We start from the raw sequence: 576,716 nt of genomic DNA, 5'->3' as shown, positions 1-576,716 counted from the left end.
TGGCCAGTCAGTTCGAGGTACTGTTTTTTGTGTTGTGTCTGATAACCTGGCAGCACACTCATTAGCAGGCTTCATGCAGTCTTTCCATGCAGGACACATTTGTCGTTTTTGCAACGCTACAGGAGACCAGATTCTGTCTCATGAAGTTGGAGACAGTGAATTTTGTCTGAGGACCAAAGCCAGTCATGACCGTAATTAGTGCCACGGCTGCGCCACGTGGCACTCCTCCTCCATTGATCTTCGCAATGGAGGAGGAATGCCTCGTGCGCAGCGTAACTAGTCCTGCAGCTTTGAAAAAACGCGAAAAGTAAAAACGTAGTAACGTGCGCCTTAAGCGGGAATCGAGTGGTATGACTTTTATTAGCGATTGGCATGCACGTTTTTGCGCAACGTGCACAAACGTGCGCTTTTTGCGCCATCCGGAACTTATTGCGAGGCTTTGGGGCCTCACCCCTCGCACACCGTTACTCGAAAAATTCTGAACCAATTTAGAAAGTTGTAGGCCCTGAATTTAACTACCGTTAACTACCGTTAGCGGTTCCGTTAGCGGTTCTTTTAGCGGTCCCGTTAGCGTTCCCGTTAGAGGTTCTGTTAGCTGTTCTGTTAGCCGTCCCATTAGCGGTTCTGTTAGCGGTTCTTTTAGCGGTCCAGATAGCGGTCCCGTTAGCGGTTCTGTTAGCAGTCCTGTTAGCGGTTCTGTTAGCGGTTCTGTTAGCGATCCCGTTAGCGGTTCTGTTAGCGGTCCCATTAGCGGTTCTGTTAGCGGTTCTGTTAGCAGTCCCGTTAGCGGTACCTTTAGCGGTTCTGTTAGCGGTTCTGTTAGCGGTACCGTTAGCAGTTCTGTAAGCGGTTCTGTAAGCGGTTCTGTTAGCGGTCCCGTTAGCGGTACCGTTAGCGGTTTTGTTAGCGGTTCTTTAGCGGTTCTGTTAGCGGTTCTGTTAGCGGTACCGTTAGCAGTTCTGTAAGCGGTTCTGTTAGCGGTCCCGTTAGCGGTACCGTTAGCGGTTCTGTTAGCGGTTCTGTTAGCGGTTCTGTTAGCAGTTCTGTTAGCGGTTCTGTTTGCGGTCCCGTTAGCGGTTCTGTTAGCGGTTCCGTTAGCGGTTCTGTTAGCGGTTCCATTAGCGGTTCCATTAGCGGTCCCGTTAGCGGTTCCGATAGCGGTCCCGTTAGCGGTTCTTTTAGCAATCCTGTTAGCGGTCCTGTTAGCGGTCCCGTTAGCGGTTCTGTTAGCAGTCCCGTTAGCGGTACCATTAGAGGTTCTGTTAGCGGTTCCGTTAGTGGTACCGTTAGAGGTTCTGTTAGCGGTTCTGTTAGCGATCCCGCTAGCGCTTCTGTTAGCGGTTCTGTTAGCAGTCCCGTTAGTGCTCCCGTTAGCGGTACCGTTAGCAGTTCTGTAAGCGGTTCTGTAAGCGGTCCTGTTAGCGGTCCCGTTAGCGGTCCTGTTAGCGGTACTGTTAGCGGTCCTGTTAGCAGTTCTGTTAGCGGTACCATTAGAGGTTCTGTTAGCGGTTTGAATGGTTTGACATAGAGATTCATGGGTCGTGTCATCGGACTCGTTATTGAGTCGTTGACCTTCATTGGTGCAAATTAGCCCCACCTCTCCTTCTGATTGGTCAATATCCCATAGTTCCTATTTTCTGCAATAACTTTTGAATGGTTTGATATATGAAATGTCATCAAAATCGCAATCATCCGGCAGTAGTCCCTTGGCAATTCAAAATTTCCAGGGAATTTTGTGTCTAGTTTGCTGGATGTTATTCAAGGGGATAGTCACAGTGCAGTTGGTATCAAAGGGGACTGTGCCTTGAATGAGAGTTAACAGCCTTTTAACACAATCACTGGCTTCCCACCTGATATCTTGCATGACCTTTTTGAGGGCATTGTACCAACAGAATTTGCCCTCTGCATTCAGGAGATGATAATACAGAAATACTTTACTCTTGAGGGATTAAACAGAAAAATCACACCATTCCCCTTCGAAGAATCAAATAAAGTTGACAGACCACGGCCTATTTCTAAAAACTTTGCCGGAAAGGGGACAATTGGTGGTAATGGCCACAAAAACGCCACATTGATATGACTACCGCCATTTATGATAGGCCAGACAGTTCCTGAAGGAGATGGGGCTTGGGCCGTATTGATGGACTTAAAGGATATTGTTGAACTAGTCCTGTCCCCAACATTTGATGAAGAATCTATTGAGTATTTGCTGGCCAAGATTAAAGGTCACAGGCAAATGCTCCAGGAAGTTTTCCCCGAGTTCAGACTGCTTCCCAAGCATCATTTTATAGACCATTATCCAGAGCTGATTCGTTGTTTTGGACCCCCTGTCCATTTGTGGACCGTGCGTTTTGAAGGAAAGCATAGATTTTTTAAGCTTGCAATACACGATACTCAAAACTTTAAGAATGTGGTGAAAACCCTAGCAATGCAACATCAGCACATGGTAGCATACCACCTCAGTGCACCATTGTTCTTTAAACCACACCAGCAGGCATCAAATGTCTCTTCAGTCTTGGTTTCGGTGCTTCCGGATGTTGCAAAACAGTACATTGGACAAAAAACAGACAGCAGTATGATATACAACACGTCAAACATCACCTTGGATAGCACCATGTATGATGTTGGGAGGTTTGTATCTGTGGGACAAGAGGGAGGACTGCCTCAGTTTAGCAGGATAGAGCAGATCCTACTTGTTAAGAGTGATGTAATATTTCTATGCAGGGAACACAAGTCATGCTACATAGAACACTTGAGATCCTACAAACTTTACCCTGGAAATTTAACAGTCAACAACTTATTAGAGCTTAATGACAGCTTACCACTCTCTGCGTACCATGTTGAATGACAACTTCTGTTGACACCCAAGCGCTTCATACAGCTGCACAAAAAGTAATTCATACCTTGCGCTCAAAATAATTACAAAGCAGCTGAAGCATTATTACTATTGAGTTTATTTTAAGATGAAAGTAATGTTTTATCTAAATCAAATAACTAAACAGTTTTTGATTGTGATGAATGTGTTATTCAGACTAAGTTATGTTGTTTCATTGCCTACAAAAATTGATAACTGTTCCCTCTTAAATTTTTAGATGATGGCCATACCCCCAAAGTACCTTCTTCGTGTCTACATAGCCACGGATGAGCCTGTGAAAGTGACTTTGAATGAGAGGCCAACATCAGTTGATGAGCTCATCAGCATCTTGAAAAACAAAGTTAAGCCAAGGCTGGACTTTGAATTCACGTTACAGTATGAGGATCCGGACGTCGGAGGAGAGCTCTGTTGTCTCGTTGATGCAGAAGACCTGCCAGAGAAGAGCACGCTTAGAGTTGTCAGATCAGAGAGTGATCAAAGTTCATGTGGAAGTTCAGCCACAGATATCCTGCCTCATGTGCCTGTAAACCAGCGCCAAAAAACATATTTTATATTTTCCCCGTGCCAACGTTTTCATACGAAGTTGAATATGTCTTGCAAGAGGGGAACAGTGTGTTTGAGAGCTCCAGAAAGTCTGTAAAAGTAAACAGAGCGCAAAAACATGTCATTCTAGAGAGCATGGCCTCCTTAATGTATTCTTTTAAACCGTACCCAAGCGACAGGGATGTAGGCATGGCAGCTGAAGCCCTTGTTAATGCTCACCCATGTCTGAAAGAGCCGGGGAGTGCGAGTGGGTCGTATGGATGGAAAATGAGCCTGAAATTTAAAATGGTAAACTACTGTACTAAACTGGCAAGAGCTGGATGCAAGGATGTGTCTGTAAATACAGGGAAAAGAAGCAGGAATAATCCTGAGAAAGCACCACCACAATCGGACATTAAAAAAGCCAGAAAGTCTGAAGTAAACTTTCTACCAAACTTCCCAAGAGGACAAAACAAGTCCAGTTTGGAGCAAATGAGAATACAGATGAAAGCTGGAGTTGAGAGAGCCGACAGAGACATACAATCAATTGAGAAACTCATGCAGACAACCTTTGCACTCCGTCGTCAGGAGATTGTGCAGGGACACCCATTGGTGAAAGACTTTCTGGAGAGATGGCCTGCCCTTCAGGTTCAATCACAGGTAAAAACAGAACAACAAAAAACCCAACTGCTTATATTTATTGTACCGGATATTCATTTTCAATTTGACTGAGGTATTTCCCTTTTGTGTTTCATTCATACTCTTTCACATACTGTACTTTCTTGTGTGTCATTGTTATTTCGTAGGTCTGTGCCGAATTCCACAGGATCACCAATGTAAATTTAAGGAACCAGTTTTATTCTGAACTAGATCGGCACATTCCCTGGCTCATAGGACTTTACAGGCAGAAGGCAGCTCATACTGGAAGGGTGGCAGAAGCACTGCGAGGCATCCTATGGCCCTTTTCCACTGGTACCACCTCAGCTCGCTTCTACCCGCCAAGCTCCCGTCTTGCGCTTTTCCACTACGGGCCAAGGCGGGCCGATCCGCGCCAAGCCGATACTTTTTCTGTAACCATTCTGCCGAGGTTCTAACCGGGCTGAGCCGGGACTATTTCTGATGTCACCACCCTCCACGTCACTGATTGGCTGGGGGGCGGGGCCGTCAGACGTTTGAATCAGGAAGCGGGGAGTAAGCGCGAGAGCGACTCGCGGCTCACAGCGATTTTATTATAAAGCTGAAAATGTCTGTTTGGTGATCCAATTCTGAGGTGCAGATGTTCATAAACCTGGTGGCTGACGAGAGAATTAAAAAAGGGATGTAGACGGGCTGTTTTACTCTCAGCCGCTCGGGGCTCCAGCTGATTTCTGATCAGCGCCGACACGAACAAAGCGGTTGCCCAATCGAGTACGTCACAGCAGCTTCACCCCAACCTGCCCACTTCTCACCTGGCTGTGGAAAAACAAACGAGGACAAAACGGGTAGAGGCGGGTAGAGGCGGGTAGAGGCGTGACGAGCCGAGTCGGGCTGAGTAAGTACTAGTGGAAAAGCGCCACTACAGTATTATGAAATTGAGGTGAGTTGAAAAAAAGCTCAAATGGACTTTGTCCAAATGTCATCCACATGGTACAGCTGGCTCCCAAGTTTGACAGCATTTACTATACCACTACTGCCCCTGGTTTTTTCTCATGTATTTTTTGTTTATCCACCCAGGAAGTGCATGATATCAACATACAGCCGGAGTGCTGCTACTAGCTAACTAACTTTCAGAGGCAAAGTTAGTCCACTAAACTAGCTTTTTCCACCAAGACCACCTCGCATCGTAAGTATAAATGTAGTAGCAGTAGCTGCTAGTAGCAGTAGCTGCTAGTAGCATCGATCCGGCTGTATCTAGACAACGGCTAACATGACAACTAATATTTTCACGTCACTAGTCACATGAAGCACACACATGACGAAAGGAAACAGGTTGAAATAAACCGAAGTTTCCCTTTAAGTTATGTTTATTAAGTAGAATGGCCGCTGTTATGCTGTTTTGAAAGACCATACCTATACACTGAGCACAAGTTCCCAATGCTTTTATCACTTAGATACAAAAATGTGCAGTGATTTACACATAACCATGCAAAACTGTTTTTATCATGTATGGATGGATGGATATATGTTTACAGTTCTTCTTCGTGGTAATCAAGGTTTCCTCCAAACAAATGGCTTGTTTACATTTTCAGATTATGTATTTGTTGGCCTGTCTTTACAAATGCTATAGACTTGAAGACTTTATTTTTTTGGCGTCTATTTAAATTGAAATGTAAATCTTTTATAGCTTCATTTGGAAGTTGGATGGCCATGGATAAACAATTTTAAGATACTGTACCTTTTAATATTAAGCACTTATATTCCTGGTGCTCTTGTTCTTATCTATAATACACATGTTTGCAAAGATTTATGTACATCCCTATACAGATGTGTACTGTATGTGCTGTTAAGTGGTTTGGAGAAAAAGACATCTGAATAAAAACTGAATTATTCTACATCAGTTGTTTGAAGAAGTTTGAGTATTATGAACGTTAAAAAAATGGTAGTTTATGAGTTGTGTAAAATTATCTTTGTAGTTACTAACCAGTAATATTTTTTGAGTTTAAAGAAGTTAATCAATTAAGTACTATTGCATCAGAATAACTAAGTACTATGAAATGTATAAAATTATACAAATTAAAATAAATGTTTTAAGTGTAGTGCACTTAAAAATAAAAATAAACTACAAATTTTTTTAAAAAAAAGTACTAATTGAGTGTAAGTGATTTAAAAAATTTAAACACTCAAAACTTAAATATTCTAACTTACTTACTCAAAAACTTTGAGGTAATCGGTTTCCACAAAAGTTTTGAGTATTCTGAACTTGTTCGGTTTTACAGTGTGGCTGCACTGCGTTTTTACACAGTGGGGACCTTCCTGGAGGTGGTGGGCACCGGACGGCACCGGACTGAGCAAGGCGTCGGTGTCACGGAGTGTGGCAGCCGTGACACCGATCCTCCTGCGCCATGCTCGAGCGCACATCAAGATGCCCACCACCAGTGTTGTGCAAGTTCATACTTCTCATGAACTAGTTCAAAGTTCAGTTCATATAGTTTAAAAATGAGTTCAGTTCACGTTCATAGTTCACCATTTTCATTTTGAACTAGTTCAAATTCAGTTCATTTCAATATTTTTAGGTGAGAAGTACGAAGGAAACCCCCCCCCCCCCCCCCCTATCCTAAAACTGTTCACTGTATACAATCATGTATTGTCCTAGTGGCTTTTCAACTTTACTCAGAGGCTGTAAATCTCCAACAATGTCATCCATTATCAGTTTGTCTGCCTGTTGCAGGTAAATCAACCCCCTGAAGGTGTAGCAGGGGGACTGGGGTCCACACACTCACTGCATACACTCACAACATGACAACATACTTTACTTTCTGTTGGAGTATGTTTAATTAAATAAATCACCTTTTTGTACCTTGAATTGTTTGTGGAGACTCTCTTTTGGTTGCAAACTGTGAGCCGGGTTTGTAACAAATGGGGGCTCGTCCACTTTGGTGAGTAGTGATTGCTGTTGAATTTTGTAGCAGTTGCTTAAAGGAGCTTGAGGCTCCTTTTAAGAAATGAGACTCTCTAGCGCCACCCTTCACCACGACGGCCGTTGGGGGTACTGCAGCCAACAGTGAAGCCGGCACGGGAGAACGGGGAGAACGCACATGCAGCGTCATGTGACGTCACATCCGCAGCCCAGCGCGGGTAAGCCAGATCAAACATTTAGACCATGCACAGATTTTCGAAAAGTCAATAAAATCACCAAGTCAAACTCCTACCCACTTCCTCGCATGGAGGATTGTGTCGATCAAGTGGGCACAGCAAAATTTGTCAGTAAGTTTGATCTCTTAAAGGGCTACTGGCAAGTGCCACTGTCAAAGCGTGCTCAAGACATTGCTGCATTTATAACTCCCTCAGGTCTTTATTCTTATACCGTCATGCCGTTTGGGTTGCGAAACGCCCCAGCAACTTTTCAACGGTTAATGAATAAAGTTGTAGCCGGGTTGGAGGGATGTGCAGTATATTTAGATGATGTGGTGATCTATAGTGACACATGGAGTGAGCATGTAGAACGCATCAGAGCTTTCTTTGACCGCCTGGTATGGGCCAATCTTACTATAAATCTGGCCAAATGTGAGTTTGCTTGAGGTACAATCACCTATTTGGGGAAGGTGGTTGGTCAGGGGCAAGTCCGACCTGTTAGAGCAAAAGTCCTTGCCATCGACCAGTTTCCTACTCCCTCCACCAAGAAGGAGCTGATGCGCTTTCTTGGCATGGTAGGTTACTACAGAGGGTTCTGTAGAAACTTCTCCACAGTGGTTGCACCTTTGACTAATCTTTTGAGTTCAAAGGTCAAGTTTGATTGGACCCATCAATGTCAGTGTGCTTTTGAACATGTAAAAAATCTGATCTCCTCTGCCCCTGTCTTGGCAGCTCCCCGCCTGGATGAACATTTTAAGCTGTAGGTGGATGCTAGCAATGTGGTTGCTGGAGCTCCACTTTTACAGACAGGTTCTGATAGGATTGACCATCCAGTAAGTTTTTTCTCAAGGAAATTAAATTCTCATCAGTTGAACTACTCAAACTACTATTGTAGAAAAGGAGGCACTGGCTCTCATTTGGGCTCTACAGCACTTTGAGGTTTATGTGGGTGGAGGCAAACTCTAGTAGTTTATACAGACCACAATCCCTTGACATTCTTGCATTCCCTACAAAACCCAAATCAACGACTGATGCGCTGGTGTTTGTTTTTGCAGCCTTTCAACCTTGACATACGCCACATTAAAGGTTCTGAAAATGTTTTGCCTGATGCATTGTCTTGTGCGTTGCCTGCATAATGCATTTTACCAGTTGTCCTTTTTTGCTCTGCACTGTTCTTCTCTCCCTCCTGCTCTTAATTTGCTTATCCAGGTACCAGAGTGGCTGAGTGGGTGTGGGTTGGGTGACCAGTTTGGAAGTGGATTTGGGATGTTCTAGTAAGATGAGAGAACTATTGAAATGTTCCTGTGTATTGTATTATTCTGTTTTGAGACCACCTTGAGGCCTCATTTTTATGGGTGGGGGTGTGACGGCCTTACTAATTTGTGTGTGTCTTCACAGCAGTTCCTGTCCTTGTGGCTGAAGATGGGGGCCGTCCAACCTTATTGGCCACACCTGAGGGTGTGGTCTCACCGTTATAAAAGGCCTCAGTTGTCAGCCTGCTCACTCTCTCCCTGATTGAGCAGCTGACAGCCACATGGCCAACATGGTGTAGTTTGGGTTTGCTTTGGTTGTGTTTATTCTGTTTTACACACATCTACACATGCACAAACTCACTGCATACACTCACAACATGACAACATACTTTACTTTCTTTTGGAGTATGTTTAGTTAAATAAATACATTTTTGTACCTTGAATTGTTTGTGGAGACTCTCTTTTTGTTGCAAACTGTGAGCCAGGTTTGTAACATTAGTTTTTCATTATAACACACATAATGCACAGGCAGCAGGGAATTGCGCTGATAGTGATCGGTGATCGATTTGCCTGGCATTGATTGATTTGGTTTCAGAACCGCGGTGGTGGACAGCTCCTCCAAAGAGCTTCTTAAAGAGCGAAACTAAAGAGCAGTCCTGAGAACGGTGTTAAGATGTCATCTGGGAAACAACCGTATCTTAGGGCCCCTTCTCAGTTGAACCCTTCTTTGGAGCCTTCTTAAATCCTTAAGAAGGGTCGGATCTGGGAAACCCAGCCATTGTAAGTTAGAGTAACTGAAGAACAGTAAACTAAAAAAACTAAAGTTCTGCCTCAGATGAGTCATTTTACCTCCAAAGTCCACGAGAACCTGTAAAATAGAAGTTCAAAAACATTGCTGAAACCTTTACAAAGTCTGAAAAACTGTTTTGCTCCGATTGTATTACGATATTTCTATTTAGTTTTTTTAAATTACTTATCTATTTGTTTCAAGTGGTTTTAACAATTTGTCCATCATACGTGTTTGAGTTGTTCTGATATTTTCTGATATTTGCTGCCTTGGGTTACACGCTAATATGGTCAAGACACTCTTAAAAATACAACTTTTCAATCACAAAAGTTTAAAACCTCCCCTTTTAAGGTACATGGTTGTTGAAACTAAAATGTTGCTTTAAAAATGTTTCCTATTTCTAACTGGTGTAAGATTTCAGATACTTGTGAGTTGGTCCTCCTCTTCCATATTTACTGCTTCTAATAGAATAATTATGGGTGATAGATCTGGGCTGCAGGCTTGTCAACATTATGATCTGACTTTGAGCAGTGCCGTTTGGAGTCATCTTAATAAAAAAACAGTCTTAATTTTATCATCTGGTTAGAAATGTGTGTTATCTACTAATTGTTTCCTTTGCAGGGCACAAACTAAACAAATTGTAAACCAAACACGCATTGATGCACCACCAAGGTATCCTAAAGGTTTTGGACTGTGAGATAACTAGCCAGATTTCATATATGGTTTTATCAGACCACAAGACAGCTTTGTGTTTTGCCTCAAACTATTTTAAATTAACTTGTAATACTGTAGTAAACGGTCCAATCATGTCTGGATCTTGTAGGTAAACTTTTTTTCTTTTTTTGCCTGGTCAGGTTTTAAATTACATTTGTGAAAGAAACTAAACTATGTTCAGTCACAGTTATTCTGAACCAAATGAGGGTGGACACTTTTATTCAACATGGCATTTTCTGTAAGATTATTGTTAGGCTGTCCAATTTGGTTGCATTACACTAAATTACTGTCATGTAATTTTAATCTCTAATACCTCTAGAGTAGCGTTGTACCCTTGTTGATGCCAACAACCGGGCATTATTCATGAATGCACAAGACCAAGAATTACAAGGAGAGGCTCATCCTGGAAACATGCATTTAATTGTTTTTTGACTGGTCAGATTCCTGGAGGCTCACTGATGTGCAGCTAATAGCTCATGAACAATATACTATCGCTGGTCAGACTCAATCTTTTCAGCATATCAAGAAGTCAGTCATGCTGAGCTTATTGTAAATAAGCTAAACACATCAAATTTTTCCATACATGATAAAAGCAGAAGGGGGTTTGGAATATGAAAGTGGACTTCACAATTAATTTCCAACAACAAAGATTACACCTGGTTGTCTCTGTTCAGCAAATACCGTGCTCATACCTGCTATTTTGTAACATTACAGCATAATCTGTTGTCTTTCATTTAATCGCGCGATACCTCTTGAGAGTCATGACCATTAAAATTTTGGCTTATACCGATGGGCATGACATGCAGAATAACAATAAAAGGACATTAAACCTTCTATGACATCCCAGAGAGCCAGTGTTTGACAAAAGAATAAAAACCCTTTGGAAGTAAGTGTACTAATGACCCTGAAAATCAAGAACTTTGTGTATAGGACTTCTCCAATAACCAGTCTTCCTGTTGAACTTTTACCAATTATAAACCTTATTATTGGTCACATATTTAGTTTTAATATGTATTTTTTGGTCTTAACTTGAAAGAAAACGCTATTTCAGTCTAAAATCAACTACATTCAATCTATAGAAAAAACATCAATCTACATGAAAACATTAGGAGATAAGAGGAAATAATTTTCCATTTTCATAATGTGATGAACGCTTTTTTGTAAATATTTTTCATGAGCAGTACCAGTGGACAAAGAAGAAACTGGATGCCCGTTGGATGAGCATGCAACCAGTCAGAGAAGTGAAGCATGCGATATAGCTAGAGACTAGTATTAGCAGAAGATACTCAAAATGGCATGACGTGGATGTCTCATAATATTGCTTTTTATTTAGTCTGGGCTTTCCTACATTTGCTTCATGGCCTCTGTTTTGTGTGGTTGTGTTAATCTTCTGGGTTTTTCTAAATTAGTCCTGATTTCTTTTATTTGACCCCATTTAACACAGCTTCATCCCAGGCTTACTCACTCTTTCTGCACTAAGGAGTTGCTTTACTTCCTGTTTTAGTTTGAACGTTTTTCTTTCTTTTCTTTTTTGTGTGTTTTCAGTTCTGGTTTGATTTCCCTTGTTCGTCTCTCTCCTGGCTGCTCATACCTCAGTCTCGTCAGCTCATATGAGTTTATATTTCACTGTCCATCTGTCCATGTATGCTCCTTTGCAGTTAAGCCCCAGTGGCTGCACCTTCCCCCCTTCCCTGTTGCAATTGGTTTTGTATACTCTGTTCCAGTGGACTGGGCTGTAAATGGTAAGGGTACCTGACAAATTCCATGAGAGAGAATTTGTGCAAAGAGAATGGGTATGGTGAGGCTTGACTCACACACAATATTAATAATTTACATTTAATGGAACACTTCAGCATTTGCAGATCAGGTTGGTGTCATGTGGAGGAAAACGCCACATAAAGGCAACACTTGAAATACATTTTTTTTTTCTTTACCTTGTCTGCGCGCATATTAATGGTTGATACCATGCCGGTAAAAACCTAAGGCATATATATGTGCATTATTACAAAATGTAATATATATACATATATACGCATACATACACATACATATACACATACAAACCCAGTGAGTTTTTTTTTGTTTTTTTTTTGGGGGGGGTTGTGGGTGGGGGGGTGACATCCACTGCCAATCCAGGAAACAAGAACACACGGAGGCACACGTCAAGCACTGGAAATCTGCAACAAAAACCACAAACGTAACGCAAAACCGACATGGAGCCGACCAAAACAAGAGCAGTAATCGACCCAAATCTTGAGATCCGATCACAGTCTAAGCTAAGCTACCACGATTAACTAACCCCAAAAACTACAGAGTAAGCATGCAGGTGAACAAGGAACGAGCCAGTGTATATGTCTATGTGTGTGTGTGCGTGTATGTACTGTATATGATAATGTATATAATTAAATTGATTATGTGTGTGTGTGTATGTGTGTGTGTGTGTGTGTATGTGTGTGTATACGTGCGTGTACATGTACATATGTGTGTGTGTGTGTGTGTGTGTGTGTGTGTGTGTGTGTGTCAAAGTCAAAGTCAAAGTAGCTTTATTGTCAATTCTTCACATGTTAAGACATACAAGGAATCGAGAGGACGTTTCCCACTTCTCTCGGTGAAACATATAACGTGCGCAGGCACAAAAGATAGACAAGACATTCGTAAAAAAGTTCACATAAATAAATACAACATTTACTATTGTAAATGTACTAGTACTAAGATGGTAGTGCAAAAGGCCATTTTTGTAAAAAAGAATCATTGTGTGCAGTATTCAGACATAAACAGTAAAGTAAAGTGACACGGTGGTAATATTTAATGAGACAGTTATTACATAGTCCTGAATGTTCATAAGGGGGGGGGGGGGGGATTTCAGTTCAGTTCCCTGTCAGTCTGGAGGATCTGGCTGGGGGGAGTGAGGGGAGAGAATTTAGCTTCCTGACCGCTTGGTGCGTGAAGCTATTTCTGAGTCTGGCAGTGCGGCAACGGGGGCTCCTGTACCTTCTATACCTTCTACCTGAGGGTAGGAGTGTGTGTGTGTGTTTGTGTGTGTATGTGTGTATGTATATGTTTGTGTGGCTGTGTATGTGTGTGTGTGGCTATGTGTGTGTATGTGTGTGTGTATATGTATATGACTGAGTGGCTGTATGTGTGTATGTGTGTGTGCGTGAGTGTGCGTGTGTGTATATGTCTATGTGGCTATGCGTATGTATGTGTGTGGCTATATGTGTGTGTGTGTGTGTGTGTGTGTGTGTGTGTGTCTGTGTGTGTGTGCGTGCATGCGTGCGTGCGTGCGTGCGTGTGTGTGTGTGTGTGTGTGTAATAATCCTATCAAAGCTCCACCTGAAGTGTATCTATAGAGGGGGAGGGGGGGGATGCAACCCCGCCACCCGCAAAACCAGAGGCGGACAAGGAAGAACCCGGAACCCAGGCCACCAGCAACCCCCCAGAGGGCGAGAAGAGGACGGGATGCAACCCACCGCGAGACCCTCCCCCCTCCCCCCCCGAGGGGACCCGCGGGCGGGGCCCCCACGACACGGGAAGAAGCAGCCAGGGATCCCGCAGCGGCGGACCGCGACCGAGGCAATCCCAGGCCAACCAGTATGGGCCGGACACGTGGCCAGGAGGCCCTCACCCTCCAGGCCAACGACCCCCACCTGGCGAGGGGCCAGCCTGCCGGGTGGGGCCGGCAGGCAGGCCCGGCCGCAGATGCGCGCAGGTGCACCCGCCCCCACGAAAGTGGCCCTCCAGGACCAGAGGGGCGCCCCGCCACTTGAAAAACATTCAATTACACTCTTGTTATTAAATCTTAAAAGCTCAGTGAAGTGTAACATAATTGTCAAGAATTTACTTAAAGGAACTCAATAGAAATTAAAGCTGCAAGCAGCGATGAACGGGCACTCGCACCCTTGTGCACGTTCAGGCGTGCTGCAGTGGAAGCGCTTGTAGGACTTGCATGTAGATGTCTTCAGGCCTGGACATTTCGCGGATGACACCAGCCACGACTCTGCTAGCAACATTGCCCTTTGGGCCATTCTGGAGGATTGCAATATGGTCATGCCACTACTTGGCATGCCCATAATAAGGAAGAAAAGGGAAACCTTTTCTGTATACTAATATATCGCCTTCATTTTTCAGGTTTTTCTGGCCGTGTTTTATTTTTTGGGGATTTTTTTTTTCCACATCAGAGCGGGGTCATGCTGTACACCCGCTGGTGCACAGTGGGACTTGAGCTTGTTAGCAAAATGCTAGCAACATTGCCCTTTTGGCCATTCTGGACGATTGCAATAGCCAAAAAGCGCGCCCTCCTTAGTCTGATTGGTCCATATTTGATAGTTCCTATTTTCTGCCATAACTTTTGAATGGTTTGTCATAAAGAGTCGTGGGTGGTGTCATCGGACTCAGTATTGAGTCATTGACCATAATTGGTGAAAATTAGCCCCACCCCTTCTTCTGATTGGTTGTCCCTATTTTCTGACTATAACTTTTGAATGGTTTGACATAGAGAGTCGTGGGTGGTGACATCGGACTCTGTATTGAGTCCTTGAGCTTCATTGGCCTGAATTAGCCCTGTCGCTTCTTCTGATTGGTTGTCCCTATTTTCTGCTATATCTTTTGAATGGTTTGACATAGAGAGTCATGGGTGGTGTCATCGGACTCGGTATTGAGTCCTCGAGCTTCATTGGCCTGAATTAGTCCCCCCCCCTTCTTCTGATTGGTTGTCCCTATTTTCTGCTATAACTTTTGAATGGTTGGACATAGGAAGTCGTGGGTGGTGTCATTTCTGATATGCTTATGGGGGACGGTGGCCATGAGTGTGAGGGCCCGTTCCCCGCTGCTTGCAACTTTAATTTCCATTTGTTTTTCAAACAACTAAATCAATATTAATGAACGTAAAAATATCACTATTAACAGCCGCGGGAAGCCTAGACAGCTTCTACCTTTGGATAACCATTCACGTTTTGCCATTGCACAAACGACATAATCTAAGGCATCTTTTAATTTCCATTCTTCCAATTGACCAATTTGAATTATTGACTATTACAAATCTTCCCCATCAATGTCAGTTTAACCTAATCGACTACTTTGGCTTAAAAATATATTCAAACTGCTGCAGATTCTGAGATAGATAGATAGATAGATAGATAGATAGATAGATAGATAGATAGATAGATAGATAGATAGATAGATAGATAGATAGATAGATAGATAGATAGATAGATAGATAGATAGATAGATAGATAGATAGATAGATAGATAGATAGATGTAATTGAATTGAATAATTCTTTATTTGACTAAGGAGCTGAGCCGAGCTCTGAGGTGCACTTTAACCCCTGGAAACAAACTCTTAAATTAGGTTCCATCTCTGCTTCTACACACAATTGTTCATCGCAATACGTTTAAGAGTAGAGAAACCTTAAACACACAAGTCACAAAAACACAGAAAAGAGTCTGTCTGTCTGTCTGTCTGTCTGTCTGTCTGTCTGTCTGTCTGGTAATCATGACAGAGAGGGACTTATGGAAGAAGATGAAGGTGTTTCAAACATGTCTGCTAAAACTATGACTGATTCATGTGGCCAGTGAATGTCCGTGGATTCAGCTGAGGACACACAAGCATCAGTATCAAATGAAACAACCTTTATTTGAATTTGGAGAAATCATTGAGAGCAAGCCCTCATTTACAGTGATGCCAAATGTACAACAACCATATAAAAAGAATAATACAATAAAAATGAGAAAGAGAAACATTAAAAACAATTACAAACATGAGTAAAATGGTCGGCAATCAAAGATTTGAATTGACCAAGCTGCACAAACGTTTCCAAACTTCAATGCATTTTCCAAAATGTTCCAAGACGCGCAGTAGCTAAATGCAGTTTTTCCAAATTATTCAGTCTGTGGACATGACACTTCCTGCATAAGAAAATCAGAGGAGCGGGTTGAGTATCTACCATTATGCCACCTCAGTAAGGAGCTAAGGTAATGAGGAAGCCTTCCAATTAGGGTTTTGTAAACAAAGAGAAACCAATGCCTATCACGTCTGACAGAAAGTGGAGTCCACCCAAGTTTTTCATATAAGATGCAGTGATGAGTAGAATAACTGTCACCAGTGATGAATCTTAGAGCTGAGTAATAAACAGCATCAAGTGATTTTAGGGTGGAGGCAGATGCATGTTGATAAATAACATCACCATAATCCAGAACTGACAGGAAGACTGCCTCAATAACCCGCTTTCTGCAGGACATAGGAACATTTTCTCTGTATTTATAAAAATACCCAATTTTCTGATGCAGCTTTGTAACAAGTATGGTAATATGATGCTTCAAAGTGAGTTTTTGATCCAGCCAAATACCAAGATATTTATATTCTGGAACCCTTTCAATATTTTGACCCTCCTGGGTCCTGATGCCCAGCAGCAAGTCGATGTCAACATTATTTCTGGAAAAAAACATAAATTTAGTCTTGTTTGGATTCAGTAATAATTTTAACTTGAAAAGTGTATCTTGTAGGCTGACAAAGGCTATTTGAAGGGTTTCAATAGTCAACTGAGCAGTATCAGCAGAACAGTATATAATTGTATCATCTGTATCGAGATGAGCGCTACTGCTCGTTAAAGCCGATGTAATATTGTTTATGAAGATGGAAAACAGGATAGGACCCAGGATAGACCCTTGAGGAACCCCTTTTGACAGTGGCACGAAAATGTAATGCTCATTTCCCAAGATCACACATTGTTGTCTATGAGACAAATAATCACAAAACCAATTAAAGCTGCAAGCAGCGATGGACGGGCCCTCGCACTCATGGCCACCGCCCCTATAAGCATATAAGAAATGACACCACCCACGACTTTCTATGTCAAACCATTCAAAAGTTATGGCAGAAAATAGGGACTATGATATATATATATATATATATATATATATATATATATATATATATATATATATAGATATATATATACATGAAATATCGACCAATCAGACGAATGGGCGGTGCTAATTTGCACCAATTATGGCCAAGAACTCAAAAGCATGTCCGATGACACCACCCACGAGTCTTTATGTCAAACCATTCAAAAGTTACTGCAGGAACTATGAAATATCGACCAATCAGAAGAAGGGGCGGGGCTAATTTGCACCAATGAAGGTCAAGTACTAAAAACAGAGTTCGATGACACCACCCACAACTCTCAATGTCAAACCATTCAAAAGTTAAAACAGAAAATAGAGACAACCAATCAGAAGAAGAGGCGTGGCTAATTCAGGCCCATCAAGGTCAAGGACTCAATACCGAGTCCGATGACACCACCCACGACTCTTTATATCAAACCATTCAAAGGTTATGGCATAAAATAGGGACAACCAATCAGAAGAAGGGGCGGGGGTAATTCAGGCCAATGAAGGTCAAGGACTCAAAACCGAGTCTGATGACACCACCCACGACTCTCTATGTCAAACCATTCAAAAGTTATAGCAGAAAATAGGGAGAACCAATCAGAAGAAGGGGCAGGGCTAATTCATGTCAATGAAGGCCAAGGACTCAATACCGAGTCCGATGACACCACCCACGACTCTATGTCAAACCATTCAAATGTTATAGCAGAAAATAGGGACAACGAATCAGAAGAAGGGGCGGGGCTAACTCAGGCCAATGAAGGTCAAGGACTCAATACCGAGTCCGATGACACCCCCCACATGTCTTTATCACAACCCTTTCAAACGTTATGGCAGAGAAAGGTTGTCTAGGGGGCGCTGTTGAGCCCTTAGGCCACGCCCATTAATGCAAACCATGAAATATAAATTTATCGCCAGGCCTGGCTTGCGTGCAAAATTTGGTGACTTTTGGGGAACTATCAAATATGGACCATTCAGATGAAGGGGGGGCAATCAAAACCAATGTCACATCATTTCTGAAGGAGCAGAGCATGGTCAACAGTGTCAAACGCTTTTGTAAGATCAATAAAAAGGGCAGCTGGCTCATTCCCAGCTGGCAACAGACCTATGAAAAAGCCTGGAGTTGGTGTGGGCAGAGTTACTTAAGTGCCGTTTTCTTATACAGACTGATTCATTTGGCTGTAATCCACAGCTCCAAGGCAGCTGTCTTATCTCTGTGGATTGATGAGTTCTACTCACATCTAATCACAGTTGCAAAGAACTACTATCTTGGAGTGAATAAAGAATACCCACAAACTCTGTCGCACACAATTAATGTCTAGTTTCACATATGAAGTGATCAGCTGAGTAATGGTAAGGGCACAATGAAAAAGTCATGAAATGCTGTAACATATACTGAGTCAGGCTTCTTGTTGTCACGGTTTTTGTATTTATGTCCTGTTTTTTATTTTGAAAGTTTTGTCTCGACTTCCCTTGTTCTATCTGCCCTGATTATTTGCGCCTGTGTCTCATCGAGTCCTCCGTGTATATATTTGCCGATCCATACTGTTCTCTTCCGCCATGTGTCATGTCATGCTTTTGGCTTTTGTAATTCCTGCTCAGCATTGCTTTTTGATTTAAGCTAATAAACTATGTTTTTGGAACTCCTGCCTCCTCGTCTCCTGCATCTTGGTCCTACTCTTCCACACTTTGACAAATGTAGAAAAAAAGTTTTGGTCCTTAATATCAATTTTTGATAAACTTCAATGATCAAATGGTCTAGCTCACAGTAAAATAATTACAAAAATGGTTAATATAATGACTTCTTTGGAGAAAAAAAAAACAGATCTTGTATTCATCTTCAGCCACATAGGCATGGTTCAAGGAAAGACTGAAAGACACAGGCTAAAGAGTCTATTACAGACTGGTTTTGGATCTTGATGTTTGTCACTTTCACGCAGAGATTTGCATCTGAACACACTTGAGATCCTCATACCATATGTGGCAGGGTGCAGGATTGGGGCATGATGGTACACAGGTGTGTCTAATCACTCTCTGTGTATTTCATTTTAGGTGTGCGGGCCCTGGAGACGGAGGAGGACGGAAGCAGAGCAGAGCTCGAGCGAAGCCCTGCTGGAAGTGCTGGTGCACGTGTTGCCTCTAAAGAGAGAATTAAAAACGTTGCAAATAAAAACGTTTCTGCACCGATCCCTGTATCCGCTGTCCTGTCTGTGACCCCCGTAGCAGCAAGACGTGCTACACTATATCTATATGTGCATCCTTAATAATCCCACAAAGTGGAATATTACATTTGCAGTGTGAGTTTTCCCAAAGCTTGACAGTGTTCTTCAGTCTGAAGTTGATCCCTTTCCTGAACTTTGCTGTCCACGGCGAGGAACAAGACCCCTGATGTTGCTGACAAAACTGAATTACAGTTTTTCACAATTGTTTAAACACATTTCCTGATAGACCACCTCACTTTCTCAAAACTCTAAACACAAATTACAAAACTCACACACAAAATGCAAAATCCTACACTCAAAACAGTGTTAACTCTTCACTAAATGGTATTTCCTTCTCAAATGCCAAACACATACATCATTTGAGTAGACACTTCTAAGCACCCACTGAACACTGATGTGCAGAATGGAAGACACTATAGTATGAATGGAAAACACTATATGAATGCTCAGTAGAATCCTGCATTTGTATGTTCAGTGTTACACCTTCAGCTTTTGGATGTAATATATCACCATATAGTATTCTTATGTATAGGCTACTCAAATAGAAAACAACACGCAATTCTTTACTGTAACAACAAATACGTAACATTTTACAGTATGTAAGTCAGGGGTGCCCAATCCTGGTCCTCGAGAGCCCCTATCCAGCATGACCGAAATAAATATTTACTACTACTACTACTATTTAGATATTTCCCTGCTTCAGCACACCGTGATAAAAGTAGCTGTTTCAACAACAGAACTGTCCAGTCCTTTATGACAAGCTAATGATGACGAGTAATTTGAATCAGGTGTGCTGAAGCAGGGAAACATAAAACATGCTGGATAGGGGCTCTCGAGGACCAGGATTTGACACCCCTGATGTAAGTAGAGTAGGAATGCTAGAACAAGTGCAGTGTTGTAGGGGCCAAGGGTGGCGGTGATGGAGGACGCCGTGGTGATTGAGTCCAGTTTGCAAGTTTGAGCAACATTTATTTATTTTTTTATTTGATATTATATGTGTATGTGTGTGTGTGTGTGTGTGTGTATGTGTGTATATATATATATATATATATATATATATATATATATATATATATATATATATATACACACACACACATATAATATCAAATCAATCAAATTGATGGAGCACACATTGTTATGTTCCCTCCACGTTGGCCAGGGACCTCTGTGACGGCACGCTGGCCGATGATATTCCTCCCTCTGCACCTTCTTTTTACAAGGTTGAACCCTGCTTCATCAATGAATATGAATTCAATGTCAAATTGCATATTGCACAACAGCCTTTGGAGTTTAGAAATGTGATTGACTGTGTGTTCTGTGTGAACAGCAAGAGAGGGAATTCAGGAAGAGTGTGCAGGATATTGGGAATTGTGTGTTGTGTTGTGTTGTGAGAAATGTGTGGTATGGAATGGGAGTTTGAGTCTAGAGCAGTAAATGTGCTTGGAGTTCAGCAGGATTGGTTTAGCCACCTGAAACATGAGTTTCAGGTTGTGCACATTGTGTCTGATGTTCCAATAAATGTGTTTAAACAATTGTGAAAAACTGTAATATCAACACAAAATTAGGGTCAGCACTTTAAACCTGAGTTTCGCTGTCTTTTCTGGCATGTGTGCCGTTTTTGTGGCTGCAGAAAGGAAATGTATGACCAGCCTCAACAGATGGTGGCCAATCTGGCTAGAAGGCAACATGGTTCGCTGAGTAGCTACTGCCTGAAGTCGAATGACAAACCTGGTGGCTTTTCTTTTTTCTTTCTTACCTCAACACTATAAAAGTGTGATACAAACCATAAACCTATACGTAATTGGTCAACATTCCAGTCTGTGGTTTCAAACAGCTAGCTGTCAGTCTGAAACCACAAAAGTATACTCACTGTTATTTGAAAGATAGCATGACTTGTGCTGTTAATGTAGGAACGCACATGTAGGACCAGCTTTGGGTTTGCCTGGGAGGGTCCAGTGGCAAAGGTTGGCTAAAAAGCCAGAATGAGCTACCTTTTTCCACGTCTCACCAAAGGACAGATGGCTGGATGGGCTCTAGGTCATCCACAAACTCCAGTTGAGACTATACATACCAAGACTATAGCCAACCTTCTCCTGGTTGACTAACCAGACTGCTAACCAATGGCTAGTAAGCTGACTTGACTCAATAATGGCTCCCAACCACAGGTCCAGGTAATAAAATAAATATGTAATATTGTAATATAATATGTAATAACTAAACTAGATGGTTGAAAACAATCCCCTACACCATTTCAGCACTGAGAAGCATTGTTTTAGAAAATGTGCTCCACTCTAATTGACAAAGCTCAAACACACCATTTTTATTGAATTCATAGGACATTATTAAGCATATTGTTTAATACACAACGGTTCAGATGGAGCACTTTTTGGTTACTGATTAGCCCACGATCCCAGATAGCAGCTGAGCTTCATGTTGGGATGGAGGTCATTTCACTTGAGAGGGATGGATCTCTCAAGAAAAAAAGGTCAAAGTTATTAACATTGTGGGACTCGATGGATCACAGTGGTGCTTGAGACAATTATGGAGTTTGACTTGACTAAGCCACCTGTCCCTCGCTCTCCTGTGGTTTGTCATCATAATACCAGTGTGTTCAGCTATGGCACGGTAAGCCACTGGAGGACTATGATTTTCTTTTTGTGGCGTTACGAGAGGCTATTATTATTTTTATAAAGAGCAGAATCTACAGAATTGATGGAATTGGAAAGGAGGACCAACAACGCCACCCTGGGAATTTCACCCAGGGAATTCTAAATAACTATAGATCTAATAAAGGCACACAGGTAAGTCATACAAAGGAAAAGCTAGAGATGTGGTTCACCATTCAACAGGCCATAGACCATTTATTCATGAATTAGGTTAAAATTGTAAAAGAAGGGCTAACAGAAATAACACCAGGTTGTATTAGTAGCTGAGGCTTACCGATGGTGAGGGGGGATAGGGGTGAGGAATCCAAAATTAAAAAGGAGCACCCCACTCACACACACGCACAGCAAAAGGTGAGGTGCACAAAAAAACAAAATCAAGACCACAGCACACGAAGGGAAACCACCACCGGGGATGCCGCCACCACCATTGGCTCTCAGCAGCTGCACAACAAAACAAGAAACGGAACAGTTAAACACAATAAATAATAAACAAATCCTTTAAAAGAGATATGAAATACTGTTGACACAACAAACAAAAGCTGTTGTAGGTACAAAAAGAATTAAAGCTGCAAGCAGCGATGAGCGGGCCCTCGCACTCATGGCCACCGTCCCCCTTAAGCATATCAGAAATGACAACACCCACTACTCTCTATGTCAAACGATTCAAAAGTTATAGCAGAAAATAGGGACAACCAATCAGAAGAAGAGGCGGGGCTAATTCAGGCCAATGAAGCTCAAGGACTCAATACAGAGTCAGATGACATCACCCACTATTCTCTATGTCAAAACATTCAAAAGTTATAGCAGGAAGTAGGGACAACCAATCAGAAGAAGGGGCGGGGCTAATTTAGGCCAATGAAGCTCAAGGACTCAATACAGAGTCCGATGACACCACCCACAACTCTCTCTGTCAAACCATTCAAAAGTTATGGCAGAGAAAAGTATTCTAGGGGGCGCTGTTGAGCCATTTTGCCACGCCCATTACTGCAAATCTTGAAATATCAAATTTATCGTCAGGCCTGGCTTGCATGCCAAATTTGGTGCCTTTTGGGGAACTATCAAATATGGACCAATCAGATGAAGGGGGGGCGCGCTTTTTGGCGTCTAGCCTCGACACGGTAACACTTTTGAAAGAGAAAAGTAATCGCGTAGTCGCAAGATGGAGACGCACATTTTGATGTATAACACACCTGGGTGCACATTACGGTTCGGGCCGTATTAACTGTCGAAGGAATGGCATAAATTGCTCCAAAATTACGCGATTAATTCAAAATGTTCAAAATGGCCGACTTCCTGTTCGGTTTCGGCCATGGAGCCAAGAGACTTTACTTTAAGTTGCGACATGATACAGGTGTGTACCGATTTTCGTTCATGTACATCAAACCGTATTGTGGGGCTTGAGGCACAAAGTTTTTTCTGTCTGAACCAATCGAATGGAGGGTGGGCACGCTTTTTGGCATCTAGCGTCGCCACGGTAACACTTTTGAAAGAAAAAAGTAATGCGTGTTGTCGCAGGATGGAGACGCACATTTTGATGTATAACACACCTGGATGCAAGTTACGGTTCGTGCCGTATTAATTGCCGAAGGAATGGCATAAATTGCGCCAAAATTACACAATTAATTCAAAATAGCCGACTTCCTGTTTGGTTTCGGCCATGGCGCCAAGAGACTTTTCTTTAAGTTGTGCCATGATACAGGTGTGTACCAATTTTCATGTACGTCGAACTGTATTGTGGGGCTTGAGGCACAAAGTTTTCCAAGGGGCGCTGTTGAGCCATTTTGCCACGCCCATTAATGTAAACCATTAAATATCAAATTTTTCGCCAGGCCTGGCTTGGGTGCAAAATTTGGTTAGTTTTGGGGCACGTTTAGGGGGGCAAAAAGGCCCTCCTTTCGTCAGAAAAATAATAATAATACGAAGAATTCCTACAGATACAATAGGGCCTTCGCACTATGGGCCCGATTTACTAAAGGTTTGCGTGCGTAAAAACCTGTGCAAACTTGACAGCACCCGCAAACCAAAGTGCCAGCTGATCTACTAACAGCGTGCAAAGACGACTGCGTCTCTGAAATGCGCAAAATTGCACACGCAATCCATTTAGTACTTTTGCCCTGATGAATAATCAATATGGGGCGTACCCGGCAGAAATCCTAAATACTGGGAGGGGAAGATGCAAATTGCTCCATTTACCACGCGCAATGAGATTTACCAAGCCTGAAAGTAATTGCGCGTATTGTGATTGCGTCTGTATTTAATACGTTCGAAAGGAAGGTGCTAATCTGCTGCTGCTGTTATTGTGGCAAGGAGGCGACATCCAAAATCAAAGAATACGCAGAGAGAGAGTCTTTATTCTGCTGCATGCTATTTTAAAAATGGTTGCACAAGTTTTATTAAAGGCCACTTTTTCTTTAGTTCTCCGCCTTATATCTTGCCACCTTCTCTTAATGTGCCCCCCTCCACTCGCCCACAAGCAGGCCAAGCCTTTGTGCCAAAACTTTGTATTTTATTGATTACTTATCTTATTGAACGTGAAATCATCCTTCGTAAATTACATTTAATTAAAACCCGTGCTTATTAATGACAAAACACAGGTTAAACATCATGACCAAATCCGCTCCGACCCGGTGTGTCAGGATCAGCGCAGAGACTGCAGCTTCGCCTGAATTATGCTTCTGCGTTAAAATGAACGGCCATATGATGGTCCCGTCTGTCACACATTTACTGTCAGTGTTTGCTATATAATATATAATATTTGCAATATACTGTGGACATCTGAATAAAAACTTAACTCATAAATAGATGAATCAAAGCGCTCTCCAGCTCTGCGTCTGATTGTCTTTTTCTCCTCAGATCATGCCGAGCACCGCGGGGTCACGTAAACCCGACCAATTAAATATTAAAATCAAATTCAGTCCTGTGGCCCGTTTTTCTATTTCGTATTTTTGATCTGTGCCTAAAATTGAAATATGAAAAAGCAGACGTTTTTCCGTTTTTTGTGTTACCAACTGCATTTATTCTATCGCAGGTTTTCTCCGATATTGCGTTTCTTTTGGTAATGTTTACATTTCTTTGCTGTAGTTCATGAATGTGTTTATTTGCCTCTTCCACTAATATCTCTAACTCCAACTCGTCAAATTTCATTTTGCGCTTGTGACTTGTGACTGTGCATTCCATCCACTCTCCATGGCGCAGATTTTGCGCTCGCAAACCTTAAGACACGCAACACCTCATTTAAATACTGCTGTTTGCACCTGTTATCAATTGCGCACGCAATCTTAGTTGATCACCCGCAAACCACACGCAAACAGCACGCGCAAACTTTTTCAGTGCACACGCAATTTAGTACTCTTTATTTAGGATCTTAGTAAATCGGGCCCTATAAGTGCTCGGGCCTTAAAAAACAAAATTCCTACAGATACAATGGGGCCTTCGCACTGAAGGTGCTCGGGCCCTAACTAAAGCAAAAGTAATGAGCAACTTATACAAATAGTATAAAAGAAACAAGGAAAGAGGGGTCTCTGGCCAGAGTTACCAACTCAACACGATAAAATAGACAACATGAAAGACAACATAAATATCCAACTTAATCTCAAACAAACAAAACAGCCCTATTCTAAAACTCACACTCGCTCTCATCCACGCTGTTGCAGCAACTGCTACACACTTCTGCCGTCTCCACACACGCGCGCACACGGAACCACAAACACCCAAACACACAGCCCAGACAGGGCGACTACAGCCCGCGCCTGCAGCTCGGGGAAGAAGTCCGGGACCAGAGGACTGGAAGGCAGCACCGTAGCTCCCCGCAAGCAATTCGCTAACAGCGGCGTCGGAGAGTTAAGCCGGAAGCTAAGCCGGGAGCGACAGGCGAAGCATGCACAGAAAAGAAGCACGGCGAAGCAGTCCCCAGCAAACAATCACTAAAATCAAGGCGTGCGAAGCAGCAGTGTCCCCTGCCCTTATCTTAAGTCCAGTCAGTGGCCACGGGTCTTTTTGAGCAGTTGTCCTCCGGTGATGAGAACCGAGGAGGCTCTACACAGCTCCGTGTTATGGTGCGCTGGCGATGCGTTCAGGAAGCACTATGAGAAACGGACAGGTGAGTTGTTTAGCACCGGAGCAAGTAAACCACTCTAGGAGTGGCACAACAAATTTAAGTGTCCGTACCTTGTCCTTTCAGAGCTTGTAACACACATAGAGAGGATCGCCACCATCCACTAGACCACAATGGACCACTAAAAACACAAAGCCGGCTATTACACACAAGTGTTAAAAGATGCTGAAGCAACCTGCAGACAGTACAGCCGTTTACCTACCTGCACTGAGCGCCGCGAAGAAACGCCGGGAAACCGGAAGAGCCTTGGAACCAGGAAGTGAGAGGGCGAGGGGGGGAAACACAACCACCTTTTATTCCCTCACCCTCCGTGCTAATAGGCTGATGCCTGAAGTTGAGTGCAGAGCAGCTCACTCGCCTGTTTTCAGTCACAGCAGGACATCATACTGCCACATTTTTTTTAGTGTTCTATTTTTAGGATTTATAGTGTTTTTGTCCGTCCTTGTCAAACTGAAGTCAAAGAGCAGTCCGCAACAACAACCAACACGTTTCTTCTTTCAATAAATTATGCATCATGTGATCAACATATTTTATTCGTTGAGAGAGATTAATCCCTGTGGAAGATCAAGGAGGTCAAACTGGAGCGGTTTAGTGTAACACTGCTCCATCAAGGCTTTATTCATAAGTTATGAGCTATCTGAAAGATACAATGCAAGAAAACTGCAGCGTAAAATCATACATTTAAAATTAATCAAGCAATTGTTATTCAAAACAAAAACATTTGGCTGATCTGTGAAGTCTATAAGAGTTGACATGTAAGGTATTTGAAGGACTGAATTATACCACATCCATCCCAACCTCACACACGGCTGAATCCATCAATATGACGAAAAATACCAGAACGGAGGAATGTGAAAGACAAACAGTACCACCGTAGACTTACTTGAACAAACGCAGGTCTTCTTGATTGTCAGTAGAGCTAACAAAAACACTTTTTTAACATTCAACATGCAGACAGACTGACAGATTTGCTTTGTTTTGTTCTAATCAAGAAAATATTTTTTTTATTTTTGATGGTATAAAATGAAGGAATTATGCATATAAAAACTACAGCATGTATTTAATGTCATGAACACAGTATTATTTTTTTTAAATCACTGATGTTATTATCTGTGACATCTGTGTGAATCACTCCATCTGATCACAAAGCATGCATTGAAACTCTTACGGCAGAAAACAATGTTTTTATTACTATGCGAGTAGTCAAGAACTTGCCCTTGTTTGTATTTCTCCGACTTGAAACATGCTGTTGAAAAGGTTCAGCAGTCATGCATTCACTGATGCCCTGCAGCCATGGACTTAATTAGTCTCAACCCTTGTCACTTCAAACTTTGGCATAACTTACATTGGCTAACTGCTCCCTCAGCTGGGCTTTGAGGCAGTGGGCACTTTTTGTAGCTTTTACTGTAGTATTTGCTTCTGATTTGTTGGCAGCCTTATGACCTGTTAAAGGTACATTTTGATCAATATGTAATACAAATGTTGGTAACCCTGGTCTGACTTCCTCTGATCCAGCCGTTTGGGCATGAATGTGCACGTAGGGTGAGTCTATTAGGTGGAAAGTTAGGTGTTGAATGTTAAACGCTGGCTTGGCTATTTTCTGGTAAGAGAGATAACTTATTACTTTTGCCTTAAACAAAAAAAAAGTTAAAATCCCACATCTATACATTATTTGATTATTCAGAATGCAGGATGCCTTTTTGTTCCAGTCTTGACAGCATGATGGGGTGGTTTGCTCAACTTCCTCACAGTAAGAAGGTTCCTCTGTTTGAAATTATGCATTTTTGTTGAGCTTGCATGAATTTATTTTTAAAGATACTACAGTTTCCTCCCACAGTCCAAAAGCTTGCATCTTAGATTGAACAGTGATTTTGAAATCCTCCACGGGAGGGAATGTGACTTTGTGTGGGTACCTATTAGTGGCCATGTGATGACTGGAGACCAGTCCATGAAGTATCCTCAATTCCTCCTAACACTCAATAGGATTTTTTTTTAAAAGGATGGAAATGGAGTTTTATTCTACAAAAAAAAAACAGCATACAAAACAGTAATGAAGTGAATATTGATCCCCTCCAATATGAATTACGTGTCGTCCATACACCTCAGGTTTTGGCATTCACTTTAATATATTAGCAACACAACCATTGTTGCAGATTAGAACATTGACTAGACAATGTACTGAATCTTATCCGTCTGATATTTTCTTCCTATTCAGGGCCATGAGACCTTGCCAGATATCACAAGGAAAGTAAGCATCTGGGACTCTGAAAAAAAGCCCAAAACAAACCATCCAAGACCAAAACAGAATTAAAACTGCAAGCAGCGATATACGGGCCCTCGCACGTGCAATTTGCACCAATTAAGGTAAATGACTCAAAACTAAGTCCGATGACACCACCCACGACTCTTTATGTCAAACCATTCAAAAATTATGGCAGAAAATAGGAACTATCAAATATCGACCAATCAGAAGAGGGGGCGGGGCTAATTCACACCAATTATGGTCAAGTACTCAAAACCGAGTCCGATGACACCACCCACGACTATGTCAAACCATTCAAAAGTTATAACAGAAGATGGGGACAACCAATCAGAAAATGGGACAGGGCTAATTCAGGCCAATAAAGGTCAAGGACTCAATACTGAGTCTGATGACACCACCCACGACTCTCTGGCTGAATTCCAATCTCCACCCTCACAGACTCACACACTTACGTGCGCGATCCCGCGACTTGCGTAAGGGTTTAGGGCTGTCCCATTCCTAAAGTCGTTAAGTGCGCGAGGGCTCCCGGCAGACATTTTTAGCCCTTACTGCTCACTTACCGTAAGTCTGCATCTCTGCAGACTTTAGGAAAGGGAATTACCCACAGTTCATTGCGTTGTGGCATAAAAGGAGGTTACCAGGGAGAATGTGAATAAAATAGGGGGCGGAGGAAAATAATTCATGTGCGACTGCAAGACGAAAGAAGTTCACCTGTAAGCATAAATACATAGCCCACTGGACTGGTGATTTAAATTCAGAAACTGTTGTTCCGTGATGATTTTTCAGCAGCCCTATTAATTCCTTTACAAACAGGGAGCGACCAACAAACGGAGGGAAGAAAACCAAAAAAAGGAGAAATGAAGTTTTGGACTTTCTTCAAGACTAAAGACAAGAAAAGAGGCTGAGGGAGCTGGATGAAAAGGAGGAGGAGATGGAAAAGAAGAGGAATGACCAGTTATCTAAGTCAATTGACATTTTTGGGAAGATGATGGACATTCATCATTTTTGTATTCATAATTTGAGGTTCAATTTCTTTTGTTTTCATTTTATATTAGACAAATCCTCAGTTGACCTGGTGTTGAATAAACAAGACTTGCTTTTCTTTAATCTGAGTACAGTGTTTGAATTAAGATTCCCTATGTTAACAGAAATGCATACATGTAAATACTGGCAGGATAGTATTAGATCTAACACAAACAAGTCAGGCAGTAATTTGGTTACTCATTTATTTATGACCACGAAATTTAAACAACTTCAGCAAGTTGAACAAAAACGTTGCAGTAAATAGTGATAATAAATAAATATAAATATATTTACCTCAGGTTACCATCAATTTATACGCTCTTACAAAAAATGAAATTACTCGGGGATTGAGCCTGGCATACTGGATGCGCTGGTATGGGTAGATTGAAAGAAAGACACTACATTAACAAGGAAATACATATTGTACTGTGCGCATATTTAAATTGTGTTCTTTGTTGAATTTTATGCTCCTTTATATAGGCTAACACTTTGTTTTCAAACATCCGTAGGATGATCATTCCCAAACTTATAATACCGGTACGTAACATTTTGATCTGACTAGGAATTTTGTAAATTGAAATGTTAAATAAAGTTTATAAAAAAAACAACAACAAAAAAAAACCATTATAATCTGACGTGTTTCCAGTTTCTGCTAAGTGCTGTCCCATTCCTATTTCTAGCATTTGGAGCCCTCACACCCTCTCACACTTAATCACGTGCCGCTGACATCAATAAAGTATGTGAGGGGCTTGAGGGTTTAGGGTGGAGATTGGAATTCAGCCTCTATGTCAAACCATTCAAAAGTTATAGCAGAAAATAGTGAAAACCAATCAGAAGAAGGGGCGGGGCTAATCCAGGCCAATGTAGGTCAAGAACTCAATACAGAGTCCGATGACACCACCCACGACTCTCTATGTCAAACCATTCAAAAGTTATAGCAAAAAATAGGGACAACCAATCAGAAGAAGGGGCGGGGCTAATTCAGGCCAATGAAGGTCAAGGACTCTATACCGAGTCCGATGACACCACCCACATGTCTTTATCACAAGCCGTTCAAAAGTTATGGCAGAGAAAAGTTTTCTAGGGGGCGCTGTTGAGCCATTAGGCCACGCCCATTAATGCAAACCATGAAATTTCAAATGTATCACCAGGCCTGGCTTGCGTGCAAAATTTGGTGACTTTTGGGGAACTATCAAATATGGACCAATCAGATGAAGGGGGGGCGCGCTTTTTGGCGTCTAGCGTCACACCTGGGTGCACGTTACGGTTTGGGCCGTATTAACTTCCGAAGGAATGGCATAAATTCCGCCAAAATTACAAGATTAATTGAAAATGGCCGACTTCTGTTCGGTTTCGCCCATGGCGCTAAGAGACTTTTCTTTAAGTTGCGACATGTTACAGGCGTGTACCGATTTTCGTGCATGTACGTCAAACCGTATTGTGGGGCAGGAGGCACAAAGTTTTCTAGGGGGCGCTGTTGAGTCATTTTGCCACGCCCATCAATGCAAACTATTAAATATCCAATTTTTCGCAAGGCCTGGCTTGCGTGTAAAATTTGGTGACTTTGGTGACTACGTTTAGGGTTGACTAGACAATGTACTGAATCTTATCCGTCTGATATTTTCTTCCTATTCAGGGCCATGAGACCTTGCCAGATATCACAAGGAAAGTAAGCATCTGGGACTCTGAAAAAAAGCCCAAAACAAACCATCCAAGACCAAAACAGAATTAAAACTGCAAGCAGCAATGAACGAGCCCTCGCGCGTGCAATTTGCACCAATTAAGGTAAATGACTCAAAACTAAGTCCGATGACACCCATGACTCTTTATGTCAAACCATTCAAAAATTATGGCAGAAAATAGGAACTATCAAATATCGACCAATTAGAGGAGGGGGCGGGGCTAATTCACACCAAATATGGTCAAGTACTCAAAACCGAGTCCGATGACACCACCCACGACTATGTCAAACCATTCAAAGGTTATAACAGAAGATGGGGACAACCAATCAGAAAAAGGGACAGGGCTAATTCAGGCCAATAAAGGTCAAGGACTCAATACTGAGTCTGATGACACCACCCACGACTCTCTGGCTGAATTCCAATCTCCACCCTCACAGACTCACACACTTACGTGCGCGATCCTGCGACTTGCGTAAGGGTTTAGGGCTGTCCCATTCCTGAAGTCGTTAAGTGCGCGAGGGCTCCCGGCAGAACTTTTTAGCCCTTACTGCTCACTTACCGTAAGTCTGCATCTCTGCAGACTTTAGGAAAGGGAATTACTTTTAGTAATACTTTTTACGTTTAGGGGGGCAAAAAGGCCCTCATTTCGTGAGAAGAAAGAAGGAAAGAATAAAAATTCCTACAGATACAATAGGGCCTTCGCACTGTAAGTGCTCGGGCCCTAATGAAAGCTGCAAGCAGCGATGAACGGGCCCTCACACCCTTGTGCACGTTCAGGCGTGCTGCAGTGGACGCGCTTATATGACTTGCATGTAGATGTCTTCAGGCCTGGACATTTAGCGGATGACACCATCCACGACTCTCTATACCAAACCATTCAAGAGTTATGGCAGAAAGTAGGAACTATCAGATATCGACCAATCAGATGAAGGGGCGGGGCTAATTTTCAGCAATTATGTTCAAGGACTCAAAATTGAGTCCGATGACACCACCCACGAGTCTTTATGTCAAACCATTCGAAAGTTATTGCAGAAAATCGGAACTATCACATATCGACCAATCATAAGGGGCGGCGATAATTTGCACCAATTAAGGTGAAGGAGTCAAAACCGAGTCGATGACACCTCCCACGGCTCTCTATGTCAAGCCATTCAAAAGTTATAGTAGAAAATAGGGACTATCAAATATTGACCAATCAGAAGAAGCGGCGGGGCTAATTAAGGCCAATGAAGGTCAAGTACTCAATACCGAGTCCGATGACACCATCCGCTACTCTTAATGTCAAACCATTCAAAAGTTATGGCAGAAAATAGGAACTATCAAATATCGACCAATTAGAGGAGGGGGCGGGGCTAATTCACACCAAATATGGTCAAGTACTCAAAACCGAGTCCGATGACACCACCCACGACTATGTCAAACCATTCAAAGGTTATAACAGAAGATGGGGACAACCAATCAGAAAAAGGGACAGGGCTAATTCAGGCCAATAAAGGTCAAGGACTCAATACTGAGTCTGATGACACCACCCACGACTCTCTGGCTGAATTCCAATCTCCACCCTCACAGACTCACACACTTACGTGCGCGATCCTGCGACTTGCGTAAGGGTTTAGGGCTGTCCCATTCCTGAAGTCGTTAAGTGCGCGAGGGCTCCCGGCAGAACTTTTTAGCCCTTACTGCTCACTTACCGTAAGTCTGCATCTCTGCAGACTTTAGGAAAGGGAATTACTTTTAGTAATACTTTTTACGTTTAGGGGGGCAAAAAGGCCCTCATTTCGTGAGAAGAAAGAAGGAAAGAATAAAAATTCCTACAGATACAATAGGGCCTTCGCACTGTAAGTGCTCGGGCCCTAATGAAAGCTGCAAGCAGCGATGAACGGGCCCTCACACCCTTGTGCACGTTCAGGCGTGCTGCAGTGGACGCGCTTATATGACTTGCATGTAGATGTCTTCAGGCCTGGACATTTAGCGGATGACACCATCCACGACTCTCTATACCAAACCATTCAAAAGTTATGGCAGAAAGTAGGAACTATCAGATATCGACCAATCAGATGAAGGGGCGGGGCTAATTTTCAGCAATTATGTTCAAGGACTCAAAATTGAGTCGATGACACCTCCCACGGCTCTCTATGTCAAGCCATTCAAAAGTTATAGTAGAAAATAGGGACTATCAAATATTGACCAATCAGAAGAAGCGGCGGGGCTAATTAAGGCCAATGAAGGTCAAGTACTCAATACCGAGTCCGATGACACCATCCGCTACTCTTAATGTCAAACCATTCAAAAATTATGGCAGAAAATAGGAACTATCAAATATCGACCAATTAGAGGAGGGGGCGGGGCTAATTCACACCAAATATGGTCAAGTACTCAAAACCGAGTCCGATGACACCACCCACGACTATGTCAAACCATTCAAAGGTTATAACAGAAGATGGGGACAACCAATCAGAAAAAGGGACAGGGCTAATTCAGGCCAATAAAGGTCAAGGACTCAATACTGAGTCTGATGACACCACCCACGACTCTCTGGCTGAATTCCAATCTCCACCCTCACAGACTCACACACTTACGTGCGCGATCCTGCGACTTGCGTAAGGGTTTAGGGCTGTCCCATTCCTGAAGTCGTTAAGTGCGCGAGGGCTCCCGGCAGAACTTTTTAGCCCTTACTGCTCACTTACCGTAAGTCTGCATCTCTGCAGACTTTAGGAAAGGGAATTACTTTTAGTAATACTTTTTACGTTTAGGGGGGCAAAAAGGCCCTCATTTCGTGAGAAGAAAGAAGGAAAGAATAAAAATTCCTACAGATACAATAGGGCCTTCGCACTGTAAGTGCTCGGGCCCTAATGAAAGCTGCAAGCAGCGATGAACGGGCCCTCACACCCTTGTGCACGTTCAGGCGTGCTGCAGTGGACGCGCTTATATGACTTGCATGTAGATGTCTTCAGGCCTGGACATTTAGCGGATGACACCATCCACGACTCTCTATACCAAACCATTCAAAAGTTATGGCAGAAAGTAGGAACTATCAGATATCGACCAATCAGATGAAGGGGCGGGGCTAATTTTCAGCAATTATGTTCAAGGACTCAAAATTGAGTCCGATGACACCACCCACGAGTCTTTATGTCAAACCATTCGAAAGTTATTGCAGAAAATCGGAACTATCACATATCGACCAATCATAAGGGGCGGCGATAATTTGCACCAATTAAGGTGAAGGAGTCAAAACCGAGTCGATGACACCTCCCACGGCTCTCTATGTCAAGCCATTCAAAAGTTATAGTAGAAAATAGGGACTATCAAATATTGACCAATCAGAAGAAGCGGCGGGGCTAATTAAGGCCAATGAAGGTCAAGTACTCAATACCGAGTCCGATGACACCATCCGCTACTCTTAATGTCAAACCATTCAAAAGTTATGGCAGAGAATAGGGACTATCAAATATTGACCAATCAGAAGAACGGCTAATCCATTGGCTAATCCAGGCTAATGTAGGTCAAGAACTCAATAGAGAGTCCGATGACACCACCCACGACTCTCTATGTCAAACCATTCAAAAGTTATAGCAGAAAATAGGGACAACCAATCAGAAGAAGGGGCGGGGCTAATTCAGGCCAATGAAGGTCAAGCACCATCCGCTACTCTTAATGTCAAACCATTCAAAAGTTATGGCAGAGAATAAGGACTATCAAATATTGACCAATCAGAAGAACGGCTAATCCATTGGCTAATCCAGGCCAATGTAGGTCAAGAACTCAATACAGAGTCCGATGACACCACCCACGACTCTGTCAAACCATTCAAAAGTTATAGCAGAAAATAGGGACAACCAATCAGAAGAAGGGGCGGGGCTAATTCAGGCCAATGAAGGTCAAGGACTCTATACCGAGTCCGATGACACCACCCACATGTCTTTATCACAACCCGTTCAAAAGTTATGGCAGAGAAAAGTTTTCTAGGGGACGCTGTTGAGCCATTAGGGCACGCCCATTAATGCAAACCATGAAATATCAAATTTATCACCCTGGCTTGCGTGCAAAATTTGGTGACTTTTGGGGAACTATCAAATATGGACCAATCAGATGATGGGGGGGGGGCAAGCTTTTTGGCATCTATCGTCACCACGGTAATGCTTTTGACTGACAAAAGTAATGCACGTCGTCGCAGGATGGAGATGCACATTTTGATGTATGACACACCTGGGTGCACGTCACGGTTCGGGCCGTATTAACCGCCAAAGGAATGGCATAAATTTCGCCAAAATTACATGATTAATTCAAAATGGCCGACTTCCTGTTCGGTTTCGGCCATGGCACCAAGAGACTTTTCTTTAAGTTGTGACATGTTACAGGCGGGACCAATTTTCGCGCATGTATGTCAAACCGTATTGTGGGGCTTGAGGCGCAAAGTTTTTTAGGGGGCGCTGTTGAGCCATTTTGCCACGCCCATTAATGCAAACCATTAAATTTCATTTTTTTCGCCAGGCGACTTTTGGGGAACGTTTAGGGGGGCAAAAAGGCCCTCATTTCATTGGAAGAAGAAAAAAAAAATAAGGAAAAAGAAAATTCCTACAGATACAATAGGGCCATCACACTGTAAGTGCTCGGGCCCTAATACAATTCCTACAAATACAATAGGGCCTTCGCACTTCGCCCAGAGACTTTTCTTTTAGAGACTTTTCTTTAAGTTGCGACATGATACAGGTGTGTACCGATTTTCATGCATGTACGTCAAACCGTAAGTTTCCTAGGGGCCGTTGTTGAGCCATAAGGCCACGCCCATTAATGCAAACCATGAAATATCAAATTTTTTCGCCAGGCCTGGCTTGCGTGTAAAATTTGGTGACTTTTGGGGTATGTTTAGGGGGGCAAAAAGGCCCTCCTTTCGTCAGAAGAAAGAAAGAAAGAATAAAACTTCCTACAGATACAATAGGGCCTTCGCACTGTAAGTGCTCGGGTAGAGTAAGAGTAACACCGCAGCACAGAATATAATATACAATTTATTTAACAGATCTCTACATCATTCACCTGCAATCCTGTGGAACTCCTCCTTGATGGCTTGGACAGGTTTATGTAGGCTTGCCACCCGTCCCTTGAAATACGGAATCGTTCCGTAATTGGGAATTAAAAGTTGCGTTCCGTATTGAACCAATACAGACCCATATTATGCTCTTATTTATTTATGTAATAATATACAGGTGGAGGTCGGAAAATTTGAATATATTGCAAAACTTAATTCGTAGTAAATTCAACATAAGGTGAAACAAATATTATTTCCCACTACATGCAAAGTGAGATATTTCAAGCCTTCATTTGTTATAATTTTGATGATTATGGCTCACAGTTTATGAAAACCCAAAATAAAAAATCTCAAAAACTTAGAATATATTATGAAATCATTAAACAATTGAATCATCAAAATTATAACAAATAAAGGATTAACATATATTGCCATGCCTGTAATGAGACTATGTAAAATACATGTATTACGTGGTCTGATAACCATCTCCCGACGAATATTTAATTTTCTGCGCATTAATGCTGCACCTTCATCAATTGGGACTTCATCAAAAGGACATGCCATGTTCGTGACAATGGACTTCTAATATATATAATATATACTGACTCTGTTTTTAATGACAGACGGCAGAACTTCGCCAACACTCGCCTGCTGACTGAATGAATGAGGAAATCAAATGTGCGTGTGGCTCTGAAAGAGGGCGGAGACACAGAGAAACTTGAGGTTCATTGAGATAAACCTGGTCACGACCAGGTTAGGTTCAGAGCGTCTGTTACTACGGTAACTGACCGAGAGCTTAAGTTACCTCTCTTTGTGAAACAGGCTAGAGTTACCTCTCTTTCTTTGGTTTGAGTTACCTCCCTTTGTGAAATGAAAAACTCAGAGTTTCCCTCATTTCAGGGTTAACAGACTCAGAGTTTTCACTAAACCTGCTTTGTGAAACGGACCCCAGACCAGAAAGCTTCAATGTTGCACAACATGATGGACACAACACAGAACCCATAGTGTTGACCTGGACTCGAAAGCCCATTAGATGTAAGCACAACATATTGTAAGTTACACTTAAGTTTGACTAATACTTATCATCCCTCCAAAAGGCAGGTAGATGAACCCATCCCAGCGGTCCCCTAGACAGGTTACTGATGCAACAATAGCCATTGCAACACAAAACAGCCAGACCTACAACAAGAAGCTCTAAGGAGGAAAAGGTCATAATAATGAATTTTTAATGCATGCAATTTTCATATTTTTCAAAAATGAATACATAGGTTGAATGGCACCTAATGTTTTATTAATCTTTCATCACTCAAGGAGAGAACAAACTAAATCTCTTCACATGATGCAGCATTCGTCATTTTGGTGAAAAAGCAGTCCAGAACAGAGCTTGAAAGTGACACTATGTGGCTGAAAATCCTGTCAATACTTACAGAGCATCTGTTCTAGTTCAGATTTCTGAGGAAATGATTTCACTGATGATGCACAGCTGTGGGGCATTATCATCCCACCAATGCAGAAAAGCCTCAAACCCATGAGAGACAGGCTGAAAGTCAAAGTGAATCATCCCAGGCATCCACAGAGTGAAGACATTTAGGATTCATTTCATCATGAGATCACAAGCCATCATAGGAACACAGCTCTATAGTGAAGTACATGGGGGGTAGCATCTGAGCAGGCTGCCTCCTGGCACAGTGCAAGAGAGGAAGAGCCTCAGAAAGCTGGGGAGAATGGAGGAGAGCAAGAGGTGAGAGAAATGGAGAGAGGTTGCAACCACAGTCTGACTGGACAGTATGGAGATTATTCGCGTAATCAGTTGGTGACCTTTTCATTAAACCACTTCTGAGCCATAGCTGAGCAGTCCAAGATGCCTTAACTGATGGTTCTGAAAGAATAACCAATACAATAGGTTTCATTTTAGTGGGGGAGAATTACCTGTAATCAAGTTATCAGTGTTATTGTCAAAGTTTCTAAGCTCTTGATTTTACATACTGTAACAGCATTAATGTTCTAAAAATAATGAAAAGTTTCAGTAATTTGGACCACAATTATATTTTGGTAAATAACAAAAATAGAGATTGTTGCTCAATAGGGGTATAAGAATTAGATAAAAGGGAGCCTGGGTATGATTCTGCTTCAATTATATTTTAAAGAATGAAAATCCCAATTTTTAGAAGGGTTTTGAAGCTGTCAGATGTGGTATTTTTACAGAGATGCACTTTTTCCACAGTTCAGCGAGTGATTTCAAAAACAAGACAGATGTTTATTTACCATACTGGTAAAACTGAATTACTTCAAGCTGCTTCGTCAGCTACAAATCTTTCAAATATTTCTAGCCTTTCAGCAACACCTACATTCTGAATAAGAAAATATTTGTTCAAGTCCAAAAAGTCTTCAGCAAAGATGTTTTTTAAATGAATGGATAAATCATAATTTTTATGCATGAAATTATTTCTGAAGTTTGTCCTCTTTAGATTTTCTTCTCCACTGTCAGTTTCATCACAACCTTGTTCTTACTCACACATGATCACCCTGTTGATCACACATTTGTCATGTTTCTTTCAACAAATTAAATCAATAAACAATATATATTTTGATCCCTGGTCTATCTTTACAGCTTCAACACATTCTTTGGAAGAAATGACAGGAAATAAAGGAACATAAAACAGATTTCTGTTCACCATGTGTGTCTGCTGTTATCTATTGATTTACAATGAGAAGTTATATGTTGGAAGTTAACACAGGTATGACAATTAAGTGGGACCAAAGCTACAGCACCAAAACACACAAATCAATGTCAACAGCACAAGGAATATATGTACGCCAGTTGCTTGAATGCTCAAACAGATGTCTTCTATTTTGTTCACACTGATCCACGCACTGGGAAAATCCTGTTTGTTGACTGGGTTTTCCAACCATGGAGTTTAGCATGGTCCATGAAGCTGCTCACAAGCCAGGTTTTCCACAAGGGCAGATCTGCTTGGCTCTGAAATGTGCTTTGGCTTTTTTTTTTCAGCCCCTTAAGATAAACTTCCGGATAGAGGATAACACATAAAAAGATAACAGAGGATATGCTTTGGTGTTCACTTTTCAAAACCACTTGAAGAGAAGAGTGGTATTTGGAGGTCTGCCCGGCCAAAGAGACTGTGGGCTAAAACATTTTAGAAACTGTGTACATATGTACATGTGTGTTTTTTTTAAATAATCATAACATTTCCAGACTCATAATTAGCTTAGTATTGATTTTGACAGGTAGAAAAGGGTTTTTAGTTATTTCATTTTCAAGAATAGGACAAAATCTGTCAGGAGGCGGTTGGAGTAGGACTCAGATGGAGACCAGAAGGCAGGAGTTCCAAAAAATAGTGATTTAGTCTTCAAAACCAAAACGCTGCTGAGCAGGATACAAAAACCAGAACATGAACGTGACAAAGAAAACTACCAAAACTTGACGTGGAAAACACAGAGAGAGGAAACAGTACAGACCATCTTCTTCTTCTTTGTGTTTTTTGGCGGATTGCAATACCAGCTGTAAGGTGCATACCGCCACCTACTGAACGTATGAATTGTATGTAGGACAGGATCTAGTTGTCTATAGCTTTACATTAAATAATCTAAAATAATAATAATAATAATAATAATAATAATGAAAAGAGAAAAAACTCTAAACAAAAAAATAAATAAAATAAAACAAATAAACCGCTATATACTCACTATATCCTGTAAAACAAGCCAGTATTTCTAAGAAACTCTATGACCCCTCTCTGTGTCTCCCACATCTTATCACCCTTAGTTCCCAGTGTCCCTGTCAGATTCCACTCACGCCCTGCCTCTCTCACCCTGTCTTTCAACCTTATCCTTTCTTTGATATATTTATTACATTGCATAATTACATGTTCAGCGTTTTCTGTTTTTTACAAATAGCACAAAGCTCTGAATTTACTTTTCCCAATAAAAATAAAGTCTTATTTAGTCCAGTGGGATCAAATCTTAGTCTTGTTAAGACTACCTCTTCTCTTCTACTTATTCCCTTGATACTCTGTGTTTTGACTGTGTTTTGTATTCTATAATAAGTTCTGCCCTTACTGTCCTCGTCCCACTTCTTCTGCTAAAAATCAGATTTTTTTTTTTTGATTATTGATTTAGCTTCACCTTTTCCAAATGGAATATCAGTGATATGTTTTGAGCTTAATGCTGTTTTTACCACTTTATCTGCACGTTCGTTTCCTTGTATTCCCACATGATCAGGTACCCAGCAGAATTCTACCTCGATCCCCATTCTCTGAATCCTGAACAGACACTAAAGAACTTCATACAGCAAGTCTTCCCTGAGTGACTTCGTAGTCTGTAAGCTCAGTAGCGCTGCTGCAGAGTCTACACACATCACCACCCTGTCTGGTCTGACTTCCTCCATCCACTGAAGCCCAAAAATAACTGCCATCATCTCTGCTGAATACACTGAAAGTTGATCAGTTATCCTATTGCTCAGTTTAATTTTGAAAAGCAGGATGTAAACTCCTGTACCAACACAATCGTTTTGATCTTTTGAGCCATCAGTGAAAATCTGTAAAAACTTGTAAAAATGATTCTTTGTGTACTGCTTTGCACAGTGTCCTATTTCCCTTCCCATCCAATCCTTCTTAAGGTTCATAATACTAAAATCAACTTTGACTTTAGGGAAAAACCATGGTGGAACATTACTTAGTGGCATTGAGGAGTTAAAACAAATTTCTTTAATACCATATTTTTCAATTTTATCTTTTATCTTTAAACCCAAAACCTTTTCCCTTAAAACTATTATATTCCCAGCATTCGTTTAAGACACTTTTGATGTTTTCAGCCCCACATCCTCGTAATCGAATCCAGTATGTTTGTCCCTTCTGAGCTCTAGTGGGCTTTCACCTGATTCCACCAGCACAGCATTAGTTGGAGTTGTCCTCATGGCACCATTACAGAGTCTCAACGCTTGGATTTGCATTCTCTCAATTTTGTTTAGGTGTGATTTGGCTGCTGCTCCATAAACAAAACATCCATAATCTATTGCTGATCTCATCAATGCCCTATATATATATATATATATATATATATATATATATATATATATATATATATATATATATATATATATATATATTAATGCCTGCTTATCTGCTCCCCAGTTATATCCAGATATAGCTCTCATTAAATTAACTTTTTTTGCATTTTGTTTCTAGTTTTTCAACATGTAATTTCCATGTACACCTTTCATCAAGCCATATCCCCAAATATTTAAATTCCTTGACTTTTTCTATTGGGTGCCCATATAAACTAAGATTCTGTTCATCTATCTTTTTCTTCCTGGTGAGGTACATATAACAAGACTTTGAATCCCCAGTTGTAGGACCATTGTTGTACTTTCAGAATAGCCTCTGTGAATGGCGGCCTTAAATAAGGGGAAGTGAGGAGGCTGAGGCAGAAATAAAGTTAACCCTTGTATGGGCATTTATTATATTCCATGAGACAGACCACTGACAACCTTTTGTCACACAATACAGGTAAGTGTTTTAATCCACACCACCTTGCAAACATGTTAGCAGTGCTCAGAGTAACACCAAACAAATGACAGCCAGCCTGCCTGTTTGTGGCACTGTCCCCTGCTGATTCATGTACCATGCTTTGTGCAGGACTGACGTCCATAGCTGCCAAGAACTGCATGCCAAGGAATCCTCCCAAGTGAAAAAATCACCAACATTAATACACATAGCATGACGTTTTATCATGTGACATGGAGGGATGGGATACCTCCATCGCAGCCTCCTTTATCTTTTTCAAAACATTTGTATCACTTCTTCCCCTATACAAATAGCTCCATCATCCGCATATAAGGACGTGCAAATCCTTCTATCTAGATTCATAAAAATGTCATTAATCATTATATTAAATAAAACTGGACTAATGGCACTTCCTTGGGGAATTCCATTGACTATGTCATATTCTTCTGATATCTCTATCTCTACTTTAACTCTAAACTTTGTTTCAAAAAGGAAGTTTAGTACCCAGTTAAATAATCTTCTACCGATACCCATTCTATTCATCTGAATTAACAGTCCTTCTCTCCACATGGAATCGTAAGCTTTTTCAATGTCAAAGAATACAATTACCATCAGTTCTTTCATCTTGAACGTTTTCTCTATTTCATTGCTAACTTCCACAAGAGCATCCATAGTTGATCTCCCTTTCCTGAACCCATTATGATATGATCCCATTAATCCTCTCTGCTCTAGTGTATAATTGAGTCTCCGGACCAAGATCTTTTCCATCCATTTACACATATGAAAGGTCAAGGCAATGGGTCTGTAGTTTCCAGGGTTATTTGGATCTTTACCGGGTTTACTAAAAGGCAAAATAAGTGCAGTCTTCCAACTTTTTGGCATGACCCCTTCTCTCCATATCTCATTAAATAATTCCAGAACAATTCTTAATACTTGATCAGGCAATTTGCAAAACATCGCATAGCTTAGTTGGTCCTGTCCTGTTCCTGTATTCCCATTGCCATGCAACACAATTTCTAACTCACTCATAGTCAGCTCGGCATCGAGAGTTGAGTACATTATCCTTTTTCCTAATTATATTCTGGTTTTCACTTAGTATTTCCTCTTTCCTCTTCTTATGCCGCTCATCCAAATGATTTCCATTATGTACACTGGCAAAACTCTTACCCAGCAAATTAGCATTTTATTATCATTTACAGCTGTTGTTTCTCCATCCTCTAATATTGGTATATTAGTGTGCTTCCTTTTACCACTCATCTTCTTTAACATATTCCAAACATCGCCTAATTTCACTTCTTTGCCTATAGTACCACAATACTCTCTCCATGTGCTCTTTTTACTAGATTTAATAATCCTACGAGCCAGGGCTTTTTTCTTTTGGTAGTCTATTATGTTTTCTTGGTTCAAGTTACTCCTCAGTACTTGTAAAGCTCTATTTCGTTCTTTGACAGCGTTAGTACATTTTTCATTCCACCATGGCACTACTTTTCTTTTCCCAGTTATACTGCTTATGGGTATGCTCTTCAATGCAGCATTCCGAATCACATTAGTCACTGCAGCAGCACATTCTTCTATATTACCATCCATTGAGATCAAACTAGCTTGCTCTATACAATATTCTTGAAATTTACCCCAATCAGCTTTTTCAAAGCACCATTTATTTAGCTTGTATCTTTCCTGGGCAAAAACATTAAGATCTATAGAGCAAAGAATTGGAAAATGATCGCTTCCTATGCTAGAGTTATCATCAACTTTCCATTCAGATGAACATACTAAATTTCTGGATACTAACGTTAAATCCAGACAAGATAGGGTGTTTATATATATATATATATATATATATATATATATATATATATATATATATATATATATATATATATATATATATATATATACAAAATAAAATGAATTATATATATACTCACTCACTCACTCATCTTCTTCCGCTTGTCCGTTCCCGAGTCGCGGGGGCAGCAGCCTCAGCAGGGATGCCCAGACTTCCTTCACCCCAGACACTTCCTCCAGCTCTTCCGGGGGGAGTCCGAGGCGTTCCCAGGCCAGCTGAAAGACATAGTCTCTCCAGCGTGTCCTGGGTCTTCCCTGGGGTCTCCTCCCGGTGGGACATGCACCTCCCTAGGGAGGCGTCCAGGAGGCATCCGATACAGATGCCCAAGCCACCTCAGCTGACTCCTCTCAATGTGAAGGAGCAGCGGCTCGACTCCGAGCTCCTCCCGGGTGACCGAACTCCTCACCCTATCTCTAAGGGAGCGTCCAGCCACCCTGCGGAGGAAACTCATCTCGGCCGCTTGTATCCGCGATCTTGTCCTTTCGGTCACTACCCAAAGTTCATGACCATAGGTGAGGGTAGGTGCGTAGATTGACCGGTAAATCGAGAGCTTCGCCTTTCGACTCAGCTCCCTCTTCACCACGACGGTCCGGTACATCGACTGCATAACTGCGGACGCTGCACCGATCCGTCTGTCAATCTCACGCTCCATCGTTCCCTCACTCGTGAACAAGATCCCGAGATACTTAAACTCCTCCACCTGAGGTAGGACTTCTCCACCCACCCGGAGAAGGCATGCCACCCTTTTCCGATGGAGAACCATGGCCTCGGATTTGGAGGTGCTGATTCTCATCCCTGCCGCGTCGCACTCGGCCTCAAACCGCCCCAGCACATGCTAAAGGTCCCGGTCCGATGAAGCCAGCAGGACAACATCATCTGCAAAAAGCAGAGATGAAATCCTGTGGTTCCCAAACCGGATCCCCTCTGGCCCCTGGCTGCACCTAGAAATCCTGTCCATAAAAATTATGAACAGGACCGGTGACAAAGGGCAGCCCTGCCGGAGTCCAACATGCACCAGGAACAAGTCTGATCTACTGCCGGCAATGCGAACCAAACTCTTGCTTCGATCATACAGAGACCGGACAGCCCTTAATAGAGGGCCCCGGACTCCATACTCACTCAGCACCCCCCACAGAATGACACGAGGGACACGGTCAAATGCCTTCTCCAGATCCACAAACCACATGTAGACTGGTTGGGCAAATTCCCATGAACCCTCGAGCACCCTGCGGAGGGTATAGAGCTGGTCCAGTGTTCCACGACCGGGACGAAAACCGCATTGTTCCTACTGAATCCGAGGTTCGACTATCGGCCGTAATCTCCTCTCCAGTACCATGGCGTAGACTTTCCCGGGGAGGCTGAGAAGTGCGATCCCCGTATAGTTGCAACACACTCTCCGTTCCTCCTTTTTAAACAGAGGGACCACCACCCCGGTTTGCCACTCCAGCGGTACTGTCCCCTTCCTCCATGCGATGTCGCAGAGGCGTGTCAACCAAGACAGCCCTACGACATCCAGAGACTTGAGGTACTCAGGGCGAATCTCATCCACCCCCGGTGCCCTTCCACTGAGGAGCTTACGAACTACCTCAGTGACCTCGGCTTGGGTGATGGATGAGCACGCACCCAGAGCACCCAGAGTCCTCACCCTCTGCTTCCTCAGTGGAAGGCATGTCAGTCGGGTTGAGGAGATCCTCGAAGTATTCCTTCCACCGTCCAACAATATCCCCAGTCGAGGTCAACAGCTCCCCACCCACACCGTAAACGGTGCCGGCAGAGTACTGCTTCCCCCTTCTGAGGCGCCGAACGGTCCTCCAGAATTTCCTCGAGGCCGACCGAAAGTCTTCCTCCATGGCCTCCCCGAACTCCTCCCCGACCCGAGTTTTTGCCTCCAGAACTGCCCGAGCCGCGGCTCGCTTGGCCTGCCGGTACCTATCTACTGCGTCAGGAGTCCCACCGGCCAACATAGCCCGGTAGGACTCCTTCTTCAGTCTGACGGCATCCTGTACTTCCGGTGTCCACCAGCGGGTTCTAGGATTGCCGCCACGACAGGCACCGGAGACCTTGCTTCCACAACTTCGAACCTCCGCGTCGACAATGGAGGCAGAGAACATGGTCCACTCGGACTTAATGTCCCCCGCCTCCCCCGGGATCCGAGAGAAGCTCCCTCGGAGGTGGGAGTTGAAGATGTCCCTGTCAGAGGGCTCAGCCAGACGTTCCCAACAGACCCTCACAATCCGTTTGGGTCTGCCCGGTCTGTCCAACCTCCCCCTTCGCCAGCGCATCCAACTCACCACCAGGTGGTGATCAGTTGACAGCTCAGCCCCTCTCTTCACCCGAGTGTCCAAGACATGCGGCCGAAGGTCAGATGAAACGACAACAAAGTCGATCATTGACCTCCGGCCTAGGGTGTCCTGGTGCCACGTGCACTGATGGACACCCTTATGCTTGAACATGGTGTTCGTTATGGACAAACTGCGACTAGCACAGAAGTCCAACAACAAAACACCGCTCGGGTTCAGATCGGGGAGGCCGTTCCTCCCAATCACGCCTCTCCAGGTATCGCTGTCATTGCCGACGTGAGCGTTGAAGTCCCCCAGTAGAACAATGGAGTCCCCAGTTGGAGCACTATCAAGTACTCCTCCAAGGGACTCCAAGAAGGCCAGGTACTCCGCACTGTTCGGCCCGTAGGCACAAACAACAGTGAGAGACCTTTTCCCGACCCAAAGGCGCAGGGAAGCGACCCTCTCGTTCACCGGAGTGAACTCCAACACATGGCGACTGAGCTGGGGGGCTATAACCAAGCCCACACCAGCCCGCCACCTCTCACCCTGGGCAATTCCAGAGTAGTGGAGGGTCCAGCCCCTTTCAAGGAGCTGGGTTCCAGAGCCCAAGCTATGTGTGGAGGTGAGCCCAACTATCTCTAGCCGGTATCTCTCAACCTCACGCACAAGCTCCGGCTCCTTCCTCCCCAGCGAGGTGACATTCTCTCACTCGTGAACAAGATCCCGAGATACTTGAACTCCTCCACTTGTGGCAGGACTTCTCCACCCACCCGGAGAAGGCACGCCACCCTTGCCCGGTGGTGAACCATGGCCTCTGTCTTGGAGGTGCTGATTCTCATCCCTGCCACTAGAATACAAATTATTATTTATCACAATACACAAAGTTACAGCGCGGTACAGACAGAAAAAAACACATTTTAGGATTCCATGTCAGTTTGAGGTGTTTACGGTTGTTTTTCATTCATTCCTGTGCTCCCAATAGTTATTAATGGGGCGCGCTTTTGGCGTCTAGTGTCCCCACGGTAGCGCTTATGACTGAGAAACGTAATGCCCATCGAGGCACAATGGAGCATCTAATGATGTATGCCCTGCATGGGTGCACGTTGTGGTTCAGGCTATGTTAACGGATAGGTATTTTTTTCACCATGGTAAAAAACCCCATCCGAATGAATGGGGCCATTTGGTATGGATTTCGACATAAAATGTCCTTAAATTACAGCTTCATGAAATTTGATTATGTTGAAGTCCACAGCGTGCCGAGTCGGAGAACATTTGTATGATGTCTCTACGACAACTTGTTGCCTAGCAACAAGGGTCCAAAATAAAATGGAAATAAAAAAAAAAATGAAAGGTCAATATCCCAAAAACTGTAACAATTGGCATAATGAGGTTGTATTGTCCGTTAGTGCCAATCGGGCCGAGTGTTTGAAAGTTTGAACGATGTCTCTACGATAAAGTTCGGCCAAGCAATAAGCGTACGAATTTTCACGTTTTTTTTGTGCTTTTTGGCATGTAGTGTTGCCACGGTAACACTTTAGATTAAGAAAAGTAATGCCGATCAAGGCACATTGGAGACGCATCTAACGATGTATGCCATGCATGGGTGCACATTCCGGTTCGGGCTATGTTAATGGATAGGTTTTTTTTTCACCAGGGTAAAAAAACCCATCCGAATGAATGGGGCCATTTGGCCTGGATTTTGACATAAAATTTCCTGAAATCACAGTTTCATGAAATTTGAATATGTTGAATTCCGCAGCGTGCCGAGTTGGAGAAAATTTGTACGATGTCTCTACAATAACCTATCGCCTAGCAACAAGCGTCCAAGGTCAAATGGAAATTTTTTTTAAATTGAAAGTTAGATATCGCAAAAACCGTAATACGTAGCATGATTAGGTTGTACGGTCCTTTAGTGCCAATAGGGCAGAGTGTTTGTAAATTTGAACGATGTATCTACGATAAAGTTCGGTCGAGCAATAAGCGTCCAAATGTTTGCCTTTTTTTTTTCTTTTTGTCATCTAGCGTTGCCACAGTAACACTTTTGACTGAGAAAAGTAATGTCCATCGAGGCACGATCGAGACGCATCCAACGATGTATGCCATGCATCGGTGCAAGTTGTGGTTCGGGCCGTATTAACGGACGAAAAAAGAGTGCGGAATAGGAATAATAGAAAATTTCAGGAAATTTTGATATGGGCATGCCCTACTGCCCATTCGTCCCCTCTCGCTGCTTTGGTTTAGGGCTGTAGTGTTTGTGTTCGGAGTGGTTTTATGTCAGTTTGAGGTGTTTACGGTTGTATTGCATTCATTCCTGTGCTCCCAATAGCTATTAATGGGGCGCACTTTTTGCCGTCTAGCGTCCTCACGGTAACGCTTTTGACTGAGAAAAGTAATGCCCATTGAGGCACGATGGAGACGCATCTAACGATGTATGCCGTGCATGGGTGCACGTTCCGGTTCAGACTACGTTAATGGATAGGTTATTTTTTTCACCATGGTCAAAAACCCTAACCGAATGAATGGGGCCATTTGGCATGGATTTTGACATAAGATTTCCTTAAATCACAGCTTCATGAAATTTGAATCTGTTGAATTCTACAGCGTGCCGAGTCGGGGAACATTTGTACGATGTCTCTACGATAATCTGTTGCCGAGCAACAAGCATCCAAAGTCAAACGGAAATAATAAAAAAAACTAAAGGTCAATATCGCACAAACTGTAATAATTGGCATAATGAGGTTGTACGGCCCATTATTGCCAATGGAGCCGAATGTTTGAAGGTTTGAACAATGTCTCTACGATAAAGTTTGGCCGAGCAATAAGCGTCCGAATTTTGGCCTTTCTTTTGGCTTTTTGGCATCTAGCGTTGCCACGGTAACACTTTTTACTGAGAAAAGTAATGCTCACCGAGGCACTATGGAGACGCATCCAACGATGTATGCCATCCATGGGTGCACGTTGCGGTTCGGGCCGTATTAACGTATTAACTTTTCTGTATACTATTATATCGCCTTCATTTTCATGTTTTTCCTCGTTTTTTCAGGCGTGTTTTATTTTTAGGGGATTTTTTTCTTCCATATCAGTGCGGGGTCATGCTGAACACCCGCTGGTGCGCAGTGGGACTTTTGCGACTTTAGCTTGTTAGTAAAATGCTAGCAACATTGCCCTTTGGGCCATTCTGGATTATTGCAATATGGTCATGCGACTACTTGGCATGCCCATAATAAAAATTCCTACCGATACAATAGGGCCTTCACTCTGTAAGTGCTCAGGCCCTAATAACAATTCCTACAGATACAATAGGGCCTTCACACTACCATTGCTCGGGCCCTAATAAAAATTCCTACAGATACAATAGGGCATAGGTGTCAAACTGAATCCCCGAAGGGGCCGGTGTCCTGCATGTTTTAGATGTTTCACTGCTTAAACACACCTGATTCTAATTAATCATCGTCACCAGCTTGTCATCAAAGTCTGGATAGTTCTGTTAATGACACAGGCCGTTTCCGAATTCGGACACTACCGCACTACATGCTACATACTGCAAAGTATGCACTGTATACTGCCTACTGAATGAACGATTCAGTACGCTGCTCCAGCAGACCATTCACACAGCAGTGTGCTACAATGTATCCCAGAATGCATCTCGCACCAAAACGTCAGCGAAACATGAGATTTAAAAGCAGACTAGAGTGCTTCTCAATCCTGGTCCTCGTGGGCCCCTGTCCTGCATGTTTTAGATGTTTCCCTGCATCAACACACCTGATTCTAATTAAAGGTCCTAATTAGCTTGTCACAAAGGTCTGCACAACTCTGTTGATGACACAGGTACTTTTATCACGGTGTGCTGAAGCAGAGTAGCATCTAAAACATACAGGACAGGGGCTTCATGAGGACCAAGATTGAGAAACACTGGTAGAAGCTGTTGTAATTCCAGCTGTAGCGCTGTTAATATGCCACTTTATTACGTTTTAACATCTTTTAACATTCAGGCGTAAAAGTAAGGCGTAGAAATTTGATCCGATGTTTCGGGGATCAAAAGAGCCGCCGGTCCGGCCGCATCAGCAGCTCACGGCCGGAGAACAGACGCGATCGCTGGGTCAAACTACGGCGTCGTCCCGGGGAGAAACCTGCAGCCCTGTGGAGAATTGTCGCCGGCTGAAATAAATCATTTAGGAAAATAAATGTTGGTTTAATAGATGAAATCTAACAGTTGTAGCTCTCACGTTAGTTTGTCTAAATATACAAGCTTCATGTTTTCACTAGATAGATATATATATACCACAGACAGATCAGAGCTGTATATCTTATAGCTCAACGGGTTCAGTAGGCGACTTTCATACAGCGAACGGGGGTTAGATTCCAGTCGGGCCATATTTCGCAAATTTCCCTGATGTGGGACTAATAAAGGATTATCTTATCTTAAATGTTGAAATAGCAGTAAAACCAAATTCATTGATGAAATGACATAAGGGATGGAAATGGATTTTAATAAATGTATTGAAACGAACATATCAGTCTATTGAAGTTCATTTTATTTTATTTATCCTCGAGTCGCTCTCTCTCCATCTTCTCCTCCTTGTCCAAACCCTCTCTCTGCATCTATTTATTTCAGCTCCCGGACAAATTCTCTGTCAAAACACAGCAATGAAAAGTAGTTATTTCATGAAAAGACAACGAACTACCGATATATAACGTTGTCATAACACTTAGTTCACTTTTATTTACGTAGCAAGCACACTAAGATAACTAACAAAAACCTAACATACTATTATAACCCACAATTTAATCGTTGTCCTTACACTAAATGGAATTAAAAAGGTTATATATTAAAGTTACTTACATTTATATTCCTCCTTCTCCCTCTCCACGGTGCAATTAGTCCTTTCTGCCTTCACATCACATCACTGTCCGATTGCAGCTGTTTTCTCAATAAAGCTTTGAGAAAGAAAAGAAAAAAGCGCTGCCCGGCCGAGGCCGCATTGCATTCTGGGATATAATAAGCGAGGTAGGCTGGTCTGAGCATGCTGCGGATTTCTTTCCAGATCAGTACAACATCCGGGTATTTTTCGCACACTGCACACTTCACATACAGCATACTACTTACTACACTTTGGCCAAATCAGTGTATACTTGTAGTACAGTATGCGAATTCGGAAACGGCCACAGTCTCTTGTATCATGGTGCAATGAAGCAGGGAAACATCTAAAACCTGCAGGGACACCGGCCCTCGAGGACTGGAGTCCGACACCCCTGCAATAGGGCATTCGCACTGTAAGTGCTCGGGCCCTAATAACAATTCCTACTGATACAATAGGGCCTTCACACTGTAAGTGCTCGGGCCCTAATAATTCCTACAGATACAATAGGGCCTTCACACTGTAAGTGCTCAGGCCTTAATAATAACAAATCCTACAGATACAATAGGGCCTTCGCACTGTAAGTGCTTGGGCCCTAATAAAGAAAAAAGCCTAAGTAAATCAATGTTAGTACTTTCTTTTAATTGTTAAACTGATTTTTTTTTTATTAAGTATTGAGAAGGTTTTTAGGATGCACTAGTGATTTTGGTGAGTAGCAATTTCACCCACTGACAGATATTTCAGTGGTCAACAATATTCCTTTTGACCAGGGAAAATACAAAAATGAAAAACAACTCTGGGATCTAAAAGGGCAGAGTGTATTCTCACAAATCATTTAGATGGACTGAACTGTCACCAAACTAGACAAAAGGGAAAGCAATATGAGCAGATCTAAATTTGCCAGTTGTATTTCCACCACATTCAGCAGTTTCTACTGCAGGAAAAAGGGAAGATTTCCTTAGAAGTATGTTGGGTCGACAGGGAATTCTTTTGACTTTTTGGTAGACTCATTTTGAGTTTGCTCTGAAGAGAAGTCCATGACTAAATAGTACATGCATTACATGCATTAGTGTCTTAGCTGAGTTATTTTAAAGGCCAGGTGTGTTCCAAGGCTCATGACATGGACCAAACTTGAGCTTTGGCATGTTTTGCATAAAGCAAACATGGCCCATATTTCATAAACCAGTTTAGAAATGGGATCCGGGGAATTGTTGAGAGGGCCTGGCACGGCCCAAAGGCCCAAAGAAATTGAGGCTTCGTGCCATGTCTGAGAGATTTGTGGCCGGGTCTTGGCAGCCAAAGTCATTTCTGTCAGTAAAAACCAAATGTCAACGAAAACTGCAGATCTGGGCCAAACATTCACTACTATTGGTGAAGGAAGTCATTCAATGCACTTTTTTATTTAGTGAACCAGGCTTTTTTTGGGTAAAAACTTTAATTAATAAAGTAGTAGCTCAAAATGTATAAATGCTGTTCAGAATTACAACTTTGTGTTAATTTAAAATCGCTAGTGGATACAGAAAGAACATCTGTTTGATAATTTAGTCCATCCAACATTCAGCCCCATGAGCATCTGCTGCAGCACACTCCAGGAGAAAATCTATGCTGAGGAGATGAGGGGAGGATCTTGCCATTATTTTATTTGATCCCATCATTGTAATCTTTTTTTTATTTTTTGAAGGAATATATAGAATAAATGATTTAACTAAATACATCCCACACAGAGGGATGCAACAAAATGGCAGGGTCTTCAGCCCTGTGATGTGAGCCTGTGCCATAGCAGCTGGCACAGTCATTACATTGCAGTGTGGGTGCCAACCTCTTGTTCAGCCAGCAGCTGCCTTAGCAATGTGGGTTTTACAGATTAAGGCTTGTCCAATCTTCAACTTGTCTGAGGAAACAGATGACACGGATGGGTCAAAGTGAAACAGAGAAAACAGAACCAAATAATCCAGACAGTAATCAAATCAAGGTTAAAAAGTCACAACAGATGAATTGCTAAACATGGTGTAAGTGCAGAGATGGCACTATGAGGACTGTGCTCATGGTTAAAGCAGCAGTAACTCCTTGGGAGGCAGTTGAAGCAGGTCTTACATGCAGTGTTCCGTGTTCAACTTACCCTCTGCATGGTTTATTCCAGTTAATCTCATTCATAGCTTTATTTAAGGACCAAGAGATAACCGCCTTCTTAGCTGCCAAGCTCTACACTGTTCTTAAATTCCCAGCTCCGAATTGAGGCCCTGGTTCTATGAATATGGAGGGTTGAGATATGTTAATTTATCCAAATTTCTGTACATATGTCTAATAAGTCATTACTAGTTGTTATTGGTTAGACTGGAGCTTTGACGCCAAAGCTAGGTCTTTGGGATATATAAAAATTTTAAAACAATGATGTCAGAAATTTTGGGAAGGTATTCATTTGTTTCCCAGCAGTCCTTTTCTAAGTTAACTTCCGTATTTCGCGAAACAATGATTATTATTGTTATTTTATTTTATTTTTTTTATTAATTGGACTAATTGGAATGAGTTGAACCATATTGTTTAAATGTCTTTAAACATGAAGCTGAATTGTAACTGAATCGAATTGCGTTCACAGCTGCCGAATATTTTTAACTGAATTCTACAAAATGTAATCAAAAAAGTCTTTGGATCAGAATGTATTGCCCACACGGTTCAGAGGCAAATTATCCTCCGGTTCAACATTAATCCCCAGTTGCAAGATGTACGTTTTAGAAAGTTCCACCAGTCTCTGTGTTTTGAGTGTGGATATAAGACACCTGAGTCTGTGGACATATGGCAAGCCCTGCATTCTTCAGACATCCCAGAATTAGCTGACTTCCAACAGGTCCAGGCTCAGAGAAGTGACCCTGGCTTTGCCAGTTCAATCATCCTCGAGGCTAATGCTTCATGTATCAGCTCTCCCCATTGGTTGCCTTCCTGATAGAACCTGTTGCACATGCTTTGTTTTCAAGTTCTTTTGCTTTGAGTTATGTGTCCACAAACCTTGATGTCTTCCATGGTTTAAATCTCTGTTTCCCTTTTACCATCTCCCCATTTAATTTCTACTTGTTAGGCACATCTGAAAGGGAAGAACGAGTTGAACTCCTTGAACCAGTTAAAAAATCGTTTCCATTAATATTTTAGCTGACAGCTCTCTCGGAGGGTCCATGTATAATATCAGTCAATTTGGTGCAATGGCTTGTTTAAGTATAGAAACACTCCATATTGCCTGCTAACTAGTTTGAATATACTTTTGTATCAGAAATGCAATTTTCTGGATACAGTTGTGTAGCTGGTAGTGCAGCCACTTCACAGCTAGAAGGTCCCGGGTTCAATTCCCGCCAGGTACGTTGTGAGTGCTGAATGCCTGTTAAGTTCCCCCATGACTTCAGCACCCACACCCTGGGTGGGGTTGGTGAAAGGGCTTTTCTGTGTGGGGTTTGCATGTTCTCCCCAGTTTGCATGTTCTCCCCGTGTTCCCTTGGGTAGTTAATATGAGCTACCCTCACAAAAACATGCAACAGTCCTGGGCAACACACTGCCCCCTCTGGCCAACCGGGGTGCCAGATGGGGTGGGGAGGATCTGGCCGGAATAACGTGATCATTCCACGCACTACGCCCGGCCAGAGAAACCCCACCCTGTCTGGTGAAAAGAAGCGGTCTGCTCACTCCTCAAGTATGGGGGAGACTTGAGCTCAGTGTAGGGCCCTCCCAGGGTTGGTAGAGGATGGCAATGCCCAGGACTGACTTAGGTAGGTAGGTAGGTAGGTAGGTAGGTAGGTAGGTAGGTAGGCACCCCCCCCCCCCCTTTCGTGCAGTTAAGACTGAATCCTTTACACTTTTCTGACATCGGGTGGTGTTTTTAGAAGCCTTTATTTAGAATTACAGCGTGAACCATGTGGAGACGTTCCATCTAACAAGCTAATGCATTTTTGGCCTGTGTGTAGTGTGACTGCAGCACTACAGTCATTGAATGTGTCTGTTCTTGAGTTTTCTGTCAGTGAGCACATCAGTGGCAGGAGAAAAGTGAATCCCTCTTAATGGAAAAATTTAGCATTCTGCGAACATGGTCTCTATTCATATTGTTATCCAATGTGTTGCCTAATGGAGGATGCAGGCAGGGGTCACCTTAAGCAAAAGTAAAAAAAAATATGAACCTCCCACTTTTCACTGCAAATAATCTTGCATGTTGGCTTGTGAAAAAGGGTATTAAAGGGGGATGCTGGTGGAATACTAACACAAGTGAATGGTTTATGCTGCATATAGGAAACAAAAATGCTGCGGAAATCAATCTCAGCAAATCTTGTACGGATGGTTGCATCATCAATTTTAATAATGGTGATATACAGTTTTCGGCTTTCACAGTCATGATGGCACTGATTCCACAATAACAAAGAAGTTGTTATTCTGCTCACCCTCTCAGCAAAAATTACACCGAAAAGACAAATATGCAATCATCTAAAGAACTTTTGGTTGAAAAGTGAAAGGTGATTTAAAATATGTCAGAGTAAGCACAGACCTGTTGAGAAAAAATATACCATGTCAGACAAGCTAATCAATGCTGGGTGTATTTTTCTAAAGGCAAAATCTGAGCAGTGATGATCTGCCACATTTAGCCTAAAAAAAGAACAGATGTACATGGATGTCCTGTGTTTGTTGGGCGGTCTCTTATATCAGTATTGTCAGGTAAATCAACCGTTGAACTTGTTTTGTCATTGTGAAACTGTCACATGCTTGGCTAACAGAAGCCACATCAGCCACTTCCTGATCTACTCAGGTTTTGGACTGTCCTGGTGACAGGTGACCACTGTAATGTCAGGACTCAATCATACGTTATCACTTCCACCCATTGGCCACTACCCATTGTCTACTGTCTACTGTTTACTATGCATTGTCCTTATATGATCATTTCCTGTCAAAGTTTCTTAATAAAAGCATCTTTTAGAGGGAGGATCTTTGGGGAAGCTCAGTTCTCAATGAGGGCTACGTTGCCCTGCACTCCTGTTGCTCTTCCCCCTCCTGCAGGAGTGCGCTAAAAACCCATTCCAAGGTAGTCTATGTGTCTTTCCTCATTTATGTAATGTTGATTTGGACCCAACATTTTTGGTGCCAGAAACCCGGGACCCCAACATCTGAGGCGTCAGGGCGATGCCCGGAGACGGGGTTCCTCGAGCCAGGAGGGGCACCTGAGACTGGGTAAGAAATGCTCCTCTCGATAAATACCTAGGGTATTTAAATGTGTTACTGTAATAGATGCTAGCCTGGGGTTAGCCTGTCTGGGTCTGGGGACCCATTAAGTACTAAAGTGAGTCGAGGACTTAAAAAGTGAAAAACGAGAGGAGGTTTCTATTGGAATGGGGTTTTAGGTTTTTTGTCTATGTTTGTTTTGGCCAATGTGTGTCTTGTCTAATGTTCTTGTCTAATGTTCATGACTGAAACTGTTTATGGACAATGTTGGGGTTTCCAAAATTGTGGAGTCAAGTTTCAATTGTTCACTGAAAAGATCAGCGTTAAAACCAAACTGTCAAAAAGGGAAATTTATGAGCTCAAAGAAACTTACGAAAGTTAAAAAGATCGCTAAAATAGCTGGCTAAAATAGCAGATGCGTGGTTAAACTGAAACTTATGCCTAAAATAATTTCTAAAAGAGGCTTAGTCTATGGGAGACGTCCCTAAAAAACTAGGAAATAAAAGCTTGTGACAAAATATTGTGCGAAATAATATACGGAAACTTAAAAAGAAGTAAAATAAACTAACTTAAGGATAAAAGCAAAAACTGATCAAAATGTTCAAAATGGGACAAGGTTCCAGCAAGAGAAAAAGAAAGAAACAGGAAAGTTGTGAAAAGAATGGTATAAGAGAGGTGATTTGATGAGATGACTGAAGAGGGGAGAAGGGGACTGCTGCAGGCTGCAGCAGGACTCAAGTCTGTGGGTGTAAATGGCTGCAGCAGGCCAAAGGTCATGACAGCTGCAGCTTTGTGTCTGTGTGTGAGTGCTGCTGCAGTGTGCTGTGTGGCTACACGTTCACGAGAAGCTGCATGGGATGAGGCTTGGTGGATCCAGAGGGAGGTGTCTTATCATTTGGAGACTGGATGTCCGTGAGTGTTAAATTTTCTATGGGGAATTTTTGTTAAAATGATACAGATGACTGTATTTGGATCTGTGTCTGCAAAGGAGACTTTTTGTCTGCTGGACAACACAAGAGCTTCAGAGGGTGTTTTGTTTAGTGTTTCAAGTGAGAAACTCCCCTCTTGAGGAGGCAGAGAAATGGTGTAATATAGTCTTCTATTATTCTAAGCCCAGAATGAAGGCGTAGTGATGTAGAATTGTCAAATGGGGTTAATTCACTGTCCAATGGTTGCAGATTACTTTTGTAATACTGTATTTGGTCTTTGTATGTTTGGATCATATGGAAAGGTGATTCTTGCCATTTGTGAGTATGAGCTGTGCATGATTGGGTTGACTGTGACATGAATGTGAAACAAATCAATCATTTGTCTTTACTTTGTCTGTCTTGAAGTCACATACTGATGATTCACAGCTTCATCAGGATGTGTTTCGTCTAGGGCTGCAGCTATCGAATATTTTAGTAATCAACACATGTGCAGTGGGGGCAAAAAAGTATTTAGTCAGCCACCAATTTTGCAACTTCTCCCACTTAAGAAGATGGCCTGTAATTTTCATCACATGCACACTTCAACTATGAGAGACAAAATGGGGGGAAAGGATCCAGGAAATCCCATTGCAGGATTTTAACTGAATTAATTGGTAAATTCCTCGGTAAAATACGTATTTGGTCACCTACAAACAAGCAGGATTTCTGGCTTTCACAGACCTGTACCTTCTTCTTTAAGAGGCTCCTCTGTCCTCCACTTTTTACCTGTATTAATGGCGCCTGTTTTAACTGATTATTAGTATAAAAGATACCTGTCCACAACCTCAAACAGTCACACTGTAAACCCCACTATGGCCAAGACCAAAGAGCTGTCAAAGGACGTGAGAAACAAAATTGTAGACCTGGACCAGGCTGGGAAGACTTACAGTAATCTGCAATAGGCAAGCAGCTTGGTGTGAAGAAATCAACTGTGGGAGCAATTATTAGAAAATGGAAGACGTAAAAAAGACCACTGATAATCTCCCTCCATCTGGGGCTCCACGCAAGATATCACCCTGTGGGGTAAAAATGATCACAAGAACGGTGAATAAAAATCCCAGAACCACAGGGGGGACCTAGTGAATGACCTGCAGAGAGCTGGGACCAAAGTATCAAAGGTACCATCAGTAACACACTACACAACCAGGGACTCAAATCCTGCAGTGCCAGACGTGTCCCCCTGCTTAAGCCAGTACATGTCCAGGCCCGTCTTAAGTTTGCTAGAGAGCATTTTTATGGTGCAGAAGAGGATTGGGAGAATGTTAAATGGTCAGATGAAACCAAAATAGAACTTTTTGGTAGAAACACAACTTGTCGTGTTTGGAGGAGAAAGAAAGCTGACTATCATCCAAAGAACACCATACCTACTGTGACGCATGGGGGTAGAAACATCATGCTTTGGTTTTCTGCCAAGGGACCAGGACGACTGATCCGTGTAAGGGAAAGAATGAATGGGGCCATGTATCGTGAGATTTTGAGTGAAAACCTCCTTCCATCAGCAAGGGCATTGAAGATGAAACGTGGCTGGGTCTTTCAGCATGACAATGATCCGAAACACATCGCCTGGGCAACGAAGGAGTGACTTAGTAAGAAACATTTCAAGGTCCTGGAGTGGCCTAGCCAGTCTCCAGATCTCAACCGCATAGAAAATCTTCGGAGTCCCTGTTGCCCAACAACAGCCCCAAATCATCACTGCTTTAGAGGAGATCTGCATGGAGGAATGGACCAAAATACTAGCAACAGTGTGTGAAAACCTTGTGAAGACTTACAGAAAATGTTTGATCTCTGTCATTGCCAACAAAGGGTATATAACAAAGTGTTGAGATGGATTTTTGTTATTGACCAAATACCTTTTTTCCACTATAATTTGCAAATACATTATTTAAAAATCAGACAATGTGATTTTCTGGATTTCTTTTTTCATTTTGTCTCTCATAGTTGAGATATACCTGTGATGTAAAATTACAGGCCTCTCTTATCTTTTTACGTGGGAAAACTTGCACAACTGGAGTCTGACTAAATACTTTTTTTCCCTACTGTATACTAGGGATGGTATTCAATAGGTTGTTTAAAGCCCAGTCAACAAGAACTTCTGCACATGTTCAAGGCTTCTGGGGGAGTTTAACGGCTACCACCCACCATGTTCTCCATGACCACAGCATGATGGAAACTCTGTATGACACATAGCCACTGGTGCTTTATTTGTCTCATAATGTTGCACGACACAGATGCAAAACAGAACTCCAATGAGGGAACCCACAGATATGTGTTTTATTTTCACTTCATTTCATCCCTCTTAAACAAAATATAAATTGATAAAACGGACTCATCTGGTCCATGTCCTTTTTAAATGTTGATGGGAACTCACCATCTGCCAAGCCTCCTGATCAAGGCGCATCTATCCCAGTTAGGAGACAGGTGAGCTGCTGGAAACTGGCCATGCTGAGAGACCTTCTGCCTGTCATGACAAGGCCTGGAACAGCAAGTTTATGGAGTGTATATGGAGTGGTTCTGTCAAATCACACATTAACAAATTATAACACACCTGTACAGTAATAGAAATGATAACGATTATTTCTTTAGATTTGAGACAGACACTTTGAGGTCCCTTGTGAATGAACAAACTAATGTCTCTTGGTCTTTTAAAGTCTAAAAAAATATTGGGATAATCCTGCCAAAATGAGCAGATTACTATGATCCATTAATAACCAGAAATTACACAGTTACGTCAAACACTTCATGGCAACTGCCGTTATGACAAAAACCAGGAACTGAGGGGTAATTGTAATGAAAACTCCACAGTGGAACAAGGAGCATTTTACAAAGAGAGTGCTGTTTATTCTTTATTCAGAACGATTGGCTACATTTTTTAACTACCTTTTTATTGTAAGAATAACAATGGGGGCCATTCAGTCTTCACAAATAAACAGTTTTCCCCTAAATTGAAAGAAATTATTTTTCTGTCACCACCAATCTCTTATTGTGCATTATCAGCCTAGAAAAAAAAGATTAAAGGAGACATTTTTTGACATTTTCTGCAGGACAAAACTACATTTTGTGAGCTTGGGTACAATTCATCGGGTGTCTTAGGTGTCTTAAAGGAGACCTATTGTGGCATTTAATGTATATTTTAAACAGGCCTTGAATGTCTTAAAAACAATCAAAAGCTTGTTTATTCTACATAAATCGGAAATTCAGCCTCTGGGCCATGTCTCTATTTTTACCGCTTCTAACCTCCTTCTCTATGCTGGATTCTGAGGGGAGGGGAGGCTATGATAATGAGGCTCTGTACTGATTGGCTGCCTGAATGACGTGTAGCAGGAGAGGGAACAAAGCCTCGCTCTGGCAGAAGAGCAGCGGCTCCGTATACTATAAAAGCGTGTCCCATGCGATGCGATCGAACTTCAGTGACAAAATCAATTCCATTGCTTTATTTTCTATTGGACTGTCCAAACTGGCTGCGAGTTTAACGGTTTCAGTGTGGACAGAGAGCATCTGATATCACGCAGCTCAACGCGATAGTCGGACGCTGGGATCTTAAGCCTGAATTACGGTTCTGCGTCTGTAAAGAAATCACAACACTGAAGGTTCACAAATGGCAACTTTATTGGAAAAAAAAATAAAATAACATAAGTTGTATATAAATAACATTCATGCACTATTACTGGCTCAAGGAAGGACTGTGCATTCTGAAGGTGTCGTGGAACAGCTTCAGGTGCATTGCTTGGAAGATCTGAAACCATAAACAGAAAAAAAATGTATTACGGTACTAATAGAGCTCCGTAACACGGAGTAACACCGGAGCTGAGCTAAATACTTAGCCCATGCAAAGATCATACTTGTAAACAAATATAAATAACATAAAAAAATAACGTTCTTACCGCTGACTCGTGTGCAGTTGCCAGGTCCGTGCTGTTGGTACTGATCCTTTTATGAGGGTAAGTGTCGATGCAAAACCTCATTTTAACTGTCCCTCGTTGAAACAGCCACCGCTTCTGAATGGCGGAGCTCCATCTGTCGGAGTTAGTTGTGAGCATGGTTTCAGCAGCGGAGGAGACCAAGGCGTGGTTTGCATTTTGCTTACGTAACAAAAATGCACAAATCTGAACGGCTCGTAAAAGTCACATGACAATGGAAGGATCCTCCAGGCGGGGTGTACAGACCCTGCAGAATTTGGCTGCTTTAGTACTTCTCTGAGTTGTCAGGGTGAGGGGGGGGGCACTTTATATATGTTAAAGCAAGAAAAAACGTGTTTTTCATAATAGGTCCCCTTTAAGTGACTATCAACTCACAACATTTGAGTCAACACTATCCTGTCACTTTATTTGGGGCTGCGTCAGTCAGAACTTAGTTATTTAGTGAGCTGTTCGGGTTTCTGTGGTGTTGTGACATCACGGACCCGGATAAGAGTAGAATTATCCATCATTAGCAACGTAAATCTGTACCACCCTTGTAAACATATATATATATATATATATATATATATATATATATTTTTTTTTTTTTTTTTTATCTTACCCATTTTATCACCCAGGGCTCCTACCTAAGTGACAGTCCTCGGCATTGCTCCCCTCTACCCAGGGTGTGGGCCCTGAAGTCTTGCGTGAACTTAACACACAACTTAACCACAGCGAATTGAACCCAGGACCTTCTTGCTGTAAGATGACCGCACTACCAGCTGCGCCACCGTGCCCCCGAGAGTTCTCTATTTGATATCGATATGGATGGATGGATGGATGGATGGATGGATGGATGGATGGATGGATGGATGGATAAAAGAATTACAATCTTTTTGCTGAAGCCACACTCACATACAATGGCACATAGAAAGGATGAATTAAAGATATTCATCACATCAATATTTGACTGTATGTTTGCATTTGAAGATTGCATTTACAACAAACAAGCCCCTATTATCTTACACTTTCAGCTGATGTGTATTAAATTATCTCTTCTGTCCTCTTACATAATACATGAATGTGGTCATTTGTAAGTTACACTTAAGATATCCTTTATGATGTCATTTATACTGTACAACTGTCCATAATGTAACATGGAGGCCACTAAAGCTAATTCATAGATCCAAACAATACTAAATTACATTTTTGTTTTATCTATGGATTAGTTGCCCCTTAAGAGTCATAACCGTAGTATTTTGTTGTACTGTATATAGTATTTGTTGCATAGTTGCACCTGTTCCTGTCTTCCTTCCTGTCTTCGCCATTTTTCACCATTTCTTTGAGACAAATAAGGAAAATAGTATTAATAATTGTGAGCTATTTCGACACAAAACACCAGAAGCGGTCGCTGCCCTCAAGATGGACCTTGGGAACCAAACTTGGAATGAGGTCTATGCAAATGATGATCCAAATAAATCCTATGATGCCTTTTTAAACACACTACTTGAATTGTATCATAAACATTGCCCTGTAAGAAAAATGAGTAGGAAAAATAATAATATTAAAAAGCCTGGATTACCAAGGGAATTGAGAATGCATGTAAAAGAAAAATATATTATATAAATTGTTTTTAAAACATAGAACCAAAGAAGTAGAAAATAGATACAAGACATATAAAAACAAATTAATAAGTATAATTAGGGCAAATAAAATAATAATTACCATAAATTATTAGAACAGCACAGGTGTAATGTTCAAAGAACGTGGAGAGTAATCAATAGTATAATCAAAAAGGGATCTGAAAAAGCAGAATATCCAAACTACTTTCTAAAAGATAAAACAGTTATAGATCAAACGAAGGAAATTGTTAATGAATTTAACAAGTTTTTTACAAATGTTGGATCAAACTTAGCAAATTAGATTGTGGAATCGAGAGATAAGGATGGCTTGGATGAAACAATAATCAGACAAAATACTCATTCTATTTTTGTTAACGTTGTAATTGAAGAGGATATTATTGATATTGTTGAAAAATTCAAGAACAAAAAATCCACTGACTGGACAGGTTTTGACATGGCATTTGTAAAAATCCACCGCCACTCCTCCCCCTCACCATCCTCAACAGCACTGTCTCCTCCACAGACTCCTTCAAGTTCCTGGGGTCCACCATCTCCCGGGACCTGAAGTGGACCACCCACATCAGTTCCGTCAGGAAGAAGGCGCAGCAGAGGTTGTACTTCCTGCGGCAGCTCAGGAAGTTTAACCTGCCACAGCAGCTGCTGATCACCTTTTACACTGCAATAATCCAGTCTGTTCTCTGCTCTTCCATCACTGTCTGGTTTGGATCAGCCACCAAACTAGACAGGCACAGACTGCAACGGACTATCAGGACTGCAGAGAGGATAGTTGGGACTAACCTCCCATCTATCGACGACCTGTACCGGTCCAGGACCAGGAAACGGGCAGGTTGAATCTCTGCGGACCCCTCACACCCGGGACACTGCCTGTTCCAACTCCTCCCCTCTGGAAAGGCGCTACAGAGCTCTGTGCGCTAAAACCTCCAGACACAGAGACAGTTTCTTCCCGCAAGCGGTTGCTCTGATGAACTCTCACAGATAACAGTCTCAGAGTAACCAAACATGTGCAATATATAAATCTCTTTAATATTCATGCTGCCTCACTCTGCTGCACCCTCTCACTTTTTATTTCTTTGTACAAATTTAATTTTTTATCTTTTATTCTCTGCATAATTCTGTCTGTAGAAATTGTAAATAGGTAATACTTATTCTCACTACCTCAAACTGCTGCACCTTAAAATGTTAGAAATGTTAGAAATTCCACTTTTGTCTATTGTTCATTTGTTTATTTAACACCTTTAACACCATAGAGAGCGAAACTACCGGAGTCAAATTTCTTGTTGGACATTGTTCGAACCTGGCCAATAAAGCTGATTCTGATTCTGATATATATATATATATATATATATATATATATATATATATATATATATATATACAGTATATATATATATATATATATATATATATATATATATATATATATATATATATATATATACAGTATGTATATATATATATATATATATATGCATTTTTGATATAAAATATATGTGATATATTTTTAAATATGTCATATATATATATATATATATATATATATATATATATATATATATATATATATATATATATATATATATATGTACATGTGAGATCCGCTGCCAGTCCAAGATGCGCAAAACACATGGAAATGCACAACGAGCACACGAGCCCTGGAAATTTGCAAGAGAAAAAACTAAGAGACACGCGAACAGGCAGAAACACGAGCAGCAACTATCCCAGGTCCCGGGACCACATCAAAGCTAGGCTAGGTTACCGCGACTATCTGACCCCCAAAACTGCAGGTGAACGAGCAGATGTGTATGTCTGTGTAGCTGTGTGTGTGTGTGTGTGTGTGTGTGTGTGTGTGTGTGTGTGTGTGTGTGTGTGTGTGTGTGTGTGTGTGTGTGTGTGTGTGTGTGTGTGTGTGTGTGCGTGTGTGTGTGTGTGTGTCACAGTCCAATCGATGCTCAACAAGAACTGTAACTGTGGTGGAGGAGAGCGGGCACAACCCCGCCACCCGAGAGACCAGAGGTCGACAAGGAAGAACCCGGAACCCAGGCCACCAGCAGCCCCACAAAGGGTGAGAAGAGGGCGGGGGGTTTCCTCCCAGCCCTCTGAGTGAGGCCCGCACCCTCCCAGCAGCGGCTGAGGGGACCCGCGGGCGGGGGGCCCCACAACCATGGGGAGAGGCAGCCAGGGAACCCACGGCGATGGACCGGGACCCAGGCGAACCCCGACCAACCGGATATGCGGCCAGGAGGCCCACACCAGGCCAGAAGCCAGACTGCCCGAAGAGACAGGTCCACCACAACCACCGACACGGGCAGGTGCACCCGCCCCTACGAAAGTGGCCCTCCAGGACCAAAGGAGCACCCAGCTGCAAGGGCAGCAGGGGGGACCGGACTCAATACCCAGTCCAATGGCACCACCCATGACTCTCTATGTCAGACCATTCAAAAGTTATTTGAATATTACATATAGGCCAATCGGAAGAAGGGGCAGGGCTAATTTGCACCAATGAAGGTCAAGGACTCGATACTGAGTCCAATGACACCACCCATGACTCTCTATGTCAAACCATTCAAAAGTTATTTGCATATCATATTTCGACCAATCAGAAGAAGGGGCGGGGCTAATTTGCACCAATGAAGGTCAATGACTCAATACCGAGTCCAATGACACCACCCATGACTCTCTATGTCAAACCATTTAAAAGTTATAGCAGAACATCGGGGCAACCAATCAGGAGAAGGGGCGGGGCTAATTTGCACCAATAAAGGTCAAGGATCGATACTGAGTCCAATGACACCACCCATGACTCTCTATGTCAAACCATTCAAAAGTTATTTGAATATCACATATTGGCCAATCAGAAGAAGGGGCGGGACTAATTCGCAGCAATGAAGGCCAAGGACTCAATACTGAGCCCAATGAAACCACCCATGACCCTCTATGTAAAACCAATCAAAAGTTATAGGACTATAACATCAACCAATCAAAATAAGAGGCGGGGCTAATTTGTACCAATGAAGGTCAAGGTTGGTGTTTGGTCCAGTTCTTCAATGGTTGGGTAGCTGGGCAGCTCATCCAGCACTGCCAGATCTGGAGTGGCAGGTTGGTTTAAGAGTGTCTGGAAGTGTTCAGCCCATCTATCCACAACTTGCTTCTGGTCCTTTATGAGCGTTGAGCCATCAGCAGACTTCACGGGAGAGAGAGAGGAGTTCCTGGGGCCATGGATGGTTTTTACAGCATTATAAAAGTTGTGCATGTCGTTCTTCACTGCAAAATGTTCGATTTCTTGAGCCTTGTCAGTCCACCAGTCATTCTTCAGTTTCCGTAGAACGGACTGCACCTCTTTCCTAGATGTTCTCCACTGCTGCTTTAGCCGGCCAGATGTAGGGTTGTTCAAGACTGCATTGTGTGCCTTGTGCATGGTGTCCAGTATGCTTTTGATTGATTCTGAGTTTTCATCGAACCAGTCCTGATGCCTCCTTCGGCGGTATCCAATAGACTCAGCTGCGGCCAGCTTCGAGCTCAGACGGGTCCAGCTGTCATCCATACTGCCTTCAGGGGTCAGGAAGGAGTCGATTTCCTGCAGCTTCCCTGCAATGGAAGATCGCAGGCTGTTCCGGGCCTCGGCTTCTTCAAGTCGGGCACAGTCCAACCTCTTCTTGCCAGCTTTAAGGAGACGAACAGGGGGTCGTACTGTCACTCGCAGCTTGGAGATGATCATGCGGTGATCAGTCCAGCAGTCAGCACCTCGCATTGCACGGGTGATATGCACGTCCTTGATGTCCTTACGTCTCACGATGATGTAATCCAGCAGATGCCATTGCTTGGAGCGTGGGTGCATCCAGGAAGCCTTGTATTTATTTTTCTGTTGGAAGATTGTGTTGGTGATTGTCAGGTCATGCTCTGCACAGAGACTGAGTAATCTCATGCCATTGCTGTTGACCTTCCCGATGCCATGCCTCCCAATCACTCCTTTCCATATGAGGTGGTTTTTCCCTACCCTGGCATTAAAATCACCAAGCAGAAGGATTTTGTCACTGCTGGGGATGCGCTGTAGGGCCTCATCTAGTTCCTGGTAGAAGCGGTCCTTTGCCTCATTCTCAGATGGTAGAGTTGGCGCATATGCGCTGAGAAGAGTCGCAAAGCGTTGTTTTGCCAGGGGAATACGGACAGACATAAGTCTTTCACTTATGCCGGTAGGTGTTTCAGTGAGACTGGGTAGCAGGCTGTTTTTTATGGCAAGACCGACACCATGGTGATGCCGACCTCCTGTAGGGTATCCCTTCCAGAAAAAGGTATATCCCTGGCCCTCTTCGATCAGGGATCCCTCGTCCAGAAGTCTGGTCTCACTCAAGGCAGCGATGTCAATGCCATAGCGTCTGAGCTCAGAGGCAACAAGCGCAGTCCTTCTCTGTGGCCTGACAGGGTTGTTGTCCAGAAGGGTTCTGATGTTCCATGTAGCCAATTTCAGGGGAACTTTTTTCTTTATTGTTTTTCGACAGCAGTATTGGAATGTCCCGGTAGGTGTGGTATCCTACCCGGGAAGTGTAGAGTGGGCAATGATTAGGCCACCTTTTCTAGGCCTTCCCCCAGACTTGGGGTGAGCAGTGTGGCTCCTGAATAGGGCTGCTCAGACATACAGGGGTCTGCCGAAATCAGCTGCCACTCAGATCCCAGCTGATAGCGACCATTATAGCCCTGTATCGCTGACGTACAGGCATCTAACTAGAGGCTCCCAGTTTCATCCTAACCTGCCCCCGTCATCAAATATCCTGGCGCCGCCAGACTTTGTAGTTCAGAATCCATTGCTGTTCTGGATCCACCAGGTCAGAAGTAGAGACCTGTGCAATGATTTGTTTAGAGTGCCACTGGGGATGCACAATTCCCAGTCGCACTGTCTTCACCACAGAGAGATGGGACCTAGTGGCAAGGGGGAAAAACCAGGACAACCAGCACCTCTTCATGACTGCAGGAAGCTGCTGGAACCCCTGTCTGTCGTGGCCCGCCTATGTGTGCCTCCGTCACAGTGCTTTTCTCTCAGGGTGTGCTCCCCTAGCCTTTGTATTCCTGGACTTACCCACAAGGCAGCGGGTCGATCCCCTACCTTTTAGCCTGGAGTTGCGAGACTCCAGTTACCGTGTGCTGCCACGAGGAGGCAAGGGAGGGGTCTTGGTGAAGGAGAGGCTATGTACTGACCTCGGGAGGCTTACGCACTCGGCTCCCTTTACCCAGACTGGGTTGGTCAGCGGCAGGAACTAAGGGAGGGTGGTCACATGCATCCCTACATGCAACGTCTCTCTAGCATGCTGCACTAGACGCATCACTACACCCTGCGAGCCAAGCCCGCCAACACATTGAGTCCAATGACACCACCCATGACTCTCTACGTCAAACCATTCAAAAGTTATTTGAATATCACATACAGGCCAATCAGAAGAAGGGGCGGGGCTAATTTGCACAAATGAAGGTCAAGGACTCAATACTGAGTCAAATGACACCACCCATGACCCTCTATGTAAAACCAATCAAAAGTTATAGGACTATAACATATCAACCAATCGAAATAAGGGGCGGGGCTAAATTTTACCAATGAAGGTCAAGGACTCGATACTGAGTCCAATGACACCACCCATGACTCTCTATGTCAAACCATTCAAAAGTTATTTTAATATCACATTTCGGCCAATCAGAAGAAGCGGCGGGGCTAATTTGCACCAATGAAGGTCAATGACTCAATACCGAATCCAATGACACCACCCATGACTCTCTATGTCAAACCATTTAAAAGTTATAGCAGAAAATAGGGACAACCAGGCAGAAGAAGGGGCGGGGCTAATTTGCACCAATGAAGTTCAAGGACTCGATACTGTGTCCAATGACACCACCCATGACTCTCTATGTCAAACCATTCAAAAGTTATTTGAATATCACATTTTGGCCAATCAGAAGAAGGGGCGGGGCTAATTTGCACCAATGAAGGTCAAGGACTCAATACCGAATCCAATGACACCACCCATGACTCTCTATGTCAAACCATTTAAAAGTTATAGCAGAAAATTGGGACAACCAAACAGAAGAAGGGGCGGGGCTAATTCAGGACAATCAAGGTCAAGGACTCAATACCAAGTCCGATGACATCACCCACATGTCTTTATCACAACTTGTTCAAAAGCTATGGCAGAGAATAGGGACTATCAAATATGGACCAATCATATGAAAGGGGGTCGCGCTCTTATGCGTCTATCGTCGCCACGGTAATGCTTTTGACTGAGTCAATATGTGACTTGGACATCAATTTGTATAAACCTGATTCTCATTAGACTGATGTTAACTTCTGTGTTTTTCTTAAATGCCACTCAGCAGTTGTTTATATCCAATAGATCCCAATACTGGATTGATTGGACAAGCTCTCATTTTTCCACTGAAGGCTTCTAGATCTGCCAGAAACACTTATCTTTTTTTTTTTTTATATATTTCTTATCCCCGATTTATATCACCCAGTGCTCCTACCTAAGTGACAGTCCTGGGCATTGCCATCCTCTACCAATCCCGGGAGGGCCCTGCACTGAGCTCAGGTCTCCTCCTTAACTTGAGGAGTGAGCAGACTGGGTGGGGCCTCTCTGGCCGGACGTAGCACGTGGAAGGATCACGTTATTCCGGCCGGATCCTCCCCACCCCATCTGGCGCCCCGGTTGGCCAGAGGGGGCATGTATAGCCCAGGACCTTGTGCATGTTTTTGTGAGGGTAGTTCACATTGCTACCCAAGGGAACACGGGGAGAACATGCAAACTCCACACAGAAAGGCCTTTCGCCAACCCCACCCAGGGTGTGGGCACTGAAGTCATGGGGGAACTAACACGCACTTCAGCGCCCACAGCAATTTGTAAGTCTAAATGTTTAGGTGAATTATACATTAATCCTAATTTTTTTTTTTCCAACAATAAAAGTCCAGCATCAAAGCCTCATCTATTTCAATACTGTCTCAGTCAAAATAAATCGCTGACTCTCTAATCCTGTTTTCACTTTGAGGATGAGAATTAGGGCCGTCATTCCGGTTTAAGAACTGCATCACACAGATGAAGCAGTTTGATGAAGGGCTGTATGGCGTATAAGTCTGTCATCTCACTCCACCTGCATTTCTCCAGTGTCTGTGAGGTTTAAACATTTTGACTCAGTGGAAGGTTCAAAGATGATGGGTAAATAGCAATGTATCTTTTATAAAAGCAGTAAACTTGCAAACCAAAAACAGGCATCTTGCTTAAATCCTCGTCTGATTGGGACTTTTAATCTTTTCATCTATATATTAACAAATCACCAGTATTTATTTATTTGCAGACACTTTAAAACAGATATTTCTCACTTTTTCTTGTCAACCTCATTTAATTTGTTAATATACAGTACATCCTTTTTGGATTTCAAGCCTCCAGCACATTGGGGTTACAAAGAGAAGAACAGTTCTCCCTTCACGTCCTAAGGTGTGGGACAGTATGTGGTCGTCGTGGCATTTTTGCTTGCCATTGGAGACAGGTGAGGACCTGAGGCCGGCCAGTCCAGACCGATAAACTTCCTCATCCTTCCATCCTAGCATCCGACATTGCATTGAATTGTGGACAGAATGAGATTTTTCATTGTCTTGTTGAACAAAAACATGAATGTCCATGGACAAGAAGTTGTCTTGAAGGCAGCACATGCTGCTGTAAAACCTCAATGTACTTAAAGGAGCATGAGGCAGGATTGAGGCAGGATTTATGAAAAAAATTTGTATACGTTTTAAGTTTTCTAGTAATAATGTCCGATGAAGCGTTCCAAACGAAAAAGAATGAGCCCTCTAGTGTATCTCTCCGTTGCCTTGAACAGGCTGTGTTTACTTCTGTCTTTGCCTATTTCTTGTTTTAAGTGTTAACAGATTGGCTTTATTTCTTGTCTCATTGTGAAATTGTTGTACCTTGTGTGTTGTTTTAGATTTGACTTCCGCCTTTGCTTGTTCACACTTGTGTCTTGTAAGCCTGTGTGTGTATATATCATCCTGCCTATCCTTCCCTGCAGGTCTGCTGTGAGTCAGCCCCTGTGTTGTGTTCCTTGTCATCCTTGTATCATCTTTCCTTCCTGTCTGTGGGTTCTTGGATTTTACCTCGGCAGCACTTTTGTTTAAATCAAATACTTTATTTATCTAGATTTCTATTGTCACGCTTGACAATGGTTTCCCGCATTAATCTTGTATCCTTGCTTATATCATCCACTGGTGAATGGCATGTCTTAAGCCGAGGACACACCAACCCGACGTTGCCCGCTTCCGGCCGACTGCTGTGTCGCCTCGCGTCGCCTGTGTCGGGCTGGGTCGGGCTTAAAAAGAAGCACTTGGACACACTGCAAAGACGACACCCGACGGCCAACTAGCACATACGTTGTGCGCAGTCTGCGTTTCAATTTGCTGCAATGTTTTCGGAGAAGAGCCGCCGGTCCGGGGGCGCAGCAGCAGCTCAGACAAATGTTGGTTTAATAGATGAAATAACAGTTGTAGCTACGCCTGTTAAGAAATTTGCTCCGAAAATTTCGGGACTTCTGCCTGCCTGCCGGCTCGGGAGCTGATTTATGGGAAAAGCTCCCGACGGGAGGCCGACCTGTGGCGACGTGCGGGACACACCGAGGAAACTATGCCGACAGACGCGCACCGACGGCCCGACGGCCGAAAATCGGCTTGGTGTGTCAGGGCCTTTAAACACTGCAGTCCGAGGAATCAAAAATCACAGGTGAAGATCATTCCTTAACCTTTCACACACAACTTCCTTTAGATTCCACAAATAATTTTACAATACTATCCGCTTTAGAGGGAGAGGCATGACAATTCCTTCCTATCCTCTCTGAGGAACATTGTTTTTGAATACATTTCATTGATTTTTCCCACACTTTTCTCGATAAAGTGGAGCTCTTCTGTTCATCTTAGTTCTGCAAAGATCTTCCACGGATACTGCTTTTGTTTGGAATCCTTACAATTGCCTCCTAATACCAAATAAAATTATTGTTTCATTTTCCTCTCACCATTTTACTATCACTGAATTGACCCTGTACCGAATCTTTCTGGAATGTGCTGCCGGCCTGATATGCCAATATAAGTGTATATTAACAAATTAATTGAAATTGATGAGAAAGAAACAAACAAAAACATGTAAATGTCTTTCACTGCCTGGGAAAAGAAAGTCAATGTAAGAATCCCTTTTCCCTCTGATTTGGGGTGGACATACTGTAGCAGGACACCCATCTATAACAAATTATCTTTTCTCAAAAGATTTGCAGCCCTGAGGAGACAATGCACTCCCGTAGTGCCAATCAGACTAGGGTGACCAGGTTAAAAATTCTGTAACCTGAGATTAGTTTGATAAATCCAACAGTCCATGGGCCAAAGGCCAAAATTTGACCTTTTGGTACCACTCATGGTGGCAAAACCTAGTAACATTTTTTGAAAAAGTACACGTCTATAGATAATATTTTGCTATGACAACCCATTCTAAGTGGTAGCTTTATGACAGTTTTCAGCATATAAAGTTATCCACCCCCTGCAATAAATAGGTCTCTAAATGCAGGGGGCACATCCTGTTTTGTGCTCATTTTCAGACCTTTCCTCATATGTTATGGGGGCATGTTTGGTAGCATTTTAAAGTGTACACACCTAGCTTTAATTTAGACCTAGATTTAGGCCTGTCTAAAAATATGAAGGTCCATTGGTCAAAGGTCAAACTGTCTCAACAACTATTTTTCCACTATTTTTGCCTAAACTGTAGTCTTTTTTATAGCACTGTGAAATGTAGGAACATCACTGACACAAATAACAAAAACTGAAATGCTCAGAGGACTGTAACAATTCAGGAAATGTATAATCTTCCCATAATATTTTGCTATGAGGGATGAATATTGGGCTTAAATTGGAACATGGCCCCATCGTCATCATCATCATGACCCACACCATAGTCCAGAGTTTAGGCAACATATTCATCCTCCTTCACCCTCTGAGTTATGCAAGTTTGCAGTTTGCACATTTTCGTGCACTCAAGAATGTTGATAAATGATCCTGCTACACAGCTATCAAGAGTAAATGAGGTACTTCTCTTCTCACTAAACATCATGAAATCTTTGCAGCTTAACAACATTGTTGTTGTTTTTGACCAGGCATTGTATGCCAAAGCTGTTGAAATTGCTTGGAAAAACCAGAATCTGTTCACGGATATCATTTTTAGAATGGGAGTCTTCTATACTATCTGTGTCTTCATGGCAACAATTGGTCAATGGTTTGCGGATGCTGGTCTAAGAGACCATTGCGAAGAAGCAGAGGTGATAGCTAATGGCTCAGTCTCAGTAATTATTGATGGGCACAAGTATAATCATGCAGTAAGATTCCACAAACTGCACCATGAGGCTTTCTTGAGACAAGCATGGGAAGGTTTTCAACCTTGGTTAGAAGAGAATCACCAGGAAGATATTATTCACCTGGAAGCAACTCTGCAAACTGCCAACAACCTGTGTGAAAAAGTATCACAGATGAGATTTGAAGAAACTCAAGCAAGATTAATGTCAGCGTATTCCAACACAATTCAATGGGTATCTCAATACTCCCAATTCAATCTCAGCTTCCTCAGAAAAGACAATGGTCCCATGTCGGCCTTCTAGATGTCCTAGGTGGACATGGTTGAGATTTTGCTTTGTCTTGTTCGAGCATCACGAGAGGGAAACTGGATGATTCATCTCACAACAATAAGAGCGATAATTCCATGGTGTTTTGCATACGATAAGCTCAATTATTCCAGATATTTGACATACTACTATGTACAAATTTCTCGACTAGAGACTGATTATCCTGCTGTTCATGCACACATTGGAGAAGGTGGTTTGTCTGTCCAGCTCAGTGGGAACAATCCCTTTGGAAAGATTCCAGTTGACCAGGCAATCGAGGAGACCATAAATAAGGACACACAGACTGCTGGAGGAACCAAGGGTTTCAGCCTAAAACTGGATGCAAGAGCTCCCAGCTCCAATGGCTGTCTTAGACCTCATGGCCTGCAAGTGTGCAAAGACCTGGAGTCTTCCAGACTGCTCCTGCCTCACCAGAAACTTCAAGTGCACAGAAATGTGCAAACTGCAAATATGCACAAATTAGAGGGAAGAAGAAGAGGAAGAAGTTTCCTTCACCCTGGACTACGATGATGATGATGATGATGATGATGATGATGATGATGATGATGATGATGATGATGATGTTGGTGAAGCTTCTGGTGTGGGATCACTTTTGGTCAGGAATTATGGGTAGTGACTGAAAGAATGAGACTGCAAATAAAAGTGGCCAAAATTAGCTTGGCAGGGCTACTGGAATCTCCTCTAAAGATAGCGTAAGAGGTTCACTCATCCGAGAATGACTAGGGACCAAGAAGAGCCATTTGTGGTGGTGCGGACATGCAGTTATGGTGTTTCCTGGATGCCAATCCAACCCGATGGAGATCCCAGGGCAGACCCAGAGATTACAATGCTTGGCTGGCTCGAGAATGCCTTGGTATTCCTACAGAAGAGTCGGGGCCTTACGTACAAAAAGTGCGTGGATTTCATTGTGAATCCTTGTGTGTAAAAATTCAGATGTTCAAAACTGTGCGTACTCCCAAATCCATGCATGTTTCATTTGAACATCATAACCAACGTGAAATTGAACATGGACATGGGAGCACGGCACTCCTCCCTGTCTCCTCCGTAAAGTAGATCAACTTGAATTTGATGATGATGATGATAATTATCCATGAAAAACCATTCATCCAAACAAGGAACTTTTAAAAGCAAGTGAAACGAATGAAAAAAACATCGACCGAAAACTTGATACGCAATTTCATGTTAGTTTTATTATAAAAGACAAAACCTTAGAAATGTGCGTACTCCAACTCCAGAGCCCTTGGTCACCAGAAGTTATACAGAAGTTACTAGATGGATCTATGGATGTTAGTATTTGTTTAGATTTAACAAACTGTGTTGGGTCAGGTTAGAGCACAACTTTTTACATGTGAGTAACAAAAAAAAGAAAAAAAAGTATTTTTTGTTGACTATACTGCAGTTTGGTAGGGCTGATCCATTTGTCATCATTAGACAAGGGTGTGACTCTGCATGGGGAGAGCCTCATTCAGAGGTCTCAAACATATAAGACAAAACATGCAAGGCATGTTTCACCTTGTATATGTCCTTTATGGAGACATTACATTAAGCATTTCACACTAGATATAAAAAAATAAATAAAATAAAAGTTTATAGATTGGATTGAATACATTGACACAAAACTCTCATGAGGGGGTGCAACGGAAGCCAATGCTTGGAAATTGATTTTAATTGATTTTTGCATGTTTGCTCCTTCCTGCAAAAACATTACGTTGTAATTAATGCCCAGAGACAGAGAATCAATACAGATATAAGACTGTCAATCAACAGAGATTTGACTCCTCAGATGTTTTATGCATGTGAACTGGATCTGTCTTGTTTGAGAATATTGCTTTATTTAAGAAAAAAGAAAGAAACAGAAATAAATTCAAGATTTAAGAGCAAGAAATTTTAGTGCAACTGAACAACTGGTCGCATATAGACAATTTTCTCTGAACACAAAAACTCTGCCAACTGAAAACAAAAATCAATTTTGAAATAAAGAAAAAATCTCCCCATGCATATTAATATATTGTTGTTTAATGTTACGTAAAGTGCAGCCAAGCATGCAATTAATAAACTAACTCCCCCTCAACCTCATTTTGAGAGACTGTCATCACAGATTTATTGCTTTTGCCACATCGGTGGTGCATCGTATACCAGTCCTGTTTGGAGATTTGATGAATCTTGATGGAATGTGCCTTTTTAATTTATGAGTCATTAACAAGAAACTTATATTTATATTGGCTCTCCTGATCTATTGCTTGTTGATGATTGGATTGGCTGCAATTGGAGAAAACTGATCTGACTCAAGCGTGACCGCAGACTTCCATGATGACAAGAAAAGGAGGACCAAGATGGGTTTTTTCACTCTCTCACTGTCCTTGTAAGTAGAATTAGACCAACATATGACAGGTAATTGATTAATAAGTGTTAATTTGTTCCAGATTACCAGCCAAATAACCCTGTTATATCTCCTGAATGCTCTACAGGGATAAATGGAGGACTTTTTTAAACAATAGAGGAAGACATATTGGAGAACAATATGAATTGATCAGAAACTGGAGCACCACAAGCAAAGCACAGGAGGGGAAAAGGGATGTGAGGCAGTGAGCTGGCTGCTATCTTGCTCTCCAGCTGCCCGCTCAGGAAACTCTTTGGAACACAAAGGTAGGATGGTGGATGCAGAACAGCCTGAGGAACTGTTACGCTGAAATGCATCCCAGTTGGAGTATAAATTATTCCAGCCTCACTGTTTGAACACGGTCTGGAAAACAACAACAAAAACAGATTTTCCAGCAGGTCTGAAATATGAGAGCAGATGCATACATCAGGAAATGATCAACAAAAACTATCTTACAAAGTAAAACCTTGATCATCAGAAGAGTAAGAATGTGTCCCATTGTCCCAAGTTATTTATTATTTCATCTGCATATGACTGATGCAACAAAAATAATAGATAAATACCGAGCACCGGTGGTTTGAGGTTCACATTCTTAGTGGACTGAAGAATATGACCATGGAAGTAAAAATAAGTGAAAAGAACGGCCTCCAGCCTTTTCCACTGTGCATTTGCTTCACATGTACACATCAGGTAGGAAATGACATGTTAAGTTAGCACTTCAAAAGAATATAGAACATCCATTTATGGGTCTTCTTTGTCATATTTAACTTCATGATGTTTTTAGTCGGTGAAAAATCAGGTTACTTCAGCACCTCGACACTAATACCCCAAAGCCATGTTATGGATCAATGTGGTTTAGAATCACTTGTAGAAACGGGCAAAGGCCATCCCTTAAAATTATGTTTTCTGGATGTGAGCATAGGTTGCTTTAATACCTGCATATAGCTGTCAGCATTGGTCTCCACACATACAGTGGGGAGATCCGGCCTGTTATCAGCTCAAAAACCTGCATCTCTGCATTGGGGTGCATTAGAGCTGATGGTTTTAATAGCTCGTACAGTGGGGAGAACAAGTATTTGATACACTGCCGATTTTGCAGGTTTTCCCACTTGAAAAGCATGTAGAAGTCTGTAATTTTTATCATAGGTACTCTTCAACTGTGAGTGATGGAATCTAAAAAAAAAAATCCAGCGAATCACATTGTATGATTTTTAAAGCAGCACAACGTAACTTTCAGCTTTTCTGATTTTGGCGGCATCTTTTGGACAAAAGCGGTATTGTTTTACCAGAAAGAACACTACGTTTCCCATGAGCACCAGCGCGTACTGCCGGAAAGATCGGAAAACTCCTGTCCCGTCGCTGCATTTGTTTTGAGAGAAGACGGGACGCTTTTCTGTTTCACCAAGTGAACAGACGGAACGCAAAAAAAAAGATGTTAAACTGCTGGAAAGGAACTGGAATTTACCGCCTTAAACAAGGAAGCCAGGGAGCAGTATATGGAGAAAATAATGATTATTAACGGTCTGGATCCATATGAAATCCCTACTGAAGACCCATGTGTTTCAATAAATTTGTATAATAGTACAACATACAGTACATGTTTTGTATCCCTCTTACTTCTCTTTTCTTTTTTTTGACTGCTATATTATGCGGAAGAGGCTCCGAGGCGTGAGCAATATTTTTGTTTTCCTCGTGAGATTATTTTTTCCTCTGCAGCTACAAATAAGAGTTAATATTTTTTCCTCAACAAACTAGTTTTATCTGAAGATTGGGGTTAATTGCACCGCAGAGAGCTGGCCAGCAACTGCGTTTAGCTGGCGAAGTGGGGAATAAAACCCGTGTTTTGATCCGACCCGGTCTGTGTGAGTGTTTGTGGTTTAAGGCTGATTTATGGTTCTGCGTGAAATCGACGCAGAGCCTACGGCGTAGGATACGCGGCGACACGCACCGTACGTTGCGCGTCGCCACGTACCCTACGCCGTAGGTGTGCGTCGATTTAACGCAGAACCATAATTCAGGCCTTACTGTGTGGAAGCCGGTGTTTGGTCGTTAAAGCCGCGATCCAAAGCGAGCCGACGGCTCTTTCACTCTTTTACTTTGTTATATCAGATACTCGGCCTCCGTGGTTCTTCCTCCGAGCAGGAAACCGTAGAAAAGTTAAACCATTAGGATCTTTTCCCCACGTCTGTTGTGTGGAGCTGCTGCAGCCACAACGCAGCAACAGGTTACCAGCTTCTGCTGAGCTCTGCGCTCCACGCCCCGCCCATTTTTGTCTCGACTGCGAATCGGGAAGGAGGGGGAAGTGACGTAAAGCAGTCAAAGTCGTAACGATTTGTAGTTTTTTAGTGTGGCAGGGTTCCTACCATGCTCCTCAAAGTTACATAGTGCCAGTGAAGGTGATACAGACCCCCTCAGACCATGACAGAGGTGTCATTAAACCTGTTGGAAGTTGATGTACCATCACAATGACTCTGGAAATATGATATTAAGGTGGAAAAGTTACGTAGTGTCGCTTTAAGTAATTAATTTGCATTTTATTGCATGACATAAGTATTTGATCACCTGTCAACCAGTAAGACTTCCGGCTCTCACAGACCTGTTAGTTCTTCTTTAAGAAGCCCTCCTGTTCTCCACTCATTACCTGTATTAACTGCACCTGTTTGAACTCGTTACCTGTATAAAAGACACCTGTCCACACACTCAATCAAACAAACTCCAACCTCTCCACAATGCCCAAGACCAGAGAGCTGTGTAAGGACATCAGGGATAAAATTGTAGACCTGCACAAGGCTGGGATGGGCTACAGGACAATAGGCAAGCAGCTTGGTGAGAAGGCAACAACTGTTTGCGCAATTATTAGAAAATGGAAGAAGTTCAAGATGACGGTCAATCTCCCTTGGTCTGGGGCTCCATGCAAAATCTCACCTCGTGGGGCATCAATGATCATGAGGAAGGTGAGGGATCAGCCCAGAACTACACGGCAGGACCTGGTCAATGACCTCAAGAGAGCTGGGACCACAGTCTCAAAGAAAAACCATTAGTAACACACTATGCCGTCATGGATTAAAATCCTGCAGCGCACGCAAGGTCCCCCTGCTCAAGCCAGTGCATGTCAAGGCCCGTCTGAAGTTTGCCAATGACCATCTGGATGATCCAGAGGAGGAATGGGAGAAGGTCATGTGGTCTGATAAGACTAAAATAGAGCTTTTTGGTCTAAACTCCATTTGCCGTGTCTGGAGGAAGAAGAAGGATGAGTACAACCCCAAGAACACCATCCCAACCGTGAAGCAAGGAGGTGGAAACATCATTCTTTGGGGATGCTTTTCTGCAAAGGGGACAGGACGACTGCACCGTATTGAGGGGAGGATGGATGGGGCCATGTATCGCGAGATCTTGGCCAACAACCTCCTTCCCTCAGTAAGAGCATTGAAGATGGGTCGTGGCTTGGTCTTCCAGCATGACAACGACCTGAAACACACAGCCAGGGCAACTAAGGAGTGGCTCCGTAAGAAGCATTTGAAGGTCCTGGAGTGGCCTAGCCAGTCTCCAGACCTGAACCCAATAGAAAATCTTTGGAGGGAGCTGAAAGTCCGTATTGCCCAGTGACAGCCCCGAAACCTGAAGGATCTGGAGAAGATCTGTATGGAGGAGTGGGCCAAAATCGCTGCTGCAGTGTGTGCAAACCTGGTCAAGAACTACAGGAAACGTCTGATCTCTGTAATTGCAAACAAAGGTTTCTGTACCAAATATTAAGTTCTGTTTTTCTGATGTATCAAATACTTATGTCATGCAATAAAATGCAAATTAATTACTTAAAAATCCTACAATGTGATTTTCTGGATTTTTTTTTTTTAGATTCCATCACTCACAGTTGAAGAGTACCTATGATAAAAATAACAGACTTCTACATGCTTTTCAAGTGGGAAAACCTGCAAAATCGGCAGTGTATCAAATACTTGTTCTCCCCACTGTACGAGCTATTAAAACCATCAGCTCTAATGCACCCCAATGCAGGGATGCAGGTTTTTGAGCTGATAACAGGCCGGAGGGTGCCTCTACTTTTCAGTACAGAGAACATGGTGCCCATGCTTTCTCAAAAGGATTTACAATTTTGTTTCATCTAACCACACAAGGATTTACTTTGCCTCGGCCCATTTTAAATGTAAAACAGCCAGAAAGCTGGTAGGTTTTCTGTATCACATTCACATGTGACGTCTTTTCTGCATGATGAACTGTGTGCTCATAGTTTTCATAGACAGTGATTTCCTGGAAGTGTTTGTCAGCCCGAGCAATCATTTCCATTACAGAGCCAATGGATGTTTTCAATGCTGTGCCACTTGAGGGACGATTGCAGGCGATCAATACTGCTTTTCCATCTTCTTTCCTGTACACACAGATTATTCCAGATTCTCAGAATCTTTTGAAGATATAACATACTGGTGGTACCTATGGAAACCGTTATCCAAAGTATTTGATAAACTATTCCAAAACAATGTTGTTCAGTGGAAATAGCAACTTTTAAATGCCGTTTTTTGGCTAGATCGTAACCCCTGTCCATTTTAGTTGCTGGAACTTTGCCTACAATTCAAAGTGACCTAATGCTTTCATGGAATCAAATTTGGATTTATAAGATGCAAATCTATTGCTACTTTACATTTTATATATTGTCCACACTTTTTAGGAACTAGGGTTTTACATTCTCAGTCTGTAGCACATCCAGGTGTTGCAAACAAAACTTCTCAAATGAGTATAAAATATGCATATGGAGTCCATCCATCCGTTTTCCAGCTTAATCCTTTCATGGGTCACAGGGTCTGCTGGAGCTTATCCCAGCTCATTACAGGTGAAAGGCAGGGGTACAGTCTGGACAGGTCGACAGTCTATTACAGGGATACATATACAGATATAGACAAGCAACCATGCTTGCAACACATCTAAGGGCAATTTAGAATTGTCAATCAACATGTATGTTTTTGTTCTTATGGGAGGAAGCCAGAGTACCTGGAGGGATGGGGAGAATATGCAACCAGGAACCTTCTCTCTGTGAGGTAAGAGGGCTAACTACTAAGCTACCGGTCTGTCCATATCAAGTGTGTGGTTAAAAAAATGTAATTAAATAAAAATTTGATCAACATTGTGGACAGTTGGAAGCTTTCATCAGAGGAACCAGTGTGGATGTTTTACCAAAGCTGCAGTTTGACCTTTAACTTAACCAAAACAGATCGAATAATGTTTTTACGTCATATAATTTCATGTATTTACAATAACATTTGAAGCCTATTAGAAACTGAGGCTTAAAGCTGACCAGGTGTTGTTTCAGTCATCAGTAAACATGTGAGATGCAGCACTGGTGAGCTGCAGATATACTGTAGTTTTATTATAGTTTAAGAACTTTCTTTAAGGTCTAAAATTTCAAGTGCTTTGTTTCGTTCACTAAAATGCAATTATACAATTAGCCAATGGAACAAAGTGCACAATCACCGCTATTCTAATAGGTTTCTAAATTTGCACAATACAGAACTGCAGGTTAGCCTCATGTGAATATAAATCAAGGCACAGAAAATACAGGACCGTCTGTCTGGCATGAGGAACACCAGACCGATGTGGCACGGGGTCCAAGAACTGAATTATAAAACTAAGAAAAAAAATATTGAGGGCAATAATCCTTCTCTTCCGGACTGGCTAAAAATAAATTATTTGATTGGTTTGAAGCATCAAATGCAAAAATAGATGTGAGAGCTGGAAACATCTGACCTGCCTCCCTTCATCATAAGGTTAGCTGACATGTGAAGGATCCTAGCCAGATGCCGGGGTTACCTTATATGGCTCCTCTCAGCGTGGAGGAGTAGCGGCGGCTCTACTCTGACCTCCTCACGGATGACTGAGCTTCTCACCCTATCACCCTCAGAAGGAATTGCAATTCAAACATTTGTATCTGCGATGTCATTGTTTTGATCACTACCCACAGCTTGTGACCATAGGTGAGGCTGGGGAGGCTTTAAACTCCTTGACCATGACAGACTGATGCAGCATCAGCATCACTGCCAAAGCTGCAGCTATCCATCGGTGAAACTCCTACTCTATTTTTCCCACACTCATAAAACAAGACAGAGAGGTAGTTGAACTTGGCCACCTAGGGCAGGAACTGACCCCAGTAACATGCAAGTGCAGTCTTTAAAAACACATTTGAAGCATCTCTAAGCATACTTGCTCTTGTTAGATTGGATATCAAACTTTTTTTTCTTCCCAAGAGCAAAAAACGGTGAAATCAATAAAATGTACATTAACTGCTTATGCAACAAAGTTACACCCATTTTAGCATCAACAGGCTATATCTAGAGCTGCAGAACTAGATAGAGAGTTTTAGCTCTAGTTTATCGTTCAGCAAGCTCCCCATTTACAGCCATATAGAGACTTTCCTCTACTCCTCTGCCCCAATAAATTGAGCAAATACCATGCTTGTAGCATTTACTTTCCTAGGTGAATACTTGCCAGATCATGATTTAAGTTAGTTTTCCCTATCATCTCCTCAATGGTTCTTTTACAGTTGGGAAATGTAGCAGTGCACTTTTTCCCACTACATGAGAAATCAGTAAAAAGAAGGAAAACAATATTACACACATTTTTTTTTCCTTGCATTTCTCCGGCCAAAAATCATGACCCACACGTGACATGAAATGATAGCCCATAGGAATCTGCATCTTGCTAAAAATTAAAATTGACCTTAATGTAAATAGTTTCTTTAACATTAAGATTTGAGACAAAACTGTCTGCATGACATGTTTTATATATGCGTCTGATTTGGATTTATATCCAGTGTTTTGAGAATAAAGTTTACACCATCAATCTACAACCTCATCCATTTTTGACTCTTGTGTCTTATCAATTCTGTGTGTGTGTCCTTGGGCAGGACATTGAACTTGACATTACCCCCCTCCTTGCTCCAGCCATTAAGGAGGTCACAAGCCAGTGTTCTCACAGTGGAGGACCCAAACCCTGATAAACAGGGAAGGTCGGGTCAGGACAAGCACTTAAAGATGAAGGGAAAAAGGAAATAAAGGTGAACAGAATGTTGTGATCAGCTCTGGTAACCCCATACGGAAAAGGCCAAATAAGTTGATGTTACTATGACATCCTGATATATAAAAATGTAGAGTTACAAATAGGTGCATTTTCTTTTTTTTGACTCTATATCTATAATACTATGCCAGAAACGACAAAAAATAAGTAAAAACTGCATTTGACATACCACTAGAGCTAGATTTGAACGTGGTGAATGTGCTCTTGTTATGCAGAGCTAAATATATAAATGTGCATTCTAAATGCACAAAATGCTGTCAGAAGTATTACGTTATTAAAATTACATGTACATGCATCATAGACAACACATGTCGAAAATCATATTTGCTTCTACTGAGTAATTTTGCAACAATATTCAACTTTGACAATGCGACTTATTGTAACATATTTTGTAGAAACAACGCACACAACCACACACGGAGGTGAATTTTCTCGTCCTACAATATGAACAGCGGGCAAATAAAGAGCATTAAGGGAGTTCTGCATTTTCATTATCTACCAGCTGAGCCACATACAAGTCAGGTACAGAACTATTTGGATTTATATATATATATGTAGCAGTGTGAGTGCCACGGGGGCCCGACCGACAGGATGGAGAGACACGGAGTTTCGTGCAGACCCTTCTTTATTATAGCAAACTCACACCCACATGTGCACAAGCATCACACACAGCTTCTCAGGAGAGCCCTTGCTGCTGTGCAGCTATGCCTTATGAAGGCTGGCAGGGTGGAGAGGCTGATTGGGCCCACCTGTGCCCTAATCAGCCTGAGTGGCTGCAGCTCCTCCACCCTGCCACAATATACATATATGCATACAAACTGACAAATAAGGTTAATTCGACAACACAAATGTGATCATGTTGACCTAGACCAGCAGGTCAAACTGGAATTCCAAAATCTTCTAGCAGACTGACTTGGCTTACAGTTCTTTTAGTTCTTGCTTATATAGCTGCCATTCACTGTCTTTTATTTGATAAATGTGTCATATTTGATAAGAGAGAAATCAAAGAAATCCCCTTCCTATTTTCCTTTAGTCCAAAATAATAAATAACTGAAAGTGTATTGAGATCAGTATGCCTTTACTTTCACTAAATTGTTAAAAAATACATTTGGAATATCATTCTGAACAATAAATAATGAAATAAAAATTGCTGTTAAAGTATTAAAAAAATGTTGCGCATTGACATATGAGAGAGAAACATCCATCTTGTGTATTTGAGTCCATTAAAAATTTCTGTTGCCGCAGGCCAAATGCTATGATTGAATCTGCTGGTCCCAGTTTTCAGTGATCAGTAGAGCTTCCCAGAGGGTAACAAGTCAAACAGATGGTATCCACACAGAGTAGAGTCTCTGATGATGGTTGAGGCTCTGCTGAGATAGCGGGTGTTAGCCCTCTCTTCCAAGGAAGAAAGAGGAAAACTGTTACTATCTGTTACTGACAATCATTAAACATTTGGGGGGAATATCAAACAAAACAGTTCCTTGTCATCATGTCTTGCTGCATTTAGCTGTTCTGTGATAAATGGTGAACAATATGCCATTAAGGCGTTGTTCTTCTACACACACACACACACACACACACACACACACACACACACACACACACACACACTGGAGGCTTATAGAAAGCTTGGTAAGAAAATATGATAAAAAACAAACAAATTGTAGCATCTGGAATGAAAGTGTTGCTGAACCTTTCACACAACTGATGTGTGAACAGAACAGGTGAAGTTATCACGAGTGTAAGTGCATATAAAATTCAAAGCCCATAATCCTTTCCATATATTCACAATTTATACAGTAAATTGTGGTGGAGGGCCACACTTACCGACATATCTAAGTTCTTTATTGTCTATTTTGTGTCTAACCCATCCCCCCCTTATCCATTTAACTACTTTGGTGCAAACACGATGTCTGGCATTTTGGACTTCTCATCATAAACCAGCAGGACAAAATTTAACTAATTGAAAATCAGCAATGGAGTATTATTATTACACAAGGATGGTTAATAATTATGGGTATGCCAAGTAGTGGCATGACCATATTGCAATTGTCCAGAATGGCCCAAAGGGAAATGTTAGCATTTTGCTAACAAGCTAAAGTCGTAAAAGTCCCACTGCGTACCAGCGGGTGAACACGGGTGACCCTGCTCTGATTTGGAAAAAAAAAATCTCCAAAAAATAAAACACGGCTGGAAAAACCTGAAAAATTAAGGCGATATATTAGTATACAGAAAAAGGTTTTCTTCCTTATTATTATTCTTATTATGGGCATGCCAAGTGGTGGCATGACCATATTGCAATTGTCCAGAATGGCCCAAAGGGCAAGTTTGCTAGCATTTTGCTAACAAGCTTCCTTATTATTATTATGGGCATGCCAAGTAGTGGCATGACCATTGTTAGGCTCGAGGGAAGGAGGGCAGACCCAAATGCAGGACAACACGGAGGGAGACCGGAGGGAAACTCACGGCTGGAAAATCCAACAAAGGGCGCAGACCGGAAGGAAACTCACGGCTGGAAAAGGTAATCCAAAAGGACCCAGGAAGAGAAGGAGCTGGAGAGAATCATCCGACACCGCAGCTTGTGGGAGGCAGGCTTAAGAGGAGACTGGGTGACGAGGCTTAGTGGTGTGAGGTGTGGGGACGATGATTGGGATCAGGTGCGGTGCTCTGGCCAAGCCTGACCAGGCTTTGGTGCCCTCTGGTGGAGGAAGGGTGTGCCAAACCCTAACATCACCTCCCCCTCAACGGGCGCCTCCTGGCGCCTTACCGGGCTTGTCAGGGTGTTCGTGGTAGAAAGCCCGGAGGAGGTCTTTGCACAAGATATGGCGTTGTGGGATCCATAACCGCTCCTCCGCGCCATACCCCTCCCAGTCCACGAGGTACTGGAACCCTCGACCTCTGCGGCGGACATCCAAGATCTCCCGAATGGTGTATGCTGGTGCTCCATCCACGATCCGGACCGGGGGAGGATCGTCGGCTGGGGGTGATAGGTCGGACTCCACCACCGGCTTTACGAGAGACACGTGAAAGGTGGAATGGACCTTCATGGAGTCTGGGAGCCACAGACGTACCGCTGCAGGGTTGACCATCCGGTCGACCTCGAAAGGGCCCATGTACAGTGGTTCCAGCTTCCAGGACTCCACCCTCAATGGCAGGTCTCTGGAGGACAACCAGACTTGTTGCCCAGGCCTGTACCGAGGAGCGGGGACCCGACGACGGTTTGCCTGCTGCTGAGAGCGGAGACAGGATTTAGCCAGTTCGGAGCGTACCTGCCGCCAGACTCTCTGGCACCGGCGTAGATGGACCCGGACCAAGGGAACAGTCGCCTCCCTCTCCTGGTACTCGAAGAGGGGGGGTTGGTATCCCATGGCTGCCATGAAGGGGGAGATGCCGGAGGACGAGGACACCAGGGAATCCTGGGCGTACTCCACCCAGGGAAGGCAGGTGCTCCAGGAGGTCGGATGCCGAGCCGCCACACACCGGAGCGCGTTCCCAAGTGACTGGTTAATCCTTTCAGTCTGGCCGTTGGACTGGGGATGGTAACCGGAGGAAAAGCTCGGTGAAGCTCCCAGGGCCGTGTAGAAGGACCTCCACACCCTGGAGGTGAATTGCGGCCCTCGGTCCGACACGATGTCCGTCGGGATCCCGTGGAGACGGAACACGTGCTGGATGAGGAAGTCCCCAGTCTCTGCCGCCGATGGGAGTTTGTGGAGAGCAACAAAGTGGACGGACCGGGAGAAGCGGTCCACGATGGTTATTACAACAGTGTTACCTCCAGAGGGCGGCACGTCAGTGACGAATTCCACGGGGATGTGGGACCAAGGGCGCAGTGGGATCGCCAACGGGTGGAGGAGACCAGAGGGCGCCTGGTGGGAGGACTTTCCCCGGGCGCAGGTCGGGCAGGCAGCGATGAACCTCTTGGTGTCGCGGAAGAGGGAGGGCCACCAAAACCGCTGTCGTAGGAGGTGAAGCGCGTGGGCTACCCTGGGGTGGCACGCCAGCCGGGACGAGTGGGCCCACTGCAACACCTCCGAGCGGACTTTGGGTGGTGCTCCGCCAGGGTCCTCTGCCGATCCCTGGGCCTCCCAGACGCGTTCCTCGACTTGCCAGATGGCTGCCCCGATGATGCAGGCTGGGGGCAGGATCGGGTCGGGATCCCGACAGACTGGGTCTGCGGAGAACTGGCGGGATAGGGCATCTGGCTTAGTGTTCCTCGAGCCCGGGCGGTAGGTGAGGGTGAAGGAAAACCGGCCGAGGAACAGGGACCACCTGGCCTGGCGGCAGTTGAGACGCTTTGCCCCACGGAGGTAGGCCAGGTCCTTGTGGTCTGTCCAGATGACCAAAGGTTCGGCTGCCCCCTCGAGCCAGTGCTGGAGCGCCAGGACCAGGGCAAGAAGCTTGCGGTTCCCCACGTCATAATTTATCTCGGCAGGGGAGAGACGCCGACTAAAATAAGCGCAGGGATGCAGCTTCCCGTCCTTGGCGCTCCGCTGGGAGAGAACGGCCCCCACCCCAGTATCCAAGGCATCCACTTCCACCACAAACTGCCGAGTGGGAGAGAATAGGTGCCGAGGTAAAAAGCCCCTTGAGCCGTTCAAAGGCTGCCTCGGCCTCTTCAGTCCAAGAGAAGGAGCGGAGTGTGGAGGTGAGTCTGGTTAGCGGCTCCGCCACTCTGCTGTAGTCCCTGATGAAACGCCGGTAAAAGTTTGCGAATCCCAGGAACTGCTGGAGGTGTTTCCTAGTGGTGGGAGTAGGCCACTCGGCCACAGCCTGGATCTTGGAAGGGTCGGGTAGAAGCTGACCCTCCCGGACGATGAACCCCAGGAAGGACACAGAGGAGGCGTGGATCTCATTCTTCTCGACCTTTACGAACAGACTATTTTCGAGCAAATGTCTCAGAACCAGGCGTACATGCTGAATATGCTCCTCCTCTGTCTCCGAGAAGATAAGAATATCGTCAAGGTAAACACAGATGGATTTGTTCAACATGTCTCGGAGCACATCATTGACGAGTGCCTGGACTACTGTTGGAGCGTTGGTGAGCCCGAAAGGCATTACCTTATATTCAAAGTGTCCTATGGGGTTCTTGAAGGCAGTCTTCCACTCATCCCCACTGCGGATTCCGGACCAGGTGGTAGGCGTTGCGCAGGTCGAGTTTAGTAAAAACTCTGGAGAGGGCCCGCTGTTTGCTGAACACCTCCCCCAGGTCGTGATACTCCTGCGGGACCATGGCGAGATCCACTGCCACGGAGGGGGAGGTAAGGTCCCGAGGAGACGGAGGAAGAGCTGAACGCAGGCAGCGTGAGTGGCAAGCCACGCTCCATGCCCTGATCATGCCTGTCGTCCAGTCCATCTGTGGGTTATGAGTGGCCAGCCAAGGAGAGCCCAGGACCACCAGAGGAAGGGATTAAGAATAGTTGAATGTGCTCCCGGTGGTTACCTGACGTGAGCTGGGTGAGCGAGGTGGTACGGTGCGTGGAACGGGCGAGCGTGCGGCCATCGAGGTCCTGGAAGGTGCGGGGTTCCGGGAGTTCCACGACAGGAAGTCCAGCCTGTCTCGCCAGGGCCTCATCGATGAACGAGTCATCTGTGCCTGAGTCCACCATCAGGGGAACTGGGAGCGAGGAGTTCCCCCACAGGAGCACCCCCGCAGGATCAAACGCGACGAGTCCGGGTAGGCAGAAACTGCGCTCGCCAGCACGCCTACCTTTGCTGGCGAGCCTGGTCTTTTTGGGCGCAACGGGCAGGAGGCGATGAAGAGTCCCGTCTTGCCATGGTAGAGGCAAGAGTCGGAGGTAAGACGGCGGCGGCGCTCCGCCGGCAAGAGGCAAGTTCCCCCCAGCTGCATCGGCTCCTCGTCTCCAGATGGCGCACCGGCCGGAGGCTGCTCACGGTTTGGTGAGAGTTCGGGTCGTGGAGGAGGGGAGCAAACCTGCTGTCCTTCTTGCCGTCGCTCTCGCTGGTAGTTATCCAAATCGATTGCCCGGTCAATCAAGTCGGACAGACCACCAGGTCGGGATCCGGTGACGAGGACATCGCGAACCGCATCGTTGAGTCCACGGCGGAAAACGCATAAGAGTGCTGGCTCATTCCACTCACTCTCAGCGGCAAGGGTGTCAAACTCCACCGCATATTCCACCACCGAACGGCCCCCCTGACGGAGAGTTAGCAGCCGATCTCCCGCACAGCCCGCATGGTTGGGGCGATCAAACACCCATCTAAAGCGGGTGAGGAATTCGGCCAGAGAGTCGAAGCAGGTTTGCCTGTGCCCAGGCCAGAGCAGCAAACTGATGACATACCGTAGATGACCAAATAGTCGCCCGCGCGCAAATACGCGCCTGTGCTCTATTAGCCGCCGGGGTCCGAGCCCATTTGGCATAATAAACGCCGGTTCAATGAAACGCCCAGGTGACTACCGGTAATAACCTGGTAATAACACTGTATTTGCATTTTATTGTGTACAGTATCGTTCATACTGCTCTGATCAGCTCTGTGTGTGGCCGTTACACAGACAAACTGTCTTTGTATATACGGTATTGTCAATAAAGATGTGGTGGGGAAGTAGACGCGGGAATAAAGTACCGGTACGTAAACAAAGAAGAAGAGAGAGGCCGCGGAAAACATACGAAAGGACGGAAGTGCACGCGAGCCAGAGATCAACACAAGAACATGGAGCAAAACGAGGAGGAGTTAGAGGAGAGACAAGAGGAGAGGAGGGGAAATGTTAGAAAGAAGAAAAAGAGACACTTTGACATGAAATTCAAGTTAGCAGTTGTGAAATATGCAGAGCAGAATTCTAGAGAGGCGGCGGCCAGAAAATTTGATGTGGATCCAAAACGTGTCCGTGAATGGAGACAAAAAAAAAGTGAGCTGGCTGCGCAAGCGGTGGTTGATGGCAAGCGGGCTCGCTTGTCAGGTGGAGGGAGGAAGAAAATTAGTGAGGAACTTGAGGCTAACCTGTGTCGGTGGATACACCACACTCGTGGACGAGACCCGCGAATCTCCCGCAAGATGATCCGTGTCAAAGCCAAGGAGTTGTATGCGTCCGCGACTGACAGGAGAGATGGGGATGTGTTCAAAGCAACGACCGGATGGCTTCGTCGGTTCCTCAAACGTAATAATTTTACTCTCAGGAGGAGAACGACTGTCGCTCAGAAGGACGCTTCCGTCCAAAAGCTGGTCAACTTTATTGTTTTCACCACTCGCCAGACACAGAGCAAGAAGATACAAACTAAGAATATCATCGCCATGGACGAGACAGCTGTGTGGTTTGACATGGTGGGCAGCAGTACAATAAATGAGAGAGGGGCTCGCACTGTCACGCTGAAGACCACCGGACACGAAAAGGCGCGCGTCACGGTGGCCCTGGCAGCCAAAGCAGATGGGACAAAGCTTAAGCCTTTCATCATGTTCAAAGGAGCCATCCGCGATGTAAAGGCCATGCAAAATATCCCCGGAGCCGTCATAACTTCCTCCAAGAATGGGTGGTTCAATGACAACCTGACAGCTGAATGGCTCCAGAAGGTGGTGGGTAAATTCAGCTTCGGACCAAGGCTGCTGGCATGGGATTCATACCGCTGCCATATCAGCGTGGCCACGAAGACAGCGCTGAGAGGGTACAATCTTACCATGGCAGTAATACCAGGAGGTTGCACTAAGTACATTCAGGCCCCTGACGTGGTATGGAACGCCCCCTTCAAAGCGCACCTCCGCGACTTCTATGACAGCTGGATAGCGACAAGACCTACACCAAGTCAGGGAACCTCAGAGCCCCCTCTCGCCGCCTTCTGGTCGACTGGGTCCTGAGAGCCTGGGACACTCTGGATAAGGACACTTTGATCAACTCTTTCAAGGTAATGCACGCGTGTGTGTGTCTCGGTGCGTCCGTGTGTGCATCCAGGTGTGTGTGTGTGTGTTGATTGTGTGCTGATTGCTGTTTATTGGTATCCCAGGTGTGTGGGCTGACGCTGGCGGCTGATGGAAGTGAAGATGATGCGATTCATTGCTTCAGGGAGGGACAGCCATGCCAGCCAGGGAGAGAGCTACTAGTGAGGGCCAGAGAGCAGGCTGCTGTGGCAGCTGAGGAAGAGGAGGAGAGCGATGAGGATCAGCAGTTCCTCAATGAGCTTGTGATTGAGGACGATGATTATGAGGGGGATGAAGAGGAGGGGTTTGAGAAGGAGGAGGAAGGGGGGGAAGAGGAGGTGGTGGAGGATGAGGATGATGATGAGTGGAGTTAGGCCTATTGCTGTGCTGTTTTGATGGTGATGAGGTCGTTTTTTACTGGTACCATAATTGTATTTGCACTGTTTTATTTACCAAAAACATTAACTTTGTTTTATTTCAAAAGGTAGAGTGCCTGATTTATTTTTATTACCAGTGTATTGTGTTTTATTTCAATTGTTGCTGGTGCACTTTTGACCTACAGTACTTGTATTTTACAATTTGTTGTTTGGATGGTGGTGGTGGAGTTGCTCATGCTTACCTGGTAGTTAAGTTGTGTTACAGTTTTTATGGTAACACAGTTGTGTTGTGTACAGTGTGTACAATTTTAGTTCCAGTGGTACTATGGTGATCTCATATGTTCTTTGTAAGTAATGGTCTGGTACTGCTCACTGCAAAAATAAATTGTAGCCTGTTGCAAATACCCGCCTGGTTCTTATAAACGCCTGGGGTCCAAGTGGATTTAGCATATTAAACGCCCGGGCTACTAAACGGTCATCTACGGTAGTTAACTTTGGAGCTGTCTGACGGGAATAGGCGTCCGCACTGGGAAAAAACGAGCGCACATTGAAAAATGAACGCCCAACATCTTCCAAGATCGCCGTCAAAGGGGTCCGGGTCGCGAGCGCAATAGGAGAAAGCCTCTCCCTCACTGGAGGAACCCAGTGTCCCAGACATGCCAGTCTGACCCAGACTCTGCACCAACGTGTCCACGGAACGAGCCAGCAAGGCAATGTTGTCATGCACAATCCGTATTGACTGCTCATGTTGAGCAACGGCAGCATCCTGGCTACTGAGACCTTGTCGTCTGCTGGGTCCATAATAGGTATAACAGGTATAACAAAGTTTATTAAAAAAGGGCGCTCCACAGGAGGGAAGGAAGACAAACACAAAATCACAGACGGAAAAAACGCGGCTAGAAAATCCAACAAAAGGCGCAGACCGGAGGGAAACTCACCGCTGGAAAATCCAACAAAGGGCGCAGACCGGAGGGAAACTCACGACTGGAAAAGGTAATCCAAAAGGACCCAGGAAGGGAAGGTCCACGAACGGGAAATTAGGGAAGACCAGGAAAACAGGCAGAGTACGGGGCTCTGAGCTGGAGAGAATAATCCGACACCGCAGCTTGTGGGAGGCAAGCTTAAGAGGAGACTGGGTGACGAGGCTGAGTGGTGTGAGGTGTGGGGATGATGATTGGGATCAGCTGCGGTGCTCTGACCAAGCCTGACCAGGCTTTGACGCCCTCTGATGGAGGAAGGGTGTGCCAAACCCTAACAACCATGTTGCAATTGTCCAGAATGGCCCAAAGGGCAATGTATACTAGCATTTCGCTAACAAGCTAAAAATCGCAAAAGTCCCATTGCGCACCAGCTCTGATGTGGAAAAAAAATCCCCCAAAAATAAAACACGGCCGGAAAAACCTGAAAAATGAAGGCGATATATTAGTATACAGAAAAGGTTTCCCTTTTCTTCCTTATTATTAGGGTACGAGCACTGACAATGCGAAGGGACTATTGTATCTGTAGGAATTTTTAGGGCCCGAGCACTGACAGTGCGAAGGCCCTATTGTATCTGTAGGATTTTTTTTTCTGTAGTGGCATGACCATATTGCAATCATCCAGAATGGCCCAAAGGGCAATGTTGCTAGCATTTTGCTAACAAGCTAAAGTCGCAAAAGTCCCACTGCGCACCATGTACAGCATGACCCTGCTCTGATATGGAAGAAAAAAATCCCCCAAAAATAAACACGGCCGGAAAAACCTGAAAAATGAAGGCAATATATTAGTATACAGAAAAGGTTTCCCTTTTCTTCTTATTATTATTAATCCGCACTCTTTTTTCGTCCGTTAATACGGCCCGAACCGCAACGTGCACCCATTGGCATACATTGTTAGATGTGGCTCCAGCGTGGCTCAATGGGCATTACTTTTTCTCAGTCAAAAGTGTTACCGTGGCACCTATGCCAAAAAGCAAAGAAAAAGGCGAACTTTATCGTGGAGACATTGTTCAAACTTTCAAACACTCAGCCCGATTGGCCCTAACGGACCGTACAACCTCATTATGCCAATTATTACAGTTTTTGCGATATTTACCTTTCATTTTTTTTTTAATTTACATTTGAACTTGGACGCTTGTTGCTAGGCAACAGGTTATCATAGAAACATGGTACAAATGTTCCCCGACTCGGCACGCTGTGGAGTTCAAGATATTCAAATTTCATGAAGCTGTGATTTAAAGAAATTTTATGTCAAAATCCATGCCAAATGGCCACATTCATTTGGATGGGGTTTTTTACCACGGTGAAAAAAAACCTATCCGTTAATGTAGCCTGAACCGGAACGTGCATCCATGCATGGCATACATCGTTAGATGCGTCTCCATCGTGCATCAATGGGCATTACTTTTCTCAGTCAAAAGCGTTACCGTAGGGATGCTAGACGCCAAAAAGCGCACCCCATTATTAACTATTGGGAGCACAGGAATGACTGCAATACAACCGTAAACACCTCAAACTGACATAGAACCACTTCGAACACAACCACTACAGAACCAAACCAAAGCAGCAAGAGCGGACGAATGGGCTCTAGGGCATGCCCATATAAAATGTTTCCTGAAATTTTGTACTTATTCTTCTTCTTTCTTTCTTCTGATGAAAGGAGGGCCTTTTGCCCCCCTAAACGTGCCCAAAAAGTCACTAAATTTTGCACGCAAGCCAGGCCTGGCAAAAAATGTGATATTTAATGGTTTGCATTAATGGGCGTGGCAAAATGGCTCAACAGCGCCCCCTAGAAAACTTTGTGCCTCAAGCGCTACAATACGGTTTGACGTACATGCACGAAAATCGCTACACACCTGTATCATGTCGCAACTTCACAAAGTCTCTTGGCGTCATGGCCAAAACCGAACAGGAAGTCTGCTATTTTGAATTAATCGTGTCATTTTGGCGCAATTTATGTAATTCCGAACCGTAACGTGCACCCATGTGTGTTATACATCAAAATGTCCGGCCCCTTCCTGCGACAAAGTGCATTACTTTTCTCTTTCAAAAGCATTGCCGTGGTGATGCTAGACGCCAAAAAGCGTGCCCACCCTTCATCTGATTGGTTCAGACAGAAAAAACGTTTTGTCTCAAGCCCCAATTCAATTCAATTCAATTCAATTCAATTTTATTTATATAGCGTCTATAGAAAAGCCTTAAACCAAACAGTGGCAAGGAAAAACTCCCCTTTAGGAGGGAAGAAACCTTGAGCAGGACCAGGCTCACAAGGGGGGACCCTCCTGCCGAGGGCCAGACTGGGGGGTTGGGGACATCAACAGCACACAGCAGACAGGTGGAAGCAGCAACTGGATTACCAGGGGTGGGGACCACAGGCCAGCACGCAGCTCCCGAAGCTCCGGCCCAATCAGCAAGCCCCAGGTTAGGTGCAGGGTCGGGGAAAGGTTGAGAAGGGGCATGGCCAGGGAGAGGAGTCTTGACGGACAAATCTCTCCCCCGCCTGACCGGGCCTTTACCCTGCCCCTCTCACTCCCACGCTGCAGGTTCCAGTGTTGTGCATTCAGAGATGCTCTTCGCCACCGACAGAGGATGCTGCGCCATAATAATAATAATAATAATAATAATAATAACTAGAAAATTTCAGGAAGTTTTGATATGGGCATGCCCTACTGCCCATTCGTCCCCTCTTGCTGCTTTGGTTTTGGGCTGTAGTGTTTGTGTTCGGGGTGGTTCTATGTCAGTTTGAGGTGTTTAGGGTTGTATTGCATTCATTCCTGTGCTTCCAATAGTTATTAATGGGACGCGCTTTTTGGCGTCTAGCTTCCCAACGGTAACGCTTTTGACTGAGGCAAGTAATGCCCATCGAGGCACGATGGAGACGCATCTAACGAAGTATACTATGCATGGGTACAGGTTCTGGTTCAGGCTACGTTAATGGATAGGTTTTTTTTTCACCGTGGTAAAAAACCCCACCCGAATGAATGGGGCCATTTGGCATGGATTTTGACATAAAATGTCCTTAAATCACAGCTTCATGAAATTTGAATATGTTAAAGTCCACAGCGTGCTGAGTCGGGGAACATTTGTACGATGTCTCTACGATAACCTGTTGCCTAGCAACAAGCGTCCAAAGTATCAAACGTCATCAATGTTTCAAAAGCATTAATATTAGCACAACTTTATCAGCTTGGTGGGAATTTCTTAAAGTAGCTAAAATTTCACTTTTTCCATGTTACCGTACACCCATATGGAACAACCCAGACATTGTGAAAAATGATAAAAAGATGGTTAACTTCGTTCAATGGAGAGATCAAGGAATACGGTATTTACAGCACGTAATTGTAGGAGGACAGTTTGTACCTTTCAATACACTTATGGTTCAATACGGAGTTAGCAGGAATACATTTTTAGAGTATCAACAACTTAAAGGGAAAGTTCGGTTTTTTACAACCTGGACCTTATTTATGACATTTTTTATGGTTGTATACTCACCCAGAAAAGTTTGGTGTCATTTGGAGTCCTTCGGAAGATATTAGGAGGTTTTTTGCGAGCCGCTTCTCCGTGTAATGGAGCGCATGAGGGCATAGACGGACGCAGACGATGCAGCATCTAAATAACACATGATTGCCGCGAAACTCTTCATTTCTTTTATGAATCACTAGATCTGCTTCCAGGACCTGTTGTAACATTGTGGCGCGGTCTGTGTATTAAATAAATCCGTTTGTAAACAAGACCTCTGAACTCATGACGTCATCTCTGTGCGCGCACTCTGTCCTCCGTTCCGTGAGCTCTTCAGCTCAAAACGGTAAGGACGTCCATCATATTCAAAGTCGTCGTCCACAACCTCAGAATTTGACAAATATTCAGACATGTTTCAAATAACTAACAGTAAACTAACAGTAGCGAACTCCAGCTGTACACGGAGCTGCGTCTGCGATGCGTGCACAGAGATGACGTCATGAGTTCAGAGGTCTTGTTTACAAACAGATTTATTTAATACACAGACCGCGCCACAATGTTACAACAGGTCCTGGAAGCAGATCTAGTGATTCATAAAAGAAATGAACGAGTTTCGTGGCAATCATGTGTTATTTAGACGCTGCATCGTCTGCGTCCGTCTATGCCCTCATGCGCTCCATTACACGGAGAAGCGGCTCGCAAAAAACCTCCTAATATCTTCCGAAGGACTCCAAATCACACCAAACTTTTCTGGGTGAGTATACAACCATAAAAAATGTCATAAATAAGGTCCAGGTTGTAAAAAAACGAACTTTCCCTTTAAGGCCATAATAAATAAAACACACAAAATTAGACAATTAGACTTACAACTTCCCGCTAAGATAATAGATTTATTGAATCTAAGCACTTTAAAGTTGTTATCAAAACTCTACAGGTTAGTGTCTAAACTGGACGATTCAGTCTCTCTCCCGATCTCCAAGTGGGAGGCGGATCTCTCTCTGAATACCGACCAGTTTTCTTGGTCACAAATACGCTTAAATACGTTTACTATGACTAAAAACCCAAACTTACAACTTATACAGTACAAAGTTCTTCATAGAATACATTATACTGGACAAAGGATGTTCCAGATGGGCTTTGTCACCTCTAATATCTGTTCACAATGCACAGAGAACACCCCAGATAATTATATGCATGCTTTATGGTTCTGTACACCGGTACAGAGGTTCTGGAAGGAGATTTGTGAGGATTTATCCACATGGATCAACCACAGAATCCCAGTGTGCCCCACGGTATGTATATTAGGTCACCTGGGAGACACTCAAATAGAACCTAATTGGACACACCGGGTTCTCACTGCTTTATGTATCGCAAAGAAAACCATTCTAGTAAATTGGAAACAAAAATCCAGTTTATGTATCAACCATTTTAGGAATCTTTTATCAGATCATATTGAGATAATGTCTGCCTCCACTGAACAACATTCGGCTGAATTGCACTCTCTGTGGTCCCCGATTATTGGCTTCGGTACCTAGTGGGGGCGGGGGGGTGGTGATCTTGTAGCCCTTGGGGTTGGGGGTCGGCTTGGGGGGTCTGGGGCGCGGGCCTCTGGTGGCCCCTGGGGGGCGGTGGGTGGGGCCGCGGGGCCCTGTCCCTAGCCGGTGGGGGCCTTGGGGGCCTATGGGGGGGTTGCCTCATGGCGGTGGGGGGGGTGGCTGGGGAGGGCTCGGGCGGGGGGCTGTGGCTTGGGCGTCTCCGGGCCTCCCGGGGGGGGCTGGGCCGTGGACGTGGGGGTCCCACCCGGAGGGCCCGGCCCTGCCTGGGTGGGGGGTGGCTGTCTGCGCTGGGGGGGCATTGCTGACTTGGTCCTCTGTCGCTGGGCGGGGGCCAAGTGCCCCTGCGGATGTGGGGACTCCGTGACCCTTGGGGTGTCCGCCGGGGTGGCCTCGGGGGGGGGTGGGGCCGGGTCCGGGGATCGGGCCTCCCCTGACCGGGGGATGCACGGGCGGGCGCGACGGCGGGGTGGCACCATTCCCAGGTATCTATGTCTTATGTTGTCAGTATGAATGGGAGGATGTTGGACCGTTTCTCCCTCCGTCTGGGGGCTTCAGCGGCGCCGGGGCGCCCGTGGAGGTACGGTGGGGCCCTGGCCCGGCTCGGAGGGCCGGCCCCCGTCTACTGGATGGCCGGTGGGGGGACGCGGGTGTCTTATCAGGGCCGGCTTTGCTGGTCCTGCTTCCTGGCTTCGGCCTCCGCTCCCCCTCTTTCCCCCCCTACACGATTCATACGCACATAGGCGAAGGGCGGGGGGTCCGGGTCGTGGGGGGCACTGTCCCGCGTGGCCTGTTTTTATGGCATTAATCACATGCACTCAACACCAGGGGCGGGAGGGGGTCCCACATCACCCGCGTTTCCTCACCGGCCTGGGACAGGTGGGTCGGGTTACCCGGGCCTGGCGGGGCCCGCCGTGCAGCCTGGGGTGCCTTCTGGCTGCTTCTTCCCGCGCCGTGGGGGCCCCCCCCCCCTCGGCCGCTGCCGGGGGGGGGGGGGGGCCTTGCAGGCGGTGGGTTGCCTCCCTCCTACTTCTTCCCTCTGTGGGGTTGCCGGTGGCCTGGCTTCCGGGCTCTTCCGTGTCGGCCTCTGGTCTCGCGGGTGGTGGGGTTGCTCCCCCCCTCCCCCACTATAGATACACTTCAGGTGGAGCTTTGTTTGGTTTATTACACACACACACACACACACACACACACACACACACACACACACACACACACACATATAGTCACTTAGTCACATGCATATATACACACACACACACACGCATGATCATATACATACACACACACACACACATAGACATACACACTGGCTTGTTCACCTGCATGCTGGCTCTCTAGTTTTTGGGTTTAGGTAGGGGTAGCGATAGCTTAGCTCAGACTGCGACGATCAGATCTCAAGATTTAGGTCGATTGCTGTTATTGTTTTGGTTGGCTCCGTGCCGGTTTCGTGCTTTGTTTGTGGTTTTTTGTTGCAGATTTCCAGTGCTTGACGTGTGTCTCCGTGTGTTCCTGCTTCCTGGATTGGCAGTGGATGTCGTCACCCCCCCCCCCCCCCCCCCCCCAAAAAAAAAAAAAAAAAAAAAAAAAAAACACTGGGTTTGTATGTGTATATTTATGTATGTGTACGCATATGTGTGCGTATATATGTATATATATTAAATATAGTAATAATGCACATATATATACTTTTGGTTTCTACCGTCATGGTATCAATCATTAATATGTGTGCAGACAAGGTAGAAAAAAAAAAAACAAGTGTCAAAAGTAAAATGGAAAAAAAAATGAAAGGTAAATATCGCAAAAACTGTAATAATTGGCATAATGAGGTTGTACGGTCCGTTAGTGCCAATCAGGCCGAGTGTTTGAAAGTTTGAACGATGTCTCTACGATAAAGTTCGGCCGAGCAATAAGCGTCCGAATTTTCACCTTTTTTTGCTTTTTGGCATCTAGCGTGCCCTCGGTAACACTTTTTTTTTTTTTTTTTTTTTTTTATATTTTTTTTGTCCCCGATTTTTTACCCATTTCATCACCCAGTGCTCCTACCTAGACAGTCCTGGACATTGCTCCCCTCTGCCAACCCAGGGAGGGCACTACACCGGCCGGACGTAGCGCGTGAAAGGATCACGTTATTCCGGCCGGATCCTCCCCACCCCATCTGGCGCCCCGGTTGGCCAGAGGGGGCATGTATAGCCCAGGACTGTTGCATGTTTTTGTGAAGGTAGCTCCCATTAGCTACCCAAGGGAACACGGTACTACAATTAGAGATCCACACCAACTAAACCCTGCATACAAAATAAATAAAACAATTACACCCACAAACTGCTATTTATAAAAAAAAGTGCACAATGGAAATCTGTGTCACATAATGTACACTTATAAGCATAACCGCAATATGGTGAAGTAGAAATGATGAAAATAAGTGATTTCAGTTGTGGTGTAGGCTACAAGTTATTTATTTCTTTTCATTAGGTTTGTGTCTGTTATGAATAATTGCAAACGTACATCGTGATGACTGCTCTGGAAGTGTTGTTGATGCTTGCTAATGCGATTTTAAGACGAGAACAAGTTTTTACATCATTTAGATTTATTGGCAGAAGTTGGCAGAGTTGGCTCATGCGCCACTTTATGCTTCCAAATGCTGTAAAAAAAAAAGAACAAAGAAAAGCTGTCAGCATACAATGATCCATGTGTACATCTGTGTCTCCCTCCTGATCCTTTCTGCATACGGCAGAATGACCCAACATACTGTACATGCAATGCACTCATCCGTGGCAGCTGAGGCAGGGGTTGCTGGTCTTACTCCCCTGATGCTTTGCTTGTCTGAATGGATGCAGTTTCAGCCGCTTGGTAGGAAATCAAGCATTTCTTCTGTCGATGTATTTCATTAATTTAGTTTTTGCTCTGAACTCTGCAAAATTAATCACTCCATGAACCATGTTTTGTTGTGTTCACGTCTGGACGCCTGAAATCAAATACAACTGTTTCCTTTGTATTTATTTGAGTGATGAATGCTTCCATGTCACGGCTGCTAAAATTGCACTTCTATTTTGCTGCTGTTTCCGTTTTTAAGTAGATTTTTGCACAAAATAAAAATCAATCCAATACATGTTTGTTTGATTTTACAATAATTTTGTCTCTTACAGGAATTTCATGTGTTAGTAAAACTTTATAAATCTTTGCAGATGCATAAAATTACACAATTCCACACAGCATGATCAGGGTTTTTCATTATTTTTAAATAATTAGCTGAGAGAGGAAATCAAAAATGAAAAGATGAAATCATAATTTTTTTGGTCAGTTATATTTTCAGAGCCTTAGCAAGGTTGTGGGAAGCCTTTTATCAGATGGAAACTCAGATGGGAGATGACAAGAAGCTCGGCAAAGTGCCTGCAAGTGTCCCCGATCCCTTGAGGGGAGTTCTGCAATACGAGCCAAGTACGGAATGTGTTTGTTGGGGATTAAACATGTCTAGCTCTCTGGGTACGCGTTACAGACGAGTTGTCACAAAATCCCAATTCAGCATTCAGGCATCAAACAAAATATTTATTTTTTTTTAAGAAGAAATGTTTCTTTATTGTATGTTTCAATGGATATTTTAACATGGTATTTATTTTGGTTAATCAGTGCTGTTGTAATCGAGTTACTAGAAAGAGACAAGGCATTTTAATGATGGAGTCAAGATCAGCTTTGAAAGTGAAATGGAAGAGAGAAGTGTGGCATCTGTAATGTCACGTTACTCTGCAGAAGTCTGCAGAGGCCATAAGGGAGCCATTTTGAGTTTGCCGAGCTGCAGAGACATCAAAGAAATACAAACCTGTAAAGCAATTAAATTCTCATATGTACTTTGATCTTCCATTCAAAATCATGAGCGTTTTATTTTCCGCTGCTGTACAGATCCAATCATACAGGACTCTGTCATAAAAAATACTAATGGCATTTTTATCCTATATGTGTGTAATTTTATAGGCTCTTAGTCACGCCTGACATGAATGGTCATTTTATAGTTTAATAATAAGGTAAATAAATAAATGCATGGACCTACTGTATGGGCAGTTCATTGACACAATGAATAACATTTCATTCTTTAGATACAGTAAACATTAACTGTCAACATCAAATTATTTCACATGATTGCTTTTGGAGTGTTTTCTGTAAATGAAACAGTGGATTGAAATCTCTGATTTCCTGAACAGCAAGCGGAGCAGGATAAGATGACATGGCTGTCTGGGTGGAGGACAGCTGCAGATGCTTCAAATGTCACTTAGTCACAGCAGGTTTTGATGGTGCTCTAGGAGAAGCAGTCTGGGTGGAATGAGACAGCTGCTTTGGACCTGCTGCAACATATGTGTGCTTTTATGTTTCAACCTTGTGACCACGCACATACTGCATCTACATGTGAGCTTGAGCCCAGAGACGTTGATTCCGCTTGTAGACGCAGCTCTGAGTTATAAAGCTTGTCAAAAGGTTTCCCACATTTAATTACATCAGCTATTGATAAACACGTGTTGATGCAGTGTGTGGTGCTGGTGTGTATATTAATGTATATTAAATTAAATGAACCGAGAGAGAGAGAGAGAAAAAAAATAATACTTATTTAACACTGACTACGTTTACATGCAGTCAAAATTCGGGTTATTGCTTATATTCCGGTTACTGAAACATTCGGAATAGTCCGTTTACATGTTAATTAATCATTCGGATATCTGGATCAATCCAACGACGTGCAAAGAACGTCATGACGCAATTCCCGTCATTTCCGCTTCTTCTTCCTGTACCAAATTCAAAACAAATGCTGCTTCGCGCAACTTTTCGCTCACCTTCTTTTAAATCTCGTTATCCCCGTACTTTCTACAGTCTACAAATGCCAAAATGTTCATATCTTTCATTACATTTATGAAGTGATTAGTATCCTCCTCACTCCAAAAGTGTGGCTTGGTCTTGCGTTTCGACGTGTTTAGAAGTGAGTTCTGGACTCAAAAGATCAGGATTCCTTGCAAACAGAGCATGCGCAGAAAACAAATTCATGTTCCGTTTGATCGGGATATTCCGTTTGGCATTTACATGACTGAATATTCGGGTTCTAAAAGGAGTAACCCAGGGGTTATATTCGGGTTTTTAAAAACCTGAATATGAGCAAATTCGGGTTATTCAAAGCAAATTTGGGTTATTGCCAATATTCGGGTTTTAAAAGGGTTATTGACTGCATGTAAACGCAGTCACTGCTTGCAAAGAAATAAACATGTATTTTTATTTTTGATTGTCTTTTTAACAGTTTGGGGTTGCAAGTGAGCTACTGTATAAAGACAAGACCTTATATTTTTTCTCGCAAAAATACACGGGGGCAAAAGAGTATTTAGTCAGCCACCAATTGTGCAAGTTCTCCCACTTAAAAGGATGATAGAGGCCTGTCATTTTAATCATAGGTACACTTCAACTATGAGGGAAAGAATGGGGAGAAAGAATCAGGAAATCATATTGTAGGATTTGTATGGAATTAATTGGTAAATTCCTCTGGGCACCTACAAACAAGCAAGATTTCTGGCTTACACAGACCTGTAACGTCTCCTTTGTTCTCAACTCGTTACCTGTATTAATGGCACCTGTTTTAACTGGTTATCAGTATAAAAGACACCTGTCCACAACCTCAAACAGTCACACTCTAAACTCCACTATGGCCAAGACCAAAGAGCTGTCAAAGGACGTGAGAATCAAAATTGTAGACCTGCACCAGGCTGGGAAGACTGAATCTGCAATAGGTAAGCAGCTTGGTGTGAAGAAATCAACTGTGGGAGCAATTATTAGAAAATGGAATATACACAAGACCACTGATAATCTCCCTCCATCTGGGGCCCAACGCAAGACCTCACCCCGTGGGGTAAAAATGATCACAAGAACGGTGAGTAAAAATCCCAGAACCACACGGGGGACCTAGTGAATGACCTGCAGAGAGCTGGGACCAAAGTAACAAACGAACCATCAGTAACACACTATGCCACCAGGGACTCAAATCCTGCAGTGCCAGACATGTCTCCCTGCTTAAGCCAGTACATGTCCAGGCCCATCTGAAGTTTGTTGACCTCAGACTAGGACAACGCTTCATCTTTCAGCAGGACAACGACCCAAAGCACACAGCCAAAATATCAAAGGAGTGGCTTCAGAACAACCATGTCAATGTCCTTGAGTGGCCCAGCCAGAGCCCAGACCTGAATCCCATCGAACATCTCTGGAGAGATCTGAAAATGGCTGTACACCGACGCTCCCCATCCAACCTGATGGAGCTTGAGAGGGTCTGTAAGGAAGAATGGGCAAAACTGCCCAAGAATAGGTGTGCCAAACTTGTAGCAACCTATTGAAAAAGACTTGAGGCTGTAATTGCTGCCAGAGAAGCTTCTACAAAGTATTAAGCAAACGTTATGAATACTTATGCTCATATGATTTCTTGCTATTTTTATTTTTAATACATTTACAAAAGTCACATCAAAACTTCTTTCATGTTGTCATTATGGGGTGTTTTGTGTAGAATTCTGAGAAAAAAAATGAATTTATTCCTATTATCAATAGGGCTGTAACATAAAAGAATGTGGGAAAAGTGAAGCGTTCTGAATACTTTCCGGACTGACTTTAGATTCATAACCTGCCAAGCACAAAGTGGCTGGAAGATGTCACTTTTGTACATTTTTAAGCTTATGGAACAGCTCTCTACATATGAGAATTTTAGTTGCACTACAGTGTATATGTGCCATTAACAGAAGAAAAGTGTAATCTTCTTTTTTATTTCATCTGTTGACATCTCCACCCCCACTGCTGTTTAACCGATGAGAAGCCATGAAGGGAACAAAATGCTGTGTGCTTGTTTACTTTTGATCGTCTAATAAGAACTTTTTTTTTGTCATACAAATTCAAATCAACCTAACAAGCATACAGTATTGTTTTACACAAAATGGTGATAACCGGGACCACTTAAAAACAAGGGGCTACATTCAGTTCCAAAAGTCTCCAACCATTGATCCTTTTGTTCATAATGTAGAACTTTGCAGCAGAGACCACATAACCTGGTAATAAACATGAACAATTTTTGATCTCCACATCAAAAATAGCAAGATAAATAAATAAATGGCTAGATTCCACATCAAACTGTATAGGGTTGTGAATTTGTATCTACCTCATCAGGTAATAAATTATATAAAGCCACAAATGTATGCACAAATGTTTTTTTGGAATGACTGCAGTTTACAGTGTAAACAGCTGGCTGTCACCTCTTTAGTTGGCTTTTTATGGAACTGTGAATAAAGGCCTGAAATATCAAAATAATTCTTATGCATCCTGTTAGATATACTAACAGACCACCACAACTGGCTCTGCATTGGCCTGGAAGGGGTCCTATGACAAAGCTTAGTTAACCAACAGGCAGCAGCTTCTGCGTCTCATTGCCAAAGACTACAAGCTCGCCTAACTGGACAAAATCTTTGAAGTTGTTGACTGCTGCATCTGGCCCCAGCTGGGACTGCTGGTTCATCTAGTTCACTCACCCTCCAGCTTATCCTGGAGCTTTTCAGACCGTCAAACTATGTTCAAAACCTCTGCTGGGTCAAAGTTCTCACACAGCCTTGGCGACCCCCAGGATGCAGTCAGTTAGTGGAGTGTCAACTATTGGAGGGTCTCAATACTGCTAGAATGGACCTTTGGCTGGCTTTGATTCTGCTCCAGCAGTTTTAATTTCAAATCTCATGTCCCATGTCAGAAATTAGGATATATAAACAGATTTCATTGAAATCAATTTTCGATGATTTAATAATGTGATATGTGTGGTATTTCGTGTTTTTAAAATGTTACGTTTGGTTCTTTAATCATCTGTTTGCTTTAGGTATTTCTTTTGCATCCAAAATAAGAAAGCGATCCAGATTTTTAGCTTCACGCAGTTACAAATATTTGTACATGTATGTGGGCCATGGCAGCTTCAGTCTGATTTTTTTGCCACTGAGTACTGCACTGGAGCATTTTTCAGTTTATAGCCTTGTTCAAGGGCACCTCAATCGCGGCAAGTGTTTCATTTTTACCACCCAGATTTATTCCGCTATTACAAGGATTGAACCAACAGCTCCTCTGGCCACAAGCCTGCTTCTGTAACACTTAGTCACGATGTAATATATGTGAGTGTACTGTGGACAGCTCGAATTCCCTCAGTCAAAATTGGACTATATTACAGATAAAAATAAAATGAGTTGCTGTGGATGTTTGAGGCACTATATATGTAAATACGTGAGACTGCAATACATATTATTGAAAAATTAGACATGCAGTGTGAGCCCTCTGTGATACTACATGCATACACACTAAACAATCCACATGGTTTAAGTCATGCTTAAGTATACAACAGAATTTTATATACCGTAAATTCTGGACTATAAGCCGCTACTTTTTTCCTGCACTTTCAACACAGCGGCTTATAAAACGGTGCGGCTAATGCATGTTTTCTTTTCAATTGGTCTAGTGTCTTCACGCCAAAAACAGTAGACCAACAGAATTGATTGATGAGTGGTTCACAGCGGTCCAATAAAATTGTGCATATCATGTTTACTTTCACAGTAAATTACCGTCTTGTAAATCAGCCATTACTAGTCAACCTCATCAACATGGAAGACACACAAAGAAAAGCAAACAATGCTGCTTTTAAATTAAAGGAAATCTGTCTGGCGATTGAAGAAGGAATTTGAGCTGCCGCACCTCATTTTGGCATGAATGAATCAATGGTAAGAAGGTGGAGACGCCAGCTTGAATAACTGACTCAATGCAAAAAGAGGTAGGGGCATGGTGGCGCAGCTGGTAGTGCAGCCATCTCACACCAAGAAGATCCTGGGTTCAATTCCTGCCAGGGACGCTGAACTGTGTGTTAAGTTCCCCCATGACTTCACCCTGGGTGGGGTTGGCGAAAGGGCCTTTCTGTGTGGAGTTTGCATGTTCTCCCCATGTTCCCTTCGTAGCTAATGAATACCCTCACAAAAACATGCACAAGGTCCTGGGCTATACATGCCCCTCTGGCCAGCCGGGGCGCCAGATGGGGTGGGGGGGGATCTGGTCAGAATAACGTGATCCTTCCACGCGCTACGTCCGGCGGGAGAAGCCCCACCCTGTCTGGTGAAAAGAAGCGGACTGCTCACTCCTCAAGTAAGGAGGAGACTTGAGCCCAGTGCAGGGCCCTCCCGGGGTTGGTAGAGGATCGCCATGAGGTAATCACAGCAGATGGCCAAAACTTGAAAACTCTCTTGAAGACTGGGTGAGCACATAAAGAGCAGGAGGATGCAGTGTTTCCACCGTGCAGATCAGGCTGAAGGCTAAGGCAATAGCCACCGACATGAAAATCGAAGATTTTAGAGGTGGGCCATCTTGGTGTTTCAGATGTATGAAATGAAAAACCTCTCCGTCCGCAAGCGCACAACACTGTCTCAGCAGCTCCCCTTGACTTGCTAACGTCTGAAAGTTTACTCAAACAAAAATAGCATAAAATTCCATTGGGCCAGATGATATCATAAATATGGATGAAGTACCTTTGACAGATCATTACAGAGCCCACATCACTGTGGACACTGCACTGATCCGCCTATTGATCTCTCACTCCAGTCTTCCTTAACTCATAAACAGGACCCCTACTTGGGGCAGTATCTGACTCCAGACCTGGAGAGGTCACTCCATCCTTTTCTGACTGAGGACTATGGTCCCGGACTTAGTAGTGCTGACTGTCATCCCAGCCACTTCACATTCACCTGCAAACCGCCCCAGCGAGAGGTGAGGGTCTTGGCCTGATGAAGCCAACAAAACCACGTTATTTGCAGATAGCAGATAATCTGAGGACTGTGCCCTCAGATTTACAGGTACTGATTTTCACCTGTTTCACACTAGAATGTAAACTGACCCACTAACTGCTAAAGTGAATACATACATTGTTAAGTAAATAAATTAATGGATAAAAAGAAAAAAAGTTCAAATTTAAAAGCCTGAGTATTCGCTCTAGAAGAGCTGAAAGAGCCCATGTTCATTGTGAACGCGTATTAAGTAAATCCTGAATGTTTAGGTCATCTAACACTTATTTCTTACTATTATACAGACCAGACTAATCATTTGATACTTATGAATGGAGGCTTTGGGTAAGAAATGTGAAAAGAATTATACCTGCTGCCATTTGTTTGTGTCCAGTCTGTATACCACACCTTTTTTTTTCATTAATGTTTATGTATTTTCAAATATGGGTGGCAGCTTTAGTATTTACAGCGACACTATGAGTTTACTCTCATTAAAGACAATATGCTGACCTTGGAAAGACACAAATGGATCTTTAAGAGACAGCCTCTTCTATCAGAGAGAAGTGGAGCATCTCATTTCATCAGTCTCAGTTTCATCAAGGCTCATTACATTCTGACTCTGTGTCATCCTATGTGCACTGCCATGTCCCACCCTGCAAACAGCACTGAAACAGGCATATCATCATACATTCTCTTTTCATTCGTGAGTGCTCATTGCAACAAACGTATATTCTTTCGAGGAATTTCATATATAAATGCACAACAAAGAAACCTCTGTCAGAGGCTTTGACCCCAACATAGTAATTTGCAGTTTTAAACTCTTCTTAAAGTGGATGTTGTAAAATGATCAAGCGTCAACTTGATCTCCATCCATCCATCCATCGTCCGCCGCTTTATCCGTTCCCGGGTCGCGGGGGCAGCAGTCTCAACAGAGATGCCCAGACTTCCTTCACCCCAGACACTTCCTCCAGTTCCTCCGAGGGGAGTCCGAGGTGTTCCCAGGCCAGCCAAGAGACATAGTCTCTCCAGCGTGTCCTGGGTCTTCCCCGGGGTCTCCTCCCGGTGGGACATGCCTGGAACACCTCCCTAGGGAGGCGTCCAGGAGGCATCCGGTACAGATGCCCAAGCCACCTCAGCTGACTCCTCTCGATGTGAAGGAGCAGCGGCTCGACTCCGAGCTCCTCCCGGGTGACCGAACTCCTCACCCTATCTCTAAGGGAGCGTCCAGCCACCCTGCGAAGGAAACTCATCTCGGCCGCTTGTATCCGTGATCTTGTCCTTTCGGTCACTACCCAAAGTTCGTGACCATAGGTGAGGGTAGGTGCGTAGATTGACCGGTAAATCGAGAGCTTCGCCTTTCGGCTCAGCTCCCTCTTCACCACAACGGACCGGTACATCGACCGCATAACTGCGGACGCTGCACCGATCCGTCTGTCAATCTCCCGCTCCATCGTTCCCTCACTCGTGAACAAGATCCCGAGATACTTGAACTCCTCCACCTGAGGCAGGACTTCTCCACCCACCCGGAGAAGGCACGCCACCCTTTTCCGACCCTTTTCAACTTGATCTGTAATATTTATTTATTGACAAGTATATATATATACATATATATATATATATATATATATATATATATATATATATATATATATATATATAAATTTTGGACCACACCCAGTGATTATATGGACTGTTATAAATGTATATGAACAATTTCAGGATTATGAAGACCGGTAAAGCCAGACTTTGGCCCTTCTTCCTGAAGTCAGAGTCTTATGACCCCCTGCTGCTAACCTCCTGGTCACCTCGGCCTGGCTCGAGATAGTCAGTTTAGGACCCCCGCTGCATGGCCCCAGATAAGGTTTACGACACCTGGGAGGGGGGTCAGACGCAGTATAGCCCCCACAAACCCAGCAGGGTTCCTGCCAGACCTGAGAGGGGGAACAAAGGAAAAGCCAACGCAAAGGGACCAGAGAACAGACTCCCTGGGGTTACGACACCAGGGGGGTTCAGACGCAGTGGAACCCCCAGGTAACCAGTCCTGAAGGGGGGGACTGTCCCTTACAGTAAAAACCGCCCCCAAGCCCAAAAGCGGCGAGCACCCAAGCGCTGGCCAGGGGCTGGTGACGTCACGCAGCCCGCGGAACTCAAAGCCCGCTCCTGCCCAGCGCTCGCTCTCTCTCCCTCAGCCAGCGGACCGAACGAACGTTCCTGCCGACGGTGCAGCCGCTGCCGCATCTACTCACCTTTTCTCCGAGAGCCTGGGGCGGGGAGGGAGCCGTTCAGGACCTGCATTAACAGGCCGGGCGTAAAATCCGATACCAGAGCGCTGCACTCTCAACTCTCTCTGTCTGCTAACTCCTTTCTTCCTTCGAGCACTTTCCCCACACTAGGGACCGTGCCGTCCAGGACGACTGCTCCGCCAGAACCCGCCGTAGAAGCTCCAGCCTTGGACCCGCGAACCCCTCCTGCAGCCCGGCGACACACACGGGACGTGAGCCGACGTTCCGAGGGAGGAACCGCCCCCCCGTGCGCAACAAGGCCGTTGTTAAGGCCGCGGTCAGGACCAGAGAGCCGGCGTGAGGCGCCGCTGCAGCAACTGTTGCCCTTTTCTTTTTGAAGTTAGGAGCAGGACAGAGACTGAGGAACCGCTCGCTATCGGAGCATCCCCGCCAGAAGCGATCGGCGGTGGGATCAAAGCTGAACCGGAACTCTCCGACACCGGGAACCCCCGGCAGGAACCCGGTCACCACCGACAGAACCCGCAGTTCAGACCCAGAATCCAGAGGAGACGTGAGGTCGTGTTTGGGCGATCAGTCAGTTAGAACGGTGTAAAGCTGAACTTATGTTTAATGAGATTACTGTATGCGTATTACTGTACGTTATCATTATTGTGTTCTTTATCATCTTTATTATTATTGCTTTGATTTATTTTTCATTCCGTGCATTTAACTTTCATTTCATTTCTATTGATGTTTTTCTAGTTAATTAATGGTTTTATAATAACGTAGTGTGCCATCAGGATTTATTTGGGGTGTTACGTTACCATCTTTTGACACCTATATGTAAATAAATTCTGATTGATTTTTAATGAGCGGTTTTTGTTATTTCATGCATTTTGGTCACAATTGATTTGTTTGGCAGAGCTCAGAGCTCGAACTGCACGCCTTCAATTACTGTATACTAGGCAAAAACCTTAATTTCTGAGACTGATATTCTGCTGTAAAAGTTATCATTTCCCTGCTTAAGGAACAGGGTGGTGCCCCGAGGATTTCATTTATCATATTGGTCATTCAATTTGATAAATAGTCAACTTTATTAATTATTAATAATTCTTGAATAAAATTATTAATAACCCTTCGATAACTGGACAGCCAAGCTACCTGAGTTGCACAACATAAATAATATGCATTTTATTGCATGACATAAGTATTTGATCACCTGTCAACCAGTAAGACTTCCGGCTCTCACAGACCTGTTAGTTCTTCTTTAAGAAGCCCTCCTGTTCTCCACTCATTACCTGTATTAACTGCACCTGTTTGAACTCGTTACCTGTATAAAAGACACCTGTCCACACACTCAATCAAACAAACTCCAACCTCTCCACAATGGCCAAGACCAGAGAGCTGTGTAAGGACATCAGGGATAAAATTGTAGACCTGCACAAGGCTGGGATGGGCTACAGGACAATAGGCAAGCAGCTTGGTGAGAAGGCAACAACTGTTGGCGCAATTATTAGAAAATGGAAGAAGTTCAAGATGACGGTCAATCTCCCTCGGTCTGGGGCTCCATGCAAAATCTCACCTCGTGGGGCATCAATGATCATGAGGAAGGTGAGGGATCAGCCCAGAACTACACGGCAGGACCTGGTCAATGACCTGAAGAGAGCTGGGACCACAGTCTCAAAGAAAACCATTAGTAACACACTACGCCGTCATGGATTAAAATCCTGCAGCGCACGCAAGGTCCCCCTGCTCAAGCCAGTGCATGTCAAGGCCCGTCTGAAGTTTGCCAATGACCATCTGGATGATCCAGAGGAGGAATGGGAGAAGGTCATGTGGTCTGATGAGACTAAAATAGAGCTTTTTGGTCTAAACTCCATTTGCCGTGTTTGGAGGAAGAAGAAGGATGAGTACAACCCCAAGAACACCATCCCAACCGTGAAGCATGGAGGTGGAAACATCGTTCTTTGGGGATGCTTTTCTGCAAAAGGGACAGGACGACTGCACCGTATATCGCGAGATCTTGGCCAACAACCTCCTTCCCTCAGTAAGAGCATTGAAGATGGGTCGTGGCTGGGTCTTCCAGCATGACAACGACCCGAAACACACAGCCAGGGCAACTAAGGAGTGGCTCCGTAAGAAGCATTTCAAGGTCCTGGAGTGGCCTAGCCAGCCTCCAGACCTGAACCCAATAGAAAATATTTGGAGGGAGCTGAAAGTCCGTATTGCCCAGCGACAGCCCCGAAACCTGAAGGACCTGGAGAAGATCTGTATGGAGGAGTGGGCCAAAATCCCTGCTGCAGTGTGTGCAAACCTGGTCAAGAACTACAGGAAACGTCTGATCTCTGTAATTGCAAACAAAGGTTTCTGTACCAAATATAAAGTTCTGTTTTTCTGATGTATCAAATACTTATGTCATGCAATAAAATGCAAATTAATTGCTTAAAAATCATACAATGTGATTTTCTGGATTTTTTTTTTTTAGATTCTGTCACTCACAGTTGAAAAGTACCTATGATAAAAATTACAGACTTCTACATGTAAGTCTAGTAGAGAATGCAGAGATCAGTGTTCAGGTTGTACTTTGTACAAACTTTGTTTGCACAATATTTCTGAAGAAAAATGTGAATTTTCCGACTTTTTCACAAACACAAGTGATGGCTTTCATACTACTGATCAAGTTCTCGCTCAAACTGTCATGAGTGTACTCACGGCTCCAGTAATCCAGTAATTCCACCACACTCTGCCTGCCGCCACACCCCCCTCACAATCACTGCCACCTGCATCTTGTTATGTTAAAAAAAAGGTTAATTTCTCAACTCATACTACCACTTGTTGATTATGCAGATATTGTTTTTCAAAATACTCCAGATACCCGAGAACTTGGGCAGCAGTGTGCTGAACTAACTGCAGCTGTTTGATATTTTTTTTATAGAAACCCTTGAGAACAGCATTGCAGTATCCAGTCTACTGAAATAAAAGTATTGACAGGTTTTTCCAAGTCCTGCTGAGACATCAGTCAGTCCTTTTAATCCTCAATATGTTCTTCAGGTGATAATAGGCCCACTTCACTACTGTCTTCATGTGGATGTTAAAATCCACATCTGAATCCAGAACCACTCCCAGGTTTATGGCTTGGCTAATGGTTTATAGCTTTACTGATTGGAGCTGAGTGCTGACTTTTAATTCATCTTCCTTCGGTCCAGACACTTTAATTTATGTTTTGTCTTCATTAACTGAAGAAAGTTCTAGCACATCAACTCTTTAATTTGATTAATGTATTTGATCAATGTTTGAATTGGATTATCTCCTGGCAATATGGTTATATACATTTGTGTGTTATCTGCATTGTTATGGTAACACGGTTTTTTTTTGTTACTTTTTTTCATAATTTGAGCAAGTGGGAGCATAAAGTTGTTAAACAACAGAGGAACAGAATGGACCTTGAGGAACTCCACGTTATTTTTTGTTGGCTTAAATTTGTAAAGTACTTGCCTAAAGATACAATAAAGTCCCTGTCTTTTAGATAGGACTCCAACCAGGCAAGTGCTTTGCCAGAAAGTCCCACCCAGTTTTTCAACGGGTCTATCAAGATGTTATAGTTAACTGTGTCGAATGCAGCATTCAGATCCAGTAAGACCAATAGTGAAATGTTGCCATTATCCTTATTGGAGCGGATCTCATCAAGGACCTTTACAAGAGCTGTCTCGGTGCTGTGATGTGGTTGGAAACCCATCTGGAAAACATCAAAATAGTCATTTGGTGTCAGGAGGTTATCCTGTTGAAAAATAGCTTTTTCTATGATTTTAGAAAGAAAGGGGGATGTTTTTATGGACCCATAGCTGTTCATAAGTGACCTGTCTAGACTATGGCTCAATTATAGAATCAATGAATTCAGGTGATGTATGATGTCATCCAGGTTGTTATGAGTGATTGGACAAAGTTGTTTCATGGTTTTTCTCAGTGGGACATATCCTTCGTCTAACATAGGTGCAAATAAAAGTAATTGCAAATTGTTTGGAGGTATAGTGTATGTAAAGTTGATGCAGAAAGAACACTATATTTAATGCTAGAGTGAGTTAATGTTAACCTACAATTATCACAAAGCAAAGTTGAATTTGATTATCAAAAATCTAAACTAAGCTTAAATTGCCTCTTCCATCAATTGTTGGTTGTTGCCAAAACTGATTTATAATCCTCAACTGGTATATTCAAAGCAAGATAACAACACACCAAACAGGAGATAGAAACAGAAATAGAGAGAGGGGTCAGGTGTGACAGACAGGATGGTGGGCAGACACACCAGCATGCTTATATGATCCCGACCCAGCAGTCGATAGGGAAGGTCGGAGAAACCTGATTACTGACAGCCCACATCCAAACCTGCTTGATTTCATTTCCCTCAATCCGTTCAGTCGGGTAAGAAAGGGGTGTGATGTTCTGCACTGGTACACTGCACTAGCTTGATTAAACCTTAAGGTCCTTCTGCTCAGGTGTGGCGTTACCAAGGATGTACACATCTCTTTTGCTGTCAGGCATTACTGACTTTCCTAGTTCACCCTAATGAAACAGTCTGTGCACATATTTGACCCTTTAACAGGTGAAAGGATGGTGAGTGTTGTACAGTCGGGAACAATTGATCTTACACAAGGACTTGTTAGATATATAAAAAAATGCAAGCTGCGAAAGCACTCAGTTCAATTTAACTTGGTTGGATATGGTGATGAAACAAGTGGAAGTCAAGCAGAGTCCGAGGGTGTTAAGATGGACATCCAGCTAGCTGATGTGATTTGAATTAAGGCCCATGACACCTCATCAAGTACACTTCCCACACCTTAACTGCCTCTGGTGTCACTCGCAGTTCTTTTTTTCCCCCCTTGGTTGCACACACAACTCACATTTGTCAAGGTAGCCTGTCACTTGTGTCTTCTTTATTTCCATCCGTCTTTACTGCTGCTTGCTAGAATAGAGCGCCATGTGAAAAGTTCATGTTTTTTTTTCTCCTATAATCCATAAATTCACAAGTATTTATAGTTTTCGCTGATTGTAGAAACAGTCTGTAGTTAGCAGGTAATTAACCCCCCACATAAAAACCATTATTAAAGGTCAACATTTTAATTATCCTTGTAATAATCAACAGGCCATCACTGAAATGCACATATTCACGAGCTACTAGGAAGATTCTCTAATTCACACAAATATAAACATAAAAACTCCATTAAGGGATTTTTCAGCACAATGGAGCATAAGCCATCTGTGTCATACATTATTCAATTTAAGAGAGCCCATCTCTGTGAAACAAGTAAGTGTTTTGGAGAGTAACAACACTGCCCACTTGTAGGCCATCAAATCAGTCGGTGAATAAAATTAATCTGAAACCATCAGACTATTTATGCAAAATTACACTCCTTTTTTTCCCCACCACAGAGAGAAGCGGTTTATATGCCACCCTTCTCTTCTGAAAAAGGGAAAACGCTTCGACATCACAAAGTACATCCTAGGTGCGCCTGTTTACTTTTGTGTACCTCCACAATGGACACTTTTGTTCCATTCTCCAAAATATAGCAATTTCTCCCACTGGCCTTGTTTGTTTACAACTTGAAGCGGCAGTAGATTTTACCTTACTTCACTTGGCCTTATTGATTTTGTTGGCTGTGGTTTTGGTTGTTCTATTGCCAAGTTTTATCATTATTGTACATTTATTGTCTTGTTAGCTTTTTGCTGTAGAATGTAAGTCTGTATGTTGTGACATAAAAGGCATTCATTTCCACGTAAAGCATTGAATGAAAGAGCAACACTTCTAAAATAAACCAAAAAGCATAAAAAGTGCTACAAAACAATGGAAATTAAAGCTGCAAGCAGCGATGAACGGGCCCTTGCACCCTTGTGCACGTTCAGGCGTGCTGCAGTGGAAGCGCTTGTATGACTTGCATGTAGATGTCTTCAGGCCTGGACATTTAGCGGATGACACCACCCACGACTCTCTATATCAAACTATTCAAAAGTTATGGCAGAAAGTAGGAACTATCAGATATCGACCAATCAGATGAAGGGGCAGGGCTAATTTGCAGCAATTATGTTCAAGAACTCAAAACCGAGTCCGATGACACCACCCACAAGTCTTTATGTCAAACTATTCAAAAGTTATTGCAGAAAATCCGAACTATCACATATCGACCAATAAGAAAAAGGGGCGGGGCTAATTTGCACCAATTAAGGTGAAGTAGTCAAAACCGAGTCTGATTACACCACCCACGACCCAGTATGTTATACCATTCAAAAGTTATAGCAGAAAATAGGATTTATCAAATATCGACCAATCAGAAAAAGGGGCGAGGCTAATTCATGACAATGATGGTCAAGTACTTATACCGAGCCCGATGACACCACCCACGAGTCTTTACGGCAAACCGTTCAAAAGTTATGGCAGAAAGCAGGAACTATCAAATATGGACTAGATGAAGGCGGGCGCACTTTTTGGTGTCTATTGTCGCCACGGTAATGCTTTTGAAAGAGAAAAGTAATGCGTGTTGTCGCAGGATGGAGACGCATATTTTGATGTATAACACACCTGGGTGCACGTTATGGTTCGGGCCGTATTAACTGCCGAAGGAATGGCATACACTTCGCCAAAATGACACGATTAATTCAAAATGGCCGACTTCCTGTTCGGTTTCGGCCATGGCGCCAAGAGACTTTTCTTTAAGTTGCGCCATGATACAGGTGTGTACCGATTTTCGTGCATGTACGTCAAACCGTATTGTGGAGCTTGACGCACAAGGTTTTCTAGGGGGCGCTGTTGAGCCATTTTGCCACGCCCATTAATGCAAACCATTAAATATCAAATTTTTCGCCAGGCCTGGCTTGCGTGCAAAATTTGGTGACTTTTGGGGCACGTTTAGGGGGGAAAAAAGGCCCTCCTTTCGTCAGAAGAAAAATGCCTACAGATACAATAGGGCCTTCGCACTGTAAGTGCTCCGGCCCTAATAATAATGAAATAAAATGAAATGAAATAAATAGAAAAATAATAAAAAATAAAATAAACAGACATAATAGGAACCCTAAATAAAAAATAAAATAGAAATGGTTAGCAATATCATACTTCCCTATAATTAAATTAAATCAAATTAAATTAATCCAAAGAATTAACAAGAGAAAGAATAGGTTCCCAAATATGATAAAAATTATCAGAGCAACCCCTAATACCGTATTTAATTTTCTCTAAATATAAAAAGGAGATCAGGTCTTTCAACCAAGAATTAGCATATGGAGGTTTTTGGTCCTTCCATTGAAGTAAAATACGTCTACAAGCTACAAGAGAGGAAAAAGCAATTATATTAATCTCCTTCTTAGTAAAACTATTAAAATCTTCAGGTACACCAAAAATAGAGATCGAAAGGCTAGAAAAACCCTGGTTTATTAAGGGCTTTTGAGAGAGTATTATAGAAAGATGACCAGAATGAACACAGCTTTGGGCAGGAAAAGAACATATGTGTATGGTTAGCAGGTGATAAAGAGCATCTGTCACATCTATCCCCTGTATCAAACAGTCTATTAAGCTTGACTTTGGACATGTGAGTTCTGTGTACGACCTTACACTGAATCAGTGTCAACTTGGCGCAAGATGAAGTATAATTAATTCTGTCTAGGGCTCTCTGACAATTTATTTTTCCCAAATATGTTTAACTATTATATAGGAGATGATGATGATGAGATTAATTTGATCACATTTTAAATGTTTCTGCGAGCTACAGGTAAAGATAAAATTGCATCGACAAGCAACTCGGGCAGTTGATGAGGAAAGTTAAAAAAGTTACGTTGAGCAAAGTTTCGAATTTGAAAATATCAAAATAAATGAGATTGTGGAAGGTCAAACTTATTTTTAATGGTGTCGAAAGGAGCAAAAACTTTATCAATGTAAAATTGACTAAAATAAACCAGACCTTTCTCTTACCACGCAGAGAAAACCGGGTCGAGAGCCGAAGGAAGAAATAATTGTCACAGATAGGTATCAGTGGCGAAAGAGAGGTGATTTTAAAGTTACATCTAAACTGCTTCCAGATCTTTAAAGTAGATGTAACAATTGGATTAGAAATGTGTTTAGCAAAATATGAATTTAGGGGAGCACAAATTAAGGTTGATAAAGAGACTGAGTTACAAGAGTGAGCTTCCATCTGACACCAGTCTGTAGTTGGGAAGTTGTACCAAGTATGGATTTTTTTAATATTGGCCGCCCAGTAGTACGTCATCAGATTAGGTAGTGCAAGGCCACCTTGTTCTTTACTTCTTTGTAGAGTAGAATATTTTATTCTTGAAGTCTTTCCTGCCCAAATAAATGATGAGATAGTCTGATCGAGTTCCTTTAAAAAAGATTTGGGGAGGAATATTGGTAAAGAAAACAGAAAACAGAAATCTGGGTAAGACATTCATCTTAATGGAATTGATTCTTCCTAAAAGAGAAAGGGGGAACGTGTTTCAATGCTTAAGATCAGATTGGATCTCTTTGACCAACTTCACAATATTATATTTGTAAATTAAAGGGAGACTATGAGAAATATTAATACCCAAATACCTAAATTTGGAAGTGGTTAGTTGAAAAGGTAACGCTTGAGCGGGTTCTGTTTAGCCACATTATTGGGAGGAAAACACTCGCTCTTATCAATATTCAACTTATATCCCGAGAAGGAACCTAAAGTTTGTAAAATATCAAGAATCCTGTTAATACAGACAGTAGGGTTAGATATATAAAGCAACGGGTCATCCACATAAAGCGAGACTCTGTGCTCTATCCCATTCCTATTGATACCAGAAAAGAGCGGTGAGCTCTTCAAAGCGATGGAAAGCGGTTCAATTGCGACAGCGAAAAGCATGGGCGACAAGGGGCAGCCCTGGCGTCAACCGCGTGTTAACGGGAAGAACTCAGACCGAGTAGAGTTGGTAATTACACTTGCAGTAGGAGCACTGTAAAGCAATTTAATCCATGAAATATACTTTTGACCAAATCCGAATCTAGTGAGAACTGAAAATAAATAACCCCACTCTACGCTGTCAAAGGCCTTCTCTGCATCCATAGAGACCACCAATTCAGGATACTCTGTGACAGATTTTGACATTATTATGTTAAGTAAATGGATATTAAAAGATAACTGCCGACCCTTTATAAAAACCAGTTTGGTCAGTAGAAATAATGTTTGGTAGGCAGGGATCCAGCCGGCCAGCAAGGATCTTAGCTAACAGCTTTATATCAGCATTAAGCAAGCTGACAGGCCTCCAACTGCTGCATACTTCTGGGTCTGTATTTTTCTTTAGGATAAGTGCAATTGATGCTTGATTTAAAGACATTGTAAGAATGCTACACTCGAAAGAGTCATTAAACATGTCCAGCATCAAGGGGGCTAACTGGTCAGAACATTTCTTCAAGAAGTCAGCTGGAAAGCCGTCTGGGCCTGGTGCCTTATTACCATTTTGCCTTAATTTAAGACTGGCTTTATCCTCTTCTAAGCGAAGTGAAGCATCCAAGTTATTAGGGCCTGAGGACTTACAGTGCGAAGGCCCTATTGTGCACCAGCGGGTGTACAGCATGACCCCGCTCTGATGTGAAAAAAAAAATCCCCAAAAGATAAAACATGGCCGGAAAAACCTGAAAAATTAAGGCGATATATAAGTATACAGAAAAGTTTTCCCTTTTCTTCCTTATTATTATTATTATGGGCATGCCAAGTAGTGGCATGACCATATTGCAATGGTCCAGAATGGCCCAAATAGCAATGTTGCTAGCATTTTGCTAACAAGCTAAAGTTGCAAAAGTCCCACTGTGCACCAGCGGGTGTACAGCATGACTCCGCTGTGATGTGCAAAAAAAAAATCCCCAAAAAATGAAACACGCCTGAAAAAACGAGAAAAAAACATGAAAATTAAGGCGATATAATGGTATCTAGAAAAGGATTCCCTTTTCTTATTATTCTTATTCCGCACTCTTTTTTCGTCCGTTACGGCCCCAACCGCAACGTGCACCCAAGCATGCCATCCATCGTGCCTCGCTGGGCATTACTTTCTCAGTAATAGGGGTTACCGTGGCAACGCTAGTTGACAAAAAGCAAAAAAAGGCGAAAAGTCGGATGCTTATTGCTCAGCCGAACTTTATCGTAGAGACATCGTTCAAACTTTCAAAAACTCGGCCCGATTCGCACTAAATGACCGTACAACCTCATTCTTCCAATTATTACAGTTTTTGTGATATTGACCTTTCATTTTTTTTTTTCCGTTTGAATTTGGACGCTTTTTGCTAGGCAACAGGTTATCGTAGAGACATCGTACAAATGTTCCCCGACTCGGCACGCTGTGGACTTCAACATATTCAAATTTCACGAAGCTGTGATTTAAGGACGCTTTATGTCAAAATCCATGCCAAATGGCCCCATTCATTCGGATGGGATTTTTTACCAATGTGAAGAAAAAACCTATCCATTAACATAGCCTGAAGCGGAACGTGCACCCATGCATGGCATACATCATTAGATGCGTCTCCATCTTGCCTCGATGGGCATTACTTTTCTCATTTTTTCTTTTTACCTTGTCTGCACACATATTAATGATTGATACCATGACGGTAGAAACCAAAGGTATATATACATGTGCATTATTACTATATTTAATATATATACGAATACATATGCGTACACATACATAAATATACACATACAGACCCAATGATTTTTTTATTTTTTTTTGGGGGGGTGGGGGGGTGACGACATCCACTGCCAATCCAGGAAGCAGGAACACACGGAAACACACGTCAAGCACTGGAAATCTGCAACAAAAAACCACAAACAAAGCACGAAACCGGCACGGAGCCGACCAAAACATGAACAGCAATCGACCCAAATCTTGAGATCTGATCGCAGTCTGAGCGAAGCTACCGCTACCGCTACCTAACCCCAAAAACTACAGAGCAAGCATGCAGGTTAACAAGCCAGTGTGTATGTCTATGTGTGTGTGTGTGTGTATGTATATGATCATGCGTGTGTGTGTGTGTGTGTGTGTGTGTGTATGTGTGTGTGTGTGTGTGTATATGTGTGTTCGTACGTGTGTGTGTACATGTCTTTGTGGCTGTGTGTGTGTGTGTGTGTGTGTGTGTGTGTGTGTGTGTGTGTGTGTGTGTATGTATATGTTTGTGTGGCTGTGTATGTTTGTGTGTATGTATGTGACTGAGTGGCTATGTGTGTGTGTGTGTGTGTGTGTGTGTGTCTGTGTGTGTGTGTGTGTAATAAACCAAACAAAGCTCCACCTGAAGTGTATCTATAGTGGGGGAGGGGGGGGAGCAACCCCGCCACCCGCGAGACCAGAGGCCGACACGGAAGAACCCGGAACCCAGGCCACCAGCAACCCCACAGAGGGGAGAAGTAGGAGGGAGGCAACCCACCGCCTGCGAGCCCCCCCCCGGCGGCGGCCGAGGTGGCCCGCGGGCGGGGCCCCCATGGCGCGGAAAGAAGCAGCCAGGGATCCCGGACCGCGACCCGGGCAATCCCCGGCCACCCGGTCCGGGCCGGACACGTGGCCAGGAGGCCCTCATCCTCCAGGCCAACGACCCCCACCCGGCAGGGGGCCAGCCTGCCCGGAGAGACAGAGCCGCCCCGGCCGCCAACGCGGGCAGGAGCACCCGCCCCCACGAAAGTGGCCCTCCAAGACCAGAGGGGCGCCCCGCCGCAGAGGCAGCGGGGGGGACCGGAGACGGGCCCGGAGAGAGGGAACCCCCCAACAGGGCGACACCCGCGCAGGCCCGACAACGGAGGGCCCCAGATATGGGGCCAGATATACTATACATAATAATAATACTAATAATACTAATAATAATAATAATAATACTAATAATAATAATAATAATAATAATTAAAGCTGCAAGCAGCGATGAACGGGCCCTCGCACTCACGGCCACCGCCCCCCATAAGCATATCAGAAATGACACCAACCCACGACTTCCTATGTCAAACCATTAAAAAGTTATAGCAGAAAAAAGGGACAACCAATCAGAAGAAGGGGCGGGCCTTATTCAGGCCAATGAAGGTCAAGTACTCCATACAGAATCTGATGACACCACCCACGACTCTCTATGTCAAACCATTCAAAAGTTATAGCCGAAAATCGGGACAACCAATCAGAAGAAGGGGCGGGGCTAATTAAGGCCAAAGAAGCGTGATTGGGAGGAACGGCCTCCCCGATCTGAACCCGAGCAGTGTTTTGTTGTTGGACTTATGTGCTAGTCACAGTTTGTCCATAACAAACAACATGTTCAAGCATAAGGGTGTCCATCAGTGCATGTTGCACCAGGACACACTAGGCCGGAGGTCAATGATCGACTTTGTTGTCGTTTCATCTGACCTTCGGCCGCATGTCTTGGACACTCGGGTGAAGAGAGGGGCTGAGCTGTCAACTGATCACCACCTGGTGGTGAGTTGGATGCGCTGGCGGAGGAGGAGGTTGGACAGACCAGGCAGACCCAAATGGATTGTGAGGGTCTGTTGGGAACGTCTGGCCGAGCCCTCTGTCAGGGACATCTTCAACTCCCACCTCCGGGAGAGCTTCTCTCAGATCCCGGGGGAGGCGGGGGACATTGAGTCCGAGTGGACCATGTTCTCTGCCTCCATTGTTGACGCGGCGGCTCGAAGTTTTGGTCGCAAGGTCTCCGGTGCCTGTGGTGGCGGCAATCCTAGAACCCGGTGGTGGACACCGGAAGTACAGGATGCCGTCAGACTGAAGAAGGAGTCCTACCGGGCTATGTTGGCCTGTGGGACTCCTGACGCAGTAGATAGGTACCGGCAGGCCAAGCGAGCCGCGGCTCGGGCGGTCCTGGAGGCAAAAAACCTGGGTCTGGGAGGAGTTCGGGGAGGCCATGGAGGAAGACATTCGGTCGGCCTCGAGGAAATTCTGGAGGACCGTTCGGCGCCTCAGAAGGGGGAAGCAGTACTCTGCCGGCACCGTTTATGGTGTGGGTGGGGAGCTGTTGACCTCGACTTTGGATATCGTCGGGCGGTGGAAGGAATACTTCGAGGATCTCCTCAACCCGACTGACATGCCTTCCACTGAGGAAGCAGAGAGTGGGGACTCTGGGGCGTGCTCATCCATCACCCAAGCCGCGGTCACTGAGGTAGTTCATAAGCTCCTCATTGGCAGGGCACCAGGGGTGGATGAGATTCGCCCTGAGTACCTCAAGTCTCTGGATGTCGTAGGGCTGTCTTGGTTGACACGCCTCTGCGACATCGCATGGAGGAAGGGGACAGTACCATTGGGGTGGCAAGCCGGGGTGGTGGTCCCTCTGTTTAAAAAGGGGGTTCGGAGAGTGTGTTCCAACTATAGGGGGAACACACTTCTCAGCCTCCCCGGGAAAGTCTACGCCAAGGTACTGGAGAGGAGAATACGGCCGATAGTTGAACCTCGGATTCAGGAGGAACAATGCGGTTTTCGTCCCGGTCGCGGAACTACTGGACCAGCTCTATACCATCCGCAGGTTGCTCGAGGGTTCATGGGAATTTGCCCAACCAGTCTACATGTGCTTTGTGGATCTGGAGAAGGCATTTGACCGTGTCCCTCGTGCCATTCTGTGGGGGGTGCTCGGTGAGTATGGAGTCCGGGGCCCTCTATTAAGGGCTGTGCAGTCTCTGTATGATCGGAGCAGGAGTCTGGTTCACATTGCCGGCAGTAAGTCAGACTTGTTCCCGGTGCATGTTGGACTCCGGCAGGGCTGCCCTTTGTCACCGGTCCTGTTCATAATTTTTATGGACAGGATTTTTAGGCGCAGCCAGGGGCCGGATCCGGTTTGGGAACCACGGGATTTCGTCTCTGCTTTTTGCGGATGACGTTGCCCTGTTGGCTTCATCATTCACCTTCAGCATGTGTTGGGGCGGTTTGCGGCCGAGTGCGACGCGGCAGGGATGAGAATCAGCACCTCCAAGACTGAGGCCATGGTTCTCCACCGGGAAAGGGTGGCGTGCCTTCCCCGGGTGGGTGGAGAAGTCCTGCCTCAGGTGGAGAAGTTCAAGTATCTCGGGGTCTTGTTCACGAGTGAGGGAACGATGGAGCGTGAGATTGACAGACAGATCGGTGCAGCGTCCGCAGTTATGCGGTCGATGTACCGCACCGTCGTGGTGAAGAAGGAGCTGAGTCGAAAGGCGAAGCTCTCGATTTACCGGTCAATCTACGCACCTACCCTCACCTATGGTCATGAGCTTTGGGTAGTGACCGAAAGGACAAGATCGCGGATACAAGCGGCCGAGATGAGTTTCCTCCGAAGGGTGGCTGGACGCTCCCTTAGGGTGAGGAGTTTGGTCACCCGGGAGGAGCTCGGAGTCGAGCCGCTGCTCCTCCACATTGAGAGGAGTCAGCTGAGGTGGCTTGGGCATCTGTACCGGATGCCTCCTGGACGCCTCCCTAGGGAGGTGTTCCAGGCATGTCCCACCGGGAGGAGACCCCGGGGAAGACCCAGGACACGCTGGAGAGACTATGTCTCTCGGCTGGCCTGGGAACGCCTCGGACTCCCCTCGGAGGAGCTGGTGGAAGTGTCTCGGGTGAGGGAAGTCTGGGCATCCCTGCTGAGGCTGCTGCCCCCACGACCCGGGAACGGATAAGCGGTGGACGATGGATGGATGGATGAGGATTAACAGTTAAATTAAGGTCTCCCCCAAAAATAAGATGATGTGAGTTCAGGCATGGGATTGATGAGAATAAATCATAAAATTAGGACAGTCAAAGTTAGGGGCATATGCACAAACCAGAATAACAGGAGTTTGGAATAATAAACCTACCACTATAATGTAACACCCGTTTGGGTCTGATATAATTTGTTCCACTGAGAATTGTAATCGTTTATGTAGTAGTATGGTGGTACCTCCCGGACGATTATTAAAATTGGAGTGGAAGATTTGTCCAACCCAGGATTTTTTCAGCCTGGTGTAATCACATTCACGCATATGGGTTTCCTGCAGAAAAGCGATTTGTATTTTTATATTCTTAAGATGTGAAAATACTCTCGCTCTTTTAATTGGCCCACCCAAACCATTGACATTCCAGCTTACAAACCTGATGGTTCCTAGCACACCTACCTGAACCATATTAATTGTAAGTAGTAAATCAGAATAACAGCATTTGGAATGATATAATGCACCTGTGTATTAACCAGATTAAGTAAATAAATAAAGTCAGATGACACCAACAAACCAAATGCAATGACGTTAATGAATAGAAAGAAAGGGTTCCTCTTATAAAGAAAAAATAAAACAAACAAACAGAAAATAACCCCCACCCCACATACATAGTTCAACTGAAACAAATGTCCTAATTGACATCTCTTTAAGCTTAAAAGATACTTATATATCCAAACTGCAGTGCGCCCAATCCAGTTCCAAGTCCGCGTCCAACAGAACCTCTCCGTCTACCTCCTTGAACAAAGTTATCATGAAAAGTCGAGAATTGTTCCCCTCCATTCCTTCTGGGATGCCCACCACTCAGAGGTTCTGTTGTTTGGAGCGCGAAATCAGGTCCTCAACTGCCAAGTGTAGTTTCTCATTCATCTGGGTGGTTGTCTCCTGATTCAGCGTCGTAATTCCGTCTGAATGAGCAGTGAGGGCCTTTTCCATTCCAGATATGATGGCGGTATGTAAGGCCACGACCTCGGTGATTTTTTGGAGAGAAACTTGAATTGGGGCCAGAGCAGTATTCAAAGTGGTGGTGAGTTCATCTGTAACACCTTTCCATAGCTTCTCTAATTCTCCAACAAGCATGTCGAGAGTTAGCGGTTGAGAGCTAGCAGCTACTGCACAGGTGGTTTCCTTATCCAGCGGATTGAAGTGTTCAGTCATTTGCAATTGGTTTTTGCTGTGAGTTGTGAGACTTATTTTCATTTTAGCTCCAGAGAAGTCTCAGTGTAAGTTCTTACAAACTAACAAGTGATAAAGTATTCACAAAATCTAGGTGTATAGCTTGAAAAACGTTTTAGTATTCAGGAGAAAACACAACGCATCTGATCACCCTCTCGTCATAACCGGAAGTCTGATCTTTAACTTTTATTTTACTTTTTAGAGTCTTTAAATTGTCTTGTACGTGAAATGTGCTATACAAATAAACCTGCATTGCCTTGCTACGCCTTTTGATGATGTCTCCAAACCTTGACGACCACCAAAATTCATTTTATGCTTAGTTGAATGTATATTGATACATTCTAATATATAATTCTCTGTGAGTAAGACACAATTAAAAAAATATTTTATAACAGTACCAGAGGCACGAACCACTCTGTAATGCCTGTCCAGAAGGGTGAAGTTGTCTACTATTGTCTCAGATCCAGGAGAAATCAAACAGATAATTCCTTCAAATCCATTTTGAGTTATTTGGTTATTTACATTTTCACAAGGGCCATCTCTGTGCAATTATTTCTATGAAACCCATAGTGCAACCTTTTAAACGCACTGTTGGTTTTGAAATAATTGTTTAGCCAATTAAAAAAAAGCTACAATTCTGATTCAAAAATGGCAGATTGCAGACTGGTCTATAGTTATCAGGTATGGATGCATTTAAATTGGCACTTATCAGAAGGGGCTTAATAATGGCAGTTTTAAAAGCAGGATTAAATATTCTAAAAACATTACAACAACACAAAAGGATGTAGCTAAATTACTTTTAGAGAACTTTTACCTTGTATCTCAGCTGACTCCCTTCCTTAGTGGTTCCTAACGTGAAACACTGAAAACTGATTTCTGGGAATTTAAAATTCAAGTTCTGACATTGAGAGAGATTTTGCTTAATATTAGCAATTTTGCTTGTGAGGTGGATGGCAGAACTTTCACATTTAGCAACGGAAGACTTACTAGCGGACATTGTAGGGACAGGATTAATCAAAAGATCAGTTTCTTAGGATAGTGCTTTAGGATCGTTAAATACACTTTCACTTCTGGCCTCTCTTTTTAAATGTTAAACTTCTATACTTCATCAGGGGATGTTTTATTAGCAGTGCCCTTTTTAATTTTAATGGTTCAACTATATCCAGAACGAATCTCGGTTTAGTGGTAAAACTGTCTACAATTAAAAATCACAGTAGTAAGGTAAAAGCATTGCAGGCATACTTTTAAGAAGAGCAATATAATGAACAGTTGTAAGATAGTGCTCCCACCAAATTTAAAATGAGGTAATAATGTACTTTTTTAACTAATTAACTAATTTTTTTCCATAAAATGGCAACATGCCTCAGTTTCAACATCTTTTTTTATGTTCCATTGGGAACAAAATATGGTTTTATGAGATTTGCAAATCACTGTTAGTGTTTAGACAGCGTCAGAGTTCCACCTCTGTTTGGGTTGAGACTATTCATATCTAAGATCCGCCTAAAATATTTAGATTATCAGTAAAAACCATACCATAACCAGCACAGACAGATGACAGCCAGGTGTTTAAGATGAGCAGTAAACTAAATCCCCATGCCCTCGCCAGACAATCAGGCCAGTGATCCAGAGATGTAGCTTTTGCAGGCCAGTATTTTCAGAGTGACAAAAAAGATTAGCAAAGTCTAGTTGTAGTACTTCAAAACTGCACTCTGGGATTAAAAGCAAAATAAAGGAATAAAAACCAAAGGAGTCAATGAGCAAAGCCATTCATATTTAATGATTCATTTTTTGTGCTGTAAATTATAGAAACAGATTGCTGTGACTGGCATTGGGGTGGCCTGGAGGGGTCAGAGGACAAAGCTTAGCAGTCTGTGCTAATCATGTGTTGGTTAAAAGATCACAGATTTGCAGTACCCAAGGGCTTCACTACTGGGACCTGGCTCCTCCAGTCAAGAAGAAGCCTCCAGACAGGCTATACTTTTGGACTGACTAACTTTATTCAGACCTCCACCAACTCCCAGCTGTGACGGAGCCGCAGGGACTGCCAGAGTGTGTAATTTTTGATGTTGCCAAAGACGACATCTGAGATGAGGTCTGCAACAATTCAATTCAATTCAATTTTATTTATATAGCGTCTAATACAACAGATGTTGTCTCAAGACGCTTTCCGGAGATCCACAACATGAACATAAACATAAACATAAACATAAACATAAACATAAACCCCCGAGCAATTATTACATAAACAATGCGAGGTAAAAAATCCCATAGTGGGAGAAAAACCTTAAGCCAAACAATGGCAAGGAACAAGAACTTTACCTCTCCATCCATAGTACCACCCTCAAAATACAGTGTGTGTGTTTGTGCATGTGTCTGTGTGTGAGTGTGTGAGAGAGATTTTTACCCCAAGATGTAAATTCATCTGCTGACATTTTGTCGTTCAGGTCAAAAGGCATAATTCTTAAACCTGTATGCCTGTTTTGCCTTGATTATGTGGTCTGCAGTTGTTGTGGATGTTTTTATTTTTAACCAGTGAAAACTTCGGAGCAGTGATGAACTAAGCACTTTTTTTGTTTGAATCATTAGAGATGCTGCAGTGGGCATAACAAAAAAGTCACTCAGCTCAACTGGAGAGCAGTACATGCCTCAGCATATATCAGCATGCATCCTTATACTTAGCTGCCAAATCATTAGCATTTCACCCCTCCACCTTCTATTCCTTCCCCTCATCTATCACTTTGTTACTAATCAGGTTGTGTACCCTCACCCTATCTTTCATTCAGGATCTAACCTTCTTTGTAAAGGATATACCATATTGTGTGTATTCTACTCATCTGCACTAACCCCAGACCACATAACAGATCTCTAGAATTATTATGCAAAGGTAAATCAGGATATACTAGAAATAAAGTGAGAAAATTAAAGAAAGAAAGTTAAATAATGCCTCAGACTTTTGTGCAACGACAGCAAGTAGTGTGGATGGCTTATACCTTTGCCTTACACCAAGAAGGTTGTGCCTCAAATCTCAGCAGACTTAACTTACCCATGATGTTAATAAAAATACTTTACACTCTTTCAATTAAATATTTTCCTAATTTCAAGTGTTTCTTCTGAAATGAGTGCTGCCAGAGCTGAAGCAAAGACACCTCTACAGTACACCTCTTCTAGGACCCCGGGGGCATGGCCTGGCACTAGCGGGGTTAGACGTATTACAGTCAGGCAAGCCGACCCACAAGTTGCAGGCTGATCGCATCCATGTATCAGCAGACTTTCACCTAGAAAGGTCCTGAAGTGGTCAACCACACCTCACCACAGGAACTAAAGAACTGCAGACCCCTCACACCCAGGACACAAACTGTTCAAACTCCTCCCCTCTGGACGGCGCTACAGAGCACTGTACGCTAAAACCTCCAGACTCAGAGACAGTTTCTTCCCCCAAGCTGTTACTCCGATGAACTCTCACAACTAATAGAGTCCCGGAGAAATAAATCACTGTGCAATAATAACAATAACAACTAGAACATTTCATGAAATCTTGATATGGGCATGCCCTACTGCCCATTTGACCCCTCTTGATGCTTTGGTTTGGGGCTGTAGTGGTTGTGTTCGGGGTGGTTCTATGTCAGTTTGAAGTGTTTACGGTTGTATTGCATTCATTCCTGTGCTACCAATAGTTATTAATGGGGTGCGCTTTTTGGCGTTTAGCGTCCCCACGGTAACGCTTTTGAATGAGAAAAGTAATGTCCATCGAAGTACGATGGAGTAGCATCTAACGATGTATGCCATGCATGGGTGCACGTTCCGGTTCAGGCTATGTTAACGGATAGGTTTTTTTTCACCATGGTAAAAAGCCCCATCCGAATGAATGGGGCAATTTGGCATGGATTTTGACATAAAATTTCATTAAATCACAGCTTCATGAAATTTGAGTATGTTGAATTCCACAGCGTGCCGAGTCAGGGAACATTTGTACGATGTCTCTACGATAACCTGTTACCTAGCAACAAGCGTCCAAAGTCAAATGGAGGAAAAAAAAAAGAAAGATCAATATCAGAAAAAACTGTAATAATTGGCATAATGACGTTGTACGGTCTTTTAGTGGCAATCGGGCAGAGTGTTTGAAAGTTTGAACGATGTCTCTACGATAAAGTTCGGCCGAGCAATAAGCGTCCAAATTTTCGCCTTTTTTTTTGCTTTTTGGCATCTAGCGTTGCCAGGGTAACCCCTATTATTGAGAAAAGTAATACCCATCGAGGCACGATGGAGACGCATGTAACGATATATGCCATGCTTTGGTGCACGTTCCGGTTCAGGCTACGTTAACGGATAGGTTTTTTTTTCACCATGGTAAAAAACCCCATCCGAATGAATGGGGCCATTTGGCCTGGATTTTGACAAAAAATGTCCTTAAATCACAGCTTCATGAAATTTGAATATGTTGAAGTCCACAGCGTGCCGAGTTGGGGAACATTTGTACGATGTCTCTATGATAACCTGTTGCCTAGCAACAAGCGTCCAAAGTCAAACGGACAAAAAAAAATGAAAGGTCAATATCGCAAAAACTGTAATAATTGGCATAATGGGGTTGTACTGTACGGTTGTGCCAATCGGGCCGAGTGTTTGAAAGTTTGAACGACGTCTCTACGATAAAGTTCGGCCGAGCAATAAGCGTCCGAATTTTCGCCTTTTTTTTTCTTTTTGGCATCTAGCGTTATGGCATGCGTGGGTGCACGTTGCGGTTCGGGCCGTATCAACGGACGAAAAAAAGTGCGTAATAAGAATAATAATAAGGAAGAAAAGGGAAACCTTTCTGTATACTAATATATCGCCTTCATTTTTCAGGTTTTTCCGGCCGTGTTTTATTTTTTGGCGATTTTTTTGCTTGTTAGCAAAATGCTAGCAACATTGCCTTTTGGGCCATTCTGGACGATTGCAATATGGTCATGCCACTACTTGGCATGCCCATAATAACTAGAAAATTTCAGGAAATTTTGAAATGGGCATGCCCTACTGCCCATTCGTCCCCTCTCGCTGCTTTTGTTTGGGATGATACTGGTTGTGTTTAAGGTTGTTTTGGTTGTGTCGGAGGTAGTTCTGGCCTATAAAATTAATTAATTCATTGGAACTGCAAAAGCTATGACGTAGCACAATGCTGTGTATTGTAACTTGGCAAAATTGTTGTTCTGGTAACCTCCTTTCGGATTAAGGGTTAAGATGTTGACATTAGGGTTGAGAAATCATATATCCGCTCATTTTTCAACAGACAAAGTGTGACCATAAAATGTATATTTATATTGTGAGTAGATGTATGTGATGGAAAAGATCAATATTTGCATTTATTAGTGCCATTTTAACGTTTTGTCCTGCTGCCTATCTCGCCGACAGAAAGGGTTGTGTTCAATGGCGTAACGTATTAAGCAACGTTTCAAAACAGATCTTTCATACCTCATCCCTCGATCTATTTTGTTTTTATGAAGTGTTAATGTGGTTTATAATTTGTTTTAATATGGTGTGACTTCCAAACAAGAGCATTTAGTTCAGTATACCCGCAGTAGGATGGAATAATAAACGATTAATAAACCATGCATGATATACACTCACTGAAGAGAGATTGTGAGATTGGGAAAAAAATGCATATTTCTTGCTAGAAATGAAACCACACTTTTAAATTGAAGTATATGCATTTGATCACCTGCTCTGAGCGTCACATATAGCCGCAGACGGGATTACATTGGAGTCAATTGTATTCTACTTGCGTCTGAGAGAGACGCAGATGGGTACCTTTTGCGTCAGTAGGTGTCGCTAAAGGCTCCTAATCAAGCGTCGGTTTTTGACGAGTCGGGAGTGAGACTGTGTTGCGTACATGTCATACTTGGTGATAATGAAACATAATTTTAGCAGAAACACATCATCTCCACATTCAAAAACAACAATGGAAGAGCAATGATTTGATGGTTATTTTGCAGCCACAGAACCTGGAAAACTTGAAGTGATCAAGATGACATGAACCCCTATGTTTTTTTCTAGAGGCAGTTAGTGAGGTAATCTGTCCGACAGCAAAAGTTTGGCCAAAACTGGCCCATGGCACAGTATAAAGTTGTGAAGCATCAGCAGTTCAGAATAGCTGAAAAATGAAATAATAAAGCTCTTGGAATGGCATAAAAAAATCCACCCAAACCAAATGAAATGCTAAAAGTGGATCTACAAGCTATTGGATCATGGAGGGGCTCACTGTCATCCATTACTTGTTTATTTATTGAGGCTTCTTTTTTTTAAATAATGGCATGTGGAATATGTTGTCTTTTGAGATTGTATTTGAATATTATTATTATTTTTGCTTGACTGCATGTTAGATTTTTTCTTTATATTTGGCTATAGGCCTACTCATTCACCAAATTTTTCATTCTTGTGTCAAGTTCGAGTCACTCTTAATTATACATCCAACCACAAAACACACATTTGACTCCAAGGGCACTATCTCTGCAGAAGCTTCCCTCAAGAAAAGTAACAGATAAACACTGAAAGAAAGAAATATCAGGAGTAGAAACAGTGGGGAGATAGCGCTTGCAGAAAAGATCTGGTGTGTATCTGAAAGAAAAACAAACAATAGATTAAAATTTGGAAAATCAAAGTGATGACATTCTCCTAATCTCAAGGAAATCACTTTTAACATCATTTCTAAAAAAAACGCAACACTTCAGAGTAAGATCCGAATACAGAATCACATGAAGTAGATGTAGTCACGCTAACTGTGGAGTGAATGATGAATCAACTGATAAGCATCTGGAGGTGGCAGTGTAGAAAAAAAACACTAAAAGCACGTTGAATCAAAGCAGATCTGTTCTGCACAGAGAACTTTATCTAATCCTACTGATGTCATACTTTGCAGCACATGTGAGCTATATCAGAGCTCTATATACCTTTTTAAGAGCTATTTTTATGATACTATGATACTAGTTATGTTTGGGATTGTCAGCAATAGAAACTTGAAATTGTGTAGATGGAAAAAGACACAATACAATTTTCTTCCCTTTCATCTAATTTACCCATGGTTTTCCAGTGACAGGATGCAACAGACCTATCACATGACCTGATCATTTGAGTCTGACGACTTGAAACTTTCTTTTCAGGATGGAAAGTTTGAAGAAAAGGCCAGAAGTACATGTTTACAGGATCAGGCGAACTGATTCACAACTTACCAAAGTGATAGAAACCCTAATTTTTATCATCCTGGGATACCACTGGAACATCGATTTCTGAGGCAAGGACAATACAGAGTGTCCACCATTGGATACAGACATACAGTATCTGATGAGTCTAATGAAGAAGTCACAGATGCTGAAGCTTCTCCTGTTCTTGATCAAACCTGCAAATACAGAAGTAAACTCTGTTGGAGCTCAGTGCCTCTTACCTTACATGGCAGCACAGCTACTGCAAATGTCGGTTGGGGTTTATATATGTTCCTGCTTTATTTTGAAAGCTTGTTGCATGGTGTTTTAGTTCTGTCTTGACATCCCTTGTTCCCATCTGCTCTGATTTGCACCTGTGTCTCGCCAAGTCCTATGTGTATATCTTGTCATGTCATTCCCTTTCTCCCTGCTGGTCTATACTGTTTTCCCCCCATCCTGTTACTGTTCCTGGTTACTGTTCATGGACTCTCTGGTCTGGCTTTGTTAAGTTTGGGTTCTTGTATTTGATTTTGTTCTGGATCCTGCTCAGTAGCGCTTTTTGTAAAATAAATCATTCGTGTTTTGGCTGGCTCACTCTCATCCATCTGAGTCCTACCTCTCCAAGTCCTGATAATAAACATAAATACGAGAGCAAAATATAAAAAAAGCTTGCTCCATGCAGCTCCTTCTCCTGATATTCAAGCCAGGCCAAGAGGTGAATGTCGAGGCAGACGTAGTAATTTTTGGGTGGAAAAATACCCCTTTTTGGCAATGCCTGCTAAGTAAGAAGGCCAGCATATATATCTGGATAGAGGCTGTGATACAAAAAACAGTTACAACAGGTATGCTGCATGCTTTACGCAGGCAAAATTGCAAGTGTCATCCCTGGAAAAAAGTCAAAGACAATGTTTTGTCTTTGATGTGACTACTGAACTGTGGGGCCAAAATATCACAAGAGACGACACAGTTCAGAAAGACACTTTTATTTTAAATTCCTTTCTCTTGAAGTGAATTATGTATGTCTCAAAACTGACCCATTACCCTGAGATGTTACCATAGTTAATATCAAAATTACAGATTAAAAAACAAGTTAATGTATTTTAGTACTTCTCAATGATGGTCAGGTGAAATAACAACCTCTGATAAATTCATATGGTATATTAGGGCCCGAGCACTTACAGTGCGAAGGCCCTATTGTATCTGTAGGAATTATTCTTTCTTTCTTTCTTTCTTTCTTTCTTTCTTTCTTTCTTTCTTTCTTTCTTTCTTTCTTTCTTTCTTTCTTTCTTTCTTTCTTTCTTTCTTTCTTTCTTTCTTTCTTTCTTTCTTTCTTTCTTTCTTTCTTTCTTTCTTTCTTTCTTCTGACGAAAGGAGGGCCTTTTTGCCCCCCTAAACGTGCCCCAAAAGTCACCAAATTTTGCACGCAAGCCAGGCCTGCGAAAAATTTTATATTTAATGGTTTGCATTAATGAGCAGGGCAAAATGGCTCAACAGCACCCCCTAGAAAACTTTGTGCCTCAAGCCCCACAATACGGTTTGACGTACTTGCACGAAAATCGGTACACACCTGGATCATGTCGCAACTTAAATAAAAATCTCTAGGCGCCATGGCCGAAACCGAACAGGAAGTCGGCCATTTTGAATTAATCGTCATCATTTTGGCAAAATTTATGCCATTCCTTCGGCAGTTAATACGGCCCGAACCGTAACGGGCACCCAGGTGTGTTATACAACAAAATGTGCGTCTCCATCCTGCAACGACGCGCATTACTTTTCTCTTTCAAAATCGTTACCGTGCAGACGCTAGATGCCAAAAAGCACGCCCCCCATTCATCTGATTTGTCCATATTTGAAAGTTCCCCAAAAGTCACGAAATTTTGCACGCAAGCCAGGCCTGGCGATGAATTTGATATTTCATGGTTTGCATTAATGGGCGTGGCCTAATGGCTCAACAGCGCCGTCTAGAAACTTTTTCTGCCATAACTTTTGAACGGGTTGTGATAAAGACGTGTGGGTGGTGTCATCGGACTCGGTATTGAGTCCTTGACCTTCATTGGCCTGAATTAGCCCCGCCCCTTTTTCTGATTGGTCGATATTTGATAGATCCTATTTTCTGCCATAACTTTTGAATGGCATGACGTACAGAGTAGTGGGTGGTGTCATCAGACACAGTTTTGACTCCTTCGCCTAATTGGTGCAAATATGCCCCGCCCCTTCATCTGATTGGTCGATCTCTGAACATAATTGCTGCAAATTAGCCCCGCCCCTTCATCTGATTGGTTGATATCTGATAGTTGCTACTTTCTGCCATAACTTTTGAATGGTTTGATATAGAGAGTCGTGGCTGGTGTCATCCACTAAATGTCCAGGCCTGAAGACATCTACATGCAAGTCATACAAGCGCTTCCACTGCAGCTTGCCTGAACATGCACAAGGGTCCGAGGGCCCGTTCATCGCTGCTTGCAGCTTTAATTAGGGCCCGAGCACTTACAGTGCGAAGGCCCTATTGTACATACCTGCCAACACTCCCGATTTAAGCGGGAGTCTCCCGATTTTCAACCATTTCTCCCGCCCTGCTCCCGATTTGTAATTTCTCCCGCTTATCTCCCGATTTTAAAGTGAAATGAGTCAATGGTGTTTCACGTGTCTGGGTTCCTGCATGGATGTATTATAATAACGGGTTCCTGACAAACCTGGCAACCCAACCCAAAAGCACTGCCTACGTCCAAGCTCCGCCCCATGGAGCTGCCAATACGTCAACGTCGCCGCCATATTGGATGTGGCAAGACTGCGCTGTAAACTAATACTAGTGAATGGACTTATTTTCATAAAGCGCCTTTCTACAAAGAAATTTACGTTTTACGTCTCATTTATTCATTCACACACGCACTAATATACTTGGGAAACAGTTAGGAAACAAATATAATATGTTTAATTTTCTCAGATGGCAAAAATAAGAACTTTATTGATCCCACATAGGAGTAATTCATGTTATATCAGCTATAGAGAACAAGGTAGTGCCGAAAAACAATATATATATCCCCCTCACAAAAATAAGAAAAATAGAGAAACATATTCTCTCATCAGCAAAGCATTACAAAAACATATTTTAAAATTTTAAAGTTACAAAATAACATATTTGAACCATTTTTCAGATTTCTTCAGTTATTTTATTGTTTGGAAAATGGTTAAAATATGTTATTTTGTTATTTGAAAATTTGTTTTGTTTGAGAAAATGCTTTGAAAAAAAGCTGAGGGAAGAGTTGGTGGAGTATCAAGTCATAGCAAGCAAGGATCTCCCACAGGAAGAGATAGTTGAAGGTTCTGGGTTCTTCTAGGGAAAGAGGAGAGCTTTACAAATCTGGCATCACTGATGAAGGCAATGCTCTGCATCCCTCACAGCAATGCAAGCTCAGAGAGGTCATTCAGCATGGTGAAAAAGATCCTCACAGAAAACCCCATTGAGTATGGATAATTCTACTCTTTGCGCACTCCTTTCTTGCAAGATAAACCATACCAGCCCTGGCCACAAGTATGTACCCTCCAAGAAAGTGATTGAAGCTGCAAAGTCTGACACCTACAATTACAACAGGTCCTTGGGTGACAAAGGGAACCTGGAAAATTCTACAAATATTGTATTTTATTGTTGTTAATACTAAACTTATTTGGCTCCAAGAAGGCTGTAGAATCATTTTGGGAGGTACATTTTAGCACATTTCATTGTAGCTATGGATTTAAAGCTCATTAAAAGTCGCCTTGTTTAGGGCCGCTCGGTAGCGCAGTGGGTTAAGCAGTGGCTCATAAACTGAGGCTACAGCCCTCCTCCTGCAGCGGTCGCAGGTTTGAATCCCGGCCTGCGCACCTTTGCTGCGTGTCATCCCCGTTCTCTCTCTCTACCCGTTTCCAGTCTACATCTTTAATAAAGGGCAACTAGAGCCCAAAAAATCTTTAAAAAAAAAAAAGTCGCCTTGTTTATATCAGGGCGGGGATGTTGTGAGTGGAGCATTCCAACCGCTACCCCAGAAAATCTCCCTATTTTTCACAGCCCAATGTTGGCAGGTATGCTATTGTATCAGTAGGAATTTTTATTATTAGGGCCCGAGCACTTACAGTGCAAAGGCCCTTTTGTATCTGTAGGAATTTTTGTTATAATTATTAGGGACCGAGCACTTACAGTGCGAAGGCCCTATTGTATCTGTAGGAATTATTATTATTATTATGGGCATGCCAAGTAGTGGCATGACCATATTGCAATCGTCCAGAATGGCCCAAAAGGCAATGTTGCTAGCATTTTGCTAACAAGCTAAAGTTGCAAAAGTCCCACTGCGCACCAGCGGGTGTACAACATGACCCCGCTCTGATGTGGAAAAAAAAAAATCCCCAAAAAATAAAACACGGCCGGAAAAACCTGAAAAATGAAGGCGATATATTAGTATACAGAAAAGGTTTCCCTTTCCTTCCTTATTATTATTCTTATTCCGCACTTTTTTTCGTCCGTTAATACGGCCCGAACCGCAACGTGCACCCACGCATGCCATAACACTAGATGCCAAAAAGCAAAAAAAAAAATGCGAAAATTCGGACGCTTATTGCTTGGCCGAACTTTATCGTGGACTTCAACATATTCAAATTTCATGAAGCTGTGATTTAAGGAAATTTTTTGTCAAAATCCAGGCCAAATGGCCCCATTCATTCGGATGGGGTTTTTTACCATGGTGAAAAAAAAACCTATCCGTTAACGTAGCCTGAACCGGAACGTGCACCGAAGCATGGCATATATCGTTACATGCGTCTCCATTGTGCCTCGATGGGTATTACTTTTCTCAATAATATGGGTTACCCTGGCAACGCTAGATGCCAAAAAGCAAAAAAAAAATGCGAAAATTTGGACGCTTATTGCTCGGCCGAACTTTTATCGTAGAGACATCGTTCAAACTTTCAAACACTCGGCCCGATTGCCACTAAAAGGCCGTACAACGTCATTATGCCAATTATTACAGTTTTTTCTGATATTGACCTTTCTTTTTTTTTTTCCTCCATTTGACTTTGGACGCTTGTTGCTAGGTAACAGGTTATCGTAGAGACATCGTACAAATGTTCCCCGACTCGGCACGCTGTGGACTTCAACATACTCGAATTTCATGAAGCTGTAATTTAATGAAATTTTATGTCAAAATCCATGCCAAATTGCCCCATTCATTCGGATGGGGCTTTTTACCATGGTGAAAAAAAAACCTATCCGTTAACATAGCCTGAACCGGAACGTGCACCCATGCATGGCATACATCGTTAGATGCTACTCCATCGTACTTCGATGGACATTACTTTTCTCATTCAAAAGCGTTACCGTGGGGACGCTAAACGCCAAAAAGCACACCCCATTAATAACTATTGGTAGCACAGGAATGAATGCAATACAACCGTAAACACTTCGAACTGACATAGAACCACCCCGAACACAACCACTACAGCACCAAACCAAAGCATCAAGAGGGGTCAAATGGGCAGTAGGGCATGCCCATATCAAAATTTCATGAAATTTTCTAGTTATTTATTATTATTATAACAGCATCTATAGCACCATAGCAATGATAGAAATACCTCCGTAATCTCCGTAATAACTGAAAAACTAATCATATAGCCTACATTCACTAAATGAAGATTATGTAAATAAAATACACATTTCTCGCTAGAAACCTTAATAAAATGTATTTTAATGCCGAAACTATCTTAAAATATTGCATTTTCCAAGAAAAATAAAATGTATGTTAACTTTTGACATGTTACGTTACTATAAGCTTAACTATCTTAAATATTAACCGTTTACTTACTACACGTCCATAGCAACAGTAACCAATGACCACACATCCGGGTCCCTACATACTAACAACCAGCCCCCTGATTGACTGAGACGTACCAAACATACTGTATTGTAACAGGTTGGATTACATTTACACAACCCTACTGGGCTACACAAACAAGGGATTACTGAAACAAATGGCTGGTAACTACTAGCAGGTTAATAGGGCCCCACTAGCCTATACTTATGTGACTAAATAACGCCTCATTCAATGGGCTGATAACAGTCAAATCGGGAGCACCCGATCGGGACACTCGTCACGTGTTCAGGATCAGGAGCGGGGCCCCGGTAACGCCGATCCGGGCGACGTAGCGGCCCTCGATGTCTTGTTCCTAGGACCTGTTTGCCATGGGAGTCCCTACCAGGGGCGTAATGCCCCCGACAACATAGCTCCTAGGATCACTCGGGCACACAAACCCCTCCACCACAGTAAGGTGGCGGTTCAAGGAGGGGTAATATATAAATAATAATAATGTAATAATTTGTGTATATATCACGACAACGGATCCCAATTGACTTCGCATCGGTACAATATCCGTAGTGCTCACACGGAATTGACCACTTTCTGTGCTGGTGCCACGGAAAATAGTGGTGAGAGGTCGTGGGCATTTCACGTATATGATTGTGGCTGTTGTACAATTTTACCTGATGCTGTATAAAAAAATAAATACATAAATCGCCTTTTGATTTCAGATTGTGAATATATGTTTATTTCTGCTACAATGCTAAAATTTTGGGCATTTTAACGTGAAGAACAATGGAGATTGATTTGCTTTTTCGGGTAATTCCTAGTGGACAATCAAGGAACTGCAATGTTTTCTACTTCCAAGGGTGGCATATTCTAAACTTGAAATCAACCTTTTTGTTGCAGGTTTGAAGCCCCAGTTTTATGTTCCAGATTAAAAAATAAAATATAATATCTGAAATAGAGTACAGGTGCCAACACTAAATGTATCATAATCCTTGACTGTTTGATGACGCTGTGTGGATTATGTATAGGACATTTCAAAACCATGTATCATTTAATTGGAACATTTCAACTCTTTTTCCTTATTTTCTTTCCAGAAAGTAGATGGCAGTAGTCAAGCTGTCAACTTCCTGTGACAGCATCACATGCTGCAATTCAATCTGGAGCAATTCGGATCAACCGTTCAAATCATCACAGAGGGGAAGTCTTTTACCTTCCATTGTCATTGTGTCAGATTGTCAAGAAGCAGTGTTGTCTCAGAACTGCAGCTCTTTCCTCAAATTAAAGGCTAGTTGCTCTGACGTTAAAGTCTGGCTTACTTAGCTGCAGTTCACCACTGTCAAATGGTTGACTTTTTTCTTTCCCTCTCCAACTTTTTGATATGAGGACTTTACTTGTTTTAAACAAGCACTTCAAAATGACCTAAAAGCTGATGAGAAACCTGATGTGTTCGACCTCCATCATTTACATGCAATTGTGAAATTGTCATTCTTGGTCTTGACTTTGATTTTTCTTTTTATGATCTATGATTTGAGTTTCCTCCGCAGGGTGGCTGGACGCTCCCTTAGAGATAGGGTGAGAAGCTCAGTCACTCGGGAGGAGCTCGGAGTTGAACCGCTGCTCCTTCACATTGAGAGGAGTCAGCTGAAGTGGCTTGGGCATCTGTATCGGATGCCTCCTGGACGCCTCCCTAGGGAGGTGTTCCAGGCATGTCCCACCGGGAGGAGACCCAGGGGAAGACCCAGGACACGCTGGAGAGACTATGGCCGTTTCCGAAATTGCATACTGTACTACTAGTACATACTGATTTTGCCAAAATGTACTATGTAGTATGCTGTATGTGAACAGAAGCAAAATATGCAGTATGCGAAAAATACCCGGATGTCATACTGATTTGGAAAAAATCCAATTCTACCTTGCCTACTATGTTCCAGAATGCAATGCGCCCTTGACAGCGCATTTTTTAAAATTTTTTACAAGCTTTATTGAGAAAACACAAGAGCAATACAAAACAGCGGCAACCGGACAGCACAATTTTGTGATGGCGGAAAGTACTAGTTGCACCGTGGAGAGGGAGAAGGAGGAATATAAATGTAAGTAACGTTAATATATAACTTTTTAAATTCAATTTAGTGTAAGGACAACGATTCAAAATTGTGACAAAGCTATGTTGCCTATTTGTAATGAATGTAGAACTTGGCATATTTGTCCTAATAACGTTAATACAAAGCGATAACGTTAAGTCGGCTAAAGTAATGTTACCGTTAACGAACAATAGTGAGTTGTCAAGAAGAAAACAACATATAACTTAAAAGGAACCCTGGCTATTAAGACATGTAGGTCTTCAAGAGAGTAGGTCGCCATTGTTGTTTACACCGCAATGCATTCTGGGTAGTGACGTCAGACGGTGGCACCTGCTAGCCCCCGTCCACTGTTTTGACACCCAGAAACAGATGAAAACACAGCTAAACAGGTGACGGCACACCAGAAACACAGATCAAAACACAGCTAAACATTAAGTTGATAGCGCACCTACAAAAAAGTAAAAAAGAAAAAAAAGAAGTACCGCACCATAAAGCATGAACTATAAAAACACCATAAAACTCAGATAGACTAACAGACCACACGTTTCAACTAGCAGATAGCCGATGCTACAATAAAAACCCCAGCCAGATCTGGCGTCATTAAATTAAATAAAGATGTTCTTGCCTATTTGACGCAAAGTCTGCGCCTCCCGTTTCGTCAAAGTCCCGGGCCAGTCCCCTCAGCCTCTGGTCTGTCATCAAACGGTGGACCCAGCACCAAGGCCGGTTTTAGGGGGGCAGCAGGGGTGGGCTATGACCACCCAAACGGGCATCCTGCCCACCAGCGTCTCCATCCCGGCGAGAGCGAAGAGCGGATGGCGGTGCGCTGCAGGCTCTAGAGCCACGGCTACGCCGTCTACGGCGTAGGCTACGCCGTTGACGCTGTAGCCTAATGCACTGGTAAGATGCGCACGACTTTGATCATTTTTGCAGATCTCCCGTGCATCACAGAACTTTGATCCAGTTTGCCTGAACCGAGACGTCTTATGGGCTCCCTCGTCAGCCTCCACGGCCGGTAGAGTGCTGCTCATGTATGTTTTAGATACCTGTCCCAGTTAAACTAACGCGGCTTATCTTCCCAGAGCCACCGAACTACGTCATCGCCCCCAGAATGCATTGCGCAGGTAAAACATGGCGCCTCCCGCAGGTCAAAATATGTGATAAACATTGTAGATTTTTAAAGCAATTAGATTATTTTATGTGTTTCTAACAACGTATTTTAGTATAAGAGAACAATTGTGGCTGATTAGGGACTACAAGTCTTAAAGGGATTGTGACATGAAAAACACATTTTTCTTGATTTTTTGTGTTTTGTTGGGTGTCTTGACATCAATTACACCCAAAAAACAACGAACTTTTAACATTCAGTGTATTGTGTGCTTTCTGGGATTTTCTGCATAACTATGCAAAAACGGCGCACCTGGTTTGGTGGCGGGCCGTTACGTAACGGACCGCTAAATCACCGCCCCCTCCACCCAGCTCCCTGTCTCCTCTCCTCTCCAGTGCACCATAAAGGCTGATTTATGGTTCCGCGTTACACCGACGCAGAACCTACGGCGAAGGGTTACGCGGCGACGCGCACCGTACGCTGAACCCTACGGCGTATGCTCTGCGTCGATTTAACGCGGAACCATAAATCAGGCTTAACACGGAGCTGTTTACAGCCTCTTCTGTTCTAATCACCGGAGGAAAACTGCTAAGAAGACCCGCGGCCACTGACTGGACTTAAGATAAGGGGACACTTTATTTACATGCCTTTATTTTTATGATTGTTTGCTGTGGTTCGCCCTGCTGCTTTTCCGTGCATGCTTCGCCTGTCGCTCCCGGCTCTCTCCGACGCCGCTGTGAGCGTATGGCTGGAGGAGGAGGAGGTTTGGAGGAGGAGCGGAGCAATGATTGACAGGAAAGGGGGGAAAGGAAGCATTTTGCACAGCTCAAAAAAACACTGTAATAAAAAGCCAGGAAAAGAGTACTAGAGTGAAGTTTTTCTTGCTACACTCTTTTAGACACATTTGAGGGATGTTGGCCAAGACTTTTAATAGTGTTAAAAGCATGTTAAAAATGATGTCACAATACCTTTAATAACCAGGTTCCTTTTAAAATCTATTTTTTGTTATTAGGGACAGAGCAGGACGCCGAGGCGCTGATAATCTGGCGATCTGCCAACGAAGCCTCTTCAAGGGGCGGCGAAATGCTGCCCAAAAAGGATTTGAGTAAGTTAGATTTTTAATAGTATGTCAGGTTTTTGTTAGTTATCTTAGCGTGCTTACTAGGTAAATAAAAGTGATTTAAGTGTTATGACAACGTTATATATCAGGAGTTCGTTGTATTTTCATGAAATAACTACTTTTCATTGCTGTGTTTTGAAAGAGAATTTGTCCGGGAGCTGAATTTGGTGCGCAAAATAGGAGAAATAGCAGAAGAACTTTGTTAATAATAAGATAAAATGAAATTCAATAGACTAATATGTTCATTTTAATACATTTATTAAAATTGTGACGGCTCTGATGTACAGACAGCGCAGCAGCGCTGCTTCTGGGGCTCCAGTATCAATAATCTAATAATCTATAATATATATATACATATATATATATATATATATATGTATATATATATATGTATATATATATATATATACATATATGTATATATATATATATATATATATATATATATATATATATATATATATATACATATATATATATATATATATATATAATATTGTCTGAATATAAAGTGAAGCTTCATGGTTTTTTTTACTAGATAGATGAATAAATATCTATCTATCTATCTATCTATCTATCTATCTATCTATCTATCTATCTATCTATCTATCTATCTATCTATCTATCTATCTATCTAGTAAAACATGAAGCTTCACTTTATATTCAGACAAACTAATGTGGCAGCTACAACTGTTAGATTTAATCTATTAAACCAAAGTGTATCTTACTAAATGATTTATTTCAGCCAGCAGTAAATCTCCACAGAGCTGCAGGTCAGTTCATTGGATCACTTTCTCCCCGGGACGATGGCGCAGGTTGACCCGGCGATCATGTCTGTACTCCGGCCGTGAGCTGCTGCTGCTCCCGAGCCGGCGGCTCTTCTCAACCCCGAAAACATCGGAGCAAATTTCTTAACAGGCGTTATTTGGATAAACTGAGCCCAGTTTGGGGATCTTAACGGTTACTTTTACGCCTGAAAAAATATTAAAACTTAATAAAGTGGCATATTAACAGTGCTACAGCGGGAATTAAAACAGCTTTTAGCCTGCTTTTAGCTCTCGGCTTCCGCTGTCGTTTTGGTTCGAAATGCATTCTGGGATACATGGCTGCATACTGCTGTGTGAACGGTCTGCTGGAGCGGCGTGGATGGTCTGCTGGAGCGGCGTACTGAATCGTTCATTTAGTAGGCAGTATACAGTACATACTGATGCAGTATGTAGCATGTAGTACGTTAGTATGTGATTTGGGATACAGCCCATGTCTCTCGGCTGGCCTGGGAATGTCTCGGACTCCCCTCGGAAGAGCTGGAGGAAATGTCTGGGGTGAAGGAAGTCTGGGCATCTCTGTTGAGACTGCTGCCCCCGCGACAAGGTTCCGGATAAGCGGCGGAAAATGGATGGATGGATGGATCTATGATTTCTGTTGGGTCTTGGGTTTAGTTAACTTCTGGATTTATTTTGAAAATCAGTTTCCTTGTGTATTCCTCTTTCTTTGACTGTGCTGGTTCCATCTTCCTTGATTTTGTTTTGTACGTATGCCTCGACAGTCCTCAACAGTCCTGTCTTTATATTGTCTTTTCTTTCCCTTTCTCCTTGTTGGTTGACTTGCTTTGTCATCCTGTCCGTTTGCCGTTTGTTTATCCAGCTGGCTTTTGAGTTTTTTTCAGTTTTTCTAGTGGAGACCTTTTTTTTTATTCCCCTTGGATATGTGCCTGTGCAGTGGTTTTTGATAAATAAAATCATTTATTTTCTGCCATCCTATGCAATATGATCTGTGAACACCGCTTTCAAATGTAGTCCTGACATTAACCAACTCTTAAAACCTTTTTTTTTTATTCCCTGAATATGCAAATCACGAGAATGTCTTCTGTGGGTGTTTATGTTGTCTATTACATCAATTACGATTTCAAATTCAAAGCACATGGACACAAAAAATAACCAGAAACATTCCTGAATATGAACTCTCTACTGCAGCTTTAAAATGTAGTGAATTTTTATGTCATAGTTTTATAGTTGGTTCCAAAGTTTGGCTGAAACAGTCAAGTGACACATATTCCTGCTTGATTACTGGAAGAGAAGAATCATTCCTCCCTCCTTTTTTCCTCCTCAATTCCTCTTGGTTATGAGTGTGTAAATAAGTAGAAAGATATAACAGTCAGCATTAGAGTTCTGTTTGTCTTTATTAATATATTCTTCCATAAAAATTGCAGCATGTATAGGATGAAGAGTAAACATAGTCATCCTTGCTTCACTCACCCTCTAATGATTTCACTCCCATCATCCTTCTCTCTCTGCTCATCAATGTCTTCCAATTCCATGTCTTGGCTCAACAGTCTCTGCTTTCTTTTCAGCACACAGTCTCAATGTGTCATCCTTAAAGTTTTCATTTCTTCTCTCCCTTTTTAGTTAATTCCTTTCTTCCATCTCTCTTCATTTCTCTGCTCTTATCTCCTACTGTGAATCCCCACTGCTCGTCTGGTCTCAGGTTGTCAGATAAAGGTGAAGATCTTCATCTTCTCCACAGTGCTTGGCTCTGCTTTTCTTTTCTTTATTTTTTTTAGGAAGATTTTTTTTAAATTTATCATTATTCTTTCTTTCTACCCCATCTCCTAACGATAAAGTTTTCTTTTAGGCTCTAGTGGTGGCATTTCAGATTGGGCTGGAGTGAGGAGGGAGATCTTTACAGTGAGTGACCTTTTGTGGATCTCTAAAGCTCATTATTCCTCATTGGGCTCAGTTGTGGCACTGCAGGGAGTGGCACAAGTCTACTGAGAAGTTCCAGCCAGTGAATCTTTTTTTTTTCTACTTTGTGTTGTTGTTTGTTTGTTTTTTGTCCCACTGCCATTCATTGTTGTTCTCATTCCCTTTGCCTCATTCATTTTCAGCCGCTCACCATCTCCCCAACCACACATACACACATACACTGGGGATGATATCAAGAATGTACCCTTGTAGACCAACACTGCCTCCATAGGAGTTATACAATCTATAACTACACTTCACATCCAACAGCTCTGAATGGGAAGTTATTTTTTATGTAGTTAATCAGTTCAGATTAAACCACAAATTAATTTGCTTTAATGTCTCTCTAAAGCACTTTGAATCACCTTGCTGTTAAATTGTGCTATGTAAATACACTTGCCTTGCCTTACAGTTAGAAGCTCTTCTGAACTATGAAGAAGACCTAAAACGAGAATTATTCTTATTTTAATTCTGCTTCCAATAAGAGAGCCTGTTGAGCTCATAGTCGAAGCTATCTGGTAAACAGCTGGCCACTATCTTGTCTGCCACTTGTTCCAATAGGAGCCTAGTCACATTTGCCCCTTGGCAAGCATACTGTACATTGTCCCACCTCTGCATGCCACCAAGGTTGGCCTGGACCCTTGGAGATGGCAGAATGGGCGCTGATCTCTTTGTGGTAACCAGCTTTCAGTAAATTGCGTGTGTGTGTGTTTCCCAACCAGATGTTAGTCTTGTTTGCTCCTCTCATTTGCTTATTTTCGGATGGAACTGCGAAGAAGGAGACAACTCCAGCCAGTATAGCATTAACCAGAGCATTTTCTGCCTTCAAATTCTTCCCATGCTCTGAGATCTTTTTTGATAGTTTTATATGGTGATTGTAATTAAACTTGAATAGGAGTATGTACAGTTGTTTGTATCTATCTAGCGCTGTGATATACCAGTAACTTGTTCAGGTTTTACACCTCGTTTTACCTGTTAAGAGTATAGATAAGAAGAAAGGATAGCATCTACTAACTGTACCAGATGTACATCCTTTTGTCTTTGTTTGGCTTTTTCTCTTTGAGTGTTGCCACAGCAGATCATTATTTTCCATCTAAACCCTGTCTTCTGCATTTTCCTCTGTCACGCCATTCAACTGCGTATCCTCTTTCACCTCATCAGAAATCTCCTCTTGGTCTTCTTTTTTCTTTACCCCTGTATGACATTTCCGTCTCCAGGATTCTTTTACTAATGTATTCACTATCCTCTTGTCTTCTAGCCTCCTTTTCCTTATTTTCAAGACATCTAACCCTGGCTGTTTCTCTGATGTGCCTTCCCACCTGGTTTCCTATACACAGGGTATATCCACCATCCTTCTATGCATTATATCAACTACCTGCCTATCCTTTCCTGTCACAAAAAAATCACGGAGCTGTAGGGGATATATGGATGTATGTATGGATGTACTGTATGTATGTATGGATGGATGGATGGATGCATGGATGGGATCTCTGCAGCGATGATACACCAGATACTTATTCCTGGGAGTGTTTATAACCCTCCCCTTTTGTGGAGAGTATCAAGTTTTCCACATGATTTCAAATGGACACGTTTACAACATCAAGTGATTTGTAATTCACAGGATATCAGGGGTACATGAATTTATAATTCATGATATATGCAAAGGGTAAGTGAAGTCATTTTGAACTGACTGCTGATTAAAGTTTCATGTAGTTTGTAAAGGTACTTCTGGGATACTTAGTTCAGATGTGTGTGGGGGGGGGGGTCAGTTTGTGATTTTTTTTTTATTTTTTATAAGAGGATGTTTGCAGTGAAATCATAAAACTGCTTCTTGACTAAAAACAGCTCAACACCTGGGGAGGAAGACCCACTGCAGTAACACAGACTCCCCTCAGTCATGGCAGTCTCAGGCATGTCAACACGGCAGCTGTAATTGCAAGTCATTGGAACTCATTTGCCAGTTTCCTTCCAAAACAGCATAAAATCCATACAGAAGTGCCCTTTTCATGATTGTGTCTTTCCGCTGCTATTGACTTTGATGGATGAGCACATTTTGGTTTGAGTGCACACATGAAGTATCATCTGGTCATGCACATCCTGCAACACAGCAGTATGTTCATGGCCATTTGACACTTCCTTGAACGTTACATGCGACTGTCAGCACTGATTGTGATGAAGGTGCCCATAAGACGCGTGAGAAATAACTGAATCGTTGCAGCACATCCAATACAATTAACAAGAAAGTACAATCAAGTCAAATAGGCAACAGGAGGAAAGGTTATTTTGTCCCCCAGTTAATAGGTTTTTCTTACAACCAGGCTGCAAGGGTAATTAACCTGTAACAGAACTCTGTGCGGAAATAACCCTCATTGCCAGTGTAAATTATGTGAGGGGTAGGCTCTCTGGCTCAGTTGTAAATACTCAGTTGAAAATAGATTTTTTTTTTGGGTGTTGCATACCCTTACGTGCACTCACAGAACAATACAATATTTATGTTAGCACCAAAGACACTGAACAATTAAATCTAAGTCACAATTACACTGTCTATTTGCTTCTGGAAAATCCAGTTTGCGTCTCTAATTTGACCTTTAAAACCGACTATCCATGTTGCAATTTGCAAGCAATCAAGCTGAATTGTGTATGAAAGCATCATTTGCATTTGTTACAGGGGGACAACAAAGGCACATAACATTACAGCTGTGTTAAAAAGAGAAAAAAAAGCAAGCTGGTAGCAACTGTAGAAGAATTAGACAGATTCTTTTGACTTTACCTATTCATGGGTTTCAGTCACGTGACATTTTTTGTTGTCAGCGCCATCTTGAGGACCGACCGGGGACCTTCACGTCGCGCAGCCAATATGACGTCTCACCTAATAACTCACTTAACTCCCGAAGAACAGCAACGGTATCTACAGAAAATTGACACTTTAGGTTTCGATCCGTATATAATATCTAATCAATTACTGACTCCACTCCAGTCTGTCAAAAACCTGCCAGATTTGTCGTTTGCGGACATACAGTATATATCTACCTGGTCCACAATCCTTCTCCATACACCGGCGAAGCTCTCAAAGCTTTTAAAAGTACCGAAGCCTACCGCTACTTCACATCAGGCTGTGAAATTAGAAAAATTAGAATATGGTGTAAAAGTTAATTTATTTCAATAATTAGACTTGTGGTGCGATGGACTGGTGACCTGTCCAGGGTGTAACCCCTGCCTCTCACCTGAAATGAGCTGGGATAGGCTCCAGCAGACCCCCGTGACCCCGCAAGGGATAAAGCGGTAATTAGACTTACAAGGTGAAACTAATATATTACATAGTCTCATTACATGCAAAGCAAGATATATTAAGCCTTTATCTGTTATCATTTTGATGATTGAATTGTTTAATGATTTTATAAAATATTCTAATTTTTTGAGATTTTTTATTTGGGCTTTTCATAAACTGTGAGCCATAATCATCAAAAATATAATAAATAAAGGCTTGGAATATATCACTTTGCATGCAGTGGGAAATAATATATCTAATATATTTGTTTTCACCTTAGTTGAATTTACTGAAACGAATGAAATGACATCAATAAATAACAGAGAACCAACAGATGTTGCTGTCTTTAATATATCCTCTCCTTTATTTTGTTTATTACTGTTAGTTCGTTGTTCCTGTGTGTGACAGACGTGCATGGGACAATTGTGAAATACAGAATAAACTGCGTTCCGTTTTGGTTCAATACGGAACGCAACTTTTAATTCCCGTAACAATTCTGTATTTCAAGGGATGGGTGGCGAGCCTGGTTATTTACCCGAAACAAAGTGCTCACTGCAAAGTATGGAGTGCTCTGTAGGAGTCCAGTGGTCCCTCCTGATAGCAGCAATCCATTTCTCTCGACGCTCAGTGTTTTTGGGGACATTATAAAAGTTCAATCCCGTTTTTTTAGACATATTGTTGTCGCATCCCACGGCACAACAGATAGACGGCATGTTGGAAATCGGTCCTCAAGATGGCGCTGCGAGTACTGTGTGACGTCACATGATATCGATGAATAGTGACATCTTCAGAGGGGTGTAACATGAAGCAAAATCAATGGTTGTGAGCTTTGTTGTGCTCACAGTCAGTTTGATGCCACAGAGGTGGTTTTATTTTAACCCAGATAGATCATTTAATCTTGGCACATAACTTGCTCTGGAAGAGGTTTTGAATGCACTTTTGGATTAAAGTGCCATCATTTTACTCAGTCTCTCTTTTAACATCCAAACAGCAACTGAATGATAATTCCACTCGTCAAAGGTCTTCAGAGACTCAAGAAATAAATTTGGGACCATGTCATGAAGCAAGTTACCCCCCCCCCCCAACCATAGGTAGACCTTCTGAGCTACAAATCACATAAAGTTCAATTTGGACACTTGCAGGTAAAGCAGTTATAAATATGCTTTTTCTGCTTGTGTCATGTCACACAAATGTGTCACTGAGGATCCAATGGATGGTTAAAATAAAACAGCAAGTATACAAGTATAGATTTCAAAATCATGAGGTGTGGGAGTGTCTTCTGTCAACAGCACCAACTGGCAGTTGACAGAATTCATTTTTGTCATTTTTGCCACGTTTGGCAAATTTCAAATATTTAAATGCATTTTGTATGACTTGTGGAAACAGATATTGTCAAAAACACATCAAAGTTCAATTACTATCGTCCCTTTTCAGATTGTCTGCACCGTTGCCACCTTGCCTTTGCTACCACACATGCCACCTTTTTGTAAATGTGGTAAGGGGAGTTGACTAAACTGGCATAATGCATAGACGTTGATAATGTGAATTTTGATTTGGCTCCCTTAAAATATAGCATTCCTCCCTGACTATAGTGACGTTAGGATGTCCTACTACCATGCCAATTCTTGCATTCTTCCAAAACAGGCATTCGCCAACAGTGCAGGTTGTTTAAGAGGTTCAATGGACCTATAGTTGGTGGGACAACTAAGACAGTGGAGCAGTTGAGCTTTTTCACCCACACCTTGAAGGGAAGACAACTAACAAGATCATCTGCAAGTGCTGTCAGAAAAACAGGTAAGGGGGGGGTATATAAACACTTGACAGCGGTCGCTTTTTGAAAACAATGCAAGTATCTACCACTTCTACTGTGTGTGTGTGTGTGCGTGCGTGCGTGCGTGCGTGCGTGCGTGTGTGTGTGTGTGTGTGTGTGTGTGTGTGTGTGTGTGTGTGTGTGTGTGAGCGTGTGCGTGTGCGTGTGTGTGTGTTTGCGTGTTGGTAAACCTGGTATGGACCGACAAATTACCTGAATTCTCACCTGGGAAAAGTGGCCCTTGGGTATTAGACTGACATGACCTGTGTCAGTCTAATTCATGAGTTGTTTTTTTAATTTTTACAGTCTGAAATTCCTTTTTTTAACCTGATATGAAAAAAAACTTACTACACAGCTGGCATAAGATGCATGCATTATTTAATTTCTAAACATCCTCTTTACCTGAGTTTTTGGACTGTCAGTATATTACCCTCACCTGGCATTTTGTGCGTATGTATGCGCGCCCAGTGGTGGGTTGATGCCATTACATCTTCATACACACACACAGAATACACACAACCAGAGGAGGCTAGTCTGGCAGGGTGGAGGAGCAGCAGCCACTCAGGTTGATTGGGGACAGGTGTGTCCCATCAACCTCTCCACCCTGCCTGCCTTCAAAAGGCAGCTTACAACAGAGCTGCAGGAGCTGTTGGAGAGGCTGCTGCTGGAGCTGAAGCACATGTGTTGGTGTCTGGTGAAATAAAGGAGTTCTGCACTGAAACCCTGTGTCCTCGCGGAGGGACCCGCGGAGCAACCCACCCCAGCGCCACGCCTGACGTTCGCCGGAGCAGCGCAGGAGGAGCTGGTGGCGCCGCAGCCGACAGGCAGAGGCTGCGGGCCGCCAAGCGACGGCTCCCGAGGCGGTGGGACCCGTGGAGCGACCCATTCCGGCGCCACGCCTGAGGTACGCTGCGGCAGCGCTGGTGGCGCTGCAGCCGACAGACCGGGAGGCAGAGGCTGCGGGCCACCAGGCGACAGCTCCTGAGGCGGCGACGGCTCCTGAGGCGGCGACGGCGGGACCCACGGCGCGACCCACCCTGGCGCCACGTCGGAGGTTCGTCACGGAGACGGACCAGCGGCCGGAGCAGTGCTAGGTTGGGGAGGAGGCGGTCCTGGACGCGCCAGCTCTGGAGGCGGACCAGTGGCCAGAGCAGTGCTGTGTCATGGAGGTGGTGGTCCTGGACACACCCCGGCCACGGCCGCGGATGCCGTCTGGCCTGAGGCCACCCTGGGAGCGGTCGTCTCGGCGGCCGGCCCGACGCAGAGGGCGACCTCCCGACCGGTCCAGCTGGTCGGCCCAACGCCGAGGGTGACTTCCCGACCGGCCTCGGCAGCTGGCCGAACCGGGAAGGCCCGGAGGCGCAGACGGCGGTTCGGGGCTTCCTCTCCCGCTCCGAGCGGGGCGGGGGGGGAGTAGGTCTGAGGCCTGAGGTTGGCGATGGGGGTGTGTGGCAGGGTGGAGGTGCAGCCACTCAGGTTGATTGGGTCACATGTGTGTCCCATCAACCTCTCCACCCTGCCTGCCTTCATAAGGCATGGCTCTGCTGGGAGAAGAGGCTGCTGATGCTGAGAAGGTGCTTGTGAATGTGTGGCAGTGAATAAAGAGTTCTGCATGAAAACCCCGTGTCCTCTCTATCCTGTCGGTCGGGCCCCCGTAGCACTCGCCCTGCTACAGCTAGGCTTCGGTATTTTCCCGGGAAGACTCGGCGGGAGGAATTGGGAGCCTACACATAGTCCAAAATCGAGAGGTAAGCATTATCTTTACATTTTTAACGTGTGTTTAGGGTATTTTGTATTAAAACGTAAACACTAAAACCCAACGAGGTTTGTTTATTTAGTGTTTGGTAACTACTTTTTAAGTCTTTGTCGAAAAATGTCGAGCATGGCCTACCCCAAACTATGAAATGGTATCAGTAACTCAATTCACGTTGCATATTTGGATTTCTTATTTACAAAAACGTTATTTAATCGATAGATTGAGGTAAATTAATCTCATATCAGTCAGGGCTGGTTCAGTATTGGACTAGTTAGCTGCCTTCACGTTTAGCAACCACATTTTGTTTGTCGTCATTACGGTGTGCACAGGTGTTTTTAATATCTGATTAATCCTGGATGTTATCTTTATGTTGAGCTGTAATGGACCTTATTTTGATTTGGGGTTATTTAAATATCCATTTTCGTCATGCACAGTGTAGGCTACTCGTGAGAAATTGCGTGTTTTTAGAAGTAGTTTTGCGCTTTAGGGGACTTATAAGTGAAGCTGTCTTAAACTTTTTACTTGTATTTAGTTTGTGCGTTGTTCTTTAACTAATACCGGGCCGGTACCGTCGGCCCTGTTAATGCGTCATAGGCCTACACCTGGCAGGCTGCCAATGGTTTTGCGCTTGTGACGGTTCTGAGAAAGATGCGGACAAGCTGTCGGCTCGTTTACATCGTTAGTGGCTCGTTTTGATAATATGAATAGGACAAAATTAAGCATCTGCGTTTGTTTGCGAGTTTTTAGGCTTTTAAAACACAAAACTATGCCAAAGCGGAGGAATTTAAATCCAAAGCATGATGCAAGGTTTCACATTGACACTGAAAAAGACAAAGGAGGACTTGATGTCAAATTCATCAGTGATTTTAAGGGTAAGGTACAATGACTGCTATCTTAAAACTAAAAGTCTTGCAACTGACTTTTCATCACTTTACATCTTTACTTTACTTTACATCACAATTTTTTATTTTTTTATTTCTTATGTCTCGACCAGGGAGGGGTGTATTCGCTTGTATAGGATTTGAGAAAGGAGACTTCCTTCCGGAATATCGTGGTGAATTTATTAGCAAACAGGAGTGTGAGAGAAGAGTGAGGGTTTACCATGATGCCCTGAAACATTTTATGTTTGAGTTTCGCTTTGATGGAAAACTTTGGTGGTACGTATTAAAGCTGATGCTTTATTTGATTGCTGTGGTGAGACACATTGCCCTTGATGGTCAAAACCTGAATGTGTTCTCGGGTCATGAAAATATACATTACCAGCCAAATAATATTGATTTGTCTTTTTTATGAAGTGTTGAAGATGGATCGCTTGGCAGACTGGTTAATGATGACCATATCAACACAAATGCTAAAATTAAGTATTTGAGCATGCAAAGAAAGCCCCACTTGTGTTTGTTTGCAATCCAGGACATTAATCCAGGAGATGAGATCACATATGATTATGGTGACTCAGACTGGCCATGGAGAGCCAAGGTGAGTACCAATGCGGGCTCTAATAATGATTGTTAATGGGGAAACAGTCTGGTTAAAAAATATTTTGGTGGACATGGTTACACTCATCTTTGTCAATTTAACATTTAGGAATCTGGTCTAAAGTCTTCAAATGACGAACATGATGATACACCCTTCATGACCGAGTTCACCACTGAGGAATGTCTGTCTACAGCCCAGATGGATGCACTGAAAACATTTTAGGGAGGTAAATGAATGTGCAATTTATTCGTGCTAGTCCATCGCCATATCTGGATTTTAAGAGTTCACATTATGTCATTCAATTTTCATCTTACACTGTTGCCTGATAAAATCATGACATGGCTATAAACTTTGCTAACTTCACTCTTGAGTGTGTGTGTGTGACATCACCTGTGTACATGGTGGTATGTACGTACATTACCTGAATGTGTTTATGTGGACAAATTGGTTGGAGAGTTTCATTGTTTTGGATCAGGTTGACTGTGTGTGTGTGTTTGAGGTCACCTGATTGTGTGGTGGTTTGTACTGACACCACACCCCAATGTATTTACTGGTCTAAAAAACACATTCCCACTGATTTTCTTGTCTCGTCATAGCAACCTGCCACAGGAATATCTCCCAGAGTTCCTGAAGATGGTGATGCTGAGCAGGTAGGTCTGAGTGTTGAATGGATTTCTTGGGTGTTTGGGTCTGCAGGACCAATTTTCAGTATTGATGAAATTGGTCCCACAGACCCAAACACCCTAGAAGGGTTACACTGGGAGTTAGAAGTGCTCAGTGAGCCTCATCTTTCCAGCTTATTCATTGTAGCTCAATGATGTTGCAACTAAACCTTCCATTTTCTTCTGGTTTACATTTTTCCCCCAAATGTCCTGTATTTTAGTGCATGATGGAGAGAAGGGACTCTTCTACATATGTGAGTCAGAGTGAGCAGAGTCCAGAATGTGAGCTCCGGCCCAGCTCTGTAGAGGTTAGTCAAGTTTTCCAGGAGTTTGTCATGGTCAATTTAAAATACTACAACATTAACTATCTGAGTGTGTGTGTGACATCACCTGTGTACATGGTGGTATGTACGTACATTACCTGAATGTAATACTACAACGTTTACTACCTTCCCATCTATTGGTCTGAAAGTCACATTCCCACTGATGTCCTTGTCTCCTAATAGCAACCTGCCACAGGAATACCTTCCAGAGTTCTTGATGATGGTGATGCTGAGCAGGTAGGTGTGAATGTTGAATGGATTGCTTGGTTGTTCATGTTTCTGTTGTCACTTTAGTTTGGTCCTGCTGTCTCTAAAGTGTTTATTTTTTTATTTTTCCCTAAATAGCAGGACAGCGCGGGAAATTCCGGTCCTGAATTTCCCGCGCTGTCCTGCTGAGGTTGCTGCTGTGATGAGACATTTTGGTAATCACATTTCCAAAGGAAAACTTTCCTCCAAAGCTGAATGTTCCCAATGCACTGCAGAATATAGGGAGACTTTGTGAGAAACCGAATCACCACAACCAAAAGGGAAGCCAGGAGAAAACTGTAGATCCATCAGCATGATGCTTTTTTTTTGTTTAGTTTGTTTGTTTGTTTGTTTTAAAGTCCCATGTACTTTGATTTCTTCAAAATGTAATTCCAGCATAACTGACTGAGTATGGGCTGTTTACCTGATTTGATTTAAATTTTGCACTGTTGATAAAATATGGTTTCATATGTTCTAACCAGCCGGCTTTTGTTGAACACATGTTTTGCCTGCTGGAGGTCTAGGCTCTTAGTTGTTTAAGGAGCTGATGTTCTAAATAAAAGAACACTTTTGTCTACTATTCATGCAGTCGGGTCTTTGTTTGTTTCTTGGTGCTGCTACAGTAACTTTATTGCGTAGTTCAACTGTCAAGATTGTTGCTGCTGTCCATAATTGCTTAATACTGTATTTTATTTTATTACAAATACACAAACAAAGACTTCATGCTTCAGTGGATAATGATTTACCATCTCTGAATAACGTAGTTTGATTGTGTTCCCCGAATGCATATTATTGTCTGGCAGTGTAATACCTGGTTGTGTATTTATGTTCATTTTGGGGTGTTGGGGGTGTGGCTTCCTTGTCCCTTTAAAGTTGCCATAAACCAGTTTGTGTCTCCAGAAAACATAATTCAAAAGTCAGCACAAACCACCATGGAGTCAGGTCTAATATCTCAGAATCTGAAGCTTATTTCTGAATGCTAAAGTGTGCTAAATTTTTTTTCAAATTTTTTGCTGTGATTTAGCCTTTGTTCCATCCCTCTAGGGTCAAAGGAAAGGTGTGTCAGTGTAATCCACCAACATACCTGTTTGGGGATTTTGTCGGTCTAAACCATATAAACCTGTGTGTGTGTGTGTGTGTGTGTGTGTGTGTGTGTGTGTGTGTGTGTGTGTGTGTGTGTGTGTGTGTGTGTGTGTGTGTGTGTGTGTGTGTGTGTGTGTGTGTGTGTGTGTGTGAAATTATACTATTCTGACGAAAGGTGGATGTACAAGCTAGATAACCTTGGGGATACTTAGTATTGCCCGCATAATTAATTATTTTTGGCTTCATTTGTGCATTGTGAAAAATAGTTATTCTGAGTTTGTTTGGCTCATTATCAGACCCACCACAGACATATGATATCATTTTGTTTATCACGCAAAAAACTGGTATTAACTTTTGCACTCTTCTCTGGACGTTTCTAGTGCAAGACTCTGCTCTGGTGACTGATTTGTCTCCACCCTTGTAGATGCAGAGAGCATGTGTAGTGGATAAACTCACTGCCAGCTCAAAATCTTTCCGCCCCTAGCCAGAATAAAATCATCTCACACAATTTTCTCTTTTATGACATTAAAGTCTGTTCATGTTAAGATGTGATTATCTAATTTATATTGGAAGCCAGGACTAAAATTAACTCTGCATTTGCCACAAAAGATCAAATTAATTTATGTATAGTAGTGGCTAAAATGCTCACATAAGGTATATTAAATCCAGATTCACTGCAATAAGCCAACCATCCACACCTATAAGTTGTTGCATGCATTTGAACATTTCAGCTCTATGTGTAACAACGTTACACATAGAGCTATACAACTATACAAAGAGAGCTATTGGACTTAAATCTGGAACAGTTATTGCAGGCTAGAAAGAATTTTCATGAAGGTGTTCAATTCCGGGGAATTTTTGTGACGACGTGTCGGTTGCGCAGCGCTCATTAGTTTGTCAGATACCACATTCCCGGTAGGGATATGCCAGCCGGCGCCTGCATCGTTGAGTGAAGCGCTGACAGCTGTGACATCGAATCGCTATTTGAAAGCATAGCTCATCGCTACAACACTGTGTCATCATAAAACGGGGTCAGTATCAGCTCCCGCCTGTGCAACAAGCTTCACATCATGACAGCCAGTTGCACCAACCTGCAGCATTAAAGTGGTGGGTAGCAGGTGGGGCTAAAGGATCAGTGGCATTGAGAGAGTGGGAGGGGAAATGAGAGGGGGGGGGTGCAGAGGATAAGGAGAACAGAATGTGGAAGGGCAAAGGGGAGCTTGAAGTAATACAGGGAACAGAGGGAAACTTGATGAGACTGTCTTTATTTGAGAGAACAGACTGACAGTCTCATTTAAAACAGGCTCCATTTAAAATTAAACTTATGTACATATGCTCTCTTAATTTAGAGAAGAATGGGACCTCCATATTTTGACACGTCTGATTTCCAGCTCGGGCAGAGATTCAAAGAGAGTTGGTTATGCTCTGGTAAACACCAATCGCACTGAAGCCGGAACTCATCCAAAAGATCCAGACTGCTGCAAATGATAACTGTTGTCCTAAATAGCCTAAAGTGAGATCTATTAGGATGACATTGTGATGTCAGGAACCACTGAAAGCAGGTGACAAGAGCATGTTTTCATATGAAAAACCACAAAACCCCTTGGTGTAGCACTGTCATACTGGTTCAGAAAAAAGTAAATCATTTGTACGCGATGTAGATGTCAGCACTTGTGTCCTGCTGCTTGTATTTGACGTGTGACTTTCAAACATGGCCATTTTGAATGAAGTCAGCAGAGTGATTTTTGATGACCTGAGTTTCATTCTTTTGAGAATGTGGTTTATCTTCTTTCTCTGTATCACAGGAAAACATGAGGATGACTTGTCTGTATAGTTACAGGACAGCGAGTGATCCCTGCAATAGTATAGACTTGAGTGTTTTGCAGACTTTCCCCCAAGTTCCAGGAGGCCACACATTGAATTTATTCAGCCATCTCGAATACTGCCCACAGTTTGAATCGGTAATACGACTTCCTCAGTTGTCTGGAGTTTATTTTTGTTATTCTTCAACAAACCATGTGTGTCAGAAAAATTAAGAAAACACCTCATTCTCTGCAGAATACTTTGAATTGTCATCCTGTTTCAAAACACTTGCATGGGTAGACTCGTCTGGAGCTTTCCTTATGTAGAAAATCATGCATTTTGGCATTTTCCCCACATCTCTCTCGAGTCTGTTTGGTGCATACAATTCCCTGGTTGCATTATATTCAAACATGAGGCTGTGTTTCACATGCTGAACATCACATACAGGTGGTGTAATAATGAATCTACTTCATGAATAACAGTCTGTTTGCACAGCGGTTGGGTTCTTCATCATGATGGCTGATCCACTTACATCCAAACAGATTTGATGCCAGACCTGCTATCATCCAAATCCAGCAGAGGATTTAACAGCAAATTGATGCAGCCCTTTTTACAGTGTCTCTGCCTGAGTGCTGACAGAGCCCCAATAAATCAAAGCAATCACAGGCAGATGTGGGAAAGACTTTTCTGTAATCCCACTGGGATCATAAATGTACGGCATCCAAATGAATCTGTGCACACTGCTTGTGTCTCTCTGCTATCTGTGGTGGCTCACATAATGCAACTTAAGAAAATAGAAGCAAACTGAAGACCATACTTGCTCTGACCAATTCAATCCATTTGAATTAAAAAAATATTTTATTAATCCCTAAAAAGGAAATTAACCAAGAGGCAACAGCCAGTATTAAAAAAAAAAAACAGTTCTTCCTGAAGTTTTACAACATACAGTTCCTTAAATGACCACTAGAAGCTGACTCTAAAAGTGAGCAGATTTCTATCAACCCCCATGACTCTCTGTCCGTCTGTCTGGATGAATAAGCTTACAGCCCGTTAGAAAAAGCAGTTTTGATCTTTATACATAATTAGAGGCAGTTTTTGAGTGACAGCTGGATTTCAGTCTACGGTTTCACATGTCATCCTGTCATCTACCTGTCAGCCGTCTGTAAGAAGCTACCTGTAATTATTTAATGTCCAAAGCACTGGCACTGACTGGTTGATCTTGACCTTTTTGATCTTTTAAATAAACGCCTATAAGAATGTAATAATTCTTATTTTAAAAATAATGTGGTTTGCTGTGCTGATACTTGCAATAGAAGACTAACTATGACTTTGATGTGTCAGTTTTATTTATTTTTTCGTGAGAATAATTTTGTTGTCAGTTAATTATATGAAATTAATTAGAATATATAATTTTAAACAATGCCTCCAAATATGTCAAATGAATTAGATGTGTAAAGCTACCCTAATGTGATTAAATAAGATTAGTTATTATAATAGATTTCCACATACTTAAAACTTGAAGCTGTTAAGAGCTTGAAACTGTAATACCGTTATGAGGTAATTGGATGAGGTCCTCACAGCCTGCCCAAGGGATTCAGACTGTTCTGGCAGGCCAGAAACGGTTGCTGGGTGCTGGAGGATCCCCTTGTGGGACCTTTTTTCCTGTTGGCAGCTGACCCCCCCTGGGCAGGTTTTGTCCATATCAGTGTGCCAGGACCAGATATGAAACGGCTAGATTGGGTTAGTCCATGGGCAAATGTGACCCATGTGTTCATCCAGAGCCAGCTGGAGCTGCCAGTTCTAGTTGGTTCATGTGTACTTCGTAACTTCTGAGGGCCATGATCATGGATTTATGAAGGGATAGGCCTGGTCTGTCTTGACACGTGGCACGCGACTTGGCGCACGTGGCTTGTGGTAACTGAGGTAAATGAGGGTGTTTTCAGCCCACTTGTCCACTTTTGGATTAACCAGCCGTTCACCTACATTTTTGTCAAGAAGGATGAATAAATCTTGGTAACTTGATGAAAGTTGCAATTGAGGTTAACATTGATAAAACAATAAAGAAATAAAAAGCTACACATCTGAGCCTTATCATATTTATCTACGCAAATCCCGATCAGAATGCATGTCTGAAAATAATAAGTATTGGTGTGAAAGTTGCTCCTGGAATGAATTGGATTTCATTGTCTCTCATCCTTTCTTGAAAGATACTGCTTTCGCTGAAGTGAGGACAGAAGCATTGAAACTCCTCTCGTTTGCATTTAAAGAGCTTGATCAGCTCTTGTCATGGCTGCCGTTTAGTTACTTGAGGGTCATTTCACTCAGTTAGGAAAGTTCCTAAGTGAAAAAGACTTTTATTGACCCGACACCAAAGGCTCTTCTCATTTCTCTAATCCGCTGTACCTCCTGTCCCCTCTCCATATTTTAGTCTGTGACCTGGAAACTGATGTCAACAAAACACTGTGTGGGGGATGTTTTACCTCTTAAAATGCATGTGGAGAAGAGAGGAGCCAGGATACTGAGGCTTACCTGAGGAGCTACAAGTGAGAATACCGAAGTCTTTTCAGCTTTTCAGATATATTGTAGCGTTCCTGGATCTATGCTCAGCTGTGACTGTGTATTGTAGTTCACGTTTACATGGAAAAGGGGGCAGAATCCCAGCCTGGAGTGACAGGAGACTGTGTGCAAGGGGGTTGCTGGAGGAGATGTGGCTGGTGACGGAGCAGGAGTTGCTGCTTTTCTTTTTCGTGTAGTTGCTGTATGTTTTTGGTGTGGTTACGGCTGACAGTAACAGGTTCTGTTTATTAAAAAAGCTGCTGCTTGTATCTTCTCGGTGCATCCTTTCAACATGTCCATCTGGACATTCATCGAACCGGGACCCTCAGCATGTGCTGGGGTGGTTTGAGGCCGAGTGCAACGCGGCAGGGATGAGAATCAGCACCTCCAAAACCGAGGCAATGGTTCTCCACCGGGAAAGGGTGCCGTGCCTTCTCCGGGTGGGTGGAGAAGTCCTGCCTCAGGTGGAGGAGTTCAAGTATCTCGGGGTCTTGTTCACGAGTGAGGGAACGATGGAGCGTGAGATTGACAGACGGATCGGTGCAGCGTTTGCAGTTATGCGCCGGGTGTACCGGACCGTCGTGGTGAGGAAGGAGCTGAGCCGAAAGGCGAAGCTCTCGATTTACCGGTCAATCTATGTACCTACCCTCACCTATGGTCATGAACTTTGGGTAATAACCGAAAGGATAAGATGGCGGATACAAGCGAAAATAAAACTATTTTTATTGATGCCTCTTGTTTTTTACACTATCCTCTTTGCTGCTGTAATCTGCAAATTTCCCCTCTGTGGGACTATTAAAGGATTTCTTATCTTATCTTATCTTATCTTAACACCTCATTAGCTTAAGTGGGAGCACAGTCTGTTAGCCTAATGGTGCTCATAAAAACCTGGAATGGAATTGAGGACAGTTTTGCTGGAGGGAATTTTGATACCAAACATGGCTGAAGCTAAAAGAACACGCTTAAAGAACTATACTGAGTATGAAAAAAACTCTACTTAAACAAATTGTGGGAAATCATGCTGTTATTGAAAGTAAAGGTCATAGTGCTGCTATTGAACATAAGAAGAGGAGTGCTTGGGCTGCCATTTGCAGTGAATTCAACTCAAATGAAAATGTAACCACAAGAGTGGTACAGCAACTGCAGGTGAGACATGTCTATTATGATCTGTATATCACAGATGTGATATAGTTTTGTGACATTGTTTATATTGAATGATATCTGCCTTCATAGACTCTGTGGAAGAACATCAAATTAGATTTGAAAAAAAGGAATGCAGAGGCCAGAAGAGAGAGATTTACTACTGATGTTGGACCCCCACCAAGTAAAGACAAGACCGATGAATTGGCTGACTTGTTGACTGGAATAATAGAGGACCAGCAACCTCTGGATGGTATACCAGATGATGACCATTTGGACAGTGGACATGAAGAACTGAGCACAAATGATAAATATACCATAAAAAGTAAATGTGTTAGCTCCTTCTGTACATGATTATTCCACTGTCTGTGTCTATCTTTATTTTTATTTAATTCCAAGGACCATGTGAGTTTTTGTATCTAACAGTGTTCTTTTCCCAGAGGAAATTATTCTAACCCTGTTGGAAGAGCCAGTGCACAGTGACTGTGCACCCTCCACATCTGGCATGGCATCCCAGAGAAAAGGTGCTGCCACCACCTTCCAGCAGAGACCACAAAGGATGTCCATGCATGAAAAGTTAGCCTTAGAATTTCATGAGAAGAAAATGAAATATCTGAAAGAAGAGCATGACATGAAAATGAGAATTCTACAGGTCGAATTGGATATGAAATTAGAAGAGATAGCTGTTCAAAGAAAGATGCATGAGATAGCTATGTAATGTAATGAAATATGTTATGAAAATAAATGTTTTCTCATTTGACAAGAGTGTGAGTATTGTAGTCACCACAACCTACATTTTAGAACAGCCTTGGTTGAGTTTCTCATTTAATTTTTCAGCACACTATTTATATATGTTGTACACAACAAACACTATTAAGGCAAAAACAAGCCATAATCAATACATTCCATGGTTAAATGTATCTTTTTTCTAACTGAAGTGCTGCATTGTGAAAGCAGCTCTGAGTGCAAGTCCTCGTTGGTTATTTTCTGCCACCGGGATGGGCACATCTGGATCATTCTGGTCTTCCATTGGAGGGTCAGGACAATTATGCTGCTTCAGGTAGTTGTGCAGCACAGCTGTGGCAATGATCACCTTGCAGCATCTTCTTGGCTCAAAATGAAGTGTATTGCGTAAACACTGGAATCGATTTTTCCACACTCCAAACATACGCTCGACCATCTTTCTAGTGCGAATATGAGCTCTGTTGTATCTTTGCTGCTCAGTTGTTGTGGGATGTGGCCAAGGCGTGAATAAATAGGAACTCTGAGCATATCCACTGTCACCAAGTAGTATTCCACTATGTTGCCCTCTCTCAAACTGAGCACACAATGAAGAGTTGTGAAAAATCCTTGAATCATGTGTTGCTCCTTTCCAACGGGCAACAATGTTTGAAAACTCTAAATGTGGAGTGCATACAGCCTGAACATTGATGGAAAACCAGTTCTTACGGTCCCTGTACTCCTCAGCATCAGGAGTTGATGGACACTTGATTTCAACATGACATCCATCTATACAGCCAATCACTCCTATTCCCAAGTTCCCATATTCGTAGAATCGCACTTTATAGTTGGCTTGCTCAGCAGCATCTGGGAACTTAATGTACAGTTTTCTCAGTTCACAAATGGCACTGTTGCTTCACTGACACCACACAAATCACCAGTTTCACGATGAAAGGTTCCAGATGCCAAGAATCTCAAAGTGATCAGAACTTGGAGAGAACTGGGTACAGGCCTTCCTCTTTGAGACATGGAGGAAAGTCTAGGCTCAAGCAAAGTAATTATCTCCAGTACATCTTCTTTGTACATACGAAAGCGGTCTCGGAAAGTTATTTCATCAAACTGATTCAATGGATTACTCCTATCCACAAGTATTTGTCTGGCTGGCCTCTGTAGCGAATATTGGTCTTCATTTAGATATTCCAAATACTCCATACTCCCAAACCATCTGTGCTCCCTTTCACAAACAGTACTAAGCCAAAGTTAAACCTGCCTCTTTGCAGGATTAATATAAACTTAAATTTAGTCCTAGAGTAGCTCTAATCCACCCTCTTCCAGTTGGCTTTGTTTAATCCAGAACAGACTAAATCTATGACTATTTTAATATATGTCTGTGCAAGTGACTTAAAGTTAAGCCAGCTCAAACAGCATTTTAGTCTGAGACTAGGCTTAAGCCTTGTCTGTGAAACCGGGCGTATATGTATGACATGTGTGTACTGAGACTAGCAGAGTAAGAATTATTAATACATTAATATGTGCCAAAATATCTAATATATCTATATCTAATATAATCACCAAGGGCCCGATTTACTAAAGGTTTGCGTGTGTAAAAACGTGTGCAAACTTGACATCACCCGCAAACCAAAGTGCCAGCTGATCTACTAACAGCGTGCAAAGAGGACTGCGTCTCTCAAATGCGCAAAATAGCACACGCAATCCATTTAGTACTTTTGCCCTGATGAATAATCAATATGGGGCGTACCCACCAGAAATCGCTAAATACTGGGAGGGAAAGATGCAAATTGGTCCATTTACCACGCGCAATGAGATTAACCAAGCCTGAAAGTTTTTGCGTGGATTGTGATTGCGTCTGTATTTAATACGTTCAAAAGGAAGGTGCTAATCTCCACATGCAAAAGGAGAAATATTTTATTTGAATGTTAAATCGAGTATTATTCAGCAAAAGGTTGCCACAGGAGGCACATTCATTTTTTTTATTTGTGATAATAAATAAATCACGTGTTTTCATGGAGAAAAAAGTGTTTCTCATTGTGCGCCTATACTTGTTCTGCAGTCATACCCCGGTGTTGTGCCGTATACACCCCTGCCGTGAAAAGCACCCCCTCGTCTGACAAAAATGATATTCTCATTCCGTGTTCTGTTCATGTTCTGTTGTCCATGTTCTGTTTAGCGTCCAGTTTTGTGTTAATGATTCATGTTTAAATGCGCTCATGGATTCGGGTAAAAAAAAATAAAAATCGGGTGAATGGTTATTGATGTCATTAATTAATAGCCTGCTTACTGTGTTGTCTTCCATAATATTTGTAAATATATATAATATAAACTCATAAGTATGTGTTTGTGTGAGTGTGTATATATAAATATATTGAAGTGTCAGTGTGTTGTTTTTTTTCTTGGTCTACTTATCATTGAATATACGAGGGGGTGCTTTTCACGGCAGGGGTGCTGAATACAACAATTTGCCTCTTCCACTAATATCTCTATAACTCCAACTCGTCAAATTTAATTTTGCGCTTGCAACTATATCCTGCTTTCCATCCAATCTCCATGGCGCAAAGTTTGCGCCGCAAACCGTAAGATGCGCAACACCTCATTTAAATACTGAGGTTTGCACCTGTTATCAATTGTGCACGCAATCTTAGTTGATCACCCGCAAAACACACAACAACAGCACGCGCAAACTTTTTCAGTGCACACGCAATTTAGTACTCTTTATTTAGGATCTTAGTAAATCGGGCCCCAAGTGTCTTATGGAACTATATCTAATCTAACCACCAATTAGTGAGAAAGAGGGAAAAAAAAGAAAGGTGAAATTTGTACTCATCTTTTAGCAGAGCCAGGGAGTGATGTCCGGGTCGCGGTTCAGTTGTCCGTTCACGTACAGTTTGTCCACGGTGATGACAGCACGAGCTTCCTCCGTCATGAGCTTCTTCCGGATCGGGAAGAGGACATGGCGACGGTCCAGGATCTCCCGGGGGAACTGGTCGTTAACGGAGAACGGCAGTCCGCGTAGCTTGGGTCCACGGGTTCTCACCTGCTCCTTCTGCTTAAAATGTTCAAATTTAGCAACAATGGGTGTAGGTCTCTGGGCTTCTGATCTTCTTCCTCCTAGGCGATGGACGCGACGAAATGTGATGGAGTTCGCCAGGTCTTCTGGAAGTTTCAGGTGTGTTCGGATGAACTCCTGGACAGTTGCTTCAGGATCTTCATCCGGCTTCTCAGGAATCCCTGAAAACACTAAGTTGTCCCTCATGCCGTGGGCCTGTAGATCTAAAACGTCTTTTTAGCTGACTCATCCCCTCTGTAAGAGATTTTACCGACTCCTTTAAATCCCGGTTTTCAGCCCCGAGCGATTCTACCTGCCGTTGGCTGAATTCCAGGGAGCTCTGCAGTGCTTGTATCTCCTTGTGCAAAACCTCAAGGAGGGACAGACGGGACTCAAAGCTAGACAAACGGCTGTCGATGGACAGCAAGACGTCTATGTTGCTGTTACCTGGAGGGGAGATGGCTCCAGGTGATTTTTCATCTCGGGATCTTTTCGATGATGATGCGTTAGAGGTAGCTCCGTCTTTTTTTCCCATGACAATCCTGTTGTAGTTTTCTTCCATATACTCCTCCAGAGATTCTAAGGTTTTGTTCTGCTCCAGATTATTCATACTTATGTAACCTATCTGTCAAATAAGTTTTCGCTAATTTATTCTTAATTAATTTTGCTAAAGTATTTGTTTGATAACCGAAATATATTTTTCAGCTCGACATACAGATACAGAAGCCACAAATTAAGACATAAGTCGGAGGCTGCCGAGGTTGAGACCAACAATGCTCCAAACGATTCAAATCTAAACACTAAATTCGTAGAGTACATCACAAAATTGTCCCTACTTCTTTAAGAGGCATGTTTCTAAATGTATTTGGCATGAAAATAATAGTGATAATAATTCTTCCCAAGCTTTGACTAACACAGTTTTGTGCATTTTGTTTTGTTATTTTTTTTTTAAATACATCTGCTAATTATTGTAAATATTCAAAAAGAACATTAGGAGCGTCCTGCTTAGATTCACAGAAAATCTCTGCCTTCCCCAGCCGTCATCTGGTGAAAGGATGGGTCTCACTTTGAAAAGGATGCTGATCCATTAGAGGGCCATATAACCCTTGATGCTCATACCTACTGCCAATTTAGAATCACAAATAATGATATGTAACTACCTTCTGACAGTGGGATGTAACTGGAGTACCTGCAGAGAGTGAACACAGAGGTTTCAAATCAGGAACCTTCTTGCTGCCTGGTGACCATACTAATCCCTATGCTACACCATCCTACCATGATCTAACACATGTTGTAAATGTCTTGTCTGTAGGAGGTAGGCTAATGTCTCACAATCTAACTGCTGGGATACTGTTTATTCCCAAAACAGTTTACCAGTGAATTACAATGACAATAAAAGTTTAATATGAAAAATGTTGACCAAAATAGTTTGAGGTTCATGAGATTTGCGTGCATAATTATGTTACAAATGCATTGGGATGCCACTTGGGGACAAAGGGTCTTTTTCTTGATTTAAGCAACCCAGAGATGGACAGCGGGCGGTATCAAACCAGGGATTGCTTATTGTGCCTGAGCTGTTTAGGTGCTGTCAGAGGCAGAACATTTCATGCTTCCTTTCTGTGTTTGAATCCTTCAGAGAGGACTTCTGGTACTTTGACATCAAAAACATGCATTTTAAAAATGGACGGCAGGGAAGGACCATATTTTCTTATCTCTCAGTTCACCCGTCTTCGTGAATCCAACAGCTTTTCATTCATAACATCCCCAGTTTTAGTAATTAGTTCACTATTGATTAAAAAGGGCTTTAGAGAGAAAGAAGAGAGCCAGCAATTACCCAGCATATTAATCCTCTTCAATGGCTTCATTAGAATGCTCCACGCACCCTGGCTTCAAGTTTTACTTTTAAATTTAGCTCTGAATTTTTTTCCACTGCAGTCTCCAGTTTAAATTTGCTCCTCCCATAATTGGACATAGCTGCTTTGTATTTGAGTTGGTTCCTAAGTGCAATTAATGTTCTGCTCTCCCATTTATGTGGCTGAATAAAGAGCCCTAAAGATTTGGAAACAAAAAGAAGAGACTGTTGTTTTGAATAAATGTTTTTAATCATAAATACTACTGCACTGCTTTCCTGCCACAGTTGCCTGAAACACAGGGACTAAAAGCAGTTTATTAGCTTTAGATGTTAGTTCACCTGGAATGAGCTGTGTCTGATATGCTTTTTCTTTCCTTTCTCTCCGGGGTCTTTCTTTGTGAGCATACATTTGATATTCTGAAGGGACTACCAAAAGGTAAAGAAATAAAGCGAAAATTCTGACAAAACATTACTCTGTCCCATCATTTGTGGGTTCCTATGTCTGAAAAGATGTCAATCGGAGGAGTTGAAATTTACAGGATACTGTGACATCCCCAATCCCAGATCAGAGCTGATTTATCCAGATCCACATGTTTATCTCCACCCGATGTCAACTCACATTCATTAACGTATCAAGATTGATTTTCCTTGTGTACCAGTTTGATTTTTATTTTCAAGAAGAATGTTAAAACCGTTTTTTTCACTGTGTAATTGAGTAAAAAAAAGATTTTTTAAATTTGGATATACTGCAGGATTAAATTAATAGCATGGTATTAATTTAAATCTCACGGCTATACAGTGCTCAAGTCAACATAATTTAAAAGTGTGACCAAAAACTATCTAACCAGGATAAACCAAAAACTGAAAGTTTGATCAAGGTGATTCTCTGTAGTCTAGCTTTTGTACATTTCTTCAAAAAAGATGGTTCAAGACAGAGAAAAGTATTTTGAATTGTCACAGAGACGTCTTATTACATGACTGAGTGGAGTTTTCCAAGGAGATATGATTTATTATGGAAAAATATTTAAAAGGCAATACTGGTTGGGCTGTGGAAAATTAATGATTTTTCTTTTAAATTCTGGCTCAGGATCTTTTTTTGTTCCAGAGTAGTGATCTTTACACACTTACAGAAGTCTGTAAAATTGTATCTTTAAAATGGTAGAAGGTTTTGCTTGTAGCAAGGAGCAGCCAGAGCAGCCAGTCACTTATACTGTTTCTCTCTGGCAGCCTACATTCTCATATTTTTACAAAAATTGCCACTTTGCTTTGGAATTGTGTTGTCCGCAATGGCATTTTGACATAAATATGACCATTTATAAGAGACACCAACACAATAGCATGGATCATCCTGCTTAAGGATAAAAGGGACAAAAAATGTAAACTCTTACACACACAATAGAATGTTGTCACTTGTCTTCCAGTTGTGCAAAAGTGGAGTCCCTGTTAATAATGGGGTCTACCCATCCATGACAGTGGTGAATTTATGAATCTGTCGTGGCTCTGAGCTCCTCCTCTCTGTTACAGCTTTATATAGCTGTAAAAACAGTAAATTAACTGAGATACAAGTGACTACCTCTCAGTTTCTCTTTGAATGTTTATCACCTCTACTTTTACTTCAGAACAATCATCAACACCTCATTGTAAAACAAGTGGACTGCTTCATATATCCATTTTTTTTTTTAGAATAACCAGGCCTGGGTGGGATTAACTCCTGCCAAAATGGCATCAACCAAAAAAAAAAAACAACCTGTGGGTTATAGGACACAGGGTTTGTCCTGTTGTTATATAGTGTAAGCTTTCCATTTCGATGCTGTACGGTAGATCAATATTATCTAAGATTCCAGAATCATGAATTTCACCGTAGCAGGGAAGAACAAAAACAATCACAGATGAAACCAGTGATATTTAATATAGGATTATACAGGATTCTATAGGATTCTTACATATGCATGTAATGACATAAGCATGCGCAGGACCTGGATATTCATGCAGTTGTAACTTGAGATAGATAGAAACTGAAGCACGGTGGAGATTTTCAGTTTCTGTAAATTTAACTTCACTGTAATAAAACTGCAGCCTTTAATAGCCCAGTCACACACACCATTTTCACTTCTTTCCCTCCCTTCTTTGCCCTCTTCTTTTCCCCCTATGCATCTTTCATACATCAGACATGAGTCGGCTTGTACACATGTTGATACAAATGCATAAGGTGCATAGACCTACCCTACAGTTTCTGCTAATGGATTTGGTGATACATACATGTGGTCCTACGTTCATTTAAGAGTCAGTGAAAGGAGGAAAGGAAGCAGGTTGGGAGGATGTGAGAACACTGAAAGGCAAGAAGTATTAGAAACAACTGAAACTGTAACACAAGAAGACAGGAAATATGGATGGAGGAGAAAAGTTGGGGTGCGCGTGACAAAGAGGTGCAAATAACGACATTAATCCTGTATCAGGGCTATCAGTGAAGAAGGAGAATGCGTATGTGTAAACAAGGCCATGCAGCTTCCCTGAATAATGTGACAGTCTCTATAGGTTTATTCAAGGCACAATTTTTTTTTGTCTTTATTTTTAAAGTTAACTCTCTTATCTATCTTAAACTTCTTGTGTTATTATGATACAAAAGCTATGTGTAAAAACAAAAACTAAAAAAACAACAAAATAAAATAACGGTTTCTATCTTAATGGCTGACCAGAAACTGAGCGTGCCTGTGCTCTGGACCAAAACAGCAAAAAAGTCACGGGTTTAAAGTGTGGTGGAGAATTGCAGCTGTAAAATGACTTATATGCAGGGCTGCACATAATTATTTTGGTCTGGTGCTCAGAGGAGCCCCTGGATATGTGACTTGGGCCTCCAAAAACGCGGTGACCCGTCTCGCCGGATCGATAAAAGAGGGATGCAGGAATAAGTTATAGGCAAAACAATATTTATTCACTTATAAAGATGAATGGCTCAATACGGTCCTTTACAAAGTTAATTTATTTCAATAATTCAACTAGAAAATGGTGTAAAAGTTAATTTATTTCAATAATTCAACTAGAATATGGTGTAAAAGTTAATTTATTTCAATAATTCAACTAGAATATGGTGTAAAAGTTAATCTATTTCAATAATTCAACTTAAAAGGTGAAACTAATATATTACCTAGTCTTATTACATGCAAAGCAAGATATGTTAAACCTTTATTTGTTATAATTTTGATGATGGAATTGTTTATTGATTTCATAAAATATTCTCTAATTTATTTTTTATTTGGGGTTTTCATAAACTGTGAGCCATAATTAGAGAGCAGCAGCTGGCGCAGGTAACTGCTGCACGCAGTGACGGACACTGGCTGATTTATGGTTCCGCGTTGCACCAACGCAGAGCTTACGGAGTAGGATACGCGGGAGCGCGAACGTACGGTGCGCGTCGCCGCGTAACATCATGCAGCCACTTCTCGGCGGAACACACGTTTTCTGTTTGATTCGGGTAGTGGTTAAGTTTGGCGTCTCTTTGTAGTTGGTGGTGGTGGAACGCCAAAATAATTACTTAATGGCGCTTGCTTCTTGGACATTTTGACGAGACTTGTCGGGGTCTAGGTTTGTTCAGTAAAACTGATCCTTACCTCTCTCCCTGCGCAACCCACCGCAGCAACGGACGCGCTGTGATTGGCCAGCCCAGTACCAACTTTGAGTGGCAGTTCTGGGGAAAAGCTCTCCCAATAGATGTTTTAATATTAGTATTCTGGTCTGGCCACAACCAATAATATGAGCCCCAGCTGTTGGTACGCAAAAGCGCTTCGCAGCACAAGATTGGCAGCGCACTGTGGATTTTGACGGCGCATGCGCTCTGGCGGCCCACTTATGTGCAGCCCTGCTTATATGTCACATTTAGCAGTGCATCTTAATGATCATTTAACAGTAAGGACAAAAGGATCATCAGTGAAAGACATGGGTTTTGGGGGTTTGCAATTGTTTTTAGATTTTGTTCAAATACCCCATTTGACTCTGCCCTACAGTCTTTAGTAATCCAACCATCTTAATTCTAAGGTTAAACATATTATCACACAATAATTTCGATCCCTAACAGTTTTTAAAATAATTAAAAAACAAACAAACACTTAAATACCTAAAACACTTTCAATTAAGTGGCACCATATGAGGTTTCAAAATAAGAACTACAGGTAAACTAAAATATAGAAGCAGTGAGAGGAAAAAAGTGCACCCCTTACTGACTTCTATGGGCTTTAAGAGGATGAGTTACAACCAGGTGTTACTGATCAACTTGATTAAATAATCATCAGCAAGTTACCACTTCTCTATAAACAGAGGTTTTTGCAGTTTTGCTGTTCCGCAGCCAAATCGTCAGGAATGATCTGAAAAAAGCAATTATTGCCACACAAAAACCACACACACACAATAATGTTGGTATGGCCATAAGGTCAATTCCAAATAACTTTAAATCCATTCCTGTATAGTGGGAACCATTATTCACAAGTAGAAAACCTTCAAGACAGTTGGCAATCCTCCCAGGAACGGACGTCCTAGCAAGTTCACCTCAGGTTTAGACTCTGCAATGATCACAGAATTCAAAAATGCCCAAGAGCTGCATCTACGACTTCACTGGCCTCGTTGAGCACATTCATGTAAAAAGTTGATTATCGACCACTTAGATATGATTAGTTTGATAAGCTACCCAAGGAAAAATATCTTCATTCTAATTTCTAACTGAAAAAAAGAGTAGAAAACACATGCACACTTCCTTTGGAAAGTCAGTTCAAAGGTAGATGTTTTACCAAAAAGCACAGCAGCGTAAACCAAATGCACCATATCAGCACACTAACATACTGTAACTGTCAAGCACGATGGTGGAGGTTTTGGGCTTGTTTTGCAACCACAGCACAGTCACTTTGCCCTCTAAAAAGGAGTCCATGAACTGCCCTTTTTACCAAATTATAAAATTAACAAAAGTTCAGAATGACTCCAAGTCCAGCCCTTAGGCTGATAGAAACACAATGGTGGAACTCCGAAAAAAGGTGTGCATAAGCAGGGCTGCACATAAGTGGGCCGCCAGAGCGCATGCGCCGTCAAAATCCACAGTGCGCTGTCAATCTTGTGCTGCGAAGCGCATTTGCGTACCAACAGCTGGGGCTCATATTATTGGTTGTGGCCAGACCAGAATATTAATATTAAAACATCTATTGGGAGAGCTTTTCCCCAGAACTCCCACTCAAAGTTTGTACTGGCCAATCACAGCGCGTCTGCGTTGATGCAACGCGGAACCATAAATCAGCCAGCGTCCGTCACTGCGTGCAGCAGTTACCTGCACCAGCAAGACGCTGCTCTCTTGATTATTGCTCACAGTTTATGAAAACCCCAAATAAAAAATAAATTATAGAATATTTTATTAAATCAATAAACAATTCCATCATCAAAATTATAACAAATAAAGGTTCAACATATCTTGCTTTGCATGTAATAAGACTAGGTAATATATTAGTTTCACCTTTTAAATTGAATTATTGAAATAGATTAACTTTAACACCATATTCTAGTTGAATTATTGAAATGAATTAACTTTTACACAATATTCTAGCTGATTATTGAAATAAGTTAACTTTTACACCAAATTCTAGTTGAATTATTGAAATAAGTTAACTTTTACACCATATTCTAGTTGAATTATTGAAATAAATTCACTTTTACACCATATTCTAGTTGAATTATTGAAATAAATTAACTTTGTAAAACACTATATTGAGCCATTCATCTTTATACAGTAAGTGAATAAATATCGTTTTGCCTATAACTTATTCCTGCATCCCTCTTTTATCGATCCGGCGAAACGGGTCACCGCGTTTTGGAGGCCCAAGTCACATATCCAGGGGCTTCTCTGAGCACCAGACCAAAATAATTATGTGCAGCCCTGTGCATAAGTAAATGTCTACAAGCTTCAACAAACCAAAGTGGTAATGTCAACAGGAGAGGGCCAAAAATCCTCTAAAATGATCTGAGAGAATTATAACATAGAAAAAAAAAGTAATAGCTTCAAGTTAATGCTCTTAAGCAGAAATGGATGGATATTACGACTCATGGTGGTTTCACACGCCGTTGAATCACAAAATGTACTTGACTTTTATTTTCCATTTATACACACACAAACACACACACATATAATATAAAAGAAAAGCAGTTGGTGGACATATTTATGCAAATAAGTGTATTATTGTCTACATAACTCCTTCTGTTACAAATTAATGTGACTATGTGATCTGGAAGCATGTGGTGGGTGGTCTGTTCACATTCATGCAACTCGTAATAAACCCTTTGCCTGACCGTTGACTCTTTTTGTCTGTTTTTAACTTTTTTTTATTACTTTTATTATCAATTTACGCAAACGAAAGACAATGTATTGGGACAATACAGTAATTGAGGGCAAGAATTCTAGCATTAAAATATGCATACTGTAGCTCTGAACACATCTTCAGCCGTATTTGCTAATTTGCAAGAATATTTATGTTTCAGCATGTTCACAAGTCTTCCTTTAATAGAGATCTTTATCATTAGGAGGCTTATGAACAAGCACATCTTAACAATGAATTAATAAAAGCAAGCTTTCATCTGGCAGTCTGTGCAAGAACATCATTTATGATGAACTCTGAAAGCTGTGAACAAGCACAGCTGTTTTGCAGGATGAAAATGAACTGATAAAGAGAAACTCCATTAGCAATCAGTGTTGAAAGAGAATCAATCAAACTTTACTTCTATGGTAGTTTTCATACGACTTGTCCCACACAACGTGCTTTGCATGTTTAAAACAGAGGCAGTGGTAATAGTTGCATTTATTAAACTTATCATGTAATTGAGCTTTAATTCAAAAGCTACATCAGTCTACATGTATTAAAACTATGATTAAGTGCCTCTGTGTTGGCTTGACAGAGAAACAGTCTTACTTCATGAAGGTATGATACTCAAAATCAAGGTCCCAGTCCAGTATGACTCAGGTTATTTAATTGATTTCTTGGACTCAGTCAGTACGTTTACATACACTAAGAGACAGTCAAATTGTTGCCTTAATCCGACTGATATCGAATTTTTAAAAGCCATGTACACACCTTAGCCGGGCCGTAGTCGAACTGAACTGAAGCTCTTGAGATCGAGCTTTTAGTGCCAGATAATGCATCCTAATCTGAGTTATTCCGGCATGATTACGGAACGCACACTTAGCCGAGCTACTGACTGCCCTGAGACTCCCCCTTCTGGAAGTGACGACACCGCAAAAGCCAGAATACCAACCCAGTAGGAGAAGAAGACAAACAACAAAGAACTAACTGGAGGAACACCAACACAAAAGTGTGAGTGGTACCTAGCATTGCGGAGTCGAACGCACCTCACTCAATAATTGTTTGTCTTCTTGTGCATGTATACTTGGATTTCTCTGAAACTCCAGTTTAATCCTTAGCTAGATTGTTGCCAATAGCTTGATTTAGATGTGCATGTAACCACACTGACTGATGGGGCTTTCAAATGTATTTTGTTTCTCTCTGATCCTTCAGGAGCAATTATCAGAATTACATTTTTTGACATAATTCAGCTATAGAAAACTGCTTTGCCAACAAAAGATTGACATCTAAAATACAATCGAAGTATGTTGACTGGACTCGATTCATCAGGAGACGCAGCAATATAAAGGTGTATGTGTTAATGGCGTAACTATGAAAACTGATACTGGAAATTGATCTTTAACTTTTTTTTTTCTTTTTTTTTTCCTGCACTGTGTCATCTTCTTTTTTTTCCTTATGTTTCTTTATTGGGTAGTAGATGTAATGCATATTACACAATAAACATTTTTAAAAGGATTCAATAAATTACCCTGTTTTACAGGACTGTCTCAGAAAATTAGAATATTTTGATGAAGTTCTTTATTTTCTGTAATGCAATTTCAAAAAAAATTAAAGCTGCAAGCAGCGATGAACGGGCCCTCGCACTCACAGCCACCGCCCCTCATAAGCATATCAGAAATGACACCACCCACGACTTCCTATGTCAAACCATTCAAAAGTTATAGCAGAAAATCGGGACAACCAATCAGAAGAAGGGGCGGGGCTAATTAAGGCCAAAAAAGCTCAAGGATTCATTACAGAATCTGATGACACCACCCACGACTCTCTATGTCAAACCATTCAAAAGTTATAGAAGAAAATCGGGACAACCAATCAGCTGAAGGGGCGGGGCTAATTAAGGCCAAAGAAGCTTAAGGACTCATTACAGAGTCCCATGACACCACCCACGTTTCTCTATGTCAAACCTTTCAAAAGTTATGGCAGAGAAAAGTATTCTAGGGGGCGCTGTTGAGCCGTTATGCAAACCATGAAATATCAAATTTATCGCCAGGCCTGGCTTGCATGCAAAATTTGGTGACTTTTGGAGAACTATCAAATACGGACCAATCAGATGAAGGGGAGGCGCGCCTTTTGGCGTCTAGCGTCGCCAGGGTAACGCTTTTGAAAGAGAAAAGTAATGCGTGGTGTCGGAGGATGGAGACGCACGTTTTGATATAACACCAGCAGGGGGGGGCAAGCCACCAAGGGATGGAGCCAGAGTCCGAACAATACCATGCGAACACACGTGTCACACTCACTGCAAACCAAAAATAAGTAAATTAAATAAACCAAAAACTGAGCATAAGTGGAAAGCACACACACAGAAGTAGGACACCACCACCGAAAGGGTTGGCTGCCACCCTGCCGTGGAACGCTCAGCACCTGAAAAGCAAAGAAACAAAATGGGGTATGAGAAGGAAAACAAAACAAGTACACAAACATACAAAACCAATACAAACAGCTCAAAAGTAATGGGAGGGGACAAAAACAGAGATTGACCAATGTGGTTGCTGACCACGCACAATATATCAATTAGACAAGGTAACAAAAGTAACCCGACCCAAGTTAACCCAAAAGAGGAGCATACCCCACACCACAAACACACACACACACTAACTAGTCTCACGACCACTTGCTTGCACACCCTCTCTCTCACACGCGCACAATTGCTAAAACTAAGCCTATTAAAAATGCTTTGATGCTTGGTGGTCTTGCGGACTCTTCACACGGGCGACAGCGTCAGTCCAACTGCTCAGGTTGACAAGAACGGCAGCGGGACCAAATCCGGCAACCCCTAAAATACAAACACACTTAATTGATGCTACAAATAATAACTGCCGAAAGTAATTTTCGTTAGAAAAGCACATACCAGATGATGCCAGGCGTCTTAATTAATCCTAGTGAAGCTCGCTGAATTCCACAAGTCGCCTGATTAACAGACGCTCGGAGCGAGCCCCAAAAACTCACAAAATGCGCGCTGCGCAGACTGGAAGGAAACTGAACGTCGGAACATGCTGAAAAAGCGATCAGGTGCAGGTCGGCAGTGAATTAACAGTAGAAAACAAGGTGCCATCACAGCATGCTGAAACAAACATAGACTACGTACCAGTTGCAATTAAGCATGGAATCTTGCTACAAGATCCGCTTCTGACACGAGCCGGCCAAAGCCACAGGTGGATGACAGGAACAAGACAGGAAACCGACAGGAACCCCCAGTGGGCGGGGGCGAAGAGTCGCGCTTTGTTTCCGGGTTCACCATCACCTCCCCTTAAATAGGCTAGCGACGCACGCCATTGGTCGAGGCTCCTCACTCACAAATAAGCACTTATTCAGTGCGTCTTACCACACTAACAGAAAGAAAATGTATCTGTGATTGGTGACAATGAAAGTTGCGGAAGAGAAAAATGTGCAAGTGTTGAAATAAGGACAGAAATTTACCAGATATAGTACTATTTTACCAGAAAACAATCTAAGTTTAGACAAAAAAGTCGGGAGAGATCAGAGCCTGCAAACACCGGGCAACGGCAACAGACCGCAACACCAGGAAGTGACGCGATGCGTGACGCAATACGTTACCCAATCGGCAAGTAAGCAGCCTCAGGCGTTCAGCTGTTAACTGTACAGGTAGATGGAATTTCCTGCTAGGCATTGCTGCCTGTCGCACCTCCTCCGGTGCCCATGGGTCAGCTGCAGGGTCATCAGCCAGGAACCACCTTTCATCAACGTTTCGCCCCTTTAATCCTGGAACGTCTCCTGGTGGCGGGGCAGTGACAGGGACATCTCCCTGCCACCCCCTGCAGCTGATAGGTGTTCCCCCCTGCGGCTGTTGTTGGTGTTAGTGGACCTTTCCCCAGCTCTTCACCTTCCTCCTCAGCCAGAGCCAAAAGCTTGCTTTTTCAGCCTCCTCCGCCAGCTCTTTCATCGCCTTCTTTAGCGTCCCCCCGGTCACTCCTGCATGCCTCAAGAGGCGTGTGGTTGACAGCCCCACAAAGCCTCGGCATCCGATCTCCACTGGGTAGATGGTGGTCTTCCAGCCTGCCTCCCGGCACTCAGCAGCTAGCTCTGAGTACTTGGCCTTCTTGCGTTCAAAGGCAGCCTCAATCCCCTCCTCCAGTGGTACCGTCAGCTCGATGAGGTGCACCGATCTTGCCTTGGTGGACCTCACAACGATGTCAGGACGGAGAGATGTGGTGGTTATCTCAGTGGGGAACCGAAGCTGCCTGTCAAGATCGACCCTCATGTCCCACTCTTGGTCGGGGGAAAAGGGTCTTGTTGTTTTCCTTGGCGTGGCGTATCTTCGTCCCCCACCTTCCGTGACAAAGTTTATGTGGTTCTCTGCTGGTGGTGCCTCTTTGTTGCCCTGTCGGCGCCCCTCCAGCACCTCAACTAGCTTTCTCAGGACCTGGTCGTGGCGCCATCTGTAGCGCCCCTGAGAGAGCGCGATCTTACAGCCTGAGAGTATGTGCTGGAGGCTTGTGTTGGGAGCATTACAGAGTGAGCAGCATTCTTCATTCCCGAACCACTGGTGAAGGTTACAGGGACAGGGAAGCGTGTCGTAGGTTGAGCGAATCAGGAAGCTGAGCCTTGCCTGTGAGCTGAGCCATTCAGAAGTGGATTATACACTGCTGTTGGCGATGTTAAGAAGATGTATAATTCAGTGTGGCTGAAGGATGAAGAAGTACACCTTCATCGATTCCTCTGAAGGGATAACCCGGAAGACTCCATCGGCATATTTGCAGTCGTCAGGGTCAACATCGGTGACAAGCCTGCTGGATGCATTGCTCAGATTGCAATGAGGGAAACTGCAAATCTGCCTCAGTTTGCATCGATGGTTGCAGAGCGTCGGATCCTGATTGAGGACTGCTATGTTGATGACATTTTGACATCAAATGATGACTTTGAAACCCTGATTAGGATGACCAAAGGAGTGGAAAAAATCCTGAAAGCAGGTGGCTTCTCCCTCAAGCCATGGGTTCTGACTGGCCAAAGTGGGAGGGGTGAGGATCCCACAGAACCCACCAATGTCGAATCAACAGAACCCAAGACTCTGATTCTCCCCAACCGGATGCGGGACGAGGAGAATAAGGCACTGGGAGTGCCTTATCACCGCTGATGTCGGTGAACTTCTCGAAGATGCGAGGAAACATGAGAAACGGGCTGGATCTACGAGAGGATGAGATCAGAGGTAGCACCCCCGACCCTCTCACCCGTTGCATGCTCCTGAGTCAGATCGCAGCTTTCTATGACCCCATCGGCCTGGCCTAACCTGCCAAGCAAAAAGGAGTTATGCTCGTGAGAGAATCCTTTCAGGAAGCAGGGAGAGACCTTCCATCCAAGGACACCTGGGATAATCCTCTCTAGCCACGACTTCGAGAGGCCGCAATTAAACTTTTTGAGCAGTACCTGAGGCTTGGTCAAGTCAGGTTCAAGAGAAGCCTCACACCCCATGGAGCTCTAGGCCACCCAATGGGGATCACATTTTCTGATGGCAGTGAAGCTTCCTACGGAGCCGTACTTTACCTCCGGTGGGAGACGGCACAAAATGGAGTTGTAGTGAAGCTTGTTGAATCAAAGGCCAAGCTAACGCCCCTTGACCAGAAAGTTTATTTGATTAAGGCAGAGCTATGCGGGACCGTCTTTGCAACTTGCCTGAAGAGCTACTTTGAGAAGCACTGCCCCATCAAGGTTGATTGGTGGAGTCATTTTGTTGATAGTCAAACTATCCTGGGCGCCATCCAGAAGGATAGCTATGGCTATCAGACAATTTTTGCAAATCGCATTGGAGAAATCCAAAAGTCCGGACCAGTAGATGACTGGAGATGGATTGAAGGAAAGGAGCACATTGCTAAAGTTTAGTTGAAGACCCCTGTCTTAGACCCTCAATGAGCATGTTAACAACACAATGAGAAAAAAGACTAAACAAGTACAGTTTGATTGGAACTATCTATAAAAAATATCAAAGCTTGACTCAGGTTTGGAGAACTGTATCCGAACAAATCACAAGACGTCACGAACAATGTCCTGTGAACAAATGACACCAAAGTGGAGTTGTTCGGCTTCAATGTCAAGCACCATATTTGGCAAAAATCAAACAGCTATTAAGCAGAAACACTTTATACCCACTGTCAAGCACAGTGGTAGGGGTGTGATCATTTGAGTTTTTTTTGTAACCACAGAACTTGGGCACCTTTATTCTTGAAAAACAGAAGAATTTATGTTTTGGATTTCCCTCCTTGGATTCCAGACTTTTATCCGATTGAAGTACTGTGGTGGGACTTACAAGAGCTGTGCATAGAAGAGAATGCCCTAAAGTCTTAATGAACTGTGAAGGTTATTGATATGAGCACTACCCGCCCTGAGGACCAAACTTTAGGAAGTAAAAAAATAGAACTCTTCTCCCACCATAATCCTACAGGAAAAACAATAGTACAAACATGACAATGTTAGTCCTGACACACTTGAGCAGTCTTTCTCTGGTGAGATAATGAAAGTGGTTTGAAGTGCTAAACCTTAGAGTAGCAGAGCCTGACTCGAGGCTCCACACCGTGTGTGTACTTTAGTGTTGAACATCTATGCAGGTTGCAGTAATGAGCATATGTGCGGACAACAGTGAGATTTGTGGGGCCACAACTGCGGCAGAGACGTGAAAAGTACAGACCAATTTTCAAAATTTTCACCTACATGTTCAAGGCAAAATGTCCATCTAAAAAAGAAAACCTCAGCGAAACACAAAATTTCATGAATAATATTTGTCTCTGAAGGATTTGTACATAAGAAAGAAAGGCTGTCCTCCAGCCGAGAAAGCAGTCTATCAACCTTTCATACCACAGTATTAACAGTACTGTCCGTTGTTGTTGTTGCAAATTAAATTAATAGTAGATTTTACATTCAGCATATCAATTTGACACAAATAGAAACATAGATGCATCTAAAGCAGCAAGTCCTTCTTTGTGTCATGCATGAATTATTAATGTGATTGAAAAATACAATTGAAATACACAGTCAAGTTCATGACACACACACACACACACACTCACACACGAATGTGAGTGAGTGTGAGTGTGTATGTACAGTATATGTGGGTGTTTAACACTGTGGCAAACTACCTTTATAGAAAAATGTAAGTTGCTTGGCATGTCATAGCTCATAAATGTATTGTGAAACTCCACAGGTATAAATGTTTATCACGCAGTATCTGTGTTTTTCTGAGTCAGCTAGTTCTGTCTTGCCTGTCCAACAGACTCCATCACTACATTCCCTACTCTGCATATTTCTGTCATAGTTCCTCATCTAGCCTTAACTTCCCCCTGCCTACTCTTCATCTTGTCAGGAAAAATTAACATCTTTATGATGGATGTGTGGCTGTTAATGCCATGCAGTCCAGCTTGCTCTTACATCAAAAGCAGAATAAACAGGAGAGTGAAAACTTGAGAATTGAAATACAACTTCAAGCCAGAAAAGTTTGGAATAATATGGAAAATGCTATTTAATTGAACTTGTATTCCATTTTCAATATTATGACAAGTTCTGTAAAGCAATTAAAAAAATAGAGATTAATGAACTAAGATCTGTAATTAATTAATCAAATTGATTTCTCTTGTTTAATCTCACCTAAAAATTGCTCCTCAATTTGGTGTTTTCCTTTAAATTCATCACATTCATCACATTATATTGTGGCCAGTGTTGTGCTAGTTACTGAAAAATAGTAACTAGTTACCGTTACTAGTTACATCATTAAAAAAGTAACTCAGTTAGTAACTCAGTTACTTAGACCAAAAAGTAATGCGTTTCTATGAAAAGTAACTATTGAGTTACTTTAAATAAAAACATTTTTTTAAATGCTCCCATTAATGCCCCTCTAGCCTTCATTTCAGCATGGTACTGTATGGATTTGCATTGTGCCTTGTGTTCTGCATTCTGATTGGCTAAACAGTGTCCCCGCTTCTTCACTTCCTGTGTCAATAACGTTGGTTGCTTAGCAACAAGCTGAGAACGGCCAATGAGCTTCAGCAGCAGCTCTTTGATGAATCGTTCATTACAGTCTCAAATATAACCAATGGTGGCATGTCGGTTTATAAGAATCTTTTTGCCCAGAAGAAAAAACAGCGACAAAACCACCCATAACTATTTTCTTCTCTTGAAAAAACACAGCTGCACACGGGCTTTAGGAGAAAAAGACGCTACAGTCGGGATGCAGCGGCTCAGACGAGCAGTGGAATACGTGCGAGGTGGTGCTGATCTCCGCAATTTGAAGCCTTTTTAATTGTAAAAAGAATTTCACTTACCACAGGTTCTTTTTGGAACGTAACCGCTGCGAAAAACGATGGATTACTGTAATGACAATATCTCCACGTTGCGAAACTCGCCGTCTCTCGGCTCTCCATGACCGCGGTGAAGTTAGTTTTATGTTGGATATTCGACAGACGTTCGCTCTGGGGGCATTTCTGTCGAATATCCAACGAATATCCAACGTAAAACTAACTTCACCGCGGTACCGCCATGACCGTCATGTTTTTGAAAGCACACACACATCCACACTACGTTTCCTCCGGTCTCCGCGTGCGGGGAAAAAAGGCTTCACTGTAGCCAGAAATAATGGAGTAACGCACCCTTGGTAACGGTAACTGCGTTACTGAATTTAAAAAGTAATGCGTTAGAGTATTAGTTACCGCAAAACTAACGACATTACTGTAACGCGTTACTAAATAACGCGTTAGTCCCAACACTGATTGTGGCAGAACAAAAGATTAATATATAACAAAAAAAGTGGCTTCATAAAGTAATTTATTTATTTCTTTGACAAACTTGAACAGTTGCAGTCCTAGACATTTACATCCACTTGGCAAGAACATTTGCGCATGCAAGTTTACTTTGTGGAAGAGCGTTGCTGTGGCTTGATAAATCGCTAACATCTTTGCTGCTAACGTTAGCTGTGGCTGCGCTCGAGACCGGGCGCTTTGCGTTTATGTGGCTAAACTTGAGCTGCTTCGCTGGTAAGCAAAGTCCTTTCCACAAAGAACACATATTAATCTAACTTCATCAATGGTGCCATTTGGGCATTTTAGAAATGTAAATTCCCCATTCACTGGGCCGACAACTTACACATGCTCCTCCATTTTCACTTTTCTTCTACTCACCGCCCCCCCATGCCTGTCCAGCTACAATGGGAGCCTACCAGCTTCTGTTAAACACGCCCAAACATAGGGACAGCCAATCAATGTCCACTTCAAGGTGGGACTGACCATTGTTTTTCACCCACAACTCAAGCACGAGAAGCCCACGGCACAAACACAGATTTCATAATAAAAGGCAACTAGCAAACAGAAAGAGTAATGTTTTAGATTAAAAAATAGATTAAGCGATTAAAAAAATTAACATGCTAATTATGCCTGCAATTAATTAATCGTTATTAACGTGCTAATTTGACATCCCTAATTATGACCCGAAGATGTTCCATATTTTGTCTCATCAGTTTATTTTTCTGTTTACTATTTTTAAATCTGGGTACAGCGAGCAAAATAACCGGAGTCAAATTCCCTGTTGGACAATGTTCAAACCTGGCCAATAAAGATGATTCTGATTTATTAAATTTGCAAACATCCATCTATTTTTATATATATATATATTTTACATTTCAGGTCTGTAACATGCTCTTCAAATCAAATCAAATCAAACTTTATTTATATAGCACACTATATAGCACTTACTGCAATAAAACTTATTAATGAGATTAAACAAAAATAAAATATGATAAAAAAGGATAAACTAAATATAAAACAGAGCAGTAAGATCCAATAAAAATAAGGGTGAGCATAAGAAATTTAAAAGAGTTAAATGAGTCAGTTAAAAGCCTGATTAAAGAGATGGGTCTTGAGCCTCTTTTTAAAAACATCAACAGTCTCTGCGGCCCTGAGGTTCTCCGGGAGGCTGTTCCACAATCGGGGACCATAAAAACTGAATGCCTCCTCCCCGTGTGTCCTGGTTCTAACTTTTGGTATGGTTAAAAGGCCAGCACCGGAGGACCTCAGGGTCCGTGAGGGTCGATAGGGTAAAAGTAGTGCAGACAAATAAGAAGGCCCAAGACCATTAAGACACTTAAAAACCAGTAAAAGAACCTTAAAATCGATCCTGAAGCGCACGGGGAGCCAATGCAGCGATTTTAAAACAGGTGTAATGTGCTCCCGCCCTCTGGTCCTCGTCAGCACGCGTGCGGCTGAATTCTGTAATAATTGTAGGTTCTTAATACTCTTTTTAGGAAGACCAGAGAGCAGGGCATTATAATCTAAACGACATGAGATAAAAGCATGCATCAGCACCTCCGTACTAGCCTGAGAGAGAAACGGGCGGACTCTGGCTATGTTCTTAAGATGGTAAAAACCGATCTTTGTTATGTTTTTAATATCATAACATACATCTTATTAATTTGTGGCATCATGTAGAGAGACCATGTATACCAAATGGGGAAGGAACATCATAAGAAAGTTAGCAAATAAGCCCCTGGAATAACACACAAGTAAAAAGTAAAGTGGTCACTCTACTTTAATTTTTTTTTACTTCAGACTTGTCCACATGTGACAGGTCAGGTCTACAGGCCTCTTGTCGTTTTGCAATAATCTGAAAAAAGACCATGGACTTTCTCAGAATAGATGTCATATACTTGTCTACAACAATTTTGCCGCCACAGAAATATACATTGCTTCTCGGACCAGCGCTGATACAACCCCATACAATCAGCAAAGCCTGGCTTGCAGACTGGTTGCTGATAACAGACAAAATGTGGAAAAGACTTCCTAGACTGTGTACAACACATCCATTCCTTACACCAAACATTTCCACTGAGTGATGGTTCATCCCAGATTCCTCCAGAGAAGTCAACAGTGCCTCTGGACAAGATTAACATGAGCCTTCTTCATGTCACAGTTACGAATAGGTGGCATTTGTGAGTGTAACATCACAAAGATTTCCCGAAGTAATCACTACCCCATGTAGTGATAGCAGCTATCAATGAATGATGGCTTTTGATACTGTGTGAAGCGAGGGATATTATTCCTGTTGAAGCTCAAAGGGTTGTTTGTTTACCACACACACACACACACACACTATGTCTGTGTTCGGGCTTAGTAGTTATTAAATAAAGAGATTTGTGTGTGTGTGCCCAGGTATCTTTGTGTGTGTGTGTGTGTGTGTGTGTGTGTGTGTGTGTGTACCTGTAAGAGTACAATTAATTTCCAATACAATTAGATTCATGAATTGTTTTCTAAATTATTTATTTATTTGAATTTGTTAAACAAAAAAGTACAGTGTCCCCATATTTTCTGAATTGGGGTTGTACAAACTGAGACCCACCCTCATTTATATACATAGACCTAGTATATAGAGTATGTGGAGTAGTTACTGCTGTTGCCTGTTCATGACAACAGGTGTAACTGCAAGACCTGACTCAATGAGGAATACCCAGCTGAAGTCTATGTTGGCCAAGATGCACAGAATAAGTCTGGTGCTTGAATACGAAATCTCAATAGTCTGTGTAGCTAACTGAACTGTGTAGCTAAATAACTTTAGGCCGAGGCCCCCCCATGCTTGAGTCACCTGGCCGGCCCCATCAATTAGATTCACGTAAATCCTCTTTGGTGAAATTGATCTGTTAACCCCCTCCTTCAAAACCAGTTACACAAGTATGAGCCAATTGCAACAGGACAGGGGTTATGTGATGTCTCTTATAAGAATTCAAGCGCTACGGTTTAAACAAACCAAGGTGGCAGCAGAATTGCTAGTAACACCAAAACAGTCATTTACTGGCGCTCCTACTCCCCCGTATTGGATGTTGTCCTTTTGTCACTGTGTATATCATTTTTCTTTTTTATGATTTACTTTACATCTATCAAATTTCATCCAGAGGACCTTTCTTCTCTGTCCGTTGGTACTGCCCCTGGAAATCAAGGTTTAGTCCAGAGGAACCAGGAGCCAAGAATCAGGATGGCTGGCCAGACAAAGGCTTGAAGCTGGAAACATTGTATTGTATATACAAATCGTAATAGTGAATTGTGCAACAATAAGCATCTCTGATTTGGACCATTGAGCTCTGTTCCTAGAAATGGTCCCGTTCTTCAGGACTGATAAGGGTGTGTGGCAGACCCAAATGCAGCACAACGGCACGGAGTGTACAGTAAAAGTCTTTTTTAAAGCCAACCTCACAGCAGGCAATAAAGCAGAGTTCAGTCCTCAGGATCATGGTAACGCACAGAGAGGCAGGAGAGAGAATACCAGAAACAGACAGAAGGCTGAGATGATTACTAGGATGGTGAAATTGAAACAAGTCAGGGAAAAATGCTGGAAAGTCAGGCATGACACAAGGACAATCTGGCAGTGACTGGCTGGGAGTGGAGTGCTTAAGTAGAAGCCCAGGGCTGATTGCAGATGCTGAGCAGGTGTTGAAGGCAGGAGAAACTATAGTGACATGAGGAGGCGGAGCTGACAGGTGAGTGAGGCAGGTATGGAGCTGGAGTGTATGTAACAAGGACGGCCTCTTTTATGTTAGCAATCCCAAAAGTGTAGAGCCACATTTAACAATGTACAACTTCACTTGAGAGGTTCAGTGTTACATAGGACCTGTTGTCAAATCCACCAAATTTCCACTAAAATTAACATTATCTAATAGAATATTTTACTGGGGTAAATGCTGTTGATAATTATTTCCAAATAAAACCTTGTAGGGTGGAAATCCTTTATTGTTGATTCAGTTTATGCTCAAGGGTATAATATTGGGATAAAAATAAAAAATAACGTTTAAGTATATTCCTGCCAAGAGGAAACTGTTACAGCAACTAAAAGCATGGATATGTGGCACCAAGTTGCTGTCAAAGAAAGTCGGTTTTCTGTACTTTGAAAGCATATTTCTTTTTCAGATCATGACTCTGTATTACACATGTTCTGTGTAATAGCAGTACACACGTTTGCTTTACCAGTCCCTTTACATAAATATAGTTTGACATTTTCCTTAAAGATATAAAAGAGAAACATCGTATGAGCAAATGAGGATCATGATTTATGTGTCAACAACAATCAGTCCTAGCATTCATGTGCACGTTTTCGGGTGAACCTCCAAAAGATTATAGGAACAGCAAATCTAGGCGCTAGCCATGTGTGCTCTTCAGCCCGAGGAAGCAAAAGTGAGGGAGGTATAGTAAAGACAATATGACGTTGATTCTTCTCCGTACATTCATCCAAAGAAGCATTTATATATCACGTTGCTGTTGAGTTATTCCACATTAGCCTGTCGGATAGCTGCAGAGAACAAACAAGAAATATAACAAAGAAAGGAGAAAAGTTTGCCTCAGGGAGATAGTAGGTAGATAGAGAGGAAGGACAAGACTTATCAATACTTATCAATAGTTCAAACAACCACCTTGGAGCTTGGTGCAGTGCCTGCAGTAAAGAGCATGACAGGAATCCACTCCCAAATCATAACTTCGCTATGATGTTCGAAAGTAAACTCTTTCTGGTGATTGTTCCCTTTTAGGTCGGTGTGAAATTACCAGTCATAAGCAGCACTTGATTGATTGAGCCGAAGTTCAAATCAGGGGAATTGTTCCTGTTCTTATTTAGTCATAGAAAATATTTGATTGCAGTGTAACAGATGGTGTGTATCCTTCTTGTGGTAACCTTAACATCATTTAATTACCGCCAAATAATATACAAAATAAAAAAAAACCTTGATTTTGTGCAAAGCTTCCGAGCAGTTCATGAAAATATTTTAATCCATCAGCCACATACAAGGCTACATAAGCCAACCACAAGTTTATATGTTGAAAGTAGTCATTTATTTTTTTGCATGTAAATAGAATTGAAAATCAGCACAAACATCAGCTTTGCTTAAATATTATTAAAAAAAAATAAATGAAGGCAACCCATAAAAGGACACATTAGTTTTTAAATTTGGCTTTAAAATTAAGTTTTAACTATTTAAACAAAAATGTAAACCCCTGCTAATCCTAGAGGTTTAGATCTTTTTGCCATTAGATTATTCGTGTTGTTCAAAAATATTTCAAATGAATACATTTTCAGATACAACTGGAAAGTAATGATGGATATATTAACTTTGCTTTGTTTATTTCATGTTTTATTTAATTGTTAATACCTTTAACAGATGATATCAATAGGTGACTGAAATGGTTTAATAATGATATCAATAGGTGACTGAAATGGTTTAATAAGAAAGCCAAATCAAAGACCGGGTCTTTGAGAGGTCATGTTAGGTTAAGGATTTCCATTTTCCCAATAAATGTGTGAAGAAAAACACTGATTTCCTGAAAGAGTGTTCCATAACAAAATATTGGAGTGGATTTGGAAGTTTATTGTTCTACACTGCATAATATAGTGAAATACCTCAAGACATCTAGAGCAATTTTAATAATTAATGGACAGAAATACAAACCTATGCTTGACCCGTTCTGATTTCTGATCGAAATCAACCGCATCAAGAGCAATGATTCATCAAAAGTGACTGAAATAACTTCATAGGTACGAGTTTACTCTCGGGGATCCTTGTGAAGTACTTCAATACGAGGTTACAATTACAATCAACACTGCCGCTTGAAGCTAGACTGTGTAAAGAAAAGGCCTTGACGTTAATATTGTCTAGAGATGCAATCAGCTTCTCTAAACTCAAACTTATCTGGGATTGAACGTCTCATGCTGGAAATATGCTTTGTAATCCTCTAAAATCAGCAATCCAGATCTTTTTTTTTTTTTTTTTTTTAATAAATTGTCACTATGTTCTCCGTAAACCAAGTACTGTATGGATGATTATCAGCAACACGCCCCAAAAGCCAGGCTCTGTAATAGAAGGGTTTTGTATCAATGCTCTTGGTGAAGGTAATTTACACTGTGATGGGGTTTTAACGCAGAAAACGTGCACTGAGAATTTAGAACAGCACATCTTGCCTTGCAGACAACATCTTTTCAGAAACATCCATTCATTTTTTTAACAAGACAATTCAAAAATCCCATTTTGTATGTTAGGAAGTCATGACTGAGTAAAAAGAAGGCTGGCCATCAAACCTGACCTATTGCCGATACAGAATGTGTGAAGAAACAAGATTGAAGAAAAAAACAAAAAAAGAGGCAGTGGCAACCCCATACCGTTACACACTTGATATGTGTTGTGGAGAAATTTAAGAAAATAACAACTTAAAGGCCTCCACACTTGGCTTTCTCAAAGGAAAATTGTTTAAAATTGTTCGAAATAACAATTTAAAAATGTAAAAAATGTTACAGTTCAATTTATTTATTTTTTCCTAGGATGATTGGGGGAGGGGTCTTGTGTTTTCTGCTGTCTGAAAGGATAACACAATCAAGAATAAAAAAAGTAAAAATTTAACTTTCCTTTTCATTAGGGCCCGAGCACTTACAGTGCAAAGGCCCTATTGTATCTGTAGGAAGGAAGTCGGCCATTTTGAATTAATCGAGTCCTTTTGGCGCAATTTATTGCCACTTCTGCGGCCGTTAATACAGCCCGAACCGTAACGTGCTACCAGGTGTGTTATACATCAAAATGTGCGTTTCCATCCTGCAACGACACGCCTTACTTTTCTCAGTCAAAAGCGTTACCGTGGCGACACTAGACCCCAAAAAGCGCGCCCCCCCTTCATCTGATGGGTCCATACAGATAAAACTTCGTGCCTCAGGCCCCACAATACGGTTTGACGTACATGCACGAACATCGGTACACACCTGTATCATTTTGGGGTAATTTATGCCATTTCTTCGGCCGCTTCTTCGCCCGAACCGTAACATGCACCCAGGTGTGTTATAGATCAAAATGTGCGTCTCGATCCTGCGATGATGCGCATTACTTTTCTCAGTCAAAAGCGTTAGCGTGTCGACAATAGACGCCAAAAAGCGCGCCCCGCTCTGATCCATATTTGATACTTCCTACTTTCTGCCCTAACTTTTGAATGGTTTGACATAAAGACTCATGGGTGGTGTCATCGGACTCAGTTTTGAGTCCTTGACCTTTATTGACAGGAATTATCCCCGCCCCTTTTCTGATTGGACGATATTTCATAGATCTTATTTTCTGCCATAACTTTTGAATGGTATGACATACAGAGTCGTGGGTGGTGTCATCGGACTTCGCCCTAATTAGTGCAAATAAGCCTTCTTCTGATCTTATTTTCTGCCATAACTTTTTTATTTTATAAATTTTTTTTATATTTTTATCCCGGTTTTTTCCCATTTTTACCACCCCGTGCTCCTACCTAAGTGACAGTCCTGGGCATTGCCATCCTCTACCAACCCCGGGAGGGCCCTGCACTGAGCTCAGGTCTCCTCCTTAACCTGAGGAGTGAGCAGGCCACATCTTTTCACCAGACAGGGTGGGGCTTCTCCGGCCGGACGTAGCGCGTGGAAGGATCACGTTATTCTGGCCGGATCCTCCCCACCCCATCTGGCGCCCCGGTTGGCCAGAGGGGGCATGTATAGCCCAGGACTGTGTGCATGTTTTTGTGAGGGTAGCTCACATTAGCTACCAAGGGAACACGGGGAGAACATGCAAACTCCACACAGAAAGGCCCTTTTGCCAACCCCACCCATGGTGTGGGTGCTGAAGTCATGGGGGAACTAACACGCACTTCAGCGTCCGGGAATCGAACCCAGGACCTTCTTGCTGTGAGACTGTGAGACTGCTGCACTACCAGCTGCGCCACCGTGCCCCCCTATTTTCTGCCATAACTTTTGAATGGTTTGACATAGAGAGTTGTGGGTGGTGTCATCGGACTTGGTTTTGGGTCCTTGAACATAACTACTGCAAATTAGCCCTGCCCCTTCATCCGATTGGTCGATATCTGATAGTTCCTGCTTTCTGCCATAACTTGCGAATGGTTTGGTATAGAGAGTCGTGGGTGGTGTCATCTGCTAAATGTCCAGGCCTGAAGACATCCACATGCAAGTCACACAAGCGCTTCCACTGCAGCACGCCTGAACGTGCACATGGGTGCGAGAGCCCGTTCATCGCTGCTGGCAGCTTTAATTGTATCTGTAGGAATTTTTGTTTTTATCCTTGTTTTTCTTGCGACGAAATGAGGGCCTTTTTGCCCCCCTAAACGTGCCCCAAAAGTCAACACATTTTGTACGCAAGCCAGGCCTGGCGAAAAATTTGATAATGGTTTGCATTAATGGCCGTGGTGTAATGGATCAACAGCGCCCCCTAGAAAACTTTGTGCCTCAAGCCCCACAATAGAGTTTGACGCACATGCACGACAATCGGTAAACACCTGTATCATGTCACAACTTAAAGAAAAGTCTGTTGGCGCCATGGCCGAAACAAAACAGGAAGTCTGCCATTTTGGCGTCAGCAGCACACAGCAGTCATGTGGAAGCAGCAGCGGGATGACCAGAGGGGGTGGGGGGGGGGGGCGCAGGCAGGCGCAAGAAACTACAGGAACGATGGACAAAAATGATGGCTTTGAGATATTCATAATAAATAAAAATGGTAATGGAGAAGAGAGGCAGGGAAAAGGAGAGGAGAAGAAGGGTGTGAGGCACCGCCCAGCGGATCAATTCGGTGCCCCCCTGCAGCATAAGCCTATAGCAGCATATCTACCGCAAAGCTATATTTGAGACTAACTATTATAGTCTTGTTCTATAGCTGCAACTATGACTACTGACTCTAACACACTAGAGTTTACACTACCTAGAGATTTACCAACACCAGCTAGAGGTTTACTAAACACTAACTATAGGCTTTACTAAACAGAAAGGTTTTAAGTTTAGTTTTAAAGGTGGAGGTGGTGTCAGCCTCCTTAACCCAGATTGGAAGTTGGTTCCAAAGTAATGGTGCCTGATAGCAGAACGCACGCCCTCCAAATCTACATTTAGATACTCTAGGAACTACGAGTAAACCTGCACCCTGGGAGCGGAGAGCTCTGCCAGGAACATACAGTAAGGCACTATCAAATCTTGTAAACACTGCGGAGCTAAGCCGTTTTGGGCTTTATATGCAAGTAATAAAATTTTAAATTGAATTCTGAATTTTACAGGTAGCCAATGGAGCGGCGCTAACACTGGAGAGACGTGGTCTCTCCTGCTGATTCCTGTCAGCACTCGTGCTGCTGCATTCTGGATCAGCTGGAGCCTATTCAGCAAATTACTTGGACATCCTGCTAACAACACATTACAGTATTCCAGTCTAGAAGATACAAACGCATAAATTAGTTTTTCTGCATCACTCTGCGAGAGGATTTTCCTAATTTTTTGCAATACTACGGAGATGGAAAAATGCTATTTTACAAACCTGATTAACATATGGTTTAAACGACAAATCCTGATCGAAAACAAAACCAAGGTTTCTCACAGTTGCACTGGAAGCCATCGCAACACCATCTAATCCCTTCCTAAAATGCTCTGGACCAAGAATGATAACCTCTGTTTTATCTGAATTTAGAAGCAATAAATTTCTGGACATCCAGTCCTTGATGTCCCTAAGACATGCCTGAAGTTTAACCAACGGTTCTGTCTCATCCGGCTTCACATCCGAGCTTGAAGATAAAAGCTTTTTTTTTTGTAAGTGTGTTTATGTGACCAATTCTTTGCATGGCAGTTTTACTTGCATTTGTGGATGCAGTGATGAGCTGCACTGTGTCTACAGTGTATGCAAAGAAGTTTCCTTCTGAGTTCTTGCATTTTCCCCTTAAGATGCTGGCCAGGACAAACTTATATTCACTTAGTCTCAAATGTTGGATTTTTCACTTTTAATATATGCTTTTATATATTTATTTTTCTTCTCTGTGCACATCTCTGAACTTTAAAAAAAGATTTAACCTTTACTCTGTTGAAAAATATGCTAAACACGTGGCCATGGCTCACTTTTCTGTGTCTGTGTGCCCACCTGCATGTGTATGCACATGTGAGGTTCTACCTGGTTCAGCTGTCTGCACCAAGAAACTAACTGTCATGTCCGATTATGTGACATATCACTCATGTTTCCCTTATTTAATTAGCAGTGCCCGAGCAAAGCTACCCTTGGGGAAGTCAGTTTTTCTTTTTTTATTAATTGGTGTATTAATTAGATCAGAAAAGCACATTGTATATGCCCACTTCAAAGCTCGTACTGCTGAGACATTATAATGAAGAGATGAAAAACGGTTTTTTTGTAGGTCTTCATCGACGTTGAACTACAACTGGCAGCAATCAAATGATGTAGTTATGCACATACAAAAACCCAGTGAGGTGCAAAAACTCAACTATCTATTTTGCACTTTACTAAGCCATTATAAATACAAACCAACCGTCCATTTTAACTCTATTCCTTTACAACTGGTATGCATTCACAGATCCACGTGTGGAGTGTACTGCGTGCTCCAAAGCAAAAAAATATTGAAAAGGGTCCATGACCCTACAGAAATGCCTCATATTGCGTGGGTCCATTACAGCCAGATGATAAACACCCTCAAAAGCTCTATGTGAAACCACCTGGTTGCACACAAATACACAATTTGTAAAGTTACAGGTTTCTGTGCTCTTTTTAAAATGTAGCATTTCATATGCCATGAGATCTCTACAGTAGATTCTTCTGTAAAAAAAAACATTTTTTTTTTAAATGAGTCAGTGGGGTTTAATCAGGCTAAAAAGAAAAAACAGACAAGGGATTGCCACAAGGTACTTCACAAAGAACAAAACACTACAATAAAAGTAAAAATATCATAAAAACAAGATGATACAAATAAAAGACTCCTAAAATAAAAGTACATGGTATCAACATGATGGTCATAAAACAACCCTCTCATTACTGATGGAGAAAAATGTGGATTTTAAGTTTTCTCTTAAAAGCGGAGTCCAGCAAACGTAGAGATGGCGGGAGATCATTCCAGAGCCTCGGTGTGACGGCCTGGAAGGAGCGATCTCCTCGCGTCTTAAAGCGGGTACGAAGGACCAAGAACAAGCTCTGGTCAAATGATCTCAGCCTCCGAGATGGAGTGTAAGGACATAGTAAGTCGTTGATATAGGAGGGGGCCTGACCATGCCGGGCTCTAAATGTCAGCACCAAAATTTAAAAGTTGAAACGAAAAGGGACGGGGAGCCATTGGGGAGATGTGAGCCCTTCTATTAGAGTAGGTCAGCAGCCTTGCGGCAGAATTTTGGACTTGCTGAAGACGAGACAGTTCCTTCTTGTTTAGGCAAGAAAACAAACTGCTGCAGTCATCCAAACGAGATGACCCAAAAGCATGAATAATTAGCTCAAGATAATTTTTTGAAACAACTGTTCTTAGTTTGGAAATATTCCTCAACTAGTAAAAACAGTTCCTCGTCAGCTGTTTGGAGTGGTGTTCTGACATGTCTTTGTCAAAGACAACACCAAGATTTCTTAGGCTTGGCTTAGATGAGACACTCAAATCACCTAAAAATTGGCTGATAGCTGGAATGATATCATCTGGGGCAATCACCACCACTTCAGTTTTAATTGAGTTCAACTGCAGAGAACTTGCTCTGAGACACTGTTTTATCTTCACAAGGCACCCCATCAAGGAGTTAAATTTCTGAATTTCAGAGGCCTAAAAAGGGCCGTACAGCTGGATATGGTCTGCAAATAAATGGTACAAAACATCAGCAAACTCCTGGATTTTCTTACCTAATGAGAAAATATATAATAGAAACAAAAGTGGACCCAAAACAGAACCCCCAGGTACACCGCACAGCAAATCAGCAGAGTCAGACAAGGACTGGATCCCGCAGTCTTGTTAGCAAGATTTCATGCCAGTGTCAAATGGAAAAAGATCCAACAAGATCAGAACAGTACATTTCCCAGAGTCTGCAGACATCATATTGTCATTAGATACCCTGAGCAGTGCAGTTTCTGTACAGTAATGCTTGCAGAAACCAGACTGAAAAGGGTAAATGACGTTGCACTTCTCCAAAAAGGAAGTTAATTGTTCAGAAAACGCTTTCTCTAAGACTTTAGACGTGAATGGGAGCTTTAATATAGACCTAAAACTACTTGGGTCAGTGGGATCCAGACTAGGTTTTTTGAGAAATGGTTCCATAAAGGAATGTTTATAGTAAATGGGGAAAACATCAGAAGACAATGAGGTATTTACCAGCTTAGTAACCCAGGGGCCAATGGCATCAAATACTTTTATAAAGAGTTTACAGGGAAGAGCATCAGATGGACAAAAAGAGGGCATCATTCTGGTTACCAAAGTTGAGATATCAGCTTGGTTTACCGGATTAAGAGAAGACCAATTTTGGGGTGCAGGCTCAACAACAACAACAGGATTACAAAACGAGGGGAGTTGAAGTTTAGCTTCAATATACCATACTTGCTGATAAAACACTAAAAAAATGCATTACATCAGCTTTGCAAGAAACAGGTGTAGAATGAGCAACAGGACACACAAGAGAACTAATGGTATCAAACACAACTTGGGGTTTTATCTTATTTAAAACTATCTGCTGACGAAAGAACTCAAATCTGGTATTTTTTATCATTTCATTTAAGGAAAACACTTGAGACTTCCATAGATGCTTTTTTTCCCGACAAAGTAGCTTCATGTCCTGAACACAAACATTCATCCTTGAACATGGGGTTTTCATAGTCACTTGGTGAGATTTAACGGGAGCAATCTGATCCAAAATAGGTTTACAATGACTGTTAAAACTATAAGTGAGGGTATCCACATCATGACATTCCTCAAGCACTTTAGAGTCAAACAAGACAGAAAACCGAACTGCCGTATCCTCAGTGGTGATGTGCCTCTTTGACTTAATCTCAGGTTTGGGGGCAAAGAACAGGTAAAATAAAACACAACAATGATGACTAATGTGGACATCTTCTACACAAAGGTTGGTAGCAGTGATGCCAACAATTGAACTAATTCAAGAGTGTGGACTTTTTGGTGGGGGGAGCCAGAAACATATTGCTCAAAATTAACAGTTTCAGTTAGTGTTAAAAGTTCCCTTCCTGGACAAGAATTGCTGTCATCAACATGAATATTAAAATAACCAACTATCAAGACTTTTTCCAACTTGATTATTGAAGATAAAAAGTCACCAAAATCCATAAAAAATGCTGCAGCATGGCCATATGGGCGATAAATCAACACACAATAAAAAGAGTCTGAAGAACCAATATTGATTATCTGTGATTCAAATGAGGGGAAACTTCATTTTACAAGTAAAACTGTCCCTGAATACCATAGCAAATGAGAGGGACGTGGTAACCTGAAAACGGAGCAGCCATCAGGACAGAGTTAATTTAAATGAATGAGCTCTCCTTCTCTCTGCCATGTCTCCGTAAGGAATAGGAAATCCAAGTTTTGCCTGATGAAAAGTTAATTTAATAAAAATGACTTATTTGCAATTGAATGAGCATTAAATAGACAAAGCCGAGACAAAGTTCACGTCACAGACTTTGCGTCTGCTGGACACAGCGGAATTTGCCGAAGGCAAGCGATGCGGTCACATGTTCTCCAGCTTGGTCGAGACGTCACATGTGGATTGTTGGATGAAAAGATGGGGAAGAACGCTGGCAAGACATGCCAGTAATCCCAATTCCAGCATTGTGCTCGTTCCCAAACACTGGCTGGGGAAACCAGAGAAGACCCCAACGACGGCGGACCGGCACCGAGCCACACATAGAGGAGAGAGACCATCCGCAAACACCTGGCCGGACGCTGACAGGAATCAGCAGGAGAGACCACGTCTCTCCAGTGTTAGAGTCGCTCCATTGGCCGCCCGTAAAATTCAGAATCCAATTTAAAATTGTATTACTTGCGTATAAAGCCCAAAACAGCTTAGCTCCACAATATTTGCAAGACCTGATAGTGCCTTATGTTCCTGGCAGAGCTCTCCGTTCTGAGTGCAGTTTTACTCGTAGTTCCTAGAGTATCCAAATGTAGATTTGGAGGGCGGGCGTTCTGCTATCAGGCACTATTACTATGGAACCAGCGTCCAATCTGGGTTAAGGAGGCTGACACCACCTCCACCTTTAAAACTAAACTTAAAACCTTTCTGTTAAGTAAAGCCTATAGTTAGTGTTTAGGAAACCTCTTGCTGGTGTTGGTAAATATCTAGGTAGTGTAAACTCTAGTGTGTTAGAGTCAGTAGTCATAGTTGCAGCTATAGAACAAGACTATAATAAGTTAGTCTCAAATATAGCTTTGTGGTACATATGCTGCTATAGACCTATGCTGCAGGGGGGCACCAACATGATCCACTGGGTGGTGCCTCACACCCTTCTTCTCCTCTCCTCTTCCCTTCCTCTCTTCTCCATTTCCATTTTATTTTAAGTATCTCATAGCCATCATTTTTGTCCATCGTTCGCGTAGTTTCTTGTGCGGGCCCCCTCTTTCTCTTTTGTGCATGTTTGCAACATCTGTCGTATTAGACGCTATACAAATAAAATTGAATTGAATTAAATTGAATTCTTTCTCCCAAGAGTAACTCAGCTGAGTCGGTCGATCAAATAATAGATGGAGGAAAAGTTTGACTGTACTTTCCCCAGTCACTAAAAAGCTACTCCATAGACTCCTTTATGCCAAAAAGAGAGCCACGGCCGTAACTTCAAACAGCAGAGGCATGACAATTGGCCTGATATGACAACACGTTATAAAAACTATAAATAGTAGTCTGCACAGAAGGCAAGCAGTGGCGTATCCAGGCACAGACGCCATCTTAGTCGTTGCAGAAGAAAAAAAAAAAAAAAAGCGCTTTAAACACTAAGTTTTAAAACAATAATATTACTCTAAAATGTGGTCCTTCATTTCACAGCTGTATGTACAAAACACATTTTACTGTGATGATTTGCTTTTATGTCTGAAGCAGATCTGATTTCCCATCCTGAACTGGTGAAAGTTCTCTGGCAGTATCTCGAGGTAGCAAGACTCGGTCTGCACACAGATTTCTCTGCATACAGAGAATTGACTGCCCCATTTGTTTAGTTCAAAATTAACAATTCACCAGCTGTATTAAAAACGGACCTCCTATATAAAATATTCTTCAGACAGGCAGAGAGTGCGAGTGGATTTTAGAATTGTGTACGTGTTTGTCTTATATTCCAGTTACTTTGCTTTAGTGTAATGCCCACCCCTCTTCTTTAGTAGCACTGTATTAAATATGGTTAAAATTGAGGATTTAGACATGCCTCACTACTCTCACAGCCTTATCACTCATCCTGGAGCAAATTAAACTCATTATAATCCATTAGTGAGCGTCTTGGGGTTCCCTGTAGGCTGAGAGAAAGCATCTCTCATCTCAAACCTCAGCGAGCGCTGGAAGTCTTAGGAAATACCATGACGCCTAATATTTTCTGAAATTGCCGGAGAGGCCGTGGGAGCAGGATCACTAGACAGAAGAAAGCATCATTTGCTGAATAGCCAGGCCACAAAGATTACAAAACTTGCATGCATGTGATCAGTGCCATTGTGTTTGCCAGTCTCAGTCTTAAAGGAGCTTGAGGCCGGATTGTGGCAGGATTTATGAAAAAAATCCATATACGTTTTAAGTTTTCTAGTAATAATGTCAGATGAAGCGTTCCAAACCCAAAAGAATGAGCCCTCTAGTGTATCTCTCCTTTGCCTTGAACAGGCTGTGTGCTGCAAAATGTGCTGCAATTCGGTCCCGAATTTCCCGCGCTGGGCTGCGGATGTGACGTCACATGACGCTGCATGCACGTTCTCGCCGTTCTCCCGTGCAGGCTTCACTGTTGGCTGCAGTACCCCCAACGGCCGTCGTGGTCAAGGGTGGCGCTAGAGAGTCTCATTTCTTAAAAGGAGCCTCAAGCTCCTTTAAGGACAGAAAACCTGTTTTTTTTTTTTTTTTTCTGCACACATATTAATGGTTAATACCATGCTGGTTAGAACCTATGTGCATTGTTAATATAAAATACATATGATATTTTTTTTTAATATGTCACATATATTTATCTTATTAATATATATATATATATATATATATATATATATATATATATATATATATATATATATATATATATATATATATATATATATATATATATATATACGCATACATACACATATACATATGCATACACATACATATATATACTGTTTACACATACAAACCCACGTAGGTGTGTGTGTGTGTGTGTGTGTGTGTGTGTGTGTGTGTGTGTGTGTGTGTGTGTGTGTGATAATCCTAACATATAATCCTAATGTATATCTCTGTGTGGCTATGTGTGCGCGCGCGCACACACACACACACACACACACACACACACACACACACACACACACACACACACACACACACACACAGAAAACCTGTTTTATCAAATACCAAACAGATTGTAAATAGTAAATTCTTGGACTTAAATTTAAAAATTTTAATTTAAAATCCTGCTACACACATACAAACTGTGCTAGTTATCGTTACGGGGCAGACATTTTTTTTTAAACAGTGCTGTTATTTTTTTTATTTTTAAACTTGATCTTGGGTTGAAGGTTGAACCCTGTATTTCCTTTGACTTTGACTTACAGTTCCAGGCCTTTATTAGATGGAGCCTGTTATGTTTACAACAGAGGATAAAAACAACATGTGTGTGTTTTCCAATAAACCTAAGATTACTTATTTTGAGTGGAATTAATTCAAATATCCACTGATGTTTGCACCCTGTCTAATGGAAGATAAAGACTAATATTCTTGAACTACGTTATAAAATGTCATATTCTGGGGGGGTTTGGAAGAGACTATGACCAGTAAAAATAGGAAAATTCATCCAGAAAACAAGATAAAACATGATTAGCTAACAGTCAAAGCAATCTGACTGCTTTGAACCAAAACCAATGAAAACCATTTCATCGGATTAAGCCAGCTAATACTGAAATGATGGGTAGACAATTACTTTCACCAAACTGATGAGTCAGAGAGCACCCTCCTAATGGCTTTCTCTATTGTTAGTACTTTTGCTCTGTTGTGTTAATGCCGAATACATATTCCATAAAGATGGACGGGAGAAAATCCGCCTTCCCTGAAATTTCTATCCATCTTAAAGTATTTAGGAGGCTCTAATCCAGGGGTAGGGAACCCTGGTCCTAGAGGGCCGTAGTCCTGCATGTTTTAGATATATCTCCTTGCATCAACACACCTGATTCTAATTAATGATCCTCATCTGCTTCTCATTCCGGTCTGCACAAGTGTGTTAGTGACACAGTCCTTTCGTATCAGAATGTAAAGAAGCAGGGAAACATCTAAAACATGCAGGACTGGGGCTCTCTAGGACCAGAGTTCCCTACCCCTGCTCAAGTCTGTGCATTAAAAGACTGTATATCTAGGAATAAAGCATTTAAATTATATATTATTAATAAGAATATTTCCTGAGATGATGCGACATTGTCTGCATCATCTATTGGACCAGATGGTTCTTCCAATCTGAAATGGTTTAGATTGGAGGAACCAAATGGCACTTTTATTAGATATCAATCTGACTAAGTATCATAAGTACCATCCATATATCCATGAGTTTCTTATCTAAGATTGGGTAACAGGGCCAGCAGTTTAAGCAGGGAAAGATCATGACCACTTTCTCTCCAGCCACCTCCTCCAGCTCTTCTGAGGGAATATAAAGGGGTTCCCATACCAGCCAAAAAATATACAGTATATGTTCTCCAACATGTACTGGTTCTGTCTCCGGGCCTTCTCTCAGCTGGATATGCTTGAAATCAACTCCTAAAGGAGGTATCATCGGGGCATCCTCACCAGATGCCCCAAAATCCACCCTCTCTCCCTCCCGAGTTTGTTCCCTTTGCTGCCACTAACCTTGCGAGAGGCGCAATAACCCTTTTTTAAAATTATTATATCATAAACAGGAAATTTACGGGAAAATACTAATACGGGACGACGGCGGGAAAGAGGGGTAAAATACGATAGTTTCCCAGCCAAAACGGGAGACTTGACTTGAGTGGAAAAAAGTCAGAAGTTTTCTATTGGGCAATTGTGTCGTTATTAGAGAAAGAGGACTGGATTTGAGACACAAGTTAGGAGGGCCAGCCAGGTTCTTTCCTCTCTTTTATTGTTCAACTTTTGCACTGTAGGTGTTTTGAAAATAAAAAAAAATAGTGGAAGTGATTTTATATATATATATATATATATATATATATATATATATATATATATATATATATATATATATATACATATATATATACAATCTGACAGTCTGAAGTATCATAAGTACCATCCATATATCCATGAGTCCATATATATAGTTTAGTGGTTAGCACTGTTGCCTCACAGTAAGAAGGTCCCCGGTTCGACTCCCAGGCCCAGGGTCTTTCTGTGTGGAGTTTGCATGTTCTCCCTGTGCTTGCGTGGGTTCTCTCCGGGTATTCCGGCTTCCTCCCACAGTCCAAAAACATGCATATTAGGTTGATTGGTGATTCTAAATTGCCCGTAGGTGTGAGTGTGCATGGTTGTGTGTTTATATGTGGCCCTGCGATGGACTGGTGACCTGTCCAGGGTGTAACCCCTGCCTCTCACGTGAAATGAGCTGGGATAGGCTCCAGCAGACCCTGCAAAGGATAAAGCGGGTATAGATAATGTATATATGTATATATATATATATATATATATATATATATATATATATTGTCCTTTACTGAATTTAAATGGTTGCTAATCAATAATTACGCCAATGAATCAGGGGGGATTTTATCATATGGGGACAGATAATTTGTGCTGATTACAAATAATATAATATATTACAAATAAATGACCAAAACACCTGCAGAAATACTGCAGGAATGACATAGCAGCAGTAATGTGCAGCCTTCTGTAAGCTTTAAATATCCACTTCTGTGCCCTGCCGCCTCTGACGAGGTCTCTGGGCACTTGTCTCTGAAGACAGAATTGGTGTAAAACTTATTACATGTCCTAATGTGGGTATATGTTTAAACATAAAGAAGCATTGGTTGTTGCAGCCAGCATATTGCAGAACTTACCTGGTAACTCAGAATTCCTCTGCAGCGGGGAACTGCTCTACCATCGCTGCTGTTGACTCTCCCCCCATCTCTGTTGCTGCTTCTGCAGAGGGTTACAAAAATGAAAAATGATTTATATCTTATTCATTTTATGTCAGACATATGGATTTCTTTTGTCTAGTTGTCAGAACAATCACATTATTGGTTCCATATTATGTTCTTTGCAAATATAATCATGACTACTTTCATTAAACTGTGTTTTAGGTACTTTGATTTATAAACAGTCACACCGGGTTCATTTTGACCCAGGAAAACAGCTGTGATTGATTTTAAATCAGTATTCTGATTAAACCTGATCAGTGTGTTATAATATAAACGCATTTTCATTAAAGTCAGACAATAATTCCCAAAAAAGTACTGTAAAGTTGGAACGCAGTTGGATAATAACACATTTAACACAGAATTAGGTTATAATTTATGTAATGTGTTATTGGTAGTCAAACATAACATGAGCATAAATTACATTGAATAACCCTTCACTCCTGCACGCTTGAGGGTTAAATGTAAATGTACAGGTAAATCATTATTTAGCAGACGCTATTATCCAAAGGGATATGCATAACATTACAGAACATACAGAACAAAACAGTCTTTGAACCAAGGCAACAAGTTAGCAACTCACCTTTATTTGATATGCTCCGGTGTTCGGTGTGACTCCGTCCTCCTTTCACTTCCAGGTGAATGCCCCCAGAGGAAATTCTCGAGCATGCGCAGACTGCAATATCCGATCCCCCGTATACATGGCGTTAACATTCCGACTGCGAACGGGTTATCTAGGTGCTGCTACTTTTTACTAAATGTCCGAAGTAGATCAGGTTGAGGTGTTTACATGCAGTTTAAAAGTCCGAACGATGTCTTATACGATCAGAAACCCGATTGAACTGCTGCATGTAAATGTACTCACTCACTCACTCACTCACTCACTCACTCACTCACTCACTCACTCACTCACTCACTCACTCACTCACTCACTCACTCACTCACTCACTCACTCACTCACTCACTCACACACATACATATAATTGACTCAATTAGCAATCCTCACTGTTCCAATCCTCAAACCTGTAGACTGGTGGGAAATGTGTTCAAGTTATTCCATCTAAACCTTTGCCCGCCTACAAAGACAGACTCCCTGAAAACTGCCAAGAAATTAATCCCAGTGCTGCGATCAAACTACAGCTCAGCTGGAGAGAGTAAGTAAAGATCCAACAGGCTTGTCATGTTCTATTTTATACACTTCTACTGTCCTCTTCTCACACTTCTCTCACTCATTTTAAAGTGCTCCATGCCTGTAGCTGTCGAATGCAGCGCCTCATTATCAAGTGTACCCCCTATTTCCATCTCCTCTGTCAGTGTATTCATCACACAGCAGGATCTACTGCCTGTTAACAGGGATTTCCAGTTGCAGAAGTGTTTTTAAAACCATCTTTCAGTTAAACTGCTCCACACACTTTCCTTGAAATCAGTGCTGAAACATATATGCTTAAAAAAGAAAAGTGAAGCTTGCATACAGAACAAACATCTATAACAGTGCTAAAATTTTAAATTCTTAAAAAGGGACTGTGTGCAACAATCACTGACATCTAGTGGTTAAAGGGCACTTATTATGAAAAAGACGTTTTTTCTTGCTTAAATATATAAAGCCCCTCAGCCTGCCAACTCAGAGAAGGAGGAAAGCAACCAAATTCTGCAGTGTCTGTACAGCCCGCCCGGATGAGCCATCCCTTTTCCTCTCTTCTCCACTTCATCTCATCCGAGCTGGATCTTTTGGCTCCGGGCCAAGGTCCCATCTCCTTTTCTCCCCCCGGCTGGGGGGAGGTGTAAGGCCCGCATCGGATCGGGCCGCTCCGTTGGACCTGCGGTCCACGGAGCCGCGGTCTCCGGGAGGCTCCGACCTCTCACTAAACTCTGTCCTGTTTAAGTTTTACAGGTCCGAGCTCACGACGCCCACGCGCTCCCGGCAATCAGATTGGGACACAGCTGCGACTGAACGCTCCGACTGAAGCCCCCCTCCCCGCTCCGAGCCCCCTGTCTGCTGACCGCGCAGGGATCGGGATGGACGGCCGGCGTCTCACCCGGTTGTGAGCTTTCCCGGGGCCCGGACGGCCGCGCGTCGGCGACCAGCGAGCAGGGAAGCATGGCAAGGAGAGACCGGTCCCCTGCCGCGCCTAGGAATGCGTGTGAGCCTCCGTTTGGTCCGGAAGCACGGCCCGGCACGAGGCGGCCCCGCCGCTGTCTAATCCGTTTCAGGGGAAGGGACGGGACGCGATAGCCTGACTGAGAAACCCCAGGAGGACCGCGACCCGCAGTCGACAAAACCCGCAGGCACCCGATCCGGATCCCAGAGGAGACGTGAGCCCGTGAGCAGTGATCAGTAGGACTAAGAGCGGTTCAGAACTGAGTGTGAAGTCGTGATCCCTGGTTATCAGTAACTTAAGAGCGTTTCAGAGCTAAATCTGTGTTCCGAACTGAGATTACTGCATGCATCATCATCATTGTTATCATTATCGTGTTTGATTATTTGGTAGTCGTTGTTTTCTGCCGTAGTCACGTTTAAAACACCGGGAGCAACATCCGGTCTAGATTTGCACGTGGCTTAAAGTGGGTTCCGCCATCTTTAAATACTACAGGAGCCCCGGCTTCTTTAAACATTGCAGCCACGTTTGAACTGTAGAGGTTCTGTATCATCTTCATTATTGCTTTGATTTCTTTTTTTTTCATTCCATGCATTTAACTTTCAATTAATTTTTATTGATTGATGTTTTTCTAGTTAATTAATGGTTTTATAATACTGTAGTGTGCCATCAGGATTTATTGGGTATTTATTTACATCTGCTTTGATACCCGTATGTAAATAAATTCTGATTGATTTTTAATGAGTGGTTGTTGTTATTTCATACGGATTTTGGTCATATCAGATTGTTTGAGCAGAGCCAGTGTTCGGATCTCACTCCTTCAATTGTTATTCTGTAAGTGATAGTAAGATTTACTGTTCTGCAGGATAATCCTAATCATCTGAGACTGATTTTCTGCTGTTAAGTTATCATTTTTCCCTGGATTAAGGCCCCGGGGTGGTGCCCCTACGAGAATTATTATCATTTTGGTAATTCAATTTGATAAATAGTCGACTTTATTAATTATTAATAATTCTTTAATAGAATTATCATTAGCCTTCGATAACTGACCAGCTTAGCTACCTGAGTTGCACAACACTGGGAAGATAAAGACATGGCTCAGAGGCTGAATTTCTAATTTATTTAGCAAAAACAATCAAAAGCTTGTTTTTAAGACCTTCAAGGCCTGTTTAAAATAGGTATTAGATGCCATAATAGGTCCCCTTGAAGTTAAAAATAGCAACTTATCCATTGCTGCAGAAGAGATGTGACAGAATTGTGACAGTCTTTATTACATTCTTCGCTTTATTTGATCACCATTTCAACCGCTTAATCTGCAGCACTTTAGCAAGGCACTGCAAGAACTTTGTGAATCAAGTCACTTTGATCCATCTCACTGCTTTTTACCTGTATGTAAAAGAAAAGGATACGAAAAAAGGAGCCAGATGCTGCTATAATGCAGCCCACAAAAAGAAAAAAATATACATATCTGACTGAATTTCTGAAGAATTTTTTTTTTATAGAAAACAAAAAATAATTTCCCATTTTTTCAACCAGTGCTCCTACCTAAGTCAGTCCTGGGCATTGCTCACCCTCTACCAACTCCAGGAAGGCCCTAGACTGAGCTCAAGTCTCCTCCTTACTTGAGGAGCAACCCAGTCTCACATAAAAACGTACCCTGCCTACGTTGGTCCAAAGTGCAAAAACGTAGAGGGGTTACAATAATAGCCCTTGAATAGTATAACCGTTAAATTTTTTCTGACTATTCGTTTTGTGTCCAAGTCACGTGACTTTCAAGATTCTGGCCGTGACACCATAAAACATGGCAGACATTTCTCATTTTTTAGAGAAACAAATCAATATTTTGAGTTAGTTTCTGCATGAAAATGCGTTTTGATTACATTTCTAGCGAGAAATATATATTTTACTTTCATAATATTCACTCAGTGAATGTACATAATCACTCGCTTGCTCGTTTTTGCGAAGTTGTTTCTGATCTCGCCAGAATAATGTGAAACCGCAACGTTTGAATAATGTGAAATCGCAACATTTTGGTTGCTGGACAACCTGATTATTACATTATTATTTATTATAGTGGCTAAGTTATGAGTTTTTGACACTTGTTTTAATGATTTTTAACAGTATTTTGACAGCAAGTATTAAACCGTGTTTTCTAGTATTTAATGTAAATTCGAGTATTTAACCATGTAGTTTGCTGTCGCCATGACGACGGAGGTGGCGTTAGTGATGTGAAATTATTATTTTTGGCAAAAACCACAAGCGTTTCCTACTTCTAACCAATCAAAGTGGTGCATTAACCTAAGAGGAGGCGCCACTTTCAAATCTTGCTAGCTCTCAGAAGTTGCATAGAATAACTTTAAGTGACGGAAATATCAAATTTAAGGATTTTCAAATACATAAGTGGTGCATTAAATCGTGAGATGATACAAACTGGATTCTTTTCAAAAAGGAATCTCAAAAAACAAGTCCCATTAGGAAGTGGTTAAAGGAACATAATAAAAATAAGCAGACTTCTAGTACTGCTGCTGATATAACTTGTTTTTCTTCTTCACTTCTTCAGTTAAAGAACAGAGAAGGATATGTAGACAAGCAGAACGCAAGTGGCGCAAAAACAAACATCAGGTATATTAAAACTTATTTTATTTGCTGATGATACAAATATTTTCTGCTCAGGAAACGACTTGAATATACTGGAAAAAGCGATTAACAGAGAAATGACAAAACTAAATACATGGTTTAATATAAACAAATTATCACTAAATCTGGCAAAGACCAAATTCATGTTATTTGGGAGAAATAATGTAAAGAAAAGCATAAACTTGCAAGTTAATGGAAACAATATAGAAAGAGTGAGGGAACATAAGGTTCTGGGTATATTAGTGGATGACCTCTTGACATGGCGACCACATGTAAAAATAATTCAAAATAAGATGGCAAGGAGTGTGTCTATTCTGTGGAAATTGCAGAAATCTCTCAATTTAAACTCGCTTAAGACCATATATTCGGCACTAATAGTCCCACATATGAGGTACTGTGTAGAAAATTGGGGTTTCACTTACAAGGGCATTACAGAACCAATATTTAAATTGCAAAAAAAAGCGCTTTGCATTATTCATTCTGTCCCAGCCAGGGCACATACGAACGAACTGTTCATAAAGACGAAATATCTAAAACTGAGAGAGATACTTCATTTTCAGATGCTACAAACAATTTACAAAGCAACACAGGCGGCATTACCAGTAAATGTTCAGAAATTGTTCACTCTTAGTCAAGGTCCTCACAGCATGCGCAGCTTGCTGCAGTTTAAACAGAAAAAGATAAGGACAACGATGGGAAGCCATAGTTTGTCAGTAGCTGGTGTGAAAATGTGGAATAGCCTAAACAATGAATTAAAGTTAGCAAGAAATTTAACTGTTTTCAAACATGAGTTAAAGAAGCTGTTATGGAAGGAATATCAAAACTAGGTACAGGAATGGCAATGTCTGGCTATGTGTACAAAACAATGGCAATGTGGGAAATTCAGCACTGGAACACCTGGCATGGAAACAAAACATGGAAACAAAACAAAGTCACTATAAAATGTGTGTGTGTGACATTGAGCTCTATCACAGCACAGCAGATATCACGACCAAGCAGAACATAAAATCAAGAATGGAGATTCTGAACTGGTCAGTAAATGCTATTGACAAGATTTTTTCTACACGGCGTGCTGGGACAAGGGAACCGGCCTGTCCAGATGGGACATTCTTGGAGTGGACTGGACACGTGTACAAACATACATGCTATCTGGACTGTGAAGGATGAAATTAGACAAATTGCTATGTGGTAAACTATGTATCTTACTGAATTCTGTTGTTGATGTGATCATGAATCTTACATAGAACGGGGCGGGACTTTGATAAGCGTCAGCTTCTCCCGTACCCTTTTCGTCATGTGCTGAGTATGCAATGTATAATGTTCTGGAGATGAAATGTGTCTATATAAACATGCCGAAATAAACAAAATAATAAATTACAACAGTTATAAAGAGAGTCTTCGCAACTATAACCAGAAACTGAAGAATGCAAGACAATCGTATTTTTCAGAGATTATCAATAGAAACAGTAATAATACTCGCGCATTGTTTTCTGTGGTAGAAAGACTGACAAACCCTGCAGCCTCAATCCCACTTGAACTGATATAAAAAAAAGACCTGTAATGACTTTGCTGACTTTTTCACAAACAAAATATTACAGATAAGACAAACAATGTGCTCCACCTCAGGAATGATAACACTCTGGACTTCCTATCTTGTAGTAAAGCTTGGACAGTTCAGCATATTAGATAATACAACCCTAACGGAAACAGTTTCAAAATTAAAGCCCACAACATGCTGTCTTGATATTCTGCCTTCAAACTTTTTTAAAACAGTTTTTAACTGCATAGCACCGGATGTATTGCAGATAATAAATACTTCTCTTCAAACAGGCCAGTTTCCCCAGGCGTTGAAAACTGCAGTAATAAAACCTCTTCTAAAAAAATCAAATCTGGATGCTACAACACTTAGTAACTATAGGCCAATATCAAATCTGCCATTTTTAGGGAAAATCATTGAAAAGGTGGTCTTCCAGCAAATCCATGCTTTTATGATGCAAAACAACCTCTTTAATGTATTTCAGTCTGGATTTCGGCCTCACCACAGCACTGAGACAGTACTCATCAAAGTCTTAAATGATATTCATCTGAATAATGATGCAGGTAAATCCTCTGTTCTGGTATTATTGGATCTGAGTGCTGCATTCGACACAGTTGATCATAACATTCTTCTCAGCAGACTGGAAAAGTGGGTGGGACTTACCGGCACTGTGCTTCAATGGTTTAAATCTTACTTACAAGATAGGGCCTTTTTTGTGTCAATAGGAAACCATGAGTCTGAGAGAACCAAGATCACATGTGGGGTTCCTCAAGGGTCTATACTCGGACCGCTTCTATTCAACATCTATATGCTACCCCTAGCTCAGATTATGGAACATCACAACATTTCCTACCATACTTATGCGGATGACACACAGCTTTATATTGCAGTGTCACCACATGACTACAGCCCCCTGATCTCATTGAGTAACTGTATTCACCAAATCAATGAGTGAATGTGCCAGAATTTTCTCCAGCTACATGCAGAAAAGACAGAGGTGATCATTTTTGGCCCTAAAAATGAAAGGGAAAAGATCAGCGCTCACCTTGGCTCCATGTCATTGACAGCTACGAATCAAGCCAGAAATCTTGGTGTAACTATTGACTCAGACCTGAACTTCAACAGCCATCTAAAGTTTATCACCAAATCTGCCTATTACCACCTAAAAAACATTGCTAGAATTAAGGGTATTCTGTCTAAACAAGACATGGAAAAACTTATTCATGCATTCATTTTCAGTAGGTTGGATTATTGCAATGGCATCTTTACAGGCCTTAACAAGAAATCAATCAGGCAGCTGCAGCTGATCCAGAACGCTGCCGCCAGAGTCCTTACAAACACCAGGAAACTGGACCACATTACACCGGTCATGAAATCACTACACTGGCTTCCAGTGAGTCAAAGGATAGAGTTTAAAATCTTACTGCTGGTCTACAAAGCACTGAATGGTCTTGGACCAAAATACATGGTTGATCTGTTAGTTCCCTATGAAGCTCCCAGACCCCTTAGGTCTTCTGGATCTGGTTTGTTGTGTGTCCCAAGAACCAGAACCAAGCAAGGTGAGGCAGCGTTCAGTTATTCTGCTCCTCACCGGTGGAACAAACTTCCTGTAGACCTGAGGTCTGCTCCAACTGTCAGCTCCTTAAAATCAGGGTTAAAAACATTAATGTTTACTGAAGTGTACTCTTAAATTAAACCTGCTGTACTCTACTGCCCTTATTTTTTTTTAACAGCTTGTGCTTTTTATTATTTTACTTCTTTTCTTATTCTTACCTATTTGTTATTATGTCTTGCCGCTTTTAATGTCAATGTAAAGCACTTTGAATTACCTTGTGTTGAATTGTGCTATATAAATAAATTTGCCTTGCCTTGCCTTGCCTTCACCTTTGAACAGCATTCTCTCTCTGCATACCTGAGATGCTGGTACTATGACCATTCCCCTCTGCACAGTTACGAATAAATGTTTCATTTTAAGGCAATACAAACACAACAGTTCATTTTCCCAAGCAATAAGACACTAATGGAAACATATTTTTTAATAATACACTTTTTGTAATAGTTCTAAATAGATTTTTGTTATACACTGCTCCTTTAAGCGATAAGGTTGCTGGGACAATTTCCCTTGGGAGCTGTACTTGCAAGAAACACATTAAAGATATAGGTGGTAAATTCTTACTTTAGCCTACAAACCAGATAGTTTAAACAACCTAAAAAGAAACTGTAGAGTTATGCTGAATATAAAAGAAACAAATCATTCTCTCGCTTTAAAAACTACACAGTCTGCAGTACTAAGTACTGCTATAAAACCTTTGTCCAGACAGGTTTAAAGTAGATAAAAATACCCGGCTATGACTAATATATACGTATATATTGTTTGTTTTGTTTCCACACCTTTTTTAACCTTAAAAATAAATCTGTGAAAGAGGTCTGGCACAGCAGATCAAGATGGGACCTTGTGCATATGTTGTGCTCTTCAAAGCCTGCATAAATCCATGTAAACTTACATACTTTTTTGGCTTAGGGAAGATGGTACGGTTACAGTTTGTGGGTGGTTTGTCGAGCCAATGATTTATTAAAAATTACCTCCCTCTGTATATTTTCTGTCCGCTTTCCTTTTTCCTTTACTTAGATGATTGCCTGACCTCCCATGTTTTTTCTGTCTTGCTTTTGAGTTTCTTTCTGCAATACCTGTTCTGTAATGCTTTCAATTTCTGTTGAGCCAGTGAGGTATTATTATTAGGGCCCGAGCACTGACAGTACGAAGTATCTGTAGGAATTTTTCGTTTTTTTTCCGACGAAATGAGGGCCTTTTTGCCCCCCTAAACGTGCCCCAAAAGTCACCAAATTTTGCACGCAAGCCAGGCCTGGCGAAAAAATGTGATATTTAATGGTTTGCATTAATGGGCGTGGCAAAATGGCTCAACAGCGCCCCGTAAAAAACGTTGTGCCTCAAGACCCACAATACGGTTTGACGTACATGCAAGCAAATCGGTACACACCTGTACCATGTCGCAACTTAAAGAAAAGTCTCTTGGCACCATGGCTGAAACCTAACAGGAAGTCGCCCATTTTGAATTAATCGTGTAATTTTGGCCCAATTTATGCCATTCCTTTGGCAGTTAGTATGGCCCGAACCGTAACGTGCACCCAGGTTTGTTATACATCAAAATGTGCGTCTACATCCTGCGACGATGCACATTACTTTTCTCAGTCAAAAGCGTTACCGTGGCGAGGCTAGATGCAAAAAAGGGCGCCCCCACTTCATCTGGTTGGTCCATATTTGACAGTTCCTACTTTCTGCCATAACTTTTGAATGGTTTGATAGAAAGAGTCATGGGTGGTGTCACCGGACTCGGTTTTGAGTACTTGACCTTTGTTGGCATGAATTAGCCCTCTCCTTCATCTGATTGGCCGATATGTGATAGTTCCTATTTTTGTCAGGGTTTGACACTTCCCCCCCAGTTTGTGACTTTCAGTTTCTGTCTTGCCCCGCCTGTGTCCCATCTGCCCTGATTGTGTCTGCACCTGTGTCTCGTCTTGTCTCGTTATCCCCTCAGTATATCTTGTCTTGTCATTCCTTGGTTCCCTGTCGGTCCGTACTGTTCCCTCCTCCATGTGCTCCAAGTTTTTGATCCCTGTTCCTTGTGTTTTTGATCCTGCTCTGCAGTGCTTTGTTTTTACCTTTTGTTGGAATAAATCCTTTGTTTTTTGAGAACTCCTGCCTCTGGCCTCCCTCTCTCTCCTGCATTTGGGTCCTAGCAAACCATACCATAACAATTTTCTGCCATAACTTTTGAATGGTTTGACATAAATACTCGTGGGTGGTTTCATCGGACTCGGTTTTGAGTCATTGAACATAATTGGTGGAAATTAGCCTCGCCCCTTCTTCTGATTGGTCAATATTTGATAGTTCCCATTCTCTGCCATAACTTTTGAATGGTTTGACATAAAGACTCGTGGGTGGTGTCATCGGACTCGGTATTGAGTACTTGAACTTCATTGGCCTTAATTAGCCCCGCCCCTTCTTCTGATTGGTCAATATTTGATAGTCCCTATTTTCTGCTATAACTTTTGAATGGTTTGACATAAAGACTCCTAGGTGGTGTCATCGGACTCGGTATTGAGTACTTCACCTTCATTGGCATGAATTAGCCCCGCCCCTTTCTTCTGATGTGTCGAAATGTGATAGTTCCAATTTTCTGCAATAACTTTTGAATGGTTTAACATAAAGACTCGTGGGTGGTGTCATCGGACTCAGTTTTGTGTCCTTGAACATGATTGCTGCAAATTAGCCCCGCCCCTTCATCTGATTGGTCGATATCTGATAGTTCCTACTTTCTGCCATAACTTATGAATGGTTTGATATACACAGTTGTGGCTGGCATCATCCGCTACATGTCCAGGCCTGAAGACTTCTATATGCAAGTCATACAAGCGCTTCCACCGCAGCACGCCTGAACGTGCACAAGGGTGTGAGGGCCCGTTCATCGCTGCTTGCAGCTTTAATTTATTTGGTAACCTCACTTACTGTACAGTTCTAACTGAACCTAAATGCTGTTATTGGGCATGAAGATATGTTAATACTTTTCCACGTCTATAATTTTGTCCTCATTGATTACCATTTAGTAACATTCCTATAAAAAGCCCTTTCCCTATCATCGATTGACCATCTTCTTGAAATATTTCAACATTTCCAGTTGTCAGATCTCCATACTTGACCCCAAAACTCATTTGTCAGCTCTTCTAGGAACAGAGCAACAATATTTATTCACAACTCAGAGGCAACTGGCAAACGTCGGCCGACCCTTCATCTTATGAGCAGGCTGTTGAAACGGTGATACCAAGTGAGTCACTTGCTAGTGATTCAGTTTGTAATCTCTTGCTTGAGGCCAATCTTTGTAATGAACTGAAATGCAACTGTGACTTGTGCACACGGATTCACGTGTGTTTTATTTATTTATTTTTAATGAGATTAAATTACAAACAAATAAGCAGTCAGATCTGTGTTGTTCTGATTAAAAGCAAACTAAAAATTATTCTTGGCACTCATCCAACTCAGTTAATCATTGTGATGACTCCGCTGACTCCCTCATGCTAAAAATAAATTGGTACATATTTATCTCATGTAAATGTTTTGATCTATAACAAGTTTTAGGTTGGCATTATGATGGCTATTATCTTACTATGGAAGTAAATGATATAATCCCTGCAATAGTAGTAATTGACGACCATTTCCTCTGGTATACTGAAATTGCGCCAGCAACTACACACTCCATTTTGAAATAAATTAACCCTAACCCTTTTTTACATTTTGCTCCTCTTTCCTTTTGAATTTTCATTTCTTTCAGTGTTACCTTAACTCCTCAGCAGGAAGCTTGAACAGCCCGTTGGTTGCAGAACAAAACTCGTACCACAACTCTCTCCAGCCCCAACTCATCTGAGATGTGTGTGATCCACTTCCCTTTGCAGGTTTTTCAAAACATACTGCATTTGAGACTGAGGAAAAATAGAATAAAATAAAAATACTATTTTGTCAAGCAGATATTCCTCTCTAGGATTACATAACGCAGGATGGATTTCTAAGGATAAAACGTACATTTACTTAAAATACATAAAAGGTCACATTACATGTGAAGTGTGGATCTGGGCTTTTAGTCCTTCATCACATTCCGGTTGGTGCTCTGACCAGCAACATTTTTTATGCTTATCTCGGTCAGCGGGAAACTATTTATGTAAGGAAATAATCAAGATACCGTACCTGCTTTTATACATTTTTGGTGATAATTAACATTGGTGACTTCAAGTCACCAAGTTATTCAGGTCTTCATGAAATGCCTGTGATTCACTTTGATCACTATCACAAAGATGCAGTACTACAGCTACAATTTCTACCAGAGTTCACAGCTCTGTTTATAGTTGCTAGTTTAGCGGATGGATTCACTTCATCTGGGTTCATCTGATCTGGGTCTGTGATGTCACAGAGTACTGCTTTTCATAAAATGGCACATTTTTCAGATGTATGTGGCTCCAAACAAAAATTTCAGTGTTAAATTATGTCTGAGTTTTTCAGGTATGAGTCAACATAAGGCAATGAAATGTATGATTTCATCCACAGATTTTTTTTCATTAGGGCCCTTTTAAAATTTTTTCCAAGACAGCTTAAAAAAAAGAAAGAAAAGAAATTCACTCTTTATTCACATGGTTGGAATCGTTTTGATCTTCTATAAGCCTTGCGATGCCTCCGAGATATATGGTTTTACTTTATAATTCTATCAATTTTCCATTTAAAAAAACATTTTGCTGAATAATTTAAAGAACCATGTCTCATGAAGCTGATTCCCAAGACATTTGTGTGAGATATGTTTAAGACAACAGGAAGAAAAAGGTGGATTTGTATCATTCATCTTTTAATCAACAACATAATTAGCCTTCTTGTATTACATTTTACTTTTGTTCCTGTCTAGAAATCAATTGTCCCTTTCTGAGTTGTAAGTGCTGTACAAAAAAAGCCAATGTGTCTTGCATGGTTGGTTTTGCAGTAATGCTTCTGAATGTGAATAAGCTCAAATCAAACGTGATAAGCATGCATCACCACACAACCCCTTATCTCTCCACAGGGAATTGCTTAAGCCTCACATGAAACACTGCTGTCACGCATTGGGATCTGGAAAGAATGTGATGCAAGTCCAGAGTCACAGTAGTTTTGGACTGTATGTCACTCATCCTGTTTTTACGGATGAGTTTGATAGTTTAAAGTAGCTGGTTTATCACCAATGGGGATATCACAGTACCATTCTATTGACGGTGTTTTCTAAAATGATGTCTCTTATCACAATCCTGTACTCGTCTGTAAACAACTATAAATGATTGCAGCTAACACATTGTTTGATCTGTATGGCCTTTCTTTCCGCAATAATAATTTTTTTACCTTACTTACATAAATTTGGATGCTTATTGCTCGGCCGAACTTTATCGTAGAGACATCGTTCAAACATTCAAACACTCGGCCCGATTGGCACTAATGGACCGTACAACCTCATTATGCCAATTATTACAGTTTTTGCGATATTTACCTTTCTTTTTTTTTTTTATTTCCATTTGACTTTGGACGCTTGTTGCTAGGCAACCGGTTAACGTAGAGACATCGTACAAATGTTCCCCGACTCAGCGCTTAGATTGTTTTCTCTGTTTGACAGAGCTAGTGCCGAACTGTAATGCCTTCAACATTATTCACGAGTAATAACAGCCCTTACTGTTCTGGTGGAATAATCCCTAATCTCTGAGACTGATTTCTGCTGTTAAAAGTTATCAATTTTCCTGGAAATCCAGGTGGTGCACCGATGATTAAATGCTTTCGATAATTCAATTTGATAAATAGTCTACTTTATTAATTATTAATAATTGTTGAATACAATTATTAATAACTCTTGATAACTGAACAGTGCAACCGCTGTTGCACATCAGAACTATCAAATACGGACCGATCAGATGAAGGGGGGGGCGCGCTTTTTGGCATCTAGCGATTAATTCAAAATGTCCGACTTCCTGTTCGGCTTCGGCCATGTCGCCAAGAGACTTTTCTTTAAGTTACAACATGATACAGGTGTGTACCGATTTTCTCCATGGCCCAAGCCATGGATTTCTATGAACAAACTCTAGAGGCCTTAAACAGCATAATACCGTATCAGATTACAAAAAAAAACAATCATAGAAGTCTGCTTCATGGTTTCTCATGTTGTTAATTTCCCAAGTTAGAATACGGATAAGTGAAACTAAATCTTGAGTCATTTGTCACGTAAATTTCCCGAAGGAGAGTCACCTGTAACATGCCTGAACTCTCCCTTACCCACCACTGCCTGCCACTGATTTTCTCATTTAGACATCCACAAGTAATTAGAGTTCATTAAGAGCATTACTGATGCAATTATTTACCTAATGGAACCTAATTAAAAACCTGCTCAGTTTTCCCCTTTGTTTTTGCCCCCTGAATCTATTATCCTACGTGTTAGTAGGAAGACCTTTAAACTACGGGAAGAAAAATATTAATATTAATCAAAAAAGAAAAAAAAAACAGAGGAGGTGTTTTTACTTGTTAGGGCCCGAGCACTTACAGTGCAAAGGCCCTATTGTATCTGTTGGAATTATAAGGGCTCGAGCACTTACAGTGCGAAGGCCCTATTGTATCTGTAGGAATTTCTTTTATTATGGGCATGCCAAGTAGTGGCACGGCCATATTGCAATCGTCCAGAATGGCCCAAAGAGCAATGTTGCTAGCATTTTGCTAACAAGCTAAAGTCCAAAAGTCCCACTGCGCACCAGCGTGTGTACAGCATGACCCCGCTCTGATATGGAAGAAAAAAGTCCCCAAAAAAAAAAACACACCTGAAAAAACGAGGAAAAACATGAAAATGAAGGCAATATATTATTATACAGAAAAGGTTTCCCTTTTCTTATTCTTATACCGCACTCTTTTTTCGTCCGTTAATGCGGCCTGAACCGCAACGTGCACCCATGCATGGCATACATCGTTAGATGCGTTTCCATCGTGCCTCGATGGGCATTACTTTTCTCAGTCAAAAGTGTTACCGTGGCAACGCTAGATGGCAAAAAGCAAAACAAAAAGGCAAAAATTCAGACGCTTATTGCTCGGCCGAACTTTATCGTAGAGACATAATTCAAACTTTCAAACACTCGGCCCGAATGGCACTAACAGACTGTACAACCTCATTATGTCAATTATTACAGTTTTTGCGATATTCACCTTCAATTTCTTTTTTTTTTTTCGTTGATTTTGGACGCTTGTTGCTAGGCAACAGGTTATTGTGGAGACGTCGTACAAATGTTCCCCGACTCGGCACGCTGTGGACTTCAACATATTCAAATTTCATGAAGCTGTGATTTAGGGAAATTTTATGTCAAAATCGATGCCAAATGGCTCCATTCATTCGGATGGGTTTTTTTACCATGGTGAAAAAGAAACCTATCCGTTAACGTAGCCTGAACCGGAACGTGTACCCAAGCATGGCATACATTGTTAGCTGCGACTCCATCGTGCCTCGATGGGCATTACTTTTCTCAGTCAAAAGTGTTACCGTGGCAACACTAGATGCCAAAAAGGAACAAAAAAGGCGAAAATTCGGACGCTTAATGCTTAATGCTTAATGCAGTTTCTGCGATATACACCCTTCATTTTTTTTTTCCGTTTGATTTTGGACGCTTGTTGCTAGGCAACAGGTTATCGTGGAGACATCGGCACGCTGTGGACTTCAACATATTCAAATTTCATGAACCTGTGATTTAAGGAAACTTTATGTCAAAATCCATGCCAAATGGCCCAATTCATTCGGATGGGTTTTTTTTACCACAGTGAAAAAAAACCCCATCCGTTAACATAGCCTGAACCGGAACGTGCACCCCTGCATGGCATACATCGTTAGATGCGTCTCCATCGTGCCTCGATGGGAAATACTTTTTTCAGTGAAAAGCGTTACCGTGGGGATGCTAGATGCCAAAAAGCGCACCCCATTAATAACTATTGGGAGCACAGGAATGAATGCAATACAACCGTAAACACCTCAAACTGACATAGAACCACCCCGAACACAACCACTACAGCCCCAAACCAAAGCAGCAAGAGGGGACGAATGGGCAGTAGGGCACGCCCATATCAAAATTTCCTGAAATTTTCTAGTTATTATTACTATTATATACTGTAATTATACTCACACACATCCTTATACATGCATACATACATACACATAGTTGCATATTTCTATATATTTGTACACATATGCCCATATAGATATTATATATATATATATATATATATATATATATATATATATATATATATATATATATATATATATATATATACTTTGCTGCCCATTTCTGTACATAAATATACACAGATCTACCCATTCACCCAATGGTGTTATCTGCAGGCCCCTGAAAGCCGCTAAAACCATTCCTCTTTGTACCTCGTGAGAATCATGTTTTTATATTTGTTTTTAAACTGGTTAATTTTTGGACATTGTTTTAATTTTGAATCCATTCTGTTCCATAGTTCAACTCCACCGACTGATATGGAAAATCTTTTCATAGTTGTTCGTGTTCTACGAGTCTTAAAATTTAGAGTACCCCTTAAATTGTTCCCCCCCTCTCTGTCATAAAACATTTCCTGCAAGTAAGATGGTAATAAGTTGTTCCTAGCTTTATACATGAATTGTGCAGTTTGGAATTCTACTATGTCAGAAAGTTTGATTATTTTATAATTGAAGAATAAGGAATTGGTGTGTTCACAAAAAACAGCCTTAGGAATTATCCTTATGGCTCTTTTCTGCAGTATGAATAGTGGTTGCAGTGAACTTTTATACGTATTTCCCCAAACCTCTAAACAATAAGTCAGATAAGGCAAAACTAGGGAACAGAACAGAATGCGGAGTGATTTATTAACCAGGAATTGATTTGCTCAGGCCAAAACTGAGATGCCTCTAGATATTTTGTTGTGGATGTATTTAATATGAGATTTTTAGCAAGTCTTGTCATCTATAATTACCCCAAGAAATTTAGTTTCATGTACTCTTTCAATGTTTACACCCTCAATCTGTACCTGTGCTTGATGGTTTTTATTGTTTCCAAATACCATCATTTTTGTTTAGTTTAAGTTTAATGATAACTTGTTATTGTCAAACCATTTCTTAATTTTGACAAATTCTGAGGTAATATTGTCCAAAAGTTGCTGTAAATTCTCACCAGAATAAAATATGTTTGTGTCATCGGCAAATAGTATGAATTTCAGCATTTGTGATACTTTACATATGTCATTGATATAGATGATAAACAGTTTAGGACCCAACACTGACCCCTGGGGGACTCCACACTCAATGTCCAAACATTGTGAGTGATTTTCTCCCATCTTCACAAATTGTTTCCTGTTCTTTAAGTAGCTTCTGACCCACTGTAATGCACACCCCCTTATCCCATATAGTTCCAATTTATTGAATAATATTTCATGATTTATTGTATCGAAAGCTTTTTTTAGATCAATGAATAAACCAACTTCGTATTTTTTTTCATCTATGGAATTTGTGGTTACTTCAAAGAGTTCAGTTAACGCTTGTGCTGTTGTTCGGGTTTTTCGGAATCCATACTGACTGTCAGATAGTAAATTGTGTTTATTATAGTTTTATTGTGTTGATTTTCTTGTTAGTAACACTGCGGATTTCTTGCATTCAGCTTTAGATGAAGTTGCTCCTTTGAAAAGGAGGGTTTCTAGCCACAGGAGCTTAACTCCCTGGTATAATTCAGATATCCGCATGTTGAAACAAAACGTGCGTAAAATGGAAAGGAAGTGGTAGTCTTGTAAGTCTGTAGACTCCTATCGTGAATGGAAAGATAATAGTATATAAAGATAATAGTATATAAAAACAGCCATTCGCAAAGCCAGAACAGCTTATTATTCAACGTTGATAGAGGATAACAAAAGTAACCCACGTTTTCTGTTCAGCACTGTAGCCAGGCTGACAAAGAGTCACAACTCTGTTGGGCCGTGCATTCCTGCGGCTCTCAGTAGTGAAGACTTTATGAGCTTCTTTAACAGTAAAATCACGAGAATTAGAGAAGAAATCAACCAGCCGGTTGTGGGCGTTTCTTCAGCTTTAGCGACTTCCCTAGGCTCTGACTTGTCTCTACACTGTTTTGATCCTATAGTCCTCCCTGAGCTGACCTCACTCGTCAATAGAGCTAAGTCAACCACATGTATGTTAGACCCCATCCAGACTCGACTATTCAAAAATATGTCACAGGATGGAGACGCATATTTTGACGTATAACAGGCCTGGGTGCACGTTACGGTCCGGGCCGTATTAACTGTCGAAGGAATGGCATAAATTGCTTCAAAATGATGCGATTAATTCAGAATGTTCAAAATGGCTGACTTCCTGTTCGGTTTCGGCCATGGCGCTAAGAGACAATGATACAGGTGTGTACCGATTTTCGTTCATGTACGTCAAACCGTATTATGGGGCTTGAGGCACAAAGTTTTTTCTGTCTGAACCAATCAGATGTAGGGTAGGTGCACTTTTTGGCGTCTAGCGTCGCCACGGTAACGCTTTTGAAAGAGAAAAGTAATGCATGTTGTTGCAGGAAGGATATGCACATTTTGATGTATAACACACTTGGGGGCACGTTACGGTTCGGGCCGTATCAACTGCCGAAGGAATGGCATAAATTTCGCAGAAATGACACGATTAATTCAAAATGGCCGACTTCCTGTTCGGTTTCAGCCATGGCGCCAAGAGACTTTTCTTTAAGTTGCGCCATGATACAGGTGTGTACCGATTTTCGTGCATGTACGTCAAACCGTATTGTCGGGCTTGAGGCACGAAGTTTTCCGGGGGGCGCTGTTGAGCCATTTTGCCACGCCTATTAATGCAAACCATGAAATATCAAATTTATCACCAGAACTGGCTTGCATGCCAAATTTGGTGCCTTTTGGGGAACTATCAAATTTGGACCAATCAGATGAAGGGGGGGGCGCGCTTTTTGGCGTCTAGCGTCCCCACGGTAACACTTTTGAAATAGAAAAGTAATGCCCGTAGTCGCAGGATGGAGACGCATAATTTGATGTATAACACACCTGTGTGCACGTTACAGTTCGGGCCGTATTAACTGTCGAAGGAATGGCATACATTTAGCCAAAATGACACGATTAATTCAAAATGGCCGACTTCCTGTTTGGTTTCGGCCATCGCGTCAAGAGACTTTTCTTTAAGTTGCGCCATGATACAGCTGTGTAGCGATTTCCGTGCATGTACGTCAAACCGTATTGTGGGGCTTGAGGCACAAAATTTTCTAGGGGGCGCTGTTGAGCCATTTTTCCACGCCCATTAATAGGGGGGCAAAAAGGCCCTCCTTTCGTCAGAAAGTGCTCGGGCCCTAATAATACGAAGAATTCCTATACGTAGATACAATAGGGCCTTTGCACTGTAAGTGCTCGGGCCCTTACTAGAAAATTTCAGGAAATTTTGATATGGGCATGCCCTACTGCCCATTCGTCCCCCCTTGCTGCTTTGGTTTGGGGCTGTAGTGGTTGTGTTCGGGGTGGTTCTATGTCAGTTTGAGGTGTTTACGGTTGCATTTCATTCATTCCTGTACTCCCAATAGTTATTAATGGGGCGCGCTTTTTGACGTCTAGCGTCCCCACGGTAACGCTTTTGACTGAGAAAAGTAATGCCCATCATGGCATGATGGAGACGCATCTAACGGTAAATTTCGCAAAAACTCTAATAATTGGCTTAATGAGGTTGTAGGGTCCGTTAGTGCCATTCGGGCCGAGTGGTTGAAAGTTTGAACGATGTGTCTACGATAAAGTTCGGCCGAGCAATAAGCGTCCAAATTTTTGCCTTTTTTTTGGCTTTTTGGCATCTAGCGTTGCCACGGTAACACTTTTGACTGAGAAAAGTAATGCTCATCGAGGCCCGATGGAGACGCATCTAACGATGTATGCCATCCATGGGTGCACGTTCCGGTTCATGCTACGTTAACGGAGAGGTTTTTTTTTCACCATGGTAAAAAACCCATCCGAATGAATGGGGCAATTTGGCATGGATTTTGACATAAAACTTCCTTAAAGTCCACCGCGTTCCGAGTTGGGGAACATTTGTACGATTTCTCTACAATAATCTGTTGCCTAGCAACAAGCGTCCAAAGTGAAATGGAAAAAAAAAAAGAAAGGTCAATATCGCAAAAACTGTAATAATTGGAATAATGAGGTTGTACGGTTCGTTATGGATGGGTTTTTTTTTTTTAATCCTGCATTCAAACTTACACATTGACTGCAGCAACTTTCTCCCACGCCAATTCTCTCCTCGTGTTTCGTGTTTTTTTTTCCGAAATATGCTCTCATACTCGCCATACACACGTATTAACACTTCCAACTCCAGTGGCGTGAAGTATGTGGATCTTCAGATGCAAATTAATGTTTCCTCAAAGGGATTTTGTAAATTGAAATGTTAAATAAAGTTTAAAAAAAAAAGAAAACATATGTGGATCTTTTGTTGTCGCCGGTTGCCATGGTGAATCGTTGTATCAGGGCTCTACTGATGATGGCTTTTTAACTCGAGCTTAACAAACTCAGAGTTGATTGAACTAACTCATATCCGCTGTTCTGGAACCGAAAACTCAGAGTTTCCTTTCTCAGGATAAGTCAACTCGGAGTTCAGGTTTAAACTCGGACTTTGTTGAACCTGCTTCCTGGAATACCCCTCTGGTTCCTCCATGTGGACTCCTGATCAACTGGATTCTGGAATAGCTCACCATCCGGGATCACAAAACCTGGCCAATTCAGGCAGTCAAGTATTCAACAGGTTTCTGACATCGACAATCAAGTATTCAGTTTCCAGACTTCGACAACCTCCCGACAGCCAGTGGACAATCTGCAGCCGCTCCGCTCCGTGCATCAGCCCCCATTCATCCAACAATGAGAGCGTCTGCTTCCTGTAAATAGCGGAGCGGCTCAGCTGATTGGCTGAACGCTAGTCACATGATGCCACACTGACGGGGTCTGAATGAGCTTGAAATTAGTTTTTTACAAATAACTGCTCATTTAGGACCTGGGTTACATCCTCCCCCTCTAAATCCATGCACGTCCCGTTGCATGCTAAGAGGCTATACTACATGGATCTTTGAAGTAGGAAAGGACTTGGACCCATTACTGTCACTCAAGGCTTCAGCGTAGGCTGTAGACAAACTTTGGAAAAGAGACTGTACAATATGAATTAAAGGATGGCCTAACTGATGGTACTGAAACCTCTCTGGTTGTTTTCTGTCTCTTTGTGAACGTCTGAGGGAGCTTTCAGTCTCTGGGGTGACACTTGGATTGGTAACAGGTTCAGTAGACATGTCAGCGGGGTCCAAAACTAGTTCTCCAGGCACTTCAGGTTCAGGTAGGTTTTCGTCGAGTAGGGTATCAGCGGGAAAGTTCTCCACAGAGTCAAATAAGTTGTTTTCCTCCACAGATCCAGGTAAGTTGTTTTCCTCCACAGATCCAGGTAAGTTGTTTTCCTCCACAGATCCAGGTAAGTTGTTTTCCTCCATAGATCCAGGTAAGCATCCATCATTGTTCTCCACATCAACTTCCAATGCTTGTTCCGCAGTAATGGATTCAGGCAGATGCTCCGCTGTGGGCGGAGGGCCCAAGGGTGACTGTGATGAAAGTTTGGATGTCAAAGAGGCAGGGTCGACAGCTTTGGGGGTCTTAATCTCCTCTTCAGTATCGAAATGACCTCCCACAGTAAACTTAGCTGTCGGCTGAAAATTACTTCTAGAGACCCAAGTTTTGAAAGTCTCGTCATCATCACATAAGTCTAGATCAACAGGGTCAGGTTCATAGTTGGCTGAATGACGGCGTGTGCGTGGCCGGCGGACAGGCGTAGGCGGAGAGAGTTCTTCTGCTGTTGTCACAGGGAGGAACCCACAAGGAAGAAGAAGGTCCCTATGCAGGGTGCGTTTAGGGCCGTCTTTGGTTTCCGGACATACAGTGTAGACTGGAAGCTTTCCAGCCCGCTTGATCACAACATAGATGTCAGCCTCCCACTTGTCCATAAGTTTGTGTTTGCCACGGATACGCACATTCCTGACCAAGACCCTGTCACCCACATCCAGTTCTGAAGTAGTCACCTTTTTGTCGAATCAGACTTTCTTTCTTTCTGCTGTTTTCAGAGCATTTCGAGAAGCTAGTTGATAGCTTTCTTGCAACCGGCTTTTGAGATCTTGCACATATTGAGAGTGAGATTTGGGCTGATCCCTCACAGGTAAACCAAAAGCCAAATCAACAGGAAGTTGAGGTGAACGTCCAAACATGAGCTAATAAGGAGTGAACCCAGTTACTTCATTACGAGTGCAGTTATAGGCATGAACCAAGGGCTTCACAAACTCTCGCCACTTTGATTTCTGCTTATTTTCCAAAGTCCCCAACATATTGAGCAATGTTCGGTTGAATCTTTCAACGGGATTTCCCAGAGGGTGATATGGGGCGGTATGAACTTTCTGAATTCCAGAAACTTCACACAGTTCTTTAATCAAGCGAGATTCAAAATCGGGCCCTTGGTCGGTGTGCAACCTCTCCGGGATACCATAGTAAACAATAAAGTTATCCCACAAGCATTTTGCTACTGTCTTTGCTTTTTGGTTGGGAGTGGGAATAGCTACTGCAAACTTGGTGAAATGGTCAGTTAGCACAAGAATATCTTTAGTGTTGCTGGTATGGGGTTCAAGACTGAGAAAATCCATGCACACTAACTCCAAAGGACGGGTTGCTTTAATGTTCACCAGTGGAGCTGCTTTCTCAGGCAAAGCTTTCCTGCGTATACAGCGATCACAGGTCTTGATTTTGTGTTGCACAGCTGCTGCCATTTTGGGCCAAAAGAACCGTGTTCGGACAAGATCTAGAGTTCGCTCTATGCCCATGTGACCCATGTCATTGTGTAAGCTCTGTAAGACAAGTGCTCTCAGATCTTCAGGTAGAACCAGTTGATAAGAAATTTGTTCCCCTTCTTGCCTTCGCCGATACAGAATTTCATTCTGTAACTCAAGCTTGTTCAACTCCCTCAACAGAAGAGGAAGTTCGGGGAGTTTTGTCCTTACAGTTGGAGGGATCTTTTCTCCAGATACCATTTGGAAGATGATTTCACGGATGCATGGATCAGCTCGCTGTTTTTCTTTGAGTTCGAGATGGGACAACGATGGAATGACAGGTAAACCAGTCAGATCCTCCGAGACATAACTGTCCGGAATTGCAGCTGCAGAAAGAGCAAAAGACTCTACCAGTGTAAGACTGCACTGACTGAAGACAGAATCATGATTAGTTTTGACCAGGCAACCCTGGCAGATAGCATCGACAACATCTGAGGAGAGCACCTCGGTGGAATTGGCATCAGCCAGGTGTTCCTGAGTGAAGCGATTTATGCGATGCTGCTCTTTCTGAGACTGGCTATCATCCAGATAAGTCCCATGAGGTTTCCGAGAGAGTCCATCAGCATCAAGATTTAGTTTACCAGCGCGGTACTGAAGCTTGAAGTTGAAAGTTGACAGAGCAGCCAGCCATCTGTAGCTGGTTGCGTTAACTTTGCAGAGGTGAGTATATATGTGAGAGGATTACTGTCTGTGACTACAGTAAACTGACCTCCATACAAGTAGTCATGAAACTTTTCAGTCACACTCCACTTGAGTGCCAGAAACTCAAGTTTATGTGCAGGATATTGTGACTCACTGTAAGACAGACCACGGCTGGCAAAAGCAATAACTCTCAGCTTTCCATCCTGCTCTTGATATAAGGCGGCTCCCAGCCCAGTAGTACTGGCATCAGTATGCAAGATGTACGGTTGCTTTGGGTCTGCAAACCCAAGGACTGGAGCAGTGGTGAGTTTCTCAATGAGAGTTAGGAAAGCATCTTGACACTGAGAGGTCCACCGACCTTCAAATGGCTGCTTCGGATCATGATAGTGATTGCTTGTCCCTTTAACCTTTACAGTTTTTCACAATGGTGGATAACCACGAGTGAGCTCGTTAAGGGGTTTAACTATGACGGCGTAGTCTTTAATGAACCGTCGATAGTAGCCCGAGAAGCCTAAGAAGGACTTCAGCTCTTTCAGGTTTCGGGGAATTGGCCAAGTTTTTAAAGCATTGACTTTTTCAGGATCAGTTTCAACTCCATTCTCAGATACCACATGCCCTAGATATCGAACAGACGTCTGAAAGAACTTGCATTTCTCATGACAGTCATGACAGTTTCAATCCATACTCCTTTAACCGAGTGAGTACTTTCATCAGCCGGATTTCATGCTCCTCCAGAGTGTCAGAGAAAATGATCAAGTCATCCAGAAAGACCAGCACTTCCTTCAGGTGTAATTTTCCCATGCATTTTTCCATCAATCGCTGGAACGTACTAGGTGCATTTGATATGCCTTGTGGCATGCGATTGAACTCCCAAAATCCAAGTGGAGTAACAAAGGCTGTCTTAGCCTTGTCTGCCTCTTCAACTTCAATCGGGTAATATCCAGACTTTAAATCAAGCACGGTAAACCATTTGGATCCTGTTAATGCTGAGAAAGTCTACTCAAGGTTGGGTAGGGCATAGACATCTTTTACTGTTTGCAGATTCAACTTTCGGTAGTCTATACATAGACGTACAGCTCCATTTCGTTTTCTCACGACCATGATGGGTGAGGAAAAGGGTGACTCTGACTCTCTTATGACACTGGCCTCCAACAACTCATGAAGGTACTGACGCACTGCCTCAATATCTTGAGGATGAATAGGCCGGGCCCGATGCTTAAAAAGGAGTGTCATCCTGCAGTTTGATGTGATGCTTTACTTTATCTGTACACCCAACGTCCAAGTCATGGTGAGAGAATACCTCAGGCATTTCAAGGAGCTTGTTGGTGATACGCTCCCTCCATTCTGATGGCAGCGGAGAGTCACCAAAGTTGAAGTTCAAGTCTGGCTTTAAGGGTTTCTCAGGAGCAGGCAAGTTTGTGACACTGTGCTGGAATATTATGCTGCGAAAAGCTCCAAGTTCTGCAATGACACTGAGGGATGGAAGAGTAATTGCTTGCTCTGTCTCATTAGTGACCACAATGGGTATTTTGTATGGTGCAGTAGAAGGAAAAGTAACAAGACAACTTTTGACACAAAGGCCACCAGGCAAGGATGACTGAGTGGGATGTTCCACCACCGTCCACCGGTCTGTCAGAAGAGTATGAATTTTGGCTAAACCCTCAAGGATGACAGTATGGCCGGCAGGGATGAGTGTCGGTGTCTTGCTCAGCATCCTCAACTCCCACATTGCCCTCTTTGTTCTGCTGGTGCCGTAATTCAAGCGTTTTTAGTACGGCTTGGTAGCCATAAAGACTGGGCTGCTGATGTGTAGCATCGCTATCAAGATATTGCTCATAGAGAACATCCAAAGTGTTTGTCCCTATCAAGACTTGAGATGGGGTCTCAGGGCGCAAATCTGGGACCACAAGAGCAAGGGTTGGTACGTCAATATCTGCTCCCAGAAAGTCTTTGGGAAAGCCAACTGTTAGCTCAACGTAGCCCAAATATGGCACAGACTGCCCAGGAGCTCCCTCAACCTCTAACTGGTTGTTAAGAGGTTTTACTGGACGGGTAGTGGTTATAAAAAGACACTGGGACTGTGGTGACTTGAGAACCTGTATCCAAAAGGCAGTTGCGGTCAGCACCAGCTATTTTAACGACAGCTGTGCATCTTGAACCAACTAAACCTTTAGGCAGTTTAACAAGTGGGTGTTTTACCATTGACTGCTTATTAGCACAGCGCTTGTGCTGATGGTTAGCAGGACATTTTTCATCAGTTCCAGTCCCCATTCGTCCTGTAATAGGAACTGTGATAAGTTTAAAGGACTGTTGGCAGCTGAGGGATGTTGAGTATCCCATTTGCGACACTTTTCATTGAATTGTCTCCCTTTTTCTGCAACTAATGCAGGATTTAGCTCACCATCACACTGAGGTTTGATGTGGCCATCCTCCCCACACCTGAAACAGTAACCTGGTTTTGGTCTGAAAGTGGGGGTTCTCTGGGATAATGGCACATGTTTAGCAAATTTCTCTGATTTTGGTCTCTCAACCTGCTTACTGGGATGTGATGATTTGGAAGTAAAAGCAGGTTTGGCGTTGTGCTGGTTAGCTGTAAGAGCTGCTAACTGGCGTTGAATATCTGCCATTTGCTTTGCCAATTGCTGGGTAAGTGTGGTTAGTGCAGCATAGGCCCCTTTCTCCTCTTCATCATCGTGAACAACATGCCGATGAGATGCCACTTTCTGCTTGGTAACACCAAGATGTTGCTTCATGCGCAGACTTTTAGCTGCTTCACGATCTTCTTCTGTTCGGAGAAGCAGTAATAGTTCAGCAAAAGAAGGAGGGTTTGCTTTCTTTTGCTTCAGCTGAAGCTCTGAGATAAGTGAGTTATCCCAACAGCCTCTACAAAACTGATTTAGCTGATGTTAATTAACTTCCCCCACAGGTACACCACCTCTTTTCACAGTAAGGTTCAAACCTACCTGCAGACGCTCCAAGTAGACTGATGGCTTTTCACCTGCATCTTGGAATGTATCCATGAATTTGGCATACAACTCGTCACCATCTTGAACTGTGCCAAAAGCTGAATCAAGTTGCTGTAAATATACAGCAGGCAAAGTTTCAGGACTTAAGTGCTTGACAACATCAGCGGCTGGTGGAAGAAGACTTTCAAGTAATTTTCTAGACCGCTGAAGATCTGACACAGCAGGATCTTTCATAAGTAAGTCAACACTAAACGCCATGTATCATAGTCTGCTTCCTGGGGAGGCCTCTGTATTTTGCCTGAAAAAACTCGAAGTCTTTGGGATGAAAGCATGTGCATAGAGGTATCTTCACTCTTTACGATGTGCTCAACCACATACCGTTGGACTTCGGGTGGATTGATGTCATCAGCACCGATAGAGTTAGATTTTATCCCAGCACTTTGAGCTCTGGGCAAGGGCTTGAAAACTGGATGGGCTGCACTTCCAGGAGAGATTTTCCAGGGTGACTGGGGTGGAGATTTTATCTCTGGGGCGTCGCCCTCCTCTTCCTCCTCTTCTTCAGCTGTAATGGCAGGTTCAAGAGCAGTGGTGGATTTACTGATGTGAGACATCATGCCTTTAAGAACTTCAGCATAGTTAATGCCACTGACTTTAGCTAGTTGCTTCAGGTCTTCAAGATATGCTTGAGTCTTTTTGTCTCCTTCCCTCTCAGCATACCTACTCGACAGGTCTCTGATCTGATAAGTATTTTTCCCATCTTTGGTGACAAATGTGTATGGTAGTAGGGACTCTAAGGTTATGACAGCAGTTCCTGAACTGTATTCTACAACCCAGTTTTTGTGAAAGTCGGACTCTATTGCGTCCACTACTAGTTGGGTCATCTATAGCAGTTACGTGACCGTGGAGAGCGAAGGTTGGTTTCTCACTGGATTTGTCATCTATAAAGGTTAAATAAGAAATTGAGCCGGGGTGCCCCTCGCAAAAATGTGGGGAAAATTTGTGAGAGCCCTAAATCCAAAATGGCTACCGACAGCCGAGCTGGAAATTAGCTTTTTATTGGTTTGGCCCACAGTGCTGCATAATACATGGTTTCTGAGACTATTTGGGTCAAGAAATTCATAAATGATGTAAATTTATTGATTTGACCTATTTTTGAGCTTCAAATTCAAGATGGCCACCAAATTTTTGGCTCTTTAAATGTCCATTTTTCAAAATCGTCATAGAGCCTTAATATTAGGCTCAAATTAAAGCTCTGCTCATACTGAGTTCAGTTATGGATAGTAAAATTACAAGCAGACTACACAGAAGTCAAAAAGATCAAGGTTTGTGGTTGATGAGAAACAAACTCCATGATCACCTACCACATTACTGGACAGCGCACTACCACTGCTATCAACCTGGGTGTAAATGTCCATGGCATGACTAGGAGTAAAGATCTGGTAGACACTCTACACAAGAGTGGTGTCTGCATCAGCTATGCAGACATGCTGCTCCTTTATGACCACTGGGCTTTGATGGATATAGAGGCATCAGCAACCTGCCGACAGGAGATTGCAGATGGCAAGCCAGCTATAGTTATTATCGACAATGATGACTTGTAGATTGACACCCTGACAGGGCAACTCAACAGGAGCCCATCGAACAAATGTTATATATGTACAGCCAGAGAGCAATGAAAAGAAACCAGATAAAGAACATGCTGCAAGGCTCTCCAAGAAGCAGGAAATCTCTGCACAGCTGAGGCAGAAGTGTGCAGAGCTGACAAAGGTACATCAGTACAGATGCCCACCTAGTAGCAAGAGTGAGCCACCAGCTCGTCCCATGGTAGATCACCAGTGAATGGCACAGTTCCACAGCGTGCTCGCTCTCAGGTGTTATCCTCAGTGTTATACATGCACTGTCTCTCATACACAGTGATGGTTCAAGACCACCACCTCAAGAGCAGCAGGTTCCAGGATACAGTGGTGCTCAGTCCTGCCATCATCTACCATCCAACAATTTGAGCCTAATATTAAGGCTCTATGACGATTTTGAAAAATTTACATTTAAAGAGCCAAAAATTGGCGGCCATCTTGAATTTGAAGGTCAAAAATAGGTCAAATCAATAAATTTACATCATTTATGAATTTCTTGACCCAAATAGTCTCAGAAACCATGTATTATGCAGCACTGTGAGCCAAACCATTAAAAAGCTAATTTCCAGCTCGGCTGTCGGTAGCCATTTTGGATTTAGGGCTCTCACAAATTTTCCCCACATTTTTGCGAGGGGCACCCCGGCTCAATTTCTTATTTAACCTTTATAGATGACAAATCCAGTGAGAAACCAACCTTCGCTCTCCACGGTCACAGAACTGCTATAGATGACCCAACTATACTGTTGCTCTACCAATAATCCCATATTGTTTGAGAAAATCTATGACCTCCTCTACGTCAGATAGATCCTCAGTGTTTCCACTGACCAACACAGCATTAAGAATTTTGATACCAAAGCTGTCCTCCATCTTTTGATGGTGTTATGCCTGAATAAACTTAGTGCTTATTCATAACTGTATTGTGAGTGTATCTTGATCATTGCACATCATAATTGGTTCTCCTGACACTGCACAATTTTGGTGAGCAGCATATATTTGGCTGTAACTGCTGTAATAAAATGCAGCAAATAGGTAGGCTAGTAACCTCAGAAGACTAGATTCAGCCGAGGTGAACACATATGATGCACAATGAATCAAGACACAGAGGCAGATGGCTTCAGTTTCGGTACCGTGTATTGAAAAAACACAAAACAAATTACTCAAACGTTGAAAAATAAATATGGCCACGTAAATAATAAACTTTCTTCAAGTACTGCAATTCCAATTAACAAAATATATAAACAATGACTTCAGCTTAGTTAGCTTATGTCAGTGTGGAACAGAACAGAATTGAAGCTAATGGTGCACCTATTTACTCAAGTATGGAATAAAGAAAATACATCAACTCAAAACCATCCCAAAAACAACAAAACAACCCGCCAAAATGTAAACAATGAATGTGGGGCCCCCACTCAAAAAATAGAGTTCACTGTTCTTCAGAATTCTGTTCCTCAGAGTTCTGTTCCTCAGCAACGGTCAAAGCAGTCCGTCAGTCAGTCTATCAGTCAATTAGTCAATCTGGGTGCTGGGTCCAAGTGTGTGGTTGAGTGAATGGGGCAGAAGAGATGAATGGGGGGGGAGTTTTGCTGCAGTGGCCTACCGCTGTGGCAGACACATGATTACTGTTGAGTATGATTCCTGGTTCCTCCACGTGGACTCCTGATCAACTGGATTCTGGAATAGCTCACCATCCGGGATGACAAAACCTGGCCAATTCAGGCAGTCAAGTATGCAACAGGTTTCTGACATCGACAATGAAGTATTCAGTTTTCAGACTTCGACAACCTCCCGACAGCCAGTGGACAATCTGCAGCCGCTCCGCTCCGTGCACCAGCCCCCATTCATCCAACAATGAGAGCGTCTGCTTCCTGTAAAAAGTGGAGCGGCTCAGCTGATTGGCTGAACGCTAGTCACATGACGCCACACTGACGGGGTCTGAATGAGCTTGAAATGAGTTTATTTTACAAATAACTGCTCATTTAGGACCTGGGTTACACATGCATGGGTGCCCATCCGGTTCAGGCTATGTTAACGGATGGGGTTTTTTTTCACCGTGGTAAAAAACCCCATCCGAATGAATGGGGCCATTTGGCATGGATTTTGACATAAAGTTTCCTTAAATCACAGGTTCATGAAATTTGAATATGTTGAAGTCCACAGCGTGCCGAGTCGGGGAACATTTGTACGATGTCTCTACGATAACCTGTTGCCTAGCAAAAAGCATCCAAAGTCAAACGGAAAAAAAAAATAAAAATGAAAGGTCAATATCGCAAAAACTGTAATAATTGGAATAATGAGTTTGTATGGTCCGTTAGTGCCAATCGGGCCGAGTGTTTGAAAGTTTGAACGATGTCTCTACGATAAAGTTTGGCCGAGCAATAAGCGTCCAAATTTTTGCCTTTTTTTTGCTTTTTGGCATCTAGCGTTGCCACGGTAACGCTTTTGACTGAGAAAAGTAATACCCATCGAGGTACGATAGAGACGCATCCAACGATGTATGCCATGCATGGGTGCACGTTCCGGTTCGGGCCGTATTAACGGACAAGTAAAGAGTGCGGAATAATAAGAAAAAGGAAAGGGAAACTTTTTCTGTATACTAATATATCACCTTCATTTTTCAGGTTTTTCCGGCCGTGTTTCATTTTTGGGGGATTTTTTTTTTCCACATCAGAGCGGGGTCATGATGTACACCCGCTGGTGCTGCAGTGGGACTTTTGCAACTTTAGCTTGTTGGCTAAATGCTAGCAACATTGCCCTTTGGGCCATTCTGGACGATTGCAATATGGTCATGCCACTACTTGGCATGCCCATAGTAGTGACAGTAGCTCAGGGGGGCGACAGTAGCTCAGGGGGTAGAGCGGGTCGTCCAATGATCCGAAGGTCGACGGTTCGAATCCCGCTCCATCCCAGTTACTGTCGTAGTGTCCTTGGGCAAGACACCTTACCCAGCTTGCCCCGTGTGAATGTGTATGAATGTGTATATGAATGTTGGTGGTGGTCGGAGGGGCCGTTTGGCGCGGAATGGCAGCCACGCTTCCGTCAGTCTGCCCCAGGGCAGCTGTGGCTACAAAACGTAGCTTACCACCACCAGTGAGAATGTGTATGAATGAATAATGGTCTAAGTGTAGCACTTTGAGATTCATTGAATGGAAAGTGCGTTACAAGTTAAATGCATTATTATTATTATTATTATTAATAATAATACAAATTCCTAGAGATACAATAGAGCCTTCGCACTGTAAGTGCTCGGGCCCTAATAATAATGTCAAAATCCGTGTATATATCACGACCACGGATACGAGTGACTATATCAGTGGTGCTCCCATTAAAACCTCAATAAAACACTGCTAAAACAGCGTTAAAAACATGCTTTTACAAACTGACAGTAACAAACAGTACCTTGCGTGACAAAAACTCATAATTTAGCCACTATATCAAAGAATAATATATAAATAATAATAATGTCATAATCCGTGTATATATCACGACCACGTATCCCATTGACTTCGCATAGTACTATATCCGTGGTGCTCCCATTAAAACCTCAATAAAACACTGCTAAAACAGCGTTAGAAACATGCTTTTACAAACTGACAGTAACAAACAGTACCTTGCGCGACAAAAACTCATAATTTAGCCACTATAACAAAGAATAATATATACATAATAATAATGTCATATACCGTGTATATATCACGACCACGGATACGAGTGACTATATCAGTGGTGCTCCCATTAAAACCTCAATAAAACACTGCTAAAACAGCGTTAAAAACATGCTTTTACAAACTGACAGTAACAAACAGTACCTTGCGTGACAAAAACTCATAATTTAGCCACTATAACAAAGAATAATATATAAATAATAATAATGTCATAATCCGTGTATATATCACGACCACGTATCCCATTGACTTCGCATAGTACTATATCCGTGGTGCTCCCATTAAAACCTCAATAAAACACTGCTAAAACAGCGTTAGAAACATGCTTTTACAAACTGACAGTAACAAACAGTACCTTGCGCGACAAAAACTCATAATTTAGCCACTATAACAAAGAATAATATATACATAATAATAATGTCATATACCGTGTATATATCACGACAACGGATCCCATTGACTTTGCATGGTACAATATCAGTGGTGCTCACACGGAATTATACCACTTTCCATGTTGGTACCACGGAAAATAGTGGTGAGAGGTCGTGGGCATTTCACGGATTTTTGTGAGATCAGGTTGCCCAGGTGTGTTATACATCAAAATGTGCATTTCCATCCTGCAACGACACGCTTTACTTTTCTCATTCAAAAGCATTACCATGGCGACGATAGACGCCAAAAAGCGCGCCCCCGCTTTATCTGATTGTTCCATATTTGATAGTTCCTACTTTCTGCCATAACTTTTGAATGTTTTAATATAAAGAGTCGTGGGTGGTGTCATCTGACTCGGTTTTGAGTACTTGACCTTCTTAGCATGAATTACCCCCCCCCTCCCCCTTTTTTTGGTCGATATTTGATGGATCCTATTGTCTGCAATAACTTTTGAATGGTTTGTCATAAAGACTCGTGGGTGATGTCATTGGACGTACATGCATGGAAATCGGTACACACCTGTATCATGTTGCATCGTAAAGAAAAGTCTCTTGGCGCCATGGCCGAAACCAAACAGGAAGTCGGCCATTTTCAATTGATTGTGTAATTTTGGCGCAATCTTTGCCACTTCTTCGGCCGTTAATACAGCCCAAACCGTAACGTGCACTGAGGTGTGTTATACATCAAAATGTGCGTCTAGATACTGCGATGACGGGCATTACTTTTCTCAGTCCATATTTGATAGTTATTCAAAAGTCACCAAATTTTGCAAGCAAGGTCTGGCAAAAAATGTGATATTTAATGGCTTGCATTATTGGGCGTGGCCTACTGGCTCAACAGCGCCCCCTAGAAAACTTTGTGCCTCAAGCCCCACCAACGGCTTGACGTACATGCATGAAAATCGGTACCCACCTGTATCATGTCGCAACTTAAAGAAAAGTGTCTTCGCGCCAAAACCGAAGAAGTCGGCCATTTTGAATTAATCGTGTAATTTTGGTGCAATTTATGCCATTTCTTTAGGCGCTTCTTCGCCCGAACTGTAACCTGCACCCAGGTGTATCTTGATCCTGCAAGGATGGGTATTACTTTTCTCAGTCAAAAGCGTTACCATGGCGACGATAGTTTCCAAAAAGCGCACCCCCCCTTCATCTGATTGGTCCATATTTGATAGTTCCTACTTTCTGCCATAACTTTTGAATGGTTTGACATAAAGACTCGTGAGTGGTGTCATCTGACTCGGTTTTGAGTCCTTGAACATAATTGGTGCAAATTAGCCGCGCCCCTTCTTCTGATTGGTCCTATTTTCTTCCATATGTTTTGAATGGTTTGACATAAAGAGTGGTGGTGTCATCGGACTTAGTTTTGAGTCCTTGACCTTTATTGGTGAAAATTGCATGCACGAGGGCCCGTTCATCACTGCTTTCAGCTTTACTTATACTTAATATTATACTTATGACATATACGTATCTGCGCAGCACTTAGCAACCAAACACCACTGTATTGCATTGTGGGAAGTTTCTGCTTAGCTAGTGTCCATCAATCCATACTAATACATTTCTCCAGAATGAATATGGATAGCGCATACTATTGAGTACGTACTAATGTTTCGGACTAAAAAATCTCACATACTTTTTTTGCATACTCATTAGGGTAGAAGTATGGAATTTCAGACGCAGCCCATGTGTTTGTGTTTAAGTTCTGGTTTGACCTTCCTGTTTCCCATCGGCCCTGATCGTCTGCACCTGTGTCTCGTTAACCCTTGTGTATATCTGGACTTGTCTTTCCCTTGCTCCCTGCTGGTAGGTTTTGTTTTGTTAAAATAAACACATTTTTGGAAACTCCTGCCTCCTGCTCTCCTGCATCTGGGTCCTACTCCAACCGCTACCTGACAATAACACTATTTAATCGTTATGCATTACATAAAGGCCTTACCTCTGTATAATCATTTGATCATCCTGAAAATGAATAATTTATCAAAGACAAAATATGTTTTTTTTCCATCTTCTTCAATGTTGAGATTTTTTTTGTTATTGTTTTGAAGAGAAGACTCACTGAGTTATGAGAATTATGCTTATTTGAAAAACACCATCCAATGGAAACACCATTCACTCTGCAGCGCTACCTTTATCACAAATCTAGAGATTCTATTTTCTTTTGGGCAAATGTGTAATGGAAACACAATTCATGACTTTTCTTTTATCCTGAGGCTAGATGGCCTGCAGTGTTCTTAGGTTGGCCATCTCCTTAGACTCTGTGTCTTTATATACTTCCAGCCTTGTGATGCTGTCAGAACAAGAGATTAGTCATTCCATCGGGTTAAAGAAGGGTCCCTTTTGCTCTGCAAAGATAAGGTCCTGTCTGAAGGAGCTCTTGTGTCTTAGTTTGGATGCCTGCTATAAACACAAGACATTTGCATCTTTCCCCTTATTTATTCCCTTTTGTCTCTCACTTTGTAGCCCTCAAAGTCACCATATCTCTTAGTTCACTCCTTGAACCATCAGTCATATAATTATTTTTTTTGCCTTCTTCAGCTGCCTCTCATTCTGTTCCCATGCAGCTATCATGAACAAATACTCTGTAAATCTCTTTTATCCAATATCAAAACACTGAAGTTCTGAATGAAAGCTAATTTCTTTATTTACTGCCAGCATAGTCAATTATATCAGTTTTATATTCAGTCACTGAAAAGACACAAGAAGGAAACTGGAGCCTGTGGCCATGCTTGGCCCTCTCCTGTGTATTATAGGCAGCCATTTTTGACAAAGTGATTGCTCGGCATGCTTCAGCTGTGCGTGAGAAGTAGACCCACATATGCTACAGTCAGAAAATACACAAAGAAGATGGGTAGAAATTCTGGGAAATAATCATTTAAATCAATCAAATAAATTTTGAATGAGGAATTTTTTTCTTTTGTCTCCTTTTTAAAAGTATGTATAGTAATCCCTCGAGGGTTACGTTCCAAAAAGAACCCGTGATACAAGGCTCCCGTAGCAACTCGTGTCACTGGGGTCCACCGACAGGACAGAGGACACAAGGTTTAGTGGAGGAATTCTTAATTTATTCTTTGCACCCAGAAACACGTGAACCAGCACCTTCAGGAGCTCTGTCATCCCCATAGAGCAGAACAGCTTGCGGGTGTGCAGCCGCTGTTCAAATAGCCAGGCAGGGTGGAGAGATCGATTGGGCACAGGTGTGCCCAATCAGCCAAACCAGGCGCCACCTGTGTGCTGCTCCCCACAGACCACGCCCAATCCTCAAACCCTGCCACAGCTTAAAATTGCGGAGATCAGCACCACCCCACCACGACCCGAGTAATTGGATTTGAACGAGAGAAAATGAAAAATGATTATTTAAAAAAATACAATAAGTACAGTAGTGACAATTTGTGACTTGCGCGTATTTCACTGCTCTTCTGACTGCATCTTGACTCCGCTCTGTAGCGTCTTTTTCTTTTAAAGCCCGTGGTGCATGTGTGTGAGAGAAGAACATAATTTTACTGTAGGTAGTTGATGTCGCTCTTTTTTCTTCTGTGCAAAAAGATTCTTATAAACCGACATGCCACCATCGATTATATTTGAGAACTGTAATGAAAGATTCATCAAAGGGTCCCATTCGTGAGCTGCTCGCTGAAGTTCATTGGCCATTCGACCAACATTAATGACACAGTGAAAAAGCGGGGAGACTGTTTAGCCAATCAGAATGCAAAACACAATGCAAATCCGTGAAGCAGCGAGACTGTGAAAGGTGAACCGCGTTATAGCGAGGGATTACTGTAATTCCAAAACTTCTTTTCACAGAAAATACTAATGATGGTTTTAGAAATAAGCTCCTTTCAGTTTTGCAGTTAAAATCTCTTGAACCAAAGTGTTATTACCAATTATGCCACCAACTTGGTTGTCTTCCGGGGTCATTATTGCACACTCATGTATTAGTCATTGAATAGATAGATAGATAGATAGATAGATAGATAGATAGATAGATAGATAGATAGATAGATAGATAGATAGATAGATAGATAGATAGATAGATAGATAGATAGATAGATAGATAGATAGATAGATAGATAGATAGATAGATAGATAGATAGATAGATAGATAAAAAAATATAAGATAAAAAAAAATAGTGCAAAGGAAGGATAAACAGTGCAAAAAAGCAGGTAGAATGAGTGTGAGGTAGACAGGTATTGCGTGGATATTGCACATATGATTATTGCATCTAGTTGCACATGTTATTATTATTGTCCGTTAGCTACTGAGAACAGTCCTGGTTATGGAGTCTGATGGCAGCGGGGAGGAAGGACCTGCGATGCCTCTCTGTGGTGCATCGCGGGTGACGAAGCCGGTCACTGATGGAGCTCTCCAGGGTTCTGACAGTCTCATGAAGGGGGTGGGAGACATTGTCCATGAATAACACCTGCTCCTGCCCCATTATGATTGGTTCGCTATAATCTCTACCGTGAACAGGAGGGGTACCCGACATATCACATAGTGGAGATTTTCTGCAAAGTGATTAAGTGAGAATGGCAGGCTAGACCAAGTCACAGAATTGTATATGGCAGCAAACTCATTTTATTTGTGAAAGATCATAATATTGGTAAATCTTATGTGAGGAACAAGAAGTAAAAGGTTTTAACAGTGACCTCTTTGTAGTCATGCCACTATCATTCCACACCAAACGTAGAAGTCTTTCAAAGAAAACACGTGGAAGCGACCGCCAGCATTTACATCTTGCATCTGACACTCTCCCACTCAAGGGTATGTTTCACTTCCACTCTGGCAAAGATAAAATCACCTATAAATATGTATACTTTTAGAGGTCGTATTTGATTTTTTTATCCATCCATAATGTATTTCTCTAACACGTGTGGATTGCCATGACAAAACTCTGCACTTTCTTAAGGATATAAAGCAACAAACCTGTAACCCCAGAGAGAAATGATTAACGTCTCACGTGTGGAGTGTCTCTTCTTGTTTCTGGTCTTCGACTTCCTTTTACCTTTGACCTACTTCTTACCTTCTGGTTGGGTCTCTCTCCTCATAATCTGTGCAGCATGAAATATGACATGGTGTGCGGAGAAAGGCCCAAAACAGAGTAATTTGTCAGGGTTAGAGATATAGGAGTGAGGCACAGAGAGAAAAGCCGTCTCAATGGACCCAATGGCTATGGGTAATCAGTAGCACCATATAATTTCTGTTTGCTATGCTGCATGTGACAATGACTCTTCTATTGTAGGGATGTGTAAAGATACATGTACAGTGACAGGGCATAGACACATGCACGCATATATATTCAACCCTTGTCATTTCTTCTTGCATATGCCATTCACTTCTTGGTTTGCCAGCCTCCTCCTTTTTCATGTTTACATCTCCTTTTTCTGTCCTGTTTCTCTGTTTACTTTCCTATCATTGTCCCAAAGTCCATTCTTTATTCCTCTTTCTTTGCATCTAATCTGTATTTCCCTTGCATCTGCTGTCAGAGCTGCCAGTTCAGAGAGCACCAAGACACAAGTCTGCCTCAAAACAGTCACAAGTAGCTTTAAGACCACTGTAGCCTCAGTGTGCTGGAATGCACATTTAAGATGTGCCCGTGTTTTCCCCATTCACGTAAGAAGGAGCACATATAAAAACTAGGTATTGATATTTTTGCAATTCTGGCTATCAGCTTAATTTCAGGCATTTTTTTTTTAAATGTGGACTTCTGCCTTAAAGCAGCAAGAAGGAACTTTTGCAATTTCCAATTCGGGATTAATGGTTTTACAACTATGCATGTACCCTACACACGGGACCTATGCTGTAGCTAGTATTTATACTGGTGCATTGTATCAATGTTATTACACAATGGAAATATGGAAAGCGCCCAAATTCCTAATGAAAGGGCTGTGATGTACAATAGTCAATGTCGCAAAAAGATATACAAAAGCAAGTGAGTCTTCAATGTGTCTGCAGCTCTGTTCATAGTCTTCAATTTTATAGGGTGGAGTCAAATGCTCAAAATCAAGTTTTAAAGTCTGTGCTCACACACTTCAGGAGGTCCAGCAAATATGGCATATGTGAAGGAGACAAAGATGAAGAGATTGGAGGTTTCATCTCTTATATGTGTTCATTATGTCCCAGAAAACTGCACATTTCACTAAATCATCTGTTTTCACCCTCAGGTTCCTTAAAACTAAGTGACAGGATTGCATAATATCAGACGTCCTCTAAATCTTGCTGTGACTTCAAGGTAGCCAGAACAATTCACCTGACAATAGCAAAAGTTTTTTTTCCCTTCTTTCATTTCAGACATTACAACAGATGCTGTGGCCTCAGGTTTAAACTATCCAACACTCAATTTTTAATGTGCTTCCCAAGCAATTTCAGAACCACCCACACCTTGATTCATGTACCTTACAGTGGCCAAAAGACTCCAATGAGTAGGTAAGTAATTTGCATCCGCCTTCAATGGTTTAGAACCTTGAAAGTCTCCACCATTCCATTTCAACTGATGATACCTTCTAAATGGAAGAAAAAATGCCTTTGAAAACCAAAATAAGGAGGTTTGCCTTTTGATTCAAGCCTTTACATTTTTTGTTATATTGTGGCTTGCAAACAACTTCCAGGCCACAATATAACAAAAAATGTGAAGGCTTGGTTTGTTTGTATACGTCATTCATCTTCTTCTATACCCTCTTCATCCTATACAGGGTCACAGTGGTCTGCTGTAGCCTATCCCATATATAAATTGAGTATTCCCCATTCATCTGAACAGTTTCCATTTTCCAAAAAAGCTCTTCTATATAGAAATTCATGACATAACCACAACATTGCAAGCTCCACAAGGATGGCTAAATACACACACACACACACACACACACACACACACACACACACACACACACACACACACACACACACACAGATATAGACATATATATATATATATATATATATATATATATATATATATATATATATATATATATATATATATATATATATATATATATATATCATTCACCTGCATGCTGGCTCTGTAGTTTTTGGGGTTAGTTAATCACGGTAGCTTAGCTCAGATTGTGATTGGATCTCGAGACTTGGGACGGTTGCTGCTCGTGTTTCTGCCGGTTCTGTGCCGGTTTCGTGTCTGTTCTGTTGTTTTTCTGCAGATTTCCAGTGTGTTCTCGTGTCTGCTGGATTAGCAGCGGATGCCACCCCCCCAAAAAAAAATTTGGTTTGTATGTGTATATATATATGCATGCGTATGCGTATGTATAGGTATATATATGTGTATATATTAAATATAGGAACAATGGACATATATATACCTTAGGTTCTTACCAGCATTAATATGTGTGCAGACAAGGTAAAAAAAAAAAAAGAATAGTATAGTATAATTTCATAATTTCCTTTATGACTTTAGCAATCTCTCACATGGTTGTGAATGAAAGCTGGCCCATTATTCATGATGGCATTGCTTATGTTGGACCACGTCCAGTGATCATGTGGACTGTTATAAATGTTTATGAACATTTTGGGAATATGTATATTCAACGTTGAAACCCTGGTCAACCCCCAGCCTTAAATCGGCTTTAATGTGCCTTCTAAAATGGCCGCCTTGTCAGAAACTACAAAGACCAGCCTGCCCTGCGTGCCCAATCACGGGCCAGGGGCTGGTGACGTGACCGCAGCCCGCGGAGTGCAAATCCCCGCTCCCCGTCCTCGCTCGCTCTCTCTCCCTCAGCCAGCGGACAGAAAAGAAGTTCCTGCCGACGGTGCAGCCGCTGCCGCATCTACCCATTCCTTTTCCTGAGAGCTTGGGCAGGGAGGGAGCCGTTCAGGACCTGCATTAACAGGCCGAGCGTAAGATCCGTTACCACGGAGCGCCTCGCCCTCCCGATTTTCTCTCCCTCTAATTTCTCTCTCCGCTCTGAGTTTTCTCTTACAAGGAGGGCCTCATTCTCCGGTCAGCCTGCCCAGCTCAGCACGAGAAGCACCCAGCCACCTGTGTCCTTGAGGCCCACGCATTCATCAGCCAAGACGGGAGGCCGCACGTCCGACGAGTGGACCGGACCCCGCGGGCACCCAGACGACGTGACAGGCTCCGTTGACCGGTGGGGGGGGCGCCCGGCTGCTGCACGCTGTACCCCTGCCCTTTTCATTTCAGAGTCGGAAGGAGAAGAGAGTCGGGAGACCGTTTGGACTGAAAGCTCCGACCAAAAGAACCCCGGGCAGAAACCCTGATCAGCACCAGGAGACCCAGAGGAGGCGTGAGGTTTTATGAGTTCTGGGGATCAGTGTAGTCTAGAGCGGTTCGGAGCTGAATTTATGTTTAATGAAATTGCTGTATGCATATTACTGTACATTATCATTATTGTGTTCGTTATCTTGTGGCGACATTTTCCACCAGTTACTCACGTTTTAAGACGCCGCGTTTGCCATCCGGTCTAATTGCACGTGGCTTAAAGAGGGCTCCGCCATATTTAAATACCAAAAAGCTCTGCCATCTTTAAATGTTTGAACCGTACATGACCGTTGGATTGTGTTCATTATTGGTTTGATTTATTTTACATTCCATGCATTCAACTTTCATTTCTATTTTTATTGTTGTTGTTTTTCTTGTTAGTTAATGGTTTTATGTTTATCGTAGTGTGCCATCAGGATTTATTTTGGGTATTTATTTACATCTGCTTTGGTTTTGGGCTTTGGATTTTTAATGAGAAGTTGTTTGTGTTGTTTTGCACAAATACTGGTCACAATGGCTGTTTGACAGAGCCAGAGCCGAACTAATTGCCTTGAATTGTTATTCTGTAAGTGATAATGGTAAGATTTGCTATTATGCAGAATAATATCTAAGTTAACAGAACAGTTGCTATAGCTCTGCCCCACATCATATCTAACTAATGTTTTGAATTATTACCTCAAAGAAACATTGTCATTTAATTAAATACTACTTTACTGGATTTCTCATTCCTCATGTCTCTGCCTTTCCTCTCCTGCCTCAATCTCAGCTGGGAGGGAAGGGAGAGCGAACATAGAGAGCAAAGAATGCAGAAACTGAGTAATGAGAATAGGGTCAAGCGTGTCCTGGGCCGGTACATCCCTTTTTTTCTGTCCTTGGAGACTCATCTGTTGTTATCAGTGTTATTTCGGTTGCAGATTTGGAGTACATGCATGAACTTGGAAAAATATGCTTGCTTGTTGTGCGTATGCATGTGCTCCTTTGCTTGCAGTGCTCTAAATTATTTTGAATACTATCAAGATCACTGACAAAGGATAAGGCCACGCATCAATACACATTATTTTGTTAAATCTCTCCAAAATCCATTTTTTGCATGTGTCATTTGTTCGATTTGGTCATCTCAATTTGATATTGTTGTTGGCTCTGTCTGCATAAATGATTAAAGGACATAAACGGTTATACATTACAAGTTATATATTACAATGTAGTCATTGTCCATCTTGATTGGTGGTGGCAATGTCTTATTCAGAAGGAGGGTCAGAGCCAGTCCAAGGCATAAGCAAACTCAGCTGCTGTTTATGGCCCCCGTGCCACCAGGGGGACCCAAGAGCTCTTGATCGTTATCATTGTGATTTAAAAAATATGGAGTAATTACAACAACATAATTGAAAAATATAAACAGAAATGAAAAGACACACAAAAATGACAATATTACACCATTTTCATTGTTGGCACATCTGTTTTTTGCCCTTAGGTTGTACGGTGAGTTGGATCCGCTGGCAGGGGAGGAAGCTGGTCAGACCTGGAAGACCCAAGCGTATCGTGAGGGTCTGCTGGGAACGTCTGGCAGATTCCCCTGTCAGGGAGGTCTTCAACTCCCACCTCCGGGAGAGCTTTGACCGGATTCCGAGGGAGGCCGGAGACATTGAGTCCGAATGGACCATGTTCTCCACTTCCATTGTTGACGCGGCCGTCCAGAGCTGCGGCCGTAAGGTCTCCGGCGCCTGTCGCGGCGGCAATCCCCGAACCCGGTGGTGGACACCGGAAGTAAGGGATGCCGTCAAGCTGAAGAAGGAGTCCTACCGAGCCTGGCTAGCTCGGCGGACTCCCGAGGCAGCTGACGGGTACCGGCAGGCCAAGCGGACTGCGGCCCGGGCGGTCGCGGAAGCAAAAACTCGGGTCTGGGAAAAGTTCGGGGAGGCCATGGAGGAGGACTACCGGTCGGCCTCGAGGAAATTCTGGCAAACCATCCGGCGCCTCAGGAGGGGGAAGCAGTGCTCCACCAACACTGTTTACAGTGGAGGAGGGGAGCTGTTGACCTCGACTGGGGACATCGTCGGGCGGTGGAAGGAATACTTCGAGGATCTCCTCAATCCCGCTGACACGCCTTCCGTCGAGGAAGCAGAGGCTGAGGATTCAGAGGTTGATTCATTCATCACCCAAGCTGAAGTCACTGAGGTAGTTCGGAAGCTCCTCAGTGGCAAGGCACCGGGGGTGGATGAGATCCGCCCTGAGTACCTCAAGTCTCTGGATGTTGCGGGGCTGTCGTGGCTGACACGCCTCTGCAGCATCGCGTGGCAGTCGGGGACAGTGCCTCTGGACTGGCAGACCGGGGTGGTGGTCCCTCTCTTCAAAAAGGGGGACCGGAGGGTGTGTTCCAACTACCGGGGAATCACACTCCTCAGCCTCCCGGGGAAAGTCTATTCCAGGGTGCTGGAGAGGAGAATTCGGCCGATAGTCGAACCTCGGATTCAAGAGGAACAATGCGGTTTTCGTCCCGGTCGTGGAACACTGGACCAGCTCTACACCCTCCGCAGGGTGCTCGAGGGCGCATGGGAGTTTGCCCAACCAGTCCACATGTGTTTTGTGGACTTGGAGAAGGCTTTCGACCGTGTCCCACGTGGCATCCTGTGGGGGGTGCTCCGAGAGTATGGGGTCGGAGGCCCTCTGCTGAGGGCTGTACGGTCCCTGTATGACCGGAGCAGGAGCTTGGTTCGCATTGCCGGCAGTAAGTCAAACCTGTTCCCGGTGCATGTTGGACTCCGGCAGGGCTGCCCTTTGTCACCGGTTCTGTTCATTATTTTTATGGACAGAATTTCTAGACGCAGCCAGGGGCCGGAGGGGGTACGGTTCGGGAGCCACTTGATTTCATCTCTGCTTTTTGCAGATGATGTGGTCTTGTTGGCTCCCTCGAGCCAGGACCTTCAGCATGCACTGGGGCGGTTTGCAGCCGAGTGTGAAGCAGCTGGGATGAGAATCAGCACCTCTAAGTCTGAGGCCATGGTTCTCGACCGGAAAAAGGTGGCTTGCACCCTCCAGGTCGGGGGAGAGTTCCTGCCTCAGGTGGAGGAGTTCAAGTATCTTGGGGTCTTGTTCACGAGTGAGGGGAGAACGGAGCGCGAGATCGACAGGCGGATCGGTGCGGCGGCCGCAGTAATGCGGTCATTGTATCGGTCCGTCGTGGTGAAGAGGGAGCTGAGCCGAAAGGCAAAGCTCTCAGTTTACCGGTCGATCTACGTTCCCACCCTCACCTATGGTCATGAACTCTGGGTCATGACCGAAAGAACGGGATCCCGGATACAAGCGGCCGAAATGAGTTTCCTCCGCAGGGTGGCGGGGCGCTCCCTTAGAGATAGGGTGAGGAGCTCTGTCACCCGGGAGGAGCTCGGAGTAGAGCCGCTGCTCCTCCACATCGAGAGGAGCCAGCTGAGGTGGCTCGGGCACCTGTATAGGATGCCCCCTGGACGCCTCCCTCGTGAGGTGTTCCGGGCATGTCCCACCGGGAGGAGGCCCCGAGGAAGACCCAGGACACGCTGGAGTGACTACGTCGCTCGGCTGGCCTGGGAACGCCTTGGAGTCCCCCCGGAAGAGCTGGAGGAGGTGTCCGGGGAGAGGGAAGTCTGGGGATCCCTGCTCCGACTGCTGCCCCCGCGACCCGGACTCGGATAATGCGGTGGACAATGGATGGATGGATGGGTTGTACGTCACAAGTGTAGAGGGTTGGAAAAGGCACCTCAAATTATAGTTTTATAAAAGCAGACATCCCCTAATTTGTTTGAGATTCAGCTATTCAACCAATTTAAAAATAGAGGACACATGTCATTTATTATTAGGGCCTGAGCACTGACAGTGCGAAGGCCCTAATGTATCTGTAGGAATTGTTTTTTTTTTCCAAAAAAATGAGGGCCTTTTTGCCCCCCTAAATGTGCCCCAAGAGTCACCGAATTTTGCACGCAAGCCAGGCCTGGTGAAAAATGTAATATTTAATGGTTTGCATTAATGGGCGTGGCCTAATGGCGCAACAGCGTCCCCTAGAAAACTTCGTGCCTAAAGGCCCACAATACGGTTTGACGTACATGCACGAAAATCGGTACACACCTGTATCATGTCGTAACTTAAAGAAAAGTTTCTTGGCGAACAGGAAGTCGGCCATTTTGAATTAATCGTGTAATTTTGGCGCAATTTATGCCATTTCTTCGGCCGTTAATGCGGCCCGAACCGTAACGTGCACCCAGGTGTGTTATACATAAAAATGTGCGTCTCGATCCTGTGACAATGGGCATTTTTGGACATTTTGTCAGTCAAAAGCATTACCGTGGCGACGATAGACGCCAAAAAGCGCACCCCCCCCCCTTCATTTGATTGGTCCATATTTGATAGTTCCTACTTTCTGCCATTACTTTTGAATGGTTTGACATAAAGACTTGTGGGTGGTGTCATCGGACTCGGTTTTGAGTCATTGAACATAATTGGTGCAAATTAGCCCCGCCCCTTCTTCTGATTGGTCGATATTTGATAGATCCTATTTTCTGCAATAACTTTTGAATGGTTTGACATAAAGACTCGTGGGTGGTGTCATTGGACATAGTTTTGAATCCTTGACCATAATTTGTGCAAATTAGACCCGCCCCTTCTTCTGATTCGTCGATATATGATAGTTCCTACTTTTGAATGGTTTTATATAGAGTCGTGGCTGATGTCATCCGCTAAATGTCCAGGCCTGAAGACATCTACATGCAAGTCATACAAGCGTTTCGACTGCAGCACCCCTGAACGTGCACAAGGGTGCGAGGGCCCGTTCATCGCTGCTTGCAGCTTTAATTGTAATAATTTTTTGAAGTGGAAGGCTAATAATGCAACATAAATTACTCTCTTGGAGGCACAAAAGATATATTTTTATATATCTATTTGTTTTTACAATTGTTTTTGGATGTAAGAAGATAATGTTTATTCTTTTTGGTTGTATTTAGTAGTAGGAGACGCCTGTTTTGTTTACTGAAGTATGTCCATTAAAATTTTAAATCCAGTGTCTTGTCTGCTGATATTTTCTGACTTTCACCGAAAACTTCAGTATACCACACTTATACATCATTCTGAAAATAAAAAAGTACAAATTTATACAAGACAAATTTTGTGAACTTGCAGTAAGGTTAAACAATTGCCAGAATGCCAACATAGCGTGAATCAACTACAAACAATCCAAATAAATGGGCACGTTACATTTACAGTGTCTGAAATGATCCAGCACCAGTGATGGTTAAACGTTTGGAGGTGCCTGGACCCAATAAAGGCTTGGGCTGGCGCTGGTCTGTCTCCTCACTACTTCTGATGGTGGACTGGAGTTGCCTCTGTTTTTATTACAATGTAATGTGGCAATGTCATGACTTTCGCCTAACAAATGTTTGACGTCTCTGTTAATAGATATGGCATATACATCCATACATGCCCAAAATATTGTAGCTGTGTCTGAAATATATGGGTACCACAGTTACATCAAGCAGTTTTAGACCTTTTTGGGGATATGTTCATGCAAATCTCAATTCACTTCTAATTGGGATTGCTAAATTCTGTCAGCCCTCTCACGGTTACATTAATCACGTGAAAATATCAGCACTGAACCTGTTAGACTACAAACATTTGCTGGAAGTAAATTTGATGAAGATGGCTGGACTGATGAGTTGATTCAGGCCTTGTTGACGTATTATGCTAATGTAGAGATTCGGTGTTTGTTTTTCTTTAAATCTCAATCGCTACCACTGCAGTGTATGTTAAAAAAACAAACAAAAACCCAGGGAGCACCAATCCATCCCTTTTCTATGGCAGTTTTATCATTTGCAGGATCATGAGGGTCTGCTGGAGCCTATCCAAGTAGAATGCCTTGTTTGTTTGTTTCTTCTTCTCTTTCTTCCTTTGGTGCATTCTTGTATTTTGTCTCCTACTATGCTGCGAATGCACATTACCACAATTGTTTGGAGAACTATGCTATTTTTTCAGTCAATGGTTCTTGTGTGGCGCTACAGTGTAATGGAGACACAACAACTGAAGAGGCTGGGGAGGGGGTCAGCCTTGTTAGAGGTTCCTGTCTGGCGGCATTATCCTAAATCTCCCCTAATGGAAAAGCACCTACTGTATATAGACAAACAATCATACATGCCCACACTCACACCTATGGGCAATTTAAAATTATCATTCAATCTAACATACATAATTTTGATTTGTGAGAGGAAGCTGGAGTACCAGGAGGAAATCTATGCAAGCACAAGGAGAACATGTAAACTTGAGACTGAGAGATTCCCGCTGGGCCTGGGAGTTGAAAAAGGGACCTTCTTGCTGTGAGGCAACGGTGCTGGCCACTAAACCACAGGCTGTCTCCATAATCCCATAGTTTTTTTCGGATATTGCTTAAAGAGCTATACGCTGCCAATGCCTGGCTGATAATCACAATGATTTTGTCAGTGGAGCCATAACTGGAGATAATTGAACCAAACTACTTGAGTGGTTTACTTGCTCCAGGTGTTAGTTATCCACTGTGAGGTTAAGTATCTCATCCTGATTGTATGGGCTTTCAGTGTGAAAGTTGCCCAGCAGCAGGCTGGTGGTGTTTTTATTTTTACACTTCAGACCCACTTCTTTACCAAAGTTCGAGGTGTTGTCAGTAGTTTGCTGGAGGCAGATTATGTTGGCGTCAAGACCGGCAATATCATTTGCCATGTCAAGGTCGCCAGATTAAACAGCTGGATTCTGAGAGCTGCAGTGTCTCTGAGGAAGAAAAAAAAAACCCAGTGAGTTGGTTCATTCTGCCATTAAATGTTCCATAACCCAATTTAATGCAACATTTGAACACTGACTTGTCCTGTTTTCGACTGAAAATACAAATGTCCAAAATGGCTTGGTGCTGATCATCCAACCTTTAACTGCCTTAGCTGCATTAAGATATTTATAGAAGCTTTTGCTTTGAAACCAAAACACATCATCAGGTAAAAATCACATGCTGGTCCTCTGCACACTTCTCAGGTTCAACTCTGCACTTTGAGATTTGAGCATGCTGCTGAACTCCCAGTGCAGTGGTCTCTACCACTGCATCACTCTTCTCTGGGGACCTCGCATATCCACATTTTCCATTTCAGTCTACTGGTTCTCTTTTGCTGCACAAATTAAGATCAAGTGTCTATTGTTCTAGTCCAGGGGTCGGCAACCCAACATAATGAAAGAGCCATATTGGACCAAAAACACAAAAAACAAATATGTCTGGAGCCGCAAAAAATGAAAAGTCTTGTATCAGCCTTAGAATGAAGGCAACACATGCTGCATGTTTCTATATTAGTTAGAACTGGGGGGAGATTTATTTTCATTATGCACTTTGAGAAAAAAGTCGAAATGTCGAGAAAAAAGTCAAAATTTCGAGAAAAAAGTCGAAATGTCGGGAAAAAAGTCAAAATTTCGAGAAAAAAGGCGGAAAATGTAGAGAAAAAAGTAAAAAATTCATGAAAAAAGTAAAGATTTTGAGAAAAAGGTTGAAATGTCGAGAAAAAAGGCGGAAATGTCTAGAAAAAAGTCAAAATTTGGTGAAAAAAGTCGAAATGTTGAGAAAAAAGTTGAAATGTCGCGAAAAAATGTGAAATGTCAAGAAAAGTCGAAATTTCGACAAAAAAGTAGAAATGTCGAGATTAATGTTGAAGTATAATCTCGAGAAAAAAGTCGAAATGTCGAGAAAAAAGTCAAAATTTCAAGAAAAAAGTTGAAATATCGAGAAAAAAATCAGAATGTGAAGAAAAAAAGTCAAAATTTCAAGAAAAAAAGAAGAAAAAAGGAAAAAAAGTGAAGAAAAAAAGGAAAAAAAGGAAAACAAAGAAAAAAAGACGAAAAAAAGGAAAAAAAAGTCAAACATTTTTGAAAAAGCTCCAGGAGCCACTAGGGCGTCACTAAGGAGCCGCATGCGGCTCTAGAGCCGCGGGTTGCCGACCCCTGTTCTAGTCTCTTGCATTAGTTTATTGCCCTTTATACACTGTAGTTTGAACATGTACAGCACTGGTTTTACTGCAAGGCAGGAAATGTCAATCCAGACTCATCATGGATCTCTTTGAATCTCATCTCCATCTTCAAAAACCTCTTGATCCTTCTCTAAGGTTGTCTAAAAGCTTATTTACCTTAAGTGTATTACCTGGGACTCATTGTGCCTTGTTTGTATTTACATAAATCATCGTAGCCACTTTTAAAAGTGTTATTATAATTTCAGTCCTAGAACCCAGATATTTCCCCTTATGATTATTACTCTTAAGTGCAATAATTTGGAATATGTGTGTGTTTGGATTTTCTTGGATATTAAACTGTGCACAGAGTAGGTTCATCTGCTGGCCTTAATGGTATTAGCTGGATTTCTGCTAGGCAACAAACGCACCAGTCCATTCCATTCATAGGTATCTAGACAGATTTTAACGTTTGTCCCTCTGATACAAGTTTTTCTGATGTTTTCTTTGAATATTGGTTACTGTCGCATAGCTTCTCCAACTAGAATTCCTTAAAAATGTTACAGAATGATGAATAGATAAAGAAGAACCCCAGCTAGTTTGATTTCAAGGAATATTCAAAGTACTTCTCCCGTTTGTGATGGCAATGTCTTAAGTAGTGGTCGCTGAAAGGCAATGATGCACTTTCACGTCTATTTTCATAAATAAATTCGACATTCATGTCACAGAAGTCTCCTAAGTAACACTACTTTGGAGATAATCCATGTCTGATGAAATATTCCAGACAGTTTAAGCATGTCTACTCTTCCACTCTGAGTCATTTCATTCAGTATTTACAAGTATATCTTGCTGTGGGCCCAAATACCCAGTGTATTTTTAATGCTTAAGATCTTGTGATCCTGTAAGTGGTAAATACAGGCACTTTGTAACACACTATCTCAAAGTCTAGAGGTATAATGATCCAACTTCTTGTAATATTTGAAAGGATTTGTGACAAAATGTGCTTTCTGTGGAGATTCAATCTTTTTTTTTTAAACTTTTGTCTGCACAACAGTTGTAGGTAATAGTGGTGTAGTGTTTATTTTGACCACCAGATGGAGAAGTTTAAAGGGTGTTTTGAACCTCCAGCCCCCACCCTAAAGTGAGGAGTTCCTGCATAAACTTCATTCCACTCCACAGAGGGGGAACATATGTTGGAGACCCAGCAGAGACAGAGCAGAGGGAGTAGACAAAGAAGCTTTTGGACTGGACTAATTTTCTGCTGCTGGATTTGATCTTTTTTTCATACAACCTTTGGGTCCTTATGAGTTTGCATCTTCAAGCTTCATTGAATGAAGGTGAAAGTTTGAGCGTGAAGAGTAAATGGTATTATAACGATGGATACATCATTTAGTGTGAACTTTGCAGTGGCCCTTGTACTTTTTCATCATCTGCACTTCCACCTTCCTGTGTGGGCTGCAATGGACTCCTGCTACAATGAGGAGGGAGATCCCAGTCGTTGCATGCCCAAGTTTGAGAATGTTGCCTTCAATCGAACTGTGGTGGCATCAAATGTGTGTGGTTCCCCACCTGAGGACTACTGCATGCAGACTGGGTCAACTCGCTCATGCCACTACTGTGACGCCTTGAATTCAGACCTGAGCCACAATCCCAGCCTTCTCACAGACTTCCACAGGAACGAGGAACCCACGTGGTGGCAGAGTCAGTCCATGTACTTTGGCATCCAGTACCCCAGTTCTGTCAACCTCACCCTTCACCTTGGTAAGAGCAGCAACACAATCTGCTTTCAATTTGACTCCCGAATTCTTAGGTGAGACCCTCCTCAGGCTGCATTGCTTGTGGTCAGACAAGGCAATCTAAATCAAGAGTGTTAGAGCTCAGCTCTGGTCAGTAAAGTTGAGTGGAATGCCCAATTCGAGTGAAAGTGCTTGAGTGCTTTTTAAGTGTATTGCAAATGTTGTGTTCATGGAAGAAAATCTGGAGTCTGCAGATGGAATCTCAGAGCAAAACCATGTTAATTTTCCTCACACAAGCAGAGTATAATACGTCATAAATTTAATTTTTTCCTCTTCTTTGCAGCAAGTATCCTGATGCAATGTTTTATGTCATGCAATTCCATGAGGGAAAGGGGATGTAAATTTAAAACAGATGCTTTGAAGTACACATGATTTGCATTATTCAGTCTAGACTCAATTGGAAAGTGCACTTTAGTTTTTATATGTGAGTAAGACTTGGAGTATTTGTCACAAAGGCATGCATGTGAACTTAGACCACAAGGAAGGCATCTGAAGATTGACAGAAACTAAATGACAGTCCAGAACTGGCCATTTTTAGTTGCAAAAGTCAACAAATTGCAGTCAAAAGTATGATTTTGGTTTTGTTTTTATATGATTTGGAGCAGAGCAGAACATAAAACAGCAAAGTACTAAACGAGACTTGATATGGATTTGGGCCAAAATTTGTTTACGAATCAACTACTATATATGCAACCAATATAACGTGCTTCCAACACTTTTGCGGCAAATTATTACTGGTTTGACTCCTCTGCATCATGTTAAATTTTAAAATTTCCTTCTGAGTCTGACTGAAATATGGTGATAGTAAGAGGAGTGTGACAAAGCAATGGCAGCCAGGCATTTCCATAAATTGATTTTGGAAGTCAGAGGGAATACTTGTAAGGGAAGTGAATGTTATTAAGCTTCCACAACCATAGACGTGGTCAACCAAGTTCAGGGCCACTTGAAATTACGTTAAATTTCCTATCCCGTTTAAGGAAAATTCTCACCGCAGTTGTGAAAAAAACTCAAAACAATGGATCCTTGGCTAATTTTAGTCTTGTTGGAGATAACATCTGTTTTCTATGTTGATATATAATTTCTCTGTTTAAGTAACAACTTGTCTGGGATGCATTAGTTTAAACAAGAAACATATTTAGCAACTCAGAAAACATAAAAGGAGGGGTATAAATTATCTGGTTCAGCTATGGATTACATAAGGGTTTAGGCTGTAACAATGCATAAAGATAAGAATTTGGCATTAATGTATACGATGATCTTAAAATATGTGAAATAAGTGTACAATTATGCTTTGGGATGTTTGGCTGGGTTATTTTTAGCCATAGTTACGTGAAAGATTTATTTTAAGGATGGATAGCTATTTTTTCTTCTTTTTTTTTTAAAAGATTGTCTCAGTCATGTACTTATTTACTTTAAAGGCACTTTTTGAGCACATGGGGGCATAAAAAACTGCTGTGATAAAAGAGCCACTGATAATACTGTGCAAAACAGTGAAGATGGGTTTACACATCTTGTAATACCGTTTTCTTCCCAATTAGAGATGTGCTTATAGTGAACTTTCATGTTTGAGCTGAGCGCTCGTACACTGCCCCTGTGTGATCAAAAATGATATTCAGTTCAATGATATGCAATAATAGTTTATTAACTGAAGGTAAATCTGGTAAATATAAATAAATAAACTATCTTGAGCCAGTAACATTACTAGCTGATAACCACGCTATGCAAATGGGCTAGTATCAGACAATAACTCAACCCACTCTCACTTAATTGTGGTAAAACAAAAACATTAAAAAGAACATATACACATACATCACCACCACCACACGCACAGATATAATTTAAGTTATTTCTTTTATATATTAAGTATTAAGTGCATTTAAAATTTGTGTAAAAAGACTGGAACTATTAAGGAAAACAGAATCAGCACTCTATTTAATCTGCGGTTCCTCCGTGTCTATTATTTCACAGGCACTTTATTTGAACCAAGGAGCAGACCCCTGTGACCATACCAGGGATAAAGCGGGTATAGATAATGGATGGATGGATGGATGGATGGATGGATGGATGGATGGATGGACATTCAAGGAGCAATCCTTGTTTGATCAGTTCCAAGAAAATAGTTTGAATTTGAAAGTTAATTTAAACATTTATTCTTCTGGGTGACTTCCGTATCTCCACCACATGTCATGAAATTTGTCCTGGCAGTATTTACCCAGTCTTTCCACCAGACAGTCAAGCAAGCAAACAAACAAATTCACAGACAACAAAATAGCACTGAAAAACATAGCTCCACCTTGGCTGTGTCTTGGTTGAGGAATCAATAGAAGCTTATGGCAGCCTCCCTTCCATGGTCAGGTACCATTCAAAATAAATGTAAAAAAAAAAAGTCAGATTTACCTGCAAAACCAACAACGGTTCTGAGCACTAACTTGGCCTCACCTTACAGTAAAACAACTGTGAAAAGATCAAAAATTACCTTAAGAGAACTCGTACAGTAATCCCTAGTTTTTCGAGGGGGTTACGTTCCAAAAAGAACCTGTGATAGGTAAAATCTGTGAAGTAGTAACCTTTATTTTTTTTTACAATTATTATACAAGGCTTCAAATTGCAGAGATCAGCACCGCCCCACCGCGACCCGAGTAATTGGATTTGAACGGAAGAAAATGCGCGTATGTCACTCCTCTTCTGACGGTGCCGCTGCATCCTGACTCCGCTCTGTAACGTCTTTGTCTTCTAAAGCCCGTGATGCAGGTTTGTTTTTTCGAGAGAAGAAGATAGTTATGGGTAGCTGTCGCTCTTTTTTCTTCTGGGCAAAAAGATTCTTGTAAACCGACATGCCACCATTGATTATATTTGAGAACTGTAATGAACGCTAATACGCGCCGAGCTCTCAACTCAGAGCAGCTGTCTCGAGTTTTCGACCAATTAGCCAATCTGAAAATAGAAATTTTTTGTTGACGGCTAAGGGTTATCGTACATTTGTTGTTATCGAGGTAAAACTGCCTAATTTATCGTGATATTGATTTGAGGTCATATCGCCCAGCCCTAAGAGACACTTTCATATTCCTGGATTCACTTTCCTAAGGGAAGAACAAAAAGAAGGAACAAAACCGGGCCCAAAACGAAGCCCTCGGGTATTCCGCACAGCAAGTATGCGTTTTCAGACTGTATCTGGTTTGCAAGGACACTAAAACTCAACCTTATAAGTAAGAAGCAAACCACGCTAGAACAGGACCTGACATTTTGACCAGGTCACACAGTCTTATTAACAAGAGCTGATGATCAACAGTATCAAATACTGAACACAGATCTAAGAAGAGTAGGACAGTGCAATTCCCAGAGACTGCAGACATAAGAGCTGTTTCAGTAGAATGATGCTTTCGGAAACCAGACTTAAAAATGTCAAAAACATCAAACTTCTCTAAAGGGGGAAACCAGTTGTTCATAGACCACCTGTCAGACCACCTTCTCTAAAATTTTGGAGAGAAATTAAATTTTTTCAATTGACCGTACATTTTTGGGATCTGCTGGATCCAGATTTGTTTTTTAACCTCTTCCCACACTTGTAAAAGTTGCCAAAAACGCCTATCCAAGGCGTACCTAAAGTAAATTGAAAGCTATTCTTGAACCGTTTAAAGTACATGGATGGTTCTGGTCTCTTTTGAAAGGTAACACTCTGAAGTTTTTTCTCCAACTGTCAGAATCATTGTAACTGCTACTATAATTGAATAATCTAACTTTGAACACACTGAAATAGAAGGTTTTTATTTCAGCCAGAAATTATTTTCGTAATCAGATGTCTGCAGATGAGTGAATCTGTTACTTATTAGCTGGAAAACACAATGGGACCAAAGCCTGAAGCCTTATCTAGTGCAAAATCAAATTTGATAAAAATAGCACAGAAAATTAGTATTTTACACTTGTTTTTGTCAGACTATGTCTAGGCGTTTCCAAAAATGGCCATTGGGAGACGCTCAGTTTTGCTCACTGAAAGTTTTCAGACTGCGCTCAGCGCTCATGCTGCGGGTTTTTATACAGACCCCGTGGTGTCATACGTCGTTGTATTCAGGATCTCATTGGCTATAGAATGTGCCTGTCATCAGCATGATTGGCTGCAATTGGCTCATTTTTTTCATGACAAAAAGGGGGCATGAGCCTATTTCCAACACAGACGGTCATTGGCTGTTGATGGCTGTGGACGGCCAGAGGAATGGTCTGATTGGTCCAAATCGGTGTCAATCAATAGGACACGACCCCGACTCCATCTTGAGAAAATAATTTCTATAGGAAAGCCCCGAAAACAAGAATTACAGTGAATTAAATTTGGAAATGTGGTAAATGGAGCGGCTAATTTCTAATGATGCAGCGGCTGTTTGTGGCTATTTACAGTTATAATGATGTATTTTGGACTAAATACTGTACTGGATTGGATATACTGAACCTTCCTGAATGTAACAAGACCGTTTTTGTGGGAATATTTTTCAACATATGATTTCTATGAAGATGAATAGGTGAGTTGCATCATTTGCACAAATCTTTGTTTGTTTGTTTGTGGTGTCGATATGTACCAGCTGCTTTGATTATATCCTGAAATGGTTTATATGAATGGAATCACAAGAGTCTTAGCTTTCCAAAGGTATATCGCATGAGTATCTCACTTAACATATGAACTGTGTAAATGACCTAGTTATGTAAATTAGGTCAAATCGGCCCGAGGGCCCACTGCATGAGGTTAAAGGAGAGGTTCCACAAAAGCATGTTTAAATTAACTGGGAAAAACACCAGTTGAAAGCAAGAGATTAATCCGCTTGGTAACTCACAGGCCAATAACATCAAATACTTTCAAAAAGAGTCTACAAGGTAGAGTAATCTGCCCTGGGTTCACAGTGGTTTTAACCCTGAAGCAAAATGAGAACCAGACCTCACTGTCAGGATTGAAGCCTAAAACACTGAATGGAATTATTCATGATTCATGGTCAGATTTTCTTGTCTACTATAACAAAGTGTGAAGAAATGGAATGACCCTAAAACAGGGCCAACAGGCCATACAGGAGCAGATGGTGAGTATTTCAAACAAAGGTAGGCAATGAGCAGGCGAAAGAAAGGAAAAATAGAGATTATATGAAAACATAACAAAGTAAAAGAAAACCTGAAAAACATAAAGGGAGAAAAATCTAAACCAGAGACATCAGGAATAACAGAGTATGGACTGAAAAGTTCAAAGATGACCTGAAAACTTAGAGGTCAACAGGAGGCAGAATTATAATCATCTGATTGAACACAGGTGTGGACGGACACAGGAAGGAAACCCCATAAAGACTGGTTTCAGACCAACACAGGTGCATGGGAGCAGATAAAACTGAAAAATAAAACACGATGCACCAAATAGAAACCTAAAACCGTGACCAAACTCCTACAAACATTTATACTTTTTAAAACATTGGTATTTTGAATTAGAAGTTGTTGTTTTTTTTTAATAAAAGTTAAGTCAGCGATACTTTTATTTTCTTCATTACCATAAACAAAACAAGACCTTCCTTCCTTCCTTCCTGGTGCCCATCTTGCTGTGTTAAAAATAAACTGATTTGAAGTATTTTGAAGTATTGAGTCAAATATGGATGAACCCCGTCATGAGTGTTTTATACATAACAGGGTTGGGTCATGGGTTTGACCATGTCAATAGGATTGGGTGTTCTAAAACCAAAATAAACCACCAAAAGTAAACTTGGAAAAAAAAGGGTGGGTTAAAATGAGCCAATTGTAGAGGTAATGCAAGCGGAAGTGGTTTTAAAGGAAAGAACATTTGTTGCTAAACAAGTGACATGGGTTAGAAAATATTTCAGTTTTGTTTGCATCAGTAAATTCAACCATGGAGTGAAGGGGGAAATTAAAGAAAAAGAACCCCCCCCCCCTCGAAAAACTGACAAAACACCTGGAAAAACAGAAATTGAAAAGATAATCAGCAATATTATAAGGCTAATTTTTAAAAGGTCTTTTTTTCCTTCTTAATTGGAAACTATAAAACCAAAAACATTTAAATCTGGAGATCTATAGTTCACATACAGGGACCACTGAAATTATACAGGAACCATATGGTTTCATATTACTTACTCTGGGGGACTTTTCAAATGTTAGCATAGTTGTCTGAGATTTAAATTTTAACATTTAATAGAATACAACATTGCTTATTTACTGTCAACCCCAGAGTTTGCAAAGAGGGTAAATACCACTCTCTTCTCTGTGCATCCAATAACCCAGAATGATAAAGCCTGTGCTAGCCTAGCTTAGCATCATCGCTGGAAGTATATTTGTGACTTGTACAAGTCACAAACCTTAGAAATAACTATGAAATATCATGCCATCGTATAAATAGATACATATTAGGTACTATATTTTGGAGAAGCACTGCTACCAAAGTGCATCAATATCCTGCAGTGCTACTGTTTTCCGGTAACGTGCAATGAGCTAGATGAATGAGTCAGTGAAGTCTATCAGCAGAAAGCCAGTAAACAGTTTACAATCAGCTTCCAAAACCTGTAGTTTTTCCTCAGTGTATGCTGGTTCGGAAAGATATGGCTCTGGATCGTTAAATGCACACTAACAAAGTTGGCCATACTTACCAGCACTGTTAAAGGAGGTTACAACTGCACCGTTGGGCTACCTGGGCACGATCGCTGCATCTTATTTAGGATAGTTGTTCTTACAAGCAGTGAATGCAGAAGACATGTAATTGGAACATTCTGGAGTTGTGTTTAAGTCTCCCACTTGGGCTAGGTGCAGCAGTGACTATGCTAAGCAAAACTAGCAGGCACTAGAATAATGGTTACGCTTTTTATCAAAGTGCGAGACTGACGGCAAACATGTTTATTTCCCAAATTTTGCCAAATCTGTTTTAAACATATTATGCATCTTAAAATTAGATAAATATGATTTTCTCCCGCTGATGTGATGGCGCTCACAGAAGTGTTACTATTGATGGTTATTATCCTGAGTATAAAAGTATAAAGGTTGGTGGTATTTTAATTTTTTTCAGTAAAAGGTTTTAAGAATCAAGTGGTTGTAGTTGGTCTTTGACTAATACGACTTCTGATGAAGGCACGACGTGAAACTGTTTACACTGTATTATTTATTTAAAAAAAAAAATCACGTGAGCAATACTAAGTGCCCCCCTGATTTCATAGCTTGTGCTGTAGATCCACCTCATTAACTTGAAGCAGGCCTCCCCTCTATGACTTTGTCAGTCTTTCACATCAGTGACTATAAACCAGAGTAATAGTTGTCATGCCCATGGTTGTGGGAGAGCCATCAAACGTTGTATTTGTAAAACTTGAGCAATCGAGTTCACAATGTTGAACAGTTCTGTGGAGTGGAGTGACAGCTCTCTGTAGGTGATGTTATATGATCAATTTGAACCCCTGCTGTTTGGGAACTACTGAACAATATTGAATAAGGTTTGGAATCCCTGTAATTATGTCCTCTGTGTATAAACAGTGTGCGTGTGCGTGTGTGCGTGTGCGTGTGCGTGTGTGTGTGTGTGTGTGTGTGTGTGTCAGGAATGGCTGATTCTGCGTAAACCTCTCCTCCTCTGCAGAGGGAGTGGGGGTGTTCACTGTCAAAAAATGAAAATAAATAAATAAATAAACTACATCAAAGGACCAAGACACAGGAACAAAATTTTGACATGAAGTTGAAAATGCCACATCTCTTACCACAGACAAAAACTTATACCACATGGTTTTAAAGCAGGAAGTGTTTACATCAAAAGGAGTGTATTGATTTCCAAATGTGTCTGGCTGTGTTTTGAGGCTTGGTTGTTTATATTCTCCAGCTAGTTCTTTTCCTGAAAAGAGCTTACATCGCTGCTACAAGGCTAAGCTCTGCCTTGTCTGGAAGGTTTGTTATTCTTCAGAAAATCCTAGCACAAATATGTGTGTCTCCCCCAGACTAAATTGACCTTTGCTCCTACTGAGCATGTGTTTTGCTGTACCCAGTGCCTTTTGTGTTTCTGTCTTAACCCTCTATCCCTCAATGGATGATTGCGTTTTCGTAACACATAATGTCACGTCACTGAATAACCCTAAAGTATGTATGTGTGACATCTCTTCAGCACATATGAAAGCCCCAGGCCCATCTGGGCTGCTAGTGGGGGGTGCCGTCATCATGACTGTTTTCCCCCGCCTGTCCAAACAAAACAAGCTCTCTCTGAAGGGAATATAGGCAAATGCTGGGATGATAAACACAGCAGCAGGATGCAGGGACACACATTGCAGCCAGGTCAGTGTGGTTCTGTGGAAGGGGAGAGGGAAACGCTCGAGTTGAGCTGCTTCATGTGGAGTAAACAAAACATAATGAGGAAGAGCGGGGGAAGGGGGACCCCCCCCCCCTAGAAAATGCTGGTTTATTGGTAAGAAATTGGGGTCAGGTTTTTCCCACAAAGATTTGGTGCGAAAGACAGACACATACACAAATTCTATCAGCACGCATTGATGTCTGCAGCTGGTTCTCATTCAGTGCCGTCAATGAAAAGCAACATCCTGCCTCTGATGTAAAATAGAGATAAAAGTCTGCCACAGTTCGTAAAGTGCTTTGAAAGCCAGATTATTGGCTCACATTTTAAGCATTCTCCTCTGTGAGTGAATAAGAATTAGTTTTAAGATGTGAACGTATTGCACAATTTTAAGATAAATCTGCCCATCTTTTTTGTTTTGTCTCTCTTATACACAAAACTCTCAGCTCACTGAGTAGACAGTCAATAAATGTACAGTACTAGTGGGGTGTTTAGTCTCAGTCTGAGTGGACAGGAGCAGCTGTGTTAGGTTAACATGGTGACTCAAACAGGTCAGGCTATGACTGCATCTTTCAACCCTTTTTTTTGTTTTGTTTTCTAAATGTTTTCTGTTTCTGTCTGGCTTCCGTAACTTCGATCCCCTCTGATATTGCCATATATGCTGATGAATGCCCACTAATGTGCATGCATCAACTAATGATAACACTAAAAATTGTGGTCCATGGGCACGATTCATGAGTCATTAAACATTAACGATAGAAACCTACAAATATCCTTTGCAATTAGTCTGCATTTCATCACAGAGGAAATCCAGCACATATTCCATCTTTTGAATGTTTTATGTTTGTCGCCTCAGCAGGGCTGAGTTTACCTCATGCAGGGAATAAATGAAAGTTAAATGATCTTAGGACTCCTAGAAGGAAGATATCATTAAAAGATGCCTGGCTCTGTCTTGGCAGAGTGAAGCAACAGATGCTATCATGGCTGTATCAGTGCATCACATTTATCTCTGAATGTGCTGAGCTTAGCCTCTAAAGATGGAAATGAAATTATTAAAGAAGCCGTTGAATCTCAGTATGGCCCGAGCTTGTGTCTTCCCAGTCGATATCCTGTCAAGTTGGAAGACAGGTTTTCAGTGTGTGTTCTTGTTCATTAAAACTTTCTGAAAGTCTCCTTTATACTCCTAAGACCTGGTGCATTTTTTTTTCTTGTTGCTTTAGTCCTCCATTAAGAGATTAAATATTACGAAATACAGTAGATAATAAAACATGTGATATCCATCTAAGATAAGAAATCATCGGCCTAAGTTGTCACTGTTCATAACTAAACAATGACAACAGCTTTGCTCTTACCTCTTCAATATACAGTAGTTGTTCCTGCAGAAGGTAATTTAAGTAAGTAAATGAACCCATTATAGCTTTATTTGGTAGATTTATCCTCAAACTTATAATACACCTTCAAAAACTACCTTGCACTTCTTCATTTACCATGCAAAAGAAATTGCAGCACAATTTAGTTGGATCAATTACTCCCATAACACCAACGTAAATGGAAATCTAGGGATTTCATCCACCAGGTACTGAGATGGTGCACTCATATACATTTTACAGGTTCAAAAGAATTCTTGTTTTTTTTAGGGGGAATACAATCAATGAAGAGCTATTTTATGTCCTGCCTCTGTTATCTCTATCCATGCTCTTAGAGACTACACTAATATAACCATTTCAGCCCTTTAGCTCATGTGGAGCCTGTGGATAAATTGTGGTCCCAAGTGACATTCAGCGTTGCCCACTAATGCAGCACGAAATGTATGTACGATATGTATCACTCAGTTATTTACTGCGGTGCAGGATCGGGGATCTGGGGTGTGTTTTCTCTCAAGGCATCACATTCAGATTGAATGCAGTGTGAGCTGTGCTGGCTGTGGGGGTTGGCTGCAGCACAGAAGAGAATGGAGCTTTGGCGCAAATTGCGTCTGTTGGGTGCCAGTTGCTAAGTGACCACAAAACTTTCCATGAACGGATTAGTAGATGTTAGCTTGTATTTCAAATTGCAGGGATGGATATCTGTTGTAATCAAAAAAAGCTCTGGCGTATTGATAAGGAGCAATTAATCTCCAGCACTTCCTCATCCATAAAATCATCATGCTACCATGCTCAGTAATCGGACCAATCATTTGTATGAACACAGTGTTGGCTAAATGCGACAGTAATTTTTGATTTCACTGCCAACATGTTAAACAGTATATTCTGCTGTAAACTTCTGCCAGCATTTCTGGAGAGTTTTGGGCGGGGATCCACTGAATGAGCTTCTAGCCAAAGCTAACTTTGATTGACATACGGTGTGAATAATCCGTCAGCTTCACAGGCAACATGGCTTCACTGAGGGAAAAGAAAGATGGGCTTCAAAACCGCTCTGCAGTAACCTATAGGTAACCTGAGCTAATGCTGTGTCCATTGGTTTTTACAGTCCATGGTAGCTGCTACACACAAGAATAAACCATGCTTAAAGCAGCACAACGTAACTTTCAGCTTTTCTGAGTTTGGCGGCATCTTGTGGACAAAATCGGTAGTGTTTTACCAGAAAGAACACTACGTTTCCCATGAGCACCAGCGCGTACGGCCGGAAAACTCCTGTCCCGTCGCTGCATTTGTTTTGATGAGAGAACACGGGACGCTTTTCTGTTTCACCAAGTGAACAGAAAGAACGCAAAAAAAAGATGTTAAACTGCTGGAAAGGAACTGGAATTTACCGGGATACCTTAAACAAGGAAGCCAGGGAGCGGTATATGGAGAAAATAATGATTATTAACGGTCTGGATCCATATCCCTACTGAAGACCCATGTGTTTCAATAAATTTGTATAATAGTACAACATACAGTACATGTTTTGTATCCCTCTTACTTCTCTTTTCTTTTTTTTTGACTGCCATATTATGGTGAAGAATCTCCGAGGCGTGATTATTTTTGTTTTCCTCGTGAGATTATTTTTTTCCTCTGCAGCTACAAATAAGAGTTAATATTTTTTCCTCAACAAACTAGTTTTATCTGAAGATTGGGGTTAATTGCACCGCAGAGAGCTGGCCAGCAACTGGGTTTAGCTGGCGAAGTGGGGAATAAAACCCGTGTTTTGACCCGACCCGGTCTGTGTCAGTGTTTGTGGTTTAAGGCTGATTTATGGTTCTGCGTTAAATCGACGCAGAGCCTACGGCGTAGGGTACGCGGCGACACGCACCGTACGTTGCGCGTCGCCACGTACCCTACGCCGTAGGCTCTGCGTCGATTTAACGCAGAACCATAAATCGGGCTTTACTGTGTGTTTGGTCGTTACAGCCGCGATCCAAAGCGAGCCGACGACTCTTTCACTCTTTTACTCTGTTATATCAGATACTTGGCCTGCGTGGTTCTGCCTCCGAGCAGGAAACCGGTGAAAAGTTAAACCATTAGGATCTTTTCCCCACGTCTGTTATGTGGAGCTGCTGCAGCAGCAACGCAGCAACAGGTTCTGCGGAGCTGCGCTCCACGCCCCGCCCATTTTCGTCTCGACTGCGAATCGGGAAGGAGGGGGAAGTGACGTATGCCGTAAAGCAGTCAAAGTCGTAACGATTTGTAGTTTTTTAGTGTGGCAGGGTTCCTACCATGCTCCTCAAAGTTACATAGTGCCAGTGAAGGCGATACTGACCCCCTCAGACCATGCCAGAGGTGTCATTAAACCTGTTGGAAGTTGATGTACCATCACATTGACTCTGGAAATATGATATTAAGGTGGAAAAGTTACGTAGTGTCGCTTTAAGAAGAACAGTCTGAGGCTCACAAAAGTGCAGAGGTTTCGCACTGCTGGGTTAGCTGATCTTTTGAAAACTATTTTACTGTGAAAACAGAAAAAAATCTCATACTTTTTAAGGACACTTGTTCAACCCAAGATGTTGTAGATTTTTTTCATAATATGTCTTTAAATCTGTAATGGATAGTTCAGAAAATAAAGACTTTGCCAAAACCGGCTTCCGCTCTGTTGTTCTGTCAGGATATCTACAATTGGGAGTATCAAGATGTTATCACAATGGGCTGCACAAAAGTTGGACATTTCATAAGTTTGAGTGCAGGGATCAGGAACAACATGTGAGTTTTTGTGCTACAGTCAGCTTGTTGCACCACTGAGATGTTCATACACCACGTAACACAGAAATAAAAAGGTTCCAGAGCAGAGCTCAGCTCCCACTACATCCTACCTGAAAGACCTTTAGAGTATCACTTTCAGTTTCATTTGAAGATTCATGGGATTACTGTTAGGAAATGTTGTCTAGCTCTAACCGTCTTTCGTCCCAGACACACAAAGTACCTTTGTACCTTTGTAGTCATCTTTTGCAGCGACTGCATATCACTATGGAAGTATAACACACTTGAACAAGGACAGAGTGAGTGAGTAAGCGAAAAAAACAGGGGTAACAGAGGATCTTTGACCATGCCATAAAAGCTGCTTAACCTCCAGACATGTAGGGATGTAGCAACTCATAATGTAATAACGGCTCATAATGTAATAACTTAAATGTAATAAAAGTTCATAATGTAAAAATCGGCTCATAATGTAATAAAATCATGAGCGCATAACATAATAACGGCTTTGCGCATAATGTAATAATGTAATAACTTATTACATTATGAGCCTTACTGGCGCCGCTCATAATGTAATAACAGCTCATAATGTATTAATGGCTCATATTGTGAGAAAACAGCTGCATTATCATAATTATTACCTCTTAAAGGTGCAAATAAAGCAAACAGCATTGGTTTCAGCGCATTAGTAAAGTAAATGAGTGAAACCAAGTATTATTTAATAGTAATTGCATTCTCACATTTTATTATGTAAGATGTATAAAGTTGAGCCACTAGGTGGGACCCATGTTAGTTATTTTGGGCCTTTGCGAATACCATGCTAACTTCAACTGTCTGATTGTTGCAGGTAAGCAGTGCTATTTGTGAAATCCAAAGTTCAACTAGAAAATTTCAGGAAATTTTGATATGGGCATGCCCTACTGTCCATTCGACCCCTCTTGCTGCGTTGGCTTGGGGCTGTAGTGGTTGTGTTTAGGGTGGTTCTATGTCAGTTTGAGGTGTTTTCGGTTGCATTTCATTCATTCCTGTGCTCCCAATAGTTATTAATGGGACGCGCTCTTTGGCATCTAGCGTCCCCACGGTAACGCTTTTGACTGAGAAAAGTAATGTCCATTGAGGCACGATGGAGACGCATCTAACGATGTTTGGGTGAACGTTCCGGTTCAGGCTACGTTAACGGATAGGTTTTTTTTTCACCATAGTAAAAAAACTCATCCGAATGAATAGGGCCATTTGGCATGGATTTTGACATAAAATTTCCTTAAATCGCAGCTTCATGAAATTTGAATATATTGAAGTCCACAGCGTGCCAAGTTGGGAAACATTTGTACGATGTCTCTACGATGACCTGTTGCCTAGCAACAAGCGTCCAAAATCAAATGGAAATTAAAAAAAAAATTAAAGGTAAAGTTCTCAAAAACTGTAATAATTGGCATAATGAGGTTGTACGGTCCGTTAGTGCCAATCTGGCCGAGTGTTTGAAAGCTTGAACAATGTCTCTACGATAAAATTCGCCGAGCAATAAGCGTCCGAATTTTCGCCTTTTTTTTTTGCTTTTTGGCATCTAGCGTTACCACGGTAACACTTTTGACTGAGAAAAGTAATGCCCATCAAGGCACGATGGAGACGCATCTAACGATGTATGCCATGCTTGGGTACACATTCCGGTTCAGGCTACATTAACGGATAGGTTTTTTTTGTCACCATAGTAAAAAACCCCATCCGAATTAATGGGGCCACTTGGCATGGATTTTGACATAAAATTTCCTTAAATCGCAGCTTCATGAAATTTGAATATATTGAAGTCCACAGCGTGCCGAGTTGGGAAACATTTGTACGAATTCTCTACGATGACCTGTTGCCTAGCAACAAGCGTCCAAAATCAAACGGAAAAAAATAAATGAAATGAAAGGTCAATATCACAAAAACTGTAATAATTGGAAGAATGAGGTTGTACGGTCCTTTATTGCCAATCGGGCCGAGTGTTTGAAAGTTTTAACGATGTCTCTACGATAAAGTTCGACCGAGCAATAAGCGTCCGAATTTTCGCCTTTTTTTTGCTTTTTGGCATCTAGCGTTGCCACAATAACCCCTATTATTGAGAAAAGTAATGCCCATCGAGGCACGATGGATCCAACGATGTATGCCATGCATGGGTGCACGTTGCGGTTCGGGCTGTATTAACGGACGAAAAAAGTGTGCGGAATAAAAATAATAAGAAAAGGGAAAAGGGCGTTTTTTCGGGCGTGTTAATTTTTTGGGGATTTTTTTTTCCCACATCACAGCTGGGTCATGCTGTACACCCGCTGGTGCGCAGTGGGATTTTTGCGACTTTAGCTTGTTAGCAAAATGCAACATTGCTCTTTGGGCCATTCTGGACGATTGCAATATGGTCATGCCACTACATGGCATGCCCATAATTAATATCTTTGTTAAACCAAGCCATCCACCTTATGTTTTAGCTGGCAGCTGAAGTCTCATGTACTTTGTACAAACCCTGTGGAGAAAAAAAGAAAAGTAGCTAATCTACCACAGTCCCCAGTAAACCACACAAAAAATGAATGTTGATTTCATTCTTTATAGTGTTTTCCACTGAGCAAACACCTTATCATCAAGCAAGTTTCCTCTGCTCTATGTTTTCAATTGGTCATCTGTGGCTCTATCAACCAGCAACAGGTAGAGGTTCGTCAAGGACCTGTATCAGACTGTATAGGTGCATAACTATGGAGCCAAATCAAGGCCAAAAGTTTTGCTAATTTGAAAATAAAATTTGAACCTGAAAATTCTTTTTTACAGTTTCAATTTTATTTTTTTCAGTATCAGATCTTTTTTTCAGTTTCAAATCTTTTTATTTCAGTTTCAAATCTTTTTTCAGTTTCAAATCTTTTTTTTTCAGTTTCACATCTTTTTTTTCAGTTTCACTTCTTTTTTTTCAGTTTCAAATTTTTTTTTCAGGTTCAGACTTTTGGCCCCGATCTGGCGTGGGGGGCGTGGCATCAACTGTGAGGGGCGTGGCATCATGAGTGACAGCAGAACAGAGAAGACGGGGAACGTTCCTCAGTCATGTTGCCTTCAGGAAACGTAGGTTGCAGAAGTTATCAGTAGAAGTATGATTCAACACTGTATATACACCATATTCACGTGATTGGCAGTGGAAAAAACTGATATTAGTGACACATTTCTGTTTAAAAAGCTGTTTTAGACCGTACTTGGCAAAAATCGCAGTATAAAAGCAATAAACTATGCCGGACTGTACAGCTGTAACAGCCACACTTTAAAGTTTGACATTTCCCACTTCCACATACTACCAAGTACGGTCTAAAACAGCTTTTTAAACAGAAATGTGTCACTAATATCAGTTGTTTCCACTGCCAATCACGTGAATATAGTTTATAAACAGTGTTGAATCATACTTCTACTGATAACTTCTGCAACCTACGTTTCCTGAAGGCAACATGACTGAGGAACGTCCCCCGCCTTCTCTGTTCTGCTGTCACTCATGAAGCCACGCCCCTCTCAGTTGATGCCACGCCCCCCACGCCAGATCGGGGCCAAAAGTCTGAACCTGAAAAAAAAATGTGAAACTGAAAAAAAAAGAAGTGAAACTGAAAAAAAAAGATGTGAAACTGAAAAAAAAGACGTGAAACTGAAAAAAAAAGATTTGAAACTGGAAAAAAAGATTTGATACTGAAAAAAATAAAATTGAAACTGTAAAAAAAGAATTTTCCGGTTCAAATTTTATTTTCAAATTAGCAAAACTTTTGGCCTTGATTTGGCTCCATACATAACACGCTAAAATATAAGCAGATTACCTATTTGTTGAAAATAAACCAATATTTACATTAATCTAGTGATTCTAAAATTTATAAAAACAGGAATCAATTAATTTTGTTTCATTCACAGAAAAGGAACAATGAGACTGGACATAACAATTTTGGTCCTGTTCACACTGGCCCTTTGGGTTAGTAACGTTCAAGGCCATGGAAATCGAGTGATGGATGATGAGACATATGATGTCATTGTTAAAGCACTGAGAGGAGAATTTCACATTCCTGTAAAAGAAAGAACAAGGGTCCAATAGGGTACAATAGGGTTCAATAGGTGCCGTTCGGGCCGAATTGGTCAATCTGCCTGAATGTCAGTGATTGGACAGTCCTCACCTACTTCCTGCCTCCCATTTCTGAATTTGAAAGTACGGCTGGCTCCCGTACCGGAGGGGGTGTGTCGGAGGTGGGAGCATCATGAGAGCCAGAGCACAGGGGGGAAGGTGTGTGTGTGGGGAGAAGGTGCCTTTTAAAAAAAAAAACTCACATACCTGCATGCCCAGAAAGACTGCTGGGTGATGGAGCTTGTGCAGGTTGCAGTGTGCATTTTTTTTGACACAGCCCTGACATCAAAAACTCTCAGAAACCTTGTTTTAGGTTAAATCTCTCTGTGAGTCTTTGTGTTTATTTATGTGGCATAGCCCCTCACACTGGTCATGTTTTGTTTGATCAGTCCCTCGCATTTTGACAAGGCCGGCTGCCATCCTTCCCCACCTCAAACGCTGCATCAGACTATATCCCAAGCTCTGATTCTTTCTCTATGATTTTGTACCCGTTTGTTTGTTCTGTTCCGCATTTACTATGGCAATTTAAGACTTTTTGTGTCTTTTCCTTGTGACCTGGCTTTACATTGGGCCCAGTGATAATCGTGTTTGTTCTTCCACTCCTGGAGGTTTGATGTTAATATATCCTGCACACAGGCACAGGAAATGAAGTCCATCAAGCATTCTTCTAACACAATTATGTCAATTGTTTTTTTTTCCTTTCTCCTAGGGATTAAACTTTTACCCACAGTCTCTTATGTAACAGACCTCATCTGACCATATAACAGCAATACATCTACTGTAGTTTGATTACAAATTGTTTTAATGATTCCAGTCAAGGATAATCATATCTGTCTTCCACAGGAAAAGCCTTCGAGATAACCTATGTTCGACTGAAGTTCTACACCAGTCGGCCGGAGAGTTTTGCCATTTACAAGAGGACAAAAGAGGATGGGCCTTGGTTACCTTACCAATATTACAGCGCTTCTTGCAAAAAGACCTATGGGAAGGATGCTAAAGGTTATATCCGCCCTGGGGATGATGAAAGGACTGCCTTATGTACAGACGAGTTCAGCGATATCTCTCCACTCACTGGAGGAAATGTGGCTTTCTCCACCCTGGAAGGCCGGCCCAGTGCTTACAACTTTGACCAAAGCCTGGTGTTGCAGGTGAGCATGAATTTTATCAGAAGCGTAAATGTTAAATCTTTTCTGTTTTTCTTCAAATATTTATCTAGACTGGTTTAGATTATGTACCATTTCAGTGTTTTAAAATTATTTTTCCTTATATTTTTGCTTTTTAACAATTTCTTTGATTAGTAACTATGGCCACGGGAGAGATGCTTACATATAGGGGCAGGTGGTTGATTTTTTGCAGAATAGGATACCAAATCAAAAGGAGCTAAAGGAGAGATCTAGTTTTAGGGCTGGAGCAAAAATGATAGCAATTAGGAAGAAGTGTAAACCATATTTTTCTTTTTTCCATCCTAATGTTTGTTTACTGATAAGGGAAATGGACACAACAGGAATATCAGGAATGTAGTGATATGGGTTTCACTGAATCCTTGCTGTCGAGAGGAACATGTTCAGTTGTGCATTGCCTCTTTATCTACTTGCACACCATACAAGCAGACTGCAGATAGAGCAGTAGAAGTAAAAAAGGAGCGATTGAAGTTCTTGTTAGCAACAGACGTGTAGTGGATGCGTTGCTGTAAATGTGACGTTAGGTACCACAGACACTGACTCATTGGCTGTGAGCATTTGTTCGTGTGGGCTACCATAGGAACTCACCTGCATCATCAGCTCAATTGTTGCTAGGCACCAAACACAATAGTGCAATGCACTCATCACTCATCTGATCTCTCAAGATTTTACTCCACCCTTTCTCTAGGATACACTTATTACATTACATTATAAAATATTACAAATGTTATTTTGCATCAACCTCTTTTTCAGTATTTTATACATTTCCCAAGTCAGTTTGAAAACCTGCTGTTGAGCATTTTCACACAATTGAAAGTGCATGTAAACATTTAGCAGGCACTTTAATCCAAAGTGTCCTCCAATTAAAGAACAGCTTTCAGGTTTCAGTACAATAAGAAACTCTGGGACATGCATAAATGTAAGTGCAATTTCTCATTTTAAAAATGAATCAATTGCACATGCAAGTGTCAAAAGCTGCAGTTCTCTGAATGACAACTAGGAGCTGGTTCCAAAAGTGAGTCACTCTCCACTGACCCGATGTTAAAATGTGTCCTCCAAAATAAATATATATAGCCTGAAGCACTGCTCAATGGGGTTAGCAGGGACTGTCCAGGTTTGACTCTTGCTCTTTGATCCTTTACTTTTTACTGAATGTCATCCACCTTTCAATAAAGGCCAATAAGCGATCCTCCGCCCCCATAAAAAAAATGTCCCCCAAATTCTCTGGGTGACATCACAGAAGGGCTTGTCCAGTTCTTTTTACACAGTCTACGCCACTAAATGCATTCAAAAATGCATTAGAGGTGGAAGACAGGTACAGTTTTTGAAAGTACAGGTTAAGCTGGCTTGACATGTTTTGAGACAAATTGTTTTCTCAAAAGCTGAATCTCCAAGAAGATGGAGACGCCCTTGCTTTGATGGATTTTGAAACTCAGCCTTCTTGGGACAGTAAAGCCCTCTAAACTGAGACTGTTATGGGTGGCATGAATAAACAAGCAGAGCAACGAGAAGAAGCATCAGCCTTTAAGAATGATGAGTTTAGATACAGAGCCTGCGGTCACACACCCTTAGGCAAGCTTTAGTGACTGTAGTTTGGCTCAGGCAGCCATGGCTAGCTATTTTACTTCACTAAGCACTATGTGATTACCTTTATCCTGAAAACCAGTGTTATTGTCCTGCTCTCGTGGCCTCTTAACAGTGCTTTATAACTTCCTGTAAAATGTATAACTGCATATAATGCTCCCAGGCACCGCTTTAAGCGCTGACTTCACCATTAAAGCCCCTCCACTGCACACACATTTACACAAACAAACATCCTGTAGCCATCCATGTATATGCCTGCCTTTAAGCATTTTTCAAAGCAGTTGAAGTGAGTGTAGTGTTATGTTTAGCTCTGATTAACATTGATGTAGCCCAGAGAGGTTTGTGCTGAATTAATGTCAGCCTCTTGAGGGTGAGTCTGTGAGGGGTGGGCACAGTAAAGTCTAGATAAAAGTGACGAAATAAAACACTTAATATAGCCACTCCTTTCTCTTTGACTGGGTTGTGAAGATGCATGTTTGCATCAATCCATGTGTATTACGTTTCTCTTCTAAAATTGAAAACCTTTTTGGAGACTTTTATGCCTATTAATTACTGAAGATCTTTGATGTTGTCTGTGTTTATAAGTGGCTGTACCTGCTGTAAGAAATGTTGGCATTATTTGCATTTCTGTCTTTGATTCGGTTGCTTGTGATGGCAAAAAGGCCACCACGTGTGAATGTGTATGAATGCTTGGTGGTGGTCGGAGGGGCCGTTAGGCAGCCACGCTTCTGTCAGTCTGCCCCAGGGCAGCTGTGGCTACAAAAGGTAGCTTACCAACACCAGTGAGGATGTGTATGAATGAATAATGATTTCTGTAAAGCGCTCTGGGTGCCTTGAAGGGTGCTATATAAATCCAAGTCATTATTATATTATTATTATTATTATTACATACAACGTCATGTGAATATGAAAAAAAGAAAGATCTGTAGAATGGGAAGATGTGGGTGAAAGGTCACTTGATGTGACTCATATTAGGTGAAAAATATTGCCTGCCTCTACAGCTGGCAAATTATCTACCCTGCGCAGAAATCAATGATGAATCCCCCTGAGATGGTTGTTGCTGATCAGTTCAAATGCATGCCAACATTTTCAACCACCCTAATGTGGCTAATTTTTGAGAGTACTGTTTGAAAATAAGATCATTTTAAATTAAGTGTATCTAAGCAGGAACAAGGCATAGTTGAATAATACTGGTATCAAATTAAGGGTAACATATGTGTGTTTAAGGCAACACGGTGGCTTAGTGGTTACCACTGTTGTCTCACAACAAGAAGGTTCCTGGTTCAACTCCCGGGCCCAGTGGGGGTCTTTCTGTGTGCAGTTTGCCTGCGTGGGTTTCCTCCAGGTACTCCGGCTTCCTCCCACAGTCCAAAAACATGCATACTAGGTTAATTGATGACTCTAAATTGCCCGTAGGTGTGAGTGCATGATTGTTTGTCTGTATATGTGGCCCTGTGATGCCTGTAATGAGCTGGGATAGGCTCCAGCAGACCCCTGTGACCCTGAAAAGGATAAAGCGGGTATAGAAAATGGATGGATGGATGTATGGATTTTAACCTTTTGTTCTTGGAAAAGGAATGACTATTTCCAGAGATTAAACCAAGATTTGCGTTTATTGGAAGTTTTGTTAAAAGGTCAATGAGCACATCCACATTGAGAAAAGATAATTCAAATCATTTATAAACAAACAAAACATGTTGCATGTGGTAACAGACCACAAGGAAAGGTAAAAGCTCATATTTTAGCCTTTAATAAAACACATCCCCCTAAACAAAAAAAAAAAAGGTTAAAATCACAGTCTTGATTTGCATTGTGGCCACGTGCATTTTTTGCTCCAAATGTTTAAAATACTGTAAATGAACATGATATGCATGCTTATTATGGGGGTGGTAGTCTAGTTGCTACAGAGGTGGGCTTAACCCTAAGTGCTCCCTGGGCGAAATGGTGTGTTTGTTCTCTCAGATGTAAGTCGCTTTGGATAAAAGCATCTGCTAAATGACAGTAGTAGTAGTAGTAGTAGTAGTAGTAGTAGTAGTAGTAGTAGTAGCAGTAGCAGTAGTAGTAGTAGTAGTAGTTATTACCGCATTACTATTGATTAAAGCTGAGCAAAGAACAACAGCAAAAACAGCTTCTAGGAGAAGCAACAGCAGTAATTGAGCCCAGCATGAGTGAAATGATGAGAAAACATGTTTTTAGTACTTACTTTTTCTTTTTTTATGACTGTCAATATCTGATTCAGGGGATGTGGAAAACATATCCAAACTCCCACTGATCATTTCATTTCTTTCCACTATTCATTACTGAGCCCTGCTATTTTTACTCCTCATCTTCACAACACAATAAAAGTTCACTCCGTGAAGTGAGTCTATATCATAAGAACAATTTAGCTCAATTTCAGAAGGCACATTGGATTGCATCAATCAGCCTTTATTCATGACCCGTTGTAAAGTCTACACTAATGATGATGACACATTCTTCTGTCTGACCTTCCTCCTTAAACTGAGTGAAACTATATTTGACAAAGCTAGGGAAGCACCTTTGTGAAAGCTGTCCTCCTCCACCTTATTAAATAAGATGAGTAACTTGGAATATATGGATAGTACAAAGTGTAACCTCGCAGAACCAGAAACAACTTCCAAACTCAGAGAAGGAAGTAATATCCCACAACCTCAGTATAGCTGTGATTTTTAGGCCTGCCAGAGTACTCAGTTTACCATATACCTCTAACAAATCAAGTTAAAGGTGATTTACATTTAGCACAGTTAAATGTCATTCCTCCTTGTAAATGTATATACAGTTTATGCCAAAACTTTGAAACATTTAAATGGAGCCTGAGTCCGAACCCACTGGATGGTGTCTGTTACCTGAAGTGTAGCATGATGTATCTGCAATTATTTGTATGCTGAACGTCACTAAGATTTATGATTCAGGAGGAAAATGGGGTGATGAAGCTGACAAGTACTCTCTCCGCCTCAACGCACACCTCAAGTCCACCCCCGTTCCACCATAACGCACACTTTTTCCGTTGCCAGATGCTGTCTCCTGATAAAAAACCTCCCCTCTCATAAACCACTCACACTTTGAATGGGCGATGGCTTCGCAACCTCCTGCAGAGTCGAAAGAATCGTCTTTTTCTTAAGAGCCAATCCAATTTCAGCTTGGAGAAGTAGAAGGGTAGACAGCAGGGGTGAAGCGACATCAGCTCTCGAGCATACACTAAACTGCACAGAGCAGCAGGATTAGCACGACATGTTCTGCTCATCTCTGCAGTGTGAGGTTCATGTGCATCTGCAGCAAGTAAAAATAGGAATTGAATGCACTATTGGATTAGCTTTAGTGCTGTTATGGGTTTGGCACATTGTGTAGCAGGCTCCTGTCAGTAAGATGACAAACAGTTGCTTGAAAGAGGAAGAACTGGATTTGGCTTCAGAGATTGTCCTCCTTCTGTCCTGCTGGGACAACAATAAAAAGAAAGTGAGTGAAAAAAGAAATATGTCAGTGGCTTAGCAAGAGCCTCTTAACCCTCAGTCCAAAAGGACCTCTCTGGATTTCTTCCAACAAACACAAGAATCTTCTTTTTTTTTGTCTCCCCCCCCTTTTTTTCCCGACCAGCAAGTATTACATTGCTTTACCTCCTATCTGGTTCTTAAAAAAAAAAAAATTGTATGAGCTCCGTCCAAGAAAACACAGCTGCAGCCCAGTTTTGTAGCTAAGCGATTATTAGACTGTCCTTTTATGATGGATACCTTCACAGAAATACACCACTGTACTACTTTGGCCAATCTCTGCTTGTCCGGATAGGTCCGGATAGTAGTCTGGGTTTGGAATGGAAGACTGAGCTCACATTCTTTAAATTTATGAACATGAGCATTAATGCAGATATAAGTGCATCTTCTCTCCAGTTTATGTTGGATTACGAAAATAAAAAAAAAAATACAAGAGTTGGAAAGCAGGTCTAGTCTGAAAATCAAGAGAGGAAGAAAGGGAATCATTGTCCGTTTGGTGAACTTGTGCTTTAATCTTGAAAAAAACAAAACAGACTCATGGCCACAGAAGGAGAAGATTTTAAAGACAAAGTATGTGAAGTGAAGCAAGAGGTTTTTTGAGTAAAAAAAAAAAAAAACCTGTTTGATCCAGATGAATGTATAACCGAGGCAACATGGTCCTTAAAGGTCAGCTGGCTGTCTAATGTAACACCAAGATTCCTAGCAGAAAATTGGGGTACAAGTGTAGTGGAATCCAGTTGCACGCTTATCTGAGGAGGTGAGGAATCACTGGCTGGACAGACAATAAGCTCAGTCTTGGACAGATTTAGCTGAAGGTGACGGTCCTTCATCCAAGCAGAGATATCAGAAAGACAGGCCGATATTCGCATTGAGACGGCAGTGTCGCCAGGTTGGAAGGAAAGCAAGAGCTGGGTGTCATCGGCAATCTCTGTCCAGTCACAGATGTCTGGTGGTAGGTCTGTTCAAGTCAACTAATAGAAATTAAAGGCTAAGAACGTTCATTCTTTTCCATCTTTTGACAATAGTTTGTGTGACATCAGCTGTCAAGTTGTACACTTGTACAGACTAACGAGATGGCGGCGCCTAAACAGAGATTTGTGTACAAACAGTCCCTTTTATAGACCTCTACACATAAAAACTTAAAATAACCTCAGTTTATCTGTAAGGTCCTTATATGCACCATCACTTAAGTTGAATGATGTTGTTGAGTCTCGTCAGAGGCTTAAAAGTCATGCTAACACGTAATGTTGTTTTGCCGCAAAAATATTTTGCGTTCAAACTCAAAACTGCTTCAGTTCATGTTGTTTGGTCTCTAATTAAAGTTTTGTTTTAATATCAGAATATTCCCTCATTGCTCAGCTACAAAAACGACTTGTTAAAACTGTCGTGCTGCTACATAATTCATGAAAAATAAATGTCCAAAACAGAGAATTAATCACATTATGATCGGTTTAGTGGAGCTTTGGATGCTGAGCACCTGCTGCATTTCTATGAATTGTGTGGATCCTCTCAGATGACTTTTAAAGTGTTGCCACATTTTGGATATAATATAATTAGAAAATGTTCTTTGTTGTGCCAATATACTGCTCACAGTATGTCAAACCGTTGAAGTATTTGAAGCATAATGGGTGTGCTCAAGGGGCATGTTAAGACTCTCAACTCAGACGGGAGTGAAATTAACAAACCAGATGGAAAAATAAAAAATAAACTGTAATCTTTTAATTACTTAATGGAATACATTTACAAAAGAGGAGTGAAGTACAGCGAAACAGCAAAGAGCAAAGGCTAAAGATGCTTCTCAAAAGAAAGATGGCAAAAAGTAATTAACAGCTTCCTGACTATCGTAAAGTCTGTTCTAAGTACACCATTAGAAATCTAACTAAATGCAAACTTTAGGGAAACATAAAGAGTGTACCTCATGGTAATTACTCAGAAGTGATAAGGCAACAATCCTGGACAAAGACAAATATCAAAGTAATCAACACTTAGAGAAAAGAAGAGAGATAATAAAAGGATGACAATGACCATGTTTACTTTGCAAACCTTAGTCCTCAATTTTACTTTTTTTTCTTAAACTGGTGAATGTTTATATCATTTTTAAAACGTAACCTCTATCAGACACCGCTATAAACTCCTCAGGGTCGGGATTTGACCCGTATACATGCAGTTTAAAGGGAAAGTTCGGTTTTTTACAACCTGGACCTTATTTCTGGAATTTTTTATGGTTGTATACTCACCCAGAGGTGTTTGGTGTCATTTGGAGTCCTTCGGAAGATATTAGGAGTTTTTTGCGAGCCGCTTCTCCATATAATGGTAGCGCATGGGGGCACCGCGGGACACAGACGATGCAGCGTCTAAATAACACATGATTGCCGCGAAACTCGTTCATTTCTTTTATGAATCACTAGATCTGCTTCCAAGACCTGTTGTCTACATCCGGGGCTGTGTGTGTAACAAATAAATCAGTTTGTAAACAAGACCTCTGAACTCATGACGTCATCTCTGTGCGCGCATCGCAGACGCAGCTCTGTGTACAGCTGGAGTTCGCTACTGTTAGTTTACTGTTAGTTATTTGAAACATGTCTGAATATTTGTCAAATTCTGAGGTTGTGGACGACGACTTTGAATATGATGGACGTCCTTACCGTTTTGAGCCAGAGTATACGGCTGAAGAGCTCACTGAACGGAGGACAGAGTGCGCGCACAGAGATGACGTCATGCAGTTCAGAGGTCTTGTTTACAAACTGATTTATTTCTGATTTAACCCCTAATATCTTCCGAAGGACTCCAAATGACACCAAACTTGCCTGGGTGAGTATACGACCATAAAAAATGCCAGAAATAAGGTCCAGGTTGTAAAAAAACGAACTTTCCCTTTAAGGTGATCAGGGTCTGTGTGAACGTAGTCAGTGTTGTTCAGTCTGTGCAGTTAACAACAAATATTTACATCTGTATGATAATGCATGACTATTTGTTTTACAAAGTCATAGACAATTTTTCTCAAGCCTTATGCATTAAGTCACTAATGCACATCAGAGATACAAAATTGGTATTAGATATCGGCCAGTTTACAAAGCCTGGCTATTGCTGTCTGAAACGAGACTGAGAGAGATTGATGCATGCTCTAACTTTTATTTTATTTCATTTTACATACACTGATGTTAATAAATAGCCTATATAGGCCCATACTTTCATTTAAAATCAAGGTGCAAAATAAAACAAGTTGCTCCTTGGTTATAATGTTGGTCCCTGGGACAAAACCAGTTGAAAACCTCTTCTTTAAACTACAAATAATAGTTTTTGATGTGACATCAGAGATTGTGCATGCTCTCTGCGAAAGGATGAGTCCAATTGAGTCGTAGCTGCTTCAACTGTGCGATTCCTTCACGAGGAACGACCAGGATTTCAAAGGATTTTCTTGCGAGCACACGATTCGTGATCGGGAGCTCGTCGTGTTACTCTCTCATCGTTACCCCACGTTTACTGCACGAGGCACGACCAACGATTGGGTCGAAATCTGGCCCGATCCAAAAAATAGTCGCACGAGAGTAAAATTTATTCAAAACGAGCCGGCAATGGCACAGTGTCTGACCGGCTTTAAACAGAACCGCAGCCAGTACTCGAGTTGTAAAAAAAAATCAGGGGGGATGGGGATTTTATCATATGGGGACAGATAATTTGTTCTGATTACAAATAATATAATATATTACAAATAATAGCACTGACCAAAACAGCTGCAGAAATACTGCAGGAATGACATAGCAGCAGTTAAATGCAGCCTTCTGTAAGCTTTAAATATCCACTGGGCTTAAATCAAATACATCAAAACACAACAAAAAAAAACAGTTTTCTGAACTTATCAATATGACTCTGTCCTTCACAGGATAAGTAAAATGGATCACTGCAAAAACTCAAAATCCTAACAAGAATATTTGTCTTATTTCTAGTTAAAATGTCTCATTTTAGTCAAAAGAAATCTCATTACACTTAAAAAGAGACTCATCACTGGAAAAAACAACAATTTTCACCTGTTTCAAGTAGATTTTCACTTCAAATAAGTAGAATCTGCCAGTGGAACAAGATATTTTGCTTGTAATGAGAAGATAAATCTTGTTTATTTATTTTTTTTTACATTTATCGTATTTTGAATATTCTCTTTTTGGGGGGACCTGGAGGGAGGGGCGTTGGCCAGGAGTGCGAGGGCCCGATCAACGCTGCTTGCAGCTTTAATTTCATTTTACTTTGTGATGAACCTTTAGAAAGTCTGCCAGAATCACATACACTTTTTTGTTGGCAAAACCCTGGCGAATAAATGGGATTCTGATTGTGATCTCCACTTTTTATAAATAACAAAAATTAAGGATCAGAATCATTAAAAATCACTGTTTTAACTGGGGGGAGAGTGATTTTTTTTCTTTTTTGTAAAAAATTAAAAAGAGAATCTTACCGGTGCCAGGGAAATTTACAGCCACCCACTTTGATTTTATTAAATTCACATAGTAAGGAGTTTGTTAACTTTGAAAACTGAGTTTGACAGGGGTATGTGGTGTGCTTATCTTTAGCCATAGGTTGATTTAAAATGTTTGCACGGCAGATTCCTTAAATGAATACAAACAAATCTTTGCATTCTGTAATTTGGTACAAACTAATCATATGTTGTCTTTTACCTCATTAACACTCCTTATCGAAAACAAAAAGGAAGAAAATGTGTGTGAAACACAACTGAAGACTAAAACTGTATGTTTAGCTAAGTCTAAAGCAAAGTCTCACTTTATGATTATCTTTATTTTAAACAAAAAAAAGAAATTACAGTGATCCTTTACATTACACCTGTCAAGTTGAAGCTCAACGACTTTAATGCAGCATAAAGCAATTTCTTTCATGTTTAAGTTTTGGTTCAGGGATTTGGTCATCGGGGTACCCTGCCATGATTGCTCCCCAAACCACATTGCACCAGCCTCTCATGGCCCTCCCTGCCTGTGGTGAGCCTACTGAAAGGTGGGATGTGTCATTATTACGGGCTGAGCCCGGGCAGGTCTCACGGGCAAAGTCCCTGGCCACCAGGGGCTCGCCTTCATACAACGACGCCAGGCCTGGCTCCAGGGTGGGGCCCTGGTGATGCCAAATGGCGTTGTAACGGTCCTTGTTTGTCTTCTATTCATGATGGGCTAATGAACTGCCCTTAACTCCATAACCAAAAAAGGGAAGAAAAAAAACAGGTTTTACAGAAACCAAAAAAGTTTAAAAAATATAAACAACTAAATAAAAAAAACATAAACTTACCTAAATCAGTCGTAATTATAGGACAATGAATATTTAGAAATTGTTTAATGGAAAATTGGTGTTAACACACGGTAAGTGTTTTTCTTTTCAATATATAATCAACACTTTAAATAAAATGAAAAAGAAAAGGATTTTTTCGGGATATTCATTTATATATCAGGCACCAGAGGGTAAAATTGCAGTTTTTCTAAGGATTATTAAGTAGGCCTACTTTTAATTTAATAAGTATCATTTACTTTTTGCGGTTTCCCATTCCTGCTCTCAGCAAAAGCCAAATCATTTCCTTTCCCTTACTCTCTTAAGGGTGTATTTTTTTAGAGCATTTACAGTGCGAAGGCCCTATTGTATTTGTAGGAATTTTTCTGGTTTTTATTTTTCCAACGAAATGAGGGCATTTTTTCCCCCCTAAACGTGCCCCAAAAGTCACCAAATTTTGCACGCAAGCCAGGCCTGGCGAAAAATTTGATATTTAATGGTTTGCATTAATGGCCGTGGCAAAATGGCTCAACAGCATCCCCTAGAAAACCCACAATACGGTTTGACGTACATGCATGAAAATCGGTACACACCTGTATCATGTAAAAGTCTCATGGCGCCACGGCCAAAACAAAACAGGAAGTCGGCCATTTTGAATTTTAGTTGTGTAATTTTGGCGCAATTCATGCCATTTCTTTGGCCGCTTCTTCGCCCGAACGTAATGTGCACCCAGGTGTGTTATACATAAAAATGTACATCTGCAACAATGCGCATTCAGTCAAAAGCGTTACCGTGGTGACGATATACGCCAAAAAGCGCGCCCCACTTCATCTGATTGGTCCATAACTTTTGAATGGTTTGACATAGAGTCGTGGGTGGTGTCATTGGACTCGGTTTTGAGAACTTGACCTTCATTGGCATTAATTAGCCCCGCCCCTTCTTCTGATTGGTCAATATTTGACAGTCCCTATTTTCTGCTATAACTTTTGAATGGTTTGACATAAAGAGTCGTGGGTGGTGTCATCCACTGAATGTCCAGGCCTTAAGACATACATTCAAGTCATAAAAGCGCTTCCACTGCAGCACGCCTGAATGTGCACAAGGGTGCGAGGGCCCGTTCATCGCTGCTTGCAGCTTTATTTTTTCTTGTTCTTTGGGCCCCATTAAGATATTACATATTATGATATAGACACTTGTCTTAGGATGTTTTAGTCACTTTTCAAGATTGATTATTGTAAGACGAAGTGTATAATTGTGCTAAGATTAACAAATCACCACATAACAGTGCTGTGATATTTTTCTAAAATCTTTTAATTTATATTTTTTAATATCTAGTATGGTAATATTTCAGTTTTAAGGAGAGGTCCTAATTTTGTTTCATGAATTTCTTTTCATCACATTACATGCAGAAACTCTTTGGCCTGACAGTATTGGGAAAATGTGATATTCAGGTGTGTCCAGAGGGATGGGAAAATCAATCAATCAATCATTGCTTTCATATGTGGAAATATAACTGTAAACACTTCCTTATTTAATCAGTTTCTATTGTATTTAAATTTGTTGTACACTTAAAAGTTATGTTTTGTGATGGAATCGTTACTCTAATAATATAGATATATTCTATTTTTTGCTAAAATAAGATAAAGTCTATAGCGCATTGTCAGTATTAAGGCTTTGCCACATTAAGACCTGACTACTAATTGTGTTGCTGGCTGTATTTCAATACGGTTTGGATGCCATCCACCTTTTGATTACACAGCTGTGAGGGATCAATATAGCCTAAGAATACATGGATTTGGGTGGCAAATCTCTCTGCAGACCTGCAAGACAAACACCCTTTCTACTCCATTCCACCTCTCCCGTTCGCCTATCCTTTTAAACAACAAGATGAGAAGACCCGTAATTGACTGATCTCTTCTTCCATTAGAATAAAAGACAGATCAATTGCACCATTTCTTTCATTAAATCTCTTATTCCTCCTCTATTTTAAGGGTGAAGGGACAGATGGGTGTAGTGAGCTGAAACAAAAACAAATCAGCCACCGTCTTTGATGCAAAATCAAAGCTGTGGTGGAATGTAAAAGAGCTCTCCTTTCCACACAGTAAATAATCAAAATACAGATGGTGGGGCAAAGCCGCCTTTAATGGGTGGCAGACCGTTTCCCGCACGAGCTACAAATTCAGGCAACTCAGTTGGGGATGGTCAAGAACAACACTTTAAAAATGTATTTTCTATATCAAAAGAAACAGACAAAAAGGATGAAAAAAAGTTAAAGAACTCTTCAAAGCTTTTGTTCTTGCACTGTAAAAACTGTAGCAGAGCTGCAAATCTTTACGACAAGCAAGTATGTGTCCAAACAGTGTACTGAAGCCACAACCATATAAGTTTCCATCTATGCTGATCTCATCCTTTTGATTTGCTTATGTTTTTTTATTTTCCTCTTTGATTTGCTGTCATCTTCTGTTATTGATGGTTAATATCAGTGCATTACTGCCACGTAGTGGTAAGGATTGGTAGTTGCAAGGTCAGTGGTTCCTACTAGTTTCATCACTTTTGTGGCATCACCATGGCTGATACAGTTCCAGCCTCCTCTGTTTCACCACCCTAATGGTAACCCATCTATTGAAAGGCTCATTTCCTTCTTCTACCCTGGAAAGCTACAAAGACCATAGTTTTCTCATATGCTTGCCTTCACTTGCCTTCATGGGGTATTATTATGACTATAGGATTCTGATCTTGGGTTTATTGAGCTTTTTCTGCTGATTCTATTGTTTGGATACATTTAGTTTTTTCTTGTATTGCCACTGCTTTCCTTTTTTGTTCCTGTTTTAGTTTAAATGTCTTATTTCTTGTGTCTCGGGTTCAGATTGAAATTTCGTAGTTCTCATCTCTTCAGATTATTCAGACCTGTGTCTTGTCGTTTCTCTTCCCTGCCCATTTCTGCTACCTGATTGTTTCCCTATGTAGCTCTGTAGATCTCTTTTGTTGGCAAAAAAGGTCTCTGCTTGTTATTTATACCGACAAGATTCTATATACCTCTCCCTCAACAGGTGTATTTCTTATAAAAAAGTAATAAAAAGAAGGTTGCCACTCCAAATTGATTACCTACCTCTGGAATCTGACTTATCATTTCTCGGTGCACCAACAATCTCAGAAGGCAACAGTTTCTGGCTACTGTCGCAGAAACTAATTTGCATGCAGCTGCTTTTTCAAAAACATTACAGCACCAACATTATCAGTGCAGAGACTCGGAGATGCTTGGAAGGTCAGATTATTTTAAATTGTGCATTTATTACAAATCTCAGTAGATAAGAATCCCAGTCTGTCTGCTAAATTGTATATAAATTAGATTGACTTTATTTTACCAGTATCGCTGTGTTCTAGTTTCTTATTAACTAGTTTTTCCTATGTGAATATAGCAGAAACACTGAATTTGAAAAAAGTGAAGTCAACCAAATCAGATATGTCATGATCGACTTAAGGTGTCACTTAAAAACTATTTAGTCAATTGTCCGTGTTTTCAGTTTGAATTAGTGAATCCATGCCCAAGAACATACATCATATCTATTTCAGCTGTGGGATGTCTCAGTTTAAATGAAATTGTTTGACATGAATATCAATGGTTCATATTATGTTTTTACTTGTTCACCTATCCAGTTGGCATGTTCTGGCTCATAAGTTGTCGTCTGCAGAACTTGAAGATGAAAGCATGGTTTGTACTGCATAATTAAAATTAGTAAATATTTTCTTTTGGCTAAAGGCACATTTTATTGCAGGACTGATTTTTTTTTCACATTTTGGCTAATAAAGGAAAAGGATACAAATGGTGTCATATTTCTAGCATGTGAATGAATTATCTTACTGTACATTTGTTAGGCTCATGATAATAATAATTATAATTTATGAACACAAAAGAACAATTACACAAAACATCAGAAATAGAATACAAAAAAACAGAAAAATTAAAGCTGCGAGCATCGATGAACGGGCCCTCGCACTCATAGCCACCGCCCCCCATAAGCATATCAGAAATAAACACCACCCACAACTTCCTATGTCAAACCATTCAAAAGTTATAACAGAAAATAGGGAAAACCAATCAGAAGAAGGGGCGGGGCTAGTTCAGGCCAATGAAGGTCAAGGACTCAATACAGAGTCTGATGACACCACCCACGACTCTCTATGTCAAACCATTCAAAAGTTATAGCAGAAAATAGGCAAACCAATCAGAAGAAGGAGCGGGGCTAATGCTCACCAATTATGGTAAGGGCTCAAAACTGAATCTGATGACATCACCCACGAGTCTTTATGTCAAACCATTCAAAAGTTATAACAGAAAATAGGGAGAACCAATCAGAAGAAGGGGCAGGGCTAATTCAGGCTAATGAAGCTCAATGACTCAATACCGAGTCCGATGACATCACCCACGACTCTTTATATCAAACCATTCAAAAGTTATGTCAGAGAAAAGTATTCTAGGGGGCGCTGTTGAGCCGTTAGGCCACGCCCATTAATGCAAACCATGAAATATCAAATTTATCGCCAGGCCTGGCTTGCAGGCAAAATTTGGTGACTTTTGGGGAACTATCAAATATGGATAAATCAGATGAAGGGGGGGGCGCGCTTTTTGGCGTCTAGCGTCGCCACGGTAACGCTTTTGAAAGAGAAAAGTAATGCGTGTTGTCGCAGGATGGAGACGCACATTTTGATGTATAACACACCTGGGTGCACGTTACGGTTCGGGCCATATTAATTGCCAAAGGAATGGCATAAATTGCGCCAAAATTACACAATTAATTCAAAATAGCAGACTTCCTGTTCGGTTTCGGCCATGGCGCCAAGAGACTTTTCTTTAAAGGGGACCTATTATGAAAAACACGTTTTTTCTTGTTTTAACATATATAAAGTGGTTTCCCCTCACCCTGCCAGCAGAGGGAAGATGAAATCCCATGAATTTATGCAGGGTCTGTTCCCCCGCCCGGAGGGTCCTTCCAGTGTCACGTGACTTTCTATGGGCTGTTCTGAATCAGCGCCTACGGTGACGTCACCATAGGCGCTCATTTCCATAGGTCGACCTCCGCTGCTGAAACCACGCCCACAACTCTCTCCACCGGCTGGAGCTTCAGCCATTGTTCAGCAGCGGTGAATGTTTCCACAGCGAGGGGACGGTAGAAATTAGGTTTTGCATCGACATTTACCCTGATAAAAGGATCAGTAGCAGCAGTACGAACCCAGCAACTGCACACGAGTCAGCGGTAAGTGACGTTAATTTTTTGATGTTATTTATATCTTTCTACAAGTATGGGTTGCATGGATTAAGTATTTAGCTCAGCTCCGGAGCACCGGGGCCGCTCACGGAGCTGCCGGAGCACCGGGGCCACACACCGGGACTCCTCATAGGACCGGACCGGTGAGCAGCCCCGGGCCCCGGCGGCTCCAGTGTAAAGTAACACCGGAGCTCTATTAGTAATACATTTTTTTTTGTTTATGATTTCAGATCTTCCAAGCAATGCACCTGAAGCTTTTCAACGACACCTTCAGAAAACACACGGTCCTTCCTTGAGCCAGCAAGAGTACATACATGTTATTTATATAAAACGTATGTTTTATTTTTTTAACTGTCACGAACCGGGCTGCACGGCCATGACAAAGAGGGAGACGCAACACAAGGAAAGTCAATCAAACATAGATTTTATTAAATAATACCAAATAATAAAGCTAAAAGAAGAACCTTAATTAAATATGGCGTGTGTAGTCAGTAGATCAGTGGTGTAAGTGAGTGCATGCGGGAAACAATGTGGGTGTATGTGTGTAAGGTGTAAAACTAAAGCCAAACCAAACCACAAACAAAATGCTGCCTCAGGGATGAGAGAGGGGGGAGAAGTGAGCAGCCAGAGCTTTTTAAAAGCTCATTGAGCACAGGTGCTGCCACTTCTCTGATGACCCTCAGCTCCTCCCACTGCCACCTGCAAAGGGGAAGACCAGCCACAAGGCAGGAAGGTAAAGAGGGTCGTCACACCCCCCCCCATAAGACGAAGGTCCCAGGACCTCCGTCCCCAAACACCTGCCTATAAGAAAAGAAAAAAAACCATAAACCACATGCAGGCAATATTAAAACTGGAGCCCGCGACAATGCATCTGCTACCACATTAAAATCATCGCTTCAAATGGAACAGTTTTTCAGGGGACCAAACAAACAAGTCCGGCACACAAACCACGTCCGGGACTCAACCAACGTCCGGGACTCAACCAACGTCCGGGACTCAACCAACGTCCGGGACTCAACCAACGTCCGGGACTCAACCAACGTCCGGGACTCAACCAACGTCCGACGCCCACCACAAGTGCGACGCCCACCACAAGTGCGACGCCCACCACAAGTGCGACGCCCACCACAAGTGCGACGCCCACCACAAGTGCGACGCCCACCACAAGTGCGACGCCCACCACAAGTGCGACGCCCACCACAAGTGCGACGCCCACCACAAGTGCGACGCCCACCACAAGTGCGACGCCCACCAAAGTGCGACGCCCACCAAAGTGCGACGCCCACCAAAGTGCGATGCCCACCAAAGTGCGACGCCCACCCAAAAGTCCGGGACACAAAAGTGTGGGACACACAAAAGTGCGGACAAACAAGTCCAGACACGGTCCTGTTGCAAACTGGACCATGATGGCAGTTGCGCGGTTCCAGGTCTGTCCGGGCCACCTGCAGCCGAGGCCCCGCCGGCAGGTGACTGGTGGAGACCAGCGGACTTCACAGTGTCGACCTTGATGAACACAAACCGAGCAATCACATCCCCCAGCTGGGTTTGGAGCTTCCCCGCTATTTTTCAAAAACAAAAGGGAAAAGGTTAACCCAAAAGTAATGAAACAAAGAGTTGTTGGAGATCCCAGCCAAAAAGAACAAAAGAAGGGTCAGCACAGGGCCAGCCACGCAATGGGCCGTCGGACCACGCACTTTCCCCACTAAATAAGAAAAACCAAAAGGTAAACCTATACCCAAACAAAACCGATAACAGGACTACCGGCAATCTCCAACTCAAACTAAAATAAGAAAACTCTGAACGCAGGACAAACCTCCAACTGAACAACAGCCAAACTAAAGAACAAAATTAACTTTCCTATTCAAAACTGCATCTCCCAAACACAGGGTACACTGGACATCACCATAGCTGATGCCATGCACTCAAATAAATCCCCAAATCATTTAGGGCACCAAACAGCCTGAAACAACTCAAACCTTGGACGAGCCCCCACTTGTCACGAACCGGGCTGCACGGCCATGACAAAGAGGGAGACGCAACACAAGGAAAGTCAATCAAACATAGATTTTATTAAATAATACCAAATAATAAAGCTAAAAGAAGAACCTTAATTAAATATGGCGTGTGTAGTCAGTAGATCAGTGGTGTAAGTGAGTGCATGCGGGAAACAATGTGGGTGTATGTGTGTAAGGTGTAAAACTAAAGCCAAACCAAACCACAAACAAAATGCTGCCTCAGGGATGAGAGAGGGGGGAGAAGTGAGCAGCCAGAGCTTTTTAAAAGCTCATTGAGCACAGGTGCTGCCACTTCTCTGATGACCCTCAGCTCCTCCCACTGCCACCTGCAAAGGGGAAGACCAGCCACAAGGCAGGAAGGTAAAGAGGGTCGTCACATTAACAATAAAGTTTTCATTTGTGAAAATTCAGTGTTGTGATTTCTTTACCGTTAACATGATTAATTTGTCTTGTAACATATGAAATGAAATGAGGAATCGGAGTAAATAACTGGTGTAACTGTTTAGAATTAAATTAAATGTTCCAGTGTGACTAAAGGTGACTAAAGGCTGCTTTATGGTCTGCGTTACACCAATGCAGAACCTACGGCGTAGGGTATGCGTCGATTTAACGCAGAACCGTAAATCAGGCTTAATATCCCAGCGTCCGACTATCGCATCCAGCTGAAAATAAAGCAATGGAATTGATTTTGTCACTGAAGCTCGCTCGCATGGGAGACGACAGGCTTTGTGTACGGAGCCGCTGCTCTGGCCGGAGCGAGGCTTTGTCTCCTCCTCCCCTCCTACACGTCATTCAAGCAGCCAATCAGCGCAGAGCCTCATTATCATAACCCCCCCGCCCCTAAAATGAAGCACAGAAAAAGAGGTTAGAAGCGGTAAAACTAGAGACATGGCCCACAGGCTGAATTTCTGTTTCATGTAGAAAAAACAAGCTTTAGTTGTTTTTAAGACATTCAAGGCCTGTTTAAAATATACATTAAATGCCATAATAGGTCACCTTCAAGTTGGGCCATGATACAGGTGTGTACCGATTTTTGTGCATGTACGTCAAACCGTATTATGGGGCTTGAGGCACAAAGTTTTTTCTGTCTGAACCAATCAGATGAAGGGTGGGCGCGCCTTTTGGCGTCTAGCGTCGCCACGGTAATGCTTTTGAAAGAGAAAAGTAATGCGTGGTGTCGGAAGATGGAGACGCACATTTTGATGTATAACACGCCTGGGTGCACATTACGGTTCGGGCCGTATTAACTGCCAAAGGAATGGCATAAATTTCGCCAAAATGACACGATTAATTCAAAATGGCCGACTTCCTGTTCGGTTTCGGCCATGACGCCAAGAGACTTTTCTTTAAGTTGCGACATGATACAGGTGTGTACCGATTTTCGTGCATGTACGTCAAACCGTATCGTGGGGCTTGAGGCACAAAGTTTTCAAGGGGGCACTGTTGAACCATTTTGCAACGCCCATTAATGCAATCCATTAAATATCAAATTTTTCGCCAGGCCTGGCTTGCGTGCAAAATTTGGTGACTTTTTGGGCACGTGTAGGGGGGCAAAAAGGCCCTCCTTTCGTCAGAAGAAAGAAAGAAAGAAAGAAAGAAAGAAAGAAAGAAAGAAAGAAAGAAAGAAAGAAAGAAAGAAAGAAAGAAAGAAAGAAAGAAAGAAAGAAAGAAAGAAAGAAAGAAAGAAAGAAAGAAAGAAAGAAAGAAAGAAAGATTCCTACAGATACAATAGGGCCTTCGCACTGAAGGTGCTCGGGCCCTAAAAAGAAAGAAAGAAAGAAAGAAAGAAAGAAAGAATGAATTCCTACAGATACAATAGGGCCTTCGCACTGTAAGTGCTCGGGCCCTAATTACAGTCATGTAGAAGAGAAGTTAAAATGGAGGAGCATGTGAAAGTTGTCGGTCCAGTGAGGGGAATTTACATTTTTAAAACGGCACCGTTGATAAAGGTAAAGTTATGATTTCTTTGTGGAAAGCACACGGTCGCGAGCGCAGCCCCAGCTAACATTAGCAGCAAGGATGTTGCCACAGCGAAGCTGGTGAATGTTGCCAAGTGGATGTAAATGGATAGGACTGCATCTTCTCAAGTCTATTAAAAAATAAATGAATGCCACTCTTTTTTGTTATATCAATCTTTTGATCCGCCACAATAATTTATGAATTTAAAGGAAAACACCTGAAGTTGAGGGCTTTGTCTCAGCAATTTTTAGGTGAGATTAAAAGAGAGATGGATTAGATCTTAATTTAATTCTAATAATTAATCATTTCATTTCCAATACATTATAATCACATCCATATCTACTCACCAAAACACCAAACTTGTTTTAGTTTTGTTTGTTGCATGGCTTGATTGGCGAGACGGACTCAATATATTACATGGTAATATAGAATGGATGTGGACTGTGAGTCACCTGTTGCAATTAACCATAATTTAAGTACTAGTCTTGATATTTTCTTTTAAATGCAGCTTTCGTTTTGCTGGTTTTCTATGACCCTTCTGGAGTCTCGATTTTTGTTTTTTTCTCTTCTTTTTGGATCATTTTTGTGAAGGTAAACTTGCAGCCTCACTGATGCATTTAAACAACTGAATCAAGAAAGCGCGAGTGAGGCACAGACATAACTGAAGTATTTCCAAAATTAAATACCAGAAGGTTAATGAAATGAATATTGACATATCTTTTTAAAAAGGTTTGTGGGTTTTTGTTTTGTGGCCCAGTACCAAATGACCCACGGCCCGATACCGGTCCTCGGCCCAGTGATTGGGGAAAATTTCTGTGTTCTGATATCACTGATTCCTAGGATGCTGAGGGACTTCTTTCAATGTTTTTTTGACCACAATATCCATTCAAAATGCTCAAAGCCTTTTGACAGCTGTTGCATTAAGTGCCATATACAATAAAAGGTATCCAGGGATAATTAAGAGATATCAATCTTTGATTTGCATCAATAGCACAAATGAGGTTGGTCACAAAATATCTCTCTAAAAACGCATGTTTTCAAAAATGCTTCACGTACAGATAATGGTTGAATACATGACTTCTGCAAGTAGAAGCTCAGGGGTTCAGGGGTTAAAACAACACCCTGTATAGACTGTCAACAGAGCGTGAAAAGAAACGTTTCCCTCCTTGTGCTGCATCACAGTGCCATTTCCTTTGCTTATGGCTCAGGAAGCGCTATACATATTTTATGAGACTTAATACAGAAATTGCATTCTGCCTGTTTTATTAGCATTTTAATCCCATTGCAGGTTTGCTGCTCGGGTCTCAGTCAGTGGAGTTTTAATATGGAGACTTTACACTCCTAATCTGTGCTTTTATAATACATCTTCTTGCCATTTTTAGAGGTTGAGTAAAAGACTTCAAAAAATAAAACAAAACTCAGTCACTTTAGTGTTTTCTGTACATTTTGTCATAAATATGAAGCGCTTTGTTAATATCAATTATTTAATGTACCGTGTTTTATTGGCAAATGAAATTTTCATTGGAAATAAACAGCACTCACCTTCTAACATGGCAATTAGATGTTTTCTCTAAAGTAACACTTACTTCAAAGGAAGCGCTGTTGTCAAGTTTGTAAAGCTCTTTTTTGAAAAAATAATCAGGGAAAGATGAAAGCTGCTGAATGAATTTAAATTTAATTTGTTCAGTCATCCATTAAAACGTTTTGTCTGGCGCTGCTGCCACCGGTCCATCCTCTCTCGCACACCCTCCCTTTCACTCCAGAAATCTGTGTGGCAAATTGGAGCTACAGCGTTGAATGCCAATGAGTGGAAGCAGGGTGGGGGATACATATTAAGGGCACAGTGAACTTAAGCAATTAAATTAAAAAGTTATTAACTTTGGAATGAGGGACGCCGCTCTCTTTCCTGCGATTGCCTGCAGCCCCTCAGCACCGAAGGAAATGCGTAGAAATGGAGCGAAAGATGCAGGAAAAAGGAGGAAGAGGGGACTTTAGAGGTGAAGGTGAAGGTTATAAGCCCAAAGATGTCCTCTGCAGCAGTATGTCATCAAAATATGTCTGGTGTGAGGCTTGATGCAGTTCTATGTGTGAGAACCTGTGCGCTCTATCATTAGACAGCCATTACCTTTAGAAAAGGACTGGCTCATTGCCACTCTCTGCACCTCTTCCTATGTCAGCATCATTGTACCATTGTGAGCCCAAATTCCAAGGGAGTGTGAATCAAAGTTAATTAAGCTTTTGCTGTGGTTTGCACAAATCGTAAGTAATGGGCTGACTACTAATTAATCCAAAGAAACTGCTTCCTTTCAGAGCCGTAAGTGATATTTGGGACTATTACATAGTTAGCACTGTTTCATCAAGCATAACTAATAACTCTTCCACATTATAATAATCCCCCACAGGATGATAAATCAAGCACAATATTTGCTTTTATTGTGCGTGAGAAATAACATATCTAAAACAATTTGATTGAGCTGAAGGTCTGACTCAAAAGCAGGGATGAAGTCATGAATCTCATGTATTTTATTTTTTTAATTCATATTCATGAGATTAGTTTAGTGCTAACTAAAGATCATCACCACATGACCATATTTTTTGAATTTGAATCACATTAACTACGAACAGGAATGCAATTGTCCTGATTTTCAGACTTTTGGTCTTAAAGAGGAAGCCAATATCCGGAGGGATGAGGATGTTGATTTTAAAATTAAGTGTTCAGCCAACAAGTCTTAATCGTTTATAGGAAAAGTCATGACCGAGAAATCTCTGTCTGAACGAGCGACTTGTTGAATATAGTTTTATTACTCAGTAAATACTTTAATGCAGATGTTTACCCGGGGCCAGATGTATATATAAATGAGGCATAGACACAAAACCAATGTTTGTGTCTAGTGCCACATGTTTGAGTGAATCTAAGACCTTTCAGGCAAGTATCTTGGAACTGCAGACACCAATCGTTGTTTAATCCGCACGGTCGCACTGAGAAAACAAGACTCCAAAGACGAAGCCCTTTTTAAAAAGTTAACTTCTTTCTATATTTTTTCCACGGCGCTCTTCAGGCTATTTAAAGCTGAGAGCGATCACAGCAGGTACCTGGGAAGAAATTCTCAAAGGGCCAAGAAGTGTCATCTTTATTTCATTTCTTCCTCTCTACCAATTAAGCCATTTGCCTCTCTCTCTGAACAAAAAGACCCTAACTATTCTATTTTGCAAGAAAAGTATTGGAAGAGAAAAGTAAAAATGCTTTTCTTCATGCTCCATCAAAGCTCATTTTTCTTTGGTTCTGACAAAAGTTTACCTTAAATTCCTGCGTCTTAGATAAAATGTGTTTAAACATTGAACACGGAATACTTCTTAAATCCAGAGTTGTTTAGGATAACACTCCTGAAAATTTGATTCAGATCAATTTGAACATTTATAAAGTCTTGACTAAGTTAATGACATTGGGGAAACAAACTTTAATAATTTTTAAAATTCATCCCAAACGGTTTACATGTAGGATTAGTTTTAGGACGATTTGGTACACAACAGTCCCAAGAGACAAACAGAACTAGAGTCCAAACTTTGTTTGCCCTATAACAGGAACCGGAGAACACAGGAAGCTATCAATACGTGCTAAATCTAGCAAACAAATATGAATTTTTCAGCTGATATTTTGACATAAAAAAAATTATACGACTTAAAATTTAAATATCCATCCATCCATCCATCCATCCATCCATCCATCCATCCATCCATCCATCCATCCATCATCTGACATTTATTTTCTCTAAATTGAAGTAAAAGAAAAAGTTCCAAGTTTTTTTTAGGAATTATTCTTAATTACACAAGTAAATAAAGTCCAATCTTATCTTTCATACTCGATTTATTCTAAAGTAAACAACAAAGAGGAAGTGTATTGCCGAGGTCGATCGTATTCAGCATGTGGATGAACTGAGGCTTTGACTGTAAAAAGGGCTCAATCGATGTGAAATGTCACTGCATCTTGAATGTCTTTTTTCAGCAGCCCTTATTCTTATCATGTGAGATGCTGCAGGAAAATGATGTTGACTGTACCTCTTCCCAGCAACTGAAGAAATGTCTTAGTTCTTTGGGGAGGCTGGGTTTGGGGGTGGGGTATGGGACTGATCACTTTCAAGAATTTATGCATGTTTTGGTAAACTATTCAATTGAATCAATAAAATATTTTCTTTCTGAATTTTGCCCTGCTCTAAACAAATGTCATACATTTATGAGAAAAACGACAGATATAATTAAAGGAAGCTCTATATTAGCGTTGAATTCTTTAGTTTTTTCTTCCCTTTAACTTTGCATTTTCAATGAAGTTTTGATCCGAGTTGACAGCACAGGTCTCTCAAAATCCAAAAGGAATTAAAGCTGCAAGCAGCGATGAACGGGCCCTCGCACCCTTGTGCACATTCAGGCGTGCTGCAGTGGAAGCGCTTGTATGACTTGCATGTAGATTCTTCAGACCTGGACATTTAGCGGATGACACCAGCCACGACTCTCTATACCAAACCATTCAAAAGTTATGGCAGAAAGTAGGAACTATCAGATATCGACCAATCAGATGAAGGGGCGGGGCTAATTTGCAGAAATTATGTTCAAGGACTAAAAACTGAGTCCGATGACACCACCCACGAGTCTTTATGTCAAACTATTCAAAAGCTATTGAAGAAAATAGGATCTATGAAATGTCGACCAATCAGAAGAAGGGGCGGGGCTTATTCATGCCAATGAAGGTCAAATACTCAAAACCGAGTTCGATGACACTACCCACGACTCTATGTCAAACCATTCAAAAGTTATAGTAGAAAATAGGGACTATCAAATATTGACCAATCAGAAAAAGGGGCGGGGCTAATTAAGGCCAATGAAGGTCAAGTACTCAATACCGAGTCCGATGACACCACCCAGGAGTCTTTATGTAAAACCATTCAAAAGTTATGGCAGAAAGTAGGAACTATCAAATATGGACCAACCAGATGAACTGGGGGCGCGCTTTTTGGCATATATAGTCGCCACGGTAACGTTTTTGACTGAGAAAAGTAATGCGCGTAGTCGCAAGATGAAGATGCACATTTTGATGTATAACACACCTGGGTGCACGTTACGGTTCGGGCCGTATTAATTGCCGAAAGAATGGCATAAATTGCGCCAAAATTACAGAATTAAATCAAAATGGCCGACTTCCTGTTCGGTTTCGGCCATGGCGCCAAGAGACTTTTCTTTAAGTTGCGTCATGATACAGGTGTGTACCGATTTTCGTGCATGTACGTCAAACCGTATTGTGGGGCTTGAGGCACAAAGTTTTCCGGGGGGCGCTGTTGAGCCATTTTGCCACGCCCATTAATACAAACCGTGAAATATCAAATTTATCGCCAGGCCTGCCTTGCATGCAAAATTTGGTGACTTTTGGGGAACTATCAACTATGGACCAATCAGATGAAGGGGGGCGCGCCTTATGGCGTCTAGCGTCGCCACGGTAACACTTTTGAAAGAGAAAAGTAATGTGCATAGTCGCAGGATGGAGACGCACATTTTGATGTATAACACATCTGGGTTCACGATACGGTTCGGGCCGTATTAATTCTCGAAGGAATGGCATATATTGCTCCAAAATTATGCAATTAATTCAGAATGTTCAAAATGGCCGACTTCCTGTTTGGTTTCGGGCATGACGCCAAGAGACTTTTCTTTAAGTTGCGACATGATACAGGTGTGTACCGATTTTTGTGCATGTACGTCAAACCGTATCGTGGGGCTTGAGGCACAAAGTTTTCAAGGCGGCGCTGTTGAGCCATTTTGCCACGCCCATGAATGCAAACCATTAAATATCAAATTTTTTGCCAGGCCTGGCTTGCGTGCAAAATTTGGTGACTTTTTGGGCGCGTTTAGGGGGGCAAAAAGGCCTTCCTTTTGTCAGAACAATAAGAAGAAGAAGAAGAAGGAGAAGAATTCCTGCAAATACAATAGGGCCTTCGCACTGCAAGTGCTCGGGCCCTAAAAATTCCTACAGATACAATAGGGCCTAATAATCTGATGAGCTTCACCACCCATCCGATCCGGATCCCCCGCTGCCCCACTTCAACGTTTTCTCTTGAGAGTTTCTTCAAGAGTTTTGCAAGTTTTTCCCAAACCAGCTGAGAAACAAAAAGTTTGTGTGCAGCTATTTGTTTTAAAGTTGCTTGTGTTTGTGGATATGGACCCTCATTTGTTCTCTGTGGCCTCACTTATCTTCCACTCCACTTTTGTACTCCCCATTTCCTTTCATTCTGCTTTATCTTTTTTTGGTGTGCCCCTTCTTCTACAGTTGTTTCACCCCATCTATCTTTGCAGTAGGTTTAAAGGGAGCAGCTCATATCATATCAGGATTGGGAGTTTACCAAGTGTAATCAGTTATAGCAAAGTGGTGCATCAACATTTGTATTTTCATGTTTTCAGCTTTTGTCCTCATTAATCCCCGTCTTTTTTCACCTCTATCGCTCAATGATCAAGCCATTTCCTGATGCTGCACAACAACCCCTATCTGTTGATCCACCGACTCCCCATTTCAGCTAATCTCTTGTTTTCCCTCAGCTTTACATAATCTTTCCTCTTTTGCTTCTCTTCACCAAAGACCATTGTGTTCTTGCCCTTCTTACTCCCTGATTGTGCCTTCTCAAAGTGCAGCATCCCACAAACTGTCCCTGTGGTTCCATCCCCTTCCCATTCAGTCTGCAAAATGAGAGGGTTGTTTTTCCTTTTTCAGCTTGTTAGGGTTTTTTCACTCGCTTTGTTAGTCGTATCTTATTACCTTCTTTTTTTCTTTTCCAGGAATGGGTGACAGCCACCGACCTGCTCATCTCTTTGAATAGGCTCAATACCTTTGGGGACGAGTTTTTCAAAGATGCCAAAGTGTTGCGCTCATATTTTTATGCCATCTCTGATTTCTCCGTGGGTGGCAGGTAAGAGACACTTGCTATTGTACCAGAGTCCTTCCTATAAAGTTTCACTTTGGGAAATGGGATTGCATAAAGTATTTCTATTTTGCTTTTCGGTGAATCTGTAAGCATACATGAAAAATAATAATCTATGTTGTGGTTGTTGCCGCCGCTTTCCTGGAGTTGGATAATATGAACACAAGAATGATATGTTTTTTTTTAGGCTTTTATTTATTCGTAAGGGAGAGTTCGCGTTAATCCACATTAAAATTTAAAATCATTTGCAGAAGAAAAACAATCAAGTAAAGTGCTGTAAACTGCAGACTAAGTGCAGTTAAAAGTTAATTTTTATTGGACATTATTGTTTCTTTTACATTACTGGAAAATATCAATTGAAAAGCATTCCGGTTTTTGTTTTGCGAGATGTCTGTGAATTCTTGTCAATAATTCAGAGTTTTATCCCAGCTGTTTGGTAAAGCCTTGGAAAGGTCACCAGTCTTCAATAAGCCCATTAACAGGCCTTTTCCACTAAAGTCGATCCAGTCCAGGTTCAGAAGTGATACCAAACTTGGATCTAGCTCTTGTTTTTTCAAATAGCCTGATGTGAAGAACACATCAGTCTGGAACCAAGAAAACTGGTGCTACTCCGGTGTGAAAACCCCAACCTGATCTCACAAAAATCCGTGAAATGCCCATGACCTCTCACCACTATTTTCCGTGGCACCAACACGGAAATGCTATAATTCCGTGTGAGCACCACGGATATTGTACATTGATATTGTATAGTGTATGTGAAGTCAATGGGGAAGTCAATGGGTGATACATACACGGATTATTACATTATTATTATTATGTATATATTATTCTTTATTATAGTGGCTAAGTTATGAGTTTTTGATGCACAAGTTACTGTTTGTTACTGTCAGTTTGTAAAAGCATGTTTTTAACGCTGTTTTAACAGTGTTTTATTAGTGTTTAAATGATTTTTAACAGTATTTTGACGGTGAGTATTTAACCGTGTTTTCTAGTATTTAACGTATATTTGAGTATTTAACCATGTTGTTTGCTGTCACCATGACGACGGAGGTGGCGTAAGTGATGTGAAATTATTATTTTTAGCAAAACCACAAGCATTTCCTACTTCTAACCAATCAAAAGTGGTGCAATAACCTAACCAGACCTTAAAGTGGAAATGAAGCAGTCAGTCAAGTATACATTATTTGCTAAATGGATATCCACTCTATTCACCAATTATGTAATAAACATGAAAAACGTAATACAATAAAAAATAAAAAGAACTCCCGTTATAGCTTTCATAGCACGGACGCCGCCATCTTGGCCGTGACGTCACGGGGTTGGTTGGCTTCGCGGGAGTCCACAGACAGAGGTAGAGGTAGAGGTAGTGAGAGACAGAGACAGAGGAAGATAGAGACAGAAAAAGATCCAGATAGAGAAAGATAGACATTTATAGATAGAGATAGTGACATATAAAGACAGTTGTATATAAAGACAGTGATCTATATTAGTGATCAGAGTAAAAGAGGTAGCCTAGATAATTTGACAGACAGTCAAAGACGGAGACAGACAGACGAGATGGAGACTGAGGAAGAGCCACGACAGGACAGAAGAAGACAAGTCGGAGGTCATTATTGCATTGCTCCTGGGTGTAATAATGAATTTTACCGGGTTAAGGGCAGGGACAAAGCAGTCCATTTCCATAAACTGCCACTGAAACGGAGCGCAGTACTGCGGTGCTGGTTAACGGCGCTGAAAAGGAAGAGTCCGCCCATGGGCGCTGACTCTCGTGTTTGCAGTGAACACTTTTTGGAGGGAGATTATGTTGAGGAAAAGACCTTTGACAAGACCTCTGGCAAATTAGTTATTCACAGGACCAACAGACTAAAGCCAGAGGTTGTGCCATCTGTCTTTGATTTTTCTCAGTATAACTGGTGCTCTACAGACCGCCCTGTACACACTGACAGCCAGTCATCAGTCCGCCGCAAGGAAAGAGCAGTGAGACGCACCAAAGAGGCAGGGAAGAGACAGGTAATAGCCCCTAACGCAAAGGCAGTATTCAAAAACATCAGTCACAGAAACCTAGCTGTTTGACATCATCATCACTGAAATAAAGTTTCACATCTCCCGCATTGAACACATCTTTCATTCCAAACAACAGCACTCATAACACCTGTCGCTGACAGCACAGACACTCCCCCTAGATTTCCATATCATCTCTGCATCAGAAGAGTTTAGCTATACAATATAGCAGCCAAAAAGACAGTCAGAAATTAAAAATGAACCACATCTATTATAAACATCCGGGCTACAAAGCAATTCAGCCAAAACCTACGTTTTTCCACACCATACTGCTTCGTAAACAAGAGAAGCTAACAGCTGATGCACACAAATATCTGGACAGCAATAACGTTGAACAACTACTTCATGACAGATACTGTCAAATATCTGTCTCTAGACACAAATAGCCTACTGGTAACTATTACCAATTACGCCAAATAAAAAAAACTAAGTCTTGTGTCCCCTTTTGCCTATTAAAAAGGCTACCTCTGGTTGCTAACTTCACTTATTTGTGATGAATCATTATTGCACACGATGATGAAAATGTCCGCTTTTTCCAATAAAGAGGATTTACTTACAGATCGTGTTTTCCAATACAACGAAATGCATCCAACTTCTTCTGGGTTTTACGTCCATTTTCCACTCAAACAACAATAAAAAAAACGTAGCTTTTATACTCCACAGCACGGTCAAAAAAGTTCACCTCTGCTCTGCAGCAACACCTGCGTCCATCAACATGGTGTGCAATCATCACCGTGATAAAATTAATTTACTTTTTTCCCAAGTGACAGTGCCGCCCCTCCCCCTCCCCCCCTCGCTCTCACATTTAGAAATCAAAGTTAAGATTAGAATAGAAACTAGATTATCAATAATAATACTTATGATTAATATTATCATTATTAATAATAATAAAGATACTAGAGTATTTCATTAATCACAGGGAAATTAGTTTTACAGCACCCACTTGACACAAATCAAATCAAAAACAATGAAGTACGTAAAAGAAATCCAATTAAAAGATATTATATTAATTATATACAACAAAATACATAAACTTCAATATAAAAATATAAATAGCATACATAAAAATAGAATAGGCAGTGGAGATATACCCATAACTATAATATACTATGTCCTGAGTATACACTGCGCAATGATGTAAATTCCATAATACACTGCACATTAGTGGAAGTAAGGTGGATATTGCTGAAATAGCAAAGTGCATTATTACCCATGGATGTAAGAAATAACTTTACATTAATACTAGTATAAATTGTCACAAAAGTATAATAACTAGTAATATATCATTCACAGGGGAGGATAGGCACTACTGAGAAAAGACGTCAGATCACTGAGGAGAAAACTACTGACATATGATTCTGGCTGCTACATTCCATACATTGGTTTCAACAAGAAATGTGATATCAACATAATAATTTAGTTAATTTTTCCCGGTATTTACACATGTGAATTTCATGATAATAAAACACCAAAATTAAGTACTTTTAGTGATTTAACCCACACCACAACCAGAACTGGTAAAGACATTGAACCAAAAACAATTGCCCGAAACCACCACTTTAACAAAATATAAGAATAACTGGATAGTTTTCAATGCATGGCTATTGTAAAAAATAACAACACAACACATGTATCAGTATATGATTCTTTAATATGTATTCAGCATATCAGTACAAAGTATTTCATGTTAAGGTTGTCGACATAATTTGGGTACCTAAAAACAGTAAATCTTGTTAACAGGTTGAGCAGACATGCATGCAACTGGTGGCCAGCAGCAAATCCCCAGAAGCTGACATCAGTGAGGACGTAGGGCAGAAGACAGGCAGTGTCCACATTCAGTCAGTCAGTGTCAGCACCCAGACTGATACATTCGAGCAGCACACACAAGAGGGAGGAAATAAGCAGTACGTTTGCACAGGCACTTTAACTGATGATATAGTTACCAACCAAGTCATCAAAAATGACCATTCATACCCTACTTCTACTACATACTCTCATACATCATCTATGGAAGGCCACGCCGCAGCGAGGTCCCCACCATCTCAGCAAGATCTCGACCTTAGCAGTGAGGGCTGTGAAGAGTCTGAGGAGGAGAGCTTGATGGAAGTGAGTCAAGACAGTGTCAGTGAGGATGAGTTTGACTTGAGTGGTGAAGGAAGCATCAGTGATGAGGAGCAAAGTGTCAGTGATGAGGATGAGGATGTCTCTCAAGAAGGAAAAAGTATAGTGTCAACAGGAGAATTGTTGAAGCTCTTCCGTGTGTGCCACTGGGAAGGTTGTGGCAAATGTTTGGTGAGGTCACCAACAGTCACCAAAAGTGGATTTGGCCTCAGGGTTAACACCGAGTGCATTGATGGCCATGACTATCAGTGGCATTCCCAGCCTTTAGTTAGAGGAATAATGGAATGTAATGTTTCTGTCCCTGCTGCTGTGTTTGTCACGGGAAATGAGTGTAGTCCATTCATGGAGGTGTGTGATACCATTGGTCTGGAAACCATCTCAAAAAGACAGTGGTTCAACATACAGAAGGCCTATGTCATCCCAGAGGTCAACCATGCGTGGACAGTACACAATGAGGCTGTACTGAGTGCCCTATATGACCAGCCGTTAACTCTGACAGGAGACGGCAGATATGACAGCCCAGGTCACAGTGCTACACACGGAACCTACTCACTCCTGGACGCCAAGTCGAAGTTGGTTGTGGCGCAGGAAACTGTATCAGTCACAGAGGTGAAGAACAGTTATTGGCTTGAGGTGGAGGGTCTGGAGAGGTGCCTTTCCAAGTTAGGAGACCATGATGTGACCATATCTGTTTTGGCAACTGACTGCCACCCATCAGTACAGAGAGTCATGCGCGAAGAATATAAATACATACAGCATGAATATGACCTCTGGCACATTGTGAAGTCCGTCAAGAAACGACTCCTGCACTGTCACAACGAGGAGTTGTTTGAGTGGATCCGAATGATCACAAACCACCTCTGGTTTTGTGTCACAACATGTGAGGGAAGTGTGACCAAGTTAAAAGAGAAGTGGATTTCACTCCTGAGTCACATTACAAACGTGCACCACTGGGTATCTGGTGAGACCATGACCAAGTGTGAGCACCCTCCCTACACACCTGAGGAAGAGAGCCAGCGTCCGTGGCTCCTCCCAAGCTCTGCAGCGTTCCAGCACCTGCAGAAGATTGTGCTTGACAAGCTGCTCCTGAAGAAATTGGAGAAAACCACACTGGGCATTCATACGGGACAGCTGGAAAGTCTTCACTCCCTGTACACAAAGTACGCCACAAAGAGGAAGAAATTTCTGAGAGACAGTTTAGAAGCACGTCTGCGTCTTGCTGCACTGGATCACAACAGTAACGTGAACAGGGAAACTGCTAAAACTGCAAAAGGTGAGGAGCAACATAAACACCAGTACTCAAAGGCTGCTCAGCGATATGTGGTGTCCCCACTGAAGGTGGAGAAGGATTACACCTTCAGGAAGAACATTGTGGCAGGAGTCGTCAACAGATGCAAGTCGGCTTCCATCCGGGCAACACTGCAGGAGCTGAAAACCGAGAGTCGGATCACTCTGGCCCAGCATAAAGGGGTGGAAAGACCAGAGAAAGCACTGTCTGTTGCCAAGCATCTGAGCAGATTTCAAAGCTGAAATGACATTAATGATTATATAGCAGAGTTCAGTTTGACAGAAATTTTTTTTCAAATTTAGAGTTCTAAAATGTATTTAATTGTAAACATTAGGTATGAAATATAGATAATACAATATATATAATATATATATATATATATATATATATATATATACACACACACACACACACACACACACACACACACATATACATATATATATATATATATATATATATATATATAATACAATATATATATATATACTATCCCTAGTAAGCATAGAAACCTACATCATCATATATATAGGCGTACTCAAATCCGTGGTACTCCAGGGAGGGAAAAATGTCTCTGATGGAGCCGACCACGCAGGCTGGAACTGGGATGCGGTTCCTCCTCCCCAGATATCCCCTGGCCCAAAGAGTGAACTGCCTGTAGGCAGTCAGCCTAAAGAGACTGATGAAACAGAAATGTATTGGTTAGATTTAGTTATAAGTGATATACATTCTGATTGTTTATATATAATACTTATGTTTGATATTTTTGAAGTATGCCTTTTGTATACTGCTTTATTCTATGCATTTCATTGAATTGTTAGTTGTTTTTGAATGTTTAACAATGAGTTATGTTGAAGTGAAGAATGTGGTTGAAGTAAACTTTTCTGGATGGATGAAGACTTGGTGAATGTAATTGTAGGCTAAATCTTGTCCCACTGGCAGATTTTTCTACTTATTTCAAGTGAAAATTTACTTGAAACAGGTGAAAATGGTCAAATAAGTTATTTTTATGGTGTTATTTTTCTGGTGATGACTCTAAATGTTGAAATAGCAGTAAAACCACATTAATTGATGAAATGACATAAGGGATGGAAAGGAGGGTGGCAGTTTTACAGGTGGGGATGATTTGGACCAGTTTTAATTTCAGGGGGGGGGGGGTGCCATCCCCCCTCATCCCCCCTCAACTCGAGTAGCCTACTGCTCACACGGAACTCAGAACTTCTTCATAAATAACTCAAAAATCCCAGAGAGAAAAAAAACACCAGCAAGCTAACAAACAAACAAACAAACAAACCAATAAAGCTCTGAGTTAACAAAACGTACCAGGAATGAACAACTGGCAGCCCCGCTGTTTTAACCTCTCATCCTCATGAGCTGCAGGTGTGTTTTAAGGCTGATTTATGGTTCCGCGTTACACCAACGCAGCCAATACGCCGTGGGTTACGCGAACTACGGCGTACCCTACGGCGAAAGCTCCGCGTCGATTTAACGCGGAACTATAAATCAGGCTTCACAGCGCGACTCACTGTGCTCCCGGCTCGTACTTCTCGCCGTGCGCAGCTCTCGCCGACTCCGCGCTCATATATTTAATAAATTTATAAAGCCCATATATTTATAAAGCCTCACTCACAGCGAACTACTATCATTGTTAGCTAACAACTGTTAGCATCAACTAGCTAGCGCTAGGATTTAGCTAGTAATTATCACCAATTATCGGTCAATTAACGTTTTACAGTATGTTACGAAAAACTGCACATGAAAACATTGTTAGCACTGAAACTATCATCCCTGTCTCTGGCCAACACCATGTAGTGTGTATGTTTTTCGTTTACTGTAGTTTCACTTACCTGCTGTTGATAGGACGCACCAGGGTCTCCGCTCGGACATCTCTCAGGGACAGCATAGCCACCTCCAGCACATCCACCTCTCGACACAGCATGTTATAAGAGCGGTCCATCGTGATGCATATCTGACCACGCAATAAATGGTCCAGTTCAGCCTCGTGGCAGCAGATGCACTCCGGCACGGTGGGCATCACCGTGCATAAACCACACCTACACCAGGTAGTGTTGCCGACCCGCTCCTCCCCCAAAACACCCGGCTCCTCCACGACTTCTTCCTCCCTAACCATCACCACCGCTCGGTTCCCTCGTCTAATAGGCTCAAAAGCATAAGCCATAGGGTTGCTGACCTCCACAGTCCTCTCAATCTCGTCCTCATCCATGATCTTTTGCAAAAACCACTTGCTGTCCTGTCTTGCCAATAGAGCGTTCAAAGCACCAACCAACCCCGTGACGTAAGCACCGACGTCACTTCAAGATGGCGGCTCGCTAGCCAGAGAACTAGTTAGAAACTACGAAAATAAATGTGTTATTTCTATGGGTTTCACAATTTAAAAAAAATCAGATTTTAGACAAAGTCGTTTTTTAAATATATTTGACCACTACCAGTGCCAAACCATGCACGTTTCATTTCCACTTTAAAGGGAACCCTGCCTATTAAGACATGTAGGTCTTAAAAGATAAATGTTGGTATCAATTATAACAATGTGATATAAAAAACCTTTTTGATGTCTTCGTTTTTATAAATAAAAATGTAAAAATAAATTGAAAATATAATTTAACTCGTAGGTTGCCATTGTTGTTTACACCGCAATGCATTCTGGGTAGTGACGTCAGACGGTGGCACCTGCTAGCCCCCGTCCACTGTTTTGACACCCAGAAACACAGATCAAAACACAGTTAAACAGTAAGGTGACGGCGCACCTACAAAAAAGTAAAAAAAAAAAAAAAAAGTACAGCACCATAAAGCATGAACTATAAAAACACCATAAAACTCAGACAGACTAACAGACCACAAGTTTCAACTAGCAGATAGCCGATGCTACAATAAAAACCCCAGCCAGATCTGGCGTCATTAAATTAAATAAAGATGTTCTTGCCTATTTGACGCGAAGTCTGCGCCTCCCGTTTTGTCAAAGTCCCGGGCCAGTCCCCTCAGCCTCTGGTCTGTCATCAAACGGTGGACCTAGCACTGAGGCCGATTTTAGGGGGTGGCAGGGGTGGGCTATGCCCACCCAAACGTGCATCCTGCCCACCAGCGTCTCCATCCCGGCGAGAGCGGAGAGCGGATGGCGGTGCGCTGTGTGTCAGGTATACAGTAGTTTCTGACCGTCATAGCTCCAGCCTGGATAAAAATAAAAAAACATGTTTTGTTTTTTTTATTCTTTGGTGGGGCTAATCTTTCAATGTATTGATACTTTTCCTAATTACAGTCATACATTGTCATTTGGGCTAGAATATACCTTATTTTACCTACCAAATTCATCCTGGGTCAGAATGACATACAGTAACATTGCTGTATGTGAAGTGATTTACCCTTCACTATACAGCTTTATGCTAATCAGCGCCATATTTGTAGTCACATTGGTTTGGTTAACCCTAACGTATAAAAACGTTTTAAAAAACATATCAATTGAATATTTCTATTATGTAGTGCATCTGAAATAGTAACAACATTGTATAGAGATGATGTATGTTAAGGAATTGTAAATATGTTTGTTTATTTAGGATACTTAATTTAACGTCATGTAAATTACATTGATGTTTTCACAGTGATTCAATATAAGTTGTAAATGTACCTGTGTACGGTTTATTTTAATATTTACCGTTGAAAAGCACAATATATTTAACGGTTTACTTCCACATCCATAGCAACAGTAATCAATGACCACACATCCGCGATCGGGGCACTCGTCACGTGATCAGGATCCTCGCTCGTCACTCTATGACGTAGAGGGGATGCCCAGGGAATTCCCTGTGGTGACGAAATGGGAGACTGGTTAAAACAATGAATTTAAATATTGCCTGTCTCCACTTCCTGGTTCAAAAGCAATTAAAAATTATATTTTGTGGCTGGACGATGCTCTGGTTAAGGTCTGGTTAGGTTATTGCACCACTTATGATTGGTTAGAAGTAGGAAACGCTTGTGGTTATTGCTAAAAATAATAATTTCACATCACTTACGCCACCTCCGTCGTCATGGCGACAGCAAACAACATGGTTAAATACTCACCGTCAAAATACTGTTAAAAATCATCAAAACACCATTAAAACACTGTTAAAACAGCGTTAAAAACATGCTTTTACAAACTGACATAATAAACAGTAACTTGCGCATCAAAAACTCATAACTTAGCCACTATAATAAAGAATAATATATACATAATAATAATAATGTAATAATCCGTGTATATATCACCCATTGACTTCCCCATTGACTTCGCATTGTACAATATCCGTGGTGCTCACACGGAATTATAGCATTTCCGTGTTGGTGCCACGGAAAATAGTGGTGAGAGGTTGTGGGCATTTCACAGATTTTTGTGAGATCAGGTTGGAAAACTCTGCTGGGCTAGATGCAGGACCAGGGGCCTCATGTACAAAACGTGCGGCGCACCAAAAATGTGCGCACGCCACTTTCTACGCTCACGTTCGGATGTTCAAAAAGTGACCTGAATGTGAAAAGTTGCGGCTCTTCACGCACACATCAAGGCTGGTGTACGCACTTTTCTAAGGTTCTGTCCGTTGGCAACACTCACTGGTGATGCAACGAAGTCCAAAATAAAAAGAAACGTGACGTCAACAATAAGTTCACGACCACACATGAAGGACACGGCAGTCTCCACATCCCCAGATAAGTTATACACAAGTGGAACTGCAACAATCTCACAATCAACCACATGAACATATAAAAGGTAGGAGCACAACATCGAACCTGTCAATCAAAATTACAGCCTTGGTTCTGTTAGAGGACCCTGCTGATGCAGGATCAGGAGGGAGTCTTCAGGTACCACACTGATCTGCTGGTCCAGGATTTTGATCATCAGCTGATTTAGAGCACCATGAGGATCCTTCTGGATCGATTCACCAGTTGATGACAGGTCAGACATCTCTCAGTCACCATGACGACCATATGGGACGACTACTTGAGATAAAAGCCAGATCCTAAAATATCCCATAACTGTGTCTGAACAGACAAACATTAAAGAACCGCTTCGCTAAAGTTGTCTTTTTAAAATAAAACTAACATGTCACTGAAAGTTTGGTTGGCACAAACTGATGTGACTCAGCAACATATGAATAAAGTTTTTATTGAATGTTTAGGCTACTTTCAGAAAGTGTTTCTCCGGTGATGGAGGCCAGGACCCAGACCGGTCTCTCCTCCTGGGGATGGAGGCCAGGACCTAGACCAGTCTCTCCTTCCAGTGATGGAGACCGTTCTCTTCTCCCGGTGATAGAGGGTGGGACATAGACCAGTCTCTCCTCCCAGTGATGGTCGCCGGGACCCAGAACGGTCTCTCACCCCGGTGATGGAGGCCAGGACCCAGACCGGTCTCTCCTCCTGGGGATGGAGGCCAGGACCTAGACCAGTCTCTCCTTCCAGTGATGAAGGCCGGGACCTAGACCGGTCTCTCCTTCCAGTGATGGAGACTGGGACCTAGACCGGTCTCTCCTTCCAGTGATGGAGACCGGTCTCTCCTCCTAGTGATAGAGGGTCCTTCCAGTGATGGAGACCGGTCTCTCCTCCTAGTGATAGAGGGTGGGACATAGACCGGTCTCTCCTCCCAGTGATAGAGGGTGGAACATAGACCAGTCTCTCCTTCCATTGATGGAGGCCGGGACCTAGACCGGTCTCTCCTTCCAGTGATGGAGACCTGGACCTAGACCGGTCTCTCCTTCCAGTGATAGAGGGTGGAACATAGACCAGTCTCTCCTTCCATTGATGGAGGCTGGGACCTAGACCGGTCTCTCCTTCCAGTGATGGAGACCGGAACCTAGACCGGTCTCTCCTTCCAGTGATGGAGACCGGTCTCTCCTCCTAGTGATAGAGGGTGGGACATAGACCGGTCTCTCCTCCCGGTGATAGAGAGTGGGACATAACCGGTCTCTCCTCCCGGTGATAGAGGGTGGGACATAGACCGGTCTCTCCTCACAGTGATGGAGGCCGGGACCCAGACCGGTCTCTCTTCCCAGTGATGGAAGCTGGTCTCTCTTCCTGGTGATGGAGGCTGGGACCTAGACCGGTCTCGCCTCATGGTGATGGACACCAAAGTAATACAGCGACTTTGTTCTTTATTTCTCTCGTTTGCATCTCGATAATCACGTTGGCACAACTTGTCTTTATTTCTGCAACGTATGAATCAGATTGTGATGCTCCATGGATTAATATTAGTTTATGTTCATCAGATTGTTATACTTATGAGAGAGGTGATTGCGGACATCCACAATGCCAACTATAAGACTTAAAACACGTATACAAGTATATTGGGCTTAATCTGTTAGTATGTTAGTCACGTGACAGCAGAACGGAACGAGGAGCCGTTTTTCGCTCACCAACTTATGTTATGGTCTCAATTCTTAAAATACAAACAAGAAAAAATGAGTGTAATGATGCACTAATGCTAAATATAAACAATCACAAACCCTTATGAACATAATAAACCCACAACTCTTCACAGAACGCAACACAAAGCAAAGGACAAAAAAACACATAATGCAATGTGGTCAACACAATCTAGCACATTACTCTTTTACAGCTTAAATAGGTAGAAATGCCCACAAATAAATTATTCTTCCATTCTCAACTTCTGACAGGAGTGTCTCCATCTCATGGTCGATTTTTTATTTTTTTTTCCCTACTTGTTCTCCAAAGTTCCTTGTTAGGATGAACTATTTTTAATGGATATTTAGCCTCATTTTCATATTCAAATATATTTACTTGAGGGAGGAGACAGGGCGGAGTGTCGTGCTCTTGCATGTGCGCTCAATTCCACGTTGATTGTGATGTTCAAAGAAACGTGCTTGGATTTGGGTATACGCACATTTTTGAGAATCTGAATTTTTTTTTTGGGTACACATGATTTCCACAGAAGGATTCACGATGGAATCCAAGCACTCTTTGTACATGAGGCCCCTGGTGATTTCAGGAGTGGTGGTGAGTAACATCATGGTGATAGGCCCCAGTGCAAATATTTTTTTGTGGCCCCACCCCCTGTCCTAAACAAATGCGCACACAGTATACACACACACACACACACACACACACATGAACAGCCACTATAGGAACCTGTTGCCATGTCTATTGTTGCCCATGTAGGCTTACGTTGTGACTGGCCACATTCACCCTGCAAAGCAGTGGGAATGTCCTCCTGGCCCCCTGGCAGTCGTTTTAATGCTGTTTCATTTATGGAGGCAAGGGCGAAACTTTAGTTTCAGAGGTGGGGGGGACACAAGTAACGGTACATTTGTGCGTGTAGCTGTAGCGTGGATGTGCAGTGTGGCTTTGTAAGACTATGTGTGTGTGAATGCAAACAAACAATTTTAATATGGATTTACTTTTTTAGACACTTTTTAACTTTTTTTTCCTGATATATGTATTTATTATTATTTTCGTTTAGTGCTATACAATAATAAAAAAGAGTCTTTAATCTTGTGACCTCTTTTTCTGTGGGCATCCTTTATTTTTGATAAACGCGCCGCGTCCTGGCTGTCTGTCTGTGAAGACTAATTTATGGTTCTGCGTTAAGTCGACGCAGAACCTATGCCGTAGAGTTACGGCGTTAGTTACGTGGCGACGCGCACTGTGCGGTGCGCGTCGCCGCGTCCCTACGCCGTAGGCTCTGCGTTGGTGTAACGCGGAACCATAAATCAGCCTTGAGCAGCTCTGAGGGGAGGAGGGGAGGAGGGAGCGGGAGCGGGATGCCGTCGCACAGAGAGTGTCTTGATGATTCGCAATTACAGGCTGAGCCTACCGTTAGTTCTTAAACTATAAAAAGTGGGGGGGACAAAAACATGATTTTGAAAAGTGGGGGGGACATGTCCCCCCTGTCCCCAGTGGAAATTGCGCCCATGTATGGAGGTAGCTAGCAAGCTATCCTCTGGCTGGACACTGGCTTTTACTTCGGTTACAGTAAAAAACTTATCTTATTATGGCCCGAGCACTGACAGTGCGAAGGCCCTATTGTATCTGTAGGAGTTTTTAGGGCCCGAGCACTTACAGTGCGAAGGCCCTATTGTATCTGTAGGAGTTTTTGTTTTTCTCGTTTTTCTTCCGACGAAATGATGGCCTTTTTGCCCCCCTAATCGTGCCCCAAAAGTCACCAAATTTTGCATGCAAGCCAGGCCTGGCGAAAAATTTGATATTTAATGGTTTGTATTAATGGGCGTGGCCTAATGGCTCAACAGCGCCCCCTAGAAAACTTTGTGACTCAAGCCCCACAATATTGTTTGACATACATGCACGAAAATCGGTACAGACCTGTATCATTTCACAACTTAAAGAAAAGTCTCTTGGTGCCATGGCCGAAACCGAACAGGAAGTCGGCCATTTTGAATTAATCGTGTAATTTTGGCGCAATTTATGCCACTTATTCGGCCGTTAATGCGGCCCGAACCGTAACGTGTTACGTGTAATGTGTAGTTCCTATTTCCTGCAATAACTTTTGAATGGTTTGACATAAACACTCGTGGGTGGTGTCATTGGACATGGTTTTGAGTCCTTGAACATAATTGGCACAAATTAGCCCCGCCCCTTCATCTGATTGGTCGATATCTACTTTTTGCCATAACTTTTGAATGGTTTGATATAGAGAGTCGTGGCTGATGTCATCCGCTAAATGTCCAGGCTGAAAACTCACATCACGTCATCGTGTCATCATGACTGACAGGTAGTCTACTAAGGTGACTGGACTATTCCATTCACAAAAAAGAAAAATCTTCCTCCTTCATGGGCTCCTGATGGCGTATGGGTCCCGGTGCAGCTACACCGGTTGCACCGCTGATATTTACGCTTGTGCCACCAACCATTCAGACCACCATTAAATCTTATCCGAGCTAATTAAGTAGAGAGGAGATCAGTGATAAGGAACTAAAAAAAAAACAAAAGGTCACTTAGAAAAGCAGCATTGGTCTGTGGGCTCCCTTTGCAACTATGGTTAATGACCAAAGTGTGAAACGAATTTGACAGCGCAACGAGATATCAACCAGTATTGATTGGTAACCATGGAAGCAGCAGTGAAATGACAACTTTAAATGCTTTAAAATCAGCAGTCAGTGTCTGACGCACTGCATAAATCAACATTCACATATGCTTTTTTATAATGTATTTTTCATCTTCATTATCAAACACTGCAGGGCCCTCACTCCTTGATGTTTATGGGACCCGCTCAGAACAGCATCTAAAATCCCTGTTTGCAGCAGCGTTTTGAAATGCATAGAAAAAAATGTTCAGAAAAAGCAACTGTATAACCTTTCTCATCAAAAGGCTGTCAACAGAGATAAGATTTGAAGAAAAGGAATATAAATATTATGATCTATGTCTTTGTGGACTCTGATCTACTACAGAAATTTAAAGGACACTGAAGGTAAGATCAAACTATATCCAATGAGATGCAGTGATGTAATGACATAGCTCTGAATTGGTTTGAGCTGTAACAGAGCTGTAGTGGCAAACATATAGTGCAGAAGAAACTACAAAGTTTCTGGCATCTTTTAAGTCACCATTGTGGGAGTGGACCAGGTCAGTCACTGTAGCACAGGGAACTGCAACCACACAGGAATATAAATGACCAGGTAAAAAATAAAGTATTAACAGTATTATATGCAATTTATGCTTTTTTTTGTTAACTTGTTAATTTGTTGATTATTTAAAAATCTAAAGACGGTTATTGATAAATATGAATATATGAATATGACAGTATTTTAAACATGTTTACATATGAAACATAATTTCACTGTACTACTGACAGGAGAAAAACCTTAAAACAACTCTATTTTCTGAGACCTTTGTAATACGCATAATCAAAACGGAAAAACAAGTAATTTATAATAAAACATTTTTATTGCGTAAAAAATACATTTATAAAATGAAAAAAAAGTATCTGATGTATTCATAATTTTACAAAGCAAAATTAGAATCTGTTAAAGAGAAAAGTGGGAGTGTTTCCTTAATTTTAATATATAATAATAATCTTTTTGAGTGACATTTTGCTGCTTTTTTTGTACCAAAAAGTCAAGAGAAGTTAAATTGTTCTTTAAAAGAAAAACAACTATATTTATATTCATAATGTAACATTTGAGCAGTTGAATATTGTTCCTTGCTTTTTTTTGGTTGTTACTTATTAATGGGAAATGGATAGCAATATATTATTTGCCTTAATAACCAGGTGGTTAGGTGATTTATCTCAACATGTCCAAAATACTTGAGTTGAGCACAGCTTACAATGGATTAATATGATTTTTTTTTTTTTTATTAATTATATAGTAACAATGGATGAATATTGATATGATTCATAAATGTATGCACACTGTATATGAACATATATATACATTGACCTTTTAGACATCCATACAGATGTGAACTTGCACCCAAATACAATACTTAATTGTATGCCCTTTTATGCATTTACGCTTAGAGACCTGTATAATTTAGAACTTTAAAAAAGAACTGGCTATGAGTGCTATGTGGATAATGAGACTGATTAGTTGGAGGGTCATTGGTACTGTGTTGATTATGGATTATTGCTAAATACTGTCTTCAATAATGACAAACAAATGTATGAACACCTATCTGTGAATATGTACACTTTATCATTTTACCAACTTTATAAATAACATATTATATTGGTTGGTGCATAGTATGTAACAATTCATGGCTAACATAATATTGATAGCAATAGCGTCTAACAGCCAAGATTCTCCATCCATCTTCATGATTGTCTCGGACAGAATGGGGTTTTAACTCAAAGAAACGTTCTTAATCCTGAAGTACACTTAAAAAATATTGGAGTAAAATATTTGTCACACAATGTTTATTCACGTGAGCCTAATTTTGGGGACATACAATTGGATAACAGTTGGATAATGTCTGCGTGAAAAGCAGGAGACTGCTTGCTGTCAGTTAATTAGAATTTAATGAAAGGAAACTACAAACTAAAAGAAAAATAATTCCCCACCCTCTTTCCACTCCTTTTGGTTTGTTGCCGTCAGTAATGAGAAAGACTATGTCACCACAGACCATGCTGTACCTTGCTGCTGCAGATAGAAGTGGACGATTAAGTAGTTGAGATGAAGCCTTCAGAGAGAGTATAAACTTGATCTGACACCTGTCATAAACACTTAGGATCACTGCAGCGGCATGACAAATTACACACCAAAGTCACAACACCTGAGGGACAGACTCGCATAGCAACATGTTGCCCTTATAGCAAAGGCATTCTGTACAAGTACACATGCCTTTACACCACAGTGTTTTACGTCAAGTCTGTGAGTCACATGCTGCAAAAGACTGTTGTGATTTTCTACAGAATATCAATACTACAGTGACTGAAGGTAGAACACTTTGAGATCTGGCTGGGGTGGCTTCAAGGTTGAGGAAGCAAGTTTATGACTGGAAGCTTGACAGCTCTGCTCTGGAAATAAAAAAAAAAGGAAAAAAAGCTATTTTCCCATCTTGATTATCAGAGCAGGACTTTAAACCTCTGCTTCAGGGGGTTCTGCTCAGTTCCAAGATGACTGTGGTTATAGAAAGTATCTGTGGGGTCTTAATTTGTGAAATAAAAGACAAAAACGTGAGAATTTTGGAATTGGAAAACATTTGCTAATCTCAAAAACTTTACTTCAGTCAGTCATAACATTGTGACCACCTGCCTGGCACCGAATAGGCTCACCTCATCCTGACAAAACAGCTCTGACCAAGCAAGTTGTGGATAAGAAAAAAATGTGAGGGTGTCCCATTAGACAGGGGCAGTTACACAGCACTTCAAGGCTTTTTCAATTATCAGAACAAGCACGGATTTCATTAGCAAGTGATCAGTCAGTTAAGTTGAGCGTCTGCGTACGTTTTTGGTTCGGTTTCAGGCAGTTGATTGCTATTGTTAGTCTGAATCTCTGCCGTTAGCAGCTCTCTCTGGACTACAGTTGAGGCCATGACGCGGACACACCCACTATTTTGTACTGCTCGGGGCGAAGTAGAAAGAGGTGGTTTCAGCTAGTTAGCTTAGCGATTGCAGCTGAGTCGACTTCTGGTATTTCACGACACTTGGTGCGCTGTCAGCGTTGTTACTGCCCACTTCGGGTTAAGACCACATAGAGTAAAGACAACCACAGTAGTGCAAAATGAGTTTCAAAACAATCCCAGTCATCTATGGGTACAGACCAAAACCCGCCTCCAGTGGGCAGCGCAATCCGCAAAACCTGTGTTTTCCTGTGGTATACCCGCCTACCACATCCTCTGTTATCTTTGGTCTATGGAATTGTCAGTCTGCAGTTAAAAAAACAGAGTTCTTCAGTTCATTGTTACACATCTCACACATTCAGGTCCTAGCCCTGACAGAGACTAGGATTTGCCAAGAAAACACAGCTACACCAGCTGCTCTATCCGTAGATGCAGAATTCACTCAAACACCTTGCTCTGCTGGACAAGGAGGTGGTACAGGCATTATAATGTCGAAAAAGGGGATTTTGACATCCACTCCTCTCCCATTGCTAACCCCTCATCACTCGAATATCACGAAGTAAAGATCTCTAAGCTCTTCACTGCTTAAATTCTGGTCATATACCACCCTGCAGGAGGCAACGTAGATGAGTTAATCTCTGAAGTGGACGTGATTCTCTCTGACATTCCTGATGATGGCTCTCCACTAATTGTACTGGGAGACATGAACATTCACATCGACAAAACACAGGCAAATGAGTTTCTGGCTCTCATCCACTCTTTCAATCTTACACTGGTCCAGATTTTTCCAACACACAAAGCTGGTAATGTCCTTGGTGCTGACCAGAAACGGCACTACAGCTGACATGTGTGTCACACCACTGCACCTCACAGACCACTTCCTTGTTAAATTTTCCATCTCCCTTCCTCATATCACTCACCCGACTCCAAAGATGGTTTCCTACCGCAGAAACTTACCATCTCTCAGCCCTACACAGCTGTGTGATGAGGTCTGCTCTAATGGCGCTTTTACACTAGTACCTGACTCGCCTCGGTTTTGTGCTTTTCCACTGGGGGTCGAGGCGTGCCGAGTAGATACATTTTCTGTAACTACTCTGCCGAGGTTCTAAGCGGGCTGAGTCGGGCTGTATCTGACGTCATCACACTACACACCACCGATTGGTCATGGGGCGGTGCCGTCAGACGTCTGAGTCAGGAGGCGGAAATCAGCGAAAGAGTGACTCTGACAGCGGCTTCTTGTTCATTTTATTCAACAAGCAATGGCAGCGCAAAAGTCTGTTTTGTGATCCAACTCTGAGGTGCAGATGTTCATAAACCTGGTGGCTGAGGAGAGAATTAAAAAGGGATCTAGATGGGCGATAAGGAACGACAAGTTCTACCAGGTGCCACGTCACTTCATAGCCGCTCGTAGCTACCAACTGACTTTTCAGCAGCGCCGAAACGAACTAAAAAAAAAAGCGTTGCCGCTTGAATCTTCTCTCACTCTCATTTTTTAAGCAGCACATTTATCATCTCCTCTAGGTTCTACATATTTAGTGTTGTTGTCTTCTTCGTTTAGATCACACTATCAAATACGTCACAGCAGCTTCGCTCCAACCCGCCTACTTCTCCAGATGCTGAATTGTTATGGAAAAGAAACTTGGCCGAGTTGAGTCGAGCCGAGCTGAGTTGAGTAGAGCCGAGTAGGCACTAGTGTAAAAGCGCCATGACATCCCTTCCCTCTCAGACTTTTCCACACTATCTGTTAATGAGGCTACAGAAACATTCTGCTCCTGACTCGCCTTCTCTCTGTATAAACTCTGTCCTTTGGTGTCCAAACCAGCTGGACAGAAACAGGTTCTGAGGAACCACAGAGTAGGACTTAGGGCAGCAGAAAGAAAGTGGCCCAAATCCAAAGAGCACACTGACTTGTCTGAGTATCTGCAAAAACCTTTTCACATCCAGCTTAAAGGCTGCCAAGATATCCTTTTACTAGAACAAACACCGGACAACCCGACAACTGTTCATGACCACCTACTGGGTTGTCAGCAGAAAAGTTTGCTTCCTACTTTACTGAAAAGGTTGCTACTATCAGTAACCAATTCTCTGAGCCTGTCCATCACTGCCCAGTCCAACTGGCTACTGGTGCCTCTCTCTGCTACTTCCGGTCTCTAAATGAGGATGGATTCTCTAGTTGGCTCAAAACCAATGACCTGTCCTCTTGATCCTGTACCTACCCACATCCTACAGAGCATTTTATCTACCGTCAAACCCAATAACCCACATTATCAACTCTTAAATTTATCATCTTTCCCTCTGCCTTCAAAAAAGCTTTGGTCACTCGACTGCTGAAAAAAACACACACAACCCTGTCTTAGTGCTCACATTCATGTCTAAACTTCTAGAATGAGCCGTCTTCAGTCAAGTCTCACAGTTCCTTCGTGAAAACTGACTGTATGAGCCACATCAGTCTGGCTTTAGGCAGGGCCACTCAACTAAATCTGCTCTTCTGTCAGTTAATGAGTCACTGCGGGCTGTCAGATCTGCTGGTATATCCTTAGTCCTCATACTACTTGACCTGTCTGCTGCCTCAACCACCACATCTTCCTCTCCACACTCTCAAAGCATGGCATTTCAGGATCTCGCAAATTTGTACCAAGGACTCAAAACCGAGTCCGATGACACCACCCACGACTCTTTATGTCAAACCATTCAAAAATTACGGCAGAAAGTAGGAAGTATCAGATATCGAACAATCAGATTAAGGGGCGGGGCTAATTTGCACCAATTATGTTCAAGGACTCAAAACTCAGATGAAGGGGAGGCACGCTTTTTGGCATCTAGCGTCGCCACGGTAACGCTTTTGACTGAGAAAAATAATGCTCGTCGTCACAGGATGGAGACGCACATTTTGATGTATAACACACCTGGGTGCACGTTACGGTTCGGGCCGTATTAACTGCCAAATGAATTGAATAAATTGCGTCAAAATTACACGATTAATTCAAAATGGCCAACTTCCTGTTCGGTTTCGCCCATGGCACCAAGAGACTTTTCTTAAGTTGCGACATGATACAGGTGTGTAGCGATTTTCGTGCATGTACGTCAAACCGTATTGTGGGGCTTGAGGCACAAAGTTTTCTAGGGGGCGCTGTTGAGCCATTTTGCCACGTCCATTAATGCAAACCATTAAATATCAAATTTTTCGCCAGGCCTGGCATGCGTGCAAAATTTGGTGACTTTTGGGGCACGTTTAGGGGGGCAAAAAGGCCCTCCTTTTGTCAGAAGAAAGAATAAAGAAAGAAAGAAAAATTCCTACAGATACAATAGTGCGAAGGCCCTAATAATAATGGCTTGGTTTTATATAACACCCTTCAAGGCACCCAGAGCGCTTTACAGAGACCATTATTCATTCATACACATTCTCAGCGGTGGTGGTAAGCTACGTTTGTAGCCACAGCTGCCCTAGGGCAGACTGACGATGGCAAGGATGACTGTCCAGATTGCATGAGTTGGCAACAGGGGTGCCACAGGGGATCGGTGCTTGGCCCTCTTCTCTTTTCACTATACACCACTTCACAAGGTGAAATCATCAGCTCTCATGGGTTCTCTTACCACTGCTATGCAGATGACACCCAGGTCTTCCTTTCCTTCCAACCTGGCAACACTGCCGTCTCAATGCAAATATTGGCCTGTCTTTCTGATATCTCTGCATGGATGAAGGACCAAGACTGAGCTTATTGTCTGTCCAGCCAGTCATTCCTTACCTCCTCAGATAAGCGTGCAGTTGGATTCCACAACACTTGTGCCCACGTCTTCTGCTAGGAATCTTGGTGTTATATTAGACAGCCAGCTGAGCTTTAAGGACCATGTTGCCTCGGTTATCCGGTCTTGCCGATTCACTCTTTACAACATCAGGAAAATCAGACCCTACCTGACAGAACATACGACACAGCTCTTGGTCCAGGCTCTGGTCATGTCATGCATTGACTACTGTAATTCCTTGTTGGTCAGCCTGCCTGCATGCTGAGTTAAACCTCTGCAGATGATCCAGAATGCAGCAGCACGTCTGGTCTTCAACCAAACCAGGAGAGCTCATGTCACTCCGCTGCTAATCTCTCTGGACTGGCTTCCAGTGGCAGTGTGCATCAATGTTTTTAATATAAAATATACACTCACTGAAGAGAGATTGTGGGGAAAAATGCATATTTCTCGCTAGAAATGTCATCAAACCACACTTTTAAATTGAAGTATATGCATTTGATCACCTGCTGTGAGCGTCACATACATTACTTACATTGGAATCAATAGTATTCCTCTTGCGTCTGAGAGAGACGCAGATGGGTACCTTTTGCGTCCGAGAGAGACGCAGATGGGTACCTTTTGTGTCAGTAGGTGTCGGCAAAGGCCCTGACCAAGCGTCGGTTTTTGACGCGTCGGGAGTGAGACTGTGTTGAATATCAACACATGGTTTTAACAGAGGTCTCATATGTTAATTATAGGCACTTTAGAGTTGCAAGTGTTTCAGTGACAGAAATAACTGAGACTGAGCCTCAGGCAAGAGTACATGTTATTCTAAGACAGATGACTAATTTTGACAGAGCTTGTCACTCAGCGTAAGTTTCTGTCCCCTATCACAGCCACTCGTTAAAACCAGTGGCACTGCTAGGAAATGATACATATTTGAAGCCAAAGCTTCCACTGTGCTTCAGAGGAAATGGACTTTAGAAGGACAGGAAATGAGCAGATAATACATTTGTGAAAACTGACAGTAAAACATACTCATCACTAGGGGTGTAGCGATACACTAATCTCACGATACAATACGATACACGATGTTGAGGTCACAATAACGATACGATACGATATTATAGCAGTATTTTTTTAACAACCTTGCATGAGGAACATATGACTAGAAAAAATTGTCTTTTATTTGAAAGACACAAAATACAAAACAATGCTGTGCATTTGCAACAGATTGATTCATGCTCACCTTATAAGTGTAAGAGGAGATCTATCTTTGTTAAGAAGGTTATTTTGGTAATTCAGGGTTCATTATTTTATCAATATCTTCTTCATATTCTGTAAATCAGGGACAATAATGACACTAGTCAGTTTATCTGTAGCGCTTAGTATGTTTTAGATTGGGCGGAGTGATACAGCACTAGGTGCTGTGTTGATGTTCTAAAATCCTACACTCTTGAGGGACAGTAAAGTACACTGGAATCAAGCAGAAGTTGTCCCCGTTTATATCCTACTCACGACCCGAAAAAGGTTTAATTTAATAAGGTAAGGCTTCACTCTACACCAGACTTAAAAGTTCAGAGCTCAAAACCCCCCAAGAGTCCCGTGATCGGGACCGCAAAACGGGACTAGTTTCTTCTGAGCGGAGTAAGGTTTTGGTCCGCGCGGTCGCGGTCGGATGCGCGTTACTAGTCAACACAATAGATTAATATTAATAATCCAATATCGCAATACACCTTGTCACCTCCACGACACGTTTCGTGACGTTTTTGTATCGCGAAATTTCGTGGCACGATATATTGTTACACCCCTATTCATCACCCATTTTTTTCCATTTTTTTTGTTTGACATGATTTTTTCCTTGAGCTCACTCCCTAACAACCTTCTCTGTTTATACATATATATATATCATTAGGGATGGGAATCAAGAACCGGTTCTTGTTAAGAACCGGTTCCCAGTGTTTCAATTCCTTGCAATCGTTTGCCTTTTTCGCAAACGATTCCCTTATCGATTCCAGTGGGCGCGAATGACGTCACCAAGCACGTTGCGCAACGTGCGCATTCGCGCCCAGCAGGAAAACACGGGGACAAAGCGGCATAAACACTCGAAAGTTTGGTTACATTTTACCAAAAAGGATGACAACAGGGCGACAATACTTGCAATGTGGACATTTCAACAAAGGGGGGAAACTGTTAGGGTTCGGCCGGCTGATGCGCTGACCACGCTGACGTGCCGGGCGCGCTCCGTCAGACAGCGGAGTGCGCTCCTGACACAACTGCAGCGCATCAGCTCATCTATGGGAGAAGTTAAAGAGCAGTCTACAGCTAGCTTCTCCTTTCATCAAGGCAGGAAAGAGTATGACTAGGGTTGCCACCTTTCAGAAATAGAAATAAGGGATGCCCCGATTTCAGCAGCGCAGGAACCAAAAAAAGGGACATCCCCAAAACTTCTAAAGTGAATAGAAATGTATTTATTTTATATGAAAAAACTAAATGCTTTGATTTAAAGTTTAAAGTGCTTTAATAGAATTGAACTTGCATGACTGTACAGACAGCCAATCATATAGCAACTGAAATAGCCTCCTATGCTGCTATGCTTGTTTGTCCACATCAGCCATGTAGAATATAGCTACACGTGATGGTCGGACAATTAGAATATGGTGTAAAAGTTAATTTATTTCAATAATTAAACTTAAAATAAGAAACTAATACATTACATAGTCTCATTACATGCAAAGAAAGATATGTTAAACATTAATTTGTTATAATTTTGATGATTGAATTGTTTATTGATTTCATAAACATTTTTTATTTTTTACTTGGGGTTTTCATAAACTGTGAGTCATAATCATCAACATTATAACAAATAAAGGCTTGAAATATCTCTATTTGAATGTAGTGGGAAATAATATATTTGTTTCACCTTTAGTTGAATTTACTACGAATTACGTTTTTCAATACATTAACATTTTTCAACCTTCACCTGTATGTTATGACATCCATAAATAAGAGCATAATATATGTCCGTATTGGTTCAATACGGAACGCAAATTTTAATTCCAAATTAAGTAAAGATTCCGTATTTTAAGGGACAGGTGGCAACCCTGAGCATGACCCAGGCCAGAATAGATGAATGACACCGAGCAGTGACTACGTTTGTGGTGTTGAACATGTAACTGGACATTCTTGTGTAATTGCCACAAAATAATTTGTTGTATTTAGTTAATTTCTACAGAAAAATATTTATTTTATATTAAATACGTATTTTAAATTACAAATAATTTTGTGGGGCCCCCCTGGCACACCATCGAGGAGCCTGAGGCTGGGGGCGTCTTAAGACCTCACTTGTATTTTTTTGTTCAAAGATATGAAACAAAGTTGATACTAAAATTGTTTGTTCTCTTTTTTTCCAAATGAGAATCGATAAGAGAATCGATAAAGAATCTAATCATTAAGCAGAATCGAAAATGGAATCGGAATCTGACAAATTTTATCAATTCCCATCCCTACCCATCATACCATTAAAATCTGCTTGAGGTGTCAGCTTTGACTGAACCATTGCCACACCTTGATTATTGTCTCATCCCTTATGTTGAACATTTCCCAGTGTGTTTGAGATCATTGTCCTCTTGCATGACCTATGCCAAACTGAAGTTGTCAGACAGATGTCTTCACACTTGACTCTACATACAGAGGAGATAATGTTCATCACAATAACTAAGGTGCCCAGGTGCTTCCAAGAACATCACTTTTCCAGAATTGTACTTTACTGTTGGCATGAAGTGTTTTTATGCAGTCTTAGATTATGCATTATGCACAAAATCGTTACTTTGGTTTGATCTTACGTAAGAACATTGCTCCAGAAGTCTAGTTTCTGTAGATGAAAATAAGCTGCGCTGCTTTCTTCTTTTTAATGTGAAAAGAGTTTCTCCTGGCAACCTTTCCACACATCTTCTAAACTGTACTGTCATGAATTTTAATGTGTATCCTACTAACAGATGTCTGAAGAGGATCTGAAATACAGCACTCGCTCTCTCTCTTTTTTAATTTCTCCGAAAACTGTTCAGATTTTGGGATAAATTTGCTAGGATTTCTACTCCTGGGAAGATTGACAATTGTCTTTTATTTTTTACTTGTGAATAACATTACTTTCTGTAAAAAGGTCTAGCCAAAGTTGATGGGAAATGCCCTTATAACCCTTCAGCAGTTGCTTCTCTGAGATCATTGCTGATGTCTTTCCACACTGGCATTGCCCCTGAATGATTCGGAGCAGCAAACTGTCAAAACATCTGCTTGTATACAGATGGTAATGCTTGCTGATGATCGGTTAATAGCCGATTCCAGTGTCAGACGATTCCACCTTCGTTTCTGAGATCAATAATCAGCCAGTCAAAGGTAACGGAGGCCATTGGCTTGGTGCTCTATTCGTTTTATTTTTACCCTTTCTAGTGTGAGCAAATTATCATCCGGAGCAGGGTGAAGCATTTTTAAGTGTCAGATTAAGTTTGTTGTCTCAAATGTTACAGATGTTGCTTCTTCATGGGTTATTTTTCCGAACTGCTGTCTGTGGCTTTTCTGTACTCACAGTGGAAAAACTTGCACATCAAAGACATCATGAGATGTATGGCTTGTTAAAAATATATTTATTTATATCTTAGATGTGCTAGTGCCAATTAATTGGAGAATTAAAAACTAGTTAATTAGTTAGCACCTCTCTAACTTTAAGACTTGGTATGGACCAGATGTCTTTTTAACAAGACTGAAAAAAGGATGTACTCATTTTGACCATACATTTGACATTTTCATGCTAGTATGTGTAAATCGTGTCCTTCTGCATGCCTGTTGCTTTTTGCTGTTATTTTTGGCAGTATTAGTGGCTGCACATTAGCACAACTGAAAGTGAACTGCTCAAGCGACATGAGAACTCCCACCTCATCTCAGACTGCATTTATGCCTGTGAAAGATTATTGGAAGTGACAAATCCTTACAGTGGAAACACCCTTTCACTTTCCCCCTCCACCCTTGACTTCATCCACTGTGCATAATTAAGGCTTCACTGTGTCAAGAAGGCGAGTTGGAGAAAAGTGGAATTGTAGAAGAAGTGCACTTGCAGACTTTACTTAACAATTTATCTGTTTTTCTTAGATGTAAGTGTAATGGTCATGCCAGCAAGTGCGTTGAAGGGGAACAGGGTGGCCTGGTTTGCTCCTGCCAACATCACACAGTTGGAGCCGACTGCAAGAGATGTCACCCCTTTTACCAGGACAGACCCTGGGCCAGGGCCACTGGGGACGCCGCCAACGAGTGTTTGAGTAAGTAGCTCAATTCTGGGGTTCTGTCATGAGCCCCCTGGGTGCAGTCATCTGGGAAATCCACAGGGCAGTGTTAAATTCAAGTGACAAGCTCAGACTGTCTAAGGTTGTGGGAACTCTGTCAGTGTGTTCCTGCCCTTCATCACTGTAAGGAAAAAAAAAGTTAGTGTGGCAATCAGTCTGGACATCGAGTACCAATCCAAAATGAATTTTATTGATTTATATTATGCTGCAAACTGAATGATAGGAATGGAGGTTAGCTTCACACCGACTTCGATTTTTGTGCCATGACAGCTTGTTTAAAAAATAGTGGCAATAAAGAAATAAGATAATAAACAAAGAAAATTGGATAAAGATATTCATGAACATACTTATAATGACAGATCCCTTTATTAAAGTCTATCTGAATGACGTCCTATGAATATATGTTTGCAGGCATGCTTCGATGTCTGCTTTCTATACATAAATTATGTTTGCCCACTAAACCATACACTTTCACTTAGTGCTGCCGAGGGTGAAATGTAATTGGCTCAGGGATTAAAAAACATAAAGTAGAGTGGTTCACAGATAGTTTTTTTCTTTCTTGTTTTTGGTGAATTCTGTTAAGCTTTTTTTAATTACTCTTTCTTTTAGTTCCAAGAAGATGGTGTCCTAAACAGGGTATCTTACCCAACTTAATCAATGTTGTTTATTATGAACAGTATGTAATAGCAGTACCCAATTTTTGCGACCATTAGGTGCATATAAACGTCTTTTTTTTTTTAATGTACCGCGCGCCCAATGACGCAATGCGCCCATTGTATTATTGTAAGGCGGACGTAATTGAGGCCACCATGAGAAGTTAAAGGGGGAAGGGGGCGTGTGAATTGCCTGTGATTGTCCGGCGGCGGCTCCGTGGCGGGACACCTGGAGCGGATAGGGAGACTCGTCCTCGCTACCGAGAACGAGACGCGGCTCCCGGGGGAGATGCGCTGCGGCGGCGGGCTGGAAGGCCGGAGGAACCGCCCGACCGAGCGGCAGCCGACGTCGGCTGCCGCTTGGGCGGCAGGCTCCGTCGTATTCTGTTGATGGATTGTAGATGCGTGGGCTGATGTGTCTGCTGGACTGGACTGTTGTTCGAGCTTTCGCAAAAGCCGGCATCGGAAAGTGACTCGGCTGCCCAGCACGGCCAGAGAGCTGCGTGCTCGTGCTCGTGCCCGTCGCAGCATTGATCAGTTCTCCCGGTCTGAGCTGATCAGTTCTCCCGGTCTCAGCTGATCAGGCTCGGATGAAGCCCGACGCGCTGAGTCCTGACAACTGTTGCATATTTGATTAAGCGCAGCTGTTTAGAAACGGAGCATGAAGATTTCGATGGGTTTGATTAATGTAATAACTTATAAAATACAATCAAACTAAGTTTTGCTCCCGCTCTATTTTTAAATACGCACACTTGTATGCTTGTGTGTGTGTTGTGCGGCGCGCGCGTGTGTGTGTTGTTGTAAGGCTGAGCTCCGTGTGTGTAGATGGCGCCTTTTCGGTCGGTGCGCCGTATGTGTGTTTTAAATACAGAAATTACACACAAAACTGAGGGTGCGCCTTTCCAGACAGCGCGGCGTATGGTTGCGAAAATACAGTATGTGAAATTGTAAAACTGGATCCTCCTCAACTCCCCCTTACATGCAACCTTTTCTGGAACATTTTCAACCCAAACATATGAATTATCTATCAAAGTAAACTATAGGGCCTTTTTTCCCCCCTAAACGTGCCCAAAAAGTCACCAAATTTTGCACGCAAGCCAGGCCTGGCAAAAAATGTGATATTTAATGGTTTGCATTAATGGGCGTGGCCTAATGGCTCAACAGTGTCCCCTAGAAAACTTTGTGCCTCAAGCCCCACAATACGGTTTGACGTACATGGACAAAAATCTGTAACCACCTGTTTCATGTTGCAACTTAAAGAAAAGTCTCTTGGCGCCATGGCCGAAACCGAACAGGAAGTCGGCCATTTTGAATTAATTGTGTCATTTTGCCGCAATTTATGCCATTCCTTCGGCAGTTAATACGGCCCGAACCGTAACATGCACCCAGGTGTGTTATACATCAAAATGTGCTTCTCCATCCTACGAAGATGCGCATTACTTTTCTCAGTCAAAAGCGTTACCGTGGCGATGCTAGACGCCAAAAAGCGGGCCCCCCTTCATCTGATTGGTCCATACAGAAAAAACTTTGTGCCTCATCCCCCACAATACGGTTTGACGTACATCGAGATTAGTATCATCTGCAAATAAAATAGGAAGAAATTTATTACAGTTCATGGTTAAATCATTAATATAAATCAAAAACAATAAAGGACCCAGTATCGAGCCCTGTGGAACCCCAACTGATATTTTTAACTTTGCGGAATATCAACCATTGATGCATACATATTGTTCTCTGTCTTCTAGATAGTTAGAAAACTACTTGAGAGCAACATCCTGTAGGCCATATCTTTTAAGTTTAGAGACAAGAATTTCATGATTTACAGTATCGAAAGCTTTAGTTAAATCTAAGAAAACACCAAGAACATATTTCTCATCTTCTAGAGCAGAAGACAAATTGTTGACAAGCTGTTGCAGGGGCTTTTCCGTTGAGTATTTCTTGCGAAAACCATATTGGTGGCAATAGAGGATGTTGTTCTGAAGTAAGTGATCCGAAATTCTGGAATAAATAAGTTTTTCAAGAATTTTAGAAAAACAGGGAAGAATTGATAGACGATAATTGCTAAAGTGATTAGAATCTCCCAATTTGTGTAACGGCAAAACATTTGCTGTTTTAAGATCACGTGGAACCACACCAGATTGTAAAGATAAACCAAAAATACAGTACGAGTTAAAGGTTGAATAATAAAATCAACTAAAAAATTTCAGGAAACTTTGATATGGGCATGCCCTACTGCCCAATCGACCCCTCTTGCTGCTTTGGTTTGGGGCTGTAGTGTTTGTGTTCGGGGTGGTTCTATGTCAGTTTGAGGTGTTTATGGTTGTATTGCATTCATTCCTGTGCTCCCCGCAGGGGGGTGGGTTTAGGGTTGTTAATAAACCACAGCCCCTGCTTCGGGGTTATGTGTATACGGTTTTTAATAATGGCCAAGAAGTAGTTTAGGGTTGTTAATAAACCTTTGGGGATGGGGCCATTAGGCAGGCAATTTAACTTAAAATGTACGCAGATCACAGCTTCATGAAATTTAAATATGTTGTAGTCTGCAGCGAGGGGAGTTTTGAAACATTTGAATCATGTCCCTACAATAAACCGTTGCCTTAGCAACAAGCGTCCAAAGTCAAATGGACATTTTTTTTTTATTGAAAGTTTAATATCGCAAAAACTGTAATAATTGGCATAATGAGGTTGAACGGTCCATTAGTGCCAATTGGGCAGAGTGTTTCAAAACTTGAAAGATGTCTCTACAATAAAGTTCGGCCGAGCAATAAGCGCCACAATTTCTGCCATTTTTTTTGCTTTTTGGCATCTAGCGTTGCCACGGTAACACTTTTGACTGAGAAAAGTAATGCCCATCGAGGCACGATGGAGACGCATCCAACGATGTATGCCATGCATGGGTGCACGTTGCGGTTCAGGCCGCATTAACGGACAAATAAAGCTTGCGGAATAATAAGAAAAGGGAAACCTTTCCTGTATGCTAATATATCGCCTTTTTCATGTTTTTTCTCGTTATTTCGGGCGTGTTTTATTTTTTGGGGATTTTTTTTTTCCATATCAGAGCGGGGTCATGCTGTACACCCGCGGCTGTGCAGGGGGAGTTTTGCGACTTTAGCTTGTTAGCAAAATGCTAGCAGCATTGCCCTTTGGGCCATTCTGGACGATTGTAATATGGTCATGCCACTACTTGGCATGCCCATAATTAAAGCTGCAAGCAGCGATGAACGGGCCCTCGCACTCAGAAATGACACCACCCACGACTTTCTATGTCAAACCATTCAAAAGTTATGGCAGAAAATAAGAACTATGAAATATTGACCAATCAGAAGAAGGGGCAGGGCTAATTTGCACCAATTATGGTCAAGGACTCAAAACCATGTCTGATGAAACCACCCACGAGTCTTTATGTCAAACCATTGAAAAGTTATTGCAGAAAATCGGAAGTATCACATATCAACCAATCAGAAGAAAGCTAATTCAGCCCAATGACGCTCAAGTACTCAATACCGAGTCCAATGACACCACCCACGAGTCTTTATGTCAAACCATTCAAAAGTTACGGCAGATAAAATTTTTCTAGGGGGTGCTGTTGAGCCATCTTCCCACGCCCATTAATGAAAACCATGAAATATCAAATTTATCGTCCTGGCCTGGCCTGGCTTGCGTGCAAGATTTGGTGACTTTTGGGGAACTATCAAATATTGACCAATCAGATGAAGGGGGGGCGCGCTTTTTGGCGTCTAGCGTCGCCACGGGAATGCTTTTGAAAGAGAAAAGTAATGCGCTTCGTCGCAGGATGGAGACGCACATTTTGATGTATAACCCACCTGGGTGCACGTTACGGTTTGGGCCGTATTAACTGCCGAAGGAATGGCATAAATTGCGCCAAAATTACACGATTAATTCAAAATGGCCGACTTCCTGTTCAATTTCGGCCATGGTGCCAGGAGACTTTTCTTTAAGTTGCGACATGATACAGGTGTGTACCGATTTTCGTGCATGTACGTCAAACCGTATTGTGCGGCTTGAGGCACGAATTCTTCTAGGGAGGGCTGTTTAGCCGTTAGGCCACGCCCATTAATGCAAACCATGAAATATCAAATTTATCCCAAGGCCTGGATTGCGTGCAAAATTTGGTGACTTTTGGGGCACATTTAGGGGGGCAAAAAGGCCTTCCTTTCAACAGAAGAATAAGAATAAAGAAAAAGAAAAATTCCTACAGATACAATCGGGCCTTTGCACTGTAAGTGCTCGGGCCCTAATAATTTCTTTAATGAAACTACTTTTAAACCCATCATTACCTTCAGCAGAGTTTTTTAAGTTTAAGACATACCCCTCACTTCAGAGTGGAGAAAACTGACCCTTAATCAAACTACATGGTATTGCATGAGAGTAATTTATGTTCGCTGCCAGCGAAAGGCCAATATTGACAAAGAAGTCATTTAAGCCATTTGCAATTTCTCTCTCATTGAGAGGAGCACCTTCATTTCCTAGCACCTCAACTGGGACTTTTAATTGACGTGTTTTACGCTGTAACAATTGATTAATGACACTCCAGGTGGACTTATTGTCACTAGATGCTTGGTTACATTTGTCTGAAAAATATTTCTTTTTTGCATACCTTAGAGATTGAGTAAATGCATTTTTACATTCCTTGTAAGTTTGCACATTAAATGGTGTAGGACTTAGAATAGATTTTTTATATAGTTTCCTTTTTAGAAGAGAATGTTTTCTTAAATCTGATGTAAACCAAGGATTTGCTTTAGGATTTATTTTCTCTTTTTTAGTAGTAATGATTGGGAAGCATTTCTCAAAGACAGGATTAAAAAGCAATAAAAATGACTGGTAAGCTTTCCCCACTTCTTGCAGCCCTTGCAGAAGATATGAAAAGTTCCACATTCCTTTTGGAATATTTGAGATATCTTATTTCTTCTTGTACCAAGTTGTTACTAAGCGTTTTATCATTAAGATGAATTATTTGAAAAACTGGGAGATGATCTGAAATATCATTTAACAACAGACCAGAAGTAATTTCAAGATCCAAAAAGTTGATTAGGATATTATCAATGAGTGTGGCTGATGAAGAAGCTATTCTGGAAGGTCTGTGGATTGAAGGATAAAAATAGGTAGAGTAAAGAGCATTAAGAAAATCTACAGTAGCTGACTGTTTGCTATTGAGAAGATTAACATTGAAGTCATCTAGTAATACACATTTTTTCCGCTCCTTGCAAATCATTTCAAGCGTGTGATAAAGTGCATCATTAAAAATGGCCAGATCTGACTCAGGTGGTCTGTAAATGCACCCAATTATGATGCTTTCGCCATCAAGGGGTAAGATAGACAGAATTTCTACAAACACAGCTTCCATAGAAGTATTTTCAAAATATTGGCTTAACTCTTTTCTTTCCTTGAAGTTAAAATGATCTAAAATGTAAAGAGAAACGCCACCACCTGATGTGGTCGTTCTACAAGAATGAATAGCTCTATAGTTTTCCAAGGCATAGAGACCAGTAATATTATCGTGAAGCCTTGTTTCTGAAAAAGCCATTACTGAAAATGAGAAATTTAATATGGATAGATAATCTGTTAGTTGATCATAATGTTGAGGTATACTACGAATATTAAGGTGGAAAAAAGAAAAAGAATTTGGGACTTGTACTTTTGCAGATTTTTTATATTGATCTTCAGTGTAATATTCACAAGAAATTTGTACATTTTTCAGGTCAACATGATTAGAATCAGGATTAAAGAACCCATCATAGATGCCATCCTTATCGATACATAAATCAAAGGGATTGAAAGGTGGTAAACCAGATATGGGTTGTGGAGACACATACATATAGTCAGTTATAATGGAAGGAGAAAAAAACGAAAAACTGTTAAAAGAAAAAAAAAATTAAAAACCTTGGAGCGAATAATATAGATCTAAGTTTGGCGAGGAGGGTGAACAACCAATTTATCAAATTTTAGGTAGGCGATGTTTCCTTTCTGACGTTCAGCCTTCATTTGAGGCAACAGATCCTTACGCTTCTGCCTGATGCTTTCAGAGAAGTCTCCGTTGATGAAAATGTTTGAGCCCTGCAGTTTCTTGGTACGTTTGAAAATTTCTTCCTGGTCCTTGAATCTGAGGAGCTTGGCCACAATTGATCTCGGGCGTCCTGTAGGCTCATATTTACCAACACGATGAGCTCTCTCAATTTCAATGAGTTTAGGGTAGATGTCAAGATGATCGGCGAACACTTTTTTGACTTTGGTTTCAGCATCAGACCAAAATTCTGAATTTACATCAGGAATGCCATCAATAATCACGTTATTTCTCCTAGACTGGTTATCCAGGTAATCTAGCTTTGTAGACATATCATTAATGGAGGTTAGAGAGGCTGACAGATATGGTTTTACCATCCTCAATGCATTTATCATTACAGATTTTTAAGCTATCAAGCTCAACCTGTGAAAACTGAAGACTAGCTTTTAAGTCATCAACATTCTTAGATACAGTATGATGACTACCAACTTCAACAGGTTATCAACACGAGAGACTGTGGAGTCCACAAAAACTTGTAGACAAGCCTTGAAGCTCTTTTCTTGCTGATCCAATAAGTCTTTAAAATTTCTTCTGCAGATCGAGTAATTCATAAACCATTGATTTGGTAATAACATCGTAGCTTCTTGTCTTGGCCATTTTCCCCGACACTGACCTGGAGGTAATAGCAGCTTCTACTGCAGCACGCCTGAACCTGCACAAGGGTGCGAGGGCCCGTTCTTTGCTGCTTGCAGCTTTAATTTTTTTCTTATTTTTACTAAAATGCTGACATTTTCCTTTTAGCCATATAAAACTTGTATGCTTATTCTGTGCATATTTAATAGTGTGCTTTGAATTTCATTACAGAAAAAAAAATACAGCAGTAATATTTGTTGCCTTATTTTTAATCATTGTGAAATAAAAAAGTAATATCTTCTGCGTTTAAGGACATTTCTGCATTTTCCTTCTGATTTGGTTGCATTTTCACTTAAACAAGTTCAATATAAAGTTTATGACTTTCTTTTGGGCTTTCATGTTGATATGTCTGAAATACCAATCCAAAAGAGACATTTTTTTAATGTAGCCGACTCAACTAAGCAGTACAGGGGTCCCTCGGCGGAATGGCCCTGTCTCCATTCCTGTTTACACTCTATACATCAGTCTTCATACACTGGTCACAGTCCTGATACCTGCAGAAGTTCTCAAATTACTCTGCTATCGTGGGCTGTACCAGCAGAGGTTGGGAGGCTGAGTATAGGAGGGTTATGGACAGTTTTTGTGGAGTGGTGCGGACAGAACCTACAGTTAAACCTACAGTTAAACATTGAGAAGACAAAAGAGCTGGTGGTGGACGTAAAGAAGCGGAGGATCTCCCTTACCCCAATCAAAATCAGAGCATTGAGGTGGACACTGGACTCCAACAAGGACCTCGATGTCCACAATGACAGGTCATTGCAACATGAAAATCATTGCAACATGTGCAGAACCATGCAGCAGATGTTTTATCAGTCCATGGTAGCGGGGTTAAGGTGACTCTCACCAACTGGCTCAACAAGCTCATCAGGAGCGCTACTTCTGGGACTGAAGCTGGACTATGTGGCAGAGATGCCAGAGATGAATATACTAAGGAAATTTCTCAGTATTAGGAACAACCCGTCTCACCCCCAACATACCACGCTGCCAGAGGTGGACAGAGTACTCGACCCCAGTACTTGAGTAAGAGTACAAATACTACTGGTCAAAATTTACTCCGTTACAAGTAAAAGTAGCTCAGTCAAAATATTACTCGAGTAAGAGTAGAAAAGTACTTGCTTTTAAAGGTACTTAAGTATCCAAAAGTAAATGCTTTTAAATTTACTTTAAGTAAAAGTAAGTAAGAGTAAGAGTAAATTTCTTATTTTCCACATCAGTAAATTACTACATTTTTTCTAAATTAATTTAAGGATCTTTTAAATCTTGTTTCGGAGAATAAACTCTTTGAAGTTAGCTCCGAGTCCGGCTCATTATCAGACTCAGACGACTCAGCGGATTGTCTTTCTTCTCCTGACGCAGGCGTAGCCATTGTTGCGGCTACGTCTTGACTCTGTCTTGACAAACGCAGGCTACTTTGGCGGTATCGTTTTGAGGAGGCTTGACGTATTTCCGCTTTACGTACATCCCAGTGGAGAGCGTGCACTGTGATAGGTCTCCTCCTTTGACAAAAACAGCTTGTGTCCAATAGGATTTTAGGGAAGAAGAAAAAAGAGCAGACCTGAAAGTAACGAGTACTTTTCAGCCTTCCTTGAAATTTACTCGAGTAAAAGTAAAAATATTTGTCTTGGAAATGTATTCAAGTAGGAGTAATAAGTACCAAAGAAATCTAATACTCAAGTAAAGTACAAATCCTCTGGATTGGTACTTAAGTACAGTACTCAAGTAAATTTACTCCGATACTGTCCACCACTGCACGCTGGTATCTTACCGGAGCACATTCAGCTGTAGACTGAGACTACCAGGGACTAGCACCAAACGCCACAGGAGCTCCTCCTTACCGCGCCTAATAACCCGGTGCACTTTATCTATGAAAAAAGACCCTGTTCATTGATATTGTGCCTTATAATGCGGTGCGCCTAATGCTCCGTGAAATAAGGTATGTCTACCTCATGTTTACATAATTTTTATTAACTCTCGGTTAAATTACTATGTAGATTTTATTTCTTATTCTATGTTGTACCAATTTGTTTATTATCTGGCATCAACATTTCCTTTATTTGAGTTTCCCAGTATAATCTGGCTATGTATGTTTTATTAGGTTAAATTTCAAGATCATTCAGATTGATTATAGAAATATATTGGGCTGCTGATTTCTTTGCATGGCTCTTTGCTTTGGGGTCTGAGATAGCTGTGAGAAAATGCAAAATGTAAGCGTTGACTATGATTGCAGTGCATGCCGATCTCATCAAGATTCGCTCCCTCAGAGACTGAAATCATTTGTAGCTCTGACAGGTTGCTGTGGGTCTCCATGATTTTCATTGTTTTCTTGATGTTGTAATTTGTTTAGCCTGCGGCGGTTCCAGCAGGGACACGTTTTAATATTTGTTTTTCTTTACCACAGCTTTGAGCCTGATGGTTGCACTTGTAAGTGGGAGACTGATGTTTTTTTTTTCTCCTTCTTCTTGAACATCAAAAGAGAGGTTTATACTACAATTATTACATTTATTTCTCAATATCAAAGCCTCATTGAAGTTGTACCTATACTGAAAAATGATACATGAAGTGAATCTCAGTTTAGATTCTGCTTTATATAATCTTTATGAAATGGTGGTGTCATATTACTGAGGACATATTTCTGAATTTGGAGATAAAAGTACTAGATAACATGACTCATTAAGTTTCTACAGAAATATTGGTTGCATTGCAAATGTTGGCAGGCATGGAGTACAGAAAAAAACTAACATTATTAATTATGAATAATTTATGCCTATATCTAAAGAAATAGATAGATTGAATTAGCATTTTTACAAAGATTTTGTCTGCTTTTAATACAAATAAAAATTAAAAGAAATGTTGAATGGTGTTGAAGAGAGCTGAACCCATGGCAAGGATTATTGTTTACCCGCTGATATACTATACATTCCTACACTCACAAACTGTCGGCAATGACTGAGAGGATGAAGCTGTGGATACAAGTAACTGAACTAGGCTTTCTCTCAAGGAGGATGTGTCAGACATGTCCTAGCGAATACCCAAGGGCACATTGAGCACAATAAATAAAAGTGTTTTGATGAGTGGATGAATGGAATCTTTTGTAAATCTTTGCATGCTTTTAACTCGTTAACTAAACCTTTGCAAACTTACAAAGCAAGTAGGGAACATAAATATAAATTTCTCACTTTCAACCTTCAACCTTAACTCCAAGATGTCGTAATACCTTCAGCTTGGATGTTCTGTCTCAGGAAAAAAAAAGAAAGCACAGACCTGGGTTGATGAAAGCCAAGATAAAAAAAATAATTTAAAAGAATGTAGATAGGTCTGCATAAATGTGTTTCTTGTGTGATGGAAAATAATCTACAACAAATTTTGGCTGCCTCAGGAGTGACCATGCTGAACTATTTCAGTTCAGCGATTGTGGAAGTTATTAAGTGGTCTCCAAGGTAGATTCATTAGAGGAAAAATGTTACCTGTAATTAAATTTGATCAAATGTGCTATGTACAGCTGAAGGTCAGTGTGACATGTTTGGGGACAGTTTGTTTACACCACCATGCTTCCCTTGTGTGCTGACAAAAAAATATATTTTTGCAGAGTGGTCACAGCTCTTCTTTGGTCTGGCATGATGTTGGATGGGCTAGTTTGGCACTAGATATTTGGCTGCGGAAACATTCATCCTCAACTGCTTCTGTGTCTGTCAGGTTCTTTTTAATGGCAGTGATTAGTTCCACAGCTGGCAATGGCATCTGTTATGGCAAAATTGAGAGCCTTGGACAGAACTTTCTTCTCAGCTTGTGTAAGCCCCCTGTCAGGTTTCTTACCCAGTTCTGTAGGAAGTATTCCCTTTTTTTAAAAGAAAAATGGTCCACTTTCTAAGAAATAGAGGAGAAGGGTATACAGGTTCTGGAATTTGCATCGGTTGTTCCTTTACCTTCCCATGCTCAGTCAACTGAGCCTTCTTCATGGAAATGGTGATTTCTTCCATACAGTTATCTGGCAGTGTTTGTTGTGGATCTCTTCGATTCTCTGATGGAGCAGCTCAGTGAAGAAATTGATATTTCTTACCCTTTCATTGAAAAGTTGTTTCTGTGCTCTCTGAGAAATAAGCTCAGCTCGGTGTCATCTCAACTGTGGTGTTGAGGTGTAGGCTAGTTGGGGGGATTTTCTCTTGTCAGCACCCTAGACAAATGTAGGTGGTTCATGTAGTTGGCAAGTTTCTTAGAAGTCATATTGCTGTACTGGAGATCCCTCCCAAATTGTGTGGAAATATGCCTACGACGGTTCTCAGTGACCCAGGTCATGTTAGGCAACTGGACCAGACAGAAAAAAGCATTTGGAATGAACAGCTATATAAACGAAAGTAAGTTGAGTATGAATGAGCCCTAAGGGTGAGAGGAGGATACCGTGTGGTCAACAGTCACAGGATTATCTAGTATCACACAAATTTGTTAAATAATCCGAAAATTGCTGCTGTTCAGTGGGAAATAATATTTTGACTTGGATCAGTGTGAGTGAGCTGTGTCTTCATACTGAGCCTGCAGATGTGAGTTATCAATGTTACATCTTGGCCTTGCCAAGAAAGCAAATAAGCATATTCTCTCAAACTGTTTATTTAATATATATGCAGTTGGCCCTGCTAAAGTAAATCTATTATGTATTACTTGTATGACTTTTTACTGTAAGAAAGTCAAACACATTAAAGGCTGAAACATTTATTAGGGTCCACCTGTGAGAGTTATGTATGCATTACAAAAGACTCTTAATACAGATTCCTTTTGTCAAATGATAATGAGGAAAAAATAGAATTATGAAGATTTTACAGTCAATAATGTTGTAGAAACAATTGGAATTTGTTCTTGTTTGTAAATGCTTTTTCAAAAAACCAGAAAAACACTATCATTTACTTTACTGTAAATCTTTGAGAGGTTTGCTGGTCAGGTAGAGGTGTCATTTGTCTATAGCAACACACTAAAGGTCATGGCATGTGAAACGTGACTCCCCTAAGGCTGGTTTATCACTGTTGTTTCTTGGCTAGTTCGACATCTCATTCATCCAGCAAATTAAATGTAAAAATGAGAAATCATTGTGCCTGCAGGGATTGTGTTCCCACTATGCAATGTGTTCTGCAATATTATTATGAAATTATTCATACATGGGACAGAAGACAATAAAATTGGGATTTGGATTAGCTCCTGTGCAGTCGAAGTGAAGGGGCAACCCATTTCTACCCTCCCAAAACCACCACCTGTTGCTGAAACTTTGGTGCAGAAAAAGGTAAGAGACGGATTGTTGTTGGCGATTACTGTCGGATAGACTTGGTAGTGCTATTACAAATAAGAAAGATGTTAATGGACTAAGTGATGCATGGAAAATCTGCAAGAACGAAATTAATTTTCAAAGCATAGAAACAAAAGCTCAGCGTCATCCTTCTAATCTTGATCAAAAACTACGCCTGGAACTCATGATGCAAAGCCAGAATGCAGTGTCTTTCATTTAAGGATGAAAATAATGTTAATTGTTTTAAAGTGTTGCACCCCAACAGTTCAGATCTGTTGATATGTTATGCAAGGGGCAACATCCAGCTTGTTGATCCAACTTGTTGATCCATCATCATCATTACAAAAGTTGCAATTCTTGCTCTTGTTCTATGGAACTGTAAGTGATGTGTTTTCCAACCACCTGCCAGGCTTGTTCATTCAACATGGTTTCCCATTTTTGGGTGTTGGGTGGAGTAAGCAACTGCCAATATGGCAGCCTACAGGGTGCTGATATTTTGGTTTCACCAGCTCTTCAGAAAACCTATGGACCTTGTCACAGTTCCTCAGTTTTTTCATACATACAGTGAGTGAAAGAAAAAATTCCAAAAATTTGGTAGGACTATCATTCTGACAAAGACTTACTGAGCCAGCAGTCAAAGAATGACAAAAAAAACTTTAATATGTATAGCCTAACTCTCAATTCCTGGGATCAACAGTTTTTTCCTCATTCTACTTCTGAAGCATTGATAGAGAATTAAATGGTGATTACCGAACAGAAATAAAGCCACCATGGCATCACTTTTCAGTTCTCTCAGCTTTCACCATTGAAGAAACATCCACCTTGGAGCAGTCAGTATTCTTTTTTGTTTTATTTTGTTTTTGTTTTTTGGGTACATTCCTGGCCATTTAGCTTGTTCAGTTAGCTAAGCCTCTAATACCACGCCAGCACGTGTACATCCAACACGGGTCATGCACACTGAATATTCATCAGAGGAGTGTAATTGAAACAAAAACAAGTAAAAAGTTTGTCTGAGTGGCAGAAAGGTTGACGAAGCCTTTGTGTCAAGTAAAATAATCAGGCACGGTTTTTGCAGGCGGATACCACGGATGACAGAAGATTTCACTTGTATCCTTTTATTCACTTTTATTTGTTTATTAATTCATTTTCAGAATATAGAAAGTGACTTTCAACCCCCTAAAGAGAGTAATGCATCTTGAATTGACCACCTTTTTTTTTTTTTTTTCACCTGATTATTATTGACCGAAATGACTCCTAATGTCCGTTTTAACCTGGCTCAGGTAGCATCTCAGTGCTCACACCTAGATGGTTTCATTATGGTCATAATTTATCAGTACAGTTTATTTTTTTATCTTTAGATTATCTTTGTTGCTAAAAATTATGTTTGAATAGTAACTGCTAAAAAAATTGTCATCACGCAAAATATTAACATCACTAGAGTGATATTAGTAATTATATTTATTTGATGACCCTAATGAAATGATAAAATATACATAAATGATAACCAAAAATTTGATTTATAAAGTGACAGGTCTGCTCCAATAATAAAAGTAGTTTTAATACATTATTAGCTTGACTTGAGTTACTGCAGTAAGTGGAAGATTCTGTAGCCTCATTTTGCATTTGAGAGCATTCTGAATTTTGATGGAGGGTAAAAAACAAAAAGCCTTAAATTACTTAGTATACATTTTGCAGACCAGTTTGCATTGTTAAAGGTTTGTTGTAGATTTGGTTTGTTACGCGCCTTGTAGCAACTCATAATGTAATAACGGCTCATAATGTAATAACTTAAATGTAATAAAAGTTCATAATGTAATAATCGGCTCATAATGTAATAAAATCATGAGCGCATAACGTAATAATGGCTTTGTGCATAATGTAATAATGTAATAACTTATTACATTATGAGCCTTACTGGCACAGCTCATAATGTAATAACAGCTCATAATGTAATAATGGCTCATATTGTGAGAAAACAGCTGCATTATCATAAGTATTACCTCTTAAGGTGCAAATAAAGCAAACAGCATGGGTTTCAGTGCATTAGTAAACTAAATTAATGACCATTTTGTGTTGGGGGTTCTTGACCACAAGGACAATTAGGAAGAAAACAAATAACAAGCTTTTATGTAACTCAAATACTACATATTTTTTCCACAAATAGGCATATTTTGAAACATTTTGAAAAATGATTCCATACTTTAATGAGAATAAAAAAAAAAAAAAAAAAATATATATATATTTTTTTTTTCAGTTCTTTTATTACATTTAAGTTATTACATTATGAGCTGTTATTACATTATGAGCCGTTATTACATTATAAGTTGCTACACGCCTCCGACTGGGAGCTGAGTGTGGACCTGAAGAGGAAGCGTGTCTTCCCACAGGACGTGGCAGTGACCCCGCTCCGACCAGACATGGTCCTTGTAGCAGGGTGGATGCTACGGGGGCCCGCCCGAAGGATGGAGAGACACGGAGTTTCGTGCAGAACCTTTATTCGAACACAAAACACCGCCAACACACAGTGCCGAAGCACACACAGCTCCTCAGCAGCAGCTACATCGGCCTCTTTGCTGCTGTCCAGCTCTGCCTTATGAAGGCTGGCAGGGTGGAGAGGCTGATTGGGCCCACCTGCGCCCTAATCAGCCTGAGTGGCTGCAGCTCCTCCACCCTGCCACACACCCCCAACGCCAAACTCGTGCCGGGGTCTGTCCGGCCGAGCCTACTCCCCCCCCGCCCCCCTTGGAGCGGGAGAGGAAGCCCGGAACCCTCCGGGCCTTTCTGGTCGGGGGGTCGTCCCCGGCGTCGGCCTGACCAGCGGAACGGTCGCGGGGGTCGCCCCCGGCGTCGGCCCGCCCGCCGTGGAAGACGCTCTCGGGGCCGGGCCCATGGTGGCCTCGGGCCAGACGGCATCCGCGGCCGTGGCCGTGGTGCGTCCAGGACCACCCCCTCCTCCATGACGCGGCCCTCCGCGGGCTGCTGGTCCGCCTCCAGGACCGCCTCTTCCCCCACACTCTGCTCTGGCCGCAGGTCCGGCCCCGTCTCCGTGGGACCCGCCGTCGCTGGCGGCTGCGCCTCCGCAGCCGTCTCCCCAGCCAAATCCCCCTCCGTCTCCGTCGCCGACTCCATCCCAGGAGCCGTCGCCTGGCGGCCCACAGCGACTGCCTCACGGCCGGTCGGCTGCAGCGCCGCCAGCGCTGCCGCGGCGAACCTCAGACGGGGTGCAGGGATGGGTCGCTCCGCGGGTCCCCCCGCCTCGGGAGCCGTCGCTTGGCGGCCCGCAGCTTCTGCCTCCCGGCCTCTCAGCTGCGGCGCCGCCAGCTCCTCCCGCGTTGCTGCGGCGGCCCTCAGACGGGGTGCAGGGGTGGGTCGCCCCGCGGCCACCAGGGCTTCTATGGCGGCCAGCTGCCGCTCGCCCTGGTCCCAGAAGGCGGCCGCCATGCCCGCCATGGCCCGGGTGAGCGCGTCCAGGGCCCGCTCCGTGCCTCTCTCGTCCATTCTTCGGGCCCCACGTTAGGTGCCAGATGTAGCAGGGTGGATGCTACGGGGGCCCGCCCGAAGGATGGAGAGACACGGAGTTTCGTGCAGAACCTTTATTCGAACACAAAACACCGCCAACACACAGTGCCGAAGCACACACAGCTCCTCAGCAGCAGCTCCATCGGCCTCTTTGCTGCTGTCCAGCTGTGCCTTATGAAGGCTGGCAGGGTGGAGAGGCTGATTGGGCCCACCTGGGCCCTAATCAGCCTGAGTGGCTGCAGCTCCTCCACCCTCCCACAGTCCTGCTATCCAGGAGCACGAAAACCATCATAGTTGCTGAGCTCACGGTGCCCTGGGAAGAGAGGCTAGCCACGTCCCATCAACTGAAAAAAGCCAAATACCAGGACCTGATCGACGAAGCGGTTTTGAAAGGGTGGCACGCAACCGTCTTCCACATTGAAGTCGGCTGCCGTGGGTTCCCAGCAAAATCGGTGCGCTACTTTCTCCAGAGGATTGGGCTGGAGCCCAAACAGCTGGAGCCCAAACAGCTGAATAAAGCCACCAGGGACCGTAGCAGCCGAGTCCAGCTCAAGATGGCTGTGGCTGAAGAGGGCCCACAGTTGGAACCCTTCTGCAGGTGAAGGCTAGTTAGTCTTTGCTGCCCCACTCAGGCGAGGTGTACAGGTTAAGGGGCGAAACACCTGTGAACCTGAGATCCCTGCTGACGATGCGGAAGGGTTTCCAACAACGTGGATGCTCCGAGGAATACCATCTCGGAAGATCTGCATCACCAGAATTAGTGTAGTTCCTGCAGTTACAGCTTGTGGCAAAGCATTTCTGATGTTTACTTCACCCGATGACCGAGAGCTTGAGAAGGTATAGACACAGAGCTGTACATCACCAAATCTTTGGCACAAAAGGGGATTCCGATACATTTTTGATCAAGACCTATATTTTTATAGTCATTTTTTGAGTGGTCCCAAAACCCCTGTTGATAAACACCCTTGTAACATTAAGTACTTAGAGGTAATGTTGTTGACATGCAAGCAAGGAGATCTGCTGCATAAATTTTCAAACCATCCCACAGTATGTTCAGACACTCCTACATTGATACGTTCAAATTGGTATTCTATGATCCACTATGCAAAAGCCTTGCATCCATCAATACAAGACTGCACACTGTATCTTGCTGTCTAAGGACTTAATGAAATAATGTATTATTTTTAAGGCTGCTCTAGTTGTACTATTCTCCTTTCTGAATTCTGATTTGTAGTCTGATAAGTTATTATTCATAGACAGAAACTCTTTTCACTTCTTAGCTCACAAAATATTTGAAATTCTTATCAAGGACAGACAGCTTGGTGATTGTTTAAATTTGCAAGGTCATAATCTTAAAAGAAAAGTCAAGACCAAAGACAGATTTCCATAATGAAAGAATTTCATTTCAGAACATTAAGACGTTAAAAAGACAGGTCAAAGGTGGTACAACTTCTATCTTTACAAAGCACAGCTGCAGATTATCTGGAGGTTCTGAACACTGGATTCTGGATCCTTTTACAGATGCAATTTATTTATTAATGTGACTTTTTTTTTTTGCTGGACGGCATGTCATTGCAACATTAATAGTTTGTTATACAGTATGTTATCTTGAATCCAAAAACATGGGTCGCTAAGTCTTCTTTAATGGCTGATGTGAAAATGACCTCATGGTTCCAGCAAAAGGTGAAACTGGAGGAACCATTTATTGATGCCACAGGGAAGTAGGATACATATACATTTTAAAAAACTATCCTGCTGTGTGGTTGTGTGCCAGGCGAGAATGAATAACAATAATGGTTCAATAATGGTTCAAAATAATCAGAAATGCTTGTGTGTGCAACACACCTGTATGACAGGCACCGTTAAATAGAAAGACATTTACTCTAGATCAGCCTTTCTCAACCGGGGTGTTGCGGCACCCTGGGGTGTCGTCTGACTGCTTCAGGGGTGTCGTCAAATAATTACCTATTCTGACATTTCATATATAAATACCGTATTTTCGCAACCATTCGGCGCGCCGTGTGGAAAGGCATAACCTCAGTTTTGTGTGTCATTTCTGTATTTAAAACACACACACGGCGCAACGAACGTAAAGGCGCCGTCTACACACACGCCGTCGATTTTACACGTAACCATAAATCAGCCTTTATTCACCGCACTACCCGCCCGTGCGCTCCTGAAAGAAACTCCTAAAATAAAGAGTAAAAAGACAAGTAAAAGATGGGTGAATACTTGTAATCTTCCTACGTTTGTACTTTCTAAACAGAAAACAAGCTTGATATTGTGATATTTAAATGTTCTTATATTCTCTTCCTGCCGCTCGCATTGAAAGCCAGTTAAAGCGCTGTAGGAAACAGTCATGGATGAGGAACGGCTGATCCAGTTAGTTGAAATGAGAAGTTATCTCTATGATACCTCCTCATTTCACCACAAAAACCTCAATAAAGTGGCAGAAAGAAATACTATCCTATTATATAGGTCCCGGAGCATCGGGAGGGAGAGAAAAGGTCCTGTAAGTGGGGAAAAAAAACAACAATTAATAACTGCGTGTGATGACGCAATCAAACAGCGAACAGCGTGGAGTGAGCGGCGTGTGGTGTTAAATGCAGCAAACATGTCAGCATGTCAGATCATTACTTGGATGTGGGGAAAAAGAAGAGGACACGAGAAATGATCCAGGCTGAGTTGGATTTGGGAAACCGCTTGGTGATGAAGACGGTCACGGGACGCACAGCGCAGGAGAAAGGGAACGTCAGAGAAAAGGGCCCTCTTCTATTTTTTTCTGATTAAATGCATCCGAAATAGACAAACAGGCGATCTATGAACTTCAATGAGAAATTAAAGCTGCAAGCAGCGATGAACGGGCCCTCGCACTCACGGCCACCGCCCCCCATAAGCATATCAGAAATGACACCACCCACAACTTCCTATGTTAAACCATTCAAAAGTTATAGCAGAAAAAAGGGACAACCAATCAGAAGAAGGGGCGGGGCTAATTCAGGCCAATGAAGGTCAAGGACTCCATACAGAATCTGATGACACCACCCACGACTCTCTATGTCAAACCATTCCAAAGTTATAGCAGAAAATCGGGACAACCAATCAGACTAAGGGGCGGGGCTAATTAAGGCCAACAAAGCTTAAGAACTCATTACAGAGTCCCATGACACCACCCACGACTTCCTATGTCAAACCATTCAAAAGTTATAGCAGAAAAAAGGGACAACCAATCAGAAGAAGGGGCGGGGCTAATTCAGGCCAATGAAGGTCAAGGACTCCATACAAAATCTGATGACACCACCCACGACTCTCTATGTCAAACCATTCCAAAGTTATAGCAGAAAATCGGGACAACCAATCAGAAGAAGGGGCGGGGCTAATTAAGGCCAAAGAAGCTCAAGGACTCATTACAGAGTCCCATGACACCACTCACGACTTCCTATGTCAAACCATTCAAAAGTTATGGCAGAGAAAAGTATTCTAGGGGGCGCTGTTGAGCCGTTAGGCCACGCCCATTAATGCAAACCATGAAATATCAAATGTATCGCCAGGCCTGGCTTGCATGCAAAATTTGGTGACTTTTGGAGAACTATCAAAAATGGACCAATCAGATGATGGGGGGCGCGCCTTTTGGTGTCTAGCGTCACCACGGTAACGCTTTTGAAAGAGAAAAGTAATGCGTGGTGTCGGAGGATGGAGACGCACATTTTGATGTATAACACACTTGGGGGCACGTTACGGTTCGGGCCGTATTAACTGCCGAAGGAATGGCATAAATTTCGCCAAAATGACACGATTAATTCAAAATGGCTGACATCCTGTTCGGTTTCGGGCATGACCCCAAGAGACTTTTCTTTAAGTTGCCCCATGATACAGTTGTGTACCGATTTTTGTGCATGTACGTCAAACCGTATTGTGGGGCTTGAGGCACAAAGTTTTCAAGGGGGCGCTGTTGAGCCATTTTGCCACGCCCATGAATGCAAACCATTAAATATCAAATTTTTCGCCAGGCCTGACTTGGGTGCAAAATTTGGTGACTTTTTGGGCACGTTTAGGGGGGCAAAAAGGCCCTCCTTTCGTCAGAAAAATAATAATAACGCGAAGAATTCCTACAGATACAATAGGGCCTTCGCACTGAAGGTGCTCGGGCCCTAATAAAACAACAAGGATAAAAGGAGGTGCCGGATCTTGTTCCAGCAGAATCTGACACAAATTAAGCCCTAATAAGATTCTTATTATTATATCTTATCTTATCAGAACCTTCCAGCTCCTTGGCGATCTCCCTCCAGCCAGCTGCCAATTTATTGAGGTTCTTGTATTGAAATGACTGTTTCCTACAGCGCTTTCAACTGGCTTTCAACGAGAGCGACAGGAAGAAAATAGAAACAGGGCGTCCGACAAAAATCCAGCTCAAAATGGCGCTGCGTCGCGTGTTCAAGTTATTGATACAAAATAAACGGGACATATGTATTTACAGTCAGAGCGATGCAGTGTGGTTTTTAATTATATTTTACTCTGGGGTGTGGTGAGATTTTATTCACTTTTGAAAGGTGTCATGACTGAAAAAAGGTTGAGAAAGGCTGCTCTAGATGACAGATCATTGTTTGAAGTGTTGGTTATCATGTCCATCAAATATTTCATGAGACAGGAAGGAAAATGTTGGATTTTTTTCTTTAAAGCTAACTTTTATTGACATATTAGGGCATTGTTTTCCAAACAAGCCAGCTAATGTGCTAATAAAAAAGAATTGTCTTGCATCCCGCTACAGCCCACTGAGACCTAATTTACCTGAATTACCATTCTTGATGTTTTCAAAACAAGCTGGTTTTATTAGCTAGCCAATGCCAGCTTAAGCCTGGCATATGCTTCAAAGTTGGAACAACAGTGTGTCCATATAATAGCAGGGAAAATCATCCCACATGATATGACATATCTCTTCAACTATTTGACTATGTGTTGCATTGATGCAGGTTGCAACAAATGAGATTGGTCATTTGGCTGCCTGTTCTTCTTCCCATTCACATCTCGACTGCTTTCGTCTCTGCAGGATGGGGATAATGATATGGAAAGATGGGGTTCTTGTTATGATCCGGAGAGCAGAGTTGTGGACCAGTTGAAATTTGTGGAGGGACTTCTGGGGGTGACCAAAGAGGAGAAAGTTGTAGTGATTGATGCAGGAGGTGACAAAACAATGGAAAAGGATGGAGGTAGTGCGAACGGCAAGAGACACATGAAGTTGGTTTATGTTACGAAGCTGGAAGGAAGCAGACTAGATGATGATGTTGATATGAGAATGGAATGACAGTGTGCTATTGAGGATGACATCCCCCTCCCCTCATTAACCTGAGGGGAGTGGGAGACTGAGGAGCTGTCAGTGGTAAGGGAGAAGCAGTCAACTTTGGACAATGATGAGTTTGTGCCAATGAGGAAGTCTTCAGTTTTTTCACTGTTTATTTTTTGAGGTGAACCAGGATTTGCAGGAGGGTTAGGGTGGAGCATGGGAGTATGGAGTCTGGTTTACTGGAAAGATAGAGCTGGGTGTCATTGGTAAAGCAATGAAAATTGATATTGAATTTGCCAAAATTATTGCTGAGGGGGAAGAAATAGGTGATGAAAAGAAGGGACCTGAGGACAGAGCCGTGAGGCACACCTGTAGTGACCCGGGAAGGATCAGATCTAAAAGATTTAAGCTATTTGAACTGAGTGCTGCCTGTGTGATAAGAATGAACTCGTGGAGGGGGTAGTGGTTGATGCCAATCGATGAGAGTCTATTGAGGAGGATGGAATGCGAAATGGCGTTGAAGGCAGCAATGAGGTCAAAGAGAATGAGGATTGAGAGTAAGCCAGAGTCAGCTGCATTGACTAAATCGTTAGTGATTTTTAGTAGCGCGGTTTCGGTGCTGGAAAGGCTTGTAGAGGGAGTTCTGAGTTGGATGAAGGTTTTGGGAGGTAACAGTTTTTCACGGATTATGGAGATGAAGGGTAGGTTAAGCATGGGGCAGAGGTTATTGTAGTTGTTGGAATCTGAACCAGGTTTTTCAATATTGGCGTGACATCTTTAGTCTTGAAAAGTTATGGAACAATTCCAGTGGTTTAGTTGTCTCAGTAACTGAAGATGTTCACTCAGTAAAATGCCTATATAGGCTAAAGAAGACTTTGGTCCAACATGTGTTGACAACAGCAAATGCAGAAATATGCTTCAGAAGAATAGTTCCATCATTCCAGTAGATCTCAAGATTCAAGGGGTTACACACATCTCAACTCAACTCAACTTTATTTATAAAGCGCTTTAAAATAACCACAGCTATAACAAAGTGCTGTACATGAGAGGACACACAAGCAACGATAAAAGACAATAAAAACAATTAAATAAACAAATAAAATTACATAAAACCACTAAAAACAGAGCGAGGTCTCATACTGGGTTAAAAGCCAATGCGTAAAAATGGGTTTTGAGGTCAGTTTTAAAAGCAGACAGTGAGGAGGCCTGTCTGATGTGGAGAGGTAAAATGTTCCACAACTTGGGGGCAGCAACAGAGAAGGCTCGGTCCCCTCTGAGCGTTCGTTTGGACCTCGGTACCCCGAGGAGCAGCTGGTCAGCTGACCTGAGGCACCGGGCGGGGGTGTGGGGGTGAAGAAGCTCCGAGAGGTAGGGAGGAGCAAGACCATTTAAAGATTTAAAAACAAATACAAGAATCTTAAAATGGACTCTAAAACGCACAGGCAGCCAGTGGAGGGAGGCCAGTATGGGCGTAATGTGTTCTCTCTTACGCGTTCCAGTTAGCAGACGAGCGGCAGCGTTCTGAACTAACTGGAGACGCGCAAGAGAGGACTGGCTGACTCCTAGAAAAAGGGAGTTACAGTAATCCAGCCGAGACGTGATGAAGGCGTGGATTACTGTTTCAAAGTGCTCGTGCGATAAAAAAGGCTTCACCTTAGCCAGCCGCCTAAGGTGGAAGAAACCTGACCTAACTACTGCGCTAACTTGGCTCTCTAGTTTAAAATCACTGTCCATTTTAAAACCCAAGTTAGTAACAGAAGACTTTGCATGAACTGCCAGGGGACCCAGATCAACAGAGGAGGAAGAGCAGAAGCTGCTAGGGCTAAAGACAATCACCTCTGTTTTCTTTTCATTAAAATTATCATAATAAATTACACATAATCATATACATACACGCACACACACACATAGACATATACACTGGCTTGTTCACCTGCATGCTCGCTCTGTAGTTTTTGGGGTTAGTTAATCGTGGTAGCTTAGCTTAGACTGTGATCGGATCTCGAGATTTGGGTCGATTGCTGTTCGTGTTTTGGTCGGCTCCGTGTCGGTTTTGTGTTTCGTTTGTGGTTTTTGTTGCAGATTTCCAGTGCTTGACGTGTGCCTCCGTGTGTTCTTGCTTCCTGGATTGGCAGTGGATGTCACGCCCCCACACCCTTAACTGTGTTTTTTACCATCTTTAAACACAAAGACCCCGACACAGTTTTCTGTACCCTGCATTTGGCCATCATGACAACATTTCCAAGTCCACCCACAGGCTCCTCTTTAACATGTTGTTTTTTCCATTCCTGTCCAGGGAAGAACACAACCTGTGTATCATTGCCACTGTAGAGGATTTATGCGAATAAGGCAGCAAATTCAGCTCCAGGTTGAGTTTAAAAACACTGTGCATAAAGTATTTCCTGATTGAAGCTAGAGCTTTCTAGAGAACATCTGTCTTTTAAATTGACCAGATAAACTTGATTTTTCTCAATCAACAGTACACATAGGGACATTTAAAAAAAATATCAATGATAATGAAAGAATGAAAAAATCCCCCACTGTATGCACACATGAAACCTGATTAAAAATATATGAAAGAATGCTAGAACTCACAAAAAAGCATACATTGTCTGAAAAAATGTAAATTTCTCATATTTGAACCAAAATGGGTGCAAATCCTTGGAATGTGCACCTCTTTTATAGGATGCATGGTGAAGCTAAGTTTCACTATGTGGAAACTTCACCTTTACTAGTCACACACACACACACACACACACACACACACACACACACACACACACACACACACACACACACACACACACACACACACACACACACACACACACACACACACACACACACACACACACACACACACACACAATGAGTTGTGAGTAAACCCATGGTCATATTTATTTTGACATAAAAGAGCGTTTTGTGTCGTTAACTATATTAAAGCTGTTTTTGTGTTGTAATGATAGGGTCTGGGGTCAAAGTTTAGCAAAACAGCCAGAAGTAGCTACCTTTGCTCCTATTTGGAGGTTACACTCGAAAAAGTTTGATTTCCTTAAGCTCATTGGAGTCTTCCTTTTTGTGAAGCTGTGTCCTCTGGAGAAACAGCATTCACCTTGGATAACTTCAGCACAAATAACAGTTGAATACCTGAACCATATACCAGCAACATCCATAACTAGAGATTCCGGTGCTTTAAAGAGACTGAGTGGAGATCGCTGGGACCTGCAGTCAGTTGGTCTCCTGTTTGCAACTCTGCTAGCCCTTGTTCTGGCAGCACTCATTTAGGACAGCAACATTGGAGGGGCTGTACTTGGTCGCATTCTTCTTTCCTTCAATTGCAACCAGTCGTCCTGTCCCTGCAGCTGAAAAACACCATAGCATGATGCACCATGTTTCACTGTTGGGATTGTATTGGGCAGGTGATTAGCGATGCCTGCTTTTCTCCACACATACCGCTTACAATTTTTGCCTCCAGGACTGCCCGAGCTGCGGATTGCTTGGCCTGCCGGTACCTATCTACTGAGTCAGGAATCCTACAGGCCAACATAGCCCGGTAGGACTCCTTCTTCAGTCTGACGGCATCCTGTACTTCCGGTGTCCACCACCGGGTTCTAGGATTGCCAACACGACAGGCACCGGAGACCTTGCGTCCACAACTTCGAGCCGCCGCGTCGACAATGGAGGCAGAGAACATGGTCCACTCTGACTCAATGTCCCCCGCCTCCCCCGGGATCTGAGAGAAGCTCTCTCGGAGGTGAGAGTTGAAGACTTCCCTGACAGAGGGCTCAGCCAGACGTTCCCAACAGACCCTCACAATACGTTTGGGTCTGCCCGGTCTGTCCAACTTCCTCCTCCGCCAGTGCATCCAACTCACCACCAGGTGGTGATCAGGTAACAGCTCAGCCCCTCTCTTCACCCGAGTGTCCAAGACATACGACCGAAGGTCAGATGAAACAACAACAAAGTCGATCATTGACCTCCGGCTTAGGGTGTCCTGGTGCCACGTGCACTGATGGACACCCTTATGCATGAACATGGTGTTTGTTATGGACAAACTGTGACTAGCCAAGAAGTCCAACAACAAAGCACTTCTCGGGTTCAGATCGGGGAGGCCGTTCACAAAGCCAATCATGAAGAGGAAGAAATCAAGGACCGTCACGTCGCCCGGATCGGCGTCAGTGGGGCCCCTCCCTGGAGCCAGGCCTGGGGTTTGGGGCTCGAAGGTGAGCGCCTGGTGGCCAGGTCTTTTGCCCATGGGACCCGGCCGGGTGACCTGGGCCCGCCTTCCCGTAGGCCAACCACCCGCAGGAAGGTCCATGATAGGATGGTGCCATGTGATCTGGGTAGCAGTTGTGGCGGGGTGCCTCGACGACCCAATCCCTGGACCAAAACCCTCGCAGTAGGGAAAAAACTTTCTTGAAGTTAAATATAAGAAATAAAACTAATACTGATCAGACCACCAGTGATAAAACTGGGTGAACCAAGCCAATGAAGTCGATATGTGGAAGACAGAATTCTATAAAAATATAAAATAATTCTATAAAAACTTGGTATCATAAATGAGCTGAACTTGTCTAGCATCTGGCACTTATAGCTGACAGCTCTGGTTTCTATGACTGTAAGCAGGCACTCACGCCAAGTGGTTAGTGTAAGACTGTATTGTTCCTTGAATGTAGAAAAAGTCGAAAGTGACTAGGAGCACTAGACAGAACATATGGTGGCAGCTGATAATGCATGGTGACTAATTTGGCAAACCAAGGGCCAAGCTCTCCCCACATAACATGTGAATCACCCTTCTGTCTGCAACTGTATTATAATAGGATGGCATCACCACAGGAAACCCTGTGTGGGTCCCTCAGAGAGAAATTGATGGTCGATTGCCTTCAGTATAACATGGTAGTGCTAGGACACGTGAGTTTGACATCAACTTCCCTTAAGAAAACATTTGCAGCACTTTCAGACTACTGCTGAGTATTTCCAAGGAATCACTAATTTGCATATCATGCCCATGTAGGCATATATGTTGCTCTAACATTGCTCCGCAGAGATTTGTATTGGAGAAATTAGTCGGGACACACAAAGAAAAAAAATGTGTTTCTTTTTCTCCTTTGGTTTTAAGTCAGAGGTTCCCTGTAACTCAGAATTATAACATGGAATAAGAGAATCCTTCAAAAATCATTATCAAAGATAAAGTGAAAGATTTAATATGTTGGTTTTAGATTCATGTGTGGAATTTTCTTTTTAAAATTAACAACGTTGTTATGAAGATTAGGAGATAGGCTTTACCTTTTCATGGAAAAGCAGTGATGTGAATATTTAACAAGCAATCCAATAATTGCAACGCAATGCACGAAAACAGGTTTCTGAAAGGATGAGATAAAAGACGGGGGGGGGGGAAGTTATGTAAACTAAAAGAAAGAAAACAGCGAGAATCTTAAAATAAATTAATATGCCGAGGTTATTGTCTAACATCAGTTTAAATTAATCAGTTACTGAATGCTAACAGTTGAGATTGATGCTCTCTAATGCCTCACATTTAATAGTTCTTGTTTTTTCCCAAAGAAATAATTTTTCTTTTGAATCTTGCCTTTTATTTTAGAACAAAAATGAACTTTTTGCCATTACTTTCATGTCTTTGCTGGATTGTGATCATGTTCTTTACATTTGTACAATTGCATAGTGTCTACTATGGCGCACTGGAGTTAAATACAAACCTTAAAACTCTTCCATACCATTGCATATCTGATGCTTGGTTAATCTAATCTGCTTTTCCTGCTCTAGATGCAAACTTTGGCATGGTCATATTTATTGGTATGTTTTTGGATTGCTCAGTGAGCTATTATCCTCACTTGCTATATTTATTTACACTATCTTTTCCCATATTGAATTGTAAAGACTCACATTCACGTATATATCTTTGTTTGCATGGAATAAGATTAGCTAGGAATTGAAGCTCATCTATAATCTTAACTGTTTTTAGAATAACTGGACAAACTGCCTGTGACATCACCAGGATGAAACATGGCCACCTTACTTTAACTTTATTTTTTAGTTCTGCTGGCTTAGTTTATGTTAACCTGTGATGCTAATCAATATGACTTCATATGCATCCTGATCAAATGGCTAATTGTAAACAATGTTTATGAAAAAGGTGCTGGCAGATCTGAAATGAGAAAGTCCACTAGAACCAGTTGTCGTTTGGCTTGTCACTCATAGCTGATTTGCACTCACCTGTGGGTTGGGCAAGCCCATGAATAACAAGCCCAGCAACTGCTGATCACAGTGGACCCGTATAGTTGTCATGGATATTACAATATCAAAAAATCTTGTAAACACATGTGCACAAAAGATTCTTGGCTTGTAGTTGAGGTGCAGTACCACTATGGCTGCCCTCGTGCACCTGAACATGCTTGCAAAAGAGATTTTTGATCTCAATGTATCAAATAAGTTTATGACAAAATTAATCAATTCTTGAAAAAAGAAACTGCTCTGAAGTCAAACACCTGAGCTAACTGGCAAATAAATACGTTTTCTTTATCTCCTTCTGGCCTTTTTTGTTAGTTGGCAACCACCATAAAAGCACATATTTGCCATCTGGCCTTAGTGTCGACCAGTATTAACTACTCTTCTTTAACACTCTATTCTTTTTGACCATCCAGTATCTTTAAATGAAGTAAAAATACTTCTAAACCCAATTTAAAGTTTAGTTTTTAAACTCTCATTAATATCTTGCCTTTGAAGGTGTACTTTTTCACCATGAGGCATAACATGTTTCACAGATTCTTCTCCTTGACAGTGTGAACATAAATCTGTGGAAATGCTTATTTATTAAATGCAATGTTTTATTAAGTCTGGTGTGTCGGCAGTGTCAATCTTGTTTGGATATTCTTCCCCTTATTTTTCCTTCTTACTCTCCACGCAATGCACATTCTGTTTTGTGTTGTGTGAAGGGGCTGTCCTGTGTCTTCTATGTCCCAACGCTGTTCCCACTCCTGAATGATGTCTTTTGATCACTCCTTTTGTTTCTGATTTACTTAATGAAATATTAACAACTGTCTCTAGTTTCGGAGGCTGTTTTGACAGTGTGTCTATTGTTCCGCTCCTTTTTCCCCTCGGTTTGCTAGCATCTGCTTTAATATAATGCTCCTGCTTTTGAATGTATAGAAAAATGTCACATTGGAATTTAAAGAACATCCATCCATCCAGCCATCCATCCAGCCAGCCAGCCAGCCAGCCAGCCAGCCAGCCAGCCAGCCAAACATCCTCTTTTCAAATGTTGATACTGAAGAAATTGAAATTGAAGAAATTTGTTCTCTGAGAATAAACGATCAAAGAATCTGTGGGATTTACAAATCCAGTCCAATCCAGGTTTGCCATAACCTGGTGATGTAACAAACCGAACATCGTGGTGTTCTAGAAACTCCAGAAGAAACCAGCCATGCTTAATGCAGCAAGGACCACAAGAAGCATTTAAAATACCAAGGATTGAAAAGTAAAGTATAAGATATAGAAAATAAATGCAACAGTGGAGTGCTCTGAATCACTTGGGATCAAGGTCAATGGACTTTAATTCTCTCCCACCCTTGGAGGTACTTCCCATCTTGACTTCGGGGCTTCCAACTCTGTCACACATGCTCCTGCACACTGTTCAAACTGAGTGGTTATGGCATCCTAAGTTTGCTGTACCTGCCTGCAACTTACACCCTGCTGTTATTTGTAGACCTTTTCGGGGGTAAATCTGCTCAACGTATAACTAGGGTCTTAACTGGTGAGACACACCCTTACCTCTTTTGCTCTTGCAGGAGTTGTTCTGGTCTCAGCCAGCTTTTCTTCTTTTTTTAAAAGCTACTTTAGTAGAAGCACTAGATATAAGTCGTTGGACAAGCTTTGCAGGGGAATAAATACTTAAATTAATTACATCTTTATTTTGAAAATCATCTACAAAAAGTTATTTGGTTGGCAGTTCTACAAATGACTGAACAATTTTTCAAAGTCTCCCTGATGTTTCATGCCTCACAAATAACTTAAAGTGAATAGGCTCCAACAGGCCCCTGGTCCTGAACAGGATTTAAGCCTGTATAGAAAATGGATTGATGGATGGATCAATTGTGAGTTCGTTCAGAGACACGAGAGTGCAGATTGCCTTGAAGCTTGTTTTTGGATGAAGATCATCTTAAAGATAAACTAATTTCAAAGATATAGTAGTTTTTGTTATGTATTATATAAAAACAAGAAAAACATAGGTTTCTCTAATGTATGAGTAATTGGCTTTGACTGTGATAAGTTTTCCCTCGTATAACATTAGACAACTTAAATTACTGCACATTTTATGAAACACTAGAGCCTACATTGATCTGAACCACTTGCAAAAATATGCCAGAGGCTTGGACTGCTGTTGACATTGCTGCCGCCTCGCTGTCAGTTTTCCTGACCGGCACCGGCAGCAGAACCACGAGCTGGCATGATAAAGAGCGGATGGGAGGTGACAAGTAAAGCTGGCCGGTGGAATTTGTGCTCTAGCTGCCCACCAGTGCCAATCAGAAGTGAATCATGCAGCAAAGCCTCTGTGCTGGAGGAGGACAATTTCATCAGATTCTGTTGCAGTATGACCAGTGGGAACGCAGAGGTAACAGAAAGGGCCTCAGCTTTTGCCTTTTATAAGCATATTGTTCTGGAAAAATCTACTTTCAGCGGCTCAAATGCTACTGGTGACTCTTTTGATTCCATCTCATATAACTATATTTTGAAAAAGAGATGATTAAAACTGGTAATATTTTTATTTCAAAGGTTTGTTAAATTGCCTTGTATAAAGTGAAAATGTAGCCAATATAATAAGAGAATGAATACTAAGGAACCAAGTTCAATTAAAGCTGCAAGCAGCGATGAACGGGCCCTCGCACTCACGGCCACCGCCCCCATAAGCATATCAGAAATGACACCACCCACGACTCTCTATGTCAAACCATTCAAAAGATATAGCAGAAAAAAGGGACAACCAATCAGAAGAAGGGGCGGGGCTAATTCAGGCCAATGAAGGTCAAGGACTCCATACAGAATCTGATGACACCACCCACGACTCTCTATGTCAAACCATTCAAAAGTTATAGCAGAAAATCGGGACAACCAATCCGAAGAAGGGGCGGGGCTAATTTTCACCAATTATGGTCAAGGACTCAATACCGAGTCCCATGACACCACCCACAACTCTTTATGTCAAACCTTTCAAAAGTTATGGCAGAGAAAAGTATTCTAGGGGGCGCTGTTGAGCCGTTAGGCCACGCCCATTAATGCAAACCATGAAATATAAAATTTATCACCAGGCCTGGCTTGGTGCAAAATTTGGTGACTTTTGGGGAACTATCAAATATGGACCAATCAGATGAAGGGGGGCGCGCTTTTTGGCGTCTAGTGTCGCCACGGTAACACTTTTGAAAGAGAAAAGTAATGCGCGTAGTCGCAGGATGGAGACGCACATTTTGATGTATAACACACCTGGGTGCACGTTACGGTTCGGGCCGTATTAATTCTCGAAGGAATGGCTCATATTGCTCCAAAATTACGCGATTAATTCAGAATGTTCAAAATGGCCGACTTCCTGTTCGGTTTCGGCCATGGCACCAAGAGACTTTTCTTTAAGTTGCGACATGATACAGGTGTGTACCGATTTTCGTTCATGTACGTCAAACCGTATTATGGGGCTTGAGGCGCAAAGTTTTTTCTGTCTGAACCAACCAGATGAAGGGTGGGCGTGCTTTGTGGCGTCTAGCGTCGCCACGGTAACGCTTTTGAAAGAGAAAAGTAATGCGTGTTGTCGCAGGATGGAGACGCACGTTTTGATGTATAACACACTTGGGGGCACGTTACGGTTCGGGCCGTATTAACTGCCGAAGGAATGTCATAAATTGCGCCAAAGTGACACGATTAATTCAAAATGGCTGACTTCCTGTTCGGTTTCGGCCATGTCGCCAAGAGACTTTTCTTTAAGTTGTGTACTGATACAGGTGTGTAGCGATTTTCGTGCATGTACGTCAAACCGTATTGTGGGGCTTGAGGCACAAAGTTTTCCGGGGGGCGCTGTTGAGCCATTTTGCCACGCCCATTAATGTAAACCATTAAATATCAAATTTTTCACCAGGCCTGACTTGCATGCAAAATTTGGTGACTTTTTGGGCACGTTTAGGGGGGCAAAAAGGCCCTCCTTTCGTCAGAAGAAAGAAAGAAAGAAAGAAAAAAGAAAAATTCCTACAGATACAATAGGGCCTTCGCACTGAAGGTGCTCGGGCCCTAATTAAAGCTGCAAACAGCGATGAACGGGCCCTCGCACCTTTGTACACATTCAGGCGTGCTGCAGTGGAAGCGCTTGTATGACTTGCATGTAGGATTTGCATCAATTGAGGTGCAGGAGTCAAAACTGAGTCCGATGACACCACCCACAACTCTGTATGTCATACCATTCAAAAGTTATGCCAGAAAATAGGATCTATTAAATATCGACCAATCAGAAGAAGGGCCGGAGCTAATTCATGCCAATGAAAGTCAAGTACTCAAAACCGAGTCAGATGACACCACCCACGATTCTCTATGTCAAACCATTCAAAAGTTATGGGAGAGAATAGGGACTATCAAATTTTGACCAATCAGAAGAAGGGGCGGGGCTAATCTGCACCAATTATGTTCAAGGACTGAAAACCGAGTCCGATGACACCACCCACGAGTCTTTATGTCAAACCATTCAAAAGCTACGGCAGAAAGTAGGAACTATCAAATATGCACCAATCAGATGAAGGGGGGGGGGGCGTGCTTTTTGGCGTCTATTGTCGCCACGGTAACGCTTTTGAATGAGAAAAGTAATGCGCATCGTCGCAGGATCAAGACGCACATTTTGATGTATAACACACACCTGGGTGCATGTTACGTTTCGGGTTAAGAAGCGGCTGAAGAAATGGCATAAATTGCGGAAAAATTACACGATTAATTCAAAATGGCCGACTTCCTGTTCGGTTTCGGCCATGGTGCCAAGAGACTTTTCTTTAAGTTGCGACATGATACAGGTGTGTACCGATTTTCATGCATGTACGTCAAACCGTATTGTGGGGCTTGAGGCACAAAGTTTTCTAGGGGGCGCTGTTGAGCCATTAGGCCACGCCCATTAATGCAAACCATTAAATATCACATTTTTCGCCAGGCCTGCAACTTTTATAATTTGAGTTTACCCACCATTCATCCATTATATACACACTTGACTCTTCCTTTTTCATGATCACCGTAATTTGATAGAGCTTATCCCACCCTTTTTCAAGCGAGGTTAGAGATTAGCCCTGGACAAATCACTAGTTCACTGTGAGTTCACAAAGCATCCCTTGCAAATCCGGCATAATCATATTTTCTTTTCTGGTAACCATAAGTGAAGGTGTACACGTTACTGTAGATTCTGACCAAGGGGCTACGTTCAGGTTTCTCATCTGAAACATCCCAAACCAAAGAAAACTGCAGTTCCACAATTAAATACTGGGGGCCTAGATGGTGACTCCAAAAGCAAGTCAGTGTCCACCAGTGTGTGTGTGTGTGTGTGTGTGTGTGTGTGTGTGTGTGTGTGTGTGTGTGTGTGTGTGTGTGTGTGTGTGTGTGTGTGTGTGTGTGTGTGTGTGTGTGTGTGTGTGTGTGTGTGTGTGTGTGTGTGTGTACGTACTATATATATAGGCCAATTTTGTTCTGGTAGCGGCATTTGAAACAAGGATGTTTTGACAGGTTCAACAGAATAAATGCGTGATAACATTATTTCACGTTAAAGGAGGTGGATTTCACCTTGGTCTCCCGGCCTGCTTATCATTCCCATTTTCCAGTTGGTGGATTAACTGGTGTTAGGTGCTGTCCATTCCCACTAACATGGCACCATGCACTAAGATGAAAAAGAAGCTTGAAAAGCACTCGACAGAAAACCTGATGTAGAGGGTTAATTTAGTTTATGATTCTGAACTATATGGACTGAATGCAATAATTTTCTGCTGCATTCAGATGTTACACAACATGAAACATAACATGATAACTTTTATGTAAAGTAGATCAACTGTTAAAACGACATGTCACGCATTTGGCATTGTGATGAACTGGAAACCTGTCCAGGGTTTACTCTGACTTTCGCCCACTGACAGCTGGAGATGCTCCATTGGACCTCTGTGACCATGAATACATTTGCTTTAGGTCATAGATTTGCTTTAGAAAACACATTTTTGAATGTATGCTATTTTAACAAACAAACATCTTGGATATCAACTTAAAGCTCAGAGAGTAAGGTTATTTTTAATTTTAGTTTAGATTTGTATAAATATTCATCTATTAGGAGGTGAGGCTTCCTCCTGTCCAATATCAACGTGTCGCTCCAATGAACAGCATCAGTCAAGTTGGCATCTCGCTGAGAGAAGATCACATATATTGGGACAACTTTGTAGTTCACATTAGTTTTTGTTTCTGATAGATGTTACTTCTCTTTTGCCAGAGGCAAACTTTCTCACCGGCAGCCTATGAGCCAAGCTAATAAATCCCAGATCAGTTAATCCACCGAACTCACAGACATCAAATTAATATAAGCTCCTTTGACAGTAAACAAACCAGCAGTAAAAATTAAATAAAATTAGTTTTCTTAGCAACATAATAAGAAGGACAGACATCTGCCCAAAGGTGACAGAAAACCGACAGTGACATCTTAAAGGAGCATGAGGCTCCTTTTAAGAAATGAGACTCATTAGCGCCACCTTCCCCACGACGGCCGTCGGGGGTACTGCAGCCAACAGCGAAGCCGGCACGGGAGAACGGGGAGAACGCGCATGCAGCGTCATGTGACGTCACATCCACAGGACAGCGCGGCAAATTTGGGCCCGGAATTGCAGCACATTTTGCTGCACACAGCCTGTTCAAGGCAACGGAGAGATACGCTAGAGAGCTCATTCGTTTTGGTTTAATTTATTATAAACCCAAATAACTAGTGACAAAAGAAAAAAAAAAGTTTTCATGAAAGGTTGAGTCTTTAGGAATCTTCAGGAATTACCATATCTCTGTGATGGTAATTCCTGCATACAAGCATCTGCTCATCAGAAATAAGCCCACTGTGAAGCAGGTGAGGGTCCGGCCTGCAGGAGCCATGGACGCATGGATTGGGACATGTTTAAATCAGCTGCCGAGCACATAGGGCCTGATTTACTAAAGGTTTGCGTGTGTGCAAACTTGACAGCACCCGCAAACCAAGGTGCAAGCTGATCTACTAACAGCGTGCAAAGAATAGCGTGCGCAAAATAACACATGCTATTCATTTAGTACTTTTGCCCTGATGAATAATCAATATGGGGCGTACCCGGCAGAACGCGCTAAATACTGGGAGGGGAAAATGCAAATTGGTCCATTTACCACGCGCAATGAGATTTACCAAGCCTGAAAGTTTTTGCGGGGATTGTGATTGCGTCTGTATTTAATACGTTCGAAAGGAAGGTGCTAATCTGCACAGCATTACTATTGTGGTGAGGATTCTCCACATGCAAAAGGAGAAATATTTTATTTGAATGTTAAATCGAGTATTATTCAGCAAAAGGTTGCCACAGGAGGCATCTTAATTTTTTTTATTTGTGATAAAAAATAAATCACGTGTTTTCATGGAGAAAAAAGTGTTTCTTATTGTGCGCCAATGACGTGATCTACTAGTTTGCATTATTCGTTTTGGAATACTCAATTTAGATATATACACTGCATGGGATTTGGACTCAGAATAATGGCTATAATTGCCACGGCATGCCACGGTCAGTTGGAGACAATTGTCTCGAGCTGACCGGAGCATCAAGACTGGAGAGATGATTAAAAATGATGTCCGAGCTGTCATGTTAGTCTATGTCCAAAATAACACTGAAAAGCTTGTCTGATTACGCTTTTAGTTGTCATCCATCCATTCAATACACGTAACTGACATTGATGTATTCACAGTGATTCATTATCAGCTGTAAATACTTGTGTACAGCCATTATTCTGAGTCCAAATCCCATGCAGTATATATCTAAATTGAGTATTCCAAAACGAATAATGCAAACTACAGATCACGTCATTGGCACCCCAGAATACAGCTTTGCCACCGAGGTGGCAAAGCGCTCTCTGCTCAGTGCGCTATGTGCGCTCTGAATTTGGGCACACCATAGGTCTGGGTAATGCACTCGCAAATATCCAGTGTAACAGTCTTTGTGAGGAAATATCTATTCTTTGTCTTTGCCACCTCCAAAACAGACAAACAGTTGTTGCGTCTCTCTCATGGAAGGTGCGCTCCTAAACCCGAATCGCGCAAACCCGAAGCGCATGATGAGATGAGGTATCTCCTCCTCCTCCATTTGCACAAATTGATTAAACCAAAACAAACTAAGCAAACGTAATAGTTATTACATTTGTGGGAAATCGCGTGTTACGTTTGTAGTAGGCAGCGACTATTACGTTTGTGGGAAATGTATTACATTTGCAGGATTATTACATTAAAAACTGCATATTTTTATTACGTTTGTGGTTTATTACGTTTGCGGGCATTATTACATTGGCGGGCGTTACAAGCCTGCTTACTGTGTTGTCTTCCATAATATTTGTAAATATATATAATATAAACTCCTAAGTATGTGTTTGTGTGAGTGTGTATATATAAATATATTGAAGTGTCAGTGTGTTGTTTTTTTTCTTGGTCTACTTATCATTGAATATACGAGGGGGTGCTTTTCACGGCAGGGGTGCTGAATACGGCACAACAATTTGCCTCTTCCACTAATATCTCTAACTCCAACTCGTCAAATTTCATTTTGCACTTGTGACTTGTGACTGTGCTTTCCATCCAGACTCTCCATGGCGCAAAGTTTGCGCTCGCAAACCGTAAGACACGCAACACCTCATTTAAATACTGAGGTTTGCACCTGTTATCAATTGTGCCTGCAATCTTAGTTGATCACCCGCAAACCACGCAACAACAGCACGTGCAAACTTTTTCAGTGCACACGCAATTTAGTACTCTTTATTTAGGATCTTAGTAAATCGGGCCCATAGAGTAGTATGCAGAGTCTGTGTCTGTATATATCCAGAAATACATGGAGCACAACAGTGTGGACAAAAACATCACTACAAGGGCCAATGAGAAACCTTAGCCCCTTTCACACAGAGATTCCGCAATATTGGTGTAAAGAAGTCCTGCCAATACGCCGCCTTTGTTGGTTCACACAGAACCATACAACGCCGGCATAACGCCGCTCCCGTCTGTAAATTCACACAGCATGCCGGCGTTCCGCAATCAGAGGCGTGACGACAGCGTCAGTCCGACCGTCATGTCAGCGGCATGCCGGCTGTGTCATTCACACAGACCCCGTTTCGTCTCTGTGACGGCTCTGTGACTACCTCCGCTGCCGGCTTATTGGTGGGGCCACTTGGCCCCCCCATTCCGCCTCCGTGACTTTCACACAGAACAGCGAGGCGGCTTAAAGGCGCAACGTTCCCGCCTCGAACTGGCTGTGTGAAAGGGGCTCTTGGATGTCTAGTGAGGTACGCGCAAAGATGAAGACAAGGAAAGAGGCGTTCCAGTCAGGTGACATGGTGGCTTTGAAGACAGCTAGAGCTAACCTGATCCGGGCCATTAGACTGGTTAAGCGGGCTCATGGACAAAACGTGCAGGACCTCTTCAACGACCCCACTAACATCATATGGATCACCCCAGTAAAAACCAATGGTCACCCAGATGAGCAGTTATTCTGTCTGGACCCAGCTGATGTCTGTAGAACTCTGACAAATGTCAACACCCGGAAAGCAGCTGGACCTGACAACATACCAGGAAAGGTGCAGAAGGAATGTACTGACCATTTGACTGTGGTTGTCACAGACATCTTCAACGCCTCATTGCATCAGGCGGTGGTACCATCCTGCTTCAAGTCTGCCACTATCATAACAGTACCAAAGAAAAACACAAACACCTCCCTTAATGACTACCGCCCCGTAGCAATCACACACATCATGATGAAGTGCTTTGAGCGGCTGGTAAAGAATCACTTGGTTTCCAGACTCCCCTCAACATTCGACCCACACCAGTTAGCGTATCACCCTAACCGTTCCACGGAAGATGCCATCTCCTCTACGCTGCATCGGAGCCTAGAAGATCTAGAAGGGAAAAACACACGTGTGCGGACGCTCTTTCTGGACTTCAGCTCCGCATTTCACATGATCATCCCACAACACCTGATAAATAAACTGCCCCCCACATTGGATTCAGCAACCACCTGTGCAACTGGCTGCTGGATTTCCAGATGACATGACAGTAGTGGCGCTCATCAGGAACAATGACGAGCAGGACTACAAAGAGGAGATAAAACATGTGGCAGGCTGGTGTGTAACCAACAACCTGATTCTGAATGTCTCTAAAACAAAAGAGAATATTGTGGACTTCAAGAAGAACCAGCCCAGCCACACTCCTCTCACTGTCAACAACTCGGCACTTGAGATCGTCAGCAGCATTAGGTTCCTGGGAACGCTGATAACTGTGTCTCTCACCTGGTCAAACCACACTGACTCTCATGTAAAGAGGGCCCAGCAGTGCCTGCACTTTCTGTGACGGATGAGGAGAGCACATCTTCCCCCTCCCATTCTCACCACCTTCTACAGAGGAACTATAGAAATGATCCTTATGAACTCCCTCTCAGTCTGGGCTGACTGAGCCCATCACTTGAGCCCCCCACCACAGACTGTTCTCAATGCTGGCGTCTGAAAGAAGATTCGGCAGCCTGCGGAGCAGAACAGCCAGACTCACAAACAGCTTCTTACCACATCCCATAAGACTACTGAACACTCTCTCGTTAACCATGCCCCCACCCCACCTACACATGAGTACTTCACTCACTCAGGATCCATCTGCCATACTGCTGTGAAACATACGTTACATATGGACTATATGTTATCACATCCAAATATTTGTATCTGCACTATGTAAATATACTATACTTCTTACTTTATTTATTTATTTATCTAACTGTAAATATGACATACTCACTGTGCCACATTGCCATTGCATTGAAATTCAATTTCCAATGCAAATCCGGGAATGACAAATAAAGTCTGTCTAAGTCTAAGTCTAAATGCATGAGAAAATGTAGGAATCACTGAAAAACAATGTTCCTCAAAGAATGCATGCAATGCATTAGCATATGTCTTTCTCTGTGGTGTAAAAAACAGATTCAGAGCGTAAAGGGCAGTTCAATTAAATTAAATTAAATTCAATTTTATTTGTATAGCGTCTAATACAACAAAGTGGTCTCTAGACGCTTCCAGAAACCCAGAACATGAGCAATTATTACATAAACAATGGCAGGTAAAAACTCCTAGTGGGAGAAAAGCCTTGCAAAAAAAGGGGGCCAGCACAAGAAACTACAGGAACAATGGACAAAAATGATGCCTATGAGATACTTATAAGAAATAAAAAAGTCTACAGCGTAGGGTTCGCGGCGACGCGCACCCTACGCCAGACCCTACGGCGTAGGCTCTGCGTTGGTGTGACGCAGAACCATAATTCCGGCTTAAAAGTAAACAACATGCGCCCAAGTACCCGTGCATGACAGGCAGACACACACGGGGAGAAGAGACAATTTCTTTAATTTTTATTTTTTTTAAAAACTTTATCCTTATGAACGCAATTGTTATATACGGTAGTAATCAGAACACTTTCTTTTTTCCTCTTCGGCGTGGAGTAGTGGGCTTGGAGCGGCAGCCATCGGTTAGTTTTTTCTTTTTAGATCCGAGGCTTTGCATAGATGGTGGCTTCCGCAACTTTCAGGCGCTTTTTCTGCGCAAGCAAGCTTTATAGATGAGGCCCCAGGACTGAAGCGGAGCTGCGGCGCCGACATTATGGTCCCGCGTCGCGGAAGGCTCTGCGTTGGTGTGACGCGGGACCATAAATCAACGCACACGTGGAGTAGTGGGCTCGGAGCGGCAGCCATACACTGCATGCGCGCAGAGCACGCCTGTTTGTTTTGAAGCTGAAGCAGCCCTATGCTAAAAAAAAAAAAAAAAAAAAAAAAGAAAATACATTTTTTTTATACTGACTTAAGAATGTTCAAGCTGCCTACCTTCTATGTGCTCAGTTTACAGTACACATGTTAAAATATAATAAAAGGGTCATCCTGCATAATTTTCTTTTCTCTTCTTCATTTTTTATTGTTTTATAAAAGTATCGGATCGGGACTCGGTATCGGCAGGTCCTCAAAATCAAAGGACTCGGACTCGGGGGCAAAAAAACCTGATCGGGACATCCCTATTTGAGACTAACTATTATAGTCTTGTTCTATAGCTGCAGCTATGACTTCCAGCCAACTTCCAGCCAACAGTTCCAGCCTTGGCTGAACACCCAGTTTTTACAGTGTCTAGTCAGCTGACAGTCTAGTCATAAGATGGGCAGCTAGCAAATGGTATGGCCATATCAGGTAGAATTGCTTGGCCCACCCTTAAATTGCTACTCTGAAACAATGGCGGGTGTACTGTCTCAAGAGGTGGTGTAAATTGTGCATTCTGAAGCAATTACACTTCAGAAACCTAAACCATATTCAGATTATTGCTTGGCATTGGACACAAAGGGTGGCCAGATTTGCTAACAGCGTTGTTCTACAATGATCCTTATGGTCCTAACTAATGATGCTATCCTTGGTTGGCATGTTCACCATGAACTGCAACCATTGCACAAATATGATTACTGCACAACTTCATTTCACTGAGGCACAGGCTGGCACTGTAATAATTATACATTTGCAGCTCTCATGATACAGTATAAAGAATTTGACACTGCCCGTCAAGGTAAGTGATGCACCTCGCTTGTGCAGTGGCATCTACTTTCAAAGTTCTGTGTGACTTTTACTGATGTGCCACTGAGTCAGCCGCAGAGGTAGTCACTGTGCCAAATTGGTATCTGTGTGTTGGGGAAACAGTTTACACACTGTAACATATTGTTCTATTCAGTGATGCTGATACCATTCAAATGAGTCTGTAATGTGGTGCTGAGCTTCCTCTCTTCCACCTGTATGAATGACCAAAGACTGCAGGAAAGGCATTATCGAAAAACTGAGCAAATGTCATGCTTTTAATTGTACGGTGGGGAAAAAAAAGCTTATAGAAAGGTGCTGATGTTTATACTGGAGTATTTAATTACTTGTCTCTTTAATAAAAACTCTGTATCATCATTATGTAGGTAGGAGAGGGCAACAGATTTTGGTTTCTGTATGGGCTTTTATCTATTCTCATTAGTTCATTTACAGAGCGCGATTTACGCCATCTGAAATGTTGAATTTTCTTGAAAGTTCTGTGCCAGTGATCCAACATTAGGTTTTGAAACAAATGATTAAGTTAGTTGAGTGCTGGTGAGAGTTCTTATTAAAAGGAAAGAGTAATCGTATGGTTATTTTCAGCACAACAGAGTGCTTTATTCATAATAAAATGGGCAATTTCACCAAAGTCCCCCCTCAGGGTAAATGGTGAACTAAGGAGGGATTTGATAGAGGGGTATGAGGCCTGTGATGGTGCGTTATCAGCTGAGTAATTTGCTCTTGTATAAAACATGAATTACTGTTATCTAAGTGCCCCCTGACAGCCGATTGGCTCCTCATTATGCATGTGTGAAATGAGATTAGCAACGAGCCTCTAAATTATGATCCAATCCCAGAACACATAATCTCTCACACAAATTGTGTGTGTTCTCTTCATCTATTTCTGTCTCTGTTTACCTCAAATGATTTTTTGCCATCTAATTTCTTTTCCTGTTTCCTCACATCCCTCCTGACCTGACCTCTTGCCTCATCCCTGTTATTGCCCTCCTTCCACCCCTTTCAGAGTGTAACTGCAGCGGGAGATCAGAGGAGTGTGCGTTTGACATGGAGCAGTACAGGAGCACTGGCAGTGGGGGGCGTTGTATGAGCTGCAGAGACAACACTGATGGGCCCCACTGTGAGCGCTGCAGAGATAACCACTACAGGAGAGCTCCAGAAGAGCCTTGCCTGCCCTGCAACTGCAATATCAACGGTGAGAATCAAATTTAAAGCTTTTAATTGTTTAATTATTTAAAATCCCAGTTATACTCCACCATCACATTAAATTTGATTAAAAGTTTAAATTGTCAAGGTACAATGGTGGACCATAAGTGTGTATGTATTTTACAAATGTCATGAATCGTGACACCTTAGCCACTAAACATGCCCTCAGAGTGTTTTTTTTAATTATTCATTGTTTAAATTGTGTCTTTTAGCTTATGCTTTGAACGTCTTACCAAATATAATTACTTCAGTCGTGCTTTTGTCAGTTGTTCCAGTTGACCGCCTGAACATTATCAAAAAACCTCATAATTCTTTTAGTAATGTTTAATATTAGGTGGATGGATTTTAAATGTAGGACGCCTATTGTCAGGATAACAAGGAACAAACAGAAATGAACAAAAACATCCACTGTCTTGTCATCTGCATGTAAATACTGTAAAGTGATTCACAGAGGCCATTAAATTGATCAAAGGTCGTATTTGACTCCGGCAGGCTCTGGCTTCCCCAACAAATCTTTGATTTTTTTTTTTTTCTTTTTTAGAACAAAAGTTACACTATATCAACTACAGTGTTGCTGCAGGATTATGTCCTGCTCTTACAACCTCATCTTTGGGATTTGTGAACAATATTTCAACGTTTTCAAGTTATCTGGTTCCCCAAAGTGAGAAATTATTAATGATGTATGGATCGGTGTCATGTACTCCCCAAGGACCTTTTGTGGGTTTTATATTTAAGATTGTATTTGCTGAAAATATTTTTGACTTCTTGCCTTGGATCCTCATTTCTCTCTTTCACTATCTCCTCTCCTTGTTGTGCATGCATGATCCATCCATCCACTGTCCCTCCCAGGCTCACTGAGTCTACAATGTGATGTGGAAGGAAGGTGTGTGTGTCGACCTGGCGTACAGGGGGAGAAATGTGACACGTGTAAGGCTGGCTTCCATTCGCTTGGTCCTGATGGCTGCAGGTGAGAAACAGTCACAAGGTGCATCTCAAAGTCAAAAAATATTCCCCAAGTAGGATGGGTCCTTCCTATTGGTGTCCTTTGGCAAGGAAACACTCTTCATTTGCATTGGAAAACCCAATAAGTATGCATAGGGAATAGGGAAATGCTTTTGACGTGGCTGGCCTGCACCACCCATTTTACATTGTAACAGTGCTGTTAAACTTAAATTGTTTCAAGCTTTATGACAACAGCCTTATTCATGCTGCTCAGAATGAAGCATTATTTTTATTTGAAGGGTTGTAAAGGTTGTTTGTTTTACCTTTGTTCCCTTTTTTTTAAATTAAAAAAAAATTAAAGAGGAGTTTAAAATTATTGTTTTCCTAGTGCTTCATGACAGAAACAGAACATGCCCACCGTATGCTAATCAATGTTAGCTCTGGCTACCAGCTGGAGGAGCTGCGGGGCTCCCAGATATGTCTGCTGCAAAATATTTAATTTCTGATATTGTTTTGGTAGCAAAAAAGAAGAAGAAACAACAGAAATGTTTTCAGCCAACACTGGATTAGTACAAGCTGCTTATTGCTTTGCTAAGCTTCCAAACATGACGATGATTGATAAGAAAGTGATGATTAACCATTGGCCAAGCCATTTAAAAGTTTATGCCCCATATTGTATATATATTTATTGCTTCTTGTAAATTCACCTAACATGGTCCAAAAAAAAAAATCACCCTCACCACAGTTGTCACAGATCTGAAATCTAGCTATTGAGACCAAAGCATTCATTTTAAACTAGGCTGTAAATAAGTTTACTTTTGCTGCAAAGGTGGAAATTTTAACATGGGAGTCAATGGAGAGTGACTCACTCAGTTTAGGAACTGCAATTTATGTTACTTTCAGGTTGAACCCAATCCAAAATTTACACTGTGGGTGCTTGAGCAGGAACAAAAGACCTTCATATTGCAAAAATCAGTATCGGAGTATATAATTTTTTTTTTTTTTTTTTTTTTATTGATCTTTTTAGAAGAAACAACATACAATTAAAGCTGCAAGCAGCGATGAACGGGCCCTCGCACTCACGGCCACCGCCCCCCATAAGCATATCAGAAAAGACACCACCCACGACTTCCAATGTCAAACCATTCAAAAGTTATAGCAGAAAAAAGGGACAACCAATCAGAAGAAGGGGCGGGGCTAATTCAGGCCAATGAAGGTCAAGGACTCCATACAGAATCTGATGACACCACCCACGACTCTCTATGTCAAACCATTCCAAAGTTATAGCAGAAAATCGGGACAACCAATCAGAAGAAGGGGCGGGGCTAATTAAGGCCAACGAAGCTTAAGAACTCATTACAGAGTCCCATGACACCACCCACGACTTCCTATGTCAAACCATTCAAAAGTTATAGCAGAAAAAAGGGACAACCAATCAGAAGAAGGGGCGGGGCTATTTCAAGCCAACGAAGCTTAAGGACTCATTACAGAATCCCATGACACCACCCACAACTTCCTATGTCAAACCATTCAAAAGTTATGGCACAGAAAAGTATTCTAGGGGGCGCTGTTGAGCCGTTAGGCCACGCCCATTAATGCAAACCATGAAATATCAAATTTATCGCCAAGTCTGTCTTGCATGCAAAATTTGGTGACTTTTGGAGAACTATCAAATATGGACCAATCAGATTTCAAAATGGCCGACTTCCTGTTCGGTTTCAGCCATGGCTCCAAGAGACTTTTCTTTAAGTTGTGCCATGATACAGGTGTGTAGCGATTTTCGTGCATGTACGTCAAACCGTATTATGGGGCTTGAGGCACAAAGTTTTCCGGGGGGCGCTGTTGAGCCATTTTGCCACGCCCATTAATCCAAACCATGAAATATCAAATTTATCGCCATGCCTGGCTTGCATGCAAAATTTGGTGCCTTTTGGGGAACTATCAAATATGGACCAATCAAATGAAGGGGGGTGCGCTTGTTGGCGTCTAGCGTCGCCACGGTAACACTTTTGAAAGAGAAAAGTAATGCACGTAGTCGCAGGATGGAGACGCACATTTTGATGTATAACACATTTGGGTGCACGTTACGGTTCGGGCCGTATTAATTCTCGAAGGAATGGCATATATTGCTCCAAAATTACGCGATTAATTAAGAATGTTCAAAATGGCCGACTTCCTGTTCGGTTTCGGCCATGGCGCCAAGAGACTTTTCTTTAAGTAAAGACATGATAAATAAGTGTACTGATTTTCGTTCATGTACGTCAAAGCGTATTATGGGGCTTGAGGCGCAAAGTTTTTTCTGTCTGAACCAATCAGATGAAGGGTGGGCGCGCTTTTTGGCGTCTAGCGTCGCCACGGTAACGCTTTTGAGAGAGAAAAGTAATGCGTGGTGTCGGAGGATGGAGACGCACATTTTGATGTATAACACACTTGGGGGCTCGTTACGGTTCGGGCCGTATTAACTGCCGAAGGAATGGCATAAATTTCGCCAAAATGACACGACCAATTCAAAATGGCCGACATCCTGTTCGGTTTCGGGCATGACTACAAGAGACTTTTCTTTAAGTTGCGTCATGATACAGGTGTGTACTGATTTTCGTGCATGTACGTCAAACCGTATCGTGGGGCTTGAGGCACAAAGTTTTCAAGGGGGCGCTGTTGAGCCATTTTACCACGCCCATTAATGCAAACCATTAAATATCAAATTTTTCGCCAGGCCTGGCTTGGGTGCAAAATTTGGTGACTTTTGGGGCACGTTTAGGGGGGCAAAAAGGCCCTCCTTTCGTCAGAAAAATAATAATAATAATTAAAGCTGCAAGCAGCGATGAACGGGCCCTCGCACTCACGGCCACCGCCCCCCATAAGCGTATCAGAAATGACACCACCCACGACTCTCTATGTCAAACCATTCAAAAGTTATAGCAGAAAATAGGGACAACCAATCAGAAGGAGGGGCGTGGCTAATTCTGGCCAATGAAGGTCAAGGACTCCATACAGAATCTGATGACACCACCCACGACTCTCTATGTCAAACCATTCCAAAGTTATAGCAGAAAATCGGGACAACCAATCAGAAAAAGGGGCGGGGCTAATTAAGGCCAACGAAGCTTAAGGACTCATTACAGAGTCCCATGACACCACCCACAACTTCCTATGTCAAACAATTAAAAAGTTATAGCAGAAAAAAGGGACAACCAATCAGAAGAAGGAGCGGGGCTAATTCAGGCCAACGAAGCTTAAGGACTCATTACAGAGTCCCATGACACCACCCACAACTTCCTATGTCAAACCATTCAAAAGTTATGGCAGAGAAAAGTATTCTAGGGGGCGCTGTTGAGCCGTTAGGCCACGCCCATTAATGCAAACCATGAAATATCAAATTTATCGCCAAGTCTGGCTTGCATGCAAAATTTGGTGACTTTTGGAGAACTATCAAATATGGACCAATCAGATGAAGGGGGGGTGCACTTGTTGGCGTCTAGCGTCGCCACGGTAACGCTTTTGAAAGAGAAAAGTAATGCGTGGTGTTGCAGGATGGAGACGCACATTTTGATGTATAACACACCTGGGTGCACGTTACGGTTCGGGCTGAATTAACTGCCGAAGGAATGGCATAAATTTCGCCAAAATGACACAATTTATTCAAAATGGCCGACATCCTGTTCGGTTTCGGCCATGGCTCCAAGAGACTTTTCTTTAAGTTTTTCCATAATACAGGTGTGTAGCGATTTTCGTGCATGTACGTCAAACCGTATTGTGGGGCTTGAGGCACAAAGTTTTCCGGGGGGCGCTGTTGAGCCATTTTGCCACGCCCATTAATGCAAACCATGAAATATCAAATTTATCGCCAGGCCTGGCTTGCATGCCAAGTTTGGTGCCTTTTGGGGAACTATCAAATATGGACCAATCAGATGAAGGGGGGGTGCGCTTGTTGGCGTCTAGCGTCGCCACGGTAACACTTTTGAAAGAGAAAAGTAATGCGTGTAGTCGCAGGATGGAGACGCACATTTTGATGTATAACACATCTGGGTTCACGATACGGTTCGGGCTGAATTAACTCTCGAAGGAATGGCATAAATTGCGCCAAAATGACACAATTTATTCAAAATGGCCGACTTCCTGTTCGGTTTCGGGCATGACGCCAAGAGACTTTTCTTTAAGTTGTCCCATGATACAGGTGTGTACCGATTTTCGTGCATGTACGTCAAACCGTATCGTGGGGCTTGAGGCACAAAGTTTTCAAGGGGGCGCTGTTGAGCCATTTTGCCACGCCCATTAATGCAAACCATTAAATATAAAATTTTTCGCCAGGCCTGACTTGGGTGCAAAATTTGGTGACTTTTTGGGCATGTTAAGGGGGGCAAAAAGGCCATCACTTTGTCAGAAGAAAAATAATAATAATAATTAAAGCTGCAAGCAGCAATGAACGGGCCCTCGCACTCACGGCCACCGCCCCCCATAAGTATCAGAAATGATACCACCCACGACTTCCTATGTCAAACCATTGAAAAGTTATAGCAGAAAAAAGGGACAACCAATCAGAAGAAGGGGCGGGGCTAATTCAAGCCAATGAAGGTCAAGGACTCCATACAGAATCTGATGACACCACCCACGACTCTCTATGTCAAACCATTCCAAAGTTATAGCAAAAAATCGGGACAACCAATCAGAAGAAGGGGCGGGGCTAATTAAGGCCAACGAAGCTTAAGGACTAATTACAGAGTCCCATGACACCACCCACGACTTCCTATGTCAAACCATTCAAAAGTTATAGCAGAAAAAAGGGACAGCCAATCAGAAGAAGGGGCGGGGCTAATTTAAGCCAATGAAGGTCAAGGGCTCCATAAAGAATCTGATGACACCACCCACGACTCTATGTCAAACCATTCCAAAGTTATAGCAGAAAATCGGGACAACCAATCAGAAGAAGGGGCGGGGCTAATTAAGGCTAACGAAGCTTAAGGACTCATTACAGAGTCCCATTACACCACCCACGACTTCCTATGTCAAACCATTCAAAAGTTATAGCAGAAAAAAGGGACAACCAATCAGAAGAAGGGGCGGGGCTAATTAAGGCCAACGAAGCTTGAGGACTCATTACAGAGTCCCATGACACCACCCACGACTTCCTATGTCAAACAATTAAAATGTTTTAGCAGAAAAAAGGGACAACCAATGACAAAAAGGGGCGGGGCTAATTCAGGCCAATGAAGGTCAAGGACTCCATACAGAATCTTATGACACCACCCAGGACTCTCTATGTCAAACCATTCCAAAGTTAGAGCAGAAAATCGGAACAACCAATCAGAAGAAGGGGCGGGGCTAATTAAGGCCAACGAAGCTTAAGAACTCATTACAGAGTCCCATGATACCACCCATGACTTCCTATGTCAAACCATTCAAAAGTTATAGCAGAAAAAAGGGACAACCAATCAGAAGAAGGGGCGGGGCTAATTAAGGCCAACGAAGCTTAAGGACTCATTACAGCGTCCCATGACACCACCCACAACTCTCTATGTCAAACCATTCAAAAGTTATGGCAGATAAAAGTATTCTAGGGGGCGCTGTTGAGCCGTTAGGCCACGCCCATTAATGCAAACCATGAAATATCAAATTTATCGCCAAGTCTGGCTTGCATGCAAAATATTGTGACTTTTGGAGAACTATCAAATATGGACCAATCACATGAAGGGGGGGGCGCACCTTTTGGCGTCTAGCGTCGCCACGGTAACACTTTTGAAAGAGAAAAGTAATGCGTGTAGTCGCAGGATGTAGACGCACATTTTGATGTATAACACACCTGGGTGCACGTTACGGTTCGGGCTGAATTAACTGCCGAAGGAATGGCATAAATTTTGCCAAAATGACACAATTTATTCAAAATGGCCGACATCCTGTTCGGTTTCGGCCATGGCTCCAAGAGACTTTTCTTTAAGTTGTGCCATGATACAGGTGTGTAGCGATTTTCGTGCATGTACGTCAAACCGTATTGTGGGGCTTGAGGCACAAAGTTTTCCGGGGGGCGCTGTTGAGCCATTTTGCCACGCCCATTAATGCAAACCATGAAATATCAAATTTATCGCCAGGCCTGGCTTGCATGCCAAATTTGGTGCCTTTTGGGGAACTATCAAATATGGACCAATCAGATGAAGGGGGGGTGCGCTTTTTGGCTTCTAGCGTCGCCACGGTAACACTTTTGAAAGAGAAAAGTAATGCGTGTAGTCGCAGGATGGAGACGCACATTTTGATGTATAACACACCTGGGTTCACGATACGGTTCGGGCTGAATTAACTCTCGAAGGAATGGCATAAATTGCGCCAAAGTGACACGATTAATTCAAAATGGCCGACTTCCTGTTCGGTTTCGGGCATGACTCCAAGAGACTTTTCTTTAAGTTGTGCAATGATACAGGTGTGTACTGATTTTCGTGCATGTAGGTCAAACCGTATCGTGGGGCTTGAGGCACAAAGTTTTCCGGGGGGCGCTGTTGAGCCATTTTGCCCCGCACATTAATGCAAACCATAAAATATCAAATTTTTCGCCAGGCCTGGTTTGCGTGCAAAATTTGGTGACTTTTTGGGCACGTTTAGGGGGGCAAAAAGGCCCTCCTTTCGTCAGAAAAATAATAATAATAATAATTAAAGCTGCAAGCAGCGATGAACGGGCCCTCGCACTCACGTCCACCGCCCCCCATAAGCATATCAGAAATGACACCACCCACGACTCTCTATGTCAACCCATTCAAAAGTTATAGCAGAAAAAAGGAACAACCAATCAGAGGAAGGGGCGGGGCTAGTTCAGGCCAATGAAGGTCAAGGACTCATTACAGAGTCCCATGACACCACCCACAACTTCCTATGTCAAACCATTCAAAAGTTATGGCAGAGAAAAGTATTCTAGGGGGCGCTGTTGAGCCGTTAGGCCACGCCCATTAATGCAAACCATTAAATATCAAATGTATCACCAGGCCTGGCTTGCATGCAAAATTTGGTGACTTTTGGAGAACTATCAAATATGGACCAATCAGATGAAGGGGACGAGCGCTTTTTCACGTCTAGCGTCGCCACGGTAACACTTTTGAAAGAGAAAAGTAATGTGCGTCGTCGCAGGAAAGAGACGCACATCTTGATGTAAAAAAAACACAAAATTTGCTTACAAAAATTTCAGCTTCCTGTCAGGCTCAAACTCCCAACCACCGGCACCAAAGATCGCAATGATCTGGTTGAGCTATATCTCAGCTGATACCTCTCTTTGACTTACTGGCTTAGGAAAGACCAAGATAGCGATATGATGTCTGGAACTTTTTTTTCCTAATTTTTAAAATATTTGTAAGGTATAAATATTAGTAAAACACTACTATTTTATTATTACTTTTTCTGTAACCATTCCACCGAGGTTCTAACCGGGCTGAGCACGGGACTATTTCTAACGTCACCACATTACAACAGCTGATTGGTCGGGGGGCGGGGCCGTCATCACCCTACTCGCCACTGATTGGTCGGGGGGCGGGGCTGTCATCACCCTACTCGCCACTGATTGGTCGGGGGGCGGGGCCGGCAGACGTTTGAATCAGGAAGCGGGAGTCAAACCATTAAAAAGTTATAGCAGAAAAAAGGGACAACCAATCAGAAGAAGGGGCGGGGCTAATTAAGGCCAACGAAGTTTAAGGACTCATTACTGAGTCCCATGACACCACCCACAACTTCCTATGTCAAACCATTCAAAAGTTATGGCAGATAAAAGTATTCTAGGTGGGCGCTGTTGAGCCGTTAGGCCACGCCCATTAATGCAAACCATGAAATATCAAATGTATCGCCAAGTCTGACTTGCATGCAAAATTTGATTACTTTTGGAGAACTATCAAATATGGACCAATCAGATGAAGGGGACGAGCGCTTTTTCACGTCTAGCGTCGCCACGGTAACACTTTTGAAAGAGAGAAGTAATGTGCGTCGTCGCAGGAAAGAGACGCACATCTTGATGTAAAAAAAACACAAAATTTGCTTACAAAAATCTCAGCATCCTGCCAGGCTCGAACTCCCAACCACCGGCACCAAAGACCGCAATGATCTGGTTGAGCTATATCTCAGCTGATACATCACTTTGACTTACTGGCTTTGGAGAGACCAAGATAGCGATATTATGTCTAGAACTTTTTTTTCCTAATTTTTTAAATATTTGTAAGGTATAAATATTAGTAAAACACTACTATTTTATTATTACTTTTTCTGTAACCATTCCTACGAGGTTCTAACCGGGCTGAGCACGGGACTGTTTCTAACGTCACCACATTACAACAGCTGATTGGTCGGGGGGCGGGGCCGTCATCACCCTACTCGCCACTGATTGGTCGGGGGGCGGGGCCGTCATCACCCTACTCGCCACTGATTGGTCGGGGGGCGGGGCCGGCAGACGTTTGAATCAGGAAGCGGGAGTCAAACCATTAAAAAGTTATAACAGAAAAAAGGGACAACCAATCAGAAGAAGGGGCGGGGCTAATTAAGGCCAACGGAGCTCAAGGACTCATTACAGAGTCCCATGACACCACCCACGACTTCCTATGTCAAACCATTCAAAAGTTATGGCAGAGAAAAGTATTCTAGGGGGCGCTGTTGAGCCGTTAGACCACGCCCATTAATGCAAACCATGAAATATCAAATTTATCGCCAAGTCTGGCTTGCATGCAAAATTTGGTGACTTTTGGAGAACTATCAAATATGGACCAATCACCTGAAGGGGGGTGCGCCTTTTGGCGTCTAGCGTCGCCACGGTAACACTTTTGAAAGAGAAAAGTAATGCGTGGTGTCGCAGGATGTAGACGCACATTTTGATGTATAACACACTTGGGTGCACGTTACGGTTCGGGCTGAATTAACTGCCGAAGGAATGGCATAAATTTCGCCAAAATGACACAATTTATTCAAAATGGCCGACATCCTGTTTGGTTTCGGCCATGGCTCCAAGAGACTTTTCTTTAAGTTGTGCCATGATACAGGTGTGAAGCGATTTTCGTGCATGTACGTCAAACCGTATTGTGGGGCTTGAGGCACAAAGTTTTCTGGGGGGCGCTGTTGAGCCATTTTGCCACGCCCATTAATGCAAACCATGAAATATCAAATTTATCACCAGGCCTGGCTTGCATGCCAAATTTGGTGCCTTTTGGGGAACTATCAAATATGGACCAATCAGATGAAGGGGGGGTGCGCTTGTTGGCGTCTAGCGTCGCCACGGTAACACTTTCGAAAGAGAAAAGTAATGCGTGTAGTCGCAGGATGGAGACGCACATTTTGATGTATAACACATCTGGGTTCACGATACGGTTCGGGCTGAATTAACTCTCGAAGGAATGGCATATATTGCTCCAAAATTACGCAATTAATTCAGAATGTTCAAAATGGCCGACTTCCTGTTCGGTTTCGGCCATGGCGCCAAGAGACTTTTCTTTTAGTTGCGACATGATACAGGTGTGTACCGATTTTCGTTCATGTACGTCAAACCGTATTATGGGGCTTGAGGCACAAAGTTTTTTCTGTCGAACCAATCAGATGAAGGGTGGGCGCGCTTTTTGGCGTCTAGCACCGCCACGGTAACGCTTTTGAAAGAGAAAAGTAATGCGTGTTGTCGCAGGATGGAGACGCACATTTTGATGTATAACACACTTGGGGGCACGTTACGGTTCGGGCTGAATTAACTTTCGAAGGAATGGCATAAATTTCGCCAAAATGACACGACTAATTCAAAATGGCCGACATCCTGTTCGGTTTCGGGCATGACCCCAAGAGACTTTTGTTTAAGTTGTCCCATGATACAGGTGTGTACTGATTTTCGTGCATGTACGTCAAACCGTATCGTGGGGCTTGAGGCACAAAGTTTTCCGGGGGGCGCTGTTGAGCCATTTTGCCACGCCCATTAATGCAAACCTTTAAATATCAAATTTTTCGCCAGGCCTGACTAGGGGGCAAAATTTGGTGACTTTTTGGGCATGTTAAGGGGGGCAAAAAGGCCTTCACTTTGTCAGGAAAATAATAATAATAATAATAATAATAAAAATTCCTGCAAATACAATAGGGCCTTCGCACTGAAGGTGCTCGGGCCCTAATAATAATAACGCGAAGAATTCCTACAGATACAATAGGGCCTTCGCACTGAAGGTGCTCGGGCCCTAATAAAAATTCCTGCAAATACAATAGGGCCTTCGCACTGCAAGTGCTCGGGCCCTAATAACGCGAAGAATTCCTACAGATACAATAGGGCCTTCGCACTGAAGGTGCTCGGGCCCTAATGATAACATGGAAACATGTAATCAAAGATACGCATGATACATTATACATTGTCCCCTTTTTTTTTTTTAAACACACAAAACCTAACTAAGGAACAGAGTCTCTGTAGCGTTAAATAATAAATAAACAGATGAGCAAAAAATTATCAAAGGAGGAAAGTAATGAATGAGCAAAAGTGCATACAAAAAACAAATGCAGTGGTAAATGCAAATGCCCATCGCTGATATCCCATTAAATGGAAATAAATAAAACATAAAATGCAACATACATAATAATAATAAAAAACAAATAAAGGAAATGAAAAGAAAATTAAGGGAGGGGGGGTCAGTCGGTGGGTAGAGTCTTCAACGCGATAAAGTGTTCTATGAAGGATTGTCATTTATGAACAAATTTAGCTGAGTTGCCTTTTACGGAGTATCTAACCTTTTCCAATTTGAGAAAAAACATAACATCACTAAGCCAAAGAGAAATAGACGGAGACTTGGGGGATTTCCATGAAAGTAAGATACGACGTCTTGCTAAAAGGGATGTGAAAGCCAATACTTCTGACTGTGTGGGGCTGATATGTGAGGAGTCAACAGAGAGTCCGAATATTGCTAAGAGAGGGGCCATAACAACTTTTTTCCCCAGAACTTTAGACATGATCACAGAATAATCACTCCAAAATTTCTGTAACCTAGGACAGGAGAAAAACATATGACTTAAATTGCAGGGAGAGCCCTGGCATCTGTCGCATAGGTCTGCAACATTCGGATATATTTCTGATAATCGGGATTTTGATAGGTGGGCTCTATGCAGCACCTTGAATTGAATAAGTTCAAGTCTAGCGCAATGCGTGCTAGATCGTATGCTACGGATAGCTTTATCCCACAGCTCCCCTGTGAAGTCAAGGCCCAACTCCGGTCCCCAACCCTCCCGAGCTTTATCTACAGAATGATCATCAAATGTCATACACAGTGCATATATCTTAGATATCAGAGACTTTTGACTGAGTTTCGGAGTATATAATTTGAGGAACGGCTGTATCAGTGCATGGTCTGTGAAAGAGCCACATGGTCTGGAACCCAGATCTAATATGAGAGGACGGTGGTCACCTGCTGCAATGAAGACCATCTATGTTCATCTGCTATCCACCCACGACAGCAGACTATGTTCTGCTATCTCTCCACTTCAAATGCATCTGAACAGATTAAAAGAGATATGTGATGGTTAACTTCCTTTTTAAATAATTTAGTCATGAAAAGCATAATGCTGGATCTTAAATAATAAAGTGATTAAGACATGCCAAAGAAATTAAGTGAGCAGTGGTTATTCTTAACTGAAAATACCTGAAGGACAACACATTTTTATGACTTTCCTTCCAAATTGAAGGTTCTAAATTAAGCAAACCCAAGAAAATATATGTAATATACATTGTTTATTAAGTATTAAATATTTATTTACCCCCCCGTCCTCTTGTCTCAAATTTCAAAATATTTGGAAAATATGTAAGTCTAGCTGAAAAGGGGCCAACTTTAGTTAATGTTTCAAATTCCTCACTAAATCAAAAGTGTTGTTCTGTCATTTGTGCGCACCCCCCCCCTGAATAAATTCCTTTCAAATGCATGTCTGAGTTACTTTGTGTTGGTTTAGCTGGTCACACAGCTGTCCCGATCAACAGGATGACAGATTTTGTGTTTGAACTTTCAGAATCAGTCATGGGACCATGCAGTTCCCTCCGTCTGTTGCCATGGTGTCCACATCTAGCTTCTCTGCCTTCAAAAACATCAGAAACCAGTTTTAACTTCAGTCAGTCCTGAGGAGAAACTCAGCCTCAAAAGACTTTCTGTTGGGTTTTTTTTGTTTGTTTTGTCCATGGGTTATATTCCCAACACATTTTATAGAGACGGGCATTGATTTTTATTGTGAATAACTAATATTCTGTCATTATTTTGGCTACTTATTGATTGTAAGTAAATTCACTTATTCTTAATTTGATAATTCTCTTTCATAACATTGATGGTGGTTTTTTATGCAAATGATGGTAAAAACAAAGATCTCTCCAACTGATGGTTTATTAGAATTGCACTGTAGGGGTAACCTTAAAATGCACACAAGCAATGGATTCACTGAAATATTGTTCCTCCATAATTGTATTCAGCTCTGATATTGATCATTTCAGTATGCACAAAAATGAGCTCAGAGGTTTAAATTGATTTTGAGATAGGCAGAGTTGCTTTCATTCCAGAGATATGAGACATATTTAACCTGAGACTGAACAGTCAGGCCCCTCACTGAGTGTTTTTTGGCACCATGCGTTGCAACTTAAAGATGTATTGACCCACGATGTATAGTTTGATGATTAGAGGCATATTTCAACTTTGTCTGACCTTGGAGCATTGCTGTGCATGCCAATCCCTATATAGACGTATATAAAGGTGTATCTATGAGGCCTGAGATGTATGTTTTTGAATTTATATTCCACAGAAATCCATCCCAGCTCTCCTTGACCTACACCAGCTGCCACAGGAATGCTAAGTTGTGATAGTGTTGAATTGCATGTCAATGATGGTTTGATGTTACTGTTATTTCTGCCACCGAACAATGGACACCATGACAACAAACAGTGTACTGGCTGAGAAACCAAAATATGTTTTTTCTGTTGTATCCTTTATAATAGATATTTGCTTAAGAGCAGTGGATGTACCAACTGGATGGAATATTAAATGGGTTTCTCACAGTAATCAAGGCCATCAAAGTAGAACTTTTCCGTTTAAATCTCTACAGAGCTTTTTAGCATCTAATTGTTTTGATGTAGGGCCTCATCCCTCGTATGTGCTTCAAATATTGACTTGTAATAGCAGTCTTGGACCCAAGCATTTGATAGAGGTATGACTCAAAAGGCTATCTAATTCATTGTATTATTCCCTAATGCATGTAAAATGAACCATTCAAGGTTGACAAAGTACATATCTGCTGTGACTAAAGCCTGGTTTATACAAGTTTAAAAAGTGGATTATGCTGAAAGATGTTCCCCTGACAAATATAATTTAGGCCTTTTGAAAGTACATTTTTATATTTATAGCAGTCATAAATGTGTGTTTCCATTCACAAAGGGTTGTTTACCACGAAAGAAACTGTCAGTCAAAATTATGTCAATGTGCTCATGCCAGCATACACATACCCCAAACACAACGATCAAAATTAGGATATTGCACGGACTTCTGCTTCTGCCTCATTCCAATTCATAATTTTAGCGCCAATCTTAATGTGACACCAAAGTGTGACACTTACATTATTAGGTCTGGGCTTTGGTCCCCACAAGGACTTCTCGTCCCAATAACGGTGGTGATTATACCAAAACAGGTCCTCATGAGGTACCAAAAATAAAAAATACACACAAGAACATGCAAAACACCCTTGCACACGCTGCTTTTTGTCATTAACTTAGCAAACCCTAGCTGTTGAACTGAGGTGTGAATTACCCAGATCACTAGAGCATTAACAAAAAGAGGCAGCTTACCTTAGGATAATGGATAATTAAAATAAAAAAAACATTAGAAATAGATTTTGTCTTACAAAAGTAATCAATGAATAAGCATGATGAAACAGATATTTGCTCCAAAATTCAAAATACTGCTGACAGATACCTACTCCTTAGCTTTTGTCAATGTTATTTATGCAATCTTCAATGTATTTTAAGTATCTTGTTTTAGTGTTGATGAAATTTCATTTTTTTCAAAGCATTTCAAAGACTTTGTAAGGGTGGCTAAATCTCATTAGCCCTGTTGATGATTACTTGGGGAACCCATGCCTGAGCATCTACAGTATTCTGGTGGTGGGCTACATTTTCAAGTAGACAGTTAAAGGAGACAAAGAGCTGCACAGTAGACAATTTAATTACACTGTAAAATCTTATTTCTAAGAAAGTAAAAAAGGAGCCTTGTTTCAAGAAAATTAGTTATACTTTTTGTCTAGTGGCTAAACTATTTTGCAAGTGTGAAGAATTATAGTCAAGACAAATATTTGCCCCCCACTAGCAAGTATTTTAGTATAGTATAAGACAATCTGACTAAATTTAGGAATATTAGTTTTTTTTCTCCCCAGAGGGGCTGTTTTTGCAGTGTACCTGCAGATTCTGACATCAATATTTTTCATAAAATCGCTTTAAGATTGAACTTTCGATCGATTTTCACAAGCTTTTTTTAAAAAACATCTGCATGTAAAGTAGTTAATTGGCACTTTCGGCAAATAATGAATTAGGTCTCAAAATTATGTTTTTTGTTTTTGTTTTATAATAATGAACAATATTCTATCTAGAAAGTTGTGTCCAGTCTCAATGTAGTGAGCGTTCTTTGTAGTCAAGTTAACTAGCAATTTAACACAGAAGTTGTATGAGCACAACATTGCGTTAATAATTGCGCATTGACCTTGTAAAGCGCTTTATCCCAAGGGCTAGATTGAGATAGTCTGGGGGCCGCATCGACATGTGTGATCTATATTTTTGAATCTCCATGAGCGAGGCGCTCCATTGCATTAAAACACATAGAATAGTTGGTACTCTTAACATGAAAAGTTGGCCAACTCTTCCCTACTCAATATTGGAGATAGAGCAGATATGTCCAAGCTGGAGTAAAATAAAGTTAAATATACTTATTGTTTCGGAGAGGTTAACATAAATACATTTACTCCAACGGCCTTCTTATGAGGATTCTGTGACCAGTACCAATACATTTAAGGACACAATTACTAAATAATTTTAGAGCATTGGAGATTTTATGTAAGTTAGTCCAACATAGACTCCAGGAAATATGAATTTTTACTTCATATAATTGAATTCCTTCTCTTTATTTCTGGGCACTACCTTTTCCTTGCCCTTTTCAAACAAGGTAGACAGATTGCTGTTGTTACGAAGTGAGGTATTGGACCAAATGCAGCACACGGAGCACACAGTGGTAGTTTGTCTGGTTTGCTTTATTACCCTCAACAGGGATGAAGAGCAGGCAGGAATCGGTGTCAAGTTCGGAAGACAAGGCAGGGTCCAGAAACAGGCAGGGTCAGCAACGGGAAGTCAAGGCAGGGAATGCTGGAAGGTCTTGCATCTACGACATAGAGTGACGATCTGGCAGTGAGAGTGCAGGAGGGAGGAGCTTTTATGCTGTCCTGATTGCTGAGGACCTGCAGCTGGGAGAGCAGGTGAAGGGAGTGAGTGACAAGGTGGGCGTGGCTGGCAGATGGAGTGAGCGGAGTGGAAAACCACTGAAGGCTGGAGGACCAACCATGACAGCTGTATTTAGTGATGCACCGATTGTTCGGCCGAAAATGGCAAAAAAACACTTTCGGTGTTCGGTGGAATAAGTGGGAAAAAAAACCGAACAATTAATAACGGCGTTGTAATATAAATAGACTGGCTGCTCCGTAACTGTTGCGCACCACATAAATCGTTGGCCAACCAAAAACTAACCACATAACACTCCCGTAATGGTTGCGCACCACATAAAGTGTTGGCCAACAAAAAACTAACCACATAAGAATTTTACCTAACATTCACCAGCAGGTGGAACCAAAACAACATAAATCAATCTATTACAGGTTTAGATGACGAAATCAAACGTGGAAGAGCGTGGAGTGAAGTGGTGCGGTGCAAACATGTCAGCAGTGTGGAAGTATTTTAGAGAGGCAAAGAATAAAACAAGAATGGCTGTTTGCAATGAATGTTCTGCTCAAATATCTAGAGGGGGCACATCTGCAAAGTTTTTCAGCACTACAAGTTTGATTTATCATTTGAAATGATAAAAAACCCTGAGCGCTTTAATGCATTTTAGCTCATGTCACTTCAACACTTCCTGTAAATTCCTGTGATATCACCATGGCAAAAGTTTGAAGGAAACAAAACTAAATCATGATTGTGCTCAGAGAAGATAGTGGATCTTCATCTGTGGCTAGAACAGATGTACTTTGCATCATTGTAAAGAACAAGCACACAGGTTCTGCTAAAAACAAATGTGGATATGGCTGAAGGTACACAATTTTGTGGTGACTACTGATTTTTGCAAAGTGGACTGTTAATGAACTTGCTTATCCTGGGCTTTCACATACTATGGTCATGAGGTTTCTTCATTGCAAAGTTCATGGTCCAAGATAAACTCTGTTGTTCACACTGTAGTGCATCAAAACCAGACTTAAGTTTGATGTTTCTTTTAGTATGATGAAATCAAATTTACCCGTTTGGTCACATGATCACTGCTTTTGTTTGGGAAAAGTAGCAAGAGCCCTTCAAGCCCCGTAAAAACAAGTATAGTTACCACACTGATGCATGTTGGTGGTACCATGATGATGTGGGCCTGTTTTGCTGCTTCTGGATCAGAGAACCTTGTTTCGGATATTTCAAAGAATAATATAATAAACTCTGTTTTCCGGCTTGCTAAAGAGCTATCTTTGTTCTTTTTGAACCAAGTAAATTATAGTCACTCTTAATGACTCCCATGGAAAAATTAACAGGTTCCTGTTCCGTGTCATTATGTGACCGGTTGGAATTTGAGTTATCACATTCCTCAGAGGTTACAGGTCAAGAGCATCTTAAAAATCTGAGAAACAAGGCAAAGCCTGAGTCACTGGAGACAGATGCACCGACACAAATTTCAATGTTGCACTGCAATGAGACTTAGAGTGAGTACTTATGTAGATGTATACTCCTAATATCTGGAAAACACATATTAGATTGTTCATAAGAAGTGTGTCAAAAGGTCATTTCTATTGTTCTTTGTTTGCAGACTATGTGACTGTAACCACAGTGGAAGTGTGGACAATTGCTCTCCTCTGGATGGACATTGTTACTGTAAGCCCAATGTGGAAGGACAGCGCTGTGACAGGTGGGTTATCACTGTTGCTTATGTCACACATGCACGCACATAACCTTTAGTTGCCAGGGAAACTATTGAAGTCTTGCACAACGTGGCATCTATAGCCTTGCTTTTCATCTGTCTCCGTAGAGACTTCATTTATTTCTTGACAAACTTCCTCTTTTGTAATCATGTTTTTCAAAAGGCAATCATTCTTACAATCTGTAATAAAGGAAACATTTTCTAAAGTGTAGATTCCACCCAGCAGATGGTAAAGGTGCAGCAAACAGAAGAGCGTAAAGATTTTCTTTGTTTAAAGCTAGCTCTCTGTCTCGCCCTAATTTTCACTATGAAGCAAACAATTTTTACCATCTCTGTCAAGTTTCTCAAGGACACAGGATATAACGGATACACTCATTATCATTAGTAATAAATACAGATCCCGGTCCCCCATTACTGAATAATTCTGTGATCCCCGTTTGTTGACTTTTTTTTTTTTACTGATTTCACAGCTCATTGAACAAGTCTCTGTCCCGTGTAGTGTGGCCATCGTGGCAGCTGATTTTTAGTGATGTTCCTGTCCCACCCCATTTTCCAGCAAATATAAAATCACGGAGGTCAGAGCTCAGTGTCCCCTCCCCCTGTCAGTGCTGTAAGCAGCACCTTTTTAATAGCTATTTGTGATGAAAGATTGACAACAACACTACAGCACTGCACAAGGATATGGCCAATTTCTGCATATCAACCTAATATTCATAATCAAAATATATAAAAAAAATGTTTATGCATGAGCGCTTCTATATACAGTATGTGTGTGTGTGTGTGTGTGGGTGTGTGTACTTACAGATGCAAGCCAGGATCTTTCAATTTGCAACAAGTAAATCCAGCAGGATGCCAGCTGTGTTTCTGCTTTGGTCATTCATTGGCCTGCTCATCATCCAGTCACTACATTCCTGTCAACATAACGTCTGACTTCATTGAAGGTATTTTCAAAGACGCCTTGGACATTAATGTGGTTCTCTTATTACTTTGGCAGCAATATTATTCAAATATTTTTTCCTGACTACATGCATGTTATTGTCCGGTTACAGCCCCGTGTTTCATATTGTGTCGTTGTTTACCTTTTGAGTTAAAGGCAGCCAAATTACCTGAAATTCTCTATTCAAATAGACAGCAATAAATTAAATGTTGTCATGTCAAAATAAAAAAATATTGAAGATCTGTGGAAGCGACTGGGCTCTAAAAGACCATACAATCATTGTCTGTGACCCAAACGAAGTCATTGGACCGTTGGATTGTCTGTCAAACTCTTTTACGTCAGTGCTGCAGGTGTGTGTTTGTGTGCTTTGAAGGTTTGTTGCTTTTAATTGTATTTATAAATCTCTTACCACTTTTTCCAAAATCTCTTATCCAACCTAGAAGCTCTAACTTTGGTGTGCGAATATACTACTCTGTATGCTTCATATTTATTGGATATGTGGTATTTTTTAGTTTGGCTTGGAATATCAATCCATCAGTACACTTTTTCTCCTGTTCAGGGTCATGGGGTCTGCTGGAAATAATTTCAACTCTCACTGGTCAAAAGGCATGGATACACCCTGGACTAGCTCCAAGTTTTAGTTGAAAATGATTTATTTAACATGTTAAAATATAGTTTTACTCCTCTCACCACAATTCACAACAAATAAAATAAAATAAAAACAAGCAAATCAAGAAATACCTTAACCAATTGTTGTACCACTTAACAATAACTGAAACAATTGAAAACAGAGACAGAAACACATTCGCCAATTTGTTAATACGTACTGCAAATAATGATATTTTACTGTATTTGCTATAGTGTGTATCAGAAGTGTACAGAGACCTCTCTATGGTGCAATGTTGCCATTTGCTAACAGTCCCATTGAATTTCTTTGTCGCACGCACGCACGCGCACGCGCACACGCACACGCACACGCACACGCACACACACACACACACACACACACACACAGTACCTCCACTTTTAAGATGAAATACACTGAAAAAGAGATGGGATTCTTTTTATATATATATATATATATATATATATATATATATATATATATATATATATCCTAAGCGAACCAATAGCAGTGTTTAAATTTGTCACATGATTTTCTGGAGCAAATTTTCTGCAGACCTCCTCATAGGGAGGAGGTTCACCATTTGACTCCTCAGAAATCATTAAAAAAAAAAGTATTTTTACTTACTTACGTACTGCCTGGCATGTTGATTATATACACTTTTCTAGAGTCTATTATAATAATGCACTTTGTGAGTCCTTTCCGCATTGCATATGATTATATTTGACACTCTTTTCTTCAGTTTACAGAATTAATGCAACAATGCGAATCCTTACGGAAGAAAACCAAACAAGCCCTCTCTGTTGATGGTAGTTAGGATGAATTAGGATGTAGTGATGAAGAAAATGAGCAGCTTGCAGGACAGTGGAAACGGTTAGGACAGGAAGGACAGTGAGGACAGAGGAGACAAGACATGAGCCTAAGTGGGAACTCCTTTGGCCTAAAATACGTATTCTGGAGGCAGTTGTTACTATTTCAATAATGATTGAGTTAACTTTTGAAAATTCACAATTGAAAAAAAAGTTGTGGACTTAAGGTAAAGGCTTTTGCACACCAGATGTGTTTTATTTATTCATGCAATTAATTCACGTGCATTTTTTCTCTCAACTATCTTGCGAAAGCAGGCTGTCACATCATTGACATAATTTCATTGTTAATGTGGTTTTTATTGTTTTGAGTAAAGATTTAAAAAAAATGTCTTTTCCAACAGAAACATATCTGACAAATTAAAATGAAACAATCTGACTGAGGAGACTTTTATATAGGCAAGAAAATTATAATTTTTCAGCAGACTTACAGGTAGCCACTGCTCTAGCTCCCTGAACTGTTTCTTAAGGCTTTCACACTACTGTATCTGTATAAGTTGTCCAACAGACATCTTGAAGTATGTCTTTAAGTGACTGTGATACAATTTGAGGTCTTCATCATTCCATAATGGTTTCCCGAAATGTTTTTCAGAAAGAAGAAAAACTATTTTGCCTCTGAATTATTTCCAATTTCACATCTATCTTTTTTCTTCAACTTTTGGGTACAAAAGACTTTAAGACACCATTATAATTTGTGGAAAAAATTGAACTGGCTTAGTATTTCATGAAAGATTTAACCTTTCTTGAATAAGAATCTCCTCCTGCTCCACCTGCTCATAGAGGCGGACAGTGGTATTGCACGTGATTTCCTCCCTATGCACTTCCTACTCCAGATTTGACATCTCAAGATAGAGATACTCTGGGGACTGCCCCTAGTGGCTCTTAATGGTATTGCCTTGTAAGGCACTTCATCATTGGCTTCACATTTCCGATCCAGTAACGATGCAGGTGTTTCATGGTATTTTTAATGAGGTGTATAATATTTTCAGATTAAACATTGATATATAATCTGAAAACAAATATCTTAATCATTACTGTTTGAGCAGAGGATGAACATCATCCCTTTTTGAAAATGTTTTTTTCCCCGACAGATCAGGATGGTTGGTTGGGAGAGTTTTCTGGAGCCGAGGGGTACCCCCTGCTGTGGAAGGAAGGTGAAGTCTACCTGCTGCCTCTTACTGAGGAAGATATTGGCTTCTACACAGCCCCTGGTAAGTCTTTAGCTCATCCATAAATATAATTACCACCACTTCAATCTCAGTGGGTGGGGTACATTTGGGGTGTAGGAGCAACATATCATCTTTAATTGTACATATTCAGCACATCTTATGTTATGACATTTTTTATTATACTTTGTTAAGAAGTTAAACTACAGAGAGTTTGGTGCCTTCAAAGGAAAGGAAGGTTGCTGTTTGTTTGTTGTTTGTTGCTCTTCCCTTGTGTAATTTAACCTACTTTTAGCATTCCCACCATTTATTTTTCTTTTCTCCTGACTGCTGTGAATCAAGGCATCCCTATGAAATGCTTTCGTCAGGCAGCCCACCACCACACACAGTGTGGTGGTGGGCACTGACCAGTGATAGATTGGATTTGAGTGCCAGACACTCAAGTAATTTATTGGTGGTGTTGTTTGGTCAGACAGCAGACTGTCCCTCTCACTGACAAACCCAAACTGAAATAGGCTTGGGGTTGTTCAGTCATTGTGACTGTATAAATTAGGGGTTATAAAACTGACATTTGGGACTACAGGCCTGATATTTTATCCCTTTTTAAGACCAAGAGTCAAGTTGGTTAAATGGTCTGAATGTTACTTTTTGTGAACAATGCTCTCTGAGAAATGTTGCAACTTTGACAATTAAACTTCTTCCCGTGTAATGGAAACAGTACATTGCAAAACTATGGTTAGAAGGTAGTTTAAACTGGTTTGTACCGATGACAATTTCTCTATATTAGTATCTAATAAACCCTCCAAAAAGGTAAAATAAAACTTATTTTGTGGTCAGGGCCTATGTAATATCTATAACTTGTTCCCATTTGTGAAAGAAATCAGAAATGATAAACTACATTAGGGTATTTTGACAGCAGGTCACGTGATGGTTACTCTGATACCATTTCTTCAATTCCCGTATCTAACCCATTAGAGGATAAGAAAATAATCTGGTCCAGCTACAGGACTTAGACTCTATTTCTATCAGATGCCCCAGCAGCAAATGCCTGATGGAATTGGATGTTTTGGCTGTGGTAGAGAGGCAAAAAAGTGAAAATTGGCTTTGCTTCTTCTTGTCTCCACTAAGTCCAAGTCTGTTCAAAGCATCCACTCGCAGCCCCTCCAGCCACCGTGCAGGCCACAGCCAGAAGCAAAACAGGAGCAATCCCATTAACTCTGTATTCCAGAGTTTTATGGCTAGAATGTGCAATCACAGACAACAATTCCATCTGGAATTGTTTCTCTCAAAGATTAAAAGTACGCAGCTGTTCGACAATTTTACAAACCAGGCAATATTTGTCAGTATATACATTACTGTTTATAACTGCATTAGTGAGGCATTTATATGGCAGTCTCTCTCTCTCACTTAACCCCAATTTACAGAATTAAAGACAAACAGACATAAATTAAAAAGAATAAAACAAATGGGATGCAAGAAATAAATGTTGTAGTGCAAAGGTTTTCAACTTTAACATAAAGCAATTGAGAGTTTCAGCAGCCCTGGTGCATTCTGGGAGTTTGTTCCACAGGTAAAGAGCATAGAAGCTGAACGCTGCCTCACCATGTTTGGTTCTAACTCCGGATACAGAAAGTAGGCGTGACCCTGACGACCTGAGGGTTCTTACTGGTTCATAATGGACCAGGAGATTAGAGATGTATTTAGACCAGAGACTTACAATCCACCCTACGATGGACTGGCGACCTGTCCAGGGTGAACCCCTGCCTCTCGCCTGAAAATGAGCTGGGATAGACTCCCGCCGACCCCTGTGACCCTGCAAATGATAAAGCAGGTATAGATAATGGATGGATGGACTTCCAATCCAACAGCAGGATTTTAAAATATATTCTGTGACAGACAGGAAGCCAGTGTAAAGATCTAAGAACTGGATATGGTCCACCTTCTTGGTCTTAGTGAGGATTCGGGGAGCAGCGTTCTGGACTAACTGCAGCTGTATGATGGACTAGGGATGGGTTAAAAGCAGAGGACTAATTGGTGGTGTTTCGTGAGATATATAGCCTACTGACAAATACATTTTTTTTTAGAGAGACCCATGAGAGGAGCGTTACAGTAGTCCACTCTACTGAAAATAAAAGCATGTACAAGTTTTTCCAAGTCCTGCTGAGACATCAGTTTAATCCTCCAGATGTCCTTCTGGTGATAACAGGCTGACTTCACTACTGTCTTCATGTGGCTGTTTAAATTCAGGTCTGAGTCCCAGGTTTATGGCTTGGCTATTTGTTTGTAGCATTACTGCTTGAAGCTGAGTGCTGACTTTTAATGTTCCTTGGCTCCAAACACTATTATTTCTGTTTTATCTTCATTTAACTGAAGAAACCTCTGGCTCATCCGCTCTTTAATTTGATCAATGTTATATAGGTTATATAGATTTGTGTGTCATCTGAGTAGTTATGGTAACACATTTCGTTTTTTTGTTTTCATAAATTCTTTTCTTTTTTTTATATATTTTTATCCCGGTTTTTTCCCCCATTTTATCACCCAGTGCTCCTACCTAAGTAACAGTCCTGGGGCCTCATCTATAAAGCTTGCTTGCGCACAAAAAGGGCCTGAAAGATGTGCAAGCCACCTTCTATGCAAAGGCTGGGATCTAAAAAGAAAAAACTAACCGAAAGATCTGCGTATCCCTACGGCAACCCCGACCCTCCCGTAAGAATTTACTTAAGACACGGGGAACTGGCGATGCAGACTGTGAGGTGGTCATACTCTTAATAATGTCATCACATATCACAACATATATCAGACATATAATAAAATAGCGCTGATCGTGTCCCTCTGTGTGTGAAGCTCAGCGTCAGTCAGGACGCTCAGCTGCTGCTGGAGCTGCAGCCGCGGTGCAGGACACGCCGGGAACCTCCTCTTCACCCACCGCTTTAGGACAGAACAAATGAGGGGCTCCCTAGAGGGTTTAGGGGCTCCACGGAGCCCCTCATTTCATCCCTAAAGGAACACAGATTTTTATATATATATATATATATATATATATATATATATATATATATATATATATATATATATATATATATATATATATATATATAATGAGTTTTACGCGCGTGTGAAACCTTTACGTGCGAGTGTAAGCCTAAATTAGGGTCCCGCGTTAAAACGACGCAGAGCCTACGGCATAGGGTACGCGGCGACGCGCACCTACGCCGTAGGCTCTGCATTGGTGATGCAGAGCCATAAACCCGCCCTGAGCAGCTCTGACGGGAGACGGGAGGGAGGAGGGGGAGGAGGGGGAGCGGGGCTGCCGGGGCCGTTCTCGCATCGCCTTCCGCAGGGTGTCTTGATGATTTGCAATTACAGGCTGAGCCTACCGTTGGTTTTTAAACTGTAAAAAGTGTGGGTGACAAAAACATGATTTTGAAAAGATGGGGGGACATGTCCCCCCTGTTGCGCCGGGGGACTCACAGCGTTTAGCGCAGCAACGGCGTGCTGCCACTCACTCGCTTTAATTATTTTATACTATTTATATACTGTGGCAGGGTGGAGGTGCAGCCACCCTGGTTGATTGGGTCACAGGTGTGTCCAATCAACCTCTCCACCCTGCCTGCCTTCATAAGGCATGGCTCTGCTGGGAGAAGGGGGTCTGCCGTGAAGGAGCTGAAGCACGCGTGTTGGTGTTGGGTGAAATAAAAGGTTCCTGCACTGAAACTCTGTGTCCTCTCTGTCCTGTCGGTCGGGCCCCGTGGCACTCGCCGTGCTACATATACTCTTTCTACTTTTACTGTCACCACCAAATAATGTCGTATTCCTGTCCTCCACCTCATCCACAACATCTTGATCTCAGATCTCAGTGAAATTCAGTGGCACGGTGGCTGGACACGTTCATTCATCCTGACACCAAACAGGCTGCAGGAAGCCGCTGTGCATGCTCAGCAGGCTCATTCATATGCAAATACTACTTTGCATTACGCTTTTAAGGTAAAAAGTGGGCGTGTAGAGGGCGGGATATGAGGCGGATTCAGCTGCGCAACCTTCCAGCTGGACTGTGATTTATAAAACGAACATTGCGTGCAAGTGTGCGTGCACATGGTTTTATTGATCCAGATTTTTTTTTGCGCCCGGCATTTTCGGCTTTTGGGTGTACGTGTGCTTTTAGTATGACTCCTACGCAGTCCATTTTAAATGAGGCGCCAGGGCATTGCCATCCTCTACCAACCCTGGGAGGGCCCTGCACTCTCCTCCTTAACCTGAGGAGTGAGCAGGCTGCATCTTTTCACCAGACAGGGTGGGGTTTCTCCGGCTGGACGTAGCGCGTGGAAGGATCACGTTATTCCGGCCGGATCCTCTCCACCCCATCTGGCGCCACGGCTGGCCAGAGGGGGCATGTATAACCCAGGACTGTTGCATGTTTTTGTGAGGGTAGCTCACATTGCTAGAAATGAACCTTAAATATTTTTTGTAATCCTCTGCAGAAGTTCTAGAGCCCATCAAATTGTATTCTGGCTAAAGGAGTAAAGACTAGAGGAGGCAAGGGTTAATTCAGTAATAACAGCAGTGATGATAGATATGTTGCAGTTAGGTAACGACAGAAAACAGTTTCACTGTAGATGGAGTTTGTATCACACCATGACTGAAAGTGTATATGTATTTAGTAACCTATTGTATCAAGGAGAGACATTGTCCATAGTCTACCAATTCCACTTCCACTCAATGTAGCTGAATTTGGCCTTCTTTTCCTCTGATGTTGCTGGAAATATTGACCTATCGTATTTTAGAATTGAATAAATTGGCTTTCGTATCCTTGCACGAGAAGTACAACACATTTTATTGGATCTTATTTTAAAGGAAACATGGTTGCTTGATAATGTTAAACATTTTCTTTTCTTTTCATGTATTCTCTCATCTACTCAAATTAACTGATTGACACTGTGTGCTCTGTCTCAAATGAAGCAGTACTGTAACTCCGTCCTACATCGTTCCACGTGGATCAGTCCAGTTAGAGCCACCTAAAATCCCTGTCCATAAAACCGTCATGTTGTTTCAAAAAGTAAACATCTTAGTGACCATGCTGTCTGTGGGAGTAAAATGATTTTTCGTAAGCCAGAGTTCTTCATTGTACCAACAAATGGCATTGCTTCTGAGATATTGAGATTTGGTAACGAGCATTTCCAGGCCACAGACCCACAGAACCTGGAAAATGTCAGATCAACTGCATTCACACAAGTTAGGTGAACTTTATAATTTACATTAATGTAAAATTTGAACCATTTGATGAATCCACAGCTTGTTTCTGCACAACTATGGAGAGGTTTTGAAGTTGAAGCAGCTGATTACAAACTCTGCAGCAGGTTTATGTGAAAATACAAATCTGAAAATGACATGTGCTTAAGTTGCCATTATAACAGGAAACGGAAGAGTAACTCTAAATGGAGCTTTCATTGTATTAGCCCAAAGGCTTTTTGTTGTCTGACGAGCGTCTGAGCTTAGTGAGCGTTAGGAAGTTTGTGGCCGTGAGCATCCTTATGGAACCTGATGTTGACAGGCAGAAAAGATGGCTAGAGGAAATGAAAAATAAAAAATGATTCTGCCCACAAACTACTGAGAAGTGCATTTGCACACGATTAAAATGACCTCATAATCCATGTGTTCGCTGTGCTAGAGTACTTGCCTTAGGTGTCCAGGTAATATTAATCGCGTGCAAATAGAGCAAAAGAAGCGGTTATTAAAGAGACAATGTGTCATTTATTATGACAGACAGAAGCTGATGTGTTGTTGAAAGTGATGCTGTGATGTACTGTAGTTCAAAAGTACAAAAAAGCTCCGTGACCTACAGCAGGAAAGCTCCTAATTTGACTCTTGGCAGGACTCTCTGTGTGGAGATTGCATGTTCTCCCCATCCCTGCATAGGTTTTCTCCGGGCACTCCAGCTTCCTCCCACAGCCCAAGAACATGCATGTCAGGTTAATTGGTAATTTAAAATCTGCCCACAGTGCCCGTGCCTCTCGCCCAAAGCGAGCAGGGATGGGCTCCAGCAGATCCCCATGACCCTGAAATGGAATAAGTGGGTATAGCTAATGGATGGATGGGAACTGTCTTCATGTTCACACATTCCACAGTGCTTTTCTCTCTAGGCCACCACAGCACACAGATAAGTGGCCCAGCTGGCTGAGAACAGCTTTGTGACAGTCTGCTTATCTTCTTTGTGCAGTACTTGTTTATGTTGTTTCTCCACATAATAAATACACACATCTATTTTCCTGCCACCCGTATTAATGATCTAATTTTCTCTCTACTTTCTTGTAGTCGTGCATGTACAGAGTTACTTTAAAGCTTAAACCTGAGCAGCAGCTTTCAAAGCCACTCCCTCACCCTGCTACTGCCAATGCATTTTTAACTTTTTAATTTGTATTTTCTGGCATAATCCCTCACGCTGTGTTCGTCACTGAAGCAAGAGATAATTCTGAGTGACAATACTTTGTAGAGCATCATACAAAGTGCTGTTTCTGTGATTGCTGCGCATGTGTTCGTCACTCTAGTTCGCCTTGAGCTTGAGCTGTCGCGTAAGGGAAAGAATTCAATCATCTGTAATTTTATTGAATTGCTAGCATTAGTGAGGAGGGGTTTAGGGGCATGTATCGCTCAACCAGCTCCAAAAATATCACTCACTCCCAGGCAACGGATAACATTTTCTCAACAGTTCTTGTCAAGATGGTGTTGGCCATGGAGGGAGCATTTTCAGACAGTATTAATGAAATTGGAAGACAGAATTGCAGTCAAGTTTTCTAAATTCCCCATGACCATCGGGCCAACATAGCACTTAAAGTGGCTGTGATGTCAAAATTGCTTCTGTATTTTCCACTACATGAAGATTGTTCATCTTTGTGAATATTTTGAATTGCTTTTCCCCTCTATTTTCTTTTCAGTTTAAATCTGCCAAAATAAATGAATGCAGGAATGATTTTTTTGAATGTGTATGTGTGTCAGTGCGTCCAAAAAAGAAAATCTCTTCCTCTGACGTATTGCCACTTTTCCTTAGCCTTGTCCTGGACATCTGTTTGACCTTTGACACAGATGGAGGTTAAGATCCTGTGGTGACTTGAAACTTTAGCACAGCTGCCAGGAAATGTCACAAGCAAACATGAAGTACCTCCCAAAACAGTTGCTTTGACCTGCTTCCAAAAACTCTGGTCACCACATGAATCTGGTGGACAGCGACAGCAGCTCTCTTGGCCAGGCAGCGTTTCGTGCTGAAGGGGACATCATCTAATTTAAGTCTTTACACCAATCCACTGAAAAGCCTGCAATGTTGGTCTTTTTCGTATCTGTCGTACAGGCCTGCTAGGCCTAAAGCATCAGGGAGACCAAAAGAAAACAGAAACGAATGGAAAGAGAAGGAAAAATTAAATATATAGAAGCAAAAAGAGCAGCATATGGTTGCCCTTGTGAGAAAGAAAGAAAGAAAGAAAGAAAGAAAGAAAGAAAGAAAGAAAGAAAGAAAGAAAGAAAGAAAGAAAGAAAGAAAGAAAGAAAGAAAGAAAGAAAGAAAGAAAGAAAGAAAGAAAGAAAGAAAGAAAGAGAAAACCTTGAGAGAAGCCTTAGGCTACATGTCATGTAGACTCAAACTGCTGATGGATTTAAGTGCCTCACACAACTTGAGTGTGTGAAGCACCAACATTGGGTGGACGTGTCTGGTGCCATCTAGAAATGTACAAAAGGCTGTAACACAAGGACATGAGAAAACTGGGTGGAGAGATACAGTATGGCATAAAGATACAAGAAAAAGTTAGGCAAAAAGCCATCTGAATTTAGAGGGTTGAGTGAGACAAGTGTTGGACAAGAGTGTACATTGTGTTTGAAATGAAAAGAGAACACACATATTTCTTGATAGCTTTTTTCTCAAATTCACCGGAATGGCAACCCAAAGCTCAAACGCTTCTGCCACTAGGCTCTTCAAGTATTACACACACACACACACACACACACACACACACACACACACACACACACACACACACACACACACACACACACACACACACACACACACACACACACACACACACACACACACACACACACACACACACACACACACACCTGAAGCCTTGTATCAGTATACACAATTTAAATATTTTGATCTTAAAATCAATGTTTCCAAACAAAACATAAAGATTGTCTGTTTTTACTTTAGTAAAATTTGAATCACCATATCACAGGATATAGGCCAAAAACTAACTTTTGATTAAACAAAAATAAATGAGTACATTTAAAGGGGACGTATTATGAAAAACACGTTTTTTCTTGCTTTAACATATATAGATTTAGATTTTTAGATTTAGATTTATTTATTTACACAGTTAAACATTACACACATAAAAGTACCAACTTTACAAATTTAAAGTGCAGGAAGAGGCGAAAACTCAAAGAGCTTATCACGTGCCTCCACCTATAGTTAACATAAAATTTAATATCATACTTATAAAAACAAAATAAATATAAAGTGGTCTCCCCTCAGCCTGCCAACTCAGAGAAGGAGGAAAGCAACCAAATTCTGCAGTGTCTGTACAGCCGCCCTGATGAGCCGTCCAGTGTGATGTGGCTTCTACGAGCCGTTCAGATTCTGCTCCCTTTCGTTACGTAACCAAAATGCAATTTGCATCAGTTGGCCTCCGATGCGTGAAACCACGCCCACAACTAACTCCGCCGGCCGGAGCTTCCGCCATTTTTCCGTAGCAGTGTATCGCGTCATTCAGGCAGCCAATCAGCACAGTGCCTCATTATCATAGCCGCCTGCCCACTCAGAATCACGCATAGATAATGAAGTTAGAGAATGGGTAGATAAAGACATGGCTCAGAGGCTGAATTTCTAATTTATTTAGCAAAAACAATCAAAAGCTTGTTTTTAAGACATTCAAGACATGTTTAAAATAGGTATTAGATGCCATAATAGGTCCCCTTTAAAGGAAAAAAATTAAATAAAACCTACATCTAATAACTACAGCCATTAATGGCCATTTTGTATGAGCTGATAGGGTTTCATGAACTTTGGTCATTCATGTTTGTGAATATTATTTATGGATAAGGCACTATATCTTGCACAGTACTACCTTGGTTGAGAATCATGAAAGCTCTCCTAATGACAAATTATTATTTTTAACAGGAAGAGCGGTATCTGTAAGCTTATTTTATAAAGCTCTGTGTTTCACACCCCCAGTTGGGCTGGACAAGCTTAAAGGTACATGGGAGAAGGAGCTAAACATCATAATTGATGATGAAGAATGGGAGGATGTATGGAGACAGGCTAAATCAATTTCAGTTTGCAATCGCGCCCAAGCAATACAGTTCAAAATTATACACAGAATGCACATATCCCCCAACCGTAGACATCACTTCAATCCTACTCTCTCACCCATGTGCCTTAAATGCAAGATAGAAATTGGTATCCTAACTCATTGTCTTTGGTCATGTCGTAAACTGCAGGCGTATTGGTCTGATGTGCTTTCTGAAATAGAAAGGATATTGGGTTTAACACTGGAGATGGACCCCGTGTCTCTTGTATTGGGCGTCCTAAGGCAACACTTAAGTATCAAAATATAATCGGAGGCTGTATTGTATTCTGACTCACGCAGCGAGGAAGAATATTGTATTGCAGTGCATCACTGAAAAAGTACCATCTGTTAAAGGCTGGCAAAGAGTGGTGTTCGATCTGGTGCCATTAGAGTACCTTACATGTATATTACATTCTAAAACAGACCATTTCTATAAAGTTTGGGAGCCCTACTTGAACTATGTACAGCCGGGTGTATCTAATTATATGGATCTGAGCTGGTGTTTTGTTTTTTTGTTTGTTTTTTTTTGTTCTGTTTATTTGTTTGCCTGTTTTCGTTGTTATTTCTGTGGATCACACTACGTATACATACTTTACTTGTAAAAGTGAAAAATTAATAAAAAATATTGTTTAAAAAAATGTTTGTGAATATTGAGCTCTTAATTTGTTAAGCAGCTTTTTCAAAAATGTACTCCCTACAGCTGAAGTCGTCAATGCATCACAAGATACAGACCAAAAGCAACTTTGGGCCACATCCACATGTTTGATTGGTGGATCATTTTACACCAATCAAATTTGGCATTTGCCAAGGTATTGAGGTATTGAGATCATCAAGTATCAGTTTGCTTGATATATAATGTATAGTTTTGCGGGCCATAGACTTTTGTAAAAACTGATAGTAATCTTCTCAAAAACAATATCTGCACTCTAAAAAGATTGTCAAAAATGTGAAAGATTAAAAAATGATAATACAAATTTGGAAAACACTAAGATAAAGTACACAGCAACTGTAAAATAAATACAAATTAAAGCTGCAAGCAGCGATAAACGGGCCCTCGCACCCTTGTGCACGTTCAGGCGTGCTGCAGTGGAAGCGCTTGTATGACTTGCATGTAGATGTTTTCAGGCCTGGACCACGTGACAGCTTTATGTTGAAAGTGGCACAGCAAAGCACAGCAAACAGAATGGCTTCTAAAAAATACTAATGACTATGTGGAAATATATAAATACAGTAGTAAGGCTCAAAATCACAATCTTACCATGAACAGTAATTTTTTTAATGCATGTAAAAGTTCCACAAAGTGAATAAAAGTAGGTTTTTATTTTCAGCAAACCAGCCCTGGCAATTTTCAGACACTTTAATCAAGGAAGCTGGACTTCCTTTTCTTGGTTGTTGAAGATGTTTCCATCCAGAAAGTGTTGTCAAAGTATGAACTGACAAAGCCTCGTTGAAATCAGGAGTGGCAGAATGTGTCTTCCAGTTTAGATTCCTTGGTCATTGCCAGTAGCTTGAGCCCACGAGTAGAGATGCACCGATCGATCGACCCCTGATCGGGATTGGGCCGATAATGGCCCTATCGGTTTTGATCGGCGATCGGAAAATAATAGTTCAGAGCGGCCGATCTGATGACGTTTACAACAACAAACCCCCGCTCGCGCGGGCGTTCCCGCATCTCAGACCGAGCGGTCCTGAGGAGGCTTCGGCCTCGCCAGTACGGGAGTTTAACAATGTCTGAAAAGGACAACAAATTTGCAGTTTGCAAAGTGTGTCCAAAGGAGATACCATGAGGAGGAATGTTACAAAAGAATTTCAACACAACGAAGCTGATAAGACATTTGAAAGTTCTTCACACGGAGTATATTGAGTTTTCAAAGTTGGCTGCAGCAGAAAAAAGGGAGAAGAAAAAAAGGAGCACGCAATAACGGCACTAACTCAGCTGTAACACCTGTAAGAGAGACTTATAAACAACACGAAGAAAAATAAAGAACTACATCGTAAGGTAATGAATTCATATGCTTTGCTCATCAGCCGCTTTCAGTTGTAGAAGACATCGGGTTTAAACACGTTTGCAGCTTGGATCCGCGGTGCGCGCTGCCACGTCGTAAATATTTCACTGATGAAATCCTGTCAGAGTTTTACCAAACAAACTATACAGTCCAAAGCCTCATGCAGGACGACAGTCGTGTCAGTCGCTTCACGAGTGACATGTGGAGCTCTAGTGTGAAGAGTTTTGCTTCACTCACAAGAGTTTCCTCACACGCAGCAGATGCTACCGCTAAAGCTTTCACAAAGCTTAATAATTCATAATTAATTTCTATTTAAGATTTAATTCCTCTTTCCACAGGAAAACTAAGGTTTATGGTTTACAACTTGTATCAACCTTTAGAGAGTGACATGTCTGCTGTTGTCTGTGTTGGTCACATGTACATAATTATTACCACAGGAAAGCTGAAGCCACTAAACTACACTTACTCTTTGTAAGCCGAGTTTACACATAATCTCCTAATTTTTATACCTAATAATACAGTGTCATGTACATGAGAAAACAATATTGACGAATTTATGGATTTCACCCTGTGATCGGTGATCGGCAAAATCGGGATCGGCCGATACTGGTTTTGGAAAATCGGTGATCAGTGATCGGCCCTCAAAATCCTGATCGGTGCATCTCTACCCACGAGGCCTTTTCTTTTAATCCATCCATGCCCATAAACCTTACATATCCTTTACGGCACACTACCTCAATCCTTTCACCTGAAATACCTGTAATAACTCATAACTCGCCCACATGAGATGCATTTTGGTATGCTGTAAAAATATCAGCATGCCCCCCCCCCCTGCAGACAAAACCTTTCAGGACCTCTATACTATTAAGTGAATGGATGCGTTTAATTTTTTTCCATTTATTGCCGTTTACTCATTTGCATATGTGATGTATTATGCAATGTATTCAACTTGAGGTATCTCACCAAACATGAATGAACATTTCCTTGATTATATTTTGCAGCCTTTCAAAAAAAAAAGCAAAACGTTAAGAGTTTCTCATTGGATAATTACTGCATGGATGATTATGTTTCACCTGACAACAAATTAGTCAAGAGTAGTTTCTCTATTCTTCTATGTTGGAAGACACATCCGGTAGACGTGGTTTCAGAAGGGCCAAATTATTGGGATACATCAAGCAAGGAAAACATCTAAGGAGATCGCTGAAACTACTAAAATTAGGTTAAACTCAAGGGATTTGGTCTAAAAAGCTATGTTGCCTTCAGAAAACCAATAAGTGAGGCTAATTAGAAAAAGGCTTCAGTTTGCTAAGGGGCACAATGATTGGACAAGGTCATGTGTTCTGAGTCCAGATTTATCCTGTTCCAGAGTGATGGACCAGGTTATGAAGAGAGGTGGTTGAAGTTATGTACCTATCATGCCAAATTCCTACTGTACAAGACCTGAGCAACTGCTGCAACCCCTGATCAAGCGGCGCTATGATCAGGGGTTGCTACAGTTGCTAAGGTCTAGATTCAGCAACACCCTTAGCCCTAAGAATAAGTTCAACTGACTACCAGAATATACTGATTGACTAGGTTATTTTATCAATTAATTTCTTCCTTCTGTGGTGGCACAGGCATATTCCAAGATGACGATGCCAGGATTCATTGGGCTCAAATTGTCATCCAGGGAGCATAAAATATAATTTTCACACATGGATTGGCCATCAGAGTCCAGACCCTTAAACCCCCTGAGAAACTTTGGGATGTGCTGGAGAAGAGTCTGAGCAGGGGTTGAACTTTCTAATCATCAACAAAAAATAAATGCAACATTAAAGAAGCTTATTGGAACCAGGCCGCAGCGAATGGGTGCTGTAATCAAAGCAAGAGTTCACATTAGAGTGGGACTTTTTTTGGACAGGCATTGTGTTATCGTGCACATGCAGGCAGCGCAATTTAGAATCAGACCGGTTTAAACGTTTCACATATCCAGCTTTTGTCCTTCAGACTGTGTGGTGGTCGATGTTTGAGCCTCACTGGGACTTATGTTTGTGCGAGGTAGCAGTGACTTGATTGGAAAAGTCTTGATTTAATTTGGTTGGAAGGAAGTCAAAACTATCTGATTGATAGTGAACTCCTTCCCAATTTTACAAAAGTTACGTGGGCATCTATCACTTGTGGTGAGGGCGGCTTTATGTGCTCCTGGCAAGAATGTCGGCAGCGGAACAGTCAGCTTCAGATCATTCTGACAGACTTGTGGAAACAAACTGAAAATCAAGTAGCACCAACAGAAACGTGTTCCTTCAAAACACATGCATAATTTATTTGGAATCGCCAAAAACTGCAACCATTACTTTTATTGACAGTTGATCTGTATATTTTTTTCTGTTAATAGTTTTGTCCCTAAGTTCCCATAAACAAAGTTCTGATTAAGACCTGGTGAACGTTCTTTTAACTTCAAGGTATTAAACATCAGGACATAAAAAGAAAAGAAAACCACACAGTTCATCTATTGACCACTAGGGGTCAATAGAAAAATAAATAAATAAATAAATTAAAAAAAGTCAAACTTTTCAAAGTATATAAACATATGTACAGCCAGATTAAAAAAAAACAAAAAAACAATTTTGATCTCCATAGCTAACTTTCACATCCACAATTGAGGGATCTATTTTTTGTTGTACCATATCAGACAAAGTTATATGAAATAACAAACGTATGTGTGATGATTAGCAGCCTACATAGCCAGGGGCTAGCTGTCATCACTTTTGCTGCAGTATTGATACATGAACTGTGAATAAAGACCTAACTGGGCATAATCATTATTTTGAAGGAATACGTTTTGTTGTGCTGTTCATATCACAAACAGACCTCTTTGGGCCAATCCCAATGTTCACCCTACTCACTACCACTAGCCCTCACTCACTACCACTAGCCCTCACCCACTACCACTTCACCCTCAAAATGAAGCCACATGGGGTAGGGCTTTGTAATCTTCCCTAGGGATTGGGACACCACTTGCTACGTCACTGCGTGGTTTACGTTCGGGTACGTAAGCGACTGCGTAGTTACGTTTGCACATACGTCACACCATATCAGGAAGCCGAGAGCTAAAAGCTGTTTTAATTACCGCTGTAGCGCTGTTAATATGCCACTTTATTAAGTTTTAATATTTTTTCAGGCGTAAAAGTAACCGTTAAGATCCCCAACCTGGGCTCAGTTTATCCAAATAACGCCTGTTAAGAAATTTGCTCCGATGTTTTTGGGGATGAGAAGAGCCGCCGGCTCGGGAGAACAGCAGCTCACGGCCGGAGTACAGACATGATCGCCGGGTCAACCCACGCCGTTGTCCCGGGGAGAAAGTGATCCAACGAACTGACCTGCAGCTCTGTGGCTGAAATAAATCATTTAGTAAGATAAATGTTGGTTTAATAGATGAAATCTAACAGTTGTAGCTGCCACGTTAGTTTGTCTGAATATAAAGTGAACCAATAAAAAATATAATATAATATATTATAAAGTGATAATATAAAGTGAATATAAAGTGAAATTTTCTCTGGCCCTCCAGAAGTTTTTTCAGATCTTGCCAAAATAAAGGCTGATTTATGGTTCCGCGTTAAATCGACGCAGAGCCTACGGCGTAGGGTACGTGGCGACGCGCACCGTACGGCGCGTGTCGCCGTGTAACCTACGCCATAAGCTCTGCGTTGGTATAACGCAGAACCATAAATCAGCCTTTATTCTGGCGAGATCTGAAAAAACAACGCAACAACGAGCAAGCGTGATTATGTATAATATATGTATAAATATTTCTCGCTAGAAATGTAATCAAAACGCATTTTTATGCAGAAACTAACTCAAAATATTAATTTTATTCACTAAAAATGAGAAATGTCCGCAATGTTTTTTAGTTTGATTCAGTCTGCAAATGATGACGTAAAGCATTCTGGGAAATGTTCTCTAGACCTCGGTCGGCGAGTCAGCATCTGAAATCCCTCGCTCTCAAGGGCTAGATTCATACCCCCTACCCCTCGTTATGCCCACTACCCCTACATGCAAAGAGGAATTGGGACACCACTACCCTCACGGGAACGCGCAAAATTTAGGGGTAGGGCTGAAAAGTAAGGCTAGAGGTGTATTGGGACTGGCCCTTCGACTGGCTCAGGTTTGGCCCAACCTGATCTCACAAAAAACCGTGAAATGCCCATGACCTCTCACCACTATGTTCCGTGGCATAAGCACGGAAATTGTAAAATTCAATGTGAGCACCACGGATATTGTACTGGTCTGGTCTGGCTTGCGTGCAAAATTGGGCGACTTTTGGGGCACGTTTAGGGGGGCAAAAATGCCCTCCTTTCGTCAGAAGAAAGAAGAATAATAAAAATTCCTACAGATACAATAGGGTCCTCGCACCTTCAGTGCTCGGGCCCTAAATATATATCTTCTACACTATTACACCACCAGCAGCCCAAAATGCTGGTAGAATGCAGGAGGAACTCCTGTTTCATGTTTTTCATGCCAAATTCAACCCAAAATCTGAGCATGCCGCAGATGTTCAAGACTCGTTAGACTAGCAGCGGTTTTCAAATCCTGTTCTAGCTGACGTGACTTGGACCAGGTGTGGTGTTCTCCTGCTGTACCCCCATCAAGGTTCAACAAGTCTTGTGTTCAGAGACCGTCCTCTGCATTCCTCTAATGTGCCAAGGGATCAGTTGAGTTACTTTTGCTGTTATGTTATTCAAAACCAGTCCGACCATTCTCCTCTAATGTCTGGCAAAAACAAAGCATTTTTGGCAAGTGAACTGCCACTCATCGGATGGTTTCTCTTCTTTTATCCATTTTCTGTCATTTGGGGATGAAAATTAAAGAATATAAGTTTCTGAAGTACTCAGACCAGCTCATTTGGCAGGGACAAAAATGCCATTTTCACGGATATAACTCTTCTCCATCATGATGTACAGTATGTGACTTTACAAGGCCACCCACCATAAACACATTTAGGAGTGGGTAGCTCAGCTGTAATATCAGCAACACTTCACATTACAAAAAAGTACAATATAATGTTTGTCTTTACTATGCATAACACTGGCTTTACATTAGTTCACTGTTTTTGTTGTGCCAGTGTGTGAGGAAGTTACTTTCTGCTCAAAATCCAGCATTAAATGTAACAATGTGAAAGAAGATGATGATTAAGATGATTAAGATGATAGACCAATGTTACTAATTACCTTTATTCTGATTGAGCCCATTAATCCGTGCTCATTTTTGATGTCTCCACCAAAACAACATTTGAAAATCTAGATAGAACATGACCCTGCAGATGCTGGTGCTAAACGACAGCAGCCTTTCCAGTCCCCCGGGGCTCTGTGACAGCGGTGACCCAGATCCTTCAGCCAAGCCACAGCAGAGAAGCTGTGGAGCTCCCAGCAGGGGTCTGCGGTGAGGCTCGCCATTTCAAATGTTGTTTTGGTGGAAACATCAGAAAAGACCGCTGCATTCGCTTGTCAACGGTTGTGCTGCGGAGCAGGAGGTGGAGGTCCGCTTGCGGAAATCTGTTTTGATTGTGACATCACCCAGAGGAATAGAATGCTAGAAAAACGATCTAAAAAATGTTTCATTTATTTCTCCTACACAACGAGATCAGTGCGATACCAAACTGAGACTTTGGCATATTTATCCTGGGTTTTATTTTCTTCAGAGTCAAGGGCCCCTGAAAATGTGATTTTTTTATCCTTTCTGTCTATCTTTCTATCTCTTTTCTGACTCTAATGTAATTCTCAGATTTTCTCAACTTTCCCAACTCGTTTTCACCTCAGGTTGAGGAACCAGACAGTTCTGTGTTTATGAAGTCAGCTTGCTTTAACTTTTAAATGGAGTTATGGGTCTCACACTCAAACCGCCCCCATTCTGGAGGCTTTGTGAATTTGCACCCAATCCAAATTATGCATGACTAAGTGTTTGATTATGTTATTAACTATGTAAAATTAGGATACGTGAACACATTAAAAGACGAATTAATACATTTTTCTTAAAATGATTTATTTTATAGACATGATTATGATCTTTTTTTTAAACAACAAAACTCAGATGTTAAACCCGTAATGCTTTGTGTACAATTTGACACACAACTTTGAGATCCCTGCATCACCCATTATCAAAATAATATTGAAAACAAAATATAAATAAATACATAGAAAAATGAATAACCCAAGGTAAAACAGTTATAAATCTGTTAAAGACGAACGTCTTTTTAAAATGTTTTTAATTTCAATATACTATAAACGATTAAAATATATATGTATATATATATATGTTTGTGTGTGTGTGTGTGTGTTAAACGCTCAATAGACGGCTCCAAACGATCAGTTGAGAAACTCCAATTAATTTGACGTCATTGTTGAATTCAACACAGAAGACAAGATGTACTGTAGCTCCATGAAGCTGTTTATGAGATTGTTCTGCAGCCTCTGGAGCTCATCATACAAAAAAGCATGCTTCATAAAATGAAAACATCATGGATCATGAGCATCCCCTTCACAAATCAATAAATCACCAACAGTGTCTTCAGATCTGCTGGAGGACAGATCACTTGCTACTAGCATCTATAAAACCATCAATAATGGTCCATAGAAACCTATATCAACTTCAACATTAACACTTATTTAAGTTGCTGAAACATGTTATTTCCCTTTGTGGATTTATGAAGAAACTGAGTTCAAATTTTAACTGATTGACTAATTCAATCAATCAATTGTTCAACTAACAACCAATTCACAAGCTACCTGAATCAGGTTTTATAAGACCCTTTTTCTGTTTGGTAAAGTTGTTTCTGGATTTTAATGATGTGAAAGAAAAAGAAAATGTTAATTCAAGGTCTGTGGAGCAGCAAGAAACGTAGTCCTATCTTCAGTGAAGACAAGCATGTAGGTGCACTTAAAATTTCACAATGGTAAATAAACAAATTATATAGTTTGTTTGTGGCTGCTTGCATTTATGGTTTACAACATGAATGCAAAGTACTTTTGAAACAGCAAGAATGATTTTCCACCATCCTTCAAAGTTGAACATGTTAAACATAAAACTGAAATAAAGTCATACTGGACAACATGACCAGAATAGGAGTAAATTCTGAACTGCTAGAAAGGAAGAAACAAAATTAAAGTGCGTCAAACCCCTCTTTTGTACAAAGATTAACAGTTTCACATCCACATCTGAGTCATGGACAATGCTGCAGTGCTTTCTGACATGACAGTGTCTCATACATAGAGTAAATACATATGTGATACATGTGAATGCATCTCCTCCATTTCAAATATAGATAAGATAAGACTTTATTAGGGCCCGAGCACTTACAGTGCGAAGGCCCTATTGTATCTGTAGGAATTTTTCTCTTTCTTTCTTTCTTTCTTTCTTTCTTTCTTTCTTTCTTTCTTTCTTTCTTTCTTTCTTTCTTTCTTTCTTTCTTTCTTTCTTTCTTTCTTTCTTTCTTTCTTTCTTTCTTTCTTTCTTTCTTTCTGTCTCACTCATTTCTTTCTTTCTTTCTTTCTTTCTTTCTTTCTTTCTTTCTTTCTTTCTTTCTTTCTTTCTTTCTTTCTTTCTTTCTTTCTTTCTTTCTTTCTTTCTTTCTTTCTTTCTTTCTTTCTTTCTTTCTTTCTTTCTTTCTTTCTTTCTTTCGCCCCCCTAATCGTGCCCCAAAAGTCACCAAATTTTGCACGCAAGCCAGGCCTGGCGAAAACATTTGATTTTTAATGGTTTGCATTCATGGATGTGGCAAAATGGCTCAAAAGCGCCCCCTAGAAAACGTTGTGCCTCAAGCCCCACAATACGGTTTGACGTACATGCATGAAAATCGCTACACACCTGTATAATGTCGCAACTTAAAGAAAAGTCTCTTGGCGTCATGGCCGAAACCGAACAGGAAGTCGGCCATTTTGAATTAATCGTGTAATTTTGGCGCAATTTATGCCATTCCTTCGGCAGTTAATACGGCCCGAACCGTAATGTGCCCCCAAGTGTGTTATACATCAAAATGTTCGTCTCCATCCTGCGACTACGCGGATTACTTTTCTCTTTTAAATGCGTTACCGTGGTGACACTAGACGCCAAAAAAGCGCGCCCCCCCCATTCATCTGATTGGTCCATATTTGATAGTTCCCCAAAAGTCACCAAATTTGGCTCAACAGCGCCTCCTATAATACTTTTCTCTGCCATAACTTGTGAAAGGGTTGTGATAAAGACATGTGGGTGGTGTCATCGGACTCGGTATTGAGTCCTTGACCTTCATTGGCCTGAATTAGCCCTGCCCCTTCTTCTGATTGGTTATCCCTATTTTCTGACTATAACTTTTGAAGGGTTTGACATTGAGAGTCGTGGGTGGTGTCATCGCACTCTGTATTGAGTCCTTGAGCTTCATTGGCCTGAATTAGTCCTGCCCCTTCTTCTGATTCGTTCGTTGATATTTCATACTTCCTAACTTCTGCAGTAACTTTTGAATGGTTTGACATAAAGACTCGTGGGTGGTGTCATCGGACATGGTTTTGAGTCCTTGGCCATAATTGGTGCAAATTATCACGCCCTTTCTTCTGATTGGTTGTCCCTATTTTCTGTTATAACTTTTGAATGGTTTGACATAAGCCCCTTTCACACAGAGATTCCGCAATATTGGTGTAAAGAAGTCCTGCCAATACGCCGCCTTTGTTGGTTCACACAGAACCATACAACGCCGGCATAACGCCGCTCCCGTCTGTAAATTCACACAGCATGCCGGCGTTCCGCAATCAGAGGCGTGACGACAGCGTCAGCGCTGGCCCCGGCTGGCCCCGGCATGCCGGCTGTGTCATTCACACAGACCCCGTTTCGGCTCTGTGAGTACCTCCGCTGCCGGCTTATTGGTGGGGCCACTTGGCCCCCCCATTCCGCCTCCGTGACTTTCACACAGAACAGCGAGGCGGCTTAAAGGCGCAACGTTCCCGCCTCGAACTGGCTGTGTGAAAGGGGCTATAGAGTCGTGGGTGGTGTCATCGGACTCTGTATTGAGTCCTTGACCTTCATTGGCATTAATTAGCCGTTGACTTAGTGTGATGTCAAGGTTAAAAGAATTTCAACAAAACAAATTGCACATTTAACAATAGCCTGGTAAAATTTATATATATATATATATATATATATATATATATATATATATATATATATACATTTTACCAGGCTTTACACACTAATATACACACACCTGAATTGCACAAGTCCATGGGGGCAGGAGTTTTGGTTGAGAGTGTCTATGTCACCTTAAGTTAAGGGCCATGATTGCTCTAGGAATAACATGTTTTTAAGGCTGTTTGTCCTGGTTTTCATGACTGATTCTCTTGCCTGATGGCAAGAGCTGGAAGTGGCAATGTCCGGGCTGAAATTAGTCCTTTTGAAATGTCTATTGATTTCCTGTGGCATCTGGTGGTGTAAATCTGCTCCAGGTTGGGGAGAAGGAGGCCAATTGTTTTCTCTGCTGCCCTGATGAGTCTGTGAACTCTTTGTAAATCTTACCATGACAAAAAAATGCATAACTATATTAAAAAAACGTCTTAGTATAACAGTACCTTCATTGAACATGATAATGGGGGGAGTTTTGCTTATGAGTAATTATTAATTATTGTATTTCTACATTGAAAGGGGTATTGTGAAACTAAAGTTTAAACAGCTATTCAAATTGACATGTTATTGAATATTGCACAGGTTTTTGAGTGTTTTGTTGTTTGCACAACCTGCATTGTTAGCCTAATGGTTTTTGAATGTATCCATTTATGTCCTAATCACTTTTGTAAGTAATAACAAATGGTTGTGCAAAAGCTCCTACCTCTTTTAAACCAGAACTTTATATTTATGTAAAAACTTAATGATGATCATTTGAAAACATACTTTCAAAATTATGCTTCAGTTCATTCATGTTTTTGGACATGAGCATAACACAACTTTCTTAAAGCCACTCTATGTAGAAATACAAGTTCTGACCACATTGGGGCAGACAGATCTGTTTTGGTGAGAGAAAATCCATTGACAATTCTATACTAATGAGTATAGACAGTCCAGCATGCCTTTTATAAAATCAGCTTGTTCAACTAGAGATGCACTTTATCGTGTCAGGGGCTGACACATGACATTTCTTGTGATATGCTCCCCCAATGTGGTCAGAAGTGTTAATGGTACATTGAGTGGCTTTAACTTACCACCATAAATTTGAATTTTTTTGGAGGTCAAGACTTTGACATGGCCATGAATAATCCATTTTAAACCCTTTAGTTGTATTTGTCATTCAATTATTTATTTATATATCTTTTTTTATTATTCAGCTTTTTCAATATTGATTTGTTGGTGATGGATAACTCAGTATGGTTATATGCACATCTAAATCGAGCTATTGGCAGTAATCGAGCTAAGGATTTAACTGGATACTTTCCAATAAATCTGAGTATACATGCGTGGGAAGAGAATCGACCTATTGAGTGAGGTGCGTTCGACTCTGTGACTCTAGGTGGCACTACATGGATTAGCGTTCTTCCAGTTAGTTAAAACAATTAGTAAACAGGACAACAACACACCGAGATATGGACGCAAAACGATGCAGCAGCTCTGTACGTCTCGTACATACTAAGCCTGATCGTGTTGCACGTAAAATGCACGCAAAGTATTCCCCTTCTTCGACTTTCTCTTAGTTTATGTAAACGTACTGCCTTTACTGTTGCATGACTCAATTTCCACTTTTTTTTTGCTTTCTTTGCACCCTATGGCCATTGGATACTAAAATTAATTCTCTTTTTTTCACCTTGAATCAAAAATTGATTTTGAATAGAATCATGACCTAAAATGATCGACAAAAAACCATGTGATGGCTTAAGACCCAGAGCGATCATTTCCATAGCAACAGCAAAATATTTTAATCCTCTAGCATTTGCTTTGTGAGATATGAGATAAATAATGTTAATAAAACAATAATTGCACAGATAGCAGATAACACCCACGCATGAATAATTTTCACTGTTTATTTCCCTTTTTTGTTTAATAATTTTTTTAATAATGATTCATTACTTAGGAGAGGGCACTGTAAGGGGAACTATTCCTTTGGTGGTCTATTAAGGGTGTGAGTAATTATTCCTTGTTACCTCTTTGTTCACCAACAAAGAACCATACAAATCAAATAAAAATCTCAGCATAATAATGGCAGGCCAACTCCATCTGAAGAACAACTGCTCACAACCATAAAGCAGCACTGAGGGAGAGTATTAGCTAAGCTACAAAATAGCATTTCTGGCCTCATTACCCACAAAGATGCAAGGTATGTGCAGCACATATTCCTTATTAATCATTTCAAAAGTAATATCCACTGACTTTTATTTTGTGTGAACATGAGTTTCTTACATTACTCATTATTATGTTGCATCACTCCCTAAATGGATGTAATTACCTCTTGTTCATTCTCCCCAAATACTGGCTCTACTGGGGCGGTCCTAATGCAATAATAATCATCTGCTGGGAATTGCTCCTCTCTTGAATGTCGATTGAATAGTGTTTCTCTGAGTGTCTCACTGGTGAGAACACATTTCATAAATTGGCAGTCATGCAGCATATCATAGAGGAGGATGCTGATATCCCATCTACATTTACACTTTTACTAAATTGTTCCGAAAAGTTTTTGAACAGTGATGTGGAGCTGCAGAGGCAATAAAAGATAGTTAAAGGTTAACAGAACAATATAAAAGGTATATGAATAATTCATTCATATTATGACAATAATATGATATGCATTTGCACCATCACCAAAGCTTACACTTGCATTAACCACTTTATGCTATGATTAAGTCTAGTTTGAAATTGTGTGAGACCTCCATTCCATGCTGAAGTAGGATACCTGGTCCTTGGTTTTGTTTACTGTGCAAGGGTACAGTGTGGTTGTACATGTGGAGAACACAGAACACAAAAATAATGCATATATGTGGCAGTTACATGGATTAGGTAAATTTGGTATAACTGAAAAATTGGGTCGGACTTTCTGGCACAATACTTGACTGGTTTGAGTCTTAAAGAACAGGGACTAATTTGTGTCAATAGGTAACTTTACATTTGAATTGACAAAAAATACAAGTGGGGTTCCCCAAGATTCTATCCTGGGACCCCTCCTATGTAACATCTACATGATTCCTCTAACTCAGATAATGAAAAACAACAATACAAGTTACCATAACTATGCAGATGATACAACTTTACGTTACAATCTCACCAGCTAACAATAAGTCCATACAAGCGCTGAGTAGATGCATAGAACAAATTAATGAGTGGATGTGAGATAATTTACTCCAGCTGAATAAAAACAAAACATAAGTAGACAAAAAGGAGAGTTTAAAGGAGCTTGAGGCTCCTTTTAAGAAATGAGACTCGCTAGCGCCACCCTTCACCACGACGGCCGTTGGGGGTACTGCAGCCAACAGTGAAGCCGGCACAGGAGAACGGGGAGAACGTGCATGCAGCGTCATGTGACGTCACATCCGCAGCCCAGCGCAGGAAATTCGGGACCGAATTGCAGCACATTTTGCAGCACACAGCCTGTTCCAGGCAAAGGAGAGATACACTAGAGGGCTAATTATTTTGGGTTTGGAACGCTTCATCTGACATTATTACTAGAAAACTTAAAATGTATACAGATTTTTTTCATAAATCTTGCCACAATCCGGCCTCAAGCTCCTTTAATAGTCAGCACACAGTCAGAACCAAACCCGGAGAAGCAGCATTCAGCTTTTATGCTCCACAGATCTGAAACAAACTTCCAGAAAACTACAGGAACACTGAAACCCTCAGTTACGAAAGGTCTTTCTGTTTGGAGTTTGCATGTTCTCCCCGTGTTCCCTCGGGCAGCTAATGTGAGCTACCCTCACAAAAACATGCACCAGTCCTGGGCTATACATGCCCCCTCTGGCCAGCCGGGGCGCCAGATGGGGTGAGGAAGATCTGGCCGGAATAACGTGATCCTTCCACGCGCTACATCTGGCCAGAGAAACCCCACCCTGTCTGGTGAAAAGAAGCGGCCTGCTCACTCCTCAGGTTAAGAAGGACCTGAGCTCAGTGCAGGGCCCTCCTGGGGTTGGTAGAGGGGAGCAATGCCCAGGACTGACTTAGGTAGGAGCACTGGGTGAAAAATTGAGGGAAAAAATCAGGGATAAAAATATTTATCTGATGGCATCTATTTGAAAAAAAGATTATATGAGAAGATAATTAGGCAATTTTAGTTTTCTTTCCTGAAGCATCCACATGCGTATTAACACAATGCCAAGAGGGAGAAACATATGCAGTGGTCCAGGCAATTTTTGTGGGTCATCAATCTGGGAAAGATAATAAAACCATCTCATAAAAATATGGATTTCAACATTCTAAACTCAGGAACTGGAAATAATTATAGGCAGCTTCAGTCTCCCCAGGAGCTTAGATCCGAGTAAGTTTACCCCAAGGTCAGAAGATGCAATGCTCGGAGAGGAACAACAATCCCAAGAGCTACAACTCAGAGCCTGCAAGCCTCACTGAACATGTTGAATGTTAAAGTGTACAACATGGAAGCACGACTGAGTTTTGCAAAAATGCATCTGAACAAACCACAAGAGTTCTCTGACAATGCCCTATAGACTCCAAATGGAGTTCTTTGGCCTTTATGCCCAGCACGATGTTTGGATAAAATCAAAGCTAGCATTTCAACAGGGATTTTGACACCTCACACCCCCGGTCTAGTACAGTGGATGATGATTTCTGGTAGTTCTGCAGCAGAGTGCCTTGGAGTCATTGAGTCCACCATGAAATTCTTTGTTTACCAGACCATTCTGGAGGCAAATGTGAGGCCATCTGACAACACTTTAAGCTTAGTCAAAGTGATCAAGCAAAGGGAAATGATCCAAAGCACCCCAGCAAATCTAGATCAGAGTGGCCAAAGAAATCTGCGGATCAAGGATTTGGAATAGCTTTGTCAAAGTCCAGGCCTCAGTTCAACTGGACCTTACATAAGCAAAATGCCCAAAACTGAATGAACTGAAGCAACGTTGTGAAGAGGATTGGGCCAAATTTCCACAACGATATCGATGATAGTGTTTTTCCTGCTTTTATGCTCAATATTAATTAGGTTATAAAGTAAAAGAAAAAAAGTGATAATGATATTGTGTAAAAAGTTGATATGTTGTTTTTCTGTATGCAGGCACTAAAACCCATGATGATCAGGTGGATATTACTGTACAATGTCATGACCTTTCATGTAGCAATTAAAAATAAATTGTTAAAAAATTAATAATACATTTGAAATGAAAGTACCTAAACAGATACTATTTTCAAATTGTATAAACAGATGATGCATTATGAGATAACACTTCTCATCTTTGAGATATCATTAAATAAGACATTATTTTAGTGCATCAAAAAGCCGATTTAACCGCAGGTGAGATCAAAATATTCATCGGTGTAGCTAAGGACGAGAGTGGGTTGTGTGTTTGCGCCGCTCAAATAATAGAAGTGCGTTCCTGGTTGAGCAGATATTGGATGATCAGGCAGCTGAATTGCTCTGAACGATGCCAAGCGAAATCACCCACTCACTTCCATAGACCTCTAAAGCCCCACGGGAGCTTAGGATGTTCTTCACACACGATTACACTGAACAAAACACGATGGCAAACCCAGCTAACCGTCACTTTTTTCCCACTCAATCAACCACATCCATATCATTAAGAAAATGTAAACATTGGTTATCCCCTTTCCCCCCCCCCCCCCACCCCCAATATCAGTATGGGTTTTTTCAAAATGATTTTTGTAGCACACAGCATGAAATGTTTAAAAACCTCTTGTAAAAATTGCAGATTTGAAGATGGGCTGTGCCATTAAATAGATAGAGTTACGCAAGTTGTATTTTTTCCCTTGATAAAATCTAGATTAATGTGTTTATGTGCATCCAATACCAAATACCTTATGTATACTATTGATCAGGTCGGGTGATGCAAATTAAAAATCTGTATTGATATCCTATGTTGCTTACAAAACAAAACAAGGCTATAGTAACACAGCACACCATCTTTAGTAGGACATTTTTTTTCAGTTTATGAGTTGTTACGTCATGTGAAAAAAAACACAGGCCATTTTCATTTCTCAGAGTTTTACATTTCTGAGTACTGAGAGGGTTAGCGTTAACTCAAATCTTGATTTGAGCCTGTCCGTTTATGTATTTTGAAGTTATCCATGTGCCTCTTTGGGTTTCTTCCACGTTGTCTTCCTGAGGTCCCAAATCAATCATGTTAGATTTGGTTGATTAATTATCTTCACGACTGAGATTAGGCCATCATTTGTCTCTGATTGGCCTTATCACAGTGGCATTCTGTCCAGGGTTCACCACCTGTGACAGCTGGGAAGGGTTCAACCACTCCCTAAACCAGCAACCCTGAACTGCAAAAAGAGGGTAAAGATTGTCTCAGTCGGCAAGGTTACTATAGAGGAATCTTGACCAACTTTTCTTTATGAGAGCTTCAGTTCATTGAGGTTTGAGGACACTCATCCATGCATCGCTCTCCTAAGGTCCCACAACATTAATCCAAGATATGAAAGCGCATTAGCGGGTTACAGAAAAGCATTTATAGGTTAACACGCTTGGTAAAGGCAGTGTTTAAAAGTACCGACCATGACTACAATGTATGCTTCAGGGCTTTTTTTCTTTTTACTTTTGAAATTGTGTAGAATATGCAAACAGTGAACAAAAAAAGAAAAAGTAGAAAACACTGAAGAAATGTTTCAAATCAAGTCATTTTCATCTCACTTATCTATTTGGTAAGAAAATGTATCCAAAACCTTCTGCATGCAAGTAGTTTCCACTATGTCCTTTATTTTACATGTCCATGTTGAGGAAAGCCAATATTTTTGCCTATTTTCCTAAACTAAAAGCAACTTTTGTATGCTGCTCTTGTAGGTAGTTTTGAGGGTGGGTGGTGGGTTATCCTTTGGTAGCTTGTCTTTGAAATAATCTTAATGTGATGTAAGGAGTCAGAGATGAGTGGGTGAGTAATTACATATTCCCAACAGTGCTCTGTTTGAGCCCATAAAGCCAATACCTGCCTTCATCTACACACACACACACACACACACACACACACAACACTAGGGATATGGGCGGTATGGACTAAAAAATGTATCACGATAATTTCTGGCTATTTATCCCGATAATGATAAAATATGACGATAAAAAAAATACTAATTCAACTCCACCTGTGTAACTATAAACCTATCTCATCATCATTTCTTTCTTTCTTTCTTTCTTTCTTTCTTTCTTTCTTTCTTTCTTTCTTTCTTTCTTTCTTTCTTTCTTTCTTTCTTTCTTTCTTTCTTTCTTTCTTTCTCTTCTTTCTTTCTTTTCTTTCTTTCTTTCTGTTCTTTCTTTCTTTCTTTCTTTCTTTCTTTCTTTCTTTCTTTTTTCTTTCTTTCTTTCTCTTTCTTTCTTTCTTTCTGGCTGGCTCATTTCTTTCTTTCATCTTCCTTCCTTCCTTTATCGTTTTTATCGCGAGATGGCAATTTCTTACCGTGGGGAATTTTTTTGACGGTATATCGTGAACGGTAAAATATCGCCCATTCCTAACACACACACACACACACACACACACACACACACACACACACACACACACACACACACACACACACACACACACACACACACACACACACACACACACACACACACACACACACACACACACACACACACTGCAAGAAAAAGAAAGGGAGTTTAGAAAAAATCTACAAAAACAGTTACTATCTCAGCAAAGTACACCCATGGGCCATCTGTGTGTATTTGTATTTATGGCAGAACAGTGGTACAGACCTCAATTATATCACTGACTCTGCTCACATCTAACATCCTCCGCCTCCCTGCTAGGTAAATTCCTGGGTCACCAAATCTACAGCTACGGCCAGCCTCTCTCCATCATCTTCACCTCAGAGACCCCCGAGCTCCTCCCCGACCACGTCACCCTACTCCTCCAAGGCTCTGGATTCAACCTGTCAGCCGACCTGTCACCCCAACCAGCACCCCGACACGATCCCAACCTCACCCCGCAGCACACTTTCATTGCCAGGTATGAGGATGGAGGCGGGGAGCTGTCAGTTTGTGAGTGCATGTCTGTTATAAATGACTGTCGAAGTGAATACTCTCTGGAAAATATGAAAGACTCAGCGCAGCTTGGTTGTCAGATTTTGCGCCTCCTCTCTGCATCTGTTCCCCGAGTAGTTCTGCTGTACGTTATATTTCTAGTCCACAGAGAACAGACAGCTCGGGACACCCATGCAGTTATTAGCTCTCAGCCACTTTGATTTTGTTTGTCGTGGTCCCAGCAGAATGCTAGGATATAAATGTGGTGATGAGCTAAACTCCCAAATGTGCTGGCTGTCATATAAATCTGGCAGATACATAGCTGTTGCACTGCAGTCCCATTTATTCATGGTATGGTGTGGTGAGTTTGAAAGTTAAAGAAAAATCACATTATAATACATTCAAGTGACAAATAAGTGTTACACAGAGGTGAAATGAGGGTGGAAATGAAATTCATCCATCCATTCATTGGCAAGATGGCACATATTGGTGCAGCAGATCATGATTCTCCTCCACAGTGCCTTCTTAGCATGTATATATGTTTTTATTGAGCAACACTACGGCTAACCCCTTTATACACCTGTTAAAATCTCATACTATCCTTTTTCAGCTTGAACTGGTTTTGGTTCTGGAGCCAAGATAGATCTGTTTTGACTTTGGAGTAGTTTAGGAGTGTTTCCCTCCCTCAAATCTAATGTCTTTTATACATAGGTACTAGGGCTGGGCGATATGGACCAAAAGTCATATCTCGATATTTTCTAGCTAAATGGCGATACTCGATATATATCTCGATATTTTTTCTGTGCCATAATTGGGGTTTCCCCCAAAGCATTATAGCATAGCATCTCTGTTAGCTTCATTTTTTTCTGAGGCAAACCCTTAAAAAAACAGTCAGTTTTAATACAAAGCCTCGTGCCAAATGTCACACAGGTTCCTTTATTAACAGAGGTCTGCACAATATCAAAATGTATAAAACAAATGAAATAAAAATAAACTGCCTGCATATAGAGAATAAAAATGCTTCTTGAATAAAATAGAACAAATATCCCTTTCCTGCATAACAATTAAATTAAAATACACTGTGCAATTAATACAATGTAGACAGTAACAGGCAGACTTTTCCACTGAGGTTGACAGTTGTGCAAATAACAAAACATTTGTGCAAATCTCAAATAAAACATTCAAGTCAATTTGTCACAAAATAAGCTATATCAAAATAAAAAAAAAATAAAAATCAATTTTTTTTTTTTTAAATCGATATAAACGATATTGTCTCGTACCATATCACGTTTGAAAATATATCGATATATATTAAAATCTTGATATATCGCCCAGCCCTAAGTTCAGTTAACATTTGATGAATATAACAAGATAAAACAATAGATGGACCGATGAGGAGTTTCAGGTCTCGTTGACAAATTAAGCTGATGAAGAGGTCGAGTGGGGGTTTTCTTCTCAATCTCAATCGCTACCACTGCTAGGTATGTTAAAAAAGCCAACAAAAATCCAAGTATCATCACTTTTATGTTTACTTTTTTTTCATCCCTTTCTTCTTTTGCTGCGTTCTTCTTTTTCTTCTCCTTTTATGCTTCTGGTTGTTTGCGAACAGCAAAAAAGGCACATTACTGCCATCACGTGGTCAACTGTGTTGTTTGTTTGGTGAATGGTTCTTGTGGGGAGAAAAGTCGGTCTGCCCTGTTAGAAATGCATCTAGAGTCTTTTTGGGGCCAGCATAGCGTCGGTTTTCCTGACTCTGAACTGGTGCTCTCTTAGACACAGTTGGCTCTCAAAGGCTAGGCACTGGCAGCCTAACTTAGCATCACTTAATTATAGTGCAAACAGACCATTACATTTGCTTTTCTCCACCTTGACAACATACCAAAGGAAACAGCTAGGACACCCCAGGGTCTGTTTACTAGGCAGTAAGAGACAGGAAGCAGAAACACATTGGCCCGCATCCTCAGATGGTGTATTCATGAGGATAAAGAGGTAGCCAAACAAACTGCTGCCACCTAGTAGCTTCCTGTCAAACACAAATTTATCTCCAATAAAAGGGACAAAGTAAGGTTCCAGATTTTTATAAATAAACACATTTCGTATCTCCAATCACTTCACTGAATACATTCATACCTGAAACAGCTATGTTTGGAAGCTACCCAGTGTCATTTTATAGAATGTTTGCCTTACTATAACAATACAGGTTTATCTCTCCATCAAACGATCAACCACTAAGATCCACTCCTACGGACAGAATATTTATGCTGTTTGACTGTGGAGGAAGCTGGACCTCTTGGAAAAAGGCAAATAAAATGAATTTTTTAAACATCCCTTCTCTATAATGTTTGGAAGGGTAGAGGAGGATAAAAAGCTAGAAGGAGGACCAGGTGAGAGCTCTCTTTGAAAACTAAGGAGGTGTGTAGAGCCCTGATGGAGGGTACGGTTGGTCTGTGGCCTAGGGGTAAGGTCATATTGCCGTTAACTGGCCAACACAACTGTATGAAAGCAGTCACAGCTGGGAAAGGAAGTAAAACCATTATTAAAGGGGACCTATTATGGCATCTACCTATTTTAAACTGGCCTTGAATGTCTTAAAAACAAGCCTTTGATTGTTTTTGCTAAATAAATTAGAAATTCAGCCTCTGAGCCAAGTCTTTATCTTCCCATTCTCTAACCTCATTCTCTATGCGGGATTCTGAGTGGGCGGAGCGACTATGATAATGAGGCTCTGCGCTGATTGTTTGCCTGAATGATGCGATACACCGCTACAAAAAAATGACGGAAGCTCCGGCCGGCGGAGTTGTTGTTGTTATTCCGGCCAGAGTTAGTTGTGGGAGTGTTTCACGCACCCCGTCGTTACGTAACGACGGGAGCAGAATCTGAACGGCTCGTAAAAGCCAGATCACACTGGATGGCTCATACGGGCGGCTACAGAATTCGGTTGCTTTCTTCCTTCTCTGAGTTGGCAGGCTGAGGACAGACCACTTTATATATGTTAAAGCAAGAAAAAATGTGTTTTTAATAATAGGTCCCTTTTAATTTCTTCTCTGACAGGTATACCAGTTCTGTATTATACCTTTCGGGAGCATGTGTAAGATTTTTTTTGGCATCCTTGATTTATCCTAGCTTACTAAATATGCAGCAGTAACAACATATGTTAAAAGTATAACGCTCATTCAAGGTTCTATAAAGGCTGGGACTGGTTTTCTCCATTCATCTGTCTAGCTTTTAATGTGGAAAACCTGTTTTTCTTTTTCTCAAGATTCATGCAAAAACAGCCCCCCCTCTGACTGGATTACCTCGACATGTTTACCTTCACCTGAACCAATCTCGCTCTGAATGTCTAATTCAGCAGGCAATAAGGCAGCATTTTCCTCTTGAATATTAATGAACCTTCCCTGGCCATCCTAGAAAAAGAAAAATTTTATACCAACATGCTGCACATCCTCAAGTGAAAAACTGCATATTTGTCTACTTTAACTGCTTATAACACTGGGCTTTTAAACACATCAGGCATTAGTTAAAAATATGCCTTAATTGCACTTACAGTGCGAAGGCCCTATTGTATCTGTAGGAATTTTTTTCCTTCTTTCTTTTTTTTATTTTTCCGACGAAATGAGGGCCTTTTTGCCCCCCTAAACGTGCCCCAAAAGTCACCAAATTTTGCACGCAAGCCAGGCCTGGCGAAAAATTAGGTTTAGGTATTATGGTTGTTATGGTTTGCATAAATGGGCGTGGCCTAATGGCTCAACAGCGCCCCCTAGAAAACTTTGTGCCTCAAGCCCCACAATATGGTTTGACGTACTGTACATGCACGAAAATCGGTACACACCTGTATCATGTCGCAATTTTAAAAAAAAGTCTCTTGGCGCCATGGCTGAAACCAAACAGGAAGTCGGCCATTTTCAATTAATCGTGTAATTTTGGCGCAATTTATGCCATTCCTTCGGCAGTTAATACGGCCCGAACCGTGACGTGCACCCAGGTGTGTTATACATCAAAATGTGCGTCTCCATCCTGCGACGACGCGCATTACTTTTCACAGTCAAAAGCTTTACCATGGTGACGCTAGACGCCAAAAAACACGCCCCTCCTTCATCTGATTGGTCCGTATTTGATAGTTCCTACTTTCTGCCATAACTTTTGAATGGTTTGATATAAAGAATCGTGGGTGGTCATCGGACTCGGTTTTGAGTACTTGACCTTCATTTGCATGAATTAGCCCTGCCACTTCTTCTGATTGGTCGCTATTTGATAATCCCTATTTTCTGGCATAACTTTTGAATGGTTTGACATAAAGAGTCGTGGGAGGTGTCATCTGACTCGGTTTTGAGTACTTGACCTTCATTGGCATGCATCAGCCCCGCCCCTTCTTCTGATTGGTCGATATTTGATAGTCCCTATTTTCTGGCATAACTTTTGAATGGTTTGACATAAAGGGCCAAATCCACAAAAGGATTGCGCGGCTTTTGCGGCCGCTAAACCGGTGCAAATGAGACAAAAAGAGAGCGTCTAATTCACAAAGCACCCGCAAAGGGCGAATTGCACCACAAACTGCGCTGCCAAGCCAATAGTGTCATGGTGCGCCTGTGCCATTTGCATGCATGTAAATTAGATAATATTCATACATTCGGCGCAAAATTGCCCCCTTTCTATGCAAATAAGCCTCATTGCAAAAACCGTCTAATTCACAAAGGCCAGCGCTATTTGCCACACGCAAAAATAGTGGAGCAAATACCGTCTTTTCGAAGCGTGTATTAACTGCGCGCAAACTCACTCCTTACTCCCCCTGCGGCTATGTTTCTCTCTCTCTTCAATATCATTCAAGCCTGTGTGATACTGAATGATATTAAGGGTGAAATCTACAGTCAGACATGACTGTAGTACACAGTCAGATCAAGTGAGGTTGTGGACTTACCTCGGATTTAAAAATAAAAATAACAGGACGGAGTTCAGGATTCATCCATACAGTAAGGGGCTGCTTTATTACAAACAATTCCACCATATAAACATATAAATCTAGAATGTGTGTGTTTAACAGCTGACCTGTAGTTGTGTGTAGCAAAACACAGAACATGAATTACCGTCAGATCCTGATCTGGGGCCTCATCTATAAAGCTTGCTTGCGCACAAAAAGGGCCTGAAAGATGCGGCGACGCGCACTGTATGGTGCGCGGGCCGCGTAACCTACACCGTATGCTCTGCGTCGATTTAACGCGGAACCATAAATCAGCCTTGAGCAGCACTGAGGGAGGAGGGAGGAGCGGGGCTCCCATCCCGTCTTCGCACAGTGTCTTGATGATTTACAGGCTGAGCCTAACGTTAGTTGTTAAACTGTAAAAAAAAAAAAAAAAAGGGGGGGGGGGACAAAAGCATTAGTTTGAAAAGTCCCCCGTTTCCAGTGGAAATTGCGCCCTTGCGCCTCACGGCGTTTTATTTTCACTCGCTTTATTTTTTATTTCTGCAGTTTTCATTATGGACCAATCTGTGTGCTGAAATATGGAAAACACTGGAAACAGCTCCACTCACCTACTCAGACAAGGGCAAATTGCACTCAGCTGCAAAACTTTATGGGCGTGTTTGCGCCAGCATATCATTAGAGCAAAATCTTTTGGGAATAGGACCTTAAAGTGGGGCAAATTGCGGGGGCAAATTGCGGGCGCAAATGCGGCGCAATTCACAGCGCTATTTGCGGGCGCAATCTATTCTTTGTGGATTTGGCCCAAAGAGTCGTGGGTGGTGTCATCGGACTCGGTTTTGAGTCCTTGAACATAATTGGTGCAAATTAGGCACGCCCCTTCATCTGATTGGTCGATATCTGATAGTTCCTACTTTCTGCCATAACCTTTGAATGTTTTGATATAGAGAGTTGTGGCTGGTGTCATCCGCTAAATGTCCAGGCCTGAAGAATCTACATGCAAGTCATACAAGCGCTTCCACTGAATGTGCACAAGGGTGCGAGGGCCCTTTCATCGCTGCTTGCATCTTTAATTTCTCATTGTAACTATTATTATTTTATTATTTTTTATTTTATTTTAATTTTGTTTTCATTATTGTCATAGTGTTATTTTTCTATTATGCTTTACTTCTGCCCCAAACAAAATCTAGAATGGTGTGAAACACTTCCTTCCTTTTTTTGCCACCCCCTTATTAATTCTCATTTGGAAAAAGAGTTAGGGTTGCATGCTGTGTGCACAAATAATTTTGCATGTTGGTAGTATTTCCTCCCTTTGACAAAATATCCACTTGGGAATTATTGCAAGTTTCCTTGTTGTTGTCTTTTTTACTGAAATGTAACCAGACTTTCGAGCATTTGTATCGCTTGGGCAGCATGTTTTACTATTGACTGCTACGCACGTTGCTATGCAATATGCATCCTGACATTATTCGTGCACACTGGAATTGAAAAGGGAATCGTTTTTCAAACAATTCCAAGGAACTGAAACACTGTGAAAAACTGGTTCTCAATTCCCGTCCCTACCCATGCCTGACTCCAACAGGGATGACTTCACCTGCAGCAGGCTCAGAGATGGGAGATCCAAGTGTAGCTCTGCTGGTGCTCTTTTCAGTTCTGGCAGAACTTGTTTTGGATGCCATTTCATTTGCGACACTTGAGATGAGGATGTTTGAACACATTTAATAAGAATGAATATAGTCATTTCAATTAGCGTCATAGGCTTTTATGATATAAATCAGCCAAGGTAAAATAGCTACCTGACTAACATGAAGTGGGTGTGTTCCAGCTGGTTCCAGCCCTGTTTGTTCTGACCATTTGCATAATGGCGTTGAGCACAAAGACACTCCTCAGAAAACCTCTGGGTGACATCACAGGGGGGTTGTCCACTTCTTATACTGTCTATGTTCATAACTTGAAGATGAAGAGAAAGGTATTCCATCACATACGAGTAAGTTACATCACCAATGTCTAATGAAAACAAACATTTTATCACCATTTCAATTATGTCATTATTTTATTTAGGCTAACTAGGGCGCAGACTTGGCGCAAGGTGGGCGCAGACTCGGCGCAGAGCAGGGCGCAGAGCAGCGCGCGCATCGCGTACATATTTGTTTGCAAGTTGCTTGGTGACCGAAAACAAATTTTGCGGTCTGGCGTCGTTTTCCCACTCGTTTGGACATACAGTAGCTACAGCTCGGTTTGCAAAATGTATTTGTCCCTGCTTCAAAGAAAAGCCCGGCTTTAGTTCTTCTTCTGAGGAGGAGGAGACGAGCAGCAGCAGCAGCAAGGAGGTCTGGGTCCATGAAATCCTCATGAGTAGACAGGATTTGGGGGAATACAGGCTTGTTTGGGAGCTACAGCTCCATGATGACCAGGTCTACTTCAGGCTGAACAGGGAGCAGTTTGACAGCCTGTTGGGGAGAGTTGGAGCCTCAGCAGGATCACAACCAACTTCAGGCTTCATCACTGCAACTGAACGCCTGGCCTCCCTTCCTCTCCTTTATAGATCTGTCCCTCAAGTTTTTCCATTTTTTCTTCAAGTCATCCACTGTTAATAGTTAAAAACATATTTTATTAAAAAACTTTTCTGAACTATGTCGTTGTTTTTTAGCTCATGTCAGTTATCTAGATTTTTAGATATACTGAGTGGACATTTAGTAAAGTATGTGCTTCAGTTTACAAAAGTTTTGACATGTGGTCTTTTCATAACCATATATTGATAAATGTTTCAATTGATCCTGATATGAGGCATGGAAATGCTATATTTTATTTTAAACTAACATTTTATTGTCGAAAGAGCACTCCCGCACACCTTCTTCTCACCGTACTAGTATTTAAACACTATAAACACTAGTACGGTGAGAAGAAGGTGTGCGGGAGTTTTCTTTTTAAATTGGCTGCAGCTTTCCATCTCCGACGGACCTTTCTGCAAATCCGGTGTGCTAAAAGTTTTCTACTTCGGATTGTTAAAAGAGCAAAAGAATATCACATTTCTACCACTTTTAAACACACCTGGTATGTCCAAACTTGCGCGGCGGCAGCACATACACAATGAATGGGAAAGCCGGCGGCGGCTTGCCTATGTGAAAGCCCCTTTAGCCTCATCAGTCACTTTCAGGTTAATGTCATATGTAAAAAAAAGTATTCCAACAGGAAGTGATTTAAACACAGAAGAAATGCTACACTGAAGGTGTCAGCAGTGTTTCAGCCCACACCACTGGCTTTGGACGTATACAACTTCTTTCCAAATAAGTCTTGACCCTATTTCAGCTGAAAGTCATTCTGGGAGTATCACTTTCAGCTTGACAAAGATAGGATAGGTAAGACCTTAGAAAGGTCAGCTGTCCAGCACAGATCCTCACAGCCATACACACTCCTAAAAGTAATTAAGATCACAACCTGCAAACTCTACTGAACCAGCAACCCTCTGTGATTCAGCACTACGAGCCACCTCGGGAAAGAATTTTGATTATTTTTTAAATACAGTGTTTTATTTTCACACACAGCATGTACAATATAGACAGCTCTATTTTTTGGTTTACTTGAACTTACAAGAAGGGCATTTTGTATCCATCTATGTTGCACTCCTGTAACAGTAAATTATGTGTTGAGCCCTTGAGCTCACATGCCAGGATGAAACTCAATGTTTTTCCAACTTGATGACAATTTTGAGTTTGAATTGAATATTTGCTTTAGCTTTTTAACAGCTGTAGTCTTAAATATCTGAGCAGTTTAACTCACTGACATGCTGTATAATGGATAATATTGTTAAGCACACTTACATGTTGACAGATAAGTGGCTTTTTAAATGTTGTGAAAATGTTGTCTCCATGAACCTGATGACTCCATCCACAGTTTGAGCCTGATGATGAATTCTGACATTTTTTCATCTTTGAATATGGTCATGATCAGAAAAGGAAATAAAAGCTTGCAATTCAGGGAGTTGGCATAATTAGTTTTCTGGGCATATAATATTGTTTTGCCTAGATCTGAGGATCACCGCTCCACAGGCTTGCGCGATAGACTAGTCATGATGGGAGCATCATTTCATCTGTCATTTTCCTTCCTGGTGACACACCCATCACTTTGAAACAGCTTAAATTGAGACTCACGAGACCAAATTAACTTTTTTGCTCCACTGTCCAATTACTATGCTCATTAGCAAATTGATTTTTCTTTCTACTAAATGAGCCTCACTGATAAGATTTACTTGAGACAACAAAGCTCTTTAGTCCCACTCATCTCATGATTAAACATAACCTTGTATCCTTCTGTTGAGATTCTTTAATTACATTTTTAACGTTTTAGTGATTTCCAATCACAAAAATTCATTTTTTTTGCCCCAACAACAACTTGTCCTCAGAGACGATGGTTCCCCACTATAGTTCCAGGTTTCGACTATACTTTGTGAAATTTGAGTCGTGTTTTGTTTGCTGGTATGGATGGTACTATTGGCAGCTTGTTGCAATGACAACAAGCTGCCATCATGAAACATTGTACCTTTGTGTTAAGACTCTGCTACAAAGTAATTTCTTCTGATGCAACATTTAGGCATTTTCTTCAAGCAGTTTTGGACTCTAGTACCTCTGGCACTTTTTAAACAGCTTTTAATATGAGTAACTATCAGTTGATTCCATTTGGTAGGAGCTGGCTGAGCTTTCCAAAATCGGACTGAGACCCCAAATTGCAGAGAGGATTATGATTATTATTTTACTAGAGGAAGCTTGAGTCATTTCTTCCCTCTATGGGGAATGTAAGGTTGCTAGAAAATATAATGGATGAGCTTGGAGTACTGTACCATTAACTGGTTTATCAGTGAGATTCCTTTCATGTGATGTGCCAAGATAATTTATCCATCCATCCATCCATCCATCCATGATCTTTGCTTTCTTCTACCTGTTCAAAGCAAGGTGTTCACCTCAGGGACGTAGCCAGAAATTTTGAATAGGGCGGGCCTGAAGAAAAGTGGGCGGGCCAACTTTTGCCAGAGGAAAAATCAATATAATATCCACTAATACCTAGCAGAAACAACCTTAAGGTTAATGATGGGCGTCAGCAGTTTTTGTAATGTGGGGGGACACTTTTTTGGCGGGGGGTCTGGGGGTCCTCCCCCCGAAAATTTTGAAAATAGTAGATTCAATTTCCCGCATTCTGGTGCATTTTACACCCAAAATAATCTCCCTCTCTCTTTGTTTTTCCTTGGAGCTGGCATGGTCTGCAATTACTGACTACTATTATGTTTTGGTTTAATTCATAGAGGACTGACACTGACAACTTTTTGGCACTTTTTAGGCGCTTTATTAAATGAGGATTAATAATGTCATGCAACAAAAAATCTGTTGAAAAAAAGTAATGAGGAAATACAAAATATTCAGTGACCTGCAGAACATACAACTATAACTCAATACAACTATAACTCAATACAACCTGTTAAATGTTCCATATCTCCTCTTTTATCTGTACATGCTTACAGCAGGATTTCTACAAATAGAACATAACCATCATACAAAGGCTCCAAAAGTGTGACCTCTTTTGTCATTTGCAGACACAAATGACTGGCAAATCTCCTCTAGTCAAGTTTGTCAAGATGCTCTTGGTGGATGTGGCAAACAGCCACATTGTTCAAGAGCTTTTGAGTCATTGAACAGTGCAGCCAGGTCTTGAGCCTTCTTAAGGCACTAAAACTTCTCTCTGCCTCTGCTGAGGAGCATGGCACAACAAGAAGAAGCCTGACCAACACTTCTACTTGAGTGAACAGACCTGGAACCTCTGGCAGCATAGCTCTCATGTATCCACCACTTCACTGACTGTGCTGCAGGATACTGAAGTTTGAACATGGCCAGCTGTACCTCCAACGAATGGCGCTTTAGTTCTGGGTACGAACTGACCACATCCACATCCTCCACCTTTCCAGTTATTAACACTTTATATATCAGTGGCGGCTGGTGACTGAAAAAATTGGGGAGGTTGGGAGGAAAACCAACCCACGGCGTCATGTTATTTTATATTAGTTGACTACTTATCCCTATTTTCTTATATCCAACAAAAAGTAAAAGAATGGCTTACAAGATTTGTTAACAACAACATAATTTTATTCAATCCTGTTGTTTCCAGATGAACCATACAGGCCTACTACAGTATTATCAAGGATGTGAGGTGTAACAAGAAGCAGGCCAGTGTTCAACACCTGTCAAGGCACCCAGTACGTCACAGTGGGAATTTTACACAACACCCTCTGATTTAAAAAGAAAAAACTAGTTTTCTAGGGACAAAAAAAATTCCCAGAATGCTTTTAGTCGTCAAACAGCGAGAAATATATATTTTACTTTCATAATATTCACTCAGTGAATGTACATAATCACTTTTTTGCACGTTTTTTACAACCTCGCCAGAATAAAGGCTGATTTCTGTCTGCCTGCCGGCCCCGGAGCTGATTTATGGTCCTGCGTTACACCAACGCAGAGCCTACGGCGCAGGCCGCGCGGCGACGCGCAACGTACGCCGTACCCTACGCCGTAGGCTCTGCGTCGATATATATATAAGCTGGCTGTGTTTGACCATGGAACAACGCAATTTTGCTGTTTGGCCACTCAAGGTAAAACTTGGTAACTTACTTAATTTCTTATGTCCATCTCGGCATCTCCACATCGGCTTGCCTCAGACTGACTGAATGTTTTGAATGATGCTGCTGCTGCTGCCGTGTTAAAAAACAGAAGTAAAACGCGGAGTGGATTTCTGTAAATATGGGTAATCTCCTACTCATAAAGTGGAACGGATTTGATTGTGAGTGGACTGACGCAGCACGCAGTGTTCGCCGGAAAATCATTGCTAAAGTTAGTTCCGTTGTAACAGTTGACAGTGAATAAAACGTTTTTATTATTAATACATTTTTATACGTTTTTGTTTGCTTGGAATGTCAATGTTAAGCATATTTTTTAATGAGTGAATAAAAAATATCAATAATAAAAAAAAAATAGTGAGAAAAATCATGCAAGTTTTCTCAGGGCGGGCCGGGCCCTGGGCCAATCAAAAAAGTGGGCGGGCCTGGGCCCGCCCTGGCCCTAATATGCCTACGTCCCTGGTTCACCTTTGTTCAGTTGGTAGTGGTGCATGCCCCACCATAAACTGGTGCTGACTCTTCATGTGCCAGCCCAACACAGCATGCAAACCCATCCGCATGCACATTCATGGAGCTATCTGATTTTAAATCGCTCTGCTACATTTTAAGGTTTCCAAACATTTGTCAACTGCCCACATGAAAAATTAAAATCCTGAATTTATAATGTGCAAATATTAGAAATGCATACAGCTCTTCTGCCCACCCCCCACGCAGTACATAATCTGGTCCTCCTCACTTCCACCTACAGAGTCTACCTCAGAGTCACCGAGCTGGTCAGAAAAGTTGTCTTGAGAAAGCAGCAGCTGGCAGGTGAGGCAGACCGTTGCTGTAGAGGTAAACATTGGTGTAACAGGAAGCAGTAGATTAATGGGTTACAGAGACTGCGCTTGGCCTGATACCTGGAGAAGTGGGTGCAGGTGGCCTGCTCCCCACAATGATCCCACTCTAAAACAAGCTTAAGTCATTCACTGCTTTTTGTTCTGTTCCCCCACTTGGCTTTGAGTGTTGTGGCCCATAATCCTTCTCATCCCACTCAGCACCTCCTTCACACTGTTTTGTTGCAATTTATCTTCTGTTCTTCTTATGTGGTGTTTTTAATTCTCCTTCGCAGTGGTGACAAACTTAACTTCCTCCTTGCTTTCAAACTGGAAAGGCCTCTTTTTTTATAGAAAGGATTTAACAGTCTTCATTTTCCTGGCTTATTTTTACATGAAGTGAAAAAAATAGTAAACTGTTTAATGTAACAGAAGGGTCCACATATAAGTGCACATTATGCAGCTGCATTATTCTTTCTTTGTGCAGCACAGACCATGTTTCAGTTTGCTCGCTCAAAACACATCCTGTCGTGCCTCATCATTCTTCTGGGAACACAGTCTTATGGATATAATGGGTAGTTACCTGGTGGTTTCTGCTGAAAAACATGCATGCACATACAGTTTGTTGGTATGTGTGTTTATTTTATTTATATATATATATATATATATATATATATATACATATACACACACAGTGGGGCAAAATAGTATTTAGTCAGCCACCAATTGTGCAAGTTCTCCAACTTAAAAAGATGAGAGGCCTCTCATCATAGGTACACTAATCAACTATGAGAGACGGAATGGGGGGAAATAATCCAGGAAATCTCATTGTAAGATTTTTACTGAATTAACTGGTAAGTTCCTCTGTAAAATAACTATTTGGTCACCTACAAACAAGCAAGATTTTCTGGCTTTCACAGACCTGTAACTTCTTCTTTAAGAGGCTCCTCTGTCCTCCACTCGTTACCTGTATTAATGGCACCTGTTTTAACTGGTTATCAGTATAAAACAGGCCTTGACATTTAGCGGATGACACCACCCACGACTCTTTATGTCAAACCATTCAAAAGTTCTGGCAGAAAGTAGGAACTATCAAATATGGACCAACCAGATGAAGGGGGGGCGCGCTTTCTGGCATCTATCGTCGCCACGGTAACGCTTTTAACTGAGAAAACTAATGCGCGTCGTCGCAGGATGGATACACACATTTTGAAGTATAACACACCTGGGTGCACGTTACGGTTCGGGCCGCATTAACTGCCGAAGAAATGGCATAAATTTTGACAAAATTACACGATTAATTAAAAATGGACAACTTCCTGTTCGGTTTCGGCCATGGCGCCAAGAGACTTTTCTTTAAGTTGTGACATGATACAGGTGTGTACCGATTTTCGTGCATGTACGTCAAACCGCATTGTGGGGCTTTAGGCACAAAGTTTTCTAGGGGGCGCTGTTGAGCCTTTAGGCCACACCCATTAATGCAAACCATTAAATATAAAATTGTTCGCCAGGCCTGGCTTGCGTGCAAAATTTGGTGACTTTTGGGGCACGTTTAAGGGCAAAAAGGCCCTCATTTCGTCAGAAAAATAAAAATAAAACGAGAAAAAAAAAAGATTCCTACAGATACAATAGGGCCTTTGCACTGTTAGTGCTCGGGCCCTAATTACCTGGGAAGGGAAAAAGATGACGGCTAGGAGTGTAAACAAAATTCAGTTATTTTATTAATAAACAAAAACTCGGGCGCGCAGGTGGTCGAGTGGTTAGATCGCATGCCACATACGCAGTGGACCCCGTTTCGAATCCCAGCCGGGGACCCTTTGCTGCATGTCAGTCCCCCTCTCCTTCCCATTGTTTCCTGTCATTGAACTTCCAAATAAAGATGTCTGTGCCGAAAAAAATCTTTAAAAAAAAAAAAAAAAAACACAAACGAGGATTAACCATTTAACAAAAAACAATCCACTCAAAAGGAGGGACAACCAAGCACAATCAGGAAAACTCAGAAAAGAACACTGGTTTCTAGGAACCAAATTAAACTTGCTACACACTTGTAGGATACACACAGGTCAAAAACACTAGCAGAATGCAAGGTGGTGAGACAGCGGTTCTGGAGAGTACTGAAGCAGTCCACGGACACCGTACAACGCACACAGCAGACAGCACCGTCCACACAGGACAGCTACCCGGCAGTTCCAGTCCACTCTCTTTTATAGCAGCCTCCTGATTGACACACCTGCAAAGCCTCCTGATTGCTGATGGGCACCAGCTGCGAGGCACCGTCCCAGCAGCACACACCTGCAACAAGCAGAAAAAAAACCACACACACTACAACACGTAACAGGGGGGCTGACCAGAGAAAGATGCAGCACAGCAACTTTGAGGCCGGATGCCTGCTTATTTTTCTAAATTGCAGCTTGTAGTTTTCCAAAAGGGAGAATTATCATCCTAAGGAGGGACGTATAACTGTTTCTCATACATCTAGCGCTATACCATCCCAGCTTTCTTCTACTTTTGAATTTTTAATGACTTATATGACCTCAAGCCACCTTTGAGAGAAAACTTAACAATTTGCAACCTAGGGTTGGAAATTCTAAGACATTTTAAATGTATTAGCTGTTTATTCCATGTGTTTAATTCTGCTAAGCAGCAGAGGCGCAGGTTTTCTGATCTCCTAGCCAAGAAGATTACATTTACTCCATCTGCTTTATCAGAGGATCAAGCCGCCCAAGGGGCTCAAAGCTCGTGGCTCTCTGTCACCTCCAATACTTCCTCGCTTCCGTCTTGTATCTCTGCACCAGCAAAGACTATGTCCTTTGCACCAAGAGGCCTGGCTAAAAGAACAGACTGCTCCTCTGTCTGACATTTGAGACATAGCTCGTCATGACACATTTTTGTGCAACTTTGCAACAGACATCTCTCATCTTCAACAACAAAGGTTTTATTGTATCCGCCTTTCTTTCTCACACACACACACACACACACACATAAACACAAAGAATTTAGCATTTTTGATTCACAGCAATCAGATGCAGCACAGGCATTAAAATGAATGCTTGAAAATGGAAAATTGTGTTTTTGAGTGTTTTGTTAAAAGCGTGAAGAAGCATAAATAAACATGAGTAAAGCCTTCAGAAAACCGTCTGCCTCCCTCTTGATTGACAGCATCTGTATTCATACATGGTAAATATGATAACCTGTTAAGTGGCTCTGCGTTCCCACCTGATGCAGGGATCATTTTAGAATCCCATGAAGGAGAAATATATGGAAGCTTAGGGATTCCTGCTGGGGTAATTGATGAGAGGAGGTGGAAAATGCTTTACAAAAGGCAGCATTTGCTTATCTAGCTCATGTTCTCTCTGTTCACTTTCTTGTCCCCTCAAATCAGTGGGTGGGGAGTTTTTTATAGCCTTCCTCGTAGCTGTGTGCACGTCTGCAGCATGCAGACATGATATTTAGGCCCCTGAGCTTAAAAAGAAACGTTTAGCATATACACATATATTTTTTAAACAATCAACTGATAAGTATTACACATTTCACCGTGTGAGACTGGCTGTGAAAAGGACAACTCGCTTTTCTTTTGGTTCATTCGTGTTTTTACATAAGTGATGTCTGATAAAAAGAAGACACAGAAAACACTTTTGCTCCAGGTGACTGCAGAAAAAAGGGGAAACATGGACTGTAAACCACTGATTTACCTTGTGACCTGCAGGGTGTGTCTCAAAGACTCTCTTATATCTCCAAAACTGCTTCCAAACAAGGCTAGTTTTTACTATTAATTCAAATGAATTAACTTGATATGGTACAATATGGTCTTGTTTGCCTTGAAAAAATCTGCTTTATCAGAATTATTAAAGCGTCAAGTGTATATGCATATATTTTTAACAAAAGTGTAACTCAGTGATTAAAATCTTGGAATGTATTTATTTTTATTTATTTATTTATTGTGTGTTTTTGTTTTAGTTTTACACTTCAAGGTTGTTTAATTTTTTATCATGCTGATTTTATAAGGTATAATGACCAAAATCAAATAATTCAATTTACAAAAGCACCTCTAATAAGCTTCTGTTCTCTCTCGAATACACAGTAGCTGTAAGTCTCACGGACATTAATATTTTCAACACATATTCTAGATGTTGACAAACTGTAAATAACATGACTTTAATTAGAAGGCATATGGAGCCATTTCGAGCTTCGGTGTCAACGGGCTGTTCAGAAGGTAGCCGGTCGCCTCCTGACAGGGAAAAAGAGACGCAATCACGCCACTCCTGCACTGGCCCGTTTGCATGGACTTCTGTACATTTCAGGATTGATTTTAAGATGTTATTATTTGTTTTTAAGTGCCTCGGACACAGAACACAGTCTTATCCGTGTGAACTCATACTCCAACTAGAGCACTGAGGTCCACACATCAGTTGCTCCTGCAGGGTTCCAGATCTAGACCCAGAAACAGAGTTGATGGGGCATTTTCAGCAACTGCTCCTGGACTGTGGAACATTTTACCTTTTAATAGCAGTGCCTAAACACCATGGGTCATTTTAAGACATTTCTGAAAACATACTTTTTTATTTTGGTTTTTCGCTTTGTGTTATTTAGAATTTTATTAGTCGGTAATAATGCTCTTTCCTTTTCTCACGAGAGAGTGAGAAAAGCCTGTAATTTAATGCCTGCGGCTAAAAGCAAATGCGTGACAACGTATACTCGAATATTCACGATATAGTCATTTTGTACATTGCAGAGTAGAAGCCGAGATACATCGAATATACTCGATATATCGATATATCACCCAGCCCTAAATGAAGGCTTAACAATGACCCCTGATGCTTCATGGTGAAGCTCTGAAATGTTTCCTCATCTGACGTGTGTCTTGTTCATAAACTCTAGGGTTATGCATTTTCTCACAGAAATTGGTGAGTTGCATTCATGCAAGGCAATCCATACCACGCTCGAGCAAAAATGAGCGCTAAAGTCTGGTGCAATTGGCTTGCGTTAGAGTGCCGTTCAGTGATGAAGCACCACACAATTCGTAGTCCCTGTTGCAGCTGGAAGAGGTGTGTTTGAGTGTGTTATGCTCATCTTCATAGGTGCCTGCCGTGTGATAGCGCATCATGATCTTGTATCACGGCAAGGAAATGCAGAAATCCAAAAACATGGGAGGACTCTAGCTGACCAGGAAAAAAAAAAAAGTGTTGAGTAGATTTTCTGTGAACAAATGGGCACTTAATGTAAAAATCTGATGATGTATGTAAAAGTGGTAATTGGGCTCTGACATAATTGAGACTGGAGAGCGAATGATGCCTGAGAACAGCATGGTGCAAATTGGTGAGTGTAGTGGTGTAGTGTGTCTTCAGTTTACCACACAAATTTGCAAGTTAATTAAGTCCAATTTAATTATTTTTTTGCATGGAGTTATACTTTTCTCCTTGCTGTGCTGCCCCCCCCCTCCCCTCTCAGTTTTCCTGAATATGCTGTTGTTCTAGCTCAGCTTGGTTCAGTTTGTTTTTGGATCGTATATTCATAAATCTAGCCAACTTTCTTATTCTTAAATTGCACCAATTAATGCACCACCATTGATCTTCTGAAAGAGTTTGAACTCCACCACGATACTGGGGTTTTACAAGACGGATCTCAGGGCCCCCTTGATACAGTCCTGGAGGCAGACTTGCACATTTACATCATGCAAACAGGACCTCTTTACTGTGAAAAGGAATAATGTTTCGTACACAACCATTACTTACAGTAACATTGTCATTTCCATGTTTCATACACTGTTTACGCCAATTCTCGCAAATCTATGTGTCTTATCTGTGTAGCGGTGCTTGTGTGCGCTTTTGCACATGTCCAGCATTGTTTTGGGTTTTTCTCTGCAGATGATTGGCTCTCATCCTCCACTGAGCAGGCTTAATTACAGCGAGGCTCTATGCGCTCTGGTTGCTGCTGATTAAAAGGGACACTGACACTCCATGGGGAAAGCATGATTGGGAGTTTGTTCACTTTCATGCACACTCTGCTTATCGCTGTCTGACCAGCTCCATTACCATGGCTTTGAGGCCCAGTTTGTAATTGCCTCTCTTTATTACTGTGCCTACATGTCAGGCCAGGGAACGAGGACCTGCCGCATCAAGAGAGAGTGTGTGTGTGGCAACAAAAACACACTCACACACACAGGGTGCAAAGGCAAATGCAGGAGAAGGAGATCCGGAACAAAATAAAGCATTTTGAAAGTAAGTTGCTGTCATACTGAGAACAATTGACCAAATAAAATAGAGGCCATTGAATAGTCACACATGAAAGGCCTGACTTAGGCTGATATGACTAACAAACTTAAGGTTTTACACGTTATTCTTTTCTGAAATTACAAGGTCTTACCTTGTTTAAATAAATTAGAAAAAATAATAAAGTGTTGACATGTAACTTTAAGTCATCACAAAAAGTAAAATTCACAATTTTACCTTTTTAATGCCTTTAATATGAAATGAAACTGCGGAAACGTTGCTGTCATTCCTGAACAGTCCTGGCAACATTTTTTATTAAACCTCTTGCGTGGCTAAAAATGTTCTCCATCAGTCATATTGTATTTGATTTGTCTATAATTCACTGATGTAGCAAGTTCTGAAAATTGTTACGACTAAGTAAATATTTATGGAACAAGCGGTAAAATGCAAAAGTCAGCTCCATCTGATTTTAGCACCCTGGCATGCTGCTTTTATGCTGATGATCAGCAGGTGTTACTATCAGTTTACTACGCCCAGCTTCTCGGTTTAGTGTGGCTGGATGCAAGCGTTTATTATTTAACGCGGAGCACAGATGGAGTTGAAGGAAATGTTCATTTTGCAGATCTTCAGACGCAGGTCAAAGAATAAGGCCAAATAAACATATGGATTTATGATGGCGCTAAAATAACTGTCAGAGAACTCTGAAGGAGGCTTTAAATCATTGCAGATCTTCCAGTGTGGATCAAAGCCAATCTAACATCTCTTTGCAATCCTTTGAGCAACACCGTTGGGCTAAAACGACCAAACGAGGGAACCTGAAGCGAAACTAATTGCTTTCCTGAAAATACTTGCTATTTCCTGCATGTTAGTCTGCATAACTGAGTTTTATTGTTATTAATGCTTCGCCAACATTCTGCAAATATGCAGTGGGTGCTGTTTATTCGAAAGCTTCACCATTCCCATAACTCTCTTTCCTGCATGTGAAGAATAAATGAGAGGGGTTTCTGTAATACAGCATCAGCTGTGTCAAGCTGACGCAGCACCTGTCATCAAGATGGAAGAAACGCGAGACTCCAGGAGTAAAACAGGCAGATGTCAGCTGTGCTGCCTGGATTTGCAGAACATCCTTCAGCAGATGGCAACACTCAGTTATCAAGACCTTAAATTCATGTTGAAGTCAGCGCATTTACATTTTTCCTCTGTTCTCTGTATGGCAAGGACTGGCGCTTTAAATTGCCTTCCATTAAAAAAACATGAAGCATTAATCAGCGGCAGGGAGTTTCTTATTGTCGTGGTGGCAATGAAATTACTTAATAACCAATTTAGATGTTAATAAATCTGATGAGTTAGACCCTCCCTATTGAGACCTATCTCAAGAGATTCCTGTTTGAAAATGTTTTAAAAGGAATATAACTCAGCAAGTACAAGGCATATTCAAACATATTTGCTATCATAATAAAGGTAACTTCACGTGAAGAATGAAATTACCTGTTCCATCATCCTTCTATTAAAGAAAGAAAAACCCACAATTGTCACTGAAAAAACTGGAAATGGATACTGAACCTTGATTAATAAAATCAGACAAAGCTTTTGACCAGCAGAATCATTGAAATGTTGAATGTTAAGATGGACCTTTCACATTGATCGTTGTGTCATGTTTTAGTATTTCTGTGCTATTCAGGTTTTTCAGGTTCAAACGATGAATACTAGATGTATCAACTCCACTCAGATGGAATCGTTTGGGGTTTGTTTCTATCTGTTGACACTAGTGTGTGTGTGCTGTGCACACCATGTTGAGCAGTTGCAGAGTTGAGGGCGGATGATTAAAAATGGCTTTAATGATCGCTGCATCATCTGCTCCTGGATCTGCTGATGCTTGTTAAACTGCAGGGTGACTTTATTGTCCTCTGTGTCTGGTTGGTTAAACTTCACACGTTTAACCATCGTTTGAGCATGCGGTCAAAAAAAAATGTAGCCTATTGTAAATTATGTTTCATGTCTTCTTTTTACAGACTCCATGAACACGAGAGGAGATTCACACCTTTTCTGTCCGCCTTTGAGTTCCAGCATCTCCTTTACAACCTGACAGCTCTAAAAATCAGCAATGCGGGGGGACACAACTGTAAGTGTAAATATGTGTGAAGATTTTGCAGTTTTTATATGTAACTTGGAATTTTAACTATTATTTGGCTATTTGTTTGCATTTAAAGTTGCCATAGTATTGTGCTTCCAATATAACTTGACCTGCATATCTAAAGCTGCATTCAGTTCACCTCTGAACTTGGAATGACTTGGCACCCAAGCTCAACACATTCTAGTCTGGAAACACTCATTTTACTTCCCAGCGCTCTGATATTTCAGCACTCTATGCGATATTTAGAACATAAGGCCTACAAATGTCATAGCAACACATCCACTGGTTAAGTGCACTGTATTATGTATATGTCTGCATTCACCTCATTGAAATGAGACAGAACTGTCACAATCAGTAACATTAGCTGTGTTTACGTTGCTGATGTGAAGATCAGCTTTGTTGGAATGTAAAGTAGAGGTAGGTGAGCTGTCTCTTGCTTTCTGAAGAGGAATTCCAACTTGAGTTGACAATCGGAATGAAACTTCCAACTTGTAAATTCCAAGGACAATTAAAGCTGCAAGCAGCGATGAACGGGCCCTCGCGCAATTTTCACCATCTATGGTCAAGGACTCAAAACCGAGTCAGATGACACCACCCACGAGTCTTTATGTCAAACCATTCAAAAGTTATGGCAGAAAATAGGAAGTATCAAATATCGACCAATCAGAAGAAGGGACAGGGCTAATTCATGCCAATGAAGGTCTAGTACTCAATACCGAGTCCGATGACACCACCCACGAGTCTTTATATCAAACCATCCGTTATGGCAGAAAGTAGGAACTATCAAATATGGACCAACCAGATGAAGGGGGGCGCGCTTTTTGCCGTCTATCCGTATTAACAGCCGAAGAAATGGCATAAATTGCGCCAAAATTACACGATTAATTCAAAATGGCCGACTTCCTGTTCGGTTTCGGCCATAGTGTCAAGAGACTTTTCTTTAAGTTGCGACATGATACAGGTGTGTACCGATTTTCGTGCATGTACGTCAAAACGTAATGTGGGGCTTGAGGCACGAAGTTTTCTAGGGGGCGCTGTTGAGCCATTTTGCCACGCCCATTAATGAAAACCATCAATTATCAAATTTTTCGCCAGGCCTGGCTTGCGTGCAAAATTTGGTGACTTTTGGGGCCCGTTTAGGGAGGCAAAAAGGCGCAAAAGAACATGCACCCAGGTGTGGTATACATCAAAATGTGCATCTCGATTCTGCGACGATCCGCATAACTTTTCTCAGTCAAAATTGTTACCGTGGCGACGATAGACGCCAAAAAGTGCGCCCCCCCCCTTCATCTGATTGGTTCCTACTTTCTGCCATAACTTTTGAATGGTTTGACATAAAGAGTTGTGGGTGGTGTCATCAGACTCAGTAGTGAGTACTAGAAGATAATTGGTGCAAACTAGCCCCGCCCCTTCTTCTGATTGGTTGATATTGGATAGTCCCTATTCTCTGCCATAACTTTTGAACGGATTGTGATAAAAGACATGTGGTTGGTCAGACTCGGTATTGAGTACTTGACCTTCATTGGCCTGAATTAGCCCCGCGCCTTCATCTGATTGGTCAATATTTGATAGTCCCTATTTTCTGCTATAACTTTTGAATGGTTTGATATAGACTCGTGGGTGGTGTCATCGGACATGGTTTTGAGTCCTTGAACACAATTGGTTGAAATTAGCCCCGCCCCTTCATCTGATTGGTCGATATCTGAAAGTTCCTACTTTCTGCCATAATTTTTGAATGGTTTGATATAGAGGGTCGTGGGTGGTGTCATCCACTAAATGTCCAGGCCTGAAGACATCTACATGCAAGTCATACAAGCGCTTTCACTGCAGCACGTCTGAACGTGCACAAGGGGGCGAGGGCCCGTTCATCGCTGCTTGCAGCTTTAATTTTCTTTTTTTTTCCATACACCTTTAAAGACTTTTGGAGAAAAACTAAAATTTAATACTGTTGCATTATTTCAGAATTGCTAAAATCATCATAATAAAAGATTATTTGCCCTTTGTAACTGGTTCTTGACACTCATCTCTTATTATTCTTATGTGTACTCCTTTGTTCATTACTTTATACTATTGTGCAAAAAGCAGGATCAGGGAGGCATTGTGATGGATTAGAGTGCAGAAAAGACAGAACAGCTGGCCAAAATTACCAGCTCTCGCACACTTACTTGCACCATTTTAATTAGTTGTTCAGTGCAGGCGTTGTGACACACACTCCCGTGTAGTTCCTACACATGTTCAAACATTGGCCTGGATGTTTACGTGCACACAAACAGCAGCACGGTCATGCATATTCTATCAAACTGTTTTCTGCAACCACCAACATGAACGTGCTGCCAACGTTTGCACTGCACCTCCATAACATGGGAGAAACATTTTGTGGTGGGTATCAAACTAATTCTCAAACAGAGGCAGTATTGCCTTATTAAACCATACACTGCATCAAAGTTTAATATTCTCTTCTCCTTCTCCTGCATTCTACTTTACTTTTAGATTTTCTCTGCTTCAAAGAGAGTATCATAACAGAAATGTCTGATTTTAATGATAGTGATGTCAGTAGGCTGGAAAGGCAGACTTGTCAGCAGCCTACGACACCGTTAATCATGGCCTCATACTCAAGAAGGTCTTGGAGATGACGAAAGACCCTGATTTGACTGAATTTATTGGCAGCCTGATCATGAACCAGAGTTTCTTTGTAGCCCTGAATGGCAAGAACAGCGGCTGGCGTTGACAAGGAAATGGCCTTCCACAAGGCAGTGTGCTTGCTCCAATCCTATACAACATCTACATAAATGACAAACCAGTGGACCAAGTTACCCAACGCTTTGTGTATGCAAATGACCTCTGCGTAACATCACAAAAGGACACCTTCAAAGCTGTGAAGAAGAACCTCATGAATGCACTAAACATCCTTGCCACCTACTTGAGGGCCAACCCAGCAAAAACCCAGGTGTGCGCATTTCATCTGCGAAGCCACCAAGCCAACAGAGGTCTTAACATTACCTGGTCTGGAACATGCTTGGAGAACTGCCCAAACCCAATCTACCTTGGCGTAACACTGGACCACACCCTGTCCTATAAGCGGCATATTGAGAACACCAAAGCCAAAATCAGAACAAGAAACAACATCTTGAGGAAACTTGTATCCTCCAAGTGCAAAAACCTCACTGCTCAAAACATCAGCTCTTGCCTTGTGCTACTCCACTGCTTGCGCAGTATGGGAGAGGTCAACCTCATGCTAAAAAATGGAGAAATGGGGATATACTACAAATCTAACTACGTGCATTTGTGGCACTGACCCCCAGGATATCACCCACCTCCTTACCTGCCCACTACTACCTGCGCCCTGCTCAACGGAACACCTGGCAGAACACCTGCACACAAAAATGTGTGGAAAAATGGATGGATGTCTTCTAGTTCTTAACCTTACAACCATGAAGACTCGACAAGAAGAAGAACAGCAGCCATATATTTTTTGTTCCTAAAATTGAGTCTTAAACCGAATGCATGACTATACTAAACATTAATGAGAAATCAATGGCTTAATAGCTTCAGGTACTGGTATCTTAACAGTCTCCCATGCTGCAGCAATCCATTTATGAACATCTTGAGTGATCTAACGAGGTTCTTGGAAGTAAGGACTGAGAGTCGGAACTTGTACAGCGTGACATCAAATTAAATGCTTTTAATCAAAGGAAAGATAGGCTTCACTATCTGAAAACAGTTTTAATTGGACAAATCCCTAGCTGAGAGCTGAGAGAAAGCGAGAGCAGGTGCACAGTAAAGGGTAGAGGCCAAGGCACATCATGGAGATGGAAGAAGAGAGACTTGCGTACTGATTATCCCTCAGAGGTGTAAATGAAGTGGGTTTCAAGCAACAGCAGGTTCAGGACTTGTTGGAAGTCAGGGTCCATCCTCTCCTCTGGTTCTTCTCTTCTTTGCCTCTCATTGTGTCTTCTACTCATATCATCATACAGCAACTCATTCACACTTATTTATCTGACTAACTAACAGCACCACATAATACAGCAAAAAAATGATTCAATATTTTCAGACCAAATGGCATTGCATGAGAACACCCTAGTTTTTTTGTCGTATACATGCATGTGCTTAAGTTAGTAACCCCTCTTTGAGTCTTGTGTTTTTAGTGTAAAAGCATAGAAGCCAACGGATTACAGTGGGTCTTAGTATTAGGTAACTACAATAACAAAAGACCTTTTCCACCTGACATTTTGTATCATTCAGGCAATACAAAGTATCCCATTCTGCTTGCATAGGATATAAGAAGGTTCAGTTGGTCGCAAGATGCTACTGCTTCTTATCAACCCATGATGAACTGATAATCAGCAGGTTTGCAGACTCTTATAAAAGCAGACATTTCGGCAGTTTGCTGGTCTGGACTGTTCAGAATTCTCCCAGCAAGCTCCCCTATGCCAACCCCACCCTCAAGCCGAATTGTTGTTTTTTTTCTACTTATTTTGCCAGGAAGAAGAATAAAAAAGTGAATAAATAAAATGATGATTAAAAAAAAAAGATCACCAAGGATAGGGTGTCAGTTTTGTAGTACAAAACGGGCTAAAGCCCAGTTTTAAGAGCCGTAAAGATGACCTGTGCTGATGCAGTAGTCTGCTTCAGTGTAAGAAGAAAAACTGCAAGTATGAATCTAAACTTCAATTTAAAGTTGAACTACCAAAATAAAGATGGCTAGAATCTTGCTGAGGTCATCCAATGGAAATCAGTCCATTTGAGGGGAATTATAATAAATAAATTGTGATGGGAAGGAAAAAATATAAGTGAATAATAAATAAGTCTATAAGTAAACTCATAAATTCTGTGTCTATAAACTGATGAAATTTTCTACAAGAAACCCCTTTTGGATCAAAAAACAGACTTTGCATATCTGAGGCATAATTTAGGTGCTTCACAGTGAATAACTTAAATGAGCTTATTTAGATGTGCTGGGTAAAAATGAAGGCAGTTCATTTCATTTCATTCCAAAAACTCTTTACTAAGGCTAACATCGTAGCTTGCACCCACAGCACTATAAGATGGAAGTATTAGGCCCACTGAACATGATAGAAGTATTTACGCTACTGTTGAAATATTAAAGTTCTTTTTCATAAGGGTTGGTGTTTTGTAGAAACTGCAATTCTGTTATAGACAAGCCTATAATCGTATTAGTCACTATTTTCATCAAGAACTGAACAGAATTAACATGTTATGAACCCAATTCATCTCGATCAGAACATACAAATCTGAAATCTATGTTACATATATGCTAGGGGTTCATCTTATTTTTAAGTCTCAATTTGCCCATCAGTTACTTCAAAATTGACCAGAGGTCATCAGGGGTTTATCTTTCAAAAATGTGTATACCAGTGTATCATGTCACCTGACCCCTGAGCAATGCAGTGTAACACACAAGCCCTGAATGCAAATACCTATGACTGAAAACCAGAAAATAGGACTGTCCTGTAAATGAGGGGGACATATACACGCTTGCAAGAAGACCCAGAAAACCTAAGATTGCCTTGTTATGAACTAGGTAGTGTGATTTTAAATTTTGCTTGAGTGCCAATAGCAATTATAAAGTATTACACCACACAGCACTATCTAACGGTGTCTTTGGACACTGAAGGACCAAAATTAATTTAGTGGCTGCAGCTTGGAGAGTAAAAGGTGACAAGGCCATGGTTCAGGCTGGCCTGCCCCCATCACGATTAATAAGAGAAAGGAGGAATCTGGAAACCTCAGAGGAACGACATGTTTATTATAGCTCCAAATGATCTCCTATCTGTCTCCTTTTTTTATCTTCCTTTTCTTGCTTTGCTGCAGTGCTTTAGTCATTTGTTACAACAAAGAGTCCCTGGTTGAATGGTGCACGTGTGTGTGTGTGTGTGTGTGTGTGTGTGTGTGTGTGTGTGTGTGTGTGTGTGTGTGTGTGTGTGTGTGTGTGTGTGTGTGTGTGTGTGTTCAAGTAAGCATTAAGTTTGGCATTCATAGGCGTGTGGGTGGATGAATTTGTTATTGTCTGTAAAAGCATGTGGGTGTCAGACTGTGAACTGTAAACAGAGGCTAAAACCTGTAATGAGACAGGGAGGGAGGGACCCCGCCGCAACAAATGCAAATAACTGCCTAATGAGGTGCAGAGTGTCACAAACTTTTACAGACACATATCCATCCTGCACATCTCTCATCCCAGAAAAAGCCAGGTACTCCTAAACTTTAAAGCAAACGCATGATGCCATTATTTCATGAGTTGACTCATTTTCTCTAAGTCTCCCTTTGTAGCACCTTAAAGTCCCCTGAATCCACTCCATCACTGTTTTCCAACAGTGTGTGCCTCTTTTCTGCTCGGTCATACAGCTTTGCAATTCCATGCAAATACATTTGCCGAACAAATGACTCATTAAACCTTGAAGTATGTTATTTCCACATTAGAAAACATGTAGTACCTATAAGAGCTTACACTAACACGCGCTAAAATGAAATCACTATTCTACAAACTGAACTGCAACTGTTTATGTAGATCAGTGTTTTCTTTCATATAATTTTCATATGCTTGGATAAATATGTAACTACTGTATCTTACAGCCATTTAACAATTTTTACAGCTTGCTGTTATTTAATTTACAGCCTGAAAATTTTGCCAAGTTACGCTTCTTTTCCTCAGCTAATTTATTGTTTGCATGACGCCGCTGGGTCATGTGACGTCATGACTTCAGTACACAAGAGGAGGAGTTCCTGCTCAGCTGTGATGGGAGCAAAACCTGAAAACAGCGGTAGATGCTAAATTGAAACTAAAATATCAATCTCAATATGCTGGTATTGATGGATATTGATACCAACGTTGGTAATGACATCACTGAACACAGCAATGCAAATAAATAAGAGTCCTTAAATTATGACACTATGTATTGCTGATTATTTCAGAGGATAGTGTTAAGATCAACTAGGCAATCTGGACTGTACCAACCACAATAACCCCTAAATTATGGTCTATTGACTACGAGTTCAGTACCTGTTAAAATTCCTGGTCTCTGGACTAGTTGGAAGAGGTGTACTGCTTTTGGAAAGAGCTCGGTTGACGTGGAAGAAGGCAGGTACACAATAAATGCATGACACGTACATGCAGAGTTGAGACTAAATGTGAGTGATGTGAGTGCAAGGCAGCTGGGAAAACAGCATGGTAAGACTTGACAAGTGTGAGTGTGCCCTCACTGTTGCTTAGCTTCTTTTTCTTCTTCCTTTCACTTTTCCCTTTAGAGATCGCCACAGAGGATCATCAGATCCTGTCTTATCCTATCTTGGGAAAGGTGGAAATAGTGAACACAATAATGGACAAAGGATGCATGACAATTTATCCCTTGTCTTTAAGTGTTCAAACCATCTCAGTCTAGCCTTTTTTACTTCATATCCAAGTCCTTGTCCCGTCATCTTCATTTCTGCTTCTTGTCTCTTGGAAGACAGGTTTCACTGCCATCCTATAAACCTTGCTCCAAACATTTGACATCCAGTTCTCTAACTCTAATTGGTGATTATATGGGCAATGTTTTGGCTACCGATGCTTTGGAAGTGTAACTTCTGATGGGAAATTCATTTAAGAATGGCAATACGATTTAATAGTTGAGATGTAAAACATTAGATAACTAATAGTAAGGACTTATTTAATTTATTTTAAAATTATGTGGATCACATAGTTGCTAATGAGATTTTGCTATTAATAGTGCAACAAAAAGCAAGGACAGAGTTTTAACTTAAAGATGGATAACCTGGGTAATTTGATTCTGATCTGGGTTTGTGATGTGAGACTAACCTGCAAATATCTCATTGAGCTCTCTGAATAAGATATTTTGAGCCTCACAGGATATATTAGAAACAATGTTGATTGATAGACTGGGCCACATGTCCATTAGATACAGCCAAATTCTTTATTTTTCATTGGATCATGCCTGGCCATCACAACACATGCAGGATCCAAAGTCAAGACTAACTCATTAAATTTAGGCCACATCTGGCTCATATAACATATCCCAAAACACACCTTTAGCCTGGTTTTTCCGCTTCGTGACATGTCTGGTTCACATAGCACTTGTCAGCACTGTATCTTAACCATTAAATAACAAAAGAGCCCAGATCATGACCAAATATGTGCTTCCTAATCTTTTCAGTTTTTGAATTGAGAGTGATTTCAGACACCCTGATATTTGCACTTTTGCACACATAAAAGGGACATTTTCCACTTTAAATACCCTCTAAGATAACAATAGATTGGTTTACCATTGACCTATGTTAATATCAGTTTTGCATCTAAGATCATCCTACGTTTCTTGTATTTCTCCCTCTTCAGACACATCACAGCTTGCGGGGGTAACTCTAACCTCAGCTACCATCTCCTCCACCCCAGCTAATCCTCCTGCTCCGTGGGTGGAATTTTGTGCCTGTCCCCAAGGCTTTGCAGGTCAGTTTTGTGAGCAGTGTGCTCCAGGATACACCCGGGAGCAGCTTGGCGGAGGGCCTCTCTCAGCATGTGTGCCATGCAACTGCCACCAGCATGGAACATGTCATCCAGAGACAGGTAATGAGTCAAAAATTATATTGTATTTAGGCTTATGTATCTGAATTCAAGCAGTACTTATATCCGCAATGATATTATGAAATGTTTTTTTTTGTTTTTGATGTATGAAAATGTTACACTTTTTGATATAAAATGTAATTGAATATTCCAGTCCAGAACAATACAATTACTCTCATTTAATTTTCCTCAAGTAGAAGTACATTTTAAATCTAAAAATCTATCCAGGTAAAAGTAAAAATGATAATTTAAAACATGCATATTGTGAGAGATAGTATAATTAATGACAATATGCCAGCAAACTAGTACCAACCATAGTGCGTATTAAAAAAATTTGGATAAACCCTCTATGATGTCACTCATAGGTTTTCTGAGTAGTTGGTTTGAAACCTATTTTTCAGCACTCCGGACGGCGCCATATTGCCAGGAGCTGACGCTGCCTAACATTGGTTAACTCTAAAATGGGCAAATGGGCAAAACAATCCAAGCAGACCCAAACACCCAATCACTCAGTCACCACAAGCTAGCCAATTTAACTCGGCTTACCTTATAAATTAGTGACAACTTACATTTATTCTGATGAAATCTTTACCTCCATCTTCACTGCTGATGTTGACCAAAGTAACATCTGAAACAAGATGTGGGACATTTGACAAACTAATGCTTGGCTAACTGAACACGGTCACTGGATTTCAGATTGCAGACTGATGGAACCCAAACCAAGCAGAAGTCTGGGCCAAGGGAGCTAGTTGACTAGCAGTCTGATTAATCAATCTGGAAGGGCCTACGGCAACCTTGAGAGTAGCTTAGCTGGAGGAATCAGTTGTTCTGGATGCTGCCAGGGCTTGCAGCTGACAAATTAGAGGCCATTCTCCGGTTATCAGCATGTTTTTTCACTGTCCGCAGTGCCTTCAAGGCCAACCCAGACACTGCTAGACCATTTGACAGCACAGCAGACCATGTTATCTTTAAAATAAAATAAAAAATGATGCTCTCTTACTACTTATTTCACAGATCAGATGTCAAATGCTACATGGAAAGTATTTTTCAACTTACCTTTTCATGCTTGCACAGGTTTGTTGTTGAATCTATGTAAGCCGCCAGCTCTATCTGTCAAGGAAACACCAGCTTACACTGCTGGATAAAGCCATTCCGTTTCTTGCACCTAAAGTAGAAAAGATCTTCAGAATACAGTCGTTTTTATTCCATTTCAGTTTCCATTTCCATTTTTCCGCAAGAAGATGGAATTAGAAAGTAATACCAATAAAACTCTATGAATGTGAATCCACTGGTGCTGGAGATGTTTTGGACATGTCTTTAAAGCAGCACAACGTAACTTTCAGCTTTTCTGAGTTTGGCGGCATCTTTTGGACAAAAGCGGTAGTGCTTTACCAGAAAGAACACTACATTTCCCATGAGCACCAGCGTTACTGCCGGAAAACTCCTGTCCCGTCGCATGCATTTGTTTTGAGAGAAGACGGGACGCTTTTCTGTTTCACCAAGTGAACAGACGGAACGCAAAAAAAAAGATGTTAAACTGCTGGAAAGGAACTGGAATTTACCGGGATACCTTAAGCAAGGAAGCCAGGGAGCGGTATATGGAGAAAATAATGATTATTAACGGTCTGGATCCATATGAAATCCCTACTACAGAATGGAGCTCCTCGTCAGAGCTGCACTCTTTAGAAAGGATTTACTGCCGCAGTTCTGCAGAACCCACGTCTTACTACCTTGTTTAGGAGTGTTTGGCAGCTGCTTTGGTAAATGTTTGACTCGCCATGTGTTTCAATAAATTTGTATAATAGTACAACATACAGTACATGTTCTGTATTACTCTTACTTCTCTTTTCTTTTTTTTGACTGCTATATTATGCTGAAGAGGCTCCGAGGCGTGAGCAATATTTTAGTTTTCCACGTGAGATTATTTTTTTCCTCTGCAGCTACAAATCAAATAGTTAATATTTTTTCCTCAACAAAATTAATCGCACCGCAGAGAGCTGGCCAGCAACTGCGTTTAGCTGGAGAAGTGGGGAATAAAACCCGTTTGAATGATCCGACCCGGGTCTGTGAGTGTTTGTTTGTGGTTTAATAAACCCGTGTTTTGATCCGACGCCCGTCTGTGTGCGTGTTTGTTTGTTACTGAGGAACGTTATGTTTGGTCGTTACAGCCGCGATCCAACCGAGCCGTGAAAAGTTAAACCATTAGCGATCTTTTCCCCACGTCTGTTATGTGTGGAGCTGCTGCAGCCACAACACAGCAACGGGTTACCAGCTTCTGCGGAGCTCTGTGCTACACGCCCCGCCCATTTTCGTCTCGACTACGAATCGGGAAGGAGGGGGAAGTGACGTATGCCGTAAAGCTGTACCATCACAATGACTCTGGAAATATGATATTAAGGTGGAAAAGTTACATAGTGCCGCTTTAACAGTTGTCAATGGTATTGCAAATATCCACTTCCAAAATTCCATATTGAAAGAGAAAAAGAGGAATCTGACCTGCATGTTAATGTGTTACATTTTCTATAAAGAGTGAGACCTAGACCATCAGTTTCAGGTTTGTGTAATGTTCTGAGGTGAAAAAGCTCTAGAACAAATGTGATTTATTAGTACAAAACAGTGCCACTTCGGCACATTTCTGTACACTTAACACCCAGTTCACACTAATGGCAACAACAAGTGCGCTCACCACTGGGTTCAGTCACCCTTGTCTGAGGGGTCGCTGAGGTCTGAGAAGAATGCAGAGTAAATGAGGCAGAGTTTTCAAGACTTGAAGCTTGTCATTTTTGTTGTTGGCAGGTGGAGAGCTTTTAGTCTGTATGTAGTGTTTATGTTGCCACCAACGCGAGGCAGCACAAGGCATTGAAATTAATGGGCTTCAGAGCTGTGCCTCTTGTTGCATTTGCTGGGAAAGGGGCGTGAGTCATACTGCAGCTGAAAAACGTGCTAAAAGTATAGATTTATAGCCCTACAGTTTTTGAGGCGTGAGTTAATATTGATGGAAAAACGTGACCAGTGGTGTTGCACTTTAAAGCCCTTTTCATTGGTTTGCAAATCAGATTTGGTGGCAAACGGTATATATTTTTCGATACAGTCTGCTTTTTCAAATGATAAATCAGTCAAATGTCAGGAAGGCATAATGAGTTCAGTGCCAATTCACCCATCCAATCAACATTTTATGTACCAGTGATTCCGACTAAGGTCTCAAAAAAAGGCTGAAAGATTGAATTCAGAAATAAGACAGACACTTTTATGTTCAAAGACAAACGCCATCAATGAAAGTACACACTACTGCCAATAGTTAGGGGGATCCCACAGCCTGTCAAAGTAGCAGAGCAATGCCCTGTTAGGTTAAATTTGATGATAGATCTTCATGTCATTTGAGTATCTTAATTTGAGTTGGGAGGCTTAATTTAAGTGTCAGAAAGCCAGAGATCAAAATGTGGGATGTGGACTTTGAAGGATGATGTTCTGCAAACTGACACACAAATCAGACTAACACTGGAGCCACTCAGGTGAAGAGAAAAACAATTATTACATAACACTGTTTTTCTTGGAAAATACATTTCAAGCACCTGGTCAAGAACAAGCAGGCAGCCCTCCGTGGTGACTAAACCCCCTGGTGCAGCAGCACTGTATTAGTCAATCAAAAACTGCTCATGGACACACAAAAGACGAGGAATAGCTGACCTTAAAACTCCTCAGATCATGCCAGAAAATAACATGATGCAGGGTGGTCTCACCCTACACCTCCAGACGTTTGTGCCCATGCCTCACCAAGCACCCCAATCGGTTTAGTATTGATGCCTCATTTCATTAAGATTGCCGCCACAAGACAGCCTGCAGTTTTGGGAAACATATAAAGTGTGGGTTTAGAAAACTTTGCTCATTCTGCATTTAAAGATTATGTTTCTCATATGTTTCCACGGCATACTAAAGAAATATGTATACAGATTTCATAAGTTTCAAGGGCATTTATTGGCAAATGCATCAGTTTATCAGTGGCTGCTAATACAGTATTTACAGCACTCACCGTTCTTCTTCAAAACCAGTGCAAGTTGCTCTGGCATATATAATTTATGGGTCAAATATTGACTGATGGAGATCATTTTATGTATTGGTGTCCACTGTTTATTCAACACACGACTGATACAAAGTTTCTCCCTTCCAGCTGCTTTGGAAATATAGAAAAATAAATTGTAGAACAAAAGGTGATCAATGCCGGCGGGGGTCATGTATCATGCCAGCAGTGAAACATCCTAACCTCATCCACGTTCGGGGTTTGTTCTCCATTAAGAGAATCTATTAACTTATAGTTCTCCCCAAAAACACTAGTATGAATAATATATTTTTTTCAAGACCAACTTCTCCCAGCAATCCATGAGAAATGTGATGATGACATGTGCATTTTGGAGATCTTGAAAGTTTTAATCTGTGGCCTTGAAACTCCCAAAATGTTAAACTCATTGTGAACTTGTGGTCAAACAAGTGCAAGCAGAGTGAAATTACAAATTGTGATCAACTAATTAGAGGAGGAAATGACATCCCTACTGAGTTTTGAAGAGGCCTCAGCTCTATGAATATTAACTCTTTCAATAGATTGGATACATTTAAAAGAGTTTGTGACTAATATTTTTTTGGTAATAATGAGTCTAGTTCTTCAGTATACCATAGAAATACAGGACAAAGATAAGATAATACAGATGACCTAAAGTTAACAAAACAAAATTGGTAAACTGTAAAAAAAACATTTGGGACTGACTGATAAGCAATTTACATCATTGATACAAGTAATTTACAAATTACCTCAACGTTACGAGGCAACATAAAATCGAAACATTGAAAAGATGTTTACAGCCGAGTGGCTGGGTTTTGTCTCAACTCTAGCATCAAATAACAGATAATAATTATCAAAAAAAGCCAAAGAATAAAAACATCAACATTACTTTAGCCTCAAATATTATAGAAGTGTCAGGAAACTTCCTTCTTTTTGTAACCTGCTTTTTAAAACTTTATAGGAGAAGTGTATAGAGCAATTGAAGTTGTCGTCTGAGAGGGAGAAAAACACAAAACCAGTGTGATTGCATGTTTTCAGAGACTGTTGAATTCTCTGGGAGTCGCGACATCAACTGTTTTCTTTTTTGAATTACTTCACAACATAATGGAACAGAGAACGCTTTCACATATTGATTGAAAAGACCACACTTTCGTAAGCCGCTGCTGAATATTGCCCCTCATGGAAACAGTCGTGGCAACTCATTGTGCCTGCTGTTTTGAGGCAACCCTCGGGATCAGAGCGTTATTTTACACAAAATGATCATCAGAAACTGTTGAAACAATATTTCCCGCTACCCTGCCCTGCCACTTAGACAGCACAGGGAACAGAAATGGATGCACGTCTTTCTGTGGCTGACAGTCAGTCATTGTAGCTTCAAAGGGACGTAACTCAGCAGTGGCAGGCTATCATTCAAAGTGAGGGCTGGATAGCTGCGCTAATACTGAAGCAATCTCATTCCACACAACTAATCTCTGTAATAACAACAGAAGCGCTATGAGTCTGGATTTAATGTACCTGGCATGTTTATGGGAGATAATAACAGCAGCTGCAGTATCCTTTCAGCCTTGCACCCTAAATGCAGTGTCCCGTAAATGACAGAAGTTAAACAACAGCTGTTGGCTGTGTAAACAAGTCAACCTCTATGCAGTTATTTATATGTGCGTGTCTGCTACTGTGTCTCATATGCACTCTTTCCCCTTTCTTTCTCAGTCTCTTAGACACTATCTCACTCGAGCAGCTTTAAACAACTCTCTCCATCTCACTCGAGCAGACAAGTAGCCCATCCGAGGTCCCGCGCTCCATCTTGTATCTTTCCGCAATCTCTCATTTCCTCTCGCAGCCATTTCCCCTATTGCCCTCTGACTCCACATCTGAGAGATCTACCTCAGTTAAGAGATGCCTACAGCTTTAGTTGAGTGTGCGTGCTATGTTTGCGTCTTTGTGTGTGTGCCTTTTTGTTGTTGTATTTTTTAAATATAACTTTACGTGTGTGTCTGAGGTCCAGAAGCAAGTCTAGCATCGCTGCCTCTCCTTTAATTAGACTTGTTAAGTGCCTCTTGGCTAATGATGTTTAATTTGGTTGCAGATTTCCCATGTCTCCTATGTCTCTCCTCAATCTGGATGTTTCCCTCTCATTTCTCTCCTTCTCGTTCTCTCGCTCTCACACACACACACACACACACACACACACACACACACACACACACACACACACACACTCAAGCTTGTCCTCTCTGCCCATTCTTGTTCCCCAGACTCCTTAAAGTCAGCCTCTTGCTGTCTTTTGCTTCCTTCCTCCAGCACCTGCTCTCCCCAGTCACCTTGACTTTGTTTTTTACGTCCTTGACTCCCTTCTGTGCTGCGTTCTCTGGAGTTTCCACAGCCTGCATGTCTTCCTGTCTTTGAAAAGTGTGTTTCTTCTTCACAGTTTATCCTCAATCATTTTGGGCTTGTTGCTGAAGTAGTTTTAGCACTCCCTAAATAGAAATTGTTTCATGAGACATTGTAACTCCTTCTGCAAGTCTGAAAAGGTGCTTTTCTTTCATGCTTCAAAACCTGGATTTTGTGTCAGTACATTGGGAAATTCCACTAAAAGCAAGTGCTGTTTTGTTCACGTGTGAGATGCACTGTAAAAAAAAAATTCTGCTTTTATCACGACTGCCATGATGAAGCCGCTCCTAGATTTCCTGTTTTGTTTGCATGGAGGCAACCAATACACACCAACACTTTGTCACATAATGTAAAAGCTTGCACTTATTTTAGCTCTCAAAGATCAGGTTTGTAAATGTCTGTGTTATTAGTGTGTTACATGTAGTGTAAACAGAAAATGACATCCATTGGCATGAATTAGCCCCGCCCTTCTTCTGATTGGTCGATATTTGATAGATCCTATTTTCTGCCATAACTTTTGAATGGTATTACGTAAAGAGTCGTGGGTGGTGTCATCGGACTCAGTTTTGACTACTTCACCTTAATTGGTGCAAATTAGCCCCTCCCCTTTTTCTGATTGGTTGATATGTGATACTTCCGATTTTCTGCAATAACTTTTGAATGGTTTGACATAAAGACTCGTGGGTGGTGTCATCGGACTCGGTTTTGAGTCCTTGAACATAATTGCTGCAAATTAGCCCCGCGCCTTCTTCTGATGGGTCGATATCTGATAGTTCCTACTTTCTGCCATAACTTTTGAATGGTTTGATATAGAGAGTTGTGGCTGGTGTCATCCGCTAAATGTCCAGGCCTGAAGAATCTACATGCAAGTCATACAAGCGCTTCTACTGCAGCACGCCTGAACGTGCACAAGGGTGCGAGGGCCCGTCCATCGCTGCTTGCAGCTTTAATTTTTTTTTTTTTTTTACAATACAGTAACAGATTGTGGCTCTTCAAGGTAAAGCAAATTGTATCCTTCAGTGAACATGTTTTTTGTCAGTTTTTTTTTTTTTTTTTTTATCATGTTGCTTTTGCCACAGATTTTCATCAACATTTGTCTTTTAAAAAGGGGAAAGAAAGTCTTGACATAATTCCAACCACTTTTCATTCCTGATAAACAGATTGTTACCCAATCGCTGTTACCTTGCACATATTGTTCTACTTGACAACATCAAAAACATTCCCTGTCCTTGATTTTTGAGGAACACGAGTTCCATGACTGATTGGCTCATTTCACTTGTTATTGCATTCAGGGTGATTCTATCAGAGAAGCATGGCCAGTTTCACTGAGGATCATTTAATGGTTTTGAACACTACACTATACACATTTTGTAGTAATAATACATGTAATTATACATTTTTCATACGTACCAAAACACATAACTGTAATGAATAATATGTACAAATCACCTGTGTACAATAAAGTTACCTTTAGGGTATTTGTTTGTTTTTTAAAAAATAAAAGAGATAAATGACTAAACTCAAATAATTGGGGAATGCTGTAACATACTGACCCTCCAACCATAGACTGTATAAGAACAAGTGGACAAACTCTCCCTTATGTCATCCACTGATTTTCTAAAGAGTTAGTTCAAAGCCTAAATTTCTGTTTGCCACATTGGTCAGAGTTTACCCAACTCTTGTTAATCTGAAAATGGATAAATGGGCACGACAAGCAAACCTTTACACTGACTGGACCATACCCACCTCACCTCAGTTACTAGATATTAGCTATTTTTATTTATGCTAAGCCAAGATGCTAGCTGATGTTGCATTTAATTCATTCTGATCAAATATTTCCTTCCATCCGCATTTCAGCTTTCACTCATAAAAAGTGATCTGAAATGAGTAGCGTTTTGCAGCTGAAATGAGGACTAGACCATCTGGTTGACCTAGAAACCGCAGGTCGTCCCATGGTTGGCCGCAGATCGACTTATTCCAGGAGCCTACAGTAAGCGACTGAACACTGACTGGGCCAGTGGTCCGCTTACTCAACTGAGAAGGTTGAGTAGGGGGTCACTCGAAGGGTGGACCAAGCTATTCTGGCTGATGCAGGGGTAGCTGCCAACAAGCTAGAAGCTTTTTCTGGTTGCTAAGCTTGAAAGCCTATTGCAGTGGTCTGTCAGTAAAATTAACAATGCAATAAATATATATTTAAAATAAAAATGATTAGCTCTCGAAGGTTTTGACATATCTCAGATGTCAAATTGACCAAAAATACTAAGATAAGCTGGCAGTTAACACCATAGCTATCACTACAAAAACCACACCTGTAATTACCCATATATTTCTTAATATATATATAATTTGACATACTGGGCATAAAAACTACCCCACCCAATGGATAAAGCCAACCATCTCTACTTCCAGGACTGTTTCAGGTGACCAAGCCAGATCTAGCCCCATGTTGTAAATTGTTGGAGCTTTAATGTAGAACAGAATTTTGTATGAATAAAATCATAAATAAGAAATAAAATTTGATACCCTCTCACTCACTCACTCACTCTTCTTCTTCCGCTTTATCCGTTTCCGGGTCGCGGGGGCAGCAGCCTCAACAGAGATGCCCAGACTTCCTTCACCCCAGACACTTCCTCCAGCTCTTCCGAGGGGAGTCCGAGGCGTTCCCAGGCCAGCCGAGAGACATAGTCTCTCCAGCGTGTCCTGGGTTTTCCCCGGGGTCTCCTCCCGGTGGGACATGCCTGGAACACCTCCCTAGGGAGGCGTCCAGGAGGCATCCGGTACAGATGCCCATGCCACCTCAGCTGACTCCTCTCAATGTGAAGGAGCAGCGGCTCGACTCCGAGCTCCTCCCGGGTGACCGAACTCCTCACCCTATCTCTAAGGGAGCGTCCAGCCACCCTGCGGAGGAAACTCATCTCGGACGCTTGTATCCGCGATCTTGTCCTTTCGGTCACTACCCAAAGTTCATGACCATAGGTGAGGGTAGGGGCGTAGATTGACCGGTAAATCGAGAGCTTCGCCTTTCGATTCAGCTCCCTCTTAGCCACGACGGTCCAGTACATCGACCGCATTTGATATCATTTGATATTGGTATTTGATACCAGAAATGAGATATTTGCTTTTACATCTGTCTATTTTGCCTGCTCTTGAGAACTTGACAGGTTCAGAGGAAACATTACTGAACAGCAACCGGATGTTCTTTAAACTGAAAGGGTAATTATCACCCTTTTTCCAAAAATGTATATCCTTTTCAGGTTATTTTAAAAATATGTTATTTATGCCACAAGCGTAATGCAAATGACGAGGGAACACGGTGTCCTCTGAGTCATGGATCAGACGTGCCTCGTGTGCTGTGTCCTTTGGAGTCTTTTGTTGAACAGTACATCAGGAAAAGAAGCCAGAAAAAAAAAGATAAGCCTTTCCTTTTCAAACGGATGATCACGGTGAGATGTCATGTTCTGGTGGCCTGCTGGCTTTCTTATAGGAAACTAAAAAAAATGAAGCCCACAAACGGCAGCGGCTCTTCGTGAATCTATAAGTTCCGGTCAAGGGAAACTGTCAAAGAAAGTAAAAAAAATACACCCTGTTCATCATTTGTCACCGGGTCTGTGAACCAGCCTGCTGTTTCTTTTATCAGAATCTTAATTGCTGTATAATTACTAAACGGCTTGTACCATCATGCAGGGTTTGCCCACAGACAAAACTGGGATGGAGTTTATTCACCAGCTGCTGAGGGAAGCTGCAGCCAATGGTGCTTCATAATCTTGATTTATTAACGCTCTCTGGGTCGTGTCGGTTTTATTTGCTGTAGCGTAACACAACAGATTGGAAATGTTAATATTTGTGGTGGAACAAGCAAATTGCGATCTCTGCCGAGCCGTGCCGCTGCAGGGCTGATGAAGTCAAACATATGTCCTTCAGATTCAAAGATCCTTGTGTATTGCATGTTTACCCACACTTGTGAGCACACTTTCAGTGTGGACAGTGGGCTGGACATGGCTTTATACAGCATGTACACAGAGGTAATTGCATAGATTGTCCATAGAAAACGGGCTGAAATTACAATTCATAACCACAAAAACAAGGAAGGTTGGGAGCTCCGAAGAGAGGAAGAGATGATTGTAGTGTATAGATATAACGCAGACATACAATTTTCTCAGGCGAGTGCTCATTAATCATCTAAACAAATGAAACACATGTTGCTCTTGACATCAGGCTGGATATAGAGCGTAAGGGTGTTGTGTTAGAGCTCCTCTATTCGTGCCACTTGCCACTCGCTGCACCACGCTCGGACACACAAAAACCTCCCTCTTATTGTATTCTTCCCTGAGCAAACGCAGCGATGAATAGGAGAATGCTTGTAATGGTTGATTTTTTTTTTCTTTTTAAATACAAGCTATTTTTAGGTTATGAAATAACCAGATTGTTGTTTGTTTTGACAGCACGTCAACTCTTTTGTGCAAAGATTTTCTTGCCTGAAGTAATTTCATCAAAAGAAAAGGTCAAAACCTTTCAAATCAGTAATCTTTGGCAGCGTAACTGGACGCAGAGATGGGCGGATGCAATGTGCACATTGTTTATCACTTGTTTATTTCGGTCTAAAATAAGTGTGCTGGTTGAGAGGAGATAAGTAAAGCGTGACAAATAGGATCAGCAATAAAAATTACATTTGAAGATTCATAGCAAACTGACTACTTTGTCTCTCTTTTTCTTTTTTTTTTTCGGTCTTTTCTCACCCCCCCCCCCGACCGCCACCCCTCATATCCCATCACACGGATACAGGCCAGGCATCTTAGGGCTTAAGCCTGCAACAAACACGGCCCACCAAAGAGATTAAGGGCTGAATAAAGTGGCGCTGGAGCCAGCTACACTCCACATCAGTTCTTCTGCTTCAACTTTCTCCCAAAGATTTTTCTAACTAATGACCTTAGAGTGTGGAAGATGGCATTTAAGCAGCCATTTGGGAAATGCAAACTCGGAATTATTATGTCCGTTTTCAAAGTGGCTCTTGGATGATAAGCACTGAGTCACAGTGTCTCCCATCTTAATTTTAAATGAGTAATACCATAATCAGCATGCTTGTTCATTAATTCATCAGTTTTCTAATTGATACAGTGAGACAGGTACTCGAGGTGATGGGCATCACGTGGCAGGCTCGAATGCATTTTGCTGCAGGAGCCCCTGGTGGTTTGTTCTCCTTCAAAAACCAGCACAAAACAAGCTATGGTTTCCTGAATGCCTCCAACGTAAAGCAGTGGACGTGACATTTAGCCATGAAAATCCACCCTGAATTATTCAAAAATTTGGCCCCACGCAAATGTCAAAGTAGGAAACAAGTCTGTGCCTTTATGAAAAGGAACAAGGAACATAAAGACCTTTCTTTTTATTATAAAAGGGGTTTTAGAGCAGATGCTGCAGCAAAGTACGCTGAACAGAGCTCACTTTCTTAAAAGCCAAAAGATTGAAGCCACATCTTAAATAAGTGCAGAAGATGGGATTTAATTTAAGGGACATGCACTCAGCACAAAATGTGGTGGAAGGCAGTTTGTGGACACGAATGATGTTAATTTGACCAATTAATCTACCGTCTAAAATGAAATGGTTTGGCCCATGGCAATCTACAAGATTTCAAACCCTTTTCATTATTAGATGGGAAAAATAGGCTTTGCAGTCAACATACTTATAATATGAACTCATTTACATATGGAAGTTATTCAAATTACCTCAGCAACACATTAGATATGTCTTTGTAATTAAAAATGTCAATGCGCAGTCTTGTGTTGAATGGATCTATGTGCTTTGTTTATTTAGAACAACTACAGCCAGATGAATTTAGACAACGAATATTTTTCTTTTATTCCTTTTGGAATAAAACTATCAAGATCTGATTTTTATTTTTTTTTAAGAAAAAAAAGAGAAAAGGAAAAAGAAAAGCTTTACCCCAAATAGGAGTTATAGCCATTTTAAGCAAAATACCTCCATGTTTAGATGTTCAAAAGTATTGAAGCAGATAAAAAGTGAGAAGTTGATGTCTAGAGATGCACCGATCGATCGGCCCCCGATCGGGATCGGGCCAATAATGGCCCTATCGGCTTTGATCGGAGATCGGAAAATAATAGTTCAGAGCGGCCGATCTGATGACGTTTACAACAACAAACCCCCGCCCGCGCGGGCGTTCCCGCATCTCGGACCGAGCGGTCCTGAAGAGGCGTCGGCCTCGCCGGTGCGGGAGTTTTACAATGTCTGAAAAGGACAACAAATTTGCAGTTTGCAAAGTGTGTCCAAAGGAGATACCACGAGGAGGAATGTTACAAAAGAATTTCAACACAACGAAGCTGATAAGACATTTGAAAGTTCTTCACACGGAGTATATTGAGATTTCAAAGTTGGCTGCAGCAGAAAAAAAGGAGCGAGCAATAACGCGCTCAGCTGTAACACCTGTAACGGAGACTTATAAACGACAGGAAGAAAAATAAAAAACTACATCGTAAGGTAATGAATTAATATGCTTTGCTCATCAACCGCTTTCAGTTGTAGAAGAGATCGGGTTTAAACACGTTTGCAGCTTGGATCCGCGCTGCGCGCTGCTGCCTCGTAAATATTTCACTGATGAAATCCCGTCGGAGTTTTACCAGAATATATACAGTCCAAACCCTCACGCAGGACGACAGTCGTGTCAGTCGCTTCACGAGTGACATGTGGAGGTCTAGTGTGAACAGTTTTGCTTCACTCACAAGAGTTTCCTCACATGCGGCTGATGCTACCGCTAAAGCTTTCACAAAGCTTAATAATTCATAATTAATTTTTATTTTAAGATTTAATTCCTCTTTCCACAGGAAAACTAAGGTTTATAGTTTACAACTTGTATCAACCTTTAGAGAGTGACATGTCTGCTGTTTCTGTGTTGCTGCACATGTTGTACATAATTATTACCACAGGAAAGCTGAAGCCACTAAACTACACTTACTCTTTGTAAGCCGAGTTTACACATAATCTCCTAATTTTTATACATAATAATACAATGTCAGTGTCATGTATATGAGACAACAATATTGGCGAATTTATGGATTTCACGCTGTGATCGGTGATCGGCAAAATCGGGATCGGCCGATACTGGTTTTCGAGATCGGTGATCGGTGATCGGCCCTCAAAATCCTGATCGGTGCATCTCTATTGATGTCAAGTACTGCATGTACATTCGGGTACTGTTGGACTGGAGAATCCAGTTTAAAGTCCAAGGCGATCTCCGTTCAAGTGAAGGAGGACATTATTAGAGCAAAAAAAAAGCAAAAGCTTTAGGTGTGGCCTAATTACCAGTTTGGTACATTTCCTGTTGAAAAATGACACTTGGAGGGTACACCAGGCGTTCAGAAACAGACCGGGTTTGGGAGTTGAGAGTAAGTATTGGCTGAACTAAAATACTGCAACTTTTTATTTACTGAAGTGAATGGAACAAGCAGAAACTGGTAAAGCATCTGCAGGAGTGTTGTGCAACAAGTAGTGCTGTTCAGTTATCAAAAGTTATTAATAATGATCCTTTAACAATTATTAATAATTAATAAAGTAGATTACTTATCAAATTGAATTATTCAAAATGACTTAATTATTCTCGGGGCACCACCTAGGATTCAACTAGGAAAATGATAACTTAACAAAATCCGTCTCAAGATTAATTAAAGCTGCAAGCAGCGATGAACGGGCCCTCGCACTCACGTCCACCGCCCCCCATAAGCATATCAGAAATGACACCACCCACGACTCTCTATGTCAAACCATTCAAAAGTTATAGCAGAAAAAAGGAACAACCAATCAGAAGAAGGGGCAGGGCTAATTCAGGCCAATGAAGGTCAAGGACTCCATACAGAGTATGATGACACCACCCACGACTCTCTATTTCAAACCATTCAAAAGTTATGGCAGAAAATCGGGACAACCAATCAGAAGAAGGGGCAGGGCTAATTCAGGCCAATGAAGGTCAAGGACTCCATACAGAGTATGATGACACCACCCACGACTCTCTATGTCAAACCATTCAAAAGTTATGGCAGAGAAAAGTATTCTAGGGGGCGCTGTTGAGCCGTTAGGCAACGCCCATTAATGCAAACCATGAAATATCAAATTTATCACCAGGCCTGGCTTGCATGCAAAATTTGGTGACTTTTGGAGAACTATCAAATATGGACCAATCAGATGAAGGGGACGAGCGCTTTTTCGCGTCTAGCGTCGCCACGGTAACACTTTTGAAAGAAAAAAGTAATGTGCGTCGTCGCAGGACTGAGACGCACATTTTGATGTAAAAAGAACACAAAAATTGCTGACAAAAATTTCGGCATACAGCAAGGCTCGAACTCCCGACCTCTGGCACCAAAGACTGCAATTTCCTGGCTGAGCTATGTCTCAGCTATTCCTTTCACTTTGACTTACTGGCTTAGGAGAGACCAACATAGCGATAAAATGTCTGGAACTTTTTTTTCCTAATTTTTTTAATATTTGTAATCAGAAGAAGGGGCGGGGCTAATTCAGGCCAATGAAGGTCAAGGACTCCATACAGAATCTGATGACACCACCCACGACTCTCTATGTCAAACCATTCCAAAGTTATAGCAGAAAATCGGGACAACCAATCAGAAGAAGAGGCGGGGCTAATTCTGGCCAATGAAGGTTAAGGACTCCATAAAGAATCTGATGACACCACCCAGGACTCTCTATGTCAAACCATTCCAATGTTATAGCAGAAAATCGGGACAACCAATCAGAAGAAGGGGCGGGGCTAATTAAGGCCAACGAAGCTTAAGGACTCATTACAGAGTCCCATGACACCACCCACAACTTCCTATGTCAAACCATTCAAAAGTTATGGAAGATAAAAGTATTCTAGGGGCGCTGTTGAGCCGTTAGGCCACGCCCATTAATGCAAACCATGAAATATCAAATTTATCGCCAAGCCTGGCTTGCATGCAAAATTTGGTGACTTTTGGAGAACTATCAAATATGGACCAATCACATGAAGGGGGGGCGTGCCTTTTGGCGTCTAGCGTCGCCACGGTAACACTTTTGAAAGAGAAAAGTAATGCGGGTAGTCGCAGGATGTAGACGCACATTTTGATGTATAACACACTTGGGTGCACGTTACGGTTCGGGCTGAATTAATTTCCGAAGGAATGGCATAAATTTCGCCAAAATGACACAATTTATTTAAAATGGCCGACATCCTGTTCGGTTTCGGCCATGGCTCCAAGAGACTTTTCTTTAAGTTGTGCCATGATACAGGTGTGTAGCGATTTTCGTGCATGTACGTCAAACAGTATTGTGGGGCTTGAGGCACAAAGTTTTCCGGGGGGCGCTGTTGAGCCATTTTGCCACGGCCATTAATGCAAACCATGAAATATCAAATTTATCGCCAGGCCTGGCTTGCATGCCAAATTTGGTGCCTTTTGGGGAACTATCAAATATGGACCAATCAGATGAAGGGGGGGTGCGCTTGTTGGCGTCTAGCGTCGCCACGGTAACACTTTTGAAAGAGAAAAGTAATGCGTGTAGTCGCAGGATGGAGACGCACATTTTGATGTATAACACATCTGGGTTCACGATACGGTTCGGGCTGAATTGATTCTCGAAGGAATGGCATATATTGCTCCAAAATTACGCGATTAATTCAGAATGTTCAAAATGGCCGACGTCCTGTTCGGTTTCGGCCATGGCGCCAAGACACTTTTCTTTTAGTTGCGACATGATACAGGTGTGTACCGATTTTCGTTCATGTACGTCAAACCGTATTATGGGGCTTGAGGCACAGTTGAGGCAAAGTTTTTTCTGTCGAACCAATCAGATGAAGGGTGGGCGCGCTTTTTGGCGTCTAGCGCCGCTACGGTAACGCTTTTGAAAGAGAAAAGTAATGCGTGTTGTCGCAGGATGGAGACGCACATTTTGATGTATAACACACGTGGGGGCACGTTACGGTTCGGGCTGAATTAACTTTCGAAGGAATGGCATAAATTTCGCCAAAATGACACGACTAATTCAAAATGGCCGACTTCCTGTTCGGTTTAGGGCATGACGCCAAGAGACTTTTCTTTCAGTTGTGCCATGATACAGGTGTGTACCGATTTTCGTGCATGTACGTCAAACCGTATCGTGGGGCTTGAGGCACAAAGTTTTCAAGGGGGCGCTGTTGAGCCATTTTGCCACGCTCAATGTAAACCATTAAATATCAAATTTTTCGCCAGGCCTGACTTGCATGCAAAATTTGGTGACTTTTTGGGCACGTTTAGGGGGGCAAAAAGGCCCTCCTTTCGTCAGAAGAACGAAAGAAAAAAGAAAAAATTCCTACAGATACAATAGGGCCTTCGCACTGAAGGTGCTCGGGCCCTAATTATTATACAGAGTATAATTGAAGGGTGAAATCCGAACACAGGCTCCAGCAACCAACATTGGCTGCAAATATGTGTAAAATAAACAAGGACGACTTCTTTCAACCAGAATTTATTTACACCAGCGTCAAGCAGATGGTAAAACAACACTTCGGATAAATTCTGATGGCTCAACTACATAAACAGAGACAAGAAATCATACAATGCAAATCTTCCGATCATCCGTGTGGGTGTGTGACGTGTGTGTGTGTGTGTGTGTGTGTGTGTGTGTGTGTGTGTGTGTGTGTGTGTGTGTGTGTGTAGCTCAGAATGGCTCGGGAATTTATGACCGAGAGAAGCGTCGGTGTGTGTGTGTGGGGGGGGGTTAGTAGGAGAGAAGTAGAGGAGAAAAGTAAAATAACAGACACTCTTAGACTCACTACCAGAAACCCAAGACCTTCTGATCTTTCCCACACAGAAATACACCACTGTGAAACTAAACTTCACACGTGCACTCTGGTCATTCAATCGGGAAATTTGGAAGGGCTTTGTTATCTTTTGTAGAGGAACATGTCATCACGATCCAGCAATGTGGATGCAGCAGTAGACAAATAAGAAGATAAACAAAAACACTTAAGTGAATAAACACAACTATGACGGGATCAGCAGTCCAGCTCACAGCATAAACTAACTTTTAAAGTGTGTTACTACGTTTTCTCTGCCCAGACACCAAAAACAGCCTCTTACGTGGGTCTTTGCAGTTGAAGAAAAAAAGGTGGTTTGGTCTGGCCGGTCAGCGTCCCTTGGGGAACAGCTGGGTGGTTACACTCAGCAGGTGATCCTGATAAAGCTGCTCTCACTCCCTCCTGTTATCCGTGCTGCGGATGAGGGGACAGCAGCTGGGCACAGCAACTTGGCTTCCTTCAACTTCGGATCGGCGTTCGCGTTCACGTCGAGGCAATGCAGGGTCCCGGTTCGGCTTTCTGGGCTCGGAACCGGTCACTCGTGCGGCGCTGCAAAATGGACGCTCCTTCGGTCACGAAAGGAGAAAGCCGGCCCTTAGCTGGTCCTTCTGGTGCAACAGCAGAGACCTGTAGGTAAGAGGAAAAAGCAGAAAAGAGAGAGAAGAGAGAGAGAGAGACGGGGGCCTTCTCTTTTATAGTTGCGCCCAGGAAGTCAATGTTCCTTCCTGCAGCTTGGGGTTTTGTCCAATCAGAGTGTGGTCCCTTATCACCAAGGGGCCACATATGCAAATCCTGGCTGGGCTTCGTGTCCAGGGGTTTTTCCGTTGCTCCAAGCCTTGTGGCCACGGTGTCGTAAACTTTAGTCCTGGTTTCGGGCTGTGGAAATTTCCATTGCCCTTTTTGTTCTCCAGACCACGCTGGAGGTGTCATAAAACTTTAGGGTGGCTTAGGTCGAAGGCTGGAAATCCGGCCTGTAGCCTGGTCAAAGCCTGACTGTTCACATAATCCCACATGAATTCATAATCATATGGGCGGTCGTCCAACAGGAGTAAAACTGAGCTTGGTGATGTGCAGAATCTGCACACTTCAGGAGGATATTGACTTAAATGATTTTCATACAAGAACTAACATTTCTGGCTATATTAGTAGTTATGTCGTTTTTAAATGAATACTTTTGAGGCCCTCAAAATAGATTTGGTAAAATGGTTATGCTTTTTAAATGTTGTATTTCCTTTTTTTATAAACCCTCTTAAATTGCATCTTGAATGTTTTATTTCAGCTGAAGTTGTGGTGGTGTATAAAGACAAATTCATAAAACTCGTGGTGTAAATACTTCTGGAATTTACTGGATTTTCATCAATTTTTTTTCTCATTGTTTAAAAAGATGAATATGTGGACTTATACGTAATAAACCTCTATGTCTAGAGTATTTTTACTATTTATTTTTATATTTAAAAAAAAAAACACATATGTTTTGGTTTGACCACTCACCGATTGGTAAAGACAAACCAGACAACACCTTCTCACCTTCAGCTCATCATAATCTGACATTCTGTCAGAATCTGTCAGTTTTCGGCTCACAGGGTGGCCTTTTAGCGTCATTTATCTGACATGCAGGGAACTTCGTCTTACCAGGTCTCCTTTGGCACCGATAACTGATGCACAACCCAGGGCTTTTTTATGTCACTGACACACTGATGGCAGTATTAAATGTGGACAGTAAATGCTGAAGATGTCGTTACAGTGCTCACTTAGAAACAAGCAACAAAATCCTCATAAGATGGTTTGATGGGGGGAGTGGGAGAGATCTGGAGCCTGTAAATTGGAATTGTGTCCAAGAAAAACCTTGAGACAGCTATTTTTTGTCTTCCTCTGGGTTTGTTTTTCCTTTTAGTTATGGTGTAGGCTTAGTTTTAAGCATTAGCTGGGGCACGCTGAAAAAAGTTATGGTTGGAAGTTAAAAATAAGAGGAAGCTTTAGGTTACCAGGTGATACATTTGGCGATATTTGGTTGAAGGCTCGGAAGCACCTTTCCTGTTGAAAAATGACACTTGGAGGGTACAGCAGGTGTTCAGAAACAGGCCGGGTTGGGAGTTGAGAGTAAGTATTGGTTGAAATAGAAGTTACTTTCACTATGTAAGATATTTATCATTCAAAAATGTATGGACTCTCTCTGTATATACAATTAGTACAGTAGTTTTTGTTTGATGATCCATTAAAAAGGATAATTCCAATATTTCAGTAAAAGGAGGGGTACTTATGTCTTGACGACATGTCTCGGGAGGAGAAAGATTAAAGAGATGTTCACACTGACTTTTGTTAACTTGTTTTTCTTTTTGCAAATGTTCAGATCCAATCTGCGTGTCATTGCTGACATTCATGTATCCTCATAGTTGTAGTGGTAACTTATATCCAACAAACAGGTGTAAACAGAATTAAAGCTGCAAGCAGTGATGAACGGGCCCTCGCACCCTTGTGCATGTTCAGGCGTGCTGCAGTGGAAGCGCTTGTATGACTTGCATGTAGATTCTTCAGGCCTAGACATTTAGCGGATGACACCACCCACGACTCACTATATCAAACCATTCAAAAGTTATGGCAGAAAGTAAGAACTATCAAATATTGACCAATCAGATGAAGGGGCGGGTTTAATTCAGGCCAATGATGGTCAAGTACTCAATACCGAGTCCGATGACACCACCCACATGTGTTTATCACAACCTGTTCAAAAGTTATGGCAGAGAATAGGGACTATCAAATATCGACCAATCAGAAGAAGGGGCGGGGCTTATTTGCACTAATTATGTTCAAGGACTCAAAACCGAGTCCGATGACACCACCCACACGTCTTTTTGTCAAACCATTCAAAAGTTATGGCAGAAAGTAGGAACTATCAAATATGGACCAATCAGATGAAGGGGGGGGGGCGCACTACAAATACAATCCTACAAATACAATAGGGCCTTCGCACTGTCAGTGTTTCGGGCCCTGATAAATGGAGTGTGGTTTTTGCCACAGGTGGTTATTTATCTTATACACGTTTTAAGAAAGCACCAGAGATGGAAGATGCTTCCACTCCTTCATTCTCAGCAGCTGTATCAGCTGGTGTGTCAACACTGCACGTTCCAGACAGGTTAGCTGTTAACTAATTTCCTGTCACTCTGGTAGATGTAGTCGTAGATACAAGTGGCTCATACTAGAAATAAGAGTTGGGCTGGCAGTATGAACCTCAGCTCAGGCCCAAACATACTCTGCAAAAAGAGAGTTGTTCTCGCTCCAAACCTCCAAATAGGTCTAAGGGGAGAAAAAGACAATTTTGTTCTCACAGCACTGGTAAGGGAGTTCCTCAGTTGGTTAGAAACGCATCTGAGCAGAGGTTCTTTGTGGTGTCTAATAACTGTTGTTTGAAGGGTCAGACAATGGTTGATGCAGAAAGGCAAAAAATTAAATTTTATAAGAACATTTTATACTTTCACGAAAAACCCAAGTGTGGAACTCTTGGAGGTTCGAACAGGAAGACCCTCTCACTGCAGCGCACATATCGCAGCAGAGACAACAATGCATCTACAGCACGGAGACGGTGGCAGCGATGTTGGTTTTTGAGTTGATGGAGTAAGAGGGAAACGACATGTTTGAAGCAGAGGAGGGGGAAGATTTTGTGCAAATATTTGCGATTGCAGCATATATGAAAAAAAAAGAGTTGTGGCATAGGCTTCCGAGACGGTTTTTATACATTAACCATGCCACATTTCTGGCCAACACACACAACAGTTGTCAGACACCACTTGAGCTAGTATTAGACTCAAAGGCGAATGTCTTCTTTATTAAGCATAATATTTTCCTACATAATCCTATTAAAATGAGTGTGAATGCAGTACATGTAAGGGGATACATTGAGCAGGAGCTTGACTTATCTTGTCTTATAAACAAGCTCTTGATTGTTTTTGCTAAATAAATTAGAAATTCAGCCTCTGAACCATGTCTTTATCATCCCATTCTCTAACCTCATTATCTATGCGTGATTCTGAGTGGGTGGGGAGACTATGATGAGGCACTGTGCTGATTGGCTGCCTGAATGACGCGATACACCGCTATGAAAAAATGGCGGAAGCGAAGAGTTAGTTGTGGGTGTGGTTTCACGCATCGGAGGCCAACCTATGTAAATCGCTCCCGTCGTTATGTAACGACGGGAGCAGAATCTGAATGGCTTGTAGAAGCCACATCACACTGGTAGGCTCATCCGGGCGGCTGTACAGACACTGCAGAATTTGGTTGCTTTCGTCCTTCTCTGAGTTGGCAGGCTGAGGGGAGACCACTTTATATAAGTTAAAGCAAGAGAAAACGTGTTTTTCATAATTGGTCCCCTTTAAGTTGTTAATCTTAATATATCTGCTGCTAATACAGATGACTGCACTTAACTGATGACAATCATACAGAAAGTGAATGAGAGCATGTATATTCCAGTTGCACTACAGAACAGTCATATTATCCCAGTTCACAGTTGAAAACCTGCCATTTTTCTTTTCAAATAACTAGTCAGTTTATTTCTTTCTTTTTAGTTTAAATAGTAGGATGTATTTAACATTAGGTTCCAACCTGGTGATGGTGGAGAGGTTCTTTATATGCAGTTTCATGGCAATCGATCCAATGAGACCAAACCTTTTTGATTATTTGTTTGTTTTATAGATGGTTAGTTGGGATCAAAGCAGAAACAAGATAATTAACTGACCAACATCTTGTGAAGCATGTCAATAATAAAACATTTTTGCATCCACCCACCAATGTCTCAGTTAACATTGCCACGCCTTGCTGTTGATAGATTGGATAAATATATTATGTATTCCTCTCTTTTATATTACATTTAGTTAGGGGTGCTTTTACCCAAACTGAATTAGGGAGTCCACCAATGCTAATGTGAGGTTTAGTATATCCCCCTGCGGATACGTCAACATATGAAGTTGGGGTAGTAGAGATTGATCTGCAACCTTCTAATTGAGGGATGACCACTCTGCCTCCCGAGCTTCAGCCATCACTTTACGACGTCTAGGTGACGCAGAGCGTTATTGAGAAAAAACATGAGCTACAGCCACCGTGGCAAGAGTCCCCCTCTCTGATGCCCTGGAGCCTTGGCTATAACAATTAGAGCCGACAGCTTCTATAGACAAAACAGGAATCGATGCATTTATTTTCCACAGTCACACTATGACAACACATATTTCCCCTGTCAGCCGTATTGTACGCATTATGTATGGGGCTGGACCGAATGTGCTGCCCCTCCTTTCTTCTCTCAGCACCCCCTCCCTCTCCTCTGCAGCACTCCATTTAGACTTCAATGACAAACCACATCTGCAGCAGTAGGCGCTCGCATTTGTGTTAAATTAGAAAACAACATTGCCACGGAGCGGTCCTGCAGCACATTTAACCAAGCCTCTACTCCTGAGGCGTTGGGGAGGCATGCAAACTTTTCTTCCTATGTGTCTCTTTCTGTTTTATTTCCTCCTTACCATCATTAAAACAGGGTGCTCCCATGCATCAGTAAATAGGTTTTCTTGGCCTGAAGCTTTTTACTGTTCTAGTGGGATGCAGAGAAGAGGCTCCTGGAAAATGTGGAGGTCTTGAATAGCTTATGTGTAGACATTGAGTGTTATATCGAAATGAAAAACAAATGTTATATTATCGTTCAGATTTTATTTTATTGCAATTTCACATGAGCATTTTTACATTTGAGATTTAAAAAACTTGCACTGTGTGTGCTGCTTTGAACCCATGTAACATGTTTATCAATGACCCCACAAGTTGCACTCATTTCCCAGAAAGACCTCCCAAGATAATCAGTATGATGTGTTGATTTTCTTTTTTAAAGAAAATAAATCTGGAGAAAGAAAAATGTGAGAGAGGGGAAGTGAGCTCTGATCTTCTAAACAAAAACACATTTCTCCATCTGGTGTTAAAACTATTACAAGTCTACACAAACACATAAACACTATCTTTTGAAGAGATACTTGTGGTACTCAATGTGAGAGGAACACTGAATGATGCTCAAGTATCTACCCACTCGGTCAACTGCGATAAATGTGAAAAAGGTCAGGATGCTGCTGTTGTCAATCTTGCGTTGCATCGCTGCAGCTATCACAAAATTTGCTATGCTATGCTACGCTACTTCTACGCTCTACAAGTGTCTTCATTAATGATTTGTATTGATTTTCTTGTTCACAGGGCTGTGGCCCTAATTCATACAACACTTGACAATGTTGCAACTCTGAAAAAGAAGGTAATCGATTGGTTTAATTTAGATCTGCATACTTTAGGGCAGGCCTCAAGGAAACAAAAATATGGCATTTAATAACTTGAGACATTCTCACTCACTGGAAAAATAGCCCCTGAATATATAGGTTGATTCCTCATGAAGCAAGAACTACCTATTCAACATTAAAAGAGGAAAACAAGAACCACGCCGGGTTTCTTTTCAGCGCTGTAGTCTTGTATGTATGTATGTATGTATGTATGTATGTATGTATGTATGTATGTATGTATGTATGTATGTATGTATGTATGTATGTATATATATATATATTAGGGCTGGGCGATATATCGAGATTTTAATATATATCGATATATTTTCAAACACGATATGGTACGAGACAATATCGTTTATATCGATTTAAAAAAAATATATATATTTTTTTTTTTTTTTTTTTTTACATTTTTTTTTTTTATGATTTTGATATAGCTTATTTTGTGACAAATTGACGTGAATGTTTTATTTGAGATTTGCACAAATGTTTTGTTATTTGGAAAACTGTCAACCTCAGTGTAAAAGTCTGCCTGTTACTGTCTACATTGTATTAATTGCACAGTGTATTTTAATTTAATTCTTATGCAGGAAAGGGATATTTGTTTTATTTTATTCAAGAAGCATTTTTATTCTATACATGCAGGCAGTTTATTTTTATTTCATTTGTTTTATACATTTTGATATTGTGCAGATCTCTGTTAATAAATGTACCTGTGTGACAGTTGGCACGAGGCTTTGTATTAAAACTGACTGTTTTTTTAAGGGTTTGCCTCAGAAAAAAATGAAGCTAACAGAGATGCTATGCTATAATGCTTTGGGGGAAACCCCAATTAAGGCACAGAAAAAATATCGAGATATATATCGAGTATCGCCATTTAGCTAGAAAATATCGAGATATGACTTTTGGTCCATATCGCCCAGCCCTAATATATATATATATATATATATATATATATATATATATATATATATATATATATATATATATATATATATATATATATGTTGTAAAACTATTGAACTGAATTCATTAGCCCTGGATGTGTGCATGCGTGTCCCAGTAGAGAGGAAACAATGAGAGCTTCAATAGAGGAATGAAGTGCACAGAGAATAAGCTTTGCTAGAAAGAGCTCTTTGGAGTGTGATGTGTATGTGAGGAGGGCTCCTCAACAGCCACAGCCTGCTTGTTTCCAACATAGAAATATTGCTTTCCCATCAGGGAGCAGACAAGCAGAGTGCCCGCAAACACCAGAGCGCTGAAGTGCAGAGAAAGGCGAGGAGTGTGAGAGAGGGTGTGAACAGAATACTGGGATTGTGTGGGTTTATCAAAGGATTCATAATGTGCAGCACCATGGGAGATTCATAGAAATCCCAATTCATTAAGGCTGAATGAACGCTCATTGATTCATTAATAGAATTATTCTTCGGAGATATTACGAGGTAAGGGTGACTAGCAGGATGATAGAGGAATATTGTTTTGAGGAATGATCCAGCTATTCAGTGACATTTTATGATAAATGGCATTGGCCTTTCTGAGGAGCCGATGGAATGATAATAGTGTCGAGGAGGCCCTTGGTGGCTCTGCTGCTTCATATCACGCTCAGTCATCTTCACACTCAGTAAAGTCAGCACATTTCTGCTGCCATTAAATTTACTATGGCTCATTGGGAATTGACAGTGCACACCATCAGTGTCATTGCATGCATTGCAAAATTCTTTATGCTAGGAACAATCATTATTTCTAAATACAGTGTTTGAACGCCTGACATTTCACGGTTGAAAGTTGTGTATTATTCTCCTCACCTTGCCAGTGAACAAATAATTTCAAACCAGATGACCACACTTCAGTAGGCAACATGGTAATTGATATCCCTGATGGATATCTGATCAATTTAATTTTGCAACTACTATTCTAGCTAATGCTTCTGACTTAAAGTTTTGCACTTAACAGGGGCTTATTTAGTTGCAGGAAGGACTGGTTGCAGCGACCTCAAAACAAGGGGGAAGAATTTTTCGAGTGGTGTGAGCTGATTAAAAAACACACAGAAGAGTTTTTTTTTCCCCAGAATCACACCGTGGGCTACGACGTGAAGGAAAATTTTAATGAGGCCTCTGAATTTGCATGGCTGCAGATTATTTGCAATGCATAGAGCTCTTATTGCTGTTTTTTGGAGAATCAAAACTCAATTAATTCTTATCAGTCACTGCCAGAGTCAGTTGAGAAACTTTCAAATTTTAGGAAAGATTCCAGTTGTTGCACTTAATGTAAATGAAATGAATTCCAAAGAGCAGAATTAAGTGTTTTTGCAATTACAGTTCAAACAAACAGTATTTGAGCAAATACATCAATGCTATTAAGATTTAATGAATGGCAGCTCGTTTAATTTCAACAGGGAATGTGGTTTTCGGAAATGAACTTTTTAGTGAATTATGTGGCATTCCCCACTTATTAGGCATATACATATTCTATAAAAAACGGACAAATCACCACAGGTTTTCTAAAGAGTGCTTTTAAACCTTCTTTTGTGTCTTGCTGCACAGTACCATGTTGTCAAGAACTGATACCACTCACTCAATCAATCGTGGGAGGTTGCCTTCCCTATGCCCTAGAGCCTAGGCTGATGGTTGTGCGCGTGCAGCAGAATGAGAAACCGAGCACTTGGAAGTGTCCTAGAATGATCCATTCAATCGTGACGTCTCCTGGTTAACGCTGGCCAGCGGCCTTCAACGTGGGTGAAGACAACTTTCTAAGTTTCACCCTGAACCCTTCCAGGCTAACCAAAAAGAGGCTGTTGAATCAGTCTCTTAGTACAACAAGCTTCATTGTTGCTAAGTGAAAATGATTATGTTCTGTTATGCCTTTATTTACAGCTTAGAAATCTAGTCAAGACAGTGCTAAGCACTAATTAGCGAAAGTGATGACAGCTACCTATTAGCTACACCCAGCTGTCACTCAAAGACTACACTTTGTAGCTTCATATAGATTTTACCAGATTATGTATGTAAAACTTGAACTCCTGTCCAAGTGCTGGTGGTAGAGGGTGGTTGTACTGTGGTGGGCATGCTTGGGTGGATCTTGCTGACCTGACATCTGGCCTCCTGGGAGGATCCCTGAGTGTACCCTCACGATAAATGGTGATCCTAGAGAGACGGTGTGTGGTGGCTCTGGACTCTGTGACCGTTATGGGGTGGTGAGGGGGGATCTCCTCGGTGCTGCAGTTGTGTGGCGGCCGTGCTGGCGGGTGCCCATCCTGGATCCTGGGCTGTTTCTGCTTTCTGTCATCTTGGGAGTAGGGGCCTATTGACTATGCTTACCAGTATCGGTGGGAGGCTGGGCAGCTAGATGGTTCCTGATGAGCTGAGAGCGAATCAAGTACACTGGGGGAGGTTTGCTGCATGACACTGACGCAACACACCAGTGCCAACTATGATTCAGCCCAGAAGAAGTTTTGGTTGCGAGTTGTTGCTGAACTCGTGTTGGAGGGCAACATTACTGCTTTATGTGTCTCTCCAGCTCTAACTGTTTCAGCTTTTGCACAAATCGGTGGGTTGCAAAACAAAACAAAACATCATACACTCATCGACACACATCACACTACACACAGTTCACTGCATTTTCAATAACACACACAACATCCATCACAATCTGTTTTTGTCTGTCTCCCTGTACTTCACTGTCTTTGACTGCAGTTCTCTTTTACAGAATCCCTCTCAGGTCCTAATAAAGTTTGTTAGATTAGACTGTCAAGAGGGCTGGCGTAGAACACTTTCACCTTCAGTCTCACATATGTGCAAGAAAACTTACATCTGCTGCAAGATCACATTGCATATATACATACATACATATACACACACACATATACACATATATATATATATATTGTCACAACCCTGGCTCAAAGGCCATGACAAAAGAAGGGGAAAGGACGCAACGTACTAGTAAATTAAGATATTTATTAAGGTAAACAAATAAGATAAGGAATGGGATGTGTAAAGTCAGTAAAATCAGTAGTATGCATGTGGATGTGTGTAAATGTGCTGTAGGGTGTTGTGTGTGCAAAAGGCTCAACAAAACCAAAAGGAGTGCTGCCAGGATGAAAAGAGAGAGAGGAAGAGAGACTGAAGCCCCAGCCTTTTCTCTTCCTGAGGAGCACCCAGCCCAGGTGCTCCAGATCTAACAATCAGCTGGCTCCACCTCGAAGAGGAAAACGGAGAGAGAGGGACTGAGACACAATATAACATAGGCCATCACACCCCCCCCCATAAAGTCAATGTTTCCCATGGAACCATTGGCCCCCACCCACAACCAAAGAACAAATCACACTAATAACAAAACATAAGCCTATCACCGTCATCCTGCCTGCAGCCCACCACTGTGCCCCATCTCAGCAACCCTGGTACCTGAGAAGCAGATTAAGAGGATGAGAGCACAGAGCAGTATAACAGGCAGAACTGACAGTTATTTGACTTGAATAACACAAGGCCAAACTAACACAAAGGTGCACGTGATAATGCATCTGCAATAACATTGTCTGTTCCTTTTATATGTCTAATGTCCAGGTCATAGGCCTGCAAAAATAGAGACCATCTTACAAGCCTCTGATTGGGACATCTAAGAGACCGAAGAAATGTCAGAGGGTTGTGGTCAGTGAAAACCACCAGGGGTGCTCGAGCTCCTCCAACATAAACTTCAAAATGTTGTAAGGCCCAAACAAGTGCCAACGCTTCCTTCTCTATTACAGAATAGTTTGACTGATAACTATTAAACTTCCTAGAGAAGAAGCTGACTGGTCTCACCACACCCTGGTTTCCCCCCTGCAGCAGGACGGCACCTGCTCCCACCTGGCTGGCGTCCACTTGGAGCAGCCAGGTCAAAACATGGAGCTGCTAATACAGGAGAAGAACACAGTAAAGATTTTACACTATCAAAAGCTTGCTGGCATTCAGCTGACCAGACAAATTTAGCCTTGGCCTTTAACAATTCAGTCAATGGGAACACAACAGTGGAGAAGTTTTTGCAAAAACACCTATAATAACCCACTAAACCCAGGAACCTTTGCAGTTCTTTTTTCGTAGTGGGTTGTGGATACTTGGCCACAGCCACGACCTTGGCCTGGACTGGGGCCACACAGCCCTGTCCCACCACCCGGCCGAGGTACGTCACCGTAGCTCGCGCAAAGACGCACTTGGCAAGGTTGACAGTAAGGCGCGCTTCAGCCAACCGGTCAAACAGCGCCCGAATACGCTGAAGATGCGAGTGCCACGTATCGCTATAAACAACCAGATCATCGAGATAGACTGAGCAACCCTGCAAACCCGACACTATCCGGTTCATCAGTCGTTGGAACGTCGCAGGGGCATTCTTAAGCCCAAAAGGCATAACCTTATAACTGTACAGGCCAGACGGAGTGATGAATGCACAGACCTCTTGCGCACGCTCAGACAGAGGCACCTGCCAATAACCCTTAAGCAGATCGAACTTGCTGACAAATTTGGCCGAGCCTACCTGGTCAATACAATCGTCTATTCGTGGTAATGGAAATGAATCAGACTTTGTAACAGCATTTACTTTGCGGAAGTCTGTACAAAATCGAGGTGTGCCATCATGCTTCGGCACCAAAATACAAGGCGAAGACCAACTAGATGACGACGGAGCAGCTATATTATTTTGGAGCATATACTCAATCTCCCCATCTAAATGCTCACGTTTACCCGGCGCCACCCGGTAAAACTGTTGTTTAATGGGCCGAGCATCTCCAACATCCACCTCATGCTCAATCCAGTCGGTCTGCGTGGGAATGTCACTGAACAAACAGGGATACTTACGCACCAAACATGTCAGTTCACTGCGCTGCGATGCGGACAGGTGACCCAACAACTGGTCCAAATTATCAAGCGAGTCCGAATTTCTTAACCGCCCGCACAGCAAGCTTTCATCCGGCTCTGGCACACCGTCACATTCATCCGCCAGCGAAGCCACAGCAAGAGCCGGGCGCACCCCGTCACTCAGCTCCTGACTCAAACTCGGCTCAGCACGGGTGTAATACGGCTTCAAAAGATTTATATGACAAAGACGTTTAGCTTTCCGCCGACCGGGTGTTGCTATAATATAGTTCAAATCAGAGACCTTTTCAACCACACTGTATGGACCTGTATATTTTGCTTGGAAAGGCGAACCAACGATAGGCAAAAGTGCCAGAACCTGGTCGCCTGGACTGTAGTCATGACGCACGGAACGACGGTCATACAATTTTTTCATTTTTTCTTGGGACACAGACAATCTTTCCCGTGCCATACAACCAGCAACAAACAATCGATGACGGAACCCGTTTACATATTCCAACAAACTGCTAGGCGGGTCAGTATCAACGCAGTCCCCCTTCAGCACTGCTAACAGACCCCGCACAACATGTCCAAAAACCAACTCATTTGGGCTAAATCCTGTGCTTTCTTGCACTGCCTCTCGCGCAGCCAACATGAGCCACGGGAGCCCCTCTTCCCAGTCTCTATCCATCTCCGTGCAATAGGCACGTAGGAGAGACTTAAGCGTCTGATGGAACCGCTCGAGGGCCCCCTGGCTCTGCGCATGATAAGCTGTCGATTGGTTCTGTCTAATACGCAGCAGCCTCAACACTTGCCCAAACAAGTTAGATGAAAAGTTTGACCCTTGGTCACTCTGAACCACTTTGGGGATACCAAACACTGAAAAAAACTGCGACAATGCCTTAACCACAGCCTTAGTTGTAATCGACCTCAAAGGATATGCCGCCGGATAGCGGGTGCTCTGACACATCACTGTCAGCAGATATTTACAGCCAGACGTGGACGGCGGCAACGGACCCACACAGTCCACAATGAGGTGCGTAAAAGGCTCACTCGCAACCGGGATAGGTTGCAGCGGCGCCGGCTTGAGACTCTGATTAGGCTTTCCAGTTAACTGACAAACATGGCAGGTTTTAATGTACGCAGACACATCACGCTTAACGCGCGGCCAAAAGAAGTGTTTCAAAATGTTCAAATACGTTTTGCGCACACCAAAGTGTCCACACTCATCATGTGCCACCTTCAAGACAAGAGGACGAAACTTCACTGGCACTACCAACTGAAAAACGTCACCCTTCACACACTCATTAACAACAGGGACCCACTTCCTGAAAAGCACGTCATTATGCACCAAGTAACCATTTGCAGCACTAGATATTTCCGAAGCAGACAAGGCACGCTCAAACACCTCTTTCAATGACAAATCATTACGCTGCTCCTGTACAACTTCCCCGTGTGACAAGGATAAAGGCAGTTCAGATAACAAAGGAACCTCTAGAGCTACATCACTGTTACCGTCAGGCCCTACCGGATCAGCTTTGCTCATAGCTCGCGTAATTACGCATGATGACGAAACGTCTGGCAACACACCGGAGCTCTCCTCAGACACAAACTCAGACTGACAAGATGTAACTACAGGCGATGGAGGCGGGTCGGCGAGAGGTGTGGATGGAGTATCAGACCAAACCCGTCTACCAGCAAGGCCGTTGCCCAAAATCAAATGCACACCATCAATAGGCAACGCCGGCCGCACCCCAACAGCCACCTCGCCTTTAACCAGCTCACATTCAAGGAACATTTTATGCAACGGAACAGGGAGAATTTTTAACCCCATCCCCCGACTGAGAACACGGTCACCAGTGTCAGACTCTTCAGACAAAAGGTAAAACGGAGTCAACAATGTAGGAATCATACGCCCCAGTATCCCTCAGAATTTTTATGGGGACCTTCACATCACTCCCTACAAGTGACACAAAACCATCACGAACGAAATGAGCATAAGCTGCCAACACATCTGGTTCACAGGAGTGGGGAACAAACACCTCCGACACACAGCAACTCTTAACAGGTGCAGCAAAGGCAGCAGGCCTAACACCAGATCTCTTTCCCCCGGCTTTAGATTTTAACACAGGACAATCTGCCTTCCAGTGCCCTTTCTCATGGCAATAGTTACAAGCATTGCCACTGTCAAAACTGCCACCTGCCTTGGAGTCAAACCTCCCAAAACCAGCTTTCTTTGAACGCTGCCTCTAAAACGTGTCATCAGCCCCAGTTCCACGCCCCCCAACATCACGAGCAACAGGGCGCTCCCTGAAACTGCTTTTATGAAGCAACATATACTCATCCGCTGATACAGCAGCATCAGCAGCAGTAGTGACTTTCTGCTCTATGATGTACGTGGCTATGCGTTCTGGCAAAGAATTTTTCAACTGCTCCAGAATCATCAGATCACACAAACTGTTAAACTCAGTGACGTCAAGCGCAGCTAACCACCGCTTAAAGTGAGTGGACAGGTCCCTAGTGAACTCCACATATGTCTGACCATTTTTCCTCTCCCAGGACCTAAATCGCTGGCGATATGCCTCCGGCACGAGTTCATATACTTTAAGCACTGCCGCTTTTATCTTAACGTAACTAGAGCTGTCGTCAAGGCTCAAAGACGAATAAGCCTCCTGCGCTTTCCCCGAGAGGACACACTGTAACATCAGGGCGCAGTCTGCATCAGACCAATTTCTAGCCTTGGACACACGCTCAAACAGTAGAAAAAAAGTATCTGGATCCCTTTCATTAAACTGTGGCAGCCAACGCAAATTGTTTATATCAAAGCGATCCACAGAAGACTTAGACCCCTGCTCGCCCTTAACAGACACATGCTTCTGCAACTCCAACTGTGCCATCTCCGACTCATGGCGGAATCTCGCTATTTCAATCCGTGTTTTACTTTCCAATTCATGTGTCTTACTTTCCAATTCATGTTTTCTAAGTTGTAACAACAAAATCTCCCTCTGCTGCTCAAAAGTTAACCCGTGTGCAGGCACAGCCACCGTAGGTGCAACAGAAGCAGTAGCCTCACCAAAATCTGAATCAAAAACCACTTCTTCCTCGCCTGACATGAGCTCAAGCGACACCAACTTCGATATTATAGCAGTTTTAATATTATCCTTGAGACGCCTGTCTCCCACAACCTCCACTGAAAAATGATCTGCAACCGCGAGCAACTGCTCCTTTGAAAGCGCATCCAAAGCCTCCTGAGACGGATTGGCAATAAATGCGTCCACCACAGACATGATAAATACTTAGACCGAACAACAAGAACAAACTTTACGCACACAACCGGACCCGACAAGCAACTGTGCGCACCAAAGAGGAATAATCCTCCGCTCGGCTTGGAGTTTCCCCGCTATTTTTTCCAAAACAAAAGGGAAAAGGTTAACCCAAAATAATGAAACAAAAGGAGATGGAGATCCCAGCCAAAAAGAACAAAAGAAGGGTCAGCACAGGGCCAGCCACGCAATGGGCCGTCGGACCACGTACTTTCCCCACTAAATAAGAAAAACCAAGGTAAACCTATAACCAAACAAAACCGATAACAGGACCACCGGCAATCTCCAACTCAAACTAAAATAAGAAAAACTCCGCACCAATTCACAGACAACTACGCACAGCCACCCTGTCGGTCCAGCTGAAAATAGCGAAAACAGGACAGACAAGCCAAAAAGCTCCCTCAAAAGAAACAGGTAAGTAACCCAAAACTTCGTGCAAAGCCACAAACAAACTTAGTTACTTACCCTGCAAAAGCACTCCAAACTTAAAGTCCTTTCCCTTAAACAAACAAACAACCGTGCAGCCACCTGCACTAACAAACAAAACTGTGGGCGCGCACTCCAAACTAATTACGCACACCTGTGCCAAACCAGACTGCAGCCCAAACAGGCCCTTAACAAGCTGCTACAACTTTATCAAACCTAAAGCTGCAAGCACCAAACTGCACAACTAGGTATTAAACAATGGCGCATACTTCACTCATTAAAGATTACCTAGATGCAAAATAACCGGGAAAAACACGGCACGAGCCCCCATTTGTCACAACCCTGGCTCAAAGGCCATGACAAAAGAAGGGGAAAGGACGCAACGTACTAGTAAATTAAGATATTTATTAAGGTAAACAAATAAGATAAGGAATGGGATGTGTAAAGTCAGTAAAATCAGTAGTATGCATGTGGATGTGTGTAAATGTGCTGTAGGGTGTTGTGTGTGCAAAAGGCTCAACAAAACCAAAAGGAGTGCTGCCAGGATGAAAAGAGAGAGAGGAAGAGAGACTGAAGCCCCAGCCTTTTCTCTTCCTGAGGAGCACCCAGCCCAGGTGCTCCAGATCTAACAATCAGCTGGCTCCACCTCGAAGAGGAAAACAGAGAGAGAGGGACTGAGACACAATATAACATAGGCCATCACAATATATATATATATATATATATATACATATGTTGTTAGTATTTGCTGACATCTTGACGTTTAGAGTTGCCATAATGCAACCAAAAGGATCAAAAGCAGAAACGAAAGCGGACGAGGAGTATGTGTCACTCACTCAGGTATCTGAACTGATGCAGCAACAGAAGGGCATGTTCTTGGCGTTACTCCAACAACAGCAGGAGAACTTCAAAGGCTTCGTCCAAATCATTGTGGATTCTACAAACTCCAGACTCGACGCAATAACAAAGGACTTACAAGAAATCAAAATCAGCCTGCAATTCACACAAAAGGATGTGGTTGAGTTGAAAGCCGACAACAACAAACAGGCGGAGCAATGCAACACCATGCAGTCATATGTTTTCAAAGTCTATGACAGTCTGCTCACAATCACAGACAAGATGGATTATCTAGAAGGACAATCCAGACGCAACAACCTGGTATTCGATGGGATAGCCAAGACACCTGGAGAAACTTGGGCCGACACGAAAGAGAAAGTTAAAAAACTTTTGTCGGAGAAACTCCTGCTCCAGCGGGACATGGAGGTGGAAAGAGCGCACCGAGCAGGGAAGTCTGGGGGCGACAGGCCGAGGCCTGTAGTGGTGAAGCTGCTCATATACAAAGACAGAGAAGCCATACTACAACGCACCAAGTCTCTCAAAGGATCAAACATCTACATCAACGAGGACTTCACGGACGCAGTAAGAAGAAAGAGGAAGGAGCTGATGCCGGAGCTGAGAGCCACGAGAGGGAGGGGGGACTTTGCATATCTACGCCACGACAAGCTGATCATCCATCCACGTACCAGCACACCAAAACAAGCATGAGACGTTTAATCGACAACAGGTATGATGAAAATTAACACTTCCATATGGCTAGGGACACAAACTGAAATTATGAATGTAACATCATTTTCTTCAGCTGAACAAAAAAAAGTAGTTGTTTTTGGACCAAAAGTAGAACCTTTAAGAGTCAGCACACAGCTTCAGGTACTGTATTACAGCTACAAACAACTGATAAGGACCGAACTCTGGATATAGTCATGGACTAAACTAAACCTTCAGAGACTCATTAAAACAATTTAAAAAATATGTCTTCTAGTATGTGAAGAACATCTGCAGGATCAAAGGACTAATATCTCTTCAGCTGAATTGATGACTGCAACAGTAACTTTTTAGGCACCCCTGTGAAGTCAGTCAGACAGCTACAGGTAATGCAGAATGCAGCTGCTTGAGTTCTTAGAGGCGAGTTATACTTGCAGTTGGTGCCTGCGTTCGCGTCCGTTCGCGTACACCAACAACGGCAACGTGAGCGCGTAGTACCGGCGGTGACCGATAGGGGGCAGTAAGCAGAGCAACAGTTGGAAAAGTGATTAAATATTTAGTGGTAGAGGTAGTAGCAGCGGTAGTAGCAGTAGCAGATTAGCTTCCGTCAGTCTTCAGGGCAGCTGTGGCTACAAACGTTGCTTACCACCACCGGTGAGAATGTGTACGAATGAATAATGGTCTCTGTAAAGCGCTCTGGGTGCCTTGAAGGGCGCTATATAAAACCAAGCCATTAATATTATTATTATTATTGCTTTGGTTACAATCACTGTATAATATAAAGATAAAACAGGAGGTCATATATTTGGGGATTGTTATCTCTAAGGACAAAACAGCAATTGAAAAGATGAATATTTGGAACAATGTGGAAACTAAATAAAACTATGATGATGGGGGGTTGAATGTGATCGATTTCGATATTATGAATGGTGTCTTGAAACTGAAATGTTTAAAATCTTTCCTTACAAATAGAAATTCTTTCTGGTTTATTGTTCCTAGTATGATTTTCCAAAAAATGGGTGGAATAGACTTTCTTCTTAGTTGTGACTTTGATTATAGCTCATTACCACCTAAACTCTCTGCTTTCCATCAGCAAGTCCTTCTCTATTGGAAATTGATTTATAGTCATAGTTTTACATCACACAACACACCTGTATGGAACAACAGGTACATTTTGTTCAGTAGAAAATCTGTTTATATAGATGATTTTTCTGGATGATACATTACAGTTTGAGGATTTTTGCAAAAAATACCAAATTCAATGTACTGTTAAGCATTATAATAGAGTGATAAAAGCCATACCAGTTTCTATGAGGTCGATGGTTAAAGAAGACATTCGTCATTCTAAGGTCTCTCCTGCACTGAAACAGCTCTGCATTAAAGGTTTAGATTTATGTGACTTTAAATGTAGAGTCATTAGAAGTCATTAGAAACATTTTGCTATATTATATATTATTATTATTATATATATTATTATTATTATATTAATTATATATATATATATATATATATATATATATATATATATATATATTTGGTGTTTTTGTTAAAGACAATGATTTGGACTTTGTCCTTAATAATTTGGTGTTATTGGGAAAGTTCTTAATTCACAAATGTAGATTTTTTTTAAGACCAAACCATGTTTGACCCATTGGAAAAATGAGCTAAAGCCCTTGAGTAAGTCCTTGAGTCTTGTTAAAGAAAAGAAAGCCCTTAAACTGTTTTCTTTACTTGAAAGATATGATTTAATATGAGATGGCCCTTGTGAGTTATTTTTAATGTATTTTTTTTTTATTTAATTTAAATTTTATGTTGTACAATAATTAGATTAGATTCTCAGTGTATATTTTGTAATACAGGCAAAAGTTTGTAATTCTGATATGTGCCTTGTTTGTTTGTATCTATGTTTCAATAAAAAAAAAAATGGTGTAAAACTAAGTTAAGGATCAAAGTGAAGATTGTGTATGAATTAACAGGAAACATCAAGATGACAATATTTTTTCAGATAGAAGGTTTGGGCAAGTTAACCTGCATGGGGACCTTTCTCCAGCAGAGAGCAGCATAATCGTGTTAACATTGCTTTGGTTGCGATCTCGGCAAAGGAAACGGCGCCGTCACTTGTGGCCAGCTGGTATCAGACCGGGACCAGCGCCACTCGCGGCCAGAGCGAGAACTGCAGGTCGCGTACGCGTTCAGTGTCTTTTTGAGAACGTGCACGTCGACGCGCCAAATGAACGCAGGATACACGTGACGACGCGTACGCGTTCTGAACTGCAACGAAGCCCTTACTGGAACTAAGAAAGTGGGCCACATCACTCCAGTTCTGAGGTCTTTCCAGTGGCTCCCTGTACCCCGCAGGATAGACTTTAAAATACTTGTTAGTTTATAGATCACTGAATGGATCACTGAATGGTTTAGGACCAAAATACAATCAGACTTGTTGGCATGTCAACCACAAAGACCTCTCATGTCTTCAGGTTCAGGTCTGCTCTGTGTCATCAGAATCAGAACCAAACATGGAGAAGCAGCATTCAGCTTCTATGCTCCCAGATCTGCTACAGACTTCCAGAAAACTGCACGTTTCTTTAAATCAAGTTTAAAAACTAATTTGTTTACAGCTGTATTTGACTGATTTATTTAAACCCTTTTGAATTCAAATTTAAACAAAGTTAATTTAAGTTCTACACTGTGACTCTAGTTTAAAGGAGCTTGAGGCAGGATTGAAGCAGGATTTATGAAAAAAATTCGTATACGTTTTAAGTTTTCTAGTAATAATGTCAGATGAAGCGTTCCAAACACAAAAGAATGAGCCCTCTAGTGTATCTCTCCGTTGCCTTGAACAGGCTTTGTGCTGCAAAATGTGCTGCAATTCGGGCCCAAATTTCCCGCGCTGGGCTGCGGATGTGACGTCACATGACGCTGCATGTGCTTTCTCCCCGTTCTCCCGTGCCGGCTTCACTGTTGGCTGCAGTACCCCCCGACGGCCGTCGTGGTGAAGGGTGGCGCTAGAGAGTCTAATTTCTTAAAAGGAGCCTCAAGCTCCTTTAAGTCTAACATTTCTTCATTATCCAACTGTACTGTAACTCAATCTTTTTTTCTTCCCTTTACTTTTCATGTTTTCATTGTGTAAAGCACCATGAACTGCCTTGTTGCTGGAATGTGCCCTACAAATAAACATCAAAAGGAATGTGGGGGACAAGTACCACTTGTTCCTCACATTCCTACAAAGGAGATGGAATAATAGAGACGGCATAATACGAACCAAACAGAGATGCCTGTCTGAACTAACCTATTGGGGTCACCTCAGTGTGAAGTCTTAATTCAGTCCGACTGTGTATTAAGACCTAGCTTACCTACTCAGTTCATGGAAATTCTATCTGGTTAAAGGACCCATCCACAGCCACTTCCACTGGTAAATAACATACAGTAACAAACCAGTCAAAGTGGGGATGGTTTAGGCTTTATGTGATGACTCATACAGGAGCATCTAGGTACTAGTATTTCAAAAACAACCAAGATGGCAGGAGAATTACTGACACGTTGCATCAACAACCACAACTGCAGGTTCACTATTCTGCACGCTGTTTTGGATGTCCTTTGCTGATACTAGTCTGGTTGTGGCTCTGCCTAAATATAATGCATTTATTCTCTTATTGGTTACATGCGTTCAGAAGCAGTTTCTTTTGTCATTCGGTTTTTGCCCCCTGAAAATTAAAAGTTGAATCCAGAAAAACCAGACTAATTCTACATAGAGAAGGCCAATCGGTTCACCGAACTGAAGCAGGATTTCACATATTTCCAGAGGTGCTATGTTTCAGTGCAATACAAGACTCAGACATTATCTCGGTTCTTTGTCCGCTGTTTGAGTTTTGGTGTCTTTTGCCTTTCTCTCTGACTTGTCATATTATTCAGTAACACCAACTGTTTAATAGACCAGAAATGTTACATTTGAAATTAAGTTTCTCTCCATAAATTAAGTTGGATTCCCAGGGATATAATGGTGATACACGCTGCAGTTGTTTTGCTCAGTGTTGAGGACGTGAGAGCATGTGTAATTAATGACCGTCTTCTTTAAGATCTCTCTGACTCCATGCGGTTCACATATTTCCCACAGCGATTGCTGTCGGGGGTGAGTTTAGTTGTCCTCTGCTCTCTGTGGTGGTCTGTTGGGAATGTTTTTTTGTTTCAAGTTTGTCTTTTTACAAAATGTGGACAGAGGTACAGCACGCTCTGGTGGTGATGAGAGAAATCTTCTCTGGGCTGTGTGCGGAAAAACATTTTTCAGCAGGTGCACACGTTTGAAAGTAATGTGAAATTTTGACTCTCCTCTCCGGGTTGCAGGTGTGTGTGAGTGCTCCGACTTCACCACTGGACTGACCTGTGAGCACTGCCTGCAAGGTTACTATGGAAACGCTCTGATTGGCACGCCTGGTGATTGTCAGCCCTGCCCTTGCCCGGACCGCAGCAGCTGTGCCCAGATTGCGGAGACAGGACAGGTGGTCTGCACCAACTGCCCTGCAGGACAGACAGGTGACATGGGCTTCTGGTAATTTAAAATGATCTGTATAGACAGTAAATAATGAGCTTTAGATCAAAACAATGTTTACACATGACAGCTTGATACCGAGAAGACCGGAGCCTCAGAGCAGCTCATTTGCATTTGCCGTCATTGTTACAGCAGAACGCCACCTGTGACTCTGACTCGTTTAATATGAGTTTCTAATTAAATTATGACAGAGTCTGGGGTAACACGAGGCCTCAGACGGTGTTCTGGCTCACTCAGTCATCAAATTCTTCCCCACCTCTTTCACCTTTCCCCGTGTGTAGGGATGCGCTGTCAGATGTGTGAGGATGGTTACTATGGTGATCCCCTGGGACAGTCCGGGACGGCTCGACCATGTGTGAGATGCGACTGCAATGGCAACGTGGATTTCAACGCTGTGGGAATATGCGACCACATCACTGGGCGATGCCTGAAGTGCCTGGGGCATACAGAGGGTGACCACTGCCAAACCTGCCAGCGGGGTTTCTATGGCAACGCCCTGAACCGAACACTGAGCCAGAAGTGCAAGCGTGAGTGTTCATTTATTTATGTTTAGATTTCATTTGGAATTAGGGCATTTTTATTCCTTTTAAAGGGGACATATTGTGACAGAAGTTGGTTTTTTTTTCTCTCCATGTGAGCATTACATGTGAGTGTTTAAACCAGGACTCTAAAATATCCCAACTTTCCCATTTTGTTTGGACATCACAGAACCAGACTAGAGTAGAGTTTTTCCAGTCTCCCCATCTTTATCACCACTAAACGTCTCATTATGCTGCATCTGCTACACATCTGTACTGAGTAGCACAAAGCTGTATGAGAGAACTCAAAAGAGGCACACTCTTCAGGACCGGGAGGTGGAGCAAGGTTGAACCACCTCCAATGAACATAGCTGTTAAGATGGTTGAGAAGGGTTAAATTTAGTGATGCACCGAAATGAAAATTTGTGGCCGAAACCGAAACCGAAAATAATAATAAACACTTGGCCGAATACCGAACAATACCGAACATGGTTCTTCGCAGTTTTTCATTTATTTTGCCAATTTTTTCACCATTGCATAAATCAAATAAATTTGATTTAGGCATGCAAGAAAAAAATCTTTTACAAAATTACAAGGTAGAAAACATTTGTTGAACATAAAAACTGAACATTTTTTAATTTCCCAGCATTTCTTAAATATTCCAGCAGACATTATACCAGCAAAGAACAATAACTTAAAATAAATAAATTAGCTAAATAAATTTTGTGGCCATCTTTGAGCTTACGTTAACTGACTGAACATTGTAACATAGGCCTTAAAACAATAAAAATGCATTAAAGCGCTCAGGGTTTTTTATCATTTCAAATGATAAATCAAACTTGTAGCTGAAAGACTTTGCAGATGTGCCCCCTCTAGATATTTGAGCAGAACATTCATTGCAAACAGCCATTCTTGTATTATTCTCTGCCACTCTAAAATACTTCCACACTGCTGACATGTTTGCACCGCACCACTTCACTCCGCTCTCTGCTGTTTGATTTCGTCATCTAAACGCATCTGTAATAGATTGATTTATGTTGTTTTGGTTCCACCTGCTGGTGAATGTTAGTTAAATTCTTATGTGGTTAGTTTTTGGTTGGCCAACGATTTATGTGGTGCGCAACAGTTACGGAGCGGCCAGTCTATTTATATTTCAACGCCGTTATTAATTGTTCGGTTTTTTTCCCACTTATTCCACCGAACACCGAAAGTGTTTTTTTGCCATTTTCGGCCGAACAATTACGGTTACCGAACAATCGGTGCATCACTAGTTAAATTGTTTGCTTATTTTTCTGAATGTATTTAACATGTCACAGATATCAATTAGACCATGGCAGAGGACAATGTGAAAATGTGCTAACTTATATAAAAAAAGGGCATATATCTCCTTTAAGAAATTACTGAAATCCACTTTAAATAAAAAATGTATTTTCCCAAGTGGCTAACATGACTTTGAAGCAACACAGGAAGTTCTGCATGTTTTGGCTCGGACTCTTGCTTTAGTTTCTGTCAGTATGTCCTCGAGTCTCTTAATCACCTCTACCTTGATGTCCACGGAAACTGTGAGTTAGTTTCAACACTGTTGATGTGTGACATGGTGCATTAAAGTGGCACGTAGTCGTGGCAACAGCTGACCACAGAGGGACTCAAAGGTTACTTTGACTGCTTTTAGCCAATAGCAGGGATAGGCAACCCAACATTTTATTGAACCCATATTTTAACATGACCATAAAAACCCAACTTTTTTGAGTCACTTTAATCATTGAACGTCACTTTTCGGAGGTTACTGAAAGTAAAAACTTCCACACAATCATTTAAATGTAGATGCACTGCATTTCAAAAGTTGCCCAATAGAATTATTCTTAGTATACTTAAATCTAGTCAAATTATCCTATATAATCAACAATATCTCTGCCAATTAGATACATACAATTTATTGACTAGCTTACTAAAAACTAGTAAAATCTGGCCAATAAAAAAAAGAGTACTTTTATTGAAACAAGACTTTTATTGTCTTAGAAATTAGTTTTTGAATAAGTTATAACAAATTTTAACTAGTATATTCAACTCTTCCATGGGACGAAAAATTGAAGTTGTTAATTGTCTTTTGTGTTAATTGTCTTTCCAAATCAGGTAACTTTTAATATTGCTATCAAAACAAGATTGTTGTGTGTGTGTGTGTGTGTGTGTGTGTGTGTGTGTGTGTGTGTGTGTGTGTGTGTGTGTGTGTGTGTGTGTGTGTGTGTGTGTGTGTGTGTGTGTGTGTGTGTGTGTGTGTGTGTGTGTGTGTTGTTAACCATTTTTACATTTGCAGCAGGGGTGTTATAATGATAATGTCAACAGGTGTTTTTAATGATGTTTTGGTACAAAACTAGTATGCATGAAAGGTTGAGTATTCATCAAGAAGTTAAAAATCCACGCTTATGTCCACATGTTTTTCAAAAAGACAAAACAAAGCCACATTCTGCGGGCATTACCAAGGCATAGCTGAGGAAGAGGAGGGTACATTAACTAAACTGGACCGCCTGCAGTCCTGACGTGTCCCCATAAGACAATGTGTAGAGTTTTAATATGAAAAAAAATGCAACATAGAACCACATAATGTTTCACAACTTCAGCTGGATTCTGTTGCGTGGTTGAAATGCAAAACGATGTACTGTATAATAATAAAACATCTCAGGTTCATACACTCTGCAACAAAAAACAAAAAAACAGTTTTTATTTTTGATTTGTATTTTCCACATCATCTCAGATGTCCCTGATTTAGGTGGTACATAATGTCCCAAAGGGGTCATCAAGAACCCTCCAATTCCTGCTCATATTGCTCTGTTCACCACAGGAAAGTGGGAATAAAGTAGTACAGATTCAAAATTACATCCATCCATCCATCCATTTTCCGCCGCTTATCCGTTCCCGGGTCGCGGGGGCAGCAGCCTCAGCAAAGATGCCCAGACTTCCTTCACCCCAGACACTTCCTCCAGCTCTTCCAAGGGGAGTCCGAGGCGTTCCTAGGCCAGCCGAGAGACATAGTCTCTCCAGCGTGTCCTGGGTCTTCCCCGGGGTCTCCTCCCGGAGGGACATGCCTGGAACACCTCCCTAGGGAGGCGTCCAGGAGGCATCAGGTACAGATGCCCAAGTCACGTCAAGTCAAAATTACATGTCCTTTGGATTCGTTAAAAAGGATGTAAATAGTTTTTTTTAAATATTCAAGTCAAGAGTTTCACTTGAGAAAGTGTTGCACTTATGAGTGGTGAAAGGACCAAAGTTGAAAATGGGGTGATCAGATGGCTCTGGGTCAGGCAGACAGTCAAAAATATGAGTCGTTGGAGTTGGCAACTTTGAAATTGAAAAGTCTAAATGACTGAAACTCAAATGAAGTTACAGAGTCAGACAGAAACCCTCAGAGAAATGGCTGTGATGTGTTCATCTTTTGATTTTCATATCCCTTTCTCTCACGTCAGTTCTCTCTGAAATCCTCAGCGGAGTTCAGGAGCTGATCAATGTTGCAGAGGGATCCTTGAGTTTCTGCGCTTTTGTCTGTCATTTTCTTCCATTTTCCCTCCTGTGGCCAAATGAGATAAAACTAATAAAATGTTTGAAATATTACAGTGATACATGGAATTTTAAGCCCTCAACAATATAACATTATCTCTGTTTTTACGGTTAGACTGCTTTATTTGTTTCCTCCAGCTTGCAGCTGTAATCCTGCTGGGACCTCTGGGCACGTAAATGAATGCCACCCTCAGACAGGAAATTGCCGTTGTCTCAGTCATGTGACCGGCCGGGATTGCAGTTACTGTGAAGTTGGATTCTTCAACCTCCAACCAGGCATTGGATGTGAGAGGTAAACAGATTCCTGCGCGATTTAAAGTGGATCTATATGAAAATATCTAATACCAGGGTTCAGAAACTGATTCTAGTCATTACAATATTATTTCCATCCTTTCCTCAGGTGCAAATGTAATCCAATTGGTTCATCTTCATTGGCGTGCCATCCAGTCACAGGGGAGTGTGTGTGTCGTGCAGGAGTGGAGGGAGGGCTGTGTGACTCTTGCCGTGCGGGCTTCTATGGGTTCTCCTCTCGAGGTTGCAGAGGTACAGTACTCCACTTCAAGCGTTGCAGCTGCCCATCCTTTAAAACAGAACACATGCCAACCGTTTTCCAAAACTTTAAATGACTTTCTCTGTTTCTCTTCTCCTGCTTGTGACCCTCCCGTCTCATCAAGCCTGTAACTGTGACCCGATGGGCTCCGTGTCCATGCAGTGCCACAGCAACGGTACCTGCCGGTGTCGTCTGGGCTTTGTGGGTTACAAGTGTGACAAATGTGAGCTGAATTATTTCCACAACAGAGCCACTCACCAGTGTGAGGAATGCCCAGTTTGCTATGGTCTTGTCAAGAAACAGGTGAGTTATGGTAGTTTACGGCTTTCAGGAAACCACAACAAGGACATTTCTGATTCTAACTGCTGTGCTTTAGCTGTTTAAACACTACAGAGCTAGTACAGGTGCAAAAGAGCACTACTACACCACTAAAATGGAAACCTCACAGCACCTACAGCATTAAGGGCTTAATATAGAAAGACACTGTGGAAGTAATGGGCATACCAGGAAATTACCCATTGGTTTAGCATTTTTTCAAGCCAAAGTTGTTCATATGAAGTAGGGATGTCCCGATCAGGTTTTTTTGCCCCCGAGTCCGAGTCCGAGTCCTTTGATTTTGAGGACTTGCCGATACCGAGTCCCGATCCGATACTTTTATGAAACAATAAAAAATGAAAAAGAGAAAAGAAAATTATGCAGGATGACCCTTTTATTATATTTTAACATGTGTACTGTAAACTGAGCACATAGGAGGTAGGCAGCTTGAACATTCTTAAGTCAGTATAAAAAAAATTTCTTTTCTTTTTCTTTTTTTTTTTTTTTTTTTAAGCATAGGGCTGCTTCAGCTTCAAAACAAACAGGCGTGCTGTTTGTTTTGGTGTATGGCTGCCGCTCCGAGCCCACTACTCCACGTGTGCGTTGATTTATGGTCCCGCGTCACACCAACGCAGAGCCTTCCGCGACGCGGAACCATAATGTCGGCGCCGCAGCTCCGCTTCAGTCCTGGGGCCTCATCTATAAAGCTTGCTTGCGCAGAAAAAGCGCCTGAAAGTTGCGGAAGCCACCATCTACGCAAAGCCTCGGATCTAAAAAGAAAAAACTAACCGATGGCTGCCGCTCCAAGCCCACTACTCCACGCCGAAGAGGAAAAAAAAAGTGTTCTGATTAAAATAAGGAAAGTTGGACTACCGTATATAACAATTGCGTTCATAAGGATAAAGTTTTAAAAAAAAAAAAAAAATTAAAGAAATTGTCTCTTCTCCCCGTGTGTGTCTGCCTGTCATGCACGGGTACTTGGGCGCATGTTGTTTACTTTTAAGCCGGAATTATGGTTCTGCGTCACACCAACGCAGAGCCTACGCCGTAGGGTCGGGCATAGGGTGCGCGTCGCCGCGAACCCTACGCTGTAGACTCTGCGTCGGTGCGACGCGGAACCATAAATCAACGCACACGTGGATGTCGGCACCAGTGAGTATTTTCACCGGACATTTTGACCGGAGAGATTATAAAATACCGGACTTCGGCATATTTTACCGGACAAAGTCCGGCAATTACCGGACAACGGAAACCCTGATATATATATATCCGATTCCTGATCGGCTCATAACGTCCGAGTCCGGATCGAGTCTGCAATCACGTGATCGGCCCCGATTTCCGATCACGTGATCGGATCGGGACAACTCTAATATGAAGCATTCTGGTTAAACTATGAAACTGAAATGTTAAAATTTTAGTTCAAAAAACATTATTTTTGTCTCGATTTGCCTCGATTTTCAAGCCATATGGAATTCACCAAAATTTGAATAAGAAGGTGGAGCTGGACAGTGGGAGGGTGACTTTGTAATCAGGAACAATATCAACCTAGACCTAGACCTAGTCTTTAAAAAGACCACCAGGAAAGTGATCAGGCCTCGGCATAGACAATGTCATGTGTGCTTTTAGTGCATCTCATTTGTACTCAGAAGTTGGCATTTCAGACTTACAAGTTGGAAACTTTAACTGGAACACTTCCTGAAGTGGGAAATCCAATTAAGAAAACAGGAAAAAAACGTATGTACCTCGAGAGAGTAAAAATTAGAAATGTATAATTTGGTAATTAATGTGTATGAGAGGCAAACACATGATTGCATCTGCTTAAATGAATTTGTTATACAGAATACGAATGTGTTATACAAAAGAGTACACACGTAGGTGAAGTGCAAGTGTACCATACTGGGATGTAAATAGCCTGTGGTCCTCCTCTGCATCTTTTTCTCTTCATCTTTCTCCATTTTTTTTTCATATTTTCACTTATATGTTTGTTTACTCCACTAATTCATATGTTCCATACTTAAATAATGTTTCTTGGCCCCTGCCATTACAAGATGCAATTTATTCTTGAAATAGCAACCCCCCTAGAGCATCCCGCCTTCATAGAGCTTTAAAACAACCATTTGGCTGCTTTGTATTTGAAATTTGCAAACAAATAGTGGATGCTCAGTGAAACAGAAAGAGACATTTGCCCTGATGATCTCCCGAGCTGCTTCTTGCTGTCCCTTTAGATCTGCGGCAACTCTTGTTTCCTCACTAAGGTGCTGTATCGCTGGATTTTGCTTTTGAGGACAGTCCAGTACCTGAGACATGTTTAGCATCTCTCTCCTTATGCTTTTGTCCCTATGAAAGCAGATGTATGTTCTCCCCAGATCAGCTTATACCTGTGTGAACATGTGCTGTGATTTCCACAGACTTAGCAATTCAGAGAACATCCCAACCCTTGTCTGTTCTGGACATTTGCAATTACTCTATCTGTCTTCAGCCTTCTTTAAGGCACCTTCTCTGCTTCTGGCGCTCCATATCTTATGAGTCACATTTTCCTTTGGCTTGAAAATGGTAATGAAAAAGTCCAAAAAGCACACAGAAAGAAAAAAAGACATAAAATGTATGATTTGTTATTGGTAGTTAAGTCATTTCCCACTAATGTCTCATAATAGCATTTCTTCGCTCAAAAGAAAGTCAGAAGAAAACAGATGAAAGCAAAGCAAAATAAAATGCAATGAAATCAGAAAAAATATACAATAAAAGAGATAAGAAAAACTGAATTTATTTTCCTTTTCATGTTGCCTTGTTTCAGTTGATTGAACTTGTGATCTTATTGACACTTCCGTTGCTAACAGGAACAGCTGCTAATCAAATGCAAATGCAGCAAATGCAACATGCCTTCTGGTTTGAGAAGATGAGCAATCACAGCCAGATTACAGGCTCTTATAAAAGATCTCGATAATATAAGTGCTCATCTTGACAAACTGGTGCCAAACACATCATTTTTATTCCATATTGAAACCCAACTTCCTTTTCTTCACAAGACTAATGTTCTTATCTCCTCTACTGCATATTGGTTTGTATATGTGACTATATCTGGTTATGAAAACCAAAAGCCCCTTTCACACATGGTTGCGGGATAAGGATTCACTTGAGATCCTGTCTTCATTCTCCAGCTGTACATTCACAGTGATCCCAAGATATTCCTGCCCAGGTTTTGACATTCACAAAGACTTACATCATTCCACAATCTGAACACAGTCAGTGTCTGTGGTTGCTAACTGCTTTATTCAGTCAGTGCTGAATGAAATATGCTGCTGAAAATAACTATATAAGCTGGCGGAGGATCGTCCAGGTTGCTGAGCACGGAAACCGGGTTCCACCAGAAGCGAGCACCCCGAGCCCAGTGACAAGGTTCAAAATGTGGCCAGTCCAACCGGTGTTGCAAGAAAACATCCTGTTCATTGATCTAATCGACCTCGGCTTAATGTGCAGACATAAAATGTGACAAAGCATTGTAGACAACATTCCTACTTATCAAAATATCCCACCTTGGCACAGGATTTGGTGGAAATGCTTTTAATAAAGTATGATAAGACTTGATTTATCCCACAGTGGGAACGTTTCACTGTACCAGCAGCAGAACAGGGCATAAAACTTTTTTTTTTCTTTAATATACACTCAAGGGCCATAAGAAATTCAAATAAGGATAAAAAAATAAAAATTATAGATGTCGGTTTCATAACTTCTCATCCCCCACATAATCATTGGGTTTTAAATGTAAAAAAAAAGGTAAGAATTGGTTGGTTGGTTATATAGCAAACATAAATCATAGTACATGCTAAAATGAATGCTAACATGTAGTGAATATCTAACAACCCGTCAGCACTCCAGTTTTTACACTGTAAAAAGTGCAAAGGTGTCAAACATTTAAATGTGAAAGAACAGCCTGAGGCAAAGGCAGGATTTTCGATAAATAAATGACCACTATGGTCAAAAAAGGCAGTTGAATTAATTTTTTTCCAGTGTGTCTTCAGCCTGCTTGTTAATCGGCTAGGTGGTCCGACAGTGAGCCTAGTTATTTCTCACCAACCCCCATAAAGTCTGATTACATCCCGTGTGGAGTTTGCAGCCACCTCATGGTGCGCTGGAAGCATCCTCAGTGATACTGTCTGTTGACTTTGCATCGGGTAACATCAAGCATTGCCTGACTGAATTCTGGTCGCAGTGCGCTGAATCCATAAAAAATTGGGGAATTTTTAACATTTTTCAGCAATCGGCCAGCAAAATTGCAGCTATAGCCTACAGCTAACGCCAATGATGTCATAAATGGGGGCAGGACTGTTTCAAATCACACTGATTATCTGTGAAGAGTGGAAAGAAATTTGATTTATTGGTATAATGAAGAGACATCAGAATCACGTGTTGCTGTGGCCATGTTGTGATCCCCATTACACGGTTACACCTTGTGTGCCATTCACAAGCTCGGCAGGGTAGAAAAAACAAGCTACAGTGGCCGAACAAACTAGGTGTGTCAATGAGGATATATGGTATGTCCTGTTCTTAAAGGAGCAATGTGTAATGTAAAGCCAAAAACTAAATTCACACTCCAGTCAAAATGATTTGGTCTGAAAGATCCTACGTGTTCATTTGTCTGGTGCACCATAAGAAAACCAGTGAAATAGAATCAAAGTTAATACAAGCTTTTATTATATCATGCACAATGTTTTACCGGCCGAAGGTACACTTTTCTCAAACCACATAGGCAGGAGAGGAATGCACACGGTGGTCATGGATCCAGTCGTATTTATACTAAAAAGGGAGGTGTTCTTTGTACGTGAACCCCATCTGCCAAACATGTCAGACCTTCAGTGTCCCTGTTCACTTTTTCCTCTTTAGGATGTCAACCCAGATAACAGATAAGACCCCTCAATGTTAAAATATCTGTTTCTCCCCTAGGGTTGCAAAATTCTGGGAATTTTCAAAGTTGGAAACTTTCCATGGGAATTAACGGGAATATATGGGAATTAACGGGAATATATGGGAATTAACGGGAATAAATACGAAATTTACAGAATTGAAGGTTGGCCCTTAACAGGGAACTTAAATATAGTTGGGGGAAATATATTGTAGCATAGTCTTGGCTAAAACAACCAGATTTAATGCAAGTACACTCCTCAATCACATGCACACAGCACATTGCTTACTGCAGGGCTATTGAGGCCACGCCCCCTACAGGCACTGTGCATTCCTCCATCACATGCACACAGCTTACTTTTTGATTGGGTGGGGGAGTGGGGTGAGTTAGTATTTACTCAACATTCATGTTTTTGTTGTTCATTAAAATAATTGTTCATACAACAATAAAAACTAAAGTTCTACTCAAATAAATCTGTTGAAATGTCATGTTTTTGTATTATCTTGCATGGATATCTGCTTATGACAAAATAAATATTTACATTTATGTTTGGATATGATAGTTTGTTTAAATTACCCCCAATTTCCAGTTAATTCCCATAAATTCCCAATAATTCCCATAAATTCCCATAAATTCCCATGGAAGGTTTCCAATTTGGAATATTTCCAAAATTCCCCAGCTTAACTTCCCATGGAAAGTTTCCGGAAAGTTTCCGGAAATTTACCGGAAATTTTCCACCCCTTTGCAACCCTACTCCCCATTGTCTTCACTTAACGAAAAGTAAATATCTGAACTATCTGAACTAAACACTGCCAATAGAGAAAACAGTGGAGCCATAAAACACTAAACCCTGCAAATAGAGAAAAACCCCTGTGTAGAATCTTGTAGAAAAACCCTTCAAACTCTTAAACAATTTCATGAAATCATAACAGGTCCTTTCTCGTCTAAGAAACAAGAAAACTGATAGTCGGTTCTCGACAGCACTGTGCTATCAATTTAAAGTCAAATGTATTGCAAATCTCAAACCAAAATCTAATAGTCAAAAAACAGAATCTGGCATCAAAAAAAATCTAAATCTCTAACCGAAAAAAATAATTAGTGAATCAAAAATCAGCAGCGACTTGCATACCAATCGAAGCTCTTTTTTTGACTTCCAAACGAGGCTTTTTCCTAGTACCAGGTGGTTGTGGTGATGGTACAGTCCTCTTCCAGAGAGCTTCAGCAATCCTTGCTGTTTCTGTTTACCCATCCTGAAATGGTAACTTGGGGGCGGTACCTACATGACAGTCAAGTACGCCCACAAACTGCATGAGTTCTTCATGTCATCATGTTATATGCTCAGTAGAGCCACACATGGCAGAAACTGGTATTACTGGATGGACCGTAGCTAGTTATTTAGCATGCAAACTCGATTGGTAGTCAACATTGTTTCTAGGTTATTTGGGGGATATTTTAACGTACAATCTTACACATTGCTCATTTAACACATGGCTTATATTCATTTTTGTATTCATTGTTTTTGTTGAAATGGAACATTTAGATGTTTTAGAGTACCAAGAATTGGTATTTCATCTCAATCCCTGCCTCTGAATAAAAATAAATAAATTAAATGTGAATATATTGTTGATTTTTTTTTTTTTTTTTTAATTTTATATGCAGGTACAAGTATATTGTTTTTTATATTGTTGGTAACACTTTCTTTTTTACTTTTCCATTTCAAATCCCCTTCAATCCTTGGTGCTTTTCCAGGCAGAAAAGATTCAGACTCATCTACAAGATTTGGAGAAGCTTCTGTCTCACTTTGATTGCCGTGGTAGATTTGGGAAGCAGCAGCACCTGCTAAAGTATCACATGGCCAGGCTTCATGGGCATGAGCAGCACCAGCGGGAGGATACTCTTCCTAATGCTCTGGAGGATTTTCTAGCCTTCCAAGGTACAGCAGCCAGAAGCCAAGATAATTCCAGTTGGCTTGTCACTTCTTTTAATGTTTCTTATTTGATCGTGACATCCCCGGAGCCTTTCCTTTGCAAAAACATGAAGCCGGCTTATTTGCCATTGCAACTCCTGTGTCACATCCTGGCTGCGAGATAACACGCTATATCAGTGCATACAAGACCAGCAAGTAATGCCGAGAAATTGGACGTGAAACCACCCCCGGCTGTCTGTAAAGGCGCTGTTGCTCTGTCTGTGTCTCCTCTGCGTGGCGCTCTTACATATACGAAGCAACACAGCGATTAAATCAGGAAGCAGGCAACAATACCCACCTCTCCCAATTACTTTAACACAATGCTGATATATCCTCATTATCTTTGGAGGGGAACATGCTTACAAGCTCAGCTGCACGGGCCAAATGGAGACAAATCATAACAATATTGAACAAGGCGCCGTGTGACCAACTTAATCCCCATTTATGTGATGGATAGTGCATCTATAATCCCCGGTTTATTATGATTATAGTTGCAATGATGATAACACTTGTCTAACAATCCCCCTCCTAACACCACACACATTCGAGCCGTGCTCTTTAAAACAGTGGGTGGCCTAGTAATGATTTAATGAGCATGTGGGAGCCACAGGCTCACTGTGTGGGCGCACAAAGGCAAAACATCACATACTGCGATGTGTACGTACACACTTATTAACACTCATTTTGTAAGACAAAAAAGACAAAGTATGACAAGATGATGCAACAAATCAGTGATGTTTTACTCTTTGAACACACCTCGGTTTCCTGTGCAGACTGTTTTATTAGAAAGCACAAAGACTGTAAAGTAAGACTGTCAAAGTTACTAGCAATTGGACAGTTTGGGTTTTTCTGACAGCAGACAGACAGAGATGATGAGAATCCTCCTAGGAAGGATGAGAGTCCTCGCTTGAATTAACACAGTAAATGAGAGCTGAGAAATAGAGATGCTTCTAAGCCACGCGGAGCTGCAAGAATAACATTCTTGGTAAAATAATCTGTGAAAGGCTTAATGTGGTCTTATTTGCTTTGTTCTTTCAGAGGCACGGGAGGCCTTCGTGAAACAATTTTCCTTGCTGCAAGCTTCGACAGGAACACTTTTAGCGCAACTGCATGGCATTACATTTACTTTGAACTGCAGCATCAGCATGACACGGGAAGAGGGGAAGGACGGGAGGAAAGATGAAAAAAGAGGAGATGCCTGTCAAACCTACACAGCCGCTTTTCTCATGATCAGAGAATCTGAGAAAAAGTTGAAACAGGCAACACTGGACCTGGACAACATGGTAGGTGACTCACACGTAATGTGCTTTGTCTTCAACATTGAGTTTGGAAAGTTGTACAAAAGGGTCAAAAAGTCCACCATGAAAATCATTGATATATTTCAGCAAAGCTTGAAAACCAACATTCATGTTAATACATTTGAATTAAAGATTTATATATATTCCTGATCCAAAAATGTTAAAGTAATGAAAATGTTATGTTTAAAAATTATTGTAAATTGACTTCCATTTATATGGGTTTGGTTTACGCCTAAACAGAGTGATCCAGACTTCCATCTCCCCAACCACCTTCTCAAGCTTTTCTTGGGGAACAGTGAGGTGTTCCTGAGTCCGTCATTAAATACAATCTTTCCAGCATGTGTGGGCTCTGCCTTGGGGCCTTCTCCTGGTTGAACATGCCCAAAACACTGGCTCATCACTAAACGAGAGTCCAGCAACCCTGTAGAGGAAACTCATTCCAGCTCGTTGTACCTGTGACCCTGGTCACCACTCACAGTTTGTGACTGGTATGGGAAGGTACATACTGTAGATCCACTGGTTTAAAGAAAGCCTTAGCTTTGGCTCTTTCTGTTGTAACAGGGTGGTGTCAAGATTTTTTCTTTTTTTTTGATACCACAGAACGCAATTTGAGACCATAAATGAATACATCCATTTTGGGGAGCTTCACACTTGGCTCCAGTGAGAGCTATAGATCAAGACTCAATGACTCTGATGGGAACACATCAGAGATCAAAACCTGAGACCACCAAATCAGACCCCAACCGTCCCTCGCTGTGCCCAGAAGTCCATCCATCGATTATCTTATGAATGGTTATTTCAGAGCCTTGGCTTTGGCAGGAGCACACCCTGGACAGGCTACAAGTCAACTAGGCATGGGGCGATATACGATATTATCGTATATCGCGATAAAAAATGGCAGCGATAACGTTATCGTGGGGTACTGTAATTATCGCCAATTTTTTTTTGCCAGTGTTATTTTTTTCATGTATTTTATTAATATTATTTATTATTATTATTTATTTAATATTTTTTCAGAGAGTAGTACAATCCGTGTGCATTTGACTACTGTGGCACTTTATTTTCACTCAATCTTTGTGTTGGCCATGCAGCTTTTGTTTCGTATACTACAGAGCAGTGCCTTTATTTTATTATTTTTCCAGAGAGCCGTACTAAGTAGCAGGCAGCCAGCCACTGTTAAAGTTTCAGAGAGTAATACAATCAGTGTGCATTTGGCTCTACTTTGTCACTTTATTTCTATTTGTCACTTATTTCTTTCGACTCTCAGGGAAGTATTTTCTTACAAAAAAAGAAAGTTCAAATAAGTACCGGTACTATAGTTTACACTTTGTAATGCATAACATTTACAGTACACTATTTGTTCTCTACCTCAAGTGTCACTGTGTTGAGAATGATTTGAGAATAAATGTTCTGAAGGAACCAGTGGATCCACGGTTAGTGTTTTTCCTTGCATTTTAAGAATTTTATAAGCGACGCGCTAATATCGTGATAATATCGTAATCGTGATATTTTTGTCCATTAATATCGTGATATGAAATTTTCATATCGTCCCATGCCTACAGTCAACACCTAGAAATTTGGTCTATAAAAGTTATGGACAGAATCACTGAAGTGGTGACAAACAGCAGCCCTGATTACAGTAAGTCTGGCAAAGTGGACCTATCCTGCCACTCTGCATTTTACACATAAACAGCATAGTCTAAGAACACTTAAGTGGAAACATTTGCAAAATCTAAATTAGTATCACTGCCAAAACTTTTGGCCCTGACTATAAGACTCTTCACCGCTTCTGGGTCAACAGAAAAATTGCAGGAAATTCATGGCATTAACTGTGTTAACTTATTTGAGAAGGAGATGAGATTTTAATATGCATTTAATTCTGGATCAAATGACTGCATTAGTCACAGATATTTATTAGCTCCGGCTTTAATCAGCAGCAACATTAGTATAATCCTTTCTTAGTGTCAAATCACAGTGATGTCAGGGGTTTCTAAGGCCTGCATGGCACTCCAAAACACTGGATACAGCTGTATCAGATATATTCAAAGCTTAATCAGGCTGACTGGAAGGGAGCAAACCATCACACAATCAATATATCAAGGTCTCTCAGCCGAAAGAAAAGCAAGTTCATCAGTTTTTCAAATAAAAAACTTAAGATACCAAAGGTCCTGTGAAAAACACTGTCTGTCAGGATTCTTTGAGGGCAAGTAAAGGTTTCTAAAGCCCTTCAAGAGAAACAGGATCCAATGCGTGGTAAGACATGTGAGGAATTTATAGTGACTGAAAAATTGTCTCAGCGATTCCTACTCAGAGATACGTGAGATCAAACCGAAGACACAAAGCATTGAATGTCATCCACCATCACCTGAATCAGCCCTGATAAACTTTAAAAGGGGCACACCATACTGGGAATTTGCTTATTTGTCGTCAAGCCCCAGAGTCTGATATGTGCATGATCAACTCTCTCAACTCTCTCTGTGCATCAGTCTGACAAAGCTTGGCATGGTCATTGGAGAGTATTGCTACACAAGTGAAGAAAATAGCCTCCAAAAATCTTTTTATTATTATTCTATATAATATTTACCAAATGTGACTTGTGCATTTAACTAATGCAGAAATAATTATGTAAAATGAGATGCAATGCTTATAAACAAGGAACTAGTGTCACTGCCAGTAAATACCAGCACTGCCAAAGTGCTGGTATTACTTGCATCAGGAGCGTGACTAGTGGCCAGCAGCTAACGTGATTGCTAACTAAACTATGCAGCAAGTTTTATGCAACATATTAATATTGGAACCCAGAGATTACCGCAGTAGTCCAGCTAAGTAGCCACACGACAAATGTAGGGGAATGTAGACTAACTCTATCAAAGAGTGTCATTCAGCCATCTAATTTGATCGACTTGAAGGCTGTATTGTTTAAGAAATCTGATCAGTGGTGGTCTAATTTTAATATTCAGAGCAAATATGATGCCTCCCGATTTCTTCTTTTGTTGTGTTGACATTCCCATCTGGTGCTGAATTTCGGTTGGATTTCTGTGAAACGCTACATTACAAGCTACATCATTACATCTCCTTATCTGTTATCACAACTCGTGTTTGCTAATTTAGAATTTTGTTCAAAAGTGCTGCTGCAGGTAATCACTGTGCCCACTTAGTGGTGCTATACCACGCTAAGCCAGCGGAGGCTCGGTCGGACTGGGTTATTGGATTTGCCAAAAAACAGTATTTAAATAAAACTCCATGAACCAACTAAATAAGGTAAAATATTGGCTTATCCCTTTAAGGAGGCATTTAAATCCCCATAAAAGCTAAGTATTGCTATGAGAAGTTTTTGGGAACACTGTCAAATCATCAGGAAAAATTGCCCCAAAGAGCCCACACATTGCAAGTTCATGCTTTAATCGGAGCAAAAATGGGGAAAACCAGACAACAATATACAATTTCCTTTGTAGTTTTTTGTACGTTGGTTTACATTAGCCTGTTAAACTGATCATATGTAAAAAAAATAAAAATAAAAAAAAAAATAAAAAAAAAAACACTCTTCATTGCTCTTCATGTTATTTGCAACACAATTTACTTTTCTCTTTATTATGGGAATGTGTAGATTACTGCATTCACTACTACTTTTTAGTATGCATCTACAAAGATTCCCTTGAGCACGCCAACATCACCATCCTCCTCCATCTGAGTGGGAAAAAATATTAAAAACAAAACATCATTTCATGGATGTTAAATTGACATCATGCTCCCAAATGGAAGGTTTTCCATTGCATTTGCATGAAGCACACAGGACTCATGGATACTCGCACCATGTCATTTAGGTTTGTGATGATAAGTGAGCTTCTTTTGCCAATGTACAGTATATATATATATGTGTCTTTCTGATTGTGAGCACGTAGACATATTGTATCATCGTACTCCTTATCACTTCAGTAAGCCTGAAGCAGCTGTATTTTGATTCCAAATTAATAAACATCCTCCTACACTGAAGACGGAGCACAGGAGTGCTCCATCTTCAGTGTTTATTATTGATTCAGCTTGGACATTGTATTTGTATTTTCAACAGTAAATGTCACTCAGGGAAGGAATCTACACTGAACTGTGTGCATATTACATTTCTGAGGACAAAACTTCAGAGGATAGCTACAGTCAGGTCCTGAAGTATTTGGATGATGACAGTCTTGTGATTTTTCCCTTTATACACCACCACAATGGATTTCATATAAAACAATAAAGATGTGATCAAAATGTAGACTTGCAGCTTTAATTTAAGAGGTCACACAAAAACATGAAGATGTGGACCATTCCCGACCTCTTAAAGCTGCAGTCGGCATAGAAAATTGGAACGTTATGTTACTACGGAAACTCGAGGCCTAAGGGAAAAGATACCTGAGAGTGAATAAATAATGGAACAAATGTAGTAAAGTAAAGTTTTATAGCACTATCTGTAATAAATGGCATGCTACATAACTAGCTTTCAATATTTACCTACACTTTAGTTGGGGTGTTGTCCTAAAGCGTTTACACGGCGTGTACATCAGGGCCAGAGAGCTTGCCTGATAACTGCACAATGATGTTGACGTTGCAATCAGATTACTTCACTAGATGAGACCATAGCAACATATACACTTAATGTTCAAACAACATTTAAATAAATAAATGCAACCCAAGTGAGCTTCCCAGTATAGTAAAACTAATCTTAGCATTGGCTTAGATCGCAATCTTTGTCTTTTACAATGTGTAGGCATAACTGTACACCATATTGCTCTTTTTGGCTTGGTTCGACCTTCTGCTTATTTTGGTTACATGTGTAAGCAGTAACTGCCAAAGAAGAAATCAGCAACTTTTCCTGCAGTCTTTGCTTCTCTGCCGTTTCAATAAAACTCTTACAACCACTTCACATCTAGTTTTTGACAGAGTGCGGCAATCTGTGCTTGACATTTGGCAAACACGCCCCCTGGCTGCAATTGGAGAAGCTGGAGAGGGAGCAGCGGAAACTTGTAAACCGCTTTGCAAGCTGCAGGTGGTGCCAAAAGAGGGGATTTGTTTCTCAAATTACCTAGTCTATGTAATATTATCAGAAAATAGTGGGAATTTCAGCAAATATGACTAAAATAAACTTACCAACCGCAACTTCAACTCTTTTTCAATCAATTCTCCAAAGACATTTGTGCCCGCAAAAATGGAGCTACTTTGTTTAAAATGGTTCAAATGCATGAATTGTTAAATGCTATATTTTTGTAAATCAAATCTGAAGGTCTGGTCACATCTTTATTGTTTTATTTCAAATCAATTGTGGTGGTGTATAAAGGCAAAATTAAACAATCAGTCATTGACCAGATACTTCTCGGCCTGTGCATTCAGGATTACTTACAACAGAGAGCTTCCTTTTGGAAAAGTTGTCATTTGCCAGCAAATCCAGCAAACCAACAACATATGTTCTCTGAATTTCAGTCGGATCATTTTAATTTATGTGATTTAGTTCAAGCTTTCAAAATAGCCTGAACACTCCACCAGGCCAAGTTTCAATTACTCAGACCTGCTCAGTTGCTTCCCTCTCTTACATTCTTACAGATCATTCCTTTTGAAGCAACGTCAGCACCAAACAAATGGAACATTATGGTCAATGACTCACAGGTGCTACTGAAAAGGTAAGTCAGGTCAATAGGCTTTTACCTGTCAATTAAGAGCATAGATTGTGTCAGTGAATCTGTAGATCTCTGCTGGGCCTCCTGTTTTTGGCTTGTCACTTACAATGTGGTTAGACAATTGTGAATCAATGCTCCCGGCTACTGGGAGTACGCAGCTCTATTATGTAGTAGTTCTACAAGCCCGGCCTAGACATCCTGCAAAGGGGAGGCATCAGTGCTGAAATCTATTTCACTTCTCCTCGGGCAGGTGTAGAGGCTATTATTCTGTGTTACGTGCTTTTTCTCCTCTTTTCACCTTGTCTACCTTCTTTCTTCCGCTTGCAGTCACAGTGAAATGGCGGACCTCATTGAGGCCGTGGCCAGCAGGGCGGCACGGGCCTCAAACCAGACTTACAGCCTCCTGATGGATCTACTGCAAGACAACTCCACAGAGGAGTACATCAGGAACCTAACAGAGCAGTGAGCAGAAAAAATGAACCCATATACACACACCCATGAAGACAAACACACTAAGAATACTTATGTGAACACTTAAGTCACAAGCTGTATGACTCTGTTGTTTATTATGCTTTGCAGTATATTTCTAACAAAATGCACCTATTTGTGTATTAAAAGTTAAGGTCCTCATCCTTGCTGCCGCATTTTAAAGCAGGCTAGAGGAGTAAGACGTTTAGCCACAAGGGGATAGCTTCTCTCACTGTAAGCCTATTGCTTTCTTGGATTTGCAGCACTCTCGCTGCTTCTCCTAGCGTGTGATTGCTCTGAGGATTATCCTGAATGCCAGACAGAATGATGCAAAAAGCCCACCGATGGCCCGAGCAAGAACAGGAAACAAGGAGCTCAAAACTGATTAACCCCTTCAACGGCATTCAGCTTGATTCATATTTATATTTGGAGCGCTGGTGCACGCGAGTGCGAGTATGTGTTTCTTTTACTTTAGAGGGTGCAAAGTAAGGATTTTATGCACAGATGGGCAACATTAAATTGCTTTTCTCACACATAGCTCTCCATGTGTCGGTACTTAAACAGATCAGGAGCTTTTTATGGGGAAGAAGGAATTCAGTCAGAAAAATATTCATACTGGAATTCATTACAAGGCCATATCAAGCCTTTACAATGATAAACACATATTGATATTTTTTTTGATCAATCTCTGTTATACAGAGCCACTACTGGTACAAACGGGGCTCGGAGCAACATTGTGTAAAGTAAAAAAATCAATTAATAAGAATGAAACATGTAGAAGTCAGTGCAGGTAATTTTTAAAATACTTTCCTTTGAAAATTAAGTCTGAATTTAATACACTCAAAGTATAAATAAGTATACAAATATATGTGGCATAATAGAGATGTGTGAACCCCCACCCTGTCGGTGGACTTGGGAGACCTGAATCACCGACTCAAACCGATCAAATCCTAAGATTTAGGCTAAGGCACATTGTAGGCAGAAACAATCAAAATTAAAGCTGCAAGCAGCGCTGAACGGGCCCTCGCACTCATGGCCACCGTCCCCCATAAGCATATCAGACATGACACCACCCACAACTATCTATGTCAAACCATTCAAAAGTTATAGCAGAAAATAGGGGCAACCAATCAGAAGAAGGGACGGGGCTAATTCAGGGAAATGAAGGTCAAGGACTCAATACAGAGTCCGATGACACGACCCACATGTCTTTATCACAACCCGTTCAAAAGTTATGGAAGAGAAAAGTTTTCCAGGGGGCGCTGTAGAGCAATTAGGCCACGCCCAATAATGCAAACCATGAAATATCAAATTTATCACCAGGCCTGGCTTGCATGCAAAATTTGGTGACTTTTGGTGAAACTATCAAATATGGACCAATCAGATGAAGGAGGGGCGCACTTTTTGGCGTCTAACGTCGCCACGGTAACGCTTTTGAAAGAGAAAAGTAATGCGCGTAGTTGCAGGATGGACACTAACATTTGGATGTATAACACATCTGGGTGTACATTACGGTTCGGGCCGTATTAACTGCCGAAGGAATGTCATAAATTGCGCCAAAATTACGCGATTAATTCAAAATGTTCAAAATGGCCGACTTCCTGTTGGGTTTCGGCCATGGCGCCAAGAGACTTTTCTTTAAGTTGCGACATGATACAGGTGTGTACCGATTTTCGTGCATGTACGTCAAACCGTATTGTGGGGCTTGAGGCACAAAGTTTTCTAGGGGGCGCTGTTGAGCCATTTTGCCACGCCCATTAATGCAAACTAGGGCTGCATGATTAATCGTTAAAAAATCGCGATCTCGATTCATGCTTGAACGCGATCTCATTTCCAAATGACGATTTAAAAAAAAAAAAAAAAAAAAAAAAATTTTAAGGACTAGGCCTTTTTTTAGGCCTTTTTTTTAAGGACTAGGCTTATGTTCTAGGTTGTTGTAGTCCTGTCATGGTCAACTATCATGTTGTCATGTTTGTTATATTTTGTTAATGATTGTGGATTACATTTGGAGAAACATCTACATTTCTCATCACCTGACACATATTGCACATAAATATTGTTAAAATTGTTATTGTTAAAATTATTTAAAGACAAGAGAGATGTTTATTGTTTTTATGTTCAATGTCAGCTGTTACAGCAAAAAGCAGCCAGAGGAATAATTTGTTGCCTCAGAACTACAGGATCTGTTACAAGTCCCCTTTCTGAAAGGGTGTTCAACTCAGGGAGGAACAAATATTGTTCAAAATTGTTATTATTGTTTAAATTATTCAAAGGTTTGTGTAAAGAAGACAAGAAATGTTTATTGTTATTATATTTTTGTTCAGCTGTTGCAAAGTTAAAGTAATAAGTGCAAAAAATTTTATATTGGAAAAAAATCGTGAGAGAATCGTGATCTCAATTCTAAGCAAAAAAATCGTGATTCTCATTTTGTCCAGAATCGTGCAGCCCTAATGCAAACCATGAAATATAAAATTTTTCACCAGGCCTGGCTTACGTGCAAAATTTGGTTACTTTTGGGGCACGTTTAGGGGGGCAAAAAGGCCCTCATTTCGTCAGAAAAATGCAAATTAAAAAAAAAACAAGAAAAATAAAAAATACCTACAGATACAATAGGGCCTTCGCCTTCGTTAGTGCTCGGGCCCTAATTATCTTTTTTTTTTTGCATGTATATGATCTTCTTTTGGCTGCCCGAATAGCTCAAGAGACAAGAAATCCATTTTTTTTTAATTAAAAAATTGGATATGCATCAGATTTTTTTCCAATGCAACTTCAATTTGAACTGTCACGTCATCTCATCCGTTGTTGACTTCACTGCTGATGTCACGATTCTGACTTTTTAAGATGAAATCTGCTTCAGTGAAGCTTCCACTCCTGGTACCATCCGTCCACACGTGTCCCTGTACCGATATTGAAACCATCGCTCCACACGTGGCCAAAACATGATGTTCTCCTTTTCCTCAAGTTTCCTTTCATTTTTTTATTCCTAAACAAATGTCAAAAACAAATATTTCATGCTGCTGCATCTTTTCTTTGCGCATCTCTGTTCGTACTGATGTACTGCGTTTGACGTCACATGGTCTTAAGGCTGGATTATGGTTCTGCGCTACACCAACGCAGAGCCTACGCCGCTGCCGTGACGCCGTCGTGAACCCTTCGGACTTCTCCGTCACTCCATTTCGCCGCTGCAATACCCCCCGCGACCGCTAGGAGGGTGCAATCTTTTCCTGAATGGTTTATCCGACTTTTCCAGTCACAGTGAAATCAAAGAGATAAGTACAACTATTGTGCAAAAAACCAAAACGAAATAAAAAAAAATCACACATACACGAAGAAAAGAGCGCTGAAAGTTCACGACTGCTTCATGAACCGGAACCGGAAATGCGTTGCTACCAAGCAAACCAATCACAGCCCTCTCGGTCTGCGACCTCTTGACGCGTAGTTACAATTTGTGGGAGGTGCGCGTCAGGCACGGCGTGGCGTGCGCCGTAGGCTCGGCGTCGATTTGTTGCAGAACCATAATCCAGCCATTACTGGGCATCTGAGCCACTTCAAAACACAAGCCTGTTCACAAAAAAGTCTGATATAAGAAACATTTGAAATACTAAGTGTGAACTACCACAAAAAAACTTGAATGTTACATACATACGTTTTTGAATTCTTCTCAACGTCACATCCTGTAAGTCACAACTTACAAAAACGGACCTCAGCTTTTAGCTTTCTGCTTAAGCTGTTAGCCAGACCTTTGTTGAATGAAAAAGTGAAGTCAGAATTGTGTTAAAGTCTTTACAATCCAAAAAGTTTTGCTTTGAACAACCAGAATTCGTTAGCAAACTAGGGCTGCAACTAACGACTATTTTAATAGTCGACTAGTCACCGACTATTGAAACGATTAGTCGACTAATCGGATAATTAGTAATTTTTTTTTAAATTTAGTATGAGGTTGCATTAATTATGTAGCAAATGATAATAAACAAGAAAGATGGCACTAGAGCCCTGTTATAGCGGGACTGTTTTCTTCATCCTGCTCCCGCTGAATTTCTGACCATTACCGCCCGCAACGTGTGTGTTACACTCCCGTCCCTCCCGCAAAACTCATGAATTCATGCCCGCACGGCGCACAATAGAGATGCATTGATTTAGTGTCTTCTCCCGTCCCGCAAGAGAAAAGTCCAGACAAATCTATCTGATTTAATGTTAACATGATCATTGTGGAGCTTGATGAATAATTGACGGTTCATAAGCACCTAACTGAAAGTTAGACGCAAATCCATCAATTGTCATCAGTGCACAAGCCTTTTTTCGCCTTTCGCGCTGCATCAATTATGTGATTGAGGTTATAACGAGAGTAGGCTGTGAGTGGCTCAAATAATACTAATAAATAACATAAAATAAACAAAGTTTAGAATGAAACGAATTAATTTAACAAATGAATCGCTTGGCCATTACATATCCGTGGAGGGAGAGAATGCTCTTCACCGACTGCGGTCCCGTGCGCCTCTCTTCCCAAATGCGCCACAGACACTAAACACAGTTTCTCCAAATATCTGACTTAATTTAATACTTTGTCAGGCATAACGTTAAAGCTTTCTTTTAAAGCCAAAATACGCTTAATATCTTACCAAGGCGAGTCCGTTTCGTTCAGCACTCCGACGTGCTTTCTCTTCAAACGCATTACCGACGTGCTCCGGTGAAAAGCAACGTGGCTTTGCAAACCTTGCAAGTCATCTTTTTATTCACCGTATAAAATGCTCCCAAACTTTTGAAGTTTTATTACCCGCAGCTGCACTGAGACGCAGTCGTGCATGCGCGACTCGGCAGAGATTGTATTGAAGTGAGACGCCTCACTCCATTGGAAAAACACGTCTGGCGACAATTGTCGACAATGGAATTCATTGTCGACAATTTTGATTATCGAGTTTTTCATTGAAAAACTTGAACCCATTTGTCGTAAAAGGCACAAAACTAGTTAAAACTACAATTCCAGCAATTTTGTACTCACACACGTTTTACATTGTAAAAATGAATGTTCAGTCGACACAAAGAACCCGAGTTCATTCATTGCACACTGTTCCTTTTCTCTTTTTTTATAAATCTCTTGTTGAGACAAAACAGATTGGATATCGTTACAACAGTGCTGGTGATAAAATGACAATTTAAAATCTACTGCTCTGTGCCTCAAACCTTTCATTAATTTATCATGCTTTCTTTGCATGATGTCAATGTCATTTTACAGCTCTTTACTGGAACTAGCTGTATCCCATTGTTCCAGGACTAACATTCATGTCAGTATGGAACAATGGGATCCTTTCAGGGTGTGTATAAGCCAAAATACAACAGTAAGAAGCAAATGTGTATGACATGAATGACTGTGCAGCTTAACATCTGGTGACAGTATCTGAACAATAACAGATCAAATGCATACAATACATCCCAATGTTACCCAGCATGTTTTTTTTAAAGTTGAGTTTTGTTTTACTACGTTTTTCCTTTCTTCCTCCTTACTACTTTGTTGTCAGAATAACACACATGCAGCAGCAGAAGAAGAACCTGACAGCACAGCTTAATCATACTGCATCTGAACAGCTGGCCCTGGAGGAAGAAGACGTTGGTTTCAAAATTTCCCTGGGTAACATCACATCATCCTTACATCAGCTGGCTCTGACGGATGCCGGAACACCATCAGATGCCGACCGAACGCAGTTCAACCAAACACATCCAACCAACTACACAACAGAGGTCAGCAGAGGCAGCCTGTGAAAATAATTTAAGCACTGAAATGGTTGTCGGAGCTGTGCACATCACTGTACATCTGGCACAAACTTGGACGCATTGAAGAACCACTTCACTACCTCAGGATTGTGTTGATGTCTCCCTTAAAAACAATTAATTCCACAATATAACTAAGCAACAGAGGCAACTTCAACTTGGCTGGTTGGTGGAGGCAAACAACCACCAGGCAACAACTCAAGTTTTCCTCTTGATTCAACATTTGGCAAGCAGAGAGGGACACTGAGTAGACGCAGGGGAGACAATTCTGGCTGAGTCTGCAGCTCAGGGGGGGTATCTGTTGTTCTGGGTGGGGATTGATGAACCCATCCAGTATCTCTGAGCAGACAAAACAGTTGGAAATTACTCTTTTATTGGCTGATGCGTGCTCTGTGAAGGCCCACATGTGTATTTTAGAGACAGCGAAATGAAAGTACAATTAAATTTCTACTTCTGCGCTTTGCCATTTCTCGTTTAGTGGGGTGGAAACCTGCTAAAACGCGCGGACGAGATCAACCAGCAAATTGAGACCAAAGACAACGTCATCGGTGAGGTCAGAGAGGAGATGGAGCATGTAATACACATGGTCAGTAAGAACTTGGAGAAAGTGGATGACGTCAGAAAGGTAACTAATCCGAATAACGAATCTTTATTAAATGTACCCTTTAAATCCATGTAGAGGTTAATAGGCAATAAGCAGCAACTTACTGGTAAAAAGGACAGTTTTTCTTTGTTTAGCTTGATCACCAGCCTACCAGAGATTTCAGATTTTGGTCAAATTTAGTCACAAACTGCTCGAGGATTCCTTTTAAGTGCACACTGACGCTCACACACATGCTTTATACCCGAAAAGCTTTCAGGGAATCAATAAAAACAGCTGCTGAGTGCAGTTCCTTGTCTAGAGATTGAATAAAATCAAATAATACTTTAAAAGTTGACTTAATTGTGCCATGCATTTTGCAAGGACACATAAGATTCCCATTACAGGATACAGATATCCAGCAAAGCAGAGTAGTCGTTTTTCGTGATGCCTTAACTGCACACAGCATCTTAGAACTTATGAGCTTTTGAAAAGCATTGTTCCATGCCTCGAATACATCTTTCTCCACTGACGCCATTTCTCATCGTCTGTATGAAGCTGCAAGCTCAACCTCACGAGGCAAAGGTTGTGGCTTTGTCATCCGTGGTGATGGGGAAAGGGGTGGAATCAGAAGCCATCGCCCTGCACAGACAACTGGAAAGTGAGCCTTTTATCTATCAGTCTTACTTTATTGTTTTAGGTGAATGTTCTGCAATTATTCAACCCAAATTGAAATGTCAAGTACGGAGATTAAAAAAGTCACAAGAGCTGCAGAGTTTAGTATTACTATAATAAATTTGTCATCACCATTATAATAGCTTTACCCGCTTGTCATGTACTGGATGCCATAGCAGCCTGTGTAGAAAATGTATGAGAGGGGCTGTTTTGAGAATTTTTGCAGCATAAACTTCATGTTACACGACATGAATCTTAAGCAGTCGATTTCATCTTGATCTGACTTTTTCTGACGAAGGAATGGTGGACGAGTGGCCCCGCCAGCAGGCCCAGACCAAGGGTGCGATCAAGAAAGTGAGACCCCTGGAGGAAAAGGTCCTAGCTGACGTCAGGAAGAGAGTTTCGCAGATTAAGACGATGCTACAACCAGCTGTTGAAAACTCCAGCCTCTCCACCAACACCACAAAAGAGGCAGCGCAAAAGGCGCATGATGTAGCAAAGGTACACAAAACTTTCATATGGATGGTTATCATCTTTTATCTCCCTTGAATCGTAATGACTTCTAATCTCTTATTGCTGTGAGTTAATCTCGTTAGTTTGTCTTCACATGTGCATTCATAGACCATTAAAGAACTGTACAACCCCCCGTGATGTCACTTATAGGTGACTTTGAAGCACCTTTTACCTCATTCTGTGCGACACCATGTTGGCAAAATGCAGCCCTGAAAGCTGGCTGAAGCACATCCAACTTGTTCAGTTACCGCAAATTAGTCATTTTGGCTTGGCTGGCTTAGATTCCAAGCAATGATACTAATAAATGTTAGTTTAGAGTCATTCTGATCAAATCTATCCAAACATCTTCGTTTCAAATGTTGCTACTGAAACAGTAGCCAGCGGAGCAATTTTCACCTCTGATAAATTCAGAAATTTTCCCAAGTTCACTAACTGGACCAATAGTCAATGATATCTGAAACAAGTGCTGCCAGAGCTGAAACCAGGGCTAGTGAAGTTCACTGAACCCGCCGTCAATCGGCCTGCCGCTGGAAAACGCAGGCCAGTGGGGAGGCGACCTACAGCTTCGAGTGAACCCCCATTAGTTTTCATTTCACCTTTTTAAGCACTTATTTCAGATGCCATTGACTATTGGTTGATTACTATTGGTTAGTTAACTTGGGAAGATTTCTGAAATTATCTGAGGTGAAAATTACTCCGCTGGAAGACCCAACTGCTGCAACAGGAAGAACCACTGATCTAAGGGAAATCCACCTGGTGTCCTCAGGTTAGCACTTGCCAGCAACCTTATAATGGGAGCAAAGATAGCTGCTTCAGGCCATTTTCCTGATCCTCAAACCCTTCCAGACCATCCTAGAATTAGTTAACAGTACAGCAAAACATATTATCTTTAGAGTTAAAACAAAAAAAAAATGTTGTCGCTCTAGATTTTTATTTATAGCTCAGATGACAGGTCAAAACAGAGCTAAGGGCTCAGTGGCTACGTGAAGACAGCTCAACAACCTTTGGTCATAGGATTATGCCTGCAATATAAATGTGTTGCCTTATGTAGTTTTACTTGCTGAGAAGCAAAGAAAAATGTGTCCCCCTGTACTGCTGTAGTCAATGGGAAGTCTAGCTATGGAGACCAAACCAATTTCTTTTAACCAGGCCCTGAAACTTGAACATCTTAACATGGTGCTCAAGTAACTGTCTTTTGGAGTCAGTCCCTAGTGGTAACTCAGTGAACTGTGGTTGTTCTTAACTAAGCGGATGTGGTTCAAATCAAATCACGATTTGATTTGGATGTGGTTCCTTGGTAATATCAACTGCTTATTGCAGCTACTGATAACCAGCGTTATCACTGAGGCATCAATGCATAGAGTTTAAGGCGAAGGCTGCCCCATACACAGATGTAAACACTGTGTTCGAGCTTTTACAAGAGGAATCAGATGAAATCCTTGAAATATGATTGAAATCCTTGGAGACCTTCGAGACCCTGTGGCCTAGAGAGCACAGCACACAACTGAGCCGTAGATACACAACTATAAAACTGTTAACCTCCATTCACAGCTCATTCATCTGTGTTATGAGATCACAAGGAGGAGGATTAAATCAATACATTAGACCTCAAAAGGGAACACATCATCCCTGATAATCACATTCATCATGTAAGAAAGCAGCTTTATTCCATCATCATTTCAACTAGTTTGCACAACAAATGCCACAGCCTGCAGCCTCCAGTTGTAGTAATTTTCCAATAAAATAGATTAATAAGAAACGAGCAGAATAGGCAGCATTATCATTGTTAACATGTTGAAGCGTTCGGATCCACTGCACATCAAAGAAATATGTGTTAGCTTCGCAGTCAGCTCTTGTTTGGTATATAACCACTATTTATTTATTTATCTATCTATCTGGTCTGTAGTCTGTTCAACTTTCCATGCATGTTTTATTCCTCCCTCTTTGTACGCAGGAATCAAAAGGCATTCTTGTCCAGGCCAAACATGCCAGGACTGCATCTGCTCACCTCAGCAGACACATCGACACTGCGTTACAGAAGCTGTCTGATCAAGAGACGTTAATAGAGGATGCTAAGTCCCGGATCAACTCAGAGGTATGTAATTAGTAAGCTTGTGGGTCCAAAATGAATTGGCAGATTTTATTTTTGAAAATAAATATCTGTCCTTAAGATTTTTTTTCTGTCAAACTTAATATGCAAAAGTAAAGCCATTTGACTCTATACATTTGCATGATCAGGGGAATATGTTTGGGAAAAAAAACTGAAACTGTGATTTTTATAAACTTGTATTTTCAAAGTAAAAGCTTTCAAAGTTTTGACCTTAGATACTTGCAAAGTTGTAAGAAAACTCCTAAAATTTAACTTCACATTTGCTAATACAAAATTTTGACCTTTTGGATTATTTATTAAATAAAAGAAAAAAATTGCAAGAAAAATACGAGAAATTGCTCCTCTATAAACTTCACGTATAAACTAAATAATGATGACTTTATAAGCTTGAAAATTCATGAAAAATTTCATTTTAGCAATGTACACATTTGAGATGAGATGAGATATACTTTATTGTCCCCGAGGGGAAATTTGTTTTGGGCAAAGGTGCCAAAGTGCATACAGCGTCTTTTTAAAACATGAGACAAACGATCAACAACAGCATTTCGGCAGTTCACAGTTCATCATTGTAAAAATTCAAGTACTATCAAAAGATCAACAATAAAACCCCAGTTATAATCATCACACAAGAGTACTATCAAAAGATCAACAATCAAAATCCAAGTAGTAAATCATCGTACAAAAGTACAGTAGTGCAAAACACACAGATAAAAAAGTACAGTACTAGGGACTGCCCCTATGCACCCCCCGCTCCATGCCCCCCCACTTGGTAGGAAGGGTGAGGGGTTGGGAGGGGGTAAGAGTGAGGAGGGAGGGGGATTAGGTAGGGGTTGGGCAGTGGGGGAACATGGAGCTGAGGGAACACAGGCACAACTCCCAACACAGCATACAAAAAGGCCCTTTTTTTTGTTCAAAAGGGAAATTGAAGTAGGTAGGAAGGACATTTTATAACGATTATACCTGCAGCGGCTCGCTCTGTAGCGCCTAGCCGAGGGTAGCAGCTCATAGTCGGGATATAAAATATGTGAATTTGAGACAAAACTGTTTCGGATCACAACATAAACAGCGTATATCTGAGTGAAGACTCTTTTTATTTCTCCCCAAATACCTTTAAAGCGGCACTATGTAACTTTTCCACCTTAATATCATATTTCCAGAGTCATTGTGATGGTACATCAACTTACAACAGGTTTAATGAACCTCTGTCATGGTCTGAGGGGTCTGTATCACCTTCACTGGCACTATGTAACTTTGAGGTGCATGGTAGGAACCCTTCCACACTAAAAAACGACAGATTTTTACGGCTTTGACTGCTTTACGGCATACGTCACTTCCCCCTCGTTCCCGATTCGTAGTCGAGACGAAAGCTGGGCGGGGAGCGAAGCAGAGGCTGGTATCATGGCCGAAGCAGCAAAAAAAACGAAGAAAATAAAAGTTTTCGGAGGAGGCGAAAGAAAGAAAGCGGGAGAGTAACAAGCTAAATGGCCGGACAAAAAAAAAAAAAAAAAAAAATGCCCGGACAAGAATAAACATTGGCCCAGCATTCACTCGCTGGCGTGAGCTGAAAGACGAGGAGGGATGTCCGAGCGATGGGGATTTATGGGGATAAAAAAAAGAGACGGAATTGTTATGATACAAATGTAAATGTAGAGTTCTATGTTCAATAAGAATCAAAATTAGAATGTTTTCACATACAGGGGATTCGTCTTGGGTACTAGTATTTTTCCTGAGAACTGTAAAATTGTGCAGGGCTGATCTGCAAAATATAAGGAATGGGCATTCAGTTATTCACAGGTTATAAAGTATTTTTTTTATTTTGTCAGTAAGTATGTTGGACTACTAATTTATGACGAAGTCCCTCTAAAAAACCTGACAGGAAAAAGGTGCAGAGCGTATGAGTTTGTAGGGCGCATTATCTCGCTGAAACAACTTAATAAAACCAAGTTGAACTTAGTGTTTTTCAACACCGTCATATTATATTGTTTAGCCAAAAATAGATACATTACCTTTTGCTTTCCATCCTGCAAACGACAGCTGAAAACAGAAAATTTGTTTTGAAAGTCCGTCCCGTCTTCTCTCATCAAAACAAATGCACGCGACAGGGACAGGATCTTTCCGGCAGTACACGCTGGTGCTCATGGGAAATGTAGTGTTCTTTCTGGTAAAGCACTACCGATTTTGTCCAAAGGAGCCGCCAAACTCAACAAAAGCTGAAAGTTACATTGTGCTGCTTTAATTGAGAATTACTTCTTAGCCCACGAAACCCGATGGATGGATGGATGGATGGATGGATGGATGGATGGATGGATGGATGGATGGATGCTTTAAAAACTGCAGACGGGAATTTATTTCATAAATGACCCTTGTGGGACAAGCTGAATTGAGAAATTCTCTTGAATAACAGCTAAAACATGTTTTAGTACCAAAAAGAAGTTCTGCTTTTTAAGATCTTATGACCTGATGACTGAGAGACGACACAGACATATAGTAGAAAAGCACCAAAAAAAACCTGATCACACACTCTCTGCACGGTCTGCTGATGCAGATGGATGATGACACTTTTTGCAATAGTGTTTTAAGCAGTGTGAGCTCGAAATACCTTCTCTCTCATCTGATTTTCAGCCTTTCTGTCACAGCAACTTTACAAACTAACTTTTTCCGAAAAATATTAAGTAACCATTTAGTGAAAAATTCTACCTCTGAGTTGCTCTTGAACACACACATCAGACAAGGCTGCAAAATCTATGCATATTGATCTGTCCCTCCTCCGCCCGGCATAAAAGCGTGTTGTTTCTTCCGTGCCCAGCCCGGGGTGTCCCTGACAAGCATAAAGACGGACGTGGAGGCAGCCAAGCTCCAGCTGGAGGCCTACTCTGAAGCACTAACTGAACTAATGAACAAGATTGGTAAGTCATTCTCTGGATGACTGTCAGTGTAGCTACTCTTTGGTCTTGCCAGTCTATAAAAGCCATTAATCTTCGTTTTACCTTAAATGTCAGATCACTAAAGAGTTCTGGGCTTCTTAACGCCTCATTTAACAAGGAAATATTTCCCAGATTCTCATCAAGACAGTAAAACAAGAATAACTGCTGTTCACAAAGCCAAGTGAAGAAAGATTCAAGTGCATTGTAATAAGTCAGCTATTCATGTCCTATTAATTGAATGGCTAATTTAATGTAAAATTTGTGAATCAACTAGAAAGGCAAGGATTTGGTGCTTTGAAGTAACTGCATTAATATGCCTGAGAGGATAATGACCAAATTACTGTAATTAGGTTATCATGAAGGCTGACGTGCTATTTGAATCACTAATGCAGGGCAGCCATTACTGAACAACAGTGTGAAAAACAGATCTTTCTGTGGTTTCTCCTTTCTCCATCTGTCCTTTCTCTTGCATGTTGTGACCAGATGGGAGCGTGCCACTGCACCGATTTGATCAGATCTTAAACGAGACAGCACGCCGTCTGAGCATGCTGCGCGGGAGTGTGGAGAGCCCAACGCTGCGCTCAAAGATCCAGAAGCTGCATTCGGCTGCTAAAGAGCAGCAAAGCCATCTGTCGCTGATGGACCAGGATATACAGGAGATCAGAGAGGAGAAAGATAGTCTTCAGGACATTGCCTTGAACCTGCCTCAGTCCTGCCCCAAGGCCACAGGAGCAGGTAAAGCCTAAAAACTGGAGATCATCAGGATTACAACGTTGATGAAACAGCGGCACATCAGAAAAGGCCTGGGAGGATTTTTTTTTTTTTAAATAAACGCAGCAACAGTCTGGTTTGTTTTTCCAGCTTTAGAAAGCAGTGATATCTTTTTATACAATTCCTCTGTATAACTTTCGCCTCGAGCTACGTTTCCGTTTACCACCACTGTAAAATAACACATACATTTTGGCCAAAAGCCTCGGAGCTCTCTTCTGACTCCCATGGTTTACAGCCGCTCTTCCTCCTCTGACTCACGCCTTTTCCGTACTCTGTGTTTTTTTGTTTTCACACCAATTTTACCAACAGCATTCGAAGTTCAATTTAACCGCGTGTAATAACCAGCCGCTCTGAACTGCTGGAGGTTTAGAATAATGCTGATTTTCCTTTGTGCACTCCCTCTGACTGACACATTCATTTACTATTCAGCTCTTTTTCATCAAGTAGCTTAATTAACAATTAGTCCTCTTGGCCTCAGTGGGTTTCAAGTCAGGCTTTAACAGCAAGCGACCTGCTTTTTTTTATGATTCTTACAGAACCTGCCTCTCAGTTTTTGTGGTTTCTTAATTTTTCACTCTTGAGACACTAACAAAATAATAAACATACATTGTCATGTCATATTTTGCCACACTTTAGGACCCAAACATGAAAAGAAATTCAGTCCAAATATTTGATACTCCACAAGTCTCTGTAAATATTTTACCAATAAGACTGATGAAGGTGATGGTCACCAGAAGAGTCACATTGGTACTGTATTTATTGATCTGATCTGAATCATATCAATCAAGAATCATACAAAAGTCCCTGGCAAACACCTGGAGCTGTACTTTAAACAAATCTAAATATGTTATGAGTATGTTACGTCTTCATTTATTAAACATTACACCATGAACTATACCTGAAATCATTACCTAGCTCAACATTTAAAGCCGGCAGTGAACACTAAGTACACAGCAGGAAAGTGTAAAACTGTAAATGGTGGTGCAACGTGTCAAGGAATGAAATAAACTCTGTCTCTGGAAAATGCGTTTGCTGTTTTTGATTTTTTTTTTTTTTTTAATTTTTACCTTGTCTGCACACATATTAATGGTTAATACCATGCTGTTAAAAACCTAAGATATATATATGTGCATTGTTACTATATCTAATATATATATATATATATATATATATATATATACACATATATATACACGCATACATACACATACAAACCCAGTGGTTTTTTTTTTGGTGGGGGGGGGCGGTGACGTCCGCTGCTAAACCAGGAAGCAAGAAATCATGGAGGCACACATCGAGCACTGGAAATCTGCAACAAAAACCACAAACAAAACACGAAACCAACACGGAACCGACCAAAACACAACCAGCAACCGTCCCATATCTCGAGATCCAATCACAATCTGAGCTAAGCTACCGCGATTAACTAACCCCAAAAACTACAGAGCAAGCATGCAGTTGAACAAGCCAATGTGTATGTCTATTTGTGTGTTTGCACGTATGTATATGTCTGTGTGGCTATATGTGTGTGTATGTGTGTATATCAGGCCACGTTTACACGTAGCCGGGTATTTACAAAAACGGATATTTTCCCCTCTACGTTTTCAAAAAAATCCTCGTTTACACGGACCCGCATGAAAACGCTCTTAACGTCATGCAAGCCAATCAGAATCCTGGAAAAACATCAACAAATGACACGTGTGTAACTTCCAGTTAAGGCTGATTTATGGTTCCGCGTTACATTAACGCAGAGCCTACGGCGTAGGGTACGCGGCGACGCGCACCTACTTTGCGCGTCGCCGCGTACCCTACGCCGTCGATTTAACGCGGAACCATAATTCAGGCTTCATGCTGCTGGCTGACGCGCTCACAGGCTTGAATGAGCAGGAGGCTGGACGGGGGGGGGGGGGGAGTTACTTTTAAGTGTGACTTTAGAATATTAAACAGGTAAAATACAAGAAAATATTGACGGTGGCCAAACTAATTGTAAACACAGGTCGCACACATGACGCTGGTGAGTTTCTGGTGCATAATGTGACGTTCTGAAGCTTAAATCTCCGTTTTCCTCCGTTTAGACGCAAACGGGAAAACGGAGTTTTTGAAAATCTCCACTTTGGCCGGAGTTTTCAGAAATGATCGTTTTTGGTGACTTTGACCTCCGTTTCCGTGTAAACGGACGGCCAAAACGCATGAAAACGCCTCCGTTTTTGTAAATACCCGGCTACGTGTAAACGGGGCCTCAGTGGCACCAGAAGTGGGGGGGCCAGGGGGCCATTGGCCCCCCCCACTTTTCCCTCCTCTCACATTCTTTTTAAAGCCTGATTTATGGTTCCGTGTTAAATCGCCGGCGTGGCCTACGGCGTAGGGTACGCGGCAACGCGCACCGTACGCGTGCGTCGCCGCGTAACCTACGCCGTAGGCTCTGCGTTGGTGAATCACTCCTCAAATGCCCCTATATTGCAACACTTATGGTAAAAAGACATTTAAATCATTCACGCCTATTAGGTAAAACAAATAAGGCAAACATACAACAGGAAGAATGTTTACATTTTAATCCAATCAAAGAACACAAAGAGCCAGTGCATAAGAGAGGAAAATACAGTCAAACAAAACTGAACTTCAGCGTAACATCCCTGACGTCCACAACTCCTTCGGAGCCCGGCCCTTCAGCCCCAGAACCAGTGCAGCGGCAGCCAGAAGAACCCCACAGTAGCAGCTCTGTGCCCCCTGAGACTGTGGAAACTGCCGGCACTGAACAGAAACAGCCTAGTGCTGGCTCCGACTGCATGGAAGATTGTTGTCGTGACTAAGAGACGGGTAAAGCTACACACGCGCACGCGCGCACGCACACACTTACACACTTTTTGGCCCCCGCACTTCTGAAATGAATCCGGCGCCCCTGGTGCATATGTATGTATGTATGTATGTATGTATGTATGTGTATATATCTGTGTGGCCATGCGTATGTATGTATGTATATATGTGTGTGTGCGTGTGTGTATATATCTCTGTGTGTGGCTATGTGTGTGGCTATGTGTGTGTATGTATGTATGTATGTATGTATGTATGTATGTATGTATGTATGTATGTATGTATGTATGTATGTATGTATGTATGTGTGTATGTATGTATGTATGTATGTATGTGTGTGTGTGTGTGTGTGTGTGTGTGTGTGTGTGTGTGTGTGTGTGTGTGTGTGTGTGTGTGTGTGTTTGTGTGATAGTCCTATCAAAGCTCCACCTGAAGTGTAACTATAGTGGAGGAGGGGGGGCGCAACCCTGCCACCCGCGAGACGAGAGGCCGACAAGGAAGAACCCGGAACCCAGGCCACCAGCAACCCCACAGAGGGCGAGATGAGGGCAGGAGGAAACCCACCGCCAGCGAGGCCCGCCCACGCTTCCCCGCCGGCCGTCCAAGTCGACGGGGGCCATCCCTCCAAGCCAGGCCAGGGCCCTACCATACCTCCATGGGCGCCCCCGGTGCCGTCAGAGCCCCCAGACGGAGGGGAGAATGGCCCAACATCTCTCCATTCATACTAACGACATAAGATATAGACACCTGACAATGACACCACCCCGCCACCGCGCCACCGCGCCACCGCGCCTGTCTGCGCACCCCCGGTCAGGGGAGGCCCACCCCCCGGACCCAGATCCACCCCCCCACCCCCCGGCGGACACCACAAAGACCGCGGAGCCCCCACAGACGCAGGGGCACGCGTCCCCCGCCCAGCGACGGCGGACCAAAGCAGCAATGCCCCCCCAGCGCAGACAGCCACCCCCCACCCAGGCAAATGTTGTTCAGTGGAGGCAGACATTATCTCACTACTAATATGATCTGACAGGAGATACCTAAAGTAGTTAATACATAAGCTGGACTTTTGTGTCCAATTCACCAGAATGGTTTTCTTTGCGATACATAAGGCAGTGAGAACCAGGTGTATCCGGTTGGATTCGATTTGAGTATCTCCCAATTTTGAATTCTGTAGTTGATCCATGTGGATAAATCCTCACAAATCTCCGTCCAGAACCTCCGTACCGGTGTACAAAACCATAAAGCATGCATATAATTATCAGTGTTCTCTGTGCACTGTGAGCAGATGTTAGAGGTGACCATCTGGAACATCCTTTGTCCTGTACAGTACATGCTGCAGATACCATATTCCTTGGTCTCTCCATTGAGCAAAGTTTATCATCTTTTTATCATTTTTCAGGATATCTGGGTTGTTCCATATGGGTGTGCGGTCACATGGAAAAAGTGAGACTTTAGCTAGTTTAAGGAATTCCCACCAGGCTGTCAGAGTTGTGCTAATATTAATGCTTTTGAAACATTTATGATGTTTAATGCTAATAAATGGTAACTCTGAGATTTCCAGATCATTGCAAAACACTTGCTCTGAGTCCAGCCATTGACTGTCTAAAGAATGATTTTTCGACCATTTAAAAAAATACTGTGGTTTATTCGCTAGGAAGTAATACTGGAAGTTAGGTAACTCTAAACCTCCACATTCTTTGGATTTTTGTAATGTCTTCAAGCTAATACGTGGTGTTTCATTCTTTAAAAAATTAAATAAAAAAATTAAAATTTTGCAAAACATCTAGAAAACTGATGGTCCAATCCAAAATTGCACAACTTTGTATGTGCTACTAAAAAATAGATAAATAAAATAAAAAAGGTTGAAGTCATAATGGAAGAAATAAAAGTTGCAGTTCCACAATCGAGTCAACTAGTCAATTTCCATTGACCTCCATATAACAAGAGTCCAACGTTGCAGATGAAATATACATATTTACTGCCTGTACACGTGGTTAGGAGCACGGTCTTTTGACTGGCGGCTGGCCTAGCCAAGTCCTACACATAACCCTTCCAGCATACCTGGAAGGGTCGGAAGACAATTCTTAGTTAAGCAGCAGGGAGCTTGTGCTAACTGTGCTGCAAATTATGAATATACTTTCTAATCTACTGCACAGTTGATGACAGCAAAGCATTGGGATGAATGTACTTCTGGTTTAGCAATCATCCTCAGTCAGTAAAGATAAGTGTCATTGACACACGATAATTAAATTTAGATGTAAGACCAGGGAGAGAGAGAGCACAGATGGTGTCGTTAAAGTCATCACTTCATTACAATAGTCATGCAATAAATGATATTTTAGAGAATATTGCATGTATTAATCCAGGTCACCCACTTTCATCAGCTTATAATAAAATTGTGTATTATAAACCTATATAATAAAATTATATGGGCAGAGCTGGTTATATTTTCTGCATGTAGTAAGCCAGAGTAGTAAATCTGCATGAGAATGATACTTTTCACACAAAAATGTTTGCCTTGGAGTTTTTTATTAGGAGAGAAGAACAAGAACAAGCAGGAGCTGTGTTTGTCACAGAGAATCACACGATTTCAGAGTTTTCTGCTCTTCAGTGGAAGTTCAAGAAGTCAGATGGGAGCATCAAGGGAAAACTCACTTCACTTTGATCTTACTATTTTTCGACAGTTACTTTCTCTCCCAAAGCTTCTTCACATGTAATACAGATCTCTAAAAGTTCCTTCAAAGGCAGACAAAGGAGGAAAATTTGAGAGCGAGCACATGGCTAACTGCTGGTGGTAGAGCATGTGTTTTTTTGGCTACACACAAAGCTCCATTTTTAAATGTATGCTGCATTCAAAACAATCTTGTTTCAAAAACGGAAAAGCATTGAGATGGAATCACAAAAGTCATTGTCAGGGAGTTATTAAACTGGTTGGAGGAGATGCAGTGGCAATAAAGTGTGACACCTGCAGAATTACTGTTATCATTTCCCATAAAATAAGATCTGATCTTCATTTACAAAAATAGGCAAACTATGTGCTTATGAAATGTAAGCAGTTATAATTTCTTGTTTTGACTAAAAACATTCATTAAAACATTTGCAGTGCTGGTGGGAAAAAAGAAAAATGAACACTTAGAATAATTACTTCAAGCTAATTGGAGTCGGTTGTTTGCATACCTGAGTTCAAATGAAGAAGTGAGATTGATAGTTTTATTTAGAGCTACTTCAATAAGACATTCAGTGTTTAAATATTCCGTTCATAAGAAGCATCTGCTGATGCGATCCACAGCTTACAAAAAGGACAACTGAAGATGTACAATCAAGATCTGCACAAGTCTCGAGAGGGATACAAAGTGATCTCAAGGGTTTAGGCATCTGTTAGTTAATAGTTGGCCGTGAGGTGAAGAAGAACTCACGAGTAATTGCTAAAGGCTTGAAGACATCACTGGGACATCTCTGTTAATGAAACAACGTGACCAAATATACCAAGGAGGAAGCTGCTGGTTTCCATAAAAGCACAGAAGAACACATGAAGTTTGTCAAAGACCTCAAAGAGTTGACTGCACATTGGCAGCCAGACGTCTTTTTCTTGGTTCTCAAAGAATCAATCTTTATCAAACATTAAAACCAACATTAAAACAGAGAAGGCCAAACCAAAGGTTTCACCTGCCCAAACTCACAATGCAACTACAACCCAGGGAGATTCACAACCCTATTCACATTGATGGATGTATCCGGGATCTTCTGGGAAATTGTGTGATGGGACGGGAAATGCTGAAAAATTGGTTTGATTCCTTTCCATGCACCAATTGTAATAGTGGACCAAACGGCCTGAAAAGATTCATGCAGTGACAACAGCTGCCCCATTGGAGGCAGTACTACCTAAAACGAGCATTGCCCAAGGAGGAAAAAAACATGAGGAATAAGAAAAACAGCTCATTGGGTGACCAGGACCAAAGATGGACATCCAACCCCATCGGACGATTTGTTCACCACAAAAAAAAAATAAAATAATGGACCAACACAAAATTCAAGTCATCTTGGGGTTGTTTTTACTTTGGTGTTCAACCAAAAAAGATTTTTCACACAAAGCTGCAGGAGAGGCAGCCAGCTCTTGTGCTCTATGTCATTTCCTCTCTTCTCTTTGGCATTCTCGCTGTAATCAAACTGCAGCAGGCTTCACCTGTAAGCCATCTGAAAAGCATGTTTGCTTATTTGGTTCTCACCAGAGTTTAAATGAGCTTTCACACATTCAAGAACCAAGTGGACTATCCAAGGAAATGAACTCTGGTCTGTTTAAAATGAACCAAAAAGCTTTGGTGTGAAAGCATCCTTTGAGATGAAAGGTGAAACATCTTCAAGAACCAAGCCGATTGGCCTTCAATTCAAACACTTTATGTTAGCTATGACCTGGATTACTGAGAATTTAAAAGCACCTCAGCAATGTGTAATGATACTCCAGATATGATGACTTTCAGCCGCAGTTGTTCTGGTAGGATACTTAAGCTCTATTTATGCAAAAAGAGCACAGTTTACCAACATCAAAACATCATCCCAATTATAATTTATGGTGGTAGAAGCATCACAATTGGGGCTTGGGGCTTAAATCCGCCGGGATTCAATGGAGTGACCACCAGAGAGCTGCCCAGACATCCTATCAATGCTGAAGCAGTTCTGTAAAGAAGAATTGTTTTTTCTGAATGTTGTGCTGGTCTGAATGCTTGTAAGAAGTCAGTTCTGTCAGAGGAGCTTCAACCAGCTATTACTTCCCCCAGTCTACTTATTGGGTTTAGTGACTGTGTTCAATAAAGACAAAAGAAAGATCATTTTAATTGCGTGCTACCAGATTAGTTTAGATACACAGAATTAGTCTGCTTTGTGATTTAGGTGAAGGTCATGTCATATTTCATGACGAATTAATGTGCAGAACTTTAATTACAAAGAGTTCACATTCTGCTTTGGCCTCTGAAATCAGCATTTTATTATGAAGTTGCTCTGATCAAAGTAAAAATGCTGCCCAGCGTGGGAGGATGCTCAAGGTTTTTAAGTGAAGAGCTGAGCAGAAATATGCAGTGTTCACTTACTTGGAGAGGAAGGGGTAATTGCCAGCCACTCCATGACATACACTCAAGTCTGGATCTGCATTAATACCCCTATCTGTGTTGGATGCATGTATGCTGTCATGTTGGATGGCGCTCACACAGCAACCATGGGCCGACGATTGATTACGCAGAATAACCTTTTTAACACCTTCCCAGCCAAAAGACATCACTGTCAAAACGGCTAATTAAATCTGAAAAACGGTAAATAAATCCACAAGAAGGCAGAGGTCTGATGTTGTCTGAACAGACAACATAAGTGCAAATCCTGAACATCAAAGATGTTTTCTGACACACTGCTGTGCCTCTTGGGACGCTATCCAGGGACGCTAAGCATGTGAGCCCCACCAGCAGCAGCCAAAACATGTTCAATTTTAAAATCCTAAGTCTTGCTCTGCCTTGTGGACTGGGGGTGGGGGGGGTAGAAAATCCAAGAGCAGTCATCTACATCTCTTTTATTTGCTCTGGTATCGCGCAATCTCACAGCGGCTCTGAAAGCGAGCATGCTTTAAGTAGGGTGCACAGATTAAATAGGCTGAAAACAGAGAGGAAAATAAATGTCAGATATGTCACAGAGCAGAGCTTTAAAAATCCCTGCACAAATAACTGCAGAGGGTTTGGTGTGAGTCTCTTACACCGCTTTGGAAATCATGTAAACATAAAGCAAATACCTGCATTTCACTTTGTTGTGTTGTGACAAGAACGCTTTCCAGTGTATGGAAGTGCAATTGTGTGTGACTCTTGCAAAACCTTTTCACAATAATGAATCTAATAAGATCATACATTTGTGTTCTCAAGTTATTAATAGCCATTTTTCAGGAGATCAGACTGAGGCGTGAATAGACTGAAAAGAGATTTCCTTTTGAATTGCAACAAGTGGAATCATCAGAGTGAAAAATGTTTAAAGAAAATCAGTTTTACATGATGAAATATTTGCAACCTCATTTACAGTCACACCACATTGGAACTCTTCCTATACCTTCCCTTTATTTCTCACTGAAGCGGAATATGCTTTCGGTCCTGATGGGAATTTTGAAGCTTTTGAACAAAACCCAGATGAGCTTTATTTTTAAGAGCAAGTCCACGTTTGCATTCCATGGAGGACGAACTTGTTACGAAGAGAAAGCAGACAAGGGTGTAGATCAGAATATCAAAAGCAAGTACACAAAATAGTTTGTGGTAAACAGGATGGATAATGTTCCCGAAATAATCCACAAAGGAATGTAAAAAATAAAATAAAAAAAACAGAGCCTTCCTGAGGCACGGTTGGCTTGTGCTTTATTGTCTGTACCAAACAGACATAGACTCTTTTTTTTTCTTTTTATAATACCTGGGGCATCAAGTCTCTGGATGTGATCTAACAATTTATTGAGATTTCTCAGTTCTTTGAAACCGATGTCTACTTTGGCCGGGAGAGCAATATATTCAGGCAGCAAAACATTGTCTCCTAAATCTACCCAGGATCAGTTTCTGGAAATTCCACCAACACCAGTGGCCGACTGTGCTGCAACAATACCCAAATGAGTATTTCAGCTCAGAGCTCTGTGGTAGATATTACACGTTTTTTTTTTTTTCTTTCCTGCTATTTAGACTCGTGCTATGATGTATTTTGTTGAAATGTGAGCTTTTGGAGCAATTGGAATCGGTCCCTGCTGGTTGCTGGCTGTCATGGTTTTAGGTTTGGTTAGTTTGGTAGTCTTAAGTTTGCTTTGCTTTGTATTACGTCCCTATTACCAAATCCGGCTTGATCATTTACACCTGTGTCTCATCAACCTCTGTGCATGTGTCTGTATATATTTGCTTGCCTTCCCTTCCTGCCTGCCAGTCTGTACTGTGTCATGCCCTGATTTCTATTTATTTCATTGTTTTTTTTTTTTTGTTTTGTTGTTTTGTTTGAGTTTCCTTTTGGGATTTATGGTTTATTGCTGCGTTTTTGGTATCGTTGCCGCTCTAAATCAGTCCATAATTTACAAAACTAAGTCATTTACACAGCTCATATGTTACGTGAGGTACTCATGCGACATATCTTTGGAAAGCTAAGATTCTTGTGATTCCACCGATATAAACCATTTCAGGATATAATCATAGCAGCTGGTACATATCAACACCACAAACAAACAAACATTTGCGCAAATAACGCAACTTACCGCTGAAGCTTCATAGAATACGTCCGGTCAAAAATATGGGTACCTCTAAATGTCAGCTTTCAAAAAATATTGGGGGGTGGGGGGCTTACAGTGGCCATGGAAGCCCAAGATGAATGACTGTGAATGTGCCACCTCCTGGCGCTTCTCGCCAGGAGGTGGAAGGTAGAAGTAGAGCAATCGCAGGCTCGGATCAGGTTCACCTGACGATGTCACCGACGCCTGTGTCCGGTACATGGGGGTATGGCACCAATCTTTAGGCTGCCTTCAGCTTTGGCTGTGGTCGCCGAAGAGGGCTGGCAGTCTTTAAGCGCATCCTCCACGCAGAGGATATATGGGTACTGCTGGGCAAGTTTTTCCTCATGGTGCAGAGAGAGGGCGCTGGACTCAATGTCCTGTCCTTTGCCAGGCATCCTGGGTTATCAATAGGACCTTCTAAATGCTGGTTGGGTGACATCCACACTAAGAGTGCATGTGGGATCCTTGTCCGTTCACCACTGCTTCATTGAAGGCAAGTCAGTGGGTGTTACTGGGTACAGTTCCCACAGCGTGCCAGGAGGTTGCGTCCCTCAGCAATGTGGGATCTGCCTGTTGTCACAGGTCACTTAGTCCCTCCTTGGCACAACAAGATCTTGTGAAACTGGATGTCATCTTAGGTAGGTAATTAAGGTAATTAATCTAAAATGTGCACTTAATCTGGCTGTTTTTAACCAAGATTATGAAAAGAGATTTTTCTTTTTTCCAACAATTTTGTTCCCACTTATAGACTAGCATGTAATTTTTCAAACTTACTTTTTATTTGCAGCAATTCTTATGGATTCATGGTAATGTTTCCAAGAAGATTTCTAGTTTTGAAAATTGGCGTAATTTTGCGATCCTGACATCTTGTATATTAGTCATATCAGGGTTTCTGTCATAGGCGGCACATTTCTGCCGTCGTCAGCTCATTTGGACAATTTAAATTACTTTCAATATTGTTTTAAAGAAAGGAGCTTATACTGGATGACAGTTAATCATAAATTTCCCATCAGGTAAAGTAATGATCAGATAACCATGCAAACAGACAGAAACAATATTACTATTTATTTTTCTTATTACAGATTTATCACTGGGTTTTGTCTCTTATTGCAAATCTCCCTGTCACATCATTTCTCATTTATTTTAAGCTTAAATGGAATTTAATTTAAACTCTGTGAGGTTTGGCTTCACCAAAGTTTTCTCTCCTCTCTTTCTTAAAAGCAGTCATGCAAATATAATTGCACTTGGGGAATAGTTACTTGCATGAGTCTGCCTTAAAGTCTCAAAGGTGGCACAGCTTTTCTTTTTTAAAGTGAGCTTCAACGACACCTTCTGTGTTCCAAAATAAATTCAAAACACCTGTTCATAGCTGTAGGCTTCCACATGTATCACATAGCAGCTAATGTTTATGGAAATATTAATTATTTTAGTTTGACATTTTTTAGGTTTAAGGGTACCCTGAATAAAAAAACGGGGGGGGGGGGGGGGGACTAAGGCAGAAATATTACTTGTTATCACAAACTTGATGTAAAAGCTGATTATTGTTGGGTATTATAGCCTATTTGACATCCTAACTTTTTGTTTTTTGAAACCACTTGATTTATTGTTGAGCTGAAACCTACTGAAGTCAGTTTATAAAAATAAGGTCTTCCAGTTTTTTCGCTAGAAAATATTTGACTTTATAAATAGGTTTGAAAGTCATGAATTAGTTTGATACTTATATCAATTCATTGTCTTGTGCTTACGTACGATCCAGAAGATGCTACGTTCATGATACAGATAGCAGACAATGTCTCAAAACATTGTGGAACAACTTTTGCCACATTAGTTCAGATTCCCTCTTTTTTATTGATTTTTAACAAAACTAAAATATTTTCCACTGACTACACGATACTAGTTAGTAGAAATTTGAAAAAAAAAAAAAAAAGTATTAATGAAAAGCAACACAAAGAAACTTTTTCAACTTTTAGCTCAAGAGGTCCCCCAAGAGGGGAGGGGGAGGCAAATTTGTTTTTGTATAATCTATGATTTAGTCCTACTTGGTTACTCTCTTGTTTTCTCTTCCATTGTTACTTTCCTTCACTGATGATTTTTTCTTAGTCCACTCTTTCATGATGTCTAAGGTCACTCTGCGAGCTAGTTTTATTGTTGTAGATTAGTGGTGTAGTGCCATAAAATGATTCCAAACAATCAAGTCCAAAATTACTGTGTCTGGAGAGAGGTGATGGAAAAATCTAAAAGTAATGGACAATTTCTTCTGATATTTTGGGATAACAAAAACAACTTCTTTACACTGCTTTCATTTTCTTTTGCAGCTTGATTTGTGTAAAATCTGCAGGGTGATGGATGAATCTCTAGTCAAGCTTCATGTGATGAGTTTGTGGCAGAATTCGTGTTCACATTCACAATTCATTAAAATTAATACCAGTAAGGGAAAACCATTTGACACAGATACAGTGAGTGAGTTCAGTCCATAGTTGAGTTTTGAGAGACCTATTATCCTTCCATATTAAAAGTCACTACAACCCTATTCCGAAGAAGTTACATTTCTTTTTAAAAAAGCGATGATTTGCAGATGCCATGAACTCATATTGTATTCCTAATAGAACTTAATCTATATATATTGGATGTTGAAACTGAGACATTTTGTCGTTTTATGAAAATAATTGGCTCATTTTGAATTTGATGACAGTAATACATCCCAAAAGTTGGAATGGGTTGATGTTTGCTGATGTGTAGCTCTTCTCAGCTAAGCGATGTCATTGTGATGAATGCAGTATATGGTTTAGCGTTGTCTTGCAGAAATATGCAAGGCCTCCCTTGAAAGAGACATTGTGTGGATGGAGCATTTGTTCTTCTAAAATTTCTGTGCACTTTGGAGCATTGACGGTGCCTTTCCAGATGTGGAAGCTGCCCACACCAAAGGCACTGATGCAAACCCATACCATATGGTTGCATGCTTTTGAACTAAGCAATAACATGCTGTGTCTGCGGGACACAGTGTCTATGGTTTCCCAAAAATATTTTAAATTTTGATTTGTATGACCACAGAACCGTTTTCTATTTTGCCTCAGATCATTTAAATGAGTTTCTGCCCAGCAATCTGGATCAGGTTCACATGAAAGCTTCTTGTTTGTGTGATAGAAACTTAAGCTGAATCAGTGGGAGTGCAGGGTGAACTGTGTTCACAGAGAGTGATCTGTGGAAGTGTTCCTGAGCTCATGCAGGGATTTCCAGTAGAGAATCATGTCTCTCTTTAAAGCAGAACCTCCTGAGCACCATGCGCACCCACTTTTGACCTTTTGACCTTGTCCCTTGAACATAGAGATTCTACGGAGAAAAATCAACTCAAAACATTTGTATGTGTGTATTATCTGATTTGTGCGTGGTACTTGATTTGTAGGTATTATTTGATTTGTGCGTGGTACTTGATTTGTGAGTATCATGAGATTTGTGCGTGCGTAACTTGCTCGAAATCACAGACAAAACAATCATTACGAATTCAAAAAGCCTCCTACACACACAAATCCTTAAATACACGTGCACAAATTACCTGATACACACGCACAAAACTGTATACGCACAAATGGTTTTGAGAGTAAAAAAAAAAAAAGAAAAAGAAAGCAGCAGATTGCGCCGCGCCCACCGCCAGGTAGGGTGCAGACGCAATGCCGCGGCAGTCTGCGCCCTCTTGCGCGCCGCCGAGCTCGGTGGCAGAGCGGTCCGCTCTTGCGTGGCGGCAGCACATACACAATGAATGGGAAAGCCGGCGGCGGTCGCCGCTTTGCGCCCTCTATGTGAAAGGGGCATAGAGCGCGCAAAGCGCGGCGGTGTGCGAGAAGGCGCCTGCCGCGGCGTTTCGCCACGCCTCCCTGCCCCAATTGAACATTTTTTTATTTCACTGTGCCGCGCTGTGACGACATCTCTGCGCGTCCCCATAGGAGAGAAGGTGGTGGAGGGTGAAAAAAACTTGCGGGTTGTAGATCAGAGATGATCAAGATGGAGAAAGAAATTATTTTGGCTGTGAGTCTGTGTGAGGAGATGTGGTATACGAGACTGCACTCAGAATTGGTCTGATACAGTTGCACAACAGATTTCATATGATGATGTAATTGATGATTTTGCTGCAAAGATGGCTAGAAAAGTCAAGTTCTAGTTTACCACTTTACACCTGTTAAAGGTGAAAGGGTGAAAGAGCAGGTTAAAAAATGCTAAAGTCTGACCACTCAATTCAGATTATGTGAATAAGCCTAAGTGTATTTTTTTATTTATTCATTTTATTGTATTCATTATTTATACATTTGAATGTGTGAAGGATTAGTGTAATTTAAGGACCGCCTCTGCTCTCCAGCGATTTAAACTAACAGTCAAAAAAAACATTGACGGGAGGCCTGAATCAGAGATGAGCTCTTACTTCGTTAGGCACCAGCAGGTTCGATTTGGCTGCAGGCAAGATGAGGCTGACAATAACTGACTTCTGTATTGAGAAAATCGCAAAAAAATACAAATGGATGGGATAACAGTTTTTAGAACAGCCTGCAGCTGTTTAACAAATATAAATAATTTTTAATGTGATCAAGAAAATGCTACATACTGTAGAGCTTATATCGTTTCAAATAAAGAAAAGCTGTCTAATGGTATTCATAGTTAATTAGAAATTAGTTCACTCCAAAATGCTAAATGTCTAATATTTGACACATGAATGGTTAACACCTTCTTCAACCACATAATCCAAACATTCACAATAAAAATGTTTTAGAATTAAAAAAAAAAATAATAATTGTAGCAGCGGCCCAACGAATGCCTTTTTATCCATAGAGTTTTGTCAACACCGATTTGTGGGTAAAATAAATAATTCTTACAGGATTAAAGCCTGTTTGAGTTTTAGAGCAAGCTGTTATTCAGGTATGAATAACCTGAAAGTGCCACTGTTTTTCAAGTACCTCCACAACCGTTTAGTATTAGGGGAAACAAAAGATTTTTGTATTTAAAGAATAAGCCTCTGGGGTGCATATAAAATAAAATCTGTACCCCAAAAGGAAATGTTTGTCCACAGGACATGAACATAGAGTAATAATTTGGAGAATGAAAGGAAATTTGAAACAAGCTTTCAGTATATAGGGGGAAAAAACTACCGGTACATCCCAATAAGTCAGAAAGTAAAACAAGTCCAATATTACTATATGGAACAAAATGAGTCTACATTAATTAAATATCCCAGGCAACTCTGCTGACTCACTGATTGCTGTCGGGTCTGAAGGATGGATTTCACCAAAATATTAACAGTTGTTTTTCTCACTTGCTCTACATCCGGATGAGATATGTTCCAAGGATCCAAAACGGCATTTGAGAAATGAAACACAGCTCTCCTCTGACAGTTTCCACCCCATTTTTTTTTCTACACAAGAAGAAACGCATCTTTCTTGCTCATAAAATTTTCACGATCAGAAAAGCTCAGTGAACCATCACTGGCGCAGGCGAGTTATGAAAAACATGCTGGAGAAGCGTTCGTCTCTGAGTCACCAAATATCCACAGCACACCTTGCAAATTGGCAAAAATTGACTTAGCTCGTAAACAACAAAAGACTGCAATTTCTGTTAAGAGAAAAGAGGAAACTGAGAGGAATGGAAACTGAAGATGGGTTGTTTTTCTCTCCGACAGGTAAGTGCACTTTGTTTTCCAGCATTTATTAGCTGGGATATATCTGTCAGGGGATCTTGTAGAGCTTGAATAACTCCACCTCCGTTTCCTCCTCTAAGGTGAGGAGCTTTCTTTCAAGTTTGTCTGTCAGCATGGCTCTTCGAGTTCATTACACCTAAAAAAGGTATATTTGTGGCTCTGTTACTGATAATTTTTTTGTGCATTGGCTTCTTTGTTTAATTCTGGGATTCCTACCAGGACCACAGTAACATTTGTTCACTATTTGGAGAACAGACAGACCCAACCAAAAGCTTTATTTCCACCTTTTTTCACAAGCATTGCAACCTGGAAGTTTTTTTAGACATTATGGTGAGCGGCTATATGTACAAGCGTAGCTGATGGCCAGTATCTCCAACCAGCTCTGTTGTCTGAGGTTAGTTTAGTCTTTCATTGAGCCTGTTTGTGTAAAGCTACCTAGAATTAAATAACCATTTTCATCAATGACACTATAATTAAAGCCAAAGGATAGACTTTTCTTTTTAAGTATCATGAAGCATAATTACCTTATTAATTAAGTTGTGATAGTACATTCATGCCAGTGAGTGTCATGGTTTACATATTCTGTTGGTCTTGGTTTTTTTCTTGTGTTTTGTTTTGTTGAAGCCTCCTTTCACTCTTTGTTATTTTATTCATTTAGATTTTTCTGTTAGTGTTTGCTTCTGTCAAATTGTTTTTGCCTTAGTGGATTGTTCTCACCTGTGTCTATTTATCATCCTGTTGCTCATCATTTGTCTGCAACTTCAACTCTTGTGCATTTCCTGTGTTAATCACATTTTTCCCAGTGTTTTTGTTTGTTTCTTTTCTTTTTAAATTTCAAACCTCACCTTCATTTGAATCATTCTGCCATGCGATACATGCTTCTCTGTTGATTCAATAATGTATTTGCATAGTGTGGCAGGGTGGAGAGGTTGATGGGACACACGCACCTGTGTCCCATCCGCCTGAGTGGCTGCAGCTCTCCACCCTGCCTGCCTTATAAGGCGGAGCTGGACAGCAGCGAGGGGTCGGAGGAGCTGCTGTGAAGATGCTGATGTGCTTGTGCACTGTGTCCTGGGTGATTTGGAGTAATAAAAGGGTCTGCACTAAAATCCGTGTCCTCTCCATCCTGTCGGTCGGGCCCCCGTGGCACTCACACTGCTACACATAGTAACTACCAATCATGTGTTGGAGGAAAGGGGGTGCATCTGGCTTTTTAGTCTCACACAATCCAGGAAATTGAAAAAAAAAAATCCTTGACTGACCACTGGAGGCTAGCTCAAAAAGCAAGTCACTCTTCATTTACCCTTCAATGTTAAACTAACCACCTTTGCAATAGATATAACAATATTTATAGGCTGGTTAAAAAATTGTTTTAAGTTTCATTCTCATCCACGACGAGTGTAGGGGCGGGGGCGGTAACCTATTGCGTCCCTTCCTGTTTGTTTGTGTAGCAGTGGTGTACTCCTGGCAAGTGGAATCATTAACTCCGTTACATTTACAGTTTCACAGACTCCAATTTGTATAACCTTTTTAATCTAAACTTATTTTTTTGGTAACCTAGCACTGTATGTGGTATTTTTTAATTGAGCACTTGCAGCTTTTGTTTTACTCCTGTATTTGTCCTTCTGGAACTTGAAGACAGTAAGTGTGTAAAGTGTTATGTATTTACAGCTTTGGAGGAGAGGCTCAGTGAGTTAGAGGCCTGGTTCCGCCAACAAGACCATAGTCCAGTAGCGGCGATGGCATGCCAGGCTTAAGTAGCGGGGGACTAGCCCAAAGTAGCTGCTGTTAGCCGTTCCCCTCCAGTTCCCGAGCAATCGGATGGTATGGGTGACGATTCGAAGTAGGGATGCAAATTATCGATTATTTCATTAATTGATAGTTGATAACCTTATCGATCGATCATCGATTAGTTGATAAGCGGCGTTTTTCCCCCATCTGAGATACAAACATAATTTTTTTTGCTTATATAAAATACAAAGGACATTTTAATGTATTCCTTAATCAAATATTTATTTGATACAAAAGTAACAAAAAGACATTTTTGTACCACAAGGAATATAATATAAAGTGCACTTCAAGGCTATTAGTAGTAGCAGCAGCCATAATAGTGTCATTTGTGTCAAGCAAATTTTAAGTTCTAGTTACGTTTTAAGTTAGAGTTTTGGCAGTGTTCAAAATAAAATTATGAGACCTGCTGTATTGGAGCACATTTTCTTTTAGTTAAAACTGTAGCGGGGACAGATGTTTAGAGAAACCTATGTATGTACCGGGTGAAGGCTGATTTATGGTTCCGCGTTACAACAACGCAGAGCCAAGAAGGTCCTGGGTTCGATTCCTGCCGGGGACGCTGTGGGCGCTGAAGTGCGTGTTAGTTCCCCCATGACTTCAGCACCCACACCCTGGGTGGGGTTGGCGAAAGGATCTTTCTGTGTGGAGTTTGTATGTTCTCCCCGTGTTCCCCTGGGTAGCTAGTGTGAGCTACCCTCACAAAAACATGCACACAGTCCTGGGCTATACATGCCCCCTCTGGCCAACCGGGGCGCCAGATGGGGTGGGGAGGATCCGGCCGGAATAACGTGATCCTTCCACGCGCTACGTCCGGCCGGAGAAGCCCCACCCTGTCTGGTGAAAAGATGCGGCCTGCTCACTCCTCAGGTTAAGGAGGAGACCTGAGCTCAGTGCAGGGCCCTCCCAGGGTTGCTAGAGGATGGCAATGCACAGGACTGTTAGGTAGGAGCACTGGGTGATAAAATGGGGACAAAACTGGGATAAAAAAAAAAATTAAAAAAATAAATAAATAAAAAAAAAAAAAGATTAATTGTAATCGTTAATTTTAATCGGGTAATTTCATAACGGCAATTAATCGAAAATCGATTAATTATTAACATCCCTAATTCGAAGGCAATGTAGTTCTAAAGGCACACGGATCACCACCACTTGCTTCATGTCTCTAACCGCTTTTCCCCACTCAGCGACACACCAACTGAGAAGCTGACTTTGGTGATTGGCGCTTCTATTTTGAGACATGTGAGTCCGACTCCAGCGACTGTAGTTAGGTGCAACCCAGGGCCCAGAGCAGGTGACATCAGAGCAAATCCAAAGCTGCTGGCAGAAAAAGAGTAATATTTTTTAATGCATGTTTAAGCATAATTAGGGGTGTAGTCTTTCAATTGATGGTGAGCATAGCCATTGGCGAGCTGTCTTCATATTTAGAGCTAGGCTCTGAATTGACTTGAATTTTGAATTGTGAATGAAGATAAAAACAGAGCATGATCATTCTTAAAAAAAAAAGAAAGAAAGAAAGGGCTTAAATGTGCTGTAACAGAGCAGCTGTGCGTGTGCGTCCCAATGGTGTTCGATCAAAGGCTCCACCAGTCCCCCTTTCAGCTCCTGCTGTAATCATTTGAAATGCTGTTTTGACATCATAAATAATTATGTATAGACAGATTTGTTTAGAATAAATGTGATGTAATGCTTGTTAGCATCATAGATCAGTAAGAGCCTACTCTCTGAGCTAGCCAAGCACTAATAATGTAATTCCAGCTTTCAACCAGTTTTTAGGTGATTTGAGTGTCTCATCTAAGTCAAGCCTAAGAAATCTTGGTGTTGTCTTTGACAAAGACATGTCATTCGAACACCACTCCAAGCAGCTGATGAGGAACTGTTTTTACCATTTAAGGAATATCTCCAAACTGAGAACAGTTGTTTCAAAAACTGATCTTGAGCTAATTATTCATTATTTTGGGTCATCTCGTTTGGACGACTGCAACAGTTTGTTTTCTTGCTTAAACAAGAAGGAACTGTCTCGTCTTCAGCAAGTCCAAAATTCTGCAGCAAGGCTGCTGACTTGCTCTGATAGAAGGACTCACATCTCCCCAATTTTAAAAACCCTTCAATGGCTCCCCATCCCGTTTCGTTTTAACTTTAAAATCCAGCGTTTCCCCTAGAATGTTTTTCTGTTTAGGGTTTTTTCGGTGAATACCACCGGGCCTGGTGGTACCCATCGAAAAAACCCTAAACAGACAAGGCGCGTGGGATGGCATATTGGACATGTGACATGCAGCAATATAACAAAGTATTACATTAAAAATCATTATAGGCCCGGGCCGCTCGGTGGCGCAGTGGGTTAAGCAGCGGCTCATATACTGAGGCTACAGTCCTCCTGCAACGGTCGCAGGTTCGAATCCCGGCCTGCGCACCTTTGCTGCATGTCATCCCCGATCTCTCTCTCTTCCCCCTTTCCTATACAGCTTGAATAAAGGGCCACTAGAGCCCAAAAAAATCTTTAAAAAAAAAAAAAAATCATTGTAGGCCTATATTGCTGAATTACATCACTTCAATGAAATCATTAGGCTTAATCTAACCTTTAACCAAAGTTGCATGGGCCTGAAAGGCTGCAGTGTGGTGGTCTGACCCCATATGAGCATTGAGCACATCTTTTCTATATATTTCAGAGGGGATCTCTATGAAAACCCTCTGGGATGTTCCTCTTTTAACGGGCTGCTTGTGCTGACGGCATATGTGACAAAACATCCCTATTCACAATTGAGATTATATCAGTTAGAAATAGGGCTGTTCGATTTTGCCCAAAAATAAAATCTCGATTTTTTTTCTCTCAAAATCCGATTACGATTATTTTGTGAATTGACAAAAGGCAAAAAAATGATTTCAAATATGCTGTTTTTTTTATTGAAGATTTGCCCCATTGGGCTTTAAAGCGACACTACGTAACTTTTCCACCTTAATATCATATTTCCAGAGTCATTGTGATGGTACATCAACTTCCAACAGGTTTAATGACACCTCTGTCATGGTCTGAGGGGTCTGTATCACCTTCACTGGCACTATGTAACTTTGAGGTGGATGGTAGGAACCCTGCCACACTAAAAAACTACAAATCGTTACGACTTTGACTGCTTTACGGCATACGTCACTTCCCCCTCCTTCCCGATTCGCAGTCGAGACGAAAATGGGCGGGGCTTGGAGCGCAGAGCTCAGCAGAACCTGTTGCTGCGTCGTGGCTGCAGCAGCTCCACACAACAGACGTGGGGAAAAGATCCTAATGATTTCACTTTTCAACGGTTTCCTGCTCGGAGGCAGAACCACGGAGACCAAGTATCTGATATAACAAAGTAAAAGAGTGAAAGAGTCGTCGGCTCGCTTTGGATCGCGGCTGTAACGACCAAACACCGGCTTCCACACAGTAAAGCCTGAATTATGGTTCTGCATTAAATCGACGCAGACCTACGGCGTAGGGTACGTAGCGACGCGCAACGTACGGTGCGTGTCGCCGCGTACCCTACGCCGTAGGCTCTGCGTCGATTTAACGCAGAACCATAAATCAGCCGTAACCACAAACACTCACACAGACCGGGTCGGATCAAAACACAGGTTTTATTCCCCACTTCTCCAGCTAAACGCAGTTGCTGGCCAGCTCTCTGCGGTGCAATTAACCCCAATCTTCAGATAAAACTAGTTTGTTGAGGAAAAAATATTAACTCTTATTTGTAGCTGCAGAGGAAAAAAATAATCTCCCGAGGAAAACAAAAATATTGCTCACGCCTCGGAGCCTCTTCAGCATAATATAGCGGTCAAAAAAAAAGAAAAGAGAAGTAAGAGGGATACAAAACATGTACTGTATGTTGTATTATACAAATTTATTGAAACACATGGGTCTTCAGTAGGGATTTCATATGGATCCAGACCGTTAATAATCATTATTTTCTCCATATACCGCTCCCTGGCTTCCTTGTTTAAGGTATCCCGGTAAATTCCAGTTCCTTTCCAGCAGTTTAACATCTTTTTTTTTGCGTTCCGTCTGTTCAATTGGTGAAACCATGGATCTATAATAATAACGGGTGAAACAGAAAAGCATCCCGTCTTCTATCAAAACAAATGCAGCGACGGGACAGGAGTTTTCCGGCAGTACGCGCTGGTGCTCATGGGAAACGTAGTGTTCTTTCTGCTAAAGCACTACCGCTTTTGTCCAAAAGATGCCGCCAAACTCAGAATAGCTGAAAGTTACGTTGTGCTGCTTTAAGTGCAAACTTTGCTCTTATTAAACCAAAAATGAATGAATTAAGTGCAAAACTCTGTAAAATAAGTTGAAAAAAGTTTTAAAAAATATAATAAAATATAAAGTTTTATCTCTGAAAAAAAAAAATCAGCAAATCAGCACTTGCAAACATACAGTTAGTTATATTTCCAATTAAATAAAACAAGACATTTTTCTAATTAAACTAAACTGGGTCTTTGCATGCTAAATAATAATGCAACCCATGAAGGAGGTAGAGGTGTGTAATGTCAGTCATTACATTTGCTATTCACATTTGCAAGTTTTTTGCAAGGAAGCCTCTCCGATGGAACACTTGTCGCAGGTATTGAGAGGTATTTCCATCAATCATTAATATGGTAATCATTAATATGTGCGCAGACAAGGTAAAAAAAAAAAAAATCGATTTTACGATTTTCACGTTTTAACATCGTTCTAATCGCGATTACGATTTAAAATCGATTAATCGAACAACCCTAGTTAGAAATAATTTAAACATTGTAGAAGATTTTTTTTTCCCGTTTTGTTATAACAGGAGTTACATGCATTTGACAATATCTGGGGAAAAAATTAACCTTTAGTGGTTCTAGTGGAAAGACAATCTATTGTCTGTGTTATTTTCATTATTATTGCTTACCAAAAAAAGAAGCTCAATCAGAACAAAAATGTAAGCTAAACAATAAATTGGAAATTTACCATGGGGAGTGTGGTACAACCAAGGGCTGTATTTATGGTTATTAAGCCTCCTTCCAGGCCGTCGCACCAAGGCTCTGGAATGATCTCTCTACGTTCGCTGAACTCCATCAACGCTTTTAAGAGAAAACTTAAAACCCACCTGTTTCCCCAAGCTTTTAAACATGACTGGATTTGATTGGAATAAATGTACAGCAATGTTAGCTCACATCATAGGTTAGTATGAGTTAAAGCAAGTTATAAATTGCAAACAAAAAAAAATATTGGTGATGTCATACTGTAGCTGGTTTGTTCAGTTCTTTTTATATATTCTTTAAGCCTGAAACATGGATTTTCTTGTGTTATGCTGCCCCCAATTGGTCTAAAATGGTATTATATACTTAAATAATGCGCCTTTTTTCAAAGTAAATATTACAAACTGCTTGGAGACTTTATAGATAAGCTGACAAATATGAAAATATGGTGGAAATACATATTTTCTAGTGGATTCAAAGGCATATTGTGCATGGGTCATTATTTACAAAGATAAGTAACTGGGTGGGTGGTTTATGGTAAACTGCACACCCAGTTACTTTTTTTTGTCAATATTATAAATTGTATTTTGTATAATCATAAACCGTTTATGATTGTACAAAATACAATTCATGATATTGTGAATGTGGGAACCTGTTGATGAAATGTATTAAAATATCAGGAAGAGGGGGTGGGCATCTCAGCTCTCAGGTCTCACCGTTCCGCAGTGTCATTTTCATTTACAGATAACCCAACAGACAGACAGACATTTGTGTTAAAAAAAATATATATTTTCAAGTCCAGTATTTTTTTTTTCCAAGCCAGCCTTTGAAGTCAGAAAAATCTTAAATTTGTGCTGACTTCAAAGACTTTCTGCTCTGCATCACCTTCAGGTTTTCTGACACTTTCGAGATACTCGAGGCGTCTTCTTTTTCGTTATGTGGTTTGTGCATGAGGTCCGAGTGGTTCAGGAGCTACAACCATGCTAATTTGGGTATGTTTTTTTTATGCAGAACGAGTACGTTACGCTTACTGCTCATCACCACAACTCAGGCGGACATGTTTGCCGTCGGCTGTTGAAAATGGTGGGCAGTTTATACTCTGAGTATTTTCTTCTGTGCTCCGTGTCATCTAAAATGGAGCATGAATTAGAGAAAATATTAAACTTAAATCCACCGTAGACACAAGTTTCAGGTGATGCAAACAAACAGAAGGATCTGGTGGAAGTTATCTTTAGAACCGAGACTGGTAATGTTATGTTTACAGCTTGTTTGTATGAAGTCTTTTTAATAAAAAGGATTAAGTGCCTACAACCAAGTGGCATTTTACCAGAAGTTCTCTTATAACCCTCCAGTTCTTGTTCCGTTTCATTTTTAGGTACGTCTAAACAGACAAACAAGCACTTTCTTGTTTTCTTGTCACACCTCTTATACCCTTATGTACACTGCCAACAAAATGAAAACCAAGTTGTTTTTAGTTATTTCATTATGAATTTCAAATACGGTCCCAGAATGAATAGATCTGAATTGCTTTTTCCTCCTCAATCCCACGCTGCCGACATGCCACTCTCTTCAGGCATGCCAAACATCGAAAAGAAAAGATGCCCACAAGGTGAATAAAAAGGGTAATACCCACTTCAAACACCTCTTCCCACTAATCCTTACATGCTCTCAACCTTCACAGAGTGAAAGTGTACCGCTGACACCTGGATGCTTACGCTACCCACTCAGCCAACCTCTCTGGAACAGACTTCACTACCAGGGAGTAACAAGAGACTAGAGAAAGAGGAGATTATTCATTCAGTAGAAAAAAAGGCCCAGTATGTGTCTGTGCTTTTACCCACTATGTAATTCTCTACAGATTTGAGTGCTTCAACCAGCAACAACCAGCCTCCCATCCAGTCAGGTATTATTGTTGACTGCAGTCATCATCTACTAAATCTGGGCCACAAAGTATTCAACCTCCTTCAGTTCTTTCTTGTGAGGTCTGTCTGGATGCTCAGAAACACAGGAAATGGCAGGAAATGATTTTTCCCATATAAAAGATTGCATCCGTGATTTATTTAATGAAAAACATTCGCTCCTTTTGAAATTGATGTTAGAAATGTGTATCCAAAAAGTTTGGGGCATGGGCAACAAAAGAGTAGAAAAGTAAATAGTACTATCACCTGGGGGAGCTTCTTGTAGCTAATTAGGCAAATTGGCAAGAGATGAGTAACACGATTTAAAGTTAAAAAGAAAACAAGTATCTTAGAGATGCAAAATCTTTCAGATGTAGAGACGGGCAAAGGTTTTGACAATTAAAAAAGAAAACTGCATCTACAAATTCTAAAGAAGTTGTATTATAATGATCCTCTGTGTATTTGTGAAGACTCCTACTTCACAGCACAAAATATCATCAAAAGATTCAGAGTATCTTTAGAAATATCTGTATCCAGTTGATGCAACTGGAGATCTTTGGGCCCTCAAGCAGCACTGCATTAAAATCAGGCAGGATTTTGTCGTAGAAAACGCCACATATACCCCACAAGAACAGAGAAATGTGCTCTTGTTCTCGATGTAGCATAGGCGAAATTACATTGTTCTGTTCTCGCAGCTACTTTTCTCAACACATAATCTCAGCAGAACTTGTTTCTCGTGTCGTTTCCATGAACTTTTGTGTGATTGGTCAGAAATGCAAAGTGGGTGTGGTTAATGCACAGCAGCAAAAAAACATTGTGCCCGCTTTTCTGCTGGTGCTGAAGTTTGTACTGCAACTCTTTTTTTCCATCTTCTGGGCAATCTCAAATAGTAACAACAAATCTTCCTCCTTCTCAACTTAAAGGGGACCCATTATGGCATCTAATACCTATTTTAAACAGGCCTTGAATGTCTTCAAAACAAGCTTTTGATTGTTTTTGCTAAATAAATTAGAAATTCAGCCTCTCAGCCATGTCTTTATCATCCCATTCTCTAACCTCATTATCTATGCAGGATTCTGAGTGGGTGGGGAGGATATGATAATGAGGCTCTGTGCTGATTGGCTGCCTGAATGACGCGATACACCGCTACGAAAAAATGGCGGAAGCTCAGGCCGGCGGACACCATGCAAACCACGCAGAGACTGTTGATGTTTTTAAAAAGAGGCTCAAGACCCATCTCTTTAATCAGGCTTTTAACTGACTCATTTAACTATTTTAAATTTCTTATGCTCACCCTTATTTTTATTGGATCTTACTGCTCTGTTTTATATTTAGTTTATCCTTTTTTATTTTCATTGTTTTATCTTAATGTTTTATCTAAATATTTTAGTCATTATTTATGGTCTATTTTATACATTTTACTGTCTTATTCCTTTAGTTTTTAATGTCTTGCTTTTTAGACATACTTTTAGGATTTTATGTTATGTTATACTTTTTAAAACTCTTTTACTGTATTTTATCCTGCTTTCTTGTAGCTTTTAGCTCCAGTGTTTCCTCATGGGGAGCCTCCATGCTGGGAGTGACTCTGGCCTGCAGGGGGGTTGTCCTGGGCGTGGTTCTGGCCTGGATGGTTGTGAAGCTCTGCACCACGGCTTCACCGCTGTGGTGTGGACTCCTCTATCCGTCCGGGCCGGGATGGTCTCTGTGGGCCCCCCCCCCCTTGTAGCTGCGGGCTATGGGACCTCCTGGCGTGGACGGCTCCCCGTTACCGTTTCCTCACCTGGATCCTCTGTGCCTAGCCATGTCTGCACCGTGTGTCTGTGTGTGTCTGTCTGTGTGTGTGCGGGGAGGGGGGAGGGGGAGGGCGGGGGGGAGCATTAATACATTTTATGTTTATGTTTTATGGAAAGCACTTTGTGTTACATTTTTTTTGTATGAAAGGTGCTTTATAAATAAAGTTTGATTTGATTTGATTTGAAACCACGCCCACAACTAAACACTGTATCCTAACTGCATGCAATGCGAGCGAGCGTCAGCGACAAAATCAATTCCATCTCTTTATTTTCTATTGGAATGTCCTAACTGGCCACAAGCGACGCAGCGCAACGCGGCGTGCCGTTTTGAGCTGAACATTTGTCGGACGCCCTGCTTCTATTTTCTTCCTGTCGCTCGCGTTGAAAGCCAGTTGAAAGCGCTGTAGGAAACGGTCATGGACGAAGAACGGCTGATCCAGTTAGTTGAGATGAGAAGTTATCTCTATGATACCTCGTCATTTCACTACAAAAACCTCAATAAAGTGGCAGCTGGCTGGAGGGAGATGGACAGAGAGCGTCCGATGTCCTGCAGTGCGACGCGATAGTCAGACGCTCGCATGCAGTTAGGACACGGTGTTTAGTTGTGGGTGGGGTTTGCATTTTCGTTACGTAACGAAAATCAGCAGAATTTGAACGGCTCGTAGAAGCCACATCAGACTGGATGGCTCATCGGGGCGGCTGTACAGACACTGCAGAATTTGGTTGCTTTCCTCCTTCTCTGAGTTGGCAGGCTGAGGGGAGACCACTTTATATATGTTAAAGCAAGAAAAAACGCGTTTTTCAGAATAGGTCCCCTTTAAGATATGTTATTTGCTTGTTATTTGCTCAAAATCTGTCATGTTATTTTCACCGAGGGGGTCGCTGTTTTGTTGTTTCTGTCACGGTAAATGTGCAGAATTGCCAATTCCACTTGGGGAAGTTATTTTGAAATACCACAAGTTGACGTTAACAGGTTGTTTGTTTTTTTTCTTTTTACCTGTTTTTCAGAGCTGTGACTTGTTACAGCTCACACCTGTTGCCTTTTCATTCCCTCAAAAATCTCAATGCAACCCGACGTGACCACGCTCCAAACTTGAGGAGCATTTACAATTCACAGCAGTGCCCGGCTGCTCATCACGTAGAGCAGGGGTGTCGGACTCCAGTCCTCGAGGGGCCAGTGTTCTACCAATCCTTGCTCCCTGCCGAGAAATGCTACTTTGTGGTTCTGCGCATGCGCACAGTCGATTTTCAAAGTTTCCATCATTTCTTGCACGATGTAAAATGGATAATATGGGATGTTGAGTATTTGATCCTTCAAAATACACTACCCATGACATGAATTGCATTACACTTTGTGAACATTATACGATAGAGAGAAAAAAAACCCAATTGTATTGCTTTATTTGATATTCATTTAGTCGTTCGCCTTTATTTAACCAGGCAGGTCATTAAGAACACTTTCTTATTTACAATAACGTCCTGGCAAGCGACAAGGACCACTTGGGGGGAAAAGGAAGTGGGCTAGGAAGTAAAACACAGTAAAACTGTAGCTCTACAAAAGTTGGAAACCCATTAGGTAGCATTGTTTGGCAATGCAGCAGAAATTGGCAGAACACCGGTGTCCCTGCAGGTTTTAGATGTTTCCCTGCTCCAGTGCACCATGATACAAGTGACTGTGTCATCAACAGAACTATCCAGACTTTGATGACAAGCTGGTGACGATGATTAATTAGAATCAGGTGTGTTAAAGCAGTGAAACATCTAAAACATGCAGGACACCGGCCCTTCTGGGATTCAGTTTGACACCTGTGACGTAGAGGTATTCAAAACTCACACACTCTCTGTTTTACGTTTGTTACAGCCTTGTTACTTTGCTTCTATCTGGATGTATCTGCCCTACTGTGCTACGATCGCCAAGCCCTGCTTAACATCCGCAACAAAGTTCTCCGTGAGTCTCGGGCAGCCAAACCCGAACCAGGAGATTGGATCAAGCGTCGCCCACCCGTGCTGTCAGGTATCCCTGCTTACCTGCGTCTCTCGCCCGCGGCCCCTCCTCGCAAGAAGCGCTCCAGGAGACAAGGAAGGAGGGGAGGTCTGCTGGTGAAACTCAAGCTCCAACTGTCTTCAAGTCGAGCTGCCATTCGGCGTCCGGTCAGGTGGCTCCGTCCAGGGGCGTCAATTGGGTATGGTAAGGTATGGCAGCCGCCACACCTTGGCTTCAAGGGAAAATGTAAATGTTTGTTTTTTAAATACATTTATGAAATTACTGTGTCTATTTGTATTGATTATTCTATTACTTTATACATATAGAATAACTACAAATGCAAATCAGAACAACATGATCGATTTCACTAGTTATTATACACTGCAAAAAGTCAAAATCTTAACAAGAATATTTGTCTTATTTCTAGTTAAAATGTCTAATTTTTAGTCAAAAAAAATCTCATATTTAAGACAAGACTCAAAAACAACCATATTCAACTGTTTCAAGTAGATTTTCACTTAAAATAAGTGGAAAAATCTGCCAGTGGAACAAGATGTTTTTGCTTGTAATGAGAAGATAAATCTTGTCCCACTGGCAGATTTTTCTACTTATTTCAAGTGAAAATTTACCTGAAACAGGTGAAAATGGTCAAATAACAAGTTATTTTTCTGGTAATGACTCTTGTTTTAAGTGCAATGAGATTTTTTGACTAAAAATTAGACATTTTAACTAGAAATAAGACACATATTCCTGGTAAGATTTTGAGTTTTTGCAGTGAGCGAGACCGCATTTGAAAAAGTTCAAATTTTCTTGACCACACAGATAAGCTACATAGCAGACTTCTGTGATGAGTATTTGCTGGACGTGTTGATTGATACTCTAGTTAAGTTATGTGACTCGTAACCTTGCCATACCTTAGCTTCCACTGAATTGACGCCACTTCAGGTGGCTGCGTCCTGTTCTCTCCGTCCAGCCTGTTACTCCTGCCTGCGACTGCGTTGACCGGACCGCGTCATCCTCGGGTCCCCTGGCGCCCCCTGCGTAGGAGCAGCCGCGGCGTTGACCGCTCTGGCTTGCGCTTGTTGAGGCGCGCCGGACCGGCGGCTGGCGGCGGGCCAGGTGTGAACAGGTGGTCTGCCAAATTATCCTACCCGTCGAGATGTCCTACTTTGCGTCACTGCGCATGCGCACGAGTCAAAATCATCGCCTCCCCGTCGAGATCATAGATATATTGTAGCGTCCACCAGGACGTGTCGGAAGGACGAGAAAGCGTTAGCCAGTTTAACAGATGTATTACCTGTTACAGAATGGGTTACTGTTGGCCGTAACCACGCCAAAAACAACAAAAACCCCGCGGAGCTCACTCAAACCGCCGTTCAACTCCGCTCAACAGCCGCTCAACTGACGCTCCGACCAACCACCACACGCATGCGCACATTCACAACTCCCGTGCTTACCCCGCCCCTACCTGTTCTCTACACACAGGCCTAACATTAAAAGGAACCCTGGTTATTAAGACTTGTAGTCCTTAATTTGCCACAATTGTTATCTTATACTAAAATATTTTGTTAGAAACACATAAAATAATCTAATTGCTTTCAGAATCTACAATGTTTATCACATATTTTGACCTGCGGGAGGCGCCATGTTCTACCTGCGCAATGCATTCTGGGGGCGTAGAACGGTGGCTCTGGGAAGATAAGCCACGTTAGTTTAACTGAGACAGGTATCTAAAACATAGATGAGCGGCACTCTCCCGGCCGTGGAGGCTGACGAGGGAGCCCATAAGACGTCTCGGTTCAGGCAAACTGGATCAAAGTTCTCGTGTGCTGTGATGCACGGGAGATCTGCAAAAATGATCAAAGTCATGCGCATCTTACTAGTGCATTAGGCTACGGCGTAGGCGGCGTAGGCTACGGCGTAGACGGCGTAGCCGTGGCTCTAGAGCCTGCAGCGCACCGCCATCCGCTCTCCACTCTCGCCGGGATGGAGACGCCGTTGGGCAGGATGCACGTTTGGGTAGGCATAGCCCACCCCTGCCGCCCCCCTAAAACCGGCCTCGGTGCTTGGTCCACCGTTTTATGACAGACCAGAGGCTGAGGGGACTGGCCCGGGACTTTGACGAAACGGGAGGCGCAGACTTTGCGTCAAATAGGCAAGAACATCTTTATTTAATTTAATGACGCCAGATCTGGCTGGGGTTTTTATTGTAGCATCGGCTATCTGCTAGTTGAAACGTGTGGTCGGTTAGTCTATCTGAGTTTTATGGTGGTTTTATAGTTCATGCTTTATGGTGCTGTACTTTTGTTTTTTTTTACTTTTTTGTAGGTGCGCCGTCACCTTAATGTTTTTAGCTGCATTTCCATCTGTGTTTCTGTTGCGCCGTCACCTGTTTAGCTGTGTTTTCATCTGTTTCTGGGTGTCAAAACAGTGTACGGGGGCTAGTAGGTGCCACCGTCTCACGTCACTACCCAGAATGCATTGCGGTGTAAACAACAATGGCGACCTACGAGTTAAATTATATTTTCAAATTTTATAAAAACGAAGACATCAAAAAGGTTTTTTATATCACATTGTTATAATTGATACCAACATTTATCTTTTAAGACCTACATGTCTTAATAGCCGTGGTTCCCTTTAAAGGAGCTTGAGGCAGGATTTATGAAAAAAATTCGTAAACGTTTTAAGTTTTCTAGTAATACGGTCAGATGAAGCGTTCCAAACCAAGACGAATGAGCCCTCTAGTGTATCTCTCCGTTGCCTTGAACAGGCTGTGTGCTGCAAAATGCGCTGCAGTTCCGGGCCCGAATTTCCCGCGCTGTCCTGTGGATGTGACGTCAAATGACGCTGCATGCACGTTCTCCCCGTTCTCCCGTGCCGGCTTCGCTGTTGGCTGCAGTACCCCCGATGGCCGTCATGGTGAAGGGTGGCGCTATAGAGTCTCATTTCTTAAAAGGAGCCTCATGCTCCTTTTAAACAGAACATCTGAACATGACAACATTACTAAACATAACTGAACATTACTGCAGGGTCGCTACATTGCCCCCCCCCCCCTTACTAAGTCCCTCGCCCCGAGGGGTGGCATAAAAAGTCCCTGAGGTGGCCCGGGGCTCTTCTCAGTCTCTGAGGCCGCCTTGGGGTAAACACAAGCGGCTGCACCTGCAGTCTGGGAACATCCTGCCTAAGAGCAGGAGGTGAGTTTCGGGGTGGGGGAGAGTGTGGGGAATCAGAGGGGGACACAGTCACTGAATCCGGGAGTGTGACTGCCTGGTTTCTCTGAGAAGGTGTAGGGGGGTTGAGGCGCTGACGTGGGCGTGCATCACCTCTGTATGGGGCTAGCCTGTCTCTGTGGAGGACCACCTGTCTCCGTCTAGGTGGCAGCTGGACCTTGTAGACCACCTCCCCCAGCTTCTCCAATACCTCACAGGGGCCCACCCAGTGACAGTCCAACTTAGGGCCCCGGCCCTTCTTTCTTCTTGGACTATACACCCACACCAGGTCCCCGACCTTGAAGTCCCCCCCTCTAGCTCTTGTATCATAATTCCTTTTCTGTCTCATGCCAGCCTTCTGTAACTGGTCACGGGCAAAGGCATGTGCTGACTCCATCCGATCTTGGAGCCTCCTGGAGTATTCCGGTCCCAGTGGGACTGTCAGTGTGTCTGGGGGTCTGCCAAGAGCCATTTCCGCTGGTGTCCTTAGCTCTCGCCCCAACATGAGCAGGGCTGGTGTGCATGAGGTGGAATCCTGTACAGCCGATCTGTAGGCCCATAGGACGAGAGGGAGGTGCATGTCCCAATCACGCTTATGCTCCGCGGTGAGAATAGCGAGTTGTTTTGCCAGAGTCGTGTTGAAACGTTCGACCAGTCCATCACTCTGCGGATGGAGAGGAGTAGTCCGTGTCTTTTGCATGCCCAGCCGGTCACACATAGCAACGAACACTCTAGATTCAAAGTTTCTACCTTGGTCACTGTGGATGACCTCAGCCGCTCCCAATCTGGCAAACATGCCCTCCACCAGAGCATCTGCAACGGTCACCGCCTCCTGGTCGGGTATAGCATATGCCTCTGGCCATTTTGTAAAATAGTCCATAGCGGCCAGGACATAACGGTTCCCCTTTTCTGTACGTGAGAACGGGCCCATTATGTCCACTGCCACCCTCTCAATCCGGTCCCCCACTGCCAGCTGCTGAAGTTGGGCACGTGACTGATCAGTGGGACCTTTGTGCGCTGTACAAAGGTCACAGCGACGGCAAAAGTCCTCAACATCCCTCCCGAGCTGGCCCCAGTAGAAGCTCTGGCGGAGTCGACGCAGGGTTTTGGAGACTCCAAAGTGTCCTGCTCCCGTGGTTCCATGAGAGGCTTTAAGCACTGATTCCCTCAGTGCTCTGGGGACCACCACCTGCCACCTCTCCTCCCCTGTAGCAGTCTCTTTCCAGGCTCTCTGAAGCACTCCATCCGTCAGCCGGAGAGCCTCAAACTTTGCAAACAGTCCTTTGGTGGCAGGCGAGCACCCAGCAACCTCATTCCACAGTGGCTTTTGTCCTGACTCCACCCACCTCAGCACCGGGTGTAGATCAGCATCCTGTTCCTGCTGCGCTCTCCAGTCAGTTGGGTCGATAACCTGCGTCTCTCTGCAGACCGGCCCGGCCCCATTGTGCGTGTGATCTTGCTCCTCCCCTGCCCGGAGCTCTTTCTCCTGCTCCTCTCTCTTTTCGCAGTACCGGCAGCCGCTGGGAGCACAGGGGTGCCGGGACAATGGCGTCAGCGTTGGTATGGCGAGCCCCAGCCCTGTGCTCCACTGTGAAGACGTATGGTGCCAGCTCCTCCAACCAGCGCGCAATCTGCCCCTCAGGCACCTTGAAAGACATCAACCACTGGAGGGCTGCATGGTCAGTCCGCACCGTGAAGGGCAGGCCGCACAAGTAATACCTGAGGTGGCTGATTGCTCTCACAATTGCAAGCAACTCTCTGCGTGTCACACAATAGTGCCGTTCCACCTTGTTGAAAGTTTTGCTGAAGTACGCCACCACTTTCTCCCCCTCTGACCCCACCTGGCTCAACACCGCCCCCATCCCAACATCACTGGCGTCTGTGTCCAGGACAAACGGTAGGTTGAGGTCTGGGGGGGTGAGGATGGGAGACTCCGTCAAGGCCTTCTTCAAAGAGCTGAAGGCCAGCTCGCACTCAAGAGTCCAGGCAAAATCACAGTCTTTCTGTTGCAGGCGGAACAGGGGTGCGGCTATACAGGAGAAGCCACGCACGAACCCACTGTAATAGGACACAAGTCCAAGGAAACTCTTCAGCTCTCGTAGATTAGTGGGGGCTGGCCAGTCCTTTACTGGCCACACCTTCTCCTCCAAGGTGCTGATGCCTTCTCCTCTGACTCTGTGTCCCAAGAACTCCAACTCTCTCCTCATGAAGCAGCACTTGTCGGGGTGGAGCTTCAGCCCTGCTGCTGCTATCCTCTGTAGAACCTGTCGCAGGGCTCCTAAGGCCGCCTTGAAGGAGCTCCCGTGGACCAGGATATTGTCCAGGTAGACCAGGCACTGGTGTTGGAGGGCATGACTGCAGGAGGGGGGGATTTGGAGCGGGGTGTGTGTTTCAGCCACTCTCGAGGTTGGTGGGTGTGGTGACGTGGCTAGCGTGGGGTGCACCATTTCAACTGTGGGACCCCCTGGAAAGGCCAGTGTGTTCTTCTCCAGATCTAGCACACAGCGAGCAGCCCGTAGGAAGTCCAGTCCTAATATACAGGGGTCCTGTACTTCTGCAACCCACACCCTAAAAGACACTGATAGCCCCCCCACCTGTATAGCCACAACCCCTCTCCCAAGCATGGGGGCTAACCCACCAGTCACTGTTCGCAGCTTCACCAGAGTGGGTGTCAACTGAGTCCCTGCTGGAACCACGTCCGGTCTCATTAGTGTAGCTGTGGAGCCGGTGTCGACAAGGGCCGTGCATGGAGCCCCTGCCAGGGTGACTGGAACATGGCAGAAATCCCCCATGTGAGTCCAACCAACCACCCTCACAGACTCAGCGATGTCATCTGCTTCTGGGGGGAGTAGAGCTCCGCTCCCCCGTCCGTGCGGCTGGGCTCCGTCCAATGAAATCAAGGCAGGGTGGGACACCGGGGTGGGGGTCTGTGTCGTCCCATTTACACAGACTCGGGGGCGTTTCCCTGAACATCAGCACGCCTGGGGCACCTCACGCTTATATGGCCAGCCTGGCCACACAGCCAACATACAAGGGGGCCCCGGCGAGGGCGGGTGCCGCTCTGCGGTGATTGTAGAAACACAGCACAGATCAGTTCAGTCAACTCGGCCGCCCATGCTGGTTTCTCTTGTCCTGGGTCTCCCTGTATCGCTGTCCTCACAACAGGGTTGCTCTCCGGGTGGCCGCCCTCTACTGCTCCTCCAACGACCTCTCTCTCCAACGCCAGCTCCAGTGCTTCCTGCAGAGAGCCGGGGTGTGCCAGTTGAGTCTGGATGCGCAGCTCTCTTGGGGTTATGGCTCGGATGAACTGGTCCCTGGCCAGCCTGCTCTGCACCTCAGGAGACATGTGGGCGTATGCTCTCCGTGCCAGGGTTTCAATGTCATTAGCCAATATGCGGAGCGGCTCACCTGGCTGTCTCTGTCTGCTTGACAGCTCTGAACGCAGCACACCAGGCTGGCTGCACTGACCAAACCGCCGCTTCAGAGCCCCAACCAAGGCCCCATAGTCCACTCTCTCAGATGGGCTGAGTAGTAGCAAACAGGATAAGGCTTCTTCTGTAAGGCACAGAGCTAGCTGGAGTGCCTTTTTGTCCTCAGACCAGCCCACAGCCTGAGCCAACAGTTCAAATTGAGCCTGGAAGGCTTCCCAGTCCGCTTTACCGTTGTATTTCTGTGTTTTCACCTGGAACTGGTTACAATGGGCGCCACCATCCTTGTCTACATCTGGCACCACGTCACTTTCGGCGGAAGCTCCCCTGCTGGCGCGCCGCCCCGCGCTGGGTGAGTCGAAGCTGGCAGCAGCAGCCAGCTCTATGGCTGTCTGTCTAAGGCGAGACAAACGTTCTGGAGCATTGTCTTTTTTTTTTTTTTTTTTTTTTTTTTTTTTTTTTTTTTTTTTTTTTTTTTTTTTTTTCTTTTTTTTACCTTGTCTGCACACATATTATTGATTGATACCATGACGGTAGAAACCAAAAGTGTATATATGTGCATTATTACTATATGTAATATATACATATATATACGCACACATATGCGTACACATACATAAACATACACATACAAACCCAGTGTTTTTTTTTTTTTTTTTTTTTTTTTGTTTTTTTTTTTTTTTTTGGGGGGGGGAGGGGGTGGGGGGGGGGGTGGTGACGACATCCACTGCCAATCCAGGAAGCAGGAACACACGGAGACACACGTCAAGCACTGGAAATCTGCAACAAAAAAAACCACAAACAAAGCACGAAACCGGCACGGAGCCATCCAAAACACGAACAGCAATCGACCTAAATCTTGAGATCTGATCGCAGTCTGAGCTAAGCTATCGCTACCGCTACCTAAACCCAAAAACTAGAGAGCCAGCATGCAGGTGAACAAGCCAGTGTGTATGTCTATGCGTGTGTGTGTGTATGTATATGATCATGCATGTGTGTGTGTGTGTGTGTGTGTGTGTGTGTGTGTGTGTGTGTGTGTGTGTATGCGTGTGACTAAATTACTATATGTGTGTGTGTGTGTGTGTGTGTGTGTGTGTGTGTGTGTGTGTGTGTGTGTGTGTGTGTGTGTGTGTGTGTGTATGTGTGTAATAAACCAAACAAAGCTCCACCTGAAGTGTATCTATAGTGGGGGAGGGGGGGGAGCAACCCCGCCACCCGTGAGACCAGAGGCCGACAAGGAAGAGCCCGGAACCCAGGCCACCGGCAACCCCACAGAGGGGAGAAGTAGGAGGGAGGCAACCCACCGCCTGCGAGGCCCCCCCCCCCACCCGGCGGCGGCCGAGGGGGCCCGCGGGCGGGGCCCCCACGGCGCGGAAAGAAGCAGCCAGGGATCCCGCGGCGGCGGACCGCGACCCAGGCAATCCCCGGCCACCCGGTCCGGGCCGGACACGCGGCCAGGAGGCCCTCACCCTTCAGGCCAGCGACCCCCACCCGGCAGGGGGCCAGCCCGCCCGGAGAGACAGAGCCGCCCCGGCCGCCGACGCGGGCAGGCGCACCCGTCCCCCACGAAAGTGGCCCTCCAAGACCAGAGGGGCGCCCCGCCGTAGAGGCAGCGGGGGGGACCGGAGACGGGCCCGGAGAGAGGGAACCCCCCAACAAGGCGACACACGCGCAGGCCCGACAACGGAGGGCCCCAGACCCAGGCATCCCATTCATTCATCCATTCACCTATCCGATACCTATACTAATAATAATATAATATACTATACATAATAATAATAATACTAATAATAATACTAATAATAATACTAATAATAATACTAATAATAATAACCATCTTTGTATAATATAATATTGATAAATTATTAAGTTTTTGATGTCCTGCCAATGGAGGCTCAAATCCTCCATGGCAGGACCCTTCCATACCGCATTCTCACCGACACAGACATACAATCACGCACCGTTTCCCCCTCCCCGGGGGGATCCAGCACCGCCAGAAGGCACCCCAGGCTGCACGGCGGGCCCCGCCAGGCCCGGGTAACCCGACCCACCCGTCCCAGGCCCGGGCCGGTGAGGGAACGCGGGTGATGTGGGACCCCCTCCCGCCCCTTGTGTTGAGTGCATGTGATTAATGCCATAAAAACAGGGAGGAGGGAGGGCCAAGTATGACACAGACCCCCCCCCCTCCCGAACTACGTGTCCTTGTCAAATGTATTTATTAAGTGTTGAATGTGCAGTGTCTATTTTGCTGTTAAAACCGTGAGGCGGGGAGTGCCGGGCCACGCGGGACAGTGCCCCCCACGACCCGGACCCCCCGCCTTTCGCCTATGTGCGTATGAATCGTGTAGGGGGGGCAAGAGGGGGAGCGGAGGCCGAAGCCAGGAGGCAGGACCAGCAAAGCCGGCCCTGATAAGACACCCGCGTCCCCCCACCGGCCGTCCAGCAGACGGGGGCCGGCCCCCCGAGCCGGGCAAGGGCCCCACCGTACCTCCAAGGGCGCCCCCAGCGCCGCCGGAGCCCCCAGACGGAGGAGGAAACGGTCCAACATCCTCCCATTCATACTGACAACATAAGACATAGATACCTGGGAATGGTGCCACCCCGCCGTCGCGCCCGCCCGTGCACCCCCCAGTCAGGGGAAGCCCGCTCCCCGGACCCGGCCCCACCCCCCCCCGAGGCCACCCCGGCGGACACCCCAAGGGTCCCGGAGTCCCCACATCCGCAGGGGCACTTGGCCCCCGCCCAGCGACGGAGGACCAAGGCAGCAATGCCCCCCCAGCGCAGACAGCCACCCCCCACCCAGGCAGGGCCGGGCCCTCCGGGTGGGACCCCCACGTCCACGGCCCCGCCCCCCCCGGGAGGCCCGGAGACGCCCCAGCCACAGCCCCCCGCCCGAGCCCTCCCCAGCCACCCCCCCCCACCGCCATGAGGTAACCCCCCCCACAGGCCCCCAAGGCCCCCACCGGCTAGGGACAGGGCCCCGCGGCCCCCCCCACCGCCCCCCAGGGGCCACCAGAGGCCCGCGCCCCAGACCCCCCAAGCCGACCCCCAACCCCAAGGGCCACGAGATCACCACCCCCCCGCCCCACTAGGTAACGAAGCCAATAAACGGGGACCACAGAGAGTGCAATTCAGCCGAATGTTGTTCAGTGGAGGCAGACATTATCTCACTACTAATATGATCTGATAAAAGATTCCTAAAATGGTTGATACATAAACTGGATTTTTGTTTCCAATTTACTAAAATGGTTTTCTTTGCGATACATAAGGCAGTGAGAACCCGGTGTGTCCAATTAGGATCTATTTGAGTGTCTCCCAGGTGACCTAATATACATACCGTGGGGCATACTGGGATTCTGTGGTTGATCCATGTGGATAAATCCTCACAAATCTCCTTCCAGAACCTCTGTACCGGTGTACAGAACCATAAAGCATGCATATAATTATCTGGGGTGTTCTCTGTGCACTGTGAACAGATATTAGAGGTGACAAAGCCCATCTGGAACATCCTTTGTCCAGTATAATGTATTCTATGAAGAACTTTGTACTGTATAAGTTGTAGGTTTGGGTTTTTAGTCATAGTAAACGTATTTAAGCATATTTGTGACCAAGAAAACTGGTCGGTATTAAGAGAGAGATCCGCCTCCCACTTAGAGATCGGGAGAGAGACTGAATCGTCCAGTTTAGACACTAACCTGTAGAGTTTTGATAACAACTTTAAAGTGCTTAGATTCAATAAATCTATTATCTTAGCGGGAAGTTGTAAATCTAATTGGCTAATTTTGTATGTTTTATTTATTATTGCCTTAAGTTGTTGATACTCTAAAAATTTATTCCTGCTAACTCCGTATTGAACAATAAGTGTATTGAAAGGTACAAACTGTCCTCCTACAATTACGTGCTGTAAGTACCGTATTCCTTGATCTCTCCATTGAACGAAGTTAACCATCTTTTTATCATTTTTCACGATGTCTGGGTTGTTCCATATGGGTGTACGGTCACATGGAAAAAGTGAAATTTTAGCTATTTTAAGAAATTCCCACCAAGCTGATAAAGTTGTGCTAATATTAATGCTTTTGAAACATTGATGACGTTTGATACTTTGACTAATAAATGGTAACTCTGAGATTTCTAGTTCATTACAAAACACTTGCTCTGAGTCCAGCCATTGACTATCTAAAGGATGATCTTTTGACCATTTTACAATATACTGTAACTTACTGGCTATGAAGTAATACTGAAAATTAGGTAATTCTAAACCTCCATATTCTTTGGATTTTTGCAATGTCTTTAAACTAATACGTGGAGTTTTATTTTTCCACAGAAATTTTGATACATATGAGTCCAACGATTTAAACCAGGAAAGAGGGGGTTTGCATGGTATCATTGAGAAAAAATAATTTACTTTTGGTAAAACCATCATTTTAATGGTGGCTATTCTACCCATGAGCGAAATGGGGAGAGAGCTCCATCTGGAAAGATCATCTTCTATTTTCTTTATAAGCTGAACATGATTTAATTTTATTAACTCTGACAGCCTAGGGGAGATGTTTATGCCTAAATATCTAATGTTCCCTGATTGTAATTGAGTATTGGTTATATTCCTAAAATTGCAGTTAACACACAGAACAGTGGATTTAGACCAATTAATAGAATAATCAGACAGAGATGAAAATCCCTCTATAAGTGCAATTGTCTGTGATAGTGAAGATCGTGAGTTCTGGAGGAAGAGGAGTACGTCATCCGCATAAAGACTAATTTTGTGCTCTAATATTTTACATTGTATACCTTTAATATTTTGATTTTGTCTAATAGCTGCTGCTAAAGGTTCAATAAATATTGCAAATAATGAAGGAGAGAGAGGGCAACCCTGTCTAGTGCCTCTTTGCAAGGTAAAACTTGTAGAGATTTGATCATTTGTCCTTACACGTGCCTTGGGAGAGCTGTATAATATTTTTATCCAGTCAATGAAAGATTCGCCAAATCCAAATTTATGCAAAGTTGCCAATAGAAACTTCCAATTTACCTTATCAAATGCTTTTTCCGCGTCTAAGGATATAATAGTAGTCTCCTGTTTATTGATACTCGAATAGTCTATAATATTTAATAATCTGCGAATATTAGTAGACGAATGTCTACCTTTAATGAAGCCTGTTTGATCCGGATGTATAATAGAAGGGGTGACTCTTTTCAGACGTTCAGTAATGGCCTTGCTAATTATTTTAAGGTCTACATTTATCAATGAAATTGGGCGGTAGCTCGATGGGAGCAAGGGATCCTTGTCCGGTTTTAATAAAAGACTAATATTAGCAGAGTTCATATTTAAGGGTAAGCTTTTATTTTCCCTAGCATTTAGAATCATTTTATAAAATGTTGGTGCTAATATACTCCAGAATTCCTTGTAAAATTCAGCTGGGAAACCATCTGGGCCCGGAGCTTTATTATTGGGCATATGTTGAAGAGCTTCATGGAGTTCTCCTATTGAGAGCGGTGAGTCTAAATTCATAACCTGTTCCTGATGTAACTTCGGCAGATTAATGTCTCCAAGAAACTCATTAATGGATTGATCAGATGGTTCAATTTGTGACGAGTATAATTTATAGTAAAAGTCTCTAAAGACTGAATTTATTAAACAGGGGTCATGTGTAACTCCCCCTGACTGGTCCTTAATTGATGTTATGGTTGTTTTTTCTTTGTTTATTTTTAATTGATTGGCTAAGTATTTTCCCGATCTGTTAGCTTGTGCAAAGTTTTCCAGGCGAAGCCTTTGTACTAGAAACTGCGTTTTTGCGTCAATTATTTTATTTAATTCTATTTTAGTTTTCCTTATTCTGTTAAGGATACGTTCGTCTGCAGAGGTCTGGAAGGCCTCCTCTAGCGTCTTTATTTCACACTCTAATTCTTTTGTTTTTAAGTTGTCTTTTTTTTTCTTATTTGAAGAAAAGGAAATTATTTTGCCTCGCATTACTGCTTTTCCTGCTTCCCATAGAACGCTCGCTGATATTTCCGGCTGGTCGTTATTTTGTAAAAATATATCCCATTCTTTCTTACAAAAATTAATAAAGTCGGGGTCTTTGAGCAATGATGTATTAAATCTCCAAACTTTGGAGGATGATACGCTCCCCCTCTTCCCCAGAGTGAAAGAAACAGGTGCGTGATCGCTAATAATAATTGGGTGAATTTGTGATTCTGAGATATCTCTCATCAGAGAGCTACTGACTAAAAAATAATCTAACCTAGAATATGAGTGATGAACGGCTGAGAAAAAAGTGTAGTTCCTAAGGGTTGGGTGTAGAGAGCGCCATGTATCGCAAAGACCCAGATCATTCATATATTGCTTAACAATACTTGCTGACTGCCAACTCCTGTGTCCGCCTGCATTACTGAGCCTGTCCACTCCAGGGTCCAGAACCATGTTGAAGTCTCCTCCGATGATGACTGTGTTGTCTAGGTGAGCAGAAAGTGAGGTGAAAAAAGAGTGAAAAAACGAGGATTCATCACCATTTGGACCATATACATTAGAAATACATAAATTCAAGCTTTGAATTTGCAAGACTAAAATTAAATATCTACCCTCTGAGTCAATGTGAGTGTCCCTGTTCTGGAGCATTGTCAAACTCACGCCATATACTGTCCACCCCCTCCTGCTTGACCTTCTGGCGAACTCCGCATCGTTCCTGATGTGCTGCCATTACGTTTGGCTGGCGAGGAAGAGCTAACGTTGGCAGAGCAGGGTTAGCCGTGGCTAACAGCTATCGGCAGAGGAAAGTCCGTTGTTTAACTTCTGACACCAAATGTAGCATCCACCAGGACGTGTCGGAAGGACGAGAAAGCGTTAGCCAGTTTAACAGATTTATTACCTGTTACAGAATGGGTTACTGATGGCCGTAACCACGTCAAAAACAACAAAAACCCTGCTGAGCTCACTCAAACCGCCGTTCAACTCCGCTCAACAGCCGCTCAACTGACGCTCCTCCCAACGAGCTCCGACCAACCGCCACACGCATGCGCACACTCACAACTCCAGTGCTTACTTACCTGCTCTCTACCCACAGGCCTAACATTAAACAGAACATCTGAACATGACAACATTACTAAACATAACTGAACATTACTGCAGGGTCGCTACAATATATATGTAGATGCCCCATCGAGCGCTGAGCAGTATGTCAACGTCGCCGCCATATTGGATGTGGCAAGACTGCGCTGTAAACTAATACAAGTAAATTGACTTATTTTCATAAAGCGCCTTTCTACAAAGAAATGTACGTTTCCCGTCCCATTTATTTATTCACACACGCACTAATATACTTGGGAAACAGTTAGGTTAGTTAGTTATTTAATTTTTTCAGATGGCAAAAATAAGAACTTTATTGATCCCACATAGGAGTAATTCATGTTGTATCAGTTATAGAGAACAAGGTAGTGCCGAAAAACAATATATATCCCCCCTCACAAAAATAAGAAAAATAGAGAAACAAATTTTCTCATCAACAAAACAAATGATGAGAAAATATGTTTCTCTATTTTTCTATTTTCCGGCATTACTTGCACGAAGAAGCAAGATCACATCACCCCGGTCCTTGCATCACTCCACTGGCTCCCCATCCGCTACCGTATTATTTTCAAACTTCTCCTGACCGCTTACAAATCCCTCCACGGCCTGGCCCCCACATACCTGTCTGATATTATCCACCACCACATCCAATCTAGAGCACTCCGGTCAGCCGACCAACTGTTGTTGGAAGTGCCCAGGACCAGGCTTAAAACCAGGGGGGACAGAGCCTTCGCTGTGGCAGAAGACTCTGGAACTCCCTCCCCCTACACATCCGGGCGGCCCAGTCTTTACATATTTTTAAATCTCAGTTAAAGACTTTTTTCCCTTGCTTTTAATTAGTGTCTTTTTATATTGTCTTATCCAGATTTTGTCTTTTAGCCATTTTCTTGTCCCTTTTTCTTTATGTCTTCGCTTTTTAAGCACTTTCTGTGAAGCACTTTGGTTGCGGCTCAGCCGTTTGTATATGTGCTACACAAATAAAATTGGACTTGACTTGACTACTCATCTACTGTACACACGCTATGCAGACCACATATCTTTCCTTTTTGAATACAACATGACATTAAATAGCGTTTGTTACTGATAAGTGACATGTCAAAGAAAGTGAGAAATTACTCTTATTCACTCCTGACATGAATCTGGCTTCATTTCACCACCTCACTGTCTGCGTCGCCAGTTCCCCATATCTTCAAAATGTTTGTGCGCTACGATCAAGGTTTGTGTAAAGATACACACATTTTCCCGTTAAGTTTTTCTTTTTAAATCCCAACCTTTGCGTAGAAGGTAGCGTGTGCATCTTTTAAGCCCTGTTTTGTGCATGCAAGCTTTATAAATGAGGCCCCTGGATGGGTGCTAACTTCCTGTTCCTAAACTCGGATAAGACTGAAGTTTTTGTCTTTGGACCTGAGTGCATTAGAAATGGACAATAGTCAATTAGTACCTGAATATTATTACTTTGGCTTTAAGTACTACGATGAGGAACCTTGAGAGTTATATTTGACCAGAATTTGTCCTAATAACCACATAGAAAACAAGTTGTTCGTACCGCCTTCTTCCTCCTTCATGATATTGTAAAAATAAGGTAAATCCTATCTTGGGATGATGCAAGGAAACTAGTCCTAATGCAGTTGTCAAAATCAGAATGCTGCAATTCCTTTTCAGTAGTTTTTTCATAAGATGACTTTGAACAACCTCCAAACTGGTCTAAAACTGCCACAGCCAGGATTCTGACTGGAGACCGAGTGATTTTGGTTAACTTCAGGATAGCATTTACAGTTTGTCTCCATATAAAGCCTTTAAGGACCTAGCTCCCTCTCAGTTTAAGGAATTTACAGTTTCATATCATCCCAACCGAGCACTTTGTTCTCAATCTGGTTATTGCTTATAGTTCAAGTTTCGAAAAGGATGTTGCCTCTTTTCCCAGACTCAGCCTCCAAGCCAAACTAAGGAGGCTTCTGGTTTGACAAGCTTTGGCTTAAAGCTGATAACTAGCTTATTTGATTCGACCCACCCGCAGGCACAGAGAGACAACGTCTGAACGTAACAATGCCCTTCCCAGGCTCCACAGGGCACTTGAGAGTCATACTAAACCAGGTACATGCATAGACACTGGCACTAAGTCTTTGGAAAACCTTCATCTAGCACTGAATTTCTGCTGCGTCCACAATTCCTCCGTGTAGCACACACGCACAACTGCCACCTGCACACACGCTTATTCTGCTTCAGGTTACTGTAGAAACCCTTGCCGGTCTTAGCCCAGTAGAAGCAGAATAGACTGTATTTTCTACAAACAGAAAGGGTGGCAGAACATGCGGTTATACGGCTTCTCTCCTGTGGAACCAGCCTTCTAGTACTGTAAGTGTTCAGGAGGAAGACACCATCACTATATCATTGGAGATTTCTCATGAAAACTTTTATCTTTGATAAAGATTATACTTAAGCATAACTTTACTGATGATGGACATATTCCTCTGGTATGAATGTCATTATTACTGTTTCTCTTTAGTGTTATCTCTACGTCTTTTTCTGCTGGAGTTGTCTTTTAGTCCTGTTAAGCAGGGTTTTCCTCTGCACTGCCGAGAAGGATTTAATGCAATCTGTTGGGTCCCTTAGCTAGATGGTTGTGCTTTTGTTTTTTTTTCTTGTTTTCTTTCATGAATTTAATTTGAACTCAATTGGAAAGAGTTTGATTATGAATTGAAATCAATTGTAACATAAGTGCCTCAAGATGATTTTTGTTGTGAACTGGAACTATAAGAGTGAATTGAATTGGACTAAATTTAAATCCTGTATCCAGGTTTTAGAGAAACATGCACCAATCCAGACAGTGTTCTTCAGGGAAGGGCTGAAGGGATAAACCGCTTGCAGCATACGTTACAAAAGCATATCTTTGTAGTAGAAGAGACCAGGTGCTGAACTGATCCACCTGCAGTCTAGAGCTTCCACTGACCAAATGTTTTCATTTGGCCCATGATGAAACAAAAAATGAAACAAAGAAAACCTGGGGCGGTTGAACAGATCGACTAATATATTATAAAAAATAGGAAAACTTTATTCTCCTAAATTCCAGCAACTGGTTAAAATAAGAGATTCTTCACAGTGATAAAAATTGCTTTATCCTAACTTTTAGGTGACATGTTGCTGCCATCAAATTTAGATGAAACATTTTGTGTTTTCAATGTTCTATTCTGGACTATACAATAATGAGAGTCTGATGTCATTAATGTTTATATGTCCCAAAGTTTATACTGTAGAATTGGGATAAACAGACTCTTAACGGGATCTCAAACTGACCCAGAGGAATATTTGTATATTGTATGTATATTTTGCACGTTTTAATTGTCAGAAAGCTACGTTGAAATCCAGATGAGTATATTCAATTTTTTTTACCTTTTTTTTGTTAGTCTAATCAACCAAAATATTTACTGCAAATTCATTATTTGTTGTAACTGTTATGTTTAAGTTGTTCAGTCAGAAACTATATTATAACTTTCTTTTTATGTCGAACAAAAGGGCAAAAATTTGTATTGAAATGAGTAAATGTTCAAGTCGCATTCATAAAATGAGGTGGTGGTGAGAAGACAAATCCAGCAGTCTCACAGCCTGAGGAAAGAGACCGTTCGTAACTCAGCTTCTGAAGTTGGAGATACTCCTGTGCCGCTTGCCAAGCAGCAGCAGGGTTAATAGGATGAGACTGCTATGGAATCTGTCTTGTTGTGCTCTTTGGCTCTGTGCAGACACACCACATCACTGATATTACAGCTGATTGATAGATGAGCACCCATGAGGCTTTGGACAGTTATAATCAGCTGCTGCACAGTCTTGTCTTTGTTCGTGCATCAACCTCTCGGCAGGTTCATGTAGGGATGGTTTTTACCGCTCCTAAGTAGAAGTTTACAAATTCCAGGTCCTTGATCATTAATTGCTTTCTGGTTTCAAATCAGTCATCATCAGGCATTCGTGTAAGAGGATGGTGGAGAAACATAAAAACGAGTAATGAAAGAGTGAAAAGCTCTTCCAATCGAGCAAGTAAAACAGCTGGCCAAGGAAAATGTATCCAGCAGCTAGCTAAATATACAAGACCAGACCCAGATTAAGAAACTAAAGAGACTTTTTCAAGAGCCTTAAAACAATGGAGGTCTAAGTAGCAGTAAAGGTGAGCTTGGAAAAAATAAATAAATGCTACGTTCACACTACCAGTTATATATTGTCCTTTTCTGAAACAATTCTGGCTTCGTAAAGATCTTATTTATCCCACTACATTCATACTCACAAAGTGTCCAGTATTGAATTTTCATGTGAATATGAGAGCCCGCTGCCACAGCATGCATCTGCATCAGATGCTGTTCAGCATGTGCGATTTCAATCACAAGACAAGGAAACGTCATATTTGTGAGAGCGTATTGAAGCAGGAGATTTAAAGGGAAGCGATTGCTGCTGTCATTGGTGATATCTCACCACTGGCTGCTGCCACTTTCCTCCGTTTATTCCTGGCTGACTGCCGGTGTTCTGCCAAGCTCTGTAAACCCACATCGCCTATCATTTGTCACATGCGTGCAGGCAATAAGCCACGTGAGTTGTCATACGCCCATTCTCACTCATGACGCACAGCCACATATCAGGTCAAATGTAAGACTGCATACTTGAAGAAGACAGTTCAGATCTGAAAATCAGAACTGAGGATCAGACTTCTGTATTTACTCCAACCTGGGGAAAAAAATCAGATGAGTCGCATCAAAATATCTAGTAGCTCACTTCATCCAGCCATGACACTGGATACTTGCCTGGCCAGCTTTACTACTTCCCTTTACTCTTCAATATACATAATTAGCAGAGGTGTCAAGTAACAAAGTACAAATACTTCGTTACCTTACTTAAGTAGAAATTTTGGTTATCTATACTTCAGTGGAGTAATTATTTTTCAGACGACTTTTTACTTTTACTCCTTACATTTTCACGCAATTATCTGTACTTTTTACTCCTTACATTTTAAAAACAGCCTCGTTACTCTATTTCATTTTGGCCTTTAAAACAAAACTATCCAGTTCAATTGCTCCATCCGGATAGAGTGAATTTGGTTGTGGTTGTTTCAGATGTTCTTGTCCAGTTTTGTTCTTACATCCGTTGCCCTCAGATTCCTGCAACTAAACTTGGATGTACATTCCAATAAAGGTTAGGATAAATGATAACATGCCTCTGAAGTTTGACTTTTTGCACCATTACAATACTTATAGGCAACTAGTCATCATATCTCCTGCTCTCTGAAACACATTTTAATGCTCAATAGTACACATATATGATTCTTTAATATATTTGCATTATACTAAGATGCATTCATTTTCAATGGCTTTTGTCCTTAATGGCTTTTTTCCCCCTTACATTACTTTTACTTTCATACTTTCAGTAGTTTTGAAAACAGTACTTTTATACTTTTACTTGAGTAAAAAACTTGAGTTGATACTTCAACTTCTACAGGAGTATTTTTAAACTCTAGTATCTATACTTCTACCTGAGTAATGAATGTGAATACTTTTGACACCTCTGATAATTAGTCTGGTTCCCTTTTGATTTCCACAGAGCAGTACTACTAGAAGTGCGAAAAACAAAGATCATATTAGAAATTCTGCAGCAATCTGACTCATGTTTCAGTAGAGGATCTTGAACTGAGTGTATGAGTCACTACTTGTAGCCCGCCCAAAACCATGCCGTGATATGTTCGGTAAATTCTGTACAACTGGAAGTGGATGGGAATTGTGAAGGGGTATGGTTGCCAGAGGTGGACCGAGTACTCGACCCCAGTACTTGAGTAAGAGTACAAATACTACTGGTCAAAATTTACTCCGTTACAAGTTAAAGTAGCTCAGTCAAAATATTACTCGAGTAAGAGTAGAAAAGTAAATGCTTTTAAAGGTACTTTAAGTAAAAGTAAGAGTAAGAGTAAGAGTAAGAGTAAATTTCTTATTTTCCACATCAGTAAATTACTATATTTTTTCTAAATTAATTTAAGGATCTTTTAACTCTTGTTTCTGAGAATTAACTCTTTGAAACCAGCTGCACTGATGTGCTGCTTTTAGAACCACAATGTTATATAAAACCTGCAGAAACACCAAAAACAAATCAAATGAATGGGATCATAAGAGGACAGCAGATGATGCAGAGTTTATTGTCTTTCTTCTCCTGACGCAGGCATAGCCATTGTTGCGGCTCTGTCTTGACTTGTTGCGGCTCTGTCTTGACAAACGCAGGCTACTTTGGCGGTATCGTTTTGAGGAGGCTTGACGTATTTCCGCTTTACGTACATCCCAGTGGAGAGCGTGCACTGTGATAGGTCTCCTCCTTTGACAAAAACAGTTTGTGTCCAATAGGATTTTAGGGAAGAAGAAAAAAGAGCAGACCTGAAAGTAACGAGTACTTTTCAGCCTTCCTAGAAATGTACTCGAGTAAAAGTAAAAATATTTGTCTTGGACATGTATTCAAGTAAGAGTAATAAGTACCAAAGAAATCTAATACTCAAGTAAAGTACAAATCCTCTGGATATGTACTTAAGTACAGTACTCAAGTAAATTTACTCCGTTACTGTCCACCACTGATGGTTGCCCAATTGGCTAATTGACAGGTTAATATCTGATGATGGATTTAAGTGTGTAATCTGCTTTCCAAAATCGATTTTGGATTCAGACAATGACAAGCACACAGAGCAAAACTCCTGGAACAGATATTTGATACGCATGTTATCTAGCCATGTGCTGGTGTTAGGAATTACTGAAGCTGCTGAACTGATAATGTGGGAATGGAGAGCCACAAGATTTAAAAAAAAAAAAAAAAAACCTATATTAAGGCTGAGGAGGTGGCTTGCAGAGCAAATGGGATGCAGATGGCAGTGGATGACAGGTCTGGAGGTCTGTGGCACGTAAAAAACAGGGATTGGAGCAAGGCAAAGAGTAATTAAAAAAGGCTTGAACGAGACTGACTGGCATTACAGAGTCTTCGTCTGGCAGTGTGTGGAAGCGGGAGTCCAATATACTGTAAGTGGCAGAGGGGAGTGTGAATGGTTTGCAGGTGGAAACCGTCACTCTCACATCATATCTGCATCTGAGGATTAACCGGAGGACAGGAGAAGCCGTGGCTTGGTGCAAGGGGAGCTGATGGGAAATAACAGCTGGCTACACAGGAGGTCCCGAAATATCAGTGGTCGCCCCCAGAGCAAGTCATTAGATGACAGCCAGGGGGCTGTAAGATTGATGGCAGCCCGGCAGCTACTTTGGAGGTTAATAATGCCAAATTTAGCAGTCAGGCTTCGTTTTTTCTTTATATTTTGGAAAGGAAAATGTCATATTTTTTTTCTAATTGATTTAATCGGATTCTAATCGAAGTATGGCCACTAATGCTTTATAGATAAAGACACTTATGTTCCAGTTTAATGTCGGAAGAGTGGATACTCCAGCTCTGGAATGAGACAGATACTGTAATCTAATTAGGAAGATTATTCAGAAAGGATGTGTTTACATGTGCTGCAGGTTTAACCGCTGTGTCCCACCAGGCTGCAGGGGGTCATTAGCTTCAGTAAGAATACCACTGCCTCGGCTTGACTTCCAGCAGGGCCCCTTCTGTGGTTATTCTGGTCACGATTCACTTTATTGACTCCTCATCTGAAACCACTTTCCCCTTAGGTGTCCCTAACAGGAGCTAATGTCGCTCATGGGGTCACTGAGGAACACACACCTGCTCCACCATGATAAGGCTGCAATTCAGAAGGCAACTTAGTAAAAAGCCTGTTTATTCACAAGTGATGGTAAGAAGGATCTCAAGATTGACATCAGTTAATTGGATTCGTAACAGAAATATAGACCTTGTGTGGGACTGCAGTGATTCACGGGCAGCTGAGGCTGAAAGTAAAACTCAATTTGGGGCTCAGTCTTGACTCTGAAGCTGTGGGAAGTGACCACAACACAAGCAGACAAAATGAGATTTTTCCAGCAGATGACAAATTTTTACTCCTAAACCCATGGCTCCACCTGCTGCTCCAACGTAACAGTCCTCATTTATCAAAACATTCATAAATGTGTAAGTGCAGTGTGATATGCTAACAATGCCTCTGCATTTGTCAAATATGTTATGATGTTTCCATCATCCCATGTGCAGAGAACACCTGCCTAGATGTTCCCCACGTGGGAAATCCTGTCACAGAGGTAGAAAACAGAGGTCTCTGAGGCAGGAACTGAGACATTAATGATGATGTTGAACCAGAATAAACAATTATTACATTTTCTTTCTTTTTTAGCAAGTGACATAATGGGGTTTTAAGGACTCACTGTTTGTTTCACCTGGGGAACCGATACTGGATGGATGGATGGATGGATGGATGGATGGATGGATGGATGCTCTAGAAATGTTGGGCTATAAAATACACAAAACCACAATGATACATTTGGGAAATAACTCCAATAAACACTAGCTATTGAGCTGAATTCAGCATTTGTATTTTTTTTTTGATGGTGCACCATAGTAAAAATAACTGAGGCTTTTTTGTGATTTTTCATAAATTGTTTGAATAATTTTATAGTAAAACTTACAAAGCTGTTTTTTTTTAAATTGCTATATATGTAAATGCCAGTACATATTTTTAATACTATGTTTTGGGGCCTTTTTAAAAAAAATAAATAAATAAATAAAAATAATTTGATTGTTGTGGGTCTTATAATCAGGAAACTATAACTTTTTTCCCCAATGTGTATCTATTTATTTAATAAATATTAAAAATATAAGAAAAAAAAAGTTGTCAATACCAAGTACCCCCATGACCCAGCAGATTGTAGTTCCACCTTCAGCAGCAGTAACTTGAAGTTGATATAATGAAAACTAAATGTATTGAACTGAACCACAGGAATATTGGTTCACTTCAAAAAGGTTTATGGACATTTGCCTGAGGGCAGATCTATTAGAAAGGATATGAGATGGGCATTTCCAGCCATTTTTGTCCTATTAAGGGTACTGAGAAATCAATGTCACACCCATAAAAGTATGTTATTACTTGACAACACCAAATCAGAAGTTGTAGGTCTTCTTTTAAATTCCTTTGTCTTCTGATTATTTGAATTTCTCTAAACCTTCTGTGAAGGATGGGGTTGTCTGATGAATGTGCACAATTCGTTTTGCAACCAAATGGCCAATCATTGCAATCTCCATATAACATATTTAGTTAAAGTTTAGTTAAAGCACCTTTTTCTGAGCTCACAAATTATGTTTGAGATCAAATTAATTGTGACAGCTCTTAAAATAAATCCAAAAGGATGGAAAAGCATATTAAATCACTTTATTTTCTTGCCATTGATTATTTTCAAACCCATTCCAGATTGCTGCATGGCAACAACAGCTTCTCTAAAACCACTGCTTATGTCTTTTCCTTGTCTTGGCATTGTGATAAAAGTCTGTACACCTGCTGATGATCAGTTGGTCAAGGTCTGATTTCCAGCACCTATCTTCTTTAATCTAATAGAAGCAGGATGGGGGAACTTAGTACTTCCCACATGCATTATTTTTTGCTGTTTGTAAAATAAATGATGGCACAGTGAAAATGTCATGGTGTTATTTATTTGAGGTGTATGTCGCCAATTACAAAGACCAACTAATACAAACAACCACTCACAAAAATAAAAACAGAAATAGAAGACCACGTACTAACTTCTAGATATTTAGCAATTTAGCAAGACCCTGATTTGCACTTAACAAAGTGAGAATCATGACATAAGTAACAAAAAACATGTCTAATTACTAGTATTTCTGGTTAAAGTGTAATTTTCTGAGCCATTTTCTTCTTTATAACAGTGAATCATAAATAAGCCAACCTTATAATGACTCTCCTTGAAGTACAGACTGAACCTTTTTAAAAAAACATGTTGTACACAGTTTCAAGAAGTGAAGAGCAATATCAGAGAAATGTCTCCCTGCTTTCACATTACGATAAAACAGATGTGGATAATCAGTTTTGCTTTAAACAAGACCTAGGCTGTATTCTCTCATATTTCTTCTTGCTAAGCTCAAAAGCCCAGCATGACGCTAAGTCAATTATTCAGTCAAGCACCCATTCTTAGCAGACTATTAATTGACTACTGCTTCATAAGCTGCCCTTTTTATAATTGTCATGACAAACTGGTTTTATGAGCATCACTGACTTTGATTTGAACTTCTGAACCTCCTTGAATGTTTCCGGCCCCCTTGGATTCAGATAAGAGGCTGAAGTTCAAGATTGTTTGTGCTCCTAAATTGAACATGTTTTAGAAGTTTTTTTTTAATGTTTTTAAAAAAATGATATGCTGCTTACATGTTCAGAAAATATGCTTCCACTTAAAAGCAGCAGCAGTGTGAATCGATGCTGCCCCCATGTGGTGTGATTTCAATGGAATATAAATTACTGGTTCTCTGTCATATTGTTTCCACCTAACCTTGATGGCTTTTGTGCATTTGTACTCAGGCTTTTGTGCAACAGTTTGATTTTGTATTGTCTTTTAGTAGTAATTATAAGTTTGTAAAGTAGTGTCGTTTTCCTAACCTCTCTGCCTTCTTCCCTGACTTTAAATTTCCTGCAGGTTTGATTTCTTAGCTTTTTTCTTTCACCTGTTGCCGGCAGTCATCTACACCCTCCAAGGAAGCAATTACCCTTTAACTCTTGACCTAATTCTCTTGCAGCCTCCATCTCACCCTCCTATTCTGAATTAACATCTTCTGTCGAGGTGCCTAAAAACTAATTTCCACTGTGATACCCGGTGCCTGTTCAACCAGCTGTCTCCCCGCCCTCGGATTAACGCACCGCTTCCAAACATTTGGATGTGCCAAAGCAAAACAACCTTCCCGTTATTTCTCACAGAACTGGCCTTCGTTTTTAATACATCTGTTCCAGATAAACGCTTTGTCGTCTGCTCAATGGGGGGGCGTTTTCTCAAAGGCTCTAATCCTCTCTTATTTTTGTTTGTTTGTTTTTGACCCTGCACGTGTGCGACATTGACCTGGTGAGCTCAGAAGGAAGAACAGCAGCGAGGGGTCATGTGGGTGTAATTGCTGTGAAATCTGTCCTACAATATAAACTGTTTTTTAGTAGTAGTAGTAGTAGTAGTGTTTATTTCGAATATGAATCATATAAAAAAAAGAAAGAAAATAAGACAATCGTCTTAACATGAGACATAACAAAGTACATATTCGAAAGGGAGTGAGAAGAAGTAAAACTTATAAACTCTCACCCCCTCTCCTTAAATATGACTAGCTAACACATGCGAACATAACATTATGCAAACATAATTAAAAAAAAATTAATAAAAATAAATAAAAATAAAAAAACTAAAACAATCAAAACAAGACAATAAAAACATTGTAGCAACATAAGCTACTGACTAGTGTAAGAAAATAAAGATAAAAATAGATAAATAAAAAATAAACACTGTATCATTTCAACCAAGCATTTTGCTCATCCCCTTTTTTACGTTTGGCTGTCTTTCCAGTGACAAATCAAAGGCGCTGTTTCTCTTCTTTTGGCTTTGAATAAATGCATTTAAAGCTCTTAAAAAGACACACACGTTCACATGCAGTATTCAGACTTTCATGCAGTGCTCTTGTGTCACCTCTGGCACCGATTGCGACACGTCCTCTTGGGTACGGTGAGACAGGCTGAGCGCGCTGGGATTTGGGGATTTTCTGACATTCTTTTCTGACATTGGAGGTGGGAGGGCGGGTGGGCGGTGGGGGTTGCTCAGCCATGGCTCAGCAGGTAGAGCAGGTGTTGAAGCCTCCCCGGGCAACACACCGAACCCCCTGTTGTAAAGTTAAAACATAAGCACTTATTTAGCACCGTTTTAACCTTGTCTGGGTTTTTAAAGCATTTTGCAGTGTGTGTGGCCAATGACAGTTATGATCTTTGTTTGTATTCACAACTATAGCGGAGAACAAATACAGCTAGCAAGATTTGATCAAAGTGTTGACTTTCAGCTTAATCCAGGAGGTTTCATGAAAATATGTCATTTAACCTTCAGGAATGGAATAATTTTGAGCAATGTGCCACCATTTTCAGGGGCTCAAAAGTAAAATGTTTAAATATAACCTTAGTTTTTAATCTTGTGATGCAGCAACATTTTTAAATATAACCTTAGTTTTTAATCTTGTGATGCAGCAATAGCTCCCTGCAGTCCGGAGCGCTTGGACATACCAGATTCTGTGATTCGTCCCCAGAGATGCTTTGCCAGGCTTTTATTGCAGCCACCTTCAGTTGTTGCATGTGTCTTGATCTTTCTGCCTCCAGTTTTGTCTCAAGTAACTGAAAAGCATGCTCTGCTGGGTTGAGGTCAGGCTACTGGGTTGTCTGTTACAGGCAATACCATTTAATTGTCATCATGGAGTCTGTAGTCTTTTGTTTTTCAGTATTTTTCAGATCATTCTGCATCAGCACTGGGATGCTCCTCCTATGGTTTTGAAGTATTTGCCTGAATGTGAGCAGAAAGTACCACCACACACCTCTGATTCATCTTTCCTCTTTGGTCAGCAGTCAAATAATCAAACGCCAGTGAGCCTGTTGACAGCCGCACATGGCTGTGCCATAACACTCCCTCCACCGTGCCTGACACATGCTGTGGAATGCTTTGAATCATGTGTTTTTCTTTTCTTTGAAAGAAAAACACGTGATTCAAAGCATTCCACAGCTTTGCCAGGTAACATAAAACAAACAACTTGTAACACAACTTCATCTTGCTTTCATCAGTTGTTTGTTTTATGTTACCTGGCAAAGCCTCATTTTGAATGGTCACTTATCAGTCAGACTTGTCAGTCAAAATGCTGAATGGTTCATGCTATATTTTTTTTACTAAACCTCTTAAGTTAAAGCTGAAAGCCCATACTTTGACTATATTTTGCTTGTTTTATTTTAAAACAATTGTGATGTATAAAGGCACAATCATAAAACTGGATGGATGGGTGGATGGATGGATGGATGGATGGATGGATGGTAGAGGTGGGTGCAATTCATCGATGTGTCGATGCATCGCGATGCGTCACGTGACGATTTGGAATCGATTAATTAAAAAAAAATAATAATATATATATATTTTTTTTAAGGTTATCCTATCCCGATTCCAGACTGAATAAGCTGCTGAATCATTTCATTTTCAAGAATGCACATTTCTTATTGTTCACTTGAAATATGGCAAATATGTTTACACTAAATAAATTTGATGGAAGTACATATCTTGTTTACTTGAATTAATGAACTCATTAAATCCAGGGCTTGACCGTTTTCAGTGTTTTCCGCCAATAGAGGGCGCTCTCATGCAAGTGCAGCTTTCCCTGGTCAAAGTTAAGTAAGTCAAAGAGCAAATGTTTACATAGTCATAAAATAAATTATTTTGTGTCTTTGAAAAATACAGTACATGTCAAATGTTCAAAAAACTTGTTATTTACTTAATGAGTGTGGTTAGAGGAACTGAGTTAATTGATTGGCTATTTATTTACAAATGTAGCCACAGATGAAGACAAAATCAATCTTGTATGGAAAAAAAGCATTAAAAATCACAATAATCGGAGAATCGTGGCACCAATAATCGAATCGACAATCGTTATAATCGAAGAATCGAAGCTCCAATAATCAAATCGAATCGAATCGTGAGGTACCCTTGTTTGCACACCCCTGATGGATGGATGGATGGATGGATGGATGGATGGATGGATGGATGGATGGATGGATGGATGGATGGATGGATGGATGGATGGATGGATGGCTGGCTGGCTGGATGAAAACCTCCCTTGGCTTTCAAAACATCCTCAATTCTTCTAGGTATGCATGCACAAAGTCAGGGATTTTGTAGGATCACAGTCAGGCATATGATTAACCAATTATTCTAATGAGATGCTAATATCATAAATGTAATATGTGGGTTTAAACACTGTAATTAACTAAAGAAGAAACAACTATGTAGGAGGCTTAAAAGTGAACTCTTATTCTGTTATCAAAGTAAGGTTGTGGGAAGCATTTTTGTGTCACAGGTCATCACCACAGAAAGAATGAGCCCACAGTAGTTAAACTGAATCAGCAAGGTCTCATCCAGGCACACATGTCACAGCAGACAAGGTTGGCAAGATGTGCTGTTCAAGCTCATTTTTCAAAGCACAAAGAAACAGCTAACACTGAGGACTGTGAATGCAATGCTCACTGTCTCATCCTTATTTTCTTTCAAAATCAGAAGATGTCCAGTAGTGCCACTGGCTCAGCAGAATCCTCTGGGACCCAGGCATATCCATCTACTGGCCACGTAAGTCTGGCCAGAGGTGGCCTTCATGGGAGAATTGCAGCCAAACAGTCTCTTGGCCCAAGGCCAAGCAAATCAGCTTTGTACAAGAATGAAGGAACTGGGGTGCATGAAAATGAAATATTTGAAATATGTGGCTAGTCTAGCAGAAGGGAGCTTATTCACTGAAGGGCTGTAGAAAAATACGATGAGTGCCTGCAGTCAACAGCGTTTTGGAGATGTTTGGAGATGGGATAACTGATGGCCTTACTGCTAAAAATAAAAGTCCAGTTATATTATGGAACATAATCAGGAAAGTGTCAGATTGACCCCAACTTTATTTTGTATGACAACCAATACACATCTAGAGATAGTGTCATTTGTAAAACGTTAATAGGGTTAGAAAAAAAAGGTCCCGTCCATTCTTGCAACTCCAACTCAGACAGAGGTCTGTGGATGCCACTGATGTGCTGATCAGCTTCTCCTCAATTTTGAAGTCTTCCTGTACCAACTGCATGGTAGCTGATCGTGGCCAATCGTGCTCCACCACGATCGATGAGCAACCCCCAGGTGACCACAGGCTGACCTGCCTACCTGCGGTTGCCTGTAACCGCAGGTTACCACCACCACTGGATGCCAGTGGAGCTCCACCAGTCCTTGTTTTACCTCCAACAACACTTGTAGCAGATGTCTTGGGAGTGACGTCTGAAATTAAGACATATGGAAAAATCTGGTCAGACTGAGTGCATGATGATTGCTAGTTTGCATCATATGTTAGCATCAGCCAAACCAGCCGAGCTAACATGGCAAACTTATGGTAACTGAGCTAAGGTGGGCGAGTTCCAGCTGGGGTCCTGTGCTGTACTTCCTGGGCATGTGCCCGTGCATCACCTCATGGGATATAATATGCAAAGTAGATCATGAGCTGCTCACTGGATCTTTTCCTTGAAGCCACAAACCGCCCAGGTACTTTTTACAATCTACATAATTAGGGCCCGAGCACTTACAGTGCGAAGGCCCTATTGTATCTGTAGGAATTTTTCTTTTTCTTTCTTTCTCTCTTCCGACGAAATTAGGGCCTTTTTGCCCCCCTAAACGTGCGCCAAAAGTCACCAAATTTTGCACGCAAGCCATGCCTAGCGAAAAATGTGATATTTAATTGGTTTGCATTAATGGGCATGGCAAAATGGCTCAACAGCGCCCCCTAGAAAACTTTGTGCGTCAAGCCCCACAATATGGTTTGACGTACATGCACGGAAATTGGTACACACCTGTATCATGTCGCAACTTAAAGAAAAGTCTCTTGGCGCCATGGCCGAAGCTGAACAGGAAGTCGGCCATTCTGAATTAATCGTGTAATTTTGCCGCAATTTATGCCATTTCTTCGGCCATTTTTCGCCCGAACCGTAATGTGCACCCAGGTGTGTTATACATCAAAATGTGCGTCTCCATCCTGCGACGACGCACATCACTTTTCTCAGTCAAAAGCGTTACCGTGGCGACGATAGACGCCAAAAAGCATGCCCCCCCTTCATCTGGTTGGTCCATATTTGATAGTTCCTACTTTCTGCCATAACTTTTAAATGGTTTGACATAAAGACTCGTGGGTGGTGTCATCGGACTCGGGATTGAGTCCTTGAACATAATTGGTGCAAATTAGCCTCTCCCCTTCTTCTGATTGGTCAATATTTGATAGTCCCTATTCTCTGCCATAACTTTTGAATGGTTTGACATAAAGACTCGTGGGTGGTGTCATCGGACTCGGTATTGAGTACTTGACCTTCATTGGCCTTAATTAGCCCCGCCCCTTTTTCTTATTGGTCGATATTTGATAGATCCTATTTTCTGCCATAACTTTTGAATGGTATGACATACAGAGTCGTGGGTGGTGTCATCGGAGTCGGTTTTGACTCCTTCACCTTAGCCACGCCCCTTTTTCTGATTGGTTGATATGTGATAGTGCTGATTTTTTGCAATAACTTTTGAATGGTTTGACATAAAGACTCGTGGGTGGTGTCATCGGACTCAGTTTTGAGTCCTTGAACATAATTGCTGCAAATTAGCCCTTCATCTGATTTCTCGATATCTGTTAGTTCCTACTTTCTGCCATAACTTTTGAATGGTTTGATATACAGAGTTGTGGCTGGTGTCATCCGCTAAATGTCCAGGCCTGAAGACATCTACGTGCAAGTCATACAAGCGCTTCCACTGCAGCACGCCTGAACGTGCACAAGAGTGCGAGGGCCCGTTCATCACTGCTTGCAGCTTTAATTTATTTTACATTTTCAGTGGCATTTACAAGATGTGTCTTCCAGCTCTGCTCTTTCCATGTTGCTCCCTTCTTCCTGCCTGCTCTCTTTTAGGCTCTTGGTTGTTGGATCTGTGCAGCCTTTTCTGTGAAAATATAAGGGATTATTTATTACTCCTGCCTCTCGGTCTCCCGCATCTGGGTTCTCAAAATCTCGACAGCCCCTTTCTCAAGACTGATTACTTTCCTGTTGGATCTTAATGTAGCGTTTTCTTCAAGGATTATTCAAGGTTTGTGGCTCAACAACAGAGCTATCCTGATGAATCTAAGCAATTCTGGGCAATGACATCTCCAGCAGACGCTGGCCATGCATGCTGACCAAAAGAAACTCACTTCTCAAAGAAAAGAAAAATCAAGACTGTTCAAAAAGTAATCAAGTCTGTAAATGTTTTACAAATGGAGATGAAAATCGAGAAACTCTGGGTTCGTTTTGGTGAAAGTTGCACCAAATCATCAAAGGTACTTTTTACTTCTTTTTTGATTATCAATCTGTCAGCAACATGTACAGAAACATGTGACCCAGGCATATCTGACCATAAAAAAGTAATGAAAAGGCTTAAAAACTCTGGGAGGGAAACATATTTAATGCAAAAGTGTTTTCAGTGTGTTTGATTTAATGCCAGCCTGTGGTAATATGGGTCATAATTTATTAAAACCCAGAAAGCCCTATGATCTAACACTGAATTAATGAACGTAAAAAAGAGTGGACATGAGCTCCCTGGGTGGTCTCGCAGATTAATTTAATGCAGTCTACTGTCTGTTACTATTACAGAGCAAGACCAGCGGAACTTTTGAATTGTAAATCAGTGTTGAGTTAAAAAGTGTCTCCTCTAATAAAACGCAAGGCTGTGTGCGATACTCGCGTAAAACACTTGCAACACATTCTGTCATTTATGTAAATTTTGTGTTTGGTTGTGCAGCCTCAGTGACAGTAGAGGCAACTATTTTCTGACAGAGTGTAAATTGTAGTATCATTTGAATATAAATACAACTCTTCATTGGATGTGGCAGACTGCTGGTTGGGTTTTTTTTTTTTTTTTTCTGGTAGCATTTTGTGGAAGACATGAACAGCTTTGTACCTTAACAAGTTCTTCCAGAAGTGCCTCTGAGTCCGAGCAATGATTTCTATCGTAGATTCTTACCTTTTTTTTTTTAAGCAGCGCCACCTGATGGCTGGAACATCATGGACGTCCAAAATGGATTTGTTATTACCATAAAACACCAAATAAAGGCCCGGGTGTTTATTTTCTTAAATCGCTCAAATCAACAGGCGTTTATTAGGAACATGCATTTATTTGTGACCTGCCTTTATTAATTGCGTGTTGCGAATCCAAAAATGGGTGGATGAACGATGCGCTGACCGCCGATTGGCTGCAACGAATGGTGGGAAAATTGAACTTGGAGCACCGATTCCTCGTGTGGGACACGTACAGGTGCCGCATCAGCACCGCAATGAAGGCCGAGCTCAAATTGGGCTACAACATGACCACGGCGGTCATTCCTGGAGGTTTGATACAACTCTTTTCCCATTACTCGTATCATCTTCTGCGACACACGCTGGTGTCTGGCACGCTTGTGAAGTATCCAAGCTACGACTTTAGCCTCTAGCTTTTTTCTCCCTCCACCATGCAACCTCGCGCGCTTGCTGTTTTCTTGTAGCTAACACTTGGAGTTTGTTTTTTTTGTTTTTTTCCACTCTATCACTCCTTTGCTGTCCACGCCAAATTCTCTGTCCGCTGTTTCTCCGCTATTTTGCTCTGCATATCGAACTACATTTAACTTAAAGAGCATATTGCAGGTTAGGGTTTTTTCAAAAATTATACCTGACCTTATGTGAAAATGACTATGTGAGAAGTTAATGTAGGATTTAATATGTTTTAAAAGACATAAGGGCACGTATTCAGAGGAAAAAGTGGCTGATTTTAGCAAAGCTCCTAAAAACGCTTTTTTTTCCGAACACCGCGCCATATGACGTAGCAGCAGGGAGACGTCTCCACAGCTCTGCCCCATCTTACTGCGCAGACCCCGTACACACATAGCCGGGTATCTGCTAAACCGAATATAAACCGATATTTTCCTACGTTTGGACCTGTCATCCACATGAAAACGCAAATAATCGAATGTTTAAAAAAACTCCGGGCAAAGTGAAGATTTTTGAAAACTTTTGCGTTTTCGAAAGTCACATTATGCTCCAAAACAACAACAAATCTGCTATGAGTCTGACGTCTAACGTGCGACCTTTATTTACTACAGAACTACAGATGATCCACCATCTGTTCTCCAAGCTATTTATTAAATAAATGGTCTCTGCTCTTGACCACCGTTTACTGCGTTACACCGACGCAGAGCCTACGCCGTAGGGTACGCGGCGACGCGCAGCCCTACGCCGTACCCTACGCCGTAGGGCTGCGTCGATTTAACGCGGCAGCTCCGTGGCGGGACACGGGGGACTCGGGCTCGTTACCGAGAAGGAGACGCGGCTCCCGGGGTAGCTGCACCGCGGAGGCAGGCCCGAAGGCTGGAAGAACAGATGATCTACAGATTTGGAATGCTTATGAATGTGGTCGAAAACGCAGATCTTCGGTTATGTGTGGAAGGTTTTTTTTTTTTTAATAACGATGTAATGTGGATACAAATTATTTTATAAACGAAGGGGGGGAAATATTCGGTTTTAAAAATACCCGGCTATTTCGGATGCATTTAATCAGAAAAAAGAGAAGATAATAAGCTTGTTTTCTGTTTAGTACTCACCCATCTTTTAGGAGTTATTTTCGGAGTTTCTTTCAGGAGCGCACGGGCGGGTGCTGCGGCGAATAAAGGCTGATTTATGGTTCCGCGTAAAATCGACGGCGTAACCTACGGCGTAGGTTACGCGGTGCACGCAGCATTCGGTGCGTCGCCGCGTAACCTACGCCGTAGGGTCTGCGTTGGTGTAACGCGGACGCATAAATCAGCCTTTTAAAAAGCGAGTTTCAGCTGTCCATCAAAAGAACGTGGGGGCCCTAACGGGTTCGGAATTATAAGGCTGTGGCCCGTCATATTGGTGTGAATACACATTCACAACTTCTTCAGTGTCACAACTAACATTAAGATCCAAAGACACAAAGCAACACAGGCGGCATTACCAGTAAATGTTCAGAAATTGTTCACTCTTAGTCAAGGTCCTCACAGCATGCGCAGCTTGCTGCAGTTTAAACAGAAAAAGATAAGGACAACGATGGGAAGCCATAGTTTGTCAGTAGCTGGTGTGAAAATGTGGAATAGCCTAAACAATGAATTAAAGTTAGCAAGAAATTTAACTGTTTTCAAACATGGGTTAAAGAAGCTGTTATTGAAGGATTATCAAACCTAGGTACAGGAATGGCAATGTCTGGCTATGTGTACAAAACAATGGCAATGTGGGAAAATCAGCCCTGGAACACCTGGCATGGAAACAAAACATGGAAACAAAACAAAGTCACTATAAAATGTGTGTGTGTGTGACATTGAGCTCTATCACAGCACAGCAGATATCACGACCAAGCAGAACATAAAATCAAGAATGGAGATTCTGAACTGGTCAGTAAATGCTATTGACAAGATTTTTTCTACACGGCGTGCTGGGACAGGGGAACCGGCCTGTCCAGATGGGACATTCTTGGCGGGATACACTATGGATAGCTGGAATAAATGGAAAGTAGTGTGTCTTGGGGTGCTGGATATGGAAGACGTGGAGGACGTCTATATATTCACGGGCATGACGGTGGGCCTGGTGATCCTAGGGCTTGGCAGGGTCTGGATGCTACAAAAGTTGAGAAAAGTGAGAGCTGATCAGGCAAAGCTGCTCTCTGGCCTCGCTGACATCCAGGGGAGACTGACCAGTGTATGGTCGGATGTGTCCAAAGCTCGGGAGGAGATGAAGTCAGTACGAGCGGAGGGGGCAAAGGCTGTGGCGGCTAGAGAGCCAGAGGACAGCGACTAATCAAAATCTGCATTGACACACGCACCTCCATTGCAAAGTGGATTGCATGCAAAAAGAGGCTTGGACATAAAAATAACTGTACAGTGGACACAGTAGTAAATCACAGGAACGGTGATCAGGATGAGTGGACTGGACACGTGTACAAACATACATGCTATCTGGACTGTGAAGGATGAAATTAGACAAATTGCTATGTGGTAAACTATGTATCTTACTGAATTCTGTTGTTGATGTGATCATGAATCTTACATAGAAC

General features: G+C 41.9%; 1 protein-coding gene across 1 annotated transcript; it reads left to right on the top strand.

Annotated features, from left to right (window-relative positions):
• Positions 1 to 249,968: 249,968 nt before the first annotated feature.
• On the top strand, positions 249,969 to 515,069 carry lamc3 (laminin, gamma 3). Its single transcript, XM_061733782.1, has 28 exons — positions 249,969 to 250,515; positions 267,901 to 268,205; positions 294,645 to 294,775; positions 321,141 to 321,307; positions 362,632 to 362,820; positions 363,681 to 363,798; positions 380,807 to 380,905; positions 381,722 to 381,858; positions 384,437 to 384,556; positions 412,762 to 412,960; positions 433,584 to 433,693; positions 442,053 to 442,280; positions 481,286 to 481,474; positions 481,772 to 482,017; positions 485,699 to 485,852; positions 485,961 to 486,103; positions 486,235 to 486,413; positions 493,075 to 493,258; positions 494,330 to 494,574; positions 500,167 to 500,243; positions 500,568 to 500,702; positions 506,225 to 506,444; positions 506,953 to 507,099; positions 507,613 to 507,715; positions 508,028 to 508,230; positions 510,197 to 510,337; positions 513,159 to 513,258; positions 513,760 to 515,069. The coding sequence occupies exons 1-28, from the start codon at positions 250,131 to 250,133 to the stop codon at positions 514,020 to 514,022; spliced, it is 4,917 nt and encodes a 1,638-aa protein (XP_061589766.1). The 5' UTR covers positions 249,969 to 250,130; the 3' UTR covers positions 514,023 to 515,069.
• The last annotated feature ends 61,647 nt before the right edge of the window (positions 515,070 to 576,716 follow it).

Source organism: Cololabis saira, chromosome 11, assembly GCF_033807715.1.
Source record: "Cololabis saira isolate AMF1-May2022 chromosome 11, fColSai1.1, whole genome shotgun sequence".
NCBI classification, from domain to species: Eukaryota; Metazoa; Chordata; class Actinopteri; order Beloniformes; family Belonidae; genus Cololabis; species Cololabis saira.
The sequence above is the reverse complement of the archived record's forward strand: the minus strand, read 5'-3'. Positions and strand labels throughout refer to the sequence as shown.

What these genes read in the sequence shown, in the direction of transcription:
- lamc3 (XM_061733782.1), top strand. Translation starts at nt 250,131, where the DNA reads ATGGATACATCATTTAGTGTGAACTTTGCAGTGGCCCTTGTACTTTTT. An exon ending in GAAGGACAGCGCTGTGACAG is followed by an intron (nt 380,906 to 381,721) that starts GTGGGTTATCAC and finishes GTGTACTTACAG; the next exon opens with ATGCAAGCCAGGATCTTTCA. An exon ending in GGATTTTCTAGCCTTCCAAG is followed by an intron (nt 493,259 to 494,329) that starts GTACAGCAGCCA and finishes TTGTTCTTTCAG; the next exon opens with AGGCACGGGAGGCCTTCGTG.